This window comes from Balaenoptera borealis (assembly GCF_965194805.1).
Source record: "Balaenoptera borealis genome assembly, chromosome: 2".
Classification (NCBI taxonomy): Eukaryota; Metazoa; Chordata; class Mammalia; order Artiodactyla; family Balaenopteridae; genus Balaenoptera; species Balaenoptera borealis.
In genome coordinates, this window is record NC_138867.1 from 165,817,769 (window position 1) to 166,385,665 (window position 567,897).

General features: G+C 44.1%; 5 protein-coding genes and 1 long non-coding RNA gene across 27 annotated transcripts; 2 read left to right on the forward strand and 4 right to left on the reverse strand.

Moving 5' to 3' along the window:
• Window positions 1-10,842: 10,842 nt before the first annotated feature.
• Window positions 10,843-17,628, forward strand: HNRNPAB (heterogeneous nuclear ribonucleoprotein A/B). Of its 6 annotated transcripts, none has more exons than XM_082379487.1 (8): window positions 10,843-11,003; window positions 11,586-11,822; window positions 12,563-12,731; window positions 13,457-13,615; window positions 13,790-13,921; window positions 15,812-15,932; window positions 16,595-16,735; window positions 17,329-17,628. In XM_082379487.1, the coding sequence occupies exons 2-8, from the start codon at window positions 11,608-11,610 to the stop codon at window positions 17,541-17,543; spliced, it is 1,152 nt and encodes a 383-aa protein (XP_082235613.1). In that variant the 5' UTR covers window positions 10,843-11,003; window positions 11,586-11,607; the 3' UTR covers window positions 17,544-17,628. The 6 variants fall into 6 exon arrangements, with proteins under 6 accessions (XP_082235613.1, XP_082235612.1, XP_082235611.1 ...); XM_082379486.1 differs by lacking the exon at window positions 10,843-11,003 and adding an exon at window positions 11,233-11,427; XM_082379485.1 differs by lacking the exon at window positions 10,843-11,003 and adding an exon at window positions 11,236-11,502.
• Window positions 17,629-17,740: 112 nt separating this feature from the next.
• On the reverse strand, window positions 17,741-42,595 carry PHYKPL (5-phosphohydroxy-L-lysine phospho-lyase). 4 transcript variants are annotated; one of them, XM_082379420.1, is made up of 13 exons: window positions 42,460-42,595; window positions 41,492-41,610; window positions 40,235-40,394; window positions 36,894-36,968; window positions 36,044-36,131; window positions 35,850-35,966; window positions 34,231-34,313; window positions 33,749-33,974; window positions 22,014-22,168; window positions 21,515-21,604; window positions 19,528-19,658; window positions 18,431-18,508; window positions 17,741-17,971 (listed from the first exon to the last, which is right to left on the reverse strand). In XM_082379420.1, exons 1-12 carry the CDS (start codon window positions 42,516-42,518, stop codon window positions 18,459-18,461), a joined length of 1,353 nt encoding a protein of 450 aa, XP_082235546.1. In that variant the 5' UTR covers window positions 42,519-42,595; the 3' UTR covers window positions 17,741-17,971; window positions 18,431-18,458. The 4 variants fall into 4 exon arrangements, with proteins under 4 accessions (XP_082235546.1, XP_082235545.1, XP_082235547.1 ...); XM_082379419.1 differs by having other exon boundaries at window positions 17,741-18,508; XM_082379421.1 differs by lacking the exons at window positions 34,231-34,313; window positions 35,850-35,966 and having other exon boundaries at window positions 17,741-18,508; window positions 36,018-36,131.
• A 4,722-nt stretch (window positions 42,596-47,317) lies between these two features.
• On the reverse strand, window positions 47,318-417,844 carry COL23A1 (collagen type XXIII alpha 1 chain). Its single transcript, XM_082379589.1, has 28 exons — window positions 411,369-417,844; window positions 389,553-389,619; window positions 117,307-117,351; window positions 93,601-93,608; window positions 91,987-92,013; window positions 73,032-73,058; window positions 71,553-71,579; window positions 70,156-70,182; window positions 66,696-66,812; window positions 65,792-65,827; window positions 65,350-65,376; window positions 63,570-63,623; window positions 62,975-63,037; window positions 62,530-62,574; window positions 61,020-61,097; window positions 58,914-58,967; window positions 58,241-58,285; window positions 57,280-57,369; window positions 55,911-55,973; window positions 55,554-55,610; window positions 55,263-55,289; window positions 54,280-54,342; window positions 54,142-54,195; window positions 53,924-53,950; window positions 51,209-51,262; window positions 50,830-50,916; window positions 48,822-48,860; window positions 47,318-48,384 (listed from the first exon to the last, which is right to left on the reverse strand). The coding sequence occupies exons 1-28, from the start codon at window positions 411,657-411,659 to the stop codon at window positions 48,382-48,384; spliced, it is 1,602 nt and encodes a 533-aa protein (XP_082235715.1). The 5' UTR covers window positions 411,660-417,844; the 3' UTR covers window positions 47,318-48,381.
• LOC309623055 lies at window positions 102,935-197,999 on the forward strand. The gene is made up of 2 exons (XR_014241261.1): window positions 102,935-106,793; window positions 196,919-197,999. It is a non-coding gene; the product is annotated as an uncharacterized lncRNA (long non-coding RNA).
• A 7,942-nt stretch (window positions 417,845-425,786) lies between the features above and the next one.
• Window positions 425,787-447,591, reverse strand: CLK4 (CDC like kinase 4). Of its 8 annotated transcripts, XM_082379376.1 has the most exons (15): window positions 447,425-447,591; window positions 444,467-444,627; window positions 443,632-443,698; window positions 439,665-439,887; window positions 438,495-438,585; window positions 438,030-438,096; window positions 437,488-437,517; window positions 434,930-435,046; window positions 434,671-434,837; window positions 434,370-434,464; window positions 433,990-434,119; window positions 431,139-431,221; window positions 428,251-428,330; window positions 427,091-427,181; window positions 425,787-427,007 (listed from the first exon to the last, which is right to left on the reverse strand). In XM_082379376.1, exons 2-15 carry the CDS (start codon window positions 444,567-444,569, stop codon window positions 426,867-426,869), a joined length of 1,485 nt encoding a protein of 494 aa, XP_082235502.1. In that variant the 5' UTR covers window positions 444,570-444,627; window positions 447,425-447,591; the 3' UTR covers window positions 425,787-426,866. The 8 variants fall into 8 exon arrangements, with proteins under 8 accessions (XP_082235502.1, XP_082235503.1, XP_082235505.1 ...); XM_082379377.1 differs by lacking the exon at window positions 437,488-437,517 and having other exon boundaries at window positions 447,425-447,588; XM_082379379.1 differs by lacking the exons at window positions 443,632-443,698; window positions 447,425-447,591 and adding an exon at window positions 440,996-441,054 and having other exon boundaries at window positions 444,467-444,603.
• A 61,649-nt stretch (window positions 447,592-509,240) lies between these two features.
• Window positions 509,241-531,224, reverse strand: ZNF354A (zinc finger protein 354A). Of its 7 annotated transcripts, XM_082381224.1 has the most exons (5): window positions 531,061-531,224; window positions 529,926-530,013; window positions 525,621-525,747; window positions 524,598-524,693; window positions 509,241-511,264 (listed from the first exon to the last, which is right to left on the reverse strand). In XM_082381224.1, the coding sequence occupies exons 2-5, from the start codon at window positions 529,956-529,958 to the stop codon at window positions 509,700-509,702; spliced, it is 1,821 nt and encodes a 606-aa protein (XP_082237350.1). In that variant the 5' UTR covers window positions 529,959-530,013; window positions 531,061-531,224; the 3' UTR covers window positions 509,241-509,699. The 7 variants fall into 7 exon arrangements, with proteins under 7 accessions (XP_082237350.1, XP_082237352.1, XP_082237351.1 ...); XM_082381226.1 differs by lacking the exon at window positions 524,598-524,693; XM_082381225.1 differs by lacking the exon at window positions 531,061-531,224 and having other exon boundaries at window positions 529,926-531,054.
• Between the last annotated feature and the right edge of the window lie 36,673 nt (window positions 531,225-567,897).

Here is a 567,897-nt window from a genome sequence, read left to right on the forward strand (position 1 = left end):
TTCTCTTGTATTGGTTGTGTCAAGCCTGATGCCTGAGATGGCCAAGTGGAGGGAGATGTGGAAGACGTTGTGGGACCTGTGTGTCTGGAGCTCATGGGAATGGGCCGGACAGAGAGATAGATTTGTGAGTCATTGCATATAGGCGGTATTTTGTGTCAAGAGACTGGATGAGATCACCCAGGAACTGAGTAGATAGAGACGAAGAGGGGAGGAGGACTGAGCCTTGGGGTGCTTCAACGATTTGAGATTCAGCCTCTGACAGGGAACCAGCAAAAGAAGTGGAAAATTATTTGGCAATAAAGAGAAATGAGGTACTGATACACACTATAATATGGATGAACATTGAAAAGATTATGCTAAGTGAAAGAGGCCAGACACAAAAAGCCACATTTTATATGATTCCATTTATATAAAATGTCCAGGCAAATCTATAGAGACAAAAGCAGGTTAGTGGTTGTGGGAGCTGGAGGGAGGGTTGGGATAGGAATGGCCAGGTTAGGAGTTTCATTTTACATGATGAAAGTGTTCCAAACTGAGATTATGGTGACCAACTCTGTGAATATGCTAAAACCATTGAATTGTACACTGTAAGTGGGTAGGTTTTATGATATGCCAGTTATAGCTCCACAGAAAATATGGGGGAAAAAAAGAAACTGAGAAGTGGCTAGAGTGTAGAAGGAAAATCTGGTGACTGGCATGAGGAAGCTGATCCCACCATGGGTCAGGGCTCAAAGCACCACCAGTGGGAGGCTAGTTCTCACCTTTTTGGCAAAATGCAGGAACATTAATTGGGGACAAGAATACTTGTTGGCAACATGTTCAATTCCAGGACATCGTTCTTCATTGCTGGAAGTAGTTCTGACCTAACAGCCAAAGGGAGGGTCAATTTTAGAAGAAACACTTCCCCAGGAGGAAAAGATTTACTGGCAGGATGTGACAAGGGAAAATAGGTGGGCCCTGGGCTAGAGACTAGACTAGCCTAACACAAGCCGGTGACCAGACCGACCTTGGCTGGTGAGAGAGCATGAATGGAGTTGGTTCTGGAAAAGCAGAGCCGTTAGGACTGGGCCAGATGGGTAGGGGTGTCCCTGGGAGGAGGCACCGCTGAAACAGGGAGACGTCAGGATTAAGACGTCGGATGTCAGAATTGATGAGATTTGAGAATTGATGGAGCTCGAGGGGTAAGGAAGGACATGGTCCTGGAAAGCTGGCCCAAGCCTCACTAGGCCAATCTGACGTATTTGTTGAGCCCTTGCATGTGCAAAGGACTACTGGGGCTGGGCCCATAACAGGTCCTCACCTGAAGGGACCAGAGCTGTGCGCATGCCCAGATCACCTCTCGGGCGTGCCGGAAGTGCTACTGTCAGGCCCGCGGAGGGGCAGAGCTGTGAGCCAAAGGGCACTGCTGACCATTCGGGGGTGTCATCTTGGAGGAGACAGAATTTGGTGAGGAAGAAGGGAGGCTATTCCAGGCAGAAGGAGGTTTGTGCTGCCAAAGTGATTCAGAAGTCACCGATATGGGGCTCCTGCCAGTGGAGGTAGAGATTGCTGAGGATGCTGGGAGAAGACGACTGGTGCAGGCGTCACCTGGACGAGGTACTGAGTGAGGTGAGGGGGACTCGGTGGACAGATGTTGCAGCCGGAGATGTGAAGACTGGAAACCGGAATGAGACTGGAGGACTGGAAACGAGTGAATGAGTGACCAGCTCTATGGTTGGCGCTGGGTTTTCACCCTCTTTACACCCACTTGAGTGCTGACCCGACTTTCAAATGAAGAAAAATGAGGCTCAAAAAGGGGAAGTGACTTGTTCTAAACCCCAGAATTGGGACACAGGGGAGCTGGGATTTGAGCTGGCCTTTTGATTCCAAAGCCAAATCTGGAGCTCCTGTATTGGAGTCTAGGGGGCAGGTGAATGGTCTAGAATAGAGGTGGGCAAACTTTCCCTGTACAGGATCAGATAGTAAATATTTCTCGCTACGTGGGCCAAGAGGCAAAATTTAGAGGGTATTAGGAGATAAGTAAAAATACAAGAAGAGATGAAACATATTTCCATACATCTTTATTGACAGAATTTAAAACGTTACTTATGGACACTAACTTCTGGGTTTCATAGAATTTGTCATGAAATACTATTCTTTTGATTTTTTTCAATCATTAAAAATATTAAAAAATCACTCTTGGGAATTCTCTGGTGGTCCAGGGGTTAGGACTCGGAGCTTCCACTGCAGGGGACTAAGATTCCTCAAGACTCGCGGTGTGGTGCCCCCCACTCCCCCCAAAAAGTCACTCTTTGTTCAGGAGATATACAAAATCAGACAGTAGGTCAGCCGTATCTGGGCTGTGGGCCATGGTTTGCCAACCCCTGGTCTAGATCTGTGCTGCGCAGTATAGTGGCCACTGGCTCCATGTGGCTACTGAACACTCGAAAAGTATGTAGTCTGGACTGAGATGCACTGTAAGTGTAAAATACACACTGGATTTAAGGCAATCTAAAAAAACAAGCAAAATATCTCAATGATTTTTAATGTTGGTTACATGTTGAAATTATAATATTTTGGATAGATTGGTCTAAATTAAATATTATTAACATTAATTTCACCTGTTTCTTTTTGCCATTTTACTAATTATCTAATAGTCTTTTAACGTGGCTATTAGAAAATGTTAAATTATCCATGTGTTTGCATTTGTGGCTTGCATCATATTTCTGTTGTACAGTTCTGCTCAAGGAGTGAGACTGGGGACATGGGGTGAGATGGCCCCTCCACTTGTGTTGAGGGAGGTGAGAGGAAGTGCAGCCTGGCATTCGGGAGTGGAGTGTGGGGCCACGTTGGGGACATTGGATTTCATTAAGGAGAGGTGGAAGGGCAGGGTGAGGTGGATATGAAGACCAAGGAGGCTTCTGCAGGATTAGGTTGGAGGTGGTGAGGGGGCTTCAGGGAATAGTGGGGTTGAGCTGTTTGGGGGGGCAGCTGTGAGAAGCTGGGGGGCAAGGCAGCTGGTGAGAAGCAAGAGGTTCCCGAGCAGTCAGCCAGGTGAGTGTGGGATGAGGACCCTGCCCTGAGGAGCTTCCAGCTCTCAACCCCCCTGGATCAGGAGACAGTATGAACTTATATTCCATACTGAGCCTACTTGGAAAAGTGGTTTGGCTAGTTCACTGGCAGAATGTGGAGACAGAATGTTAAGATGCAGCATTCAACCCCCAAAATCTTTGCTTTTCACAGCAGGAGAGGGCTCGTGGCTAGAGATCATTCCTCTCTCCTCAGCTATGTGGGCCCCCTCTGCCCAGCCTTGGGAGTCCTGCCTACTCTGGCCTTGTGCTGGGAACAAACGTGACTGTCAGAGCCTTGGCTCCTTGCACTTGGTGTTCATGCCCAGGAGCTGGCTTTGCCTTGCCCTCTGGAAGGAGAAAGGGGTGGGAGGTGCTAAGGAGATGGTACCTGCCTGTGGATTCCTGTTTCTTGGCTCGTAGGAGAAAGGCGGAGTTTCTGTGTTCATATCTGTGGTCTCTCATACTCAGCACTTGAGGTGGCAGGATGAAACCCTCAGCATGCCTGTTGTCTCTTGTTTCCCAAGTGCCCGGGGCTTGGGGGAGCGCTAGAGGTGCTGAGAGGACACGGCACATGGAGGCCTGGCTTCTAGGCCTGGTGCCACTGGACATGTTACTCCTTGCCATAGACTGAATGTTTGTGCTCCCCCTGCAAATTCGTATGTTGAAATCCTACCCCCGCCACAAGGTGATGGTATTAAGAGGTGGGGCCTTTGGGAGGTGATTAGGTCATGAGGGTAGAACCCTCTTGAATAGGATTAGTGCCCTCATAAAAGAGGCCCCACAGAGCTCCCTTACCCCTTTTGCCAGGTGAGAAGAAGTAAGAGGGAGAAGACAGCCATCTGTGAACCAGGAAGTGGGTTTCTCCAGACACCCAGTCTGCTGATGCCTTCATCTCGTACTTCCCAGCCTCCAGAGCCGTGAGAAATAAATTTCTGTTATTTATAAGCCATGTAGTCTATAGTAATTTGTTATAGCAGCTCGAACAGACTAAGGCACTCTCCCTTCTCTGACCTTTGGTTTTCTTCCCTGGTAATGCGGGGTTTGGACTTCATCTTTGAAATGGATCACCTCTTGATCCTTTTCTAGCCTTTAGGGACTAAAGTACTAGAAGAAATGGACAAAATAAACTGTGCTGCTAGAGGCAGGCATAGGCAGGAAGCGAGGAGGCCGTCACCTGTGAGGGGCTGGTTTTCTCCTTGCGAGAGGCAGACAGTGCTTCCCTCTGCCTTCCTTGTCAGGCCTGGCATTCAAGGCCCTCCACCTGGTGGTTCTGGTCCAACTTTCCAGCCTTACTGCCCATCCCGCCCCTATGCCTGGAGTCAGGGTTGTAACCACACACGTTCCTTAATGTCTCTCATCACCCCCTCCTTTCATGGACCATTGCCATTGCAGTACTCACTGACTTCCTGTTTCCTGTGGATGAACGGAACCCTTTGTCGTGGCATGTAAAGCCCCTGCCCAGCGACACAATCTCAGCTCCTCTCTGTCATGTGGGGCTACTTGCAGTTCTCCAAACAGTCTGTGCTTTCTCAAACGCTGAGCCTTTGCTCAGTCGGTCTCCTCTGCCCGCACCCACTTCTCCCCCATCCCTGCCTGGAGAACCCCCATTCAGTCTCCATGGCACAGCCCAAGCGTCTGCTCCTCTGGGAAGCCTTGTCCTTCCTGCCCACTTCCCCAGCTTACTTCGTGTCTCTCCCATGTGTCCCTGTCCTCCTGTGCTTCCCTGATACAGCGTTCATCTCACCACGTGGAAAAGTAGACTCCACTCCTGGGGCAGGGGCAGGGGCAGGGGTGGCCTCTGATAGTGGTGGCACTTGGTGACGGTCCCTGAAAGGCAGGTTGACCAAAGGAAAGCTATCCTCTAGAGTCTCCCTTCGCTGTCATTAACATGCAGTTGTTGAAGCCTATTGTGAAAACTGGGCACCCAGTCTGTCCTTGCCTTCCCTGTGCAAGCAGCTCAGCTCGCTTCTCAGCGTCCACTGCAGTAAGGCAAGGCCACCAGAGTTCCAGCCAATGGAAAGTGAGTGAGAGTGACATGTGCCACTTCCAGGCCTGGGCCATCAAGACTCACACCAGCTCCTCCCTCTATGTTTCCTTCTGCCAGCTGCGTGCGATGACAAGGCCTGAGGGGCTGGTGGAGCCATAAGATGGAAGGGGCCTGGGTCCCTAAATGACCCCATGGAGGAGAGCCGCTTCTCTAGCCTGAACACCACCCAGGACTGTTATCTGTAAGAAACAATCTTCCGTGGCTTTTAGATATATTTGGTACACAGTGTAGCCTTCCCTGACTGATATTCCTGTAGTGCAAACCTGAGTGCAGGTGACAGTAATAAAGGCACGTTCAGGCCTAGGTGATGGATTGGATAGGGGAGGAGTGAGGAGAGGGGTGTCAAGGCTGACCCAGTCAGGTTCCTGGCCTGCACAGGTAGGGTGGTAGAGGCATTCTCTGTGGCCAAGAACACCGGCAGAGGCTCTGGGCTCAGGGGAATGTAATGTGTTCTCTTTTAGACATGCTGAGATTGAGGTGCCTTGGGGACAGTTCAGGAGAGATGTTGAGGGATAGTGACTCGTGTGGGTTTAGAGTTCAAAAAACAGGTCTGTCCTGAGGGTCGTGTTGATGGCAGGCAAAGCCCAAGCTGTTAGTAAATGAGTGAATATATGAACTGTCGTGTAATCAGAAACTGAGGCTCAAAGGGAGACTCTCCCAGGCCCACCCTGACTTAGTGGCAGTGATAAACCACACACACAGCCCCTCCAGGGCTGCTCTGATGAGGAGGTGCTGCTGCCTTTCAGCAGGGAGATGGGCCTTTCCTAGTTTCGTAGGCTCGTCCCCGACCTGGTCAGCAGCAGTGCATCCTGAATCTGTCCCTATCCCAATGCCCCGTGCCCGGAATGCCGTATAAAAGTGAGAATCCAGCCACAGGGACCTGGGAATCTGAAGTTTTAAAAACTACGCAGGAGATTGTAATGTGAAGCCAGGCTGGGCCCCTCTGTATGCCGTGTCCACTGAATGCAGCCCTGCGAGCTCCGAGGGGATTGGGAGGTTTAGGTCTGTATGTGAACCACATATTCCATTAAGGTCTGATTCCAGAAGGGTGTCCTAGGCAATTCTGATTGGCCTCTGCTGGGCAGAGGCTGCCTCTGAGACTCAAACTAGGCATGGGTGGCTGTCGCAAGAATGTGACCTTAGTGGGTGTGGGCGGGGCGTTGGCTAGTAGAGCTTCTCCAGATCTTCCACTTCTGTTTTGAGGATTCAATTTGAGACACGATGGGGAGCTCATCAGGTGAAGGAGTCTTCCCTGAGATCTTCTATTGTTACTGTTGTTAGCAGTCCTAGCAGCTGGCATTTATATCTACTACCCGCCCGGCACTGTGCTAAACTCTTGGCAGACAGTCTCTGATCCCTGCAGGAGTGCTGAGAGGCAGGTGTTGTCATCCCTGTTTTCAAGATGAAGAAGCTGAGTTTCATGGAGGCCTAGTTAGGGACTGGCATCCCTAATGCTTTCAGTTGATGATGATGAGTTTAGAGGGCCCAGGAACAAGACATTAGGACCTCGTGGGGGCTGGAGTGAGCTGGACAGCACCTGCCCCACCTGCTGCAGGGGACTGCTGGGGGGCAGTGTGCCTCAGCTCCCACTGAGTGTGGACATGTGGGACTGTGGCCCAGTGTGACTTCATCTAAAAAATTTTCAAAGGTACCTGGAAATGTAATGTTTTGTAGAAATATCATGCTTTGTAAATGTTGGCAAATAATTTTTTACGATGTTCAAGGCACTGTATAGGCAAGCAAGCACATCTGAAAGTCAGATTCAGCCCACTAGGAACCAGTTTGTCACCTTGGTTAAGAGATCTTTTATTCAGTCTGCAGGTATTGGAGTGCCCACTGGAGGTGTCAGGGCAAAGGAGACAGACCTGGTGCAGGATCTCATTGAGCTCTTGGTCAGTGTCAATATTGTGTGATCTGTGCTCTGAGAGGGTCCCTTCCTTGGGGCCTGACAGAACACTTTCTGGAGGAAGCTGAAGTCTGATGGGTGTTGGATTAGTCAGCTAGGGCTGCCATAACAAAGCACCACCAGCTGCAGGGTGTAACAACAATAAAAATGTATTGTCTCTGTTTACTTGATAACAGGGGTAAGGATAAAAACTGTGAGACAGTAAGTGAATAAATAAACTCAGCAGTACTAGTTTGTTTTTTAGAAGTTACATTTGGTCATACCCAAAAAATTGCAGTATAAGAATTTGAGGTTATATATCAAACCCAGGTAACAGGAACTTGTACTAGCAAGACACCTAAATAAAGAATTGTCTGACAAAGCAGAGATTAAAAAAAAAGAAATTTATTATTTTACAGTTCTGGAGGCTAGAAGACCAAAATCAAGGTGTTGGCAGAGCCACACTCCCTCTGAAGGCTCTAGCGGGGAATCTGCTCCATGCCTCTCTCCTAGCTTCTGGTGTTGCTGGTAATCCTTGGTATTCCTTTGTGCTATGGACTGAATGTTTGTGTCCCTCCAAATTCATATATGTTGAAACCCTCATCTGCAGTGTGATGGTAGTTGGAAGTGGGGCCTTTGGGAGGCAGTTAGGTTTAGATGAGGTCATGATGAGGTTTAGATGAGGTCATCATTTAGATGAGGCAGTTAGGTTTAGATGAGTGGGGCCCTCATGATGTAATTAGTGCCCTTTTAAGAAGAGACATGAGAGAGCTTGCTTCTCTCTCTGCTCTCTGCCATGTGAAGATACAATAAGAAGATAGCCATCTGCAAACTAGGCAGTGGGTCCTCATCAGACATCTTGATCTTGGACTTCCCAGCCTCTAGAACTGTGAGAAATAAGTTTGTTTTTTAAGGCACCTGGACCATAGTATTTTGTTATAGCAGCCTGAACTGACCAAGGCACTTGGTTTGTAGACTTGTCACTCCAGTCTCTGCCTCTGTTGTCACATGCTGTTTTCCTTGTGTCTGTCTTTGTGCCTTCTCTTTTTATAAGGCACCAGTCATATTGGATTAAGGGTCCACCTACTTCAGTCTGATCTCATCTTAACTTGATTACATCTGCAAAGATCCTCGTCCCAAATAAGGTCACATGCACGGGTACCACGGGTTGGGAATTGAACAGATCTTTTAGGGGATACAATTCAACCCAAAACAGATATGTAGAGTAGGCAGGTAAGATTTGGGGAAGAATATTCCAGGTAGAGGGAACAGCAGGTGGAAAGACAGAAGGGTGCAGGTGAGTTCCAGGAAATAAAAGAAATCAGCACAGCAAGAGTGGAGAGCTGGGCCTGAGATGTGACTGGGGTGGCTTGAGCCATGTGGAACAGTCAGGCTTGGCTAGGCTGCAATTAGAGATAAACCCCCAAATCTCAGTGGCTTGACCCAGTACAGGTTCATTTCTTGCTCACATCAAGTCTGATGCGGGCTGAACAGCTCTTCTTTATAATGTAGCTCTGCCATGCAGAACACATGGTCTCCAGGGGAAGAGAGGTCTGGGGGAAGCGCCCAGTCTCAACCGCTCAGGCCTGGAAGTGACTCTTCCATTCAAGATGAAGAGAGGTTGAAGGGAGGGGGGCATGGATTTCTGTGAGCCCCATCTGTCCCTCTCACCTGTATTCAGGGTTAAGACTTCATCCTCAGAGTATTGGGAAGCCAGCCACGGTTTTCACGCAGAGTGTGACAAAATCCGACTTGTGTTTTAGAAAGTTTCCTCTAGCTGGAGCCCGTGGAGCTGTGGTGTGGGAAGTGGCCCCCTATGGGAGTCAGCTACAACAGTCACAACAAATTTGCAGTTAACTCCTGCAATTTCCACCTTGCAGGCTCAGCCAAAATAAGAAAAAAAAGAAAAAGTTATGTAATTTAAAAAACTTTCAAAATGCATTTTGTGTCTATCCTCTGTATTCTAGATTGGTGATTGTACACATTCTTACACATATATTGTCTGACAGCCTGAATCCCCAAAGCCATGGGACTTTACTTTAAGGGCCTCTTAAGGGACTTTGGGGGCTAACTGGGCTCCTTGCTGATTTGAGAACCTCATTGTCATAGAAGATGCCCTCAACTCATGTCTGCAACTAGGACCAAATAACAAGAGTCCCTTGTGTCAAAGGAAATTCCTGCTGCTTCCAAACAGCGTGGTGCCCTGCCTCTGTCAGAAGCACCCTTGCATGCAGTATAAAAGCATTCTGTGCTGACTGACCCCCATTTGTCTGTAGTTCTTTACAGTTCATAAAGTATGTTCTAGGCCAGTGCTTTATTTGAGGCTCAAAATCATTTAATCTCATATGAGATCTAATTTAGACCACGGAACTCAGAAGCTCAGAGCCCCCTTGTCCTAGTCAGGAGTAGTCAGGAGCCCTGGAGACAATGTGGAGTTGGAAGTGCTGGCTTTGTGGCCACGATTTCAGCTGTGTGATTTCAGTGTTTTTGTGTATAAACTATGGATAACTGCATACGAAGGTATTTTGAAGCTCCAAGAAAGCAATGTTGGTGAAAGTATTTTGCAAACTGTGAAGCACCATCCAAATGTTGTTATCCTCAGACTTGACATGTCATTGAAAGCATTTCCCAAATTGTGCTAAAGGAATCCATGTGGACAAGAGCAGGAGATTAAGTGAATGTATGCCCTCATTAGTTATGTCCTGTGGCTACACCTGACCTTGATTGCCTGAATTTTCTTCATGGCTTGGGCAGCTGTGCTCATCATTGCCTGTGACCAAAACCCTGGTCCTTATTTCTGTGGGTGGGCAAGGGCTGGGGTGGAGGTGGGGTGGAGAGTTTGTCAGGAACTTCCCTGCAAGCCTTACCACCAGATTTCAGTGACATGACCAAGGTTTTATGGAGATACGTGAATTCCAGTTTATGGAATCTAGCCTGAACGTGAAATGGTCAGGTGAGCCTTGGGATGAACCAGAGGCATTTGCTCATCTTGGGGTGGGTGCCCCAGCTCTAGGGGGTTGATACCTTGGGGGAAATGCAGCGTTGTGTGGCTAAATCTTCAGATTTTTAAAAAATTATTTTTTACAAATGTGAAATTGTGACATTTTACATTCTCATGGCAACTCCACTGGCTGGCTGACTTAGGGAGTGAGCCTTGGGCCAGGGCTCTGGGCTTGTTTTCTCCTTTATAAATTGGTTATGGTACCACCTTCCATAGGATTTTTAGGAGACCAGATGAGAAAATAGAATGCCCAGCCTATCACACCGGGCCTGGCAGCAGGATTCCATCGGGAGACGTCAGCTACTTATGTTCTGCTGTTGTTTGGTAATCCCCAGGCTTCAGAGGTTTTAATCCTGGTTCATTTGGGGCTCGTCACGCATATGATTAAAAGGAATCATGGGATTACGCAGGCCTTTCAAGCTTGGTGGTCAAGTAGATAAATATTAAGGGGTTTTGTATATTAGAAAAAGAGAACTACTCTTCCCTTCCCCCAAAACTTCATGATTTCAAGGAAGTGGTACATTTCTCTTAAAAATAGATTTTAGCAAAAATAAATGAATTAAATGAAAGAGTTTAAGTAATCAAAAGTAAAAATTTGATGCCAGTCGTCAACGTGGTGCCAGGCGACCTAAGATTGGGGAACACCGTGGTCCCACCGTTTCTCCCGCCACATCCCGGCGGAGCACCACTGGCAACAGTCACTCGACGAACTCCGCCCCCTCCTCGCTTCTCGCCTCCGGGGGAGGCGGCAGAAGGGGCGGGAGCGCGTGGCTTTGACGGCACCAAGGTCAAGGGGGAGGGCGGGATGCGTCCCAATTTCTCCGAGCCAAGCCGAGGGCCTTGGCGGGCACTACGCGCCCAATCTCGGAAGGCCGGGTTCTGCACTTCCAGTTGGGGCGACTTCGGTTTCCGAGGCTTCCTCGAGTCCAGTTTCCTCTTTTGGGAAACGGAGGGGCCAAGCCTGCCAATGCTGGATTAGGGCGCACCGGGGCGAGGGACTACGGCCTCAGAGGGCGAAGGGTCAGTATTGCGCCTCTCCGTCCCTGGGCTCGGGCCACCGGCCGCCAGGGACACTACCGTCGGACCACCGGACCCTGCGACCCTCCGCAAAGCCCCGGCTCGCGCGAATTCTAAGACAAGGACAAAGCCCGCCTGGATCTACCGTGCGCGCGCCGCCGCGGCCAATGGGAAGCCGGCGCGGGGTTGAGTGACGGGCCGGCGAAGCCAATGAGCATGCGCTTTGTTGCGAGGTGGCCTCGGCTCCGGCATTATAAAGAGCGCCACGAGTCGGCATTGTCAGGCGGCAGTACCGCGCGGGCCCGGGAGCGCTTCTGTGTTGGTGGCTTTCGTGCGGCGGCGGCAGCGGCAGCGCAGGCCGAGGGAGGAGGGCGCGAGGTCGCGGCGGCTCCGTCGATAGACGGGGGAGAGGCCCGGCAGCGCAAGCGTGAGCGCGGCCGAGCCCGCGGTGCCTTCCCGGCGGGTGGGGACGAGCGGGCCCCGCGGCGTCATCGGCGGCGAGGTGAGCGGCCGGGCCCGCGGGTGGCGGGCGGGAGCCCGGGCGGGAGCGGCGCCGGCCTGATGCGTCGCGGCCGCTCGTTGCAGGAGCCGCGCGCCACGGCCTAGCATGTCGGAAGCGGGTGAGGAGCAGCCCATGGAGACGACGGGCGCCACCGAGAACGGACACGAGGCCGCCCCCGAAGGCGAGTCGCCGGCCGGGACTGGTGCTGGCACCGGGGTCGCGTCTGGCACCGGAGGCGGGAGCGTGGCGCCCCAGGCCGGCAACCAGAACGGCGCCGAGGGTGACCAGATAAACGCCAGCAAGAACGAGGAGGACGCGGGGTAGGTGCGGCCGCGGGCCGACGGGGGGCGCCGCCTTTGTTCCGGGGCCGCCTTTTGTTGGCGCCACGCGGCGGGGGGAGGGGCGGGCGGCCGGGGCCTGCTCGCGGCCCGCAGACCGGCAACTCCGCGCCGCCGGCTTTCCGTGCGCGCCGGAGTTTGCAGGAGTTTGTTGGGTCGACTTTGGCGCCGCCCTGGGGCCGCTGGCTGGCGGCCCGGAAGGGGAGTGCGCTCGGACCCGGGGCCCGGCGGGTCGCGGACTGCCTGGGCTGCGTGGGCGGAGTTGGCGCGCGCCAGGGCCTTCCTCCTCCGCCTCCTTTCCAGGGCGGAGTCACGGTCTGAACTCCGACTCGGTCCCGGAAGCCTTGAGTTCCTTGAGAGCGAGTGCTCGGAGGTGGCAGGGACCGTAGCGTTTTGATACACGGTTGTTAGACAAATTAGATTCCTACCAGTTGAGAGTGCTCAGGGCCTAACTGTCCGGCTAGGTTGTGCTTCCTTTCCCCCATCTCCTTGGGGGTACGGATCACCTGAGGCTTTGTTAGGGTCAAGACTGGGTTTGGAAGGTTAGCGGAGATTTGTTAACATCTTCCAGAGGTAGAACCCTTATGGGCCCTAAGGGTAAATCTTTGTTCCGAATGGTGGCTTTATTTACAATCTTTTCAGTGAAAGCTTTGCTAGGGCCAGTCCTTCCGAAATGACAGCTTTCTAAGGCTTGTTTCCCTGTTCTCACCCCACCTTTTCAGAAAAATGTTCGTTGGTGGCCTGAGCTGGGATACCAGCAAAAAGGACCTAAAGGATTATTTTACCAAATTTGGAGAGGTCGTTGACTGTACAATTAAAATGGATCCCAACACTGGCCGGTCAAGAGGGTTTGGGTTTATCCTCTTCAAAGATGCAGCCAGCGTGGAGAAGGTAAGCTGGGTACTTTATAATCAGAAGTCTGTGTATTCTATGAGGATACTATTCTTTAGACCATGATTGGCTTATGTGTTTTGCACGTGGTTGGGTGCTTTGGGAAAAGCAGAGAGGTTGGGAACTTATGCTCTCCTATTTGAAGGGATTAAAAGTAGAGATTAAATGGAGGAGTGAGTGGGCTGGAGTGGTCCAGGAAGATTATAGTTGACCGTATATTATCTTGTGCGTATTCTGGACCCTGCTGAAGCAGACATTTCATTGAGAGGACTAGAAGAGAGTCCATGGTTGCTGGGAGATAAGCATTATTTTACTCTCATTTTGTAGAAAACAAACCTAAGGCTCAGAAGGTTAAGTAGAAGAGATCACATAGCTAGTAAGGGGTGGAGTGTGAGGATTCCAGCCCTCACAGCCTAGCTCTAGCCTGTGCTTTTAATTATTGCTTTACTTCTGGAGGAGATAGACCTTAAATTGGGGCTGCCTGGGCAGGAAGAGGGGTGCACGGCATGGGCAAGGACTGGTGGGGGGTTGAGGATAGATTTATAGGTGTTTAGGTAAACCAAGTGAAGTTTGGAGATAGGGTTGGGAAGTCAGATTGGGGGTAGAGTTTGAAGGGGGTGAAGCACATTTTGTGTGCCTGTGTTGGAGTCTTGTGGCTCAAAGAGAAGGTCCTTGTTCAGGGTCATGCTGCTGAGTTAGAACCCAGCTCCCTTCTGTTGGAACAGGTTCTAGACCAGAAGGAGCACAGGCTGGATGGCCGTGTCATTGACCCCAAAAAAGCCATGGCCATGAAGAAAGACCCAGTAAAGAAAATTTTTGTGGGGGGTCTGAATCCTGAAGCCACTGAGGAGAAGATCAGGGAGTACTTCGGCGAGTTTGGGGAGGTGAGTGTGTGGCTCCCGGAGTGGTCTGCCAGCTGCACCGAGGTTGCCTTCTTCCTGGTCCTTGGCACCTTGGCTGGCTGGATCTCTTTTTCACTCTGGTGTTCGTGGACTTTTTCTCTTGTGAGTTCCTTATAGGCTCTGCGATAGGGTCCTGAGCTTTGCTTATGTTTGCAGATTGAAGCCATTGAGCTTCCAATGGATCCAAAGTCGAACAAAAGACGAGGCTTTGTTTTCATCACCTTTAAAGAAGAGGAACCTGTGAAGAAAGTTCTGGAGAAAAAGTTCCACACCATCAGTGGAAGTAAGGTAAGGTGTCCCCAGCTGTGTGTGCTTGGCATTCTGCTGCTGGAGAGCTGGCCTTTGCAGGCGTGGATTAGGTATTGGGTTACCTCCAAGAGTTCTCCAGGGTAGACCTTACTGTTTTCTGCACTGTCTGCTGTCCTGATAGGGGAGGGGCAGGTTGTCCTGTCCTTCACGGAGCTCCTAGGCTGGTAGGACAGGATATGAGGGAGGCAGGAGAATGCTGGAGGCTTATACGGGGTAGGGAGTGTGCTGAGTAGTCTCTTCAGTTCCTGACTTAAAGGTAGAGGTCATGGTATTCGGGATCTAGAGTGCAAAGTGTGTAAGTCCTACAGTTAAGGTCTCAGAAGATTCTAAAATTGCCATTTACTGATTTCTGTGGCGAAGTCTTACCTGCTTTGGACATTGCTGCAGAGCTTTTCTCTTATCTTTATCTCCTGCCACAACCAAATCTGTTTTAGCTCCATCCCCTTTGGTTAATGGTTAAATTAAGCACCACCCCAAAGATCCTTTCCAAAGAGCTCCCAGGGTCCTGGCCAGCTTAAATCTAGAGCCAGTTTTGACTTCAAATAAGCAAGAGTCCTGTGCATTGAGGGGCAACTCTTCCCTCTGAACTCTGGACAGGAGAGAGGGTAGGTAGTTCATGCTTCAAGTGTTCTCCAGTGGCCGAGGCAGTTGGGAGCTGAGGGTGTGGCCCACTGGCAAGGTGTGGCAGGCTCTGCCTGAGCAGGAGTGGCAGCCAGATAAGGTGGGACACAGGGTGGGGCTCCTGGAAGCCTCAATCCTGGCTGGGAATTTGGAAAGATCGGATGTGGGATTGGGCCCCTAAATTTTATGTAAAATGAGATGGGACCATAGGGGCTGTTGGGTGAGACCTCATCCATTAATGGTTACCCGAGTGGACAGTGACATGGAAAGAGGCCTTCTTCTCTGCCATGATGTAAAATGGGCATGAAGAGCCTATTAGGGCACCATTAGTCAAACTGCTAGTGGTTGGTCTTGAAATAAGTGTATTTTAGCTGGTTGTATTCAGCATTTTTAACTTTGTAGGATAGAAAACATGAAATTGCCTCACTTGGTAATTTGTCAATTTTTTGAGTATGCTTGTATGGGGACATCTTGTGTAAAATGGTTTTTTAATTGGTCTTAATGGAGAGGGTTATGTGTCAGTGGATTTTCTTTTAAAAATATACTTAAAGCAGGAGCACTTGAAGGTCCATGACCCTACTCCCACCCACAGTAGGCCGAGTTTTGAGCAAAAAGGAAATTGACTCTTTGGGCCCTAAGAGGACACAGATATCTGGCCCATCCCAACAGCACACCAGTGGTTGGAGGAGAAAGGGGGAGCAGTATGGCCTTAGGGAAGGCTGCCCTGAGCCTCAGTGGCTTTCTTTATAAGATGGAGGTCAGGGTTGCCACCTCAATAGTGTATTTGAGTGGAATGCTTTATTTATTCTGGGGGGAAAAAAGAACCTTTTTTCTCTAAGATCCCTTACCTGGGAAGCCTTCTCTGACTCCCTTGCCCAAGGTGGCACCAGACTGACACCTGGTGTGGTGTCTTGCTACACTGGACTGGCATTGATCCAGCTGTCCCTCTTCTCCCACTTGTTAGAGCACCCAAGGGTGACCCATCAGTAGACCTACGGGTGTAGGTCTACTGATACGTTCATGGTTTCAAGCACTCTGGGGAAAGCCTTGAGCCAAAAAGCCCATTGTGTGAGTTTTGGGCTGTCTAGGTTTTAGTTGTGGTTCTGAGAGCTAGTCCAAATGTGGTTTCCCACCCCAGCATGTGCTCTTGAGCAGATAGAGAAGATCTGCCTCCTGAACGTTTGTCAGCGAAGGCCTTTGTGCACACTCCCTGCCCAGGGCATGACCCACTGTTCTCTTGGCTTTCAGTGTGAAATCAAGGTGGCTCAGCCCAAAGAGGTTTATCAACAGCAGCAGTATGGCTCTGGGGGCCGTGGGAATCGCAACCGAGGGAACCGTGGCAGCGGTGGTGGTGGCGGAAGTGGAGGAGGTGAGTGGAACCCAGATGAAGATGGGTCCTGTTTCCCTGCCTGCATGGAGCTTCTCTGCCTGTTTTGGGGGCTCTCTTGGCCCCTGGTGCTTGGTGCAGCAGGGTGGGCAGGATCAGGAATGGTGTTCCTGGGTTGAGGCTCTGCTGCTGCTGCTTGGCGTGGAAGAGCCCATCTTTCTCATGTGGTCTGGGGCCCCAGGGCAGAGGGGGCATCTGCATCAAGACGGGTGTGCTTGGCTCTGTGGCTGTCCTGAGTCTTGGTACACCCGTGGGTGGGCGGGCTGAAGGGTAGGGCAAGGCTGTGCCAGGCGCTTAACCTCCTTCCATCCCAGGCCCCTCTGACTCCAAAGCCTGAACTCCATCCTTTTTAAGGCCAAGCTGCCAGGGAGGGTGGGGGTGATCAGAGGGTGATTTGAATGAGAGTGAGCTGCCTCGGTTGCCCCAGTGAAGTTAGTTTTCCATCCTGGCCTGGCCTTCTTATCCCCAGCTTGGGTCTCAGGTACAGGGCTGGGCCCAGGGCCCTCCCTCTACACCAGGACAGCAGCCCCTTGGCTTTTGTGAGTTGCCATAGTAACCTTGCCACCCAAAGGGCAGGATCTCCATCCTAGCTCCTGCGTGTGCTAAATGGTCCATGGGCCCCTGTGCCCTGCTCCCCCCCACAGGTCAGAGTCAGAGTTGGAATCAGGGCTACGGCAGCTACTGGAACCAGGGCTACGGCTACCAGCAGGGCTACGGGCCCGGCTATGGCGGCTACGACTACTCACCTTATGGTTATTACGGCTACGGCCCCGGCTACGACTACAGTAAGTAGGAGAGAGGGAGGCCCCCATCCACTCACCCACCCTGGGAGGCAGGACAGACAGTGCAGGGGCCACTGGCAGCAGGGGCTTTGGAGTCGGACAGGCTGGGCTTTGTGGCCTGGCTTGCTCACTGGAGCTACCCGATTTTGAGCTTTTGGGGCTCAGGAAGGTGGGGAAGATGTCCTATCAGAGTTGTTGGCTCTGGTGAGGATGCATATCAAGCGCCTGGCACAGGGGTAAATGCTCAGTAAGTTGTAGCTGCTCTCATTGTTGTTCTTGTCCCTAGGTCAGGGTAGTACAAATTACGGGAAGAGCCAGCGACGTGGTGGCCATCAGAATAACTACAAGCCATACTGAGGCTTTGGCAGGAGTGTCCGACTGACCGCACACGCTTTGTTTGGAGATCGAGTGAACACAATTATGTACCAAATTTAACTTGGCAAACTTTCTATGGGCTGTCCCATGTGCGTCTTATTTAAAATTTCCCCCCTGGAAATCACTCTCCTGTTTAATATATCCAGAGCTCTAGTTGTTTTAGGCAGCGTGTGGTGTCTCAAGAGGCCAGAGCGGCATTATGGGCTCATTTTTATTACCAGGTTACCCAGAGCCAGATTGGAGGGTCTGCTTCCTGCGGCCGCTCTGCAGCCTGGACCTGTGGACCCTGGTTGTAAAGAGTAAATTGTATCTTAGGAAAACAGTGTCACCTTTTTTCACCTTTAATTTTATATTATTTGTGTCATACATTTCCTATAATGGAAGTGTTAATTTTACTGTACTTTTTGGTACCTTTCGGGAATCTAATGTATTGTAAGGTATTTTACACGTGTCCTGATTTTGCCACGACCTGGATATTGAAGCTATCCAAGCTTTTGAAATAAAAATTTAAAAACCCCCAAGCCTGGGTGAGTGTGGGATACACTGTGAAGGGGGGCAGGTGCCCAGAGCTCCAGTATCCTCCAAGACCACCTAACTGCATCCTGTCAGGCATAAGCACACACTCTCCACATCTTTGGTTAGTTTCTTTTAATGACTTGGCCCTGCCTAGGACTTGTGCCCCTTTAAAGAAAGTGGAGTGGCTCAGATATTGGGCAGCTATTCAAGGGGGTGAAGTACAATGAGGGTTACCACCCTCAGTGGGGACACTGCCCCAGGGCAGTTCGAATCTGGAGCACCTTGGAACACCTGTCTTGACTTGCCATTGGAAATGGGATTCTCTCTCCCAGCAAAGACAGTGTGAACCTAAAGACAAGAGCAGACACACAAAGGGCCAGCTGGATCTGGGCAAGATGGTGCCCCTCCTGGTTTTAACAGCCCCCTGTGGCAGGGCCTATTTGTTGGCCTGACTGGAGCACCCCAAGTCTAGTGGCTGAGGCCTAGGATAGCTAGTTGTAAGACACAGCACTTGGCTGGGGGCTGCAGGTGGATAAAGCCTGGCAGAAGCTCTCCCATAGAGGAACCGGCTGGAGAAGGGAGGAAATAGCTATACTCTTTTCTCAGCCATCAAATGCAAACTTAAGTACTTTGGAGATTTTTCAGGGGTGGGGGATGGGGAAAGCCCAAGGTAGCCAGAGCCTCCCAGTATTAAAACTAACCTGTGGGAAGGGGACATCACTTGGAACAAGAATGTTGAAGGAGCTACTAATGGACGATAAGGAACCCAGTTCTGGTTCTCTAGGAACAAGAAGTAAGGCCACTTACCTAGAGGACACCCCTCAGCAGAGCTGCCTCAGGGCTGGAGCCTCAGTGTCTCACAACTTCTCACTTTCTCTTCCATGTCTGAAAAAGATGGTCAGCATTTCTCCTCTGCTAAAGACTTCTGCCTTCAGTGTCCAGGCTTCTTGGATGGCAGTGTGGAGATTGGGCCCACTGGCCTGTCCAAGCCCACATCCCACCCTTTACCCATGTGTACAGGCCACCACAGGGTTAGCAACAACTTCCCAAGAGGACAAAACCAGCCCTCAGATTTCCTGAGGCTTCCAGGCTCAACTGAAGTCCCCTCTATACAGTAACTCCAAGCCAGTTCTGTGCCCAGTCAGCTTTTCCTCCGCAGGCTTCCTGAAAAGACATTCCCTTCCCCCGGCAGGTTCCGTACCACCTCCAGTTGTGTCTAGTAGGGACTGGCCTCAGCTCTAGAGACCTGGGGACAGCAGTGAAATGGCCTGGGGGTGGGGTGGGGGTGGTTGTAGCTGGGCTGCTCTGATACCTACCAGGAAGATAGCATTTTGCCTATTTTGGGGTCCCCCACTGAGCTCTGTACATGCAACATGGCCTCAGTGCATAGATGTGTCCAATTTGGTAATTATAGATTTCCTTGTAAGTGGATTTAGGGGAGAGCTTGACTTTCCTAAATGATTAGGAATGTGCAGAGGGATTTCATGTTGTGTTGAATCAGTCCAGGGTGCAAATCTCATTTCAGCCACTTAGCAGCTGAAAAAAGAAAAGCTCCTGCTACCTACATCTCAGGGAGGCTTTAAGGACACAGTGGAATCTCCCACTAGTTCTGATAGTTGGGCTTAAAAGCCCAGCCCTGCTTCCCTTGTCCTGCATGCCACACTGGTGCCTTCCCAGGCAGGATGGGTGGTGGCTCAGTTCCCACCTATCCAGGGCTCAGATTTTTGGGGGGAACAGGCAGAAATAGGGGAGGCCTCCACTTCTTCAGCTCCCTACTCCCTGCACTGTTCAGAGGACACCTGGCTCAGCTGTTGCACCCCTGTCCCTGGGCATGCTGGGAGGTCCTAGCTCCAGGCTGGGTTCTAGAGACAGTTATCAGCTGCCCCTTGGGTCTCCAGGCTCACCTGTCAGGATGGCATCCAGCTTTGCTACCACGTGTTGTGCGTTGTCCAAGCTGAAACACATCGGGGGCTTGAACTTCAGGACATTCCTCCCGGGGCCATCGGTGCTCAACAAAATGTAGTTTTCTTTCAGCCTGCAAGGATAGGACAAGGACACAGCAGGGCCTGCTGCCCACCAGCCAAGGGCACTTCACATGGGCCTTTCAGACCTTCCTCAGCCTGGCTTTGGCCTCGTGGGCGGGACTCCAGCCACACTGCCCTCAGAACCTTCCATAGGCCAGTTCCCACTAGGATACAGCCCTGGCCACCCCCTGCCAAACTCCTGCCCAACATTATGGCCCAGCATCAGAGGCCCCTGTCTGGGGTGCCCTGCATCTGGCCCTGAGCCTGTTGCCCCGCCCGCCCGCCCCTCCCCCGCAGGGGTCTTGCTTCATCCATCCCTGGAGCCCCAGTTGAAGCCAAGCTGAGATTGGCCACGGGGCTACAATGTGGACAGCAAGAGTGCCTGCATTTTTCATTTTAACATATGGTTTATGTGACGTCATATGGTTTACTTTTTATATGGAAAGTGTCCAACATTCACAGAGTAGTACAGTGACCCCATGGAGCCCTCACCTAGCTTCTAACTTCCCCGCCAACCCTTTCTCTACTCTGCCCACAGGTTATGTTGTAACCCCAGACAGGACTATCCAGTTTTAATTTCCAGTTCTTTTTGGAAGTTATTTAACATTATCATTGGTATCTAATAATTGTTTTTAATATTCCACATTTACACTTTTAACCTAGGAAGGTATTTTGGCCTCTGAGAGAAGGGGTCTGATGTGACTGTATTTACACTCTCTGACCCCCCCCCCCCAATTCTTTTTTATTTATTCCTCTTATGTAAGTCTTGTCAGGAGCAGGGTGTCCTCAGCCTGCCCCTGGCTCCTTTCTCGCATCCTAGTCTTCCTGGCACTGACAACATCTGTGCTAGAAAGATCAGGTTCTGGACTTTAAATACAGCTCTGCCTTTAGCAAGGTGACTGCCACTGAAACACTGTTCCACCTGGTTCCTGTTTCTTCACTGAACTGGAGAAACCACAGGGGTGGTTGTAAGGTGGAGGAGGTCAGGCTTGGCTGAGGATCTGACTCCCTCCTTCCCACAGATCATCCTGAATTTCTGAGTCTTGAGGCTCCCTGGGGGAAGGGGTGGGTGAGCTGGTGGATGTGCCCAACCAGCAGAGAGAAGGCAGGGGCTGGGCAGCCACGTAGGAGGGGTCAGCTTCAAAAACCGTGTGGAGAACGATTTTTACATCAATACTGTTTATGTGAATTCGAAACAGAATGATGCACATTTCACAACTTGAATAAGGACACTCATCAAACACTAGATGGGTTTTCCAAGGTGGGGGAAGGGGGTAGGAGTGAGGAATGGAAATAAAAAGGAAGTAACTAAAGAAGGGAAAGGGTCCTGGGGCTTGGGTCATGCCTGGGGTTCAAGTGAACATGCGAACCAGAACTGGGAGCGAGGGCTTCTGAGTCCTGAGCTGCTGAGTCATCCAGACACTCCCCACCCGGACAAGGAACAGGCGTCCTATTTGAAAACCCTCTAGGAATGGGGAGTCTGGTTCTGCCACAATCCCAGGTGTGGCTCTGGAGAAGCTGCTTCCCTCGGGCAGCCTGGGGCTGTGAAATGCAGCGTTGGGGCTGCCGGGGTCTGAGAGCTCCTGCAGCTTTGGCTTTCTTGGCAGAAGTGTCTGCTCAGACTGGGAATGGCCCGCACCCATCTGAAGCCTTTGCTGCCAGGCACTGGGTACAGAGCTGATAGGGCCGCTTTCTCTGTCCGCAGAGCCCAGTCAAAGGGGTGCACAGATTGGCAGCCCTCTAACCCAGAGGCTAAAAGCCGCCTCCTTCAGTCAACCCTGTGTGGGCCCAGCGTGCCCGGGAGAGGCAAGAGGGGAGCTCTTTCCCAGTCAGGGCCGTAGAAACAAGTTGTTCCAAGAGAAAATACCTGGACACCACATAGTCAGCCTCTTCAGTTGCTGGCATCCTTGTGGCCTCATCTTTGATCAGATCCACACCAATGAAGAGCCCAACGCCCCTGGAGCAGAAGGTGACATCTCAGGAGGCCAGGCCTGAGGGACCATGGCCCTTGCTCTCACCCTCTGCCTGGGCCTCGGCCAAGCCCCTGTCAGAAAGCCCACCAGGGCTTGCACCTCTGCCTCCTGGGGAGGCTGAGAGCTGTAGGAACCCTTGGAGGGTGGTAAAACAGTTCCAGGAAGTAACTGTGATGGTGAGGGGCCCTCATTGTGGATAGAGGAAAGTTTGATCCTGGCTTCACCCCCCTCTTCCCTCCAGAGATGCCATCTTGGGCAACAGCACCTGTAGGTGCTTCAGTTCCTCCTCTGTGGAGTGGAGATAAAAGTTCCCACCATCTCAGGTGGTGATGAGGTGAGTGAAGGAACCACACCAGGCCCCTGGCAGGTGGTGACTGCTACCCTGAGCCTCACCTGATGTCCCCAAGGATGGGATGTTTGGCTTTCTGCTGTCCAAGGAGCTCCATTAGGAAGCTGCCCACAGAGGCAGCATGAGCCTGCAGCTGCTCCTTCTCCAAGACATCCAGGACGGCCAGCCCTACAGCACAGGACACTGGGCTGCCCCCAAACTAAGCCAGGGGACAAAGAGCATGTCAGGTGCTCAGCAGAGTGGGCCATGCCCCAGGGACTGTGAAGGGCGGCAGAACTGCCACACACATTGCAAAGGCAGTGATGAGCACGGGCCTGAACCCCTCAGGGCTCAGCATGCTGGGCAGTAAATGGGGTTCTCCTGAGGCCCCCATGGCTTGTCCCACCTTTCCAGGTGCTAATGTGACTGTAATCCAGGCCAAGTACCCCCAGGGGTGCAATAGGATCCCCAAGAACATGCAAACATCAGAGGAGAGGATGTACTGGGCATTCCCACCCACACTGCTGTTTTTTGTCAAAAGGCTTCAGGGCCCCACCTCATGGACTGGACTCAGACCCACTGCATTGCACTGCCCATCACCTCTTTCACGGAGGGTCAAGAGCAGCATGCCAGAGCCACACCCAGGAAAAGCCACTCTGTGTGGTTCCAGCTCACAGCTGCTGGCTAAGCCCAAGGCAGATTTTAGGGCGCAGAGCACAAGCTGCCTGTGAGCCAAATGCGGCCTGAGGATTCATTTTGTTTGGCTTGTGTAGCATAATTAAAAGTTTTGGATTAGGTGCTAATGTCTTAAGAAGAGACTTAACACAAAAATATGTCTGACTTAAAACAAACCTAACCTATCTGGCTACATTGGCACTAGCTGTCCCCTTCAGGCACCCTGAGTGCTTTGACTCACTTCCTCCACCTGGCCCTGCAGGTGTCTGAGGACCTGCATTGCAGAGTCAGAAGGAAGGGGGTCTCCTGCAGACCATCTTTTTTTTTTTTTTAACTATCTTAAAAAAAACCACAAAACTTTATTGAGGTATAGTTTACATACAATAAACTGCATATATTTAAAGTGTATATAGTTCAGTGTGACTTGACAAATGTATATACCTGTGGAACCTCCACTACCATGAAAATACAAAACATTTCCATCATTCCCCAAAGTTCCTTGTGCTCCCATCCACTACTGGCCCAGGCAACCACTGACTTGCTTTCTGTCACTATAGTTTTGCCTTTTCTGGAATGTCATATGAATGGAATCACAAAATATGTAACCTTTTGTGCCTGGCTTCTGCTCAACATGTTTTTAAAATTCATCCATAATGTTGTGTGTATTGGTAATTTGTTCATTTTATGGCTGCATAGTATTCCATTGTATGGACACTACAATTTGTTTATCCAAATTCCTGTTGATAGACCCTTGGGGCTTATTTTGATTTTTGGCTATTTACAAATAAAACTGTTATAAACATTTATAACAAGTCTTTTTGTTAACATACGTTCTCATTTCTCTTGGGTAAATACCTAGGAGTGGAACTGCTGGATGGCTTGATAAATGTGTATTTAACTATATAAAAAACGTGAAACTGTTTTCCAAAGTCGTACCATATTACATTCCCACCATTAGTCTATGAAATCCCAGTAGCTCCACATCCTCAAAAACATTTGGAATTGTTGCATTTTTTAATTGCAGCCATTCTAATGGGTATGCAGTGGTATCCTGTAGACCATCTTGAAAATTTGCTTGCAGAACCTCATACTTGTGATCATAAAAAGCTTCCTAGGTGATTTGCTGTGAGGGAGCTTTCTGATATGCCCAAAGCAAATTATGTGTGAGATGGACACAGGGGATGGATTGAGGCTACTTATTGTATATCATCAACTGTGAACTCGTTAAAAGGTTGTGTGTTCTACCCACAGCATCTTTGGTTTAGAATTGTGGCCTGGCCAAGATGCTGAACTAGCATAATAACATAATTATCTGTTCTGAACTAGTTCATAACAGAACTAGTTCAGAAAAGGCAATATACCAACAACAACAAAAAGCATCAACAACAAACCATGAGGAGGGAAAATGATTTCCAATGTTGCCACATTATATTATTTAAAAATGTCTAGTTCTAAACAGAAAATTATGAATCATGAAAAGAAAGAAGAAAGCATGGCCCATATATGGGGTGGTGGTGGTGGGGGGTGTGGATACAATCAATAGAAATTGTTCTGGAGGAAGCGCAGATGATGGCCTTATTAGACAAAGACTTTTTCTTTTTTTTTTAGACAAAGACTTTAAATCAGATATTATAAATATGCTTAAACACTAAAGGAAACCATATCTAAAGAATTAAAAGCTATGCATGAAAATGGTGTCTTGCCAAATTTGGAATATCAATAAAGAAATAGAAATTATAAAAAAGAACTAAATAGAAAGTCTGGAGTTGAAAAGCCCAGTAGCTGAAATGAAAAATTCACTAAGAGGCTCAACAGCAGATTTAATCAGGCAGATGAAAGAATCAGCAAACTTGAAGATATGTTGATTGAGACTGTCCAGTCTGAAAATCAGAAAGAAAAAAGAATAAAAAAAATGAACAGAGCCTCAGAGACCTGTGGAACAGAAGCATACCAACATATGCAAATAAGAAAATAAGAATTCCAGAAGGAGAGGAGAGGAAGGGGCAGAAAGAATCTCTGAAGAAACAATGGTCAAAAATTTACTAAATTTGATTAAACACCAAGATTAGATTGTTAGTAAACAATCTAAACATCCAAGGAACTCAATGAACTCCAAGTAGAATAAACAAGTTTCATACCTAGGCACAACATAACCAAGGTACTGAAAGACAAGAACAAAGAGGGTGGGTAAATGGGTGAAGGTCGTCAAAGGTAAAAAAATTCCAGTTATAAAATAAATAAGTCACAGGGATGTAAGGTACAGCATGGTGACTATAGTTAATAATACTGGGGACTCCCCTGGTGGTCCAGTGGTTAAACTCTGTGCTTCCACTGCAGGGGGCTTGGGTTTGATCCCTGGTCAGGGAACTAAGAGCCCACGTGCTGCACAGCACTGCCAGAACAAACAAACAAGCAATACTGTATTGTATATTTGAAAGTTACTAAGAGAGTAGACCTTAAAAGTTCTCATCACAAGAAAAAAAACTGTAACTTTACAGTGATGGATGTCAAGTAAACTTATTGTGGTTATCATTTTGCAATACACACAAATATTGACTCATTATATTATACACCTGCAACTAATATGATATTGTCTGTCAATTACACCTAAAAAAAAAAAAAGGACAAAGAGAGAATATTGAAATTAGCAAGAGAGAAGCAACTCATCATGTACAAGAGATTCTCAACAAGATTAATAGCTGATTCCTCATCAGAAACCCTAAAGGCCAGAAGGCAGTGGGATGACCTATTCAAAGTGATGAAAGAAAAATACTGTCAGTCCAGAATTCTATATAAAGGAAAAGTATCCTTCAAAGATAAAGGAGACAGGAATTCCCTGGTGGTCCAGTGGTTAGGACTCTGTGCTCTCACTGCCAAGGGCCCGGGTTCAATCCCTAGTTGGGGAACTAAAATCCAACATCCCACAAGATGCGTGGTGCAGAATAAAAAAGAAAGGAAAGAAAAGAAAGAAAGAAGGAGAAAGAAAGAAAGAGAGAAAAAGAGGAGAAACTAAGGTAGTTCTAGATAATGAAAAAACTGAAAAAAATTTGTCAGCAGCAGATCTACTTTACATGAAATACTAACAGTATTTCTTCAGGCTGAAATGAAAGGACATCAGACAGTAAATCAAATCCATATGAAGAAATAAAGAGCACTGGTAAAGACACAAGTAGGTTGAAAGCAAGAGAGTGAAGGTATGCCATGCAAACAGTAACCAAGAGAGCTGGGGTGGCTCTAGTAATATCAGACATAAAAGACTTGCAAGATTAAAATTGTTATTAGCAACACAGGAAAACAATGATAAAAGAGTCAATCTATCAAAATGATATAACCACTACAAATACATATGTACTTAACAACAGAGCCCCCAAATACGTGAAGCAGAAAATGAACTGAAAGGAGAACTACAGAATTCAATAAGAATAGTTGGAGAGTTCAGTCTCTCATTTTCAATAATAATCAACTAGACAGAAGATCAACCAAAAAGTAGAAGGCTTGAACAACACTATACACCAAGATCTATACAGAACACTCCACTTCAAAAAACCAGTATAAATACTCTTCTCGAGTGCACATGGAACATTCTCCAGGATAGACTATATATTAGGCTATAAAACAAGTGTTAATATATTTTAAGTCTGAAATCACAGAAAGTATCTTTCTCACCACAGTGGAATGAAGCTAGAAATAAATAACAGAACACTGAAAAACTAAAAATATATGTGAAAATTAAATAACATGCTTAAACAAACAATGGGTCAAAGAAGTCACAGGGAGATTAAAAAATATTTAGAGATAAATTAAAAAGAAAGCACAACAAACCCAAACTCATGGGATGTGGTAAAAGTAATGCTTACAGAAAACTTCATGTCTGTAAATACTTCTGTTAAAAAAAAATCTCAAATGAATATTTCCACCTTAAGAAAGTATAAAAAAGAAGAGCAAACTAAATCCAAAGCAAAAATAAAGGAAATCATAAAGACTACAGTGGAAATAAATAGAAATATAGAAAAACAATAGAAAAAAATCAACAAAACCAAAAGTTGATTCTTTGAGACAATCAACAAAATTGACAAACATTAGCTAGACTGACCAAGATAAAAAGAAGAGTCAAATTACTAAGATCAGGAATGAAAGAGGACACATCACTGCCAATCTTATACAAGTAAAAAGAAGCATAAGGGAATAATGTGAACAACTGTCTGTCAACAAGCTAGATAACTTAGATGAAATGAACAAATTTCTAGAAAGATAAAAAATATTGACACTGATTCGAGAAGAAATAGAAAATCTGAATAGACCTGTGGCAAGTAAAAAGAATGAATTAGTAATAAAAAAATCCTCACAAAGCAAAGCCTAGAACCAGATGGCTTGCTTCACTGGTGAATTCTACCAAAACGTTGAAAGAATTACTACCAATCTTTCAGAAAGTCTTCCAGAAAATAGAAGAGGCATGAACACTTCCTGGATCATTCTTTGAGGCCAGTATTACCCTGATACCAAAACCAGATAACGATATCCCAAGGAAACTATACATCAATATCTCTTAAGAACATAGATGTAAAAATCCTCAAAAATTACAATAGCAAACTTAATCTAGCAACATATAAAAAGGATTATACACCATGATCACATGGGATTTATCTCAGCAATGTAAAGTTGGTTTGACATGTGAAAATCAAATAATGTAATAAACCATATTAATAGGATTAAGGACAAAAAAATCACATGATCATTACAATAAACGAAGAAAAAGCATTTGACAAAACCCAACGGCCTTCATTATAAAAGCTCTCAACAAATTAGGAAAAAAGGGGAACTTCTTCAACCTGATAAAAGGCTTCTAAGCAAAACTCACAGCTGATATTATACTTAACAGTGAAAGACTGAATGTTTTCCCCTAAGATTAGGAACAAGACAAGATGTCTACTCTTGCCATTTTGTACTGGAGGTTCTAGGGCAATTAGGCAAGAAAAAGAAATAAAAGGCATTCAGAATGGAAAGGAACAAGTAAACCATTTCTATTCACAGATGATATAATTTGGTGCACAGAAAATTCTACAGAATCTATGAAAAACTATTAGAGCTAATAAATGCATTCAGTAAGGTTGCATGATACAAGATCGATATCCAAAAATCAATTGTATTTCTATATACCAGCAATGAAGCATCTTAAAGTGAAATGAAAAAAACAATTCCATTTATAAAGGCATGAAAAAGAATACAATACTTAGGAGTAAATTTAACAAAAGTAGTTCAAGACTTTTACAGGGACTTCCCTGGAGGTCCAGTGGTTAAGACTCTGTGCTTCCACTGCAGGGGGTGTGGGTTCAATCCCTGATCAGGGAACTAAGATCCTGCATGTGGTGCGGCCAAAAAAAAAAAAAGACTTTTACAATGAAAATTATGAACATGATTGAAAACAATTAAAGACCTCCATAAATGGACAGATATCTCATGTTTATGGATTATAAGACTTAATACTGTTAAGATGGCAATACCCTCCAAATTGATCTACAGATTCAATGCAATCTCTTATCAAACTCCAAGCTGCTTTTTTGGTAGAAATTGACAAGCTGATTATGAAAATTCATATTGAAATGCAAGGGACCCAGAATAGCCAAAACAATCTTCAAAAAGAAGAACAAAGACTGGAGGATTAACAGTTCCTGATTTCAAAACATACTACAAAGTATAGTAGTCTAGACTGTGTGCAACTGGCAGGAGGATAGATTTTTGATCAGTGGAACAGAACTGGAAGTTTACAAATAAACCATTAAATCCATACATTTGGGACTTCCCTGGTGGTCCAGTGGTTAAGAATCCACCTTCCAATGCAGGGGACGCAGGTTCAATCACTGATCGGGGAACTAAGATCCCACATGCCACGGGGCAACTAAGCCCATGTGCTAGATCTAGAACACGCGCACCACAACTAGAGAGTCTCCACACCGCAACTACTGAGCCTGTGTGCTGCAACGAAAGATCCTGCATGCCACAACAAAGATCCCGTGTGCTGCAACTAAGACCCAATGCAGCCAAATAAATAAATAAATAAATAAATAAATAAAAATCCATGCATTTACGGTTGATTGATTTTTTTAAAAATTCATTTATTTAATTTTTGGCTGCATTGGGTCTTTGCTGCTGCACACGGATTTTCTCTAGTTGCTGAGAGCGGGGGCTACTCTTTGTTGCGGTGCGTGGGCCTCTCATTGTAGTGGCTTCTCTTGTTGCAGAGCACAGGCTCTAGGTAGCTGTGGCACACGGGCTTCAGTAGTTGTGGCTCGTGGGCTCTAGAGTGCAGGCTCAGTAGTTGTGGCGCATGGGCTTAGTTGCTCTGCGGCATGTGGGATCTTCCCGGACCAGGGCTCGAACCCACGTCCCCTGCATTGGCAGGCGGATTCTTAACCACTGCACCACCAGGGAAGCCCTGGTTGATTGATTCTTGACAAGGGTGCCAAGACCATTCAATGGGATAAGATATAATAAAGAATAGTCTTTTCAGCAAAAGGTGTTGGGACAACTGGATATCTATATGCAAAGTTAAGTAACCCCACCTCGTACCATATTTAAAAACTAGCTCAAAACGGATCCAATACCTAAATATAAGAACTAAAACTATAAAATTCTAGGAAGAAAACAGAGGTGTAAATCTTCATGACCTTTGATTAGGCAATGGTTTGTTAGCTATGACTCCAAAGTACAAGCAACCAAAGAAAAAATACACTGGACTTCATCAAAATTAAAAACTTATGTGCTTCAAAGGATACTACCGAGAAAGTGAAAAGACACCTCAAATAATGGGAGAAAATACTTACAAATTATATATTTGGTAAGAATCTAGTATTTAGGATACATAAAGAACGCTTACAACTCAGCAAAAAAGGACAGGTAACCCAATTAAAAAATGTGCAAAGGATATATTCTTTGGAATATATATGTCATATATATTGGGATACATATATATATATATATACATACATATGTGTGTGTGTATATATATATATATATGTATATATATATAAATGGTGAATAAGCACATGAGAAGATTCTCAACACCTCTAGCCATCAGGCAAATGCAAATCATAATGAGATACCACTTCACACTCACTATGATGGCTATAATAAAAGAGAAAAAATAAATGCTGGAGAGGATATGGAGAAATTGGAACCCTCATACGTTGCATGTAAAGTGGTATAGCTGCTTGGAAAAAGTTTGTCGTTCCTCAAAAAGTTAAACTTAAGAGTTGCCATATGACCCAGCAATTCCACTCATAGGTAAGGTATACGCTCAAAAGAACTGAAAACATTCCATACAAAAACATCTACACTGAATGGTCAACTGCAGCATTATTCATAATAACCAAGGAGAGGAAACAACCAAAACATTAACTGAAGAATGGATAAATGAAACATGGTATACTCATACAATGGAACATTAATCATTCATAAAAAGGAATGAAGGACTGATTCATGCTATAGCATGGATGAACCTTGAAAACATTATGCTACGTGATAGAAGCCAGACACAAAAGGTCACATATTGTGTGACTGCATTTATGTGAAATGTCAAGAACAGGCAAATCCATGGAGACAGAAAGAAGGTTAGTGATTGCCAGTACTTGTAGAGAAAAGGCAATGGGGAGTGATTGCTAATGGGTATGGAGTTGCTTTTTGGGGTGATGAAAATGTACTACAACAATGAAAATTAAGACAGTGATAAAGGCTGAACAACTTTGTGAGTATACTACAAAAGACTGAATTGTACTTGAATTAAAAACCATTGAATTTGTATTTGAAAGAGTAAATTTTATAGTATGTGAATTGTATCTCAACTAAAAAAGAATCAGTGATTTCAGCGTTTTTAACAGCAACACTGCATGCAAGGTGACAATGGAATACACTTTTTTAAATGAATCCATCAGCACTGATGTTATTTATTTAGGCCATGCCGCGTGGCATGCAGAATCTTAGTTCCCCGACCAGGGATTGAACCTGTGCCCCCTGGAGTGGAAGCATGGAGTCTTAACCACTGGACAGCCAGGGAAGTCCCTGGAATATACTTTTACAGTAACTAGGACCTAGATTTTATTTTTAGCTAAAATAGTTAAATATGAGGGCCTGACACAAATACCCTTAGGCACAGAAGACCTCAGAAGGTTTGCAACATAAAGGCTTGCACTGAAAGGAATTTGGGATGAAATACTTGTAATACAGATACTTAAATAAAATAGGAAGGATTAAAAGACACAGAAAAGTATGGTAAACTGAAATTATAAATTAAGATGCTAGCAATAGGCCTAAATATATCAATAGTTACGTTAAATTTAAAGTCATTACTTTGAAGTCAAATATTAACAGATTTGGGCAAAAACCCAAATTCTAGATATATGCTGGTTAAAAGAAATACACCTAAAGCATGAGCACACAAGGCTGAAAATAGAAGGGTGGAAAATAATACATTGGGTAATTGATAGTCAAAAGAAAGCTGACTTAGCTTTATAATATCAGATAAAATAAACTTTAAGACCAAAAACATCATTAGGAATGGAAAAGATTACTCCATATGATAAAAGACTCAATTCTTGAGAAACTGCACAGCCACATGCAAAAGAATGAAACTGGACCACTATTTTATACCATACACCAAAGATTCACTCAAAATGGACTGAAGATTTGAATGTAAGACATGAAATCATAAAACTCCTAAAGAAAACAGAGGCGGTAAGCTCCTTGACATTGGTCTTGGCAATGATTTTTTGGATTTGACACTGAAAGCAAAGGTAACAAAAGCAAAAATAAACAAGTGGGACTACATCAAACTAAAAAGCTCTGCACAGCAAATCATCAACAAAATGAAAAGCAATCAACTGACTGGGAGAAAATATTTGCAAATCATGTATCTGATAAGGAGCTAATATCCAAAATATATAAAGAATTCATGTAACTCGGTAGCAAAAAACAAAGCAATACAATTAAAAATTGGGTAGAGGGGCTTCCCTGGTGGCGCAGTGGTTAAGAATCCACCTGCCAATGCAGGGGACACGGGTTCAAGCTCTGGTCCAGGAAGATCCCACATGCTGCAGAGCAACTAAGCCCGTGCGCCACAACTACTGAACCCACGTGCCACAGCTACTGAAGCCTGTGCGCCTAGAGCCTGTGCTCTGCAACAAGAGAAGCCACCACAATGAGAAGCCTGTGCACGTCAACAAAGAGTAGCCCCCACTCGCCACAACTAGAGAAAGCCCGCACACAGCAACGAAGACCCAACACAGCCAAAAATAAATAAATTAAATAAATAAATTTTTAAAAAAATTGGGTAGAAGATCTGAATAGACATTTTTCCAAAGAAGACATACAGATGGCTAACAGGTACACGAAAAGGTGCTCAACACCACTAATCGTCAGGGCAATGCAAATCAAAACCACAATGAGATGTCACCTCACACCTGTTAGAATGGCTATTATCAAAAAGACCAGAAATAACAAGTGTTGGCAAGGTTGTGGAGAAAAAGGAATCCTTGTGCATTGTTGGTGGGAATGTACATTGGTGCAGCCACTATGGAAAACAGTATGGAGGTTACTCAAAAAACTAAAAATAGAACTACCATGTGATCCAGCAATTCCACTTTGGATATTTATCTGAAGGAACTGAAAATACTATCTTAAACAGCTATCTGCAACCCTACAGTCATGGCAGAATTATTTACAATAGTCAAGATATGTATCTGTTGATTGATGAATGGAATATATATATATACATAAAATTCAGCCCTAAAAAAGAAGGAAATCTTGCCATTTGCAACAAGATGCTTTCATAACTTAAGGGCATTATGCTAAGTGAAATAAATCTGACAGAGAAGACAAATACCATATCATTCCACTTATATGTGGAATCGAAGAAAACCAAAAACCAAACACCCAAAAAACTCTGAACTTTTAGATACAGAGAACAGATTGGTGATTGCCAGAGGTGGGGGTGGGCAAAATGGGTGAAGGGGGTCAAAAGGTACAAACTTTCAGGTGTAAAATAATTAAGTCCCAGGGACGTAACGTACAGCATAGTGACTGTAGTTAATAATACTGTATTGTAAGTTGAAAGCTGCTAAGAGAATAGATCTTAAAGGTTCTCATCATAAGAAAAAAAAAATTGTAACCATGTATGGTGATGGATGTTAACTAGACTTATTGTGGTGATCACACTATATATATACATATATACACATATATACATACACACATATATACATACACACAAAGTATTGTATCATTACGTAGTACACCTGCAATCAATATAATGTTATATGTCAATTATACCTCAATCAAGAAAAAGATTCAATTCCCAATGAACATACAGAAATAAAAAAATATATATACTGGGAATTCCCTGGCAGTCCAGCGGTTAGGACTCCATGCTTCCACTGCCGAGGGCAGAGGTTCAATCCCTGGTCGGGGAAGTGAGATCCCGCAAGCCAAGCAGCGTGGCCAAAAAAAACCAAAAGTATATATATACACTACTTAATATTATTAAGTAGTATATATATTACTTAATAGCCTCACAATATATGAAGCAAAAATTAACAGTATTACAAGAAAAAAACTGATTTTTCATCATAGTGTGAGATTTAAACACACAGTTCTAAATTATTAATAGGTTAAGTAGGAAAAAAAAAATCCAGTAAGAATACAGAAGATTCAAACAACACAATTAACAAGTGTGACCTAAGAGACATTCAGAGAGTCTGGCAAACAACATTTAGAGAACCCACAATTTCCCAAGGACATGCAGAACAATCGCGTACCAGATCACCTCAACACATTTTACAGAATAAGTATCAAAAGAGTAAGTGGCAGTAAGTCAGAAGTTAACAAAAAGATTTGAAAAAACTAGAATCGAATGATAATGCAGTGGTTCTCAAACTTTTGGTCTTAGAATTCCCTTACACTCTCAAAAACTTGTGAGGAAGCCAAAGAGCTTTTGTTTATATGGGTTATATCTATTTATATTTACTGTAATATTTATGATAAAACAACTATATTTACAAAAAAATTAGTGAGTAGTAGTGGCCTTGTTTGTACAGAAGCCACCATGGTGCTTCCTGGCCCTGGAGCCTTCACTCACCGTGTTGAAGTACTCGACGCCGGTGGCTTCAAATGCCCTCGCCACAGCTTGTGTTGTGGCCACACAGGCTACAGGGTGGCCATTGCCAATGGACTTGCCCATGGTGACAATGTCGGGGACAAAGTCTTCCCCCTGCAGCTGGAAGGCCCAGAAGTGCTTGCCTACTCGGCCAAAGCCCACTTGAATCTCGTCTGCAACAAAGACCCCTCCGGCCCTGCGGATGTGCCTGTGGCAGAGGACACACGGCTGATGGGGGATTCTGGCGAGAGGGAGCAGACCAGGAGCTGGGAGGTCTTGGGACTCTGAATCCTGGCTTTGCCATCAGTAAGGTGGGGACCTTATGCAGATAGCTGGCCTTCTTGGAGCCACTATTTCTTCAGGGGCTTTGTCTGACAATTCTGGCAAACAGGCCAGGCTGAGGTTGGAATTTGGAACAAAGGCTGGCAAACCCCACCCTGGGGCAGCCTCTCCCACCTACTCACCCTGCCACTTCTGGGAAGTAGCCCGCAGGGGGAATGATCTGCCCTCCCACACTGGGCAGAGACTCAGCAAAGAACGCTGCAATCTGTGGAGGAGAAGGGAACGGCACTGCGGAGGGGCTGAGCTGCGGGCTGAGCCTGTCCGCTGATGCTGGCTCAGGGCTGGCTCCAAACATGATGAGTTACCGTCCGCACTTTAGGCTCCACATCACACCTGAGGGTCTGTGACATAGTTTTTTCAGGCCTTGAACCAATTCTTACCACTTGGATGCCTCCAGACCCCCTGTACTTAGCATGCTCCAGATGAAATCCACTGACTTCTCCCCCATAAGCCTGTTCCTTCCCTTCTCCCATATGGTGAGTCCCATCCCTCCCAACTAGGACAGAAATCTGGCCCCATCCTTGATCCAGCCTCCTTCTTCATCTGTCAGTCAGCACAGCCTCTGACTCTATCCCTGTAACATCTTTGCACCCACTCCTTCCCCTCCCCGCTGGATACTCCTGCCTCCTGGCAGATCTGCCAGTTTCTGCCTTGGCCTCCTGCCTTCTAACTGGACACCTCTTCCAATCCATCCTCCACTGGCCACCAGGGTGATGCCTCAATGTAGACACTGAGCTCATCACTGTCCTGTTTAAAACCCTTCACTGACCCTTTTGCTTACAGCAATGACTTCCAAACTGTGTTCTGCCTTGGAGCTGCTTCAGAGGCTACTGCTGGGATGAAGGAAGGACTGACGGGGTGGGAAACGGGTCACCCACCCATGCTGCCACCACAGCAATCTCTCTTTTGGTTTTATATAAGTAGGTGCAGAGCATCTGAAATACATGGGCCAGGCTTCCTGGATCTGGCTCTGCCAACCTTTCTGGCCTGTCTTTGCTGTATATCCTGTGTTCCGTTGTCACTCCTTCAGCAAAGCCTTCTAGAGAGCCCTCACACCAATCACCAGCTGCCTCCCCTCTGCTGTTGCCGTGGCTGCTGCTCTTCCAGGGTATGACACATCTCTCCTGTCTCTGCCCCAGAATCCATCTCTATTACGCTGCCCTGGGTGGGTCTCCCCATTGCTCACTCGGGCCAACAGGGCCTCCTCATGTCACCTGCCCTCAGACTGGCCCCATTCAAGTGCATCCCCTGGTCCTATTACCTTCTCTCTTAAAACTCTATAAAGGTCCCCCATGGCCTCTAGCCCCTCAGCTAAAGGGGCACTTGCAGTCCGCGGGCCTATGGTCCTGCCTGCTTCCCTAGGTTCATCTCCTGCCGGCTCAGCCTGGCCCCATACTCACATGGTTCCTGCACAGGCCACCACTCTGTTGAGGATGCCTTTCCTTGTCTACCCCCGACCCCGCCTTGAGTGGCTAACTCCTACTCACCTTATATTACTAAAATCAGGCAGCACCCCCTCCACGGGCCCACCATCACACACACACCAGTCCAGCTTGGGCCCCCGGAGTCCAGTAACGCCCAGGACATATCTCTACCTAAACTCTCTGCTGAGCACTTAATCCCCCTACTAGACCCCCAAAGGGCAGGCACTGGTTCCAATTTCTCTCAGGGTTCCCAAGATCCAGTCTAGGGCTGGCAACATTTGCTGTTTGCTGGACCAGACCTGCGTGGATGTGGTTACCTTCCTGCCCTTCTCCTGTGCACTGCCGACCACACGTTTCACCTCGCTGGCATAGGCCACAGCTGGATTGGGGTGGTCCTCCCGGTAGGGGCCCCGGTAGGTGTCTGGGAGAGGTGCCTGTGGGGAGCGACAGCGCCATGTCACCCAGGCTGAGGCGCAAGCACCGACCTGTTGCCCACTTGAGCAGTGCATACCACGTGGACCCACTCCTTCTGGCCATCCAGGTCCCGGAACTTGTAGGGGCTGATGTCGATCAGGGAGCTCAGGTGACCATGATAAGCACTGGGGAGGAGAGGGGAGAGTGGGCTCAGGCCCAGGTGTCATGTACTCCCTGGCCTGGCCCTGACAACTGTCTATCCACCTAAGGAAACACTCAGGGAAGACCAACCTTTCAGACACAGCCTGAGTCCTAGGGCCAGGGACGAGCACAGGCCTTGGAGTCAGCAAGCCTTCCTCCAAGGCCACTTACTAGCTATGTAACGGTGGCTAATCGTTAAAATCTCTGGGCTCAGTTCCCTCCTCTGTAAAGTTGGGGGGGTGGTGTTTCTCCTTCATGGTTGTAATGAACCTTAAATGTGATAATGCTCTAACCCTGGGCCTGGGTCTTGTGCACAGCAGATACTCAGTACAATGGGAGCTACTGTTGGAACATTTTTTATTTTTTTATCTTTTGGCCGTGCCACACGGCATGTGGGATCTTAGTTCCCCGACCAGGGATTGAACCCGCGTCCCCTGCATTGGCAGTGCAGAGTCCTAACCACTGGCCCACCAGGGAAGTCCCTGGAACAGTGTTAATACCTAATATGTGGGACCAGCTCTCACCACCTTATAAAGCATTCTCTGCTCCCCAGAAGCTGCCACCACGGAAGAGACGCCAGGGGGAAAGAGACGCCTGGTGTGTGTGTGAGGGGTGTCTCTGTGGCCAGGTCCTCATGATCCTCTCCAGGCCCAGGCTCCTCATCTTTCCTGCCCAAGGCACCCAAAATCAGAGCCTCACTGATCCCCAATAAGCAGCAGGCCCACGCTTCTGGAAATGGCACTTACTGATCTAATACCACCACGTCCCAGTGTCCTGTGTATTGGCGCGCCAGCCTCAGGGCCAGGTCGTTGGCTTCTGACCTATGACAGAAAAAGTGGATACTGCTTGGACAGCTGTCCAAGGGCTTTCCCTCCAGGATAACTGCTTTCTACAGAGAAACCTGGAGGGAAGGAGGAGCCCTTCCAGCAGCAAGAAGATTCTTAGGACACCATTCATTAGTCATTCACTTATTCATTCAGTAAATATTTATCAAATGCCTTCAATGTGCTAGGAGCTGGGGGCGAAAATAGTAAGTAAAACAGGCAGGCTCTGGCCCTCCTGGAACTTACATTCTGCTATGTGTCATGAAAGCCAAAAAACAAAGACAGAATGATCATTTGGTAAGTGCTACAATGGACACAGGGTGCCGAGAGAACCAGGTGGGGCCCTATCTTAGATAAGGGGTGTTATGGGCTGAATCGTGTTTCCCCAAATTTATGTGTTGAAGCCCTAACTCCCAGTATCTCAGAATGCGATTGTATTTAGAGACAGGGCCTTTAAAGAGGTGATTAAGTTAAAATGAGGCCACCTGGGTGGCCCTAATCCAATACAACTGGTCTCTTTGTAAGAAGACATTTGGACACACAGGGAGACACCCGGGGGTGTGCATGCTCGGAAGAAAGGCCATGTGAAGACAGTGAGAAAGTGGCCACCTGCAACCAAGGAGAGAGGCCTCAACGAAACCAAATCTGCCAGCACCTTGATCTTGGATTCTGACTTCCAGAACTGTGGGACAATAAATTTCTGTTTAAGCCACCTTGTCTATAGTATTTTGTTATGGCGGCCAGAACAGACTAAGGCCACACCTGTAGAGTCCTGAGGGTGAAGTTTCTAGGCAGAGTGAGCAGCACACACAAAGACCTTGCGAAGGAAAATTGCTCAGGGAACCACAAGAAGACAAGGGAGGCCAGGGGCAGCATGAGAGAGGAAGTGGGGAGACAGGCAGGGCTGCAGGAGCCTGGATTTTCTTCTCAGTGCCATGTGAAGCTACTGAAAAGTTTTAATCAGAGAAGGGGCATGATTCAGCTCCCATATGAGAAGGAAGCCTCTCTGTGTATATAATGGAGTAGAAGGGAATTAAAGTGCAAGTGAGGAGACCTAGAAGGAGGACACGAAGGTGAGAGCAGGTGGTGACCACGCAGACAGAGAGGTGGATGGGGTTAGGAGACAACCTGGAGACAGACAAGGCAAGCCTGATGCAGGACTGGGAGGAGGGTGCGTTTCTACCTTGAGCAGAGGCGCAGACGGTGCTGCCATTTGCCAGGACAGATAGGGTGAGGGAGGGCCGGTCTTCTTGGGAAAGTCTGGGGTAGGTGCCTGAGAATGTCAGGGAGAGCCAGTGCCATGGTCCCACACCAGGTGTTAGTGAAGACAACTCTTTCTTTTCTTTTTTTAAAAAATAAATTTATTTATTGTATTTGTTTATTTTTAGCTGCATTGGGTCTTCGTTGCTGCGCACGGGCTTTCTCTAGTTGCAGCAAGCGGGGGCTACTCTTTGTTGTGGTGCGCGGGCTTCTCATTGCGGTGGCTTCTCTTGTTGCGGAGCATGGGCTCTAGGCGTGCGGGCTTCAGCAGTTGCAGCACGCGGGCTCAGTATTTGTGGCTCGTGGGCTCTAGAGCACAGGCTCAGTAGTTGTGGCTCATGGGGTTAGTTGCTCCGCGGCATGTGGGATCTTCCCGGACCAGGGATAGAAGCCGTGTCCCCTGCATTGGCAGGCGGATTCTTAACCGCTGCGCCACCAGGGAAGCCCGACGATCAACTCCTGATGTCTTTTGGACAGGTGATGTTAGACCTGTTCCAAAGTCAAGTGGGCAGTTAGAACCTTGAGGCTGGAACACATGGGAAACATCTGGGTTTAAGATACAAATTTGGGGGACTTCCCTGGTGGTCCAGTCGTTAAGACTCCACACTCCCAATGCAGGGGGCCCAGGTTTGATCCCTGGTCAGGGAACTAGATCTCACGTCGCAACTAAAGATCCCGCACGCCGCAACGAAGATCCCGCGTGCTGCAACTAATACCTGGCACAGCCAAATAAATAAATAAATAATTAAAAAAAAAAAAAGATACAAAGTTGGGAGTCACCAGCATATGGATGATATGTAATACACGGGAATGGATGAGGTCAGCAAGGCAGAGGGCTCAGAGAGGAGCAGCCCTGAGGAATAGAGTAGGAAGAATCGGCATAGGAGATAGGGGGAGTGGCCAGGAGCTGGCAGAAAACCAGAAGCATGAAATGTTCTGGAAGCAAGATCAGAAAGCATTTCCAGAGAGAGTGGTAACTTAGTCAATATTACTGAGAGACAGGAAGACAAAGGCAGCAAAGAGACCAGGTCCCCGCACTGTTTCAATGCCTCATAATTCTCTGTACTTTTCTCTCCCAGGCACACTGGGCTGGTTCTGTGTACACGCCATCATCTGCCATTTCTGCCTCCACTGCTACTCCCAGTGTAGCATAACCTATCACCGGCCACTAGACTGGTGCCTAATGGTGTTCATTCTTGCTTTCCTCCAGTCCTGATGACATCACTTACCTGATTAAAACCCTCTCATGGCTTCCCAATGCTCTTAGGATACACAGATTCCTCACTTGACCAATAAAGCCCTGGGTGACGGGCCCTGCCTCCCTCCTCAGTGTCCCCAGGCTCCCACCCTTTGCCCTCCATCACTGGCTGCCTTTCAGCTCATGTGTGCTGGGGTGCAAATATTCTTCCTGCCACAGGACCTCTGCACAGGCTGTTCCGTGTGGTGACCTTGACAAGAACACTTCCAATGGAGCGGGCAGCACCCTACCTTCCTCCTCATCTAGCTATCCCCTAGTCAGCTCTTAGCCTAACATCACTCCTTCAGGGGCGCCTTCCCCGATCCTCTCAGAGCAGGCCAGGTCACCCCACTGCTTCTATGCCTCATTATTCTCTGTAGTTTTTCTCCAGACAATGACTCCTCTTTGTAATTTTGTATTTCTTTGAAGCATCTTTGATGTTTCTGTTCCTTACAGAGCAGGGATTTTGGCTGTAGCTCCCAGCACTGTGCCTGTGTATGCATAAAGCAGAAATAAAGGAACATATTACCTTGGTAAGCCCCAACAATGATCTTAGAAGAGAGGTAATGGCACCCCTTACAAAGAGAACAGGAAAGTGGATCTGACAGAGAAGCAGCGGGGCCTGCAGCTAGGAAGCGTGGGTGCCTGGCCCACTGAGGGCTGCCTCTCCCCACACCCCGTCGGCTACACGATGCTATGACCATGTGAGCAAATCTCTCCATCGTTGTCTCATCCTTTTGCTGGGGGCTGGCCACAGTGCACTTACCCAGAATTCAGGAAATAAAACACACAGAGCTTCTCCGGTAGGGTCTCGGACAGCCTCTGTGCGTAATCCACGATGTTGTCGTGCAGGTACCGGCTGTTGGTGTTGAGCACCTGGTTCTGTTCGTGTGCTGCTTGGACCACGAGAGGGTGGCAGTGCCCAACTGCAAGAGGGCCACCTCCATCACACAGCCGGCCCCACTCAGCCAATCCCTCCGGGCCTCTCCCAGCCCCAATCTGTGAACCCAACTAGAGGAGATGCAGTTATAGAGGGAGAGGTACAGAGGAAAGATGGGAGTCTGAAGACAGAGGGGGCGAGACAGAGGTGCCAGTCTGGAAAGGGAGACCTAGAAAGGAGTCCCTGAGCTTCTGGCAGAAGGCAAAGTTCTCTCTGGCAGAAACCTGATCTCGAAAACCCATGTTCTTTAGGAAGCTTCTTGAGGCCTTCTGCTCGACAAAGACAGGGGTGTGGGATTTGGGGGATGGACAGGGGGTAGGGGTGTCGTCAGTGGCTTGACTTCACCAGTCAGGGGGGCTGGAAGTAATGATGGCCAATGGCCAAGGATTATGATAAGAGAATGAAGATGACTGGGTGCTCACCAAGTGCCAGGCACACTCAAAGCAAGTTAAATGAATTAACTCACTTAATCCCCCAAAACAACTGGAGGTGCATACCAAGTATTATCATGTTCATTTTGCAGATGAGCAAACTGAGGCACAGAGACTTAAACTTGCCACAAAGTTAGCAAGTGGAGGACAGGGATATGAACCCAGGCAGTCTGGAACTAGAGCCCCTGCTTTCAACTCTACTAACCTCCAATTTCCCTGCTGAGTCACTGGACTCCCTTTCCTTCCACCAGCTTTGGTGGCCTCATCTGGATAACTGAATTCCTACTTCAGTTTCCTTGTCCAGGACCTGAGATGATCACCTGGGCTGAAGCCTTGCCATGACTGCCAGAGCTCGGCCAGGGTCCTGTTGGGTTGCTGGCCATGGCTGGGCCGACTGCTGTTCTCTGAGCTCACCATCAGTCCCAAATGGAAGTGGACCCTTAGACTTAGGTCTCTGACTCCTGCTGATTTAGCAGAGCTACTGCTTGGAAACTTCTACAGCTACCCCAGAAAGACTGGGTCTCCTCTGCACATGGATGCTGGCTAAGCAGAACCTGAGTTCTCTGTACCTCTCTGAACCTCAGGATCACCCTTGGACCAGGTTCACAGTGTTGGCATCCTTTCCTGCCCCATCTTGAGGTATGATACTGACCGTGAGCCACATTGTTGATGCAGTCGATGTATTCTGCCCCCTGTTCATCGTACATGTACTGCCCTTGGCCCCGGACAATCTTAATAGGATCTTCAGGAAAAAAGAGTCTGCAGGAATTGCTGTGGGGACAGACAACGAATGGACAGCCATGTCTGAAGACCGGAAGGGAGAAATCCACCCATCACAGGCCTCCCCCTACCCTTTCCCAGTTTCTGGAAAGGACAAAAGCTTGAAAGGCAAGTTGTTGTGTCCCTGCCTCCACTCCCCCCACTCCACAGGTGGCTGGAAAGGAGAAAAAGGATGGGGTAAGAAGTTGCTAAAACAAATCGTTTCTTAAGTCATTTGAAGGCTATGTGGCTTCATTCATTTCCACATGTGCCCACTGAGTCGCTTGGGTCCCGGGAAAAGGTGACTGCTCCAGACCCACACGGGCTCCCGAAGGCAGCGTCTCTTTGCTGGGATGAGTGAGGAGGGCACCACCATTTGGTGGCTGGCTCTCGGCCCTAAACGGGTCCTTGCCTGCCAAGCCTGCTGCCCTGCTGGGGGCCAGCCCCAAGCTCTAGTCCAAGGCTGCCTCATGCCCCACGTCCCACCGAGAGCCCCTCAGACACAGGTCAAGGGCAGACTTTCTCTAAGGTTGCCTGTGAGCCGACACCCCACCCCACCCTTCGTCTGGACTTTCAGTCCCTTCCTGGGTCACTCCCGAGCCGGGCCCAGGTCCGGAGGGCGGGCCACCACTGGGCGAGGCCTTCCCAGGAGCCCGGCTGCGGCTGCGGGGGTGGATAAGACGCTGCGGGGGAGGCGCGGGATGCGACCTCCGAGACAGGCTGAGCGCGGCTGGGTCTCAGGGGCCAGAGGCGCCGGAACCGGGGTAGGCCGCGCGAGGCCGCGGGGGCTGGGGCCTGTAGGCTCGCGCCGGACGTGCGTGCCTTGTGCGCGCCCCCCGCCCCGCGTCGCCGTCTCGGTACCTGAGTAGCCGCCTCCTCAGGGCCAGAGTCGCGGCCTTCCCGCGAGGATCAGTGGCCATGGCGCCCGCCAGCACTCACTCTGAGACACTGCTCGGAGGGCGGGGGGTGGGGGTGGGGTGGTCCCGGCTCCGCCCAAGCCCCGCCCCCGCCGCGGGCCCCGCCCATGGCAGAGCGCGACTCGGAGCTACTGTTTGCCCCGCGGCCCCGCCCCCAAGGTGGGCCGTTTCGAGTTTGTTCCTTAATTAAGTGGGCTAACGAGTCTGGCGGGCTCTCCACCTCTGCGAAGTTCCTTAGACAACGCCGCGCGGGAGCCGGGTTTGTGCTCGCCTCGCCTAGTGCTGCCCCGGCCCTGGTCTCGGGACGCACCACGGGCCTCGCCCTCCCGGCCGCTGCTGTTTCCCTCCCGGGGAAGTGCCCCCCGGTGACCCCGCCGCTGCTCCCGCACTCGAGGGGGGGGTCTCTGAGCCTCGGCAGGCCTCGCCGGGGGCCTCGAGCTCAGTCCCTAAGTCGCCTTCCCCGTGCATAAAATGGGATGAGCCGTAAGCGTTCAGTGGGAACGTGTGACAGGCACCCAGCCTGGTGGGGCCTCAAGTAGGCAAAGCCCAGGGGCAGGATCTTGGACTTCCCAGCCCCGTGAAGGAGCAGCAGGAAGGGCAGAAGGAGGGCACAAGGCCACTGCTGGAGCTGAGGAGGCCCTGGGCATGACCTCCAGGACTCCTGCTGGAATCCAGGCAGGGTGAACACAAGCTATAGCAACACTAAGAGAATCTTACAGTGTTTAGGTGGGAGGAGAGTTAGGAGGCTTCCTGAGCCTCATACACGGCAAGGAAACGGACGCTCAGAAAGGGAAAGGGCTTGTTCTTAGACACACAGCAAGTGTGCAGCAGAGGCTGGACTCCCAACTCCAGGGAGTGAGAGGAAAATGCTCCTAAGGGACTGGGAACCCGGGATAGCAGAGAGATATCCCCTCCTGGGACTTTCTGCCTCGGTGAACCCTAGAACAATGGTGTAAGGCTGAAGCCTGAGCTGGGTGGCCTGGGCAGGCTGGGGAAAGGGAGGCTCCTGCTGTCACTCCTGTCATTTCTTCATGACTCTCAGCCCTCTGCTTCACCCCCTCATTGCTGATTTCTTCATCTCTTCCGCCATACAACTGTAAAATGCTTAAGGAATTTTTTTTTTTTGGTTGTGCTGCGAAGCTTTTGGGATCTTAGTTCCCCGACCAGGGATCGAACCTGGGCCCTGGCAATGAAAGCACTGAGTCCTAACCACTGGACCGCCAGGGAATTCCCGCTTAAGGCATTTATTAAAGAATATTTGGAGTTTCTTTACTGTGGTAACATACATATAACATAAAATTTACCATTTTAACATTTTTAAGGGTACAAGTTCAGTGGCATTAAGTACACTCACGTGCACCCATCACCACCATCCACCTCCAGAACTTTTTCTTTATTGCACACTGGAGTTTCTTTCTTTTAATTGTAAAGCTGAATTGAACCTTGATTCATGAAAAAAATTCCTCCCAAATTAACCGAGAGAGGTTGCTCGTGGCCTGCACATTTTTTCTGAGGGTCAAGCCCCCCTCCCTGCATGTGAAATGTGAGTGGGAGGTCACTGGTTTTCTCAGTGGATCTGCTCCTCCTCTTTGGTAGAGAGACCAATGGGTGTCTGTACATCCTGCAGTTCCAGCTTTTAATGTAATGTGCATGCTTTTGTGTGTGTGTGTGTGTGTGTGTGTGTGTGGCAGAGGGAGTCTGAGAGCTCTCTGTGGGGCCCATCTTTGGCCCTGTCTTGAGCCCAAACACAAGCCTGTCTTGTGGCCCAGGGCAGCTCAGAAAAGTCAGGTTGGCTCAAGGACTTTTCCTGCTTTGGGGTAGAGGGTAAGAAGGCCGCAGTCAGGCCCAGCTCATATCTCACCCACTCCCGGGATGTCCAGAGTCAGGAGGTTGGAGGTCAGACCAGACTGGGCCATTTACTGGGCCAAGAGTATCTACAGTAGGGGCAGGACAACACCAGGAAGCTTCCCCTTCTTCCTGCTCAGAGAAACCCAGTCTTTCCTTCCTCTGGCTCCATGCTAAGCACTCCTCTGTCCATTTTCTCATGCCCGACCTTTGAGGTACCATCGGAGGCCAAGAGGGCAGGGGAAGAGAGGAAGTGGCTGAGCCAAGATTTGAAGCCAGGACACGTCGTTGCTCAATGCAGGCAGCATTGGCATTCTCAGTGAGATGGTTCATCATTGGGCAGGACCGCCCCATGCATTTAAGATGTTTGATGTCCCTGATCCTGCTCACTAATGCCAGGAGTGTCCCCCAATCATTGTGGCAATCAAAAGCATTCCATGCGTTTCTAGTAGCATCCTAGGGATTGGGAGGAAGGAGACCTGGGTAAGCCCACTCCTCTCTGGCCTCAGCTTCATCTGCAAAAGGGGAACAGTCATCCTTGTGATTAGTTTAGATGCCATGGCACACAGTGGGGCTCCATAAATGTGCTTCCTTTGCTTTTTTTTTTTTTTTTTTAAATTATGGTCAATTGATTTTTAAAAATTTTTTTATTTATTTGTTTATTTATTTATGGCTGTGTTGGGTCTTCGTTTCTGTGCGAGGGCTTTCTCTAGTTGCGGCAAGTGGGCGCCACTCTTCATCGCGGTGCGTGGGGCTTCCTTTGCTTTTGAAAGGGGTAGTTTGAGGCATAGCTGCCCTTCTTGGCAGGGGGACGTGAGGCCCTCAGTCCTTAAGGCTCAGCTGTGAGGCAGGGTGCTCCCCTGTGTCTCAGCTGGGACCTTAGCAAGTCACTCTTCTAAGGTCTCTTGCCCCGACCCCAAGCTCTTGGAGGAAGGACTCTGCAGACTAAATTTTGGTTTGCAGATCTGAGAATACACAGCATGAGGCCACAAGAGGGCAGCAATGGGCCACGAACGGCCCTGTCCTGCCCAAAGGAGCAGGAAAGGGACCCCCTTGGGTATGTGGGGAAGGGGGAACATGTGGCTTCTACCCTCATGAGGTTCTGCCCGCCAGTCACCCAGCATCATGGTGCTACTCACAGACTCCATGCTTTGCCAAGCAATTTGGGAAAGATAAATTGGAGGACACCCAAGAGCCTGGGTTCTGTCCCAAGCCTGCTACCATGCATTCCTGGGCAGGGGACTAACCCCTTGGAGCCTCACTTTCCCCATATGTAAGATGGAAATAGTGACACCAACCACATAGGCCCTTTACAGGGCTGGTGAGGGGATCCAGTGACTTACCTGGGTGGAGGAAGGAGCGAATTACAAATTTCAGAGTGCAGTAGATTTGTGTGGTGATGCTGGAACTCCAAAGGACACCTGGATGTCCAGTGGTCTCCATCAGTCATCACAGCCCCTCTGTGTTTCTCTTCCTTTTCGTACTACTGACTTCTCTGGTGACCCACGTGACTGGCTGAGCAGCGTGGCCTGCCATTTATTGCCAGCAACTGAGGGAAACAGAGGTGGAGACTTGACCTATTCTTTCTCCTTAGCTAGTGTGTGGCTGGGCCTGTTTTGTTAGTGAGGAGGCCACGTAGTGGTGTTGGGGGGGACTACCCATACTGTGGCCTCCTTAGGCCTCAATTCTTGGCGGCAGAAGGCTGAGACACCATCACTGCAGGACCCTTCTTGTCTACACCCCTGTGGCCCTTGCTTGGGCTTGGAGTCGGGAGGAGAGAGGGAACTTACAACCATGGTCATTTCCGAGTGCTTGACCTGTCCTAGGTTCTTCGTGTATTCTCACTAAACCACAGTCAGCATGGTAAGCACTGCTGTCCCATTGTACAGATGACGTGGCAGGTTGAATTTTCTAAGACGTCTGTCCATCTCCTATTCCATTTTCTCCTTAAAATATGATGTCGACAGTTTTCCCTTGAATTAGGGTGAACCTCTGATTCTGGCAGGAAGTAACACCATATGACGTCTGAGGCTTGGCTATAAAAGGTGACACAGCTTCCACCTGGTCCACCTGGGACATTCACCCTGTGAATCCAGTAACTTCCCTGTGAGGAAGCCCAGACCACACAGAGAGCTGTTCTGGCCATCTGAGGTCCCAGAGGACAGCCAACATCAACCGCCAGGTGTGGGAAAGCTTGAGTGACAACCGCCCAGCTGAGCCCATTACCCCCAGAACTGTAAGACAGAAACAGAAAGGATCATTCTTTTGTTTGCTTGGCCATGCCGCGTGGCTTACGGGATCTTAATTCCCCGACCAGGGATTGAACCTGGGCCCTGGCAGTGAAAGTGCCGAGTCCTAATGACTGGACCGCCAGGGAATCCCCAAGGATCATTGTATTTTTGTTTGTTTTTTTGTTTAAAAATTTTTTTAATTTATTTTTTTATACAGCAGGTTCTTATTAGTTATCCATTTTATACATATTAGTGTATATATGTCAATCCCAATCTCCCAATTCATCACCCCCCACCGCCCCCCGCCACTTTCCCCCCTTGGTGTCCATACGTTTGTTCTCTACAGCTGTGTCTCTATTTCTGCCCTGCACACTGGTTCATCTGTACCATTTTTCTAGGTTCCAAGGATCATTTTTTTAAGGCAACAAATTTTAGGGTGATTTGTTATGCAGCAGTCACGGGTCATGAGATCAGAGGGAACACAGGGGCTCATTGACATGGGTGACTGGACAGAAGGCTCAGCTGGTATGTAGCAGGGCTAGGCCTTGAGTCTGTGTCTTCCTAACTCCAAACCCCATCTTTGCTGTGAGCCTGAACTACTTCCTCTGGTTTCTGGGGTGGCTCTGGCCCAGGGAGAGTTCCCTTATCCCTCCCCACCCAGCAATAGCCAGGCCGAAACCTCACCTAGGGATGGTGCTAGGGGCAGTCTTCAAGGACAGGCATACCCAAGACACACATTTGTTGTTTATTTCACGCAACAATTTCCATCTACACAGAGAGGGGAGGCAAGTGGTTGGGTTGGAGCTGGTGGCCGGGAACCCTTGTCAGAGGTGGGGAAGCCTCTTCTCAGAGCATCATTGGCTCAGGGCATAGGTGCCCTACTTAGGCAGGCCTGGAAGCAGCCCTGAGGCTCTCTTCATTTGCATAGCTCACCCGGAGGACTCATTTTTGGCAGGCTGACCAGAGTTCCCCTGGGTGGGAGCCTTGGGGTCGGTGAGACCCAAAGTCTGAGCTTGAGGTCCATCTCCTCAGGCTGGCAAAGTCCCATCAGGTCCCTGCTGTGGGTGGTGGAGAGACAGGAACAACAGACATTCTAGCCTGGGACCTCCACATTTGGGGATCATAGGGCTCCCTGCTGCTGGGTCCATGTGGTAGTTATCACAGCGCTTGGCTTCCACTCCTGGCCAGAGGACACTTGTTCTCACGGAAGGCAGGCTGGTTCCTGAGGCCTACGGAACTTGGCGGGAGCTCAACCCCTTAGGGTGCTTCCCACAGCTCCCCGTGTCCAGCTACAAGTGGTGGGTGGGAGTCCTGTCAGCTGGCTGTGGCTGAGTGCAGAGGCCAGAGAGGCCAGGAGCAGCTGCATTTGCCATTCATGCCCTGAGCCTTTTTGGATGGCCTGGACCCTGGGCTCCAGAGCTTCAGAGGGCAGGCTCTTGCAGGGCAGTGGGACAGCCAGAGTCTCTGCTAATCAGGTGACTGAAGGCCCAAGCTGGCATCTTTGCAGCCTCTCCTGAGCCAGGCACTTTCACCTTCATCTCCTTCCCGGGAAAGCCAAGTCCTGAGGGTGCCCCTCAAGTACACATTGCCCCCAATGGGCCTGTCCACTTTCCTGGCAGCTTCACATGCTGATCATTCTGGGGCTGGGCTGGGCACACTCTCAGATGTCAAAAGGCCACAGGTATGGTGGTGCATCCCGTGAAAAAAGATCAATATATTACTGTTTTGTTTTTACAAAAATTAAAAATGTCCACATGGATCTGTACAGGTTGTGAGATGCGTGCTTGGGATCACTGGAAAAGGAGGGAAAGACTGAAGGTGAGGAGGGGACCGGGAAGCCCCAGAGGCCCTGTCCCTGGTCTGGGCATCCCCGTCCTGCTCATTTCCTCAGGAACAGCTGCGCCCCCAATCTTCTCATCCCAATCTCCTGGATTCCACCCCCTCTCAGCGGGGCGGTATGGACAAAGTCCCAGAGGGTGCTGATGGCTTTGCACTGGGAGGGCCAGGCGTTGAGTGAGCCCTGTATGACCAAGAGGGTGGTCTGTGCACAACCACCTAGGATCACAGCCCCGGGCCTGGGGCCACGTGATGGGAGGGTCAAATCTAGGGTCATCTCGGGGAGACCTGGCTGCTCAGTCACTGTGTGGGGAGCAGCAGGCACCCAGCCCTGAGGCCCCCTGGGCCCCCCACTCCTCCCAGCCTGCCCTGGAGACTCTTCCCTGCAAGGTACCTTATGCCAGCAGCCAGGCACGGGCAGCCCATCAGGGCCCTGGAAAGGAAGAAGGTTTCAGTGACAAGGATGGGGGGCTGGTCAGCTCTCTGTGCCCTACACACTCCTGCCCCTGGTGTAGGGAGCTGCAGCCCAGGGAGCTGCCACCTGAGGCCACCGGACCCCACTGAGGCAGGGCCCGAATGCCTGCCCTGTCCACCTGGGTAGTCAGGCCATGGGACATGACAGCCCCTCTCTGTGCTTATTCCAAGTGTGCCCCCACGGGCTTAGCTGGGACATGTGTGCCGTGGGCAGAACCAGGACACCATGGAGTACAGGGCATCATGCCAGACATCCACAGGCCAGGAGTAGGGCCTGGCCCTGGTTCTTGTGAGGGGCTGCATGGCTTTCTGTCGGGCAGCTGTGACAGTGGCTCTGACAGCTCACACTGGGGGCCTGAGAGCTCTCAGGCACGTGTCCAAGAGTAGTTGAAGGACAGTCTAGGAAACGGGATTCCCTTTTGGCCTGTCCTGGTCCCTGTGTCTGGATCTGAGTGGCAGACAAGGGAGGTTGAGGTCAGGGTGGACACTGGGCCGGGGTGGGGTGGTGTGTGTGTGGGGTTGGGGTGGGGATCGTCTGGAGGCACCAGACACAAGCAGGGGGGCGGGTTTCCTCAGGTGGTCCAGAGGTGGGGAGCTGGAGACGGACAAACGCTGACCCGTCAGTCAGCCTAGCGTCCCTGGTGGACGCCGTAGTGGACAACACTTCACTCCGTTCCAAAGCACACAGGCAGATCTCAGACACGTGGGAGCACACCCCCGGCACTGCCACGCATTCACCAGGGGCGGAGGCTGGGACTCAAAGGGAAGTGGGGAGGAGGGGGGAGAATGGAAAGGCGGGCAGAATGGAGGAAGGCAGGGCGGAGCAGCGGGCACAGGCAGCTCAGAATGTCCAGCACAGCACGGCACACGGCACACAGCACACGGCACACGGCACACGGCACACGGCACACGGCACACGGCACACAGCAGGCCAGGCCGCGTACCGCAGGGCAGGGTCTGCTGCCCCTCGCCAGGCCCCTGGAGCCTGGCGCCCCTCGCCTGCCTCCGCATTTAAGATTCTCCTGTTTCAAAGACAAAGGCTTGATGACTTGAAGGGAAGTCTTGGCCCAGGGCCCAGGGCTGGCCCTGGCCCTTTCAGTGTGTGCTTGCCTCCTGCTCTGCTCTTTCTGTTTTTTCCCATTGCCTCCTCAAAGCCATCTGGACCTAGGGATTAGCACCCCCATTGCATGGATGAGGAGACTGAGGAACAGAGGGCCAAATGACCCACTTGAGGTCAGAGGACTGGGCTTCAGGGGTCCCTGCTCCTGAACCCCCTTTGGAAGGGGTACACAACGTGGCTCCACGTCCCCCGCGGGGAAGGCCAGATGTGAGTATCCGGTGAGTTTTAGTATGAAAACTCAGCTGTTTTGTTTTTCCTGTCTTTTCTGAGCTCCATTGGAAGAGTTTGACAGGTAAACCCTCCCTGCCTTCTAGAAAAAGAGAACCAAACTTTGGTTATTTCAGGTACTGAGTCTGGTGGGCCGTGAGAGGCTGTTGTAAAGAAGCAGGAAAGGAGAAAGGCTGTGAAGGGAAGGGGCTTTGGGGCATGTGGAGGGGATGCAGGGGATGAGTGTGGGGCTACTCAGACCAGCAAAGTCCTCCTCTGGGATGGGATAGACCCCCAGAGAGGTGAGGGTGGTCCCATCCCCCTTTAGGTCCAAGGAAGCTCTGTCCCTGACCAGGCCTCCCTCTCTATAGACAGGGTGGGTCCTCAGCCTCGCCCGTGGAGGGGTCAGGACCAGAGCAAGAGGAGCCTCCATGACAGCAGAGACAGCAGGGGTGGCCCCGCAGTGTGGGCCCCCCAGGGCGGGACCCATGGGGCCCCTGGGACTTGCAGCTGAGCTCTGAGTACAGGGAAGACATGGCCCCACCCTGGCAGGAGTCAGCAAAGACCTTGGTTGGGGCTCCCACGTCTTGCCAACACGTACCACTGGACACGGCTGGTCCAGGCCTGGGGGTCCCGGCTCGCCCTTCTGGCCTTTCATTCCTTTCCGACCGGGGACACCGCGCTCCCCCTGTGCAAGAAGGGAGATGGGGTGTGGCGGTGGCTGCCAGGCCCAGGGCGCCCCCAATGCCTCTCAGAGAGATGAGCCTGGGGCCCGCAGCCACCCTTGCCCTCCTGCCCGCACCCCAGCCTCTCGGCCCTTCCTCCTCCCGCCCACTCCGCCTTCTCTCTGCTTGCTTCCTGTCTCCCGCGTCCTTTCTTTTCTGCCTGCTCCCTCCTTCTCTTCACTTGCCTCCCCCCTTCTTTCCTCCTGCCCCCACCTTCTCTCCAGCTGCCCCTCACTTTCTCTCCACCTCACTCACCTTCTCTCCACGCTCGCTCCGGTCACCTTTCTCTCCTCGAGGTCCAGGGAAACCCTGACAAAAGGATTAAAGGTTAAACCTGACGATGAAATTTGAGGTCTGTTCGGCTTATCTGTTTATCTCTGCTCCTCTCCGACCCACCTCTGCCCCTTCCCTCCACGCATATTCGTGGTACAAGCTGGACCAGCCCCAGCTCCTAGGTGACACAGATGCTGGGTACCAGGATGACTTAGAGAAAAGCATGCATTCAGGACACCAGCACTGCTTCCTCCAAAGTAGAACACTGTTGCTGTTTCTGGATGGAAGCCCTCAGGCGGAACTGCTAGCAAGGGGCTTTCTCTTATGTCAAGTCAGATGCAGCATGCATTGGCCCAGGCTTGGCTGGGGACAGAGACACAGGAAACCCATGGAAGTTTATATCACCATCTTCAGCAGACCAAGTAATGGTGCCCTCTGTTCTCTGCTTTTGGCTCAAACTCTTATACGCCCACCCACACATCCATCCATTTGTCCATCTGTTCATCTACCCAACCAACATTTCTAAGCATCCACTAGGAACTGGGCTTTGGGCTGAATGCTGAGGGCAGAAAACCAGATTTGATATGTTCCCTCTTATATCTATTATGTTGTTTTTAGAAATATGATACATTGATATCCTCAAAATCTTGCTGGCTAGGGAGGGGCTGCCTCTTCCAGGGGTAGCCAACTCTTACATACAGCAAAGCGCTAGGCTGGGAGCATGCCTTTCAGATGCAAACCAACCAGTCCCCCAACTACCCACTCTATCTAACTCACACACCAAGTCAATATTTCCCCTGGCCCAAATCATGCCAGGACCAGGTAGCAGGCAACAAGAGACCACCCCTATAGCCCAAAGCCTGCCAGGATTATTTAAACTAGCCAGTCCTAAACTGTTTGCCTTGCCCTGCCTTGCTTTTCCCATAGAAACACCAATAAAAGCCCTGGCCTAGGCTTTTTCCTCACTCCTTACTGCCTGCCAACCAAAACTGCTGCGTCTCCATGTGGCCACATGTGGGACATGCCATTTCCTTGGGAAATGTAAGTTATAAGTTCTTCTGTCAAAGGCATTTGGCCTCTCTGTGTCATCACTAAGTCACCTCCATAAATTAAAACCCTGCAGGTACAAAGGTACACAGTCTAACATGGCAGGCAGTGGGGTGCGGAAGATGATGATCAATGGTCAGTGACAGCGGTCTGAACCAGGTACCATGGGGTCCCAGGGAGAGGGGCTCTTCTGTCCAGGTGTGAGGTCAGGTAAGGTTTCCGAGCAGACTCCCTATTTCAGCGGGGCCTGGTGGAGTGGGTGCCAGGAGTTTGCCAGGTAGAGCAGGTAGGTGTGGCTTTGAGATGCCACTCTGAGCTCCAGGCCTCCCAGAGAGCAGCTGTGGCCACAGTGAGCAGCTGGTGGCATGGAGTCCCTTTTGCTCCACCCCCACTACCTCCCTGGGTCCACAGCTTGAGCTGGATTCATCAGTGTCTTCTTCTCCTGACCCTCCTCATCGATGTAACGTGACCCTCCCAGTCAGAAACTCAGTCTAGAGTTCTTCCTCTTCCTTGTCTGCAGGTGCTTTCCATGGTGACATTTTCTCCTTAAAGTCTAGGGTGGAGGCCAGAGCCCTTGCAGCCCTGCCTGCATCTGGTCACCATTTCCCTTGCAATAGCTACCTGATTTTCCTGGGACCCACCCTCCCTTCTCACAATTCACCAACTCCACCACCAGCTCCAGGATGGAGCATGTGAGCAGGCTGGGCAGTTAGGGCACTGCATTCTTATGGCAAGTGACATTTCAGCATGAACCCAGCTGGGGCCAAGGAGAGTTGATAAGACTTTTTCTCAAAGAGTAGAGAGTGAGGCAAATGCCTTTCTCCAGGATTTGGACCTAGGGGGATGCAGGTCTGGAGCTCTTGGCTCCATCTCATCACCATGTGGGACCTGGAATGATGACTACACAGAGGAAGCAGAGACAAGACAGAGTGAGAGGTTGGGTCGTGTTGACACACTTGAGCCCTGGATCTATGTGTCGTACGTCTGGATTTTTCAGTTATGAGTCAGTTTAAACCAGTTTAAATTGTGCTTTCTGTCTCTTGATCCAATCAACACTGGGCGAATACTTCTCCTTCTCTCCTTCCCACGGTACTGCCCTAGCCGAGCCTCGTCATCTTCCACCAGGATATGGCAGCAGGCTCCTCACTGCTCTTCCCACCTCCCTACTCCAGTGGATCATCCATCCATTCTCTATCCTCCATCCATCCTCCACGATCCTCCGTCCATCATCTATTCACCTATCATTCATACATCCATGATCCATGATCCATCATTCATTTACATCCATCATCCATCATTTATTTACATCCATCATCCATCATTTATTTATATCCATCACTCATTTACCCACCATCCATCCTTCATCCACCCATCCACCCTCCATACTCTATCATCCACCATCCACCCAACCACCCCTCCATCCATCCATCCATCCATCCATCCATCCATCCTTCCATCAATAAAGCACCTACTCTGGGCTGTGTGTTGGACTTAGCAACGGGGACATGGGCGGAATGAGTCGGTTGTAGTCCCAGCCATGGGGAAGGGGGATACATCCAAGCCAACCAGATCAAGTTACTGTATGGGCAGCATGAGGGCAAAACTTCCACACGGGAGGGACCCGGTCACAGTGAACGGTGAGATACTTACATCTAGTCCTGGCTCCCCGGGTCTGCCCTGAGAAGAGACAAAGAGGAGATGTGAGGGGGCTGAGAAGGAGGTGCTGGGAACACAGCTGCTGGGAAGTTCAGCCCTGTGAATTGTCCACAGAACCTGAACTCTGGCCCCAGGGACCAGTGAAGTGCAGGGGTTGAGCCCCCAGGACTGAGTGACACCATAGTTGCGGGGCATTAAAGGAAGGTTGTTACCTTCTCTCCTTTGGTTCCTGGCAGCCCAATAAGGCCTGGCGGGCCAGCTGGCCCCTGGGTGGAAAAGGAATGGGTCAAGAGGCATGACAGTTACAGAAATTAGCACCTCTAAGGACAAACAAGGCTCATGACACTCACAGGCAGGCCACTGGGTCCTCTCTCACCCGACATGCCCTTCTCTCCCTTTGCTCCATCCAAGCCCTGGAAGCAAAGGGGAGACATCAGTTAAGGGGGCCAGACAGATGGCAGGACAGGAAAGCTTGGGGCCTGAGCAGGAACCAAGGTGTACAGGGCAGAGGGACAGACTCCAAGCTCTGACAGGCCTGGCCCTGGCTCCCTTCTTGTGCAAATAATCAGAATGTGGGTGTGCACACTTTACCTTTTCTCACATGTGGGCTTTTTCAGTAGTCATGGAAGGTGGTTATGGTCACACCCATTTCACAGATGAGGAAACAGAGGGACAGAGAGGGGCAGGGACAGGCCCAGTTGTACAGCCAGGAAGTGGCAGGGCTGAGTGGCAACTGCGTTTCTGAGTCCCAGTCTTGGACCCCATCCCTGACAGCAGCTGCTTCTTCTAAACATGATCCGGGGAGGGCTCGGGACAAAACAGAACCAGAAGCAGCACATCTGGTCAGGCCACATGCTCGGCCCTACTCATCTCTGGGATTCCATGACTCTGAGGTCCCATTCGGCCTCTGAGCTCGGGAAGCAGAGATGTGCTCTCTCCCAGAGTAAACTAGGGAGATGCAGGGAGGCCAGCTGGCCTCTCTGGGGCAGGGCACACGGTCAGGCCACACTCACGGTTTTAATTTAAGAGCAGAGGACACGACTTTATGTAATATACACCAAACCCAAGACCTCATATCCAGGTGTGAGCAGTTGAGAGACAGATGTGCACTAGGGGAGGGGGCAAGGAATGGAGAGGCCAAGTGTTGGGTGGGGGGCATCAGCGGGGTTATTCTACAGGGGATTGGGAATGGCCAGGCCCTGGGAAGATGCAGGGCTGGTCCAGGGCCGAGCATGGGGCCCTCGCTTTGCCTACTAGCAAGACTTTTTGGAACTGTCCAGGCTGTGAGCCTGCAGCAAGTGGGAGGGGCTCCTACCCGTGCTTTAGGACTCACCTTGGGACCCTGGATTCCCTGAAGGCCCTGGAGGAGGAGGAGAAAGCAGGTCAGAAAGGCCATCAGGCTGGGTCTAGACCTCCAGGTCAGGCCCTGTTGCAGTGGCCACATAGGCTTGCAGGCCACTCACTGGCCCCTGTGGCCCTGACCTCTGTGGCCTCCCAAGCCCAGACCTGGGCTCTGCCCTCCTTGTCTGATGTGCCCCCTCCCCCCTGGGGTATCCTCTCCTCCCCTGGGCCTGAGCCCACCACCCTCTTCGTATCCCAGCTGCTTCAAGCCAAACATTCTTACCATGGGGCCTGGGGGACCAGGGGGCCCTGGGGGCCCTGGTTCCACTATGATCTGGGCCTAGGAAGGGTCAGAGGTGGATTAATCACCCATCGCCCCGTCATCCCTCACTCACCCACACTTGAGTTCATCGGACATTGGAGGAGCACTCCCTGGGTGTGGGCGCCGAGCTCCCTGCTGCCCCCAGGAGGGCACTGCCTGGTGGGAGGCCCAGTGCTGGCCTTTGGGTTCAAAGACAGGCCTCAGGCTCCCCCTCCCCCTCCCTCCCTGCCCTGGGCTTGGTCAGGCCAGGTGGCCCTTGTGTCCCAAGGCTCAGGGCCCCAGCCAGCCCTCAGCAGAGATCCTCAGCAGCCCCCTTACCAGGCTCTCCTGTAGGTTGTCAGATGCCGGCTCTCCCTTCTCCCCCTTGGGGCCGTCGGCACCCTGCAGGATAGGATGGCCTTGAGCCCTTTCTGTCCGTCACCAAAATCACCATCCATGGGGCTCAGCACCTCCCCTTCCTTCCCCCATAAGGCTTCCGGGCAGCAGCAATAAGTTGGCCTTTGCAGCTTAAAATAGTTTTCCTTAAATCAGTGGGTTTGTTTCCTGTGGGGCGGGGGCAGCCAGGGGCTCTGGAAGCAAAGACCCGGAGTTCAAATCCTGGCACCAGCTCTCTAGCTGAGTAAGCCTCATGGATGGACAATGGATATGAAGTGGTGGCAGCTCTTTGCATCCAGCCACGCATGACAAGAGCAGTGATAAAAATGACGGTGACAGTGGGTATTTATCACGTTAGCCAATCATTCTCAGCCCTGTCCGTGTGTTCCCTCGTAGGAGTGGGAGATTATCACCCCCACTTAATTTAATTAAATTAATTAATTTATTTTTAACATCTTTATTGGAGTATAATTGCCTTACAATGATGTGTTAGTTTCTGCTTTATAACAAAGTGAATCAGCTATACATATACATATATCCCTATATCTCCTCCCTCTTGCGTCTCCCTCCCACCCTCCCTATCCCACTCCTCTAGGTGGTCACAAAGCACTGAGCTGATCTCCCTGTTCTATGCAGCTGCTTCCCACTAGCTATCTATTTTACATTTGGTAGTGTATATATGTCCATGCCACTCTCTCACTTCGTCCCACCTTACCCTTCCCCTCCCCATGTCCTCAAGTCCATTCTCTACATCTGCATCTTTATTTCTGTCCTGCCCCTACGTTCTTCATAACCTTTTTTTTTTTTTTTAGATTCCATATATATGTGTTAGTATACAGTGTTAGTTTTTCTCTGACTTACTTCACTCTGTATGACAGACTCTAGGTCCATCCACCTCACTACAAATAACTTAATTTCGTTTCTTTTTATTCACCCCCATTTTAGAGCTGAGGAAACTGAGGCCCAGGGAGGTTAGGTCACTTGTGCAGGGTTCCAGAGTCAGTAAGAGATGGAGCAGGATGCAAACTTGGGCTGTCAGAGCTCCCAGTCTAACCACTGGACACTAGGCGGGGCCTCCTTATTTCACCTGAAGGAGGCCTTGGGGGGTAAGTGGTAGGTCCTTCTACAGACGAGGAAGTGGGGGCTCAGAGTCAGGGCAGCCCAGAGCTTCCTTTCAAAGGCCCGGTGGGCCAGGGCTGGGCTGAGACTAGGACCGTAGGGCCCCAGCCCCTGGCAGCCACCGTGGGGGGCACGCATTCACCTTGGGACCCCTACATGGGGCAAGTAGGGTGAGGCCCACCCAGCCACGTACCGGGAGGCCTGACAGGCCCATCTCTCCTGCTTCCCCTTTGGGTCCTATCAGCCCGGCTTCTCCTGGGTCTCCTTTCTGTCCTTTGGGACCCTGAAAACCACAGAACAAGGTACAGTAGGCACTTTCCCTCCCCCCCCATGCTGGCAGGTCCCCAGAGCTTAGTCCAGGCCAAGCCAGACCCCCGCCTCCTCCTTGTGGGTCCTCCCCTCCAAACCAGGTGATGAATGAGCAGAGGGGCCTGGTCGGAGACAGTAAAGGGGCAGCCCCTGGCCTGCCACACTGCAAGCAGGGGTGCAGGGTGGGGCAGGGGGCAGAGGGGGTGGAGCAAGTGGGACTGGGACTGGGCAGCTACCAAGGGGCGCATATGGGGTTTGGGGACAACCTTGTGCTCACATCTCAGGAGCCAATGGTGGGAGCCCCACATACAACCAACCATCCCTCAGTCACCCTTCCAGCCACTGCGTTCCCTCACTCAACCAATTTTGTAACATCCACTGTGTGCCACACATGAGGGACCCAGTGCTAAAGCACACCCACGAATGTTAAGTGGTTCTCATGGACACTGTTGTGTCTATGTAGGATCACACACGCACACGTATACTTGGAATAATATTAATAACGACAGTGATACTTTTAGCTAACACTTGAAGACTCTTTGCTATTACATGCGGACACTGCTCTCAAGTGTGTTCCATACACAGTTATTTAACCCTCATGGCAGCCCTGTTATACCATCTTCACCTGTGGGTGAGGACCTAAGGCTGCCAGAAAGTGAGTAGCTTGCCTGAGGTCTACGGGCAGAACCAGGATTTGCACACAGGCTCCAGAGCCCACTCTGTTCTGTTGCCTCTCTCCAACTCTGCACACACACACACACACACACACACACACACACACACACACACACACACAGTCCGACGCCAGGCACCAGCATCACCAAGGAAATGAAAGGCCCAGAGACCTTCTCTCCGTCGATTCCTGGAGCACCAGGCAATCCGAGTTCACCCTGGAAGGGAATAGACAGCAAGGGGGGTTATGGTGTTCCACAGCCCCTGGCAGGAATTTGCAGCCAGGCGGCTTCCCCTGACCAGCACACCAGCCCTGGGTTGGGTCCCTGCAGTTGGAGCTTCAAGAAGATGCCCACTGGGTGTCCAGCACAGTGCCAGGCACTGACCACCCTCTCCTCCATTTCCTCAGCCCCTATGGGCAGGTGCAGCCCGTGGCTATAGTAAGTTGGTAGGTTACAGACTTGGAAGCTGAGGCTCCAGGCCACACAGCCCAGGGATGATGGCAGAGACCAGACCCTGCCTGATTTCAAAGTCTTGGGCTCCTTCTCCTGAGCCAAGTGGGCAGGTGTAAATGATGCACACAGGCCATAGGAACGGCTATGTGATCTGCAGGACTTTGTGATGTCATGAGGGGTCCATTTATGGCTTACATGTGTGAATGATCCCAGGGAGAACCCAGGGCCAGGAAGAAGGCACCCATCTTGGTTAGGAAGGAGCAGGGCCACTTTCTCTGAGCCCCAGAAGCCAGGCCAGGGTGCTGGGAGAGAAGCAGAGGCAGAGGGGAGAGGGGAGGTGGGCCCTGGAGACAGGGGCCTGGGGGGACCACATAGCTACATCTGCACTGACCTTGGTTCCGGGGATCCCTGCTGGCCCGGGGGGCCCCTGTGGCCCAGGAGGACCCTGTGTGTGAAAGTCAAGGGGTCAGTGTTTAGGTAGGGCCTCCCCATCACTCCCCACCCACCCCTACATCTGGAGGCAGCAGTGACCCTTATAGCCCCCTTCCCACCTAGTCAGGTCAGGCCTTGTGTCTTGGGGGAGGCCAGGCAGACGGCACCAGGTACCGGGTAGGACGTCACAGTGTCTACTTGCCACAAAGGTCCCAGAACCCCTCTGCCCTCAGTATAGGTTTTGTCACAACACACTCCTGCTCAAGATCCTGCGATGGCTCCCCATTGCCTCTAGAAGCAAGTGTAAAACCCTTGCTGGCATTCAAGGCCAGCCAAAGATCACATTCCCACCAGTGGCCTAGCGCGGTGCTCTCTGCCTCTCCTGTGAACTCTGGTGCCGTCCGCTGGTCCTGGGCGTCCCTCGGTTTCACTGGGAGGAGATGGTGTCTTCACTCCCAAATTCCTGTCCCCACCCAGGACTCCCACAGGCCCGCTGCCCACCATCACCCCCCACACTCATGCCCCTTCACAAAGGCTGCAGCTGCCCAGCCCCCAGCCCAGCAAGTTCCAGGTCTCTTCCCTCCACCTCCTCTTACCAACCTGCCCCCACTTTTTAACAACTGAGGTATAGTTAATGTACAATATTATATAAGTTACAGGTGTACAAAATAGTGATTCAAATTTTTAAAGGTTACACTCTAGTTATAGTTATCATAAAATATTGGTTATGTTCCCTGTGTTGTACAATATATCCTTGTAGCTTATTTTAAACATAATAGTTTGTATGTCTTAATCCCTTACCCCTATATTACCCCTCCCCACTGGTAACCACTAGTTTGTTCTGTATATGTGTGAGTCTTATTTTTTGTTATATTCACTAGTTTGTTGTATTTTTTAGATTCCACATATAAGTGATATCATGTAGTATTTGTCTTTCTCTGTCTGACTTATTTCACTTAGCATAATACCCTCCAAGTCCATCCATGTTGCTGCAAATGGCAAAATTTCATTTTTTTTAATACCTGAGTAGAATTCCATGGTATGTGTGTATATACATATATACACACATCTTCTTTATCCATTCACCTGTTGATGGACACTAAGGTTGCTTCCAATATCTTGCAACCTGCCCCTTCTTGTTGGCTCCTCCATTGAGATGCCCCCGGTCTTACAACCTTCCTCCATTCCACCCACCCTTCTCCAGGTTCAGGCCCAGCACATGCCTCCCCGGCGGCCTCCCTGCCTCTAGCTATCCCCACCTTCCACGCCGTTCCCTTCACCCCTCTATGTCTGCCCACTGCCCATCGAATCCAGTCATTGTCCCTGTCTGGCATCCAAAATCCACTTCCCGCCTCTCTGAGCTCATAGGGCTTCTCCATGCGGCTCTTGGACAACCATGCACATGCACACCCTTGGGCCACGTCACACCACACCACGCCATGCAGGCCTGGGGTGGGCACCGTTACCATCAGCTTGTGCTTCCCTGAGGCCTGTAGGAGATAACTGAAATTGAAGCTCAGGTGGGATTAGGTGTTGACACCCAGTCTTGTCTCTGAGGACCACCTCTCCCCATCCCAGCTCCCCTCCCTGGTACCTGTGAGCAGCTGACACCCAACCCCTCACTCCATTGGTGATGGGTCCCAAGTTTGCCCAGCACTGGGGCAGGGCTCAGAGGCCACACATCTCCTGAGCCTCCCGGTGCAGGCCTTGCCACACTCTTCTCCCCCAGAGGTCATTAAAAGACCCAGCCCCCTCCAGCCTGTGTTCCCTAGGAAGGCCCCAGGAGGCCCTGCCTCCTGCTTCTGAAGGGCGAGCTTCCCTTTTTGCCTTGGCCTCTGAGGAGCTCAGGGCCACATGGGCCCCTTTTACAGCAGCTCTCTCAGCATCGTGTGGGTCTCCACACAGTGCTGACTTCCATATCAGGCACCTGGTGAATGTGGAGGCTTTGTGTTAAGCTGCCACTGGTCCCTTGTGTAAAGAGGTGCAGGACTTATACACAAAGTAAATGGATATTCCCTCAGGAAACGAACAGCAAGGGTGTATCAGGGTCTACCAGGAACACTACCATAAGGGCATCCAAGATCCTGCCATCGTAGTCAATTACCACCGTGTCTCCTTGCTCACCCTTGAGGCCTGGGGGACCCTGAGGCAGAAAGAAGAGGAAGAATTTCAGGGAAAAGCATGGTGGTCATTTCTGTCTCACCCAGAGAACCTAGTAACCAGGGCTGCACACAGGCTCGTGAGCTGTGGGTCAGCTCTCAGCTGTACCCTGGGCGGCCCCAGAATGGTGTCTTCTTGCATTCTCTCAGGCGCTGGCACCCTGACTGAGCACTCCAGGGGCCAGGCAGGGGGTGACACAAGGGAAGGGGGATGCCTGGGGCCAACTGAGGAACATACCTCCGCCTAGCCTGGGGGTGGCTGTGATTTGCCTTCACGTGGGAACCGAAGCCCACTGAGGCCCATCCCTGCGTTCTTGAGAGAAAATGGAGAGTCTGATTTTGATGTGAAGTGCTTCAGATTTTTAAATGTTGGCAAACAAACAAAAACACCCACACCCTCCAAAACACTGCGCAGGCCAACTAAAGACGTGCCGGCTGGATGCTGCCCTTGTACCTCAGTTTCTTAACCTCAGGTGGAGACTGCACACACCAGGCACTGACACTCCCATTCGCTCCTGGTTCTGAGCACACACCCCCCTACACACATGCCCACATGTATGTGTCTGCACATGCATGTGTCCACACAGGCACGCGTCCTCACAGGCATGTGCACTGCTGCTGGAACCTCACCTTTCCTTCTGAACCTCATCTCCCCACTGCACTCTTCTCTGCTAGGAGAGCAGCGGGGGCTGTGAGCACTTTGGTCAGGCCTGAGGCCATCTGCGCAGGATGGAGAGACCCAGGCCAGGGCATCATTTGCCAGCTGCCTCCACGGTCATGGCCTTCACGGAACTGTAAGGTGTACACTGAATTCCCACACTCAATGCTTAATCCAATTCCCTGGCCACCTGCACGACCAGGCTGCGGGCTTAGACCTGTGTTTTGGAGGAGGAAGGCAGCCCCTGGGAGCATAAGGGGGATGTGATTGCTCGAAATCACAGGGCCAATAACAGCGGCTGGGATGTAGTTCTAAAAGTGTGTTGATAGGGGCTCATCACAAAAGATCTGGGACCAGCTGCGGCGGCTGTGCTCCAGAGACAGGGGTGAACGGTGATGTGGGGCTGGGGGAAAGGCAAGGCCCCACAGGGGGAGGGTAACGCCATAAGTCACAAATCGAGGTTTATGTTTGAATATGCCAAGAAAAGAGTCTGGGAGGGCAGACACTTTCCTGGGGAGGAGGAGAAGAGGGGAGAGGATGGGACTCTTATTTTCACATCCATAGTTGAACATTTTACCAAAAGCATGTATTATCAAACTAAAAGCAAAAAAAAAAAAAAAAAAATCACTAATGAATTATTATTATTAAAAAAAGACTCCCAGTTCCTGCCAGCTCTTCTGGGGTCTCTGGGGGACAGGGGCTTCGGAAGGAATCAGGCCCCTGGATCCCACTGGTGTGGCTGGGGGAAGACTGCTTACCCGCGGCCCTGTGGCTCCATCGGCGCCTGGCTGGCCGGGTTCCCCCTGTGAAGACGCGTGGCTGCAGCCAGGTGTGCAGGGCTGAAGGCAAAAGTTCCCCTGCCCCCTCCAGTGCCCTCTTCCCCAAAGGACACAGGGCCGAGTGGACGTGACTGGCATCCCAGGAACGGGGCTCCCTGAGGGAGGGCCTGAGAGACCTTCCTCTGACCCTCGTTGTGTAGAGATGGGCCACTGAGGCCCAGAAGCCCAAGGCTACACAGTGAGGCCTCATCACTCACCCAGACCCACTGCCACCCGCCCCCAGGTGGGCTTCTGATTGCCAATCAGACAAGACCCCTGGGCCTGGGACCTCCCGGACTCCCAACTTAAAAGGGCAAACTGGAGGTGAAACCATCTCCCCCCGTGACGGGCCTTTGGGAAGCAGAGCAGTGGACTGTGATGTCACCTGGGGCCCCGGGGCTCTGTCCACGCCGTTCTCTCCCTGAGGCCCCGCGCTCCCTGGCTTGCCCTGCGACAGAGGCGCGTGCTGTGAGAGAGCACTGGGGCCGCCTGGGGCCGTGGGCTTCCGGAGTACTTCCTGAGAACGTGCCTGAGCCCACCCGGGGGTTGGGGGCCGTGGGCTCAGTGCAGCCCAGAGGACTCAGGACCAAGGCCCCTTCTGGTTTGGCCTTGGCGCACGGTTGGAGCAGCTCAGGGGCTCAGCCAGTTTGGAGGCAGGCTGGCCAGGATTTGGTGGTTGTCTTAAGGGTTTGGGGAAGCAAGGAAGACACCCAGTTCCTGGCTTGGGGACTGGGCAGAGTGGGGCCACCTAGGATGGGAACCAGAAGACTTGAGGGTGTGAGGGGAGGCAAATGGCTTGGGTGATTTGCCAGGCCCGTTGGTGACTGGGACCCTGGCCTTACTGCTTGCCTCCCTCTGGCCTGTCCTGGTCATCAACCCATGTGCCATGATGTGAAAGGGCTGCGTAGGGCTTCACCACGCAGGTGGGAACTGGGGAGGTGGGAGGCAGGGGGACCGCTGAGGGAGGGACATGTACCTACCTTGGGCCCTGAGGGTCCTGGGAGCCCTGGCTGGCCTGGTGTCCCATCATCCCCCTGAGGAGAGAACAGTGGAGGCTGCAGCCCTCAACCTGTGCACACTGGCTGGGTCCTCTGGCAGTCAGTTGGCCATCCCCCCTCTGCACACCCCAGCACACCAGGCCACTCCTGGCAGCAGCGCTTGGTCATACTGGGTCGGGGCAGCGCCCCTCTCCCCTCCTCGTCCCTCTAGGGCAGGGGTGGGGTCAGACCCACCTCTGTCCCTTGTCCCCACTAGCCCAGAGCACACCTTAGCAGGTGTGTGCAGAAGGAATGGATGGGTGCGTGAAGGAGAGGGAATTCATTCCCTCCGTCAGCAAACATCTCTGAGCACCCTCTGCAGGCCAGGCAGATGGGGTCCCTGCTCAATGAGTCAGAGGAGACCGAGGGCAAGGAAATATCCAGATAAATTCATAGCCCCATGCCAGGAAGTAGACAAGAGAATATAAGAGAATGGTGGGATAGAGAGGGACTCAGGGAGAGCGTGTGTTTCAGTAGGTGGCTGGGGACGGTCCCCCGGAGGAGGGGGCAGCTTTGCTGAGCCCAGTAGGAGGAAGAGGAGGAGGAGGCCCGACCACGGGAAGCAATGGGGGAAGATGAATCTGGGTCAGTGGTTCCCAAACTTGAGCGCATGTCAGCACCACTCAGGGGGCTGCCTGACCAGAGCACGCCCACCCCCAGTGTCTCTGACTCGGGGCCTCTGGGATGGGCCCCGAACACACATGTCTAATGCGCCCCCAGTGACGCTGATACTGCTGATCCAGGGATCACACCTTGAGAACCAATTTGACGTGGGAACAAATCTGATACGTTTGAGTAATTGTATGTGTTTGATGTATTTCTCTAACAGTGAGTGAATGAGTGAATGAATGAATGAATGAGATCCTGGCTTCAGAGACAGAGGTCAGAGCCGCCACCCACAGTCAGGACTTAGGTTGGGTTCTGCCGTGCCCAGCCCCTGCCCTTCTCTCCAGCCACTTCCCACATCCCTGCCAAGAGGCCGTCCACAGCCACCCCCACCTTCTTTCCAGGAACACTGGGCTCACCTTGCGGGGGAGACAAGAGTGGGGATGCAAGAGAGAGGTCAGAGCCACCTGGACACCAGGCACCTGCTCCTCTGGTAGAAGTGGCCCTGATGATCCCCATCCAGTGCAGCCCAGAGACCCCGAGCCCCTCAGAGAGATGCATGTGGGTGCTGGGGCTGACGGTCTTGGACTCCACTCCGACCCTGACCTGGTCCCTCCCAAACTGAGTGACCCTGGGCAAGTCACTGCTCCTGAAAGAGGGTCTCTGACTCCTCCAGCCTCAGAGAGTGGTTGTGAGATTAGAGGGAATGCATTGAAGGCCCTTGACTCCCAGCAGGCACTCACTAAAGGGGCTCCTCTCCCACCTTTCCCTCCTGCTCAGTCCAGGGGCTCTGGTTCCTTCAGGGAGGACCATAGCCTGCCTTCCCACCCTGGCAGGTGCTGCTCAAGGAGGGAAGAAAAGAGAGCTGACAAGCTAATGGATTTTATTATTCGATCCTCACAACCTGCTGTGAAGGAAAGGCAGGAAAAGTTTATCATGACCCCATTTGACAGATGAGTAAACTGAGGCACAGAGAGATGAAGTCACTTGCCTAAGGTTACAGAACTTGGTCTTCTAACCCTGCCACTTTGGCTTCAATGGGGGCGGGGGAGGGGAAGGTGGTGGGGTGAGGGAGCCCCATACCCCCAGGCCTGAGACAGGAGTGAGAGGAACTTACCTTGGGCCCTGGGGGTCCACTCGGGCCCTGGAATGAGAGAAGAAGGGGTGTTAAACATGATCCCAGACAGGGCTCCCGGGCTGTCTTCCTTAGCATCCTTCTTTTATAAAGGGTGACACCAAGTCCCAGAGGGCAGGCAGGGCTGTCTCTGGAACCCGGCTGTGCCACCCGTTCGTATCTTGGACAGAAATCCGCTTTAGATCTTAAGCAGTGACAAGTGGACTGCAGGCTCCCTCCCAGGGGTCTGGGTCTGTGAGAATTTTGCTGGGGCTGGAGTCCTGGCCCATCTGCTCCCCACTGGTGGTGGGGGGCAAGAGCGCAGGTGTGCACACACGTACAGCCGCACACCCAACCCCGGTGTGGGTGTGTGTGGGAGAGGGGCTTCTGGGTTTGGAACCACGGTCCTGCCAGCCCAGGTCTCTGAAATGCCCTGGATACTGACCGTCTCGCCATCTTGTCCAGCTTCTCCTTTGGCACCCTGAGGAGGCATAAGAGGAGAGCAATGAGGGGAGGCAGGGGCTCACAGCTGACTGAGCCCACATCTCCCTCCAGACCCTGGGCTGGGGCTGCAAGTACATTTTGTCCTCACCAAACCTCTGAGAAGTGGGCATCACTGTCCCCACCCCACAGACAAGAAAGCTGAGGCTCAGGGAATTATATGCCCAACATGACAAGGAATCGGTGAGCCAACTGAGCAGTTGCCCTGACAGGGGACCCTGGCGGCAGTTTGGTGGAGGTGCCGGCTCTGCACTGGAGGGAAAGTGCAGGTTGGAGCCCCTGGGTGAAGGAAAGGGGCAGTACAATGAGGTTTGGCCTCCGGTATTGGGGTTAGGACTATGTGAGGACAACCGAGGCTTAGTTAGTACTGGGGAGAAAGAGAGAGAGAAGTAAAGAAAAAATAGAGAGAGAAAAAGAAAGAGAGAGAGAGACTGAGAGGGAGAGAGAGGGAGAAGAGGTTGGCAGATATCTGCAGAGACAGCAGCCTCACATGGGTCTCAGCGTGTGCATTGGGAGTGAGACTATAACCAAGGTTAGAGTCTCTGAATCTATCTGGGGTTCGAGTGTGGGGATAAGAGTTGGGTCAGAGTCTGTAGGGGTGAGAGTTAGGGTCTGGATAACAATCTGAATTGGGGGTGTGGATCTGGATTTGGGAGTGAATTCGGGGTCAAGGTCTAAATTGGGGTTAAGGACCTGGTTAGTGTCAGATTTAAGGTGTGACTGGAGTAAGAGTCTGGGTCGGCGTTTGGGATAGGGCTAGGGTTGGCATTGATTCGGGGATCAGGGTTTGGAATTTTGGTAAGTACAGAACCACGTCCTGGGTGGTCCAGCTCCATGCTCTCTCTTACCACTGGGCCTGGTGCTCCCCTGGGGCCATCTTTCCCAGTGTCGCCAGGAGGGCCCCGGGCCCCAGGGGGTCCTGGGGGCCCTGGAGGCCCAGCAGCTCCATCTTGCCCTTGATCTCCCTGAAAGAGATGGGGCCCAGCATGACTCTGAGGCGTAGGGGAAGGGGTTCTGGCCTCCAGAGAGAGGCCTCCTCAGATGGGCGGCCAGATGCCTTCGCCCTCCCAGCCCTCGGCAGGCTCAGAGGAAAGGGGTTTGTTATTGGGCTTCTTGCCACTTCTTGGTGGCCACACAAAGGGACAGGTCCCTACACCTCTGCATAAGAGGCCAGTAGGATCTTGTACACCCCATGGCATGCTCCATGTCTCCAGCTCTCAGTGCCTGCAGCCCAGCTACGGTGTTTAGGTGAGAGATGAGACACACTAGGTGTGGGACAAAGCACAAGTGCCCAGCCAGCCCCCTTCCTTCTGGAATGGGGACTGCAAGCCTCCTGAAAGACCTTCCTGGTTGGTCAGCTCCTGCTTTATTAAGTGATAGAGGCACACTCTTGGGCATTTGTCCCAGATAAATAGAAACATGTTCACACAAAAGCCCATACATGAATGTTCACAACAGCTTTATTTGTAATAGCTCCAAACAGGAAACAATCCAAATGTCCTTCAATGGTGAATGATTAAACAACTGGGGTACATCCATGTCATGGAATACTGCTCAGCAATACATAGAAAGGAACAAAGTACTGACACATGCAGCAACTTGGATGCATGTCAAGAGATTTATGCTGAGTGAAAAAAGCCAATCTCAAAAGGTAGCTACTAGATGACTGCATCTACGTGAGATTCTTGGTATGCAAATGTATAGAGATGGAGCACAGATTAGTGGTTGCCAGGGGTTAGGGATGGGGGCAGGGAGGGGGGTAACTGCAGCTATAAAAGGATAGCAGGAGGGATCTTTGGGTGGTGGTTGCACGAATCTCAAGGGTGATAAAATTGCATGGAAGTAAGTAGACGCACAAATAAGTAAAATGGGTGACACTGGAATAAGGTTGGCAGATTATATCAGTGTCAATTTCCTGGTGGTGAGATTGTACTACAGCGATGCGAGATGTCACCATTGAGGGAAACTGGATGATGGGTGCACGGGGTATTATTTATTACAACTGCATATGAATTTTTAATTATCTCAAAAAAAAAAAAAAAAAAAAAAGAGCGACAAAGGACCACACCGTCTCTCTCATGCAGCACCAGATCCCTCACTCTTGGCCGTGTTAGTAATGGGTCAGACCTCAGGCAGCCAGAGCCCTCACCTTGTGGCCCCACCTGCAAGGAGGAGAGGAGGAGAGACCACAGTGCCCCCAGCAATTCCTGCTGCCTCAGTGGTGCCCGCCCAGCACTGGCTCAGGGCACAGTAATGTGGCACATCTGGCTCACAGTGCCAGCAGTTCCCAACCTTCCTGTCACCAAGAAAGGAAGAAGCCTTTTGTGGATTGGGCCCCTGCTGTGTGCCAAGCGCTGAGGAGTGAGGCCTACCTGGAGGTTATCTCACCCAATGCTGCAACCACCTGGCCAGGGCACTGCTATTGTCCCATTTTACAGCTGGAGTAGCCAGGGGTCAGAGAATGTAATCATTTACCCAGGGTTACAGAGCTAGGAAAGGCACTGTCTCCTCTGGCCACTGAGGCAAGAGTCTCTTTTAGACAGTATTTTTCATCTGTGACCCCACGATATGAGAGAACTTGGTTCTCTAGGCCACTGCACTTAAGACATAGCTCACTTATTTTCCTAATTAAAAAATTAACTGAAGCTCTCAATGTCCACCACACAGATCTTCTGGTCAGTCTGACTCAGCCAGGGTCCTGACCAAGAAGACAGAATTCCAGCCAAAAGACAACTGAGTTTGGTAAGGTCACCCAACCAGAGTGGCAATAGTGGTGAGTCATTCCTGTCTCATTTTACACTGTGTTAGGAATCAGTTGAAGATACCCCGCCCCCTGCTGCTCCTTTAATGGCTCAGGGTGGGAACCACTGGCCTGGAAGCTCCTTATCAAGGCAGAAAATGGGTGTAGATACTTGAGCAGGTTCTAGAGGGGGTTTAGGGTCTTCTCCTGGGTTACTTGGAATGAGGCTGGTCAGCCTCCTCCTCCTCCTCCTCCCGCCAGGATCGGATGGCTGAGGTCTCCCCCTGGGAATGTGGGGTGAGTCGAGGGGAGTGCGCACACCAGCAGCCCAGACTCCGCCAGTCTACCTTGAGGATTCGGCGATTGTACACGTGATGGTCTCTACTTATAAATCCCGGACTGAGCCTCGGGAAAACCATCTAGTTGGCAAACAGGTGTGTGATGAGAAAGGCAGGAGGGTGATTTAGAAACGACCAGGCTATTTCTGGAGGCAAAGCCACTTAACCCCGCCTGGAGATAGGAAGCCTGGTCATTGGAAGTGGCGGACCACGTTCTCCAAACATGGGTGCTATCCTTGCTGCCATCCCATGGGCTCCTCTTCAATGGGACCTCGCACTCCCCCAAGAGCTGGAGTCCATTTCTCCACCCTCTTGACTTGGGCGGGCCCTGTGACTGCTGTGACCAATAGAATGCAGTGGATGTGCTACTGTGTCCGTTCTGGAGGTAGCTCTTAACTGGCCTCCCGCCGCTTAGAATGCTGCTCTTGGGAAGGCCCTTTAGAAATGACCCCACCAGCCTGGGGAAAGCCTGAGCTGCACAGAGATCCATGAGTGGGCATCCCCAGCTAAGCTCCCCACCAAATTGCCAAGACCTGCTTTGTGGGGCCCAACCAGCAGAGGTCTCCACTCTGCTTCAGCCTCCGTTGAGGAGAACCCTGGTTCGGAACAAGGCACTTCTGGGTCCCTGGACCCAGGGGGCATGAAGGGCTAGAGGTGGGCTGGACAGAGACTCTGATCTACTGTTCCCACTTGGGGTGCTGGGTGCCCACTTTCCTGATTGCCATGAATCTTCACCTCAGTGGCTTGGGGTAAAGGATGTCATCCCCATTCACAGTTGGAGAAACTGAGTCTCAGAGGGGAAGGTGACTCACTCCAGGTCACTCAGCTGGTAAGTGGCAGAGCTGAACTCTGGGCTCAGGGCTGCTGGCTCCATCCACAGCCTTCCCTCTTCCTGGGTGCCAGCTGCCCTCAGGAAGATCAGTCTCCAGTCTGGGCCCAGTGCCAGCTCCACTGTCTGCCCATCTATGGTGATAAGGGTGACTGGATGTCTGCCAGAGATTCCCTGTCTGTGCAGGGGATGGCAGCCTCGGCCAAATCAAGGTGCTTGGGGCTTCCACCCAGAGGATGTTGAAGTGAAAACAGGCAGCGAGATAGACCACGGGTGGGGAGGGGCTGCTTGCTCACTTTTTTCTGTATAAGCATAGGGATCCAGAAGAAACGCAAGGTATACCTTATTATGATACGAAACAAACCATGTGGGATCAGGGGAGGGTCTTGCTCAGTTCTTACCCGGGGGCCAAAGTCTCCTGGTGCACCCTAGGAACAAAAAACAGGGTGATACATCACCACTACTTTTATTACTACTTCACACGTGTGGAGCATTTACTCTGTGCTCAGTGCTTCATATACACAGTCTCACTTCATTCTAACAAAAAAAACATACAGGCTCTATGTTATCTCCATTTCCAATGAGGAAACTGAGGCACAGAGAGGCTAAGTAACTTGCCCAAGGTCACACAGCTAGTAGATCCAGGGCTTGGAGCCAGGTGGTCTGTTATCTATTGGCAGCCCCCAGACACAGCAGAGTGGAACCCCCGAACCTGGGAATAATGAGGGATGATAATTGATTTACTGTTTTAAGTCACGAAGTTTTGGGGCAGTATGCTATGTAGCAGTAGATGCCAAGACTTCAATTTCTCTCTGTTTTCAAAGCCCCTGCCTTAATCATTTCTATGACTCGGTGGCATCAGCCAGAATTGGCAGGAAGGCAATCACTGCACCTGCCAACTGCACGAGTGTCTCATCATCTACAAAGAACATTCAGACGGTTACCTTGCGCAGTCTTCCCCACGAGAGGTTGGTTTTAATTTACAGATGGAGAAACTGACGCCCAGAGAGCTGGGTAACTTGCCAAAGGCCACACAGTTGGTGGTGGAGCTGTAATGCAAACCTGAGGCTCTGAACACCGGATCCTGTGCCTTGCTCAGCCCTGAGGGTGGACCGGAGCCCTGGCTGCCCTGACCTGTGCGGGCCAGTGGCGCAGCCCAGCCCTGCCCAGCCCTGCCCTGCCCTGCCTTAGAAGTGCCCGTCGGTTCTACCACACCCAGGTCTGTTACGGCCCCTCCCTCCCCTGACTCCACTGTGGGACACACAGGTCTCCCCTCTCTCCTGCTCCCCTCCAAGTCACTTGGAGTTCCCAGCCCTCCAGGAGTCTGACTGTTGTGACATTTAGTGCCAAATGTCAGGGAAGACCTTCTCACAAAGGGCTGCAAATATCTCAGGGTTAGCTCTCTGCCATTTGTTTTCCTGGGGGGGTGTCCTCCCCACAAAGAATGCCATCAGCAGTCAGTGTTCAATTCCACAGGCTCTTCTAGCACCTTCCCCTTTTCAGGATTGATTATTTTGGAAACTCATCATTCTGGGTAGAGTGTGCTTTCAGTTTTGTTACACTCTGGTGCCAGGAGAACTCGGATTCAACCCTCCAGGTACTTTAAATCATCAAATGTGAGCCTTGTAACCATTTTAGGAGGTAGGCACCACTAGCCCCACTTCACAGATGAGGAAAGTAAGGCTCCAGGAGGGGATGTAACTTGCCCAAGGTCACACTCTGGAGCTGGGGTTTGAAGGCAGGTTTCTGGCCTCCTTTATCAGCCGACTGCATCTGGACAGCCTCCAGCATCACTTACCTTTTCTCCTTTGGGGCCTGGAAGTCCCTGGAGAAGGAAGATAGAGAGAGAAGAGGAGTGAGTGAGGAGCACTAGGCTAGCCCCCTTCTATCTTCCCCGAGGCTGTGAGGGCAGAAGGGCCTGTGAGCCTGAGCAGAGCTGTGGGCAGCTGAGTGAAAAAACGTACGAGCCTATCAGCCTTTAGGAGGGCTGCCTGTGCTGGCCCCAAGGAAGCTCTGAGCCTCAGTGCTCGCCACGAGGAAGACAGGAGACTGGGGCGGTCGCTGGCACCCTCTCTGGACAGGGGCACATGTGCTAGTCATTCCCCCCAGAGGACAGAGCCCTCCCTGCTCAGCACCCGTTGTGCCCAGGTACCAGTGAGGAGGTCACTGTCTTCGGGGTCTGGGTGAACGTGTGGCTGTGGAGGTGGCCTCCCCGCAGGCCATCACTCTCTGGCTGCAGGGAAATGTGTCTCTTTCAGTCTCGCCAAGTTACCAGGACTTCTAGGGAAGCGGGCCAGGCCACACACAAGGCACCGACTGTGGAGCTCAGAGACCCCGGGGTGGGGGCCAGGCTGCGGTGGGCCAGCTTGGGGTTCACACTCTTGGTCAGGGACCTCAATCACTGGCCTCCATCCCAAAACATCCATGTTCCCTTCAGGTAGTGATGGATTCGCTCATTCACTCATTCAACAACTCATCCATCTAGGTAGTGGGTTCTTGCTTCCCCTCCTTTAATAATGCACCCATCATCAGTCAGCTCTTCAATCATTTGTTAATTCATTCATTTTTTTTTCTCACTCACTTGTCTGCTCAACCATCACGCATTTATCCATCCACTAACTCATCTGCTCTTCCATGCATCCAACTGTGTGTACAATTATTGATTCATTACCTCATTTGACTCTTCTTCCATCCACCCATCCGTCCATCCATTCATCCATCCATCTGTCCATCTGTTCATCAATCTATTCATCCATCTGTCCTTCCTTCCTTCCATCCATATCCAATTATTCATTTTATTATGCTGCCTCTGTGTGCATCTTATTCATTCTGCTAAGGATGCCAGTGGACCATATGCTTCTGGTCCAGGTGTTGAGAACTCTTCAGCCTGATGTCTACCATCTAAGTCTTGAGACTGTATGAGGGGATGCTTTGTGCCTGGGGTCTGCTGGGAGGGCCTTCTATGTTTTGAGGGCTGAATGGACACCAGGGACAGTGCTGTTCACAGTTCTTTGCGTCCCCAGCATCGCTGTGGGGAGAGTTAATATGCCTATTTGACAAACAGAAGCCTCAGGCTGGGGAGGTGAAGAGGCCTCCTCAAGGCTGCACAGTCAGCAGGTGGTGGAGCTGGATTTAAACTCAAGTCTGACGGTCAAATAGCTTCTCTCCGTGCTAAACCAGGTTCTTAGCGGCCCTTCCCTCTGGCATCCACGGTAACTCCCAACCCCAGGGGCAGCCCCATCCCAGGACCACCTACAACTGCCCTGTTATCACTTACGGGCTTGCCATCCAGACCCAGTGGCCCCTGGAAAACGAGAGAGAGAGAGAAAGTGAGAGAGACAGTGAGAGAGCACAGAGGTTACACACAGGAAAGGCATTTCTTCTGTGTTTTACGACCCAGAGGCACGACTGAGTGACAAGAGACCAAAGCCTGCCCCGAGCCCATGGTCTTGGGTACATTTCACGTGGACTCAGGGTGGGGGCATCTCTGTGCTGTTTGTTGTCCAGAATCCCCTCCTCTGATAACAGAGCCCGTTTCTTCTCCAAAGCCACCCCCATCCACCCCATAGGGTTTGGACATGTGACCATATTCCCTCGGCCAGGGTGAGTAGTTCAGGGATGAGTGTCACGCCTGGGACTCTGAATGGTGGAGTTTTAGAAGAAAGAGGATTCTTTTCTCCTGATGGGGCTAATCCTGGAGCTCCTGGGGGCACCGCATGGCTTGAGAAAGAGCCAACGGAGAGGAAGGCAGAGCTGAGAGACAGAGAGAAAGGCAGGCAAAGGGCCTGAAGCTGAAACTACCTCTGCATACTTCTTTCTGTTTGTCAGTGAATACATTTCTTTCCTTAAGCCAGTTTGAATTTGAGTTTCTGTCACTTGTAACTTGTTAGGGACTGAATGTGCCCCCCAAATTCATATGTTGAAACCTGACCCCCAATGTGATGGAATGTGGAAGTGGGGTTTTTGGGAAGTGATTAGGTCATGAGGGTGGAGCCTTCATGAATGAGATTAGTGCCCTTATAAAAAGGACCCCAGAGAGCTCTCTAGCTCTCTCTCCACCATGTGAGAACACAGTGAGAAGTTGAAAGTCTGCAACCCAGAAGAGGGCCCTCACCAGAACCCGACTGTGCTGGCACCCTGATCTCAGACTTCCCAGCCTCCAGAACTGAAGAGACAGATTTCTGTGGTTTATAAGCCATGCAGTCCATGGTACTTTCTTAGAGTAGCCTGAACTAAGACATAACAGGAAGAGTCTTGAAAGCTCTTTCAGCTCCCTGCACTGCTGTGGTCTTTGCAGGCAAAAGTCAAATAATACAAGGGTGGGTCTAGAGAGCTGGGGCCTCTCAGCGGTCTGGGGGCTTTGTGGTGTCTGCAGACGGCTGGTGACCACTGCCCAACAGCTCCCACTGTCCACCCACCTGACAAAGCCTCACTGGATTCGTCTACACTCTTGTGGAGGTGTAGAGGAATCCAATGGGGGTGCCATGGACTGGGTCCACCTGCCTGCTGGGTCCAGTGGTCAACAGCCAGTTTCCCTGGTTGGGTCTCCAGACTTCCCTGGCAGACAGCCATCTGCAGATTCTCCAGATGCTGTGAGAGTGACTTCTCCTTGGTACCCTCACTCAAGGGCCTCACTCCAGGCAAGAAACCAGGGCAATTCTGAAAATTGGTCTCCTAAGTGCTTCTGGCCACTCGCTTCACATTCAGTTGAGGGTCTGGATGTCAGGGTGATGGCCTGGGGTCAGCTGGGGTCCCAGGAGAGGGGGAGTGGGGCCATTCCAAGGTCTTGGGGGCCCAGGCCCTGGGGGCTCCTGGTAAGGTGCAGTTTAGGTCCCCGCCATCTGTAGCTCATCAGAAGCTGTCCTAGCTGGCCTGTCTCCTTGGGCCAGCTCCTGGCTGTCCTGAACTGGATCCATATGAAAAGCCTTTTCCCTTTAGCAGTCCGCTAAAAGTAGGTCCTGCCCCTCATCTACCCTCCATGCTCAGGCCCTGCTAGGCCTCCTCAGGGCCATGTCCCTCTGGGCATCTCTACGCGGGACCCCTCACCCTGGCGTAGCCCTCTCAGCTGCCATAACACAGAGGGCCCAGTCCCATCCTGGGTCTCTTCTGGGGGCTATTGGTGGCCTCCACACTCTGCCTGAATCACAACAGAAGCCCTGTGTAAGGCAGGTGTTATCATACCCATCTTACAGAGGAGGAAACTGAGGCCCAGTGAGGGGAAGGCCTTGCCCCAGGCCATGCAGCCAGAAGAAGCGGGGGCTGGAGCCGATATGGCAGGCACTTCAGTTCTGTGTCCACACTGCACTCAAGCCACGGCAGTGGTCTTGCCTGGCCTCTGGCCACTCTCCCTTCTGGTCTGCCCTTGCATTCCTCTGTTCAAACCTTCCCTGCTCTGTCCCATTGCCCACTGGATCTCGCCTGCCCACGGGCCCCCAGTCACCTTGTCCAGTGTGGTTGCCACTGCAGACTCTGTGCCCAGGCCTTGCATGTGTCTGTCCATCCTGCTGACCTGAGCCCAAACACAGTGAAAACTTTGCCCCTCTCTATTCTGCATGGATTAAAAGAAGCCATAATGCAGACAGAAATTAAAAAGAGACCAAGATGCAGTTTAGAACTAAGTAAAGCTCCTTCCTTTTCAAGAAGTAACAAGTGTTGGTGAGGATGTGGAGAAAAAGGAAGCCCTGTGTGCTACTGATGGGAATGTAAATTGTGCAGCCACTATGGAAAACAGTATGGAGGTTCATCAAATAATAAAAAATAAAGCCACCTTATGATCCAGCAATTCCACTTCAGGGTATTTATTCAAAGAAAATGAAAACAATAATTCGAAAAGATATCTGTACCCCCACTGTAGCATTATTTACAATAGCCAAGACATAGAAACAACCTAAGTGCCCACCGATGGATGAATGGATAAAGATGATGTGGTACACACACACACACACACACACACACACACACACACACACACACACTGGAATACTATTCAGCCATAAAAAAGAATGAAACCTTGCCTTTTGCAACACGGATGGAACTTCAGGTGCAGTGTGCTAAGTAAAAAAGTCAGGCAGAGAAAGACAGATGCCACATGATCTCACTAACATGTGGAATCTGAAACAAAACAACAGCAAAAAAACCCGCGCTCATAGATACAGAGAACAGATTGGAGGTTGCCAGAAGTAGGGGGGTGGGTGTGGGTGTGGGTGAAATGGATGAAGGGGTCAAAAGGTACAACATTCTAGTTACAAGATAAATAAGTTCTAGGGAAGTAATGTACAGCAGTGAGGACTCTAGTTAACACTACTGTATTGTATACTTGAAAGTTGCTAAGAGAGTAGATCTTAAAAGTCCTCATCACAAGAAACAAAACAAAACAAACAAAAAAGGAGACTAAGGTGCAGCTTAGAACTAAATAAAGCTCTTTTCTTCATATGTCAGGAGGGAGAACACAGCGGGCCTCACTGCTAAGTCACCACCAGCAGCTGCGACATGAGCTGGCCTTGGAACTGGACAGCGTGATGAGCCCAAGGTGTCCCTGATAAAGGCCAGGACACAGAGCAGGGTTTGCTTTGGACTTGACTCCGTATCCTTCACAGGGTTTGCCCTTGCCACGGCCCTGGGAGACAGGTGCCATGCCCCCTCCTGCAGATGAAGAAGCTGAGTCAGTGGGATTGTCCAAGGGCTTGAAATAGGCCCCACTCTCTTTGGAGTGCTCCCTCTCCTGCAGCACAGGGTAGTAGGGGTGACAGATGGCTGTCCAGGGAACCTAGGGAGAAGGTTCATAGGCTTTGCCTTCTTTCCAGGATTCCTGGTACCTCTGTCTCCCTCACTGAGCAGACCTTCCCTGGGCAAGGGCTCCCTGGACCCTCTTTCACTTTGACCTTCTGCCAGGGCCAGTTCCAGTTGACGTGAAGCACGCAGCGCCATGGTGCCCTGCTTTTCTAGAAGTGTCCACTGAAGAAGGGAGCCCGGGGATGTTCCCTTGGCTTCGACCCCAGAGGGGGAAAAAATCAGTGCCACCAGCTGTCTCTGAGAGCGTTCTGATGACCAGACCTCAGCTGCCCCTTCCTGAGAGTGAATCCTGCCTTCCAGGCAGGATGCTCCCCTCTGCCAACTCCAAGACTGTCCTCGATGGCTCATTGATGGTGCAGCCTTGGTCCCCAGCTTTCTCGTTTGTGAGAAGCCCCGTAAGTGGCAGAAAACCAAGTTTCCCACCCAGGGCCCTGCCTGTATCTGGGATCACAGAGTCCTTGGCCCCCAGGTCTTGGAGTTTTAAAAACAAGAATAAAGTTTGCAGTTTCTGAATAATGGCAAGAGGGGGCATTAAGAGCAGCAATCTTGGAAACGCCCATCGCAGGGCTGAAGGAAAGTCATCTCAAATTCCCTGGGAACCCAAGATTGGAGCTGTATGTGGTTAGATATGATGCCAAGAAGATTCCCTTGGCAAACACAGAATGCCCACATGCAAATATTTAGAGACCAGAGGGTGCTGGCCCAGCCTTGTGGGTGGAGCTGACCCACAGCCATGGCCTTGGTCTGAGGAGGTGGCTCTGGGCTTACCTCTGGTGACACCTAGGCAAGAAGGCTGTGCCCAGGCCCTTGAATTCTCTCTCTGGGGAAATAGCTGACCCTTGGAGAGGCTGATAGGTGACCAGTGGTCACTAGGAGTCACTGAGGAGGGGACGCACAAAAGGGTGGGGTGGAGGAGGAAACAGCCTGGCGTTGGAGTCAGACGGACCTGCCTAGCTCTGGGGCATGATTCTGACCCCTCTTATCCTGGGGGAGGCTGGGCCCTGGGCTGTGAACCTTAGAGGATGGACCCTGCCCCTTCATCCTGCCTTTCCCAAACTGGTGTCCAAGGAACAGTGTCTTGCAGGGTGTTAACAGGCTTGCCTGGGGAAGGGAATACTATGGTCAAATAAGGGGTTACACCCTATGAAATAGGTTTCTTTCCTGCAAGATTTGCCTGAGCCATCATTCTGCTTGTGGGTCTCCCGGAGGGCAATGTTCCCAGCCTCACCGGACTCTCTCATCTCAGGGCCTGGCTGAGTCTTAGCAAAGCAACCCTGATGGCAGGCTGTGTGGACCATCTATGAACCAGGTGTTTCCATGTGCTGGAGGGAGGCCCAAGCCTGGCTCTGGGTGCTCTGAGAGGAGGAGAAACATTCTGGGGAAGGGTCAGGGGCTGGTCAGATGGGAGCCAAGGACAAACACGGGGTGGGTCCAGCAGTCAGGCTGGGTCAAGGCAGGGCAAGGTCCAGGCTGAGTGCCCCAGCAGCTGACAAGCTGGTTTTGAGCAGGATGGGGCTGCTGTGGGAAGCCAGGCCACCTGGAAAAGCAGAGCCCCAGACTGGGTGGAGGCATGGCCTTGGTGGCATGGGGTCTTATTGCATCAAGGCAGCCCTCCCCTTCCCCGACCATCAGCTGCTCCAGCTGCTTCTCCCCCTGGGTCTCCCACCAGAGGAGCGGAAGGAACGACACTGGGCAGCCCACGGAGTGAAGGCAGGGCTTGGGCCTTCCCTCGGTTCAGATGCCCTCTCTGAGCCTCAGCTTCCACAGAATGGGTGATCCTGAGAGTCAGATGCCACAGCCCTGTGCCTGGAGGCGCTCGGTTCCTGCCAGCTCCCTCTCCTGCCTGATCAAAGCTGTGGAATTCACCAGAGGTTTTCATCGCCTTCTGCCCTCCACGAAGCCCCACAGCTGTTTACAAGCCTGGGTTCTGCTTTAAATCACTCCTCCCTGGTGCAGATCAGCTGAGCTCCAGGACGCTTCCGGATGTGCGGAAGCAAACAAAACCCTGTGGTGCGCTGAATCGCATGCCAGGAGGACAGAGCCCCCGTGCTGGCCCGTGCCCCTTGCCTCGCTCAGGGGCCCGAGCAGCCCTGAGCCTCAGTTTCCTCAACCGTAAAATGGAGGTCTTGCCCTTCTCTCAAATGACAAGTTCAACATGAGTCCCAGGTTAGTCTCCTTTGTCTCCTCTTTCAGACCAACCCAAGTCATGAGACCCTACAGGGAAGTGGACACAGAGGTGGAGTCTGCACTGGCTCTCGGGTGGGCAGTGCCGGGAGGGACCTTTGTGGGGCCTTCCTAGTGGCTGGCAATGGGACGCCAGGCTGTGCCACTGCTGTCATCTCTTACCTTCATGGGTTTGCTCCCTCCCTCCCTCACCCTATTGGGTATTTCCTAAGCAGGTTCCACGGAGCCATCTTCTGAGAAATATTAACGAGTACGGCAAAGGAGGGGAGGTTTCTTGGGGAAGTAAGTTTGGGCCGTGGAGTGTGCCGACTCCATCCATCACTGGAGCTTCTCAGTGTTCATCAAGGAACAAAGCCTCGGAGGAACCCCGAGGCAAAGAAGTTGTGTCAACCATTTCCTCTGCACAGGGCTGGCTGCTTCTGTTCCTCCCTGTTAGCTGTGGCTCAGCCCTCCCAATTGGCAAGAGTGTCTGTTGAACTGAACTAAATCAGTACGCTGGTTGTGTTTAGGCGGAGACAGGAGTAAATGCTCAGACTGGCCGGAGCTGGGTGACTATCTTGCTTTCTGGTTGTAATGAATGCTGACAGCTCCCCTCGGGGAATGGAGCCCTCCAAATGCACCAGAACAGGGCCCCTGGATGAGGGGGCTTACCAGGATTATCAGTCCAGGGCCCAGTAATTATGGCCCAGATGTTGACAATTCATCAAATTACAAGGCGGTTGGGGCCTGGGGTCCCAGCCTGGGACGTGCACATTCCTGTGCAAAGGCTCTCTCATCAGGGCTGTCCAGTGGGCAAGGGGGTGGGTGGGCAGCCCCCTTGGGCAGGTCAGCACCATGTGGTTCTGATTTCTCAGGCCAGGCTGTTTGCACACACATGGGCCACAGCAAGACTGTCTGGGCTTAGCAGTTTCCCAGACTTGAATTCCACCGTAGGGTAAGGGAAGAAAGGACCCCCACTTCTTACGTCCAGCCTGGCTGCAGCTCGTGCCTGGGTGGTGGCACATGGTTCCTCCTGGGGATCCCCTTCCTGGGATCTGGGGCCCTCTGTAGAGTGGGCTCTGCAGTCACCTACTGCACCTAACTCATAGCAAGCTGTGAGGGCTTTAGCTGGGTGGGGACCTAGGAGCCTGCCGAGGTCAGAGCCCTGCCCTTCACCTGCTCCTTGGCCTGCCCACGCTGCCCCCTCCCACTCCTCGTCTGTACAGGGGAGGGCAGGGCTGGCCTGGAGCCAGGTTTGGTTTGGTCCATGCAGTTAAAAAAAAAAAAAAAAAAGGAAAACTAACCAAATGAGTTGCAACATTTAAAAATTGTGACGTTTCACATAAACATCTGGAGTATGGACTTTTCTTGAAAAGCTGAAGATCTTGCACCCTGGGTCCACATGCATGGCAATACCTGCTGGGTCAAGTGCTCCTTTAGCTGGGCACTGCCCCAGGGCCACAGGCTCCACCCCACCCTTGTGCCTCACACCTGGCCTGCTCTCCTGCTGAGGTGACCTGCCAGCTCTGTGGGGGCATCTGGGTTTGTAACCCTTGGCCTAGAAAATCTCTAGGTCCCTTTAGCTCTATGATTCTGTGAGGCCAGAAAGCCAGCTGGCTTCTATTTTGCAGAGAGGGCATGCTCAGTGAATATCTTGCATGCACTGGAAGCAATTACACGTATGTCCGTTATACATCGTGGCTAGAAGAGATGGTGCTATGCCTTTGAACTGATCCCTACCTGCTTAAATTACACATTTGCCTATTACATGATTACCCTGTTAGGTATCATGAAAAATTGTTCCAGGGTGGGGTGAAGGGTAGTGATGGACCTGACTCCAATTGGGTGTGGGAGGATGGAAGCTGGATCAGTGAATCGAGTTTGTCTGCTGAGAGCTGCCTCTAGCCTGGCATCTCCAGCTCAGGCACATGGGGCTGGTCTGATGGAAGGCACTGGAAATAGCAGACAGGCTGAGGCACCCATTTTGGTGGCAGCCTCTGCTAGGGTGAAGATCTAGCAGGACGGATCAGAAGGGTGACGGTCCCATTGTGGCTGGAACTACATGATGGAGGCAGTCTAAAGGGGAGTGGCCTGCCTGGGACAGCCCAGCTCAGACGGTGGGACTGAGACACAGCGTTACCAAGACACCAGGGGACAGAGTGACTGACAGAGCTCACAGCAGACACAGAGGCGACAGCGGGTGCTCTGCAGGGACCCCTGATGCCCCAGGCCACACTCCTGATCTGCCCTCTTGCCCTGAGCCTTAGTCTGTGGGTCCACTTGCCTGCTTCCTCCCATCCTCACCCACGTTTGAATTTCCAGCCTCTCTGAAACCCTGGGCTTTGGGGTAGGCCCTCTTTGGTTTCCATGGATGACACAGTTGTCACCCACTGTTAATGGATTGGTTGGAATCCTTAAGAATCCAAAGATTTCGTATAAAACTTGTATTTCTAGCATCTCTCTCTTTTTTAAAATAAACTTATTTCTTCCTTCCTTCCTTCCTCCCTCCCTCTCTTCCTCCCTCCCTCCCTCCTTCCTTCCTTCCTTCCAGGCTGCGTTGGGTCTTCATTGCTGCACGCGAGCTTTCTCTAGTTGCGGCGAGCAGGGGCTACTCTTTGTTGCAGTGCGCAGGCTTCTCATTGCAGTGGCTTCTCTTGTGGAGCACGGGCTCTAGGTGCACGGGTTTCAGTAGTTGTGGCACGTGGGCTCAGTAGTTGTGGCTTGCGGGTTCTAGAGCGCAGGCTCAGTAGTTGTGGCGCATGGGCTTAGTAGCTCCGCGGCATGTGGGATCTTCCCAGACCAGGGATAGAACCTGTGTCCCCTGCCTTGGCAGGCGGATTCTTAACCACTGCACCACCGGGGAAGTCCCTCCAGCTTCTCTTGATATCTTAGGAGATGTGGTAATGATCAACCTGCTTGGGCTGAGCTGCAGCACCCCCTTTAGATGGGGCATGTATCCCCCCAGTTCAGCCCAAGCCCAACTGTTCCTTACACTCTCCTGCACCCAGCCAGTTTCCCCGATTTCCTCACCTGGCTGGCCCCTGGAATGTATCAATGAGCTCGTGAGCCTGCAGTTCTAGCTCTGAACCATCTCTCCAAACCACGTCCACATCCAGTCCCCCACTCACCCCTGCCTAGGACTTGGCCTGTCTTCTGGACCAGTCTCCACCAGCCTCCCTGCCTCCTACCCCCACACGCCCATCCTTCCTACACAGCGAAGGAGCGGGGGTCATACTGATTGTTTTGTTTTTACCCAGCAGACCTTGGAGTGAACTGCTTAACTTCCCTGGAGCCTGTTTCCTCCTCTGGAAAGTGGGTGTGGTGTGGATGGAATGGTTTCCTACAGATGACAGTGCCCAGCCTGGAGCTTGGCACCCAAAAGGGTTGGATGAGTGTGACTGTAATGTGCTGGGCCAGTTTTGCGGTAAGAATCCAGGAAACGGGGTGGAACTAAAAGACATACACATTTGCCTTCTCGTCTGGGTGTCACTGACCCTGAGCACAGCCCTGTTGGGCAGGTGCCATTATTACCTCCATTCCACAGATGAAGAAACTGAAGCTTGGGGAGGCCAGGCATGGCCAGCTTGGACTTGGACATAAGCCTAAATCTCCTGCCTAAACCCCGCCCGCTTCCCACCTCACCATCCCTCTCTGGCTTCGTCAGCGCCTAATACAGCCTCACCCCCACCCTCAGGGCAGAGCCGCAGTGCCCCTTGGCCTGACATTCAAGGACCCCTCCTCTGCCCCCATGGTCCTCCTTCCAGACTCACGTGTCACCTCTGAGAAGTCTTCCTCAACTCCCCCTCATCCCACATAGTTCCTCAGTTACTGACCCTCTGCTCTGTCTTCCCAATGCCTCCTCTCCCCACTGTGACTGTCCCCAAGGCTCCAGTGCCCACTAGAGGCCTGGCTCTGAAGGATGTCTGTGAATCTTTGAAGTGCCCCCTTCCCCGGCTGGGCTCGTGCCATCCTGTCCCACTGAGTTTGGGTCTGAATAGCCCAAAAGGGAGGACCCATTAGTGGAAGGACCCGCCCTTGTATGGAAGATGACCCACTGGGGCCAATCTCTCCCTAGACGTCCCTCCTGAAAGGTGGGTACGCAGCCCTGGCTTGTATACCTCCAGTGACGGGGAACTCACTGCTTCCTGGGCAGCCTGATAGGTTTGCAAAGTTTTTGTTTAAGCCTGGACCTTCCCAGGTTGGAGGCTACTGCAAGTTCCCTCCACCTTGTGGCCCCTTAGTGAGGCAACCACTTGCTCAATGAAGCTGGGTACTCCATGGCTGCTGGCCCCTGACCCCCCTCTCCTGTTCCCTCCCAGCCTGGCCTGTCTTGGGTGTACCCTCTCTCTGGACATTCCCCCGAAGCTCCCATTTGTCAGCCCCTACTTGGCCTTCCGACCTCGGCTCACACCTCCCTTCCTTTGGGGGGTGCCCCGACTCCCACCAGGCCAGGCCCAGGTCAAAGATACTCGCAGCAACCTGTTGTTCCTTCCCGGCCCTGAATTTTTATTCTCTCTCCCACTCAATCACAGCCTCCACGGGGGGAGGGACTCCACGGATGTATTTCTCACTAATTGTATCCCAAATGCCAAACAAAGTGCCTCATACATAGTGAGAACAGAGTAAATATTTGTTGAGTGAACCAGCTGTCAAGGGAACTCTTCTATAAATGAATGTCCAGTTTCCTACTGATGCCAGTGCCTGGCCTGGGAGCACCAGAGGGCACTCTTGACCTGTTGGAGGCTGTCATGGGCACCCGCTGACTCCTGCCCCCTGGGCCACATCCTGGGAGCTGGGCACTGGGGACACTACCCTGGGAGGGGCTCCTTCAGCCTCAAGGGCTCCCCCTGCTGGGGTCAGTGATCATCACGGCGGCAAGAACTGTCACTGAACCCAGCCTGTATGTCCAGTGTTAGGGCTCTCATGGGGTCAATTACCTGGCTCCCCCAGTGGCTGAAGAGGGGTTAGGGACATGCCTGAGATCACACGGTCTGCGGAGCCCCAAAGCGCACTTTCTCTCCACTGCATGGGCAGGACAGGGGGCCAATCCCTGATTTCAGGAGGAGCTGGGTGGACCAGCTTCATACCCCAAATAACTGCTTTCTCTCAAATCTATTTACTTGGAAGACCTGAGTTTGTCCCAGTGGCCTAGTGCAGGTCTGTGAACATGTTCTTCCTGGGGGGATGAGGGTGCTTTGCTGCCTGGGGGAAGTGGGAAGAGGGGCCAGCAAAGATGTTGTCACAGTCACACCTGCAAAGGGCAGGACCAACTTCTGCTGGCCCCCCATGGGCTGTCCCTGCTGATAGAAATCCCAGAGCTGGATGTGGGAAGACGGCACCTCCCTTGGAGGTTTGTATCTGGGGCTGGGGGCTCCCGGGCCACTGCCAGGACGATGCAAAAGGCTGCTGAGGGTAAGCAGGGCATCTGGGAACCAGGGGCAGGAGCAGGAGCTCAGCCCTCTGGTCCTTTGGTTGCCCCACATGTGACACTTGAGGGACATGGGATATAGCATGGGCCCAAGGCAAGGAGCCTGGGTGAAGGAGCACCTGTCCTGGGCTTTCGAGGGCCCCTGGGGAGGAGGGAGGAAAGGCCGGCATGGTGGCCCTTTCCCTGGGGCCCGGCTGTGGCTCCCCAAGGTTCCAATCTGGGGGCCATTAGTGGGGCTCGGAAAATCTGCTTTCATCCCGTCCCGGCTCCACCCAGAATCTGGGGAGCTGGGGAGCGGCACTGCGAGGGTCAGATGAAAATGCGATGTAGGATGTTGAAATCTAAAAACAGATGAATTTGGGATATTACAGATGAATCATTTAACTAATTACATTATTACAATCAAAGCTGTTTTTGAACAATGAGAGTGCAAAAAAGCATATGAATGTGTGGTGCCCTGTGGTCCTTTTTTGTTCACTTGATTAATTCCAAACAGTCTGAGTTATTCATTTCAAAATTGGTCCCAGGCAGAGGCCCTGTCTCATATCCCACATTTCTGCTCAGAGCTTATGCTGTCCCCCGGGGCCTAGGCTGTCGATGCCCCCATGACTGATTCTGGAGACGACGTGCAGCTCTGCCTGCCCCCCGTCCCCGCCCCAGATAGGTGGTGCTTGGGGAACTGGGTGCTGCGAAGCGTGAGTTCTGGCTCTGGTCCCTCACCTGTCAGAGCCAGCCTGCAACTCCCGCCAGCCCTCATTTCTCCAGTCTGCCCCTTTTACTCCATCCTTACTGGGACATTCTTAATTCAGTGCCTGATATTATTGTAGCCGCCTTCTACCTGGACCCCCTTCCTCCAGTCTCTGCCCTGTAGACAGGGAGGCCTTTCCAATATACACTTCTGCCCACACCCCTCTGGGTGGGTGGGGGCCCCTCACTCAGCATCATCTTCCCGCCTTTCCCTGCCCTCCCTCAGAATCACTGACCACCGGCACATGGGACCACATCTCGCCCCTTGCCGTTTTCATTGTGCCTGTGCTGGTGCTGCATGGAATGCCTCCTACCTTGTCTTCGTGCCAAACTCCTACTCATCCCTCAAGACATGCCCCAACTGTCCCTCTTCTATGAGGCCTCCCCGTGTCCCAGGCAGAGTTAGCTCCTCCTTCCTCTGTGGGGTCCGAGGCCCTGTCTGGATGGATTACAGCCTTACCCACTGTGCCATAAAGGTCTCTGTGTGGGAAGGTCTAGGGAGTCTTCAGGGGGAAGCCAGGCCCCATGTGCTTGCCACTGTGAGATCTGGAAAAGTGGCATGGCCACTCTAAGCTTCAGTTTTTCAGTCCACAAGATGGGCACAAATCATCATGTCCAGGGATAGGATGTACTTTGAAACTGAAGTGCTGCACAGATCCGATCCCTAATGTTTTCATCCAGGCCAAGCCTCACACTGCAAATGTGGACAGAAGGGCTGACTGCCTATTGGCAGGGGTGGAAAAGGACTTGATCATGGCTGTGGTCTCTCTGCTTCACTCAGCTGCTCCTGGACAGGGAAACGGAATTGGACATTTCACCACGAGGGGGACCGTAATTTCTAATAATCGCTATGATACAGACACATGGATGAGGAATAGGAAAGAAGGTGGAATGAAGAAATTTTCTTCTTCATTTAAGTCAGAACTGGTTTTCTGTTTTTGTTTGTGTTTTTAATGGACAGCAGGAAAGGGTCTTAACAATTTGATAATGGGGGTGGAATAGGGAGAGAGCTCCAGGGCCAGATAAAAACAGGGATGAGGAAGAGAAACAGAACATTCACCCCAAATAATCTGTTTCTCTGGGTGGTGAGAGGAGGAAGACCATTCTGTCAATGCAGAGACAGTCTGAGCCCTGGTCTGCTGCCACAGCCTGCTTACTGATAGGGTGGCTGGTGTGACGGAGAGTCTTCAGGCTGGGTGCTAATCCGGGCTTTGCCATGCGGGTGGGCCTTGTGTCTTGGCCAAGTCCTATCAGTGTCTGAGCCCAGCTTCCTCCTCTGTCCAGCAGGGCCGAGACCATCAATCTCCCAGGGTGGGAACGCGGGCAATCATGCCCCCAGCAAGCACTTGGTCTGTGCACTTGTTCCCAGGCATGTTGGAAAGGCTTCTGGGGGATGAGAGTGGACAGTCCTTTCTTCTAGTTCCCTTGGGAGGAGAGAGACTCCCCGCCCTTGTCAAGGCAGCTGTCTCTGTGGACAGGTAGTTTCTGTAAACACAGAGCCAAGTTCCCTTGGCCTCCTGCCTGGGTCAGCCTCTCAGCGTGGCCTATAAGATTCTATCCCACACAGCCTTGGAGACCTCTCTGACTTCCCCTTCTACCATTTCCTGGCACTTGCTCGCTCACTCCAGCCACATTGGCCTCACATGTACCCTGGACACATGACACTTGTTCCTACCTCATGACCTGTGCACTTGCTTCTTCCTCTGCCAGGAGCATTTCTCACCCCCACCCCCCCCCCCCCCGCCAAAGATTGCTACATCTTTTCATCATTTAAGTCTCACCTCAAATGTCATCTTCCCCAAGAGCCTTCTGATTATTTAATCCAAATTATACCCACCCATCCACCCAGTCAGCCCTCTCATCACATCCCCTGCTTTATTCTCTAGCACATTTTACTGTTTGAAGCTATCTTGTTGGTTTATTACTTGTTTGTTTCTCTCTTCCTCACTTCACGGAGGGGCCTTGTCACTCCTGTTTGGTGCTAGTCCAAAGACCCAGAAAAGCACCTGGCACAGAGACAATGACTGGTGGTGTTTCTGAAGTGGGCATGCTTCCCCATTCCAGGACCTCTGTACCACTGGCCCTCACTGGGTTTCATCATTTCTATGTACCTCACAACCTAACACTCTCCTCATACATTCAAATACACAAATCTTAAGCCCTGGAAGATTTACCAAATACATATTTTTCAAAAATGTTTGAATTGTATTCTGAAGGTGTAAAACAAACGTGAAAGTCACTAAAGCTCAATGCTGAGTCAAAAAAGTCCAAATACCAAAAAAGAGGAAATGTGAGGATTTTGATGTTGTAAATAGGAGATGATGAGACTTTTTCTGTGCCAAAGTCAAGATGTAGGCAATACTGAGCCTTGCATGAGAGACAGGTCTTTTCATCCCAGACAGAAGCCACAGTTTGGAGTGGAAAAAAAGAGTTTGTGAGAAGAAACCTCTAGGAAGGTCACAGTGACCCCTAGTTGTCCCTCCCTCTCTATCCCATGGCAAATTGGCTGTTGGTCCCCCTCCCCCATAGCTCCCCAAAGACTGCAACTGGGTCTGATTCTCTTTGTGCTACCCTAGTACAAAACGCACCTTCTGGATTTGTTGAACAGAGCCAAGCCTGCTATTTATGAGATGGCAAAATCACTTTATCAACATAAATGCTGATTACTACCCCTTAATGTAGGAATGCTGGGCCCAGGGGTCCTCTGCAGGTCCCACCTTGGACTGACAATGTTCTGAGTTCAAAATTCTCCCGTGCGTGGCTGATTCCATGATATCTGCTGTCCCTGGATCAATTGGAATCTGAAAGCTCTCAAATGCTGGTGATCTCTTTAAATTCTATACCTGCAATTCCAAGTTCTACCACCAGATGGCAGTTAGAATTACACAAACTTAATCAACACTAGTTTAATCTCTGAGACCGTACTTCTAATGAAAATACACCCTAAATTAAAACAAGATACATACGTACATCCATAAATTTTTAACTTATATTGGCATAGATTTAAAAGTATAATACCCATGATTGGCCAGGGCTTGGGGCAACATGTAGCATTCATGTGCTGTTGGTGTGAATGTAAATTAACACAGCCTCCGGGAGGGCAATTTGGCAGTACACATCAAAAGCCTTAAACATGTGCAAACCCTTTGGGCCAGCAATTCAACTTCTAGACATTTATTCAAAGGAGATAATCATGGAAATAAGCCTAGATTAATTCCCACGACGTTGACTACAAGGGTGAAAGACGGTCAGTATAAATAATATAACTTGGAGACTGGTTAAATCAATTATATATGTGATAAAATGCTATGCAGCTATTACTTTCTATAAGAATTCTTAATGATGTGGAAAAATCTTATGCTATATTAAGTGAAAAAAATAGGCCACAAAAACGTATGTCCACTGTAATCCCATTTTTAGAATAATAACTATAAAAACAAACTTGTACACAAAAAGTATGGGAAGAACAAATGCCAAAATATTGAGAGGACTTATCTGTGGGTGGTAGGATTATGGACGATTGTTTTTTCCTTTTTTGTGCTTTTCTCTATTTTGGGAAGGTTTTATAAAAACCATGCTTCTTTTGTCATCAGCAGAGAGCTATTCATGAACGCTTGGCAGCAGAAAAGGACAGGCTGGCCTCTGTACAGGGAGGCTGCGGACAAGGTGACTGAGGCCCTTTTCAGTCTACAGCCTGCCCCACAGACACGCTTAGCTCCTATGGCCCTGTCCCCCTACAGCCCCTATCGGGTCCATATATGGACCTGGTTTCAGCTGGTCTCCTTACGGGCTGGGGGGCCACATTGGATTAATCCAGAACATTCAGCCGGCACAGTCTCTACCACAGGCATCCTGCTTGACTCTTTTCTTGCTCTTACTTCCCTTTAGGAAGTGGCATGATTTTAGCACAAAGGAAAAACATAACAAAACAACACAAAAAACTCCCTGAACCTGGTCTTGAAGTTTAGTTCAAGAAAAAGAAAGGAGCACCCAAAACTTTTTTTAAACTGACTGTTCAAAGCCATTTTCCTTTCCAAGTGCTGCCAATGTGTGTTGGTGGATCAGAATGATTTCCTAAGCCTGTCTTTCCTTCCCTCGAGGTTTTGTGGGGTGAGGAAAGATAGAGATATTATCGAGGGGCTGCCACCTGCCGTGCTGCACTTGGGCCCTGCGTGTATTCCCCCCTTTAAGTCTCCAACTCTGTAGGTATGATCTCCCCAGGTTCCAAGAGGCCAAGTACCCAAGACCGCACAGCTGAGCCAGGACGGGACTGGGGTCAGAGAGACTCAAAGTCCGTGAGTACTCAGTACACGAGGTGCCTCTCAGGTGGCCAGGCCCCTCGTGCTGCAGGGGTTGCCCTAACCCTGGGATGACCACATGGAGCCGTCTGTCAGCAGAGCTCGGGCTGGGAGCCAGGACCTCCACAGGCTGAGAGATCTGAATTTCAGCTTAAAACACATGGGCCCCCCAAGCCTACAGAATTCCCTCCCAACCTCCGCCTGCCCACATGGGCCTGCTTCCCTCCTTTGGGGAAAGCCAGGCGGAGTGTCACCTCCACCCTGTATCCCTCCACCGAAGGGACAGCCTGTGCGGCCTGATGGAACAAGGGTGCTTGGAGGCACACAGCTGGGCGAGTTGGCTGGCTCCTGGCACTGGAGGCACAAACACCTTGAACCCAGCAGCAGGCAAGGCCAGCCCACTCAGGGAAGATGCCCAGATCTGTGTGGAAGTGGAGTTGCATGCAAACTGGGGTGGGCGACCTCAGGAAAAGGGGCAACCCAGCCCTGGGGTAATCATGGGTATGACACCAGCTTCTCCTCACCCCTCACCGGGCCCAGCCTTCTCAGGGCTGCCCAGTGATGAGAAGCTTAAGGGGCCAAGGGCATGGGCTGCCAGCACCGTCTGCAAACAGGCAGTGGGGAAGGCTTGCTGGGCCCTAACCTGCTCCCTTCCCAGAAAGCTCCCAACTTCATACCAGGTGGACACACTGCATGCACATCCCTCCCTTGGCCTCCCCACCCCAAATTCACAGAGCCCTGTCTCTGACCCAGGCTCAGTGCCAAAAACCTCACACACTAAACACCAAGCTTAATTCCCTGACAGCCCTGTAATGGACCTAGTCACCTGACCACGGTTTGCTGTGACCTCACTTTACCTAAATCCCAGCTCTCTTCTTCACATGGAAGGAAACAGATTCTTACGGCTGCTGAGGGGCTTGCCCCCAGCTTCACAGCTTGTGAGGGAATTCAATTCCCAGCTGCCTAACTCTGAAGGAGGACTCCTACTCATCACCCACAGAGCCTGCTGGCCACCCCCCAGCCTGCTCCGTCCTGGGAGGAAGGGCAGGGATGGTGGCAGAGGGGAAGAGGCTCTGTGGGAGGTAGACTGGACCCCTGGCAGCTGGTCTGGAGTCCCCTGACCCTCGCCCGAGGAAAATGATTCCCACAATCAGCCAGCAGCCTCTCTGATGCTCACAGCCTGGGTCATGTGTGCTCAGAGGAGACAACAGTGGGCAAGAGGGAAGAAATCCACTCACCCAGACACCACCCACTCCCCTCTGGACACGGGCACCTACAATCAAGAGTAACCCTGGAGTATAAAAGGTAACTAGGTAATCCCAGGAGTGGTTCTGCAGGAAGTTTCCAGTGCTCCTGAGCTAGTGAAACGAGCAGGCCCAGGACACGAGGCTGAAATGTTCCAGCAAAAGCCTGTGGTTCCCCAAGACTCTAGCTGCCATGTCGAGGAATGTGGGCCAATCAGGAAAAGCTGCTGGGAGGTGGCGGTGCCCTGATCCCCTGTGTGCTCCTGTGGGGTGAAGGTGGATCATGGCTGGCTTCGCATTTCGTTCTTACCCCGCACAGAGCAGGACGCTTCCAGTCTGAGGGGTCGGACTGCTTGCTGCTGGGGGAGCTGCCCTGGCTGCCTGTGTGGGTGGAGCACGGACCATGCGAGACATGAGGTGAATGCCCCCCAAAGTTTCCACCAAGAATTGTAGGCTGGGCTTGTGACCCATTTTGTGTAGCCATCACCTCCTCAGTCTTAACTAATCCCAACTCCAGTGCTGTTAGGGAGGCCTTGCATGAGCCCATTTCACAGAACAGGAAACTGAAGCTCGGAGAATGCCAGAGCCTTCCCCAAGGTCACCCAGCTAGGAGGCAGCAGGGTTGGAATCCATGCCCAGGTCTCCCTGATGCTCAGGGCCGGACGGCCCTCCACAGCCTTCTGGGAAGGTGGCTCCTGCAAGACTGGGGACACCCACTCCCTGACCCCGCCCTCCACTGCCAGCCAATCCTGACTCTGGACAGAGCTGGCCACTAGAGAGGCCTCTGAATCCATCAACATTTCCCTCCCTGAATCCTCCTGGCCTGAGGCACAGAACAAATCTCCCAACAGGCTGGTCCTGCCATGCTCTCATTCACCGGGCCTACCCCCTGCTCTTTCTTTATCAGGACTTCTGCGTGCTGCTACCATGGGCCTTGACCTCCGTGCAGGACTGGACAGTGGCACAGCCATATTTCACCTTGCTTCTGACGTGGTGCTCACTCAGCCCAGGCTGGGACATTCATTCCAAGTATAAGCTAACTTTTAGGTTTAATTGTAAAAGATCTGAGAAGTAACGACACCAAAAAGGCCAAACTGGAACCAACCAGTTGGTTGGTTCCAGTTCTCGAGTGGTGACAGGACATGGTGGGCTGGGACAGGGAGTCTTCTGTCCACTGGAAAGAGTCTGGCAGCCAAGCCCACGGGAGGGCACTCACTCCACAGCCAAGGGCTGGACCCTGGGCTCAGGGCTGACACACTGGCCAGGAAGAGCAGTGTTGGGTGGACTCAGCACGCCAATGAGACTCTTTCTTGAAGGCTATTTGATTTGTCTGCAAGGCAGCTAGAGCTGCAGACAGTTCCCTCCAGGCCAGGGCCCTGCAGATCTGCACATCGTGCATCTTCGCAGAGCTAACGCTACTCCCTCCACAGAGAGACCGCGGCCACTGAGGAGCAGAGGAGGAGGAGGAGAGGAGTACAGACAGTTAAATAAAGGCACAGAGGAAGAATACTGGCTTGAGAGTAAAGGGCAAAGAGAGCAAAAAAATATATGGCAAATTACCGGGTAGCCATCTCGTCCTGATTGCCCCTGTGGTAATTAATACGTCATTAATAATTAGACTTTCGGCAGAAAACCATATGGCAACACTTAGAACTCAGTCAGGGCCCCAGATCCCCCCAACGTCTGCAGGGTTTGCAGCAGAGGCTGCTGGCTGGTAACTGATTCCTTCAAGGGTGGGGGGGGGGAGGCAGGGCTCCAATGGGTCTGGGGGATGGAGCACCCATTCCCCACCTCATAGGGCCAGGTTGGAGGGGCCACCGGGGCACACACCACACATGTCCTCCCCGCATCAGCCAAGGCACACAGCAAGGACCTTGTGGGATTGTGGGCTTCTGGAGGGCGGCATCACAGTTACCACGGAAAATGCTCCTTAAATGGGGCCTGATCTGGGGCCTAGTGAGCAGGATATGGGTTTCCTGTCTGTTGCCACTGGGATGGGGTGACCTGAGGAAGACAGCCTTGAAAACCAGAGATATGGGGGCGCCTTTACTGCTACTGGATGCTTCTCTGACCCCATGTGCTCCGAGCAGTGGCTGCCCCGCCAGTGTCCCATACATTGGCATCCATCTCAGGTTGCAGCTTGAGAATTCTGCATTTGTTTAATCCACGTAGTCGTTTAACAGCCAAGTTAAAAAAAAAAACACAAAAAACCAAATTTTCTCCATAGCCCTCTGCATTACGCACTTCGGCAAGTTCACGCAGGTTAGCCTCCATGTGACAGTCAGGAATGACTCAACTGTGAAAAACTGCTCGTAGCCCATAAATCTACACATTCTCACTTTCTGGCTCAATGTGGTGCTGCTACACGCATCAAGAAGTCCAGACTCTGAAGGGTGCTGATCGGGAAATGAATCATGGCGAGTGGAAGTAAAACAAAGCTGCTCATCTGAAAGGAATTCCTTTAGAAGGTTAATTTTGGCTCAAGAGGACTGTCAATGTGCTTCTTGAATTCATTCATCAGGATTTATCAGGCTCTGAAAAACTGCCAAGATGAATCAAAGGCAGACTTGTCATGTGTCTTGGAGAAGGAACGGGATTTCCGGGGCTGCTGTGGATCGGGCAGCCAGCCCCTCCCTCACACCCTTCTCAAACTCAGCACCCTCACTGGCCAGCTGTGCTCTCGAGGTCTCTGTTGCCCAACCCGGAGAGTCAAATATCTTGGCAAAGAAGGAGAACGGACCCCAGGATCTAGTGGTCAAGCCCAACATATTCCTGGCATAACTGCCTGACCCCAGAGCCCTTTCTGCCAAAGCACGTGAGACGAAAATGCTTACACAGATCAACTGCTGCTGAACGTTTAGGAAATATGGGTATGGTGCTTGCATTTCTGTGCATCAAGCTGAGCCAGAGATTTGGTGAGGACCAACCAGGCTCATGTCAGCTCTCTTGGAGGGAAAACAGTCACAGGATGCTTCACTGGGCAAGTCAAGCCCATGGAATCCTGTGCTTGCATTCATCTACGAGTCACAAAAAAATATGGCCCCTGTCTGGGACTGAATTTAATTTTAAGGACACATCGCTCTAATCAAATATTATTTTCATGAAAGTGCTACACAGAGAGAAAACAAAATGTCTTATCTTTCAGGAGCAGAGAGCATAATCCAGGACACTTACGGGAGGACCTGCAAAACACAAGCAGAGAAGCCACAGTCAGCATCAAAGGGAGAGAGAGGGTCCCCTCGCCCAGGCCGGCCCCTCTCTCACACAGCTCCTGGCCACCCCTCCTCGCAAGGCTTTGATGCTGTCATTGGCCCCAAAGCCAAGTGGCATGGCAGAGGCAGTGCCTCTGTCCTTGGAGGGGCTGGGTGGGCATGTGCCTGGTAAAGACAATCCAGCAAGTTTTGGTTCCTGCATGCATTACATGAGGCTGCTGCTGCTTCTTGCTTGGGGCCCACCCATGTTGGGTTTTGGCAGGCAGGGTAGGAATCAGACCTGTTCCTGCCTGAAGAACACATTTTGGAACTCACTAGGGGTTGGTTCATTTCTATGGAAAGGGAGAGACTTGAGAAAGAAAACATTCTGGGCGGAGGTGAGAATACTCCTAGGTGCACTGGATGTGTGAGTGTGAGGCTGAGCTGACATGTAGGGGGGTGGGGGCCCCATAGCCCAGCTCCCACAATGTAGGGGTTAACGGTGCCGAGCCTGGCTGCGCCTGGGGGATTTGAAGGAGGCGAGTCTGGAAGCACAGGGGGCTGCTGCAGGGAAGGCTGGTGCAGCAAGCTGAGACTTGCCCCATGGAGAACAGTCAGGTGTTCCTCACCTTACAGTGTGCAAACCATATTGCACATCTATGACAGCATTTGACCTTCTCAACAATCTTTGAGGTATGATGAACATGCCCATGTGAGAGATGACCACACAGAGGCTCAGAGAGAAAGAAATGACTTGTCCAAGGCCACATAGTTGGTTAGGGGTGGAATTTATCCCCGAAGGAAGTCTCCCGACTCTCAAATCCTACACATTTTCCACTAAAGCCATGTTGCTGCCAGACAAGTGACTCCTCTGCTCTCTCCTGGCAGACCCCAGACCTCAGTCTGGAGAGTGAGGCCGGCACAGGGAGGCGGCCCTCGGCAGTCAGCCAGCCCACACATATTTACGGATGGGCTGCTGGGTGCAGGTTAATGGGACCAGTGGTGAAAGAGGCAAGATCTCTGACTCACAGAATTTTCCTTGGATGGATCAATACTTAAGAAAACAACGACACAAGGAGGAAGCACAGGAAGCTCCCAGCATGTAATGAGGGGCCGGAGCCAGACTGGGCTGATTCGGGTCGGGAGGCTAGGCTGAGTCCAGAGGGTGAGGAATAGTTATCGGGGAGAGGAACAGGGAGGGAAGAGCGTGGCTAGGAGGGAAAAGCTCCAAATATGCCAAGGTCACTGGGCATCTAGGGTCCAGGCGAAACTGACCGGGCTGCAGGAGGGGAGGGCCTGGGGAGAAGGCAAGCCAACCAGACCCCAGCATCTCGTTTCCACGTCATTGTCCAGTGGAGCGTGATTTGAAGGACAGTGGCGGACACTGAAGAGTTCTGCACAGAGGAGTGATTTGAGGGGGAAAGAGTGGGCATGAGGATGGGCTGCAGTTGTCCCCCTGTAGGTGACAGTGGCCTGGACTTGGGGGTTGGCTGTGGAGATGAAGAGAAGTGAGTCGGATGGTACTTATCAGTGAGGACAGACAGGACTTGCTCATGGATTTAATGGTGGAGCATGAGTGGAGAGGTGTATCGGGCATAGAGGAAGGAGAGAGATGAGACAATGATTTTTCACTTGAGCAACTAATGCATGATGGTGCTAATGCCTGAGAACGTAACATGGCAGGGGAGTGGGCTGTGTGTTCCCTAAGCCTAGACTAGGGGCCGGGCAGGTTGTTGGCCACGTGGACATCCGTACAGCTGGCATCTCTCTTTCAGCCTGCTCTCTGTTTTACAAAAAAGAGAAAAGCCACCAGACGGACTTGCCATTGCCTTTCTGATGCCACACGCCCACACCTGCCTGTACCCGCACCTGTGCCTGGCCTCTGCTCCGTGCCCCTCAGGTTAACTCTGATAGAAGAAATGTTCACATATTGAGGTACGGGGAAGTCATTCTGGCTTATACATGAGTTAACTTGGGTTTTCTGCGAACTAAAACATCCTGTTTGTGGCCTATCAAACATACACTGTACACCTGCTTTAATTATTAAAGAAAAGGGCACATTGACCAGAAGTAAAGAATGTCCATGTTAAAAATAAAGATTAAATGCCTCCCTTCCTGGGACGCCAATGCTGGTACTCCTTTGATGATAAGATTCCCTTCCCAGGTGCCAAAGCCATACTGACTCACTGTGTACTTGCTGATCTGTTTTTTTGAAACCCTGAAGGAATGTATCCCTGACTTGTTTGTGGTTCTTTGTTCTGACAAGACATAAAGCTGTGCTGAAAACCATGCTTCTCTGGAGCAGTTTCTCAGAGTTATCTGTGAGGCTGGCTTCTGGGCTATAGTCCTCAGTTTGGCTCAAGTAAAACTCTTTTCTATTCCTTTTATAGATTGTTTATTGATTATTTTCATTGACAACTCAGAGGAGCTGACCCGCCTCTTCCTTTTTGGGACCCTGCGGCCCCCAAGCTCCCCTGGTCAAGCCTGCCTTTCAAGCAGATCCTTCCCCACAGCTCTGAACATGAGAAAACCATCCTTTGTTCCACGCCCTCCTCTGTTCCTGCCCCAGCTCTTCTCTCTCTCACAGCTGCACTGCTGGAAAGAGGGGGTCTCCCCTTAGTCACCTTCCACTGACCTCATGACCCTCCGGTTTGGATTCCATTCCTATCCCTCCACCAATGTGGCACTCACCATGTCTCCAACGACCTCCTCCAATCAATAAGCCCAACAGGATTTCTTCTCCTCCTTGGACTCATCTTCTACCTCCTTCTAGAAGTGCTCTCCTCCTTCGGCTTCCAAGATGACATGTCCTCCCACCTCCCTAGCTATTCAGCTGACTCAGTCTCCTCTCCCAGCCTCACATACCAAGGCTCCTCAGGGATCAAGTCTAAGCTTTCTTCTTTTCAGTTCCCTGCTCATCAGTCTCCTCTCTCCATCTTCTCCAAGGAGCTCTTCCATGCTCATGGCTACACTAGGTGGAAGTGTCCCAAATCTCCAGTCCTGACCATGCCTTGAGGCCCAGGCTCCCTTTTTGAGCTGCCTGCTTGATCTCCCCTTGAATAATCCCATGATTCCTCAAACAAGGATGCACAGTCACACTCACAATCCTCTGCCCACAAATGTGCTCCTCTCCAGCTCCTGGTCTCTGTGGATGGCATCCCCTCCTGACCAGCTAGTGAACGGGAAAACGAGGAGTCCCTCTCCACATGCTCTATTGGCACGTCCACTGTTTGTTGTTCTGGAGCCCATCCCCCCCTTGGGTCTCTCCCCAATACCACAACCTCATCCATGTTACCAGCATCTCCTGACTGTTGCAATAGCTTCTTCACTCATCACCCTCTTCACTCATCCCACAGACATTCACTGAGTGCCTACTGTTCTAAATGCTGTTCTGGGAAAGTGGGATACAGCAGTGAAAGTGACAAGCACCCCTGTCCCCTTCTAGTGAGAGGACAGCTGAGATACAATAAGCATAATAAACAGTACATCACCTGGAAGGCGATAGTGTCGTGGAAAGAGACAGGCAGCAGAGCAGGGTAAGGGGCGCTATTAGTGCTGGGAGGCAGATTGTGGGGGGCCTTGTAGGTGATTTGTAGGACTTTATCTTCTTTCTGAGGTGGGAGCCCTTGCAGGGTTTTGAGCAGAGATAATATGACCTGGTTTATGTTTTAAAAGGGTCATACCATGCGGGGCAGCTTATTGCAGTGATGTAGGGGAGAGGTGATGGTGGCTCGCAGCCAGTGGAAGCGGTGTAGGGGGTGGAAGTGGCTGAGTTCTGGATTGATTCTGCAGGTAGAGCCGAGAGGATTTCTCTAGACTGTGGAGTCTAAGAGACACGAGTCAAGGAAGATTTTGGCTTGAGCGACTGAAAGGATGTTGTTGCTATCAACAGAGGTGGGGAGACTGTAGGTTGGCAGGTTCGGCTGGAAGGATCAGGTGCTCAGCTGTGCACGCATGGCTCTCGGGGGGCACTCCAACAGTTAGAAGGGGGTGGGAAAGAGAAGGAAGTCCTGGAAGCTGAGTGGAGGGCGTGCATCAAGGGGGATGGCATAATCCCCATGCCGATCAGTGCTGACGGTCACGTGAGGTGAGGACTGAGACCTGATGGCTGGACCTAGCAATGCAGAGGCCACAGACAGGAAGGGTGATAGGAGTGGACATCTGATGGGAAGGGGAGGGGAGGAATGTGGACAGTGAGAGCTTTCTAGGAGTTCTGCTGCAAAGGGGAGCAAAGATGGAGTAGTTGCTTTGGTGGCGTGGAGTCCAGAGAAGGGATTTCTTCAGGATGAGAGGCACAGCAGCACGTTTGCACAATGGGAGTCATCAGCAGGAAGCGGAAGACCCGATATGTTGGAGAAAGGGGGATTCCTGGAGTGATGTCCTTGAGGAGGCGAGAAGGACTGGCCCTGGCATAAGAGGTGGCATTGGCTGTGCTCAGGAGCCTGGATAGTCCGTCTGTGGCAATAAGCAGGGAGGCGGCGCATGCAGGTGTGTGGCCGTGCAGGTGGAGTTTGTGGAAGTTTTCTTCCAACTGCTCCAACTGTGCCAGTGAAGTAGGAACTGAGGCCGTCAGTCACGAGTGAGGTGTGAGAGGCCGAGGGTGTGAGGGGCTTCTATGCGGATATCAAGATCCCTAGGAGTTCACCCAGAAGTGGTGTTGGAGAGAGGGCTGGAGACCCAGGAGCTGAAACCCACTAGCAGTGAAAGGGATGTGCCTGGGATCAGAGATGGCTTCAAATATGCTGACCCAATGCTCTCCAGTCTCCATTCGGAGGCTAGATGCAAATCTGATCATGGCACTCCCGTCCCGCCACTCCTCACTTTCCCATTGTTCTTAAGACAGAGGCTCAAATCCAAAGCCCCGTCTACGCTGTGATCTGCCCTTGCCCTTATACCTGAGCCCCTCGAACTGCTGGGATGAGAGCTGTTATTAATAGAGGGTGGTGGGCAGGCCGGTGGTTATCAGGACAAAGTCAAGTTAGATTCATACCTCCTCATGAACCAGGATAAATTCCAAGAGGATCAAAGATTTACATGCTTCAAAAAAATCATAAAAGTCCTAGAGGAAAATGTGGGAAAATTCCTTTCTAACCATGGAGAGGGGCAAACTTTCCCAAGTACAGTTCATAATCTAGAAACTATGACATAAAGTCTGATCCAACCATACAAAAACAAAAATGTCTGCAAGGCAGAAAGCACTGTCAACAAAGTCAAAAGCCAGAGTGGAAACATATTTCTAACTCATGTCACAAAGGCTAGATACCTTGATATAAAATTGCTCCTACAAATCAACTCTAAAAACATCAACAATCAAATAGAAAAATGGTCAAAAGATATGAATAGAGAGTACACAGAAAATACAGCCCTTTAGGATGCAAAACAAAAGGAAATCTTCATTCACAATAAAAGAAATGAAAATTAAAACTATAATCGTATCAGATTAGAAAGAGTGAAAAAAATCTGATGATTTATGTCAAGGGAAATGAGGACAGTCACCTCACACATTGGTTGAAAGGAAAAATTGGTACATTCTCTACAGAGAGTGATTTGGCAACACTAATTAAGATTTAAAATTTTTGTGCCAATTACTACAATGATCCTCCTAGAAATGTATTCCATAGATATATTAACAAATATATAAGATGACAGGTGTATAAGAATACTCATTGCAGAACTAATTGAGATGATAAAGACATTAGAAACAGTACAAGTGGAATTGCTTAAAAGAAAGGACGGGAGGCTTATCTAAATGGGATACTATGCAGCTGTGAAAAAGATTAAAGTAGTTCTGTATTTCTGACATGGAATAATCTCCCAGGCATATTGTTATATTTTTAAAAAGGCATGTCTTTTAATTGGCAGCCATTTGTGCTAAAAAAAATCGGTAGGCTTTTGTTTGTATAAACATGGAACATCTCTGGGTGTGGGGAGAAGAATGTGGTCATCAAGTTACTTCCGAGTAGGGGAACGGGATGGTGGGAGGACAGGAGTGGCAGGGGAGACTGACTTTTCACCATGGACTCTTTGATGCCATTGGATACACGTGTATAGCTACCAAGTCAGACAAGGCAATAAACTTTAACTTGAAAACAGCTGGAGTAAGCTCTGTGTTTTTGTCTGGTCCTTCAGCTTTTGCTGCCTTTCCTCACACTCACTTCCAAGCTCTCTCCAAGAAAGCTCAGACTGCGATTATCATTCTGAGGACCTGGGATCCTGAGAGTGGAGCCCGAGGCCTGGTGTGAGGTGCAGCTCAGGAGATAAAGGAGGAGCTGCAAGAGTAACCATCACTCACTTAGGGCTCATCATGCACTGGGAACTCCACCATCAGCTTTCCCTAACCATCTCATTTAACCCCTGCTGCAACCTCACCAGCTCATTTTACAGATGAGGAAACTGAGGCTCAGAAAGGTTACCATGCCCAGGGTCACGTCCTGCTGAACCCAGGCACGACCCAGGCAGCTTGACTTTAAGCCTAACAAAGTGCAAACTATTTTGGCAGAAAGAGCTCTGACATTCACCGAGTGTCCCTTGAGGTCCCCGGGAGGGTGCGTGGCATGTCTGAGGTCACCTAGCTAGTGGGGAGCAGTTCAGGATGGAAGCAGCGCTGTGGGACCCCAAACCTTCCACCTTCCTCTGGTCCCCAGAGGGGTGGCCAGAGTGGGAATGGCAGCATTCCAGAGATTGATCCCATCACTGGTGGGACAGGACACATCTAGCCCATCTAAGAGATTCTAAAACACACCATGCCACCACCTCTCTTGAGCCCTGCTGGCACCATATCACCAGTCACCATCACTTAGCATTGGCACCATCATTACAGCCTCCTTCTTCTTGGCACCTCAACCCCACCAACCAGAAGGGGCCTTTTAAAGATGCCCACCCCTTCCCAGGGCTTCCCATTTAAATGGAATAACATCCAGACTCTCAGGAGGCACAGCGCTCCCATGTGGCCCTGCTCCTTGCTCCATCAGCCTTGGCTAAGCACTGGGTCCCACTTGTCTCTCTCAGTTCCCCAAGGGGCCAGCTCTCTTCTGCCCCAGGACATTTACACCCCCCTTTGTGACTGCCTTCGTGACCGTGAAACTAAAGACATCTCCTCACCCTTCTCCCGCACTTGTTTCCATCACAGCTGGCTGCTATTTCCTTCCAAGCACATATCAGTCTTTACTCCTGAAATCCACTTATTTGTGTTTTGTTTATTGTCTGTCAGCCCCACCAGCAAGGCAGTTCCCTGAGAGCTGGGGCCCTTTGTGCCTGGCTTCCTGCTGTTTCCCCGAGGCCTAGAACAGGGCCTGGAAGGCACAAGCACTTCTTAAATTCACACTGAATGGACGAGAGGGGAGAAGGGCAGGAGTGCTGAGCCCTTGGTTTCTGGGAAATCGGTTCCATGACTCCCCAGGATACCCAAATCCAAGGATGCTCAAATCCCTTGTATAAAATGGTTATATTTGCATATAACCTATACAATACCCTGTATATTTTAAATTATTTCTAGATTACTTATAATACCTCACACAATGTAAATACTATGTAAATAGTTGCTGGTGCACAGCAAATTCAAGTTTTGCTTTTTGGAACCTTCTGGAAATTAAAACAAAATTCTTATAGTGGTTGTTTGAATCCATGGATGTGGGACCTGCAAGTACGGAGGGCCGACTGTACAGGGTTTGTGCTGTGGCTGCCGGAAGCCTCTGGAAATGGACTTGTTGGCCAGCCAAGAGTGATGCATGGGATGGAGGGCTTGGCTCAGGTTGTCCAGGGGTTCCCTGCTTAGAAAGTAAGGCTGGCTTCAGGGCCTCCAGGAGGCCACGTGGTGGTCTGGCCATGGCCCGCCCCATTCTGCACATAGCTTTCAAGCATGTGTTCCAGGCACTGGCTGGATCTGCTGCCTCTGCTCTCAGGAATGTGCGAGCAATTAAATAAGAGCCAGATGACTTGGAAAATAAATAAAATGGGTCTGAGGGAGTAGGGGGTTCGATGATTCTGGATCTTCTTTAGCTGAACTGATGTGGCCCGACAGGGACAGCATTTCCCAAACTGGGAGCCAATCCTCTCACACCTCAAGGTTCGGAGGGTGCATGAGCTGCTAGTTGACAGGTAAGCAGAAGTGGGTGGAGGGTCTGGGGCCTACAATGCCTACCTAGAGCTCTTAGTCCTTCTGGGGATGATCATTTCCTGAGTGTTTCCCAAAGGCTATATTCCTGGCAAAGCAAACTGGGAAGAATTCCCACAGCCTGGCTAGTGTGCGGCCCACACTCTTGCAGCTGGGGGCTGGCCTTAGTGCCTGAGGCTGCTGGGGTCATTGTCCCTGCTCACAGCCCACACCTGCCCCTCTGGGCTCTGCCTGGACTCCTGACTCCACTCTGCCTGCTCCCTGCTCTTCCCAACAGGCCCTGGCTCAGATCCAGCCCTCTGCCTCTTCCCACTCAGCCAGCTTGGGTTACTGGCTCTTGACCCTTGGAAACCCACTCACCCATGAGGAAATGACCTTCAGCCATGTTTCTCTGGGGTTTCCCCAGTGGAGCAGAGTAGGCCAAGGCTTTTCAACTGAGTTTGCAGGTAGATGAAATGAGGCTTGGAGGTTGGCAAATCCAGAGCCAATACTGAGTCAGCGAGCCAGGCACTTAGGTCAGGCCTCAGGCCCTGGATTTAATCAGGCCGATACTGCCAGGGAGTGTTGAGGCCTTAGAACCTGGCTCTCCAGCTGATGAGCTCTAGACCTTGAGCAAGTGCCTGTTCTCTCTGACGCAAAGTCTGCTTCTGGGAAACGTGGGGAGTAACAATCCCTGCCTCTCTGGACTGCTACGAAGATTGAGTAAGATATTGTGTATACGTAAAGTGCCTGGGACAACGGTGGCACACAGGAGGCACCAAAACCCAATGCTGGCTGCAATTACAGCACAGCATTCTTTCTATTTCTCTGTTTCTAATGCACACACGCATTCTGTGCAGACACACACACACACATGCAGAAAGAAGAGAAACACAGATGGTGGCTTTCCATTGTTTGGCTTCATGTTGCCGAACAAACCCTGACTACACAACAGGTTTGAAGAGTCTCCTTTTGAAACGGCACCTCAGATGGGCCTCCAGCATTTTGGCTGTGATGACTCTCAGGTACAAGGCTGTATCCCTGGAATTCAGGGTCAAGTTGGCCAGCCTTGGCATGGAGGTTTGCTCTTGCAATCACCCGACTCAGACACTGCAGGGTAGACAGTGGTGCTGATTAGAAGCCTAAGTGAAAAGTAAACTCATTGGATTAAAAAAAAACCCAAAAAACTAGTTCTATTGAGATGTAATTCACATACCATGAAATTCACTCTTTTAAAAGTATAAACTTCAATGATTTTTGGTATATCCACAGAATTGTGCAACCATCACCATTATGTAATTTTGTTTATCCTTCATTTTTGAAAGAGAGTTTTACTGGACATAAGATTCTAGGTTCTTTTAGTCCTTTGAATAGGTCAGGTCATCCCACTGCCTTCTGGCCTCCATTATTTCCAGTGGGAAGTCAGCTGTTAATCTTATTGGGGTTCCCTTGTATGGATGAGTGATTTCTCTCTTGCTGCTTTCAAGATTTCCTCTTTGTCTTTGACTTTCAGCATTTTACTGTAATGTGTCTGGGTCTGTATCTCTTCATTTATCTTACTTATAGATCACTGAGCTTCTTGGATATGTAGCTTAATGTTTTCAGCAAATTTGGAAAGCTTTCATCCATTATTTCTTCAAAACTTTTTAATGCTCCCTTCTCTTTTCCTGTCCTTCTAGGACTCCCATTGTACGTATGTTAGTGTGCTTGAAGGTGTCCTACATTTCTCTGTGGCTCGGTTTGTTTTTATTCATTCCATTTTTTCTGTGTTCTTTAGATTGCATACTCTCTATCCATCTATCTTCAAGTTCACTGATGGTTCAACTCTATTGCTGAAACTCTCTAAGGAATTTTTATTTTGGTAAAGTCCAATTTATTTTTTTGTCACTGTGATTTAGGTGTCACATCTGAAAAACCATTACTTAACCCAAGGTCATGAAGATGTGATGTTTTCTTATAAGGACTTACAATTTTACCTCTTACATTTAAGTCTATGATACATTTTGAGCTATTTTTTGTGTATCGTAGGAGGAAGGAGTCCAACTTCATTCTTTTGCACTTAGTAGCCCTACCACTATTGAATTGTCTTGGCATTCTTGTAAAAGAAATTTGATGGTAAAAGTAAGGATTTATTTCTGGAATCTCTATTCTATTCTGTTGATCTATTTGTCTATCTTTATTCCAGTACCATACTATCTTGATTACTGAAGCTTTGTATAAGTTTTAAAATTGGGAAGTGTGAGGCCTTTACCTTGGTTCTACTTTTTCAAGGTGTTTAGGCTATTCTGGATTCTTTGCATTTCCATATAAATTTGAGAACCAATTTGCAATTTCTAAAAAAAAAAGAAATCCAAGTGGGATTTTAATACAGATTGCATTGAAACTATAAATTAATTTGTGGAATATTGCCATATTAACATTGTATTGTCTTCCAATCCATGAATATGGATGTCTTACCATTCATTTAGGTCTTCTTTAATTTCTTTCAACAATATTTTATAGTTTTCACTATACAAATCTTACACTTATTTTGTTAAATTTATCCCTATTTTATTATTTTCCAAGCTTTTATAAGTGAAACTGCTTTCTTAATTTCATTAAAAATTCTTCATTGCTAGTGAATAGAAATATGATTGATTTTTGTATATTGATCTTGTATCATGCAATCTTGCTAAACATCTTCATGAGCTCCAATAAATTTTTTGTGGATTCTTTATGTAAGTAAATAAATAAATAGCATAATCCAAAAGACATTCAACATCATTAATTATTAGGGAAATGCAAATCAAAACCACAATGAGATATCACCTCACATCTATCAGAATGGCTACTATTAAAAAACAGAAAAAAAAAAGACAAGTGTTACTAAGGAAGTAAAGAAATTGGAAACTTTGTGCACTGTTTGTGGGTTTATTTCTGGGCTCTTGATTCTGTTCCATTGTCTATGTGTCTGTTTATTACTATAGCCTTATAGTACAGCTAGAAATTAGGAAGTATGATGCCTTCTGCTTTGTTCTTCTTTCTCAGGATTGCTTTGGCTATTTGGGGTTTTAAAAATCCATTTACATTTAATGTAATTGCTCAGAAGGTAGGATTTATGTGTGCCAATTTGGAATTTAATTTCTATATGTCATATCTTTTTTATTCCTCTATTACTCCATTACTCCTTCTTTTCTGTTAACTAGATCTTTTCTAGTGTAACATTAAAAATTTTTTTATTGGAGTACAGTTGATTTACACTGTTGTTTTAGTTTTAGGTGTACAGCAAAGTGAATCTGTTATACAAATACATATATCCACTCTTTTTTAGATTGTTTTCCTGTATAGGCCATTACAGGGTACTGAGTAGAGTTCCCTGTGCTATACAGTAGGTCTTTATTAGTTATCTATTTTATGTATAGTAGTGTGTATATGTCAATCCCAATCTTCCAATTTATCCCTCCCCCTGTAGTGTACCATTTTAATTCCTTATTTCTCTTATATTTTTTGGAGTTATTTTCTTAGTGGTTGCCCTGGGGTTTATAATTAGCATCTTAATTTAAAATAACCTGGTTTGGATTAATAGCAATTTACTTTCAGTTGTATACAAATACTTAGTTCCAATACAGCTCTGTTGTTATCTCTTCTTAGTACTATTATTTTCATAAATTACTGTTTTATACATTATAAGCCCATCAACACAGTTTTATCAATATTGCTCTATGCAATTGACTTTTAACTCAGAAGAGAGAAGAGTTACAAATAAATATACATTTTGGCCCTGAACCAAGAATGGTGGAGAAGGACGTGTTCTCACTCCCTCTTGCAAGAACACCAGAATAACAACTAGCTGCTGGACAATCATTGACAGGAAGACACTGGAAATCACCAAAAAAGATACCCCACATCCAAAGACAAAGGAGAAGCCAAAATGAGATGGTAGGAGTGGCACAATCACAGTAAAATCAAATCCCATAAATGCTGGGTGGGTGACTCACAGACTGGAGAACACTGATACCACAGAAGTCCACCCACTGGAGTGAAGGTTCTGAGCCCCATGTCAGGCTTCCGAACCTGGGGGTCCAGCAACGGGAGGAGAAATGCCTAGAGAATCAGACTTTGAAGGCTAGCAGGATTTGATTGCAGGACTTTGACAGGACTGGGGGAAACAGAGACTCCACTCTTGGAGGGCACACACAAAGTAGTGTGTGCATCGGTACCCACGGGAAGGAGCAGTGACCCCAGGGGAGACTGAACCAGACCAACCTGCTATTGTTGGAGGGTCTCCTGCAGAGGCAGGGGGTGGCTGTGGCTCACTGTGAGGACAAGGACACTGGCAGCAGAGGTTCTGGGAAGTGCTCCTAGGCGTGAGCCCTCCCAGAGTCTGCCATTAGCCCCACCAAAGAGCCCAGGTAGGCTCCAGTGTTGGGTTGCCTCAGGCCAAACAACCAACAGGGAGGGAACACAGACTCACCCATCAGCAGTCAAGTGGATTAAAGTTTTACTGAGCTCTGTCCACCAGAGCAACAGCCAGCTCTATCCACCACCAGTCCCTCCCATCACAAAACTTGCACAAGCCTCTTAGATAGCCTCATCCACCAGAGGGCAGACAGCAGAAGCAAGAACTACAATCCTGCAGCCTGTGGAACAAAAACCACATTCACAGAAAGATAGACAAGATGAAAGGCAGAGGGCTATGTACCAGATGAAGGAACAAGATAAAACCCCAGAAAAAAAATTAATGAAGTGGAGATAGGGAACCTTCCAGAAAAAGAATTCAGAATAATGAAGTGAAGATGATCTAGGAGCTCAGAAAAAGAATGGAGGCAAAGATCGGAAAGATGCAAGAAATGTTTAACAAAGGCCTAGAAGAATTAAGGAACAAACAAACAGTGATGAACAATACAATAACTGAAATGAAAAATGTACTAAAAGGAACCAATAGCAGAATAACTGAGGCAGAAGAACGGATAAGTGACCTGGAAGACAGAATGGTGTAATTCACTGCTGTGGAACAGAATAAAGGAAAAAGAATGAAAAGAAATGAAGATAGCCTAAGAGACCTCTGGGACAACATTAAACGCAACAACATTCGCATTACAGGGGTCCCAGATGGAGAAGAGAGAGAGAAAGGACCAGAGAAAATATTTGAAGAGATTATAGTTGAAACCTTCCCTAACATGGGAAGGGAAATAGCCACACAAGTCCAGGAAGCACAGAGAGTCCCATACAGGATAAACCCAAGGAGAAACACGCTGAGACACATAGTAATCAAATTGGCAAAAATTTAAGACAAAGAAAAATTATTGAAGGCAGCAAGGGAAAAATGACAAATAACATACAAGGGAACTCCCATAAGGTTAACAGGTGATTTTTCAGCAGAAACTCTACAAGCCACTAGGGAGTGGCATGATATACTTAAAGTGATGAAAGGGAAGAAACTACAAACAAGATTACTCTACCCGGCAAGGATCTCATTCAGATTCGATGGAGAAATCAAAAGCTTTACAGACAAACAAAAGCTAAGAAAATTCAGCACCACCAAACCAGCTCTACAACAAACGCTAAAGGAACTTCTCTAGGTGGGAAACACAAGAGAAGAAAAGGACCTACAAAAACACACCCAAAACAATTAAGGAAATGGTCATAGGAACATACATATCGATAATTACCTTAAACGTGAATGGATTAAATGCTCCAACCAAAAGACTCAGGCTTGCTGAATGGATACAAAAACAAGACCCACCTACAAGAGACCCACTTCAGACCTAGGGACACATACAGACTGAAAGTGAGGGGATGGAAAAAGGTATTCCACGCAAATGGAAATCAAAAGAAAGCTCGAGTAGCAATACTCGTATCAGATAAAATAGACTTTAAAATGAAGAATGTCACAAGAGACAAGAAAGGACACTACATAATGATCAAAGGATCAATCCAAGAAGAAGATATAACAATTATAAACATATATGCACCCAACATAGGAGCACCTCAATACATAAGGCAACTGCTAACAGCTATAAAAGAGGAAATCAACAGTAACACAATAATAGTGGGGGACTTTAACACCTCACTTACACCAATGGACAGATCATCCAGAGTGAAAATAAATAAGGAAACAGAAGCTTTAAATGACACAATAGACCACATAGATTTAATTGATATTTATAGGACATGCCATCCAAAAACAGCAGATTACACTTTCTTCTCAAGTGTGCATGAAACATTCTCCAGGATAGATCACATCTTGGGTCACAAATCAAGCCTCAGTAAATTTAAGAAAATTGAAATCATATCAAACATCTTTTCTGACCACAACGTTATGAGATTAGAAATGAATTACAGGGAAAAAACGTAAAAAACACAAACACATGGAGGCTAAACAATACGTTACTAAATAACCAAGAGATCACTGAAGAAATCAAACAGCAAATCAAAAAATACCTAGAGACAAATGACAATGAAAACACGACGATCCAAAAGCTATGGGATGCAGCAAAAACAGCTCTAAGAGGGAAGTTTATAGCTATACAAGCCTACCTCAAGAAACAAGAAAAATCTCAAATAAACAATCTAACCTTACACCTAAAGGAACTAGAGAAAGAAGAACAAACAAAACCCAAAGTTAGCAGAAGGAAAGAAATCATAAAGATCAGAGCAGAAATAAATGAAATAGAAACAAAGAAAATAGCAAAGATCAATAAAACTAAAATCTGATTCTTTGTGAAGATAAACAAAATTGATAAACCATTAGCCAGACTCATCAAGAAAAAGAGGGAGAGGACTCAAATCAATAAAATTAGAAATGAAAAAGGAGAAGTTACAACAGACACCACAGAAATACAAAGCATCCTAAGAGACTACTACAAGCAACTCTATGCCAATAAAATGGACAACCTGGAAGAAATGGACACATTCTTAGAAAGGTATATCCTTTCAAGACTGAACCAGGAAGAAGCTGAAAATATGAACAGACCAATCACAAATAATGAAATTGAAACTGTGATTAGAAATCTTCCAACAAACAGAAGTCCAGGACCAGATGGCTTCACAGGTGAATTCTATCAAAGATTTAGAGAAGAGCTAACACCCATCCTTCTTAAACTCTTCCAAAAAATTGCAGAGGAAGGAACACTCCCAAACTCATTCTATGAGGCCACTATCACCCTGATACCAAAACCACACAAAGATACTACAAAAAACGAAAATTACAGACCAATATCACTGAGGAATATAGATGCAAAAATCGTCAACAAAATACTAGCAAACAGAATCCAACAACACATTAAAAGGATCATACACCATGATCAAGTGGGATTTATCCCAGGGATGCAAGGATTCTTCAGTATACACAAATCAATCAATGTGATACACCATATTAACAAATTGAAGAAGAAAAACCATATGATCATCTCAATAGATGCAGAAAAAGCTTTTGACAAAATTCAACACCCATTTCTGATAAAAACTCTCCAGAAAGTGGGCATAGAGGGAACCTACCTCAACATAACAGAGGCCATATATGACAAACCCACAGTAAACATCATTCTCAATGGTGAAAAACTGAAAGCACTTCCTCTAAGATCAGGAACAAGACAAGGATGTCCACTCTCACCACTATTATTCAACACAGTTTTGGAAGTCCTAGCCACAGCAATCAGAAAAGAAAAAGAAATAAAAGGAATCCAAATTGGAAAAGAAGAAGTAAAACTGTCACTGTTTGCAGGTAACATGATACTATACATAGAGAATCCTAAAGATGCTACCAGAAAACTACTAGAGCTAATCAATAAATTTGGTAAAGTTGCAGGATACAAAATTAATGCATAGAAATCTCTTGCATTCCTATACACTAATGATGAAAAATCTGAAAGAGAAATTAAGGAAACACTCCCATTTACCATTGCAACAAAAAGAATAAAATACCTAGGAGTAAAGCTACCTAGGGAGACAAAAGACCTGTATGCAGAAAACTATGACACTGATGAAAGAAATTAAAGATGATACCAACAGATGGAGAGATATGCCATGTTCTTGGATTGGAAGAATCAATATTGTGAAAATGACTGTACTACCCAAAGCAATCTACAGATTCAATGCAATCTTTATCAAATTACCAATGGCATTTTATACAGAACTAGAACAAAAAATCTTAAAATTTGTATGGAGACACAAAAGACCCAGAATAGCTAAAGCAGTCTTGAGGGAAAAAAACAGAGCTGGAGGAATCAGCCTCCCTGACTTCAGACTATACTACAAAGCTACAGTAATCAAGACAGTATGGTACTGGCACAAAAACAGAAACGTAGATCAATGCAACAAGATAGAAAGCCCAGAGATAAACCCATGAACCTATGGTCAACTAATCTATGACAAAGGAGGCAAGGATATACAATGGAGAAAAGACAGTCTCTTCAATAAGTGGTGCTGGGAAAACTGGACAGCTACATGTAAAAGAATGAAATTAGAACACTCCCTAACACCATACACAAAAATAAACTCAAAATGGATTAGAGACCTAAATGTAAGACTGGACACTATAAAAGTCTTAGAGGAAAACATAGGAAGAACACTCTTTCACATAAATCAAAGCAAGATCTTTTTTGATCCACCTCCTACAGTAATGGAAATAAAAACAAAAATAAACAAATGGGACCTAATGAAACTTCAAAGCTTTTGCACAGCAAAGGAAACCATAAACAAGATGAAAAGACAACCCTCAGAATGGGAGAAAATATTTGCAAATGAATCAACAGACAAAGGATTAATCTCCAAAATATATAAACGGCTCATGCAGCTCAATATTAAAAAACAAACAACCCAATCGAAAAATGGGCAGAAAACGTAAATAGTCATTTCTCCAAAGAAGACACACATATGGCCAAGAAGCATATGAAAAGCTGCTCAAGCCTCATAGCACAGGGAGATCAGCTCGGTGCTTTGTCACCACCTAGAGGGGTGGGATGGGGAGGGTGGGAGGGAGGGAGATGCAAGTGGGAAGAGATATGGGAACATATTGTATATGTATAACTGATTCACTTTGTTATAAAGCAGAAGCTAACACACCATTGTAAGGCAATTATACTTCAATAAAGATGTTTAAAAAAAAAAAAAGAAAAGCTGCTCAACATCACTAATTATTAGAGAAATGCAAATCAAAACTACAATGAGGTTAGCACCTCACACCAGTTAGAATGGGCATCATCAGAAAGTCTATAAACAACAAATGCTGGAGAGATTGTGGAGAAAAGGGAACCCTCTTGCACTGTTGGTGGGAATGTAAATTGATACAGCCACTATGGAGAATAGTATGGAGGTTCCTTAAAAAACTAAAAATAGAATTACCATATGATCCAGCAATCCCACTACTGGGCATATACCCAGAGAAAACCATAATTCAAATAGAAACATGCACCCCAATGTTCATTGCAGCACTATTTACAACAGCCAGGTCATGGAAGCAACCTAAATGCCCATCGACAGACAAATGGATAAAGAAGTTGTTGTACATATATACAATGGAATATTACTCAGCCATAAAAAGGAACAAAATTGGGTCATTTGTTGAGACGTGGATGGATCTAGAGATTGTCATATAGAGTGAAGTAAGTCAGAAAGAGAAAAACAAATATCGTATATTAACGCATGTATGTGGAACCTAGAAAAATGGTACAGATGAACCAGTTTGCAGGGCAGAAATTGAGACACAGATCTGTCTTAGAGAACAAACGTATGGACACCAACGGGGGGAAGCAGCGGGGGGTTGGGGATGGTGGTGTGATGAATTGGGCGATTGGGATTGACATGTATACACTGATGTGTGTAAAATTGATGACTAATAAGAACCTGCTGTATAAAAAAATAAATTAAATTAAATTAAAAAAAATATACATTTTGGGACTTCCCTGTCTGTCCAGTGGTTAAGACTCCGTGCTTCCACTGCAGGGGGTGTGGGTTCGATCCCTGGTTGGGGACCTAAGCAAGGGTGCAGCCAAAAATTAAAAAAAGACATTTATACTGTCTTTCATATTTACCTGTGTAGTTACCTCACTGAAGCTCTTTATTTCTGTGTGTGGATTTAAATTACTGTGTAGTGTCCTTTAATTTCAGGCTGAAGGAGTCACTTCAGTATTTCTTGTAGAGCAGGATGCTAGCGTTGAATTCTCTTCATTTTTGTTTACTTGGGCATGTCTTAATTTCTTCTTCACTTTTCAAGTATAGTTCTTCTGGCTATAGATTTCTTTATTGACAGTTTTTCTTTTTTTCATCACTTTGAATATGTCATACCAACTGCCTTTTGGCTTTCATGGTTTGTGATGAGAAATCAGCTATTAATCTTACTGAGGATTCTTTTTCTGTGATGAGTCACTGTTCTTTTGCTGCTTTTAAGACTCTTTCTTCCGTGCGTGTCGAGAAGTGGGAGGATCCAGCTCTCGGCCATGGAAGGTGCCAAGGTCGGTGGTGAAGGGACCACCATGGTGTTTTTTAAAAAAAGATTCTTTCTTCATTTTTTTCCTTTTGGTAATGTGGCTATGATGTACTTAGATTTGGATCTCTTTGAGTTTGTTCTACTTGGAGTTTGTTGAGCTTCTTGGATGTGCAGATTAATGTTTTCTTCATATTTGGGAAGATTTTGGCCATTAATTCTTCATATATTCCTTCTGCCTCTTTCTCTCTCTTATCCCCTACTGAGGCCCCCATTATATAAATGTTGGCACACTTGATAGTGTCCCACAGATCTCTGTGATTCTGTTCATTTTTCTTCATTCTTTTTTTCTTTCTCTTCCTTAGACAGGATCATCTCAATTGGCCTGTCTTCAAGTTTGCTGATTCTTTCTTCTGCCAGTCCAAATCTACTGTTGAGCCCCTTTAGTGAATTTTTCATTTCAGTTATTGTACTTTACAGCTCCAGAATTTCTATTTGGTTTCTTTAAAAAATACTTTCAATCGTTTTATTGATAATCTCCAGTTGGTGGCACATAATTCTTATGGTTTCCTTTATTTTTTTTTTAATATTTTGGCTTGTTAGATTTTTTAAAAATTAATTTAATTAATTTATTTATTTGGCTGTGTTGGGTCTTCGTTTCTGTGCGAGGGCTTTCTCTAGTTGTGGCAAGCGGGGGCCACTCTCCATCGCGGTGCTCAGGCCTCTCACTGTCACGGCCTCTCTTGTTGCGGAGCACAGGCTCCAGATGCGCAGGCTCAGTAATGGTGGCTCATGGGCCTAGCTGCTCCGCGGCATGTGGGATCTTCCCAGACCAGGGCTCGAACCCGTGTCCCCTGCATTGGCAGGTGGATTCTCAACCACTGCGTCACCAGGGAAGCCCCCCTTTAATTCTTTAGACATGGTTTCCTTTAGTTCTTTGAACATATGTATAATAGCCAATATAAAAATCTTTGTCTAGTAAGTTCATCTGGGCTTCCTCACTGACAGTTTTTATTGACTGCTTTTTTTCCTCTTTTTTTTTCACTGCCATACTTTCTTGTATCTTTGTGTGTCTTTGTTAAAAATTGGGCATCAAATAATCTAATATGGCTACTCTGGAAACTAGATATCCCTCCCCCTTTCCAGGGTTTGTTGTTGTTGTTGTTTGTTCAGGGGCTTTTTTGAGCTAATTCTCTGAAATATGTACTCTTTGTCATGTGCAGCTACTGAATTCTCTGCTTGCTTTGCTTAATTGTCAGCTTAAGACAGAGGTTTTCTTTAATGCCTTGATCTGGTAAGTCCCCCATTCTGTTCTGAGGGGCTCTTTGTGTGTGTTGAGCATAACTTCAACACTCTATCAGGTTACAACTCTGCTTTTGCTTTACTTCTTGCTTGAGTGGAGACTCAAGGTCATCCAGAGGTGAGAGACTGGGGCTCTCTTAGGTCTTTCCTTGCACAGGCACGTGTCTTCTAGATCCCCAGGTATGTGGGAGCATTTCAAAGCCCTTTTGGACAGCTCATCCCCTAGAGTTTCATTTAAGTTTTTGTGTCAGCTTCTTGTTTGCTCCAACTTGTATTGCCACCTCAGGCAGCTGCAAAGTTAAACAACTGCTGCTGAGTGTTTTGGCAAGCATTCTGGGGATAGGGCTTTTCCCAGTGAGTGAGCTCTGCATCAGGTCAAAAAAGATGAGTTTTGTGTATGCGCTTTTCCAGGGAGCTAACAGACAGTGACAAGTTCAGAGAATGAGCATTTGGGGAGCTTCAAAGTTGTTCTGCCACCTCCAATGGCTGCTAGTTTTCACAGGTACTATGATTGTGAGGCTGTGATGGTTTTTAAGGCTACCATGGGGCTGGGGAGATGGGCAAATTAAAACGCTACAAACCTCTCTGTTCTCAGCAAGTTTCAGACCTTTTTCTTAAGTTAACATTTCTTAGGTTGTTACCAGACGTTAATTTCCAGGATTCTGAAAAGGTCAATTTCTCCTAGTGTTCTTGCTGCTTTTATGGAGGAGCAGATTTTCAGAAGTCCTATCTCTACCATCCCAGTAGTGCTTCTTCCACTGTATTTTTAGAAAGGGTTTCTTGGGGCCAGGGTGGATAAAAAACCCTGACACGAAAACTGCTGACCTAAGGCTGGCGGCTGCAGAGATTTGGTGAGTACCTCCTTTTGTCTCTGTAGGTTTAGCACAAGCATCAGCCAAGCAGGATTTGATTGTTTTCATCCTTGTCTCTTCCTGCCTCCTAAAAAGTCCCTCTTTCTCTCTCCCTCCTCCCTTCCCTCCCTCTTTCCCGTCAACAAGCATTTGTTGACCATATCTTTAGTGCCTGGGGGTCAAGCTCCTGCTCTGAGGAGCCTGTGCTTTGGTGGAGAAGGACATGTTTGCAGAGCAGACCACCAGCACTGCGGGGAGTGCTGCGACTGAGGGAGGGATCTCGGGGGCTGGGGGAGCCAGGGTAGAGTGATGGATGCTCTTGGGGAAAGGGAAGTCTGGAAGGAGGAAAAATACTGTCTACGTTCCCTAGAAAGAGAATACCAAGGGTAGTGCGCGGTTTCCCCAGCTGGGAAATAGGCCAGCGGGGAGATGAAAAATCCACTCCATTACAGTAGAGACACAAAAACAGTGTAGGATCTGTGAGGCATATTCCAGACAAAGGCTCCCACTGGGAGCTGGAGAGAACCCATCCCACAGGCGGGCAGGGTCGGCTCTGTCTGCAGGTCTGCAGCAGCAGCAAGAAGCCATCTCAGCCAGATATTGTCCCACCAGGCAAAAAGAGCCTTTCTCCCTGGGGTGAAGAAAAAGCCTGGTTTGTACAAGGGAAGGGCCCAAAGCCAAGAAGTGCATGTGTGTGAAACTATCTAGAAATAAACACGAGGCCCAGCCAAAGCTAATCAGAGAGGGACATCTGCTCTGTGCTACTCACACCATTCTGTGACAGGCAGAGAATCAGGACATTGCGTGGGAAAGGGCAGTGAAGGGGAGGAGGTGCTGCCCACCCCTTGCCCAGCAGCTGACCTTAGATGAGACACTTCTCCCCTTGGAGCCTCAGTTTCCTTATCTGCAAAATGGGGATAATAACATATTTTTATCTTTTGCAGAGCTCTGTGAGGATCACATGAGATGAAGGACTTGAAAGGACGCAGAGCAGTGTCAGGGGCCCAGTTAAGTCCTTGTCTTTCTTTGACTTTTAGATCGGTTGTAAATTGGAGTCATAATTCTAATGGGTTTTTGAGTAAGTTGAGTAATATTATACTTTGTCCTAAAAAAAGTCACTATGTATTCCTCATCTTCTTCCAAAAAGGACTTCAGGAGCTTACAATAAAAGGCAATAAAACCTTTTACGAGGGCAGAAATAAGAACTGAGTGATGAAGTGTGTATTTGGCCGATGGTGCAGGGAGGTGATTACACACAAAATCCATTGCAATCAAACACAAAACAGTCCTCAGCTTCTGGAAGTCAAAGCAAACAGAGTTCCAGGAAAGGTGTTTCCTTCCAGTGAACTCTGGGGAGTTTATCTGGAGGGCTTCTATGTAGGGACCTAAATAGCGCAAGCATGCAGCAAAACGAGAGGACAAGAGGCCCGTGCCCAGGGTCAGGAAGAAGAGTCTGAGGTTCAGAGAGAACCTGCCCCGTTTCTCCCAGGCTCAATCTGCCTTTACCACCAGGCTCTCCTTATGAATTTGCTTAGGGGCTCAGCACGTGTGCATTCATTCATTCATTCATTCATTCACTGTTCTGTGTATTTCCATTCCCTGGAGCCTCCTCTGCACCAGGCTCTTGGCTGGGTTGGTGACAGCCCCAGCCAGAGGGATTAGATAAGCCTTTTTGGAGGAGATGCTTGAGCTAGACGGAAAGGACAAAGAATAGTGAACTTGGGGTAAGAGTCCAGGTAGAGGAGGAGACATTCTGGGGGTGGGGAGGACATAAGAGTACAGGCTCAGAGTGGGAGGGCCCTGGACATGCACAATGAGGCTGGAGGTAGGGGACACGGGAGGAACAGTGGTGAGACCTGCAGGAGGCTGTGCTGATGAGGACAGTGCTGAGACACACTGAGGAGGAGACTGATGGGGATTTGGTGTGGGAGTGGGGAGGGAGGGATCAAGGATGATGCCCTGGTGTCTGCATAGGGAAGCAGGTGGCTGGAGGTCCCCTCCCTGCAATGGGGAGCTGGAGGAGAGCAGCTGGGGAAGTGCTGGGTTCAGTGGGGCCAGGTCCAACCTCTGGGTCCAGAGGAGATGACTTGGCTGGAGGCAGGAAGGGGGGGTGTTGTCATCAGCATTATGGGGGCGCCAGAGCCACAGGGGTGGGAGAGAGAGAAGAGGGCCAAGGGCAGATCCATTTAAGAGGCAAGTGGGGCCCTACAGGAAAGGCATATGAGAAGGGGTCAGAGATGTGGGAGGAAACGCAGGCAAGAGTCAGAGGGGCACTCAGGGGAATGGCCAATGTGAGGCCCAGGAAGAGAGACAGCAACGCATCTGTGTCTGCTGGTATGGCCATCAGGTGGTCAGTGGTAACTCTGGCCAAAAGGATGTGAGTGGCTTGACAGTGAGAAGAGACTGGAGGGGCTGGGAGGAGTGGAAGGCAAGGCGGAGGAGATGGGAGTGGGGTAGGGGTGTGTAGCCTCTGAGGGAAGCTTCACTGTGAGTTGGGGGAAGGGTACACGCAGAGAGAGTGCATTTTGGGTGAAATGAAGGTGGCAGGAGGGAGGCTGGCGGCGAGTACAGGTGAGTCTGCAGGTTGCATGGAAGGTATGGAAAGGATCTTCTCCTGGTGCCTCTGCCAAGGGAAGGACAGGCCATGTCAGGGGAGGGATGGGGACACACAGGAGAACCATCTTGTGTTGAGGGACCCACAGTAGCGAGTCCGGCAAAGACAAGAGGCCGTTTCAGAGTGGGAGACCAGGGATTAAAGTTTCTGAGGCTGTTAATGAGATTTGGGGGGTGGCCAAGGGCATAGAGGGGACCGTCACTGGAATTGTAACACTGGAATGGTGTCAAGAAGCCAAGAAAGGCAGCACTGGGCACTGCAGCTCTGGGGACAGTGGCTGGAATTGGAGGGGAGACAAAGACCTGGCCCAGGACCAAAAGTCCTGAGTTATGGGGTGGTGCGGGGATTGGCACCTCCAGCCAGGTCCCAGGTCAAGGGCAGGCTTCCAGGCCTAGGTTTAGTAACTAAGAAAACCTGGGACTCACCGGGATCGCCTCTTCTTCCAGGCTTGCCACGCCGTCCAGGGGGGCCTAGACAGGAAAAGAAGGACGGACTCGTTAAGAAGGGAAGCCAGTGAGCTTGGGCACAGCCTGCCTGCTGCCAGCACCACTGCGTCACCACCCCCCAACCCACAACCGTAACAGCAGCCTGGGGGCAGCGTGCTCACCACCTTGCTGGCTGGGGGAGGGGAGAGGAGTGGGGAGAAAGCTCCATCTCCTGCCCCTCCCTCCCCCCTGCTCCTCTGGATCCTCCCCTGTTGGCTGCATTCTCATCCCTCACTCATTCATTTAGTTATTCAATTATCTGTTCATTATTTCATTCCCAAGTCCTTTCCCATTCAAAAAGGTTTACTACCTAGAAACTCTTGAGGCAGAAGAGTTTGCCACTGAGAAACTTCAGACTTTCAAGAAAAATAAGGCTGAGGGTAGGAGTTATCTTACAAAAGCCCGGACAAATGCTTTTTTTTTTTTTTTTTAAGAGTGAAGAGAAGGAGAGAATCCCAGCAGGAAACACGTGGCTCCTCCAGCTGCGCGGTTTTAAGAGCCATCTTCTTCTTTTTTTTTTTTTTTTAAATTTTATTTATTTATTTATGGCTGTGTTGGGTCTTCGTTTCTGTGCGAGAGCTTTCTCTAGTTGTGGCAAGCGGGGGCCACTCTTCATCGCGGTGCGCGGGCCTCTCACTATCGCGGCCTCTCTTGTTGCCGAGCACAGGCTCCAGACGCGCAGGCTCAGCAATTGTGGCTCACGGGCCTAGCCGCTCCACGGCATGTGGGATCCTCCCAGACCAGGGCTCGAACCCGTGTCCCCTGCATTAGCAGGCAGATTCTCAACCACTGCGCCACCAGGGAAGCCCCAAATGCTTTTTAATATTCACTAAAATAAAACAACAGAGACGCACCAATAAGGACACTATCATGGCATCTCAAATGTTTAAAGTCGGTGGTAACAGGCTCTATCCTATCCATCTACTTCTTTCCTTTGCTCACTAGACCCTTTGGCACCTCCCTCCCCTTCCCCACAGCTCCAGGGAGCCGCTTATAAATTTCTTGTGATTTATTGCACATTATGTGCACTCCAATGCACATTCTTTCTGGTATCCAGTCTCATCCATACGTTTTTGCACTTTCTGAATCTGATGCAGATCATCCTGCCTCTGCCTTCTGCCCCTCGGCCCATGTCAGCCCCTGAGACCTGAGTGACTGTGATGTTGAAGAGGAAGAGGGCTCTGGGTCATGGAACCCAGAACCTGGCGGCAGCAGGGCCCAGAGCACAGCTCACCCGGCCTGGGAGTGGAGGTCTGCGGCCTCAGCCAGCGCGCCCTCATCCCAGCACCGCTCCTGGAGCCCTGCTGCAAACCTCCCTGACGCTCCCTTGCCTTCCCCTCTCTGCCTCCGTTTTCACTCCCCATTAGTCTAACTACCCCTGATTCTTCCTCCTGTTTTCCTTCTCTGTGCAGAAGTTTTAAAGTTTGATGTAGTCCAATTTGTCTATTTTTGCTTTTGTTACCTTTTTGACCTTTGAGTTAATTTTAACCTTTTAACCTTTTGAGCTAATTTTTGTATATGGTATAAGGTAAGGGCCCAACTTCATTCTTTTGCATGTGGGTATCCAGTTTTCTCAACAGCATTTGTTGAAGAGACTATCTTTTCCCCGTTGTGTAGCCTTGGAGCCTCTGTCTAAAATCATTTGACCATATAAGCGATGTACCCCTGAGTTCTGGGAGTAGAAATTCATGCCAGTTACATAGCCCTTGACTTTTCCCGAGAGACAGAGACCTTGAGTTTTATGCTGGAATGGCTCAGGGCTGTGTTGATTAGCGAGGCTAAGATCCTGGCACCCCCATAACAGACAATAGCTCCTCACACCAGTGTAACAGCTTATGAAGAGCCTCCAGGTCAGTGATCTCAGCCAAGGCCTGCAACACCTGCAGTGCATGGACAACTGCCTTCAACACCTCCATGTGCGTGTCTCACCAACATCTCAGACCCCTCACGGCTAAACATGCGTCCTGCTCTCCTCCCAGCTCCTTCATGGGGCTGACAGCACCTGGAAACCTCGTGAGGCTGGCCGGTGTTTGGCCCGTTCTATCCAGGCACATCTGTTTTCAGGTTGAGCGAGGGTGTGGGAAGAGGGACCCCAATGGCACACCCAGCATCATGCTCCTTTGGTTGTAGGAGAGAAGAGGCCCAGCTTTCACTCACAAGGTCCAGCAAACTGGTCCCTGGATTCTGTGCTCTCACCAGGCTATAAAAGGCCTGTGCTTGGCTCAGCAAGGTTGCTCACTCGCCCTGGGCCTCAGGCTGACGTATGGGACGTGGCAGGAAAGGGGCCCAAGAGTGGGAGAGTAAGCCAGGCTCTTCCTGGATCTGAAAGCTAAAGCAGCGCCATGGTTTTCTAATGGTCGTTACTGGGTACGACTGTAAAATTCTCCATCTGGGAAACTCAAGCCAGATGAAGACATTTACTGTCACTGAGGTGGCTGAACTAATGGATTTTTCTGGGTGGATCTCCTGGGTGGCATGGTTAGGCAGAAGGCCCAATGAGGAAGATGCTAGCAAATGGGCGGAGTGGGTGGGGGGGGGCCTGGGGGCTGCTGAGTGCACAGGGCCTGTGGGGCTGTAGTCCTGGCAGGCTGGACAGGACTCCCAACTGAAAGGGCCTAAGTAAAGAAGGAGACTGAGGCTTGTGAACTCTCTGCAGGCCAATTCAAACCAGATCCTGGAGGCCTCTGTGTGAACAGCTCACAAACTGACAACTGGTCAACCCACTCTTCGAAGCTTCATACTCATTCAACTGTCTCCAAGATAATTGTATCGAGAGGCAACATGTCCAAACCCAAAATCATCTCCCAATTCTTCGTGTGCTCCCGACAGCGCTCTCTTCTCTCCTAGGCGTAGGTATGATCAGTGCCCACAGAGCCAAGCCAGAAACCACCTGGGAGCTGTTGGAGGCATCCTCCTGCCTCACACGTAACTGAGACCCCTTCCTCCTTGGCATCAGGCAAAGGCTGCCCCCACGCTCAGCCTCTTCCACCCACCCTTCCTGCTGTGACTCGTTTGTCCTCCTCCTAACAGAAGGTCGTCCACTGCAGTGTGCAGTCCGCATCTCTTTAAAAGACTGTCAAATCTAACAAGATCCATGGCTTCGAAGAGATGCAAGACTACCTAATTTGATGGGGAAAGCTGTTGAGATGAGGAATACTTTCTCTCCTTTCTCCCTACGGCAGGAGATGGAGGTGGTGAGGCCTGCCAGGCTTGATCAAATAGAGGTCCTGGGAGCGGGGGGTGCCAGAGCTGAGTCCCATGCTGACCACTAGGCTCCCTGTCTGCTACTTTTGCAAACAGAGAGGCCTTGCACACACGAGGCCTGGATTGTGGAACCTGTAGTGGGGAAGGCAGGAAGGACGGCCCTTCCTGAGTTTCTAGATTGTCAGGTGCTGAGGGCCGGCCATGGGCAGCAGCCCTGGTTCAGCATCTACTAGGTGCCAGGCCAGCTACTCATCCAGCAAATATGAACTTGGAACCCTTTGTGCTCCAGGTCTCCTGTGGCTCATCCAAGGAGCTCATCTATTCCCTGCTCAGCCCTCTGAAGAAGATGCTGGTATGCCCTGTATAGAGGGGAACTCTGACGCTAAGTGAGGTGAAAAGATTTGCCTAAGGCCTCGCAGCTGGCGCCTTGGGGAGCCCTTCGTCATCAGTCTGTGATTCTTAAGGTGCAAGGGCAGTTGTGCCAGATATGTCGAACCCCCAGGCAGGCAGCCTTGGCAATGGAAGGGGTGGCCACCCTGGGGCGAACAGCAGGGCAGATGGGTTGTGGTTCTCTGGCATCTGGGCCAGGCCTGCAGCAGATTGATCTGGGCTCCCAGGGATAGCCGGGCCAGCTGGCTGCAGCTCAGATGTTCTCCGAACAAGCAAAACCAGGCTCCTGGCCCAGCAGTTTGCCTCAGAGCTTTCTGTTTCTTGGTTTTCTTCTGTTCCTTCCTTTCTACAGTGGCAGAATGTTTCCCACTGCTGGCACAGACTCAGACACTCAGGCTGCCCTGGAAGGCACCTGGGAGTCTGTCTTGATCGACTTGCTGATGTATAGATGGAGAAACTAAGGTCTTGCCCAAGGATGCTGCTGGAAAAACAGTCCTGGCTGGAGAGTCTCCAGGTGATGAAGACCAGCTCAGGCTGTTCTCACCTCTGTGTGACCCACACGGCTCTGGGTCAGGGGCTGGCAGCCATGGGGACGCTGGTATTTCACAGTGGGTGCTGCCATGGTGGCACCTGCAAAGTTTCCTTCCAGAGGTTTTGAGCAACAGACACCAACAGGTGATGCTGGTGCAGAAGGGGAAAAGACATGACTAAAAGGAAGCTGTTTAACCTGGAGCAAGTTAGTCAACCTCTCTGAACTTTGGGTTCCCAATCCGTGAGGATAAAATTTTAGGGGTGATGGCAACTACACCTGCCTTGCAGAACTGTTAAACAGATGAGCTGGCAGCAGACACACCAGCTTGGGGGCACAAAAGAGGGGCCTATTTGGGACCCCAAGAAATAACTGGCTGCAGGGGCCTCTGGGCCATTAGAATCTGGGGACTTGATGTACATTGGTTGCGTGCTTCCCAAGGTGGGTGAAGCCTGAGACAGGGCAGCTATATTTCAGTATAGCTCAAGTATGGTATAGTGGGCAGGGTTTGAGTCCAGAGGCTGGCTAAGCCCTCAATTACACCCTGACCTTGAGCCCACAGGGGCAGGGACAGTCTGGAGCTTTTCCAGGTCCCTAATCATGGTCTGTCTGTGGACCTAGGGATCAGGATACACGGGCTGAGCGGTCTGGGAATGAGATTTCTCAAAGAAATCCTGAGGTTTCAGGCATAGCGTGGGCTGGCGAGGGCTCCAGCTCGCTGCTAAATGACTCTGCTTGTGACGACCATCTGCACATCAGGTAACTCCAGGGAGGGTGATGCTTTTCTCAAGCACTGTTCAAGGCCAGACAAACTGGAACCATTTCTAACTGATAAAAATCTCATCTCTGGTTGGGCTGGAGCACTCACGTCACTGACCAACTCCAAAGGGGGCCTGAACGCCGACAGGCTCCAGGGAGGCCTGAGCAATGAGGACCTGGTTCTCGCAGTGGCGGTCTCCCTCAATCCTTCCCGGCACCTCCCTCCCCTGAGGATACCTCCTTCAGCAACGCTTGCTTTATTGCTGCCCTCTCACAACCCTGGGGCCAACTGGGGCACAGCCTGCCCAGGCCCCTCCCTCTTCCCCTGGCTCCAACAGTCACTCCCAACACCCCCCGCCACCCAAACCCCAGCCCCTGCTCCTCCCTCCTGCCAGCCCCTAAGGGCAGGCGCTTTTGTGCAATTTATCTAATTGAATCTATACTCAGTTCTGAAAAATGCTTTAAATCCTCTCCGCTCTTTTTTCTCTAAAGATTGGGGAAACTGAGGCTCAGAGACGTCAAAGAAGGCTCCCAGATGCAACAGCAAAAGGTGGAAGCAACCCAAATGTCCATCAATGGTGAATGGATCAACAAAATGTGTTACAATATATATGTGCAATGGAATATTATTCAGTCTTAAAAAGGAAGGAAATTCTGACACATGCTACCACATGGATGAACTTTGATGACATTATGCTGAGTGAAATAAGCCAGTCACAGAAGGAAAAATACTGTATGATTCCACTTATATGAGGTACCTGGAGTAGTCAAATTCGTAGAGACAGAAAGAAGAATGGTGGTTGCCGGGTGCTGGGGGTGAGGAGAATGGGGAATTAGTGTTTAATGGGGACAGAATTTTAGTTTTGCAAGATGAAAAATGTTCTGTAGATGGATGCCGGTGATGGTTACATAATGATGTGAAGGTACTATATACCACTGAATTATATACTTAAAAATGGTTAAAATGGTAAATTTTGTTATGTGTATTTTACCACAATTTAAAAGAAAAGAAAAGAAATGCTCCCAGTGTTCTCAGCTACCAAGGTCGGCCTGGTGGAGGCCATGGTGATGCCGTTGGCCGTGTGGCTATAACGACACCACTGAATATCCACTGAAAGCCTGGAACAGTGGTGTCCCCCAAGGTACACCGCAAGGAGATGGCAGAACAGGGATTTGCACTTAGGTCTGTGTGACTCCAGGGCTCGTCCTCTAAACTCCTCAGCTACTGTGAGTAAGGCCATCCCCGAATGTGTCCACAGCCTCTGAGTCCTTCAGACCTGGCCCTTCTGGAGGGTCCTTATCTGACCCTCTTCCCAGGACTCCGGGAAGGGAGTTTGGGGTCAGGTGGTTCCGAATCCCCCAGACCTTCAGCCTGGTGCTCCCTAAGGAGGCTGCGGCCCCAGCGCCATCGTAGGGGTGTGCCTTGAGCAGAGAAGGCAGAGGAGGTCCCTGAATTTGAGCTTCCATGACCAGATCGTTAAAACATCTCCCCAGATCATTTTGTTTTACAAGTTTCAAACGGACCTCGGAGTCGGAAACTCCCATCTGGGAGTATCACCATGCTTATTTCCAGCCTGGCCTAACAAAGCCTTCTGTCCCTCGGAGGGGGGAGGCAGTGCAGCCTGTGGATGCCTCTGGGAGGGCCTGGGGGACATGGCACCCCTGGAGGCGACACTGACAGCGGAAGAGGCTGGCCAGCTGGCAGGCTGCCTGGGCTCCAGGGGGGGTCACGTTGTCGTCCAGGAATTAAAATCACAGCCTCTTGCACAGCAAATACAGCTCATTCGGAAGGCGTTTAGGTCCCGCAGGCTCGTCCTCCACCACCTGCCATGCTGACGGGAGCCCAGTGGCACGGAGCCCTGCCGCCAGTTGCAAGGCCTGAAGCAGTCTGGAGAAGCAATGCTACAGGCTGCTGGGGTCGTAAGGCAAGTGTCTGTTGGGAGCTAGGATGGTTGTCCAGGCCCGTGCAGACTCCTACCGCCCAATGGCCAGACCTGGAGAGCCTGCTTGAACACTGTCCCGTTCAGTGACCACATGAACAGAGCCCATCTCGGGGGCCAGGGCCGGTGGATTGTCCCACCCTCACATCCACAAAGGGCCTCAGATATGGACGCTGATGGTCCCTCCAAAGGAGCGGATGGTTCTGGATAGCCACAGGAGCCCCACAACAGTGTTCAAGAAAAACAAGAGGTAGGTAGTACCATTTATTGAATGTTTATACTTGGCACTGATCTCGATTCCAAGGTACTAACTCATATATTCTTCACATCAAACCTTGGAGGAAGACTACTATTATGATCTCCATCTCATAGATGGAGAAACTGAGGCACAAAGAGATTAATTGACACTCTGAGGTCATACAGCTGGTGTGGGTGGGACCCTGCAGTGAGACCCTGAGCCCTGGCATCCCAGCCCTGCCATCGGCCTCCTGCACAAGAAGATGCTTGTGAAGATGGGCGGGTAGAATAGTCCACAATTTTTATAACCATTTCTTGGCATTTGTTATTATTATTTTTTAAAATATACTGCAAACCACACAAAATGGAAGGGGCCCAGAGGTGGCTCTTAGAACTCTGTGAATTAAATATTGAAATAAAAGGCCACATGCTGCCAGCACTGGAGCAGACTCTGGCCAGCTTTTGGCATGCCCTCCTTACACCACCTGAAATGCCTGTTGTTTGTGGGCTGGTTCGTCTCCTGAGTCAGGAACAGCTTTAAAAAGGCTTTTTAAATGGGATCACAGAGTCCAGACCCATTACTCATACTGGTGGCACACCAGACCCAAGAGCCACCTCCTAAGGGTCCCAAGGGTCCCGGTGGGAGGGGCTCAGAAGTGGGGGGTGCAGCGGGCCCGGGGAGAGGTGGGGCGGCTGACACGTGCTGAGCCTGTTCAGGCCATGTGCTGGGTGTTTTTATTGTCTCTTTAATCCTGTTGGTAACTCTGAGATGTGGATATAATTGGTCCACTCACAGAAAAGAAACTGAGGCCCAAGGTGAGGTGAACTCTTCAAGCCAGAGCTAGTCAGGAGTCAGGAGTTGGGCCTGGGTCTGCCAGAGCTCTTGCTGGCACCAGCACTACCCTCCTAAGTGTCTCCTTTTTGGGGAAACGGACCGTGGTGTAGGCATCAGAGCTAAACAAAAAATGGAATGTCTCATCCAGAGGACCTGGAGAGAAGCAGAACACAGGTGGAGGGGACTAGGGTTGGTACGTGGTTTCTGGATCAGAGCGATAGGGCTCATGGTAGGGCTTTCAGTAAAGGGCTTCTGTGTCTTACAGTGGAGATTTCAAGAGACTACTTGAAGGGGCCCTTTTGAGTGACAGGTGGGTAAGTCATGTGGACCCATGCTGGGGCAGCCCAGTAACAGGCCCCTTTTTGGACTTGGCAGAGCTGCCTCCCACAGCCCTCGGCTCAGGCTGCTGAAGGGAGGGCTGAGCAAACCTGCATGAAGAGTGAAAAGCCCCTCAGAGGGATGGAGAGAGATCATGGCCCTTCTCTTCCATGGGGCTCAAGGCCTTGAGTACATCTCTGAGGGCTGAAGAGGCCGTGCCTGACTGGCCAGCTGGCCTGGATTGGAAGGGGCGAGTGGGAAGGTCCAGAAAGGGCAGAAGGACTTTCTTGGGCTCTCAAAGGGTGAAGGCAGAGTCATGTTAACCTGACTGTGGAAGGAGCTGGTGCCCTGGCTAAGACAGGTGTTGCACACAAAGAAACTGTGGCTCATGACTGCTGGTTCCTGTGCAGGTGGCGACTGTATCCAGGGCACAGGCTGTGAGGAGTTGGTGTTGGGTGGTCAGTGGTGGGTGGGAGAGCTTGGGGCAGATCTGCGGGGCTTAGTCAGACCCAGATCTGTGTTAGTGCGAATTGACTTCTCACCAGAGCCTATCATCTCCTGGGATCCTGTTTCCTGTTGGAAAACAGGCTCCAGAGAAGTGCACAGAAACCAGCACACCCCAAAGACACCAAATTCCTCAGCTCTCCATTCACCCCAAAGCCTTAATCACTGACACATGGGCCAATGTATCCCCTTGAACTTAATGAAGGCCAGGATTTATTGCTTTCGGAGAATGAAAAGCTTTTATGGTTTGGCCAAAAAGTTCCTTCGGTTTTTAAGTAACAATAAAAGACACAGTTTTCATTTTCACCAAGGACTTTATTGAACAACGTATTCACCGTTTTGTTCCACTACCTTCTGCCATTTTTCAGGCAACTTCATAATTCCATCTTCCCAAAACTTTTTTATCTTTTTGAGCAAAGAACTATTCCAGGTGCCTTTTACACTCTTCCAGTGAATTGAAAATTTTTCCATTAGGAGAATGTTTTTTTTTTTTTTGGCTGCATTGGGTCTTCGTTGTTGTGCATGGGCTTTTCTCTAGTTGTGGCGAGCAGGGGCTACTCTTCGTTGCGGTCCGCAGGCCTCTCATTGCGGTGGCTTCTCTTGTTGCGGAGCACGGGTTCTAGGCACGCAGGCTTCAGTAGTTGTGGCTCGCGGGCTTAGTTGCTCCGCAGCATGTGGGATCTTCCTGGACCAGGGATTGAACCCGCGTCCCCTGCATTGGCAGGTGGATTCTCAACCACTGCACCACCAGGGAAGTCCAAGAGAATTTTGTAAAGACCAAAATGAATGGAAATCCGAAGGTGCAATGTCTGGTGAATACGGCGATGAATCAGAACTTCCCAGCCAAGCTGTAACAGTTTTTGCCTGGTCATCAAAGAAACATGTGGTCTTACCTAGAGGGATGGGATAGGGAGGGTGGGAAGGAGGCACAAGAGGAAGGAGATATGGGGATATATGTATATGTATAGCTGATTCACTTTGTTATAAAGCAGAAACTAACGCACCATTGTAAAGCAATTATACTCCAATAAAGATGTTAAAAAAAAAAAAAGAAACATGCGGTCTTGCGTTATCCTGATGGAAGATTATGCGTTTTCTATTGACACTTTTCATGGAGTGTTGCTTTCAGTTGGTCTAGTTGGGAGCAGTACCTGTTGGAATTAATTGTTTGGAAGGAGCTCATAATAGAGGACTCCCTTCCAATCCCACCGTATACACACCACCACCTTCTTTGGATGGAGACCTTTATTTGGTGTGGTTGGTGGTGGTTCATTTCACTTGCCCCACGATCTCTTCCGTTCCACATTATTGTACAGTATCCACTTTTCATCGCCCGTCACAATTTGTTTTAAAAATGGAATGTTTTCATTACGTTTAAGTAGAGAATCGCATGTGGAAATATGCTCAAGAAGGCTTTTTTTCGCTTATGTGGAACCCAAACATCAAAGCGATTGACATAACCAAGCTGGTGCAAATGATTTTCAGCACTTGATTTGGTTATTTTGAGTATGTTGGCTCTCTCCCACGTGGTGTAACGTTGATTGTTCTCAATTAATGTCTCAATTTGATCTCCATCAACTTCAGCTTCAACTGGTCTACCCGACGGTGGAACATCGTCCAGCGAGAAATCTCCAGCATGAAACTTTGCAAACTACTTTTGACATGTTCCATCAGTCACAGCACCTTCTCCATAAACCGCACAAATCTTTTTTTTGCATTCCAGTTATGTTTTTACCTTTCTTGAAATAATAAAGCATAATATGCCGAAAATGTTGCTTTTTTTCTGCCATCTTCAATATTAAAATGGCTACACAAAAATTCACCAATTTTGGTAAGTTTTTTAAAAAATGCACTGATATGACAGCTGTCACAATACAATCTAACAAAATTGTTTTGAATGAAGTTAGAGACAACTAAGCGCTACTAGCTAGAGCCATCTTACGGAAAAAACAGAGCGAACTTTTTGGCCAGCCCAAATATTTTATTTTTTAAAGCTTAAAAGCCCTTCATGTGAGCTTTGATTTCCATGAGAATTCCTCTTAACCTACATGTTAAAAGTCCATCAGAAGGTCCTAGAAAAGAGCAAGTGAGGCCTTCAGAACATGGCCAGCATGCTGGTGGACATGGACTTAGGAAGTGACCCTCAGGGAAAAGCTGGCCACTCAGCTTGTCCCACCCCCTCCAAGGCAACTTGACCATAAGGGCGCTGGACCCAGGCCTCCCACTCCTGCGGACAGAGCTCTCCTGAGAGAAGGGTATGCCAGCCCCCAGCAGGGCCTAGGGTGCTTTCACTTCCGCATCCAGGAAATAAGGGAAGCAAGTGGGCACTAGGGTGACCAACTATCCCAGTGTGCTCAGGACTGAGGGGTTTCCTGGGCCTTTTGGTGCTAAAACTGGGACAGTCCCAGGTAAACCAGATGGTTGGTCACTTCAGTGGGCAGCCTGTGAGGAAGGAGGCTCTCCACACTGCCCCATCTCCCACTGCTCCCCCTCACTCCCCACCTACACCCCCTGCCACACAGCCTTCCTTCTGCTTCTCAAGCCAGCCAGGCCGGTCCTAGCTCAGGGCCTTTGCACCTGCTGTTCCCTCTGTCCTGGGGCTCTCCTCGCATGGCTGGGGCTATTCTGCATGGCGGACTCTTTGTTGAGCTTCCTGGACACCTTCACTGATCACCCTCTCTGGCATGTTTTCTTGTTTTATTTTCTTCCAGTCACTTATCTCTACCAAAATTACCTGGTTTATTTATTTTATTTGCTTTTCAGTGTTTATGGTTTCTCTCTCCTCACTAGAATGTCAGCTCCCTGAAGATAGGGCTCCTGTGTGCTGGTTCATGGTTATCGCCTGATAGGCGATAGTGACACATGGGTTGGTGCTAAACAAATGGTCAGAGCATGAATGAACTCTGTTCTGGTGGTGGGAGGGCACCAAGGTGTCACTGATGAGACACCTGCTGCCATCACCTGCTGGCACCTCACATAATTCTCGCAGCAGACCCATGAGGCAGGGACACCAGCGTCCCTGTTACAGAGTGGGAGAGGGGCTGCCCAAGGTCAAGTGGCCCCACAGCTCAGGCCCCTCTGCTGCCCGCTGACAGGACTTTGAGTTCTGAGGAAGCTGCTCCAGCTTCACTGACCACACACCCCACAGCAGCCAAGAGGCTGAGTGGAAAAGTTCTGCGGAGGCCCCTGCTGGGCTGCTCCCAGCATCCTGGCCCGTGAGGCCCCACACAGTTCCCTGCACTATTGACTCACACTCCCAAGGGGCCTGAGTGGGTCACCATTTGTTTTTCTTGACCTCCAGGGCCAGGGCAAGGACCACGGCTCCCGCTGGAGAATGTCAGCAGTCAAGAGCTGGGTCTGAGTTTCCTGGCCCTTGTCCACGAAGGCAGGCTGCTAGGGGGCGACTCTGCCGTCTTCCTGCTCCTCCTTCCCTAGTAAAGCAGTGGCTCACTGTCCTTCAGCCACTGGCTCCTTATGGGGGCCTGGGGGTCCCATGGCCCTCCCTGCACACTCAAACGCTGGGGTGTGGGCAGGCCCATGTGCTCCAACATCTGCAGTTCTTTATCCTGGCCCTGGAAGGGTCGGCACACTGTGTCCAGCTGTGTTATGAGCAGCATAATTTTTTTAAACAGCTTTACTGGGATATAATTCACATACCATATGAACCACCCAATAGTTTTTGGTATATTACATTATATTTTTAAAAATGTTAATATTTTTAGAAAATTGTGGTAAAATATACATAAAACTCAGCATCTTAACCATTTTGAAGAGTACAGTTCAGGGCACTTCCCTGGTGGCGCAGTGATTAAGAATGATCCGCCTGCCAATGCAGGGACACAGTTTCAATCCCTGGTCTGGGAAGATCCCACTTGCTGTGGAGCAACTAAGCCCGTGCACCACAACTACTGAGCCCGCGTGCCACAACTACTGAAGCCCATGCGCCTAGAGCCCGTGCTCCGCAACAAGAGAAGCCACCACAATGAGAAGGCCTTGCACCGCAATGAAGAGTAGCCCCCACTCGCTACAACTAGAGAAAGCCCGCGCACAAAAACGAAGACCCTACGGAGCCAAAAAAAAAAAAATTCTTAAAAAAAAAAGAGTACAATTCAGTGGTATTAAGTACTTTCACACTGTTGTACAACCATCCCTACCACCCCTACCTCCATAGCTCTTTTCATCTTGTAAAACTGAAACTCCATACCCATGAAACAATAACCCTCTATTCCCCCTCCCCCAGTCCCTGGAAACCACTAGTCTCCTTTCTGTCTCTATGAATTTGCCTACACTAGGTACCTCATATGAGTGGAATCATACAGTATTTGACCTTTTGTGTCTGGTTTATTTCACTTAGAATAATGTCTTCAAGTTTCACCCATGTTGCAGCTTGGTTACAGACTGAATGTTTGTGTCCTCCCAGAATTCATATATCAAAATCCTAACTCCCAATGTGGCAATGGTATTAGGAGATGGGGCCTTTGGAAGGTGATTAGGTCATGAGGGTGGAGCCATCATGAATGGGATTAGTGCCCTTATAAAAGAGACCCTAGAGAGCTTCCTCATCCCTTCTGCCATGTGAAGATACAAGAAGATGGTCATTTGTGAACAGAAGTGGGCTCTCACCAGATACCACATTTGTCAGTGCCTTGATCTTGGACTTCCCAGCTTCCAGCACTGTGAGAAATAAATATTTGCTGTTTAAGGCACTCAGTCCATGGTATTTTTGTCATAGCAGCCTGAACAGACTAAAGCAAGCATGGAGCAGGACTTCATTCCTTTTTATGGCTGCATATTCTTCCATTGTTCACCCATTTTGTTTACCCATTCATCTGGTGATGGACACTTGGGCTGTTTCCACCTACCCTGATGCTTCAGTGAACACTGATGCACAAGTACCTCTTTGAGTCCCTCCTTGCAATTCTTTTGGGTATATATCTAGGAGTACAATTGCTGGGTCACATGGTAACTCTGTTTAGCTGGGCAGCATTTTTCATTTCTAGCAGAAAAGAGGCTTGTCCTGTGCTTGGTGTTCCTGTTCATTCCTGGTCCCCTTGGGAGAAGATAGCCCTCCTCTTCCTCTCTGTCTTTCTGGGATCATAGGCCATGCCCTACCAGGCTGTCTTCCCGAGCAGCTTTGGAAGGGTATAAAACTCAAAAGACTGATTTCATCCCCTGTACCTTTGTAAACAAGACAGACAGGGTTCCTACCATCACAAAGCCTGTTTTCTAAAGAAGAAGGATCGTATTTGTGTCCTAGAAATTCTGCTTTCACTAGTATGGCCTGGAGCAAGCCAATTCCTGCCTCAGAGCGTCCGTCTCCTTACCTTTGGACTGGAGATAGTGACCCCAGTTCCTAAGGTCCTTTGAGATAACACATGACATTTAACCTCTCAGATCCTCAGTTTCCTAGGCCCCAAATGGGGATTTGAATACCCAATCCTCAGTCTGTCACTCAGGTAGTCATTCCCGAAACATCCACCGGAGGCCCTGCAGGCACTGGGAATCCCGTGATGGACCCGGCATGGGTCCTGTTTCTGGGTTCTGTGGCACAGAGATACTGGCCTGCTGAGGCGCTAACCATGACACAGTGTGACAGGGTGGGGACTGGCTCTGTCGCCAGTGGGACGACCCCATGACACGCTGTCCCTGCAAGCTCAGGTGTGCTCGTGCCCTCATTGTGCCACTCTCCATCTGTAAGGACCTTCCCTGTGCCTGGAAACTGACCTCTCCAGGACCTGTTCGACTGTCCCCTCCTCCCCACAGCTGTCTAGAGTGGAAGGAGCCTGGACAGGTCTGCTCCCTGGCTGGCTGGAGGACGTTGGGGTGGAGGACATTGGGGGTGGAGGACGTTGGACTTATGTGGCACTACCTGAGTGGGAGGCACTGGTGGGCAGGGGCCTGTGGGCTGGGGCAGCTGAAAGTGGGGTGTGGGCAGGCCAGCTGTGCACAGCCATCAGGATTCCTAGGCTCACCTGGTCCCCAGGGCCCCTGACTGTGGGGACACTGGGGACTCCCTGGGACCATCTCCCATCTATTCAGATGCCACAGTCTGGCCAGAGAGGCCTGGTGTCCTCAGACACAAGTGGCCCCTTTCTTTCCCTCCCTAGGTTTTGTGCTGCTCTGGCTGGGGCTGGCCTTATCTGGAGGGTGGCCCCTGGGTAGGGCATGCAGGCGCCCTGCCTGGGAAGCTGGGAGTCCCCTGCTGAGAGCGGCAGCTCCCATACACAGGCCCCAGCTCCTGCCTACAGCTCCAGGTCAGGCTTCTGCCATGGGGAGATGTCACCACCACTTTGGCTGTTCCCAGAACTCTGGAGCAGGGTATTGGAAAGCCGTGGGAAGCAAGGAAAGTGGCTCCTGCTTGTGGACCTGCAACATGCCAGGCATTGTGCTCCGGGCTGTACAAGTGTTCACTCGTCTGTTCTGCTCAGCACCCCTGCCAGGGAGGTGGCATCTACCCTACCCTACAAATGGAGTACAAGAGAAGGGACTTGTCCCAAGTCATACACCGGGCGTGTGGCAGAGCTGGGATTCAAACCCTGCTGTGTCCAATTCCAAAGCACTTGCCTTTTTTCTTTCTTTCTTTCTTTCTTTCTTTCTTTTTTTTTAAAGGAAAAGAACTGGGGACTGCCTGGGGCTTCTCCCCTCTATCCAGATGCCATCGTCTGGCCAGAGACCCAGACACAAGCAGCTCCTTTCCCATCCTAGGTCCAGTACTGCTCTGTAGGTGCAGGAGGGCCGGGTCACCCTCCAAAGTGCTCAGGGGTCCTCGGCCCCACCCCTAGTTTCAAATTCAGTGGCGCTGGAGTGACCGAGAATTTGCATTTTTAGTAAGTTCCCAGGGGATGCTCTTGCTGCTGGTCCAGGAAGCACACTCAAAACCCAATTGATTTCTCTCTCCCTCTCTTTGAATATTATTTTCTTTCTTACAAAAGATTTCAAGCCTTGTACTTTTCACATTACCTTCTGTGTGCTCAGGGGTTGGGGGCTTGGAGCCAAGCTGTGAGTTTACAAAACCCAAGGAACACCAGTTGTGGGTTCATAAACCACCAGCAATGATTTCCACTGCAACCACCACGGCCACTACTACTAGGACTACTGCAGTGCACACTCACTTAGAATTTACTGTGTACCAGGTGCTGTTCTGAGCTCTGTCATGTCAGTCCTCCTGTAATTTTCACAGCCACCCTTCATCTCATTCTATTGAGGAGAAAACTGGACCCAGAGAGGGCAAGTCACTGGCTTGAGGTCACACAGTATCAGTGGCAAGGTCAGGACTTGACCAGGTGGTCTGGTGCCAGAGATCATACTCTGAGCCACAGGCTATTCTGCCTCAGGATTAGATGAGGTGGGACAGAAGCTCCTCACCAATCCTAGTAGAAATTGGCTGAATGGCCTAAACCAAAGTCCTTGTCCCCTGCCCCACCAATTCTCCACCTGAATTCCCAGTCTCCGTGAACAGCATCACCATCCACCCAGTAACCCCCAGGAAGGTGGGTGGATCCATCCCATTCACACTTCCTGAGCACCCCCTCCAAATACAGAAGACGACAAGCCTTCTGGCTGACCATGTCTTGGCCCTGTCCTTGCATTTTACGTGGATTACTGTGCACCACACAACAACTCCATGCGGTGGGTGCTATTATGCCCATTTTACAGTACCAAGAGGTTAAGGAACACGCCCCAAATGACAGAGTCAGAAGAGAAAGAACCAGAGTCTACCCCTCTCTGTCCCCACCAGGTCTGGTACCAGCATATCTCCCTGGGTCAATGGTCACAGCCTCCTCCCTGGCTCCCTTGTTTGATTTCATTCTCTGCCCCACAGTCAGTGCAGTCCTTCTAAACCACAGATCTGATCATGCCACTTCCTTTAAAGCCTTTCACAGGCTCTCCACTGACCTTGGGCCACAGTCTGAGCTCTTTGGTCAAGGCCCTTCCAGGTTGAGCCAGACATCCCTCTTTGGCCTGCTCTGCCCTCCCTTACTTGTCCTCCATACATCACTCCTGGCCCGGAACACACCACGGCCCCAGAGTTGTGTTGCTCATGTCTCCAATGTCATTTCTCCCATTACTTGCCAGAATAACTCCTACTCATCCTTCAAGACCCAACTAAGACATGGACCCTCCCCTGGAAAGCCTTCCTGGCTGCCCACCCTTGGGCCAGGGATATTTACTTGCTTCAGCACTTAGTGCACTGGGATGGAGCTGTCTGCCCAGCTCTCTCTCTCTCTCTGCTAGACTGTGAGCCCACAAAGTGGAGACCATATTCAATTTGCCTTGGTCCTCCTGGCCCTGGCTCAGGCCAAATCCAGTTAAACTGGACTAAGGTGGATGGTCACCAGCGGCCATGCAAAGAGGCTCTGGACTCTAAGGTGTCCATCAGCAGTTTGTCTCCGGGTCTGATCTTTGCTGGGCATTGGGAAAGGAAAAGATGTGATCTTGTCTCCTTTATTATTTAGCACATGTGCCTCACCCCCTCTGCCCACTGGGGTAGGAAAATACCCATTGATGAAACAAGGGCAAGCTGCCACAGTCTTTCTAGCTGGGGCTGTTGGAAACCACTTGGGGCAGATTTAGCCCTAGTAAACTGCTCTTAACCACTCTCTGAGGAGATCCATGAGCCCCCAGATAATGAGCCGCATGTGTGTGGGAGACAGGTCTATTTTTTCCCAAGGATTTATGAGAAGGGGGAGTATTCTCATTGACCTCCATTTCAGGAAAGGCCTCTTTCTGGAACTCTTGCCGAGTATTCCATCAACAGTACAGCACATATGCTTGCAGTAAGCCTGCTTGACATCATCATACCCGGCATATGTTTCTTGTCTCATACGCATTTTAGCACTTGCTTTGGGGACTGTATGTATTTCTGAGGGTCCCTAAACACAGCTCCAAATGAAGCACTTGTAATTCATCCTTCATGAACGCCACCACTGCTCTTTCTAAACATATTTGGAAGTGGATTCAAAGTTTATTTAGAGAAAAAATTTTTTTTTAGTAGACAGAGAGTGTTTGTGAATTCTTCGCCGGACCCCTCCCCCTTGGGACCTTGGGAACAACTCCTTCAGCTCACAGACACTGACATCCTCAGAGGAGACCGTGAACGTGTGAACATGGGCCGTCTGTCTGCCCAGGCGTTTCTCCAGTTCCTCCTCGGTTTATTCACCTGTTATGCTGTTTCTCCCTCCATCCCAATTTCTCTTTCTTTCCTTCTACTCATGCTCATCCATATATCCCGCTGTAGAAAAACTACTCACTACATAGTTCTGAGTGAATGAAAGACTTTATTCATCCAGACAATCAAATATCCACCTAAATATTTGTTCATCTATTCACCCATCTGTTAAGTTATCCATCTCTGTTTCATTCATCCTTTTGATCACCCATCCTTCCATCCATCTATCTGTCTATCCGTCCATCCAACATTAACCCACTCTGTGCCAGGCACTGGGGATACTCAAATAAATACATCTGGTTCTTGTTCTTGAGCAGCTCACAAGGAGCTGGGGGATAATATGCAAACAGCCACTTATAGCCCAGCATGGGAAATGATCTTAGAGAGACGTGCAGGAGCTGTGGGGGCCTGGGGAAGGAGCATGGATGTCTGGGAGCAGGGCTGGTACAGGAGCAGAGATAAAGCCATCCACAAATGGAAAACCTGCCCGCCCTGCCTATTGCCCATAACTAATGAGGTGGCAGCTTGGGGTGAGTGGAGTCAATAGCCCCTCTAAGGCCTGAAATTCCACCTCTGCCTTGCAGACATTTTCTGTCAGAAACAGACTTCTTGATGGGGCCCACTCAGACGTATCAGTCTCCAGTGATCTTGCATCCCCATTCTGCAGAGGACAACCCGGGGCTCAGGAGAGGGGACAGGCAGAGAAGAAGCAGCAGAACCTTCATATCCGAGTCTGAGGACTGGCGGACAGTCCCTGTAGGTTGCTGCAGCCGTTGGCCATTGGGTAGCCCTCAGGACAGCACCAGCCACCGGCCTATCTGCTCCCACTTTGAAAGCTTCCATGGTGCTTGGGACCTGGGCCTGATCGTTTGGGATCAGGGCTCTCCCTGTACACCATGTGTCCCAGAGCTAAACAGAAACCCCCTGGCAGGTAAGTTGTGATCCCTCTCTGGGAAGCAGAGAGCTCAAAGGACCCCTCAAACCCTGATATTTTAGCACCTCCCTTCTCCTTGTCCCACGTCAAGGGCTGAGAACAAGGACCTTGCTTGCAGAGCAGGGATCATGCCTATCAAATTCTAGGCTCTGGCCAGGCCTTAGGCTCTGGAACCTGCAGAGTGGCCATGGTTCAACAACCATCATTGGAGCTGGACTGACCGACACTGCCTCACCTGGGTGAGGATGGCAGGGCCCTCCACAGGGTAGGGCAGTCCCTCTGCCCTCTCTGGCTGAGGGTTTCCCCTTGATCACAGGTTCATCTTCCATGCCTCCCTCTTCCACACACACCCATTCAATTATAAGTCCTGACCATGGTCCCTGTAATCCCTGTCAAATGGGCCCTCTCAGCCTCACTGCCTTCAACCGTCTGCAGCAGCCTCCTCATATGGCCTCCCTTCCCCCAGGCTGGCTTCTCCCATCTGACCTCTTCCCTGATCCCCTCATCCAAGGCACCTTTCTAAATCTGGCCATGCCACTCTTCCTTAAGAGAACAAAATCAAAGCCCATGGCAACTTCCTTAGCACAGAAGCAGGATGGTAAAAAGAGATCTGGGTTCAAAGTTTGCTCTCTCACATACCATCCAGTGAGCTTGGGTAACTCTGGGCCTCAGTTTCTCCATCTGTAAAATGGACATATTGATACCTTTCTCACAAAGCAGTTTTTGTTAGCATTATGGCTGTAATATAAAGTAAAGCTTTTTCCCAAAACAATGCCTCAGAAAGGACGGAGTCATTTTATATTCAAGTCTTTACAGAAGTCTTTCATTTTATATGGTGTGGGTTCAATTAATTTATTTAAAAAAATAACAACAAAGTACCATTTGATGAAAACACACAACCTAAACCAATCCTAATCAACATTAGTTCTAGATGCTTATAGAGGTAACCCAAGGGATCTTTAAAAAAAAAAAAAAAAAAAAGAATCCAGGTATTTAAGGATGGGAGATGGAATGTATACATTTATCTCTACTACTTCCAGAAACCTGAGCTCCAAGGGCAAACAGGTCAGGAGAGGAAATACTAGCAACAATATTTAGGAACCTGGGAAGTAGACAAATGAGGGATTACTGCCTGTGCAGAAATGGGAGGGCCAATATATATATATTTTAAACATCTTTATTGGAGTATAATTGCTTTACATTGTTGTGTTAGTTTCTGCTGTATAACAAAGTGAATCAGCTATATGTATACATATATCCTCATATCCCCTCCCTCTTGCGTCTCCCTCCCACCCCTCTAGCTGGTCATAAAGCACCGAGCTGATCTCCCTGTGCTATGCGGCTGCTTCCCACCAGCTATCTATTTTACATTTGGTAGTGTATATATGTCAATGCCACTCTCTCACTTCGTCAGCCGATATTTTAAGCCAGGACTGGGGACACCTCAAGAGCAACCCAATCTACAACACAGAACAAATACCCAAAGCCCAGGAACTGGCAGCACCAGGTACCTGATGAGCTGGAACCTAGACCAGGGGTCTCAAGCCATGGCCCACGGGCCAAATTTTGCCCACCCTCCATTTTTGTAAATAAAACTTTATTAAGACACCGCCATGTTCATTTGTTTATGAACCGTCTATGACTGCTTTTATGCCACAAAGGCAGAGTTGAGTAGTTGCGACGGAGATGGTATTGGCAACTACAGAGCCCATGTGTTCTGGAGCCCGCGTGCCACAACTAGAGAGAAGCTTGCGGGCCGCAATGAAAGATCCCGTGTGCCACAACTAAGACCAGATGCAGCCAAAAATAAATAAATAAATATTAAAAAACCCATGATAGCAAAGATTAAAATTCCATTAGAAAGAGTTGTGAGAGAAAGGTTGGGGGAAGTCTCCAAGAAAGGAGAACAAGACGAATAGATGCAGATGACTGGAAAGAAGAGATAAGAAAATCAGTCCAGGAAATCATGATTACACAAGGGACTGTCCCCCCTCTCCTTGCCCCTTAATAAAAAACAAGCAAACAAAACAAAACCGAAAACACCCACCCACCCAACCAACCAAACAAACAAAAAAACTTCAGAAAGAGGGAACAAAGAAATTTGCAGGAGAAATTGTTAAAAAAATAATTCAAGAAATTTGGTTTTCTGAGAGTCCAGCTCAGTGAAAGAAAACAGACCTTGGTAAGGCACTTCATCTTGAAATTTCAGAACTCTGGGGTTAAACAGATGATTCCAAAAACATCTAGAGAGAAAATGGCAGGTTTCACACAAAGGACTGAAAAAAGGGAAGGCTTTGGACTTCTAATCGATAATGCCTAAAACTGAAATATCAAGTTGCAGGATATTCATGTTATTTAGAGGAAGGTGATAATTACCAACAGACCCCCTCTGTTTGTCAGGTGCTATGCCAGGAACTGGGGATAAAATGGGAGTAAGATAGCATAGCCTCCACCATCATTACAGACTAGTGGGGGAGACAGGCACTGGTCCAATAATGTACCAAATTACAAACTGGTAAGTGCTATGAAGGAAAAGTATGGGGACCTCTTACAGTATGTGATAGGTGAACACAACCTGATCTGGAGGGTCTGGGCTTCCTTGAGAAACCTATGCTTAAGGTGAGGTCAGAGAGATGCCTGGAGCTGACTGGGCAGAGAGGAAGGGCATTGCAGGCAGGAGGAACAGCAGGTACAAAGGCTCTGCAGTGAGAGGAAGTAGCAGGGCTTCAACTTTGCACCCCCATCGGAATCACCTGAAATGATCTTGTAACAGATGGCTGGGTCTCACCCCCAGAGTCTCTGATTTAGTAAGTTTGGGAATTTGAAATTCCAAAAATTCCCAGATGATGTTGATGCTGTTAATCCAAAACCACAGTTTGAGAAGCACTGCACTAAATGTCTGCAGGGCCCAATCGTAAGGAATTTGTATTTTATCATTCAGGCTAGCGGTTCTCAAATGCGAGAATCATCTGGGCGCTGGCTGAGCTTACAAATTTCCAGGTGCCCCCCCTCCCCCTTAGGCTGGGCAGGGCTTGACAATGGGTATTGACTTGGATGCCCATGGTCCCAGAGGCCACTTGAGGGCTGGGAGCAGGGGCGGGGGGTGGTGGGACGGGCAGGCACCTCTTGCAGCAAAGCAGTGGGGAGAGGATGGGGCCTCACTAAGCCCAGCAAGGGACTCAGGTGGAAAGGGCAGGATGGTTTCGTGAGACAGACAGGGCAGGCCTGAACATATAGCTTGAGGACAACAAAAGCCGAAGAGTATGTAGGAACCCAGCCAGCCTGGAGGCTCTGGCCTTGGGGGTCTCAGATCAGATTTCAGGCTCCCCAGCCAAGGAGCACTGTTAGCTTTTTTGGTCAGTCACAAAGCCCTCCTCTAGGTGGCCAATTTCAGGTTTCAAGTGTCAGCTGGATTTCTGCTCCTAGTCCCCTCAACCCCCCCTGAAAGTTCACTGCCAAATTGATTTCCGGATTTTGTGAAACAAATTTATTCCCAGGTGAAAACTACTCTATCTGATTTCTTCTGTGGATGACTCAGCCAAGATGGAAATCTGCTGTGTCTGACTTCAGAATCCACCAGAGTCAGCTTCCATTTCTAAGACAACTGGACGAAGCCTCAATTCCAGCTGTGTCTTATCAGATGGAGTGGGCCAGCCTTGGCCTCTCCAAGCCCCAAGCCCCGGGATCCTCCTGCCAGCAAGGAGGGAGTCAACTGCAGAGCCTGCAAAGCACTCAAGCCTCCCCAACTTCCCACTGGGAGAGGCCTGCTATTTCTTGGCCAGAACAAGAGCCAACAAAGGTCCAAAAAGGCCCCACACCCTTGAGGCCTTTATCGACCCTGAGTCATGCCTGCCACTTGGACCCTCCCTGAGCAGTCTCAGTGCACCCACATTTGGACACAGGGTGAGGCTCGAATGAAAGGCTGCCCACATAGCTGCCCATGTGACATGGTGCCATCAGGAGAAAGTTCCAGGAATTGGGGGCCTGTGCGATTCCTCCTGGCTGGCTGGTCCCAGGAGGGCATGTGTTTCATGTGAGATGTGGTTCCCGCAGGCATCTCAGGGACTCTGGGACCCGCATACTGCTGTCCTCCCTCGGCAGGGCCTGCGGGAGAAGGGCCTAGGGACTCCTGCCATTTTCAAAGGCCCGCCCCCACTTTATGAAGCACCGACCTCCCTCCACCCCCAACATAGTGTACTTCTGTGAGCTTTGAACTCCTTCTGTTTCTTCAATCCTCAGAGCAACCCTGTGCAGCATTACTTATGCCTTCTGTGTCACTTAGGGTAGGTCCTTCTCCTGCTCAAGTGCTCCAAGTCTTCCTCTGCACCCAGGTCAAGACCCGCCACCTTGCCCTGGCCTAACCACACTGTTGAATCTGTCCCATGGCTACATCTTTGACCTCATTTCAAATCCCCCCACCCCAGTAAACCACACAGGCTTTCTTCCTGCTAGAATGTAAGCTCCTCAACAGGCCAGAGCTTGTCTATCTTATTTCCTAGTGCTTGGCATAGAGTAGAGCTCAGAAATATTTGTTGTGCAAATGAAATGAGAAAACGAAGGCCCACAGAGAAGTGACTTGCCCCACATCACAAGCTGACAGAGGCCTGTCAGGCCTGGGCATTGGCCCGGTACTGGTTTGGCCAGCTTGGGGTGGCTCTGTGTGGCCAAGAACTCTGATGAGTGTTTCCTGGTCAGAAGAAGCTTGTGGAAGGCAGAAATGCTGCTTCTGGGCTTATCTCGCAGAGACAGCGGTTGCAGAGCCTGCAAACCAGGTAGCAGAGTGCAGTGGTCATGCGCAGAGACTCTGAAGCCAGACAGACCTGGGCGGACCCCTAGCTCTGCCACTCCCTGGCCGAGTGGCCCTGGGAAGGTCACCTAATCTCCCTGAGGCTCAGTTTCCCAGTCTGTAAACCCGGGATCACACGGCATCTACCTTCTCGACTTGTGAGGCTTATGTAAGACCTGGAGTATCAAGCACTGAGTACAGTCCTGGCCCTTAATAACACTGCAGTGAAAGTGAAAACGCTGCTCTGCCTGCCAGGGGCTGAGACGCGGAGCTCACAATCCAGGCCATGTGCCGCCAGGGCTCTATAAGTGGTCCGCAGAGAATCAGCAGCCCCCAGAGCAGGCGATGGTGGCACATTGGGAAGGGTCCTTAGGGGAGGGCTCCGTGGACAGAGACAGCCACCAGCAGGAGGGTGGGGCAGGCACAAATGCCACAGGAGTGTGGACACATACACTTGGTGTCTCAGTTTCGGGCACAGCTGGGACATCTGCATGGTTTTTCATCTTTTAATCCCATCTGTTATCGGCTGCTGGGAAATAGCCAAGCCCAGTCTCCAAGCTGGCAGAAGCTTCCTCTGAATTCCACAAAGAGAACAAAGAGTTCTGAAAGAGTGACACAGCTGTCCAGACTGGCAGGGGCAGGGCCAGGCTGGAGGAAGGCACATGAAAGCCAAGCAAACGCACTTGGCCAGGAGGGTGGGCACAACTGCCAGGAGGCTGACCAGCTGGCCTGCCAGGGACCACCCTGGGCTCTGGGACTTCAGGAGACTGGGAGGGGTCTTCTCTTTGAGGACTACCTTTTGCGTTTGGGAACTCAGGAGGCACCTGGTGGTGTGAAGTTCCTGGTCCAAGACCACCCCAGAATGCAAGGGGGGTGGCTTGGCTAGGTCCCTGCTGGGTGACCTCCCAGACACCAAAGCTACCCCCTTTCCCAGAGCTTGGAGTGGTCAATGGTCATTGGTGGCTGCTCTAAGCCTTCTGATCACCTCCTCACATTTGGATGCTTTCCCACTGCATAAACCCAACTTTCCAACACTGGTTACAAACTTCCCTCCTTTCTTGGGGTTAGGGGTAGGTGAGATTTACATTCCACGGCTCAGACCCATCTGACTCAGAGCTGAGTTAGGTGAGGGCAGAAGCGGGGCTCAGGGCTTCCAATCTGCGGGTAGAGGTAGTGTGATTCTAAGCCAGCAGCCTTGAGGAAGCTTCCTGATCTGGTGGGAGTGCTCCTGGCAGGCTGGTTCAGAGGTGTGGTGCAGGGACCCATTCCCAGAAGCTCCTCCTCCTAGGGCTTCGTATCCCTTTATAAATCCTTTTCCTTTCTTCTTAAATTAGCTAGAGTGGATTCATGTCTGCAACCATGAATCCTAACAAACTCTTCCGACGACTCCCTGTCAGAGTTTCAAACTCTCCTGCCTACAGGCATAAGCAGGTTACAGAGATAAACAGACTCATTTAGCAAAAATCACAAGGCTGCCATTTTGGTCTATATTTGATTTTTTGACAGAGATGTGGTTCAAAGAAGGCTTTCTTTACTAGGAGAAAAGAGAGTGCAAGCTGCAGAGTAAATGGTGACTGACAGTCAATTTCAGGGCCAGAGAGACAATAAGGAGTGGTGGGGACTGTGGCACACTGGAGATGGTATACTCTAAGGGGTCAGCTAATACGCAGTCACAATGGACTGTTTCCAGATCCTTCCATTTTCTAAAAGAAAGAGGAAATCAGGATTTTTATGTAAGATGTCCCATATCTTTAATTATTTTGCAAACACAAGGAGGGTCAAAACCAAAAAAACCCCAGAAGCAACACATTTAAATCTGGGTTTGGCCTGTGGTTGCCCCTTTGTGACCATAGGATCAAGTTCTAGCTTTTTATTATGGCATTTAAAGTTCTTTACATAAAGCCAGACTCATTTCCTCCCACCGGTTCCCTTCCTCCCTGCCCCCGCCTCTGCATGCACAGACCCCTTACCCTGTGCCCCATCCTTTCCTTATTCCCCTACCTGGCAAAACATCTATGCATCCTCTAAGATTATCCGAGTAATCAATCCTTTGTGAAATGCATCCCCATCTCTTGAATCCCAGATATCCAGTCTTGGGGCTCCCACAGTCCCCTATATGTCCTTTCATCCTGATGCTTCTCATCCTGTGAGAATCACCAGGGCCTCTGTGTCCCCAGCCCAGTGCCAGGAGCGTGTCCGTCTTTAGAGAAAGCCCAGGTGGTGGGCTGGCCCTCTGAGGAGGTGGGCTGCTCCCCGTGTCTCAAAGCGTGTCCATCCTAGTGGAATGGGGTGTGTGGGGTTCAGTTTAGAGAACCCAGCATGGGGAAGGCAGACCTGTCCTGCTTCTTCCTGCCTCAATGACATGGGGATCCCCACACCTGGGTGGGGACCTTGAGGGTAGCCACAGGGCAGCTGGCCTCACTGTCTGATGAGTGAGCCCCTGGCCAGCCCTCCTTCCAGAGCTTGGAAAAATCTGTGCACCTTCAAGGAGAGAGTTTCCCTTTCTCCTCTGGGGAGAAGCTGGGCCAGCACATGGCCTTGTGCCTGTCCTCCACCGCCTGCCCTCAGGTTGCAGCCTCGGCAGCTGTGTCCCTTCTCTGCCTCCCTCTCTAACTGCAGATTCGCTCTCTTCCTGTTCTCCTGAGTGGGGTGGTGATGCACTTCAGTTCACCCAGCTCGAACCAGGCTCACCTCACATTCATTAAGCTCCGACTCTGTGCCTGGCAGAGTGCTGGGTGTGCTCGTATCTCAGGGAAGCCTCACAATGATGCCTGACGTTGGTTTCGTGCCCGTTTTACAGACAAGAAACCCAGGCTCAGAGCAGTGAAGTGACCTACCCAAGGAGTGCACCTGACCATGGTCCTGATGCCCATTCTGCCCTCTTTCCAAAAGAAATGATTCCCAGCTGTGGGGCAGGAAGGGAGCCACCAGGAGGACTGGCCCACCTCCCCGCGTCTCCTGCTCCCACACTGAATGGAAACGAGCTCATGGGAACATGTCCAGGTCAGCATTTCATGGGGTGTGGCTCCATGATTGCCACCTGCACATGTGAGAGCCCACAGCTGGGGAGCACTACCTACGTGGCATCCTGGAGTGCTTTTCCTAAGTTGAGCTTTCTCTTGAACGTGGGAAATCTGAAGGGAGGGACGCTACCCTAGAAAAGCACTACTGGCCCTTGACCTTAACCTTCCTCTGCATTCAGACAACAATGAACCTCACAGATGACAGGAACCAGGCGTCTAGTGTAGTGCCAGTATTTTCAAATGTTGTTTCCTCAAACTCTTAGGAGGTGCGGATATTATTACTAATTTTACAGAAAAGGTGATGGAGCCCAAAGAGGAGGCCTTCTTGAGGCCTTACACATGTCGTAAGAGATGGTGATGGGACTCCCAACCAGGGCAGTGGACCTCCAAGCTCATGCCTTCCCCACAGATCCCCAGATCCCCTGGATCAGCCTGGGCACGGTCCCAGTTTTCTTCAAGGCAAGAATTGCTCCCTCAGTAGATGGAGATGGCACCCCCTAAGGCAAGGGGGCTTGGCTGGTGGGAAGGACCTATGCCAGACCCAGAGCTGGTCATGGCTAAGGACAGATGGAGCAAGATGGGAAGGTGAGGTTTCCGATTCCTGAGGGCCAGCCACTGTGCACCAACCAAGAGGGGCTTTCAGAAGCAAAAAGTTTTCTAATTAAATGAAAGGTGGGATTTCACAGGAATGTCACATTTTAAACCTTCTACTCACTCAGACTTTTGAATAAAAATTATGTGCTCATAATTATTTTGGAGTAGATAACATAATTTCCAAATCAAAACTGTGCTTTTTGACTTAAAGTGTTAGAAGAATTTTCTGCTACCTCTTGGTGACTAGGAATTTCGTGGGGCATAACGAAGTTTTCGTAAGGACCAAGGAAGACAAAAATTAAGGCGGAAAAAAAAAAAAAAGGCAGCATCTGCTGAGATCACATGACTCCTGCTTACTGAATGAACTGGATATACTTGGGCACACACTGGTTATTCCCTCCTGAACCTCTGAGCCAGGGCAAGTGGTCTGGTCTACATTTAATATATGGAGGTCCTCATGCTAGAATTTGCCAATGCTTCCAGACATATATGAGATGGCAGCTTCAGCATATCTCTAGAGAAGAGAGCTCAAAAAGGAGTTTCTGCCCAGCTGTTGTCAGTACAGACTGACAAATCAGGGGGGAGGGTGTGCAAGAAGCCTGGAGGAGTCAGAATTACTGTTTGGACACTGTGATAATTTGCAAAGTTATTGCAAAATGCTAGTTTGCTCATCTTATGTGAGCTATAATTAATCTACCATGTCTTTGCAAAGAATTCCAAATGATCCAGAGTGTGCAACTAACTCTGATCTATCACCAGCTTTTTAGGTGGCCATGTCTGTCTGGTTCTGAGCTTTGTGTTGCCTTATACGAGCTGGTAGGTTAATCAGGAAAAAAGCCCTCTGTGACACGGGCAGGATAAGCTGAGAGGGGCACAGAGTTTTGGTGCTCTGGGGAGGGGAAGGTGAAGTCAGGACTTGGTACAGGCTGTGTCTTAGTCTGTTTGAGCTGTTATAACAAAGATACCATAGACTAGGTGGCTCCTAAACAACAGAAATTTATTTCTCATGGTCTGGAGGCTGGAAAGTCCAAGATCATGAGCCAGCAGATTGAGTATTGGTGACAGCCTGCTTCCTGGTTCATAGAGAGCCATATTCTGCTATGTCTTCACACGGCAGAGAGAAAGGGTGAGGGAGCTCTCTGGGGTCTCTTACAAGGGCACTAATCCCAGTTTTGAGGGCTCCACCCTCACCACCTAATTGCCTCCCAAAGGCCCCACGTTCTAATACCATTACATTGGGGGTTAGGATTTCAACATATGAATTTTGAGGCGACATAATACCTTCAGCCTATAGCAGGCTAGCACACACACTAGGTGTTAAGTAACATCTAAAAGAATCCAGCTGTTCCTAAAAAAGTTAAACATAGGGTTAGCGTAAAACCCAGCAATTTCCCTCCTAGGCATATAGCCCGAATAATTGAAAACTAGCATTCAAACAACTGCTTCTACACGAATGTTCATAGCAGTATTATTCACAATAGCCAAAAGGTGGAAACAACCCAAATGTCCGTCAATGGATGAATGGATAAAGTGTGGCATATCCATACAATGGGATATTCGGCTATAGGAATGAAGTACTGATACACAGTACAACGTGGATGAACCTTGAAGAGAGCTTGCTAAAATAAAGCCAGACATAAAAGGTGACATATTGTATGATTTCACTTACATGAAAAACCCAGAATAGGCAAATCTAGAGACAGAAAGTAGATTAGTGGTTGCCAGGGAGTGGGGATGGGGGGGTAGGGAGTGACTGTTAACAGGTATGGGGTTCTCTTTTGGAGTGCTGAAAATGTTTTTGTACTAGATAGGAGTGATGGTTACACAACACTGAATTGTTGTGTAAATCCCACTGAATTGCTCACTTAAACTGGCTAATTCTGTGTTATGTGAATTTCACCTCAATAATTAAAAAGAGAGAATCCAGCTAATAGTTCATCTTGCTTCTGGCAGTGCAGCCTCTATTTCATCTCTGGCCTAATGATGCTTTTAAAACTAAACAAAAATTAAACTGGGAGGGGGGAACTGGCTAGGATAAGAGGGTAGAAGGAAGAAAAGAGCAAAGCCAAAACAAGTGCAGCTTCGGTGCAGCTGGTTTTCCAATCCCTCTGTTTTCCTGAGGGATGGTTTTCACTTGTAAAGAATAAAAATACTTCTCTGGAAAGCCAATGGCTCAGATCAGCAGATACAGGAATCATGCAGATCTCTCCCCTCTGTCGCTGCCCACAGTGGAACTCGATTTTCCAGGGGGGGAGGCCCAGAGGACATCAGGAAATCAGCAGCCTGCAGGGTGCAGCCTCTGGGGGCTGTGCTTCTCAGAGGGGTCTGAGTGTGGAGACATGGGTGTGTGGGGAGAAGGGTTCCTTGGCTGCCTGTCTTTCTGCCAGCTCGCAGGAGGTATGCTTCGTACATAACGGGTTTCTCCCACTTTTTCGCACTGGAGGCAGGCTCTAATGGCAAAGTCCAGACATCATCTCTCCCCAGTTTTAAAATTAGTTCCATAAAATGGAGTGAATTCAAACACATGAGACCCTTCCACAAGCTGGGCTGGCTGCCAGGCTCTCCAGAGCTCCAGAGTGGGAGGGAGTGGGGGTGCATCCTTCCAGATCCACGAGCCCCTGCTCTGGGGTATGTGGGTTCTGCAGGGTGGGGGTGGCACTGCGGGGTAGGGAGCACTGAGGGGGCTGCGGGCACTGCAGGGTTGCGGAGGTGCACTGCGGTGTGGGGGGCACTGCAGGGGCTCTCCATGGCACCCGAGGATTGGAGGCGTCTTCCCTGACCAGAGACTGGGGCTGCTTCCCCAACTCTCTTCCTCTGGGCACAAAAGCATCATTCACTGTCGACCATTAGTTTTCGGTGATGAAAAGAGGTTCATGGGGTCATGGAGGAGTCGAAATAATAATAATGAGAATTAGGGTACCTGATAATTTTTAAGCAGTTACCATGCATGCGGCGGGCACCGTGCTAAGTGCTTTGTGTGGATCATTGCATGCAGGCTTCCAGAGAACTCCATGAAGTAGGAACCATTATCCCCCTGTTATCACTGAGGAAATTGAGGATTGGGGAGGTTAAGTGAGGTACTCGGGGTCCTGTATCTTGGGCTCAAACTCCCGAGGTGTGTGGCCCAGGTGTGTGTCTGGCTGATTCCAGGTGGAGGTGAGGGGGAGGGGGTGGGGTTCCACCCAGGCAGTGTCTCTCCAGGGGCCATGCTCTTAACTACGACTTTCTACACCCAGAACCCTTGGTGCTCCCAAAGCTTTGCACACCACCCTGGAGGAACGCAGACAGTACAGAGAGCACAGGCGAGAAAGCCATACAGACCCGCCTTAGGGGGACAATGACACCTCAGCTGGTCACTCTGAGCCGAATTTCTATGACACTGGGAGGTGCAGGGAGATAAGAAAGGCCAGTCAAGCATCCAGACGTGCCCCAGGCACAGACACGTGCCCCCCCTCTTCAGCCTGTGCCACTCACACCAAGGGCAGGCTTCCCCAAACAGTGTGGTGCAGTGGTTTAGGTCCAAAGGCAGCAAGTCAGGCAAAAGCAGCCATGGCTGAAATCCTCTTGGGAAAGCCTAAGGAAGATGTCCTGCTTGAAGCAGCATCCAACCCCTTAAGGAGACAGAACAGCAGGCTTTTCTTCCCTGAACTGGTTGCTCCTGGGTGTGCACTGACACCAGATGAAACAGTCACTTCTGTCTGGTGGAAACCATGTATTTAAACCCTAGATGATCCCTTGGGACCATACAGAACAAACCCAACCACCCCTCACAATGGCTCCGAATTGACAGGCAAAGCCACAACCCTTGTTCTGCATCTCTATGAGATGTGTGTTCCTCAACTCTCTGCCACCCTGGAAGCCTTCTTCTAGCCCTGTCCCATCTAATAGCGTCCTTCCATCTACACCGTGGTTCCCAGAATCGAGTCCTCAGGGCGAGCTTCAGAAGGGAGCAGGATAACCTCCCTTGTTGAAGATATTATGCTCCTGTTATTACAGCCTCAGATCCTGCCCTAACATGCAGGCAGTCAAAGCCATGATGAGTTTCTCACCCAAGCCTTTATGCTGCCCCTCTCCGGGCCTCAGCTCATCCATATGTAAAGTGTGCACAGGTCTGCCCTGTTTCTGTCCAGCTGATCTGGCATGGGGGTATGAGTGGGAAGGTGCAGGCTGTGGGATTGAGCCCCTTGGCATCCCTGGCTGTGCAGTGGAGATGCATTCTCACTAACTTACAGCCAACTAGACATGGTTGGGAGGGTAGACAAGAGATATATGACTTAAATACCAAAGATTCACTAATGTGCTGCAGTAAACATGAGCTGGGGCCGTGAGTCTGCCTGCTCCTTAGTGGGCCTCGATTCCCACGGACCTGGTGTGGTATGAGAGCCTCCAGCTGGGCTCCTGAGTTTGGAGGCTAAGGACTTTCTAGTACTCAAGGGCTCCTGAATGCAAGCTCAGGCTGTTTTGGTTTTTTTTTTAAATTTTTTATTTTTTTCCCCCAGCCCTAGAGCGAACACTTGGCTCTGTGGAGTTTCAGAGAGATGGTGCATTCCGGCATCTTATGGGTACCCTGAGGGATTTTCAGGAGAATTTGGACCATGCAAGATTTTTGCCTTATGTAATTACTTTAGAACAAAAATCCCACCTAAAACTGAGTGAACCGATGAGGATGATTATAATTTTTGTGACTTTCTGTTTGAATTAAAAAAAAAAAAATCCCCCCCCCCCCAAAAAAAATCCCACCTAAAATGTGACTTTGTAACAATGACTTATTTTGTATTTGCCCCCTGGCAAGGCAGGGGTCTGGGTATTTTGGTTACTCATATCTGTAGGGCACAGTTTAGTCACTGGGATGTCTCAGGAGAAGGGCTGGCTGGCTGGGTGCATGGATGCGTGCTGGATGGATGGGTGGGGGATGATGGAATTGGAGCTTGAGGCAAGGATGGGCCTGGCTGAGAACGAGGACACCTCTCTGACCAGCATCACCAAAAATGCACCCACATAAGAATAACAGTTTTCCAAAAGGCGTGCGTCAGAACAGCTTTATTGGTGTCTCCAGAGCGAGAGTCATACAAAAGGTAATGAAAGCTGGTCGTCTGGACAGTTAACTTTCACTCCCGCTTTTGCCTCGGGGGCAGGAAGAGCCCCACTCAATACATCCACTCCAGCAACAAGCCGGCTTTTGGCTGCAGTCGGGGTTGCTTCTCCTCCCCCTTCCCAACCTCTAGGTCAGGGCTTCTCAAACCCATCTGCGGATCTTGTTAAAATACAGGGTCTGGGGTAGAGGTCTGAGGCAAGGCCCCAAATTCTCCCAAGAGGAGCTGACTGACGCATGGCTAAGGGCACAGGGGGACTATCTACCAAGGTTCCAGGAGTGGCAAACAGTACGGTGCAACTGTGAGTCTCACCCAGGTGAATTGAGTGAGTCTGGTCTCCGGGATAGAGGTGGACATGCCCAGCTTTTCCTAAAAGATGCTCCCACCTTCCATCTGAAAAGTCACACCATCATTGTTCTTTTTGTGAAAAAGGACCGTGAGATAAAGCACCCATAGCTGATGTGTACTGGTCAGGGGAGCCGAGATGAAAGTCTGGATTCAAGTCAGACTAGACGGCTCGCCAACCACGCCCACTAGCTCTGCTTCTCCGTTCTGATGACAAGGGAGCTAAGTCCCTTGTGCTGAGACACTTGGGCTGACCTCCCCCAGGCCACACAGATGGTGAGCAGGGCCTGGCCCCATCTCCCTACTCCCTGTCCCATGCTCTCTCTGCTGGTCTTTACAGAGAGAATGGAAACCTTGACTGGGGAACAGAAGACAGTTCCTGCTTCTCCCTGAAAACAGCCCTTACCCACCCTGAGCCGAGACCCTCTGGAAGGCCCTGCAGTTGCCCGAGGACCACTGGCCCCTCTCCCAGAGTCCAGCCCGAATCGGCACCTCAGAGCATTTATAAGCCTCTGCCCCACTGTGCCACAGAGCCCACATTTTGTTTTCAAAATCTACATGAAAACATAGACAGCTGACAAAGACAGGGAGGCACATGTTTTTCCATGTAAGGCTGTGCTTTGGGCTTTGCTCCAGGTTCTGGGCGGGGGAGGCTGGGGGAGACCAGGAGTGTGGACGCTGGGTCCCATGTGTGGCCTGCCTGTGTGACCACAGGCTGGTCCCTCTCCACCTGAGCCTGAGTGATCTGGGCCTCTGTTACCCCCTGACCCCACTGGCCACCACTTGCCTCCCCTCTCCCTCACCTCCAGCACATTAGTCTCTGTGCTGTTCCTCTAATACAAGGCACCCTCTCCTACCTCAGGACTTTTGCACTCGCTGTTCCTGCTGCCTGAAACACTCTTCCTCCAGATGGCCACCTGGTGAGTTCTGTCACTTCCTTCACTTCTTTTCTCAAATGTCACCTTCTCGTTGAAAACTGTCACGTCCCCCCCCCCCAGCCCCCCCCCCCAGCACTCTGGGCTGTCTTCACTTTATTTATTTATTTATTTTTTATAATGCACTAACCTTCCAGCATACTGAAACCTTCTTTACTGCCTATCTTTCCCAACCAGAATACAGCAGGGATTGCTGTCCGTTTTGTTACTATCTCTCCAGGGCCCAGACCTGTGCTGAGCACACAGTAGGCACCCAATCAGTATTTGTTAACAATACCTGCCTGCGATGCCCACATGGTCACCTCTGGGAGCTGACGTTTGTGAACCAGATATAAGAGCCAGAAGGTGTGAGCACATAAGGTGCCCCGCACGACACAGTGTAGTGTCAAGTACGTCCAGCACGAGTGAGTAGCTGATCTGGCACAGAAAAGGTCTCGGGAGGAGGTGGTAGTTCCCGCGTTAAAAACGTTCAACGTGCAGTCTCATTGCATTGTGCCTGCACTTGGTGGCGTGAAGCTGCCAAGCCCAGCAGGTAGCCTCGGATGCTCCAGCCAGTGGGACATGGGAAATGCAGCATCATCACTCAACTGGAGCAACGAGCTGTGCTTCTGCCTAGGGCACCCGCAGACATGGAGGGAGCCCTCGCACCCCTGCTCGGGCTGCCCCTGCCTGGCTGGATGGACCTGGGCAGGCATGACCAGGAACACGGCGGAGACCCGCAGCATCGTGGGAGGCCACCTGCACACCAGTGGGGACCAGGATGGTGAGACCAGGAGAAACAAGCTCAGGGGGACAAATCCAGGAGAGGTGGTATGGCCCAAGGAGAAGGATGCTTGCTGCTAGAGATTCCACAAAGTGGAATTTCTAGAGGCTGTAACCTGGCCAGAGGGTACTCCTCATACCAGACCTGCCACAGAGCTCCAGGTGACAGACACTGTTCTCAGTGCAAATGTCCCTTTGTCTCAGGTCATGGGGGAACCAGAGTGATACCCAGCAGCCCTCAGCAGAAGCAGCTCAGCAAAGGAGTCAGAGAACTTCCACTCTGACAGTCCCCTGCCAATCAAAGAGCTCTACTGATGGAGTCAGGAGGACAGAGGTGCATACCCACCGCTGCCCATGTCCAGTTGTGTGACCTTGGACAGGCCCTTCACTTCCCAGTGCTATACTCTCTTCGTCTGTGAAGCAGGACCTAGTATGAGACGCTGATGTGAGTAGTAACAAGAAAACCCCCACATAGAACCAGCACAGGACGAGGATGGAGCAGGCTCTTGGGAACACTTATTTATTTAAAAAAAAGAAGATGGCTGTGATATGCCTATAATTCTCAACCCTGTCTTTTTGCAAGTCCCCCTTTCTATTTATATGTACTCTTATTAAATAAGAAATCAGGCTTTATTAATATATAATATGTAGAACGCCAATAGTACCTGTAGGAGGAAATGATTAAAACACAGGGGAAATAATAGAGACAGATTTCCAGAATTAAACAAGATGAACGCTCTCAGATTGCAAAGGCCCACAGAACACCAGATAGAGTTAAGAAAGAACTCATACCTCAACCTGTTATAGTGAAACTGAAGACTATCAGAGACAGAGAGAGGCCTAAAAGTCTCCAAAGAGAGCAGAGCATGTGATGATAAAGGAACAAAACACAGATCAACACCACGCTTTCCAACAGCAGCATTGCCAAGATGATAAGGGAGCAATGGTTTTGGGAATCAATGTGAGTATTGAAGCACTAAGTACTGAACTTTGAACCTTGAATTTTATATCCAATCAAACTGGCATCCAAGTGTGAGGAGATGACCAGGACATTCTCAAACACAGAAGGCCCTAGATGGTCTGCCACACAAAGACCCATGTGGGAAACCATCCTGGAGGAAGATCTCAGACAAGAGAATAGACAAACCCAAGAGATGCCCCAAGAGTCGTGATCAAGGGGTGGTCAGATTCCCAAGAAAAGACTGTTGGCCGGCCACCCCTCCCCCACACCACCACCTAATTAGCTAAGACCAAGAAAGAAAATAGAGGAAGCATGTCCATAATAACATGATGGGAACTGGGTGGAGGGGACATCAGGGACGTGAGGGCACAGTACAGTTCTTGTCTTGACAGAAGCACATATGGATTACAATTTTATTTACAAGAAGAAAGGATTAACAAAGAAGCATAGAAAAAGCAGAGACAAGCTGAAACCATAAACTTCTCAGTAAAAAAGGCAGACAGTTGATTGGCTAAAACACAAAATCCAGCTAAGGCTTTTTACAAGACAGACGACTAAGCCATAAATCAAAGTAATGAAGAGGAGAAGGGGATATGGATGGGGTAGATTTGAAATTCGTTGGAGCTGGATGTGGGTCCATGGGAGTTCATTATGCTATTCCTGTCTATTTTGCAAATGTTTGAATTCTTCCATTACAAAATGCTTTTTTTTTTTTTAAAGCACGTTTTTGACCAAGATTTCTCTCTTCTCCAAAAGTTCAAGGGAGCTGTAAATTGCTTATTTTTGCACCGTGCCATCACTTGAGCTTTCAGAAATGGTTAAACAGAAATGAGCTCAGGGCTTCCCTGGTGGCGCAGTGGTTAAGAATCCACCTGCCAATGCAGGGGACATGGGTTTGAGCCCTGGTCTGGGAAGATCCCACATGCCGCGGAGCAACTAAGCCCGTGCACCACAACTACTTAGCCTGTGCTCTAGAGCCCATGAGCCACAACTACTGAGCTCACGTGCCACAACTACTGAAGCCCGCGTGCCTGGAGCCCGTGCTCCACAACAAAGAGAAGCCACCGCAGTGAGAAGCCTGCGCACCGCAATGAAGAGTAGCTCCTGCTTGCCACAACTAGAGAAAGCCCGCGCGCAGCAACGAAGACCCAACGCAGTCAAAAAATAAAATAAATTAAAAAAAAAAAGAAAAGAAATGAGCTTAGAGGAACTGGTTTTATTGGGTTATGGTATAGTATACCCATTGCCTTTGGAAAAGCCCCAAATTTCTATTTAGAAAGATCATTGTAAATTGTCAGGGATGTTTTGTGTGTTTAAATTGTGTGTATAAATCGATCTTTTAAAATTAAACACAAATATATACATACTTTTAAATACCATACATTTATGCATATTTCTATGTGTGTACCCTCACGCACTCCCCAAAATCTGAATCTTGAGGTTATCAACGAGAATGTTAATAATGGTTGCCTCTAGATGGTAAAATCACACAAGCGTCCTTTTTATTATTCTCCTTCCCCCTGAAAGGATCATGTGTCCCAAGCCGTGTTTATGTACTAACAGTTAACTTATTTTCCCATCATTATTAATCAGAGTTATTTGCAGCTGCCAGTCAGAGCCTCTGAGGGTTGCAGATAGGCAGACTCCCACATCGCTGAGAGAACTCTGGCTAAAAGCCAAGAAACCTAGCGCTGGGTTGGCCTGAGAGGCTGATTCCTTGCGAGGCATGATTTTCATTAGTTTTTGAAATAGCAAAAAATCATTGGTGGATCCCATTATGACCTCCGGGGACCTGAGAAGGGGATCTGGTTCACGTCTCCTCTTGCTCCTCACCTATCCTCACTGTCCACTGAGGGCACTCTGGAGCAGAACTGCCCCAGAGAACTTTCTGTGATGATGGACATGTTTGCCAAGCTGTACCATGTGGAAGCTGAAAGCCACATGTTGGCTACTGAGCACTTGAAACGTGACCAGCTCAGCTGGAGAGCTGAATTTTTAACTTCATTGAACTTTAATTTAAATTTAAGTAGCCATGGATGACACTTGAAAACATTATGCTAAGTGAAGGAAGCCAGGCATAAAAGGCCACACACTGTATGATTCCATCTATATGAAATGTCCAGAATAGGACTCTGGATTCACAAAGACAAAAAGTAGATTAGTGGTTGCTGGGAGTCGGGAGAAGGGGGGATTGGAAGTGACTGCAAGGGTTTCTTTTTGTGGTGATGATCAGGAATCAGGTAGTGGAGATGGTTGCGAGCACTCTGAATACGCTAAAAACCACTCAGCTGTACACCTTAAAAAGGTGAATTTTATGTTGTGTGAATTACATCTCAATTTTAAAAATATGAAAAAATTCAATAGCCACATGGGCTAGTAGCTACCGTATTGAACAGCACAGTTCTAGAAGCTGTTAAAAGAGGGGTCCAGGCCTTTGATCATCCTCTCCTGCCCCAAATTCATGCCTCCTAGCCCTAGTGGGGCCATTTGGGGGTCTTCCCTGCCCTCCATGGGTTCCCCACTGCCTCTGTTCCCCCCACACCCCCTTGCTTCCACTCCAGCTCCAGTTGCATTTGACCCCTGATCATGCCCCTGGGCTCCTCACCTGCTGCCCTTGGCTTGGAAAGGCTCCTCCCACCAGTTCTGCCTCACCTTCAAGTCTCCTGCAAAGACATCTGCTCCTGCCGCACTTGGTACAGATGACCTCAGGTACCATCACCTGCCACGCTCTTCTCATTATTTTGCTCAAAACACCCCCTCCCAGTGCTATTTTCCCCTTTGTGCTTACTGAGGAGAGGAGACTGAAGCCAGGAAGTCACCCTAAACTGGCCTTGGCTAGGTCAAGGCCCTCTCTGACTCCCTCACCCCATGCCCCCTCCTCATTGGAGCCCTGGTCACATTGCTTCCTGATCCAGATCCTCCGCTGGTCAGGAGGGGCCTGCTGGGTGTGTGGCCTCAGCGCTCTGCACAGGCTGGGACAGAAGGGCATCGGCTGAGATTTGCTATCGGACAATGGACAGCAGTGGTGACATTGTCATGGCTGGTTAACGGTACACAAGGCGCCTTCACCTCCATTCATTACTTGGCTTCTGGGCTGAGCTCTCTGCCCTGGGAGGGGAGGGCTCTCCTTCCAGGACCAGGCCTCACGGATGCTTGATGGCTCCTGCATTCCTAAGCTTAATTTGGGGAAGGGCTTCCTAGAGGTCCCAGGTCCTGCTTGCCACATGCTCCAAATCCAGCATTTCCTATCTCAGACCCCTAGGCGTGCAGTGCACAGAGCTCAGCGGGGGGACCATGGGGCCGCTGACTATTGGCAGGAGGGAGGCCCAACTCCACGCTGCAGCTCTCCTCACTGCAGAGGGTCAGCCCCTCTGTTGGCACCAGCAGGACAGGCTGACTCCCAAATCCTACCTGAATGCAAGCGGGAGTGGGGGTGAGTGCGTGCAAAAAGGTGCTTCACTAAACACACAGAAGGCGGCATTGTTTCCCTGCGTCTCGTCAGGCAAAGTCTGGAAGGGATTCTTGGTAGGAGCTCTGATGAGGGCTTACCAAATTCTCAGCACAGCAAGGATCCGGGTGATTGATGTGGAGAAAAACATTTTCACCAGCCCCCTCATCTGGTTTGTATTAAGAGGTTTCCATGCCTGGGTTTTTTTTTTTCCCAAGGTAAAAACCCACGATGAGTTGGGAGCAGAGAAAGAGCAGAGGAGACAGGCAGCTGGGTGGTGGCGGGGCGGGGGGAGCTGCGGGGAGCCAGACTGAAAGATGTGACTGAGGTGGAGGGAAGTCCCTCACTCTTCAGGGCTAGTGGGAAACAGAGGCCCAGCGGGCGTGATGATGGAGACCCTGGGACTGGCTTCCTTTCTTACTTTATTAAGGTCCCAATGGAATTGGCAGCAAAAAAAGTGGTCCCTAGCAGCACTTACCCCATGGCAGTGCCACCCCCGTTCCTCACCCCACACCTGGCCTGCCATTTCCTCTCGCTTTCCTACCTTATCTTTCTCCCCAGCACCATGGGCATCAGATGTAACTAGAGGCTGTTTTTTGATTTCTGTCTCCCTGCTGTAGCAGGCAAGCCCCACAGGGATGCGGGATCGTTGACTGCATGAATGAATGAATGACCAAGTCCTACTGTTGCCTTTCCAGCCCCCACCTGGGCACCAGGGTCCTCCTTCTCGGGTGGGGTGTCTCACTAGTGGGTGTGGCTTGAAGGAGGCAGCCCCCTGCAGTGGCCCTGATGGGGGTGAGCCTCCGGCTTCCTCCTGGGGTTTTCTCCCTCTTAGGGCTGGAGACGGTGGGTGAAGTTGGGAAAAGCCCCCACAACCCAGTGAAGCCAGGGCACGCCCACACAGGGACCTGGCTCTAATGGTGTCTCTCGGCCTTCTAGGTCCTCATGCTCTCTGACTCTCCTCTCCAGGTACCCTAGGATCAGGTTACTAAGCAGAGTTGGCTGAACCCCCAGAGACTAGGTCTGGGACCCACTATTCCCCTGCCTAGAATGACCTTGAGAACTTTCCCACTTAGCTAGACTCAGTGCTTACGTCACCTCCTCCAGAAAGCCTTCCTGGTCCTGCCCCTCTGTTCCTCCTTGTGCCTGGACCCACCTTGCTCTGAAGCATGGCCTATTTCTTCATCGCAGTCCTTGGTGCTTGGATATCATTGGTTCACCCAGTGACAGCTCCCTGGGATCCCAGCACCCATCACAGCATCTGGCACATAGCAAGTGCTCACAGAGGGTCTGCTGGGCTGATGCATGAAAAAGGAGAGTGGCCAGCACAGTGCCCCAGCACCCGGCATGGGGTCAGGGCAGAGCATGGGGCAGAAAACATGACTGGATGAACAGAGGGAGAACTGGGTGGGCTTCCGGCCACCCCTCCCTCCCCTGGCCTGTTAGGCCTGTGCATGGCCTGCCCTCTCTGCCTCCCTGGCCTCGACTGAGGATGGCTTACTTCTTGTCCAAGGGCACCTGCCCATGGCTCAGGCCTTTCCCTCCAGTGCTCAAGCGGCTCTCCCTGACCATGGGCTCAGCTGAGTCCAACCCCCATTTTTAAAAAAGCTGAGTGGCACAGCAGCTGCTTGCATGATCACACTGCAGGGCCAGAAGCCTCCTGTCCAGATAGGGACAAAGCCAGCTGTGGCCGTCTCCAGGGGTGCCAAGAGGACCAAAGCTGCTTCGAAGCTCCATGACCTGTCCAGACAGTTTGGTGCAGGAGTGACCTCTGGCCACACAGAGCCTCGGTAACCAGCTGCCTGCACAGTGTGGGATCGCTCAGTGATAAACCAAGAGAGAGACACACAGTCAGCTGCAAAGGTGGGGCAAGGAGGATTCTGACTCTAGGTAAAGAAGGAGGGGAGAAGAAACAAAGCATGATAAGGACTGAGGAAGGACAGCTCTCAGCTCTGGTGCCAGCAGTTAACCAGCAGTTTGAGACGAAGAGGGAAGAACTACATTCTCTGCCATCACAGAAGTGAGCCTTCAAGTGAGCAATAGCGTGTGTGCACACCATGAGTGGTCTGAGAGCAAGCACCGCCCGAACATCCACTTTGTGCCAGCCCCTGTGGGACGCTGGGGACACATCTCAGCGGGTTTCTGCCCAGGGAACTTAGCTCAGTGGAAAGACATCCCAGATGGTACAAGTGGTGCCCAGAAGGATGTGCATGGGGCTGTCAGGGTGGGTAACCTGGGACCTGACCTGGTCTCGGGGGTCAGGAAGACCATGTAGGGTTTGGATGAGGCGAGGGTATTCTGGGTGAGGGATACATGTGGGGGCCCGAAGCAGGAGAGGGTATGGTCTGAGGGTGGATCTGAGAGAAAGCGGCATGTCCGCAGTGTAGGGGAGGCACAAGGCTGGCAGCACAGTCAGGAGCCCAGTCTGGGGTCACAACGGGGACCATGGATTTTATCCCACTGGGGGAAATGCTGATTTCATGATGCTCGGCCTGTGGGCTGCATTTTGTGTCCTAGGCTGTTAGGGACAAAATTGTGTCCCCCCCATCCCCCCAATTCATATGTTGAAGCCCTACCCCAGTGGGCCTTCAGGGAGGTACTTAAGGTTAAAGGAGGTCATAAGGGTGGGGCCCTAATCTGATAGAATTGGTGTCCATATAAAAAGAGACAGAGATATCAGAGATCTCTCTCTCTTTCTCTCCATTACGTGAGGACCCAGCAAGAAGGTGGCCGTCTACAAGCCAGGAGGAGAGCTCTCACCAGGACCCGACTCTGATGACACCTTGGTCTTGGATTTCCAGCCTTTAGAACGTGAGAAAGTAAATTTCTGTGTTAAAGCCCTCAGTGTGTGGTATTTTGGGATGGCAGCCAGAGCAGACTGATAACGCAGGCCCTAAGTTAGATACTTTCACCCATGCTTTTCCTCTCACTTTCCAGGCAGCCCATCATCTTCACTGTCCTTGCTCTGAGCAAAGAAGCCAACAGACTTTGAGGGGTCGACAACTTGATCAAGTTTGCAGAGCTGGTAGCGCAGTTGTAAAAACACCTTTGTGCTTTGGGTCTTTTCTCTCTTAAACGAAGAGAGAGACGATGGCTACCTTTAAAATTAGCAAGATGGAAATGCTATTAAACAAATTTAACAAATAAAAATAGACATCAGCTAATGATGCGAGAAGTTCTGCTAAAGAGAGTGAAGATGAAGGGGGAGGGGATGAGACAAAACCTCAATGGTCTCAAGTATTTAGAATGATTACTCTTAAAATGTGTAAAAAGAGCAATAATTCAGTATAAAGAAGGGTTTTAATAAAAGGTAAAATATGGAAGCGCAGTTCTTTCAAACTTCTGTCTCCTTCCAATACAACATGAAGACAAACCTCTTCACTTTCGCCTCCAGAAAGAAAGGAAGGCAGCATCCAGCTAAGAGATAAGGGGCATGGAGTTTCTTGTGGCCCAATAGACAATTTATGCTAAAATCTTTTAAAGACATGTTATATATTTGAGATTGTCTTTTTGAGGGCAGCCACAGGCCGCCCAGCAGGTGTCAGGATAAGACAAACACACTCACTAGGCCAGCCTGCTGAGGAAGGTCTCTATCCCAAACATTCCAGCATGTCTGCTTGTCCATCGTCCACACACTGAATATTTTGAGAAGAAAATAAACAAAGATGTTTCTCATTAAAAAAAAAAAAGAGCTAGCAAGGCCCTCGCATATACAACTGGAAGGAGGAATACAGGACAACCTCTTTGGAAAGTAATTTGGGAATCTGTTTCAAAATCTAAAATGCACATACTCTTTGATCCAGCAACTCCACTTTTAGGAATGCCTCCTCAGATATGCTTCCACATGTGCACCAAAGCATGATGTATGAGGGGATTCACAGCAGCATCACGTTTAATAGGAAAAGACTGGAAACAAGCCATGTGCCCAATAGCAGAAGAATGGTGAAGTAAATTATGCCATACTCATACAATGAAACTCTATGCAGCCTCTAAAAAGAATGAAGCAAATGAAGCCAAAAAAATACTAAAAGGAGCCATAAATTTCTTTTATAATCTCTGATTTGAGGAGACCCTTCTATATATGACACAAACTTTAGAAGCCACTCAATAGAAGGCTGATAAATGTGACTTACATTAAAATTTTTTTTTGCATGCGGGACTTCCTTGATGGCTCAGTGGTTAAGAATCCGCCTGCCAATGCAGGGGACACGGGTTCGAGCCCTGTTCTGGGAAGATCCCATATGCTGCGGAGCAACTAAGCCCATGCGCCACAACTACTGAGCCTGCTCTCTAGAGCCCGCGAGCCACAACTACTGAGCCTGTGTGCCACAACTACTGAAGCCCGTGCACCTAGAGCCCGTGCTCCACAACAAGAGAAGCCACCGCAATGAGAAGCCCACTCACTGCAATGAAGAGTAGCCTCCGCTCGCTGCAACTAGAGAAAGCCCGTGCGCAGCAACAAAGACCCAACACAGCTAAAAATAAATTAATTAAAAAAAATGTTTTTTTGCATGACCCAAAAGAAAAATAAAAGAAAAACCAAAAGCAGTCAAAGAAATAGTATAAAACTGTGAAAAAATATTTCCAACTCATATGACAATTTCCTTAAAGCATATCAATAAGAAAAAGAAGAACAACCCAACAGAAGAATGGACCCAGGATAGGATCAGGCCATTCGCTGAGAAGGAAATAGAAGTGTCTCTGAAATATACGAAAAAAACGCTCAATCTTAGTCAAAGAGAATAGCAAAGTAAAACTCTTCTGGGATATTGTTTCTCATCTCTTAGAAGGACGTGCAGTGGAATGGTACCATGCTGCTTGGGCAGGGCCTGGAGAAGCATTGAGAAAGGAGGGGGGTGGGTGTGGCAGGGGATCAGCACTCTCTCCACAAACGCTTTAACCCAGCAATCCCACTTCTAGGAATTCATTGCTCAAATGCAGTCACCAGCATGCATGGCATTGAATGCAGGCACTCAAAGGAATGAGGCAGCTCCGTCTGAGAGACAAAAACATCTCAGATATTCTATCAAGTGGAAACAAGGGAAAAAACAGTGTGTGTTTTGTTATTACCACTGAGTTAAAAAAGAGCTGGAAAACACTGTATTTATACATGTTGTTTGTTTGCATGGGCCAAAAACACCCTTCAAAGGATGCAGGAGAAATGACTAGGGAGGGGTTGCTACAGGACAGAGGTGCAAGGACTTTCCTCCCTGAATACCTTTTTATACCGTTGGAGTCTTGAATTATAATATTTTGCCTACTAAAATTACTAGAGTAAAATCAAAAGAATGAGGCAATATATAGGTAGGTGATTTATGTGTTCTGATATGGGAAGATTTCCAACTTATCTTGAAGTATGAACAGCAAGGTGCCCGAACATGCTACTACATGAATAAACTTTGAAAACATGCTGGGTGAAAGAAGCAGGCACAAAACCCCACGTATTGTGTGATTCTGTTTATATGAAGTGTCCAGAACAAGCAAACCTATAGAGACAGAAAGTGGATTAGTGGTTCCCTAAAGCTGGGGGTGGGTAGTGATTACTAATGGGTCCAGGCCTTCTTTTGGGGATGATAAAATGTTCTAAAATTGATTGTGGTGATGGTTGCATAATTCTGTGAATAGCCTAAAAAACCACCACTTGTACACTTTAAATGAGTGATTTGTATGGTATGTTGGATGGTATGTGAATTATGTCTTAATAAAGCCATTATTTAAAAAAAAGGCCAGGTGCAGAACAGTGTGTAAAGCACACACAGCTTGTCTAAAAGAGGGGAATTTGTTTGTGTAGTTTGGTTTGGTCACAGGAAATATACAGGCAGGTGATCCCATAGCAGAGAAGGAGAAGGCAGTCACTTTCCACAGGCTATGAGAGCCCCACTGAGCCCAGAGATTGGCTGCAGTGATGGGAGCCGCAGAGGGAAAGTGTGCCCGTTTAAGATTCAAAATGACGATGACCTTTTCCAGCAGGATTAAAAAACGGGGCTCTGCTTGCTGTCCCAGGCATGGCACAGTGTGTAGTCTACAGCTGCAGGCCTTCCCCCGGGCCCCTGCCATAAGAGTGATAAGGACGGGGTACAGACAACAGAAGCTCAGGGAGGTTAGATGACTTGCCCAAGTCACACCAAAAAATCAGCGCTGAACCAGCACGCGACACAAGTCTACAGACTCAGAGCCCAAGCGTCCATTCCACTGAAGCCGCCCTCCAGTTTGCAGACATTAACAGGGTGCAGAGAAGCAATTCAACAACAGGTTTGCGCCCCGCTGCTTCAGGAGCAGGCCCTGACATGGAGGGCACCAGAAAGAGGATCGGGCTACCTGCCTCCCATCAGAGCGTGCGTGAGCCACTGTCCCCGCTGTCCTCCTCTTCCTCCCTCCCCACCTTCACCTTCATCTCCCCTTCCCTCCACCTCCTGCAACACAAGCAGCAGCAGCAGCTCGCAGTCCTCAGCATTCACTACATGCCTGACACTCGGTACCCACTGCCTTGCTCACCTCCAAGCCTTCATGACAGGCCTTGGGAACATCTCACACAGAGCCCAACATTGGCAGTCAGGGCCTCCACTTCAAGGTATTAGGGAGAAGCTGTGTGAGTCAGGACTTCTGCGAGAGTGGCAAGGAAGTCAGTGATCTCAGGCAGGGAGTACCTTCATGGCTGTCTAGGTCAGCCTCCCACCAAGCAGGAAGTGTGTCCATCCATCTATCCATCCACCCAACATTTATTTATTATCTATCATGTTGTTAAGCAGCAGACTTTGTGTCAGAGATACAGCTCAGAATTGGTCCCACTCATGAGGCCAGTTTAATGGGGTCCAATTCAGCATCCTTTCTATAATGGCTATTCAGCCTATTTTTGCTTACTTCTCATGCTGGGGGAACTCACCACCTGGCAAGGAATCACATTCCATCTAATGGAACATTTGGACTATTCACCCCCTTCATTTTCTAGTTGAGGAAACTGAGGCCTAGGAAGAGGAATGACCTGGCTGAGCTCATACCGCATTCCAGCGCAGAGCTGGACACTTGACTCAAGGCTGCTTCATCCAGCTTAAAGCTCCCCGAGAGAGAGTGGCGTGTTGCCGGCAGGGACTGTTTGAGATGCTAAAGAAGTTTACATTGCTGACCCAAACTTCTATTTAGCATTTCACACAGTGCACTGATGGCTGACTGTTTTAAGTCCAAAGTCAGACAAAATCAATTTCTCCTTTTGTTAAAAAAAAATTTTTTTTTAAAGATTGTTTCTTTTCGTCTTATGGAGAAGGAACCGTAATGGACCAGGAGCTCACCTCCTTCACCTTGTGATCTTGGCCTCCAGCACCGGGCCTGGCCCGTGGACTTGCTACAGAGCAGGAGAAAGAGTTTGGGCTTCCAGCCTCAGGTTCTGGTCCTGGCGAAGGCCCCAGCCATCTGTCCACCTAGCCTCTATTTCCAAACCAGGATACTTGTGCTCGATTCTCCAACTAATCTGAGATACTGTGTATGTAAAAAACAATCTAGCATTGAACCTGACACTAGTAAATGCTCTATAAAACTGAGGTTGGGTTTTTTTTGTTTTTTTAAATGCTCTGAATCAAATTATTGTCTAAATGAAGGTAAAGATTTAATTCCCTTTACAGGGTGCTGCCCATTCCCTTCTGCTCTTCCTAATTGCATTAAGCTCGAGTTCCCTCCCTGGTGACCCTGGGCTGCAGCAGGAAGTGACTCTGAGGCCTGCCTGCCTAGAAATCTGCTCTCTGAAGTCCCGGGTGATGTGTCCCCTCAGATGTGACCTTTCCTTCTCACAGGCTTCCTTGTCTGGCCCGGCCTGGCCCTTGGGAGAATGCCTTTTCTGTGCTTTTATAAAAGACTGACCACTTCTGAGCTTGGAGTGGGGAGAAGCAGGCCCGTGCCCCCAGGAGCTGATCAGTGTGGCTGCAGGACTGGGGTTGCAGCCTCATCTCTGACAGCATTTACAATGAAGTGAAGGTAGGCAGGGTCAGGCCAGGGAGAGATGGGGGTCTTGCTGGGAACAACACACACTGAGGTGCCCATCTGAGGTTTTAACTGTCTGCTGGGGAAACTCTTTAGTGAGTTCTTTAAAGGAAAACATATTTTGGAATTTTCTCTGAATGATAGCACAAGGGCAGGCAGTCTTCAGAGGCCAGCCCTTGACTCCAGGCTAGAGTTATGTTAATGATGAATAGTCCCCTCAATTTCAAAACGTTAGCCCCAAAAGTAAAAGAAATTGCCCATCAGCTGAAATTCTTAGTTTCTATTTTGCTAAATGTCATGTCAAATTTAAAATATGTGCATGTGTGTGTATGTTGAAACATGACACACCCATGTCAAATTTAGTATATGTGTAAAAACCCACACACATATAAAATATCTACATATATGACATATTTTTAAAATGTCTGTTTCTTTATGGAAGTTAAAGTAAAAAAATATTTTAAATAAAGGGAGAAAATGATTTATGATTCCATTATCTTTACATGACTATGGTTAAAATTCAGTGTGTTTTGTTCCAGGACAGATGTCACATGTATCTAATAAAGACTTCTCATTTGGTCTGGAAGAGTGAAGGGTGATCTATAGGGAGAGACAGCACAGACGGTGCAGCTGTGTGCAGGGTGGAAAAGCGTGGGTTTTCTAGGAGGTCGGACCTGGCTTTGATGGCAGCACTGCACTAATTATTAGTGTGACCTTGGGTAAGTCATTTAACCTCTGTAAGCCTCAGTTTCCACCAATGACCCAGCTGATTTCTGGGGAGAAGATGGAGCAGGGCTGGAATGCTTCCCAGAAATGAACCTTCTTCCTCAAGGGGTGGAGGGAGGAGAGAGCAGAGGGGCTGGATGGGGGAAGAGGGGAGCTGTGGAGAGCGGTCTCGGGGAGCAAGGGTGGGGTTAAGGGTGAAGTTATGGAAGCAGAAAAGCTTTTCCTGAGGCTGGGGCCTCATGTGAGACATGCAGCCATGCCCTCAAACTCACAGGGCTACGGCGACAGCTCCAATTTCACAGTTCTCTTCCGTGGTCCCTATAAACTGCCCAAATGTCCTGGGATGCCAGCCCTCTGACATGCAAACCAGGTCTCCCAGAGAGCCCATCCTGCCCAGAAATGACCTCAGATTCTTTGTTAGACCAAGGGTAGGTATTTCTGCTTAGGAAAATGTAGTCACTGTGAAGGTGGAACAAGAATAGGAACTGCTAAATCATTTTCAAGGAAATGTACGTTTCTTTATCAGATTACAAAATCTTTCCCCAGTGGGAACAGGTCAATTTGAAGTGGCTGCAGTTATGAAGCGATGACGTACACACCCAGGTTCTCCCGCCTTTGTAAACCATGCAACTCCTGGGGATCCTGGCTGGGCCTCATGTGGGAGGGCTGGGGTCCCGCATGGGAGCTGAGCCTCTGCTCAGGCAGAGGCCACGCACTGCCAGGCAAAGAGCATGAGAACGGGCCGGCCTGCCACATCTGAATCCCTCACACAGTGTGCTAGCTGTGTGACTCCAGGCAAGCACCTCTCTGAGCTTCAGTTTTCCCACCCTAAAAATAGGCATAATGATAATATGTACCTAGCTGGGCTACAGAGAGGATCAAATGAGAAACATATTAGAAACTGGCACACGATGCCCGGTCCGTGGAAGTGTTCAGGAAGTGGTGTCCTTGTCATACTCAGGGCAGGTGTTTCCATTGACTGCTTCTGTTTCTGCAGTGAAATCCTTTGGAGAACCAATAACCTCAAAGAGCTACAGATGTTCTAGGCCCCTGAGCTGGAAATTGGCCACCAGAGCAATGGTCTGTGGTCTTTACTAGGTCAACAGGCTAGTCAAGGACAATGGAAGGAGTTTTTGACACTCAGCTTCAGAGTCAGTAAACAGGACTGGACTGAACTTCTCCAGGACAAAATTTGTTCCCATTTTGCCATATCCAACCAAGCAAAGGTTGCCAGGAGCTGCTGTGAGAGTCTCTTTCTGGATATTTAATCATTCTTGTGCCACCTGCACCATCTTTCTAATCTTATTTTTTTCTTTAAACTAGCTTTTCTTACTTAAGTAAATATGTTTGGAAATGAAATTCTATCTCTACCACAAAAGGAAAACCAGTCTTCCATGCCATAAAATGGTTACTGCTAAAAAAAAAAAAAAAAAAATACAATGAAAGCTACACAGTACAACAAAGTTCTAGCCAAAACCCTTGCCTGAAAGTGCTTAGCCTAAAGTCTGTTCTCTTTGCAAAAAGGGAGATTAACAAGTATTAAAGGGATGTTAAAGATCCAGTAGGACCAAACTGAGATGATCTCTTAGGCCAACTGGAAGGATTGAAAGAGATTTGAAGAAGGGCTTTCTGATATGGAGTCAATGTCTTTGATACTGAATTAATGCTCTTGTGTCCCTGCTCAGAGAAGCTGCCCTGAAACTGTCCTGGTGTAAATGTGGGCACACACGGCCCGAGGGATGTATAAACAAATGCTCTTGGATTCTCATTCATCCTACATCCCCTCGCCACTCCTCCACCGGCTCTATCTCCCTCGTATTAGGCTCTTCTCCCCACCTCTACCCCTAAGCCCAAACCTTGGTCCCTCATCCTTGCCTCCCGCACACACCTGCCTGCAGAACACATTTCCTCCTGCAGCCTCCACTGGAACCTCAGCGCTGAGCACTCCTGTTTCTCCTACCTCTCCAACCTGCCCCTCTCTCCATTCCTGGGGTCACCCACTCTGTGCTGGATCCTTGTCCTCTTCAGGTACCACAGTCACCCCAAAGACAGATGCTTTCACGTATGTGTGTTCACGCCTGTGCATGAGCTCTTACTGTTCCCTTCTACAGATGAGAAAAGTGAGGTCCAGTGAGACTAGCTGACTGGTGTGGGTCCCACAGTTGGTTGGCAGCCAGGTGGTGCCACATCCTGACTCCTGTCCTCCCTCTGGGGTCTTCCCACCATGTCACTCTGGACCTCTCTCTGCAAACCACAAGCTGAAATAATACAGGGAGCCACAGGCATCGTGTAGAAAATACTGAGTGGGCGATAAAGGAGTTTTGATATTTACACAAAGGTTTCCCTCTTCCTCCCAGAGGATATGAGGCCATTATTACTGGCATCGAGGAAGCTTCCTAGGTCCAGCTTCTTCTGGTTGACACACTGTAGGTTTGCAGGGACATGCAGTGGGAAGTATCCTTGGGTGCCCCTTCTGCAATTGACAGCCAGCTGGCTCAGGACAAGCCTTCAGAGCCAATCCTCCTGTCCCTGACTGGGGTCAGTAGGTGGAGACACCTGTCCCATTTCTACCCAGAGCCCGAGGGAATGAGGGAACATGAGTTTGGAGCCAGATGGATAAGGGCTTGATTCTCAGCTTCACTGTCGACCCAGGGCCAGGAAGAGAAGGATAGGAAGCCTCTGTGATGGGGTCCCAGCCTGGAGGCAAGCCCGAGCGGGGAGGGTGTGTCCCACTGAACCCTGTGCCCACAGAATCCAGGCTAAGCCATGGCTAACCTCACACTGGGGGTGTCTGGTTTGCCCAGCAGCCATTCTCTCTTCTTCCACCTTTAGCACCTCAATTTTCCTTGGAGAAATCCCTACTCTCATCCCTCCCTACTCTCAGTTCAATGGATTTGGTACGTCTTGACCCCCCACATGCACCCTGGCTTCTGGTATGTAACTCTGGCCTGGCCTATCAGCACACTCTTGTTTTTCTGGCCACGGTGATTGGCTCAGAGATGGACATGCCATCAAGGAGACTCAGTCACGGGACTTCTGCTGGAACTGTTAGGAGAGAGAGCTTCTCTTTGGTTGAGCTACAAGAAAGGAGTGAGCTTTGAGGGCCCCACTTTCTGAAGATAAAGGCGGCATGGAGCAAAGCAGACCCAAGCACTGGGAAAATCATCAGTCCATTACCTACAGTTACAGTTTATCAAGGTTTTAGTAAATTTTAATTCTGTCTTCTGCTATAGTTACTATCATTGTCTTGTCATCTGCAAATGTGATCATTGGATACATTTTACGTCTCCAAGTTGTTAAAAACCATGAACAGGGTAGGCCTAAGTATGAACCTATAGTCCAAAAGAAGAAAATTACCTCCTGGCTGACAGTGGCCCATTCATTCATTCATTCACTGTTTACTGAGTCCTCCTATGGGCCAGTCATGCTGTGATTAGACTGCTGTGACTATTAACCAACTAGTTACACTCCCAGCTTGACTGTAGTCCAAATGACTCCTCCGACAAAAAGACTGGGCATTTTGTCAACCCATCTGAGGTACAAACGTGCTGAGATTAAACACTCCCTTGACCCGCGGTCATGCAGAAGACCAGCTTGGTGAATGGTTTGTACCTGGTGGGCCATGATGCTCACTGTCAGCTGGTCACAGGGCTCATGGACCCTTTGCTTCCTCATCTGCTTGAGACAGCAGCTCCAGGTCCCTGGTCTGTCTCAGCCACCTGGAGTTTCTAGAAACCATCCTTCTGAAAATGGGACAGTTCTGACGTTACACCCCATCCTCTATTCATCCTTAAAGACAAGGTCATATTTCTACGATCACACTAGCAAGTTCTTCCTGTGCTCCAGGCACAATTCACCTGGATCTAGAGACTCAAATTCATGCAGTGGGATCCATCAAATGCTTTTGCACCTGCTTTGTGACAGAGCCTCTTACAACCGTCCCTGCACGACGCCCTCACTGCCTTCCATCAGCTGCTCTCTACCTGGAGCAGAAACAGGAACACAGGACCCGAGCCATCATCTGTTCTCACTGCTGCCTGTTAATTCCGTGTCTCGGCTCCCTGGCCACATGTCTGGCTCTCCTTTCTTCTCCTTGTGCCAAACAGACTTTTAAAAGCTGAGTGTGCTCTTCTGCACATTTTTGCCATCACTGGGCCTGTTCTTTTCTGGGCCACTTCCCTGGCCCTGCTCCTGTTCCTCCTGTCTACACACACACCCTTTCTAAGTCTGAGAAGTGAGTTCTGCACACCCCCCACCCCTTGGGAGACGCTCTTCTTTTTCCTTCAAACATCTTGACATCTGCTTTCCCAGTTTCCAGGATATGAATCTTTCGGTTTGTGGGACGGCAGCTCCAGGTCCCCAGGATGGTGCGCTAAGGGTGGAGGGGGCCCACGAGGGGGCCCCGCTGTGTGGAGAAGTCACAGTCTTGCCCCTGAAATGCAGGGGCTCCTTCAGGAAAGTGCTGAGGGTGATGCTGGTTCCTCACAGGCTATGTCTCTTTGATCCTGCCCCTCCCATCTCCAACGCCGAGAGACACTGGATTATGGCTCTAGAAGTGGGGAGGAGGCCCTTGGAAATCACCTGGTCCAGCAGTTGCACCTTAATTAGCAGAATCACCTGGAGGGCTTTTCCTGTCTCTATCCCAGAGACTGAGCCATGGGGTTTGGGGTGGGTCTCAGGCACCTGGATCGATAAAAAGCACCCCCAGCTGCTATGATTCTGCTGGAGAGCGTCATTGGGAGCCCCCTCACCTGCGGGGTGGTAGGCACCTGGCGCAGGGCACCAACCGCTAGGGTTCCAGGGTAAGCTCCCAGAGCCTGCCCAGGACCCAGGTTCCCATGAGTCCAGCCTAGTATTCCCATTACCTTGCGCTGACTGCAGGCTTGGAAACCGGGGCTGGGGGCTGCTTACTTCCACAACCCTCATAAATACAGCCTGGGTTTATTAAGCAACAGGCACCATACAGTCAGGCCAATAAACGTATGTACAAACAGATAAATCCATGAAGCAATAAACAGTAGGGGCCACAATGTTCTTTTTACAATTTCTCTTCGGGGGTGGGCTTTGCAATGTTACTTTGTTGTTGTTGCTTTAATAAGCAAAATTGTTTTCTTGGGACTCCATCCAAGAACATTAGCTAAATAACTGTGATCCAGCCCCAGCTGCTCACAGGAAACCCTGTTCAGGCCGACAGTGTGGGAGAGGGAGGCTGGGCTTTGATGTGCAGTGTGGGGGCGTCCTGGGGGCACCAAGGCCTTTGTGAGAGGCTCAGGCTCCACCACCTCTGGCTTAGCTTCCCAGTGGCCTCCTTCTTCCCCTCACATGGGTTGGATCTGACTAAGTGCCTCCCCCTTCACCCAAACCCTCCTGTGTCCTCTTGATGCCTGAGGACCATGTACAAGCCTCTTGGCGGGTATTAAGGTCTGGCCTGCGCCTGCCTAACTGCTTCCCAGATTGTACTGCATGGTCCGAGTTCGGCACACTGATCACTCAGCATCCACTGGGGTGTTGGGTGCCCTTTTTCCTCCTCGAAAGGCTACAGACCCTTGTGTTTCCTGTTCTCCTCCTGGATAGCCAGGCCCCTCATTCTCCAAGCCCAGCTCTCATGTCACCTTCCTCCCACCCTGCCTGGTGATGGTTTCCCTGCCACATTGGGGCTCGCTGAGGGCGGAGCCTGGGTCCTCTCAGGCTGAGTCAAGGACCGAGGCAGGAAGGGTAGTGGTCAGGGCAGCAAGGGCTTTGGAGGCAGACACACTGGGTTTAAACCCTACTCACACTCTTACCAGCTGGGTCACTCTTTAAAGACTGTGAGATGACCCTCGCAGTGACAGGCATCATCTGGCGCCATGTTTCCTCCACGCCTGGTCCCTCCTTCCATCAGAGCGGGTATCCTATCTGCTAAAGACCCATCTTTCCGACCATCGTCCCTGTGAGTCCCCACAACAGGGCTGGGTCCGAGTCATCTCTTCCCTCCCAGCTGGACCCAGTGGGCCACTCAGGAGCTCTGCTGGCTGCAGGGAGGGGCTACTCTCAGCCCAGCCCAGCTGCCTGGAGAGGAGGTAAGTCTGTGCCTGTGCCCAGAGCTCCCTCTGCACTTCATAATGGGCATCGTCTCCTCCGTCCTCTAAGGCACCATTCACCTTTACTCTGAGCCCCTGCTCATTCAGCCCCACCCAGCTTCCGTACCTCTGCTGCCCCTCCTCATCATCTCCTGAGCTGGCCCCCATTTGGTCCCATCTTCTGTCACATACACTTCCATCCACAGCCTCCTCTGTACCCGTACCCTATCTGACCCCTCCAGCCATTTTCCACCCTGCCCCCGGGAGAGTGCTTTCAGAGCACCCCTCCTCAAAAACCCATCACCACGACTAGAACAAGTCCCGACATCTCTCTATCTGACCCCCAACTACTTCAGCTTCACCTAGAACTGAACAGTGCCCCGCCCCCGCCCCACGGTGCAGCCACTCTGAGCTACTCCCGCCTTCCTGGAAGCACTTCCCTCCTCCTTGCCTGTCCCCGTGCTTGTCAACATCATATCTATTGTTTAGGCCCAGAGCAGATGTCACCCCTCCCATAAAGACTCTTCTGGCTCTCTCCGTCACCCGGGGAGCAGGTCTTGCCCTCCTCCATGGCCCAGGAGACCCATTTTGTGTCAATTCTTGGTGTGCCAGGCTTTCTGTCCATAGAGCTGGGCCATGCTTTCTGCGCCACAAGGCGTCTCATCCAGGTCTGGAATGGGGTGGGCACTTTGCGAGTGTCTGTTGAAACTGAATTTTACACGGTGTGCGTTTAAGACCCTTCTCTGAATGGGTTTTGGTCTGACGATTGAGCAGGCCATTTGCTATCAGACAAAATTCAGTTTGTGGTCAGGTCAAATTTTTTCCTATGGCCAAATTGTTATGCAAGGGTACCGCTGGAATATAAATCAGCACTATCTTGATCTGCCTGGAAACAACCAATGGCATTGGCTCCAAGTTGTTTGATGATGTCCAGATGTGGGCTGCTGAAGTGCATTTTCTGTAACTGAGCTGACAGGAGCTCCAAGTCTGACAGGGGTGCTTGGCCTTGAGCAGGTCACCCCTCTGTGTGCCCCTGTTTCTCCTCTGTAGCAGGGAGGGAGCACGGCAGGCTTATCGGCAAGTTCACAGAAAACATGAAACGACCTCCATTTTCCTGAAACAATCTATGCTTTGAAATCAAGTATTCTGTACGTTCATAGGGAGCTCCGAGCCCACTGCAGACTGGGTGTGCCCCTTTGTGGGCTTCAGCAACTGGTGTCACCACCATGTTGAACGGAGGGGACCCAGAGGTGGACATTAGATCCTGCTGTATAATACAAGCCAGGAGCCCCCAGACGTTAGGGAGGCTGGGGGGCCAAATCTGAGGCCAAGCAGGCTGCAGAGGACTCGTCCTCTTCCGGTTCAGAACAAATGCAGGCTGCCATCCCACACCCATGTCTTTTCTTTCTTTCCCACTATCCAAATGCACCCTCTTCCTGCTTTGGGGGACTTCTTGCTCCCCAATTCAGAAACCATACTGGGGCACCAGCAGGTAGATGCACATCTGTGTGCTAGTCCAGGCTTACCAGGGGTACACCCACAACTCTCAGGGAGAGTGGAGATGGATGAGACCCAGGAGCTCCAAGCCCTGAGGAGTTCAGGGCCAGGCCAGGTGGCAGGCTGTGCATGCAGGAGAACCACTCTAAGGGAAATGCCACAGTGTGCTAAGGAAATTCATGGGGTCAGCGGGCTTCGTTTTTGCACAGAGGGGTTCAGGGAAGGCTTTAGCAAGAAGGCAGTATTGGAGCAGGGCCTTGAGGGTGAGAAGGTCTTAGATTTGCTGAGAGGGCAGGCAAGGAACAGCCGTGGGGACAGTATGAGACAAGGTATGGACGCAGGTAGGCCTGGATCAACTCGTTTTTGTCTAAAACTTGCGGTGTGAGAAAGGTGGATTGGGAAATCAAATCTACCTGGCCAGGACAGCAGGCTAAGGAGGGGGAACCTCACGGGCTGAGCAGAGAGGATCTAGTGTTTTGTGCTGGGAGCAGCAGGGCCGAGCTGGGCCGTCAGAAGCCATACTCCTCTAAAGTAGCTCAACCAGCAAGCTTCGCAGAGGTGAAGTTCCTCTTCAGGGAGACCTGGTGAATTTGGCATCGCTCCAAGCCAAGTATGGCTGTTTATTTGGACACCAGGTACTTTTTATTGCTCCTGGGCTATAAGGTCATGAACATGCTTTTCCCCTGACGTGGCGTTGCCTGCTAACAGATTCCCGCTGGCAGACACATGCACACTTGGCACACAAGGGGCTGCTCCTCACTGCAGCGAACACTGACCGGTACAACCTGAGAGATGGAGTGGTAACACAGACGGGCTGGTGTGGGGAGAAGAAAGAGAAAGGAAGAACTGCTCACATGTTGTGACCCTTCAAGGTTTACCCTTTTGAGACATGGGCCCCCAATTCACAGAGTGAAGTGGATATGGAAAGCCAGCCATTGAAACCTTTTACAACATATACAGCATGAAAACGAACCAGCAGCCCAGGAAAAGCACAGCTACTCCTAGCACTGAGACCAGAACCCAATTGATGCCAAGCGTCCCCACAGTAGGATCCTACATCAACGTCCCTGTGATGAACACAACATCTCTTGGGCACAGCCCTCACCAGCCAGGCGGTGCTGAGCTAAAGGAATCATGAAGGCCACATGGGAACATCTGCTAAAAAGACACCCCCCCGCAGGAGTGTGTGAAGCCAAGCTATAGACCTTGAGCATGATTTTTTTCTCCTTATGTTTAAACTGTCAAAGGAAATGCTCTGTGCAGACTTGATGAGGAGTCAGAACCTGAAACTCACATCCAAGTATCTGTACTTCCTTATCCTAAGTGGCTTCAAGCAGCGTCACCAGGCAGCAGCCCCCAAACCAAGACAGGTGCCGGCATCTCCTGCTTACAGGCCGAGAGGGGCAAAATGACGTGCCCAACCAAGTTTACATAACTGGTCCATTTACTCTAAGACCTTTACATTAAGGGATGCTGAGCAGGGAGGACAGCTGAAAGAGGGATGAGCTGTGGGCCTTGTTTTTCTAACTGCAGGTGATGGGTCAGATGGGTGTCCAGGGATTCAGCTCCAGCTCCAAGTCCCCGATGCCCCTTGGCTGAGCTAGGTGATGTCAGGCTGGCCAGGGTGACACTGGGAGGCCAGGACCCGAGCAGCCCAAGCCTCCTTCTGAGGTACCCTGGCTTCCTGGGCTGACTGACCCCACCACCCACCTTGCCCTGACACACAGCTCTCCCACCCACCTGCCTCTCAAGGGAGAGCCCCGATTCCATGGTCCCCTTTGGGTGGTTGGTCTCCTACCAAGGTGGAAACGTCTTCCTCTCCTTGGATCTCTGAGCCTACCATCTCCCGGCCCCCAGCTGAGCCTCTACTGTCCTCTCCACACAAAGCCAGCTCCCACTCCACCCCACCACACCAGGGGGTTCCATTAAGTCCAACTTTGAATCTGAGGCTGAAAATGTTTCTAAGTGTTAATTTTATAGCTATTACTAACCAGAGTTAACTCCTTCTGATTTAGCTTAAACTCTGGAACTATAGTTCTGAAGATCTAATAAGTTAGTTAAGAAGGATTTTAGGAAAAAAAAAAAGACTAACTTTAAACTAGGAAATCCAGTAAAATTTTTAGATTACACGTTGCACAATGATAGCCCACAGACATATTTTGTCTGGTCTGCAGAGAGTTTTAAAAACATGTGAATTAATTGCCCAGAGTTAAAAGACAATTTTGCATACAGCTCAGGATTTCTGGTTCCTCTTTAAGAAATACGTTGGGCAGCAGAGGCTAAACCTCTGAGGATGGGGACTGACTCAGGAGGGCGAAGGTGGGTGCTGAGGGGTGGGGCAGCCCCACCAGGCTCGGGAAGCACTGAGGGAGAGTGTTGTTCATGAGAGAAGCGGCGCTGAACATTCCAAGTTCCCAGCACAGACCTGGCTTGGCTGTGAGCCTTGGTGTAATTTACAGACTTGGCAGGAGAGCCATTTCCTCCAGTTTTCTGTTTCTAATTAAAGCTTTTAGGCAAAGGGCTTAGTTGCTGATTTTGGTGCCAGAGTTAGCCCTGGCCTTATTAAATAGAAATATACAGCCAAGAGGAAATGAAGGAGGAAGGACAAATGATGCCAAAGGGGAAAAAATGGGAATAAGAAACCAGAGCAGCATCTATAGGAATAAAATATCAGGGGGTGTGTTTGGGGCGGGGGGCTGATGGAAAGAATGGGATGGGAAGGAGGAGCTACAATGACTGCAAGGGGCAAGGAGTATCACAGCTTCAGATTTCTTAGAACTGAAGAGTACTGTAGCAGCAAGAAGTCAACCTCCTTGGAAAGAAACGAAGGCTTAAAAGACACCCAAAACTTCTGACCCAGTTCGAGCACCAGGGCTACCACTCACCAGCTGGCTTTGTACTCTCAGGGCCCGGGTGGGTTGGGCACCTCTCTTAGTCTTGGTCTTCTCAGCTATCAAATGAGCACAGCAACAACTAGACAGGGGTTGCTATGGGGATGAGATGAATGCATGATGTGAAAGCCCGCCATCACCTGAGCGGTGGGATTCGGGCCACTTCTCAGGGGCGGAACCCTCGCTCTGCACCTGGGGGTGGCAGAACTGAGTCTGCTGTTCCCATCACAGCTGCCTCCAGCTGGAGGGAGCCCTCCAGGCACCAGGCTCCACAGTTTGGTCATATGAGATCAATCTGCACAAAACCCATTTGAAGGCACAATCCCACAAATACTTCTCACCTGTTCTGCTGGGGGCCCCCTCCCATGGCAGGGTGAGTACCAAAGTCACCACCTGGGGTAAAAGCAGAGCAGCCGGAGGTACCTTTAAACACAGCTGAGCAGGATGCTCACCGGGGGAGAGGCGTGGCCAGCTCAGGGGCTCATCTGCGGCTTAGGCAGGAGCAAATCCTCTCCTCCTCGCCCTCACTCACTCTAAGGACTCCAGGGAGCACTTTGGGGGCAGGAGGGCGCGTGGAACGCCAGCGCTAGATAACGTCTGTCTTGATTTTCTGTTGGTCGCACATGGACGAGTTCCCTTAGGCTGGGTTCGCACATATGAGTCCTCCATATGCTAGGGGGTCTTCAGATAACTTGTTCACTTATTTTATAATCAGGTGGACTCTGGAGGGTATAATTCTCAGCACACACTGGCTTCTACTGGAACTGAAATATCTGATCTAAAAATATTCTGCTGAAGTGGATAACAGAGTAGTAGGACTGTAATGAGGAGGGGGCAAGGGTCTGGTCACCTGATCCCCTGAACCAGACCTCTGCTCCTCCCAGCCTCCGCACACCCCTCTGCTCCTGCAGTGTCCTTCCAGTCACCTCTCTCCACTTGACACACTCCTGCTTGCCCTTCCAGGCCCACTTTCACTATCATCCCCCCTCTTCCTTGATACCTCATCGTCCCCACAGGCTTTCCCGCGCCCCTACGCCCAAGCACCTATGGAGTTATCCTGTGGACAGAAGTTCACCGCGTGCCTCCCACTCCTCTGTAAGGTTTTTGAGCACAGTCAGGAACCATACTGCCTGGGTTTGCATCCCAGCTCTGCCCCCTGTGACCTCTCTGTGCCTCAGTTTCCTCATCTGGAAGGTGAGGCTGGGAGCAGCACCTCCTCGCAGGGCTGGATGAGTGAATGCACTGAAGGTGTTGACAGCATCCAGCTTTAGCAAGCAGTGAAAACCTGTTAGCTAAACCCACAGTGGGTACCACCTCCTGCCCCTAGGATGGCTAGAATCAAGAAGTCGGATTAATAACAAGCGTCGGTGGTTTGGGGAGAAATGGGCAATGTCATACCCTGCTGGTGGGAATGCACGTTACATGTCCCACTTGCTTTCCTCTATCTGCTCTTTTCCATAACACACGTCATCTTCTAAAATACTATTCGATGTACTCGTTCTAGTCCTTATTTATTGTCTGTCTCCTGCTAAATGGGAGCTCCACCGGGTCAGGGTAAATCCTGTCAGATCCAAGTGGTAAAAACTGTGCCAAAGAGAGGGTTAGAGCTGGAGGTAATTAATGCCAGTCCGAGAGGGAAAAGGCAGCTGTGGAGTTGGGAGAAGTCCCCGTGTGACGATGAGAGTCAGCAAATCTGTCAGGCTTGGGGGTGGGGGCCGGGAGACAGCCTGCAGGATGTGTAGGGACAGGCTGCCCTCCCAGTCCCCACACCACACTCCCCTCACTGCCAGCTCCCAAAGGCCGGGAGAACAGAGACAGTGAGACCAAGGACCTGGAGGTGAGGGGACACTGCCTCAGCTGCGTTTGCCCAACAGGGCTGGACGCGCGAGGACTCCATGCAGAGGCCTGCAGCCCTTGTCTTACTCCGAGTCCCAGAAGCTCTAAGCAGAGACGCTGTCTTCGATTGCTGCAGGTTCATCTGGAGACAAGTCGGACTTTATGTGAAGCTATTTAGAGACTCAAGTTATCCCACTTTGGGGGCGTATTTATGCATTTCATTGCAGAAATGTTAGCGTGTCTGATTACAGGGGCTGCCTCGTATATGTCCGACCTTACCTTTCATTATAGAACAGTTTTGAATTCTGACACGTCAGGTCCCAATGGGTGAGATAACAGACTGTGAACGCCTACTAGGGAAGGTTTGATTAAATTACTGTACATCTGTCTGGAAGTCAAAAACAAAACACAGAAAGATCTCTAAGACATGGAGGTAAGTTAAAAAAAATAATTCAACCATGCAACAAAAATTTGCCAAGTACCTAATGAGTTAGGCACTTTTCTAGGCACTGATATTTGAAAAGTGAAAAAATGTAAAAATACTAAATAAGACTCTCTACATGCACTGTGCACACGTGTGTATATAAACGTGTAGAAAAAGGCTTGCATGCACCCACACGAATCTGGTAATAGTGGGACCTGAGGGGACAGAGATCACGCAGGGATGAAGGTGGACTTTGACATTTTATTTGATACACTTTGGTATTGTGTGTGTGTATATATAAATAAAATCTATTTGTATATATATATATATTGTATATTATTTGGTATTGTATATATTCGATATATATATAAAAGTGCTACAGACCGAATTTGTGTCCCTCCCAGATTTATATGCTGAACCTAATCCTAGTGTGATGGTATTTTAGAACATGTGGTCTTCGGGAAGTGATTAGGTCATTAGTGTGGAGCCCTCAGGAACAGGATTAGTGTCCTTATAAGAGACCTCAGAGAGCTCCCTCACCCCTTCTGACTGCCCTGTGAGGACACAGCGAGAAGACGGTCATCTATGCACCAGGAAGCAGGTCTTCGCCAGACACCAAATCTGCTGGCTCCTTGATCTTGGACTTCCAGTCTCTAGAACTGTGAGAAATAAATGTTTGTTGTTCACAAGCCACCCAGTCTATAGTATTCTTTACAGCAGCTCAAACAGACTAAGACAAGAAGCAAGAGATCACGTATTACTCCTGTAATTAACAGAGGAAAAAAACCTAGTACTATAAAAACAAAAGTAAAACAAGGGGAAAAGAAACCATGCATTGAGTCCAACCCATTTGTTTTACAAATGGAGAAGCTGAAGCTCAGGGAGGCCCCATGGGCACAGGTCCAAATTGGAACCAAGATCCATAGAGTCCCCACGGTTAGCTCCTGAATCCATGCTGCCCCCAACACAATCCCCCAAATAATACAAGGGATGTAAAGGTGCTTTGTGAACTGGGATGAGCTCTACGAGCGTGCCACCTTTTGAGGGGATAGACAATTCTTTTTTTTTTTTTTTTTCCCCAAAGTCCTTTTTACCACCAAGGAACCACTCTATTTGTTATCTGTAGTAGCCACAGGAAAGAGGCTTTGAGAGCAGGGGAAGGTCTATAGGTCAAATGCTGCCCAGAGTCGGAGCAAGATAAATTCTATAACTGGATGGTGGGACCATGACCCTGGGTCATAGGTGACCTTGGGGAGGGAGCCCAGTGTGGGCTAGTGTAGCTGTGTAAAAATTAACATTCTTGGACTTTCAGCGCATACACTATTTTTTGCGGGTTTCTTTTCTCTGTTTGCTTTTGTATTTCTCTCCTATTTTCTTTCTTTTTTCTGAAAGGGGAAAATATGTTGCCACCCACCACATCTAATTTTAAGCTCCAAGCTTTGACTTTGCAATTGCAGTTGGTTTCATTCATTATTCATTATTTTTAATGTAATGTATTAATTTTTTACATCGAAACATTTTTTCCCAACATTTTGAAAACCAGAAGGAGGGAATGAAAGGCAACATTTGAGCTGGGCCCCAAAGGAATGGCTGGCGGAGGAGGTCAGCCCTGGCGGAGGGGACAGCCTGGACAGCATGGAGGCCCAGGTCTGTGCCAAGTTTGGGGACCAACCCCGGCAGGAGGGAGGACATAGGATGCAGAGGTGTGGACTCCACCTGTCCCTGAACGACTTTCACATGGACGTCACATAAGTGTTCAAGACAGGGGAGACCCCCTCCTAGGGCAGTGGACGTGGAGACTGAGATCAGGGAGAGGATGGGACGGCCATCAGGGGAGAGGCAAGGCAGAGACTGCATCCTGGGGTCTGGCTAGGCCCACTGCAATCTGTGACCAATGCCGTGAAATAGGGTGATTTCACGTTAAAGTCCTGATTTCCCGCTTGAAAAATCAGAAGCTCTGGCCTCCCTGGGCCTGCAGTTAGTGTGGCCACATTCCCTTAAGTGGACCCAGGCTCTGACTCCTTCTGGTCCCTCACTCACCAGCAACACCCATCTGAGCTGCTGATGTCTGCCTTTAAGAAATACTTAGGAAGTGGCTTTTATAGGCTCCTTTCAACTGCAGAGGGAAGACAGTAAGGTCGGCAGCCAGCTCTTGCCAGGACTTAGGGAAGTATGGAGGCTGCGTGAGGTGGGGGCTGCCAGCTCACCCCATCCCCACCTCTACTGGGTAGGCAGGGAGGGCACACAGCAGGGTCCCCTGGCTACCCCCAGACAGACATGGTGAAAGCCCTGTTGCTGGGGGGTTAGCACCTAAAGGGGCGTGGGAGGGGGTGGCTGGGTTAATAATTACCTGGAAAGTTCCTTATACTGCCCAGAAAGTGCAGTGGCCATGGATATTACATCTCTCCAGCACTAACCAAACGAAGGGTGCCCTGGCCTGGGTTTCTTTGATCAAATTGGCACATTCTCCCCTATGGAGAAACCAGGGACTTCCCGGGAGCAGCACAGTCTTGACCCTGAGTTGCCACATGACATGGTCTGACCAACATAGAGATGCCTATTTTGGGGCTTCACACTACACTGGAGTCTTTCTGGAGGAGAATGTGTCCTGGCGCAGTCCCTGTGGGGCTGGGGTTTCTAAACTAAGAGGCTGAAGCCCAGAGAGACTGGGTTGTCTGCCCAAAGTCACACAGCTGGCAGGGACAGAGCCACGGCATCAGCTGTTTGGGGCCAGAGAGCACCTCGGCTCTTGATCAGAGGCACCTACGTTGCCTGGAGGGAAAGTCAGGTTATTAGGGTGGGAATGAAAAGCTCAGGAAAAAAAAAAAGGTCAACTTCCACGTTTTTTGTTTGTTTCCAAATTGGTTCTTTTGGGAATCCAATGCAGGCCTTGAGTTTGTGTCATAACAGTGGAATGAAGGTAAAGTTGCGAATCTGTCTACTCCATCTTCCTTGTGTGATAGGGACTAACGGGGGCAGGGGGTGGGGGAGGATGTGGCCCTGACGAGGTGGAGGCCTCGGGGGGGGCATGGATCTCCACTGGTGGCCACAGTCAAGGCCTGTGGAGGCCCAGCCGAGCTCAAAAAGTCGGGGTGAGGGGCTTTGCCAGTGTGCCCTGGGCTTTACTGAGTCTCATGGAAACTATCCCCACCCAAGGTACCAGTATGTTCTTAAGCCACAGGGGTGTGGAATGGAAACCAGAGCCCAGACCCAAGGACTCAGGTGGAGAAGCCCAGCCTGCCTTCTACCACTGGGACCACACTCCTCCCATCCACCTCCTCCTAAGAGCTCCCCCGCCCCCCTGCACCCACTCCCCGGCTCCCGGGGGCCGGGGAAGTTGTAAAGCTGAATGTCAGTTGTGATTTAGGGCAGCCTTACTCCTCGGCTGGCTGGGAAGTAAGTGGATCCAGCTGGCAACCAGGGCCTGCCAGGGGGAGTGGGGAGGGAAGCGGGAGACCAGGAGATGGAGGTGCACCTGAGTGCAGACCTGGGAAGTGATGAGACCAGGCGGCTGGCCTCAGCCTCTGGCCTGGCCCCTAAAAAATGGGCAGCAGCAGGGAGGGTCTCTGTGATCAGGACTGTTGGCCTCCAGTGCAGGGTTCTCAGACTCAAGATGTGTCAGCAGGATCACCTGGCAGACTTGTTCACACACACAATGCTGCCCCCCTCAACCCGACCCCCCACCTCCTAGCTAGGTCTGGATGGAGCCTGATAATTTCCAATTCTAATTTTTGGAGACCTCCCAGGTGCTGCTGCTGCTGCCACTGGTCTGGGGACCACACTTTGAGAATCACTGCTCTAGGCCTAATGCTCCGCTCGGGCTGGAACCAGCTCGTCCCACAGGGACTGGTCGTGCCTCACCCCTATCCCACCTGATCAGAATTTTCCAACCAAGAGCCCAGCCCTAACCCCACCTGTGTCTGTGTCAGGAAACCCAGGACAAAGTCACTCAGAGGGCTTGAGCCTGGCTTGTTCCCCAGTTTCAGCTGCTCCCTTGCCCTGTCTCTGCAGGCCTAGGACTCTGCATGGGCTGGTGGCTACCTTGTCCTCCAGGGACTCTGTCAGCCCCAGAAGACTGTCCTGTTCTTTCTTGGTAGGTGGGCTGGGGATTTCAGAAGTCCCTGCTCAGCTGTGACCTTGGGCCCTAGGACTTTCTGTGGAAACCTGGGTCCTCAGCCTGGAGGCAGGTGAGGGTGGGGGGGGGACACATGAACCCACCCCTGACTTCTCGAGGAAGGATCCTGTAGCATCTTCCACACTCCCCGGTTGCTCTTCTGGGTTAGAGCAGAGGTGAGTTTGGACCACTTTCAGGCTGAGGTGTGCTGTACGTGTGACTTGGGGGCAACCCTAAAGCTGTTGGCATATTGGAGCCATGAATAAAAGGCCTTGACGGTAGGAGGCATCAGGACCAACCTCATTTCAGTATCGATGCTCCACCCATCAGCCATGTGATCTTGGACAACTTAATTTAATTTCTTTGTACTTCAGTTTTCTCATCTCACCATGGAGATCATTACAGGACCTACCTGATAGGGTTCCCTGAGGTTAAATGAGGTCATCTGTGTAAATACATTTACTGCTTTATAAAATGTTATTATTTAGAAAATAAATGAAGAACAAAAACTTGTAGATGAGCGGTCACTGTGGCATTACTCACAATAGCCAAGAGGTAGAAATAACCCAAATGTCTCTCAACTGATGAATGGATAGTGGTCTATCCATCCAGCAGAATATTATTCAGCCATAAAAAGGAATGAGGTGCTGATACAGGCTACACCATGGATGAACCTCCAAAATATTATGCTAAGTGAAAGAAGACAGACACAAAGGGTCACATATTATATGGATCCATTTATATTAACTGTCCAGAATAGGTAAATCCACAGAGACAGAGGCAGATTAGTGGCTGCCAGGGGCTGGGGGGAGGGGGTGATGGGAAGTGAGAGCTGGATTTCCCTTTAGGGAGATGAAAAGTTCTGGAACTACATAGGGTGATGGTTGTACAACTCTGTGAATGTCCTAAATGCCACTCAATTATACACTTTAAGATGTCCCTGGGGAAGATCTCACCTCTCTGCAGATGCTCCTTATTTCTAAAAGGGAGTGATTTGTAAAATGAGTCTGATCGGTGAGAAGACCCAGAGGCAGGGTCGGGGGGAAGGTGTTTTTTTAGAAATAACAGTTGTTTTTAGCGATGAGAGGGGTGTCAACCTGGACACATCAAACACACTGAGCTCGTGATTGCAAACCTACAGCGTTAACCAACTCAGGTAGCTTCAAATCCAGCCCCCTCACCGCCTCCGCCTGGACTGGCTGTTTTCTCATAAAACAGTTTTCACGAGGTGTTGGCTCCTCTGTCTTGACGTGAGACGAAGTCTCAGGAAATCCTGGAGATGTTCGTCTGGGTCATAAACAAGGCCACAGCTTTTGAAAGACCGATTTCTCCTCCCTTGCTCCCCTGAGCCCTCGGTCTTATGGAGACCACATGGACGGCTCTGGACCCCAGACCAAGGGCCACAGAAACGACCCCTCATCCAGGCACCCTGCCGGGCCCGGTGCGCCTCCTCCCTCCTGAGCTGACTCCACACCTTCCCTCGAGGCCAGGGTTTGCAGAGGGGGAACCAAGGCTCTGGTGGAGTGCCAGCCAGCTGGTGGGAGGCAGAGCCGTGTGCAGATTTCAGAGCTGGGAGCTTCCGGGGGCTGTGGCCACCAAGACACAGAATAGGTGCCCATGGTGGGGAGTGTGGCCGGGCCACCTTGTGCCCATGTGAAAGCGGCCCAGACCCATGCACCACTGTGGGAATGTCCTAGCACAGTCTGGGGCTTGGAGTCCCCAAGGATGGAATTCTCTGTGCCTTGTCCCACAGCAGCAGAAAACCCCTAACAGAAAACCTGGTAAAATCTGTTAGGAGGAAGAGACTGGCTACAGAGACTTGCGTCCTGAGGTGTGTCCAACCTTCCCCGCCAGCCCCAACTGAAGCCAGGCTGACTGAGGCGTCCACCCCATCCCCTGCTGGGGGTTCCAGCCCTAGAGCCTGAGCAGGTTCTGACAGGGGTGGGACCTCTGGGACAGTCTGCTGGTGGCTGGACATGTGCCCACAGCCTGGCAACAACTGGCTGAGGTGGGGGGCTGTCCCTGGAGACCTTCACAGCAGCAGCTCCTGTTTCACCCATGGCCTTATGGAGTGTGGGTCTCACTCTCCCGGGGGCCCCCCTACCCAGGAATTGAGCCACAGCCCCTCCTGCTCCTGCAGCCCCGTTTCCCAGAGTCTTCTCCTGTTCAGGCAGGGGTGGGAGGTGGTAGGGGACCCCATTGCCCTGCTGATGCTTCCCTCCCCTGGGGCATGGGCACCCCAGATCTTGGTGACCTGTGGGGGCAGGAAGTTCAGGGAGGGAAGCAGACCCCCACTTTATCAAACATCATCCCTCCACCCATGCCCACACATCTTCGTGTCAATAGGCTGGAAGCAAATGTCCAAAAATGGAAATATTTGTACTATTTCTGCCACAGTTACTCCTCCCAGAAGTGTGAGCCTAACCTGCCCCAGACTCCTGGGGCTCCAGAAGCCTTGCCTGCCTCCGCCCTGAGGGTGGTCACAGAACCTGGATGGCCACACTCTTCCTGCCCTTCTGAGAGCAGTGCGGGCCCACCCACAGGGTTCCTACTGGGAAGGCTCACCGCACCCCCCTCAAAGGTATGGATGACAAAACCAGGAACGCGGGATCAGAGTGCCTGCATCGGTTGCCGGGATTTTTAAGAGACATACTCAATCCATTTCAGCCTGGATTGCATATAATATCTTACCAATTTTCCCTTCATTCATAATAAACCTGACATTTCTTGGGAAATGAAACTCCGTGTGCCCTGACCAACCTAGTATCAAAGCAAGGCCCGCAGAATTTACAAGTTAGTAGCTACGTTAATGGCACCTGGAAAAATGAAAGCGCGTGTGGCTGGCTACATGATACTGCATTTGTATCTAAGGAAATTTTATTTGTATCTAAGGAAATTTTATTTGTATCTAAGGAAATTTTATTTGTATCTAAGGAAATTTTATTTGTATCTAAGGAAATTTTATTTGTATCTAAGGAAATTTTATTTGTATCTAAGGCAATATATTATTCCAGGAAATTTTAGGAATAAGACCCACCCACAATCCCACCAACCTGGCATAAATATTTCCATTTTTGGACATCTGTTTGCAGCCTGTTGACATGAAGACCTGTGGGCATGGGCGGAGGGATGATGTTTGATAAAGCGGGGGTCTGCTTCCCGCCCTGATATTCCTGCCCCTACAGGTCACTGAGGCCTGGGGCGCCCGTGCCACAGGGGAAGGAAGCATCAGCGGCACAGAGGGGCCCCCCCCCACCTCTCATTCCTGTGCCATCAGAAGACTCTGGGAGGAAACCATGGGCTCCGGGAGCAGCAGGGGCTGTGGCTCACTTCCTGGGTGGGGAGAGCCCAGGAGACAGTGAGACCCACATTCCATATGGCTGTGAGTGAGATGGCCTTGTTCTTGTTTGTTTTTTTTTTTAATTTCTACTTCTGTATGCACGACGGTGTGCTCACCACCAAAAATTTATTTTTAATTTTTTTTGAGACAGCCTTCTTTTGCCATAACATTTAGTGGCCCCATACTCCACCCTGTAATTCACTTGGCCATTCCCCCTTATCAGACATTTAAGTGGCTTCCATGATTATACTATCCAAATGGGTGCAAGAAATGTCCACATGTGACCTCGGTTTTGCCCTTAGACTTCAGCTCTGGTGCCCATCTCTGCTCAGGGCCTCCTGCTGCCGAGGCCTCCACATCATCCTGGTTCCTTCGCTTACTGTGGAGGCTTCCCTTCTCCCCCTCTGGAGCTGACGTTACCCTAGTCCCTCTTTTCTCTTTCGTTTTATCCAGCTTGGTGTTGACAGTCATAACCACCCTGTCCAAGAACCTTCAATGGCTCCCCACAGACAGCCTCCTGGACAAAAGCCACACTCCTTGGTCTGGTGATCAAGCCCCCAACTCCCTGGGCCCAGACTCCCCAACTCTCATCATCTCCTTCCACACACCCTTCAAATTTCAAGCTCTGGTCAAACCAAACCACTCACAGCTCTATAGACACTGTGCTCATCCAAGCCTCCATGCATTTGCACACACAGATTCCTCTACCTCGAATACCCCGACAAGACCTGCCCATCCACCTTCCTACTTCTCTCCTCAAATCTCAGCTCCAGCATCAGCCCTGCTCTGCCTCGTGCCCACGACCTCCCTGGGTGGGATCAGGAATCGTCCTCAGTGTCTCAGTGCCCTATGCACACAGTCTTTTCATGCAGCTCCTCATAGGGACTGTATTTTGGGATTTACTCCTCAGCCTCCCCTCCTGGACCAAGAACTCCCAGAAGCCCATCCCTGTTCTTTTATCCCCAACACAAATACAAAGATCAGACCAAATACCACACTCAGTAAACACATGGTGAATGGCTGAAGGGAGGAGTGAGTCTGAGTTCTCCCCACTGACTATGTGGGACCGTCCCATCTCCGTGGCATTCCAGCCGAGTGTCCCGCGCCTCTCTCTCCCTGCTTTCACACCCAGAGAAGGAAGCAGGTCTGTGGAGGCCATCAGAGGCCTTGAAGAAACAGAAAAATAGAAAACAATGAGACGTAAGCAATCTGCCTTTGAGGCCTTCTCCCAGGATTTCAGAGCTAGAGCAGCATTGACAAAAATTGCCATGATTAAGAACAGAAAACATTAAATGGAAGCAGAATAATGCAGAAAGCCTCCCTGTGGCCTCACCTCACCCACACCTTTATTCTGCGCACCCCCACCAAACCCACTCTCTGTGTGGTACAACACTTCTGTGAGGCTGCTTGTGAGGATACAGCTGGATATTCAGTTCCCTGTCTTGGAGTGTCACACGCTCCCTGGCTTGAAACATACCTTACAGACAATTATTCAGAGATTCCTGAAATGTGAGCCTCCTGCCAACAAGTAGGTCCAATTAAAATGCAAGAAGTGTTTTTAGTGCTGTTCTGATAATCCCACGGGAGGTTCAGTTCTCCACCCCACTTAAGAATTTAGAGGCTGGGGTGGCAATGGGACGTATTGCTTTTAATCCTATGTTTTCCCTTTTCTCGAAAGGTGAAGAAAGGCAAGATGTGTCCTGTTGGAAGCAGGTGTCCCCTGGAGCCTTCAGGGGAACAGCTCAGGATACATGACCTGCACTTACGGAACATAAACACACACACTGGCAGTAAGAAGCCTTCAACTGCTCTTTCCAAGTCCTCAGAAGATCCCAGGGGACTGTGGCCACTGACAGCCGCATGAGGAGGGAGGCTCTGGGATTTAGCATCAGCAGAGTCTGGAGACGGCTTCTGCCTTCTTGCTTGCCTTTCCCACCCTCTGTGGTTGACTCTGTCTGGGTCCTTCTCAGACACTGAGGTAGCTACTGAGATGGACCCTCTGACTTAGCCAGTGACCAGCACCCAGTGGTGTCCCTGCCTCCAGCATGGACCAGCCATCCATCCCCATCACTGGCATCTGAGCTTGTCACTCCCTTGCACTGAAATCTGCACTGGCTCCCTACTGCCTGAGCTGTACTTCCTTTGAGGCACAAAGGCTACCAGATGGTTTAAGGGAAGCCCTGAGTAATCACCCAGAAAGGGTGTTTACTGCAAGACTTCTCAGGGCCTTTAGTATGCTAACATTCCTTGCAACTCTCCAAGGTGGGGATTTGGAGGCAGGGGAGGGGGGGCATTGTATGTGAGATTTCCCAAACTTGTGTGACAGTGGAACTCTTTGTCCCAGCAGCATACCATGAGTCAGGTGTTCCAGAGACACTGATTTGGGAATCACTAACTAAAGGCTAAAATTCACATTCTTTACCAAGGCAATTGAAGCCTGCATAACCTGGCCTCATCTTATTTTCCCCACAATCCCACTGCCTCAGTACCTGCTTTACGGTTCTGCTGCCTGGAAGCTCCACTAGGCTCCCTCCCTCCTCCCTCCTACTCCTCCTCCCAACATAGCTCCCTGGTCACCTCCTCCAGGAAGCCCTTCCCCACTCCCCTTCTGCACCAGGATTTTGCTGCACTCTCTCCAGTGTGACAGTTACACAGAGTCAGAGCTTGCTGCGACATTTGCTTTTAGGCACATCGACTCTTTGGTTTGCATTTAAAGAACAAGCTGTATGAAAACTTTAGCCCTCACTCAGGTGGTCAGAGGTCCACATGGGCTCCCAGGAGCTGATGCCCACTGTGGGGACTGCAGATTCTCATCCCTCCCCATGGAGGAGACCTGCTGGCAGTGCTTAAATTACTTGTCTCTATTTTTTGCTACCCCATCTGGACTTTTTTTGGGCCTCGTTATATCTAAGTTTGCATAAGTGTGTATATAACAATATTCTGGGGTGTGGGGAGTGGGCAAAATGGGTAAAAGGGCTCAAAAGGTACAAACTTCTAGTTATAAGATAAATAAATCCTAGGGATGTAATGTACATGTAATATGCATGGTGACTATAGTTAACAATACTGTATTGGATATTTGAAAGTTGCTAACAGAATAGATCTTAAAAGTCCTCATCAATACACACAAAAAATTTTTTGTAACTATGTGTGGTCCTGAATATTAACTAAACTTATTGTAGTAATCATTTCACAATATATAACATATCAAATCATTATGCTGTACATCTAAAACTAATACAATGTTATATGTCATTTATATCTCAATTGGAAAATTCATTAAGAAAACTAAATAAAATAAAGTAAAATAAAAGAGCTGACCAAGTGAAAAAGCAAACAAACAAAAACCATATTCTTCCTGTGTGCAAGTGCCTTTCCCCTCTTATCTGAGGGGTCCTCCCAAGGTGTCTTATTCATCATTTAGGGGCAGGTGAGTAACATGGAGCTGCACAACATGTGGCTTCCACGTGAGGCCATGGGGAGCCCAAGGTGGGTGTGAATAAACAAGGCTGACCACACCCTCGAGGATGGGGACGGGCACACACAGGTAGCGTGGGAAGGGACAGCCACATCTGGCCCCCCTGACGCTTTCTGAAGCAGAGCTGGCAGCCTGGGCCAGGACACTGGTAAGCTCTCTATTGGGGTTAATCACAAAGGCTCCCAGACATTCTGACCCCAAGCCCTTGCTCTAACTAGGGTGACTGTATAGTTTATCATCCAAACCAAGATATTTTAAGAGAGAAAGAGGCTGATTAATAATTATTTGGGGGACTTCCCTGGTGGCGCAGTGGTTAAGAACCCGCCTGCCAATGCAGGGGATATGGGTTTGAGCCCTGGTCCGGGAAGATCCCACATGCCGCAGAGCAACTAAGCCCATGCGCCACAACTACTGAGCCTGTGCTCTAGAGCCCGTGAGCCACAACTACTGAGCCCGTGAGCCACAACTACTGAGGCCGCGTGCCACAACTACTGAAGCCCGTGTGCCTAGATCCCATGCTCCGCAACAAGAGAAGCCACCGCAACGAGAAGCCCGTGCACCACAATGAAGAGTAGCCCCCACTCGCCACAACTAGAGAAAGCCTGCACACAGCAACGAAGATCCAACGCAGCCAAAAATAAAATAATAAATAAATTTTTAAAAAATTAAAAAAAGTAATTATTTGGGAAGAATAGGCATACATTGGGACTGTCCCAATATAGTGGGACACATGGTCATTTTAGCTATGACCAGCTTGAGGAGGGTGGCGAGGAGCAGTGAGGCACCTGCTCTGCAGCAGGCCACCTGTTTGTGCTCTCCAGGCATAGGGCAGCATCTCCCGGCCACAGGTGTGTCCTTCCTAGGCACAAAGGTGTAGCCATGTCAGGGAAGAGATGACAGCATCCATTCTAACCAACTCCCCTCCCAAGGGTCTTCCAGCCCAGACCCCACTCTGCCCTGCACCCCAAAGTGCACAAAGCCCCACAAAGGGCTTTGTGGGGCAGAGACAGCTCAACAGAGGGTCCTATAAGGACTCCCAGTGCTGTGTGCACCCCAGGCTACCCGTGGGCCATGTCATTGTGGCTGTTGTCCTATACTCAGTAAGGCTCTTAAAACCTGTTTGTTCCGACAAGAGTGCCAAGACAGTTGAATGGGGAAAAATCGTTTTTTCAACAAATGAGTCCAGGACAACTAGATATCCAAGTGCAAAAGAGACACCCATCTCACACCATAGGCAAAAGAGTAACTCAAAATGGATCAAAGACCTAAATGTAAGAGCTAAAACTATAAAAATCTTATTAGGAAACATAGGTGTAACTTTTTGTGACCTTGGATTAGGCAATGTCTCTTAGATACGACCCTAAAGCATAAGAAACCCCCCCCCCCAAAAAAAGGATAAATTGGATTTCATCAAAACTGAAGAAAACTTCTGTGCCTTAAGTACCATCAATGGGAACATATGTATATGTATAACTGATTCACTTTGTTATAAAGCAGAAACTAACACACCATTGTAAAGCAATTATACTCCAATAAAGACGTTAAAAAAAAAAAAAAGATACCATCAAGAGAGTGAAAAGGCAACCCACCAACTTATATCCAGAATATATAAAGAACTCTTACAACTCAATAAATACAAATAGCTTACAACACAAATAGCTCAATTAAAAAATCGGCAAAGGACTTGAATAGTCATTTCTCAAAGAAGATAAACAAATGGCTGATAAGCACAATACAAGATGTTCAACATCATCAGCCATCAGGGAAATGCAAATCAAAGGACACAATGAGGTACCACTTCAAAACCACTAGGATGGCTAGAATCAAAGAGACAGATTACAAAAGTTGGCGAGATGTGGAGAAATTGGAGCCCTCAGATACTGCTTGTGGGAATGTAAAATGGTGCAGCAGCTTCTCAGAACAGTCTGGCAGTTCCTCAGATGGTTAAACATAGACTGCTACATGATCCAGCAATTCCACTCCTAGGTATTTACCCAAGAGAAATGAAACATATGTCCACACAAAAACTTGTACACAAAAAGCAACATTGCTCATATTAGCCAAAAAGTAGGAATAACCCAAATGTCCATCAACTGATGAATGGATAAATAAAAGGTGGTCTATCCATGCAATGGAGTATTATTTGGAAGTAAAAAGGAATGAAGTACTGATACATGCTACAACATGGATGAACCTTGAAAATACACTAAGTGAAAGAAGCCAGTCACAAAGACCACAAATTATATGATTCCATTCACATGAAAGTCTAGAGCAGGGAGATCTATAGAGATCAGTGGTTGCCTAGGGCTAAGGGGTTTCTGGGAAAATGGGTGTGGGCTCTCTTTTCAGATTGACGAGCTGTTCTAAAATTTATTGTGGTGATGGATGCACAACTCTGTGAATTTACTAAAAACAACTGAAGTGTACACTTTCAATGGGTGAATTGTACAGTAAGTAAATTAAATCTCTATAAGGCTGTCACACAGGGGCTTCCCTGGTGGCGCAGTGGTTGAGAATCTGCCTGCCAATGCAGGGGACACGGGTTCGGGCCCTGGTCTGGGAAGATCCCACATGCCGTGGAGCAACTGGGCCCGTGAGCCACAACTACTGAGCCTGCGCGTCTGGAGCCTGTGCTCCGCAACAAGAGAGGCCGCGACAGTGAGAGGCCTGCGCACCGCGATGAAGAGCGGCCCCTGTCCGCCGCAACTGGAGAAAGCCCTCGCACAGAAACGAAGACCCAACACAGCCAAAAATAAATAAATAAAATAAAGAATTATAAAAAAAAGAAAAAAAAAGTAAAGGCTGTCACACAACAAAACCTGTCTGAAAGGCTGGGCCAGCATGGAGGTGGCATCATGCTCTGCCCCTCAGGAGTCTCAACGCACATTCATCTCCTACCTTTCCAACAACACACCTATTGCATTTCCATCCTTCTTCTAAAACATTAAAGAAACTGTATCTATGGGACACATCTTACAACAAACAAACAAACCCCAAACAGGATTGCTCATGGGCACAGGCCACCAATGATTGTCAGAACGTGAGCAATTTTTAACACAGGCAGAAGCACAAAGGAACGGAAACTGCAAGTTCTCTGCCTTCTTACTGTGCTACATGAGTGTAGGATGACGGAGCATGGGTTAGACAGCATAGTTGATGCTTGTATAGTCAACAGCAGTCCCAGCTGGTCTTCCCGAAATAAGTAGGGAGAAGCCAAATCATCCCACTCAGGACTTCAGTCCCTGATCCCGGTGCATTTAACAAGCAGATCACCTGCCCCTCCCACCCATCCCAGGAACCAGATCACTCAGCCCATAAGAGGACAACTGCCAAGATGTGGCCCTGGTCAGAGCTAAGGAACCACTCTCCCAATGAGAGGCGGGTGATCCATGGGGAGATCACCCTGTCTGCATTGGGATTTAGGACTGAGGCCCTCAGCCTGATCATTTGGCTTTTCATTTATTTCAGGAAGGCTATCCTGGACTTGGATAATTTTTTAGAATGTTTCCTGCTGCAAATGAGCAAGGTTCGGAAAAAAAGTTGTATCTGGAGAGCTTCAGTCTCAAAGAACTAAAGTAATATCGATTTGGCAAACAGAAGGCTGGCCCAGCTCAAGGCAGTGTGGCCTTGGCACACTCCAGATCAGAAATCAAGATAGCTCCTAACAGGGAAGAAACAAGGCTGACAAGCAGCTGCATGGAGGAGCTGTCAATAAGCATGGCAGCCCAGGGTGAGCTGGCGCAAAGGGAACTGGACCACAGGGGGCAAATGCTGTGCACACTCAGGACAGCAGCATGCTGGGGCCCTCTCACCTGCTGCCACCTCAGCCCAACAGCAGCTCTCAGGACAGGTCACCCACCCATGGCTTTTTACACCTGCACCTATGTTATTGAGCTGCCTCCCACACACAGCTGCATGGACGGTTCAGTAGAAGATGCCGCCTCAGAAAAAGAGGCCCCCGGGGGAGCAAGACTCAACCATGTGTCCATGCAAGAAAGGAAATGCAAATGTGGGTGAAGTGAGTGCCAGCAGTGGCTGGGCACAAGAAAAACACTTCCAGGGAGTCCGGGCACAACGTTGCAAGTATGACAGCCCCCCGGAGGGCCATACAGAAGGTTTTCCAGTGCCTTGCCCTCCATCCTCTCACAGGATGGGATGCTCGAAATCACCTGCTGAGGCATCTGCGTTTTGCAGAGGAAACAAAGGCTCAGAGAGGACAGAAGCCCGAGGACCCACAGTGGGTACATGATGGAAAACAGCTCAAACTCATGGTCTTCTAACTCAAACTGGATTGCTAAATGACTCATTGAATATGCATAAAACATTTGGCTCAAAAGAAGCCCTGGCACCAATCAGATGACATAGGGTGAGTACAATGTGTGGGGAGGTGAACTGATAACAACTATCAATCAAGACTCTCTTCCTTCTTTTCAACCACTGTCCCAGGGTGCTGAGGAGTGGGGAGGACCCACCGCCCTGCCCACCATGGTCGGTGAGGAAGGAGGGACAGGAGATAACCCCTTTGTTCCAAGGCAGCAGGCGCATGGTGTGGCCACAGATCATTTACACTTGGAGTGAAAGACCTTGGAGGGCAGGAGTGGGGGCTCCAAGGGAGGAACAGAGAGGGGACAGGACCTGCCTGAAGGACAAGGATATCCCCAGGGCTGGGACAGGCAGGGAGGTATCTTAAGGTTCTGACACCCGCAGAGCCCATGACCATTACCTGCTCATGTCCATCTGACCTGCAAGGCTTGGAGATTCCTGGGGTCAGGCCCTGTGCAGGGTTCACCCCATGCCCTGTGCTTAGCCCAGAGCTGGCACAGAATGGGCTCCTGGCACATGCTGCTGAGTCAATTACTCATAGCAAATCTGCACTCTGCTGCATGTTGCTCCCCCTGGGAAGGCCAAGGTAGGCCTCTACCCACCCTCTCCCAGCTCACTTTCCAAAGATCTCCAGCTAATAAAGCTGTATTTACAGGACTGTTTATTATTATGCTCCAAGAAATTAATTCATTTCCAAAGCCTTGGTGTTCTGTCCTAAATGTGGTGTCCCAGTTGTTCAAAGGACCATGTGGCCTGAAGTTTCACATCTTTGGAAAAACAGGAACTGAGCCTGAACTAGCAATTCTCGCTCACAGGTCAGCTCCCGCTTCCTGTGCCCATCTTGACAAGGAGAGGGGAGTGTCGGCAGCCTTACCCTCTCAGGCTACAACCTGGAGAGATGAAGTGACTCCCTGAATTACAAGCCGCCCAGCAGCAGGGCTGGAATTTCAAGCCCCTGGCTGTCAGGCAAGGGCTGAGGGAGTCAGCAGGGCTGAAGCCCGCTAGGCTGTGCTGGGCTCTCAGCTCCACCCACCCAGGCTGTGGTGCCCCCGCGAGGCTCTCTCCCCACAGGCACTCTGAGCTCCCACCCAGCGTGGTTTGGCATGGACTTCAAAGGAGCAGGACAGCTGAGCATCTGGGGCTTCCCTGGGGTCCACTGAGTGAATGCCAAAGATGCAGGCTGTGGGGCCACCTGTCGCATGGGTGGAGGCTTTCTGGGACCAGCCCACCCTGCCCTGCGGCAGCTGTGCCCATAGGCTCCATGAAGGGGTGAGCTTCTGCAGCACATGGCCAGGCTGGCAGGACCATCAAGGGGCCCAGGACCGAGTTCAAGACCCAGTCTGGCAATTCACAGAACATGACTCTGGGCAGGTCAATGACTATCTCTGAACCTCAGTTTCCATGTGAAGATGGAGGCAGAAACCAGAGGGATTTCATTACAAGCCAAGGAATGTCAAGGATTGCTAGCAACTACTAGAAGCTAGGAAGAGGCCAAGAAGGATTCTTCCCAGGAGCCTTCGGCGGTAGCATGGCCCTGCTGACAGCTTGATTTCAGACTTCCAATCTCAAGAACGGAGAAAACACATTTTTGTTATTTTAAGCCACTAAGTTTGTGGTACTTTGTTGTGGAAGTCCTGAGAAACTAATACCTACAGCAACAGAGACTTTGCAGATGCAATTAAATTAAATATCTTGACATGGGGATTATATGCTGGATTACCCAGGTGGACCCAATGTAATCACAAGGGTCCTTATGAGAGGGAAGTAGGAGGTCAGAGAGGAGAACGCGATGTGAGGACAGAACAGAGACTGGAGTGATGCAGCCACAGGCCAAGGAATGCAGGCAGCTTCTAGAATGAATTCTCCTCTAGAGCCTCCAGACCAGCCCTGCCGACACCTTGATTTTAACCCCTCAAGACCTATTTTGGACCTCTGACCCTCTAGAGCTGTAAGAGAATAAATTTGTGTTGTTTTAAGCCACCAAGTTTATGGCAATTTATTTCAGCAGCCCCAGGAAACGAGCATAATTAAATTAAGTCACTTGACAGTGCTGGTGTACACTGGAGGCAACCAACTCCACCCTGATGGGTCTATACCAGGCTAGGTTGCTTCAACTCCTGGGGTGGTTTGTTAAGAAGTGCAGACTCCTAAACTGTATAATAAAGCTACAGTCATCAAAACAGCATGGTACTGGCACAAAAACAGACACATAGACCAACGGAACAGAATAGAGAGCCCAGGAATAAACCCACTCACTTATGGTTAATTAATCATGACAAAAGAGGCAAGAATATACAATCTTCAATACGTGGTGCTGGGTAAACTGGACAGCTATATGTAAAAGAGTGAAATTAGAACATTTTCTCATAACATATACAAAAATAAACTCAAAATGGATTAAAGACATAAATGTAAGAATAGAAACTATAAAACTCCTAGAAGAGAACATAGGCAGAACATTCTTTGACATAAACTGCAGCAATATTTTTTTTGGATCTGTCTCCAAAGGCAAAGGAAACAAAAGCAAAATAAACAAATGGGATCTAATTAAACTTAAAAGCTTTTGCAAGGCGAAGGAAACCATCGACCAAGTGAAAAGACAACCTGCTGAATGGGAGAAAATATTTGCAAATGATATGACCGATTAAGGGGTTAATATCCAAAATATATAAATAGCTCATACAACTCAATATAAAAAAACTGATTAAAAAATGGGTAGAAGACCTGAACAAACATTTTCCAAAGAAGACATACAGATCGCCAACAGGTACATGAAAAGATGCTCAACATTGCTAATCATCAAAGAAATGCAAATAAAAACCACAATGAGATATCACCTCACAGCTGTTGGAATGGCTATCATCCAAAAGACTGCAAATAATAAATGTTGGAGAGGATGTAGAGAAAAGGGAACCCTTGTGAACTGTTGGTGGGAATGTAAATTGGCACAGCCACTGTGGAAAAGTGTGGAAGTTCCTTAAAAACTAAAAGTAGAACTACTGTATGATCCAGCAATTCCACTTCTGGGTATATGTCAGAAAAAAATAAAAACACTAACTAATTCAAAAAGACACACGCACCCCAACGTTCATAGCAGCATTATTTACAATAGTCAAGATATGGAAGCGATGTAAGTATACAACAGATGAATGGATAAAGAAGATGTGGTATATGAAATACTACTCAGCTATAAAAAAGAATGAAATTTTGCCATCTGCCATTTGCAACAACATGGATGAACCTGCTATTTATTATGCTAGTGAAATAAGTCAGACAGAGAAAGACAAATACTGTATGTTATCACTTATATGTAGAATCTAAAAAATAAAACAATTAGTGAATATAACAAAAAAGAAATGGATTCACAGATATAGAAAGTAAACTAGTAGTTACCAGTAGGGAGAGGGAAGGGGGGAGGTGCAAGATAGGGGTGGATGATTAAAAGGTACAAACTACTATGTACAAAATAAATAAGCTACAGTACAAGGCATATAGCCAATATTTTATAACAGCTATAAATGGAGTGTAATCTTTAAAAATTGTGAATCACTATGTTGTACACCTGAAATTTATTTAATATTGTAAATCAACTATACCTCAATTAAAAAAAGAGAAAAAGACAAGCAAGAAGAACTACAATCCTGCAGCCTGTGGAACAAAAACCACATTCACAGAAAGATAGACAAGATGAAAAGGCAGAGGGTTATGTACCAGATGAAAGAACAAGATAAAACCCCAGAAAAACAACTAAGTGAAGTGGAGATAGGCAACCTTCCAGAAATAGAATTCAGAATAATGATAGTGAAGATGATCCAGGACCTCAGAAAAAGAATGGAGGCCAAGATTGAGAAGATGCAAGAAATGTTTAACAAAGACTTAGAAGAATTAAAGAACAAACAAACAGAGATGAACAATACAATAACTGAAATGAAAAATACACTAGAAGGAATCAATAGCAGAATCACTGAGGCAGAAGAATGGATAAGTGACCTGGAAGACAGAATGGTGGAATTCACTGCTGTGGAACAGAATAAAGAAAAAAGAATGAAAAGAAATGAAGATAGATAGCCTAAGAGACCTCTGGGACAACATTAAACCCAACAACATTCGCATTATACAGGTCCCAGAAGGAGAAGAGAGAGAGGACCAGAGAAAATATTTGAAGAGATTATAGTTGAAACCTTCCCTAACATGGGAAAGGAAATAGCCACCCAAGTCCAGGAAGTGCATAGAGTCCCATACAGGATAAATCCAAGGAGAAACACGCTGAGACACGTAGTAATCAAATTGGCAAAAATTAAAGACAAAGAAAAATTATTGAAAGCAGCAAGGGAAAAATGACAAATAACATACAAGGGAACTCCCATAAGGTTAACAGGTGATTTTTCAGCAGAAACTCTACAAGCCACAAGGGAGTGGCATGACATATTTAAAGTGATGAAAAGGAAGAACCTACAACCAAGATTACTCTACCTGGAAAGGATCTCATTCAGATTCGATGGAGAAATCAAAAGCTTTACAGACAAGCAAAAGCTAAGAGAATTCAGAACCACCAAACCAGCTCTACAACAAATGCTAAAGGAACTTCTCTAGGTGGGAAACACAAGAGAAGAAAAGGACCTACAAAAACACACCCAAAACAATTAAGGAAATGGTCATAGGAACATACATATCGATAATTACCTTAAAAGTGAATGAACTAAAGGCTCCAACCAAAAGACACAGGCTTGCTGAATGGATACAAAAACAAGACCCATATATATGCTGTCTACAAGAGACCCACTTCAGACCTAGGGACACATACAGACTGAAAGTGAAGGGATGGAAACAGGTATTCCATGCAAATGGAAATCAAAAGAAAGCTCAAGTAGCAATACTCATATCAGATAAAATAGACTTTAAAATGAAGAATGGGGCTTCCCTGGTGGCGCAGCGGTTGAGAGTCTGCCTGCTGATGCAGGGGACACGGGTTGGAGCCCTGGTCTGGGAGGATCCCACATGCCGCGGAGCAACTAGGCCCGTGGGCCACAACTACTGAGCCTGCGCGTCTGGAGCTTGTGCTCCGCAACGGGAGAGGCCACGGCGGTGAGAGGCCCGCGCACCGCGATGAAGAGTGGCCCCCGCTTGCCGCAGCTAGAGAAGGCCCTTGCACAGAGGCGAAGACCCAACACAGCCAAAAATAAAAAAACAAAAACAAAAACAAAAAAACAGAGATTTAAAAAAAAAAAAATGAAGAATGTTACAATAGACAAGAAAGGACACTACACAATGATCAAAGGATCAATCCAAGAAGAAGATATAACAATTATAAGTATATATGCACCCAACATAGGAGCACCTCAATACATAAGGCAACTGCTAACAGCTATAAAAGAGGAAATCGACACTAACACAATAATAGTGGGGGACTTTAACACCTCACTTACACCAATGGACAGATCATCCAAACAGAAAATTAATAAGGACACACAAGCTTAAATGACACAATAGACCAGATAGATTTAATTGATATTTATAGGACATTCCATCCAAAACCAGCAGATTACACTTTCTTCTCAAGTGCGCATGGAACATTCTCCAGAAAAGATCACATCCTGGGTCACAAATCAAGCCTCAGTAAATATAAGAAAACTGAAATCATATCAAGCATCTTTTCTGACCACAATGCTATGAGATTAGAAATGAATTACAGGGAAAAAAAACCGTAAAAAACACAAACACATGGAGGCTAAACAATACGTTACTAAATAACCAAGAGACCACTGAAGAAATCAAAGAGGAAATCAAAAAATACCTAGAGACAAATGACAATGAAAACATGACAATCCAAAACCTATGGGATGCAGCAAAAGCAGTTCTAGAGGAAAGTTTATAGCAATACAATCCTACCTCAAGAAACAACAAATATCTCAAATAAACCATCTAACTTTACACCTAAAAGAACTAGAGAAAAAAGAACAAACAAAGCCCAAAGTTAGTAGAAGGAAAGAAATCATAAAGATCAAACCAGAAATAAATGAAATAGAAACAAAGAAAACAATAGCAAAGATCAATAAAACTAAAAGCTGGTTTTTTGAGAAGATGAACAAAATTGATAAACCATTAGCCAGATTCATCAAGAAAAAGAGGAAGAGGACTCAAATCATTAAAATTAGAAATGAAAAAGGAGAAGTTACAACAGACACCACAGAAAAACAAAGCACCCTAAGAGACTACTACAAGCAACTCTATGCCAATAAAATGGACAACCTGGAAGAAACGAACAAATTTTTAGAAAGGTATAACCTTCCAAGACTGAACCAGGAAGAAATTGAAAATATGAACAGACCAATCACAAGTAATGAAATTGAAACTGTGATTAAAAATCTTCCAACAAATAAAAGTCCAGGACCAGATGGCTTCACAGGTGAATCCTATCAAACATTTAGAGAAGAGCTAACATCCAACCTTCTCAAACTCTTCCAAAAAATTGTAGAGGAAGGAACACTCCCAAACTCATTCTATGAGGCCACCATCACCCTGATACCAAAATCAGGCAAAGATACTACAAAAAAAGAAAATTACAGACCAATATCACCGAGGAATATAGATGCAAAAATCGTCAACAAAATACTAGCAAACAGAATCCAACAACACATTAAAAGGATCATACACCATAATCAAGTGGGATTTATCCCAGGAATGCAAGGATTCTTCACTACACGCACATCAATCAATGTGATACACCATATTAACAAATTGAAGAAGAAAAACCATATGATCATCTCAATCGATGCAGAAAAAGCTTTTGCCAAAATTCAACACCCGTTTATGATAAAAACTCTCCAGAAAGTGGGCATAGAGGGAACCTACCTCAACATAATAAAGGCCATATACAACAAACCCACAGCAAACATCATTCTCAATGGTGAAAAACTGAAACCATTTCCTCTAAGATCAGGAACAAGACAAGGATGTCCACTCTCACCACTATTATTCAACATAGTTTTGTCCTAGCCACGGCAATCAGAGAAGAAAAAGAAATAAAAGGAATCCAAATTAGAAAAGAGGAAGTAAAACTGTCACTGTTTGCAGATGACATGATACTATACAAAGAGAATCCTAAAGATGCCACCAGAAAACTACTAGAGCTAATCAGTGAATTTGGTAAAGTTGCTGGATACAAAATTAATGCACAGAAATCTCTTGCATTCCTATACATTAATGATGAAAAATCTGAAAGAGAAATTAAGGAAACACTCCCATTTACCACTGCAACAGAAAGAATAAAATACCTAGGAATAAACTTACCTAGGGAGACAAAAGACCTGTATGCAGAAAACTATAAGACACTGATGAAAGAAATTAAAGATGACACCAACAGATGGAGAGATATACCATGTTCTTGGATTGGAAGAATCAATATTGTGAAAATGACTATACTACCCAAAGCAATCTATAGATTCAATGCAATCCCTATCAAATTACCAATGGCATTTTTTACGGAACTAGAACAAAAAATCTTAAAATTTGTTTGGAGACACAAAAGACCCTGAATAGCCAAATCAGTCTTGAGAGAAAAAAATGGAGCTGGAGGAATCAGACCCCCTGACTTCAGACTATACTACAAAGCTACAGTAATCAAGACAGTATGGTACTGGCACAAAAACAGAAATATAGATCAAAGGAACAGGATAGAAAGCCCAGAGATAAACCCACACACCTATGGTCAACTAATCTATGACAAAGGAGGCAAGGATATACAATGGAGAAAAGACAGTCTCTTCAATAAGTGGTGCTGGGAAAACTGGGCAGCTACATGTAAAAGAATGAAATTAGAACACTCCCTAACACCATACACAAAAATAAACTCAAAATGGATTAGAGACCTAAATGTAAGACCAGACACTATAAAACTCTTAGAGGAAAACATAGGAAGAACACTCTTTGACATAAATCACAGCAAGATCTTTTTAGATCCACCTCCTACAGTAATGGAAATAAAAACAAAAATAAACAAATGGGACCTAATGAAACTTAAAAGTTTTTGCACAGCAAAGGAAACTACAAACAATATGAAAAGACAACTCTCAGAATGGGAGAAAATATTTGAAAACAAATCAACGGACAAAGGATTAATCTCCAAAATAGATAAACAGCTCATGCAGCTCAATATTAAAAAAAAAACCCAATCCAAAAATGGGCAGAAGACGTAAATAGACATTTCTCCAAAGAAGACATACAGATGGCCAAGAAGCACATGAAATGCTGCTCAACATCACTAATTATTGGAGAAATGCAAATCAAAACTACTGTGAGGTATCACCTCACACCAGTTAGAATGGGCATCATCAGAAAATCTACAAACAACAAATGCTGCAGAGGGTGTGGAGAAAAGGGAACCCTCTTGCATTGTTTGTGGGAATGTCAACTGATACAGCCACTATGGAGAACAGTATGGAGGTGCCTTAAAAAACTAAGAAGAGAATTACCATATGTCCCCGCAATCCCACTACTGGGCACATACCCGGAGAAAACCATAATTCAAAAAGAAACATGCACCCCAATGTTCATTGCAATAATATTTACAATAGCCAGGTCATGGAAGCAACCTAAATGCCCATTGACAGAAGAATGGATAAAGAAGATGTGGTACATATATACAATGGAATATTACTCAGCCATAGAAAGGAACGATATTGGGTCATTTGTAGAGACGTGGATGGATCTAGAGACTGTCATACAGAGTGAAGTAAGTCAGAAAGAGAAAAACAAATATCGTATATTAACGCATATATGTGGAACCCAGAAAAATGGTACAGATGAACTGGTTTGCAGGGCAGAAATTGAGACACAGATGCAGAGAACAAACGCATGGACACCAAGGGGGGAAAGTGGCGGGGGGAGGTGGTGTGATGAATTGGGAGATTGGGATTGACATATATATACTCATATGTATAAAATGGATAAATAAATAAATAAATGAAAAACAAAAAAAGAAATGCAGACTCCTGATCCTCACCCCAGTCCGGCTGGAGGACAATTTCCTGGAGTGGTGTCCAGCAACCTGTGTTTTACCAGCTCCTGGTGACTCTGATGTTCACATAGGTGTGGGCACCCTGGGCTGGAGACCACAACACCCCATGGGGGCAGAGGGGACCCACTGACCCTCATTGCTCTGGCCGCTGGGAGCTTGGGAAAAAGTTTTAGGCTCAAGTGCTAAAGCTTTCCCTGGACTAAAATGTGAATATTTTTACTTCTCCCTGTTTTCATTTTAATTGAATAAATATTCTGCATTTGGCCTTGGGGATAAACGAGGAGTCCGGTGAAGGAGGAAGATATCCCTCAAGGGCAGCGGTGGCATGGTGGCAGCCAGGCCTGTGAGGCCTCAGGAAGGAGGAATCAGCCTTGCCAGGGTGGACAGGGAGGACTTCATGGGGGAAGAGACCCTTGGTGAGGGGATCTGGAAGGAGGAGAAATCAAGGGGGAGGGCGTTCCAGGAGAGGGGTAGTTGTGAACTAAGCTACTGAGATGTGAACCAGCATAGGCCAAGTGGGGAAACAGTCAGAAATAGGACTGGCCAGGTTGGGCAGCTCGTGGAGGTGCTGTGGACTGTGCAAAGAGCTCAGACTCTGTCTTGGGGCCTTACTGAAGGGGTCCTGAAGGACTGCGATTGGACAGGGGTGTAAGGAGCTAAGGCTGCAATGGATCAGATTTATGTTTCAGGAGAAAGAAACATTCTCAGGCACTGTGCAGGGGGTCCTCACATGACAATCCAATATGTGAGGCTTCACGGAGAGAAACGAAAGTATCACAACACAGAAAGAGTGAGAACTATGCAGATCCTTTATAAACCCAGCCCCTGTCAGGCTCACCTGCCTGGTAGCACCAGCACCTCGGCCCACTTATCCTGTCCCAGTCTTTGTTAGGCTGTGTCTGCATGACACCTGTTTGTTGTAAATGCACCTGCTGTTTGAAGTAGTTATTTGTGACTATAAATAATATGTTGCAAATCCACTGCAAGAGGAATTACAGACCTTGTCAAAAGATGCAGACTTTGTGAAGAGGAGAGGCGTTTATCTTCCTTGAGTATTTACAAGAGCCATTTAGTAAGAGATGCTATAAAGCAACAGAAATTGAAATTAGTAAAGGCAAATATTTCATAGAAAAATCATACAATGTTTAAGAAGAAAAGAGAAGTACTATTTGTTTATCATTTACTGTGTACTGATTTCTCATAAATAAAATCTCATTTATTTCTGTATGTTAGTTATCATCACCTCATTTTATAGAAGAGACTTGGAGAAATCCAAGCTATTATGCTAATAAATGTTGGACCTGAGATAAGAATCCAAAAAAAAAAAAAAAAGATGCAGACTTTCATGAAGTGATGAGAGTGATGTTGGAGGACTGCTGGGATTATATGTCCGCAGATGGGGCTGGCTCTGGCCAAGTCAGCCCGGTAATGACTGAAGCAGAGAAACAAACCAAGGATAAGGACAAGATGGCCACTTCAAAAGAGGGGGATTCGGGTAAAAAGGAGATCAAGAAAGACTTATGGGAAAACTGATTATGGCAGCCCTTGAAGACTGGTGCACGAATGATTCTCTTTATTAACATGCTGTGACATTCAAATGTGAAAAAAACTTACGGTGCTTTCACATAACTTTATTGGTAAAATCCAACCAAAAAAGAAAAAGAAAAAAGAAAAATTCTTTTTTCATTAAAAAATTCTCTCAGAGTTGAAATTATAACTTCAACATAGTTAAATATGAGATAATATGTTAAAAATGAGTTTACTTTTGGTTTCTGTTTTCAAGATTTAGTTCCAATGAAACCTTTTTTTCACTCTACTATGGAAATTAAAAGGCCTTTTTCTGGGCCCCAGTGTCCTTACATAATAGGACCTCCTGAGTGTGCCTTTTTCTGCAGATCTGTCTCTCTTTAGACCATGCTCTCTGAGCAGGTAGTAACTTTTTCATCTTTATTCCTGGGCCCCAGGCAGCCTGGCATACAGTGGACACTCCTGCAGGGTTTGTTAAGCAGATGAATGAAAAAGAAATGGAGAAACAACTGCATTTTTGTGTCACTCTCTCTGGGATGTTTGCTCAGTCATGATCTAAAGAAGTGGGCTTGGACGGTCCCCACGGGGTGGCATGGGGGCTCCGGGGCTTGCGGACTTAATTAAGCACCGTTGCTGGGTTGAGAGAGAGAACTTGAGGAGGGAGGGAGGCCTTTGCGCAAGTGAGGGGTACAGACAGGCAAGGGCAGGCAGAAGGGGCCTGTTCCCCTGTCGTGCATGTGGATGCCGGCATCCAAATAGGCCCTAACAAATTGCTTCTCATGAGGAAAATCATGAAAGGAAAAGGACCACAGGGAGTGTGGTCAGCTTCCCTAGTGCCTGGCTGAGGAGCTGTGGCTGTGAGTGGTCAGCACAGAGGAGAGAGGCTGGGAATCAAAGGAAGCGCCAGGACCCCGGGAGAGAGAAGGAGGAAAAGACAGAGATGGAGAATCCTAAAGATGTTAATTAGATACTGGATCCAGCCATGCCTGAAGGTAGACCAGCCTGGGCCTTTAAGCTCCATGAGCCAGCACCTTCTCTATTCTGTTGAAGCCAGCCTCTCTCACTTGTAATTGAACTGTCTCTTTTATATGATCTCTGTGAACCTGGGAGGGAGAAGCTGACAGCAGGCTGAACACAGTGGCCTGGAGGACAAGACCCCATACCTTGCCTTGGGGAAGGCCCAGGAGGCTTATGGAAAGCGCTCAAAACATGGGCTGTTTTCCTAGTTTTAAACAACAAATGCAAACAAAAACCAGAGCATCAAAAGGAGGCGGATGTGAAGGGCGGCTACATAAACATACTTATCTAAAAAATGATAGTAAAACATCCAGAGCCACGAGATTTCAGAGCTGGTCTCCAAGGGAAAACTTACTGGCATGATTTTTATCAAAATTATACTAAGACACATTGTTCTCATCTCCTCCTGGTCAGCTGTCTCAGGATCCACCCCATGTCCATTCCTGGGGTTCCGGGGACACAGGTTCTTAATGCTGTGCCAGTGCACAGGTGGAGTTAATAAATATGCGTTTGCTAAATGAAACGGCATGAAGAGTCAGAGCCCAGCTGGAAGGCCTCTATCTTTTTTAAAATTTAATTTTAAATTTACATGGAGTAAAATTCATTCTTTTGGTGTACAGTTCTCTTGACTAATGAATAGTCATGTGACCACAATGACAATCAAAGGCACAGAATAGCTCCATCATCCCCCAAATTTCCTTATCCTACCCTACCTCTCATCCTTAATCCCTGGCAATCACCGATGTGTTCTCAGTCCCTATAGTTTTTTTAAAAACTGTGGTAAAATATTCATAACATAAAATTTACCATTTTAACTGTTTTTAAGTGTATAATTCAACAGCATTAAGTATATCCACAATGCTGTTTAACCATCACTACAGTCCAGAACTTTTTCATCATCCCAAACAGAAATTCTGTCCCCATTAAACAATAACTCTTCACCCCAGCCCCACTCCAGCCCATGGCACCCACCCTTCCACTGTCTGTCTCTATGAATTTGACTCCTCTAGGGACCTCATATAAGCAGAATCATATAGTATTTGTCTTTTCGTGTTTGGCTTGTTACACATAATGTCCTCAAGGTTCATTCATGTTGTGGCACGTGTCAGAATTTCCTTCCTTTTAAAGGCTGAATAATATTCTATTGTAAGTATAGACCATATTTTGTTAATCAATTCATGTATTGGTGGACATCTGGATTGTTTCCACCTTTTCAATATTATGAATCATGCAGCTATAAACATGGGTGTACAAGCATCTGTCTGAGTCCTTGCTTTCAATTACTGTCCCTACTCTTATGTCTTTTATAGAACGTCACATATATGGAAGCATGCAGGATGCAGTCCGATTTGTTTTTTTTTTTATTATTTTATTATTTTTAATTTAATTTTATTTTAACATCTTTATTGGAGTATAATTGCTTTACAATGGTGTGTTAGTTTCTGCTTTATAACAAAGTGAATCAGTTATACATATACATATGTCCCCATATCTCTTCCCTCTTGCATCTCCCTCCCTCCCACCCTCCCTATCCCACCCCTCTAGGTGGTCACAAAGCACTGAGCTGATCTCCCTGTGCTATGTGGCTGCTTCCCACTAGCTATCTATTTTACGTTTAGTAGTGTATATATGTCCATGCCACTCTCTCCATTTGTCCCAGCTTACCCTTCCCCCTCCCCGTATCCTCAAGTCCATTCTCTAGTAGGTCTGCATCTTTATTCCCGTCTGATTTGAGTCCAGCTTCTTCATCTTAGCATAGTGTATTTGAGATTCACCCATATTGTTGCATGTAACAATAGTTTGTTCCTTTTTTATTGTTGGATGAGATTCCATTGTATGGATATACCACAGTTTGTTTTTCCATTTTTCATTTGAAGGGCAATTGGATCATTTCTAATTTTTGGTGATTATGAATAACTCTGCTACAAATGTTTGTATACAGGTTTTTGTGTAAACATAAGCTTTCATTCTTCTTGGGTAAATACTTAAGTGTGGGATTGTGGAGTCATATGAGAAGTGGATATTTATCTTTGTAAGACACTGGTTTCCAAAACTGTTTTCCAAAGTAGCTGTACCATTTTGCATCCCCCACTGGCAGTGTATGAGAGTTCTAGGTGCTCCACATCCTTGCCAACACTTGGTATTGTCAGTCACCTCTGCCTTTTTTAAACCCATAAAGTATCCGTTAATTGCCAGATCTAAGTACTAGTAGTAAGAAGTAAGTGAATGAATGAAAACTGCAACTTACTGAGATATTCTATAAGTCAGACACACATCAAACTATTACTGTGTGCCAGACATGGTCCTCAGAGTTTTTTAAGTATTATCTCACTTGATCCTGATGTTACCCCCGATTTACTGAAGAGGAGACTTAGACCCCTAGAGGAGAAATAATCTGCTCAAGGTCCCTTGGCTAGGAATGCTGAGCCACACTTGAATCCAGGCTCTGACCCACCACGTCATGTACCTGCCTCACATATAGATGGGTGCTAAAAAATGCTACTTCTCCCTCCTCCCCTTGGAGAGTTTAAATGCATTGTCCCTATTGTTGCAACACCCCCTTGAGAGCAGGATTATTCTTCCCATTTATAGGTGATGTTCACTTGCCAGTGAGAGGCACAGGCCCTGGAGCCTGGGTCACCTGCCTCCCAAGGCCCAGTGCCTTTCCATGGTATGCCATGTTCACAGCGTGCAAACCACTGCTTTCAGACACAAGGCCTGAACATCAGGTCTGCCCACCAGCAGCAAAAGCCGAGACAGTGAAGCCTTAGAGCCCCGAGTGGTCCCTGTGATTTGTGGCCGGGGTGCCTCTCAAATGTACAGTCATTGTGTGAAGACGCTTCCTTGCACCAACTTTACCCAACATCTGCAACACTTTCCAAGAAAATGTGAGCCCAAGGGAAAGAAAAGGACAAACACTTCTGTGAAAAAATGCACAGATCCGAAGGCGCCTTCTAGCCTTCTGAAGCAACCCAGAAAGCGACAGATGTGGGAGGCTGCCACTGAGGCCTTGAAATCACAGTCTCATCCTACTTCTAAGTCTCAAAGAACAAGAGATTTTTCTAAAGGCAAGTTTAAAGGTCTTTTCTTGCCTTTGGTGGGATTCCTAGAGACAGAAAGGCAAAGAAGACAGAGGCTCAGATTGGGGTGTCGTGAATCCTGTGTCCCATGGCCCTCCACTCACCCTGCCTCCATTCACGTGGCAAGCAGTCAGAACCGGAAGCTGTGGCAGTCATTCACTGAGAGCCTACTGTGTGCCAGGCAGGGTCTGCCTCCAATTCTGGGGTTCTCTCCCAGATGCCCCCGGGGATACTGTGCCCATCACAAGGAGTGTACTGTTGGGTGTTGGCCCCCTAGTAATGCGCTAGGTCATAATGATCATCATTCATTCATTCACTTACTTCATTTAACAACGAAGGGTCACGGTCCAGTAAGGGACATGGAGGTGAGCGCAGTGTAGGCAGGGAGTAGAGGCGGGCACCTGGTTCGTGGTGGCACCAGGAGCGAGGAATCAGCTTTTCGGGGCATTGCACGCTTCACGGAAGAAGAGACTCTTGAGCTGTGTCTGTGAGAAGGAGGAGTTTGCCAGGAGGAAAAGGGCATTCCAGGTAGAGAGAACAACATATACAAAGGCACTGAGGTATGGAACAGCAAGAAATGTGTGGGGAAATACAGGTCATTACTTACGGTGGGAGTATGGGATAAGGGAGGGGGCAAGAGATGAGCCCAGACCAGCCCCTCCATTGGCTCCTGTGACCCCTGATCCCTACTGCACACAGTAGGCACTTAGTAAATTTATGCTACAAGGGGCACAAAGACCACTGAGAACAAGACCCCTTGCTTCCTCCAGCCCCCAGAGCAGATGCTCACATGATATTGAAGGTGGGGAGGCTTTTGCGGTTCACAGGCAGACCTGGGCCCACACCCTCCGCATTCCCCTGGGGGCACCAGCTGTAACTCTCTCTCTCTCTCCTCCCTCTACTACTCAGGAAAACATACAAGGACACGGTGGGTGTGAGAATGAGGTCACTATGCTGCTAACTTTGATTTTGCTTTAATTTAGAAAAGAAAAAGGAAATCATTCACAAACCCTGGTCCTTTCGCTATTATTGATGCCACATTACCAACAGTGCCCCACTCTAGGTGCCTCTGTCTCGGTGGTCCCTCCCTGAGCGCGACACCCTGAGCATCCCTTACAGCCTGTCTTTACCTCCCTCACAGGCACCACAGGCCACAGGCACTGTCCACAAGCAGCCCTAGGGCCAGAAGCAGAGTGTCCGGTTCTGTGTTTGCTCTGGGAAATCATGATGGATGAATCATGGCCGTCCTCCGAGGCCACCTGCACCCTGATGTTTCTGCTGCTTGGTTTTGTGAGTCAATAAATCCCCCCTTTTACTCAAGCTAGTTTAAGTTGTTACATGTTCCAACTTAATACTTCTGATTAATACAGCTCTGTTCTTATTTAGATTATTCTCTAAACACACTGTGATTCAATTTTTGTATTTTCTTTCTGACCCAACAGTTATGTAAGAGAGTGTTTTAAAATCTCCAGACGGCAAAGTTTGTATATGTTTAAACTCTTTTGTTTTTATATGTTTAAACACTTATGTTATTCTTATCACAATGAATAACACTGTGATAAGAATACAAATAGATGAGTCCTTTCCCCTGCGTTATTGAAAAAAAAAAGTATCACAAACCACAGTCCAACATGCTACCACACCTAATGCTGAAACACTGAAAGCACCCTCATTAAAGTCAGGAACCAGATGAGGATGTACCACTACCACTTTTATTGAACAGTTTTCTGGAAGGCCACAAGAAAGGAAGGAATGCTAATGCTGAAGTGGAGCATGAAAAATATAATTATTTATACACGGTATGATTTGATACCTCAGATGCATGAGAACAAATGAAAAACCACTAGAAATAATGAGAGGATATACTGAAGTGGGTGGATGTATGTTTAATATATAAAAATGAATGGCAGAGAAAGACAAATATCATATCACTTATATGTGGAATCTAAAAAGAAAAGATACAAATGAACTTATCTACAAAACAGAAATAGACTCACAGACGTAGAAAACAAGCTTATGTTTACCAAAGGGGAAGGCGGGGGTAGGGATAAATTAGGAGGTTGGGATTAACATATACACACTACTGTCTATAAAATAGATAACCAATGAGGACCTACTGTATAGCACAGAGAACTATACTCAATATCTTGTTATAACCTATATGGGAAAAGAATCTGAAAAAGAATATATCTATAAAACTGAATCACTGTGTTGTACAACAGAAACTAACATGACATTGTAAATCAACTATACTTCCATAAAAATAAATAAAATGAAATATATTGAAAAAAATGAATGGCATTCCCATATACAAATCATAACCAGTTAGAAGGCACAATGGAAAAGTGTTCCATTTATAATAGATACAAGAAAAGGATAAAACACTGAAGAATAAACTCAACAAGAAATCAAAGGATCTATAGGAAGAAAACCTAAAATAACTCTACTGAGGGATATTGAGAATGCAAGCATGCTGGAAAGTATCCTAGTTCTTGGAGAGCTAAACAGATATTCAACATTGAAAAGATTCTTATGCTTCTTAAATTAACCTATAAAATTGATGAGATACCTGCAACCATATCTACACTCTTATTTTGGAACTTAAAATAATATTAGGGTTCACCTGGAGAAAACACATAAAATAGCTTTGATAATTCTGAAAAAGAAGAGTAATGAGTGAAGAGTAACCCAACGAGAAATTTAAAGCATGTTATAAATCTATAATAGTTAAAAGTTTGGCAGAAAGATGGAATACTCCTCCCACTAAGGACAGCTGAAAACACTGGGTGCATATATGTGTGTATTTATATATATATATATATATAAATATATCTATATATATCTATAAATATCTATATATATCTATAAATATATATATATATATATATATATATATATATCTCATTTTATTGCACTTTGCTTTATTGTGCTTCACAGATGTTGAGTTTTTTACAAGTTGAAGGTTTGTGACAACCCTGTGTTGAGCAAGTCTCTTGACACCATTTTTCCAAAAGCATTTGCTCACTTCATGTCTCTGTGTCACATTTTGCTAATTCTCACAATACTTCAAACTTTTTCATTATTTTTATATTTGTTATGGTGATCTGTGATTGATGCTCTTTGATGTTATTATTGCAAAAAAATTAAAACTCACTGAAGGCTCAGATGATGTCATATTTTAGAAATAAAGTATTTTATTTTTTAATTAAGTACATACATTGTGGGGTTTTTTGGCCATAATGCTATTGCACACTTAATAGACTATGGTATAGTGTAAACATAACTTTCATATGTTATGAAAGTTACATATGAAAAAAGTTCCTGTGACTTGCTTTATTGCAATATTCACTTTATTGCATTGGTCTGGAAGTGAACCCACACTACCTCTGAGGTCTGCCTATACACATGAGGAAGACTCTGGAAGGTGGAGAGAAGAAGAAGGATAGCTAGGGACCTTGGGGCCTGAGAAATGACAGACAGGCGAGCCCACCTGTGTGTGGGTTTTTTGTTTTACTTTTTTTTGTTTTAGTTTCATACACACTAAACTGGGTGCCTGGGTGCTGGAGAAACTCAGAAACCCCAATGGATGCAAACAAAAAAGTCCTCAAGAAAACCCTGCCAGAAAAAGGAAGTAGAACAACTGCTCTACACCAGGCATATAGCACAGAACAAACTGAGGCCCCACTCCTACCTGCCTCTGCAAAGGCAGAGTGGGGAGCAGACTTCCCCCTTTGTCAGATCCCCACTAGGGTGGTATCAGAGGAGGCTGAGTGGGGAGCTGGGACTTTCATCCTCCTGCCATGTGATAATGAGGCCAGACCCCAAGCGGTCAGTAGAAGCCACATGGGGCGCAGTAAAGAGGTACTCCTGCCCCTCCCAGCCAGGGTGGTATAGAAGATGCTGAGTGGGAAGCCAGAACTCCCACCCCCTCCCAGGGGTAACTCAGAGCCCCTCCCCACCTTGGGTGTCATGGAGGCTGAGTAGAAAATGTGGACTTCCACTCCCACCTGGAAGTAACAAGGTGGTACCCCCTGCCCTCTACCTGACAGCATGGGGCATAAGGAGGCCAGCTAAAACACAAGATTTAAATAAGATCCCAAGTCTCATAACGCAATACCCAAAATGTCCAGGATCCAACTGACAATCACTCATCATATCAAGAACCAGGAAAACCTCAACTTGCGTGAGAAAAGGCAATCAACAAATGTGAATAGTATGCTAGGGATGTTAGAATTATCTGACAAAGATTTTTAAACAGACGTTGTAAAAATGCTTTGATGAGTAATTATGAACACACTTGAAACAAATGAAAAAATAGGAAGTCTCAGCATGGAAACAGAAGATATAAAGAAGAATCAAATGGAAAGTTCACAACTGAGAAATACAGTAAAGGAAATAAATAACTAAGTGGATGGGTTCAACAGGAGAATGGAAAGAAAAGAGGCAAGAATCAGTGAATTGGAAGGGAGAACCAAGAGAAACTACTCAGTCTAAATAACAGAGAGAAAAGAGACCAGAAAAGAAAAATGACTAGAGCTTCAGGGACCTGTGGGATGGTAACAAAAGATCTAACATTTATGTCATCAGAGTCCCAGAAGGAGAGGAGAAATAGCATGAGGCTGAAAAAATATTCAAAGAAATAATGGCTGAAAAATTTCCAAATGTGGCAAAAGACCAAAATGTACCCATTCAACATGTTGGGTAAATCTCAAACAGGATAAATCCAAAGAAACTCACACCAAGAAATGTTATAGTCAAACTGTTGAAAACTAAAAACAAAAACAAAAATCTTGAAAGCTGCCAACGAGGAATGACACCTTACCTATAGGAGAAAAATAATTCAAATGACAGCAGATTGCTCAGCAGAAACCATGGAGGCCAGAAGGAAGTGGCACACACTTTTTCAAGTGTTGAAAGAAAACCCAGAATTCTATACCCAGTGAAATTATCCTTTAGGAATGAAGGGGAAACCAAGATATTTTCAGCTGAAGGAAAATTAAGAGGATTCGTTGCTGACAGACCTACCCTGAAAGAATGCCTAAAGCAAGTTCTCTAAATGGAAAGGAAATGACGAAAGAAGGAATCTTGGAACATGAGGGAGGAAGAAAACACGGTCAGCAGAAGTCTGGGTAAATACAAGAGGTCTTCCTTCTATTGGGTTTTCTAAATTGTGTTTCATGATTGAAGGAAAAACTAGCATCATGTGATGTGGTTCTCAATGTATGTAGAGGAAATAGTTAATGCAATTGTATTATAAATGGAGGAGGGTAAGGAATATAAAAGGAGGCAAGGGCTTCCCTGGTGGTGCAGTGGTTGAGAGTCTGCCTGCCAATGCAGGGGACACGGGTTCGAGCCCTGGTCTGGGAAGATCCCACATGCCGCGGAGCGAATGGGCCCGTGAGCCACAATTACTGAGCCTGCGCATCTGGAGCCTGTGCTCCACAACAAGAGAGGCCGCAATAGTGAGAGGCCCGCGCACCACAATGAAGAGTGGCCCCCACTTGCCACAACTAGAGGAAGCCCTCGCACAGAAACGAAGATCCAACACAGCCATAACTAACTAACTAAATAAATAAATAAAATTAAAAAAAAAAAAGAAAAAAGGAGGTAAGATTTCTACACTTCACTCACACTGGTACAGTTGCTCTGGAAAATAGTTTGGCAGTTTCTTAAAAAAAAAAAAAATCAAATTGAGAGTCAGATAAACCCATACATCCATGGCCTAATTCTTAATTCTTCACAAGGGGTCATGGGGAAAGAATAGACTCTTCAACAAATACTGGGGGAGAACTGGATATCCACATGCAAAAGAATGAAACTGGACCCCTACTCACAACGTATACAGAAATTAACTCAAAACAGATCCATGGCCTAAATATAAGAGCTAAGACTATAAAACTCTTAGAAGAAAACATAGGGATAAACCTTCATGATACTGGATTTGGCAGTGTACTCTTAGATCTGACACCAAAAGCACAAACAACAAAAGAATAAATGGATAAATTGGACTTCATCAAAATTAAAAACATTTGTGCATTAAAAAACATTATCAGGAAAGTAAAATGACAACCTACAGAAGAGGAGAAAATATTTTCAAATCATATATCTGACAAGGGTCTAGTGTCTAGACTACATATCCAATATAAAAAGAACTCCTGCAACTCAACAAGAAAATGACGAACAACCCAATACTAAATGAGAAAAGGACTTGAGTAGACATTTCTTGAAACAAGATATACGATGGCCAACAAGCACATGAAAAGACACTCAACATCATTAGTCATGAGGGACATGCAAATCAAAATCACAATGAGATACCACTTCATGACCACTAGGATGACTATAATAATAAACCAGAAAATAATAAGTGTTGACAAGGATGTAGACAAATTGGAACCTTTATACACTTGGTGGGAACGCAAAATGGTTCAGTCACTGTGGAAAACAGTTTGGCGGTTTCTCAAAAACCTAAACATAGAATTACCATATGACCCAGCAATTTTGCTCCTAGGTGTGTACCTAAAAAGAATTGAAAATAGGTACTCAAACTAATACCTATATATGCATGTACATAGCAGCACAAATAGCCAAAAGGTGGAAACAACCCAGGTGTCCATCAGTGGATGAATGGATAAACAAATTGTGGTGTATACATACAATGGAATATTATTCAATCATAAAAAAGAGTGAAGTATTGATACATGCTACAATGTGGATGAACCTCAAAAAAAATTATGGTAAGTGGGGCTTCCCTGGTGGTGCAGTGGTTGAGAGTCTGCCTGCCAATGCAGGGGACACGGGTTCGAGCCCTGGGCTGGGAGGATCCCACATGCCGTGGAGCAACCTAGGCCCGTGAGCCACAACTACTGAGCTTGCGTGTCTGGAGCCTGGGCTCCGCAACAAGAGAGGCCGCGATAGTGAGAGGCCCGCGCACCGCGATGAAGAGTGGCCCCCGCTCGCTGCAACTAGAGAAAGCCCTCGCACAGAAACAAAGACCCAACACAGCCAAAAATAAATATAAACAAATTAAAAAAAATTATGGTAAGTGAAAGAAGCCAGACACAAAAGGTTACATATTGTATGGGTCTATTTACATGAAATATACAAAATAAGTAAATCCATAGAAATAGAAAATGGGCTAGATTGATGGTTGCCAGAAGCTGAGAGTAGGGGGGAGTGGGGGAGTGCTGCTTTATGGGTATGGGGTTTCTTTCTGGGGTGATGAAAATGTTCTGATATTGGATAAGGTGGTGGATGTACAACATTTTGAGTGTATTAAATGCTACTAAATTGTGTATTTAAAAATGGTTAGTTTTATGTTAATGCAAATTTCACTTTAATAATAGAAAAAAAGTTCAATCTCACATATAATAAAGTTATTAAAATCCAATGAAAATACTATTTTTGCCTATAACATTGGTAGAAAATTAAAAATTTAATAACACCCTGTGCTTATGAAGATATGTAGAAGCAGGAACTTGCACATAATGTTGTTTTAGGGTAATTTGGCGATAGCTATCAAAAATTTAAAGTGATGTATTCCCTTTGACCTGGCAAGTCCACTGGTCGAATTTTTCCTTATAAAAACATTAACAAATGTACACATATTAAATTATAACATTGTTTATAGAGGTAAAAATGGAAACAACTTAACAATACATGATTTAGGGATTGGCTAGATAAGTTATGGTACATTCATTCAATGGAATACAATATAGCCATCAAAAGGAGAAAGCTCTGTATGTGACAACTGGATCTCTAAGACATATTATTCTGTGAAAATAATAAGGTATAAATGGTGTGATCTCATTTGTGTAAATGTGTTTAAATGTAGCTAGACATTTTTTTCCTGGAAGAATATACAATAATCTGTCACCTGTGGTTACTTTTGGGAAAAAGGACTAGAGACAGAAGAAGGGAGAAGAAATCTGTATTTCATTTTATATTTTTCTGTACTGTTTTCTTTTTACCATTACATACAAATAAATCTATACTTCTCTAATTCTCAAAGTCAAGAACAAAATAATTTCTAATGTTCACTCCATACAATAATGATTTTAGGATTCTGCATACGTTTATTTTCCATGCCCCTTCCTTAATTTCTCAGTCTTTATTAATTTAATATGTATTACGGAAACCATATTATTATTATACAGTTCTTATTTATTTGTTTATTTTTAATAGACTTTATTTTTAGAGTGACTTTAAGTTCGCAGCCACACTGAGCAGAAGTCTGAGTACAGAGATTTTCTATATACGCTCTGCACCCCCTCACGCACAGCCCTCTTCATTATCAACATCCCCCCGCAGAGCGGGACATTTATTACAATGAGGAGCCTACACTGACACCATAATCACCCCGTCCATCGTTAACTTTAGGGTTCACTCTTGGTGTTTTACATTCTATGGGTTTGGACAAATGTATAATGACAGGTACCTATCATTGTCTTATCACACAGTATTTTCACCATCTTAAAAATCCTCTGTGTTCTGCCAATTCATCCCTCCCCCACCCCCACACCCCCTGGTGTTGTAGTTCTTTTTTGATTTTTAGTAAAGTATAATATACATAAAAGTGTACATATCACAAGTAGTATTATACAGTTTTTAGCATTCTACCCTTCTTTTGAAAAACTGTTTTGGGATTTTGTATTCAGTTTTGTGATTATAATTTTAAATTATTTTCAATGTCTCACATAGCTTTTAATTTACTTGATTTTAAATCAATCAGACAGCTTTTCCTGTCCAGATCCTGATTTTGATCCCTTTCTTCTTTCATTGGCATGTATGCTGGTGTAGCTTTCTTAGAAATAATAATACAGTACCTGAGACATTGCATATCTGGAAATGTTCCTTTTCAGTCTTCACCCAAGAACGACAACACAGCTATACATGGAATTCTTGAGTGTAAACTTTTCTACTCAAATTCTGTAGCCACAGTCCCACTGTCTTCTGATCCTTAGAACTGTGGAGAGGTTTGAGGCAATTCTGCTTTTTGATACTTTGCAGATATTGGTCATGTGATCCTGTTTATGGTAGCTTTTTCTTCCTCCTTTGAATGTGTGTGTGTGTGTATAACCCTTTTAATTAAAATACTTTGCCACATGAAACCTACATGAAGTTTTTCAATTTACCTTGAATTCAGTGAGTCCTTTGACACACAGATTCAGAACTTTAAGTACAGAAAACTTCTTATTTATTCAATTATTGCTTATGTTCCTACTGCTCATGGTTCTTTCTCATTTATTCGTCATCAAACAATGTCAGAGGCTCTACTTAAGTGTCAGGCACTGAGAAAGCAGGAGTAAGTCAGACAGACATAGCCTCTGATCTCACTGGGCTTTACTTTGGTGGGAAAGGCAGATATGTGATCAAATAATTATAACAGAGTGATGTCAGGACAGGAGGGAAGTCCCAGAGGTGATGGATCACAGGCAGGGGGTTTCTCTCAGCCTGGGGTAAGGGGGAAGGTCTCATGAGCCTACCTGGGGATGGAGAAGGTGTTCATGTGTAGAGACAACCCTCCTGTGCCAGGCCAGCATCAGGCGACTTTGGTTACTCCCACAGCAATAGCAATGCTATTAAGTGAGCATCTACCATGTGATTTATCTACTGGAGTGTGAGCTCTCTGAGGGCAGGAACTGTACTCTGCATCATCGCCACCCGATGCATCGCCAGCATGGGGCCTGGGGGAGTGCTCACACTCTGGCATTAACTAACTATTCTTAAAAAAAAAAAAGAACTAAACAATTTCCCTCCCCACTTCCTGCTTCCTCGAACGGCAGGTAAATGTCTATGTGGAAACGGGGAATCAGGAAAGCAGAACTCCCTGCTTGGGGTCTACTTCTCAGAGACCCCAACACAGCTAAGACAGCCATGATCCACAACCCATGACCCTGCCTGAAGACAAAGCAAGATCACTGAACCCACCCAGGTGGTATGGTGTGTGAGGGGAGGGCCAGGCTTCTGGAATCCAAAACTCAGCTGTTGCTGATCTGCTTCTCTGCTCCCAAGAAAAGGTGAGGGCTGGTTGTTGAAGAACCTGCCCAGTTTCGCTGCTCTCCCGCGGCAAGCAGAGCTACTTGGATTCAGCCTCTGACCCTCTCAGGAAGGAGTTAAAATCCAGTCAGTGATGCTGACATGTGCTTGGTACAGTTACACGCTCTTTTGCCTGACTGGGGTGCTCATTTAGTTGGTTACGTGGTACGTGGTGATGACCCTGCCTTGCAGGGTGAGTGACATGGTTTGTGCCGGCAGTGGGAGGGCCGCAGACCCTGAGTCCACCGTGCTGAGCTAGCTCAGGGTTCCAAATGAGTCGCATGTCTAAAAGCAACCACGCGTCCCCACACGCTCAGGGCTCAGGCTGCAGGCTTTGTCAGCTTCGTTCCCCCCAGGGCGAACCCCTCCTGGAGCACCACCTGCCTCCTTCTTCCACAGTGCACCTGCTCTGCTTAGATCTCACCTCCACAAACATCTGAGCTGAACTCTCCATAGCCAGGAGGATGCACAGACATTCCTCACAGACACACCGCAAACGGATTCACTGCTTGCATGAGATGTGTTTACTGCTGCTGGGAGGGTCTTGGGGATGAAAACTCGAGGACAGTTCTGTTCCAGACTCCTCTCTGTCTCCACAAAGAGCGAGGGTTCCTTGAGGGCAGTCAGTGAGGTGGCCAGTCAGCAGACGCTGCGATGCCACATTTGTGCGAGAACTCCTGTGGGACAATTAGACTGTGAGCTCCTGGAGATCAGGGCCTCAAGAGGGGGCCCCGCCGCTGCAAGAGAGGAGGGTGCTGGGCGGGGCCAGAGTGAACTTCCCGGAGGGGGAGATGTCACAGCCGACAGGTGGGTGGAGAGGGGGCAAGTGATCAGGGCACACCAGGGTCCCTCAGCGGTGGACTGGGGACAGAGGTTCAGAGGCAATTTGCCAGGTCATGAAATTCTCAATTCTAGGATATGGGGCAAGAAGGCAGATCCACTCCTCCGTGATGGACAGCTCTTCTGGACGTGCGCACACACACACGTGCACAAGACATGCATGCACACAAACACCCAAACACAGTCATACACATGCACCTGTACACCACAAGAGAACGCAGACAGACACATGTATACGCATGCACACAACACACTCAAAGACACTCACACACACACACGCACATCTAACTTTGGGGGTTTGATCCTATCGACTGTTGCCTTCAGATTAATGCTGGGAAACTCTGCCTCCTTGCTGTGTGTACCTTTTAGTTACTGCCAATATTTTTACAGGTAAAGAATCTGACCTCTTTCCAATAGCAGACCTGTGCTTCCAATCACTGCCCAAGGAGGGAAATCAGGCATGCAACATTCTGGAGTCTCCATCTGGGAGAAAACCACAGCACTGCCCCCTCATTCCATCCCACATTCCCCCAGTGAGATATCATTATACAGCAGAAAACCATGGGGTCTGTATCAGAGGGAAATCCAACCCTTGATGATAAAGAGACATTTGAAAGAATGCCCAGGGACACCAGCATCTGATTAGACGGTTTTTATAGGTAGTTATGCCCCTGCCCCTTTGCTGCCCCTCTTCATCCAGGCCAAGGAGACTGGATTCATTAGCAGAACAGATGTGGCCTGTCTCTACGATGAGGATAAAGATCACAAACTACCTGCAGAAACAAGGACATTCTGAACCTGGGCTGCAGCAACAACATCTGACTTGGGCCCAAAGAAAATTGCAATTTTCCCTTCAAGTTCAATTAACAAACATTTATTCAGGGCCTGTTATTTATTCAGCTTCATGTTTCAGTCCTGGGCTTCTCTGTCAAGGCTGCTTCCTAATCCTAGAAATCAGCCCTGAGGAAGCAGCCTTAGGCTGCCAGCAGGTAGGACTGCAGGAAGTCAGTCCTGTGTGGAGGACCCAGTGTCTGGAGGACCTGGCACCCATGTGCTCATTGGGTTAAAATCTTACCTCTACCATTTCGTAATCTGTGTGACCTTGGATGTTACTTAAACTCTCTGTGTCTTGATTTCATAATTTGTACACTGTTAACAATGACAGCACCTACCTCAGGGTTGTGACGATTGGATGAGATAGAACACATAAAGTACGAGACTTTTATGCCCTCAGTAAGGGTTCGCTATTATTATTACTAACATCGTGATAATTATCATCAAGTTAGCTCAGCTCGCTTGTCTGAGCTCCAGGCCTCAGCTTTCTTTCCCTGTTAATACTTAGACTTAAACTTCCTCCATGGACTGGAGCCCTTACCTAAATTTCTGCGCTCCTGGTCAGACTCTGACCCTGTTGCCCCCTTTAATGAGAAACTGGAATCAGCCGCTGTGCCCATCTCAGCCATGCACCTCAGCCTTGTCTGCGTGCCTGACTCCGGCTTGAGTGCTGCTTGCCCCTGGCTGCCTGGTCTGGCCTGCTGCCCTAGGCAGAGCCTCCTACTTCAACCCTCACTTAAACCCAATGCAGCTTGGGTACCAGTCAGCTGGCTAACTCTTCAGCCAGTCCTGCAGCCCCACATGACCCAGTCTAATGCTGAATCTAACCTCATGTCCCACCCAAGCCCTTTGGTGGTAGCAGGATGGAGATGAAAAAATCAGAAAGAGAATCTGAAAACAAGCCTCAGGCACATTTATCAGTCTTTGCTTGTCTGGGCCTGGAGGAAGCCAAGCCCTAAATCCTTGGTCAGAGATAGTAAACCACATGGCTTCAGTTTTAGCAGGACTGCAGAGACCTAGGTATTATGCAAAGACTAGATCATGAAATTGCAGATTTAAACCCTCCCTTCTTCTCTCTAGGATGTAAGCCCAGGAGAACAAGGACCCTGCCTGCCTTATTCACTACTTAGTGCTCAGAATGATGTCTGACCTGTAGTAGATGCTCAAGAAAATGTAAAATGACAGAAAAGAATACAGTTGCCCTTATACTGCCTGCTCTTTGCCCCCTTCTATCCAGCCCTCAGCACTAGTTTTTAAGGTGAGTGGCAATGCCCACTGTGTCCAACTTGGCCATGGCCACACCATGGGTCACTGCCCCAGGACAAGGGGAGACCAGCAAAGCTGAATGAGGCAAGCTTCCAATCCTTCAATGCCAGGGCATTGAAGGTATTTTGATACAGTGTCATTGATACTGGCACTAAATAGGTACTGAAAATCTGTTCTGTGCCAGGCACTGTGCTAGGAACCGTTAACCTGAATTACCTCCTTCAATCTGTACAACCCTAAGAGGTAGGTATTATTATTACTATCATGCCATTTTGTAGACTAAGAAGAAAAGCACCAGGAGATAAGCAACAGCCCAAGCACAGGGCTGTAAGTGGCAGAGCCAGACTTGAACCCAGGCAGCGGGATCCAGACTGGGCACCATCTCTGATGCTCTGCTGTCTCTCCCAGTGCACCGGCCCAATCCCCAGCGTTGGAGGGTCTCAGCCTTTTCTCCCTGCCTTGCTTGCAGTCTCAGGGAAGGGCTCAACAAAGAGCCCTGCTGTCAGTGAGGCTGAGTGTATACCCCAGTCCATCCCTTACAGTCCTGCTACCAGAGGGAAATCACGTCACATTCCTCAGTTTCCTTCTCGGTGAAACAGGGATAATAAAGCACTTCTGTGCAGTTGTGGTGCAGATTAAACAAGCAGCACAGGGCCTCATACAAAATAGGTCCTAATTCCTTCTTCCCTTAGTAGTTGTGAGATGCTACTTCCCTTTTGGCTACAGCACAAGGGGAATGTGGACTTTGGGCCTCAAAAGGGCAAAGAATGTCCCAAACAACGGGAAACACTGGGCTCTTTGGGGGTCATCGTGCCCCCTGGGGGGAGGGCTGAACTCAGAGGGGCCTTCGTTGTTTTCATTTTATTTGTAGGACATGAAACAGAATTCCATTCTCAAGGAAAACCCCCATGGAAGCAGAAATAAAAACAGAACACCCCTCCCCCAGAGGGGGGTCACAGAAACCCAACCCCAGGGAGCCACAGAATCCCAACCCAGGAGAGGATAAGTGTGTTGTTTACTGGGAAACTTAAAACACTATCTGCTCCTTTGTTATCATTTTCTCTTAATAAATAGTTTAGGCTGGGAAAAGTGTTCTGCAAGTGTTAAAAATTTCCACAGTGTTAACGGAAACCATTTTCGAAGTAATTATCAATAACAACAGTCACGATCTTACAGATCCAGCTTGACTAATGAATACATTCCACAAGGAAAATGTTTTTCTGTAGAAGAACAAACACGTTAGAGAGTCAGCTGAACAGACACCGGACTCTCCTGGAAGGGCCTGGATTTCCAAGCCTTTACCAGCTGTGTGGTCTTGCTTAGGTCACTCAGGCTCTCTGAGCTTTGTTTTCCTCCTCTGTAAAATGGAGATAGTTACATCTGCTCTGGGAGCTGAAATTTGATGATGGGTTAAAGTCTCAGCACAAGGTGACCCTCCTCTGGCGTCACACAATTTTGCAGAGGCTCCACCAGCTGCCTTTTGTTAGCAGGATGTGAGACTCACTGCATTAGTGGGACAGACTGGGGGCAAGTCTGAGGCCGAGTGCTGTGGGGAGACAGCACACAAATGGGGCAGGGGCTGCCAGGGGCTCGTCCTGCACTGACAGTTCCTTGTGGATAACCGTGGACTCACCCCTTCTCTCCAGGTCTCAGTGTCTCCTGTACAACGACGACCTGGGCTCGCTCTCAGGGCCTTCCATGCTCCCCAGTCCTAAGGCTGTATAAAAAGCTAGCAAATCCCATGCCCATGTCTCCATCACGATTTAGAAGCACACAGCATTTAAATAACATGTGAGCCCCTTGTGCTCCAAGGGGGGACAGCCCCCAGCTCTGTGAAGGACTATGCTGTCTGAAGGGAGTTGCCGAACACTTACTAGGCACCTTCCAGGTACAAAGATGGAATCCTGACACTTCCCAGCTGCATTTGCTCCAAAGCCATATCAACTTTTGCTGAAAACAAGACAAAAAAACCAGGCTTGAGAGGAACAGAGTTCCCAAGCAACTAGAAGCAAAAACCAAGTGGGAGAAGACATTCAGCTCTGGGAACTGAGGGACAGAAGTGCCAGCAGGTAGTGGCCACGTGGATGACTCAGAGGCAGGCTATGCCCGAGTGTGGCCCACTCGGGAGGTGCACCAAGTCACAGCTCCTGGGAAGTGGTTGAGCAGGGCCTGTTAACCCCCCAGCCCCCGCCAACTCGTCCCTGACAAGCTTGTCCATCCTATCATCACCCCAGTGGTTACCAAGGATACTGGGAACACGGACATTCTGCATTTCTGTGTCGTGCTTGCCACTTGTCCTTCAGCACTTACCTGAATATGTCATCATGACATGAAATAGCACTTGTAGTATTTATAATTGAATGGTGATTATATATAAAAATGCAACCACAAACACACTTGCAAAGCCCTAGCACAGTGGTCCTGTAGGGACATTTACCATCCTTGTTGTACCAGAAGGAGACTGAGGCAGTGAAGGCTGCCACAGGGCGGGCACCTGGCATTGTGTCTCACAATCGTGCTCATCGTTAAGGTCAGGATGTTCATTCCCTCCAAGTAGAGATGTCCGTGGACTGCAGAGACTGAGGTGTGGGGAGGTGTGTAGCTGGGGCTCCCACCCTCCTGATCTAGCAGATAATCCAGGAGTGCTGAGGACCAAGATGTGGGAAAAGCCCATTTTACATGAGGACACTGAGGCTTGGCAGAGTTAAGTGACTTCCTTAACGTCACACAATTAAATATCAGAACCCACAGCCTTCTCCTGTCTAGAACAGTGATGACATCGTAGTTGGAGGAATTTCCTGCTCACTCCCTGGCCCGAGGTGGTGGTATGGAACTAAATCATGCAGCCTCACTGGCAGGCAAACAAATGTTCACTCTAGCATCATGCATTCATTCACTCACTCACAGTGACTTCCCCTGTGTTAGGTGCGAAACAATCCTCTCCAGGACAAAGGCTATGAAATTGCTTGTTAAAGCAGCTTCACTGTACTGGGCATGAAATGTCGGGTGAATCTAAAATCTGGCCCGCTTGCCCAGGGTCCTAGGGTGAGCGCTCGTTCCACTGGATGCAGACAGAATAGCGAGGCTTCAGGGAAAACCCTTTGATCCAGGTCCCAGTCATGTCCTCTGCTTTGCTGCTGCCCTAGAAGAGGCAGTAAAATGCACACATCAATTGGAGAGAGAACATTTAATGTTCTTCTCTGGAGGCAATGCTAGGGCCAGGACAAGACATCCCAACAGCTCTCGGAACTGAACTATCTTGGCGGTTGTAGTCACTTGGTGTTCCACAGGTCAGGACTACGGGTCCTCCACTTTCTTCCTTAAAATAACAATTCCTCAGTTAAACCTGAATGGTCACAGTTATGGCTCTGGTTCTGATACTGCCAGCTAGGCCACCCTGGCAGGTTATGTATCCTCTGAGTTTCAGACACAGCATCCATAAAATGCAGATTATAATCTCTTCCCCCGCCCACTCTCCCAGACCATCTTGAGGATTCAATGAGATCACGGGTGTAAAAATGGTGCACAGTGCAGCTTCAGCAAATGAAGCTAAGGTACCCCTCTCATTCCAGGAAACCAAAGAAGAGTCCTTGCCCTCACCTCCTTCTCACAATGTAGTGTCAGGGTAGCAAGAAGCAGAACTGGAATCCAGCTGGGAAGATTTGAGTCCATCTTCACTTACTACTTATTGGCCTTGGGGCCCCTTCTTCTTTCTGACCCTCAATTTCCTCCTTTGTAGAGATTCTAATGAATTCCTGGCAGGACCACTGAGAAAACCAGAAGAGAAAAATGCGAAGCTATCTGTAAGGTTTAAAGCACTGTGCAAAGGGGTACTGTTTCCCAGTCTCACTGCTTGCCTCAGTTTCCTCTCTGCAAAATGGGGATATTCATGTTGACACCTCAGGCTGTTTTGAGATGGGTGAAAATTAAATGAGATGACAGCTGTGGAAACAGCTAGCACATGTCTGGCATGCAATGGGAGCTCAATTAATGTAGAGTTTCGGTCTGTAGGCAGCCTGGGAGGAGCAGAGATGAAATACACTGAATTATGGGGCGGGGGTGGGGTCCATCTGCAATTTTAAAGAACACAGGAGCCTACCATCAGTGCCTGCCTCCAATTACCGGTTTGTCATCCAGTCTCAGCTTTTACTAGGAAAGATGCTTTGATATCGGCCAATTGGGAAAGCATGACAGATTTGTGTCCTGAAAGCACAGTGGCACACTGGCCACAGGTGACAGAGGGCAAGAAGCCAGCCCCTCACGTACTTCCCGCTCCCCTGAATACACTCCCAGAGAGGCCCCAGAGCTCAGGAGCAGGAACTTCCTCCTCTGTTCTCTCCAGAGCATGGGGTTGCAACCAGGGGGTCTCCCATTACTGGCTCTTTCCTCAATGCCACTGTAGAACTCATGGTTTAGCATGGTCAGGAATGGCAGCAGAAGCTTTAGGAATCCGTTGTTTTAAGATAAATAGTGGTCATTATAAACAATGATCTATAAGACCATTATCCTTCCTTTGGAAAATGGAAAGGAGAAAAATCCACTTTCAAGTCCATCGACCCAGCAGAACTCTTGGTGCTTTCCTTTCTAGTCTGTGACCTCATGCACGTGAACTCCCAGAGTTTGCATTGGAGCTCGCGCCTTTCTGTGGCCTGCGTTCTCTACTTCATCATCTGGTGACTCACATTTTCCCACATTGCGTCCTCATCTTCATAAATACCATTTCTAACGGAATGGTAATTTCATGAGGAATGCCTGGGGCCACGGTGTTCTCACGTGCCTACCCCATGAACACCCTGAGTGCTGAACACAGGCCCTGCTTGCCTGCATCTGCTATCACACTCAGTGCTGAAATCAGGGCGTAGATCTTGGTCTTGCTTGGACGCATCCCTTAGGGACTGTCAAAATAGGTCGAAGCCACATACTACCCCCTGCAGCATGTGACCCTGCCAGCTTCCCTACTGGGCAGGATCTAGAACTGCGATTTAGAAATGGGCTGTCAGACAAGCCACAGACTGGGAGAAAATATTTTCAAGACACATTGGATAGGTGGAGTCGGAGAAGATGGCGGAAGAGTAAGACGCGGAGATCACCTTCCTCCCCACAGATACATCAGAAATACATCTACACGTGGAACTGCTCCTATAGAACACCCACTGAATGCTGGCAGAAGACCTCAGACCTCCCAAAAGGCAAGAAACTCCCCACGTACTTGGGTAGGGCAAAAGAAAAAAGAAAAAACAGAGACAAAAGAATAGGGACGGGACCTGCACCAGTGGGAGGGAGCTGTGAAGGAGGAAAGGTTTCCACACACTAGGAAGCCCCTTCGCGGGCGAAGACTGCGGGTGGCAGAGGGGGGAAGCTTCGGAGCCGTGGAGGAGAGCGCAGAAACAGAGGTGCGGAGGGCAAAGCGGAGAGATTCCCGCACAGAGGATCGGTGCTGACCAGCACTCACCAGCTGGAGAGGCTTGTCTGCTCACCCGCCGGGGTGGGCGGAGCCTGGGAGCTGAGGCTCGGGCTTTGGGTCAGATCGCAGGGAGAGAACTGGGGTTGGAGGCGTGAACACAGCCTGAAGGGGCTAGTGCGCCACGGCTACCTGGGAGGGAGTCCGGGGAAAAGTCTGGACTTGCCGAAGAGGCAAGAGACTTTTTCTTGCCTCTTTGTTTCCTGGTGCGCGAGGAGAGGGGATTAAGAGCGCCGATTAAAGGAGCTCCAGAGACGGGCGCAAGCCGCGGTTATCAGCGCGGACCCCAGAGACGGGCAGGAGATGCTAAGGCTGCTGCTGCCGCCACCAAGAAGCCTGTGTGCGAGCACAGGTCACTCTCCACACCTCCCCTCCTGGGAACCTGTGCAGCCCGCCACTGCCAGGGTCCCGTGATCCAGGGACAACTTCTCCTAGAGAACGCACAGCGCGGCTCAGGCTGCTGCAACGTCACACTGGCCTCTGCCGCCGCAGGCTCGCCCCGCATCCGTTCCCCTCCCTCCCCCACGCCTGAGGGAGCCAGAGCCCCCGAATCAGCTGCTCCTTTAACCCTGTCCTGTCTGGGGGGGAACAGACGCCCTCAGGCGACCTACACGCAGAGGCGGGGCCAAATCCAAAGCTGAACCCCGGGAGCTGTGCAAACAAAAAAGAGAAAGGGAAATCTCTCCCAGCAACCTCAGGAGCAGCAGATTAAATCTCTACAATCAACTTGATGTACCTGCATCTGTGGAACACCTGAATAGACAACGAATCATCCCAAATTGAGGAGGTGGACTTTGGGAGCAAGATATATTATTTTTTCCCCTTTTCCTCTTTTTGTGAGTGTGTATGTGTATGCTTCTGTGTGTGATTTTGTCTGTATAGCTTTGCTTTCACCATTTCACCACTAGGGTTCTGTCTGTCCGTTTTTGTTTTTTTTTTACTTCTTAAAAAGTTTTTTTCTTAATAATTATTTTTTATTTTAATAAATTTATTTTATTTTATCTTACTTTATTTTATCCTCTTTCTTTCTTTCTTTCTTTTTTTTCTCCCTTTTATTCTGAACCGTGTGGATGAAAGGCTCTTGGTGCTCCAGCCAGGAGTCAGTGCTGTGCCTCTGAGGTGGGAGAGCCAACTTCAGGACACTGGTCCACAAGAGACCTCCCAGCTCCATGTAATATCAAACAGTGAAAATCTCCCAGAGATTTCCATCTCAACACCAAGACCCAGCTTCACTCAACGACCAGTAAGCTACAGTGCTGGACACCCTATGCCAAACAACTAGCAAGACAGGAACACAACCCCACCCATTAGCAGAGAGGCTGCCTAAAATCATAATAAGGCCACAGACACCCCAAAACACACCACCAGACGTGGACCTGCCCACCAGAAAGACAAGATCCAGCCTCATCCACCAGAACACAGGCACTAGTCCCCTCCACCAGGAAGCCTACACAACCCACTGAACCAACCTTAGCCACTGGGGACAGACACCAAAAACAATGGGAACTACGAACTTGCAGCCTGCAGAAAGGAGACCCCAAACACAGTAAGATAAGCAAAATGAGAAGACAGAAAAACACACAGCAGGTGAAGGAGCAAGGTAAAAACCCACCAGACCTCACAAATGAAGATGAAATAGGCAGTCTTCCTGAAAAAGAATTCAGAATAATGAAAGTAAAGATGATCCAAAATCTTGGAAATAGAATAGAGAAAATGCAAGAAACATTTAACAAGGACCTAGAAGAACTAAAGAGGAAACAAGCAACGATGAACAACACAATAAACGAAATTAAAAATACTCTAGAAGGGATCAATAGCAGAATAACTGAGGCAGAAGAATGGATACGTGACCTGGAAGATAAAATAGTGGAAATAACTACTGCAGAGCAGAATAAAGAAAAAAGAATGAAAAGAACTGAGGACAGTCTCAGGGACCTCTGGGACAACATTAAATGCACCAACATTCGAATTATAGGGGTCTCAGAAGAAGAAGAGAAAAAGAAAGGGACTGAAAAAATATTTGAAGAGATTATAGTTGAAAACTTCCCTAATATGGGAAAGGAAATAGTTAATCAAGTCCAGGAAGCACAGAGAGTCCCATACAGGATAAATCCAAGGAGAAACACGCCAAGACACATATTAATCAAACTATCAAAAATTAAATACAAAGAAAACATACTAAAAGCAGCAAGGGAAAAACAACAAATAACACACAAGGGAATCCCCATAAGGTTAACAGCTGATCTTTCAGCAGAAACTCTGCAAGCCAGAAGGGAGTGGCAGGACATATTTAAAGTGATGAAGGAGAAAAACCTACAACCAAGATTACTCTACCCAGCAAGGATGTCATTCAGATTTGATGGAGAAATTAAAACCTTTACAGACAAGCAAAAGCTGAGAGAGTTCAGCACCACCAAACCAGCTTTACAACAAATGCTAAAGGAACTTCTCTAGGCAAGAAAGAGAAGAGAAGGAAAAGACCTACAATAACAAACCCAAAACAATTAAGAAAATGGTCATAGGAACATACATATCGATAATTACCTTAAATGTAAATGGATTAAATGCTCCTACCAAAAGACACAGACTGGCTGAGTGGATTCAAAAACAAGACCCATATATATGCTGTCTACAAGAGACCCACTTCAGACCTAGGGACATATACAGACTGAAAGTGAGGGGATGGAAAAAGATATTCCATGCAAATGGAAATCAAAAGAAAGCTGGAGTAGCAATTCTCATATCAGATAAAATAGACTTTAAAATAAAGACTATTACAAGAGACAAAGAAGGACACTACATAATGATCAAGGGATGAAACCAAGAAGAAGATATAACAATTGTAAATATTTATGCACCCAACATAGGAGCACCTCAATACATAAGGCAAATACTAACAGCCATAAAAGGGGAAATCGACAGTAACACAATCATAGTAGGGGACTTTAACACCCCACTTTAACCAATGGACAGATCATCCAAAATGAAAATAAATAAGGAAACACAAGCTTTAAATGATACACTAAACAAGATGGACTTAGTTGATATTTATAGGACATTCCATCCAAAAACAACAGAATACACATTTTTCTCAAGTGCTCATGGAACATTCTCCAGGATAGATCATATCTTGGGTCTCAAATCAAGCCTTGGTAAATTTAAGAAAATTGAAATCATATCAAGTATCTTTTCCGACCACAACGGTATGAGACTAGATATCAATTACAGGAAAAGATCTGTAAAAAATACAAACACATGGAGGCTAAACAATACACTACTTAATAACCAAGTGATCACTGAAGAAATCAAAGGGGAAATCAAAAAATACCTAGAAACAAATGACAATGGAGACACGACGACCCAAAACCTATGGGATGCAGCAAAAGCAGTGCTAAGAGGGAAGTTTATAGCAATACAACCCTACCTCAAGAAACAGGAAACACCTCGAATAAACAACCTAATCTTGCACCTAAAGCAATTAGAGAAAGAAGAACTAAAAAACCCTAAAGTTAGCAGAGGAAAGAAATCATAAAGATCAGATCAGAAATAAATGAAAAAGAAATGAAGGAAACGATAGCAAAGATCAATAAAAGTAAAAGCTGGTTTTTTGAGAAGATAAACAAAATTGATAAACCATTAGCCAGACTCATCAAGAAAAAAAGGGAGAAGACTCAAATCAATAGAATTAGAAATGAAAAAGGAGAAGTAACCACTGACACTGCAGAAATACAAAAGATCATGAGAGATTACTACAGGCAACTCTATGCCAATAAAATGGACAACCTGGAAGAAATGGACAAATTCTTAGAAATGCACAACCTGCCGAGACTGAACCAGGAAGAAACAGAAAATATCAACAGACCAATCACAAGCACTGAAATTGAAACTGTGATTAAAAATCTTCCAACAAACAAAAGCCCAGGACCAGATGGCTTCACAGGTGAATTCTATCAAACATTTAGAGAAGAGCTAACACCTATCCTTGTCAAACTCTTCCAAAATATAGCAGAGGGAGGAACACTCCCAAACTCATTCTACGAGGCCACCATCACGCTGATACCAAAACCAGACAAAGATGTCACCAAGAAAGAAAACTACAGGCCAATATCACTGATGAACATAGATGCAAAAATCCTCAACAAAATACTAGCAAACAGAATCCAAAGGCACATTAAAAGGATCATACACCATGATCAAGTGGGGTTTATTCCAGGAATGCAAGGATTCTTCAATATACGCAAATCAATCAACGTGATACATCATATTAACAAATTGAAGGAGAAAAACCATATGATCATCTCAATAGATGCAGAGAAAGCTTTCGACAAAATTCAACACCCATTTATGATAAAAACCCTGCAGAAAGTAGGCATAGAGGGAACTTACCTCAACATAATAAGGCCTTATATGACAAACCCACAGCCAACACTGTCCTCAATGGTGAAAAACTGAAACCATTTCCACTAAGATCAGGAACAAGACAAGGTTGCCCACTCTCACCATTATTATTCAATATAGTTTTGGAAGTTTTAGCCATAGCAATAAGAGAAGAAAAAGAAATAAAAGGAATCCAAATCCGAAAGAAGAAGTAAAGCTGTCACTGTTTGCAGATGACATGATACTCTACATAGATAATCCTAAAGATGCTACCAGAAAACTACTAGAGCTAATCAATGAATTTGGTAAAGTAGCAGGATACAAAATTAATGCACAGATGTCTCTGGCATTCCTATACACTAATGATGAAAAATCTGAAAGTGAAATTAAGAAAACACTCCCATTTACCACTGCGACAAAAAGAATAAAATATCTAGGAATAAACCTACCTAAGGAGAGAAAAGACCTGTATGCAGAAAATTATAAGACACTGATGAAAGAAATTAAAGATGATACAAACAGATGGAGAGATATACCATGTTCTTGGATTGGAAGAATCAACATTGTGAAAATGACTCTACTACTCAAAGCAATCTACAGATTCAATGCAATCCCTATCAAACTACCAGTGGCATTTTTCACAGAACAAGAATAAAAAATTTCCCAATTTGTATGGAAACACAAAAGACCCCAAATAGCCAAAGCAATCTTGAGAATGAAAAATGGAGCTAGAGGAATCAGGCTCCCTGGCTTCAGACTATACTACAAAGCTAGTGTAATCAAGACAGTATGGTACTGGCACAAAAACAGAAATATAGATCAATGGAACAGGACAGAAAGCCCAGAGATAAACCCACGCACATATGGTCACCTTATTTTTGATAAAGGAGGCAAGAATATACAGTGGAGAAAAGCCTCTTCAACAAGTGGTGCTGGGCAGACACTATCAAACTCTTAGAGGAAAACATAGGCAGAACACTCTATGACATAAATCACAGCAAGATCCTTTTTGACCCACCTCCTAGAGAAATGGAAATAAAAACAAAAATAAACAAATGGGACCTAATGAAACTTAAAAGCTTTTGCACAGCAATGGAAACATAAACAAGACCAGAAGACAACCCTTAGAATGGGAGAAAATATTTGCAAATGAAGCAACTGACAAAGGATTAATCTCCAACATTTACAAGCAGCTCATGCAGCTCAATAACAAAAAAACAAACAACCCAATCCAGAAATGGGCAGAAGACCTAAATAGACATTTCTCCAAAGAAAATATACAGATTGCCAACAAACACATGAAAGAATGCTCAACATCATTAATCATTAGAGAAATGCAAAACTACAATGAGATATTATCTCACACCGGTCAGAATGGCCATCATCAAAAAATCTAGAAACAATAAATGCTGGAGAGGGTGTGGAGAAAAGGGAACCCTCTTGCACTGTTGGTGGGAATGTAAATTGATACAACCACTATGGAGAACAGTAGGGAGGTTCCTTAAGAAACTATAAATAGAACTACCATACGACCCAGCAATCCCACTACTGGGCATGTACCCTGAGAAAACCATAATTCAAAAAGAGTCATGTACCACAATGTTCATTACAGCTCTATTTACAATAGCCAGGACATGGAAGCAACCTAAGTGTCCATCATCAGATGAATGGATAAAGAAGATGTGGCACATATATACAATGGAATATTACTCAGCCATAAAAAGAAATGAAATGGAGGTATTTGTAATGAGGTGGATGGAGTTAGAGTCTGTCATACGGAGTGAAGTAAGTCAGAAAGAGAAAAACAAATACCGTATGCTAACACATATATATGGAATCTAAGAAAAAAAAAAAGGTCATGAAGAACCTAGGGGTAAGACGGGAATAAAGACATAGACCTACTAGAGAATGGACTTGAGGATATGGGGAGGGGGAAGAGTAAGCTGTGACAAAGTGAGAGAGTGGCATGGACATATATACACTACCAAACGTAAAATAGATAGCTAGTGGGAAGCAGCCGCATAGCACAGGGAGATCAGCTCGGTGCTTTGTAACCACCTAGAGGGGTGGGATAGGGAGGGTGGGAGGGAGGGAGACGCAAGAGGGAAGAGATATGGGAACATATGTATATGTATAACTGATTCACTTTGTTATAAAGCAGAAACTAACACACCATTGTAAAGCAATTATACTCCAATAAAGATGTTAAAAAAAAAAAGACACATCGGATAAAGCACTGTTACCTGAAATATACAAAGACTTCTTAAAACTCAACAGTAAGAAAACAAACAATCCAATTAAAAGGTGGCTTAATGACCTTAATAGATACTTTGAGGAAGATACACAAATGGCAAATAAGCGCATGAAAAGATGCTCCACATGATACGTCAGCAGGGAAATGCAAATTAAAACAACATTGAGATACCACTGCACACCTATTAGAATGGCTGAAATCCAGATCACTGACAACACCAAATGCTGGTGAGGATGTGGAGTAACAGGGACTCTCATTCATTGCTGGTAGGAATACAAAATGGTACAGCCACTCTGGAAGACTGATCGGCAGTTTCTTAGAGAAAAGTATTTTTACATACTTTTACCATACAATCCAGTAACCATGCTCCTTGGTATTTACACAAACGGGTTGTTATGTTCACACAAAAACCTGGACACAGATCTTTATAGTGGCTTTATTCATAATTGCCAAAACCTGGAAGCAGCCAAGACGTCCTTCAGTTGGTGGCTAGATAAATAAACAGTATTATATCCAGACAATGGAGTATTATTCAGTGCTCAAAAGAAATGAGCTATCAAGTCGTGAAAAGACATGGAGGAAACTTAAATGAATACCAATAAGTGAAAGAAACCAACATGAAAAGGCTATGACATTCTGAAAAAGGAAAAACTATGGAGATGGTAAAAAGATCAATGCTTGCCAGGAGCCTGGTGGGGACGGAAGGATGAATAGGCAGAACACGGATTATCTTTATAACGCAGTGAAATTACTCTGTATGATACTATCACGGTGGATACATGTCATACATACATTTGTCCAAACTCATAGAATGTACAATATCAAGAGTGACCCCTACGGTAAATTATAGACTCCGGGTGATAACTATGTGTCAATATATGTCATCCATTGTAACAAATGTACCACTCTGGTGGGGGATGTTGATAATGGAGGACGCTGTTCCCGTGTTGGGGTGGAGGGTCTACGGGAAATCTCTGTACCTTCCACTCAATTTTGTTATGAAACTGCTCTAAAAAAACAAAATCTATTAAAAAACAGAACAACAGCTCAAGGAGGATTCATTTTCCTTCCTGGGTCATAAACTGATTTGGTGGTGCCCGCACTGGTCACGGGGGTTTCCCACAGTAAAAGCCATCTCCGGGGTGGACAGCTGAGAGCAGTACCACAGCTGCCAGCCAGCCCAGTGCCTTAGGGCTAGAGGCCCCTGGACAAGCTCTGCTTCCGCCCACAGCTCTGCAGCCAAGCCCTCTGGTGTCCACATGAGCTGTCTCACCCCAGTGCCAGGTCACTTCTGCATGGGGTGGGAAGTGAACCACAGCCCTGAGATGCTCAGAGGGAGGCCACCAACCTGTGCCAGCTGGTGATGACTGGGCCCCCATGTCACGGAGGGGCAGCACCAAGAACCCTGACTCCATCGCCTACCTCCCAGCTCTGTGACATCAGTCAGGAGACCCATTCCTCTGGTCTCCTGTCCTACTTTGGAACCAGGGAGGAAATTTTGCTCATCCCCAAATCTGGGGACCTGCACTAACATCCTCCCATGATGGATGGGTTCATCTTTGATGCCTCTGCAGGAGTTGGTGATGGATGGGTCAAAGTGATCCCAATATGACTCCCATGAGGGAAGGGAGGCCAGACTCCACAGACAACACTGTGCTCACATTTACACAGTCACCCTTGCTGTACGCTGGGGGCTGAACATCCCAAAGCTCCACTGTACAGCAGCCACACAGGTGAGTCTGTCCCAAGATCTTCCTGCAGCCTCCTCATGCTCTGTTTCCTCTGGAGTTTGCCCTGGAACTGGGACCAAAGACAGGAAGTGGTACCCCCAGAGTGGAACCGAGTTCCATTGTGCCAGGTGGATGAGGTATCACCTGGCAGAGGGACCAGCACGGAGGGAGGTTCCCACCTGCATTTTCACTAAATCATTTGCATCCTCCAGCTGCCCCATGGAGTCACACCACTGAGCCCATTTTTCAGGTAAAGAGACTAAAGGCTGGGGTAGTTTACTGATTTGCATCATGTCAGACAACTGATTAATAAGAGAACTGAACTCAGACATTGTGAGTCCAATCCAGGGCCCTTTCCTCTTGACTCCAGCATGGGAGAGAGGGAGGCACTGCCCCTGTCAGAACCAGCCATCAGGGCATCCAAGGCTGAAGGCCCTGCAGCATCAGGGCCCAGGAGGAATGACATTGGTGAGGAGGGGAAGGGTCACTGCAAACCTTTTGGGAAGGCACAACAAGCTCCTCAGATGAGCAAGGCTGACCTAGCACAGTGACTGAGTCTTCCACTGCTGGCTCCTTGAGGCATTGCTGCGGGTGGGGGAGGCCTCTGGCTTCCAAGCCAACTTCTGTCCTGGCAAGAAGGTGCCCGGGCAGCTGCCAAGGCTGGCCACCTCTGCCAGAAGCTGAGGGAAACCGGGCCAGCTCTTTTGCTTTTTAAATTGAAGGGAGAAGAATGTTAAGGAGCCATCCTCAACCAAAAAACATTCAAGATACTTTTCTTGTTAAAAACCTCAACCAGCCGGACACTGTGGGACCAGGACGAGATGAGTCTCACAAGCCTGCAGGTTTCTCATTATTTTTCCAAAACATAAAGCAATTAAACCTAATTACATGGGGTCATAATGTAAAAGCTGAACACAATCTTCAGTAGTTTCTGGACAGAAACCGTGAATACAAAGTCCCTCTCTGGAGGGACAAGAGGCTTCGGGTTTACACGCTGAGGCCTCAGCACATTGGCCTGGAAGGCTGGCTGGGTGCACACAAGCCAAGCTCGGTGTGGGGTCTGTACCCTCCAGGGAACCGGGGCAGCCTCGGGGGCCCCTGCCTCATTCTGTTCCTCGCAACTCCTTGTGAAGTGGACTGAATGAACGTTCTGGACATACTACCCAGCCTGGCCTGGGCTCTGTACCCAGGAGCCGCTGTAGGGCGCTACAGCCTGGCCTACTGGATGGCTTCTCAAGGCTGGCAGCCCGGGCCTTTTCAGCCCTTGAACCAGGACAGCAGCCATTTCTCCTGACCTCCTTACGTCAGCACCAAGATGGTGAGTTAGGGCTGGGCTGGGGACAGGATGTGTCCTGTTCCTCCAGGACACTGTCCCTCTCGGTGCCTATGGCAATTTACTTCAGCGCCTCATCTTGTTCCTGAACCAGGGCCAGCACCCAGATTTCAACCTCTCAGCTGCCAAGACGCGGGCTGTGGAAGCAGAGGCCGTGCTCCGGTGAGGGTGAGGGGCTGCTGATGCACCTACATCGCTGCCCAGCCGACTCCTTTCCCACACCCAGGGGTCCCGAGGGCCGGCATGCACATACAGCAGCCCCTTGGTGAGCTTCCTGAGACCCCGCTGCACCCCAGTCCCACACAGGCCTGCATCCTTCCCACTGGTATTCGTCAGAGGTGCACAACCTTGCTCCCTGGCCCTGGTGCTGGAGTGAGAGGGGCAGGCAAATATGTAGGAACGTTGGCCTGTACTGGACACCTGGCGATTTCAGTGGCTGTAACCCTCACCCAGCCTTGGGAGGTGGGTGTCATCCCCATTCTACAGATGGCGGGGTGGGGGTCTGAGACCCCCAGGAGGTACAGTGATGCGCCCCAGAAAACAAAGGGCAGCCGGGGCGACCAGGCCTGCCCGCCTCAAGCCCATACTCCTGCCACCACACCACAGCTCCCCTCTTCAACACCCCAAGAGTACAGTGCCTTTCCTCTCCTTTCCTCTGCTCTCTTGATCGGAGCCTCATGGTAGTCCAGGCCCATGGGACATCCATGCTGGCGGTGACCCAGAGTTCCTATCTAAGCCCACATCTTCTTGGCGAGGCCATATGGTCTCTTGTCTGGACACTGCAAAGACCCCCAGCTGTCTCCCCCAGCCTGTTTCCAAACTGATGACAGAGGGACCTTCTGAGCTTGTGGCCCTGACCGTGTCCCTCCCTCCCTACTCTATCCTCCATGGCTCCTACTGGGTGCTGTCTGAGTGTCTCAGCCTCCCATGAGAGGCTCTCACTGGGCAGGGTGGTTCTACTTCCTTCTTCTGGCCTGGGGCCTGGCTCTAACCCCACCACCCTCTTTGCCCCTCCAAGGTACAGCTAGAGCTCAGGTTCAGTCTGTCCCCACTGACTGTGCCTTTCCCTCTTCCGGTGTTGCCCTTCCACACTCCTTGTCCAGGTGGGCTCTGGAGTCAGCTTATACCTCGTGCCCTCCCATAGGTGTTGTTCAGTCAGGGAGGTCAGCCAGAGGTCAGGCCTCCCCGCAGAAAGGTCAGACCTCCACCCAGAAAGACATGTGTGCAATGGTTTGCCACCATGCTGAATTTTAAGAGCATTAAACACTTATGGGTGGAACTGTCACTTTGAGTCCTTAAGACTGAACGTAGGGTGCTTAATCCAGAATGTACTGCATTATCTCGACTGTATATTCATTTCCTATCTCCTGAGAGCTGGTGTCTTAATTCTCCTCCTGCTGGGAATAAGTGATCACACCCCATGAGGAATTTCTTCTATGCAAGCAATTAACAAAGACACATAGGTGACATCACCAGGGGCCCAAGTTCCAGGGCCTCCGCCCACTGGAATTCTGCCACTTGTGGCCAAGAATTCCAGAAGTGGGTTCTGATTTCCCAAGTATGTGAATGGCACTGGTTGTTCCCTGGAAAGGACAAAACGGGCCCTGGGAAGACAAGGGAAGGAAGACTAGTTCTGTTTTCTTAAAAGGTGAACTTGGGAGTTCCCTGGTGGTCCAGTGGTTAGGACTCCACGCTTCCAATGCCGGGCTTGGGTTCAATCTCTGATCCAGGAACTTAGATCCCGCAAGCCACGTGGTATGGTCAAAAAAAAAAAAAAAAAGAAGTAAACTTTATCTATTCCTGGAGGCTGTCAACCCCCTGGCTTGTCCACCTGTGGGAAAGGTCCACGTGTGTGCACATATAATAAACACACATGCATGTGAATGTGCAGGGAATACTGGGGCTCATTCCTGACCTCCAGGCAGGATATTGAGAAAGGAAACTAACAGAATTGCATGGTTCCTTTAAATGGCAACTTGAGAACTAGCGTATTCTGATGAAATGAGAACAAGATCATCTGTTTGGCTGAATCAACACAACTTATGTTCCATGAGTGTCTGCTCTGCGCCAGGCCCCAAGATCCAGGATGTGGCTCACGCACACGTGAGCCTTGGGGCTGCCAGGTCTGGTGGGCGCAGAAGTGAGTGAGCATGTCCCTACCTGGAGAGTCAGGCAGCAGCAACTCTGCTGTGATGCCCCGGGTGCATCACTGCAGACAGGGACATGAGCAGTCTGCTGCAGGAGCACAGACCAGGGGGTGTCAGAGAAGGTGGTGGTGGGGATGGGCCTGGAAGGATGAGCAGAGCTCTCCGGGCAGAGGAGGGAGGCAGGAACCCCAGGCAGCAGGAGCAGCACCAGCAAAGACACAGAAGGTGAACGGTCAGTTTATGGAATGACAAGTAGTGATCCAAGGATGGTGAACCACAGCGGTGGAATCGTGAGAAGATCAGTGGGCTGTAACTGCTGGGGAGCTGCACTTGGGCCTGCAAAGCTCAGGAACCACCCTCCTGTTACATACACGGGGTCTCCTGGTTGGAGGTGATTTTGGAAAGCTTGTTCTGGGGGTAGAAATCTATTCATGCAGAGAAAGTTCTGGAATACAGCTGCCATGATGAAGTTCTGAAAGACACTGTGGTTGGCTGAATAGTGGCCCCCAGAGATATCTGTGTCCTAATCCCCAGAACCTGTGAATGCTACCTAATATGGAAAAGGAACTTTGCAGGTATGATTATGTTAAGGATGTTAAGATGGGGAGATTATCCTGGATTATCCCTGTGGGCCCTAAATGCCATCACAAGTGTCCTTATAAGAGGGGGGCAAAGAGAGATTAGACACGGAAGAGGAGAAGGCGATGTGACCACAGAGTAGAGACTGAAGTAATGCAGCCACAAGCCAGGGAATGCTGGTGGCTACCAGAACCTAGGAGAGACAAGGAACAGATTCTCCCCTTCAGAAGGAACCAGCCCTTCTGACCCTTGACTTTAGCCTCGTAAGACTCATTTTGGACTTCTGGCCTCCAGAACTTTAAGAGAATAAATGTATGTTGTTTAAAGCCACCAAGTTTGTGATAATTCATTATAGCAGCCATGGGAAACTAATACAGACCCCTCTTGAATTGCCACAAGTTGCCAGCCATGAAAACATCTCACTTCGAGAAAGATTATATCGAAGTTGTCTGTGGTAACTTCAGCTAAGTAAAACATGGGATTGGGAGAAAAATCTTTTACCTAAACTTTCTATAGGTAGAGAATAGAAATCAATCAGAAATCCATGAAAAATGAGAAGTAATTTACAAATTCTGATTAGAAACATAAGTTAAAAGTCCTTCCGAAAAAGAAAGGGGTTTTTACAATGTGCTTTTAAGGTCTTGGAATAAAGAACTGGCATTTCCTTGAGTGTTTGAGGACTCTGGTTGCCATTAATCACTGTTGAGACTTTCAAAGCAACTTCTAGAACACTTTCCTTTTATTTTGAAGGCTTTAGAACAAAGTCTTGACACTTATTCATGTAGACAGGATGTAACTAAGAAAACAGAAACCACTACAAGTATTTACAACAGAGGGAATACAATGCAGGGAGCTAGTTACACAGGTGTTGGAGGAGTTGAGAAGCCAAAGAGATGACATTTAAAATAACCCAAAGTTTAGCAACAGCAGGAAGCTACCCCTAGGTGAAAGTGACAAACGAGAGGGGGGCTGTGTTACCGGAGCCCAGGGACTGAGGTCACCAACAAAACTAGACCTGTGTCAGGCAGTGTAGCCCATGGCAGGGAGGGAGGCGGAGAAATACCCTGGTTTCTCTCATCTTCCCACCCTCTAATCCTCCTCCTGCGCTCTCATTGGCCAAACCCAGCAGGAAGTCAGGAGAACCCAGAGCCAGGGGAACACAGTCTGTGGGGCTCAGTCGTCCTGTGATCAGAGCAGAGAAAGAACAGGCTAATTGTAAACAGGCACGGTCATTTACTCACACTCTCAAATATCCAGAGCCGGGTCTATGGATTTGTACCCAGTGATATTGGTGTCACCCTCCCACTAAAGAGATTCATGCCAGGAAGGAGGGACAGAATGCTGGGCAGAAGTGGAAGGAAGAAGACTGCAGGCAAGTCCCGTGGGCGGGGGGCAGCAAGGGCCCCCACCCCACTGGCACAACCGAGGCCTGAGCAACTCTCTTGGCTGTGTGCTCCTGGCTTCTCTCTGGCTCTGCCAACTCTGTCCTAGGCACAGACTCCCATTTCCGCTATTCTGCCACTCTGTTTAGGGCCCTTACCCTCCTCGCACTAGTTGCTAGTGCCCCCCCAGAGCTCCCCTCACCCACCAGCCAACTCAAATCTTAAGGACCATCACCCTCCAACCCCCACGGGGGCCCTGAACTGCTGAGACCATCAAAACTCAAGCTTACTGGTTTTCTTACTGAGAGGTTTTTGCCCTCCCGACACCAAAAACGTGGTGTCTTTTCCAATTCTGCTTCTCCAACTTTCCAACAACAACTGGCTGTACAACAATTCAATTCAATTCAGTTCAATTCAGACACTAACGGCAGGAGTTAGCACACAGACCCCACAGGTTTAAAGGCTCAGTTCCACAAGACTGTGCCCACTTCAGACACCAGTCACAAGTATTGGACCATCTGTACTTCCAACCGACTGGCTATAAACTGGGGGTCCCCATGACCCACCCCCAAGGTTCGATGATTTGCTAGAATGGCTCACAGAACTTAGGAAGCCACTTTATTTATGTTCACTGGTTTACTGTAAAGGGTACAGATGAACAGCTGGATGAAGAGGCTATACATAGGGCGAGGTCTGGAAGGGTCCTGAGTGCAGGAGCTTCTGTCTCATGGAGTTGGGGTGCACCACCCTCCTGGCACATGGATATGTTCCCCAACCCAGAGGCTCTCTGAACCTGGAACCTCATGATTTAGGGTTTAGGAGGTTTCATTACAGAGGCAGGATTGATCAAGTCATGGGCCAGAATTGATTGCACTCAACCTCCGGCCCCTCTCCCTTCCCCAGAGGTGAAGGGAGGGGTAAGCTGAAAGTTCCAACCCTGTAATCCTGGCTGGGTCTTTCTAGCAACCAGCCTCCATCCCAAAGCTACGTAGGGGCCTCCCAGCCACCAGTCATCTCATTAGCATACAAAAGACTCTTACCACTCTGGATATTCCAAGGGTTTTAGGAGCTGTGTACCAGGAATCAGGGACAAAGACCAAATATTTATTTTTTATATACCATACTCTCCCTCTTTTAACCCTTTGTTATGGGCTGTACTATGTTGCCCAAAATTCATACAGTGAAGTCCCCACCCCCTAGTACTTCAGAATTTGACTGTATTTGGAGATAGGGCCGGTCAAGAGGTAATCAATTAAAATGAAGTTATTAAGGTGTTCCCTCATCCAATGACTTCTGTCCTTACAAGAAGTGGAGACCAGGACACAGACAAGCACAGAGGGAACACCATGTGCTATCACAGGGAGAAGCTGGCCATCTGCAGGCAGAGAGAGAGGCCTCAGAAGAAACCGAACCTGCTGACACCTTGATCTTGGATGCCTAGCCTCTAGAACTGTGAGGAAATAAATTCATGTTGTTTAAGCCACCCAGTCTGTGGTACTTTGTAATGGCAGCCCGAGTATATAAATAACACCCTCCCAACACCCCCAGCAGGCAGGTAATATTACTATCTCTGCTTTAAAGATGGGGAAATCAAGGTTTACAGAGGCTAAGTAGTGTGCCCAAGGCCAAGCACTCACGCCCAAGGCTATGCTGCAGGAAAGCAGTGGGGCATGACCTTGCCCACTCTGCAGCTTTGCCAGCACCTCGTCATCACACTCTCAGTGGCCCCAAGTGGCCCCTCTCTAGGCAGATGCTGTGGCCACATGTGGTCCCGCCAGGACAGCACCCCACAGCACAGTGGAGTCAGGAGAAATGCCTGCATCTCGACTAGGATGCTGGGTTCCGCCACGTGGCGGCTGCGTGACTGGCGGTAACTGAACGTCACGCCTCATCTATAAAATGGTGAGGCTGGGTGAGGGCAGCAGAGGCTGCTGAACCCAGAGACCAGCCTGGGCTGAGCCTCAGCCCAGAGTAAGTGTCCCTTCTGGGTGCAACGCCCTGGGACCCCAGCCTGGTGACCTCACCTTGTCCCTCACGTGGGCAGTTCTGGGACTCTGGTGATGGCGCTGTTGAAGAGGAGAACTGTGCTCCTGGAGAGGCCAGGCATCTCACCCACACGTCCATTTCACAGCCCAGGAAACTGAGGCCTGGGCTGATGGCGGGGAGAGGATATAACTTTCTCAGGACCACGGAGTCGGAACTTAACAGAGGTGGGATCAAACCCAGTCTGATTTCAAAGCTTCTGGCCCTCCCTGAAAGGCAACGATTCCCTTCTGAACTGCAGAGCGCTCTGCCTGGCCTGTCACGTCTGTCCCCGTGCCCACAGTGTGGCTCATACAGGGCACCCCACACTGACCCTGCAGCCGGCACCATGGACCCCCAGTTTCCCAGGAGCTCCGGCCGTTGAGGGAGGGGGTCGGCACAGATCCAGAGCAGCTCGCTCGGCTCTGAACGGCACCGGATACAGGCGCTGCTTGCCCAGCAGGGTAAGCGATAATCTTTTCGTCTATTCCTGGCTCCTGGAGATTTGCCTCTCTCTGGGGAAATTACTCTGAGGTCACAGAGAAATTTCTTTGACAGCTAATAAACTTTCTGTTTCTGGAACCAGATCCCACAGCCCTCGACCCCTGGGGGAGGTGTGTATTGTATTTTTTCTCCTCCCTTTTAATCACCAGATGAAGTGGAAAGGGGTAAGGGCAAGAGCTCGGAGCTGAATTACCTCCTCAGCCAAAGTTCACTCTGAATTCGTCATTTGCATACACGGAGCCCAGGGAACAGGCTGTCTCCACTGGGGCCTGCAGTGACCTTCAGCTCTATGTGAGGTGGTTCAGGAGTTCCAAGTTCAAACCTCAACTCAGCAAAGCTGAGCCTGGTGCCGAGTCCTGAGCTGGGCACACAGAAGGGCAGTTGAGGTCCCTGAATTCAGACCACAGGCTTATGGGGGCTGACACGTGGGATTCCAGTCCCGGCTCTGCCTTGTGACCCGGGGGTGGGAATTTCAGCTCTCTAAGACTCAGTTTCCTCATCTCTAAGATTGGACAATAATAGGACCCATCTCCTAAGCCCTGGCGCTCCAGAATTTCTCATTAGGAAAAGCATAGGGGAGGGAGGCGATCTGGTTTCAGGGTGGTGAGGTGAGAGCTGCTTTTGAAGTCTCAGTTGCAAAGGAGGGCACTGTTTTTCCTAAGATGGTATGTTTGGGGGTGGCCCTGGAAAAGGCTCCCCTTACTCCCCGCAACTCCCTGGCCCTGCTGCAGAGGAATGAACCAGATCTTGTAAGAGAATTGCCTAGCACAATGCTTGCCACCTAGTTAGCACGGAATATACGGACTGCCATTCTTTTATTGTTGTTGTTGTTGTTTTTATTTTATTTTATTTTTTTTATTGTTGTTTTTGTTAATAACAGGATGTGACACTTGCCCCGGATGAGTTCACAGAACAGCAGGAGAGGCAACCATACTACTGGCCATTATGACAGCATCACAGTGTGCCAGGCATTATGGGAGGGCAGAGAGAGCCTGTTTTATTCTTCCTGGGCATCCAGGGTCGACTTCACAGAGCCGGTGACGTTTTTTTTTTTAACATATTTATTGGAGTATAATTGCTTTACATTGTTGTGTTAGTTTCTGCTGTATAACAAAGTGAATCAGCTATATGTATGCATATATCCCCATATCCCCTCCTTTTTGCGTCTCCCTCCCACCTTACCTATCCCACCCCTCTAGCTGCTCACAGAGCACCAAGCTGATCTCCCTGTGCTATGCGGCTGCTTCCCACTAGCTCTCTGTTTTACATTTGGTAGTGTATATATGTCCATGCCACTCTCTCACTTTGTCCCAGCTTACCCTCTCCCCCCTACCCCGTGTCCTCAAGTCCATTCCCTACATCTGCGTCTTTATTCCTGTCCTGCCCCTAGGTTCTTCAGAATCTTTTTTTTTTTAATTTTTATACTCCATATATATGTGTTAGCATACGGTATATGTTTTTCTCTTTCTGACTTACTTCACTCTGTATGACAGACTCTAGGTCAATCCACCTCACTACAAATAACTCAATTTCGTTTCTTTTTATGGCTGAGTAATATTCCATTATATATATGTGCCACATCTTCTTTATCTATTCATCTGTCGATGAACACTTACGTTGCTTCCATGTCCTGGCTATTGTAAATAGAGCTGCAGTAAACACTGTGGTACATGACTCTTGGAATTATGGTTTTCTTAGGGTATACGCCCAGTAGTGGGATTGCTGGGTCATATGGTAGTTCTATTTTTAGTTTTTTAAGGAACCTCCATACTGTTCTCCATACTGGCTGTATCAATTTACATTCCCACCAACAGTGCAAGAGGGTTCCCTTCTCTGCACACCCTCTCCAGCATTTATTGTTTGTAGATTTTTGGATGATGGCCATTCTGATTGGTGTGAGGTGATACCTCATTGTAGCTTTGATTTGCATTTCTCTAATGATTAGTGATGTTGAGCATCCATTCATGTGTTTGTTGGCAATTTGTATATCTTCTTTGGAGAAATGTCCCTTTAGGTCTTCTGTCCATTTTTGGATTGGGTTTTTTGGTTTTTTGAGCTGCATGAGCTGCTTGTATATTTTGGTGATTAATCCTTTGTCAGTTGCTTCGTTTGCAGATATTTTCTCCCATTCTGAGGGTTGTCTTTTCATCTTGTTTATGGTTTCCTTTGCTATGCAAAAGCTTTTAAGTTTCATTAGGTCCCATTTGTTTATTTTTGTTTTTATTTCCATTCCTCTAGGAGGTGGGTCAAAAAGGATCTTGCTGTGATTTATGTCATAGAGTGTTCTGCCTATGTTTTCCTCTAAGAGTTTTATAGTGTCTGGCCTTAAATTTAGGTATTTAATCCATTTTGAGTTTATTTTTCTGTATGGTATTAGGGAGTGTTCTAATTTCATTCTTTTACATGTAGCTGTCCAGTTTTCCCAGCACCACTTATTGAAGAGGCTGTCCTTTCTCCATTGTATATTCTTGCCTCCTTTATCAAAGATAAGGTGACCGTATGTGCGTGGGTTTATCTCTGGGCTTTCTATCTTGTTCCATTGATCTATATTTCTGTTTTTGTGCCAGTACCATACTCTCTTGATTACTGTAGCTTTGTAGTATAGTCTGAAGTCAGAGAGCCTGATTCCTCCAGCTCCGTTTTTCTTTCTCAAGATTGCTTTGGCTATTCAGGGTCTTTGTGTTTCCATACAAATTGGGAAATTTTTTGTTCTAGCTCTGTGAAAAATGCCATTGGTAGTTTGATAGCAATTGCATTGAATCTGTAGATTGCTTTGGGTAGTATAGTCATTTTCACAATGTTGATTCTTCCAATCCAAGAACACAGTATATCTCTCCATCTGTTTGTATCATCTTTAATTTCTTTCATCAGTGTCTTATAGTTTTCTGCATACAGGTCTTTTGTCTCCTTAGGTAGGTTTATTCCTAGGTATTTTATTCTTTTTGTTGCAATAGTAAATGGGAGTGTTTCCTTAATTTCTCTTTCAGATTTTTCATCGTTAGTGTATAGGAATGCAAGAGATTTCTGTGCATTAATTTTGTATCCTGTTACTTTACCAAATTCATTGATTAGCTCTAGTTGTTTTCTGGTAGCATCTTTAGGATTCTCTACATATAGTATCATATCATCTGCAAACAGTGACAGTTTTACTTCTTCTTTTCCAACTTGGATTCCTTTTATTTCTTTTTCTTCTCTGATTGCTGTGGCTAAAACTTCCAAAACTATGTTGAATAATAGTGGTGAGAGTGGGCAACCTTGTCTTGTTCCTGATCTTAGTGGAAATGGTTTCACCATTGAGAACGATGCTGGTTGTGGGTTTGTCATATATGGCCTTTATTATGTTGAGATAAGTCCCTCTGTGCCTACTTTCTGGAGAGTTTTTATCATAAAATGGTGTTGAATTTTGTCAAAAGCTTTTTCTGCATCTATTGAGATTATCATATGGTTTTTATCCTTCAATTTGTTAATATGGTGTATCACATCAATTGATTTGCATATATTGAAGAATCCTTGCATTCCTGGGATAAACCCCACTTGATCATGGTGTATGACTCTTTTAATGTGCTGCTGGATTCTGTTTGCTAGTATTTTGTTGAGGTTTTTGCATCTATGTTCATCAGTGATATTGGCCTGTGGTTTTCTTTTTTTGTAACATCTTTGTCTGGTTTTGTAATCAGGGTGATGGTGACCTCGTTGAATGAGTTTGGGAGTGTTCCTTCCTCTGCTATATTTTGGAAGACTTTGAGAAGGACCGTTGTTAGCTCTTCTCTAAATGTTTGATAGAATTTGCCTGTGAAACCATCTGATCCTGGGCTTTTGTTTATTGGAAGATTTTTAGTCACAGTTTCAATTTCAGTGCTTGTGACTGGTCTGTTCATATTTTCTATTTCTTCCTGGTTCAGTCTCGGAAGGTTGTGCTTTTCTAAGAATTTGCTCATTTCTTCGTGGTTGTCCATTTTATTGGCATAGAGTTGCTTGTAGTAATCTCTCATGATCCTTTGTATTTCTTCAATGTCAGTTGTTACTTCTCCGTTTTCATTTCTAATTCTGTTGATTTGAGTCTTCTCCCTTTTTTCCTATGAGTCTGGCTAATGGTTTATCAATCTTGTTTATCTTCTCAGAGAACCAGCTTTTATTTTTATTGATGTTTGTTATCGTTTTCTTCATTTCTTTTTCATTTATTTCTGATCTGATCTTTATGATTTCTTTCCTTCTGCTAACTTTGGGGTTTTTTTGTTCTTTCTCTGATTGCTTTAGGTATCAGGTTAGGTTGTTTATTTGAGATTTTTCTTGTTTCTTGAGGTAGGATTTTATTGCTATAAACTTCCCTCTTAGAACTGCTTTTGCTAGAGCCGGTGACATTTTAACTGGGCCTCAAAGGACGCACCTGGGCTCAGGGCAGGGCAGGGTGTTCAGATAGAGGTTGGCGTGAGTGGAAGGGAGGGGGCATGAGGAGCGTACAGCAAAGAAGCCACGTGAGGCAGCCAATGGCCCTGAATGCCATCCTAGGAGGGGGATTCTGAGTCCCAAACTCAGATGCCTGGTGTTTAGCTGTGTTGACAGTGTGGAGAGACAGAGATGGAGACAGGGAGACCAGTTAGGCGTCTGCCAGTGACATCTAGGGCCCAGGTTGAGGCAGGGAGGTTGAGAGGACAGAGGGCCTGGTGGATCAGTGTGGCTGCGAGGGCAGGAAGAGCAGGGGTAGAGGGGCAGACTGGGTGGTGACACTGTGTTTCAGAGAGAGAATGCACACAACACAATATCTGCTGAAAACCACCTGGAAACGCCACGTTTGCTTTTCCCAAAATGTACCATAATCAAGGATTCACCAGGGATGCCTCAGAACAAAGGCACCAGAATGGTGGACAAGCTGCTGATTTTCTTATGGTATCATTGTATGGCCTCTGGTGACATAGCTAAGCCGTCCTTACTGAGCAAAGAGGGTGGGAACCCAGAGATGAGCCCTGCTCATCTGAGCACCTGTACAGGGCACAGAACTAACAGCTAACATTGACCAGCTACTTGCCTGTGTAGCAACTGTGCCAAACTCCTGGTGGGCTCAACTCATTCAATGCTTGAGAAGTAATACCCTCATTTTGCAAAGGAAGAGGCTGAGAGTCAGAGAGCATACACCCATCCGTCAAAGTTGCACAGTGGAAGGTGGTAGAACCAGGGTCGGTCTGGCCTGCGCACTTGACAAAGCACTCTCAGAGCCTCATCTTCTGGAGACTCCTTCTTTCCCAGCTGTCTCCCTCCTGAGGATCACCATGCTCTCAAGTGTCAGAAAGGGTACTTGAACCTGGGACGTCTGTCTCCAGGTACAATGTTTCTTGAGACAGTACAATGGCCTCCACCTCAGTGGACAACATTCTTGCTCTTTCATCTCATTGCTGGTGGGTGGTGGGCTGGTGGTGGTGCCTGATCATAATCCCTTCTGGCTTTTTATGCTCTACCTTGGATGAAACAGGTCTGGGCAGAGGGGACAGGTGAGGAAGGGAGCACGATGACCCGAAGTGGGAGGGCACCAGCAGCTGGCCCATGTCTATGGCATCCTGGACCTAGCATGAGCCTCACCCTCAAGAGTTCCTAGTGGAGGAGTGAATGTGTGGTGTGGTGGGAGTGGGGGCAGTCCCTGGTGGGGGAATCCAGCCTCTGAACCTATAGCCCTGGTGCTGCTCTGAGTTCCAAGGAACCAGGCCCTGAGGATACCACTGTCCCACCTGGGTCCCCCTAGCCGAGGCCCTGTGCTCTCCATCCCTCACCTGCCCCCTCTGGGGCCAGCCTCAGTATCATTTCCATCACTCAAGATGCAGAAGTCAAGAAGCTGACCTAGACCTGGGGGCACTGGGAGACTGGACCTGGGGGGAGGGAGGATGGTGGGGTAGGCCTCAGCCAAGTTCCTGGGCTGCTCATGCCTGGGGGGCCTGGTCTACATGCCCACTATGGGCTTAGTGGTCCCTCATGGCCATAGTGAATAAACCTGAAGTTGACCCAAGGCTGCTGGTCAGGTTTCAAAAAATCTCAGCCAGTATGTCATAATCCCAGAGCCGAAAACAAGCAGAGGCAAGGCCCTTCTGTGGCACCTGCCTCCACCCTGAGACTCTGCTCTGGTTCACACCAAGGGATTAAGTTCAAAGAATGAAAACAGTACCTAGAGAAATTAATATGCCAGGGCACTTAGTAAAACAGTCCAACTTAAAAAAATAAAACCGTCTCTGGCCTCCTCCTTAAGTTACTGCTGTAAGAGTTAAAAGATACTTGAGTTTCATGGGCAGGAATACACAAGTGTCAAACACCTGGAGGAACTAAAAGGTATAAGCCATCATTCTTGTTTATTTAATTTATTGTCTGAAAATATTTAGGCAAGAAAAGTATGCATAAATGAGCTTTCCAGTATGATCTGGGATCCCGGCTAAATAAACTGTTTTACCTATAGTTACTCAGTTCATCATATATGTCTGATGTGTATTTATGTATACATGCACTGTGTATACCACAGAGTAGGCAACATACAGCTAATATGCTGGTTCCTTACCCACAAGTATCTTTAAATTCCTTCTGTATCTGTATTTATAAATATGTTATGTAAACCAGCTGGATTTATAGAACATGTGCACTGGAATCTGGTTTTATTTTTTAACAACATGTACTATAAAATGCTTTGGAAAAATGATCTGTGCATTTGAAAGGGAAAAAAAAAGATATCTTGGTCTACTTCTGAAATGGCAAGAGAATCAAGAACACGCATAGGAAATGCTGGCATTGGAAGCATCTGCTCAGAATTGACTCTTGGGTCCAAACAAACTGCCTAGAGCAGCGGTTCTCAAACTTGGCCTCACAATATGATCACCTGGAGAGATTTTAAAAGTTCTGGCGGTCACCCTTTGCCAATTGCACCAAAAGCTCTGGGTAAGACCCAGGCATCTGCAGTTTGTCAATCTCCCCAGAGGTTTCCAGTGTGTGTACCAGAGTCTGTGAACTTGCCTTGGAGGGTGGTTCTTGCCCAGGTGCACACTGCACTCACCTGGGAGCTTTAAACCTTTCCATGTCCAGGTTGTGCCCATGATCAATTACACCAGGACCAGCCAGCAGATCTTAGAGTTTTCCAGGTGACTCAAATGGAAGCCAGGGCTGGAAACCACTTCCCTCAGAGGATTTGGGAACAGTCCTAAGGGATGTGACAGCTGAGCCCAACTTACTTAATGGAACTTGAGATGGGCCAGGGGCTTCAGTACCATCGTCTTAGTCCGGATGCAAGTCTTGCTTTCAGGTCACCTCCATCTCTCTCTCTTATTAATTGTGTGACCTGGAGCCAGTTCAAGAAGTGCTCTGTGGCTCCTGTCCCCTTGACTCCTGGCCTCGTCAGACGCATCTCTCCTCTCCAACCATCCACAGCCTCAGCTTGAGTGCAAGTCCTTGATTTCTCCCTCTTGCCTCTGCCTTGCCCCCCTCCCTCTCTCTCCCAGTTAACCCCCACCCTGCAGCTGGAGCAGTCTCTTCAAATGCAAACCTCATCCCATCTCTCCTCTGCTCACATCCTCCAGCAGACGTGGAGACCCTGGAACCCTTGTAGGCTGCTGGTGGGAATGTGAAATGGTGCAGCCACTGCAGAAGTCAGTGTGGCAACAGTTCCACTCCTAGGATCGCCCTGGAGAAATGAAAATAGACATCCACACAAAGACCTGGATGCAAAGGCTCACAGTGCCCCAAACTGGAAGCAATCCAAATGTCCATCAACTGGCCAATGGATAAAATGTGGTATATCCAATCAATGGAATACTAATACATGCAACAACATGGATGAATCTCAGAAGCATGATGCCGTGCGAAAGAAGCCAGACACAAAACACCATGTAGTGTATGATTTCATTTGTATGACATTTCCAGAAAAGGCAGATCTACAGAGACAGAAAGCAGATCAGTGGGTGCCTGGGGTTGGGGATAGGATTGGGGATTGACTGGAAATGGGAACAAGGGAAATTTCTGGACTGATGGAAAGGTCTTAAAACCAGATCATGGTGGTGGTTGCACAACTGTATAAATTTACTAAAAATCATGGACCTGTACACTTAGAATGGGTGAATTTTATGGTGTATAAATGGTACTTCAAATTAGACTGTTTAAAAAAAACTTTTGGTGGCTTACACAGGATAGTGAAGGAGCTCCTTGCCTGGCATGCAGAGCCCTCCACCATACATTCATCTACCTTTCCAGGACAATTCCCCAGATGCCCAGGCCCCACGGAACGCTCACCTTTCCCCAATCACAGACATGGCACCTGTGTCTGGAACTCCTCATTTCCACGGCCAGCTTCTCACCCTGGCAGACTCCTCATCCTTCAGGACTCAGAGCAAATTAACACTCATCTGAGAAGTCCACACCACCCTTACCTATTAACAAAATATTATTTGCTTACACATCAGTCTCTCCCATTATAGCAGTGCTTTTAAAACTTAGGCTATTGGGTTGTGAAATCAACTTCATGTGGTACAACCAGCATTTTTTTAAAAAATGAAACAAAATAGAAAATAGAATGCACTGTGTGTAGTAAGCACATTGTCCTATTAAACTATTGTTTCACCTTTTCTGTACGGGTATTTGTATATGTACTAAGTTGCTTTTTCCATACTCTGAAAAACACTTAATTAGACAGGGAGTTCCATGAGGGCAGGGGTTGTGTGTGTTTCTCTGTATTCCTGTGGTCAGCACAGGTCTTGGAACCCAGAAGTCACCCAAGTTTGCTCAATGAAAGAGTGGTTTTATGTGAATGTAAAACTTCCCCCCAAAACTTGATTATACATCCACTGTGTCTTATATTTCTTCCAGTCCCACAACCCGTACATAGTTTTAAAAAGATTGTATGCTGGCTCACAGTCCACGTTCTCCTACAGTTAGACTGGCAGCAAACCCCAGCAAGAAGTTCAAAGAATTGCTGTAAGTCTGAGTTACAAACCTGACTATAATTGTCAAGTACATTTTTGACAGTTAAGATACACAACATAAAAATAAAAATGTAACAGCAATAATTCAAATCTAAAACTCCAGACAACACTTGCTACATAATTTGCAGAGTCTGGTGCAGAATGAAAACTTGGGTCTCCTTGTTCAAAAACTATTAAGAATTTAATGACGGCAGAGCATTAAACCAAAGGGAGGCCCTCTAAGTGCAGGGCCACAGGGTCTCACCGATGAAGACTGGCCCTGAACCCAGATCACAAAGACCTAGACCTGGGGTAAGGGGGAGTTTAAAAGTGCTTCCTCCTGGTCTTAATTGGGGGGGGGGCACAGAAGATCGCATTTAACTCCTGATGTTTAGAGAAACTGGGGTTCAAAAATGCTTTTGAAACAAGCCAAAAAGTAGCCCAGGAACCTCTAACTGAGGACACAGGGCTGGCAGATTCAGCATTCAGCTTTACCACAAACTCTGCTTCCTTGTCTTCAGGGTTTTTGGTTTTTAAAAAAATATTTATTTATTTATTTAGGTTGCACTGGGTCTTAGTTGCGGCAGGCGGGCTCCTTAGTTGTGGCACATGGGCTCCTTAGTTGTGGCATGCAAACTCTTAGTTGTGGCATGCATGTGGGATCTAGTTCTCTGACCAGGGATTGAACCTGGGCCCCCTGCATTGGGAGAGCAGAGTCTTAACCACTGTGCCACCAGGGAAGTCCCTGTCTTCAGGTTTAACACTCAGCACCGTTTGCCCAGATTGCGGGAGTCAACCCACCCCAATGTGTGGCAATGACAAAGGAAACTCATTGAATGTCTGACAGGGGCCCCAAATCACCCATATCAGAAGGATTTGGGCTTCACAGAAGAAACCGTACTTTGTAGCCTGAGCATGACTGGGCAGAGGGACCATCAATAAGCCCATGCCTCAGTTTCTCTGCCCCGAATCCCCATCTGTTTGGCCAGGGCTTTGACTGTCAACCTGAACCCCCACTGGCCTGGCCTTCTGGGACATCCAACTGATGCCAAGTCCTGTAGCCTCATCCCTCCACCCAGCTTGGCCCTTGCTTTCTCCTCTTCTCCTTGGCCAGAATCTCCAAAATTATGGGAAAAGAGTCTGAACTTGGTCTGTCTTTGTCTTATGAGAGCCCAGGGTGGGGGCTGCGTGTGGTCAAGAAAGAGGAAGAAGCTTATCTCAAGCGCAAAAGTACTATGTGCTGGTAATTCCACAAAGAAAATTGCCTTCGACTTGTATGTACAAACAGGTAGGCAAATTTAGACGGGAACATTTTTTAAAGATCACACTCCCCTCCCCACAACTCAAAATGTCATCACATTTAAATTATTTGGAGCTTCATTTGAGATACTTTCTACCCCCAGGCATGTCAAAAGCAATTTCCCAGAGTGAAGCCTTCATGAATCCAGAACTAACAGGCCTGTATGTCTCCCTCACTGAGTGCTGGGGTCAGGGTCCACAGCTGGGGCAGCAATAGCTCGCTTCTTCCTGACTCAGGGAATCACAGGGCACCTAAGGAATCTTACAGATCGTCTGGTCCTGTAGTGATTAAACCTTGTTTAAAGCAGCAGAAGCCACTCTAAATAGAAGGCATCTTGCAGAGGCCCAGTCTATAAAAGAATCATAGTAGAACAACTCTGGCTGTTGCTTGGCACAAGGAACCTAGGCCTCACTTCCTGCATCCCTTTTGCCACCCCTCCCTGTCCCCTCTCACCCCCAGAACTCGACAGAGCCCAGTTTGAGAACCCCTGGTCTTTTCTGCTCCCCCAGCCCCATTCCTATTTTACAAGCAAAGGAGACCTCCCACCGTCTCACCAAATCTTCCCTTGTCTCCAGGCCAGTGATGTTTCCAGCACCCCAGGCTGCTTCTCTGTTTCCTTTTAGTTGCTGGGAATTTCTGGGCCTTGAAAGATTCAAAGCAGCTTGTGCATTTGTGTGGTCCCAGCGGAGTCTCGTCTGAGCCACTGCATTCACTCAGGGCTGCAGTCCTCAGTTGGAGGAAGCTCGTCCGCATGTCCACACCCTAACCCACCTACGGCATTTCCCTGAAACCCATTAGAGGCACAGAAGTGGTGCCCATGTGAAAACACTTACCATGTGCCATTTTGGTTTGAGGCAGCAAACGAACCCCACATTTAAAGGGAGCTGAAATTTGAGAGGCTTGAGCATGCTACCAAACCAGGGCTGAACCCCCTGCTTTGGAAGGTGTTTCAACACCAGACACGGAGGAGCCAATGCCCTGTGGCCACTTGCCTTCTCTTTGCTCAGATTCTGGCCAGAGTTTTAAAAATTTAAATACGATAAAAAAAAGTTTTCTGAATGTACAGTTCCATGAGTTTTAAGACATGCATAGATTCTTATAATTGCCACCACTAACAGGATAAAGGACAATCCTCCCTGTCGAAACCCCAAAATTCCCTCATGCAATCCCTTTGCAGTCAGACCATCCCTTGCCCCTAACTCCTGGTGACAACTGATCTGTTCCCTATCACTATAGTTTTGCCTTTTCCAGAATGTGACATATTAATAAATGAAATCATACAGTACATAGCCTTTTGAAACTGGTTTCCTTCACTTAGTATGTAGTATATTTAAGATTCATCCAAGTTATTGTATGCATTAATAGCTTATTCCTTTTTCATTGCTGAGTAATAGCCCATTATATGGATGTACAACAGTTTGTTTGTTTTTTATCCATTCACCCATTGAGGGACATTTGGGTTTCTTCCAGGTTTTGGTGATTATAAGTAACGTTATTATGCATATTCATGTACAAGGTTTTTGTGTGAGCGTACGTTTTCATTTCTTTGGGATAAATGTCCAGGAGTAGGATCACTAAGTCATTTGCCAAGAATATGTTTACCTTCCTAAGTAACTGCCAAACTGCTTCCAGAATGGCTCAACCATTTTGCATTCTGACCAGCAAACCAGATGTGTTTATTTGTCTTCCATATAACTTCTTTGATGAAGTGACTTTTGCCTATTTATTTATTTATTTATTGGCCACGAGGTATGGCTTTTGGGATTCTAGTTCCCCGACCAGGGATTGAACCCAGGCCCTCGACAGTGAGAGCGCAGAGTCCTAACCACTGGACCGCCAGGGAATTCCTGCCTTTTGCCTATTTTTAATTGGGCTCTTTGTTCTCTTATTGTTGAATTCTGAGAGTTCTTTGTATAGTCTGGATATAAGTCCTTTGTTCGGTATGTGATTTGCAGGTATTTTCTCCCAGGGTGCAGGCCATCTTCTCATTCCATTTAGGAAGTCCCTTGCAGAACAGAAGTTTTACATTTTGGCTTATGTCCAACTTATCAGTTTTTTAAAAATGGATCGTGCTTTTGTTTGTCATCTCTAAGAGCTCTTTGCCTAATCCAAGATCATGAAGATTTTCTCCTATGGTTTTTTCTAAGAGTTTTAAAGTTTTATGCTTTGCATTTATACCTCTGATCTATTTTGATTTAATATTTGGATATGGTTTGAGGTTTAGGATGAGGTGCACTTTTTTTTGCATGTGGATGTCCAACTGTTCCAGCACCATTGTTGAAACCACTGTCCTTTCTTCAATGAATTGCCTTTGCCCTTTTGTCAAAAATTAGTTGACTCTATTTGCCTGGGTCTATCTCTGGGCTCTCTATGCTGTTCCACTGACCAATGTGACTATCCTTTTGCCAATATTACCTTGTCTTGATTAGTTTCCTCCAACTTTGTTCTTCTTTTTCAAAATTATTTTCACTATTCTAGTTCCTTTGCCTTTCCATATAAATTTTAGAATAAACTTGTTGATATCTATAAAGAATCTTGCTTAGATTTTGATTGGGGTTACATTAGATCTATAGATCAATTTGGGGAGAATTGAAATCTTAACTATATTGAATCTTCCAGTTCATGAATCAGCTGTGTCTCCCCATTTATTTAGTCTTTCTTTGACTTATTTAATCAATATTTTATAGTTCTCAGCACATATTTTGTTATATTTATGCCTAAATATTGCATTTAGGAGGCAGTACTGTAAATGAGGCTGCTTGTTAAGTTTCAGTTTCCAATTGTTTGTTGTTGGTTTGTTTTTTTTTAATATTGACCTTATATCCCATAATACAGCTCATTTATTAGTTCCAAGAGCTTTTTTCTTTTTTTCTGATAGTTCCTTTGGATTTTCTATGTAGGCAATCATGTCATCTATGAGTATGAATAGTTTTATTTCTTCCTTTCCAACTTGAATGCCTTTAATTTCTCTTTCTTACTTTATTGCACTTGCTAGGACTTTCAGTACAGTATTGAATAGGGATGCTCTCTCTGATTATTGGAGAAAGCATTCAACCTTTCACCATGCGTATGGTGTTAGCTGCAGAGTTTGGTAGATGCTCTTTATCAGTCATTCTAACCCCTGACCCCTAACCCTGGAGACCACTGATCCATCATCACAGTCTTGCCTTTTCCAGAATGTCATGCAAATGGAATAATACCTTTTTTGAGATTTACCTCTGGTTTCAGGTTAAAGGTATTCCTTTCTATTTCTGAGAGTACCTTTCTACTTCCCTTCTAGTTTGCTAAGAGTTTTTATTGTGAATTAATGTTGAATTTTATCAAATGCTGTTTCTGCATCTATTGATATAATTGTGTGTTTTTTCTTATTTAGTTGTTAACGTGCTGGATTTCACTGATTGATTTTAGCATGCTGAATCAGTCTTACATGGCCAGAAAGTTTTAAGCATGACATGTATTACTTTCTACCATGTAATAAAGTTGTTTAAATGTGTCCTAGCTCCCCATGAGGGTATAAGGCTTCATTTTAATCAATCAACTCAGGTGTTCTGAATGCCCACTAAGTTTCAGGTAACTCTCAAGGTAAGCTCAGATACCTCATCTTATTTAATTGTCACAGCAGCAGTAGGAAGTAGATATCATTATCCTCATTTTACTGTCAAGAAAACTGGAGGCTGGAGAAATTAAGAGGCTTATATTACTGCCACCTAGGTCTCCTAACTCCACATCCAGTATTCCTCCTGCTGTAGTAGCAGCCTCTAATTTATTTTTTAACCCACACCAAGTTCAGCATGGTGATGGCACACAGCAAAAGGCCAGTAAACACTGAATCAGTCAACCAAATGATCATGCCTCCTTGCATGTGCACCAATTGTAAAAAGCCCCTCTTGCCAGGTTTCAGTGTAGCATGGGCTTTCTTATACCTTATCCAGGAAACATACTACTAAAACTAACGTGCAATGACCTAGCCCCAGGACCTTTAGCAAATTTTTACCTATTGGATCTCAATGAAAAGAGCAACTCCACTTAGAGGCTGCATCACTTATCTCTACTCTTTGACTCATAGGTGATACTGAGGAAGAAGGATATAAAGCTAGAGATGACTGGGTGAGCTGCAGGGTAAACAAACCCAGCAGACACAAAACTCCTGAGGCCAGACAGCGGTGAGTCCGGGAGGTGCTGTGGATACTTAAGGACAAATCGTTACAAACTAGCCACATTTTGGTTCTCAACAGTGAGGTGAATGTCATGGGCATAGTGTAAGCAGAATGTCCTCTATTTATCACATCTGGACTGATGATGAAAGTCTCTCATAATATCCTTGTATACTAGATACATTGGTGCCTCCTGAAAAGGCTGCCAACCATGTTCAAACATCTACCCATGTCTCCTTCCCACCTCCTTCACTAGCTGAACTCAATTTGGTCAGGGAGGACATGGAGATGCCTCAATCTCATGAAAGGTAGGTCTCCACCCTGGGTCCCAGGCCTGTATGGCTCTTGCTCTGAACTTGGAGGCACTAGCGCTAGCCAAGCATGGCTGCTTCTCAGAGACAAACCACAAGTAACACTTTATCTCTTTTAATCCTCTCATGATGTAGGTACTATGCTATCGCCATGCTACAGATGGGCAATTGAGCAGGAAGAGGTTAAATAATTTGCCTAACGTCTAGTAAACTGTAGTAAATTGTAACGTCTAGTAAACGTCTAGTAAAATATTTGCCTCTCATGTCAAAAATAAGAGACATGGAAAGAAAAATGTATTAATTACACAGATTCAAAGTAAAAATTTCAGGAGAGAACAGAGGAAAACAACTATGAAAGAAATTGAGTCTTAAGCTCAAAAGGTCTCACCGAGTACCATGTAAAATTAATAAGAAGAGACCTACTTTGATATTTTCAGAAATGTATCATCATTTTCTTTATAGCTGAACATAATATATTTTTTATAGGTGGTCATATATTAAGTCACAATATAGTTCCAATATCAGAAAGGATATAGGCTGACCATTAGGTTATACAACTAGAAGTAAATAGTAAAGGTTTAAAAGTAAAAATAGTTTAGAATTAAAAAAAAAAATCCTGTTGAAAATGCTTAGATCCAAAAGAAAATAAAAGCTTCAACTGCACAGAAATAAAACACATATATTTTTGGAAAGCCTATTTAAGAATAAATAGAGTAAAATCACTATACTTAACAGCAAAGATTAGAGGTATGGAAGACAGGAAAATGTTGTAGGAGAATACTACATACTACTCAAAAAACATTAAAAAAAATTTTTTTATTGAAGTATAGTTGAATTATAATGTAGTGTTAATTATTGCTGTACAGCAAAGTGACTCACTTATAGATATATATATTCTTTTTCATATTCTTTTCTATTATGGTTTATCATAGGATATTGAATATAGTTCCCTGTGCTATACAGTAGGGCTTTGTTGTTTATCCATCCTATATATAATAGTTTGTATCTGCTAATCCCAAAAACCAATCCAACCCTTTCCCACCGCCTCCCCCTTGGCAACCACCAGTCTATTCTCTATGTCCTTGATCCTGGTTCTGTTTCGTAGATAGGTTCATTTGTGTCATATTTTAGATTCCACATATAAGTGATATCATATGATATTTGTCTTTCTCTTTCAGACTTACTTCATTTAGTATGATAATCTCTAGTTGCCTCCGTGTTGCTGTAAATGGCATTATTTTATTCTTTTTTATGGCTGAGTAATATTCTTTTGTATATATGTACCACATCTTCTTCATCCGTTCATCTGTCGATGGGCATTTAGGTTGTTTCCATGTCTTGGCTATTGTGAGTAGTGCTGCTATGAACATAGGGGTGCATGTATCTTTTTGAATTATAGTTTTGTCTGGATATATGCCCAGGAATGGGATTGCTGCCTCATATGGTAATTCTACTTTCAGTTTTCTGAGGATCCTCCATACTGTTTTCCACAGTGGCTGCACCAATCTACATTCCCACCAACATTCCCTTTTCTCCACACCCTCTCCAGCCTTTAAAAAACTTTTTTGAAAAGAAAAATAAGTATTACCAAAATTGACTAGCCTGGGGTTCGACTGAGGTTTTAAGCACGTTGCGTGAGCCATTTAAGGAACAGACAAATTTTAATTACTCTAACATTTTTCATATCTTAAGAAATATGGGAAGCTTCCCAGTTCTATTTACTAAGCTACTGTCATCCTTCATACTTTGGGTAAATATTGATCAAGTGTCTACCATGTGAAAGACACATGGCCAGGCACTGAGTTTTTAGTGGTGAACTAAATACAGACATGGCACCTACCATCATGGTACCAAAAGTCCATGGGGGAAAAAGGAATAAACCAAAAATCATATCAATAATTAGCTATATCACTTCACCCCTCCCCAAGACCCCAGCACAGTCAGCTGGGTTCCTCATCAATAATTAGTTACAATAGAGATCACTGCTATAAGGAAACTTCAAAGAACTATGAAAGAGAATAACCAGAGGAAACCTAACTACTATATATAGGTTGGTGATTTAGGTAAGAGATGAGTCACACTTAACTGGGTGATGTGGAACAAGAAGAGATATAGAAGGTAGTGGGAAGAGCATGTGTGAAGGTCCTGGGGAAGTAAAGAGCTTGATGGGTCTGAGGAGACCTCAAACTGAAACAGGAGTGAGGGGGCAGGGCACAACCTTTAAAAGAATGATAGAGCCATTGTGGATACAACAAAAACTGGCTAAAACCGATTACGCCCAAGATGGTGGAAGATTTGACTTCCGGCAGACCTTGAGCCTCATTATATGCTCATTTAAATACATTAGCAAGCCAAATGACACACTCACAGGCACCATGACAGTTCTGAGGCTAACCATAAAAGGCCAAAAAGTGGGTGGTGGCCCAAATCCTGCAAATCCTTGCCCCTTCTCCAAAATAGTTGGAATAATCCTGTCACTTATTAGCCTATGAGCCCCTAAAAACTAACCACCCCATATTTCAGGGCAGCTCTGCCTTTTTTTTTTTTTTTTAATTTTATTTATTTATTTATTTATTTATTTATTTATTTATTTATTTATTTATTTATTTATGGCTGTGTTGGGTCTTCATTTCTGTGCGAGGGTTTTCTCTAGTTGCGGCAAGTGGGGGCCACTCTTCATCGTGGTGCGCAGGCCCCTCACTATCGCAGCCTCTCTTGTTGCAGAGCACAGGCTCCAGAAGCGCAGGCTCAGCAATTGTGGCTCACGGGCCTAGTCACTCCGCGGCATGTGGGATCTTCGCAGACCAGGGCTCGAACCCGTGTCCCCTGCATTGGCAGGCAGATTCTCAACCACTGCGCCACCAGGGAAGCCCTGCAGCTCTTGCCTTTTGAGACGGACTGCATTCTGTCTATGGAGCTTGTGAACTGGATACATACATGCAAAAGAATGAAGCTGGACACTTACCTCACACCATACACAAAAATTAACTCAAAATGGATCAAAGATCTAAATTTAAGAGCAAAATTTAGCTATGTTTTCTTAGCAGAAAATATAGGGGAAATTTTTTATGACCTTGGATTTGGCAATGGTTTCTTTTTTTCTTTTCTTTTCTTTTTTTTTAAGGAATGTGCAGTGTTTATTGTAAGGCACCAGACAAGGAGGCCAGGGTAGCTAATGCTCAAAAAACCCAAACTCTCCGATCATTTTCAGTGAACAGTTTTTATAGGCAAAATCTGGGGGGAGGTCTGCAGGGTGTGTGACCTTCCTCTGATTGGTTGGTGGGGAGATAACAGGAATCTCAATTATCAGCCTTGTGGTTCCAAACAGTCTAGGGTCCAAGTGCTTGTGCTCAGCCTGAAGTTACCATCCCCCACCTGAGTGGGGGTCTTAGTTTCTGTAGAAGAACTCAGAGATTTGTATCAGATTGTTATGTATATCCCTTGAGGAGGAACCAGGCTCCTGCCCATCACTGAACTATTGTTTCTTGACTGCCTTTCCATGTTTCTGTATTCCCTCACTCCTCTAATTAGTAACTGTTTGAATCTGGCAATGGTTTCTTAAATATGACATGAAAAGAATAAGCAACCAAAGAAAAAATAAATTGGACTTCATCAAAATTAAGAATTTTTGTGCATGAAAGGATACTGTCAAGAGAGTGAAAAACACAACCCACAGAACGAGAGAAAACATGTGTAAATCATATGTCTTATAAGAATGTAGTATTCAGAATGTATAAAAAACTTTTACAACTCAACAACAAAAAGAAAAATAACCCAATTAAAAGATGGGCAAAGAATCTGATTAGCCATTTCTCCAAAGAAGATATACAAATAGTCAACAAACACATGAAAAGATGCTCAACATTATTAGTCAACAGTGAAATGCAAATCCAAACAATGAGATATCGCTTCATAACCACTAGAGTGGCCATGATTAAAAAAAAAAAAAAAAGGAAAATAATAAGTGTTGGAAAGGATGTAGAGTCAACTGGAACGCTCATACACCGGTGGTAGGAATGTAAAATGATTCCACTGCTTTGTAAAAATAGTCTGGCAGTTCCTCAATAAGCTAAATATAATATTACCATATGACTCAGCAACTCCATTCCTCCATTGAAAACAGGTCCATTGTTGGAAAACAGATACTCAAGCAAATACTTGTACACAAATGTTCATAGCAGCTTTATCACATGAATGGATAAACAAAATGTGAAAATGTGACATATTCATACAACGGAATATTATTCAGCCATAAAAGAATGAAGTACAGATCTATGCTATGACATGGATGAACCTTGCAAACATTATGCAAAGTAAAATAAGCCAGCCACGAAAAGGCCATGTACTGTATGATTCCATTTATATGAACTATCCAGAGTGGGCCAGATCCATAGGGAGAGAGAGCAGATGAGTGGTTACAGAGGCTGGAGGTAGGGGGGATGGGAAGTGACTGCTTCGTAGGCATGGGATCTCCATTTGGGGTATTTAAAAAGTTCTGAAACTGGATAATGGTGATGGTTGCAAATACTGTGAATATACTTAATGCCACTGAATCATACACTTTAAAACAGTTACAATGGTAGTTTTATGTGTATTTTACCTCAGTAATAATATTTAAAAAATCTAATTAATCAACGTACACTTTCACTGATTATAAAACTTAACAAATAGACATTTTATGTAAAAAAAAAAATCACTGTGACTGTTATGAGGACAATGGGTGGAGCAGAAGCCAAAGTGGAGGCGGGGAGCCCAGGGAAGTGCATCGGAGAAAGAGGCAACGGATAGCTTGGTGAAATGCGGGAGATCTGGTGATTCTGGATTCCTGGCAAGGTAACTTGGGGAGGGAGGAGGACGTTTAGAGACATCAGGTCATGAGATCAGTTCTGATACCCAAACTTTAGAGCTATATGGACCAGTGTCACTTACCAGCGGCACCTAATGTCCTAAATAAAACATCAGAAATCCAATTTAAACACAGACTAAAAGAATAATACATGGTGTCCAAGTAGTATTCATTCTAGTATTGTAAGGATGGTGCAATATTATAAAAGGTGTTAATATTATAACTCATAACATTAATAGTCAAAATCATTCACTTAACAATCCTTTCTTTTCTTGCTGATCTGAACTATTTTACTCTAATGATGTGTTATACTAAATTATTTTATATACTTGAGTTTCAGAAATATCTATTGTTTCATTGATTTGTTTGTTCCTATACTGATTACATACTGTTTTCATTTTCATTACTATACCTTTATAATATATTTTAATAACTGATAACCTAAGTCCCTCCTTTTGAAGCTTTTGCCTTTTAAAATTTTCTTGGTTGGGGCTTCCCTGGTGGCGCAGTGGTTGAGAATCTGCCTGCTAATCCTGGGGACACGGGTTCGAGCCCTGGTCTGGGAAGATTCCACATGCCGCGGAGCAGCTGGGCCCGTGAGCCACAACTACTGAGCCTGCGCGTCTGGAGCCTGTGCTCCGCAACAAGAGAGGCCGCGATAGTGAAGAGGCCCGTGCACCGCGATGAAGAGTGGCCCCCGCTTGCCACAATTAGAGGAAGCCCTCGCACAGAAACGAAGACCCAACACAGCCAAAAATAAATAAATAAATAAAAGATTACTATTTAAAAAAATTTTTTTTTTCTTGGTTGTTCTTAAAATGTTTATTCTCCTAGATAAAATTTAGATTCATTTTGTCAAATTCCCAAAATATCTCATTAAGATTGATAGAAATTATACAAAATGTACATATTAATTTGAAAAGAGTTGACATCTAAAGTAACCAGCCAGTGATCTCTATGACATTACCATTTTGAATTCCTCACTACCTATTTGGAGAGGAAAAGATTATAAACCACATTTACCATCTGGCTCAATGAAGTATAGAGAGTTTAAAGATTTAGGTGTAGAAAATTGAACCTTAGAAGTACTTAGAAGAAAATATTTGTGATGTTGGGAAGCAAAAGACCTTTCCAGGATATGACAATAAACATAGGTGTCATGAAGGACAAGATTTAGAATTAAAAAACAAACAAAAAACCCAAACCAGAATAAATAAAATTGGAAGGTGGCTAAAAAATTGAAAAATATTTTGCAATATAGGAAAACGTTGAAATATCCAATGGAAAATTTAAGAAAGTAACAATAAACAATTAACAAAGGAAGAAGTACAACTGTCCAATAAGCATATGAAAAAGTCCTTTACCTCTTTAATTACATGAATTACAAGTCAAACAATACAGTTTTTTAACTAAAAATTTCCCAATATATATCTTTGTTAACATTGTTACAAATACCCAGTGCAGAAGACACAAGTCAGGGGTGTTCTTACATACAGGCGTCTTAAAGATTTAGTTATAAACATGGTCATATGATACTATTTAAGATAGCAGAAAATTGAAAATAATCTACATTTCCAAAAATGGGGAACTGTGTGAAAACAATATTTAATGTTCTAAAAAGATGTTCACATAGCATAAAACTGTTATGTGAAAAATATTTCTAGTCAATTAAAAAAAGGAAATAAAAAGAAAAGAAAGAATGAAAGGAAAAGAAATTATATATACATTTGTTTAAAACTTCAGATGGGATACAGACCATAATATTACCAGTGTTTATGGTTCACTGAGGGCAAAATTATAGCTGATTTTAGTTTTCTTTTGGCTTCTCTAATTTTAAACATGTATTACTTTTTCCAATAAGAATAAAACAAAATTTTTTCCATGGACCATTTCACCTTTTAAAAATTCAGAAAGATCATGATACTCACTGTTATCATACATAGGTACTGAAAAATTTTCAAACATTGTTTATGGCATTACAAATTGGTATAAAACTTCTGAACATCAATTTTGCAATATTAAAGGCTATAAAACTTCATTTCCTTTGAACTTGTGAATCTACTCCAAAGAAATAATTCAAAACACTGAAAAGGTTATGCACATGCAAATGAAAATGTTCACTGCAATGCTATTTGTAAGTGTGAAAAATTAGAAGCCAACCATAGTATCTCATAATAGGAGAGTCGTAAGATAAAAGATGATACATCTACAGAACAACTGGCTAGAAATTTTTGGAAAAGGCTTTGGAACCCATTGAGAGAAAATTGAGATAAAAGGCTGTTTATAAACTATAAGTAAAATTATGAGAATAATTATGCTTATGATTAAAAATACTAGAAGTAGGGACTTCTCTGGTAGTCCAGTGGTTAAGACTCCACGTTTCCCATTTGCAGCAACATGTATGGACCTAGAGATTATCCTACCAAGTGAAATAAGTCAGAAAGAGAAGGACAAATATCATATGATATCACTTAAATGTGGAATCTAAAAAAATGATACAAATGAACTTATTTACAAAACAGAAATAGACTCACAGACATAGAAAACAAATTTATGGTTACCAAAGGGCAAAGGGGGGGAAGGGATAAATTCGGAGTTTGGGATTAACAGGTACACACTACCATATATAAAATAGATATTCAAGAATGACCTACTGTATGGCACAGAGAACTATATTCAATATCTTGTAATAAGCTATAATGGAAAAGAATCTGAAAAAGAATATATATATATAAAACTGAATCACTTTGCTGTATACCTGAAACTAACACAACATTGTAAATCAACTATACTTCAATTAAAAAAAAAAAAAAAAGAAATGCAAAAAGACTCCGAGCTTCCAATGCAGGGGGCGCGGGTTCAATCCCTGGCCGGGGAACTAAGATCCCACATGCCGCAGTGTGGCATAAATAAACAAACAAACAAACATTAAAAAAATACTAGAAGGAAATGTAAAAATTGATGATAGCTGTTACAATGTAGAATTATACATGATTATTTCTTCCTTTTTTTCTGTTTTCCAAATGTAGTTATATTATTATTATTTTTTTAAATTATTTATTTATTTATTTTTGGCTACTTTGGGTCTTTGTTTCTGTGCGAGGGCTTTTCTCTAGTTGCGGCAAGCGGGGGCCACTCTTCATCGCGGTGCGCGGGCCTCTCACTATCGCGGCCTCTCTTGTTGTGGAGCACAGACTCCAGACGCGCAGGCTCAGCAGTTGTGGCTCACGGGCCTAGTTGCTCCACGGCATGTGGGATCTTCCCAGACCAGGGCTCGAACCCCTGTCCCCTGCATTGGCAGGCAGATTCTCAACCACTGCGCCACCAGGGAAGCTCTATATTACTTTTATTCTTTTAAAAAATTGTATATGGAAGAGAAGAAGAAGAAGAGGTAAGTTAGGTGGCAAGACAGAGAATGTGATGGAGGCAGGAGAATGTGAAGGGTCTGAAGTAAGGCAGGGAGGATGCTGATTGGCCTGGTGGGGACCCTTGGAATGTGGGGTTAAAGGGACTGACACAGTCCCTTTCTAGCTGGGGCAAGGAGCCGATGGTGACACCTTAAACCTCAAATGAGGACCCAGTTTGCATGGCATGTCAGTAAGAACCTATATGAGGAAATGTCAGGCTCTCAAGAGGCTGATCCTCTCTCCCCTGCATCCAGCACTGTTTTCCCACATGTCTGCCATTGGGAGATGGTCATGGGAAGAGGAGAACCTGGGCCAGCCTGAATGCTGTGATTCCTTGATAGCAACCAACTGTTACCTTCTGGCCAAGGCTCTGATATGAGGTTTCTGGCTCAGAGTCACTACAGACCCAACAGTGATGACTATGTCTTTCAAGCTTAGGGAATAAGCTGTTTTATACACTTGGGTGCAAAAATCACTTTTTTCCCCTTTGAAATGAAAGCATTAAAAATAATGCTCATTAAAGTCAACTCAGACAGGATAATTACAGGCACAACTATCCCAGCCTAAATACAGCTTTCAAACTGGAAAGATGCTGTACCTCCCCCACTCCACCCCATCTTTTTACTTACTACTTTTCCTAATTAGAGAAGTGGCCTGAGAGACAGGGAAGGTTTTGTTGTCTGGTCTTAATAAGAAGATTTATACATAAGGCATCCTCTTCCACAACTTCTGAGATAAAAGCATTGGCACATGATCACATCCAGTGCTGTTAAGCAAGTGATGTGAACTGAGCTTCATTGTTTGTATACAAACGCTCCTTTCACTAGAATCAGTCTAGTAGTCATCAATCAACATGTACGGGCACTTACTGTATGTCTGGCACTGTCCAGGCACTGAGATGGTAGCAAAAACGATCTAGGTTTGACCTCTACCAACAGTGTCTACCACACCTTAGCAAATATCAAGACAGCTGAATCTAGGTTATGCCTCATCACCATAAGATCCACTTATCATGAAAGGGCAGCCTCCCAAAGCAAGTCCCAGAGAATGAGCAAGGCTGATCTGGATATGGTAATTGCATACCCTCATGACCCTACAGTTAAATAAGACATAATACCAGATCCTGAGCCCCTCCTGCACCTGTAACCCCCCCCCACACCAAGGTAGGTCACAAACGGGCTCACATACAGGGACATCTGGTGGTATGTGGGAAGTGTCATTTTCATATACCAATTATGGCTCCAATTGCTAGTTGCCCCCAATGTTCATTTTAGAAGGGCATAAACCCTACATTTCCCAGTTTCCCTTGCAGTTAGGAGTGGCTATGTGACTAGTTTATGGCCAATGGCACATGAGTAGAAGTGATGTGAGCAGCTTCCTGGGCGTGATCTTAAACAGAAGGTGTGTGTACCCTGCCTTCTCTTTCTTACTTCCTGCAGACTGAGGGATCAGGCAATGGTGAGCACTGCAGCAGCCTTCTGGGACCATGGGATGACACTATGTGTTGAGAATAGTAGAGCCATAGAACACTGGGAACCTGTGTGTCCAATACCTCGGAGCAACTATACCAGTGCTTGTACTGTTTCACAAGGGGAAAACACATTTCTATAGGCTTAACTATAGTATTTAGGAGTCTGTGTTATAGTAGCCTGATCTGTATCTTAACACACCAAGGGTGGCTTAAAGTAACAGATATATTAATAATAATAGCCACCATTTGTTGTATATAAGCCATGTGCCATGCAATGTGCTAGGTGCTCTCAATATTCATGATCTCATTTGATCCCTCACAACAACCCTGTTAGGTAGTTATCATCAGTCCTATTTTATAGATCAGGAAACTGAGGCCCAAGGAGGTGGACAACATTGCAATGAACTGGCGACAGAGCCAGGGCTTGAACTCAAGTCTTTGAACTTTCGATTTCAGGCTCCTCCCATTACCCTGTGCTGGGTACTTGCTCTAAGTTAGGTATTTTTTCTCTCGACCAGATTATTTTTAAGGACATACTACTTCTGAAGTCAAACTTTCTGAGCACAAATAACATAAGGAATTATAGATCTTTATTTTATTAAAACTAAATCCTGTCAACACTAAAATTTCAACTTTTATTACATTGACTTTGTTTTCAAAGCAAGGTTTTCTATTAAGAAGAAAAAAAGGAAAACATTAAATCTATTGAACAACTATTTATGTTTTAAGAATTGGTATTTTCAAGATACAATCTCCCAAAGGAGAAACATCAGTTCACTTAATTCCCAATTTTCTTGTTAAATCAGTACAATTGTTATCTATTTTCCTTCACTATCTGAGCTTTCTAGAAATCCCAAGAGAATCAGAAACAATGAAAGAATTCAGTAATATGGTGACACAGAAAGTTAATATAAAATAAATAGCTTTCATATATTAAAATGATAACCAAGTTATAAGATATAATGAAAGAAAAGATCTTAATTCTTTTCTATCCTATTCTAAAATACAAGATACTTAGAAATAGATTTAATAGGAAATTTACAATATGTACATGAAAAATCTTAAATCTTCTAAGAGATGCAAAAGAAGACTTGAACCACTAGAGAAGCACCACATTCTTGGACAGAAAAACTCAACATCATAAAGACATCAATTCTTCCTGTGTTGATCTGTAAATTTAACACAATTCACACACACACAAGAATACCAGCAGGATGTTTCTTTGAACTAGGCAAACTTATTCTAAAGTTCCTATGGAAAGCTAAACATGCAAGACTGACGAGGACAAACTTTAAAAGAAGAGTAATAAGGCAGGATTAGCCCCACCGTATATTAAAATGTATAATAAAGTCTTGATAATTAAGTGTGGCATTGACACACGAATAGAAAGATCAATAGAATATAACAAAAAGTCCAAAGAATAGAATTGATAAAATGGACTACGATAGTCCCTCCCTCATATCGGTGGGGGATACACTTCAAGGCCCACAGTGGATGCCTGAAACCTAGGATAATACCAAACCATATATCCATATTTTTTTCCTATACATACATACATACATGATAAAGTTTAATTTATGAATTAGGTATAATAAGAAATTAACAATAACTCATAATAAAATAGAACAATTACATACAATTACTGTAATGAAAGTTATGTGAATGTGGTCTCTTTTTCTCTCAAAATATCTTAATGTACAAATTTAATGCCTTTTCCATCTTAAACTAAGCATTTATCACACACTGTGGCCATAACTTTTGCAGTTTGAGGTGCAACAGCAAAACTAGCACAATTTCTTTTTCCTTCTTCACAATTTCACAGATAGAAGATTCGTTCTTACTGTAGATCTCAGCAACCTCAGCGTACAATCATACAATTTTTTGCTTTCCTTATTAAGTTGAGAACTTTTCACCTTTTCACTTAAAGGAAGTACTTTACGACTATTCTTTCGTGTATCTAAATTATCGGCACCACTACTCTTGCACTTTGTGGCCATTATTAAGTAAAATAAGGGTTACTTAAACACAATCACTGTGATACTGAGATCTGATCTGATAAGTGGCTACTGAGTGACTAACGGGCGGGATACACTGGACAGAGGGATGATTCATGTCCTCGGCGGGATGGAGCGGGACAGCGTAAGATTTCATCATGCTATTCACAGTGGCACACAACGAAAACTTATGAATTGTTTATCTCTGGAATTTTCCATTTAATATTTTTGTACTGCAGTTGTCCTCAGGTAACTGAAAAGATGTAAAGAAAACCTGGGGATAAAGGAGGACAACTGTATATAAAAATAAGAATGTCACTGTATATAAAAATAAGAATGCCTGCAGACCGAAACACTACCATAAGCAAAATCAAAAGACCAATGACACACAGGGAAGAAATATATTCAACTCATTTAACAAAGATCTTATTTCCCGCATCCATAAAGAGCTCCTACAAATTGTTAGAAAAAAAGCCCAATAACCTAATAGAAACAAAAGCTACAATGACACAATTTACAAAAAGGAAATGATACCCAACCTCTCCCATAAGAGTGCTGGAAATTAAAACTTCTCTGAGATACTATTGTTTTACCCATGAGAATGGCCCAGAACCACAGCACGCTGATAACACACTGAAGCGAGGGTAAAACCAGGCAGGAGTGTAAAATGGTGCAACCTTGATAATAGGCAATTTGTTAACATCCAGCAAAATTAGCAATGTGTGTGTCCTTGACCCATGATTTCCACTAGAATTGGTCAGATGGATGTATTATCTGTATGGGAAATGATGGATACATGAATTTATTCCATTGTATTTTTTGCAAAGGCAAGAAAGTAGACACACCTAAATGTCTATGAGCAGGAGACTGGCTAAAGAAACTAGGGCACATTCATACAAAGGAATACCATACAGCTAGAAAAATGAATGAGGAAACTCTTTATATACTAATAGAGAAATATCTCCAATATGTATTCTTTTTTTAAAAAAATTAATTAATTAATTAATTTATTTTTGGCTGAGTTGGGTCTTCATTTCTGTGCGAGGGCTTTCTCTAGTTGTGGCGAGCGGGGGCCACTCTTCATCGCAGTGCGCGGGCTTCTCACTATCGTGGCCTCTCTTGTTGCGGAGCACAGGCTCCAGGTGCGCAGGCTCAGTAGTTGTGGCTCACAGGCCCAGCTCCTCCGCAGCATGTGGGATCCTCCCAGACCAGGGCTCGAACCCCTGCCCCGTGCACCAGCAGGCAGATTCTCAACCACTGCGCCACCAGGGAAGCCCCTCCAATATGTATTCTTAAGTGAAGGAAACAGGTGCAGAGCTGCATGTGCTACGTGTTCGCATGTTGTACAAAAGTGGGAAAAAGAGATACACACACAAATATATGCTTTTATATGTTTAAAATATCTTTGGAGGGATATAAAATAAACTAAAGCACCAGTGTTCTGTGGGGAAGATAACTGCACATTTGGGCAACACTATACACAGTACACCCTACATACCTCAGCATTTTTTGACCATGTGAGTGGATTACCTACTAAATTTTTTCAGCCATTAAAAAACAAACATGTTGTAGTACTTTTCTTCTTATCTCACTGAACCACTCACTTTCTGGGTACTTCCTATGTACCTGGTGCTGTTATAAGTGCTGTGGGGAGACTGTAATGTGGATTTGGAATTTTGCTCAATTGTAGCTGCTAATTGCAATATTAATCCTTAAGCACCCAAGCTCCAGCTGGACATGAAATATGCCCCTTAATTAAAAATTTTCAACTTTGATAGAATCCCAGAACACAGAGCTAGTAGGATTCTTTTTTTTTTTTTTTAATATTTATTATTTATTTATTTATCTTTGGCTGCATTGGGTCTTCGTTGCTGCGCACGGGCTTTCTCTAGCTGTGGCGAGCCGGGGCTACTCTTTGTTGCGGTGCGAGGGCTTCTCATTGCGGTAGCTTCTCTTGTTGTGGAGCATGGGCTCTAGGCATGCGGGCTTCAGTAGTTGTGGCACACAGGCTCAGTAGTTGTGGCTCGCGGGCTCTAGAGCACAGGCTCAGTAGTTGAGGCGTACGGGCTTTGTTGCTCCGCGGCATGTGGGATGTTCCCGGACCAGGGCTCGAACCCGTGTTCCCCGCATTGGCAGGCAGATTCTTAACCACTATGCCACCAGGGAAGCCCTGAGCTAGTAGGATTCTTAAGACTGGCCCACAGTATACTTATTGGGGGCCAGTTCATTTGTTCAATCGACTAATTTGCCATGATGAAGACAAAAGCAAAGATGGATTTTATTCCCATTTCACAGATAATGAAACTGAGACACAGTGAAGGGAAATGATTTACCCACAGCCACCTACTTTTTCTCTAGTAGTGACAGACTAGGGATTTAAACCGAGGGAGTCTGTCTTGCTTCTCACCATGATTCCATACTGACTCTCCAAGCCCCCTCTATGTCATGCCTGTGCTGAATTAGAGATATTAAAATAAAAGAAAGAAATCATCCCCAATATTCCAGGAGCTTCTATTTAGGAACAGGGGTATAGGTATTATTTGTGGCCAGGTAACTATAGAATAAAGTCATTTCACAGGGTTCAAATATCACACTCTCAGAATAAAGAGATATTTATCTTTGTCTTTGCAAGCCTTCTTTCTCTCTTCACAAAATGGAACACAGTAATTATTACATTCAAACTCAACATTTGGGTAGTTAAGTAACAGCCCTGAAAAGTGATCACAGATGAAGTTGAAAGGACTTTTTTTTTTTAACACGCAGCCCTGCCTCCCCGCTTCTCCCCCCACCTCCATCCCACCTCAAATACTGGGTTAACAAACCCAGGCAATGTTTGAGAATTACTGACATGAAATAAAAATGCTCATGATAGTACTTCATTCAAACCAATTTCTAAATTTAAAAGCCTATAAAAAGCAGCTCAAATCAAAAAGTGAACAAATGGCCACCTTCTTTATGGTTATCTAATGTACTAAATGCGCTAATAACCTAGCCCACAGGCCTGCATGCTGTCCGCCGAAAAACATGTGTCCAAGAGCAGGATCCCCATACCCACAAGCAATGACAAGTGGGCAGGGGTACTCAGCTGGGTATAGCCAGGAAGAAGAAGGCTGAAGTCTTTGGGCAAGACATTTCATGTCTGTGGGTCTCAGTTTCCTCCTCTGTGAAATGGAGATAATAATACCCTTTTTACAGAATGGTGAGGCTCAGGTGAGCAGACTTGTTAAGAATTAAGGAGCTGGCTCCCAGCAGGGGCTCAGCATCAGGAATTCCCTTTCTTCTTCCCAACTCACGTGATAACTGTAGACAACACATCCTCCCTCCTATGAAGGCGGGAATCACTCCAGCCTCTGCCTCTGTCATCACAGGGCGTTCTCCCTGCGTCTGTCTTCACATCGTTGTCTCTCTTCTTAGAAGGACATCAGTCGTAGTGGACTAAGGGTCCACCCTACTCCAATATGATCTAATCTTATCTAATTACATCGGCAATGAACCTGTTTCTAAATAAGGTCACATTCTGAAGTAGTGAGGGTTAGGACTTCAAGAAATCTTTTGGGGGAACACAATTCAGCACTGAGCAATTCTTTACTGAGTCCATCAATGTAAGGGTGACAAAGAAGACCAAGGGCTTTCCCTAGACATTTTCTGCTCAGGGTCTCTTTGGGGAAAAGAGAGTCTGGCACAGAGTGATGGTGAGAGGGGCCAGGCAATGGTCACCGTGTGTGTGAGGTTCAGCCCCAGCTTTGGCAGATACAATAGGTTGTGAATCTCAGGGCCACCATGTGCACCCTGTGTGACCAGGGTAAGTCATTCCCCGATGTGAGCCTCAGTTCCTCCTATGTGAAAAGAATAATAACACTTCAACATCTGGATAAACACTAGCACATACACATGCCCAGAGCATGGAGATCATTTTTTCTCAAGTCACAAAAGCACAGAACCTTAGAGCCATTAATCCTATCTTGGTGAAAAGCACCATGATCTACCCCAGTTGACCAAATGGGAGACTAAGGGGTCATCCTAGATTCCCTTCTGCTCCAGTCTTCATACCCAAGCACAATGTCATCCCTCTTCTTACTATCTCTTTAAGGTACTTCCTCTGTGCCATTCCAGCCAGAGACTCTAGCATCTTTCTCCTGGAAAGCTGTAGCATCTTCAACCCATGCCCCACATGGTGTCAGATTGGAGGAGCCATGGCAAACACAGACCCCAACACATCACTCCCTTGTCTGAAACTTGCCTCGGTTCAGCACACCCATCAGGAGAAAGTCCAAACTCCATTTAAAGCCATTCCAATCAATATGTTATTGGTATAATTTGACAAAACAATTCTCATGTATATTTAGAAGAATAAACAGACAAGAACTGGCTAAGGCATTTTTGAAAAAGAAATATAACAAGAAAGTGACTTGAGTTGTTAAGGAATATTACATAACCACATGAATTAAAACAAACTGGAACTGGTATAGATTTTGGAAAAAAAGATGCTCATGTACCAAATAATTTCTTGTACAATTCAAGAGAAAAACAGATTGCTAAGCAAATGGTTTTGGGATAACTAGTTATTGGGAAGATCCTCAAGTCAGATAGTCTCCACACTGTGTACCATAATAAATTACAGATTAAAAAAATAGTTAAGTATAAAAATAAATGAAGACTTCCATATCGCCCATAAGCTTTTATAATTCTATAGCAAACATGTATTCCTTTTGTAATAAGGGGAAAGAAGCAATAAAGGTGGAAAAATACATGAAACAGTGTATAAACTTGAAGGAAAGAGGGAAGAATTTAACTGATATCAGGTGGGACTCTAAGCATAAAACCAATGAAACAGTCAACAAATTTGATTACTTGAAAATTTTCTACTTTTATACATCAACCCTCCCCATAAAATTGAAAGTCAAATGCCAACTGAGAAAAACATTTGCAACAAACATAACAAAGGATTGTTGTCCTTAACATATTAAAAATATCTTGCAAATCAGTAGGAAAAAACCACTAAAACTGGACTTCTCACCCCAAACAATTCAAAATAGAACTACAACTATGCAATAAACATATGACTGATAATAATTTTAAAAAACATTAACCACGAGGCACCCTGTTTTGAATCTGTCTGGTAACATAATAATAACATTAGTTATTATTAATAGTAATGAAAAATGTTGATCAGGGTGCAGGGATGCAGGTCCTTCCAAGCACACCTGGTTCTGAAAAAGGCACTGGGTACTATGTGTGGGGGGCTTAGACACGTCTACCACCTCTGACTGTCTCATTTCACTCCTAGAAGTCTGGCCTAAAGAACTGATTAGAAATAAAAGACAAAGGCAAGGATGTTTATCACAGAATTCTTTATAATAGCAAAAATTTGAAGGTAAGCTTAATGCCCACAAGTAGAGAAACTTCTACATCATATATGGACTGTCATGCCCCCATCAAAAAGGCTTTCCTGAAGGACCAAAAGAAATGCTAAAAAAATTGTGTTTGGTAGTCCTATTGTTGAAGTCAGTGTGACACTGTTATTCTGAGACTGTTGTATGTGTATATACTGCATGTGTACTTGCATGTGTATCATAGGATAATCAAGTGAATTTGGCGTGTGTTGTTGAGAGGCAGGATTTTCAGCATAAGAAAAAGATCATATTAAATTAATAAACAAACAAAACCAAAATAAATGAACAAACAGAAACAAACATGTAGATACAGAGAACAGAGTAGTGGTTACCACAGGGGAAGGTAAGTGGGAGGGCAAAATGGGTAAAGAGATGAATTGTATGGTGACACGGTGACTAAATTGTTGTTGGCGAGCACACTGTAGTGTATACTGAAGTAGAAATATAATGCACACATAAAACTTATATAATGTTATAAATCAATGTTACCTCAATAAAAAATAAATTTAAATAAATACAAACTTGTAGCTTTGAATTTAAATTGGAATTAGCAGCATGTGTTCAGGATACATTTTATCTTAGAAACAGATAAACATTTTCTAGTTCTGTCCGCTGACAAGGCCTAAAAAGAAACGACTAACCAACAGGTACCCACAATGCCCAGATTATGGTCTCTATATATTTCCTAATTAAAGTAATATATAAGATGAGTCTGGACATAGTCATAGTGAGAGCAAAGAACTGTCAGAAACTACAAGGGTCATATCAAAAGGACTCATGACTCAACTTGAAGAGGTTCCCACTGACTAAAGATGGGCCCCTTCAAGCATCAATAAAAATAACTGCAATGGATTAAAATACACCAAATATGTCTGAATGCATGTGGTCATAATGGTACTGAAAATAAAATTCAGTGGTCACCTTTGGAGTATGCTAAGGAACCAAGTCACTATTTTGAAAACTGGTAAATAATTGGAAAAAAAAAAAATCCTGCTGTTCTTAAGTGAACTCTACCACAGAGTAATAGAACAGTGTCTTCATAGAAGTATTCTGGATAATAAACAAAGAAGAATAGCAGAACTAGAATATCACCATTTTACAAATCCCTAATAAAATAATGGATCTGGGCAATAATCACCAATGGCTGTTCACATCATAAAAGAAACACATTCACCCTGTGCTTCCTGGTGGGAGCACACACCACCACTTAGGAAGTATTCTTACCCAAATCCAAACCCGAACCCTATCAAGCCTCTAGATCTACCCGTTAATTTACAGGAAATACAGAGGCAAAAGAACATATTAAATGACACTGCAGGAATGCAATCATCAAAATCCAGACTGTGGGAAACTCTGCAGGGCAAATGACCAGTTTCTTCAATAAATAAATTACACGGAATAAATGGATGAGGAGACACATCCTATAGCCTAAAAGAGACTTAGACTCATCAACCAATCAGAATAGATGAACCTTATTTGGATCCTGATTCAGACTGCTAAAAAATTATGAAATAATTGTGGAAACTTGAACACCAACTGGATATTTAATTGGTATTAAGCATTTTTTAACTTTTAAATTTTTTAGGTGTAATGAATAGTATTTTGGTTATGTGTTTTAAAAATGCCTTTGAATTTTAAATATTTATACTAAGATACCCAAAAAATGATGTGATGTCTGCAATTTGCTTCCAAATACTCCAAGTGGTTCATAGGTCTAGATGAAATAAGACTGGTTATGATTTGATAATTGCCGAAACCAACTGATTGGTACCTGGGGGTTCATACTATTCTCTCTACATCTGTAAAATGCTTGAAATTTTCTCAAAACAATTTAATGACACAGAGAAATGCTCATGATATGGCAATGATGGAAAAAGCTACAAAACTAATACAGAGAATTATCACACATAAAGAATTCGGAGGCAAAAAGAAAAAAATTCAGCATAATGTTAATAACAAGTGTTCTCTCTTTATAGTGGTGTAATGGGTGGTTTTTACTGCCTTCTTTATATTTTCAGTTTTCTGCAGTTAGTAGGCCTTACTTTATAATTACAGAAATATATTTTAAAAAGCATTTAACTTGGAATTTATCTGGGAAAGCCAAGTTATTATGCTCATAGGGTGTTTATTTCTGCTTTGGCCTAATCATTTCCAACAGCCACTGGAACTGCCATGAACCCAGAGACTTTCCCTGTGCAGAGAGAGAATCCCCAGGCTTAATAAAATAAACATTGTACAGTAGACCTAATACAGAAGCACCTTTCTCAGGCCGAGAAGGCTTTACAGAGCCCACAAGTTTTTACCTCAAGGGAAAAATAACCAAGCAGAAAAAAATCCTTTGCAAAAATGGGCGCAGTAGTGCCCCTCCCTGTAGGGGAGAGCTGGCCCTGGCCTAGGGCCCAACAGCAGTCCGCAGCCCACAGGGACAGAGCAGTACCAGGCAGTAGGCCCATGACCATTAGCCATGATGGTCATGTGGTCTATGCCAACACACGCAAAACCTGTAAGGAAAGTTCTGTCAAGTGAAAAAAACAATCCCAATAACCTGCTAATTCCAACTAGGAGACGTAATTTGGGCTGTCAGAAGAGGCTCTGTGAGAGGGTGACACAGTAAAGGATGTTCATTGTGTGTGGCAAATCTCCCCACTTTAAGATTCAAAGTGTTGAGAAAGTCCAGTTTCCAAAATGCTCTGTCATCTAGTCTAACAAAGATTTACCCCCTACCGAGCTGCCTTGTGTTCCAATGGAAATGGACATACCCATAAAACCCATTTTCTTTCTTTTTCTTGCCTTATACCTGCTCCCATGGGAAAAACAAATGTATATATTTTTTGTCCTTCACATTTTAAAAAAGGTCTTAATCAACTTTACCAACCATATGTTTTTAGGACATATGGGGGAAAAAAAAGTAAGTCCCAGACCTTGCTGATATGTTTGCAGTCCACTGGGGGAGGAAAGACGGATACCCAATATCTCCTGGGCCCCCTCCCCCTATTTTGTGATATTTGAGTTTTGGGGGCCTGTGGGTGGGGCAAATCATTTCATACCAGCACTTTTTTTTTTTTTTTTTTAACTTAAGGAAATAAACAGGAGAAATTCCCATGGGAAAGTCTGGATGGTGGCACCACCTTTAAGAGAGCCCTTCTCTAACGAAGGCTGGGGAGCAGAAACAAGCCACTTCGCGGTTTTGGCAGCAGGGCCAGGTGCCTTCTGTGTGACTGTGCAGAGATGGGAACTGGCTGCAGCCCAGGAACTGAATTCCTGGTGCTGCCTTTCCCCTAGGGAGCAGGTCACTTTCCCTGACAATACAGCCAAAAGGACACTCCAGAGAGCTGCAGCATGTTTCCAGGCTGGTCACTGTTGAGAATTGGGCAGGCCATCTCCTGGTTACCTCTCCTGACTATAATGGCTTTACACCACAAGGGGCAGCAGTGGCAAAGCTGGCCCACCTCCCAGTGCAGAGAAGAGGGTCTGGGTGGAGGGGGCCAAGGGACCTGCCACTCCCCTGGACCTCCTGCTTTCCCCAACTGGGCTTGAGCAGGTGCTGGGCCTGGGTAACCACAAGGCAATTCTGCCCAGGCAAGGGCTACTCGGTGGCAAGGTGAATGAATATTGCTCTCTGGAAATACAGAAGCAATTTTTGGTAGCTTGGACATTGTGGGAATGTTTTCGGATATTTTAAAGAATGTCTCTACTTTGGAGAGACCGGGGTAGCCAACCTGCAACAGTTTATACAGAGGTGCCCCATCCAGAAGTTCCTTCAAGCTCTGTGACCTTGGGCAATTTGCCTCACCTCTCTGGGCCTCGGTTTCCTCTTCTGTAACTCGAGGAAGACAACAGTATTTTCCTCATAGGGAGTTTGTGAGAGGAAGAAATGAGGGAATGAGTGTGAATCAGTCTCGGCAACCACACCATGTGATCTCAATAAGTACTAGGGACACCTGTTGTACTTTTTTTCCTATTCAATATAACAGGAGTGCAACACAGAGAGAAAACATTAGAAAACGCACAGAGAGAATTCTACACCAGTTCAAGACAGGACTTCAGGTAAAACGTCAGGGGGAGACATGGACAAGCTGTATTTGAAAAAGCTGCTCCAAAAGTTTCTGCCCAAGCAATTACAGTCCTGCAAATTTGGTTTTGAATGGGCGTTTGCTCAGCACTGCATTCTTGGCCCCTGGCATAGCTCCTGGCAAATAGTAGGAGCTTATTCAACATTTTGGAAGAAATTATGATAAAAGCAGCCATATATTCAACACTTGCTCTGTGCCATGCATGGTAAACATTTCCACATAATTTAACTCTTGTTTTATTACTACCATTTCACAGATGGCATTGTGTCTCCAAGAGGTTAAGTCAGAGGTTTTTTCCCCAGCAATCAGGCCCAATTCCCAGCACAGCTTTTAAACAAAAGCAGCTGAGGCATTTACCCAGGTCAGTAATGAAAATTCAACATTCTTCTGTCATTGATATAACTTACAGGGAGCTTTTCATATTGATTCCTTTTATCTTTGCATTTGAGGCTAAGATAAACCTGTGTGCATTTAACTTATTTCAGTCATTTAAAGAAATAAAGAACAAAAGAGAAGAATCTGTATTAAATCAGGCAAAATAAGAGGAAACATTTTTAACAAAATATTATGTTAAGAGCTTCAGGTTTCTATTAATCAGCCCCATCGAGCTCTGAAATCCCTAAATTACTATTGTTGGGCTATTCAATATTCCCCATTCATAACAGCTGATGAAAATACAAAACCAGGCCAAACACAAAGTTGGAAATATTTTTAACTTAATTTTGATTCTGCATTACTGGAACAACAACAACAACAACAAAATCGAAACCTTCCAGGATTTAACAAATTTAACTACAAATTACATGTCAGATCCTTTCAACAGTTAAATGCTTGTATAAAAAGAATGGTTCCCAAATCAAATTTTCCAGATTTTTCATTAACAAATGTCCCCATGGGACAACTACGGAAAAAGGAGAGAAAAAGGAAGGAGCATTTGCTATTTATTTGGAATAATTAGCAAAGCAGAACCAGCTGAAGGCTGGTACCGTGTACCGTGCCCAAATGCTGGGGAGGATGAAATGTTCAAAGGGCCTAGTAAGTGGATGGTTAGGTGCAATTTCACGCCTCACTGCACAACTAAATAAAGGGAAATATTTTTTTAAGTGTAATTGAACTTTAGCAGCCCTAATGGGCTCTTTTGCTTTGGGATTCCAGTGATTTTGAGAGCTACACACCTTTTAGCCACTACCAGGGTTTTTTACAGCAGGCTAGGTAAAATGTGAGTGAAAGACAGATTTCTTTATGTACCACCAGAGAATAACAAACATTCTGAATTTTAAGTGTTCTCAAAAAATCTGCTTTTCATTAAACGCGTGGAGATGAGTTTATTTTCTCAGAGAGCCCAAGATGTCCGTGGATTTGGCTTTCTTTTCTCAAGCTGTTGCTGGAGGCTGGGTAAAACTGTTACTGTGTTTGGAAAAAGGCAACAGAAACAAGAAGGGAAAAAAGTCAGGAAAAGCGGGAGGAGAATAACGCTAATAACCACACACTGAGAGCTTGCTGCTGCCTGCTCTGTTCTGAGTGCTTTGCAAACATTCCCTGAGAGGGGGCCCTCTGAGGTGGGCATTGTTAGTTTCTCTGTTTTACAGATGAGGAAACAGGTAAGAGAAGGTAATGAACTCCCATAAGGCTCCACGGCTAAGAGGGGAGCGGTGAGCGCCTGAGAGCACTTGCCCAGGGATGCTTCCCAAATGTGCACGGCCACCCCCAGCCCTTTCTGTTGTGTAAACACAGAGGGTCTGGATCAGAACAGACATTTCGTTTATAAACAAGGAAGAGCTCAAACATCTGGTCCTTCCCTTGCAGCCTCGGACACTGTGCAGGTACGGGCCCTTTGGCCTGCCTGGGCCATGTGGCGTAAATACCAGGAGGCCTCCCCTCTCCAGGAAACCAGCCTGGTTAGGGAGAGGTCAGGGAGAGAAGCATGTCTCTAGTTGCATGGGGTTTCCAATGACTGGCATGGGCAAGGGTGCAGGCTGAGGGGCTGAAATTGATGCCCCAGTCTGTGGGCATCACTTAGCAAATCATGCTCAAGTATTCCTCTGCCTTCTTTTTTGGTAACATACACGTAACATAAAATTGACCATCTTAACCATTTTAAGTGCACAGCTCAGTGGCATTAGGTACATTTACACTGTTTTGCAACCATCACCACCATCCATCTCCAGAACTTTTTCATCATCCCAAAGTGAAACTCCTTACCCATTAAGCAATAACTCCCCTTTGCTCTTCCCCAGCCACTGGGAACCACCATTCTACTTTCTGTCTCTATGAATTTGACAACTCCAGGTACCTCATATAAGTGGAATCATATGATATTAGTCTTTTTATGTCTGGCTTATTTCACTTAACATACTGTCCTGAAGGTTCATCTGTGTTGTAGCATGTGTCAGAATTTCCTTGTTTTTAAGGCTGAATAATATTCCACTGTATGTACAGACCGTATTTTGTTTATCCATTCATCCACTGATGGACACTTGGGTTGCTTCCACGATGATGTACCCCTTTTAGAAACAGTAAGTATCTTCTCCTCAGTGTAACATGTGATTATAGCACATTACTGTAAGGCACTGTCCCTCCTGGGTTACATGTGAAGGCTTTGGCTGTCACTCAGCCTTAACTGTGAAAATGCAGGAGTGCCAGCTGTGCTGCTAGAGCTTCCCACTTATTAAAGAACATGGAAAGTGTGATTTTTAAGGGACATCTCCTATATTTTTAAACTTATACTGAAAATGCTTTAAAAACAACATGTCCGGGGCTTCCCTGGTGGCGCAGTGGTTGAGAATCTGCCTGCCAATGCAGGGGACACGGGTTCGCGCCCTGGTCTGGGAAGATCCCACATGCCGCGGAGCGGCTGGGCCCGTGAGCCACAGCTACTGAGCCTGCGCGTCTGGAGCCTGTGCTCCGCCACAGGGGAGGCCGCGGTAATGAGAGGCCCGCGCACCGCGATGAAGAGTGGCCCCCGCTTGCCACAACTAGAGAAAGCCCTTGCACAGAAATGAAGACCCAACACAGCCAAAAATAAATAAATTAATAAATAAAAATTGTATAACTTTAAAAAAAACAAAAACAAAAACAAAAACAACATGTCCTGTAGATCCCCCATGTGACCAAGGCTTTATAGCAACTCCGTGCAGCAAGTTTTGTAGACAAGGAAGCATAGCTCAGAGAGGTTGAGTTGACCAAGGTCACACAGCAGCGCCTGTACTTGAAGAGAAGTCTTCAGCTCTAAGCTCAATCTCCTTCCAAAACACCATGTGTTGCATTTTCCCTGTGAAAATGCTTCATAAATGACAACATGGGCCACATATTTAATGCATTATTGTTAACATGAGTGAAGAAGTGACTTTGAATAGAGCCCTAAAAGTTAATTAGATTTGGAAAGCATATCCAAAGCCCAGATACAGGTCTTATGGAGTGCTCCTGACCTCCCGGTGGCAAAAGAAAACATGACTTTCTTACAATAGCCAGGACATGGAAGCAACCTAAATGTCCATCAACAGCAGAATGGATAAAGAAGATGTGGTACATATATACAATGGAATATTACTCAGCCATAAAAAGAACAAAATAATGCCATTTGCAGCAACATGGATGGACCTAGAGATTGTCATACTGAGTGAAATAAGTCAGACACAGAAAGACAAATATCATATGATATTGCTTATATGTGGAATCTAAAAAAAGGGTACCAATGAACTTATTTACAAAACAGAAGTAGAGTCACAGATGTAGAAAACAAACTTATGGTTACCAGGAGCTAAGGAAGGGGGGAGGGATAAATTGGGAGATTGGGACTGACATATACACACTACTATATATAAAATAGATAACTAACAAGAATCTATTGTATAGCACAGGGAACTCTACTCAATACTCTGTAATGGTCTGTATGGAAAAGAATCTAAAAAAAGTGGATATATGTATATGTATAACTGATTCACTTTGCTGTACATCTGAAACTAACACAACATTGTAAATCAACTATACCCCAATAAAAACTAAAAAAAAAAGAAAACATCACTTCTACCTTCACGACCTCACACAATGTGTACCTGGAACCCCTCGAGAAATAAGCATTGCCTTCTGTTAAGCAGGACCCTGACAGGCGGTGAGCTTCTGAGGAGGCTGGGCTTCAGAGATCCTGCTGAGAGCTCTGGGACTTAAAAGATTCAGGTCCTGGGAACACCAGGCTCTCGTTAACCCTCGGGGCCCAAGGGCCAGAAATTCTCTAGCTTGACCCCACTTCCTAAAACTCCAGATGATGGGGCTCCTCTCATGCAAGAAGGGGTTAAACAATGCATCTGTTTTCTCTCTCAGAAGGTCAGGAACCCAGGCATGGGTTTAAAAGCATTCTTCACACAGCCGCAGATAACCCCCCTGACACCGGGCTCCCAGCAGGCCTGCTGTGCAGCAGGGCTGAGCCTGGCCCACAGGGACAGCTCCCACATGGTCCACCTGGGGCAGGAGAAGAGGCCTGGTCTGGCCTGGGTGTGCTTTCTGGACCCTACAGCATATTCTAGCAGGTTCTGAGCCCCTTAATGCTGGGAACACAGCAGTGAACAGAACTGCAGGGAGACTTGCCCTCGTGGAGTCCACATTCTAGCAGGAAATGGGGGGAGGAGGGCAAGGTGATAACACCGAATACATATCTAGTGAGTACTATGAGGGATTTGGAGTGCTGAAGGTAGGGAGATTTGTGGTATTAAATATATTTTTAAAACCACTTTTTTGAGATATAAATGACATACAAAAAGCTGTGCATATTTAACACATAAACTTGATTTTGGAGGTGAGTATACATCTATGAAACCATCACCACAATCTATGCCATAAACAGATGTATCATTTCCAAAAGTCTCCTCTTGCTCTCTTTATTATTATTATTTGTGTGTGTGTGTGATAAGAACACTAAACATAAGATCTGCACTCTTAGCACAATTAATGTATACCATACAGTACTGTGAGCACAGGCACTGTGTGGCATGGTAGATCTCCAGAACATATCTTTCTTTTTTTAATTTACTTATTTATTTATTTTATTTATTTTTGGCTGCGTTGGGTCTTCGTTGCTGCACACGGGCTTTCTCTAGTTGCGGTGAGCGGGGGCTACTCTTCGTTGCGGTGTGCGGGCCTCTCATTGCGGTGGCTTCTCTTGTTGCGGAGCACGGGCTCTAGGCATGCAGGCTTCAGTAGTTGTGGTGCATGGGCTCAGTAGTTGTGGCTCATGGGCTCTAGGGCACAGGCTCAGCAGTTGTGGTGCACGGGCTTAGTTGCTCTGCGGCATGTGGGATCTTCCCGGACCAGGGTTCAAACCCGTATCCCCTGCATTGGCAGGCGGATTTTTAGCCACTGTGCCACCAGGGAAGCCCGAACTTACTTATCTTGCATAACTGTAACTCTGCACCCTTTGGCCATCACCTCCCCATTTCCCCCTCCCTCTAGCCCCTGGCAGCCACCATGCCACTCTCTGCTTCGACAAGTTTGACTATTTTAGATTCCTAATATAAATGGGATCATGTAGGATTTGTCCCTCTGTGTGATACTAAATATTAACCAGTGACTAACACGGGGACCCTGGTGACCTTGGAAACAGTCCAGCTTCCTGATCAACTCCAGACCTTCATGTGCAGTGCATACATCAGAAAACAAGACACCAGAAAACCTAGGAGAAAGTCTCTTACATGTCCACACCAACCCACTCCTCAGGCCTCCCTGCTGCTCCATTGTGGATCCCATCTCAGTGAAGGATAACACTCACATGTCTTCCAAGCGATGAACCTCAGAGGCACTCGAACTCGACACATGAAGTCACCACTGTCATCAACCGTCCCCAGGGGCTACCTGGCCACCCTTCTGAACTCCTCTCCATCTCTTCCCTTGCCTTACCTGTTTCCACATCTTTAAAATAGAACATGAACAGGACTCGTGGGCTGCTATGAGGACACACCTGCGTGCTGGCCGTTAGCGGGAGGAACCGTTGCAGTAGCTTGTTTTTTAAAGCTGAGTTTTGTCTTTTCTTTTTCTATAGCTGCCACAAAAGAAAGAGCTGACCTTTCTTCGTGTGATCACTCTGAGGGTCCCAGTGCTTTCAAACACAGGTGCAGAAAACTGAGACTGGCCTGGGTACCCCCGGCTTTGTGCTTACCAGGGGCTGGAGTGCAAGTGACGAGGCCACACCCTTGTCCCCAGCCCAGGTGTCAGGGTCCCCTGCTTCTGGGTCTCGCCAGTCCATGGGGCAAACAGTTTGCTGTTTCCTGGGTCCTTGTAGCTGGGGGTGGTGACCCTGCACCTGCTGCCCCGTGGCCACACTGGAAAACGTCAGAGCCACCGTCATAGTCCATTTGGAACTGAGTGTGTGTCTGTATGGGATCCATAATATTTCCTGCTACCCAAGAGGGGCTGTCAGAGCAACTCTAACCTCGCCAGCCCAGGCCAGGTAGCGTGCAGCCTTGTCTGAAGGTTAGCTGATGACACAGCAGGCCGCGTGGGGCAGCAGAACAGTTGTGGGAATCAGGAGAAGGCAGTGCGTGTCCCTTTTCTAGCTGCACAATAGTGGGACAAGCTAGAGCCTCAGATTTCCCAGCTATAAAATGGGGATAACAGTCCCTCCTCCATCAGGGGCTTATTCTGAAGAATAAATTTAAAAACACATGCTATATATATATATATATATATATATATATATATATATATATATATATATATATACAGAAAATGCCGTGGGAATAATACTACTGGCATTATTATAAGATTAAGTTGAAGAAGCGCATAATAAGGTGAGTTGAGACGTGGACTAAATTAATCCTGATTTAGAGGCTGAGTTGCAGTCCTTTAGTTGAGTTTCAGTTACCTCACTTTCACAGGGAACTCATTGTTCCCTTCCTGAACTGACATCTTTAGAGTCACAAACAGGAGTTTCTGCTGCCTGGACCAAGGGAGTCTTTGGGAAAGAGAGAGGTCTGGGAACGCTGACCTCGCCTTGCAGAAACGCCGGGGGCTTACAGGTCCCTGCTCCTGAAAGGAGACCCTTCCACCCCTGTCAGCCAGCAGCCTTGAAGTGACAAACACTCCCCGATGTCTGCTCTGGGCCGGCTCTGAGCTGGAGGCTGGGGGCTCAGCAATGGCCCCACCTTGTTCCCTGTCTTAGGAAGTGTATTCTTTAGACCTACAAAGACGCAAGTTCCATACAGTGTGACACGTGCCATGGACATCAGCTGCTATTTGTGCTGTCTTGTTTGTGGGGTAGGACGTCAGGGAAAACTTAAGAAAGCACTTGGAGGAGGTGTAGAAACTCCTAGGGTGCACCCCGCTGCAGGCCCCCCTCACGATTCCTGCCAGAGCCACATGCTTCTTCTCGTATTACTGATTTAATATTTCTCTTTAAACTGATTCAGGTTTTTTTCACTAAAAGCTACTTTAAAAGTAAATGTTATATACTACAGTAAATAGAAAACCAGTTCCATTTGCCAAAAACAGAAAGAAACCCTAAAAATAAATGCAAGGAAAGGAAGTTATTAAATTATAACCAGACACCGCAGCTTGCTGGAGTCTCAGAGTCAGCGAGAGTTAAAGAGGTGTTAAGGACACGCCAGCACCAACGTGAGACTTTCTCCTCGACATCCTCCAGAAAGAACCAGAGCAGGGCAACATTCTCCAAAGTGAGATGATGTTATCTAATGCCCCAGGTGTGCATCCCACAACATCCTCTCCTGGGAGTGTGCACCCCTCACTTTGGAAGTAGTTGCTGAGCTGGAAAAGGTGGGGGACTGATGGAGCAGCTGTGTGTTTGGGGAAGAAATGGACAGAGCTCAGAGGGTGAGGGGAAACTGGTGCAGGTGACCGTGAGCGCAAGGATACCAAGGACAAGTGTAACTCACCTTTACGGACGGTTTCCTGGGGGTCAGGCACTGCCCTCAGGGCTTGAGAGCATCATTTCACTTTAATCCTTTCCGGGCCTCGGCCTCAACGGGGAGAGACAAGGCGGTAGAGGAATGGTACTATCTGACTGTGAGAGACCTTGTAGTTCTTGGCCTCGAGCTTCAAAGATCGTTTCCAACACTGCCACCCCCTCTCCGTGAAAGCCTCCAAAACTGTGCCTGCACTTCATTCACCCCATGCATCACACCCCCGACCCCAGTTGCCCCCCATGAGTTGGGCAGCTGGGGTGGCCAGCAGTGCCGGGTGAGGGGGAGATGTGACTGTGGGACTGGGCGTGGAGCTGAGATCTCACCAGCACCAATGTTCACCCTCCCTCAGATCTCAAGGTGCCTCTGCAGACGGACCTGCCCCTCCCTGTCCCATCGGCCAGGGAGGCAGCTCAGAGGTAAGGGCCGTGCAGGGGTCATGGAGCCTGTGGCACCCCTCCGAGGTGTGCTTGGGGACAGGACCTGATGTTTAATTTATAAATTCCCAACTTAAAAAACATTTTTATTGTGGTAAAATATACAGAACATAAATTTTACCATTCTAACCACTTTTAAGTGCACAGTTTGGTGGTGTTAAGTATATTTACATTGCTGTGCAACCATCAACATCATCCAGAATTTTTCGTCTTGTAAAACAAACTCTGTCCCCATTAAACAATAACTCTCATTCCTCCCTCCACCCCCGCCCCTGGCAACCTCCATTCTACTTTTTGTCTCTATGAATTTGACTACTCCAGGTACCTCGTATAAATGCATTCATACAATGTTTGTCCTTTTGTGACTGGCTTATTTCACTTAGTGTAACGTCTTCAAGGCTCACCCATGTTGTGGCATATGCTGAAATTTCCTTCCTTTTTTACGGCTGAATAATATTCCATTGTATGGATAGACCACCTTTTACTTACCCATTCATCCCTCAGTGGACCCTTGGGTTGTTTCCACCTTTTGGCTGTTGTGAATAATGCCGTTATGAACAATGGGTGTACAAACATATGTTCGAGTCCCTGCTTTCAAGTCCTTTGAGTATATGCCCAGAAGTGGATAAATTCTCAGCTTAAACATGATCAGAAAGGCCCTCGTTATCTCTAGGACACTGCCCAGAAGTTGGCTCCCTCCGTTCCTCTCCTGTCCATCCCTCCCTGGTCCCAGCCTAGTCTACCTGGGCAGTATTCACATCCTTCCTCTGCGATCTTGTTTTATAAGCCCCACCACATTCTACACATTCAACGCATTCTATACACACGTGCTGAAGACTAAAAGCCAAATTCTGAAGGTGCACCAGTTCCAGGAATAGGAGATGGGGCACTCCATAACGCAGGACCCTGGAGAAGGGCCCCAGCCACGCACCCCTGGGGGAGCCAAGTGCAAGGCAGGTAGCCAGGACAGACGACTGTGTCTGCCAGCATCTCTGATAGACCTGGAGAGTCCTGTCATCTGCTGCCCTCTTCAGAGAGCCCCTGCTTGTCGACAGAGCGGTCAAGCTGCCCGTCTCCTGGCCACATTGGTGGAAACTGGTGATAAGCATGCTGGGTCGTGGGAGGAGAGGGCACGTTCCTCCTTGACAGTCCTAGGATGGATAGGACTTTCTAGTCCTAGAAGCAGGGACGGGCCACAAGCATCTCGTCCTGCCAGCCCACTGTGCAGAGGCCCAAAGTGGGCTTTCCTCACACTAACATGGTTTTATTTTATTTTTATTAGGCATCTCCTCTCACTGGCCTTTCTTATAGGAATCACCATAATATGGGCCATTCACTTAAAAATATTCCCCCTTCCCCAGTTTGTCTAACAGGGCAAGTGGTCACTCCAGGCAGCTGAATCACTTTAAAATTTACTCTTCACTTCATCCCCTCCACTTCCAGAGACTGGAGGTTCAGCGTGCAGACATCTGCCTGACACACACACAGCAGCTGTCAGGCCACACTCATAAATGAACAGAAAGTCCTGGTTGATCAACCTGTGGCTCAGCCCTTCCTCAGGCCCCTCCTCGGGACTATAGTTTGCTCTGAGCTGACAGTCCAGGCTTTGTGCCCTCCTCCTCTGGGTCAACTGCTACGGAGTTCTTGGCTCCCAGCTGGCCTCACTCTCTCTGCCCCTGAATCCTTCTTTAGCCAGGAGCCAGTGTCCACGGGCCAGCTGAGAGGGCTTGGTCCTGTGATTATGGGTCCCTGCAAACCCAGCCCACCGATTAGTACTGTCTTCCTCGCTCAAGAGCCTGCCTAGAAGAATCAACCAAAACCAAAGAGCTGGGCAGCACCCCCAGGCCATGAAGGCTCCAGCTTCTCACCCAGATCCAGAATCCAGAATCCACGGCAAGCCCCGAGTGCGGAGCTGCAGGAGATGCCGGGAAGAAGATGGGGAAGGTCTAAATCTAAGCTCACTAATAGACCAGAGGGTGGAAAGGAACACGAAAAAGCAAGACAGGGAAGGGGATGGACACCGTAATGTGGATCAAAGATGAGGCCTGGCTCATGCTACAGAACCACCCCACTCGGCAGGAAATCGAGACATGTCCCCAGTGTTCCTGGGCACCTGCTCCCTGGAATCATCTAGATTCTCACAGAATTCTCACTGAAAGTAGTTCTTCCCTCAGAACACTGGACCTAGACACCCCCTGTCCCAAGGCTCTGCTTGGGACCTCACAGAGCAGCTGCCCAATCCAAAAACCCTGCCAGGAGAAGCTGGTCTGGGGTCTGCAGTGGATACCTGGGAAGCCTCAGGAGCCCCTCCTCATACCCCCCCCCAAAGCCCGTGCTCCCGTCCACTCCTGGCTGCCGCATGCTGCAGCCATCCCCGTGTCTTCCTTCCACATCGACATACTGTGAAGACCTAACCCGACCAACTGAGCAGGCTCTGCACGCTACCAGCTTCATGAGTGCCTGAGGTGGTTCTGAAAAACCATCTGCGCCAGCAACCAGCACGTCACGATCATCTGTGTGCCACGAAAAATACCCAATTCTTTATGTGTCAGTCAGGTCCCTGGCAGGAAACAGAGCACTCTTCAGGGGTAGTTGGAGGAGACTTTAAAAAAAAAACTCACAAAGCTGTGGGCAAGGGATGGGGCAGTTCCCAGGGGCTGTAGTTACCTATATCTCCCTGTCTTTTATGTTTTTTACATTTTTATGACGCTTTGACATCTGATGCTTTGCTGGCCAGGGAGAGACTACCCCTCTCAGGGTATGCTAATTCCCAGAGATAGCAAACAACTTGCCTTCAAGCATAATTTTCATATGCAAACCAACCAATCCAAAGCCCATACCCCCTACCACCTCGTTTTTATTTTTGAATTTTATTTTATTTTTTTTATACAGCGGGTTCTTATTAGTTATCCATTTTATACATATTAGTGTATATATGTCAATCCCAATCTCCCAATTCATCCCACCACCACCACCACCACCACCACCCACTTTCCCCCCTTGGTGTCCATCCGTTTGTTCTCTACATCTGTGTCTCTATTTCTGCCTTGCAAATTGGTTTATCTGTACCATTTTTCTACATTCGACATATATGTGTTAATATACAATATTTGTTTTCCTCTTTCTGACTTACTTCACTCTGTATGACAGACTCTAGGTCCATCCACATCTCTACAAATGACCCAATTTCGTTCCTTTTTATGGCTGAGTAATAATTCCATTGTATATATTTTCCACATCTTTATCCATTCATCTCTCGTTGGACATTTACATTGTTTCCATGTCCTGGCTATTGTAAATAGTGCTGCAGTGAACTTTGGGGGTACATGTATCATTTTGAATTATGGTTTTCTCAGGGTATATGCCCAGTAGTGGGATTGCTGGGTCGTATGGTAGTTCTATTTTTAGTTTTTTAAGGAACCTCCATACTGTTCTCCATAGTGGCTGTATCAACTTACATTCCCACCAACAGTGCAAGAGTGTTCCCTTTTCTCCACACCCTCTCCAGCATTTATTGTTTCTAGATTTTTTGATGATGGCCATTCTGACTGGTGTGAGATGATATCTCATTGTAGTTTTGATTTGCATTTCTCTAATGATTAACGATGTTGAGCATTCTTTCATGTGTCTGTTGGCAATCTGTATATCTTCTTTGGAGAAATGTCTATTTAGGTCTTCTGCCCATTTTGGGATTGGGTTGTTCGTTTTTTTGTTATTGAGCTGCATGAGCTGCTTGTAAATCTTGTAAATTAATCCTTTGTCAGTTGCTTCATTTGCAAATATTTTCTCCCATTCTAAGGGTTGTCTTTTGGTCTTGTTTATGGTTTCCTTTGCTGTGCAAAAGCTTTTAAGTTTCATTAGGTCCCATTTGTTTATTTTTGATTTTATTTCCATTCCTCTAGGAGGTGGGTCAAAAAGGATCTTACTGTGATTTATGTCATACAGTGTTCTGCCTATGTTTTCCTCTAAGAGTTTGATAGTGTCTGGCCTTACATTTAGGTCTTTAATCCATTTTGAGTTTATTTTTGTGTATGATGTTAGGGAGTTCTAATTTCATACTTTTACATGTACCTGTCCAGTTTTCCCAGCACCACTTATTGAAGAGGCTGTCTTTTCTCCACTGTATATGCTTGCCTCCTTTATCAAAGTAAGGTGACCATATGTGCGTGGGTTTATCTCTGGGCTTTCTATCCTGTTCCATTGATCTATATTTCTGTTTTTGTGCCAGTACCAAACTGTCTTGATTACTGTAGCTTTGTAATATAGTCTGAAGTCAGGGAGCCTGATTCCTCCAGCTCCATGTTTTGTTCTCAAGATTGCTTTGGCTATTCGGGGTCTTTGTGTTTCCATACAAATTGTGAAATTTTTTGTTCTAGTTCTGTGAAAAATGCCAGTGGTAGTTTGATAGGGATTGCATTGAATCTGTAGATTGCTTTGGGTAGTAGAGTCATTATCACAATGTTGATTCTTCCAATCCAAGAACATGGTATATCTCTCCATCTATTTGTATCATCTTTAATTTCTTTCATCAGTGTCTTATAATTTTCTGCATACAGGTCTTTTGTCTCCTTAGGTAGGTTTATTCCTAGATATTTTATTCTTTTTGTTGCAATGGTAAATGGGAGTGTTTCCTTAATTTCACTTTCAGATTTTTCATCATTAGTGTATAGGAATGCAAGAGATTTCTGTGCATTAATTTTGTATCCTGCTACTTTACCAAATTCATTGATTAGCTCTAGTAGTTTTCTGGTAGCATCTTTAGGATTCTCTATGTATAGTATCATGTCATCTGCAAACAGTGACAGCTTTACTTCTTCTTTCCGATTTGGATTCCTTTTATTTCTTTTTCTTCTCTGATTGCTGTGGCTAACACTTCCAAAACTATGTTGAATAATATTGGCGAGAGTGGACATCCTTGTCTTGTTCCTGATCTTAGAGGAAATGGTTTCAGTTTTTCACCATTGAGAATGATGTTTGCTGTGGGTTTGTCATATATGGCCTTTATTATGTTGAGGTAGGTTTCCTCTATGCCCACTTTCTGGAGAGTTTTTATCATAAATGGGTGTTCAATTTTGTCAAAAGCTTTTTCTGCACGATTTAGATGATCATATGGTTTTTATTCTTCAGTTTGTTAGAATGGCATATCACATTGATTGATTTGCATATATTGAAGAATCCTTGGATCCCTTGAGTAAATCCCACTTGATCATGGTGTATGATCCTTTTAATGTGTTGTTGAATTCTGTTTGCTAGTATTTTGTTGAGGATTTTTGCATCTATTTTCATGAGTGATATTGGTCTGTAATTTTCTTTTTTTGTAGTATCTTTGTCTGGTTTCGGTATCAGGGTGATGGTGGCTTCATAGAATGAGTTTGAGAGTGTTCCTTCCTCTGCGATTTTTTGGAAGAGTTTGAGAAGGATGGGTGTTAGCTCTTCTCTAAATGTTTGATAGTATTCACATGTGAACACATCTGGTCCTGGACTTTTGTTTGTTGGAAAATTTTTAATCACAGTTTCAATTTCATTACTTGTGATTGGTCTGTTCATATTTTCTATTTCTTCCTGGTTCAGTGTTGGAAGGTTATACCTTTCTAAGAATTGGTCCATTTCTTCCCGGTTGTCCATTTTATTGGCATAGAGTTGCTTGTAGTAGTCTCTTAGGATGCTTTGTATTTATGTGGTGTCTGTTGTAACTTCTCCTTTTTCATTTCTAATTATATTGATTTGAGTCCTCTCCCTCTTTTTCTTGATGAGTCTGGCTAATGGTTTATCAATTTTGTTTATCTTCTCAAAGAACCAGCTTTTAGTTTTATTGATCTTTGCTATTGTTTTCTTTGTTTCTATTTCATTTATTTCTGCTCTGATCTTTATGATTTCTTTCCTTCTACTAAATTTAAGTTTCGTTTTTTCTTCTTTCTCTAGTTCCTTTAGGTGTAAGGTTAGATTGTTTATTTGAGATGTTTGTTGTTTCTTAAGGTAGGATTGTATTGCTATAAACTTCCCTCTTAGAACTGCTTTTGCTGCATCCCATAGGTGTTTGGATCATCGTGTTTTCATTGTCATTTGTCTCTAGGTATTTTTTGATTTCCTCTTTGATTTCTTCAGTGATCTCTTGGTTATTTAGTAATGTATTGTTTACCATCCATGTGTTTGTGTGTTTTTTTTGTTGTTTTCCTTGTAATTGATTTCTAATCTCATAGCTTGTGGTCAGAAAAGATGCTTGATATGATTTCAATTTTCTTAAATTTACCGAGGCTTGATTTGTGACCCAAGATGTGATCTATCCTGGAGAATGTTTCGTGCACACTTGAGAAGAAAGTGTAATCTGCTGTTTTTGGATGGAATGTCCTATAAATATCAATAAAATCTATCTGGTCTATTGTGTCATTTAAAGCTTCTGTTTCCTTATTAATCTTCTGTCTGGATGATCTGTCCATTGGTGTAAGTGAGGCATTAAATTCCCCCACTATTATTGTGTTACTGTCAATTTCCTCTTTTATAGCTGTTAGCATTTGCCTTATGTATTGAGGTGCTCCTATGTTGGGTGCACATGTATTCATAATTGTTATATCTTCTTCTTGGATTGATGCCTTGATCATGTAGTGACCTTCCTTGTCTGTTGTAACATTCTTTATTTTAAAGTCTATTTTATCTGATATGAGTATTGCTACTCCAGCTTTCTTTTTTTTTTTAAATTAATTTATTATTTATTTTTGGCTGTGTTGGGTCTTCGTTTCTGTGCAAGGGCTTTCTCTAGTTGCGGCAAGCGGGGGCCACTCTTCATCGCGATGCGCGGGCCTCTCACTATTGCGGCCTCTCTTGTTGTGGAGCACAGGCTCCAGATGCGCAGGCTCAGGAGTTGTGGCTCACGGGCCTAGTTGCTCTGTGGCATGTGGGATCTTCCCAGACCAGGGCTCGAACCCGTGTCCCCTGCGTTGGCAGGCAGATTCTCAACCACTGCATCACCAGGGAAGCCCTCCAGCTTTCTTTTGATTTTCATTTGCATGGAATATCTTTTTCCATCCCCTCACTTTCAGTCTGTATGTGAACCTAGGCCTGAAGTGGGTCTCTGGTAGACAGCATATATATGGGTTTGTTTTTGTATCCATTCAGCGAGCCTGTGTCTTTTGGTTGGAGCATTTAATCCATTCACGTCTAAGGTAATTATCGATATGTATGTTCCTATTACCGTTTTCTTAATTGTTTGGGGTTTGATTTTGTAGGTCCTTTTCTTCTCTTGTGTTTCCCACTTAGAGAAGTTCCTTTAGCATTTGTTGTAGAGCTGGTTTGGTGGTGCTGAATTCTCTTAGCTTTTGCTTGTCTGTAAAGCTTTTGATTTCTCTGTCGAATCTGAATGAGATCCTTACCGGGTAGAGGAATCTTGGTTGTAGGTTCTTCCCTTTCATCACTTTAAATATACAGTTCCACTGCCTTCTGGCTTGTAGAGTTTCTGCTGAGAAATCAGCTGTTAACCTTATGGGAGTTCCCTTGTATGTTATTTGTCATTTTTCCCTCGTTGCTTTTAATAAGTTTTCTTTGTCTTTGATTTTTGTCAATTTGATTACTATGTGTCTTGGCATGTTTCTCCTTGGGTTTATCCTGCCTGGGACTCTCTGTGTTTCCTGGACTTGGGTGGCTATTTCTTTTTCCAAGTTAGGGAAGTTTTCGACTATAATCTCTTCAAATATTTTCTTGGGTCCTTTCTCTCTTTCTTCTCCTCCTGCGACCCCTATAATGAGAATGTTGGTGCGTTTAATGTTGTCCCAGAGGTCTCTTAGGCTGTGGTCATTTCTTTTCATTCTTTTTTTCTTTATTCTGTTTCATGGCAGTGAATTCCATCATTCTGTCTTCCAGGTCATTTATCCATTCTTCTGCCTCAGTGATTCTGCTATTGATTCCTTCTAGTGTATTTTTCATTTCAGTTATTGTATTGTTCATCTCTGTTTGTTTGTTCTTTAATTCTAGGTGTTTGTTCTTTAATTCTTCTAGGGCTTTGTTAAACATTTCTTGTATCTTCTTGATCTTTGCCTCCATTCTTTTTCTGAGGTCCTGGATCATCTTCACTATCATTATTCTGAAATCTTTTTCTGGAAGGTGGCCTCTCTCCACTTCATTTAATTGTTTTTCTGGGGTTTTATCTTGTTTCTTCATCTGGTACATAGTCCTCTGCCTTTTCATTTTGTCTATCATCCTGTGAATGTGGTTTTTGTTCCACAGGCTGCAGGATTGTAGTTCTTCTTGCTTCTGCTGTCTGCCATCTGGTGGATGAGGCTATCTAAGAGGCTTGTGCAAGCTTCCTGATTGGAGGGACTGGTGGTGGGTTGAGCCTACCACCTATTTTATAGACTCACACACCAAGCCAATATTCCCCCTGCCCTAAATAACCCCAGGGCCAGGTACCAGAAAGCTAGGATCATCCCTTTAGTCTAAAGCCTGCTGAAAGTATTCAAACCAGGGAATCTTAAATTTACTTGGCTTGCCTACCCTGCCTCACCACTTCCTTCCCACGATAACCACAGTACAGGCTCTGGCCATGTACCCCCTGGCTCCTTCTGCCTCCTGACCAGCCCTGGTGCTTCTCCATGTGGCCCTCCATGGCGGGTGGTGCCCCCTCCTCTTGGGAACTGTGAGTATTAAACTTTTCTTTCAAGTCCGCTGTCTCTGTGTCTGTCATTGTACCATCCCTAATTAAAATAAAATCCTGGGTACATTTTAAAACAACCCCAAAGACTAAAAAGGCTGGGAGAGGGAGGAGCTATCTGAACCTGAAGAGGAAGCCATGTGGAGATGTTGTGTGATAGAAGCTCAAGGGATATCCCTGTTCTTGAGGGACACACTGGTCCACAGTGACCCTTGGAAGGCCAACTGAGACCCAACTGGAAGCCACAGGCCACACTGGTCAGCCACCTGGGGCCCAGAGCATGGTGGACAAGGGTGTGGGAATGGCTGAAGAAGCAAACGACAGATGCATGGCAATCCTGGGCACTACTCAAAGAAAGTCTGATTCAGTAGATCTTGGGTGGGGCTTGGGAATTTTTCCTAAATTCTTCACATATATTTCTGATACACAGCCAGATATGGCATTACATTACAAAATGTAAGCTATTGTCAATATTAATAATATTAACAACAGCAGCAGCAGTAATAGCTACCATTCACAGAGCAGGTGCTTGTAATGTATAACTCCTATTTTCCACAACAACACTTAAAAGTAAGTATTATTATTCTCACCTTATATAGATGGAAAAAACTAGGCTCAGGGTGGTTAAGTAACTCGCCCAAGGGCACATAGCTTGTCAGTGGGAGAGTTGGGATTTTGAGTCTGACCCCAAAGCTGGTACTGTTTCTCCTGTTTTTTTCTGACATTCACCTCTGAACAGTCAAGGTCACAGCTGATTAACAATAACCCTGCACCTCCCAAAACCTCACTAAGTGGCCCTCTCATGACTCTTACCCTGTTATTCAGCATCCCTTATGGGCTTTTGTTTTATAATTGTTTAAAAATTAAGTGCCTTGAGAGCTTTGAAAGAAAGATGCTAAACAACCACACAAGGTTATTCATTTTGCATTTAAACAACTTGACTTCCCTTAATAAGATCTAACCATTTTTATTTCACTAGAACTTAAAGAAATGATGTTCAGCTTTGATGTGTAGGTGCCGCCCCCATCTCACCCTGGCCAAAGGAAAGTGGACCTCAGCAAAAGGACTAGGGTCAGTTCCAGTCAAGAACATGGACTTGTTTTGACAAATTCTTCAGAACAATAGTTCTTAACCTTGGCTTCAGCCAATCCTCAAACCCTGAAATTACATGTGAGATTTTACATGAATGGGCACTTCTGTCTAAGTCCTTAGCTTTCATCAGATTTTCAAAGGAGTCCCCTCAAAAGTCACAATTTTGTTTCAATTTCTTTCCTAATTAACTTTAAGGGTTACCCTTCTTAGTTCCCTTTTTCTTGTTTTCAATGAAACTATGACCTGCTCCAAAAGCAGGCAGTAAGTGAAATTTAGTTCACAAAAATTTTATGGTAATATTACAGTAGGCTACATAAAAAATACATTTCAAATGGTTCTATTCCTTTATCTTATTCATAACTAAATGACTATTTTCTTGGATTTCATGTCTGAGGTTTTTATTGAAAATATTTTTTTTCTTAAAGATTCAATATCTTCTCTTCCCCTGTGAGAAGTAAAAAAATATTCATATTGAAATAGATCAGTGGAACTTGCCATATTTCTTTCTTAACCTTTCTAACTGTAGAGGAATGTGGCATAGGAAGGATTTATATCATGGACACTTTTTTTTTTACTAAAAAATATTCATCAATTCACTCAGCACATTTTTATTAAGTCCTGATTTAGGTACAGGGGGTTCCACTGGGAAAAAAAGAAAGTCAACTGCTCTCAAGAAACTCACATGCCAGTGGGGAACATAGACCATATACTAGATAGATAGATGTATAGATAGATAGATAGATGAAGAGCACTGTATTGGTATCCTGTGGCTGCTGTAATGGATACTCACAAACTTGATGGCTAAAATAACAGAAATTTATTGTTTCACAGTTCTGGAGGCCAGAAGTCTGAAATCAAGGTGTCGGCAGGGCCACACTCCCTCTGAAAGACCTAGAGGAGGATTCTTCCTTGCCTCTCTCCTAGCTTCTGGTAACTGCCAGCAATCCTTGGCATTCCTTGGCTTGTAAAAGCATCACTTCAATTTCTGCCTCAATTGTCACATGGTGTTTTCCCCATGTGTTTGTGTGTTTAAATTTCCCCCTTTTGTATGGATACCAGTCATTAGGTTAGGGCCCATCCTAATCCAGTATGATCTCATAACTTGCTTACATCCACAAAGATCTTATTTCCAAATAAGGACAAATTCTCAGCTAGGACATCAACATATCTTTTGGGGGACACAATTTAACCCACAACAAGTGTCATGAAAAAAATTAAGTGACTATATGGGAGACAGAAAGTGATGGCACTGGCATGTTGGGGAAGGTCTCTTGAAGGAGGTGCCATTGGAGCAGAGACTTAAATGAAGTGAAGGAATGAGCCATGAAGACACCTGGGACCCTAAGGCAGAGGCACCCAATTAACCTGCATTCCTGACTCTCAGAAATTATGAGATAATAAATGTTTGTGGTTTAAGCCATTAGGTTTTGTGGTAATTTGCTTGCAGCAACAGATAACTAATACGGTCACCCTGCAGCGGCCTTGCCTGTTGTATCAGTTTTCTATTGCTGAAAGCAAATTACCACACACCTGACAACTTAAAACTCAACTCATAGTTTCTGCAGGTCAGAAATCTGGACACTCTGTTCAGGGTCTGCGAGCTCTGGGAGGGTTGGTAGGGCTATGTTCCTTTTTGGAGCTCAGGGCCCCCTTTCAAGTTCATGAAAGAAATGTTGCTGTTGGCAGAATTCAGTTCCTTGCAGTTGTAGGACTGAGGCCCTCATTTCTCATTTGCTGTTGGCCAGGGTCCACTTTTAGCTGCTAGAGGCCACTCACAGTCCCTGGCCACATGGCCCCCTCCAAAGGCCTCTCATGCTTCAAGTCCTCTTTCTGTCTCTGACTTCTAGATCCAGATTGAAGGGGTCTGTGTGATTAGGTCAGACCCACCCAGATAATCTCCCTTTTGATTATTTCAAACTCAACTGATTAGTAACCTTAATCATATCTGCAATAGCCCTTTCCCATCTTAATGTGGCATAATCCCAGAAGTAATATCCCATCATATTCACAGGTTCTGTCCACACTCAAGGGAAAAGAATACAGAGTTGTACACCAGGGGCAGGAAACTTGGGGCTATCTTAGGATCCTGTTTGCCACACCCATCTTCCACTCAATGCTGTAACTACCAGTGAATTGCATGAGTGCTCTGTATGTGCCTGGTGTGCACCTGTCAACAACATGAGCAGAGCTGCTTGAGCACCTGCCTCTTTGCCGCTGACTTAACAAGAATAAAGGCAGAGGGGCAGAGCCCATGTGCTTGTGCCAGCCACCATTCTAGGGACTTCATATGTACAACTTCATCTAATCTTCCTTTCAGTGCAGGCATTATTAATTTCTCTGTTAAACAGATTAGGAAACTAGAGTTCGAATGACTTAAATTATTTCTCTAAGCTCCTAAATACCAAGGTAGGGCCAGGATTTGAACCCAAGGTGTCAAAAAGTCAGGATTCCAGTTCTAGCTTTATTACTTTCTACCTGTGTCACCCAGCTCCTCTGAGTCCCAGTTTGCCCATCCATATACTGGGGTTAACAGAATATCTGTGCCTCCTTCCTATCAGGACTAGTGTTTGGATTCTCTAAGCAATAAGGGCTGAACTGCATCTTCTAAACAGCGAAGGCCATAAAAGGCTGAGAGACTGTGGCTGTTGACATTACTTTTAAGCACTTTTACTTCCATTTACTGGAAGAAATTGTTTTCTAGGCAACCCAAAGGTTGAGAAAACAGCCAAACCATTAAGTCATCTTGATTACAAAGCTCTGAGCAGGAGAAACAGAGACTGGGGTTTGGGGGAAGGCATCAATTCTTCGGCAGAGGCAGAGTGGCTGGGCAGGCTCAAAGCAGACACAAGTGAGCAGAATCTTCCAGTGTTACCAGTACTCATGCAGGGCACTGAATCACCCATGTACCCAGCAATCCATCTTGCCTGCAAACAAATGGTTTGTTTAAATGAAAAGCAGATAGTATAAGCAGAGCTGTCCCCAAAGGAGTGTCTCTTATGCTCCTCATTAGGCGCCACTAGGTCTTTTAGACAATCTGGCCCCAAAGGGAGGGGTGGTTAATCACTGTGCATGTTGCCTAATTGGCAAGCAAAGACCCTGAAGGACACATCTGAAGGCTCCTCTAAGAAATGCAAAACAGCTTGAACCCTCTTCAAGTGAAAACATGTATGTTTACAACTGTCAACATGTCCCCCCTTCCTTCCCTCTCTTCCCAAGAGAACATAAAATACGGTGGAAAAAAATGTTCTGAAGTACAGCAGACAAGTAATTTGTTTTACACAGTAGGACGTTTTGGATGTTGATTCTAATGGGTGAAGCTTGCCACTCTGATGCAGTCCTCTGAGATAGGAATGATCATCCCGATTTCAGGTGAGGAAACTGAGGCCCAGAGAAAACTAAACATGAGAAGGTAGGTGACAATTACCAGAGGAGCAATGTCTCAGGGGCCTCATTTTGGCTGGGAGGTCTCAGGGTGAGGACATAGCTGGGCACACCGGGCATGGGGCTGAGGAGAAGAGACTCCAGCCATGGGGGGAGTAGGTGGGAGAGCAACCAGGGCTGGGGGTCTGGCAGGGTTCAACCCAGTACGGCCAGATGGTGCCTGTGGGCACCCTGGCAAGCCCCACTGAACCCCACTGGGGCATTAGAGATGAAAACTCTTCCTGAGCCCTGTTCAGGCAGTTTACATGTGAGATGGGAAGATACCAGGGTTTGGCCAGAAGAACCAATGGATGCCAAGATGCCTGGGGGGTCAGGAGAATTCAGTGAGGTTTTGGGACACAATGGAAACAAACCAGGATTATTCTGGGCTAACTGGAACAAATGTTCCCCTGGGCTACATGTCTGACTACTGCAGGAGGAACGGGACTCCAGACTCAGAACAATAGCTGTTGTTTCTTATATAATCTACATGCTATTTATTTATTACCCGTGTTTTCCTAGCTCTGGTCCCTTTTACTTGGAAGCTGCTCTTTCCTTCCAGCACCCTCCATACCAGCATCAAGGCCCACAGCATGGGGTATATCTGGGTGGGATCCCCTAGAATGGGTCCCATCTGGGTGGTGGCAAATATTTCCTGTGCCAACCCCCTCCCTTCCTGTGTCCATGGAGAGACTGTCTGGAAGAATCAAATTAATGTTTTAAATTAATATTTTGGAAAGATACCCAAGGCCAGTTGTTTTATCTTTGAAGCTAGATATACTTGGGTTGAAAGAGAAGTAGCTACAAAAGATGATGTGGCCCTTTGAAGGTATCAGTGTCTTCCATTTGTCCCCTTGATTTGGAGAAGACATTGTCCAAAGGCCTCCCCCAGAGAACAAGAGCAAAAGAGATCCCAGAGTGCTGAAATGCAAGCTGGCACAGAGACTCTGCCAGAATTTCTGGACTTGGGCACCATTCTGGGCATCAAAATGCCACTGGTGTTCCAGGAGGGACCATTCTTCAAAACACTGGGTTTCCTCGTAACCCTGGTTTTCCCGGGCCATGGTAGGGCCAGGGCACCAGCCTCAGTGGCCTGTGATCTTCATCAGGATAACAATGATCACCCCAGTAAGGATGGTGATGACACTGTCAATGACAACAGTCAGCCTTCACTGAACACTTTAAAAGCACTGTCAGGTCCTTTATGTGCATTATTTAATATGAAGCAGGTATTCTTATCATCCCTATTTTATAGCTGAAGAAATGGAGGTTCATAGAGGTAAAGCCACCTGCCCAAGGTCACACAGGTATTGGGGATGGGTGCCAGGACCCGAACACAGGTTGTTTTACCCGAAACCCCCATTCTTAAACACACACAAGCACATCTCGAGCTGCTGGCTCCCCTCCCTTCTTGGCTATCCTACAGGCAGCCTCACTTGTCCTGCCACTGGGGACACCAGTTTGCCCCATGGCCACCTCCCCCAACACACACAGGTGTTTTCAACTCTTTATTACACTCCAGAAAGAATTCTGGCTCCTTCAGGCCAGAGGATGTGGAACTAGTTCCCAGGAAGTGTCTGGAGGGAGTCAATATCATTTGGGAAAAGTAGAGAAATCTGAATTTGGACTGAAATTATATGATATTCAGGATTCATATTAATCTTAGGTGTGATAATGGTATTGTGGTTATGAGGGGAAAAAGCCCTAATCCTTGAGAAATGCACTATGAAGTACTTGCAAGTGAAATATAAGGTGTCTGAGATTTGCTTAAAATACTCCAGAAAAAAAAAAGGTAGGAGGAGATAGATGAAACCAGATCAAATTGATGATAACTGTTGAAGCTGGGGGGATGGGTTGATGGGGGGATTGTAGGATTATTCTCCAAACCAAAATTAAACTATACCTCCCTCAGACGGGGCAAGTTCCAGAACTAATTCTGCCGTCCTGGGTCCACTGGCCACCCCAGACCCCTCACTGCCGTTTCCCCAGGAGGCTGAGGGAGTGCTCAACCAGCTGGACCCTGGCCCATACCCCAGTTCCCAGACCTCCTGAACTGGATGTACTCCACCCCCATCCTAAAACCCCTGCCACACCACTGCAACCCATTTAAAAGCACCAGGCCTGTGAGCACTCTTCTACTAAAAACAACTAAAAATGACCACATAGGTATTTTCAGTCTCCTGCTTTGAATGATATATCTTTGCGTTGCAATGCAGTCAGCAGCAGGGTCCCAGTTATTTTGCATTTGACAGTCCAAATGCAAAAGGAAACTTCACAGTGGAAATTCCCACAGTAAGTCAAAGTTTCTATTTATCACAGATAATATCCTGGTATCTAGTCAACAAAGATGTGAATGTGTGACTCCATCTTTGTATAAGATGTCAGGGATATTCATAAACATTCTTAATATCAAAAATGAATGCGGGGCTTCCCTGGTGGCGCAGTGGTTGAGAATCTGCCTGCCAATGCAGGGGACACGGGTTCGAGCCCTGGTCTGGGAAGATCCCACATGCTGCGGAGCAACTGGGCCCGTGAACCACAACTACTGAGCCTGCGCATCTGGAGCCTGTGCTCCGCAACAAGAGAGGCCGCGACAGTGAGAGGCCCGCGCACCACGATGAAGAGTGGCCCCCACTTGCCGCAACTAGAGAAAGCCCTCACACAGAAACGAAGACCCAACACAGCCATAAACAAATAAAAACAAACAAACAAACAAAAAAAACGAATGTGACCGTATACAAAAATTAACTCAATATGGATCAAAGACCTAAACTTAAGAGCTAAAACTATAAAACTCTTAGAAGAAAACAAGTGACATTTTTCATGGCATTGGGTTTGGCAATGATTTCTTGGATATGACACCAAAAGCATAGGCAACAAAGGAAAAAATAAACCAGATTTCATCAAAACGAAAAACCTTTTTGTGCATCAAAGGACACAATCAATAGAGTGAAAAGACAACCTTCATAATATGAAAAAATATTTGCAAATAATGTATTTGATAAATGATTAATATCCAGGATGTATAAAGAACTCCTACAACTCAACAACAACAAGAAACACAATTAAAAATGCACAAGACTTGAATAGACATTTCTCCCAAGAAGACATACAAATGCTCTGTAAGCACATGAAAACATGCTCAATATCATTAGTCATTAGTGAAATGCAAATCAAAACCACAATGAGATACCACATCACATGTGTTAGTACGTCTGTGATTAAAAAAAAAAGGAAAATAACAAGTATTGGTGAGTATATGGGGAAATCGGAACTCTCGTGCATTACTGGTGGGAATGTAAAAGGTAATGCAGCCACTGTGGAAAATAGTTTGGCAGTTCCACAAAAAGTTAAATGTAGAATTACCATGTGACCCAGAAATTCCACTCTTAGGTATATACCCAAAAGAAATGAAAACAGGGACTCAAAACAGATGCATTTACACCAATGTTCACAGTAGCATTATTCATAATAGCCAAAAGGTGGAAACAATCTAAGTGTTCATTAACAGATGAATAGACAAACAAAATGTTGTTTATACATGTTGTTTTAGTCCATTCAGGATGCTATATCAAAATTGCTTAGTTCATTCTGAGTGGCTTCTAATTAGCAGAAATTTACTGCTCACAGTTCTAGATCAAGGTGCCTGCATGGTCAGGTTCTGGTGAGAGCCCTTCTTTGTGTTGCAGACTGCTGACTTCTTATATCCTCACATGGTAGAAGGGGTGAGAGAGAGCTCTCTCAAACCTCTTTTATGAGGGCACTAATCCCATTCATTAGGGCTCTGCTCTCATGACCTAATCACGTCCCAAAGACTGCACCTCCTAACACCATCACTTTGGGGATTAGGATTTCAACATATGAATTTTGGGAGGACACAACCATTCAATTTATAGTACATAGAATGGGATATTATTCAGCCATAAAAAGGAATGAAATTCTGATACATCTACAATATGGATGAACCTGAAGACATTATGCTAATGTGCTTACAAAATAAGCCAGACACAAAAGAACAAATATTGTATGATTCCACTTATATGAAGTAACTAGAGTTGTCAAATTCAGAGACACAGAAAGGAGAATGGTGGTGGTCAGGGCCTGGAAGAGAATGAGGAAGCTATTATTTAGTGGGTTCAGAGTTTCAGTAGGGGAAGATGAAAAAGTTCTAGACATGGGTAGTGGTGACAGTTGCACAATGTAAATGTACTTAATGCCACCAAACTGTACACTTAAAAATGGTTAAAAAGGTAAATTTTATGTTACATATATTCTACCACAATAAAAAAAAGCGAATAGAGCCAATAAACAGGTCACTGATAACCATTTTGGTACAATAGTAAGGCTTGTAAATTATCAATTTTGAGCTCTTGAGACACTTAGAGTTAAGCATTTGCATCTAATTTATCATAATTCGCCTTCAAAATGTATTATTAGGGAGACAATTTTATAGGAATTTATTAGAGAAGGCATTAGATGCCCCATGAAACAGAAATTATTTAAAAAAAAGACTCTCCAAAGGGTGGGACCTTGGTGCTGGATAGCATCCCCAGTGAGATGCTATCGAAATTCAGCCCCAAGGAACAAGGGGCTGCACAGGAATAAACTACCTCAAGACACAGAACTTGTAGAATCTCTCTGTTCATATCCCCCCATCTCCTGGCTTTCCAGCACCTTGACTGACTACAACTTAAAAGTGGGAAGGTACATGTGAAAAAATAAGAAGTATGAGGTCCGGTTTTTAAAAATCATTTAGCTTTTCATATTTTTAAATATTTACATGTTTGCAAAGTCAAATCTAAAAACCACAAGGCATATTCAGAAAAGTGTAGCTTTTATCCCTATGCATACAGATCCCTCCCTTGCTTGTTTTGTTTTGTTTTCCTCTGATTTTATTTTGGTTTGGGTCTCTCCTTCCAATATTAGGTTCAGTTTGATTTGTTTGTGGGTTCCAATTCTAACTTGACCATCTTTACCCCACAAAGTGGTAAGCAGCACTGAGCAACAGGGCTTGCCTTTAAAAGGAAACTTATATACTGTAGTTAGTACGTGCACAAAAGGAAAAGGAGTACAGACTCAGCAATGCCCACTTGCTTCCCTATATTACAGAACACATTGTACTGGGCACCAACTCTGTGCTAGGCAAGAGATTTTCAAAGGGAGTTTGTTTTCATTCTTTTTGTTTGAGGGATAATTCTAATGACAAATATATTAAAATGAAACAAAGCAAAAACACCAAACAAAAGGAAGAGCACTTTATCAAAAGAACTAGGATGGGGTCTCACACAAGGCCAGCTCCGGGGTCTCCTCTGTGAAGTCCTTCCTCACTTGGGCAGAGCTTCTTGTCCCCCATCCCATGGACCTTGTGCAGGAGACTACTACCAACAACCATGTGACATTATGGCTGCTTATATTTCTAGCTCCCTGAAGTCTAAGCATCATGGAGCCAGAAACGATGCTTTGTTTCTTTTCAGTGGATAATAGAATGTATTTGTAAAGAGTCCAGCATAAAGGGGGTGCCCTTAAGATGTCAGACTCTGGCCCCATGGATCAAAGTGAGCACAGTGAACATCCAATAAACGTGGGTGAATAAATGAAATGGATGAAGAAGACTTTGGCAGGTGATACGGAATTACGATATGGCTCTGGCAATCCGACCTTCAAAAAATGTTCTGAATTTAGGAATTTTATTCCTAAAATTCCAACAATATGATATTGGTCAATTTATGCATTTACCTTCTCACCCCATTCCAATAATATGAATTGGTGTAGTTTTATTTGTAAAGAAATATCAGGACCAGTAAGCTAAGAGAAGATATAAAAATTGATATTAAAAAGGAAATCTGCCAGCAACCTGAGCTGGTCAATAGAACTTCAACCCCCAAGTGTTTATTGCATTGGGCAGTGGTGATGATGGTTGTGAGGTGATGGTGGTGGGGGAGGAACTTCGCATAACAAAAGAATCCCAACAGCAAGAAATATAAATTGTATATTCCTAAACCTTTGAAAGATGGTAAGAACTTCTGCCCTCACGCTGCCTTAGGTAGCTAAAACTGTTTGAAATGACCTGATCACTTTATGTACACCTAAAGAACAACAGTTAGTTAACAGTTAGCTATATTGCATAGGTGCAATATAAATGTAAATCTAGGTCAAATTTGACTATTAAAAACTTCAACTGCATAATTTCAAAGCCACTCTTGATGTAAATAATCTTGAACATTCTGAAGATCTGGGAATGTTCAACAAGATTCAGAAAGCTGCAAAATTATACTCAGGTGACATATACAGGTTGCCAAGACCCCTCACCCAGAAGAGCAGAAGGGTTAGGGTTTCAGATGGGTCCCTTGGTTGGTAACACAAACAAGATCCAGCACAGAAAATACCTGAGGGTGAACCACGATGAGAAGTCCAAGAAGCCCACCGTGCAATTGCCAAGATTTGAAAGCAAAATTTTGACAAACGTGATCATTAGTAGGGGAAGGTAGAAGGAATGGTTAAGAGGCTAAGGAGGAGAAGGAAACTTCAGGGCTAAAAAAAAAAAGGAATAATTGGCAAATTCAAAGAGGCTATTTTCAGGGAGAGACAGATGGTTTTGTTAAAGTGGAGATAACTCCACGTCACAGGGATGAAGCCCACAGAAAGAAAGGATGAAAGGAAACAAGAAGCTAGACAGCCAACGGAAAGCCAACAAACACACCAATGCAGAGAGGTCTTTGTGTGGAAAAGAACCAAGGTGAATAGGACCAGTTGTACACCAAGGTACACTTGAGAATGTAAAGAAGATGCACAGAAATCTACCTTGCCTTGGACTTTAAGAAGGGTGCCATCAGGACAGTGTTTCACACCCTGAGCAGAGAACTGTGGGATCAGAGGGGATGTGGTAAAATAAAAAAATCCCATTTCTGGACCTCCTGGCTCTAATCTCTACTATCAGCCACATCCGTGGTACAGAATTTAAATTAGATGCTCCACACCAGATATTTCAATTTGAATCCAATTTACACCTGTGAGCCTGGGGCTTACAAATTCTACAACCGACCTACACATAATGTGTCGCTCCCTCAGTGCCTTTGCAGGCGCAAGTGACCCTGCAGGTGATGCTCTTGGAATCCAGAGGCTCCAGGGCAGGGCCGTGTCTGATTCCCAATTTATACACCATCTACAGTGCAAAGTAGGGTTTGTCCATTCAATCAATCTCTGAAGGTAGCCATGATGCCTGGCTTAGTCTTGTTTTCTGGAAGCATTTAGAGGAACTTGGGGTGCAGTGTCTGTCTTCTCCAGGGTGGCCAGGCAGTCATGGGCGCTGGAAGGTTCCCAATGTGATGCTTGCACTGGGAATGACTCCTGAGAGTCTTGGCACTCGACTGCCTGGGAGTCTCACATCCCTCCTGGGGGGACTGGTAGGATTGATAAATGACGGCAAAGGAAAAGAAGCTTCAATTCAGCTAGTCAGCATTTCCTCTAGCTCTTTCATGGTAACTACATACCCCAATTCCAACCAAACTTGGAACTGAGCGCCAAGACCCACCGAAAACCCTGCCTCACTGGTCCAGGAACATGTGAGCCACATTTAAAATCACCTCTGCTCTAGGTCATACATTGTTTTTCTAATTGAGATAAAATTGACATATAACATTGTCTAAGTTTAAGGAGTACAATGTGTTGATTTGATACATTTATAGATCAATATGATTACCACCATAGCGATAGCTAACACTCCATCACGTCACATAATTGTCATTTCTTTTTTTGTGGTGAGAACATTTAGGATCTAGTCTCTTAGAAACTTTGAAGTTTATAATTCAGTACTGTTGTCTAAAATCACTATGCTATGCATAGATCTCCAGGACTTGTTCATTTACTAGTTCCCAGTTTGTACTCTTACACAACATCTCCCCAATTCCCTCACCCCCAGCCCCTTGTAACCACCATTCCACTCCCCATTTTTATGCGTTCAGATTTTTCAGATTCCACGTACAAGTGATCTCACACAGTATTTGTCTTTTCTCTATCTGACTTATCTCATGTAGCATAATGCCCTCATGGTGCATCCAATGTTGTCAAACATGGCAGGATTTCCTTCTTTCTAATGGCTCAGTAATATTCCATTGTATACTGGGTCATACTCTCTGAGAGATAATTTAATGTTCCTCCCCCATCAGCTCTGTGCAGAAGGGCTCATTGTGGGTAGGGGTTAAGAACAGACACTCCTTGCTGTGAAACCCTGGGTAGATTATAGAACCTCCCTGAAATTGTAAAATAAGGACATTAAAGCATTACTTCGTTGGGCTCTTGTGAGAATTACATGAAATAATGCAGGGTGCCTTGTGCACATTGAACACTGTGTCAGCAACTGTTCTCACTCCCCATCGAGAGAGGACAAACATGAGAATAAGCTGTCATCTGGCAGGGCTTGGGGGATCTACTTCACTCAGCCTCTCAACTTATATGAAATCAGAATTGGATTAAGGGAGGATGGCTGTGCCCTGAGAAAAGTCTGCCATGGATTTGCTGGGGAAGAGCCCACTTGTTAGTCACCTTCGCAACATGGAAACACTGCATTCCTATTCCTGGAACTGATGCGCCTTCAGAATTTGGATTTTAGCCTTCAGCATGTGTGTATAGAATGTGTTGAATGCGTAGAACGTGGTGGGGCTTATAAAACACGATCGCAGAGGAAGGATGTGAATACTGCCCGGGTAGACTAGGCTGGGACCAGGGAGGGATGGACAGGAGAGGAACGGAGGGAGCCAACTTCTGGGCAGTGTCCTAGAGATAATGAGGGCCTTTCTGATCATGTTTAAGCTGAGAATTTATCCACTTCTGGGCATATACTCAAAGGACTTGAAAGCAGGGACTCGAACATATGTTTGTACACCCATTGTTCATAACGGCATTATTCACAACAGCCAAAAGGTGGAAACAACCCAAGCGTCCATTGAGGGATGAATGGGTAAGTAAAAGGTGGTCTATCCATACAATGGAATATTATTCAGCCGTAAAAAAGGAAGGAAATTCTGACACATGCCACTGCATGGATGAAACCTTAAAAACATTATGCTAAGCCAAATAAGCCAGTCACAAAAAAAGATAAATATTGTATGACTCCAATATCTAGAATAGGCAAATTCATAGAGACAGAAAGTAGAACAGAAGTTACCAGGAGCTGGGGCAAGGGGAAAATGGAGTTATTGTTTAACAGGGACAGAGTCTCAGTTGGGGAAGATGAAAAAGTTATGGAGATGGACAGTGAGGAGGACCGTGCCAAATTGCGAATGTACTTAATGCCACGGAACTACACTTAAAAATGGTTAGAACAGTAAATTTTATCTTATGTATATTTTACCACAATAAAAAAATGTATACCAAAAACTCACAGAACTGTGGACAGTAAAACTTATGCAATAGTAATCAGAAAATTTAATTATTGTTTACTTAGAATGACATCAACAAAAACACGACAAGTTGAGAGACAGGTGAAGGAAGAAAGTGAAAAGCTTTATATTTAGCTATCTTTAATAACACCTTTCTCCTGATTTAGAATAAGGGTCTATATCTTTATTTTGTACTGGGCCTCATAAATGAGTAGCTGACCTTGCTGAAAAGTTAGAATTTTCAGGCCACATGGAATTTTTACTGTAATTGCATTAAATTTCACTTTTATTCTAAGATCAATAATAAACATTAGAGTTTTGAGAGAAAAAAACTCACAGAATTGAACAACTAAAAGGGCGAATTTTACTGTATGTAAATTATACCTCAATGTGCTTCACTTTTATTAAAAATATCACCACTTTCAATCCTTTTTGGACAAGTTAATAATTTATAATAATTTGTTCCTTCCCTCTCCTTCACCACCCCACTGAGCTTTAAACAGAGAAAGGGAGATAAAGAGACAGAGAGAGGGAGGGAGAGATTTCTAAAAGACAAAGTGACATTTCCCAGAACTCAGGGACCTATCCCTCATCCTCATGGCCCCCTTCTCCCTTCTTCACCAGCCTCTCCCAATCACACAGTTCAAGCGGGTCCAGGCCCCAGGAGGAAGACTTTTCTCCTCCTCATCCCAATTACAAACTGCCTGAGAAGGACGGCCCCACCTGCATGAGCTCCCCACCAGCGACAATCAGCTTTGGCCTGTGGCAGGGTCACCCAGCACAGACATGGCTTCCCATGGAGGAGGGGGATTTGTGCACCAGGTAGCCACCCGCTGCCTGCAGACAAAGGCTAAACCCTCACAACCACATTCAAGGATCTGCAAGATCTGGCCCTAACACTTCTGTCTAAACCAAAGATGGAAACTGAAGTGTAGGCAGGTAGCATCCAGTGGGCCGGGAGCAAGACCGCAAAGGATGGGAGTGACTGGGGCAAAGTGGGGAGCCCAAAAGGCATTCTGATTAAAAACAAATATTTTGATTATTCGGCCATAAAAAGGGATTTAAGTGCTGACACATGCTACAACATGATGAACCTTGACAACATTATACAAGGTGAAAGAAGCCAGACACAAAGGGCCACGGACTGTATGATTCTGCTTACACCGAGCAGGTTAATTTATACCCAGAACAGGCAAATTTATAGAGAAAAAAGCAGGCGCTTGGAGAAGGAAATGGGGAACAGCTGCTTAATGGGTACAGGGTTTCCTTTTGGGATGAAGAAAATGTACTATGACTAAACAGAGGTGATATTTGCACAATGTTGTAAGTGTACTTAATGCCACTGAATCATATACTTTAAAATGGTTAAAATGGTAAGTTTTATATGTATTTTACCACAGTATAAAAAAATAATTTCGTGACACTGTGCAAGCCAAAAAGGGCCACGCTTGGCTGCCCGTGTTCCCCCCTATTTCCACTCACTGGCGGCCAGGTCGTTGCACACATGCTCCATCCCAGACACACAGCTCAGTCCCCGCTCCCGACGGGCAGAGCTTCAAGGCCTCCCCACCTCAGCAAACGCGTGCCTTGACTATGTCTTCCTGCCTTCTCCCCATCAGACAAGCTCTTTTATTCCAGCCCAAGAGTCACCCCCAACCCCGGTCCTTGGCCAATGTCAGCCACCCCTCCCCATCAGAGGCCCCAACTCACTACAGGAGATCCTGAAGGGTGTTTGGCTTGGGGGTAAAGAGCACGGCCCCCAGAGCCTGGCTATGTGCAATAGAACACCAGCTCCAACATTTACTATCTTTTGACCTTGGTGAAGTTACTGAACTTCTCTGTGCCTCAGTTTCCTCACCTGTAAAATGGCAATAATAGTAATGCTTATCTCACAGGGTTACCGTAAGGATAGATGACTTAATTCATGTAAAATGTTTCAAACAGTGCCTGGCATTTAGTAAGCACCACATGTTATCTATCAGATAAACTGTTAACTGGTGCTATATGTGTAGGTCTCCCACCCTTCAAGTATAAATTCCTGCGGGCAGGGACTCTGATCTGGGATCCCCGTTTTCCCGCATTTCACAGGGACAGGCGCTGAATGAATGAATGCTCTGCTCCTCACTGGGAGGGAAAGGAGATGATCTCCAGGGGCCCTTAGCTCATGTTCTGTGGATCTTGGAGCCCAAGAGATTTAGAAATACCTTCCACACCAGAAACCCTCCCTTATCAATCTATAGATGCAGACCAAATGGAACCACTCCTCCCAGCTCCACAGGCAGGGGGTTTACCAGGTCTCCAGCTTTTCTTTGATAAAAACACACACTTTGTAGTAAATTCGGGGATATTCCAATATTGCAAACTTAGTTCTTACCAAAGGAGCCATGGGCAAGCAGGAATTCCTGCCCCAGGGGAGTGCTCTGTCCACAGGGTCACCCAGCCTCTCCCATGGCCAGCAGCACTGACCCTCTTGCGCACAACCTTCACGTCAGTGCTAAAGTGACTCTGCGGGAGTAGCTTCTAGAGACCTTGGCCCCACAGCCCTGCCAACCCCTCTGGCAGTCCCCACATGTCAAGGCTTCCAGAGAGGCAGGTTCAAGGAAAGAACTTTCTCTGTTGGCCCATCTGGACCTGGGTGGGCCAGAGGTGACCAGTGGATCTGACATCTGGAGCCACGGGGGCTTCAGGCAAAGGATCCCTGGTCCTCCCAAAGCAGAGCTGCCAACCCCAGGGAGCCATCTTCCCTGGACTGGTGGACTGAGCACCACCAGCATTTGGCAGGGTCTCCTTCAGGGGGAACCAAACTCTACCAGTTAAGGCCAAAGCCTGCAATCATGCCAAGCCACAAGTCACTGCCAATCTAAAACCCATTTCTTTCACAAATCCCAGAACAGACTTTTTTTAGGTATAAGTCGCCAATGTGAACATAATTGCCACTACTTGAGAAAGTACAACTTAAGCCCTCCCTTTCCTTCAGGTGGAAACAGGAGGGTTTGTTTTGGCAGTCTGGTCTGTTTCAATCCAACTATTAGAGAAACCACAGCGAGGCAGGGGTGAAATGTATATAGGAGTGGGGATTAGGTCTGGTTTTGTAATACCCCAACGGGTCTCAACCATATCAAGAGGGGACTGTGAAAATCTTAAATCATTCTTCAGCTAAAATTAGCTTCATTTGCACACAAGGACACATTCGGTTTTGATTCAGTAGACATTTATGAAGGGCTGACCAAGCCAGACATCATTGAGCCCTTCATACGAGAGGTGAGGGGACAGGCAGCGGGGTGGCTCAACAAAGCAGGTCACATGCCATGGAAATGATGTGTTGGGAGGGTAGTTGGTGTTATGGACTGAACTGTGTTCCCTCAGAGTTCATATCTTGAAGCCCTAGTCCCCAATGTGACTGTATTTGGAGATGGGACCTTTAAGGAGGTAGATGAGGTTAAATGAGGTCATAAGGTTGGGGCCCTGATCCAATAGCACTGGTGTCCTTATAAGAAGAGGAGGAGATGCCAGAGGACACTCTCTCTCCCTCTCTCTCTCTCTCTCTCTGGTGTGCACAGAGGAAAGGTCATGTGAGGACACAGCAAGAAGGTGAAGAAGGTGGTTGTCTACAACAAAAGGAGAGGGCTCTCACCAGACACCAAACCTGCTGGCACCTTGATCTTGGACTTCCAGTCTCCAGAGTTTTGAGAAAATACATTTCAGTTGTTTAACCACCCAGCCTGTGGTGTTCTGTTATGGCAGCCCCAGCAGATTAATTCAGTGGGTTACCACTCCAAAGGGGGCAAGCAGTCAGACTTTGGTGGCCATGCTGAGGCCACCTCTGCCTCAAAGGCACTGGGCAAGGGCCACAGGCATCAAACACAGTGACCTGCTTCCCACTGGCACTCCAAATAAGAGAGTTTTGCTCCCTGGTACATTCCTAACACCTCCCAATAGTCCCACTTTCCACCTTATCCACCAATATTCAGTATCCTCCTGTTAGCCACTGTGGTTCCTATCTAACCCCTGCCCCCACCATCAAGATGGATTCACAAGGATAACAATGAAGAAAGAATTTTTTTTTCTATCACCTGCATACACAGGTCCCAGTAAATCTGGAAACACATGTGGGTGGCATCAGAAGGCAGGTGGCGATACTGAGCCTTTGACATCAATAATGGTGTGCCCATAGTCAAGGCTGGTTCTTGAAAAACTGGGGTCACCAGAGACGCTCCCAGTGTCCTGGCCTGCCCTCCTCCTGACCCTGCCAATTTGATCGGAGATTTTCCCAGGACTCAGCACATGGGAAGTGATCAGCCATCAACCTCTCCCTAGGCATAAGGCTGTGTACCTTGTACCACAGGCTCTCTTGGCCCATCCATCACCAGCAGGGTCCCCACTGTTGCTGAGATGTCAAAGGTACACCCTGGTACAACCTGGGATAGGACCGGCAAGTAATTCAGAGAAGTTGGATTTTGGATTAAGTGGGCTAAATACTCTACTCATGGGGAGAACCAAAAATGGCCTGAATCAAGGGTGAAGAGAATGGTCTGATACAGCCACAGACTTGGGGGGCCAATCATGAACCTCAGAGGGGGAAGAAGCCTGAGGCATTACTGACTTGAATGACTGAATGAGTGAATAAAATGTTTTAATTGAGCAACCTAAATCCTCTGGAAGGAGTCTAGATGCCACTCTGAGATGGGGAAGAAAGACGGAGAGGTTGACAATGAGTGGGATATAGGGTACTGCTGCCCAGAGGAATGGCTGGGAAGGAATTTGCAACCACCAGATTATGGGAGAGCCTGAAACCATGAGGGTGGATGAAGTTGGCCAAGTAGAGTGGGAAGGGAAGGGAAGGAAGGGAGAGAGGGCACACAGGCCAAGACGGCAGCAAGTTGCAATAAGAAAGTAGTGGGTCTGAGCTAGAGATGCCCAGAGGATAAGTTCAGTACACTACCAAACGTAAAATAGATAGCTAGTGGGAAGCAACCACATAGCACAGGGAGATCAGCTCGGTGCTTTGTGACCACCTAGAGGGTTGGGATGGGGAGGGTGGGAGGGAGGGAGATGCAAGAGGGAAGAGATATGGGAACATATGTATATGTATAACTGATTCACTTTGTTATAAAGCAGAAACTAACACACCATTGTAAAGCAATTATACTCCAATAAAGATGTTAAAAAAAAAAAAAAAAAAGATCGGGAATGGTCCCCAGAATGTGACAGCTGGCGGGTGTGGGGGTGGTGTTCCAACGGTCACTTCTGTGTCCAATGTAGTCTCTACAGCAATAATACTTTTAAAAAGTAGTAATGATAATGGTTAACATTTGTGAGTGTTTTATATAAGTTCTAAGCACTTTTCCCGTATTTAATCTTTTAGTCCTCATAACAACTCTGGGGCACAGATATCATTACTCTTCCTGTTTTACATATGAGGAAACTGAGACACAGAGAGGTTAAGTAACTTTGCTAAAGGTCACACAGTAAGTATATGGTGAGTGGTGAAGGGATATGAACCAGGCAGTTTAGCTCCAAAGCCCATGTTCTTAAGTACTTCATTTCACATCTTTGCTCAGAGGGAGTTGTCAATAACTGTGACTCAGATGATGGGACAGGGCAGGAGTCAGAACTCAGAATGAGCTTGTCAAGGGTATCTCAGGTCTGCCATCTATAATATGGGGATGAAAATACCTACCCTTTTCACCTGCTGTGAACAGAATGTATGTTAGTCCACTCAACTCTTCTGGGAAAATGTCTTAGAATACCCAAGGTCTAGTTCTTACTCTTAAGCAGGGTGAAGCCCCAGAACAACACTCGACCCTTGGTCCACAATGAAGGTAAGTGGAGAATCCCAGTTCAGAACAATCTGGGCACTGCTGCCCCGAAGAGAGGGGAGCAAAGGGAGGAATGCCTTTCTGTTCTATGCGAAGTTACGTTCACTTACTCATGCCTTGGGCATGAAGCTTCAGAAGTTGTAGCCAGATCAATTTACATAAATATTTCAGATTACGTCTTCTCTTTAGATATTTTAAGAACACAAGGGAAGGAAATGTAAATGTAAAATGTTTATAAACTTTAACTTAATTTACTTATAACTTGCCTCTTTCCATAAAAGAGATACAGAGGTAGATAAGCTATACATACATACAAACCAGAAATCATGACTTTGAGAAAGAAGAGGAAGCCAGTCCTAATGAAACAGGAGGGAAGGGGGCAGAGCACAACCTTTAAAAGGATGACATAGCCCAAGGACATGACATAAACTGATTAGAACCAAATAGGTCCAAGATGGCAAACGGACTATTTGACTTCCACTAGAACTTAAGCCTCAGGATATGCTCACTGTAACACATCAGCAAGCTAAATGACACACCCCCAGGCACCATGACAGTTCCAAGGCCAACCATAAAGGTCAAAAAGTAGGTGGTGGCCCAATTTCTGGAAATCCCCACCCCTTCCCCAAAATAGCTGGAATACTCCTCCCACTCATTAGCCTATGAAATTACCCACCCCTATAAAAACTGACCATCCCATACCCTGGTGCTGCTCTCGCCTTCTGAGAAGGCCCACACTCTGTGTGTGGAGTGTGTTTCTCTCTAAATAAATCCACTTCTTACCTATCACTTTGTCTCTCACTGAATTTTTTCTGCGATGAGACATCAAGAACCTGAACTTCATTAAGTCCTGAGACCAGGTGTGTGATCTCAATTAAAAGACCGTGGGTTCAAGTCCCAATCTGGATTTTGGCCCAGTTCAAGTCCCAGCACGTGGGTTCAAGTCCCAGCACGTGGGTTCAAGTCCCAATCTGAGTTGCACGGTTTCAGAATCTCAGAGACAGAGTTTTGGGTGAAGTAGGAAAGGATAGCTTTATTACTTTGCCAGGCAAAGGCAGACACAGTGAAACCAAGCAGGGCCCCATGAGGCTCCCTGGCACGGAGGCCTCTTTTTTTGTCCCCCATTTTCTTGTAGGCAAGACTCCAGCCTCTATGACCTTCCCTGGTTCCAAAGAGCAGATCTGAACGGTTGTTAATCAAGGGAGGAGCAGCCAAGAAACCACCTGAGGCAAGATTACAGGGACCAGAGAAGCTCATCAAGATGAGAAGACCCGGGCTTCCCTGGTGGTGCAGTGGTTGAGAATCTGCCTGCCAATGCAGGGGACACGGGTTCGAGCCCTGGTCTGGGAAGATCCCACATGCCACGGAGCAACTAGGCCCGTGAGCCACAACTACTGAGCCTGCGCGTCTGGAGCCTGTGCTCCGCAACAAGAGAGGCCGTGACAGTGAAAGGCCCGCGCACCGCAATGAAGAGTGGCCCCCACTTGCCACAACTAGAGAAAGCCCTCGCACAGAAACGAAGACCCAACACAGCTAAAAATAAATAAATTAAAAAAAAAAAAAAAAAAAAGATGAGGAGACCCAACTGAGACCCTGCACACACCCTAATCTTGTCAGCAACTCCACCCTTGGGAAGCATTGTTATAAAACTCCTTATCAAATCTTCCTGGGTTGCGGACACATAGTTTTTGGAGGCAGGAGCCTGCTGCATCCCCCTTTGCCTGGCAAAGTAATAAAACTATCCTTTTCTACTTCACCCAAAACTCTGTCTCTGAGTTTCAGCACCACTGTACAGAGAAGCTGAGCTTTTGGCATCAAGACTATGAGGAATTAACAGAAGTTGCAGGGGGGAATGTAGCTTCTATACACGAAAAATATAATGGCTGAAATAAAAAACTCAATAGATATGTTAAACAGCAGATTAGATAAAGCTGAATAGAGAATTAATAAAATGGACTATATACACAAATATATCACCAAGAATACAATCGCGTAAGACAGGGTATGAGTACAAATGTGAAATTAAGAGATATGGAGAACAGAATGAATCCTCAAAAGAAAGAACAGAAAAAATGGAGGAGAGGAAATATTTTTAAAAGATAATGTCTATGAATTTCCTAGGGTCAATAGGAAAAAAAAATTAATCCACAACTCTAGGGTGCAAAACATATTCCAAGTAAGATAAATAAAAAGAAATCCACACCTAAGTAAATTGAAACCACACAACACCAAAGGCAAAGAGAAGATTTCAAAAGTATCCACATTAAAAAGGCAGTTCACTTTTAAAGGAATGACTATTAGAATGACAGTAGACTTTTCAACACAAACATTGGAAGCCAGCCATATCTTCAAAGTGTTAAAAAAAGAAACAAAAAAACTGATGGTCTAAAATTGTGTGTTTAGTAAAAATATCAAGCCATACACTTAAAGTTTGTTCATCTTACTACTTATTAAGTTTACTTCAATTAAAAAAAAATGAGAAGAATAATAGTACAGTGTGTATATTATAGACTGGTAGGAAACAATGGAAAAAGAGAATATAAACAACAAAATAAATAATTAAACAAAAGGTGTGAACTAGAAAAGTCTAGAAAAAGGGAGACAATTAGAAATCTTTTAAAGAGATCAAAGAAACAAGTCCAAATATATCAGTAATTACTACATATATAAGTAGAACCAAACTCATTAGTTAAAAGAAACAGATGGACAATTGATCATTAAAAAATCCAACTGTGTTCTGTTTATAGAAGACATGCCTAAAGCATAAGGACATGGAAATATTAAAAGCAAAAAACTGGGAAAAGATATACTTGACAAATACTAACAAAACAGTAACAACAAAACACACTATGAAACAAATATCAACACTCTCAGAAAGATAAGAAAAATGTATCCACGAAACAGGGACAAGATGCTATTTTAAAAATTGGAGAATAAAGAGAGCTCTTTTTATGGAAATGGGAAAAAAGAGTAACTTTACAGTGGGTAAAGCAGACACATTACCTCGACCAGGTCATCAAGATTAACAACCAGAAGTAATGTCAATAGCATGTACCCTTGATATAATGTGATGAGAATGGTACTTTACCTTGGTGGTCTCCCTTCTAAAAATCCATAACCCAAGTCCAGTCACTAGAAAAACATCAAATGAATCCAAGTTGAGGGACATTCTATAAAATACATGACCATTACTCCTCAAAACTTTCAAAGTCATCAAAAATGAGGAAAGTCTAAGAAGCTGTCACAGGCAAGAGGAGCCTAAGGTGACATGACAGCTAAATGTAATACAGTATCCTGCATGGGATCCTGGAACAGAAAACGGACATTAGGTAAAAACCAAGGAAATCTGAATAAAGTTTAGAATTTAATTAATAACAATGTATCAATATTGGTTCATTAAATGAACAAATGTACCATCCTAATGTAAGACATTAAAATAGGGGAAACTAGGTGTTGGGTATATGGGAACTCTCTATACTATCTTTGCAATTCTTCTGTAAACCAAAATCTATCCTAAAATTAAAATATTTATTACAAAAAGAGCTTTTTGAAATTAAAAGCACAATAGTAGGATCAAAAACTCATTACAAGTATTGAAAGATAGAGTAAAGATAACATCCTAGGAAACAGAGCAAAAATAAAAAGCTATTGAAAGTAAAATAGTAAAGATAAGCAACTTAGAAGGCAGTCCAACATCCAAATGATAAAAGTTTCAAGAAGAAAAAAAAAGAGAAAAATGGACAAGAGGAATTCATCCTCTAAAATGAAATGAAATAAAATAAAATAAAATTTCCCAGAACCGAAGAACACAAATTTCCAATCCACTGAGTACTCAGCATAATAGGTCCTTTTAGAACACTGGGGACAGAGAGAAGACCACAAAAGTTTAAACTTCTCAACAACACTGAAAGCAAGAAGATATGGAGTGATTCATTCAAAAAGTAGTGGGGGTGGTGGTGGTGGTGGGATGAATTGGGAGATTGGGATTGACATGTATACACTAATATGTATAAAATGGATAACTAATAAGAACCTGCTGTATAAAAAAATAAATAAAATTCTAAAATTTTAAAAAATAAATAAATAAAATAAAATTAAATAAATAAGCAAAAAAACAAACAAAAAACCCCCCCAAATGCTGAAGGCATATGCTTTCTAATCTAGAATTCTAGACCCAGCCAAATTACCCATGAAATGTCAAAGTAAAATAATGATCTTTTCAGACATAAGAGATGTCAAAATGTTTTATTTTTTAAAAAAAATGAAGGTTATTCTCCACCAAAATGAGAGGGTAAACTAAGAAAGATATAGGCATGAGATCCAGAAAATAGGAAATGTAATACAGGAAAAAAATAAGGAACTCTCCAAATTATAGACAAAACACTCTGGGATAATGACAGTTACCAAGTATAAAGGGCAACCAGTCCAGATTGGAACAGAGTTACTGGCCAGGTGAATGAGATGTGTCCATCATTATGCTTTTCACCACTGTACCGCTATTTAACCTGATGAAACTCCTGGAGGATATGTCCCACCAGAGCAATGAAATAAATGAAGAAAGAGAAAGACACGAGACCCAAAGAATAAGACAAAAAGGGAATGCCATCGGATAACAATGTGGGAAGAATTAGCAATAGATACACACACAGCCAAATGAACGAAATACAAATCCCAAGCAAATATTAATTTCAAGCAAAACAAAAAGAAACCAGAACACATTCTGAACTATAAATAATACTGGCACAGACTTAAAAACACTAAATATAGATTTAAGTGAAAATTACATAAAAGCACATAGAAAGATGCTCAATATCATTAGTCATTAGGGAAATGTAAGCTAAAATCACAATGGGATATCACTACACTACGGTTAGAATGGCTAAAATGTGAAAGGCTGACCACACCAAGTGTTGGTGAGGATGAGGAGGAATGGAACTTTCATACACTACTGGTAGAAATGTATGATTACATTTATATAAAAATCTCATAAATTCATTCTAATTTAGAGTAAAAGAAAGCCAAACAGTGGTTGCTTGGGGCTAGAGGGAAGATGGGGAGCTGCAGGGAGGAAGGATTATAAAGGGGCAGGAAGAAACTTTTGGGGTGATGGATATGTTCATTTTCTTTACTGTGGAGATGGTTTCACAGTGTTCACATATATATGTCAAAACTTATTCAAATGTACACTTTAAATATGTTTTCTTTATTGTACATCAATTTACATTCCAATGAGGCTGTTTAAAAACATGAAATTTGGCCCCTACCCTATAACATACACCAAAATCAATTCCAGGTGGATTAAGAATTTAAATGAGAAATAAGAATATTGAAAAGTTTAGATGGATCTATGAAACATTATCTTTTTAAACTTGGGATAAGTAGCTATTTCTTAAACAAGAAACAAAAAGTACTAACCCTAAAAACAAAAAAGGAAGAAACGACTGATAAGTGAAATTACATTGAAATCAAGAACATCTGACGTAACAGATGTCAAAAGCACCATAAAGAAATTTTTTAAAAAGCCCACAAACTAAGAAATAATATTTTCAATATTATTATACAAGGAGTGTTGAACTCCTTGACTAAGGATTAGTATTCAGAATACATAAAGAACTCTTACAAGTCAATAAGGATTCCACTTCTAGGAAGATGGAGTGGACATGCTTTTTACTATTTCTTCCACTAAGAACAATGAAAAGCCCTGGGCATTATATATAAAACAATTCTATAGAGAACATAAGAAGCCTCTTACAGTGGAGAGAAGAAGGAAGACTAGCAAGGTACCTCGGGACCCAGGGAACAACACAGTGGTGAGTTCCTGGGTTTTCTTTTTGCCTCATAGATCCCAGACTTGGAGCTGGAGAAGCCAGCAACCTAGAAACACCAAGGGGCACAGGCCAAAAGAGCCTCCAGCAGAAGCCTGCTCTCTGTAGCCAAAGGACCAGGAAAGGGGCAGCCTGGCATGACAGAGGACTTTCAGACAACCCCTCTCTACTCCAGCCAAACACTACAGGAAAAACAGTGACTCCACTCTCACCATTGCTCTCGAGAGCTGAGTGGGGAGCCTAGATTCCACCCTCACAAGGCCATGTATAAGGAGGCACCAATACCCCTGCTGGGGTGGTAGCAGAGAAGGCCAAGTAGAGAGCCAGGACATTCACCCAAGCCGACCAGTAATGAGCCCCCACCTGGGGTACTGCTGGAGCCCACACTGGGTACCGGAACTCCCAATGAGCTCAGCAGTCACACGGAGCCCCAGCTCGGGTGTCAAGAGAGGCAGACGAGGGAGGGCCTGACTTCCACCTCCACTCCCCTTCCCCTGCCGGGGCAGTATCAGAGAAAGTGAGCTAAAACAGAAGTGTAAAGGAATCAAGAATTAAAAAACAAACAACCTGATGGGAAAATGGGCAAAATACATGAATAGAAAAGAGAATAATAGTACTACCTCATTAGACTGTTTTTATGATTAAACGATGTGTGTGCTTAAAATAGTTTCTCACACAATGAAAGCTGTAAACAAGAGGTGGTATTGTTATCATTACTATTGCTGTTTCACAGGAAATGGCACACATATGCTTGAAAAACATGAAAAGATGCTCAACATGATTAGTAATCAGAAAAATGCTAATTAAAACCATCATGAGACAATAATTCGCACACTTTGCATACACTAGGTGACCAAAAATTAAAAGTCTACAGGAACACTTACTCATTGCTAGTAGAGGATCAGTGACCACATCCACTTTGGAAAACAATTTGGAATTATCTTGAAAAGTTGAACATTCCCATAGTTGATGATCCAGCAACACCACTTCTAGATAAATTCTAAAATTCTCACACACACGCCAACAGATGTTCAGGAATGTTCCCAGCAACACTGTCCACAGTAACAAAAGACTGGAAAACCCCAACTGTCCATCAACATGCAAATATAATGGTAGTATATACACACAATGGAACAACAGCCAGCACCAACGACAAGTGAATTACGGCTACACGCAACAACACAGGAAGCCTTACAAACAATGTTAAATCACAGAAGAGCACATTCAGAAACAGGAAGACCATAACCACTCAAACTAGAAACAACCAGTGTTCTATTTTTTTAAAAAGGTGGGGAAAGGAGGGAGAGATTAATTCATACAATGTCAATGTTATGAAAGATACAGAAAGTCTGTGGAAATGTTCCTGTTTAAACAATGCTAAGGAGACACAGCTATTGTACATCTAGCACTGAAGGGAAAAAATGTTATAAAGTGCATTATTAGGTCAATTTACTGAAGTTAAAAAACTGCAATGTGTTTAAGTAATAGAATATTCCTATTGTTAGAAAATAAATACATATTGAAGTATTTAGGGGTGACATAATGTGACAGCCTCAAATGGCTCCCCAGAAAAACTCTGTGTGTATGTGTGTGTGTGTGTGTGTGTGTGTGTGTGTGTGTGTGTGTGTGTGTGTGTAGGGAGGGGGGAGAAGCAGGGAGAGAGAGAACAAGATCAAATGATAAAGAAAACAGGGTAAAATGATAACAATAGGTGAATCAGGGTAGAGGCTAATGGATGTTCTTTGTACTCTTTTTACTTTCTCAGATTTTCTGTAAGTTTGAAATTATCTCCAAAATAAACAGTTCAGAAGAAGAGGCGAAAGGGCAATGATAAAATTCAGGATAACAATTACCTGAGGTGGGCCGGGCAGAGGAATGGGCTCAGTTAGGAGGGATGGATGCAGACTTCCATTTGTGCTCTGAATCTTTATTTGGTAAACAGGTCCTCAGGTGTTCATTATATTATTATACTTTATAACTCAGGCATTGTCATTTGTATGTGATCAAGCATTACAGTTGAAAAGATAAAAAAGAAAAACATCTCATCTCAGGATAGACATTTCAGGCTGATACTGACCGGAGCACTGAATATATACTTGATACCTAGAATCTTTTCATTGTAAGGATAAAATCTTCATATTTTTCTGTTTTGCATATTCTACAACTTCCCATCTTATTCTCCCTTTCAGATATTTTTATGTTGGGGCAGGAGGAGTAAAGTGTAAGAGAAACTGGGAAGTGGGACAGACAGGTCAGTTTACTGCTCTTGAGTTTTAAAATGATAATTTTAAAAAATCTACCTTCCTTTGGTGAAAGGGCCAACTGTTGGGTCTGGGACACAGTGGGCAGTGGTGTAGGTCAGGAGGCCTGGCCTGGATGCTAATATACTGTCCACCGTGGGGCAGGCCCCAGGAGCAGCAGGAACACAGGAGCTGGGGTTGATGGGGACGGCAGTGGGTGGGGTCCATGCAGGGAGAAGGGTTGCCTCCCAGATGGAGAGCAAAGCACAGGGTTAGGGGGACTGGGCACAGGCAATAGGCTGGAATCTCAGTGGGTGGTGGTGACAGCTGCTGCTGGAGAAGTGGACAGGGGGTGGGTGTGGGGAAAGGAGGAGGTGCAGTCCCCGTCCTGGAGGTACTGGAGCAAAGGTCAGAAACTCAAATGTCTCATGGGGCCAGGCCAGTCCCCTGCTGAGTGAAGCAAATGCATCCGAGGAGTTGGGGGGAGAAGCTCCTTGTCTATATTACATATGTGCCTCAACATGCACTGAGTTGGCTGTAGGATCTGTGGCCAACAAAGGGGACTCTGCTCCAGCCACCTGTGGCCAAGCAGGAATGGCCCGGAGTTGACAGATTTTTCTGATTTTTGGAATCAGAGTGGCCAGAGTTGTTCTGATTTTTCAAGAGAAACTGGAAATTTGAATTTTATGTGAGATCTACGGATTTATAAGTGTTGTCTCAAAGCTTTTTAAAACAAGAGGCAGGCCTGATAAATATGTGATGGCCACCATTTAGTGCCTCTTTACAAAGTTTATTCATTTTCTGGGACTGTCATAACAAAGTACCACTGACTGGGTGGCTTAAACAACAGAAATGTCTTCTCTCAGAGTCCTGGAGGCTGGAAGTCCAAGATCACGGTGTTAGCAGGGGTGGTTTCTTCCAAGTGCTGTGAGGTGAATCTGTCCTGTGCTTCCCGCCCAGCTTCCGGTGGTTTGCTTCAGTCTTTGGTGCTTCTTGGCTTGTAGATGTGTCACCCTGATCTCTGCCTTCATCTTCACATGGTGTTCTCCCCGTGTGTGTGTGTGTCTCTGTGTCCAAATTTCCCCCCCTTTTTAAGGATGTAGGCATATTGGATTAGGGTCCACCCTAATGACCTCATATTGATCATCTACAAAGACCCTATTTTTAAATAAAGTCCCATTCATGGGTCTCGGGATTAAGATTTCAACATCTTTTGGGAGGACACAGTTCAACCCATAACACTAGAGGAAATCAGCAGATGATCAAAGCAGTGACTGAGGCCCAGGAGGGTCATGATAGGACCAGAGGGTGGTTCAGAGTGGGGCCTGGACTCAGGGATGGGGTGTCCAATCATTGGAATGAGATACATAGAAGGACCTGTGCTAGACTGAGTCTGTCCACAAGGGCTTGGACACCTCCTGAGGCAGCAGCCCCACAGAGAGAAGCATGTAAGAGGCCAGGAAGCCTGGCAGACTGTGACCCTATGCTAAGTCTCAAAGATGCTCAGGATCCACAGGAAAGCCAAAGGTAATCCAAATCCATGCCTCCAGGGCCTCTGGACCCTGAATGAGGCTTCTGATGGGACATACCCACCCAGCACTGCACCCAGAGCCTGCGAAGCACATGTGTGGCCAGATCTGCTGAAGGATTTGAGAAGTTGGATGGAACAAGTAAATAAACAAAGAAAGATAAAAAAAAAAACAGCAAAGGCCTGTTTCTTGACCAGGACTGAATTACCCTGCCACTCCCCAGGGCTGAAGCCTGTCCTGGCAGTCAGGGCTCAGCCTGGGGGTGTTTCCAGTCCTTGGCGACGGTGGTTCCCAGCCTGCCCAAATGACTGACAGTTCTTTGAGGCCACAGGTTCCTGGGTGCCCCACACCACTGCGGCCTGCACACATGAGCAGCAGCTGGTGCCTGCACTCAGGGGACTTGATCAGGAAAACCAAGGGACCCCAGGACACATCCTCCAAACAGACTTTGGAGCTACAGAAGCCATGGAAATATTCATCCCCATCCATCCAGGGAATATCGGCCCAGCCAATCGTGTGTGACCATAAATGCCTAGGCCAGCGGGGGAAATGGAGGCTCAGTGGGAGGTTGGAAGGAGGGTCTGACTCAAGCAGGAGACCTGGTGTGGGGCTGCAGTTGTTCCTGAAGACATTAACACAATTACTTATGGAATACAGCAAGTACTTCATATTGCTGTTTCCAATTCTTATTAATGATGACAAGACTTTACTTTATTTCCAAGATTTTATATTTGCACCCCTTCTCTTACAACAAAAACCTTGGTTCCCCAAGATATTAATATAATTACTTAAGGTTAATATATATATGTTAGCTTCACAAAACAATACCATTTTTATTACCAACAGCAAGACTATGGAATGCGGTTCAGGTTTTGTGTGTGTGTGGTTCTTTCTGTCTCTGTCCCACTTGGAATGCACAAATTACCGTGTTTCGAAGTCACTTGAAACAATTCTCTGTGAGGTTATGCCATCAATTTTGCATACAGGACCATTTGTCTCAGTTTGTTTTTGATGTTAAGAGATGGCTTTCGCTCTTTTTTGGTTTCATTTTGGTTTTTAGTTATGTAAAATGTTTACATGGTTCCAAAGCCAACTTATGAAACAAGGCACATTGCTTGGTTTGTAAACCTGTCATTTGTTCTTCTGTTGTTTCTATTTCAAAATATAAGCAAATATATACATATATATATATATATATATATATATATATATATATATATACACACACACACATACACATACACACCTATATACCTATCGGTGTATATATATGTATATATATGTGTGTGTGTGTGTATATTCCTATTTCCCTCCCTTTTGCTTATATAAAAGGCAGCATACTATATAAACGGTTCTGTACCTGATCTTTTCCTGGTCAGTTAGCAATATATCCTGACAGTAACTTCACATTGATACAGACCCTCCTCGTTCCCTCTCACAGCTCCACACTACATCACTGTGCAAATGTGCCATAGTTTGTCCAGTCAGGTCCCTTTGGATGAAGTCTTGGGAGATTCCCCATCTTTGGCTTTGCAAATAGTGCTGCAAACTATAGGCTTGTTCATATGTAACTTCATTCTTTTGAAAAGACTCCATTTTGAATCCTCACTCTCTCATCAATGAACCCTTTGGATAGTCACTTAATATTCCAAACCTCAGGCTCCTCATCTGTAAAATGGGGATAATAATAGTATCTAGCTCACAGTTCAAAATGAGTTAACATGATTTAAAATACCCAGCACAGGGCCTGGCACATAGTGAACAGTCAATAAATGTTTGCTATTGTTGCTGTTGTTGTTCCATTTTTTTAAAAAAATAAATTTATTTATTTTATTTATTTATTTTTGGCTGCATTGGGTCTCCATTGCTGTGCGCGGGCTTTCTCTAGTTGCGGCGAGCGGGGGCTACTCTTCGTTGCAGTGCATGGGCTTCTCATTGTGGTGGCTTCTCTTGTTGTGGAGCACGGGCTCTAGGGGTGCGGGCTTCAGTAGTTGTAGCATGCGGTGGGCTCAGTAGTTGTGGCACACGGGCTCAGTAGTTGTGGCTCTCAGGTTCTAGAGCACAGGCTCAGTAGTTGTGGCACACGGGCTTAGTTGCTCTGCGGCATGTGGGATCTTCCTGGACCAGGGCTCGAACCTGTGTCCCCTGCATTGGCAGGCGGATTCTTAACCACAGAACCACCAGGGAAGTCCCTCCATTTTGTTTTAATTATTCATAGCCTAGGACTTTAAAAGTTCACTGTCTGGAAGGAGAGAGAGAGATGTAAATTTTTAGTTACCTAATGGGGTATTGAGTGCTGTCAGAGGTATAAGAACAAGTCCTGTTGGAGCACAGTGGAGAGGCTCAACAACTATGCCTGGGGATCAGAAAGGCTGTCCATGACAGTTGATTTGTCCATCCCACCAACCCTTTTCCTTATGGAAACCACACCCCAGGTTTCCTTTCTCAACACATGGAGCTGCAGCAACCCCCGCCCCCCAGGTTAGCATATGACCCAGGCCTGACCTCCCAGGGTCTCAATGATTGGCTCAGGAATAGGCACAGGACCCAGTGCAACCAATGAGGGTCAGCCCTGGAGCTCACCAGGGACTATTAGAAAAGAGGCTCTCTCATTTTCCACCAGAATGTTAATCTCATTGAATGTAAGCCTGGAACTGCCAGGGGCCAACACACGGCAAGGGAGAATGTGAAGAAATCAGAGCTAAGAGGTGGAGAAGGACAGATTCTCAACATTGTCTCTTGGACACTGGGGATTTCAGTTAAGTGGGCTGAAAGAAAGCCCTTTTCTGACTAAGCCAGTTTGAATTAGGTTCTCATTTACATTAAGAATGCCAGATAGAGGAGGCCTGATGCCTGAGGCTTAGTTACTAGGGGGATACGGAAAGGAAAGACCTTCCGGCAGAGAGAAAATCATGTGGAAAGTCCTGAGGAAATGTAGCAGTCAGCCTTTTTTGTAGCTTTAACTAAAGCAAGATCTGTGGGCTGATGCCCATCATCTGAACAAACCCAACTTCTCAGCTGGAAGGCTAAGCTCCAGATCCTGAGGAAGGGCAGGGAATTCTCACCTGGACAATCGTCAGCCAGGTGATATCAGAATCAGATAAGAGCATGCAAATGAGTTGTTGGTGGTGTTGGAGCCTCCCCAGATGCAGGTTGGGGACATTGTCCACGTCCATCATAGTCTGCAAGATGTTCTCACAGGCATTCTCTCCACTGCCGAGTGTAGCCTTAACCAGCATCTGCATTTTACCCTGGGCCCTCCACTTCCCTCCATGGTCCTGCCTGTTACATTGTGGCTTTGGTTTCTGAAGCCTCCTATGCTCTAGAAGTCCCTCTTCTCATGTTCCCATGTTTTTGCTTGATGCCACTTTTCCATACTGAATCAGCTAATGAAGCTTCACAGAGTGCCTTAACTGAAACACACCATATAACAGCTTGTGCTGAGCAGGGCAATAGGGCCAGGCTGTGCACCTCTGGCTTGGTGCTGGGGGCAGGGGGTGGTGAGACTGAGAAACGGGAATTTGCTACTTGGAGGCTTTTTAAAAAAAAACTTTTTATTTTGAAATAATTACAGATTCACAGGAAGTTACAGATAGTACAGAGAAGTCTGTAGTGCTCTTCACCCAGTTTCCCCCACAGTTACTTCGTGCTTAATTACAGTGCAATATCAAAACCAAGAAGTTGACATTGATGCACTGTGTGTGTACACTTCTATGTCATTTTATCACAGATGTAGATTAGTGTTATCATCACCACAATCAAAATACAGAAATGTTCCGTCATTATAAAGATCTTCCTTACATTACCCCTTAACAATAGTAAATGTGGATTTGTCTATTTCTCCTTTTCAGCTTTTTTAGTTTTTGCTTCACATATTTTTTAGCTCTAGCCTTTGGAGAATACATTCAGGATTTTTATCTTTTTTTGGTGGATAAACCCTTTTATCATTATATAATGTCTCTCTCTGTCCCTGATAATTTTCTTTGCAACTTTATCTAATATTAATATAGTTAGTGCTTTTATTTATTTATTTGGCTGCACCGGGTCTTAGTTGCGGCACACGGGATCTTTAGTTGTGGCATGCGGGATCTTTAGTTGCGGCATGCGAATTCTTAGTTGTGGCATGGGGGATCTAGTTCCCTGACCAGGGATGGAACCTGGGCTCCCTGCATTGGGAGTGCAGAGTCTTAGCCACAGGGTAGTCCCTAGTGCTCTTTTTTGATCAATGTTTACATGATACATCTTTCTCCATCCATTTGCTCATCTAACTATATTCATATATTTTAAGGGAGTTTTTGCAGGCAGCTTATAGTTGTGTTTTTTTTGTTTGTTTTGATGTGGACCATTTTTAAAGTCTTTATTGAATTTATTACATATTGCTTCTCTTTTTATGTTTTGGTTTTTTGGCTGCAAGTCATGTGGGATCTTAGCTCCCCAACCAGGGATCGAACCCGCACCCCCTGCATTGGACGGCAAAGTCTTAACCACTGGACTGCCAGGGAAGTCCTCGCAGCTTATAGTTGGAACATAGTTTTTTTTTTAATCCACTCTGACAATCTCTGTCATTTAGTTGGTGTATTTAGACCATTTACATTTATATTTAATGTAATTACTTATGTTAGGGCTTAAGTGTGTACTTTTAATTTTAATTCTGTTTGTCCTATTTTTTATTTCTCTGTTTTACTTTTCCTGCCTTCCTGCGGGTTACTTGAACATCTTTTTGGAATTCCATTTTGATATATCTCTAGTGCTTTTGAGTATATCACTTTGTATAGCTTTTTTAGTGGTTGTTCTGGGTATTACATCATACATACATAATTTACCACAGTTTACTGATGTTGTCATTTTACCACTTTGATGACATATAGAAACCTTGCCTCCTGCTAAGTCCCTTTACCCTCCTCCACTTATAATTGTCTTAACTATTTCCTCTACATACATTTAAAACCACATCAGACAGTGTTATATTTTTGCTTCAACTGTCACACTTAGAAAATTCAAGAGGAGAAGAAAAATGCTTTTACTCATTCTGTTGGTCTTCTTCCCTGATGTTCCAAGATTCCTTCTTTTAATATTTTTTTTCTCTAAGAGAATTTCCTTTAGCTATACTTTTAGGGTAGGTCTGCTGGCAACAAATTCTCTTAGTTTTCATTTCATCTGAGAACATCTTGATTTCTCCTTCATTTCTGATGAATATTTTTAGTATAGGATTCTGGGTTAATAGTTCTTTTATTTCAGCACTTGAAAATGATTATGCCACTTCCTTCTGGCCTCCATGGTTTTTGATGAGAAATATACAGTTATTCAAATTGTATTCTTCCTTTAGGTATGCTGTTGCTTCTCCCTGATTGCTTTCAAGATTGTTTCTTTGTCATGAGATTTCAGAAATTTGACTTGTGTCTTGGTGTGGATTTCTATAGGTTTATCCTGTTTGGGATTTGCTTAGTTTCTTGAAACTGTAGGTTTATGTCTTTTGCCAAATTTGGAAAGTTTTCAGTCATTATTTCTTTGAGTACTTTTCAACTTGCCCTCTTTCTCCTCTCCTTCTAGGACTCCAAAAACATGAAGGTTAGATCTTTTGTGGTAATCTCACAGGTTCCCTAAGGCTCTGTTCATTTTTGTTTGTTTTGTTTTTCTCTATTTTCTCTGATGTTTAGATTGTGTAATTTCTATTATTCTATCTTTCTGTTCACTGACTCTTTCTTCTTTTATCCCCATCCTGCTGTTGATACCATCTACTAAGTTTTTAATTTTGGTTTCTGTATTCTTCAGTTCTAAAATCTCCATTTTGTTTTTCTTTATCTCTTCTATTTCTTTGTTGAGACTGTATTTTTTTTCATTTGTTTCAAGCATGTTCATAATTGCTCATTGAAGCATTCTTATGATGGCTGCTTTAATAGTCATTGGAGATAATTCTAACATCTCTGCCATCTTGGTACTGGTATGCATTGATTGTCTTTTTCTATTCAGGTTATAATTTTCCTGGTTCTTGTTATGATGAGTGGTTGCCAATTGAAACCCATACATTTTGAGTATTATATCATGAGATTCGAGATATTTAAATCTTCTGTTTTAGCTGGCTCCCCTTACAGCACTCTGGCAGGAGAAGAGATACCTTTTCATTACTGCCAGGTGGGAGTAGACTCCAGGTTCCCCACTTGGCCTCTGTTGACACCCAAAGTGGGGAGGGTCTCCTTGGTACTTCTGGGTGGGAGTGGGAGTTCCATCTTCCCACTCAGCCTCTACTAATCCCATCCTGGCTGGGTGGGGCTTCTCCTCAGGCAGCCTCTACTGACACTATTTGGCTGGAATTGAGCAGTTATTATCTAAACTTTTCTCTCTTGCAAGGCTTTCCCTTTCCTGTTCCTCTGGCTAGAGGGAGTAGGCTTTTATTGGGAACTCACCAATGTCATTTCTTGGATCCTGAGGTCCCTTCTCTCCACCATAACTGTCTTCTTATGTTGGTTTCATATATAATATCCATGGATTTTAGTTGTTCTTAGCAGGAGGAATAGGAAAAAAATAATTCTCCTTCATCTTTCCACAAGTGAAAGTTACTTGGATCATTTAAAAGTGTGTTTCATAGAAACAGTCTCACAGGCATAGAGAACAGATTTGTGGTTGCCAAGGGGGAGGGGGGTGGGGGAGGGATGGACTGGGAGTTTGGGACTGGCAGATGCAAACTATTATATACAGAATGGATAAAGGACAAGGTCCTACTTTATAGCACAGGGAACTATATTCAATATCTTATAATAAACTATAATGAAAAATGAATATATATATTCAACTGAATCACTTTGCTTGCATCAGGGACTAACACAACATTGTAAATCAACTATACTTCAATAAAAAATAAATTTAAAACATAAAGTATGTTTCAAATGCCAAAGTGGAGCAAAAGTAAAACAGTCACAGTGCCAGAGGCAAACACTTTAACACCTCTGATGGCACTGAAGGTGGTGGTGAAAGGTCATGGGTGTGGGGCTGGAATGACCTGAAACAACACTAATTTGACCTTGGGCAAACTGCTTTGGCTGTCAGAGGCTCAGTTCTCCTTCTGGAAAATAAAAACCAAACTATTTATTATGTAGGGGTGTCATGAGGAGAAAGTGAGATAAACTATGTCAAGTACATGGCATTGAGAATATATGTCATTAATAACTTCTTTACTTTTCTCCATCAGTTCCAACGTTACATCCTAATATTTCCTAAACAAATCCTGAGGTGTAGCTCAAATTGTTCATAATCCTGCTGCAGTTGGGACTCAGTTTCCCCATCTTTAAAAGGAAAGGATTGGTCTAGATCACTGCTACTCAATGGATGGGCTGTAGCAGTCCCTGGGAGCTTGTTAGTAATGCAGAATCCCAGGCACCACACCCAGCCTACTGAATCAGAACCTGCATTTTAAGAAGACCTCCAGCTTAGTCTGGCATAGGGAAGTTTGAGAAGTGGTGCTCTGGGTGACTTTTAAGGCCACTGTCAGCTCTGACCTTACCTATCTTAGGCTTTCCCACCTCTGAACCACTGTTAAAATGCTCTGACCTATCTACTCTGGCCACACAGTGCTAACCATCATTTAAGGTGCAGCACAATCCCACCCTGCCCCACCCCATCCCAAGCATAAAGCTTTCTCTGACCACTTCAACCTGAACTGATCCTCTAGATGCCTTAAATGACCATTCTCTAGACCATTAGCAAGATGATTTATCTGTTTAGTGACAGCTTGCCTGTTTTCTTCTTGAACCACTATTTAAACCATATATCATGTATTCTTATTGAACTTTCTATAGCTTTTCAGAAACTGAGGATGTAGACAGCTCCCGGAAAGCTCTTAGAGAGCAGAGACCATGACTTCCACATGCTTTACTGTTCACCGTCTGGTTCCCCACACATAGGAGATACTCAAATACATAATCATTTTCACTGAGAATGTGTTCTAAGCACAGCTTTCAAGTCCCTACAATTAGTAATGAGAAAATGCTATAGTTATCAATCTTTAAAATGAGCATAAATAAACCTACATTTTCTGTTCCCTGAGATATTAAAAAGGAAACTTTAAAAAAAAAATGACAATATCCAGTGCTGGAGAGATTGTGCTGAAACTGGTACTCACACACTACAGTGTAAATTGACACAACCCTTTTAGAAAACAAATTGGCAATATATATTATGGACCAAAAAGATGTTTCCAGAAAATCCACTCCTTTATCTTAATTAAGCAAAAGCAAGAGTTTATTTGTATGAAGAGTCATGAGAGCAAAAACTTGGACATAATCTAAATGCCAAACATTAGAGAACTGGTGTATCTCCATTTGATGGACTACCATGGAACCATTTAAAATAATTAGGAAGGCTGTATTCAAACAAGAAAATGTTTATTCAATATTAGGTAAGAAAACCAGAATAGAAAATAACATATGCTATTGATTATAACTAATATATGCAAACAGGAACTCAAAAGGAAAGAACAAAAAATTAGAAATTATATTTTAAGGTGGTGGGATTGGGTTTAATTTCCTGTACTCATTTTTTTCCAAAATTTTTCATTTTGCCAACTTTTCATTAAAGTAAAAAACAACAACAACAACAACTTTTTTTTAGTGACACCAAAAGTAGATTAGGAGAGCACCGTGGGAGGATTCACTTAGGAACAGATCAAAGCCCATTTTCCTTGTAGGTTCACCCATAATGCCATTATGTGGGATCTGACAGTGATGTGACATCTGAATTAATAACCAAGGCCTCAGCATCAAGAAGTTCTCAGTAGTTACAGAGCAAAGGAGATCTCAAGGCTGGAAATTACCATCTCAAAAGAGAAGATGTTAGTTCACAACCTATAGCTTCGAGTTGTCATTCATTCTTCCCCCAGTCCCCACTAAAACATAGACTCTATTTGCAGACTGCCAGTGAGATGTGTGCTCATTAAAGAATGAAAAGCTATTTTTTTAACATCTTTATTGGAGTATAATTGCTTTACAATGGTGTGTTAGTTTCTGCTTAAGAATGAAAAGCTTTAAAAAAGTTTTTAGCCCACGTACCAACCCTTTCCTTGGCACTTCACTCACAGGGAGCCCCAGTTCACTTCCCTCCTGTGCTGATAGGAGTGGTAAGTAAGTCCTGGGGCCCAGTCACCCGCTCTGGTGACCCATGGGTCCCGTGATCTATAGTGACCCCAATCTACATGCTCCCTGACAAGTTCCTGAACCTTTTCCTAAGCCTATAAAATGGGGATATTGATGCTTTCCTCACAGGGAAAAATTAAATGGGGGGAGAATTTTGACTATTCCTGGGATAGGGCAATGATTAATATATGTTATCATCTCAGATATCAATTATATCCTATCAGTTTTTAAAATGAAAAATGAAAACAAATTTAAATTGATACCACTCATTGCTAGATGAGGATGGACACTCTTGTACATCCTAGTGGGAGTCTATATTGATATGACCCTTTGAGAGGGCAGTTTGGAAATACTATGTCTAACAGAAGCTTTAAAAATCTGCATATCATTTGACCCAGCAATTCCACTTTTGGGAATCTTTCGAAAGGAAATTAGATAGAGGGGCAAATGTGAATGTACAGGGATGTTCAGGGCAGTATTATTTATAAGCAGAAAACTGGAAATAGCCTGAGTGTTCAACGGTAGAAGTCTGGTACAAAAATTTTCGTACATGCTTGCAATGGAATCTAACTCAGCACTAATGAAGTTGTAGAAGTATACTTAATCACTTAAAGAAGTGGTTGCGGAATACTGAGCTATTTTAAGCAATAATATTTACTGTGTGATTCTATTTTGTGGGGAAAGACTATCTACATATCTAGATAAAGATGTGCATGTACCATGTATAGGATATCCAGTCTGAGAAAGAGAATATTATTTATGGACTTTTCTTAAATTTCTTAGTATTTCCTGGGTGTCTTGGGTGTGAATGGTGAATTAACATGTCTCCTATCCCTTGGGGGAGAGACCTATGCACAGAGAGTGGCAGGGGAAAGGGATCAGTAGAAAGGCCCATGGGACATGCCACTATGTGCCAGGGACTCAGCAGCCCTGCCCAGGCTCTAAAATGAACTGTGGGAGTGGGGAGGGCAATCCCTCACACTGTGTCTTGGCTCAGAGAGGATGAAGAGCCTTGTGGCTGGAGAGGAGCAGAGGGGTTGCTCTCAGCTCTGCTGCAGCTGCAAACCCCCAAGGAGATGCCTCCCTCTCCCCTTCACCCAGCTCCAGCAGGCTGTGGGGCTCCTGTTGGGACAGCTGAGCACTCACTGAGTACCAGTGTCCAGATTGATGGGACTAACATTGACCCGTGCCTGCTCTGTTCTTGTTGCAATTACATGAATTTTTTCATCCACTCCTCCCACCTTGATGCACGTTTCCAGAGTCATACAGCCGGTAGGAGGCAGATCTGAGTTAGTACTTGGAGATCAGCGCTCACTGCCCTGCACCACATCCAGTGCAAAGGAGATGGAGAAAGAGTAGACTGTGTGTTCCAGGAGCTCAAGCTGGAGAGGAGGGGCACACCCAAGAGGGAGAGATGGAAAGAAAGAAGACAGATGCCACTGAGTAGTAAACTCCCTCATTTCAGAGGGCGAGATGGGCATAAGGTGAACCCTGGAGGATGGCAGCATGTGACAGGACCCAGGGGAGAGTGATAATAGTGGTGGTGACAATAACAATAGCAACATGTGTTGGTTTACTGAGATGCCAGGCACTGCACTAAACACTGTACCATATTAACTCACTTAAACCTCACTACAACCTACGAGGTGTGTACTCTCAGGAACCCAATTTACCAATAAAGAAACTGAAGCACAGAGCTTAAGAAACTTGACCAAGACCACACAGCTGGAAAGTGATAGAGCCAGGATTCCCAAGACCACACAGCTGGAAAGTGACAGAGCCAGGATTCCAACCCAAACAGCCTCCCCCAGCCTCTCCCTGGCTTAAAACAACACAAACTAATTATCCTAAGAGTTCCGTAGGTCATAAGTCCAGTATGATCTCATCAGACTAAAATCAAGGTGTCAGCAGGCTATGTTCCCTTCTGGAGGCTCTAGGGGAGAATCTCCCTCCTGCTCATTCAGGTTGTTGGCAGAATTCAGTTCCTGCGGTTGTAGGACTGAGGTCCCCATTTCTTTCTGGCTGTGAAATAAGGGTGGATCCCAGCTTCTAGAGGTCGCTGCATTCCTTGGCTCATGGTCTCCTTCCTCCATCTTCAAAGTCAGCCCTGGCAGGTGGAGTCCTTCTCACAGTGTATGTCTCTGACTTACCTTTTTCAATCGTCTTCCACTTTTTTGCAAAAATTATTCTTGTAAATTGCAATAACATATACATAACATGAAATTTACCATTTTAACTATTTTTAAGTGTACAGTTCAGTAGCATTCACATTGGTGTGAAACCATCACCACTATCCATCTCCAGAATTTTTTTCATATTGCAAAACTGAAACTCTATACTCAAATTATAACTCCCTATTTTCTCCTCCCCCAGTTCCTGGCAACCAGCATTCTACTTTCTCTCTCAATGAATCTGATTACTCTAGAAACCTCATATAAAAGGAATCATACAGTATTTGTCCTTCTGTGACCGGCTTATTTCACTTAACATAGTGTCCTCAAGGTTCATCATATTGTAGCTTGTGTCAGAATTTCCTTTCTTTTTAAGGCTGAATAACATTCCATTGTATACCATGTTTTGTTTATCCATTCATCCACCCATGGACACTTGGGTTGCTTCCATCTTTAGGCTATTGTGAAAAATGCTGCTATGAACACGAGTGTACAAATATCTCTTCACATCCCTGCTTTTAATCCTGTGGGGTATGTGGAACTGCCAGAAGTGGAATTGCTGGATCATACGGTAATTGTGTTTTTGATTTTTTGAAGAACCTCCATACTGTTTTCCAGAGCAGCTGCACCACTTTACATTCTGAATGCAGACCTCTTAATCCACAGCCTATGCCCTTAATTCTATGCTGTCTGAGGAAGGGTGCTCTGGTACAAGGACCCAGGGATAAAGATGCAGAGGCAGGGTGAGCAGGTGTGTTTGGAGGGCAGCAAGGAGCCCATCCTGGCTGGCATGGAGGCCCCAGAGGTGTGCCAGGCTGAGACATTTAGACTTGATGCTGAAGAAACTGGGAGCCACTGAAGGTTCTGAGAAAAGGAAGGCACTCCGAAGACAGGGTTTCATTGGGAAGACTGTTCACATGGCTGAGACTGAGGGGGTGAATGCTGGCATGAAACAAACCCTGTAGCCTATGGTTCTCTTTGAGGAGCCCAGAGATTCCTTTTTTATACATTCATTAGTTCATCCAACAATCCATTGATTCCAAATCCATCACCACACTCAGTGCCACATCCTGGGGCCACAAAGGCTGAGGCCACGGACATGAATCAACCTGGGACTCATAGCCCAGTGGGGAGGCTGACACAGCAGCCTACTACCCCCAGCAACATACAAAGGGGACGCTTTGGGAACTCAGGGATGTGGGCCAACACAGAAAATTCACATTTGTTACTGACACGCATGGGAGGAAAAACACATTACAGAGACTGGTCACATTTTCCCAGCCTCAGAATCCCAGTTCCTCATAGGGTACAGGCTACTCTCACCCACAAATGCATAACACTGGCTATAAATTCAGTTACAGGACAACTACATGTAAAACAATGAAATTAGAACACTCCCTAACACCATACACAAAAATAAACTCAAAATGGATTAAAGACCTAAATGTAAGGCCAGATACTATCAAACTCTTAGAGGAAAACATAGGCAGAACACTCTATGACACAAATCACAGCAAGATCCTTTTTGACCCACCTCCTAGAGAAATGGAAATAAAAACAAAAATAAACAAATGGAACCTAATGAAACTTAAAAGCTTTTGTACAGCAAAGGAAACCATAAACAAAACGAAAAGACAACCCTCAGAATGGGAGAAAATATTTGTGAACGAAGCAACTGATAAAGGATTAATCTCCAAAATATACAAACAGCTCATGCAGCTCAATATAAAAAAAAAAAAGACAACAACAACCCAATCAAAAATGTGCAGAAGATCTAAATAGACATTTCTCCAAAGAAGACATACAGTTGAACAAAAAGCATGTGAAACGATGTTCAACATCTCCAATTATTAGAGAAATGCAAATCAAAACTACAATGACATATCACCTCACACCAGTCAGAATGGACATCATCAAAAAATCTACAAACAATAAATGCTGGAGAGGGTGTGGAGAAAAGGGAACCCTCCTACACTGTTGATGGGAATGTCAATTGGTACAGCCACTATGAAGAACGGTATGGAGGTTCCTTGAAAAACTAAAAATAGAACTACCATATGATCCAGCTATCCCACTCCTGGGCATATATCCAGAGATAACCATAATTCAAAAAGATACATGCACCCCAATGTTCATTGCAGCACTATTTACAATAGCAAAGACATGGAAACAACCTAAGCATCCATCGACAGAGGAATGGATAAAGAAGATGTGGTACATATATACAATGGACTATTACTCAGTCATAAAAAAAAGAATGAAATAATGCCATTTGCCACAACATGGATGGACCTAGAGACTGTCATACTGAGTGAAGTAAGTCAGACAGTGTAAGACAAATATCATATGATATCGCTTATATGTGTAATCTAAAAAAAATGATACAAATGAACTTCTTTACAAAACAGAAACAGACTCACAAACTTAGTAAACAAACGTGGTTACCAAAGGGGAAAGGTGGGGGAGAGGGATAAATTAGGAGGTTGGGATAAACATATACACACTGCTATATATAAAATAGATAAATAATAAGGACCTACTGTATAGCACAGGGAACTCTGCTCAATATTCTGTAATAACCTTAATCTGAAAAGAATTTGAAAAAGAATAAATCTGTATATGTATAACTGAATCACTTTGCTGTACATGTGATATTAATACAACATTGTAAATCAACTGTAGTCCAATATAAAATAAAAATTTTTTTAATAAAAAATAAGATATGTTAATAAATTTAATTTTTTTCTTATTAAGAAAACCTCAGTGAGATATCACCTCACACCTGACAGAATGGCTATCATCAAAAACAACACAAATAACCAATGTTTGCAAGGATGTGGAGAAAAGGGAACTCTCGAGCACTGTGTGAATGTAAATTGGTGTTGCCAATGCAGAAATAGTGTGGACGTTTCTCAGAAAACTAAAAATAGAACTACCATATGATCCAGCAATTCCACTACTGTGTATATATCTGAAAAAAATGAAAAGACTTACTGTAGAAGATACATGCACCCCAATGTTCATAGCAGCATTATTTACATTGCCAAGATATGGAAGCAACCTAAGTGTCCATCAACAGATAAATGGATAAAAAACAGGTGGTGTAGATATACACAATGGAATACTACTGAGCCATAAAAAATGAAAATTTGCCATTTGCAACAACATGGATGGAACTTGAGGGCATTATGCTAAGTTAAAAAGTCAGTCAGTGAGAGGAGCTTCAAGATGGCGGAAGAGTAAGACGCGGAGATCACCTTCCTCCCCACAGATACATCAGAAATACATCTACGTGTGGAACTGCTCCTATAGAACACCTACTGAACGTTGGCAGAAGACCTCAGACCTCCCAAAAGGCAAGAAACTCCCCACGTACTTGGGTAGGGCAAAAGAATAAAGAAAAAACAGAGACAAAGCATAGGGACAGGACCTGCACCAGTGGGAGGGAGCTGTGAAGGAGGAAAGGTTTCCACACACTAGGAAGCCCCTTCGCGGGTGGAGACTGCGGGTGGTGGAGTGGGGAAGCTTCGGAGCCACGGAGGAGAGCGCAACAACAGGGGTGCGGAGGGCAAAGTGGAGAGATTCCCGCACAGAGGCTCGGCGCCGAGCAGCACTCACCAGCTGGAGAGGCTTGTCTGCTCACCCGCCGGGGCGGGCGGGGCCTGGGAGCTGAGGCTCGGGCTTCGGTCGGATTGCAGGGAGAGGACTGGGGTTGGCGGTGTGAACACAGCCTGAAGGGGCCTAGTGCACCACAGCTAGCCGGGAGGGAGTCCGGGAAAAGGTCTGGAGCTGCCGAAGAGACAAGAGACTTTTTCTTCCCTCTTTGTTTCCCGGTGCGTGAGGAGAGAGGATTAAGAGCGCCGCTTAAAGGAGCTCCAGAGACGGGCGTGAGCCGTGGCTATCAGCGCAGACCCCAGAGACGGGCATGAGACACTAAGGCTGCTGCTGCAGCCACCAAGAAGCCTGTGAGCAAACACAGGTCACTATCCACACCGCCCCTCCCAGGAGCCTGTGCAGCCCGCCACTGCCAGGGTCCCGTGATCCAGGGACAACTTCTCTGGGAGAACGCACGGCGCGCCTCAGGTTGGTGCAACGTCACACTGGCCTCGGCCGCCGCAGGCTCGCCCCGCATCCGTATCCCTCCCTCCCCCCAGCCTGAGTGAGCCAGAGCCCCCAGATCAGCTGCTCCTTTAACCCCGTCCTGTCTGGGGGGGAACAGATGCCCTCAGGCGGCCTACACGCAGAGGCGGGGACGAATCCAAAGCTGAATGCCGGGAGCTGTGCAAACAAAGAAGAGAAAGGGAAATTTCTCCCAGCAGCCTCAGGAGCAGCGGATTAAAGCTCCACAATCAACTTGATGTACCCTGCATCTGTGGAATACCTGAATAGACAACGAATCATCCCAAATTGAGGAGGTGGACTTTGGGAGCAAGATATATTATTTTTTCCCCTTTTTCTCTTTTTGTGAGTGTGTATGTGTATGCTTCTGTGTTTGATTTTGTCTGTATAGCTTTACTTTCACCATTTGTCCTAGGGTTCTGTCCGTCCGGTTTTTTTTTTTACTTAAAAATTTTTTTTTCTTAATAATTATTTTTTATTTTAATTACTTTGTTATTTTATTTTACTATATTTTATTTTATCCTCTTTCTTTCTTTCTATTTTTTTCTCCCTTTTATTCTGAGCCGTGTGGATGAAAGGCTCTTGGTGCTCCAGCCAGGAGTCAGTGCTGTGCCTCTGAGGTGGGAGAGCCAACTTTAGGACACTGGTCCACAAGAGATCTCCCAGCTCCACGTAATATCAAACAGCGAAAATCTCCCAGAGATCTCCATCTCAACACCAAGACCCAGCTTCACTCAACGACCAGCAAGCTACAGTGCTGGACACCCTATGCCAAGCAACTAGCAAGACAGGAACACAACCCCACCCATTAGCAGAGAGGCTGCCTAAAATCATAATAAGGCCACAGACACCCCAAAACACACCACCAGACGTGGGCCTGCCCACCTGAAAGACAAGATCCAGCCTCATCCATCAGAACACAGGCACCAGTCCCCTCCACCAGGAAGCCTACACAACCCACTGAACCAACCTTAGCCACTGGGGACAGACACCAAAAACAACGGGAACTACGAACATGCAGCCTGCGAAAAGGAGACCCCAAACACAGTAAGTTAAGCAAAATGAGAAGACAGAAAAACACAGCAGATGAAGGAGCAAGGTAAAAACCCACCAGACCTAATAAATGAAGAGGAAATAGGCAGTCTACCTGAAAAAGAATTCAGAATAATGATAGTAAAGATGATCCAAAATCTTGGAAATAGAATAGAGAAAATGCAAGAAATGTTTAACAAGGACCTAGAAGAACTAAAGAGCAAACAAACAATGATGAACAACACAATAAATAAAATTAAAAATTCTCTAGAAGGGATCAATAGCAGAATAACTGAGGCAGAAGAATGGATAAGTGACCTAGAAGATAAAATAGTGGAAATAACTACTGCAGAGCAGAATAAAGAAAAAAGAATGAAAAGAACTGAGGACAGTCTCAGAGACCTCTGGGACAACATTAAACGCACCAACATTCGAATTATAGGGGTCCCAGAAGAAGAAGAGAAAAAGAAAGGGACTGAGAAAATATTTGAAGAGATTATAGTTGAAAACTTCCATAATATGGGAAAGGAAATAGTTAATCAAGTCCAGGAAGCACAGAGAGTCCCATACAGGATAATCCAAGGAGAAACACGCCAAGACACATATTAATCAAACTATCAAAAATTAAATACAAAGAAAACATATTAAAAGCAGCAAGGGAAAAACAACAAATAACACACAAGGGAATCCCCATAAGGTTAACAGCTGATCTTTCAGCAGAAACTCTGCAAGCCAGAAGGGAGTGGCAGGACATATATAAAGTGATGAAGGAGAAAGACCTACAACCAAGATTACTCTACCCAGCAAGGATGTCATTCAGATTTGATGGAGAAATTAAAACCTTTACAGACAAGCAAAAGCTGAGAGAGTTCAGCACCACCAAACCAGCTTTACAACAAATGCTAAAGGAACTTCTCAGGCAGGAAACACAAGAGAAGGAAAAGACCTACAATAACAAACCCAAATCAATTAAGAAAATGGGAATAGGAACATACATATTGATAATTACCTTAAATGTAAATGGATTAAATGCTCCCACCAAAAGACACAGACTCGCTGAATGGATACAAAAACAAGACCCGTATATATGCTGTCTACAAGAGACCCACTTCAGACCTAGGGACACATACAGAATGAAAGTGAGGGGATGGAAAAAGATATTCCATGCAAATGGAAATCAAAAGAAAGCTGGAGTAGCAATTCTCATATCAGACAAAATAGACTTTAAAATAAAGACTATTACAAGAGACAAAGGACACTACATAATGATCAACAGATTGATCCAAGAAGAAGATATAACAATTGTAAATATGTATGCACCCAACGTAGGAGCACCTCAATACATAAGACAAATACTAACAGCCATAAAAGGCGAAATCGACAGTAACATAATCATAGTAGGGGACTTTAACACCCCACTTTCACCAATGGACAGATCATCCAAAATGAAAATAAATAAGGAAACAGAAGCTTTAAATGATACATTAAACAAGATAGACTTAATTGATATTTACAGGACATTCCATCGAAAAACAACAGAATACACATTCTTCTCAAGTGCTCATGGAACATTCTCCAGGATAGATCATATCTTGGGTCACAAATCAAGCCTTGGTAAATTTTAGAAAATTGAAATTGTATCAAGTATCTTTTTTGACCACAATGCTCTGAGACTAGATATCAATTACAGGAAAAGATCTGTAAAAAATACAAACACATGGAGGCTAAACAATACACTACTTAATAACCAAGTGATCACTGAAGAAATCAAAGGGGAAATCAAAAAATACCTAGAAACAAATGACAATGGAGACACGACGACCCAAAACCTATGGGATGCAGCAAAAGCAGTTCTAAGAGGGAAGTTTATAGCAATACAATCCTACCTTAAGAAACAACAAACATCTCAAATAAACAACCTATCCTTGCACCTAAAGCAATTAGAGAAAGAAGAACAAAAAAACCCCAAAGTTAGCAGAAGGAAAGAAATCATAAAGATCAGATCAGAAATAAATGAAAAAGAAATGAAGGAAACGATAGCAAAGATCAATAAAACTAAAAGCTGGTTCTTTGAGAAGATAAACAAAATTGATAAACCATTAGCCAGACTCATCAAGAAAAAAAGGAAGAAGACTCAAACCAATAGAATTAGAAATGAAAAAGGAGAAGTAACAACTAACACTGCAGAAATACAAAGGATCATGAGAGATTACTACAAGCAACTCTATGCCAATAAAATGGACAACCTGGAAGAAATGGACAGATTCTTAGAAATGCACAACCTGCCGAGACTCAACCAGGAAGAAATAGAAAATATGAACAGACCAGTCACAAGCACTGAAAGTGAAACTGTGATTAAAAATCTTCCAACAAACAAAAGCCCAGGACCAGATGGCTTCACAGGCGAATTCTATCAAACATTTAGAGAAGAGCTAACACCTATCCTTCTCAAACTCTTCCAAAATATAGCAGAGGGAGGAACACTCCCCAACTCATTCTACAAGGCCAACATCACCCTGATACCAAAACCAGACAAAGATGTCACAAAGAAAGAAAACTACAGGCCAATATCACTGATGAACATAGATGCAAAAATCCTCAACAAAATACTAGCAAACAGAATCCAACAGCACATTAAAAGGATCATACACCATGATTAAGTGGGGTTTATTCCAGGAATGCAAGGATTCTTCAATATACGCTAATCAATCAACGTGATACATCATATTCACAAATTGAAGGAGAAAAACCATATGATCATCTCAATAGATGCAGAGAAAGCTTTCAACAAAATTCAACACCCATTTATGATAAAAGCCCTGCAGAAAGTAGGCATAGAGGGAACTTTCTTCAACATAATAAAGGCCATATATGACAAACCCACAGCTAACATTGTCCTCAATGGTGAAAAACTGAAACCATTTCCACTAAGATCAGGAACAAGACAAGGTTGCCCACTCTCACCACTATTATTCAACATAGTTTTGGAAGTGTTAGCCACAGCAATCAGAGAAGACAAAGAAATAAAAGGAATCCAAATCAGAAAAGAAGAAGTAAAGCTGTCACTGTTTGCAGATGACATGATACTATACATAGAGAATCCTAAAGATGCTACCAGAAAACTACTAGAGCTAATCAATGAATTTGGTAAAGTAGCAGGATACAAAATTAATGCACAGAAATCTCTGGCATTCCTATACACTAATGATGAAAAATCTGAAAGTGAAATTAAGAAAACACTCCCATTTACCACTGCAACAAAAAGAATAAAATATCTAGGAATAAACCTACCTAAGGAGACAAAAGACCTGTATGCAGAAAATTATAAGACACTGATGAAAGAAATTAAAGATGATACAAATAGATGGAGAGATATACCATGTTCTTGGATTAGAAGAATCAATATTGTGAAAATGACTCTACTACCCAAAGCAATCTACAGATTCAATGCAATCCCTATCAAACTACCACTGGTATTTTTCACAGAACTAGAACAAAAAATTTCACAATTTGTATGGAAACACAAAAGACCCCGAATAGCCAAAGCAATCTTGAGAACGAAAAATGGAGCTAGAGAAATCAGGCTCCCTGGCTTCAGACTATATTACAAAGCTACAGTAATCAAGACAGTATGGTACTGGCACAAAAACAGAAATATAGATCAATGGAACAGGACAGAAAGCCCAGAGATAAACCCACGCACATATGGTCACCTTATTTTTGATAAAGGAGGCAAGAATATACATTGGAGAAAAGACAGCCTCTTCAACAAGTGGTGCTGGGAAAACTGGACAGCTATATGTAAAAGTATGAAATTAGAACACTCCTTAACACCATGCACAAAAATAAACTCAAAATGGATTAAAGACCTAAATGTAAGGCCAGACACTATCAAACTCTTAGAGGAAAACATAGGCAGAACACTCTATGACACAAATCACAGCAAGATCCTTTTTGACCCACCTCCTAGAGAAATGGAAATAAAAACAAAAATAAACAAATGGGACCTAATGAAACTTAAAAGCTTTTCCACAGCAAAGGAAACCATAAACAACACCAAAAGACAACCCTCAGAATGGGAGAAAATATTTGCAAATGAAGCAACTGACAAAGGATTAATCTCCAAAATTTACAAGCAGCTCATGCAGCTCAATATCAAAAAAACAAACAACCCAATCCAAAAATGGGCAGAAGACCTAAATAGACATTTCTCCAAAGAAGATATACAGATTGCCAACAGACACATGAAAGAACACTCAACATCATTAATCATTAGAGAAATGCAAATCAAAACTACAATGAGATATCATCTCACACCAGTCAGAATGGCCATCATCTAAAAATCTAGAAACAATAAATGCTGGAGAGGGTGTGGAGAAAAGGGAACCCTCTTGCACTGTTGGTGGGAATGTAAGTTGATACAGCCACTATGGAGAACAGTATGGAGGTTCCTTAAAAAACTAAAAATAGAAATACCATACGACCCAGCAATCCCACTACTGGGCATATACCCTGAGAAAACCATAATTCAAAAAGAGTCATGTACCAAAATATTCATTGCAGCTCTGTTTACAATAGCCAGGAAATGGAAGCAACCTAAGTGTCCATCAACAGATGAATGGATAAAGAAGATGTGGCACATATATACAATGGAATATTACTCAGCCATATAAATAAATGACATTGAGTTATTTGTAGTGAGGTGGATGGACCTAGAGTCTGTCATACAGAGTGAAGTAAGTCAGAAAGAGAAAAACAAATACTGTATGCTAACACATATATATGGAATCTAAGAAAAGAAAAAAAAAAAAAGGTCATGAAGAACCTAGGGGCAAGACGGGAATAAAGATGCAGACCTACTCGAGAATGGCCTTGAGGATATGGGGAGGGGGAAGGGTAAGTTGGGACAAAGTGAGAGAGTGGCATGGACATATATACACTACCAAATGTAAAATAGATAGCTAGTGGGAAGCAGCCGCATAGCACAGGGAGATCAGCTCGGTGCTTTGTGACCACCTAGAGGGGTGGAATAGGGAGGGTGGGAGGGAGGGAGACGCAAGAGGGAAGAGGTATGGGAACATATGTATATGTATAACTGATTCACTTTGTTATAAAGCAGAAACTAACACACCATTGTAAAGCAATTATACTCCAATAAAGATGTTAAAAAAAAGTCAGTCAGTGAAAGAAAAATACTGTATTATGTCACATACATGTGGAATCTTTTTGAAAATCCAAAAGTATACAAATAGAGAGTAGAATAGTGGTTCCCAGGAGCTGGGGGATTTGGGGAGATGTTGGTCAAAAGGTACAACCTTCCAGTTATAAAATGAATACGTTTTGAGAATCTAAGAGAGCGTGGTGACAATAGTTAACAATTCTCTAGTATATCCTTGAAAGTTGCCAAGAGAGTAATTCTTAAATGTTCTACCACAAAAAAACACGTAATTTTTGAGGTGATGTTAACTAATCTTATTGTGGTAATTATTTTGGAATATATAAATATATCAGATCATTACATGGTACACCTTAAATGTATACCATGTTACACGTCAATTATATCTCAATGGAACTGGAAAAATACAATAAAATAAAATGTACAATATGTAGAAATGAAGGAACCATATAAAAATTGAGTACATACTGTTTATTCATAATTCAAGAAAGTGCAAAATAATCTTTCTTTGTTTTGTATATAATTGTGAAGACCTTAATCTCCCTGAGCCTCAGTTTTCTTATTTCTGAATGTAATGTAGGATACTAAACAGAACTTCACATGTATGTCTGGAGGAATAAAAAAAATGTGTGCAAAAAACAAACAAACAAACAAAAAAATTCAATTACAGCTCAGTATTTTCAGAGTGTAGCTTAATAATTAGGGTCAAAGCTGAGTAAAGGGACCAATTCCTGTTTGTGTTTTCTGCCGAGGTTCTCATTTTTAGAGCTATTTCCCCCCAGAGTCCAATGAAAATAAAGTCATTCTCTTTGAAGCAAAACTTTTCCACGCAGAAGAAAGTTGCTGCCTGTTCTAACGGACACCCAAGAGCCATGTGCTGCACAAGTTTCTTGGAGCAGCTGAGCTGCAGATGTGGAGGAGGGCTGGTTAGGCTTAGCTCCCAGCCAGCCCTCCTGGGCATGTCTGCTACGGGGGACTTTCCTCAGGAAGCCACATTGCTCTTGGCCTCTTCTGCTCCTCTACATGCCCCGCAGCAGCCCCCAGCCTCCAGCCTCCAGGCCCACACAGGCTCCTTCTGCAGTTTGCCCACCTGGGTGGGGATGGGACCAGGCCTGGGTGAGCATCTGCTGTGACCCTGCTAGGCAGGGTCGGCCCAGGAGCAGCACTGGTCCAGAATCGGTGCATTGCTTTCCAGGGGATGGGGGCCCTAAGCAGCCAGAGTGGGGGGCAGTGGTGAGGAAAGGCATGCCAGGTCCAAAAATCATCCACAGCCCTTGAATGCCTAGAATCCATTCTCCTCTTGTCCAGTCTCCTCAACCTCTGACCCTTGCAGATTCTGAGGAGCTCAGCATGCCTCCCCCTTCATGGAGAAAACAGAAGCCCCAGGGGCAACTTGCTCAGCCTCCCGACTCCCGCCTGTCCTTCCTCGTGGCCTTGCTGCCCACCTCCTCCTACCTCTTCAGGGCCCTCGACACTGTACTCGCTTCAGCCCTCTGGTCTCCCCTGCTCTCCTGGCTGCTCCGCTGTTGCCCACACTAATGTTCCTTCCCTCCTGAGACCCTCCCAGCACCCCGTGCCCCCTCCCAGGTGCTGCCCACTCAGTCTCACCTCTTCCTCTCTTCCACACCTCCACCCATTGCTCAACCCACTGCCCCCAAATAACACCCACCAAGTTCTAAAATGACCTCCTTGTTGCCGAACCCAGTGGACACATTTTGGTGCTTGGTGTCGCCTGACCCTGGTGACCTGCTCACCTGGCTCCTCCATCCTACTTACAGACCTGGCTTTCCTCCCCACCCTGCTTCTGTCTGCTGCCTCTGCAGCCCTCTCTTCCCGTGCCTTTTACTTAAATGGGGTTTCCCTTCATCTTGGTGGGTTCCTCAGGCTGCTGACAAGCGCTCTCCTCTTCTCTCTCTCTGTAGAGCCCTCTTGAGAGATCTCACCTCCTCCCTGATTTTTTACCGTCAATCCCGAGTTTCAGAAACAGATCCTGGGAGCCCCCACCATGATGTTCCACCTGGACAATCCTCTCTTCCACCCAACCTGTTCCTCCCTCCTGCTCCTCACGGCTACCCAGACCAGCAACCCAAGGGCCCTCCCACGCCCCTCCCTCCCTCCCCTTTCACAGCTAATGAAGCCCAAGCCCCAAGCAATTCTACTCCTAAACACCAGGAGAAGAATCAGCTACCACCTACTCCTCTTACCCCAGACTCCTGAGGAGACTCCCAGCTCACCCACCAGCTGCTGCCCGAGATCTGGCCCCTCAAATCCGTCCTCACCCAACTAGAATACCAAAGTGCTCAATGCATCCCCAGCTGAAAACTCCCCATGGGTCTCCCTGGCTTTTAGGATAAGTTCAAACCCCCAACCGTGGCACAAGGACTAAATGATCCAAATGCCGATTAACCCTCCTTCCAGTCTCATTCTTTTCAAGCATCACTGCCCTGCCTGCCTTCCTACCCCCACCTCCCCCAACCCCCATATGTACAAACTCCACTTTCTAACCATTTTGACTGAGTTCTTATATTCTTGAATGCTGCAGGTTAGAGAAGACTTTTGTGGTTCCCTTTCCCAATTCCTACTTACCCTTCTTAATTTAGGTGTCACTTCCCTTCAAAAGTGCCCTGAGCCTCAGGCCTGGATTGAGAGTCTGTTAAGTCAACACCCAACCTATCAACAAGGGCCATTTCTCTCTCTCTATCTCCCAGCGGCTCAGGCTCTCAGTGACAGCAGCCCCTTCTTTTGAACAGCATGTTACAGTCTACAGATCTTTTTTAGCTCCTTTATCGTCTTCACCTGCCCATATCAACCCTTATTTTGCAGATGAGGTAACTGCAAGTTCAGGGGCAGAATGTGTTGGAACAAAGCCCAGGTCTTGGGCTGGGGTAGACTGTGAAATCAGGCAGTGGCTACTGCAAACACTTCTCTAGTGAGGGGCACAGACCCAAAGGCCTCTCGGGGCCAGGCATGCAGCGTGGTCCAGGTACAAGACAACAGGCAGTGGCCAGGGCTGTGGTGAACTAGAGGTCAATGCTCTGCACAGGGATACACAGCTCTGGCCGGCACTGCCATGTGGCAAACTGGGTCCTGGTGCTGCCTGGTCTTCCAGTTTTTCCAAGAGTAGTCAGGAATCAGGATTTTAAAATAAAGTTTCCTGACTTTTAACACATTATACTGGTTGGATCCATCCTCTATTGAAGTATGTTTACCTCATTGGTTCCTGGTGTTGTCCACTACTATATCCAAGAACCTAGAACAGGAGCTAGCATCCATATTGTTGCAGGCCTGCAACAAATATAATCTAGATGGATGGATGGATAAGTGGACAGATGGATGGATGAGTTAACAGATGAATGGATAGATGAGTGGATGGGTGGATGGATGGATGGATGGATGGGTAGATGGATAAATGCATGGATTCATGGATGGTTTCATGGTTGGATGGATAGGTAGTCAGAAGGGAGGGAGAGAGGGAAAGGGAGAGAATGAATGTGTGACCAACAAGACTGGATAGTCCCCGACTTTGCTACCAGAGCAGAGAGCTCAGTGAGGTAGCTGGTCATTGGTTCCCCAATTGTAGTGCAAATAGATCTATCAGTTATTCAAAGGCCTCTTCCAAACTCTCCCAACACCTCCCTAAGAGCAGGTACTCACGTGACTCCTATATACTTTCCCTCATCACTGAAGAGTTGGTAAGAGATACACTAAGGCCAAAGGACAAAATCTGGGTCATTCTGGACCAGGGCTTGAGGTTCTGTTGATGCATTTGGGAAGAAGGCTTCTTTGCCACATCTCTAAGTGTGACAAAGTGCCATGAACAGTTTGTCTCCATGATTAATGAGAGAGAACAGACAGGATGGGAACATGTGGATTTGGGAGTAAGGGGAACCAGCATTCAAAGCTCAGCTCAGCCACACACTAGCTATGTGACCTTGAGCAAGTCCCTTATCCTCTCTGGGCTTCAGTGTTTTCATCTTCAAAATGGGATGATAACATCTACTTCATATCATGTTTGTGAGGATTAAATGAGATGACACTATGTGCATGGCCCTGCACAGAGCCTGGTTTATAGAAAACAATCAATAAATGCTACTTCCATTTTATTCTATACAAGAGTCCAAGTGGTATTATGAATGAAGACTTTATAGTAATAAAATTTTAATATTAGAATTACTCCCCATAACTGTTCAAGACGAAAACTTAAGAATGAGGAGGCTCAAATGTCCATCAATTGATGAATGCATATACAAAATGTGGTATACACATACAATGGAATATTATTCAGTCATAAAAAGGAATGAAGTACTGATTCATTCTCAAACATGGCTGAACCTTGGAAACACTGTGCTAAGTGAAAGAAGCCAGACACAAAAGGCCATTTATATGAAATACAGAGACTAGGCAAATTCACAGAGACAGAAAGTAGATTAGAGGTTATACCAGGGGCTGGGGTGGGGAGAAATGGAGAGTTATCGCTAAATGGTTACAAAGATTCTGTTTGGGGTGCTGTTTTGGGAATAGAGAGTGGTGATGGTTGCACACCATTATAAATATAATTAATGCTGCTGAACTGTAGACTTAAAAATGGTTAAAGTGAAAAATGCATTTTACTACAATAAAAGAATTTTTTTAAAAAAGAATAGGAAGTCTTGGCAAAGTAACAATTCTCCTAGTTTGCTTAAAAAAAGGAAAGAGCTACATGACTTTGTGTTGTATAAATATTAAAAACTCTCAGAGTTAACTAGATGAAGGTGTCTTTTGCCCTTTGAGACCTGAAATGTGTTTTCAGTTTATGAAATGAAATTTGGAAATATGACCTGGATGTTTTCTTTCTGTAATTTGGGGTCAGGAGAGTGGAGAAAGAGAAAAACTAACCAGGCAAGTTACTGCCTTTGGAAGACAATCAAATATGGAATAGGTTTTTTTCCCCGTCTCAAATTAAGATGTATATATCTAGCCCACATGAATTCCAGTCAGAACATATTTTAACAGGGACAACAGTTTGGTCTCAGTAGTCTACCCCGGGACTGGGAGAGGCCTCGCCACCTTCCCCAGGTGTCTGGGAGATGGTATGAAGGCTGCACAAACCCTAACCTCAGTCATCCAGCAAGGAACACTGGGGCCATCTTTAGCCCATGAGCTGTATCCAGGAGTCTTTTGAGGAAGAATGTACCCAAGGGGAGGTGATGAGCTAATAATATTTGAGGACAAGGGGGCAGTATTGGAGGGCAGGATGGGGGCTCTGATGACATAGCCAACACCACAAGGCATAACCCAGGCAGGCACCAAGCACCCAGACGTGGGCACTGTCCCGGGACCAGAGTCAGCTTACAGGGACTGCTGATTACTTCTGCCAAACAGCATCCTTCCTCTTATCTTGCAGTCTCCACAACCTCCTACCCCGGCCTGAGAATAAGAAGGTCCATCTTGAACCCTTGGACACTAGTACATTTCACAGTACAATTCTGGCACAGTTTCAGTAATGAGCCGTGAACCCCTGCCCTATATTATACATCTCTAGGAAAGCCTCCTATCTAGGTCCAGACATGAATTTGAGAAAACTGCATGATGTGGATTCTCAGCAATCCATGTGACCCAGAGTTGAAGATGCATCACTGGAACTGGCCCAGGAAGAGCAGCTCCAAAGCTCTGTTCCTGTTTAACCACGGATGGAAATTCTCATCTTCTGTGTCCATGGAAGCACTAGGGTGGGTGCTTTTATATCATTTCCTTTCATTTACTGCCTTGCTTTATCAGTGCATGTAATTATTTCCACTATTGAACCAACAGCACGTGTGAAATATGAACCAGCATACCCAGAAAAAAGTAAACGAGACCTTGAATGATGAACAATGGGAAGGAAACTTTTCTCAACGTGGTGAACACTGCGCTGTTACTGAGAACGAGACAAGTTCCGGTACATGGGCTGTGAACACAGCTTTCACTCACTGTGTTATCGATTTCCTGAGAAACTCTCCTGCCCTCCTGTCTATAACCGTTCATTTGCATGACCTCTGACCTCAAAAATGCAAATACCCATGGGAGTGAGCATCAATATGGAAACCAATTGTGTGTCATATGGCTGGGATCTCTGGGGAACAACTGCTTTCAGTAGGGCAGTGTGTCAGTCAGGACTTTTATCTTTAAAGGTCAGAAGAGGGTCAAATTAACTTTAAAAACAAAGAACGCATTGCCTCTCTTAACTGAAAAATCCACAAAGGTTCAGGTCCGGCTGGATCCAGGTGTTCTTCAGGACTCTCCTTCCCCACCTCTCAGCTCTAGTTTCTCTGTGTTGGCTTTATTTATGGCAGGGATGTGGGGGTGCTATCCATACTGTGGCCCCCAGTGGCTCCAGGCCCACATTCCACCATCTGTGCAACCCCAGTGGAAAAAGACCCTCTCTATGCCAAAGTTTGCAGGAAAAGTCTGAAATCTGCCACTTCTGGGGACGACTGGGTCATGTGCTAATTACTAGATGGTGGGGTCAGCCTACCCCAAGCCATAGCCTGGGACTAGAAAAGGGGGTTTGCCCAAGGAGAACCAGGGTGCTCTCACCAAAAGAAGCAGGGACAGATGCAATGCTGCCCAGCACAGGCAGGCATCCTCATGATGCTTGGCCTTGACCTGACCAGCTCCTGGACCTTACCAGCCTTCTCCTCCCCATAAGATGGGGCCACCTGACCACACCTGCTGATCCTTCTAGACCATCCTAGCCTAGGGCAGGCAGCCATGGGCTGGCTCTGGCCCTGCTGTCTGTGCTGAGGCTTCCTCCACACCATGAAATAGGGTTTTCTTTTCTCAGAGAGTTCCCTGTCTAGAGTCCTACAAGCTGTGAGGCTCAACAACTAACTGACCACTTCATTCATTTACTCACTCATGCGCTCACTTAGCTGCTGTTTATGAGTCCAGCTCTCTGCTAGGCACCATCTTCATACACGCTGCCCACTCGATCTGTGTAACTGTAAGGTGAATGTTCTCCACATTGTAAAGATGAAGAAAGTAAGGCAACAAGTGGTTAAGTAACTTGACTGAGCTCACAGGGCAAGGAAAGACAGGCTACAACAGTGGTGCAAACCCTAGGACCCTAAAGCTTTGCCTAATAAAACTGGTGCAAAATGGGAAAAGATGGTGTGTCCAAGGCTCACAGGAAAAGCTTCATCAACATAGAAAAATAAAGATCAGGCTAAATGTGTCTGTGAGCATGGCACAGTCTAGGGGCAGAAGCATTCAAGAAAAGTCCAAAGCATTTTACCATACCAGCTGCCTTAAGGACGTAGATGTCTTAGGTCCTGCCCTCAAAGACCTCACAATGCACGTGGGGCAAAAATCCAAAAATCCACATAAAAAGCTGAACACGGTAACTGCCTGAGGTAATAAACAAACACTGCATAGGCAGGCTGGACAAAGGTGGGTGTCTGAGGGGTTCTGGGAAGAAGAAAGCACAAAGGGTTGGTATAATCAGACATGGCTGCCTGTAGGAGGTGAGCTTGGGAGAACCTAGAGGAGAGAGGCTGGAGGGCAGATTCAGGGCTGGGGTATGAGAAGGAAAGGTACCCAGGTGGGTGTGCGCATTGGAGTCAGCATCTATGGGTTTTGCCTTCCCAGTGTCCCTCCCATTCTTTTACTAGCATCCCAAGTTCCTCTGGAGAGCCACCCCTTTGCCATGCTCAGCCCACGTGGGTGTGGATGGGGTTGATCCTATCCCCTGACTAGAGGGTGGGCACATGACCCAGACCTGACCAAGCAAAGCTCCACATTTTCTCAGCTACAGTGACAGGTTTGGGGGACACACGGCTGTGGCTAGACCAGTAGAAGTCCTTTGCAGGGTCGGGGCAGTACAGCTGATGTGATGTGGACCTAGACCTGGCAGGGGCTGTAACCATCCTCACAGGAGAAGAGGCCACCTGAGAATGAAGCCAACAAAGGAACACAGAGCCGAGAGACAGGCAAACCCACCAGGAGGATGTCGACTGCTCCTGAAACCAGAATTTCCCAGAGCCCAAAAAAGTTCCTTTGATGCTTAAGCCAGTTTGAGCTATGCTCCCATCAATTGCAATAAAAGGAGTCCTGATGCAAGTGTGGAGCTTTGGGGGGCAGTGAGGGGCCAGCCGGTGAGTCTGCAATGGGGTGCTTCCATTGCTGAGTTTGGGGGCCAGTGATACAGGGGGGTCAGGCTGACCACAAAGGGCTTGAACCCCAAAATGTGGGTTCAGACTCAGAGCTGCTGTCCGGTGCTCCCGCAGCCATGTGCCTCTGCTGCCCAGATGCCCATGGATAAATGGCTGCTGCTAGGGTTAAAGAAAGATTCAGTCCTGCAGCTCCTTGGACTCCTGTTTATTATATTAAACAATGTGTAAAACTGCTCCTATCCTCACTCATCCTCAAATTGCTGTCATCAAGAAAGTTGGCCTTGTCTGTCCCAGTTCCCCAGGACGCAGAGACTGCCCGGGCCACTTAGGGCCAGGCAGGGAGGGTCAAAGCCAAATCGGAAAAGGTGGGGGTGCTGGTCACCAGAGGTGCAGCCAGAGGGGGGTGGACAGCAGGGTCGAGGGGGCGGGGTGGGGAGAACAATGATGGGGGCGAGATGAGCAACAGTGGCCAGGAGGATGCCCCAGCACTGGTCTGAGCCGAGTGTCACTCACCCTGAGACCTATCCTTCTGCGCCAATCCCTCCCAGCCTCCTGACTCCCCATACGAGGAGCAGCCGTGGCCCTCTCCACGTGCCCACCTGTCTGTCCTGAGATAAGCGGCCGACCCCTCCTCTCCTGTTCCTGGGTGTCTGCCAGCTCCAACAGGCCCCCGGGGCACACCTCCACCTTCTACAAGCACAGCTCCTACTCACTTCTCTTTCCAGGAGGCGCTGGACCCGGTGGTTGGTTATGGCACAAGCTTGAACTGGGCACATCACTGGGTACAAACTGTCCTCGTTCTTTGGTGACCGACTGGGCTGAGGTGGGGGGGGGTGGGGATACGCGGTCTCTGAAGAGCTGAGATAACTGTGTGTCCTCAGTAGGCTGCAACCCACTTTGGGGCAGCCTCCGAGATCTCCCCTGGGGCCGGCTGCCTGCAGGCTGCAAGCTGCCCCTCAGAGCCCCTGCTCGGCCCCCTGAGCAGCCTGGACACTGAGGCCTCAAGGGGGCGCCTGCCACACCTCTCTGCTGCAAGCCTGGGACAGCTGAAGGAGGCTTGGCCCCAGCCAAACGCAGCCTCTCACTCCTCAGGTAAACAGTCTGAAATGGCAAGCGCCGAAATGAAACGTTTGCAGGATTTCTTGGACATTAAATAGCTCCCCACATTCTCTCTCTCTCTCCCTCTCACACGCACACAGATGATTTAAGTGTAAATAAATCAGAAACACCTGGACACTTTTCTTAAGCTACAAGTGAATTTTTAATTCAGGAGGAAAAGCCTACAACACATTTGGAGTCTCGGCAAACACAAAGCTTTCAGCTAAGACATCTGGCCATCTCAGAGTGCAATGCCTGATCTGTCCAGCATCCTCATCCAGCTCCCATTTACCCAGAGCTTTAATTCCCGCCTCTGGGCCTTCTTCTATCTCCTGTTCTACCCCTCAGCTTGCCTGCCACTTAGAAACCTTTGTCTCTTACTCGTGATAAGTCCTGACTTAAATATTAGCCCTTTTAAAAATTCTTCCTCAACTAAGCCACACTCATGATTATTCATTCACCCTCCTCACCAATTTAATGCACTCCCCGTGGAGGTTATCTGTTGATTCTGACTATTAAGTCTCCGCTCTCCCACTTTCTGGTAACAATAGCCTCATTTTTCTCCCTTCCCTATCCTATCCCAGTTCATGGATTGGGTGGGACTGACCCAACCCTCCACTAGCTACAAGGATGGGCACGAATCTCTGGCCTGGTCTTCACCTCCTGGCCACAGTGACTGGTTCCAAGATGAGCAAGCTACCTGCATTAGTTACATGAGAGTCAATCCCATGGAAAAGACGTACTCTAGGTCCACTGGGACTTCTGAGCCTGGAGTTGTTGGCAGCTGCTTTGCCAACACTTAGAAAAGGTGTAGTAGTTTTATCTATGGCCACATAACAACATGACCCAAAACCTAGCATCCTAAAACAGCCATTTATTATTTCTCATGATTCTCTGGATTAACTGGGCTGAGCTGAGCAGTTTTGTTACTACAGTGATGGCTGAGGTCACTCATGTGGCTGCATTTAGTTGAGAGCTTGTCTGAGATGGCTAGAATGTCTATGATGGCCTCATCCTCAAGGTCTCTCTTCATGTGGCCTTTTATCCTTCAATAGTCTAGCCTTGAGCTTCTTCACAGCTGGGTGGCTGGGTTCAAAGAAGACCAGCCCCAGTGTGCAAGCAGCTTATCAAGCCTCTACTTGTAACACACCTGCTAATGTCCAATTGGCCAAAGCAAACTGCACATCCAAGCTCAGACTCAGTGTTGGAAGGGGCTACACACAGAGTGAATATTAGGGAGCTTGGTCCACTAAGGGCCACCCAGTGGACCAAGTAACTAACACACAGGTGTAGGGGAAAGGTTTTTTATGTCATCACTGTAGTCCTGGGACCCACGTATGCCTGAAGTCAGAGATCTACCCCTGGTCTCTTCAGTTATACAAACCCCAATATACAAAAAAAATTTTTTTGTTTAGCCAAGTCATTCTGAGTCAGGTTTCTGTCACTGACGAACACTGTAATCAATGCCACCTCCGTGCCAAGCCCAGGGTGGACACTGGTGACACAGACTGAAATCGGACACAGCTGACTTAGCTAGGTGGGGGTGTCCCCAGTTGTCTTTCTCCCCAACAAAACTACAAATTCCCAAGGGACGGGGCCAGCTCTCAGGCCTGATTTATAACTCATGCCTAGCACAGCACTGGGTACTTAAGGAATGGTCAGTGAAAGTGTGTTGATGAACTGTCATCATACTATACACTTTCAAATGCTGCTGGACAAGTATCCTCAAGTCTCATGTTGCCATGGAGTAACTCTCAAAATGAACCAGGTGTCATTTACTTTTAAGACTGAGGGAGGTCCCAGTCCTGGTCCCAGTGGGGTTGGGCCGGGGCTTTCCAAAGCAGCCCAAGACTAGCAAAACCTTTTCCTTGACAGTTTATCTGCCATCCTTGCACTGAGAGGTGGCCTCTCTTGTCTTCTAGAATAGTGAGAGTAAAGCACAAAAAAGACGGAACACTGAATTTGAAACCTACAGGTGCATGATGGTTTTAAACAGGTCCACAAATTCTTTGATACTCCTCCTTCAAAAGGCAGATCTGACTTCTGCCTACTTCTCTTGATTAGGGGTTGTCCTTAGTGACTTACCTCTAATGAAGAGAATGTGGCTGAAGTGATTGTGCATGACTTCCTAGGCCAGTGAGAAAAAGCCACTCAGCCTCTCCTGGCTCTCTCTTGGGACATTCACCCTTAGAACCCAGTGACCACATTGTGATGAAGCCAAGTAGCCACTTGGAAGTCCAGGAGCAGACGTCCTGGCCAAGCTCCAGCTGAGGTCCCAGACAACACCTAGTACCCCTGACAGACATGAAGTGAGCCTTCAGACAATCCCAGCCTCCCAGCCAGCAATGAGTGGAGCAGAGACCAGCTGTTCTCGCTGAGCCCTACCGAAATTGCAGATTCGTGAGCAAAATAGACATTTTAAGCTATAAGGTTTTGAGGTAGTTTATAAAAAAGCCACAGATAGATAACAAGATGGAAGAGACTTTAGAGATAATATAGTTCAACTTGCCCATCTGACAGGTGGGAAAAAGTCCAGAAGATGGAAGTGACCCTGAGTCAGACATGGGCCCAGATCTCTGGATATCAAGTAGAGTGCTCTTTGCACTATCTGCCTGGGGCTGACCCAGCGCTCATTCCGACTCCCTTCTCCCTGACCTCTCTGTGAAGATGAAGGCCTGCCACTAAGGATGTAGGGATGGAAAGATAAAAAGACCCTGGGTTCCGGAAACATCCCTGAGCAGCTGCACCAGCCCTGGACTGCCTACCTCCGGAATTATCATGTGCAAGGAAAATAAATCCTCATGCATTGAAGTGAGGGTTTCTGTTATCTGCAGCCAAATGCATGCCTAACTGATAACACTGGCTTTCTAACTGCACTGGATTCAAAGTTCCTACTGTGTTGTTTCCAACTTATTTTGCTACTGTTGCCAAAAACCCTGTAACTGAGCTGTAACTCCAGGGGCCAAGTTGAGAGAGCTCCCTACTGCCCCACTTGCTGCCAGAATTGCTCATCTATTCACAGCAAGCTGGTCCTCGCTCACCCTCAGCCTTCTAAGCTGACCCAGGCCTGCGCTGGCATCCTGCACACTCCCTCTGGCCAGTGAAGGATAAAAAAAAGGTGCCTAGTGCTTCTCTCAGCCCTGCAGTCACTGAGCTACAACACCAGACTGACCATGGGCTGCCAAAGCCCTCAGAGATGTGACTAGACAGATTACACAGCCCCGACTAACAACCAGAGTGGGGAGATCCCCAATAAAAGAGTGTGGCCACACCCCACACACCTGTGACCATGCATGCAGGCTGGCTGCTGACATGATGGGTAGGCTCACTCAGAGACCCCCCTTGCGGGTCCTGCTCCAGTCAAGGCCTGAGGTCACCCCATGCAGAATCGAAAATCTGAGGGCTCCGACCTGGGCCTTTACAGCAGGCACATTTTTGGCTGAATCTGTTTACCTGGCCGTGATTCAGTATTATCCCTTTAAAAATAATCAGTCATTAAGAGGAACTTCCAATGCCCCTGGGAGACAGCTCACTTTGTGGCTGCCTTAATCTAAGAAACATCGGAATGGAAAGGGCCCTTTTAAGGAGAAGCCGGAGCACCCCTCCACCTAGTGCCACATGCATTCAGCTAAAAGGGACTCCAAGGTGCCCTGAGAGGAAAGCTCTGGAAACACAAACTCAAGCTGATCTCAGACAAGTCTAAGCTCCCAGAGTTGCAGCTTACACAGGTGTCTGCACCTGTCACTTAACTTGAGTCATATGGTGACCCCATAAGAGTGGGCTGGCTATTACTGTTCCCTTTTACAGATGGGGAAACTGAGTCTCAAGGCATTGCAGGGACTTGCCAAGGCCATGTGCAAGTGAGTAGGTGTTATGGACTGAATGTTTGTGTCTTCCCCAAATTCATATGTTGAAGCTCTAACCCTCAATGTGATGGTATATGGAGGTGGAGCCTCTGGGAGGTGATTAGGTTTAGATGAGGTCAAAGGGTGGGGCCCTCATGATGGGATTTGTGTCCTTATAATAAAAAGAGACTGAACTCTCTCTCTACCATGTGAGCACAAAGCAAGGCAGCTGTCTGCAAGCCAGGATGAGGGTCTTCACCAAAACCTGACCATACTGGTACTCTGAGACTTTCAGACTCCAGAACTGTGAGAAATAGATTTCTGTTTTGTAAGGCACCCAGTCTATGGTACTTTGTCATTGCAGCCTGAGCAGACCAAGACAATGAGGTACCCAGCTAGAAGCCCCACTGGCACTCTCTCACTCAACCCCTGTATCACTGGAGCAAATCACTTACCCCCTCTGAGACTAACTTTCCCAGTCTGTAAAATGCGGAAATGCCCATCTTACAGGGTAGTTGTAAGGATAAATGAGATTGTGACTACCATGGTGATTGGAGAACTAAGGCTCAGAGCCCATATAAATGAAACATTTTTTGTTGTGGTATTAAAACATATGTAATGTAAAACTTACCAATTTTAAGTGTACAGTTCAGTGGTATTACATACATTCACACTGTTGTGCAACCATCACCACCATCCATCTCCAGAACACTTTCATCATCCCAAACTGAAATTCTTTATCCATTAAACAAGTTCCCATTTTCCCCTCCCCACAACCCCTGGCACCCACCATTCTACTTTCTGCCTCTTATAAGTTTGCCTACAGCAGGGACCTCATATAGGTGGAATCATAGTATTTGTCCTGTTGTGGTTGGCTTATTTCATTAGTGTAATGCCCTCCAGGTTCATCCATGCTGCAGCATATGTCAGAATTTCCTTCCTTTTTAATGCTGAATAGTATTCCAACACATGTAAATACTATATTTTGTTTATCCGTTCATCTGTATTACAAATTATCATCCTCATTCTTGCAGAGGAACTGAGGTGAGGAACTCCCCCTTCCTCCTCACAAACTAGTCCCAGACAGCTTGATCTTGTTCTTCTGAGTGTGGCTTCAGGCTGCCATTCCCACAGAAACACACACGGACAAGCAGGTGTACCACCAACCTGTAGTGGAGGGTCAGTTGTGTTTTTTGTTCTAATTTCCAGTTCATCAGGGACCAATACTTTTGTGAAATACAATAAAATGATGTAGAAAATAAAAACTTAAAAAACAAAGCCATTGGGGCTTCCCTGGTGGTGCAGTGGTTGAGAGTCCGCCTGCCGGTGTGGGGGACACGGGTTCAGGCCCTGGTCTGGGAGGATCCCACATGCCGCGGAGCAGCTGGGCCCGTGTGCCACAACTACTGAGCCTGCGCGTCTGGAGCCTGTGCTCCGCGGCAAGAGAGGCCGCGATAGTGAGAGGCCCGCGCACTGCGATGAAGAGTGGCCCCCACTTGCCGCAACTAGAGAAAGCCCTCGCACAGAAACAAAGACCCAACACAGCAATAAATAAATAGATAAATAAATAATTTTAAAAAAAAACAAAAAAACAAAGCCATAAAATTATTGGCCATTTTTTTTTATTTTTAGATTCAACAGACATAAAACTACTGGTTAAAAGGCTAGAAAGGTTTCAAAACATTCTCAGTTTCTATCTAAATCTTGTTACAGATCTGTAACAAACATTTCAAGGGCCGGCACCCATCTGCAAACCACATTTTGAGCAGCACTGCCTGGAGCACTGATTAACAGCAAAAATGAAAACATCTAAATAACCATCAATAATGTAGTTGTTAAATACACTTTGGCATCTCCATATTATGGTTTAGCAATAAAATATAATGAAGCATATGAGTCAGCATTTCCACTCCTAAGTACATAACCAAGAGAAATGAAAACATATGTTCCCGCAAAAACTTGTACACAAATGTTCATAGCAGCTTTATTCACAATAGCCAAACAGTGGAAATCCAAATGTCCATCAATGGATGAATGGATAAACAAAACGTGGTATATCCATACAATGGAATATTACTCAGCCATAAAAATGAATGAAGTACTGACACATGCCACTGGATGAATGTGGAAAACATTATGCTAAGAGAAAGAAGCCAGACATAAAAGCCCACATATTTATGATTCCGTTTATATGAAATGCCCAGAATAGGCAAATAGAGAGAGATAAAAATAGATGAGTGGTTGCCAGGGGTTGGGAGTGATAGAGGGATTGGAATATGATGGCTAAGGGGTACAGGGTTTCTGAGCGGAGTGATACTCTAAAAATGATTCTAAAAATGACTGTGGTGATGTCTGCCCAATTCTGTGCATATACTCAAAATCATTGAATTGTACACTTTAAATATATGAATCATATGGTATATAAATTATATCTTCATAAAGTTGTTATTAAAAATGAAGCAGAGTCTGAATTTAAAACATACAGCAGGTAGGACATGCTCTCACTCCCTCTTGCAAGAGCACCGGAATCAAAACTAACTGCTGAACAATCATCGACAGGAAGACACTGGAACTCACCAAAAAAGATACCCCACATCCAAAGACAAATGAGACACCACAATGAGACGGTAGGAGGGGCGCGATAACAATGAAATCAAATCCCATAACTGCTGGGTGGGTGACTCAGAAACTAGAGAACACTTATACCACAGAAGTCCACCCACTGGAGTGAAGGTTCTGAGCCCCACATCAGGTTTCCCAACCTGGAGGTCCGGCAACGGGAGGAGGAATTCCGAGAGAATCAGACTTGAAGGCTAGCGGGATTTTATTGCAGGACTTCGACAGGACTGGGGGAAACAGAGACTCCACTCTTGGAGGGCACACACAAAGTAGTGTGTGCATCAGGACCCAGGGGAAGGAGCAGTGACCCCAGAGGAGACAGAACCAGACCTAGCTGCTAGTGTTGGTGGGTCTCCTGCAGAGGCGGGGGGTGGCTGTGTCTCACCGTGAGGACAAGGACACTGGCAGCAGAGGTTCTGGGAAGTGCTCCTTGGCATGAGCCCTCCCAGAGTCCTTCATTAGACACACCAAGGAGCCCAGGTAGGCTCCAGTGTTGGGTTGCCTCAGGCCAAACAACCAACAGGGAGGGAACACAGCCCCACCCATCAGCAGTCAAGCAGATTAAAGTTTTTCTGAGCTCTGTCCACCAGAGCAACAGCCAGCTCTACCCACCACCAGTCCCTCCCATCAGGAAACTTCCACAAGCCTCTTAGATAGCCTCATCCACCAGAGGGCAGACAGCAGAAGCAAGAAGAACTACAATCCTGCAGCTTGTGGAACAAAAACCACATTCACAGAAAGATAGACAAGATGAAAAGGCAGAGGACTATGTACCAGATGAAGGAATGAGATAAAACCCCAGAAAAACAACTAAATGAAGTGGAGATAGGAAACCTTCCAGAAAAAGAATTCAGAATAATGATAGTGAAGATGATCCAGGAGCTCAGAAAAAGAATGGAGGCAAAGATCGAGAAGATGCAAGAAATGTTTAACAAAGCCCTAGAAGAATTAAAGAACAAACACCTAGAATTAAAGAACAAACAAACAGAGATGAAGAATACAATAACTGAAATGAAAAATGTACTAGAAGGAATCAATAGCAGAATAACTGAGGCAGAATAACAGATAAGTGATCTGGAACACAGAATGGTGGAATTCACTGCTGTGGAACAGAATAAAGAAAAAAGAATGAAAAGAAATGAAGACAGCCTAAGAGACCTCTGGGACAACATTAAATGCAACAACATTTGCAATATAGGGGTCCCAGAAGGAGAAGAGAGAGAGAAAGGACCCGAGAAAATATTTGAAGAGATTATAGTCAAAAACTTCCCTAACATGAGAAAGGAAATAGCCACCCAAGTCCAGGAAGTTCAGAGAGTCCCATGCAGGATAAACCCAAGGAGAAACATGCTGAGACACACAGTAATCAAATTGGCAAAAATTAAATACAAAGAAAAATTATTGAAAGCAGCAAGGGAAAAACGACAAATAACATACAAGGGAACTCCCATAAGGTTAACAGCTGACTTCTCAGCAGAAACTCTACAAGCCAGAAGGGAGTGGCATGATATACTTAAAGTGCTGAAAGGGAAGAACCTACAACCAAGATTACTCAATCCGGCAAGGATCTCATTCAGATTCGACGGAGGAATCAAAAGCTTTACAGACAAGCAAAAGCTAGGAGAATTCAGCACCACCAAACCAGCTCTACAACAAATGCTAAAGGAACTTCTCTAAGTGGGAAACACAAGAGAGGAAAAGGACCTACAAAAACAAACCCAAAACAATTAAGAAAATCGTAATAGGAACATACATATCAATAATTACCTTAAACGTGAATGGATTAAATGCTCCAACCAAAGGACACAGGCTCGCTGAATGGATACAAAAACAAGACCCATATATATGCTGCCTACGAGAGACCCACTTCAGACCTAGGGACACATACAGACTGAAAGCGAGGGGATGGAAAAAGATATTCCATGCAAATGGAAATCAAAAGAAAGCTGGAGGAGCAATACTCATATCAGATAAAATAGACTTTAAAACAAAGAATGTTACAAGAGACAAGGAAGGACACTACATAATGATCAAGGGATCAATCCAAGAAGAAGATATAACAATTATAAATATATATGCACCCAACATAAGGGCACCTCAATACATAAGGCAACTGCTAACAGCTATAAAAGAGGAAATCAACACTAACACAATAATAGTGGGGGACTTTAAAATCTCACTTACACCAATGGACAGACCATCCAGACAGAAAATTAAAAAGGAAACACAAGCTTTAAATGACACAACAGACCAGGTAGATTTAATTGATATTTATAAGACATTCCATCCAAAAACAGCAGATTACACTTTCTTCTCAAGCGCGCATGGAACATTCTCCAAGATAGATCACATCATGGGTCACAAATCAAGCCTCAGTAAATTTAAGAAAACTGAAATCATATCAGGCACCTTTTCTGACCGTAACGCTATGAGATTAGAAATCAATTATGGTAATAAAACGTAAAAAACACAAACACGTGAAGGCTAAACAATACATTACTAAATAGCCAAGAGATCACTGAAGAAATCAAAGAGCAAATCCAAAAATACCTAGAGACAAATGACAATGAAAACACGACGATCCAAAAGCTATGGGATGCAGCAAAAACAGTTCTAAGAGGGAAGTTTATAGCAATACAATCCTACCTTAAGAAACAACATCTCAAATAAACAATCTAACCTTACACCTAAAGGAACTAGAGAAAGAAGAACAAACAAAACCCAAAGTTAGTAGAAGGAAAGAAATCATAAAGATCAGAGTGGAAATAAATGAAATAGAAACAAAGAAAACAATAGCAAAGATCAATAAAACTAAAAGCTGGTTCTTTGAGAAGATAAACAAAATTGATAAACCATTAGCCAGACTCATCAAGAAAAAGAGGGAGAGGACTCAAATCAATAAAATTAGGAATGAAAAAGGAGAAGTTACAACAGACACCGCAGAAATACAAAGCATCTTAAGAGACTAGTACAAGCAACTCAATGCAAATAAAATGGACATCCTGGAAGAAATGGACAAATTCTTAGAAAGGTATAACCTTCCAAGATTGAACCGGGAAGAAATAGAAAATATGAACAAACCAATCACAAGTAATGAAATTGAAACTATGATTAAAAATCTTCCAACAAACAAAAGTCCAGGACCAGATGGCTTCACAGGTGAATTCTATCAAACATTTAGAGAAGAGCTAACACCCATCCTTCTCAAACTCTTCCAAAAAACTGCAGAGGAAGGAACACTCCCAAACTCATTCTATGAGGCCACCATCACCCTGATACTAAAACCAGACAAAGATACTACAAAAAAAGAAAATTACAGACCAATATCACTCATGAATATAGATGCAAAAATCCTCAACAAAACACTAGCAAACAGAATCCAACAGCACATTAAAAGGATCATACACCATAATCAACTGGGACTTATCCAAGGGATGCAAGGATTCTTCACTATACGCAAGTCAATCAATGTGATACACAATATTAACAAATTGAAGAAGAAAAACCACATGATCATCTCTATAGATGCAGAAAAAGCTTTTGACAAAATTCAACACCGATTTATGATAAAAACTCTCCAGAAAGTGGGCATAGAGGGAACCTACTTCAACATAATAAAGGTCATATACGACAAACCCACAGCAAACATCATTCTCAATGGTGAAAAACTGAAACCATTTCCTCTAAGATCAGGAACAAGACAAGGATGTCCACTCTCACCATTATTCAACATAGTTTTGGAAGTCCTAGCCACGGCAATCAGAGAAGAAAAAGAAATAAAAGGAATCCAAATTGGAAAAGAAGAAGTAAAACTGTCACTGTTTGCAGATGACATGATACTATAGAGAATCCTAAAGATGCCACCAGAAAACTACTAGAGCTAATCAATGAATTTGGTTAAGTTGCAGGATACAAAGTTAATGCACAGAAATCTTTTGCATTCCTATACAATAATGATGAAAAATCTGAAAGAGAAATTAAGGAAACACTCCCATTTACCACTGCAACAAAAAGAATAAAATGCCTAGGAATAAACCTACCTAGGGAGACAAAAGACCTGTCTGCAGAAAACTATAAGACACTGATGAAAGAAATTAAAGATGATACCAACAGATGGAGAGATATACCATGTTCTTGGATTGGAAGAATCAATATTGTGAAAATGACTCTACTACCCAAAGCAATCTACAGATTCGATGCAATCCTTACCAAATTACCAATGGCATTTTTTACAGAACTAGAACAAAAATTCTTAACATTTGTATGGAGACACAAAAGACCCCAAATAGCCAAAGCAGTCTTGAGGGCAAAAAACAGAGCTGGAGGAATCAGACTCCCTGACTTCACACTACACTACAAAGCTACAGTAATCAAGACAATATGGTACTGGCACAAAGACAGAAATATAGATCAATGGAACAGGATAGAAAGTCCACAGATAAAGCCACAGACCTATGGTCAACTAATCTATGACAAAGGAGGCAAGGATATACAATGGAGAAAAGACAGTCTCTTCAATAAGTGGTGCTGGGAAAACTGGCCAGCTACATGTAAAAGAATGAAATTAGAACACTACTTACCACCATACACAAAAATAAACTCAAAATGGATTAGAGACCTAAATGTAAGACTGGACACTGTAAAACTCATAGAGGGAAACATAGGAAGAACATTCTTTGACATAAATCACAGCAAGATCGTTTTTGATCCACCTCCTAGAGTAATGGAAATAAAAACAAAAATAAAGAAATGGGACCTAATGAAACTTAAAAACTTTTGCAAAGCAAAGGAAACTACAAACAAGACGAAAAGACAACTCTCAGAATGGGAGAAAATATCTGCAAATGAATCAACGGACAAAGGATTAATCTCCAAAATATATAAACAGCTCATGCAGCTCAATATTAAAAAAACAAACAACCCAATCCAAAAATGGGCAGAAGACCTAAATAGACATTACTGCAAAGAAGACATACAGACGGCCAAGAAGCACATGAGAAGCTGCTCAACATCACTAATTATTAGAGAAATGCAAATCAAAACGACAATGAGGTATCACCTCACACCAGTTAGAATGGGCATCATCAGAAAATCCACAAACAACAAATGCTGCAGAGGGTGTGGAGAAAAGGGAACCCTCTTGCAATGTTGGTGGGAATGTAAATTGATACAGCAACTATGGAGAACACTATGGAGGATCCTTAAAAAACTAAGAAGAGAATTACCATATGACCCAGCAATCCCACTACTGGGCATATACCCAGAGAAAACCGTAATTCAAAAAGACACATGCACCCCAGTGTTCATTTCAGCAGTATTTACAACAGCCAGGACATGGAAGCAACCTAAATGCCCATCAATAGACGAATGGATAAAGAAGATGTGGTACATATATACAATGCAATATTACTCAGCCATAAAAAGGAACGAAATTGGGTTATTTGTAGAAACGTGGATGGATCTAGAGACTGTCATACAAGTGAAGTAAGTCAGAAAGAGAAAAACAAATATCGTATATTAACGCATGTATGTGGAACCTAGAAAAATGGTACAGATGAACTGGTTTGCAGGGCAGAAATTGAGACACAGGTGTAGAGAACAAACGTATGGACACCAAGGGGGGAAAGTTGGGGGGCGGTGGGATGAATTGGGAGATTGGGATTGACATATATACACTAATGTATAAAATGGATAACTAATAAGAACCTGCTGTATAAAAAAATAAATAAAATAAACTTCAAAAAAAAATGAAGCAGAGTCCTATAGCTATTAAAACAATTTAATTAAGTTGTTTAAAACCTAAAGAAAATCCTAGGTCTGGATGTTTCCACTAGTGATTTCTTCAAAACATTCAAGAGAGAAGCAACACTAAATCTTACACTAATTCTTCTAGGTAACAGAAACCAGGGTAACATTTTCTAACTCATTTTACAAGACCAGCATAACCTTAATAACCAAAACCTGACAACAGAAGAAAGCAAAATTACAGAGCATCTCTCTACGAAGACAGATACAAAATCCCTAAACAAAATGTTGAATCCAGCAACATACTAAAATAATAGAGCCCCTCCAAGTGGGGTTTATTCTGGGGTAGTTAACATTTTAAAATCAATCATCATAATTCAGTGTTTTGACAGAAAAAAAGGGAGAAATATCATATGATCATCTCCTAAATGTACAAACATCACTTGACAAGTCTTAACACCCAATCATAACTTTTCTTAAAAAAAAACCTCTCAGCAAACTAAGAAGAGAACTTATTTAATTTGATTGATATCTACAAAAACCTAAAGCAATGGTCATACTTAATGTTTCTTCTGACTTCACTTATGAAACCAGGATGCCTGCAATAGAATTGGTAATAATTCTCTTCAGCACACTGAAGGTTCTAGCCAAAGCAATGAGTAAAGTAAAAGAAATAAAAGGAATAAGAATAGGAAACAAATAAAATTCTACTTATAGATGACATGATTGAAAATACACAAAAAATCTAAAAGACTATTAAACTATTAGAATTAAAAAGTGAAGTAGGGGGACTTACCTGGTGGTCCAGTCGGTAAGACTCCGAGTTCCCAATGCAGGGGGCCCGGGTTCAATCCCTTGTCGGGGAACTAGATTGTACATGCATGCCACAACTAAGAAGCCTGCATGCTGCAACTAAGAGTCCGCATGCCGCAACTAAGAAGCCCACATGCCACAACTAAACATGCCGCAACAAAACATGCTGCAACGAAGATCCCACATGCTGCAACTAAGACCTGGTGCAGCCAAAATAAATAAATAAATAAACAAACAAATAAATATTTTAAAAAAGTGAAGTGGCAAAAACACTGAAAACAAGGGGAACATGAAAAATCATCAGCAACAAACAGAAAGCAAAGTTTAAAAATATTATCATTTAAAATAGCATCCAAAAAAACATTAAATTCCTAGGAATAAATGTAACATGTATAAGACCTCTACGCTCAAAACTATAAAATACTGTCAAATAAAATTACCCCGATAGAGCGATACAACATGTTTGTAAATTGAAGGCCTTGGTATTGTCAAGATGTCATTTCTTCCTAAATTATTATCAATATTCAGTGAATCTCATTCAAAGTCTCAGCAGGGTTGGGGTTTGTTGTTGTTTTGTTGTTGTTGTTATTTTAATAGAAATTTGCAAACAGGTTGTAAAAGTTGTATGAAAATGCAAAGGCCCAAGAATAGCAAAGGCAATTCTGCACAAAACACCATCTGATATCAACACTGAAGCTTTGGTAATTAAAATAATGTGGTAATCACACATGGATAGACAAATAGGATAATGGAGCAGAAAAGGCAGTCCAGACACAGACATGCACAGCCACCAGGATGGCTAAAACAAAACAGACAGAAAATGCCAAGTGTTGGTGAGGACATGGAGCACCTGGAATTCTGGAATTCTCATACTCGCTTGGTGGAACTATCACCTTCTTTGGAAAACGACATGGTACTAGTTACCAAAATTTAACATCTGTATACCTTATGCCCAGCAATGCCACTGTAAAGTATAAACACAACAGAAATGCATACATATGTTCCCCAAAACACATACACGATTGCTCGTGACAGCACTGCCCATAATAGCCCCAGACTGGAAACAACCCAAATGCCCAACAATAATAAGATGAATAAATAAACGAACAATCCATCACTACATGCAGCAACATAGATAAATCCCATAACGCTCAACTAAAGACACAAAAGAATCTACAGTGTGTGATTCCATCCACATAAAGTTCAAAAACAGGCAAAGCAAGTCTATTATGTGAGAAACAGGGACAGTGGTTACCCTCAGGTAGCTGGGGGTCTCTAGATGGCAGTTCATGTGCTGTTTCTAGACCTGGACACAGGTGTGTTTTGGTTGTGGAAATTCATCAAGCTCTAAACTTAGGATATGTGCTCATGCCTGTAGTAAGTTCTATTTTGACAAAAAGTTAAAACAAATAATGAGGCAGACATCAGAGGTACATATATGTTGATGTTATAGTGACAAAAGCTCTTAATGGTTGCAGGGACACAATATTAAATGTGAGCAGATTCACTGCCTTTCTAGCACCTCCTGCAGAAGCCCCTGCACTTGCCCACTTGTGACCATGGCTTCAGATGGGCTGACCAGGAGACAGGACAGAAAGGCCAGGAGCAGAAGGAGCAGGAAACATACCGAGAGACTTTTATGCTGGAAAGAGTGAAAATGATTGGTGTGGAGGGAAATGTGGAAAAAGTCCAGAAAGGCAGGGGAGCAAAAAAAGACCAGAGTTCAGGGGATAGAGGAGGAAGAGAGGAAGGAGTGGGCTGAGAGCCACAGCAACCACCTTGAGTCACATCCTGGTGTTTATTTGAACAGGTTTCCAGATAAGAATGGTCCATGGGCCCCTGGAGCCCATTCAGGTTGGACTGACAGGGAACGGTACCCTCATACTGTGAAGTTAAAAAGAACTACAGGAGGAGGAGTCAATATGGCAGTTTGGCAAGACACGGAGATAGCATCTCCCCACAACTAGGGTGCCTGCAGGCCACTGGTGGGGGACTCTGACGGCCAAGGAGACGGGAGGAACCCCAGAGTGAACCAGTAGGACGTAGGGGGACCGAGGGGGGAGGAGAAGTGGAGGCCAGACAAGATTGGAACCCCTGAGGCCAGGGAGATCAGGAGAGGCAGGTGGGAGGGACTCTCCAGGAAGAGTGGGAGAGGAGCAGAGGGTCACTGCCTGGCCCACTTGGGCCGGGGAGCCTGCTGAACTCCCAAGCCGCTTTCCCTCCCTCCAAAGCCCCATCCAGGCTCCATGGGTCCTGGGGGCATAGGAGGGAGGCCAGGGAGATCAGAAGAGGCAAGTGGGAGAGGCCTTCCCAGACCCCAGACCGGAGGAGCAAGAGAGGAGAGGAGGGCAGTTTGCCCCACCCACTCGAGCCCAGGAAACCTTCTGGGCTGCCCTCTGAGACCAGGGTGGGGGGCATGCCTGAGCCCCTTCTGTTCCTTGAGCCTAAGCCTCACCCCTCACAGCCCCCAGGGCCTTTTCTAGCCCTGTGGGTCCTGAGCACTGGCCCCACCCACTGCCCAAACCTCGCCCTTGTTTAGGTGCTGCTCTCCACAGCCAAGGCCTCCCCCTCCAGTTTTTTTTTTTTCTTTTCCCTCCTCTTTTTTACTATTGTGGTACTGATGTACCTTCTGGTTGTTGATTCATCTATATTCTTACTTTTACATTCTTTCTAACATATCTGTTAGTTTCCTAGTTTAATTTTATTTTTTACTTTGTTATTGTTCTCTCTTTTTTTTTTTTTTTTTGCCACCCCACATGGGAGCTCTGAGTCTGAACCACTGGACTAACAGAGAACCTCAGACCCCAGGGAATATTCATCAGAGTGAGGTTTCAGAGTTCCTCATCTCAGCACCAAGACCCAGCTCTACCCAATAGCCTACAAACTCCAGTGTTGGAAGCCTCAGGCCAAACAACCAGTAAAACAGGAACACAATCCCACTCATTAAAAAAAAAATTGAGATGGCAAAAAAATATGTCACAGATGAAGGAGCAAGGTAAAAACCTACAAGACCAAATAAGTGAAGAGGAAATAGGCAATCTACCTGAAAAAGAATTCAGAGTAATGATAGTAAAGATGATCCAGAATCTCGGAAATAGAGTGGAAGCACAGGTTGAGAATATACAAGAAATGTTTAACAAAGATCTAGAAGAACTAAAGAAAAAACAAACAGAGATGAACAACACAATAACTGAAATGAAAAAGACACTAGAAGGAATCAATAACAGAATAACGGAGGCAGAAGAATGAATAAGTGAGCTGGAAGACAAAATGGTGGAAATAACTGCCAAGGAGCAGAATAAAGAAAAAAGAATGAAAAGAATTGAAGACAATCTCAGAGACCTCTGGGACAACACTAAATGCACCAACATTTGAATTATAGGGGTCCCAGAAGAAGAAGAGAAAAAGAAAGGGTCTGAGAAAATATTTGAAGAGATTATAGTGGAAAACTTCCCTAACATGGGAAAGGAAATAGTCACCCAAGTCCAGGAAGCACAGAGAGTCCCATACAGGATAAACCCTAGAAAAACACACCAAGACACATGTTAATCAAACTAACAAAAATTAAATTCAAAGAAAAAATATTAAAAGCAGCAAGGGAAAAACAAAAAATAACATACAAAGGAATCCCTATAAGGTTATCAGCTGATTTTTCAGTGGAAACTCTGTAGGCCAGAAGGCAGTGTCAGGATATGTGATGGATAAGTGTCAGGGTAAGTGATGAAAGAGAAAAACCTATAACCAAGATTACTCTACCCAGCAAGGATCTCATTCACATTCGATGGAGAAGTCAAAAGCTTTTCAGACAAACAAAAGCTAAGAGAATTCAGCACCACCAAACCACCTTTACAACAAATGTTAAAGAAACTTCTCTAAGCAGGAGACACAAGACAAGAAAAAGATCCACAAAAGCAAACCCAAAACAATTAAGAAAGTGGTAATAGGAACATACATGTTGATAATAACCTTGAATGTAAATGGATTAAGTGCCCCAACCAAAAGACACAGACTGGCTGAATGGATACAAAAACAAGACCCATATATACGTTGTCTACAAGAGACCCAGTGCAGACCTAGGGACACCTACAGACTGAGAGTGAAGGGATGGAAAAAGATATTCCATGCAAATGGAAATCAAAAGACAGCTGGAGTAGTGATACTCGTATCAGATAAAATAGACTTTAAAATAAAGAATGTTACAACAGACAAGGAAGGACGCTATATAATGATCAAAGGATCAATCCAAGAAGAAATAACAATTATAAATGTTTAAGCACCCAACATAGGAGCACCTCAATACATAAGGCAAATGCTAACAACCATGAAAGGAGAAATCAACAGTAACACAATAGTAATAGTAGTAATAGTAATAGTAGGGGACTTTAACGCCCCACTTACACCAAAGGACAGATCATCCAAACAGAAAATAAATAAGGAAACACAAGATTTAAATGACACAATAGACCAGATAGATCTAATTGATCTTTATAGAACATTCCACCCCAAAGTGGCAGAATACACTTTCTTCTCAAGTGCACATGGAACATTCTCCAGGATAGATCACATCTTGGGTCACAAATCAAGCCTCAGAAAATTTAAGAAAATTGAAATCGTATCAAGCATCTTTTCTGGCCACAGCGTTATGAGATTGGAAATCAATTACAGGAAAAAAAAAACGTAAAAAACACAAATACGTGGAGGCTAAACAGTGCGCTACTAAATAACCAAGAGATCACTGAGGAAATCAAAGAAGAAATAAAAAAACACCTAGAAACAAATGACAACAAAAACACGATAACCCAAAACCTATGGGATGCAGCAAAAGCAGTTCTAAGAGGGAAGTTTATAGCAAATCAATCTCATCTCAAGAAAAAACTCAAATAAACAACCTAACCCTACACTTAAAACAACCAGAGGAAGAAGAACAAAGAAACAAAGTCAGTAGAAGGAAAGAAATCAAAGATCAGAGCAGAAATAAATGAAACAGAAATGAAGAAAACAGGAGCAAAGATCAATAAAACTAAAAGCTGGTTCGTTGAGAAGATAAACAAAATTGATAAACCATTAGCCAGACTCATCAAGAAAAAAAGGGAGAGGATGCAAATCAATAAAATTAGAAATGAAAAAGGAGAAATCACAACTGACACTGCAGAAATACAAAGGATTATAAGAGACTACTATAAACAACTATATACCAATAAAATGGACAACCACGAAGAAATGGACAAATTCTTGGAAAGGTACAATTTTCCAAGACTGAACTGGAAGAATTAGAAAATATAAACATACCTATCACAAGTAATGAAATTGAAACCTTAGTTAAAAATCTTCCAACAAACAGAAGTCCAGGACCAGATGGCTTCACAGGCGAATTCTATCAAACATTTAGAGAAGAGCTAACACCGATCCTTCTCAAGCTCCTCCAAAAAATTGCAGAGGGAGAAACACTCCCAAATTCATGCTACAAAGCCACCATCACCCTGACACCAAAACCAGAAAAAAATATCACAAAAAAAGAAAACTACAGACCAATATCACTGATGAACATAGATGCAAAAATCCTGAACAAAATGCTAGCAAACAGAATCCAACAGCACATTAAAAGGATCATGATCAAGTGGGCTTTATCCAAGGGATGCAAGGATTCTTCAATATACACAAATCAATGTGATACACCATATTAACAAATTGAAGAAGAAAAATCATATGATCATCTCAATAGATGCAGAAAAAGTTTTTGACAAAATTCAACACACATTTATGATAAAAACTCTCCAGAAAGTGGACATACAGGGAACCTACCTCAACATAATAAAGGGCATATATGACAAACCCACAGCAAACATCATTCTCAATGGTGAAAAACTGACAGCATTTCCTCTAAGATCAGGAAAAAGAAAAGGTTGCCCACTCTCACTGCTATTATTCAACATAGTTTTGGAAGTTTTAGCCACAGCAATCAGAGAAGAAAAAGAAATAAAAGGAATCCAAATCAGAAAAGATGTAAAACTGTCACTGTTTGCAGATGACATGATACTATACATAGCGAATCCTAAAGATGCCACCAGAAAACTACTAGAACTAATCAATGAATTTGGTAAGGTTGCAGGATACAAAATTAATGCACAGAAATCTCTGGCATTCCTATACACCAACAATGAAAAATCTGAAAGTGAAATTAAGAAAACACTCCCATTTACCATTGCAACAAAAAGAATAAAATGCCTAGGAATCAACCTGCCTAAGGAGGTAAAAGACTTGTACTCAGAAAACTATAAAACACTGATGAAAGAAATCAAAGATGACATAAACAGATGGAGAAATATACCATGTTCTTGGATTGGAAGAATCAACATTGTGAAAATGACTATACTACCCAAAGCAATCTACAGATTCAATGCAATCCCTATCAAACTACCAATGGCATTCTTCACAGAATTAGAACAAAAAACTTACAATTCGTATGGAAACACAAAAGACCCTGAATAGCCAAAGCAATCTTGAGAAAGAAAAATGGAGTTGGAGGAATCATGCTCCCAGACTTCAAACTATACCACAAAGCTACAGTAATCAAGATGGTATGGTACTGGCACAAAAACAGAAATATAGATCAATGGTACAAGATAGAATGCTCAGAGATCAACCCACACACATATGGGCACCTAATTTACAACAAAGGAGGCAAGAATATACAATGGAGAAAAGACAGCCTCTTCAATAAATGGTGCTGGGAAAACTGGACAGCTATATGTAAAAGAATGAAATTAGAACACTACCTAACACCATACACAAAAATAAACTCCTAATGGATTAAAGACTTAAAGGTAAGACCAGACACTATAAAACTTTTAGAGGAAAACATAGGAAAAACACTCTTTATGTCAAATAAACCACAGCAAGATCTTTTTTGACCCACCTCCTAGAGTAACAGAAATAAAACCAAAAATAAACAAAAGGGACTTAATTAAACTTAAAAGCTTTGCACAGCAAAGGAAACCATAAACAAGACAAAAAGACATCCCTCAGAATGGGAGAAAATATTTGCAAATGAAACAACAGATAAAGGATTAATCTCCAAAATATACAAACAGCTCATGGAGCTCAATTTAAAAAAAAACAAACAATCCAGTTAAAAAATTGTTGGAAGACCTAAATAGACATTTCACCAAGGAAGACATACAGATGGCCAAGAGGCACATGAAAAGATGCTCAACATCACTAATTATTAGAGAAATGCAAATCAAAACTACAATGAGGTATCACCTCATGCCGGTCAGAATGGCCATTATCAAAAAAGCTAGAAACAATAAACGCTGGAAAGGGTGTGGTGAAAAGGGAACCCTCTTACACTGTTGTTGGGAATGTAAATTGATACAACCACTATGGAGAACAGTATAGAGGTTCCTTAAAAAACTAAAAATAGAACTACCATATGACCCAGCAATCCCACTACTGGGCATATACCCTGAGAAAACCATAATTCAAAAAGAGACATGCACCACAATGTTCATTGCAGCACTATTTACAATAGCCAGGACATGAAAGCAACCTAAATGTCCATCGACAGATGAATGAATACAGAAGATGTGGCACATATATACAATGGAATATTACTCAGCCATAAAAAGAAATGAAATTGAATTATTTGTACTGAGGTGGATGGACCTAGAGTCTGCCATACAGAGTGAAGTAAGTCAGAAAGAGAAAAACAAATACCATATGCTAATGCATATATATGTAATCTAAAAAAAAAAGGTACTGATCAACCTAGCTCCAGGGCAGGAATAAAGAGGTAGACATAGAGAATGGACTTGATGACATGGGGTGGGAGGGCGAAGCCAGGGCTAAGTGAGAGTAGCATGGACATATATACACTACCGAATGTAAAATAGTTGGCTGGTGGGAAGCAGCAGCATAGCACAGGGAGATCGGCTCGGTGCTTTGCGATGACCTATAGGGGTGGGATAGGGAGGATGGGAGGGAGGCTCAAGAGGGAGGGGATATGGGGACATGTGTATGCATATGGCTGATTCGGTCTGTTGTGGAACAGAAACTAACACAGTATTGTGAAGCAATTATACTCCAATAAAGATGTATTAAAAACAGAACAAAACAAAACAAAAAACTACAGAATACCTCACATTATTTTATTTCTATAAGAATTTAAATGTATGTATTTGTTGAAGCACAGAAAAAGGTCTGCAGAATGCAAACTAAACTGGTCAAATATTTACATCTAGGGCTCGGGATTGGACAGGGTAGTGAGGTGGGGGGTACAAGAGAGACTTTTTTTTGAGGAGAGGTATGGTAGGATAATTTTAAGAAGCATAATTTGCTTGTATAATAATAATTTTTAAAAACTAAAAGGAGGACTGCTTGCTAAGAAGCCTGGAAGGGGGGGGCCCTGTGGGAAGGTGGGGACCTTCAGGAAGAAGAAAATGGTGTGTTCTAGGTAGGAAACGAGCTTTTCTCAATAATCCTAAGAGAGGCCCTGGAGACCAACTGAGTCGGCCCTCAGAGGATTCTGGCTAGAGGATCTGGAACCTTCCCACAGCCAGCCCTGAGGGGTCAGAGTCCCTGCCCCCATGGGGACAGGACAGGTACACCGGGGTTCACGCATTGCTCCCCCACTTCTCCCCCCTCCCTCACCCACCCCAATCTACCCTGCATTCCCTACCCTCTCCCCCCTGAGTTCATCACCCTCCCCGCCCCGTGCCCCCACCCCTTCCTCCTCTTTTCTACACCCCCTTCCAGGAGTGAAGGGCCAGTGTCCAGGGTAACAGAACTCGACGCTCACAGACCCTCCACAACCCAGCCCCCGATGGAGCTCCTGGATCCCGAGGGGGAGGGGCAAGAGGAGAGGGAGCACCCTTCAGGGAGCAAACAGGCATGGGGCGGCCTGAAGGCACTACCCTGACCTCCTAGAAAGTAAGCCCAAGTCCTGTCTTGGGGGGTGGGGTGGCCACTCCTGGGCAGCTGCTCCTGGCCTTCCTCAGAGGCAGCCCCTCCCGCCACACACACAGAAAGCGCTAAGACCACGCCCCCTCCCTGCAGGGTACTGTGAGGCCCACGGTCACAGCTAATAAATATGCTGCTCCTGGGCACAGCTGACCCCTCAGCAAGCACTTGGGCCAACACGGTCTGCCTCTATCCCCATCTGTGTGACAGTCAGTGCCAAGGACGGGGGTGACACCCAGGGGTAAAGTCACTGTCCAGTCCTTCTGTGGGTGGCACAGCCCATTCTCTGCTCTGCCTCCAGGTCACCCACTGCCGCCACCCATCCAGGGCCACATATGGTCTCATCTCTGCATTTTATTTTATTTTTTTAAATGTATTTATTTAATTTATTTTTGCCTGCGCTGGGACTTCATTGCTGAGTGCGGGACCCCTCCAGTTGCGGCGGGCGGGGACCACTCCTCGCCACGGTGCGAGGTGGCAGCGGCGGTGGTGGCGGCGGTCCCCACCCCCGGCAGAGCATGGGCTCCAGGCGCAGGGGCCTCAGCAGTTGCAGCACGCGGGCCCAGCAGCTGTGGCTAATGGGCTCCAGAGCGCAGGCTCAGTAGCCCTGACGCAGGGGCCCAGCCTCCGCGGATCGCGGGATCCTCCCCTACCAGGGCCCAAACCTGCATCCCCTGCACCGGCTGGCGGACTCCCAACCACTGCGCCACCAGGGAAGCCCCACTGGACCCATTGTGACATCAACTTGGGTCAAAACTCCATTTTCCCCTGACTCCATGAGCTCACATTCTGAGCACAGTCATACTTAGCGTCCCCAGGGATTAGGGTTAGCACAGAGCCAGTGTCCAATAATACTCTAAATGGCTGCCCTTTCCCCACTGCACAGCTACTCTTGTAAATGTTTGCATGTTCTCTTGGGAATCATCTCTGCATTTTAAAAGTACATTCTTCACAATGCACCACGAAGGCATGTGCGCTTCTAATGGGGGAGCCGGCCCATCCTCCCCACCATCCTTTGCTTTCTGGACTTTTCCTTAGAGCCCCCATTCCCCTCGGAGCCTTAGCCTCCAGTGCTTTGAATTTCTTCCTGTGCTAGCTTGTGAGTGGGCCACACAGGCTACTTCTAAAGAAATGACCAGACAACAGGCCACTTCAAGCCTAATTGTGTCATGAAAATCATGACCTCATAGGGAAGTCAGCTTGGCCGCATTCATCCTATTTCTAAAGGCAGGACTAAACAAAAATGTAAAATAACAGTGGATCAGGGCAGAAGAAGTCTTTGGTGGATCAGGAAGGAAACCCCAGGGCCACGCAAGAGAAAAGGGCTTCACCATGCTGCCTGCTCACAATCTACAAGGCAGCAGAGGGAATCCCAAGTTCAAGGGCTCCCGGAGGAGCCAGGAGTTGCTCTTTCTCCATCTTTGAGCAGAAGGTTCGCTGGGGGATCCTGGCACTAAATGAACCAAGAGACTAAGCAGAAATGACATTCTTTTCTGCAGAGGAGGCAACAAAAGGAAAGGGCTGGGCTTGCTTACTAAGTACCCTCCCCCCCGCCCCCATAATAATGATCTGTGTCTGACTGTCACCTCCTGAGGACCACAGACCACTTTCCTTAGGGATAAATGAACAGACATTACGAGATGCCTAGGGTGTGCCAAGCACTTCCACATACACTTGTCTCAGGATAGCCTCAAAACAAACCACCGAGGTACATAATGTTCTCCCATTTTACACACAAGGAGATGGAGAGTTTAAAGAATCAGGTCACTTGGGCGGCCACAGTTGGCATTCACTGCCAAGTCCACCTGTATCAAACCCAGACTCCCCTCCCCTACACTGTGCAGGATCCTGGCACCTGTGGGGGAGGTGCTCTTCCCTCTCAGCCCTGCCCTGGAAGCCACTGGCAGAGGAATGGGCACAGGGGTCAGACCTGCCCAGTAGGGCTCTCTCTTCTGAGACCCTGAACCTCAGGCAGAATGACACACCAAAAAACAGTTGGTGCAGACACATCCAAGAGACCTCTTACTCCCCAGGCGACTGCCCCTCCGTTCCTGCTGCCTAGATTCCTGGACCTGTCCCGCATCCTGTCCTTTCCCAGCCTCCTTCCTCAGCATGCATTTCGTTTCTGTGAACTCCCTATTCATCTCCTTTGCCCATTCTTCCACTAAAATATTTGACTTTTCCTTATTCTTTTGCAAAAGCACTTTATAGCTCATGAATATTAACCATGTGCTTGTTATATACGCTAAATTTTTTTTCAGTTTGCCATTTATCTTTAAACTTTAAGGTGGAATTTTCTTTCTAGACAGAAAATTTAAGCTTTTAAGCTTAAAACATTTATTCTATAGCAGAGTTTTTCAACATTGGCACCATTGACAGTTGGGTGGGATAATTCTTTATGTTGGGGGCTCTCCAGTACATTGTAGAATGTTTAGTAGCATCCCTGGCCTCTACCCACTAGATGCCAGTAGAACCCCACCCCTCAAGATGAGACAAATCAAAAATGTCTCCAAACATTGCCAAAGTCCCCACAAGGCAAAATCATCCCTGGCTGAGAACTGCTGCTTTATGGTTTCTGACTTCAGTACCGAGCTTATAAAGTCTATTTCTACCTAGAATTTTAAAAAGTGACCTGTTGTATTTTTGTCTTGCCTTGCATGGTTTTATTTTTCACATTTAAATCTTCAATCCATGTGGAATATACTTTGGCATAAGAAGAGAGCTAAGAAACAAAATATTATGACTGCATTGAACTTACCCCTGGGAAGAGGCGGTCCCACCATGTGAGTAGCTCTTGATATGCGAGACATTTAATAATCCCAATGTACAAAGTTATATGACACCTCACGGAGTGAAGAGTTGCACCTGTCATCCAACGGCTGGCATAGAGTTGGCCAAGATGGGATCTTCGCACAGCTTTGGGGAGTCTCTACTGGGTCTAAACCAGATGTGCTCAATAAATTATGGGTGAGTGGGAATGTGTTTGCTAGTTGCTATTTTACCCTTTGCATAATCAACAACACCTTCTGAAACCAACAACACACCACTCTATTCTGGAGCCATCTGGAAAATTCTCAGTGATCTTCTGTTTTGGTAGAAAAAACAACAGAGTGAAAGGCTAACTTTGTATTTCATTGCCCTTGGTTTGAACTTTTGTGTGCTTTCTAATAAATTTTTTAAAATATTAATTATCATTTTAAAAAATCCCATTAGATTTCTACAGAATTTAATGAATTTAATGAATATAGTGGGCTCCCTCTAGTGGTCACAAGAAAATCTCCAATTCCCAAAGGTCAATACATAACGTCTTGTAAAAGTCTATAATTTATATTCAGACTTCAATGCAAATTTTTGTGAACTTCCCCTTGCCAAAAAGTTACATGTAAGATTGGGAAAAAAGTTTATATATCAGTGCTAATAACTTCCTAATATGCAAATGGACATATGATAGCTATAAAACACAAAAACTTATCTGAAAGCAACAAATTTTGTTCTTCATGTTTTTTTCCTTATAGTTCACTGAGTATGGCATGTGTATAAGTGGTTTACTTTGTGTATCTAAGCATGTTAATATGTCTTCTTAATAAATATTCTGTATTGAAACAAAAACAAAAACAAAAACAAACATCTTGAGCGCCCTCAAGACGTTTATTTACAGGACACAGTACATTTTACAATTAATAGGTTCAGAGTGGCTAGACGATGCCTTAAGAGAAGACTTCTAATTATTTTCTTCCATTCATCAGTGGGTCTACAAATTGGTTCATAAGGCCACTGTCCAAAACTATGCTTATCATCTTCCCTTCTAAATCCCTCTTTGGGGATTTCCTGTTTCTGTTCAGGATATCACCCTCCCCCGGGCTTCCAGCTTCGGGCACCTCTGTCCCCTCCTGTGCCCATCCATCCTGTTTGTGAGTTTTGTCCACCACATGGCCCAGTGCCTCTCACAGCTGTTCCCTGCCATCAATTCTCATGGCCCTCATTCAAGTTCTCATGACCTCTCCTCCAGGGCAGTCATTCAGCAAATATTTATCATCCCTTCTCCACATGCCCAGCACTGTTCTAGGCTCAGGGAACGCATCGGGGAACAAGAAAAGATTGTCCACATCCGGAGCGCCCTCTCAGTGGGCTTCTCTGCTGAAGCAAACCTGTGATCCAGTCCATCCTCCACGCTGTTTCTAGAGTCCTCCTCTTAAAGCTGAACTCTACTCACATACCTTCAACGGTGTCCCATGGAATGAAGCTCACATCCCTCCATAATCAAGACCCACCCTCACCTCTCATTATCACCTTCTAACCAAACAGAGCTCCCTGACACTCCCAGAGCTCCCCTCTGCCTCTGCTCAGCATGTCAGGTCTTGTGGAATGTGTCCCCCATCCCAGCTGGTTAAGATGCCAACCAGTCTTCAAAACCCTGCCCAACTGTCATCTTCCCCCACCCAGGTCTCCTTGATCTGAGGTGATCTCTCCCTCCTTTCAATTTCTGTGGGACTTTTTTCTTAGGATTCTTCCCATTCTCAATATAGTATGGTTCCTGTATGTGTGCCATCATCCTCTAACAACTGGGTCCGCAATTCCTCTAACAATCTTAGTCAATATCACCCACAGGACAAGCGCAAAATAGGGTAGAAATGAATGTATGAACGAATGAATGAATTCTCCAGAGAATTCTGGCCAAAAAAAAAAAAAAAAATCAGACACACAAATTATCTTCTTCAACTTTGTACAGTCTGACATAATGGGATAAACTGCCATTAAGCTACTTAGTTTTACCATAAACGCAAGTCAACTAGGATTTAACACATTAAAAAAAGTATCATTAAAAAAAATTCTACAAATAAGAAATAACTCAAAGTAGGATAACCATTTTTTGCTTCAACGTAGTAAGAAAGCGCCCCCAACCCCCACCCCGCCACCCTAAGCAAATTCCTAAACCAACAAATACAGTAAACAGGCTGAATAGAGTAACTGACCATTTCTGTTCCACTCTGCAACATTTGCCATAAACTGTCAATGAAATGTATCAGGTTCTGTATCATTTCCACATTGTATTTCATATTCTCCTAGGCAGAGTTTCACTCCTCTGCTCAAACTTCCAAACATTTTCACAGAGCAGCGAATTTCTAACTCTGATAAATCTGTTTATTAATTTCTGGAAAGTCACCCTACACTGCAAGCACAGTCCCTATCATTTGGAAACCACACGCCATGTCTCTGGGATATTATGCAAGAACACAAAAAGGCACAAAAAGGAAATGAAAAGTTCCTAATACTCTCCAGCGCAGGTTGAGCCCAGTTAGAAACCAGTGCAAACTGGGCAAAGGGGCAGAGCCCCCGGTTTTGCATGATGAGGCCTTCCGGATGCCATTAGTGGCTGACGAGAGTTCACAGGCCACACGTTTTCTTTTCCTTTCCGGTTTCCTCACTTCTGGGCTCTGTCACCAGCATTTTCTCACCCACATCCCAGAAGAACGTGCCAAGGAAGTCTGCCAGGCCTTTGTTCTTTCCCTCCAGGATATTCCCAGCCAACCACCAACTCTGAATCGCCTCCTCCCTACCTCTCTGGCAGCCCTGGCAACAATCAGGAAGGTAACAGGCTGCACACAGTGAGTCTGGACTGGCCTGGGGGCAAGGGATCTGGGTTCCTGGTAACCACTAACTCACTTTCAGGAAGCAGTGCCAGGCTCTGTTACAAACTCTCTACAAGCTCATTCAATCCTCGCACGATTCTATGAGGTAGGTACACCGGGAGGATAAGTTCGAGGTCATGGAGTTGGTAAGGGACAAAGAATTTGTTCTTTGTTTTTTAATTTATTTATTTTTGGCTGCATTGGGTCTTCATTGCTGCATGTGGGCTTTCTCTAGTTGCAGCGAGCGGGGGCTACTCTTCCTTGCGGTGCACGGGCTTCTCATTGCAGTGGCTTCTCTTGTTGCGGAGCATGGGCTCTAGGCGCACAGGCTTCAGTAGTTGTGGCTCGCGGGCTCTAGAGCGCAGGCTCAGTAGTTGTGGTGCATGGGCTTAGTTGCTCCGCGGCATGTGGGATCTTCCTGGGCCAGGGATCGAACCTGTGTCCCCTGCATTGGCAGGCGGATTCCCAACCACTGTGCCACCAAGGAAGTCTGGGACAAAGAATTTGAATCAGGCAGTCTGGGTCCAAAATTCAAGTGCTTAATCACTGAGCTGCACTGTCTGTCAGACCAGCTCAACAGAGGGAAAAGACTTATGTGCTTGAAGTGGAGGCAAGCCTCTGGTCAAACTCAGGGTCTGTCCATAGTCCCTGCTTAGGATCACCTGGACATGTCTGGCCAGCTGCCCCCAGAGCCGGACTGAAGTGGTCATCTATTATTTATGTCTGCCCAGCTGCATCCCTTTTCTCTTTTTCTTGGAATAGCACCCTACTTTTTCTTGAGGTAACCACCCTTCCCCACTCTCAGCCTACATGATTCTGGTAGTGTCAACCCTCCCCCACAACAGCCTCCCCCCAAGTCCAAGACCAGTCACATGACCCAGACCTGGCCAATCAATGTGTCCCATCCTCCAGGCACAGCAATTAGTACAGGGAGAGGCATCTGCCCCAAGCCAGGCAAATCAGGGTCAATGCTGGGATTTCTTCTTTAATCGCGGTAAAATACAGACAAAATTTAAATACCATTTTAACCATTTAAAAGTGCACAATTTCATGGCATTTAGTACCTTCACAATGTTGTATAACCATCGCCACTATCCATTTTCCAGAACTTTTCCATCTTTCCAAACAGAAACTCTGTACCCAGCAACAATAACTCTCTGTATTAGTCTGCTTGGCCTGCCAAAACTAAGTACCATAGTTTGGGTGGCTTAAACAACAGAAATCTATTTTCTCACAATTCTGGAGGTTATAAGTCAGAGATCAAGATGTCAGCAGGGTTGGTTTCTTCTGAGGCCTCTCTCCCTGGCTTGTAGATGGTCGTCTTCTCCCTGACTTCATGTCATCTTCCCTCTGTGTGTGTCTGTGTCCTAATCTCCTCTTCTTATAAGGACACCAGTCATAGTGGATGAGGGCCCACCCTAATGGCCTCACTTTACCTTATTTACCTCTTTAAAGACCCTATCTCAAATACAGTCACATTCTGAGGTACTGGGTGGGGGTTAAGACTTCAACATATGAATTGGGGGGGGGGATACAATTCAGCCCATAACACTCCCCATTCCCCAGTGCTGACACCTTTGAGAAAGGGGAGTGCTCTATCTGCTGGGGTTGCTGAGAAGGTCTGATATACTGCTGGGGCTGTTGGTGGCCACTTTCCCACCCCAAGGAGACAGTGTCTGAAAATGACTCAGGGAAGAGCTGAGAGGCGGAGAGAGACCCCTGAGCCCAGACATACCTGAATCTGGCTCTACCTCTGACCTCTCTATTCCAGTTGTGTAAGCTAGTAAGTTTCCTTTTTGTTTGTTTATTTTATTAGTGTAATTAAAAGAGTTAGTTAACATAAGGAGCTTTTACACCAGAATGGCCCATATCTCCAGGATGTGCAGGATGTGTCCACTCGGCAGCTGTTTAAGCAGCAGAGTCAAATCCAAACCTCTCAGGCTCCAGGGTGCTGGCCCCGACCCGTCCCTTGGGATGCTCACGTGTTCACAGCACAGTGGGGACTGGGTCATGCCCGAGTCTCCCACAGAGCAGACTTCGGGGCCACCCCCTGCAACATTCCAGAATTGCTGCTCTGGTGGTGGCTCCCCAAACAGACTGAGGGCTCCTATCCTTTCAGCCCAGTGACCCAAAGCCCTGCAGCAGTGCCTGGCTCATGATGGGCTTCAGTAAAGAGCATGAGGAAGGCAGGGAACGGGGCAAGACAACAGTCCTCCTTCCCTCCAACAGTTCCCTGAAGGACAGTCTGTAAGAACACAGGATGGGAAACAATTCAAACGTCCTTGAGGTGGGGACTGGCCAGGTACCTCACAGGACAGCCCAACAGGATTTTGTCTTTTAACCCAAAACAAGGTAAGACCTGCTCTCTGATACATGGAATGATTCAGACCATCTCAGAGGGAAACTGCAAACTGAGAAAGCAACACAGGGACAACAACATATGACACCATTTGTGTAAAACCAGGAGGGGAGCTTCTCACTGAAATGTATCTAAATGACCTCAAAAACCTCAAAAAACTGTCCAACACCATAGCCACCAGACACACGTGGCAATTTAAATTAAGATTAAATAAAAATTTTTTTTTTTGAAGTAGAGTTGATTTACTAAATTGTGCCAATCTCTGCTGTAGAGCAAAGTGACTCAGTTATACACATGCATACATTCTTTTTTAATATTCTTTTCCATTATGGTTTATCACATGATACTGAATATAGTTCCCTGTGCTACACATTAGGACCTTGCTGTTTATCCATTCTAAATTAAACAAAAATTTAAAATTCAGTTTGTCAGTCGCACTAGCCATGTTTCAGGGGCTTGGTAGCCCCACATGGCTAGTAGTGGCTGCTGGATTAGCGGAGAGATAGAATATTTCCATCATCACAGAAAGTTCTATTGGAAAGGACTGCTCAGAAGGACATCAGCAAATGGGTAAAGGGCCCCTGGAAAGAGGAGCAGGAGAACCGGGGGAGAGGAGGGGAGGGGAATTATTTTTCACATGTAATCTTTTGTAGTACTTGAATCTTTCATCATATTATTTCCTATTCAAAAATAAACATTTTAAAACTTTAAACACATTTTAAAACATTTAAGTACATAAGTAACATAAGAAGAGAAGACGTTGGAATCCCCAGGGACATGGGTAAGCCACATGAATCTACAGCCCGGAGTTCTCCGCTGAAGGAAGAGAAGTCTCTTCTGAGGCAGGTGTGTGAGGAAGAGCAGCATGACGGGGGCTCCCAGGTGGCAGCCCCACACACCTGATTCAGACCTGGTGGTGTAGGAAGTTCCTATGTCCCCCACGTTTTGATTATCTCAGCAACCTTATAATTAGGGTGATTAATGGTCCCATTTATTTTAGTTTCCTAAGGCTGCCACAACAAATGATCACACACTAGGTGACTTCACATGACAGAAACCTATTGTCTCACAATTCTGGAGGCCAGAAGTCCAAAGCCAAGGTGTTGGCAGGGCTGGTTCCTTCTGAAAGCTCTTAAGGCGAATCCCTTCCACGCCCCTCTCCAGCTTCTGTGGCTGCCGGCAATCCGGGGTGTTCTTAGGTTTGTGGATGCATCACTCTGGCCTCTGCCTCTGTCTTCCCATGGCCTTCTCCTCTGGGTGTCTCTGTGTCTCAAATCTCTTACCTCTGACTCTTACAAGGACACTCATCATTGGATTTAGGGCCTACCCTAAACCCTGGATGATCTCATCTCAAGATCCTTAAATTAATTATGTCTGCAAAGACCCTATTTCCACATAAGGCCACATTTACAAATACCAGGGGTTAGGACTGGGACATATCTTTCGGGGGGGGGGGACACAATTCAACTCACTATACCGTTTTATAGACAAGGAGTTCAACGTTCAAGGGCCTCTCACTTGCTTGAGGTCACAGGGCTAGTTCAGAGCACAGCTCTGCCAGTCCTCCCACCACTGACTCCAGCAAGAGAAGAATCTTGACCTTCCAGCCCGAAGCCTGCCCCTCCCTTCAGCCTCAGAGCTCCCCGATCACCCACTTCACAATGGGTAACACACACAGAAGAGCCGCCCCCTTCTCTGGCCTCGCTTATCTGTCTTGCTGCATCCTAGGATCTGACAAAAGGTTACACTGTCCTCTGGGCCGTGGGAAGGAACTGGGCTAGGGGGATCTGCGGGTATCTCAGATGAGATGGGGTATCTCAAATGAGGGTGGTCTGCGTGTCCAGACTCCAAAAGTCTGCAGGGCAGATCAGAGCCAGGGAGAAAGGGAATGAGTTAAGGCTTCTGGTGTTGGAGAAAAAGCCCTCTGTGCTTTTTATGGCAGAGGAGAATGTGCCAGCCTATGGGGTTTTGCACTGATAAAGGGCTCTAGTCTAAAGTGCTCAAGTGAGTTCTCCAGCTCAAGGTGACAGGAGAGAAAGAGCAGATGTGGATAGGGGTTGCACTGGGGCCTGGCAGAGGCTGCGGTGCTACACCCTCTGGGCCACGCTGACCATACCTGCCACGACAGCCTGATCACAGCCACAAGCCCCTCAGACAACGACAGCACAGCACTGACCGCTGGGCACCCCCAGAGAGGAGGGCAGGTGACCTGCCCTCCTCTCAGTGGAACTGAGGGTTCTGACCAGGCTTTTGGCCTCCATGGTCATCCCCAAGGCCTTCTTGACACCTCTCCTAGTGGGTCAAGAGATCTCGAGGGAAGACAGACACAAGACTATCTCCAGGTCCTGGGCTTTGTATTTCCTCCATGACATCAAAAAGCCTACAGAGCCCACTCCAGTATTGGTATCATTTATTAACACAAACAGTAAGTGGCTGACCAAGATTTGGACCTGGTCTGGGTTTATTCAGGAGAGCTCCATGTCCCCTGACTGCCACCTCCTCCCTCTCCATCTGTCATCTGTATTGGTGGTTTTCAAACTTTCAGTCAGCAACCCATAGCAAGGAACCCGTTTCACACTGCCATTTACAAATATAAATAGCTGACACAAAATCTTCACTCCAATATTTTTTATTCCAGTCTCTGCTAGTTCAAAATTTCAGAATGCTGGCTGCAACCCACATAACTGATTTCATGTTTCATAAATGTGTTGTGACTCCCAGGTTTGTTTGTTTGTTTGGCCACGCCGCTCGGCTTGTGGGATCTTAGTTCCCCAACCAGGGATTGAACCCGGGGCCTTGGCAGTGAGAGTGTAGAGTCCTAACCACTGGACTGCCAGGGAATTCCCAGTGACTCCCAGTTTTAAAAAGCCTCATCTACATAACTCACATGAATTTACAACCATTCAATTACTCAGAAAGAAAGAGCAGGGGAGGAGCAAGAAGAATTGTTTTATACATTTTGCAGATCAGCCAAAAATTCATTGGTGGAACTGAATTTTTTCCCCCATTGAATTGCAATTTCTGACTTCCTGATCTGCTCATGATGTCATTACTTATCATGTCCTTTTCCCTCCTATTATAACCTCAGAGTTCCTATGAAAGGCTAGCTCAAGCTCGACTGTAAAATCCTCTCTCGCTGAGTCCCCAGAGACTGAATTTTCACTGATCACAGCCACGAGCCCCTCGGACAACTACAGCATAGCACTGACTGCTGGGCACCCCCAGAGAGGACGGCAGGTCACCTGCCCTCCTCTCAGTGGAACTGAGGGTTCTGACCAGGCTTTTGGCCTCCATGGTCATTCCAGAGGCCTTCTTGACACCTCTCCGAGTGGGTCAAGAGACCTCGAGGGAAGACAGACACAAGACTATCTCCAGGTCCTGGGCTTTGTATTTCCTCCATGACATCAAAAAGCCTACAGAGCCCAAAGATGGGTCCATCTTTGCACAAATCTCAGGGCATCTCCCAATGTGGAGATGTTAACCATCAGTAAGCTTGGTTTCTGGACCAGGTGAAGTGGTTTTGGAAATGCCAGACAACTTGGCTAATGGAAGGCATGACAGCAAGGAACAGGGCCCCTGGGTTCAGCTCCCATGTTCTCTCACCTCGTCCGGCATGGTGGGTCATCTGGGAATTGTTACAATTTTCCACTCATTCACTGGTATTACATACTGTTCTATGAGAGGATAATTCTAACCCTGAAAACACTGGGGCTGAGACTACACCCCTAAATTCTCAGTCATAATACGTGCAAAGCTCCAATGAGGACAACTGGAAGACCGATATGAATCAGGATTTGAGCCACATGGATTAGGAACCAACAAATCCTCAATTCTAGTCACAGCCATCCTGGTCTACACCATCAAAACCCAAGACACATGATTATTTAAACAAATCAGACCATGTTTCCTGCTCCTTTCCTCTACCTCCACCAAAGAAATGAAATCCAAAAAAATCTATATTTGCCAGATTATTCCTCTACCCACCACCCCTCATGTTCGAAACAGAGCTAGGGTCACAATGTTAACACTGTTTGGATGGTTCGTGTCTGTTTCTCCATCTTTAAGAGGGGATGGCTGCCACTTTCCTAGCATCTAAGCCTTTATTGTTAAGTCATCTCGAAGAGTTGCTTAGCTCCTCCACCAATACCACCATCCCCATCAAACCAAGTCAGTTAATTTTGCCGGAATCTTTAATGACACACCTACCAGGGAAGATGATGTAGGAAGAAAGGCCCCAGGACAGTCCACAAGGTACCACAGACAGCCTGAAACCCACGGTGATTCTCTTGACCATGGCCTTGGCAGTTTCGGGTAGACAGGAGAGAGAAGACCAGGCCTATGGAAGTCAGGAGCCAGCAACGATCGAACATCCACTTACCTGGGGGACAGACGCAGTCCGTCGGTGCTTCTCGAACTGTCCGGAGCTTGACTGGTCCCTCCATCTTCTGAACCAGGAAGAAAAGGGGGGAAAAAATAAGGATGAGTTTTGGAGCGGAGAGGGGTAGAAGTGGAAAAACAGCAAAAACCAACATATTTGAAAGATCTACAGTAGTGGTGTTGGTGCTTTCAAGAACAGTTTTTAAAAGGTCATTAAATTCTACAGGCAGTTTTAGAATGGGAGGAGAAACAGAAATAAACATTAAGCAATTACTTGGGAGTCCCTGAATAGAAGATGAAAGGCTTCTGCTTTGTTAACAACATTTTCAAATACAAATCCAGGAATGACAAACGGACCCGGTAGTCCCTGGCATGAAGATAGGAGGGCAGAGCAGAGGGAGGCCAGGTAGGGCCAATCAAAACTTGCTCTTGAACATCTTTCCCTGCTCCGGAGACCACCCCTATCCAACCCCAAGGAGCCCCAGAGGCCCCTTGGCTGCAGCCCCTCCCAGCCCACTGGCTTCAGACCCAATGGCCCAGGGCTAAACCACCCTGATGACATTTTCCTTTCTTCTTACCAGTGGGGATCCTTGGCCTAGAAAATTTAGTTCAGTACAATTTAACAAGAATCTCTACACATGCCCAGCCCTGTGCTAGATTTGGGTGAAGGGAAAAGAACTACCACAGAAATGTAGTCAAAAGTCACAGCTCTGCTATTATGACAACTCACAGTACAGCCCTGGCATAATCACCTCCTGATGTGACACTCGGGTAACCTCTGAGGCCTGAATTATTGTCCCTGCCTCACAGACAGGGGATAAAAACTTGGAAAAAATAAGAAATTAATCCCCAATCCCAAATCTAGGTTTAGGGGAGTGAAGCAATTGGCCCACAATCCCCAAACTAGCCAAGACTTGAGTCCTGACAAGAATATACAAAGCATTAACCTTTCTCTAGGAAAAAACAAAACAAAAACGAAAAACAAAAAAACTTCCTAAAAGCAAAACAAAGCAAATCCCAAATGTGTTAACTTGAGTTAAAAATGCATACTACCACTAAAAGGGTTACTTAAGGTTTAAACCTAAAAATGTAATTTTTCTCAATAAAAAACATAGTAAAAATGCAAATACAAATACCTGGAAAATAGCACGGCAAACAAACAAAAATGTAATTTTTAAATCACTGTTTTAGAGGAGGTGAGAAGGGCACTCCCAGTCTTGAGCCCTTGATCACCAAGCCTGGAATTTTCACATAAGAAGGGGCTGAACAGGGAATTCCCTGGAGATCCAGTGGTTATAACGGACTCCACGCTGAGGGCCTGGGTTCAGTCGCTGAGCAGGGAACTAGGATTCCCATAAGCCGTGCGGCACGGCCATGAATAAATAAATAAGGAAGTAAGTAAGTAAGTAAGAAAATAAATAAATAAATAAGAATGGGCTGAACAGCCCAGGACCAGGAGCCTGAAATAAAAAACGTAACCAGGGGAGGCTCTGGCCCCTGCAAAGTACTTCCAAGTTCCACCTCCACTCCAATCTGCCAGCCTTGCCCTCACTTTCCAGATGGGCCACAGAGGCTGATACTGACAAGAGATGGAGTTAAGGCCAAGGTTTTAGAGAACTGGAGGATGTACGATTTTGAACCCTGTGGTGGAGGTATTTGTGAAAGCAGTACCACAACAGAACTTTTCTATCCTCCCCACACCTCTTAAACCCCCGCAAGGCCTCGGCTTGTCCCAGAAATCAGAACCTGCCTAGGCCTCTTGGCCCGGGCTCTCAGCTCCTGTCCAGACCCACACCTGCCACTCACTGCTGCTTAAGCCTGGGGCACTCTTCCCTAGAACTGCCCACCGGGCCCAGAGCCACCCTGCGAGCAGTTTGGGCTGGCCCAGAGCCTCCAGAGATCCCCCCGAAGCTGCCACAGGCTCCTACCAGGTGGGTGATAGCACAGCAGCAGCAGATACCACCCCCACCCCCACCCGACCCCAGGCCATGTGCACTGGAGTCTGGAGCCTCCCAGCCATGCCCGTCCTTACTGAACTGGAACGCTGCAGTAGGTGCCCGCGATGCAGGTGTGAGCAGGACCTCAGAACTCACTTTTCCCCCATTGTACTTGCAGGTACTATTACAGATTTCAAAATTCACTTGGAAAAAGAATCCAGCCTTCTAGTTTAAGCCAGTCAATTTGTATGAGAAGCTCTCATCTGTTTTTATCATTTCTAGAAAGACTAGAAGCTACGCTAATTTCCTTTTTTTAAAAAAATAACAAAAGCATTTAATGGTTAAAAAACAATTCGCTTTCAACAAGTGCTATCACATCTGGGCAGGTCCCCTAAGGGGAAGGGGGCTTTATCAAATACTGATAGGAAACACAATTACTTTTAAGCTACTCTTATCTTCAAACAAAAACTAAACAGAAAACTATTCAAGAAAGGGAAAAACGTATTGTTAATGCTAGTAGATGGGATCATAAATAACTGATTGAGTTTTTGTTTCGTTATTTATTCTAACTCCTTTTATGCATTTGTTTTTCTGGATTATATAGTGAATCTGCAAAGTTTTATCTTAGTCCTCTGTCTTCCCCACCCCCCACCCCCCCCAACTCTGGAGTTGAAACGTCCCTACTAGGAACACAAAGTGAAATGTCTGTATTAGAAACCTAGTCCCGAGATCTTTATTTCCATGCCTTTATTATTTTTTTTAATTCTAAGAAAATATTCTTTTGTGTCCTGGTTTGTAAAAATGATTCAAAAGCCTCAACTTTTTACATTCAATTATCTGGCAGCACCCCTAGCATCTGCAAACAATATGGTCCTGGTTTTACATATGCAAACAAGTCCTGACTCCTAAAGTAAATAAAGAATGAGTTTCTGAGAAATGACCGGAGACTTTCGGAGCGTTCCCTCCAGAAGTACTGAGAAGGAGAACTTGGAGTTGGGGGTGGCAAGAGCTGAGAGAAAACTAATCAGAGAAAATCATGGTTTCCAAAAAAGCATTACATGGTCAGATGATAAATTTATCAATGATCTGTTGAAGCATTAGTCTCAAATTCTTCACCAAATATTTGATCACATCCCTGAACAGCTGTATTTTGATGAAATATAGATTAATATACAAAAAAGGATGTAATGCTTTATTTCTGCAAAATGCTACAGATAAAGCCACAAAGACGTTCCTATCCTTTGACAGAAAATTCCTACTCTAGGGAGTATATCCCAAGGAAATAAGTCATCAGGAGCAAAAAAATGATACTCATGAAGTTGTGCCGCAAAACAGTGGGAGTACTTTAGTGAAGGATGGTGAATCCCCTTCATGAAACTGTCATATCTTCATCAAAAATCATTATGAAGACTATGTAGCAACAAGGAAAAATGTTTATGATACAATCAATAATGTTTACATATGTGTAAAAATGCAGGCGTGGGATGGCAGCAACTACCAAAACATAAACCCACTTGGGTGTAGGGATTACAGTGATTTACTTCTTTAAAGTTCTTTCTGTGTTGTAATATCATCTCAGTGAAAAAAAAAAAAATCCTGGGGAGGAGAAAAGCCAAAATGAAGCCCTAAAATATCCCTGCCTAGGGCAATTTTTGAATGACAGACAGATGATTCTGTCTCCTCAGGAAGCCCTAACTAACTCCAGGATCAACCCTGATAATACACACAGGCACCACAAACACCAGAGGAAGACTTTTGGAGGATCAATCCTGCCCTGCTACAGTCACATCCTCTCTGCCTTCTTTAGGGAAGGGCCCATGTGTACATTCTTATGGCCACCAACAACTCAAGACGGCAGCATTTCCTGGCCTCTTTAATATTCTTTTTTCATATCCCACCATGGTGACGATGATCATGGTGATGATGAGGATAGCAAATATAGAGTATTTCAAGTATTTCAATCAAGTTTATTGATTACTTACTATGTGCCAGGCACTGTGCCAACAAATGTTATCTTATTGAGTCCTCCCAAGAACCCCCATGAGGCCAGGACTATTTTTTTTATACTCATTTACAGATGAGAAAATTGAGACTCAGGGCAATGTAAGTGTCAGGACTGGACTTGAATCCTGGTATCAACTAACTTCAACTACAAAGTAAGAGAACCTCTGCTTACCAGCAATTTTCATGTCTAATAAAAAGAGTTGCTATAAAAAACATCCAGGCCATACAAAACTATAGGGACTGAAATTAGGTCAGTGGTTGCCAAAGGTTGAGGGAGTAGAAGGAATGAAACACAAGGAGACTCATGGAGGAGCTGTGAGGTGATGGAACTGTTCTGCATGGTACTGGGGTGATGGATATACTCCAAGCATTTGTCAAAAACTATTGGACCATACGTCACAAAGAGGAAACTTTAATGGATACAAATTTTAAAAAATAACCAGGATGCTGGAAAATCCCAGGGTGGAATGCAGGCTGAAACAAATTAATATAACTATATTAAAATTATGTGACATAACCTCACTGAAGGTGGTGGGGAAAAACATGTAACTGACTTAAGTCACTTTGCAAAACAGTGTTTCAGTTGAGAACTGTAAGGCTGAAGACCAAAGGAACTGTGCATAAATGCTATACTCTGGTAGGTATAGTTGTTTCACACAGGGGTACAGGGTAGCAATTTTGAAATTACTATACATATATATTGGGGTTGAACAAGTGAGTAAATAAACTATGGGTAATGAGAGCCTGGTTTCTCACTGTCCAAGAAAGAATTTATAAATAAGCAAAGGGGAAAGCTGGATTAGTCAGAGACATTACTATGAGCTCATGTTTATGTTATGTACACAGACAGATGCATACAGAAATAATTACAGTTATGTGAATATAGAGTGAATAATAACCCTAGCTGCCTGCAGACAAGACCTACAGCCAATGACACCCTAGTAGCAACAAGCACATTCAGCACCTAGATCTTGGTTTCTAAATACCATTTTCCAATAAAAAGAACCATGACTCCTTGGAGAAATGACTGATTCTAGAGCCAGGGCAGGAAAAATACAAGATAAGCCTAGAGTATCTTGCAGTGCCAGAAAGTAAGGAAGTGCTTTAAAAAAGGGGGGGGCGGTACATCAAAGAAACAAAACCAAAGCAAAAGAATTCAGAATGGCCAAAGCTGGAGCAACTTAAGCAACAAAATAAATGATGTAGTATTGAATTATAATCCGAAGAATAAATTAAATATCCATACTGATATAAATGATCAGATAAATAAATACATACATAAATAAATAAATAGGGAAAAGAGACAAATCTTCCTTACAGAAGAATTCCAAGTAATATATGTAGATACTTCCCTCTCCAGGAGGTGGAGCTAAATTCCCCTCTCCTTGAGTATGGCCTGGACTTAGTGCACTACTTCCAAAATGTAGAGTAGGGAAAGGAAAACAGTAACTTTATAATGGAGAAATCTAGCAGATACCACTTTAATCAAGTGATCAAGGTTAATGTCACCAGTGATAGGTCATGTTGACACCATAGACCACCGACAAGATGTCACGATAGTGTCAATCCACCTGAGCGGTATTCTTCCCAAACACTAGTAACCCAGCCTAATCATGAGAAACATCAGACTAGCCCAAATTGAGCAACATTCTACACAGTACCTGACCAATATGTCTTAAAATTGTCAGTCATAAAACACAAGGAAAGACTGAGGAGGAGACATGACCACTAAATACAATGTGGTCTCCTGGGTGGGATCCTGGAATGGGAAAAGGACATTAGAAGAAAAACTGGTGAGAAGATCTAAATAAAGTCTGTAGTTCACATTAAGAAATGGATAGCAGAATTACAAAGTCACTTACCACTGATTAAGATATAACTTTGTTATTTTCTATAACAGATTATTCTTTTTTAAAAAATTAAGGTCAAACTCACATAGCATAAAATTAACCATTTCAAAGTGATCAATTCAGTGGCCTTTAGGGGATTCATAATGTTGGGCAACCACCCCTTTTATGTAGTTCCCTCTGTCTAGTTCCAACACATTACCATTACTCCAAAAGGAAATCCTGTACCCATCAAGCAATAGCTTCCCTTTCCTCCCTTTTCCCAGCCACCAATCTGCTTTCTGTCTCTATGGATTAACCTATTTTGGATATTTCATATAAATAGAATCACACAGTATGTGACCTTTTGTGTCTGGTTTCTTTCACTTAGCAAAATGTTTTTGAGATTCATTCACTTTGTATCATGTGTCAGTATTTCATTCTTTTTTATGGCTTAATAGTACTACATTGTATGTACATACCACAATTTGTTTATCCATATATTCCTTGATGAACATGTGGGCTGTTTCCACCTCCTGGCTATTGTGAATAGTGCTGCTATGAACATAAGTGGACGTGCATGCATTGTTTGAATACCTGTTTTCAATTCTTTTGGGTATATACCTAGGAGTGGAAATGTTGGGTCATATGATAATTCCATATTTAACATTTTGAAGACCCACCAAAATTTTCCACAGTGGCTGAACCATTTGACATCCCCACCAGCAGTGTATGAGGGTTCCAATTTCTCTCCATCCTCACCAACAGATCCTAATGGACGTGAAGCTGTATCTCATTATGGGTTTGACTTGCATTTCCCTAATGACTAATGATGTTGAGCACTTTTTCATGTACTTGCTGACCAGCTGTATATCTTGTTTGAAGAAATGTCTGTTCAAGCCCCTTGTCTATTTTTAAATTGGGTTGTTTGTCTATTTGTTGATGAGCTGTAAGAGTTCTTTACATATTTGGATACTACATCCTCATCAGATATATGATTTGCAAATATTTTCTCATATAATAGATCCATTCTTGATCAGAATTCTAATCACCTCCAACTGAGACACAATATGAGAGTGTGAAAATCATCTTGAAAACTGGAGGTGACGGGAGTGGTCCATGGCTTCATGCTTGTCTTCACATTAGTCTTTTTTTTTTTTTTCACATTAATCTTTATTGAAATCTTGCTAGATGAATAGTGGGTTATTGTTACTCATGAATTTGACCTGGTTCTTTTTAGTTCATAGTAATTATATTCATTTTCCATTGTTGCATAACAGATTTCCACCAAATCAGCAGTTTAAAACAACACAAATTTACTATCTTACAGTTTTTGTGATCAGAAGTCTAGACACGATGAACTTGGTTCTCTGCTCAGGGTCTCATGATGCTAAAGTCAATGTGTCCTCTGAGGGTTTCTAGAGCTCTGGGTCCTCTTTCAAGTCCATGTGGTTCCTGTGGTCTGAGGCCCCCATTCTCTTTCTAACTGCTGGCCAGAGGCCATTCACAGTTCCTTGCCATGTGGTCCCCTCCACACACCCTCTCATGCTTCAAGGAAGGGTCTAGTCTTTTTTAAGGACTCACGTAATTAAGTCAGGCCCACCAAGGATAAGCTTTTTAATGTAACTCAATCATAGGTTGAGTAATTCAATCATATCATCATAATCACAGGTTCTGCCTACACTCATGGGGAGGGAGTTATACAAAGTGTGTACAGCAAGGGGTGGTAATCTTGGGAGCGATCTTAGAATTCCACCTGCTGGAGTATTGTATCACAGTTAATTTTCTACTTTTGACAAATGTACTATGGTTATGTACATATGTACATAATATGTTTCTATACAACTAAAATTATTCCAAAAAATTTAAAAGTCTACATCATGGATTTCAACTTCCAGGCAAGATGAGGTAGCAATGACTAGATTTACATAGGTACATAGGTACAATATGGTTCTATAAATCTAAAATTATTACCCCAAATTTAAAAGGTCACATTATGGTTTTCTACTTCCAGGCAAGAGGGAGTAGTAGTGACTAGATTTACTCTCCTGCCCAAAACAATATCAAAAACCCAAACAAAAATAGAAATCCCACAAATAAGATATATGAAGCAATGGTTTTGAAGATATAGGGATCAAGCAAGGAAAGAGACTGATCCTCAGAGACACAGAAAACGACTACTCTGGCTTCCTGCCTGGGGAGAGTTTCCAGGATGTGGCACAGGGAGAGGAAATACGGGTGGAACCTGGCAGCTGTGAGTGCAGGGATGCCAAGGTAATTAGAGTTTGCAGAGCAGAGGACCTGGTAGCTGAGAGCTGCACACAGAGAACCACGGAGACCTTCAAGGGTCCTCGCAGGGTATTCCACAGAGGGTTGATCAGCACGTGTGTGAAGAAACAACCTGAAGCCAGGGAAAGGATTAGAGGGAACAGTGCCCAGCTCTCACACAGGGCTGGGAAGAGCATCTGTTCAGACACTGAGTAGGGTACCAAGAAGGGTCCTGCCTCAGTGGTAGGCAATAATCAACCCTACACTAAATACAGCTCTGATTCCACCTAATGGATCTTAAAAACAAGATCCAAAAGGATCAAACTATTACAAGTAACATCTATGACATAACAAAGCTCATGAATATTGATAGAAATATAAAAATATCCAGCACCCAAAGAGGTAAAATTCATAAATGCCTGGCATATAATCAGAAATTACCAGCAGGAAAATAGGCCCCATAATGAGCAGAAAAATCAGTTAATTGAAAATGACCCATAACTGCCATAGGTGTTAGCATTAGCACACGAGGACCTTAAAACAAGAAATATAACTGCATAGTGTATGTTCAAAAGCCTAAGTAGAGAGATCAAAGATATTAAATGACCTGAACTGAAATTCCAGAGATGAAAGCTATCATGTCTGAGATGGAAAACAGGGTAGAAAGGATTAATGCAAGATTAAACATTGCAGAGGAAAAGATTAGTAAACAGCAATAGAAACTATCCAAAATGAACACAGAGGGAAATTATTATTTTAAAAAGAAAGCATGTCAATGAACTTTGGGATTCAAGTGGCCTAATACGTGTGTAATTGCAGTCCCAAGGGAGAGGAGAAAAAGAGCAGAACAGAAAAAAATATTTGAAGAAGAAATGGCCAAGAACTTTTTCAAATTTTGATGAAAACTATAAACTCACAGATTCAAGACTCTTAATGAAACTTAAGCAAAATAAACATGAAGAAAACTACACCAAGGCATATCATAATTGAATTGCTTAAAACCAGGGATAAAGAGAAAATCTTAAAAGCGGCCAAAGAAAAAAGACATTATATGAACAAATGAAACTCGCATATACTGCTGATGGGAATGTAAAATGATACAATGTTTTTGAACAATGGTTTGGCAGTTTCTTAAAAAGTTAATCACACATCTATCAGATATAACCATTCCACTCCAAAGTATTATACCCAAGAGAAATGAAAGTATATTCCATACAAAGACTTGTACATGAATGTTCATGGATGTTTATTTGTAACAGCCTCAAACTGGAAATAACCCAAATATCCATTAACAGGTGAATGGATAAACAAATTGTGGTATAGCCATATAATACTACTCAGTAATGAAAAAGAATGAACTAACAATGTATGCAAAAGAATCAAAGAAACTCTCAATAATTATACTGAGTGAAGGAAACCAGGCTCCCCTCCCCCCACAAAGAATACATACTGTGTGATTCCATTCCTACAAAAATCTTAAAAAAAAGGAAAGCTAATTAATTGTGTAGAAATCAGCAATACTTGCATGGCAGGTGGGAAAGAATGGAAGGGAGAGAATTCAAGGGGGAAAGAGGAAAGTTTTGAGGGTCATGGACATGTTCATCTGTGGGGATTTCACAGGTGTACACATATGTCAAAATGTAGCAAATTACACATTTCAAATATGTGGAGTTCAGTGCACTTCAAGTATAACCTAACAAAAGCCAAAGGACAAGGGCACTCAGGTCCTGGTTCCCACAGGCTTGGCCGGGTGGTGGGTCAGGCATCCTGGGCTCGGGAAGCATCAGTTCACCACCCTGAGCCTCAGCTTCCACCTCAGGGTCAGGTAAACATCATGGCAGAGCCAGGTGAAGACAACCAGTGAGAGCAGCTAGCCCAAACCAGGCATTTGGCAGGAGCTCAGAAACTTTTCTCTTAGCAATGTGGGTTTAATCAGTGACTCCCATTGGCATGCTGAGTGACTCTCTCCTAAACCACAACGGCAAACATTTCCTTAAAGGTCCCCGTTCAGTCCCAAAATACAGAAGTGTGTTTTGAAAGGTTTGGTCTGCAAACAAAATGCAAGTCTTCAGTAATCGTTAATTCATGTTCCCATTCATTATTTTTCAAGGACACACACATGACTTCCCATCAGAACCGCTTTCTAAGGTTCATCACACTGGCCTGACAGAAAGAAATCCCATCAACAGCCATGGGAGGGGAATGAACAGTTTCCATCATGGCTTTTTTTTTTTTTTTAGCCATACAGAGCGGCTTGTGGGATCTTAGTTCCCCAACCAGGGATGGAACCTGGGCCCTCAGCAGTGAGAGTGTAGAGTCCTAACCACTGGACTACCAGGGAAGTCCCTCCATCATGGCTTCTGACATGTTGAGGAGAGCCCTCAGGCTGCTCCCATGTGTGGCCTCCCAGCCTCCTCCATACCACAGCCCAGCTGCCATGTCAGGCCTGCTTGAATCCCCACACTGGGCTCCAACTGTTCCTGCCGACCCCTGCCCTCTTGATACTGCCCACAGTGAACGCCTGGAGTTTCCCTGATGTGTCAAGTCTGATTAGATGGTGGTATGGGCTGAATCGTGTCCCCCCACCAAAATTCATGTGTTGTAGTCCTAACCCCTGATCCTTCAGAATGTGGCTGTATTTGGGATAGGGTTTTTAAAGAGGTAATTAAGTTAAAGTGAGGTCATTAGGGCCCTAATCCAATATGACTGGTGTCCTCTTAAAAAGAGGAGATTCAGACGCAGATACACACAGAAGGAAGACCATGTGAGGACACCGGGAGAAGATGGCCATCTGCAAGCCAAGGAGAGAGGCCTCAGGAGGAACCAACCTGCTGACACCTAGATTTTGGACTTCTAGCCTTTAGAATTACGAGAAAAGAAACATCTGTTGTTTAAGCCACCCTGACTGTGGTACTTTGTTAGGGCAGCACCAGCACACTGACACAGATGGGGTCCCTCAGACACCCCGACCCCAAGCCCATGTCTCCTTCAGATTCCCCACCATCCCCAAGTGAACTGAAGTGAGAGAAGGCTGAATGGACCTGGGGCCTTGACGCCAGGCAGACTGAGAAGTTTTCACCTTACCGGCCCACAGGCGATGAGGGGCACTGAGGGTTGATGGGGTGAGGAGAGGGAGACACCGCTGAGAATATTTAGGAAGATGAGTGAGAAGAATGCGCAGTGGCCAGACCCGCCTACGGCACGGACTCAGAGAGGCAGCGCTAACTGAACAAAAGCCCAGGAAGAGATCATCAGCAGAACCAGGACCGGCTGGGCTGAGTTATACTATGGTGCTTCTTCCAGCTCAACTCATTCAAGGCCACGCCTAAGGTGTGAGCTTCATCATAGGAGCCGGAAGGAGGAGGAGGAACTGTCCCCAGGAAGGACCTGGCATTGATGTTAGCAGTCCCGGCAGCCCCGAAGCTAGGATTAGCCAAGTGGGGAGTGGTTAAGGAGGGAACTCCCGGCCCCTCACTGTCCGGGGCAGTCCTGGGAAGGGGCCTTACTCCATCCTCACAGAAAAGCAGTGAAGCAGACACCATCACCCTTTTTCCAGAGGAGGAAGTTGAGGCTTGGAAAAGCCAACTAATTTGTCCCAGGACACGGTGGCCAGTTTAAAGGCAGCTCCAGGCTCAAACCCAGGTCTCCCAGCTCTGGAGCAAGAGCATGAACTGTGCCAGGCCCAGTCAGGGGGTCTCCCAGGTGGGACAACTTCTGTGGGGAGGCAAGAGGTCAGGCTGGTCTCACCCTTCCCGCTTCCTTCCCAGCTCCTGTGTGCACATAAGTGTGCATATGTGCATGCACACGCTCATACACACCCCCACACATGCACACACTTATATTCATGTACACACTTAGACACATACGTGCACTCACATGTATATACACACTCACACACAGGCAGCATGCTCACATGTGTGCACACTTGCTCTCACACGCATACACACCCACACGCATGCACACTCTTGCACTCTCCCAGCCCTAGCACTGGCTCACCCTCACACCCACATACTCTAATCCCATCGCCATGTGAACTTGTCCTTCGTTCGTCTGAACCACAAGATGGGTCTGAAAACAAGATGCTGTAGATGATAACAGACCATACATCACACAAAAAGGCACAGTTCAATAAATGGATAGACCCTGGTTTTTGTGTGATGATCCTCCTTGGAGGACCAAGTTAAGTAGATCTTATTTAAATTGTCTTCTGAAAACACCAGAATTCTTTCTAACTACTTTATGATTTGTTTCACAACATAAAGTTGGAAGCAAATTCTGTTTTAAAAGTTCATATTACCCATTGGAAGGCACTTCCCCCCCCGTCAAGGTTTTGTGGCTACATCAGAAAAATAAAGGTTTTCTCATTTACCAATATGAATCAAAGCAGATGTGTGTGAGGCCTCCAATTCATTAGTTTAATCATGAGCACTTGGGAGTATTTGTGCCATATTGCACAACCACAAAAACAGATTAACATTAGTTAAAGCAAATTTATTGGCTGTTTGAAAAAATCCATATAATTTTCGTGAATAATTAGATTTCTATTTTGGTCAAAACTGAAATTTTTTATTTAAGTGGAAAATCTCATTCTGCTCAAATGAGAGACTGAAAAAACGTGGCTATGAAGCTAATGCAGTCTTTGCCTTTCTTCAACAACCAAGTCACATTTCTCCATCATTGACTCAGAGACTGGACATGTGTTAATACCTTTTTCGCTTCTGTATGGCCTTAACAGGATGGCAGAACCCCAGTGGTAAAAAGATCTTAAGATCATCCTTGTAACCACAGGACCTCCTGTCCAATTAGCAAACAGAGACATTCCTTCTGGATTCAGTCAAAGAAGAATTCCAACAAGAAGAACGATTTTCTGGATGTGTACGATGCACTAAGCTCTTTGGACATATCAACTTGTTTAATCCCCACAGAAACCTTATGAGGCAAGTACTATAATCCCCATTTAACGGATGAGCAAACTGAGGTTTGGAAAAACAGCCATTTACCTGAAGCTACACAGCTGAGAAATGACAGAGCTGGGATGTGAACCCAGTTCTGCTTAAAGCTGAAGTCTTCCCCACCACCCTCCACATCGGACACCTGTGGAGGATGTCCACACTGGCAGAAAAAGCTGCCACTGCTCCAAGCTAAAGTATTGTTTCCATGGGGGGCTGCTGTGAGGCTGCAGAAAGGGCTCAGAGCTAGGAGTCAGGTCACCCAGGCTCGGGTGCACGCTGCCACCTGGGGCTGGTCACTGTCACTTCTGGGAGGGTGAAGCCTATCTCTCAGGGGTTGGGATGGGGCTGTTAAGAAACACCACAAGGAAGAATACGTGACCCTTCTGTCCAGGGCGGGCACTTGGGAGGCCCTCAACTGTTTCCCCTGTAGTCTCCAGGAGTACAGTGACATGCCTTTCTTTAAAACTATATCTGCAGGGAATTCCCTGGTGGTCCGGTGGTTAGGTTAGGACTCCGCACTTTCACTGCTGAGCACCCGGATTCAATTCCTGGTCGGGGAACTAAGATCCCACATGCCATGCGGTGCAAAAAATAATAATAATAAATAAAATAAAATCTGGTAGGGGAGACATAATATTTTTTTAAAAAAACTGTATCTGCAAACTTATTTTTTCTCCCAGTGGTTGGTGCTTAGTACTGAAATATATTTCCAGACATGATGAAGGGATGTTTTCTAAGTGTCTGTGTCAACAGTTAAAGATTAATCCTGATCCTACACATGGAGAAAATCGATTGGGGAAGAGCTGGAAGTCGTGTGTGGGCTACAGAGAAGTTTACCGAACAGAGTTACATTTGCTCACAGAATTAGAAATCGCAGCGCAGACCAAGTGCAGTGCCCGGCACTGCAAAACACTACTCAAGGAGGGTTCTGCACCAAACCAACAAATGAGCCTAATTCTGAGATGAGGTCTTCAGAGTTCTTCCAAATCTTATTTTAAGACTTCTTTATCATTCGCTTTTTGCTTTTGCTTTCAACAACAACAGATCCAATTGAAATAAAAGTTCAACCAAAAGACAGATTGAATCCACTTTTCCCATCATAAAACTTGAAGCATGATTTCACAGTGGTGCAACAGTTTTGGAATTCCACAGGAGAATGAACATGTATGTCATGGACAAACTTGGATGTTCCAAAATCAAGACAAAAAACAAAGCCCTAAAAATGATCCTCTTTAGGCAGGTACTCTACGTCATAAAAAATAACAGAAGTAAGAAACTTTCCCCATAAAACCATCAGCTGTACTGTGCCAACGAAGATGTGGAGAGGCCTAGATGCTGTGTTGATAAAGGGATGCAGATTCCACTGATGGAATCCTATGTGGTCATGAAACATGACCATAAAGACTGTGCAGCACCTGGAAAAATGTTTTTGATAAAAGGTTGGAATATACAGAAGCAAGGTGTAAATGGTGTGCGCACTTAGGTACACATAAATCTGTCCATCCATATAAGAATTGGAAGGAATCGTGCAAGAGGTTAAATGTCCTTGTTTTAGGGTGGTGGGATTATCAATAACATTAATCATGTTAAATCGACATACATCTTGGTTATTTAAATTTTAAAAAGGGAGGAAGGGGAAGGGTTGCCAAGCAGGTGTGCTATTTCCCAACATTGGGTCTAACATCCTAAAGGAGGTGGTCACAGCCCAGGAGCAGTGGGAGCTGAGCAAAGAGAAAAGGGTTTGAAAGAACTCTATCTCCCACCAACACCTAACAATGCCGAGTGGGGGGCAGGGGTCAGAATTATTAAGGGAAAAGGGGGAAATGTGTAGAAATCTGTGGTGAAGGAGAGGGCTCCCTGAAGGTGTAGGATTACACCAAAGGCCTTTGGGATCCTGACACTGAAGAACAGCAGGATCTAGTGCTCAGAGCTCACCCTGGGCTGTACAAGCTACTCTGTCCAGCCCTCCCTTCTCTTCCTGAATCACCATGGCCCCTCCCCACAGGCTGAGCAGTGCTCTCAGCCCTGCCTCCTGCGTAGAGAACTGAGGCTCTGGACCAGCCTAGGCCACACAGCCAGCAGGTAGTGGGGGCTGCTATAGACTGAATCATTGAGCCCCCCGCCCCCCTGTAATGGGATTAGGAGACGGGGGTTTTGAGAGGTGATTAGGACATGAGAGTAGAGCCCTCATAAATGGGATTAGTGTTCTTATAAAAGAGACCCCAGAGAGCTCCCTCAACCCTTCTGTCTGCCATGAGAGGACACAGGGAGAAGACCGTCTATGAACCAGGAAGCGGGTCTACACCAGACACCAAATCTGCTGGCGCCTTGATCTTGGACTTCCTAGCCTCCACAGCTGTGAGAAGTAAATATCCGTTGTTTAAGCCACCCGGTCTGTGGTATATTGTAACAGCAGCTTGAACAGACTAAAGACAGTGGCCTTCTGATTCCTTGTCCAGAGCGCTTCCTCTTGAAACTCGGGCCCCTCAAGGCCACCATGACACATGGCACCAGGCAAAGCTGGGCAACCTCCTGGCCTCACTGCTCCAGGTCACTGGGACTCAGGGCACCCCAACAGACTCCTCAACCAGTCCGGAGAGGAGCCTCCTTCCTCATGAGTACACTCCTATGGGGAGAACACTCCCCGGGAAGCAGATGAAAATGGGCTGAAGGGGGACTTCCCTGGCGGTCCAGTGGTTAAGACTTCGCCTTCCAATGCAGGGGGTGTGGGTTCTATCCCTGGTCGGGGAGCTAAGATCCCACATGCCCCACAGCCAAAAACCCAAAACATAAAGCAGAAGCAATATTGTAACAAATTCAATAAAGATTTAAAAAAAAAGAAAAGAAAGTGGGCCGAGGAAGGTGGGCCCCAGGAGCAGGCGGCCCTGACTGCCCTCGGCTGGACATGAAACTCATACAAAGGGTGGAGAGAACACACCCGTCCTTATCACTCCTCCTTCCAAGGCCTCCTGCTGACCTGAGGGAGCCCAGGCCTGGCCTGTGTGCCTGGAACAGGTCATGGCCTCCCTCTTAGTGACATTTCTCCCTTGTAAAACAAGGACAATAACCTCTGTCTTCCACAATTCAAGATGCTGTTGTGGGAAAGTTTTAAGATTTTAAGTTATCCTATAACTTGTTAAGCTCACATTTTGTGAGTGCATTATATTCAAAGAGAAATCCAGATTTTGATCCTACCACAGGTAAACCCAAATGTATCAATATACATAAACACCTGCAGAACAAACACCTACCAACCTACTGCCTAGCCCATTAGATCAAAAATCCTTTAGCTGGATTTCAAGCCGTTGAGGAAGACTTTCTCCAGAATGTGGCTCCAGCCTGTTGCCCAAGCCTCTCTCTTGTTATTCCTTGGATGGTCATCTACTTGGTTTTACCAGCCCCCTGTCTTCTTCCCCTTCTAATAACAACACTCCAAATTGTCCTTTGGGGAACCATCCTCTACTCCTGGTCCTTTCAGCTCCAGTGGGGTACACGCAGACGTGCACAGGTGCACACAACCCCCAGCCCCTCCCCCGCAGAGATCAGAGATGCTGCCTGGCTCAGCTCAGTGACTGGTGCAGGTCATCCATATTGACCATTGGAGTGAATCAGGGGGACTATCGGGAAAGAGAAACTCTAATGCTGAGGATAGGGACCTGGAGCTGCTGACAGTTGCCCTGCCACTTCATGGGGAAGAGTGAGGGCATCCTTGACAAAAATGGAGCCAACTCAAAGAAACACAAAATCAAGGCACCTCTAGCTGTGCCTGAGCAGGCATTTCCCTGGACATTTCAGTTAAATTCCCTTTTTAATTAAGCCAGTCTGAGTTGGGGTCCTTTCACGTTGCTATTTGAAAGTATAAGGATCCAAAGGCAACTAGAAAGGTGGACTCGAATGAGATGATGCTCAATGAAGGTAAAAGAGACACCCTGCTCTGGGGACCATGATTCTTCCATGATCCTCTGGAAGGGGATTTGGAGGCCACAGTGAGATATGGCTGTTGAAAAAGCCAAGGGGGCCTGTGGCCAGGATTGGGGTGAGGAGGGGGAGCACAGCTGCCTAGGCACACCTGATGGGTACAGGGCACCACGCATGTTTTCAGGTGCACTGATCTCCTTGGTCCTCGGAGTGGCTGGGCCAGTTCCCTCCAGTCCGAGCAGCCTCTTCCACTTACTGCAGGGTGATGTGCAGGTGTCATCATTTTTTGTGTATGCCATGATGTGGAAAGAGTTGGAAAGCAGGACCCTAGAGTGCCATCCCCAGTGAGGAGGCCACTCCAGTCAGTCACTTTGGGATCAGAACAGCATGCACTTAAGGGTTAAAGACCACAAACTACAAAGCATGGGACTGAGCCAGAGAGAACACCAAATGCATCAACCTTGCCTTTGACTACTATGGTTAGATGCAGGGCTGGAGAGCAGGACCCTGAGGGAAACAGAAATTTCACAACTGGGGAGTGTTCCCAAAGTGTGGAGCAGTGAAGGGGGTATGGTTATGAAAACGGTGGCAGTTCCACGGTTTTAAACAATAAACAATGGATGACTTCCCCCTCCCTCCACCCCCACCCTGTCCTCCTCTAGGACGACATTCTAGGGTACCCATCTGACACTGTTGGTTGTTCCCCAATAGCCATTCCTAGGCTCCCTTCCTCACAAAGCTACAATTTTGTTCCACTGGCAACATGCCCAGACTCAGAGGATTCGTCAAGCTTGGCCAAAGCCTCCTGTGGCAACCCCATCACCCTTGACAGGATGATGATGATCACTGGCCCTGGTTCTGGCTGGTGGCTATAAGGAAAGTTCCCTGACTCAAATGAAAAAAAAGCCTCTTGAGAAGATAGCTTTTTCCTGCCCTATTCCCTTCTACCTTGGCTATTCTTGTGTGAAGACATGTGCTTGGAGCTGCAGCAGCCATATTGTGACCATGAGGAAACACCAAGAGAATGGCAGACAATGACCTGGCACCCCAGTCATGGCCAAGTCATTGAACTAACCCAGGATCTGCAGGCTGACTTCCAGGATTCTCAGGTTATGCAAGAGAATTCAATGACTGTACTGTTTAAGGAATCACACTGGGGGATTTTGGTACTCGCCATCAAAAGACTTACTGACCAACACTTTCCTCTGCATTATCTTATTTGCTCATCAGTACACAGGTAGTTGTGACCATCGTATTAGGGAAGAGGAAGCTGGAGCTCAGGAAGTTAAAGAGGTTAGATGCCAGGACTAGTAAATAGTGGGCCTGAAACCCCATTTATCATCTACCCCTCTCTGCCTGCTGGTATAAATTCATTCAGCTTACAGATCCCTGAACTTCAGAAGCGATGTTGCAAATCTTCAAAGCTAATGTGCAAAAGTCCAATTCAACAATTCCAAAATATATCTGTGAAAGGAATGCCCCAATAGTTGGCTCATTCTAAACATGCTGCTATTATTATAAAGCTCTCCTAAACTTCTGCAAAAAAAACAAGAAAAAAAAAAAAAAAAGAGTGGAGAGATAAAGTGAGCATGCCAGGAAGTAACAGGAAACTTTTTTGGTTTGGGAGCCAGGAAATGTTAAGGAAACAAATGTAGCTATGATTTATACTCCATCTCCAGTTGTGCCATGGGATTCAAAAATTGGCATTTTTATTAAAGCATACACCTTAGAGCAGTCCTGATAAGTGACAAGCTGCCACAGAGGCCAAATAAAGCTACATTTGATTCTGGGTTTTATGGTAACTTAACCAATATATATGGTTGATGGTAGGGAAGCAAAGGGCTTGAATTTTAACCTGAGTCTCTGGGTTTTTCTTGTTTTCAAACTGATTGGTCTGGAGAATGGAAGACCAACAGCCAACAATAAATCCATTGTAAGCTGAAAATAGATTCCTCTGAATACAACTAAATATTTCTTTAATCTTTGCATTAAAATTTTTACTGTAGTATAGCAGCTATTCTATTTACTCTAAAATTTAAGCTTTTGTAAAACTGTAACTATAGGTATAACTAATGGGGGGGGGGTTGATTACCGAGGCAAGCTCTTTAAAGCACTTTAAAAGCATAATATCAGATGCTTGTTTTGCATTTATATTTTTGGGTCATACTGAAGATACTATTGTTAATGACTCTTGCTCAAAAATCTTGCTTTTATTTTCTGAAAACCATTTCTTTATTTTGTACCATGGGAAGGGTCTTTAATAATCATGAGTTATCATGAATATTTCTTTTTTGTAGCTTCTATATCTACATTATCAGGCACATCAGCCAGTCCCAAAGAAGTTATTTCACAGTTCTGTTCCCAAGGGAACAAAGACAGTGGGTCCCATATTAACAGTGGCTTCTGTTGGCTTATTTTTTATTTATTTTTTCTGACATTAAAGTTGTGTATGGTTGGCAAGGATTTCTATTCTCTGAAAACAAGATTGTTGGTAAAAGGACAAGCTGCAGGCATCCTCACATACACAACTACTTCAGCACAGGCTGAAAGGATGCTTCACTGAGAACAAATTAGAACTGAAAAACATGTTCAAGTACAAAGGTTCTTTCTTTAAGAGATTTTCAGTTCATTATTTATTTGTCCTTCATATCGAATAGTTTTTCTAAATTATCTTCACATCTATTTAAACCCAATTACCAACTCCCACTATGCACCTCCCATGAGTCCCCTCATCTCAGCCAGGGACTCTCAGGGTCACTGGCCAGGCCATGTACATTTCCCATCCAGTGACATTTGTGAGAAGAATGGCTAGGAGCAGGAACAGACTGGTGCCCTGGGAAAGAGATGCCTTTTCACAGCGATACTCAAAGAGCCAGAAGCTGAACCCCAACTGCATTCATAGTGTGGCATCTCAGATGCTCCAAGTAGAAACTCCTCAACACCAAACTTGGTTAGCTAGTCGCACGAAGTGCTAAGATGTGTCCTATGCTAATGGTATAGCCTGCAGAATGGTATAGCGAATTTCAAGTGGAAATCCCAGGATTTGAAATTTTCCCTTCCCCTTACTAATGAAGAGGAAAGAAGTGGGGGGTGGGGTGGCAGGGGGGTGGTATGGAGTGAGAGAAACAGAGAGGGAGAGAGAGGGGGAATACTCTGCCCAATAACTCCTTGGAAGCAGGATGAAGCCTCCTGTGATCTGCATAGTTCAGGACTTGAAAATCTCAGCCGTGGCTGCTTTCCCAGGACTCTCCTCCCTATTAGAATGGACACAATTTGCAAGTTCCTTCTAAAAGGTTTTACTGGGATTTCTGATTTACTCAATCAAAGCTTGCAGTTTATTTTTTATTAAGTAAAAAGGGCCCCCTATTCGAAAGAACAGCCACAGTTATAGCACTAACAGGTAGAAATTTTACTGGCCCTCCATAAATCAATTCAACACCCTTGTCTCTAAGGATTTGCCAAAAGGCAATGGGCTGCAATTATGAAACCATCACCAGGAGTTGCCAGCAGGGCTCCAGAGAGATTTCTAAAATCTGCAGGCACTTTCAAGAGGAACATAGGAAATCATTTCATGAAGCAGCAATTTTGCCCAAAACCAAGTTAGAAGAGATGTAATACTGGCTTAAATAAGTGACTAAGAAATAGGTATGGTGAACACAAAAGGCATGGTACAGTCTTCCCCCATTCACCTTAAAGAATCCAAATTAACTCAAAAATGGATACACAGCTACTTTAATAAAGATCACAGCTGGGCACAGTTCAGGGGAAATGGTAGTAACAGCCTTGCCCATCCTCTCCTCTACCTTGAAACACTGTGGTGCTATTCATACTACAGTTGAGGATGCCCCTTTGGGGAGTATGCTTGCCATCTTGAGGTAGCTGCCTTTCCTAGGAAGAAGAGGATGGCTCAGGCAAGGGAGGCCAGCACAACCAGAGGCGCTCTGGCCAGTCTACCACCACTGTTCTATGGGGAGGTGCCCTGCTGCACAAAAGCTGGAGGTTTTGATCAGCATGATGGGTGAGAGATTTGAAGTTCCAAATGTGGCTCCTGATTTGAAGACACATAGCAGCAACCTTAACAGAAGTGTCAGAGAGTCTCATATGATGCTTCCAGCAAGGAAACTCAGCATCTGCTGTGTCCACAATGCCCAGGTGGCATCGCCTAGGTGGCGTCGACCGAATCCAGAATCTGTATTTTTTGGCCCGGACTGTTTTTTATTCCCCTCACCCTGCCAAGCTGATGTTGGCACCCCCTCAGGTCTGGGTTGCCCTGGGTGAGCGCTGAGCCCAAGCAGCCCCAGGCACAGCACAGCATCTCCAAGATGGAGCTGTTCTGAAACACTTTCCTGAGGGGCCGGAGTGTGGACAGGGCAGGCTGGATTGACCATGTCCCTCCAAGGGCCCCGGCCAGGGTCTGACTGAGGTTTCCCGCCACCAGGAAACCTCCGGTCTGCTGGGGGTCCCACACCTCTGCAGGTATATCAGCGTTGGGAACAGTAGCTGCAACCAGTGACAGAAGTCACCACACACTTCCCGCAAGAGCTTCTTCATTATCCCGGCACAGGTAGGAAGGCAGGCGCTTAACGCAGGCGGGAATTCACCGGTCCGAGCGCACACACCAGTGGAGACTCGCCCCCAGATCTGTTATTTCAAAGTCCGCAGTCTTTCCTCTTCCTCCCCCTGCTCGTCCCCGAAACAGCCCTTCTAGGTTGTTTTTCACGCAGGCCGACCCTGAGGCTGGAGCGGGAACAGCAGGACCCCTCGGCCTCCAGCACCCCAGCCTCCCTCCCCACCCAACCCCACCCCCGACCCCGCGCAGGCTGCTCGGGCGCTCACGGCTGGCGGGCGACCGCTCCTCACCGCGACGGCTCCCGGCGCACGGACACTCCCAGCCCCGCGCTCGGCGACTTACCTCGCGCAGCAGGCGCTCCAGTTGCGGCTCGGCCCAGGCGACCAGGGTGTCCGGCGACCCCGCGCGCCACAGCAGCTCCCGCTCTTCCTCGAGCGCCGCCACCCGGCCCTGCAGCGCGGCCGCCTGGACGCCCAGCAGCAGGCAGGCGACCGCCGAGCCGGCGGAGAGCAGCAGGCACAGCGCGCTCACCGCCCAGGCCCCAGCTGCCGTCGCGGGGCGCCCCGCGCCGCCGCCGCCGCCCGCCCGGCAGCCCTTCCGCGCGTCGCCGCCGGCGCCCTGGCCTGGACTCATGGTGTGCTCGTCGCGGGTGGACTCTCAGAGGGGACGGTGCACAGAGCCGGGGTCACTGGCTGAGCGTGCTGGAGCGTGCTGCAGAGCCCGAGGCACGAGGTCGGCCCGGCGCGGGGCTTAGCCTCCGGGCAGCAGCGGACCGCGGCGCACGCCCCCTTCCCTGCCGCCAGCTCCTCCACAGCGGCCACTTTGGGCAGTTTCCTCTATGCAAATAGACCCTGCCAGAAAAGGAGCCGGGACCCACCCAGGGGAGGAGCGGCCAGGCCGGCCCCGCGCGGCGAGGGGGCGGGGGCGGGGGCGGAAAGGGAGCTGGCTCCTCGGAGCCCCCCAGCGCGTACCTGGCTGACCCCGCGCGCAGCACTCATCTCCGCCCTCACCTGCCCTGGACGCCGGGCTGCAGCCACTCCCGCGCATGCACCTCTGCGACTCCTCAGCCCGAGTTCCAACTGCGATCCCGAGAGGTCTGTGGTGCACCCAGAGACTCAGAGCGCCTTCTGCAGCCTACCCTTGGCTGCGGCATCATTCATTTGTTGGGAAAATTCCCCTCGACTTGTGAATTAACCTGACACTGAAGTGTCAGAAGTTTTGAAGTACGAAACTTCAAACCCTGTGGAAAACTTAGTGAATCCTTTCTAGATGGTGCCCTAGCGCCGCTTGGTGGTGGAAAGCGACCTCTTGTGCATTCATACAGACGCAGTCAGGGTCGGGATTGAGCCTAGTGGAAGGATGCCTCTTAGAATATTTAATACTCTCACCATTTATTATGTGCCAGACATGCGGTGCTGGAAACAACTTGTAAGACCTTGTTCCTGACCTAGAGAAGTCTTTCATTTGAGAAAATTGAGACTTTAACAAATGCAAAAGATAGGGGAAAAGAACTCCAACTTTTGATGAGCTGATGGCTTAATTCTGTAGTGGAAACACAACCTGGCCAAAAATAATCATCTAGTATGTACCACATTTAACCTATACTGCGATTCGGTTGCAAATGTACACCACAGGGTTAAAGTAGGAAAGCCTGAATGAGAATCAAATGGCCGGAACAGTCTTTTTCAAGAAAGGGGGGCAAGGCTGGAAGTCAAGCACATTCTCTGCTGGCTCAGATTCCTACCAGGATTTTGCATCCTAAAATGGGTCCCACATAACTCTCCCGCTAACTCCAGTAATAATCAAATAAAAACAACAGACTTGCTTGGATCTTTGTAATTTGGGCAAATCCACAGCCGTTTTTGAAAAAAAGACCGGTTATATCTTCCCACTCTCTGGGTATCTTTGGATTTATTAGCGTCTTTGGACAGATTACTTATCTCTTAACAAACACTGAGGACCTTCAGCTTACATATTCCTCCTCAATCCCTTAATTTAGAGGGGAAAATTACCTCCGAGATTGGAATAAAACAGAAATGGTTGGCATCTCACCTCTGCAACTTTGTAGCTGTGACCTTAGGTAACTTGGGGTCACAGTTAAGTGGTTATACAGAGATAGGTCTTGCTAAGATCTAGCATATGCCCAATAAATAGTCTGAAAAGTACTTGCTCAGCAAACTGGATTGTCTTCTTTGAAAAGAGGCCAACACCATATTACAAGTTGGCACATCGTTCTTGCTACACATAGGCAAATTGCCCGTCACCTGCACGTATTGTTCACCATATTCCAGAAGCTTCTGTGTATCAAACAAGCCAAGCTCATTGGTCTCTTTGGCCTTTGCCCTTGCCTACCGCCTCACTATCTGGAATATCCTGCTCTCAGATCTTTGAGCAAGCTCCTCCTTCAGGTCAAGGTCCTCAGGTCCTTAAAACTCACTATCTCCAAAAGACCTACCCAGACTGTCCAATCTAAGGAGGCTTCATTTGCAGTCCTCAGAAGGATTACTCAGGGAGATCATTTATCACTGTTTGAAGTTACCTTTTTATTAACAAGACAAAGTTACCCATTTGTCTCGTTCACCACTGTTTTCTCAAAGAGCAGTACAGGATCTGGCAAATATTTGTCAAGTGAATTAAGGAAAGGCGAAAATATGTTTACTGTCTACAGCTTAATTTAAAAGGCAAGGAAGAAAATACTCTATTTTGTAAGTTGGGGTCCTGGAAGGAAGAGATGGCATCCTCAGACTGAAGACAGTCTGATTGTAGAGACTGTCTACATGGTGGGGCAGATTAAGGGAAGCCAACAGGGGATGTTGAAGAAGCACTCTGGAGTATAAACAGTGGAAGGCCATTACCATCTCTAGCTACAGGGGGGAGAAGAAGAAACTGTGTGGGAACCCTGTGAATGCTCGGAGCTAAACAAAGGTCAGCTCAACAGGAGCTGTGGCCTTTGGTTAAGGGATACCACCTCTGCAAAACCATGGCTTGGAAGGTAAGGAGCTGGGGGATAATCTCTCTCTCGTCTTACTCTCTGATCTGCTGGGCCTCCCACTGACCAAACATACAGGACAAGGGAGCCCAGATGATGCAATGCAAAGAGGTCAGCCTCCTAAGGGCAGAGAGCTGAGTCAGAGTGGTGGAGAGCAGATCTGGGGGGTGGGCAGGAATCCACTGCATTCCCTAACGTGCATATAGATTACCAAGGTCAATCTAGCTACTGCTGCCTCTGAAATGGCTAACCTGTCAGCGATAGGCACTAGTCCTCAGGGAGACCAACTGGCTACTTGGTGGCAAACCAACTACTTTGAACTCCCTTCATCCCAGAAGGGCCAGCAATTTGTCCCTCACAGGGATGGATAGCTATACTAGGTATGGGCTTGTCTTCCCTGTTTGCAGAGCCTCAGCCAGCACCACTATCCATACAGATTCCCCATTCCACAGGTATGGAGTCCTATATAACAGAGCATCCAACCAGGGAACCCACTTTACAGCAGAGTAAGAGGAGGAGTGAGCCCATGACCATGGAATCCACTGGTTGTATTACATCCTGCACCAGCCAGAAGCAGCCAGCCTCACAGAACACTGGAACTGCCTTTTGAAGGCACAGGTGAAGCACCAACTCAGAGTATTCAGAGACAATATGCTAAAAGACTGCAGTGCCATCTTTCAGGATGTGGAATATGCATTAAATGAGGGACCTCTACATGACACTTTTTTTCCAATAATGCATGGGTCCAGGAACCAAGGGGTAGAAGCAAGAGTAGCTCCACTCACCATCACGCCCCGTGACTCACTGGGGGATTTTGTGCTTGCTGTCCTCACAAAGCTGGGTCCTGCAGGATTGGAGGTCCTACTTCTCAAGAGTGTTACACTTGCCAGGGCACACAGCAAGGGTCCATTCAACTATAAGCTATGGCTGCCCCCCAGGGCACTTTGAACTCTGTGTCCATGGACCTGAAGTCTAAGAGTCACCATTTTGGCAGGAGTAACTGACCCTCAAAAGTAGGGAGAGGAGGCTGCATTTATACAGTGGGGACAGGGAGGAATATGCCAGGCACCTGCTGGCACTCCTTTGCCCATCCTAACTGTAAATAGCAAGTGCAGCAACCCAGCCTGATGATTGTCAAGGGCTCAGACTCTTCAGGATAAAAGGGCATTATAAAATATTTTATTAAAAAGGGATTACTTGGGTCAGATAGGGTTGATAACCACTGCATAAGATTATAAGTAATGTTGATAATGAAGAGGTTCAGATATATTCAAAATGCTCTGTTTAAGAAGGCAGGGGGTACTTAAACATTTTTTTAAAATTTCCAACAAAAATGGTTCAAATTAAGCTTTAAGGCATAAAAGGATAAGTTTCAATTACATGAGGAAATTGTTACTTAGAAAAGGCAGTATGATATTGTGGAAAAAGCATCAGGCATTGATGTATAATGCCTAGATTCCAGTTCTGGCTCCACTAATAGCTCACAGCTACTTACTATTTCAGACCCCCAGTTTTCTAGTTTGCAAAATGGATATACCAACAGGGACTAGGCTCAGTCTATCTGAAACTAGAAAACTAGACAAACTATATGAAATGGCAGTTTTCAAGATACTGGACATCAGGCAATGAAGGACAGTGACCCTTGGGAGATGGGGGGAAAATGAAGTGAGCCCAAGGATTGTCCCAGCTTACTCTCTGGAGAGATGTTTTCAGGCCACAGTGCAGGGAGGGGGACCCAGGCAGAGCCACCCTAAGGTGAAGGAGCTGCAAGTCCAAAGAAGCTGAGGCAGTTAGAATTTGCAGGGTAGAGGACTGGAGAGCAGAGCTGCACACAGAGAGAGAACTCTCCACCTGAGATCATCACATTTGTGAGGAAACTACTGGGGCCAGGACAGAACCACTCAAAAGGATGAGACTCTAATTAGAGAGGAAGCAATCCCCACAGCTCACACAGGCCAGGGATAGCTCTTCTTCCCACCAGCCAGCATGCAAAACCTTATAATTTAGAGGGCATTGGGTAGAGTACTCAAAAGATTTTGCATCAGTAGTGGGGATAAACTAGCTCTAGACTAAATGCTGCTCTGGTCCTGCCTAACAAAGCTTAAACCCCAAACCTGAAAAGATCAAAATGATTCAAGTAATTTAATCATGTTCCATAATAAAGCTCAAGTGAATATAAAAATACCCAATAACCAACAAGGTAAAACAAAAAGCCAAAATTACCAGGCACACAAAACAGCAAGAAAATATGACCCATGATAGGAGAAAAAGCAATCAATCAAAACCACCTCAGAAATGAAAGAGATGATAGCATTAGCAGATAAGGATATTAAAGGTTATACCTGTATTCTATATGTTCAAGGAACTAAGAGGAGAGACTGAACATGTTAAGTAGAGACAAAGATTTTTGTTAAAAGATCTAATCTAGAGACTAAAATGACAATGTTTGAGATGAAAATTAAACTGTATGGGATTAAAGGCAGGTTAGACACAGCAGAAGATTAATGAAGTTGAAAATATAGCAGTAGATGGGACTTCCCTGGTGGCGCAGTGGTTAAGAATCCTCCTGCCAATGCAGGGGACACGGGTTCAAGCCCTGGTCTGGGAAGATCCCACATGCCACGGAGCAACTAAGCCCGTGCGTCACAACTACTGAGCCTGCGCTCTAGAGCCCATGAGCCACAACTACTGAGCCCATGTGTCACAACTACTGAGCCTGTGCTCTAGAGCCCAGAAGCCACAACTACTGAGCCTGTGTGCCACAACTACTGAAGCCCGTGCGCCTAGAGCCCATGCTCTGCAACAAGAGAAGCCACCGCAGTGAGAAGCCCGTGCACCGCAACGAAGAGTAGCCCCCGCTCACTGCAAATAGAGAAAGCCCACGCGCAGTAATGGAGAGCCAACACAGCCAAATAAATAAATAATAAATTTTTTTAAAAAAAGGAAAATATAGCAGTAGAAACTATCTAAAATGAAACAGAAGGAAAAAGCTTGAAAAACAAACAAACAAAAAGAACATCTATTATCTCTTTAAAAGATAATAGATGGCTTAAGGCAAAAATAACAATGTATTGCAGGGTTTTAACATATGGCTAAGTAAAATGTATGGCAAAATGGTATAAAGCCCAGGAGGGGGAAATGGTAGTTTACTGTTACAAGATTCTTTTACTCTATGTGACATAGTATAATGTCAATTACAAGCATACTGTGATAAGGATGTATACTACAAACTCTAAAGCAAATGCTAAACACACACACACACACACACACACGGTTTAGCTAATAAACCAGCTAATAAAGTAGAATTATGAAAAATACTCAGTTCAAAATAAAGCAGAAAAAGGAAAATGGGAAGAAATGGGAAAAATAAAAAATAGGAAGATGGTAATCTAAACCCAAAAATATCAAAAATCCCATTAAATATAAATGGTCTAAACACAACTAACAGGCAAAGACTGTGGCACATATATACAATGGAATATTACTCAGCCATAAAAAGAAACGAAATTGAGTTATTTGTAGTGAGGTGGATGGACCTAGAATCTGTCATACAGAGTGAAGTAAGTCAGAAGGAGAAAACAAATATCACATGCTAACACATATATATGGAATCTAAAAAAAAAAAAAAAAAGGTCATGAAGAACCTAGGGGCAAGATGGTAATAAAGATGCAGACCTACTAGAGAATGGACTTGAGGATATGGGGAGGGGGAAGGGTAAGCTGGGACAAAGTGAGAGAGTGGCATGGACATATATACACTACCAAACGTAAAATAGATAGCTAGTGGGAAGCAGCCGCATAGCACAGGGAGATCAGTTCAGTGCTTTGTGACCACCTAGAGGGGTGGGAGAGAGAGGGTGGGAGGGAGGGAGATGCAAGAGGGAAGAGATATGGGAACATATGTATATGTATAACTGATTCACTTTGTTATAAAGCAGAAACTAACACACCATTGTAAAGCAATTATACTCCAATAAAGATGTTTAAAAAAAAAAAGATTGTCAGATTAGATAAAAATGCAAGACCCAGATATATACTTCCTACATAAAACACTTCATAGATAAATAAATAAATAAATAAATGGATGGAAAAAAGATGTACCATGGTAACATAAAAATGGAAATAGTATCTATTTGTGCTCATTTCATATGGTTCCTATAGGACTAAAACCAAAAGTATAGGAAAATCATTTATAGACTATAGAATACTGTATAAATCAAGAATATACGGTAGGGCTTCCCTGGTGGCGCAGTGGTTGAGAATCTGCCTGCCAATGCAGGGGACACGGGTTCAAGCCCTGGTCTGGGAAGATCCCACATGCCGTGGAGCAACTGGGCCCGTGAGCCACAACTACTGAGCCTGTGCATCTGGAGCCTGTGCTCCTCAACAAGAGAGGCCGTGACAGTGAGAGGCCTGCGCGCCGCGATGAAGAGTGGCCCCCGCTCGCCGCAACTAGAGAAGGCCCTCGCACAGAAATGAAGACCCAACACAGCCAAAAAAATAAATAAATGAATTAATTAAAAAAAAATGTTTCTGTGGTGTCTGTCCTGTGGAAAGCACAGACAAATACAACTCACATAGTGCCTAGCCAAAAAGATATAGATTAAAAAAAAAAAGAAGAAAAAAAAAAGGATATAGGGTATAAATCAAGAAATGGTGAAAATAACAGCTACTTTATATAAATTACCTCATTTAATCCTCACAACCACTCTTGGGAAGTTAGGTATTAGTATTTCAACTCATAGATGAGACTACAGAGAATACCTAATTTGTCTACCTATACAGGGAATCCCAGGGTGTAAATTCAATTTGACTCTGCAGGCAAGCATTGTCACACAAGTCATATTGTTCTCATGTGTGCAATTATTGTGAGGACACACAAAATAACTCAAATGTTCCTAAAAATAATTTGAAAAAATATTAAAAAATAATAGCAAGATCTTTTAAAATTAAACTCCTCTATTAATGACATACTCTAATCATTTAGGCCTTATCAATCATTCTCAAAACTGTACCTACCCATGTTGCCTTTAGTTAAGAGTAAATCCAGCAGCATTTAAAAGCACTGGGTTTTTTAAAAAAGGTATCCAAATTGGAAGGGAAGAGGGAAAATTGTCATTATATGCAGATCACAATGATACTCTATATAGAAAACCATAAAGACTCCACACAAAAGCTATTAGAACTGATAAATGAATTCAGCAAGGTAGCAGGATATAAGATTAACATACAGAAATCTGTTGCACTTCTTTACACTAATAATGACATATCAGAAAGAGTAAGTAAAAAACCAATTCATTTTATAATCACATCAAAAACAAAAAACAACAAAAAACCTAGGAATAAACCTGACCAAGGAGGTGAAAAACTTATTCGCTGAGAACTGTGAAACATTGATAAAAGAAACTGAAGATGATTCAAAGAAATGCAAAGATATCCCATGTTCTCGAAGTGGAAGAATTAATATTGTTAAAATGTCCATACTATCCAAATCAATCTACAGATTTAATGCGACCCCTATCAAATTATCCATGACATTTTTCACAGAATTAGAATAAATAATCCTAAAATTTATACAGAATCACAAAAGACCCAGATTTGCCAAAGCAATCCTGAGGAAAAAGAACAAAGCTGGAGGCATAACCCTCCCAGAATTCAGACAATACTACAAAAGCTACAGTAATCAAAACAGTGTGGTATGGGCACAAAAAAAGACATGGATCAATGGAACAGAATACAGAGCCCAGAAATAAACCTACCCACTTATGGTCAATTAATCTTCGACAAAGGAGGCAAGAATATACAATGGAGAAAAGGCAGTCTCTTCAGCAAGTGGTGTTGGGAAAGCTGGACAGTCAGCTGTATGTAAATCAATGAAGTTAGAACACTCCCTCACACTATACAAAAAAATAAACTCAAAATAGCTTAAAGACTTAAATATAAGACATGACACCATAAAACTCCTAGAAGAGAACATAGGCAAAACATTCTCCGACATAAATCATAGCAATGTTTTCTTCGGACAGCCTCCCAAGGCAAAAGAAATAAAAGCAAAAATAAACAAATGGGACCTAATCAAACTTAAAAGCTTTTGCACAGCAAAGGAAACCATAAACAAAACAAAAATACAACCTATGGACTAGGAGAAAATATTTGCAAATGATGTGACCAATAAGGGCTTAATTTTCAAAATATACAAACAGCTCATACAACTCAATAACAAAAAACCCAACTACCCAATCAAAAAATGGACCTAAATAGACATTTCTCCAAAGAAGACATCCAGATGGCCAACAGGCACACAAAAAGATGCTCAACATTGCTAATTATTAGAGAAACGCAAATCAAAACTACTGAGGTATCACCTCCACCAGTCAGAATTGCCATCATCAAAAAGTTTACAAAAAATAAATGCTGGAGAGGTTGTGGAGAAAAGGGAACCCTCCTACACTGTTGGTGGGAACATAATTTGGTGCAGCCACTATGGAAAACAGTATGGAGGTTTCTCAAAAAACTAAAAATGGAACTACCATATGATCCAGCAATCCCACTCCTGGGCATATACCCAGAAAAGATGAAAATGAATTCTAATTTGAAAGGACACATGCACCCCAATGTTCATAGCAGCACTATTTACAATAGCCAAGACATGGAAGCAGCCTAAGTGTCCTTCAACAGATGAGTGGATACACAGACACACACAGACACACACACACAGACACACACACACAGACACACACACACACACACAGACACACACACACACACACACACACACACAGGAATATTACTCAGCCATGAAAAAGGAATGAAAAAATGGCATTTGCAGCAACATGGATGGACCTAGAGGTTATCATACTAAGTGAATAAGTCAAAGAAAATATATGATATAACTTATATGTAGAATCTAAAAAGATGATACAAATGAACTTATGTACAAAACAGAAATAGACTCACAGACATAGAAAACAAACTTATGGTTACCAAAGGGGAAGGGGGGTAGGGATAAATTAGGAGTTTGGGATTAACAGATACACACTACTATATATAAAATAAATGACAAGGACCTACTGTATAGCACTGTGAAGTATATTCAATATCTTGTAATAACCTATAATGGAAAAGAATCTGAAAAGGAATATATATATATACACACATATATATGTATATATATTACTGAATCACTTTGCTGTATACTTGAAACTAACACTTCAATAAAAATAAAATTCAAAGCTCATGATAAAAAAAAGCAGCACTGTTTTTTTTTAAGTTAAAAAACCCTTAATTTTCATTTATATTTGTAATGGGAAACATTTTAAGTCACTGGGAGGAGGGGGTGCATGGGAACTCCTCCAAATCTACAATTAATCTTTAATCTCTTTACATGTAACTGCTGTTGATAGTATCTAAAGAACTAGACCTATGAGGTGTCTGCTCCTTTGGGATATTTAGGATGGTTTCAAGTCTTTACAATTAAATCTATGCTAAAGTCTTTTAATTATATATAACTTCTCCCTAACTTCTCCCCAGAATTGCAACATTTAAAAATAAACTAAAACCAGGAAAGGAGTGAATGTAAGAAAATGTATCTGAATAGTTGACCATTCTTGATTGGTTAAAAAAAAAAAAAAAATTCTTTGAAAATTCTATTCCCCCTTCCAGTTTCAGTGAAATGTCACAATAAAAACTGCTATGATAGGGAGCCAAAAGTAGAATTCTTGATAGTTTTGTAATTCCTGGTGCTCTAAAGAGGAACAACCAACATTATTGGGAAAATTAAAAAAACATGAAGTCACCTGGGTTAAAGCATTTATAGAAAACAAAGTAACTGCTATTTACTAGGGGTTAAAGCATTTATAGAAAACAAAGTACATAACTGCTATTTACTAGTGGGACTACTAAAAGCCAGGTAATCTGCTAGATTAAAAAATTTTTTTTAAAAATTTTTGGCTGTGTTGGGTCTTTGTTGCTGCGTGCGGGCTTTCTCTAGTTGTGGTGAGCGGCGGCTACTCTTCATTGTGGTGTGCGGGCTTCTCACTGTTGTGGCTTCTCTTGTTGCAGAGCACGGGCTCTAGGTGCATGGGCTTCAGTAGTTGCAGTGCGTGGGCTCAGTAGTTGTGGTGCATGGGCTTAGTTGCTCTGCGGCATGTGGGATTTTCCCGGACCAGGGATTGAACCTGTGTCCCCTGCATTGGCTATTGGATAACAGACATTATCCTTAAGTAATTCCAAGTAAGGAAGTACAGTTACTTTAAAGTAACTAACTCCTCCAAACACAGAGAAGACCTGGGACTAAAGTTGAAACCATGCTGGTAAGAAGTCTGAGCTCTTTTAATTCACTGAACTGCTATCCCAAAGAATTAACAGACAGGTAAGAAATGAACAAAAAGGGCCAGGATGCTTCTTTATATTTCAATTTCAATCTACAGGCTTGACTAGATCCAAGTTCAATTTTTTTTGTTTTAAAGGCAGTGATACCCCACAGGTGCTGTGTATTTCCTATTGCATCACCTCAGAAGCACATCAACACATCCATCTGGTTGTCAACCTGAGGTTCAGCCTGATCCCTTCATTATAAAGTTCTCCATCAGTTTTCCCCTCATGGTTTTAGCATCCACTGATGATTGGTGCCCAAATGTATTATTTCATAAAGAGTAGCAACACAGTGTATTTCTAACGTCCCTTCTGTATTTATCAGAAGGAATACTACAAAAAAACTTCCTTTCATTAACTATCAGTTTACAGGATAAGTGGGGACTAGAGGAAAGGACACCACTCCAATGATATATTGAATATGGGAAATTCTCTAAAGACAAATGACCAAGTTTCAATTAGCAAAGAAATAAAAAGGGGAGAAAAAAAGGCACATAGTGATTAAGAAATCTGAGACAAATTAGCTGTGTGGACCCTGACTGGGTACTGATTCAAACTAACTTAAAAGAACTCTTTAGACAATCATGAAACTTTATAGACTCTACCAGATAAGGAATTATTTTGTTAGGTGTGATACTGGCATTAAAAACTCACGTTAAAAGATATACAGTACAGAAATATGGATGAAATGGTATCTGACATTTGTACTTAAATGCAACAGGAAAATAAGTTGGGGAACTGATGAAACAAAATTTGCAAAATGTTTTTAATTTTTTAAGCTGGGCTATATATATTTAGAGGTTCATTATTCAACTTTTGCATTATATTTTTAAAAATCACTAACATAAAACTGGCCGCAAAGGCTGGACTGGCCAAGGAGTTGTAAAACCAACCTGACTTAAAACTTTACCTTCCCTCTATAAAAAAATGGAAAAAATAAAACCAATTAACCAAACAAAACTTTAGATTAAGGATTTTGCTGGATATAGCAACCTCTCAAAAATCGTGATCAAATGATCAACTCAAAATTTTAAGAATTAAAATTGTTTCTACCTATTTATTTGCAAACGTGCAATCTACTAAGCCAACAATTACTGATGCTATTAATACTGTTATTGACTCATGAATTCTTCTGTTCTATTTGAAAAGGTCGCCTTTTTTTGTTGTTGGCTGCTTGGCATGTGGGATCTTAGTTCCCTGACCAGGGATTGAACCAGTGCCCCCTGCAGTGGAAGCAGAGTCCTAACCACTGGACCACCAGGGAATTCCCTGAAAATGCAGCTTGTTAAAGTACTAGATGTTCAAATTTACAAATTTTTTTAAACTTATTTTTGGCTGTGTTGGGTCTTCATTGCTGCATGCGGGCTTTCTCTAGTTGCGGTGAGTGGGGGTTACTCTTCGTTGCGGTGCGCAGGCTTCTCATTGTGGTGGCTTCTCTTGTGGAGCACGGGCTCTAGGCATGCGGTCTTCAGCACTTGCAGCACATGGGCTCAGTAGTTGTGGCTCTCGGGCTCTAGAGCTCAGGCTCAGCAGTTGTGGCACACCAACTTAGTTGCTTCATGCCATGTGGGATCTTCCCGGACCAGGACTCGAACCCGCATCATCTGCATTGGCAGGCGGATTCTTAACCACCGCACCACCAAGGAAGTCCCTGGATGTTTAAATTTAAAATACCTTACTTGCACCAAATTTTGTGGGAATCAGAAATTTCAAACTGGAAATGAGTTAAAAAGCCAGGCCACTAACTGACGAAGTGTTTCTTCATTCCAGGATGTCAAGATAAGTTTAAATACAGGTTATCTGCCTATCTACTTAAAACAGAGTATATTTTCAAATTATCATACCATTTTAACCATTTTGATGGTTGAAGCTATGTATCAACTACTAAAGAAAAACGTGAGAAAAATGGAATCCAAGTAATTAAACTATTAGCCATTACATTCATTTCACCCCATTTCACAGAATCGTGAACAAGAATCAAACTGAAGTTTTTAACTCAGTAAGGTGTATTATCACAAGAAGGCACAATGCTAGAATCTAGGATACCTGAGTTTAAGTCACAATTCAGCCACAATTATTGGGAGTCGTGGCTGAGTCATTTCTAATTTCTCTAGCATCTAGCCCTTCAAGATTATTCAGAGGAATAGTTTTCAGTTGTACAAACTACAAAACTTCACTGGGTATTTTGCTACTGTCAACTGGATAAGAGAAGTCAATTTTATTCGTCTACTCCAAAAATTTTGATGAATGCATGGATGAGAACACCTGAGAAAATAAGCAGTAGCAGAAAGCACTGGAAATAACCTATTTAGCTGCACTTTTAAAACCAAGTTTGACGGCAATGGAATTTCTAGAAATAGTAAACTATGAGACATCAACTCACGAGGGAAAATACCCAGTTACAAACGATCCATACTTATACACCGGCCATTCTAAACCTTTCCTGTTAGTGCTGAAGCTCCCAACACTGTCAAATAAAAACCTGGCGCTTTCAGAAATTGAGTTCAGAAGTACAAGGAAAAAGGCAATTAAGAGTAGGAACCTGAGAGTTCACAGAAGATGGGAAGGAAGGTTAGCGGTAGACACTCATATGATACCAGGGGTACCATCCTCACCACTAAACTTTTCTTCTATCCTACCTAATTCACTGAAGTTTCACTTTAATTCCTAAACTTCCATGAATTAGGCCTAGGAACTAGCAAATACCCTTAGTGAAGAATGTAAATACTTTTCAGCAGGGAAAGGGGTTAGCAATCATTAACTTCTTAGTAAGAAATAGTGTGGATATTTTCTTTCCTCCTATATCCTGAGATCAGCTACTCCAAAGGAATGAGTTTCTGATGGGGGAGAAAGTAAACATTAATTTGGGAACTTGGAGCACTTGTAGGGAAAGGTCAGGAGGCTTAGGTAGTACAGTGGCACTAGCAGTATGGAAATGGAGAGGAAAATAAAGGATGGCTGACTTCTTAATCTCTATAACGAGATTGCTGTGTTAAGGAAAAACCTTTTCTTTACATCAAATGCTCCTTTAAAAAAAACCTTATAACATATAACATAGTTCAACTATATGTGGACTGCATCAGAGGCCTAAGCATAATTTATGCAGTGATTCTACGGCAAAATTTATTTCAGCTTTCTTAAATTCCTAGTCAACTTCAGGAACATAGCTTTACTATATGTGCAAATGCTACCAGCAGATCATGTAGAGAAACCCACCTTGGTATCACTATTTGTCATACCAAAAAATTACAAGCATTTTATGTTCAAAATACAGATAAAACTCAAATCTTTGGTAATGCACTTCAGAAATGGGAATACTTTTAACAAAAAACCTTTATCTGGATAATCAATCATGAATTCTACAACAAAAAGTATTTTTACCCGGCAGACTGATCAATAGTTTTTGTTTTTTTTACTAAATTAACATTTACCATGTAGTTTTTAATGTGAAAACAGGTAAACAGAAAAAAATACCTACAGACAAACAAAAAGTTCATTATGTTAACCAATCAGGGTCTGGAAATTTCTGCAGTTTTCTTCCCAAGTGTTCTCCAATCAAATCATCTTTTTTTTTCCAATAAAGAGTAACATAAATACAAATTGTTTAATAATAACCTTAAAGTCTCATAGGCTGAGGTTTAAGTATTTATACTTCATATGGTAAGGAAACAGATATTGGACAATTTCTAGACTCCTGAAGATTTGGCATTAAAAACAAAAACCTCAGTCATCAGAATTCCTATTTCTACGTTTGTGACTAACTACATAAATAGCCATTGGAAAACAGACTTCCCAAGCTAACTTTCCAGTTAGACTTTAATCTTAAACGAAGTGTGATGCGGTTTTATTAACCTATCACGATGCACAAGTTGGATGTCTTTCCATGACTGCTACTTACCACCACTGACATCACCCAATGAAACAGAACACAATACTTACAATTTAATGAAATTCCAACAGCAAACAGTTCCTATGGGTTTTGGTTTCTAATACCTGCCTACCTAGAGTTAATAATACTTATTACCTGTTCAACAATTACAGAAAAAACTTTTCAAGTTAAGAAAAGTTTGAGGTATATAAAGAATATTCATTTAAGAATGAAGTAGTCAAGATTTCCTTTTACTCAAAAAAAAACCAAAAAACAAAAGACAAAAATCACTTCCAAGAGTCAACCTCCATGTACAAAAGGCAAGATCAATCACATTTATCGCTGGACACAAAGGATATTCCAAAGGTCTTTAAAAATGGTAATTAATCTCAAAAAAGGAAAATTAATTTTAGCTTTTATATTTCATTCATTATCAAGACCATATTTGCTTAACAAGATAATTATGCAATTGATACAAAACATACAGCATTTACACTTAACTGTACAAAATAATTTAAGGTTTACAAAAATATTAGAATGTTTAGAGTTGACTGACACAGTCTTAGATAATCTCTTCTAGAGAAGTATAGTAAGACCACTGATTTCCATTTCATTTCTTTTTTAATAAGTCAAAGAAAGGATGCTGCAATGCTTCATCCAAGGTAATTCTTTTCATTGGATCATATTCTAACATTCTTCGAACCAGGTCAAACAGTTTCTCATGTTCTTCATCATGACAAAGCATAAATTCCTGAGGGGAAAAATGACTTTGTTTAAGAAAGACATTAAAAAATAGTTAAAACAGGTTTTTTTTTTTGTTTTTTTTTGTTTTACCTTTAATGGTTTGCAGCGTCTCCTAACATATCTACCAGCAGAACTATGTTCATCCCAATCTAGCTGATTATGATGAAAATACTTGTGTTTCCTATAGGAAAGAGAAGTCTGGATTAGTTTAAATTAAAAACAAAACAAAAAAACCCCCCCAAAACCCCACATGCTTACCCTGCCCCCACCAGGGGACTGGGGGAAAAGATGGAACCATAGACATCTCTCTATATATACATAAACATACAATTTCTAAAAATCTCAGCAATAATTATATCAGATACCTTGTATGGTATTTTTCCTAATCTTGTACCCTCTGAAGTTTTAGTATCCCACCTAAGTTGTTCCCAAATACCAGACATGACACAATGCCAGTTTCAAAAACAGAGGTTCCTAGATCCATTCCTGTAAATTCTGATTTCACTAGATCTGGAATGGGGCTGGAAATCTTTAACAATTCCCTGGGTGACTTCTGCGGTGAAGCTATGTTTTGAAACCACTTATAGTATTCTTGTCCAAAGACATACATGTGGTTTGCAACAGTCTGGAATTCAAACTTAGATATGACTCCAAAATCAAGCTCTTTTTACTACTCTATGTATTATTTTTACATCAACCTAGGAAAGAAAACATTTATGCAAAGGTTAACTTGAGTATAAAAACACCACTTTATTTACTGGATCACAAAGTAAATACTGCATTACTTTTCAAAAACTTGACTTCATGAAAAAAAATTCAAAATCTACAGTCTTTGGAAAAAGCAATAACAACAAAGATGGGTTTTCTATAGTTTGAATATAGGCCACTGCATGTACCCAATAAGGGCTTTAATCTTAAAAAGCATACCTGGTGGCGCAGTGGTTGAGAATCTGCCTGCTAATGCAGGGGACACGGGTTCAAGCCCTGATCTGGGAAGATCCCACATGCCGCGGAGCAACTAGGCCCGTGAGCCACAACTACTGAGCCTGCGCATCTCGAGCCTGTGCTCCGCAACAAGAGAGGTCCCAATAGTGGGAGGCCCGCGCACCGCGATGAAGAGTGGCCCCCGCTTGCCGCAACTAGAGAAAGCCCTCGCACAGAAACGAAGACCCAACACAGCCAAAAATAAATAAATAAATAAATAAATTTAAAAAATAAAAATAAAAAACGCAAATAAATAAAAAGCATACCTTGTTTTCTGAATCATGTGTGTTGGTATGGGTCCTAATATACGTTCCATCATTGCCAGGTGCTCTTTACTATCATGAGTCTAAAAAAGTAGGAAAAAGAAACTTAGCACTTTCCATTTCCCTACATGCACATAAAAGGAAAACACAAGAAAATAGTGTTTCCGGGACTTCCCTGGTGGTCCAGTGGTAGAGAATCCACCTTCCAGTGCGGGGGACGTGGGTTCGCTCCCTGGTCGGGGAACTAAGATCCCACATGCTGTGGGGCAACTAAGCTTGCCCACCACAACGAGAGAGCCCGCGTGCCACGAACTACAGAGCCCACACACTCTGGAACCTGCACACCACAACTGGAGAGAGAAAACCCGTGTGCCGCAACTAGAGAGAAGCCCACGTGCTGGAATGAAGACCCAATGCAACCAGAAAAAAAAAAAAAAGAAAAAATTAAGTAAATAAATAAATGTTAAAAAAAGAAAATAGTGTTTCCATAAAAGGACTAGATTAGACAGCTATACAGTTTATATTACACTCTACTTCAAAGATGGAATAAAACTGAATGAGCTTTACTGATTGTCTGATTTCTGAAATGGATCGGTAAGGTCTGTATAGCTGATTGACAAACAACTTTTTAAGTATATTTTACTGAAGTACAGTTGATTTACAACGTTCGAATAATTCGTTTAATGTAAAACAGTACAGTTTTTCCTTATTTGTATTACTTGTACTGCTTAACTGAGGGATGACTGGGGAAGATTACCAAAAACCTGGCTACTCATTTTATCAGTTGTTTAACTAACCTCCATTACCCAATGGATAGCAACTTTGTAACACTAATCCTAGACAATAAAAATACAGTCCCAATAATTCTTACAACAACCTTGAGCTAGGAATGTGGGAACATAACTTCCAAAGAGGTTAAGATACTAGCTCAAGCTCATATAGCTCATCAATGAGGAAACCTGAGCTGTGAACCCAAGTCAAAACTCATATTCTTAAATTACACAGTAACAGAGCTTTGGCTAAAGTAGAATAAATTGTTAAACTAAATGGTACACTCCTAAGCAGAGGCTGGCAAACTTTTTCTGTAAAGGACCAGATAGTAAATATTTTAGGCTTGGATGGTCTACCACATATTCTTTTTCGTTTTTTAAAGCAGGCATCAGACAGGATATAGTTTGCCAACCCTTGTTCTGAAGAGCAGAGTCTATGTGCAATGCTTTTTAAATCCATTAACTACTGTGCCTAGCACACTTTCAAAATGTTCTTAATTCATGACAGGAATAAATAATACAAGCTCCATTATCTTCAAAAAGTTCCTTAGTTGAAGACTATTTTGGAGGGTAGAATTAAAATATAAACCACATCTCAAACCAAAGTTAATAATTGATGCTTAAGATCTCAGAATGATTTACAATCATAAAACCATCTGAAGGATTTTATATGTGTCAAAATGAAGAAAGCATGCACTGTGCTCAACCTTTTCCTTGACCCTATAGCTTACTACCACGAAACCAGACACCACCCCCTAGAAATGACTGACAGCTATGTTCTAGATATCATACTTGTCTACAAACTCAGAGTACTTTTAACAGATCTCTACAGAGTAGACAGAAGTTTGGTGAGGTGCCCCACAGCAGTGAACACATATATTCTGCAACAGCCACCTAAGTGACTTATAATTCATCACAGCTTCCTCCCTCCTCATCCTGCATTGCCATAACCTCAAATCAACCTTAGTATTAGCCAGGAACTCCCTAACCACCCTCACCTCATCCAACAACACACCTTGATCAAATCACAACCCTCTTAAAGTTCTTCAATGGTTATACCACTTGAAGCTTTCAAGACTTTTAGTTTTCTGACATAAGCAAAATTATGAGGAAAAAAAGTAGAGACCTAAATAACATTTTCCCCTTTTTGTTTTGCCAAGTAAGCCAATAACTGTTATCATTTCATAGAAAGAACATTTTAATACCAAAAAAAACAGGAGAGATAATTTCTAAATGAAAGCCAGAATGGCAACCCTACAAAATCATTTTCATTTTAGACCAGTCTACATTTGGAAACCACTGACTCCTAGGATAAAACAAATACCTTTCTATGGCAAACAAGTCCACTATGAATCAGTACTTGCCTACTGACACCATTTTCCTATTTATCCAAGACACTCCGACAGCACTATTCATCCTTCCTCAACTAGAGGTGCTTCCTTTATGCCTCTTGCATTTATGAATACCATTTCTTCCTGATATGGCCATCACACACTCTAGTTTTCTGACAAACTCTTACTCTTCCTTATAGCATGGATTAAACTCCCTACTCCTCATTGATGCCTTCTCTAAGGGAACTTAACCGTTCACCTTTTCTGGGTTCCCTTCTACATTGTTCCATTATAGCATGTATCACATTGTACTGTACATTTTCCCATGTCTATCCTGTGTATGACTTCCTTGAGGACAGAGATGCTGTCTTTTCATTTTTATACACATAGTGCTTAGAAATGTGCCTAGGGTGTCATAGATGCTTAATACAACTTACTGTTTCTGAATTCTTTTAATAAAAGTGCAACATAACCAGAGCTGAATTAAAGCTGACCGTAGTAACACTAATGTAAATTTATGAAGGAGCACCACAATAAAAAAATGGATCATATGAAGTCAATATGAACCATGTGTTTAAAAGCTCCACATGCAGAATGAATTATGACCATTCACTGAGAGTATTTCATTCAACTATGGTTTTAGAGAAGGATGACTATTTTACACATGTAAGTTTTAATCTTAAGAATAATGACACTATGGCAACTTTCCAATATGGAAACCAAAACTTTAACATGCCTTTAACATTAAAGCTCATAATGAATCAGTAAATAACATTTACTAAATACATACCTGAAAGACTGTGAAACCAAGGTAATATTCAATAAGAATGCAACCTATGCTCCAAACATCACAAGGCTGAGACCAACCTAAAGCTATTTAAAAACAAAACCAAACATTTTATTATGCACCAATTTTTAACTGCCAATACACAATATCTTTTCCTATGTGGGTGCTCTCTTTATATAGCCCATTTAGGAGAATATGATAGTAAATTCAGGGTTTACATTTTTAGTTTTATATCAAACATTATTCAGTATGCTTTCAGAGTCCTCCATATCCTTGTATCAAATTACAGTATTTTAACCTGGGGGAGGAGGCATTTTATGTAAAATAAGAGGGCTTAGCAAATATTCCATAGTCTCTGAATTGCTTGTGCAATGAGGAGCACTGTTATACCCAGTTAACGGTTGTTCTATGAAATTTTACATTTTATTAGTGCAAATATAGATCAATAATTATCCTCAGAATGTAATTACTAACCCCTTATCAATTACCATCAGCTTGATATCTGAGTTTATTTCTTCCATTAAAAGAAATAGTAGTGTCACATAAATTATGTAAGAATTATAATGGATATTATAAGCAGTGTCACCCATAAGCAGAATTATATAGCTATTTAAAGTTCACATAGAGAGGTATCTATTTATGTACTTTCAGGCTGTCTATACATGATCATATATACTTTCTCCTTCAGAATCTCAATAGTAACATTATTCAGAAAAGAAAAAAACACCTAGCCTTAAGTCTATATCTAATTAGAAAGGAAAAGAGTAAACCATACAGATGTTTTAACCTTTTAAAGATTAAGTTTTTAATAAAACAATAATGTACAAATAAAACCTACTTTAAAAGACATTTCAATTACTTTCAGTAGCATTACTGAATTTAAAGACAAAGGAAGAAACAATATATTCAAGGAACTTGACTATGATTTAGCCATTTTTGTTAACCCTCATAGTACTTATCACTTGAACAAAAGGATAATGGAGCATGGTTTCTACTTACAGTAACACATACAAAATCTGCAAATGATAGAGCTTGGATCTAAGATGAAAGTTTTCTTTTCCAGCCACTCCTGTCTCCCAGTCCAGCTTCTCCCAGGTGACTGTAAATCACCTCATTCTCTTATGGGTCAGCTCTCATACTCTTTGGAATTTCACATCATTCACTTTTACCAACTTCTCTTTACTACCAACACCCAAGACATGACACCAACTGCCCTCCTCAATGGTAGCACCTGACAACATCTTCCTCTTCAACCTAATTCTGTCTTAATCCTCAGGAGTAACACTTCACAAACACACAAAGAACCCTTCTAATCTTCCCATCTGTTCATTTCTTTTCCTAAAGACCAATAACCCCAATTTCAGATTTATATCAACTATCCCCAGCCTGGCCACACATGGGACTGTAGTATTACTAAGAATCACTGTATCTTACGCAATCTAGGAGGAGGCCATTAACTAACTGTAAGATACACCACTGTTTTACGAACCAATAACAAAGAAAAAAATGCCAATTGTTTTGTGTTGTGTTCCCTCACATGTTAAAATGTGGAGAAAAATCTTCTTAAAATGGATAAAACACAGCAAGTTCTCTCTTTTTAAGCTCTGAAAATACCTCTCTGTCCACAATCTCTTCCCACACTCTTTTCTTTTACCTTCATTGCAGCCTTCAGTCCTCAACCATGAATACACTTTCTAAACTACTGCAACATAGCAGCTTCTTTCAGACCATACTAAGCAGAAATCCTAGTAACATCAATCTCAAAGATGAGCTCCAAACCTGTGCTATCCTATGTGGTAGCCACTAGCCACATGTGGCTATTTAAATCTAAAATTTAAATTAATTTAAAATTCAGTTCCTCAGTCACACTGGCTATACTGAAAGTACACAGTAGTCTACGTGTGGCTACTAATGGCTACCATATTGGATAGTGCAGATACAGAACATTTCTATCATCACGGAAAGTTCTACTAGCCAGCACTACATAATATTCTTAATTTCCTGTCCCTTTTACTAATTCTCTACTCTAGGTAAACATCATTAGTTTGCTTTCACACTCATATTCTGAACTACCAAGTCCTCTTAGACAAAAGGTAAAAAGTGGAAAAGACTGATTCCACAAAGATGTTTTACTATCCAACCTCGGTTGAAACTTACTTTTGGCGAATATGCTTATACCATTTAACTATCTCCCAATATCACCTGATCTGAATTTTTCCCACTGTCTCCAAGCCCCCAAAGCCATCTCTGACTTCCTTGCTCTATCAACATGACTTGGTCTCAAACTTTTAAATTTTGAGGCATAAGATGCGCTCTCCCTCACTGAGTTCCCTTTTATTAATATTTTAAAACCCTGCACCTTAACTAATTTTCCTTTCCATGCTTTCTCATGTCAAAGATGATTAAAGAAGCTCTCCTCTTAGACTAGCCCCCCTTTCTTCTCCTCTTAACCTCCATCCACCCTACATGTAGACGTCTGCCAACCAAATCTTTAGCATTTTCACCAGCACTATGCTTTTGTGATGAGACGAAAAGAGGTGCCCACATAGCTTCAAAATCACACTGCTGTCAGGTACTTAGCCAATACAGCTTGTTCTCTTATGATCTTGTAAGACTGACTTGTTCAAAAATAACCACCACCTGGAATATCTTTACAGATGATATCACATTTTTCCCACTCAGGAAAAATATTTATAGCAATGTCCAGACAGCTTTTATGAAAACAGAAAACATTTTCTGTACACTGCTAAGAAAATCACAGCTATCCCCCGACTACCTGCCCCCCAATAAAAGCTGTAGAGAACAAAAAACCTCTTTTTCAATTAGAATATCAGGAAGTCTGTTATCTACTGACCCAAAATGACCTCTGGAGCTCTGTAATGCCGTGTAGATACCAAAGTACTATGATGTTCATCATCGTATGTTGCACTTCCAAAGTCAACAACTTTGATATCTGTGTTTTTCAGTGTGCGTTCATCACGTTTCTAGAGATACAGTTAAGTAAACACAAAGATCAATAAAGATATGAAATATTTTATAGCACTGTCCAAAAGGCTTGCACATGAATTATCTTTTTGATTTTCAAAATAACCCCATAAGGAAGGCAAAGGATTACCCTTTTTGGGTTAAACATCAGGATATAATAAGCCTCAAAGGTAAAATTCCTCATCCAAGGATCACCAAGCTAAATTAATTTTAAACACAACTACCAAAATTAAAACAAGTGTAACTTACCATTTTCGAATTATACTTGACTACATAGTCAGACTTCACAAATAAAATATTTTCAGGCTTCAGATCTGTATGGGTTAATTTATTATGATGCAAAACTACAAAAGAAAAAAAAGACTTTATTAGTTTCACTTACAAATTTAATCTGTACCGGGGCAAAGGAGAATTAGTAGTAGATGTAGGGATCAAAAGTGGTTTCATCTTTACTTGCAACATGCATATTTAGTGACAATGTTTTGATATGTTGCTTGTATAATAAAACCTTTAATTTATTGGTATTTAAAAATTTAACAAGTATACTTACAATTTATTGACTGACAGATCTGATATGCCATTTGCCTGATATGGTCAATTTGAAATGGCAGAAAGCTATTTTCTTTAATGAAATCATAGGTACTAAGTCCCAGGAGTTCAAACACAATACAAACATGACCATGATGATCAAACCATTCTAGCATCTGGACACATCGGCTAAAACAGATCAAAATAAAAATAATTCAGTTCATAGAATTCTGATTATTTCATGTAACATAATGGATCACAGTTCCAAGTTTATTACTTACAAGATGCTATTGGGATCAGTACTATTTAAATGCTCTAATACTTGGATTTCTGAACGAGCTGCTTCACGATATCGTCCCACATTTTTTATGATTTTCACTGCTACATGTATGCCATCCCTTAAAAACAAAATGAAAATGGTAAATGTACAGAAGGGCGTTGAAGACATGTATCCTCTAAAGCAGCTGTCCCCAACCTTTTTGGCACCAGGGACCGGTTTCATGGAAGACAATTTTTCCATGGTTGGGGGGACGGTGTGATGGTTCAGGCGGTAATGCAAACTATGGGGAGCAGCATATGAAGTTTCACTCGCTCGCCCACTGCTCACCTCCTGCTGTGAGGCCCAGTTCCTAACAGGCCGCAGACCGCTACCAGTCCACGGCCCAGGGGCTGGGGACCCCTGCTCTAAAGCATAATCTTATTAAGTACCAATCATTCTATGCTATTTTCCTAAAATAATCTTTCACGGTATATTATAGCAGATCTATAAACATTTTTTCAAAACATTTTGACAAAATATACTTTATATGGAGTGATGATTTCTCTTAATACTTATGAACATTAATGTTTGTTTCCAAAAGTTTAAATTTACCTAGATTTTATAAGTAGTTTTTTTAAAAAAAGGATAAAAATATAAACCTTGAATAGAACATACTACTGCTGAAAGCATTCGCTCATTCACCAGGCTAGACCGACTGTGCCAGATGTTGCATTGGAAATCAGTGATAAGAAGGGCTTGTCTCATGTACCTCATAGTCTAATGGAAAAGACAGACACTTGAACAACTTATCATAAGGTTAGAAGTGCCTGGTATAAGGAGTAGAGAGAAGAAAGAGCCTAACCATCAGGGTTAGGGGAGCTTAGACTTCTTCAGAGAAGAAAGACAACTATCAGTTTGTTAGATAATTCCAGCAAAGGAGACACCATCAATAAGTCATGAAGCCAAAAAAACGTTTAGTACATTCATGGATGCGAATAGGTATAAATAGCAACAATGTAGGGCAGCGTGTTTTAGACCGGGGCATCTGTAATACTTCCTAAAAAGTACAGAGGGAATTCCCTGGTGGTCCAGTGGTTTAAGACACGAGCTTTCACTGCCGTGGGCCCAGGTTCAATCCCTTGTCGGGGAACTGAGATCCCGCAAGCTACGTGGCGCGGCCAAAAAAAAAAAAAGCCATGATTTTGAGGAAAGGGATTTCCAATCTTCAGCTTCCTTCTGTCCTCTTTTCTAAACCTGATATTCTTGAATACAAGCCAGCAGTCAACCCTGCATTTTTCACTATGGCCTTCCCACATTACAAAAGAGAACCCCATGCACACGAAATTAATATGGCAAGGTTTGTGCCCTAGGCTGTTTTTAAAAAAAAAAAAAAAATCTTTGAGGCAAACAAATTTTTCTAGTGGCTGGACAGCAAACCTATTCCAAACTCATTTCTTTTGACAAGGCCCCAGTGAAGTTGTGGGCTGATATATAATCATCAAAATAAATTTTTAATGATTTATCTCCCTATGATGTATAGCATATATCTCAAGACTTAAAAAGAATTACTATAAAACTGCTGTGACAAAACTTCTTCTAGTCTCATCTATTTAATCATACGGCCAAGTTTTCTAACTGCTAATAAGCTATAAAAATGAACAGTGCTAATAGCTATAAAAATGAAAAATGGATAATGGTGTTAGCTAGTGCTACTATAGTAATCACATTGCAGTATATAAATGTTTCAAACCAATGTTATACACCTTAAACTTACAAGCTTTCATATTACTTGTCAATTAAAAAAAAAAAAAGAAAAATGGAAACTTAATGCTAAAACAGTAAGATTTATCTATGGACACATGAACTCGTTTTTTAAAGGCCCCAACCATCTCAACAAAAGATATATTTTCAATTAAATTGTATGTTTTAGGTCTAATAAGTATCAAAATTTGTAACAGATTTGTACTTGATCAACTGAATACTATTCATTGGAATATCTCAAATACTCAAGTCTTGGAACCTCAGGAAATTTTTAAAAGACCTTAATGGGACAACTAGTGAAATGTGAATCAGGTCTGTAGATTAGCTGGCAAAACTTGAAAATACATATAACATGTAAATATAGAGAATGATTAAATACTGTAAAATGTTAACATTTGTGGAATCTGGGTGAAGAATACATGCGAATTCTTTGGAATATTTTAGCAACTTTCCTAAGTCAAAGTATTTCAAAATATCTTAAAATTTTACTTTATGTTCACATTTTTGTCATAGAGAGGAAAGGGTGATAATAAAAGACATTTAGGATAATATTCTTTATGAAAAGTGAAGTAAAAGTAAGTTCAAGGATAAAGCATTTCTAAGTATTCAAGAAAAGTTTGCTCATGGATGACAGGAGGTATCAAGCTGTTGTATTTAGATTCCCCCAAACATATTTAGAAAGAGAGATATGTTTTTTTTTAAAAATCAGCATTTACAATAAGCTGGAAATTACATCCTCAACTATTTTATGATGAAAAATTTAGATGTCAATTTAGAAATGTGCAGTTTCCACTAAACTGTTTTAAGACGTTCACTTACAAAAAAACTTGCAACCACAGAAGAGAGATCCTAGAGGAAAACATGAAAATGAAGCAGAGAGGGTCAAATAACAAAAAGTTTAGTATAACTCATTAAAGAATCTGAACTTTATTCTGTAGGCTGCAAGTAATGTAATTTCTTTATAGTTTAAGAAGCTAACCCTAACGTGCAAATATTATCCTTTGGAAATAAAAGTTTTTGAACCAAGAAGATTAGACATGCTAATTTATTGTCTCTGCAATTCAAAAGTAGGGTAAAGCACTCCAAATCTCTTATAGAAAGCTAAGGACCTAAGTTCTGGGAAACTCTTCACTTGAACACTCACATTAATTTCAATGAACTCCATCTGATAAAAATTTTCAGCATTCTTGATCAAAATCCATACTTACGGTAAATAAATCATACACAGTTCAAGAACTTTTGAATACTTATACCTCCCAGGAAAACACATAGCTACCACTTAAATTCCATTTCATCTAAATTATGGATCCTTCCCCACCAAAAATATCAGAATGTTCAAAAAAGAAAAACAACAAACTTACATGCCATGATCAACGCACTCTACAACTTTGCCAAAGGCCCCTTCTCCCAAAGTGTCCACGATTTCATCTAAAGTGAGGGGGGAGAAAGAAGTGTAAGTACATGAGTACAAATTATCAGTTATTCAAATAATGAATGCTTAAGTGTGGAATATTTTCAAATGATCTCTATTAAAGCATAATTAAGGTTCCAGCACTCAAATTATTTTATTTTCAGCTGCTACAAAAACAATTTAGATAGAGCTATCTTTCTTGCTCTAATCTCAAATTCCACTGATTATTTTGGAACTTTAGAGTAAAAATATTTAAACTCTATAGAAAAGAAGAAATACAAAAGAACAACAAACAAACCCACGAAAAACAAAACAAAAAAGCAATGAAGAGTTCTTTAGCCCCCCGCTGACAAACTATTCTTAAAAAGATTATTCTGTCTGCAAAGTTTAAAAAGTGTTGAAAAATATTCTATACATCTTGCTCTTAGAACGTCTCCACTTTGACAGATCAGGTGACCCTCCTCATCATCCTCTATACTCCTGGATCTTTTCCTTCGGTGGCTCTTCTGGAACGGCAAGTGGGCAGCACCAAGATCGTCCAGCCAATCAATATATCAGAGTGAATTCAGGGCAGAATACGCAATTCATTCAGCGGGGAGATATTCAGGCATTCAGATAAGCACCAGGCCACGAACAGTTGGCAGGAGCAATTTCAAATTCAGTCCCCAGAAATTCACAGGGCACAGTTTATGTTACAGAAGAAAAACATGGCAAGGAACAGATTTTCAGATAAGATACTTAAAGTGGCAATAGAAAAAAACAACACAATTGTCTCTTTAAAATACTGATTTAATTGAAGTCTGAAATTTAAAGAATGCAATGTCATGATCTATTAATCTCTTGTTATAAAATAGCCTATGCTGTGAGTTGAGATGTCTAGTTTGTAAAGAAAATGTTTTAAAATGTCAAGATTAGTTCAAATTGATACTTAGCAATATTTTTAAACATACTTGATTAAAATAAAAGGGGAAAATAAAGGCTAGTTAATGTCAATGTTCGATCTAATCAGTAATAGTTCTACTGAAGAAAACTTGGGGAGGAAAATAATAATTCATAGTTTACTGACCAAACAAGTGAAGATTCATGAGTGTAAAAAAAGAAAAAGGGCAGGCTTTCTGGACAATAATTTCCCCTTCAGCACCCACTTTCAGAACTCCAGTGGAACTAACTGCAGACTGTGCTATACACAGGGTAAGTATCCGCCAGTGCAACTTTCTACATTTGTCTGCAAGTACTGGGAAAGGGGTTTCTTTTAAAGTAAAAAACGTTTAAGATGAAAGAAAAGATGGGTGCTTCATCTTTTCGTATGACTATGTTATAAAACATAAAAATATTTTTAATATTAAAATCAAGAAACTCATGATCTGGTCTGCAGAAAATGAGTAAATGTGGGCAAATGAGGGCTAACTAATAAATACAGATTAGTTGTAAGAATTTGGAAGTTTCCTTTAAGGATTCAAGTAATATAAACACAATTATATTCATATAGTATTATATATATAAACTTTTTCAAACTTATTGGCTCAGTAAGAGCTTTTACACACAAATAAGTATCCACCCAAAATAAAAACAAAATCAATCATACCGAACGTGACTGATTACTTGAACAGTGTCTATTACGCTTCCTTTTAGGACTGCTTTTCCTGCTTCGGACTGAAGAGTTACTGCAGTGGATTCGATAACCGCTTTCAACGTCTCTGTGATAACGTCTAGGAACATATCTTTCGCAGTAGTCATTTCTGTATTCATCAATGTATCTCCGGTCCCGATAATCTCTCTCATTCAAGGACCTGGCTTCTAAATAATGACTGCAAACACATCAAAGGATTTAAAATTACTCTCATTCTAGAATAACGTGGTTAAAATAAAAACATTCTCTCAAGAATTCCTGGTTTAAACACCTAACTCAATAAAAGAAAAAAATACAAATTGATGAATTAGAATTTATATTTAACTCACAAAACTTAAGAAATAATTTTACTTTAACCAACAAGCAAATGGGTACATATATCTCTATTAATATATACTGCTATCAAGGAACAAAGCTTGGGTCAAATCATTCAACATATTCAGTGTTTACTTGATTAAGTGTCCCTTTACCTTCTGGTGAAAGTTAAGACCAAAACTTCACAAAACTGCTCTTCTGAAATTCATCAGTCTTATGATATATGCACCTGTAACTAACCTCTCTTCCTTTTTTCAGAGCCACACACAATATGAGGCAGGCAAAACAGGATTCCTTTCCTTCTTCATGTAAGTTAGGTATCTCTGGCACACAGAGCTCTTTCATGAAAGGTGTATTAGAGCTAAAAGGAATCTTAAATATATTTCAGGCCTTTCATTTTACAGATGACTAAACTGAGATCCCTAGAAGGAAAACGATTTGCCATGGTTGTAGAGCACATTCTAAATCCTATTGTATGTGCCAGTATTATTATACACACCACCTATTCCATCTCCTCTCCTCTTTTTATTTCGAGCTTCCTGTATCTCTTTGAGAAATAGACAACACAGCTTTTGAAGGCTGCTTCATGTGCCAAAAATATCTAAAATATATCCCCCTCAAATGAGAAAAGGTTCTTGTAATTGCTTGCTTAGGATTTCCCAACCCCCTACTTCCCTTTGCATTTTGAATTTCCTGTCATTCCTGCTTGTGAAATAAACAAGAATTCAGGGAAAACAGCATCATCTGGTGCCACAGTGCTTAACTTCTGAATCTACAGATCCCTTTGAAAATCTCATTGAGAGATATGGACCCTCTCCCCTAAGAAACGCACAAATGCGTAAACAAAACTTGGCAAGGAATTTCAGAGGTCATGGACCTCAGGAAGTCAATGGATTCCAGTTAAGCAGCCTTGATCTGATGGAAAGAAAAAGACAGATTCAACTGACCCAGTTTCCCGTCCCCCTCTCTACCTGGGATGAGTGTCCTCTTCAACAGAGTGCGAAGCTTCAAGAGGGATGCACATGGAGCACTGAGGGAGAGAGGGGACACCTGCCCAGTCAGACACATCAGCTAAAATAATCCTGACAAGCAATGGAGTGACAGATGTTGACTAGACTGCCCTCAATGACCTCTTCCTTTTTCCCAGGAGGCTGGTTTACGCAGAAATAAAGGAGAAGCATCTCTAAAACTGCTACTCAACAGGGCTGGGATCAAATCCAGGCTGGGGAGATGCAGAAACCCCCTTTCCCCAGTGTCAGCCTTAAGTTCTAGCCATTGGAGAAACAACTCAGGATATTAGGGTCTAAATCTGGGTCTAAGTCAGGGATCTGATCAGTTGCTTGGAACCGTTAAGGGAGAGACCTACAATACGTCAAACTAGAAATTACCATACTCTAAAGGGCATCTGCTTAATTTTGTAAGGCATCCTTCCCATAAAAGTCTAAAATTTATCAGAAAACTCTAACACTAATAATCCTTAGCTGGACTAGTGCATGAAATTAGAGCTGCTGATAATCCATAAATAATCTATAGAATAACAAACATGGGGTGAAGTAATACCATGAGGATAAACTAAAAAGATGAGGACCTCTTCAACCTACAACAACCAAGACTTAGAGATTATATAAACAAAGTCTACAGAATTATAAAGGCTATATGGACAGAGTGAACAGGATGAACAGATTGATTTAATTTCTAAAAATATTCACTGAATGTCCAGTGAATATTTCACTGTAGTTCTTCAAAACAGCCAAGACTAATGAGGCTATGGGCATTCGTTTTTATTTCCACACAGGTCCTGTGGAAGATAAAAAATACATATGAGGCAAAATCCCTGCCAACAAATAATTGTTCAATTTGAGATTACTCACACAAAAATAAAACAAAACTCAACAATGCAGGAAATGCCGAAAGCCTGGATATGAGTGCTTAGGGTCAGAGAGGAGAAAAAACTCAAAATGCTTAAAATGGTCAGGGAAGATTTCATGAAAAAGAAGGGAAGAGTTGTATCTTAAAGGGAAATCAGGATTTGGACAAAGTGGGAAGTAGAAGAAATGCCAAGAGAGAAAAATGGCATACTACCATCTTACATTTATAGAGTACTTTTAGCCAGAATGGCTTAGAGATGAGTTTGTCTACATGTTACTTAGGAAATAGTAAGTAGACAATTTCAGCAAGAGCAATTTTCACATAGGGGAACATATGCAAATAAATAATCTGGGAACAGATCATCCAAAAATCTTGCATGCCAGGCTAAAGGGCTTAAAACAGTGTTTCTCAAAGGGTGGTCTCTTTATTAACAATATCGAAATATTGAATTTTTAAAAATGAAGATCCCTGGACCCCAGGTCAGACTCACTGAATAATCTGATAATATGCATTTTAAACATACCTCCAAAGTGATTCTATTCACACTAAAGTTTGGGAATCACTGGTTTAAGGCTTGATACTCTATGTTACAACAAGACATTTAAGGATATAAAATGTGTTCAGTGTTCACAGTCACATCAGTCTTCCTGTGTAGAATTAATTGATTAAGCCTGTAGGAAGGGAGCAATTCACAGGCTACTTACAAATCAGAAAGAAAAGACAATCTGAAATATATATGAAAAAAGGTAAGATAATTGATACACAATAAAAACGCTTATAAATCATAAATACACTTTAAAAGAAAAAATAGCCTAAGAATACAAAAATAATGTTCAAAATCAACTATACTTCAATTTAAAAAAATGTTCAAGTGTTCAATAAGCACATGACAGAGGACAAATTCAGTAGAAATTTAAAAATTCAAATGAAAACAAAACACTATTCTTGGCATTTCAAAATAGGCAAGACTGGTGACAGAATGAAGGAGCATGTCGTAGGGAGTGTAACTTGGTACAAACTTTCTAGAAAAATATGTGAATACGCAGCAAGAGCCTTATAAGAGTTCACACCCTTTAACTTGAAACTGTCCCTTCTTAGAACCTATTTTCAGGAAATATTCAGAGGCAAAGATTTGTATACAAAGATATTTTTCAGAAGAAATAATCAGAAATAATTTTACATCCAAATAATGGGGGACTAGCATCCTACCAAGAGTACCTTCTTTATACGTTTCTGTATTTTTCATTTTTTTCCAATAATTTTACAAAAAACACTCTTGTAAAGTTTTGAATCTTGAAAAAGACTATTAGACTACTCCAGATTACGGAGAGGAATTACCACCAGACATCTCTGGTGCCAATATCAAAGAAGAAACTATTGGCCTAGTGGTTATTGGACTGACTCAGTATCATGTTTATGTGGTTAATTATGAACATGAATAACTGTTCATCATTCATATCACTTCCTTTCTACACATACAATGCATAATAAATCCATGAATGGTTAGTACTATGATGTTAAGCCTTACAGAGTATTTTGTACTTATCTTAATATAGGGTACAGATATTCTTCTATAATACATCAATTAGCTCAGGTCATTGAAATCCTGGCATAGATTCTCCCTCTTCCCTCCATATGATAGTGTGTGAAGAATGATTAGTCTGCACTGATTACCAACAAGCTCACTGTTCTAGAGAACAAGTCTGTTTTAGCATGGAGAAGGAAAAAAATTACATACTGTTTTTTAAAGTAACCCCAGTTGGCTAATTTAGAAAGCAATCTGGCAAACAGTCCCAGTGGAACATCTGCACAAAACAAGGAGGAAACATAGAACCAACAAAAACAAATGAGAAAGGGAAATTAATGGAGGACAGAATGAAAGAAACTCTATTCACCTAGGCTTTGTTTAATCATTTAGGAACTTGAAAAACTCCTTCAATTCTATATAAATGTATTACCTCCAAATTTTACACTGGTAAGAATACAATAAAACAGGACACATGCCATTGGAAATTTTTATTGAGGCCCTTCTTACAACAGCCAAGCTTCTAAAAATCTCAAACATATCTACTGGCCTTATCTACAAATATAACCTGTAGAATACAGCATAAGCAACTAATCCCCAACACACTTTAACATTCTCACACACCACATGCTATTTTTCTCATCTGGATGAACTCTTCCCCGCCCTTCATTATCTCTCATTTGTGGAACCCTAAGTAAGTGCCCCAAGGTACAGCTCTCCCTACTACAATACAAGTTAAAGGCACTCACTGGTCCTTCAATCACTTACTTAACTTTTGTGTGTCTCATTTCCCCCAACTATATTACTGGCAGCTGGGACTCAATCAACTGTCTCCTACAGCTCCCAAATGGACACAGATATATGAGGGTAGGAACTCTGTTCTAGTCACAGCAGTGTCTAGCATATGATAGGCACTCAGTAAATATTTTCTGAATGAGTATTTGTTGACTGATTTATAAAACAATCTGACAGATGAAAGGTATATAAGCTAATGACAAGTCATTAAAACTATTAGTGTTAAAATGGTACTAGTTCAAGCGTAATTTACCAATCAGATTCTTTAAACTGGTGATGCGGTTTACAATGTCTGTTCTCTTGTGTACTACTGTGGGATCTCCTCTTCCGCTTGTGACTTCCACTGTAGCTTTCATGTCCCCAGCTTTCTCTGCTATCCCAGTCAGGGCAATGAGTTCTTTTGGAATGCCGCATCTGTTAATGGAAATGAAAAGTGAGTTGTGGAATTTATAGACGGTTATATTTAGTAAATAAAATATTTCACATTAATATTAATTAAATAGAAAAACCCCAGCACATGGGGTCATACAGGTTCTAAAATCTTCGTAGGTAATGGTTCCCAAGGCATGGAGGCACTATCCCACTGGTATGTCAGATGATTCTAAGTGGCATACACACCTAGTACTAAACGATAACACTGTGAGACCTTAATACATTTTCTTTCAATTCTTCTGGATAAATTCTCAGCTTGGTGCGTATCTTCAACTAACACTTGCTAACTGCCATTTTAAAAAAAGAGTCAGGATTGAGGCTTAGAGCCTTCAGTAGACAACAATATCTAGCTAGAAATTAAAAACTTTTTTGGTTTTATTTTTATCATTACCTTCTTTCTATGGTAAATTATTACTAATCTCTTAAGTTATTGATATAATCAAATTATTAAGTTATTGATGTTAACTTTAAATGTGAACTAATTTAAAACAAATATCACAAGTGTCATGCAGCTTTGTCAAAATACTGTGATACAAATAACTGAAGTCAGAGAAACACTTAGGGATACTGAATATAGGAGATGACTGTTTATTTTCAGATCATCCTACAGCCATTCTTAAAATTAAACATATTTGTTGTAGATCTGGGGTGACTAAAGAAATGAACCTATAAGGATGAATGTGGTCACACTGAAATCAGATAATTGTGACAATTCCCTGACTCCATCTACATCCTCACAGGTTCCATTCAGGATCAGGATCTGTGTTCTAACAATGTCATCCCTATCTGCCTCTTCCCATCTTAATTCTTTCACAAAGCAGTTAAGTTTTTAACAGTGATGTCCAAACTGTTGAAGAGGGTGAGGTTCACAACTCAGCAAGGAGCTGAAAACAGGTAAAATGGAGCAAAACCAACTTAGTTAACCTCCTTCAGTTAGCCCAAATGACTCAGTAACAAGCAAACAAATTCAAGTAAAAAATTTAAAAGATTTCAAATGAATTAAAAAAGACTTAAAAATGAGGCATCTCCTGGGAGGTATTCCCTAAGAAAATGTAGGTATCATGCCATCAGAGCCCGAAGCCACCAAATATTCAGATCTTTTAACTCACTTCTCTTGTTGATTCTTAGGTCCAACAAAAATCCTAAAACTCTAGTCAGGGTTCTCACTGGAAATTGATAAGTGAGCATTCTGATTTACATAGTCATTTGAATATGGGAAACTGAAATAAATGACACTACAAATTAACCTGAGCCAAAAGACCATCAGGAAAGCCATCAAAAAAAAATTATATTTCTAGTGGAATTCTTCTGACCCTTCAATTACCCAAATTGTATTTTAACCACATAGGAACTCTTTAAAATTGTTTAGTTAAGCATTCTTAAATCATAGCAAGCAAAATTACAACATCTGTTGACTGAGGTTTATTACTATGACTATTATAATGCAGTTTTTGCAAAACATGTGTGTCTGCTTCAGTTTTGTTTTTTTCCTTCTACTGTCAGTAGGCCATAACTAGCTCACCAAGGTAGAATTCTTAAATAACCACAGTTATCAATATGCAAATATTAAAATAAGTATCTTGGGAGAGCCAAAGGTTTTTATTTCTCTAGCCAAGTTCATTACTTTAAATTTAATTCAGCTGTTAGGAAGCCATCCCCACCCCGCCCCACTACTGTTCAGAAATATTTTCTCAGGAGGCCAAGAGAAGAATCCCAGATCCAGGTTACAGATTAGGTTCCTTCACATACAAAAAAAAAAGAAAAACTATCTAGAATTATCAAACTATTTCTAATTAACAAAGAATCCTACATGTTAGAATCACCGGACATCCTTCAATAAAAACATCAGATACAATAAACATCAGATGTTTACATCCATCTTAGAAACCTGATGCTCTACTGCCCTTTAACACCCTATACTACCCGACAATTTTACGTTATCTATATTAAAATATCTATATAGGTTAAAGTTATGATTAGATGGCTCCAAGAGGACTGCATGTAATGGCTAACAAGAAGCCTGTGGGTGTATGTATGGAAAACAATCATACAAAGATAGCTATAAAATAAGACCAGGTGGTTGACGTGGTCAGTTTGGAGCGCTGTTTCCTAAGAATAGTATAAGCATTTCACGGTTACTTAAGTAATCAAGGACAGTGTGATGCAAAAGTATCAGAAATGCAGATCTGATGCAACAATACTATGCTCCACTTTAGGAAAAAACCAGTTCGCACAAAGGATGAGCCTCTCCGTATTTACCTCTCACAAGCACGAGCTAAATTCCACCACCTGGACTCGCAAACTAGCAGTTCCTCGGACGCCCAGTCCCCACCCCCCGCCTCTCCGCCAGGCCACCTGGCCAGGGCCTTTGGCGCACTCTGAGGCAGAAGTCTGACCACGGAAAATCCCAGAATGCTACAAAAGGCCGAGGCCAGGGACCCAGCGTAAGGCTTGATCTAGGACAACACTTGCCCCAGGAGGCTCTCGCAGGGTCTCACTCTGATCGGCGGGACAAGTCACGGGCCTAAGGAGCCGTGATATGAGTGGCCTGGCCTCTCTGAGAAGAGTCAGCGGCAGAGCCGAGGCCTTTCCGCCCTAGGATTTTAAATCTACCATGACACCTGGGCAACTTTAGGTTTCAAATGCCACGAGCAGAGCTGTGCCCCGAAGAAACCCCGGTCGCCGAGGCCCCGAATCCCGTCGTTCTTCCGACACCTGGCTTCGAGACCTAAAAGACTGGGAAACCGCCCAGCCCAGAACATCCTATCCGAAACCTTACCTCCGCAAAAGCAAAAGGCCCTTTGGCCGATAACTGTCACCAAACCTCCGTCTTCTCTCCCAGTCGCTGCGACAAATACCCTACAAAATGGCGACAACAGCATCCTCAACTACAACCCCACCGTCGGCCTCTAGCGCCACCTACACAGGACGAACGCGCCTGCGTGACAGAGCTCCCGCGCTCCCGCCTCTCCCCCTAAGGGGCGGGGCCCTGTGTGACGTCAGGGGCGGGCCCGGCCCTCCACCACGCGGCTGCGTGGGCGGAGCAGTCGCCGCTCCGAGACGTGTGGTGGGTGAGGCGAGTGCCTAGATTGTTTTCGTTGCGTGAGAACCTGGGTGAAGCCGGGAGGAAACGCCCTAAGCCGGTGGCACGTGTCCGCTGCTACTCGAGGAGTTATTCTGAATGCAGCACCTCTCAGCAGAGCCAACCGTGGCTCCGTTTCCTGCTCTCCCTCCCCAGTGGGCCGCACCATGGCTGAACTGCAGGCGGAGCCACCGCGCAAGAGACGAGCCCCAAACCGGCTCGGTGCTAGGCCCAGGCTGGTGCTGGGGTTAGCTCAGTGAACGCGATTGTGTAGTCCAGCCCGCTTGGAACGTCCTGTCTAAAAATGGATTCCGATAAATAAAGAGGATGTCTTAGGAAATAAGCTCAGAGGTGCTTGTCTTTTTAAGGCCTGTGTTCCTAATCAAAACAAACAAGAAATAAGTTTCAGTTGAGACTCCTTCCAAAATTTTTCCTGTTGTGGTCCCTGCCTCCTGGGCAGATTCGGTAGCTGGAAGTTTCCCTAACAAACTTTTCCCCATTATTTATTCCTGTGAGTCAGTTTTATTTAACCAAGGCAGAGTAATGTCTGAGAGCTAGTGAGCCCCGTTGAGGGACTTGCTTACCTCAAATAAGGTATTTCGCAGTTATAAGGATCCCCAGAGTTTCCCGTTGTGAGCATGTAGAGTGAGAAGAGAGAAGAGGGCCAAAATCTGAGCCCTGGGGAGCACTTAAGGGACAGAGGAAAAGAGCCTGAGAAGGAATGATCAGAAGGAGAGGAGAACCAAGAGTTTGGTGGTAGAGTAAGGGAGAGAAGGGCTTAAATGAGAGAAAGGCTGACAGTGACAAATGCTGGGAAGGAGTCAGGTAGGGTTGGTCCTGAAAAGTGTCAAGAGGATTTTGTGTTCCGACAAACATTCGACGGATAAAAGAGAAAGTCAGAAATCAAATTTGGGAGGGCACAGTTGGACTGTTGTGGGCATAAATCCAATAGCATGTGGGTTTGTACCTTGTACCTTGTTAGGTGAAAGGAGGGCACTGTCATTTCATGATCTAATATTGTAGAAAACTTGTGCCACCTACTTTGGATAAATTGAATTGTTACGGAGATTGTACCCCATATTAAGAAGTGAAGAAGTGAAGTTGAAAAGATAATTGGAAAATTGGAAGTGAAAATTCTTTATGCTGTAGAATGAAACAGGCGTTATTCTCCTCACCTGGAATAGCCACCATTTATGCATCTACAATTTTAAATCTTACCCATCCTTTGAGGTCTGTCTCTAAGATGCTATCTCTGACTACATCAGTTCCCACCCATCTCCCTGCTCTTGACTACTCTGGTTAGAGATGAGGTCCTTAATCAGTTGGCCAAGGCACACTGGTGTGCCTGGAACCACCAAAATATGATGACCAATTTTGCCCATAGTGTGAAATGTATTGGTTCTACAATTGATTACGCCTACTATTTCAGGGACATCTATCTATCAGTTGGAATGTTTAGCTGAGTAGACTGGGCCATCTTGCGAGGTAAAGTGGGACTCAGCTTGAGGCATATAGAGGCATAAATTAAGCTGGCAGCAAAGAAAAGTTCCCCTTTTTTGCTGGCGCATGAAAGATCTTTGTCTTGTGAGGCTAAAAGAGAAGGTGGTCAGGACAGTGCACAATTTTGCTCAAACAGCAATATAAAGTTAAAAGACAGCCAAGTGGAAAGGTCCCCTACAGAGGGATTTATAGACATCACAAAACGATGTTACCCAGTAGTGGAGTCTGCTTTGTAGTTGCTGCTATCTTATTTTAGTGTCATTTTGAATATTTAAATTTGTCTGCCACTTAAATATTAAGGTCTAATATTTGAAAGTGTGTCATGATCAGTAGGAGGTCGAGAATGTCTTATGACTAGCATTTCTCTATTACATGTATGGTGCTCCTATTTACTCTCTGTGGCTTATGTGCTTTGACTGGAGACAAGGACCTGATTTATATTATCTTTGGTATCTCAGTGGCTACAACCCAGTACATATTTGTAGGTTGTTTATGGAAGCTGCTTTTGGCTGTTTTGCTCAGTTGGGTTAAGTTGGATTAAATCAAAGTTTGAAATTTACTCCCAGAATCCCTGGGCCAGTTGGCTTAATAATCTTACCTGGCACCTTAACCCTTTCTATTAAGTCAGTTACCTGGAAAATGAACACCTTGTGTCGGAGGACTTAATAAAAAGTCTGTGTAAATTTCTCAATCTATTGCTAACACCAGAAAAACTGTCTAATCTGGTAGCTTCATCTTAACACAAGAACAAGTATGTCTAAGAAAACCTTAAGTTAAACCATATGTAAAGAAAATCTTAGCTTTGAAGAGCAACCAGAGGAATATTCTTATCATATATTCTAGCACAGATATTCTACAAGTTTAACTTCAGACATAGGAAACAGTCATCTCTGAAAGCAGAGTTCCAGAGTAAAAGCCTAAATTGTTGTGTAAATTACGTTTAACAAAAGATTGTCAGCTATATGGAGAAACCTTTACAAAGGTATAAACCTTTATGGGTTTATAACTTCTAAGTTGCTATTACTGATAATTACCAATCTGTATCTAATTAGATTTTTTTGTGTTTTTAGCTATCAATTAAATACTCATTATGTCCTAACCACTTTGTATACATGATCTCATTTAATAATCTAAACGACCCTGTAAAGTGATCATTGGTTACTTGCTTGCAGTCACAGTTATCAAGTACCAGAACCAAGATTCAATCTCAGGACTTACTTGCTCCAAAGCTCTTGTGTTTAACCCATTCTACTGGCTGCTTCAACTCATACAGCAAAGTGCAAAGCAACTTACTTTACTTAGTCATTAGGGAAACCAGGCTGAGTTCATCTTTCAGCAAGATCAAAGGAGTTTGTCTTAAAAAAAGCACTTTTCAAGGTGATATATCGTCAAGGGCTCCTCATGATGAAACAATGACTCAGTTTACCTCCAGCACATCAAGGTCATCAAAGGTCCCAGGGTGCCTTATTCACTGTTCAACAGCAAGTCACAAAGGGTCTCCCTCCGGTGCATCCCATGCTGCCTAAGATGGATAACATCCCAGGTTTCTCCAATATTTCCTGCGACTGGTTGTGAGGAGATTCACACAGCACACCATGAAGCAGGATCCAGTCATCAAACAACGCCAGAAACATTCCCTGATACACAGTGCACTTTGCAGTGTATCAAAGGTGGGGAGTGGGGGGGGTGCCAGGAGTGATTTAATTCAGAGGTTCTGTTGGGAATAGGATAGGCTGATCTTTCCAATCTCCTTGTCAATTTTCACTACCTCTGATGAAAGGGCTTTGGAACTAGGTTAATAAATTAGTTTCTCAACACCTGCTACCAATAGTCTCAACTATCAACCATCCAGTGAAACCACTGAAGGGAAAATATATTTACCTAAGTAAATACCTAAGTTCTAAATTTCCTATGAATATTGTAGAATCCTACATAAGCATATGAAAACATGTAATATATATTTGTCTCCAAATCTTCTGGGGTTACCTTTTATTTTAATGTATAAATATCAAGTTCCTATTTCATGTAATTGTAGGAAGTACAGTATCCTTCAGAGTGTTCTGATGATTTCTATAGTGGTATTAACTTCTCTGGTGGCTTCCTGTCACCTCTCACTCTAAATTCCCATTCCTGGCTCTATCCCTCAGTTCCCTTATACCATCTCATCTGCAGTTGCTGTCCTTGCTTCATAACATTTTGTACCAAGTATTGACACAGACTTCTCCTTGATTCTCCAAAGACTATGTAGCTTTTATGAGGAATAGGCTTAAAATTTTGAGAATACCAGAGGGTGGGTACAGCACAGAAACAAAAAGAACTTAAATTTTGTATCAGAATTCACAATTCTGAAGGTCCCAATCATTTCTTATCACAGATAATTTCTTACTGGCTTTCATCTCCTTAGGACTCAACTAGGGGAATGGATATAAGTAAAATGGATATATACTACACATTAGTTAAAAGCAATGAACTAAATTTACATATAGCAATATAAATAGACCTAAAAACTTAATGCTGAATGAAGAAGAAAATGTGATTTATAAGACAATATCATTTAGGCAGATATTTAAAAACTGCAACTACACCACACGTTTTCGAGGATACATATATATTTAAATAAAGGTTTGAGTAGATTGGAAGGACAATACATTAAATACACTAGAGATGTGCTTCTCAGAGTTCTGAACTTTAGCATAGGAGACCATTTAGGCTATGCACTCAGTTTACTTTGTAGCTTTGTTGCCCTTAAAATTAGATCCTGGGTCTAATTTTCAACACAGTCTTCCCTGTGGCTACAGGAGACTCAGTAGTGTGCCTTAAGTTGACAGCTGGCTGACCTGATCTTCTCAGTTTCCTTTTTCAGAGCTTTTAAAACAACTGCCCAAAGGCAAACAACTCAATAACTCTTACAACTGCTGTTGTCCCCATACTATTCAAGTGCCTCCAGCTATTGCATAAGCCGATGTTTCACCTCCATCTGAACCTCATCCCAGTTCACCACCAGTGAGAGTTTTTTCCTGGACCCAAAGGGCTATGTTCTTTATTCTGTTTCACCACCTTCTCTCTCTTAGAAGCAACGATAAGGGACATCCTTGCTTTATTCCTGTTTGTAAAGGGAATGCTTCCAAAGTTTTAGTTAGGTTTCATGTTGTAACTTTTCTTCTCAATGTATTGTGGAAATAGGTCCATACCAATAAATACTTATATATAACCAATCCTCATTATTGGTGGATTCAGCTACTCATTAAAATTTATTTGTAACCCCCCAAATCAATACTCATAGTGCCTTCATGCTCATTCATGGGCATGAGCAGAGCAGCAAAAAATTTCTCAATGTGTACATTCCCAGCTGAAGTCAAGCAAGGCAATGCTCTGCCTTCTTTTCCAGTTCGCATACTGTAAAGAAGTGCCTTTTTCACAGTCCATTTAATAGTACATTTTTGTGCTTTTTCTTGGTGACTTCACTGTTTAAAATGGCCCCTAAGTGTAGTGCTGAAGTGCTACGTAGTGTTTCTAAAAGCAAGAAAGTTATCATGCACCTTATGGAGAAAATATGAATGTTAGATAAGCTTCATTCAGACATGAGTGATAGTGCTTTTGGTCATGAGGTGAATGTTAATGAATCAACAAGGTATATTAGATAAGGTATTTTTAAACAAAAACCCACATTTCAAAAATTATGGGCTGATTGGCTGATGAAAGTATTGTGAACCAGAGGCTCACAGAAACCCAAACTTATTTCTCCTAGGAGTGATGAGTAACTGTTCACCAATTCATTGTTTTCAGCAACTTTATAAAACCTAATTCTTGCAAATAATGAGAATCAACTACATATATTAAAATAAAAGAAACATTGCATGGGACATACTTCTACTACAAAATAATTTATTATTTATCTGAAACAAACTCTACATATCTAAATTACATCTCTTTAATTATGTTTCCCTGATGATTTGGATCTCAGCAGTTCCTTGTTTTGTAGAATTTGCTTATACATTTATTGCAGTTATAATCTGTGTTCCATTTAAATTGTTACATAACATTTCATTTTTTTAAAGATTTTTTTAATGTGGACCAGGTTTAAAGTCTTTATTGAATTTGTTACAATATTGCTTCTGTTTCTGGTTTTTTTGGCTGCAAGGCATGTGGGATCATAGCTCCCCGACCAAGGATTGAACCTGCACCCCCTGAATTCCAAGGGGAAGTCTTAACCACTGGTCTGCCAGGGAAGTCCCTTATTTCATTCTTTTGTCCACTAATATTCTTTAGTGAAAAAAGACTCTCATCATTAGCATTATGACCCACTATACTGAACATGTGTTGGCATAAAATTGATAACTGAGAATTGACCTTCCAATCTGATTTGTTGAAGCGCATAATACCATCTTTCCATTCTTCAGTATTACTTAGCATCTCTTCATCAAACTCTAGGTAAAAAAAATCAAGTTTTTCAAGTAATAAAATCCATTTCAAAAGATAGTCATGGCAAGTTTCACAAAAATTATCTACGTCAAATGAGAAATTCTTTTTCATTTTTATGAGGTCCCTTTTAAAAAGTGTCTTGACACTTAAAGGGATAAACTTTTCATCAATTCCTAACACATTCGACAAATTTCTTTATATAGTAAGAGTACTTCAGTGACAGTGTTTACTCTTCAATTTGCATAATCCTATTGATAAACAGATGTTAAAAATTATAAACAAGAAATAAATAAGCTTCACTCACTGGATTGTTGAAAAAGTCAACAAACATTTTGAGACTTTTTCTTCAGAATTAAATAATGATTTCAGTGCTTCAAATAAACTAAGGATTCTCCCAACTGCATTTGTTAAAGAAAGCCAATGGGTTTTTCAATTCAAGAGAATGAATAATACTGAATGTCAACAAAGTCACAAAAATCTTTTAATCACTCAGTTCAAACAGAGTAAATGTTGACTTAAGAGAAGGATTTAATGACAATTGCTTTAATGTCAATAGAAAGACATAGATGCTGTTTGAGCAGAATTATGCAGAATATGGGCAAGACAACCAGCAGATTCCAGAGAATTGTTTATGCTGCTTTACCTCTGAATAAATATTGTTTGCATCTTTATGTAAAATCCCACTAAAATTTGGATTTGTATTATCTCCACCAGAAGTTTTTTTTGTTAACTCCTAACTCAATAAGATAATCTCTGCAAAAATTTGCTGTTTCTGAAGTTTCACCTAGAGTGGATCACACTCAGCCTTATAAGCAACTTTTTTCATGAGAAAAAAACTGTTCATCTGAAAATGTGCTTGCAATTTTAAAATTAGAAAATTCTCTGAAAGCAGTATTTTTTTAACATCTTTATTGGAGTATAATTGCTTTACAATGGTGTGTTAGTTTCTGCTGTATAACAAAATGAATCAGCTATACATATACATATATCCCCATATCCCCTCCCTCTTGCGTCTCCCTCCCATCCTCCCTATCCCACCCCCTAGGCGGTCACAAAGCACCGAGCTGATCTCCCTGTGCTATGCGGCTGCTTCCCACTAGCTATCTATTTTACATTTGGTAATGTATATATGTCCATGCCACTCTCTCACTTCGTCCCATGAAAGCAGTATTTTTAAACAGTTCATTTTAGCTGAAAGTCTGATGATGATATACAGTGTGGAAAGCCATCCATTACAATTTTTTCTGTGATTATTTTATCTTCATCTGAATTTCTCTTAATCAGACAGTGTGTTATTTTATCATTTTCTTTGATATCAGTTGAGGAAATCATAAATCTCTTGCACTTAGTGCTTAGAATATGATGGTTTATATGTGACTTTCCACTATTTTTTATATTAAATGAACAATTGCATACAGCACTAAGAGCTTCAAAGGAATTTTTCCTTGTTTAATAAATGTCAATTGTTCAGAAAATTCATCATAAAATTTATACTTGTATTTTGGCATTTTGGAGTTCAAATATATATGAATAAAATACAGATAATAGCAATCACCACAAAAATTGGAAAGACTGAATTTGATTATCTCAAAACTGCATTAGTGCATCTGTCACTCACAGTCTGAAATAATAACCAATTGTAAACTGGAGTTGAACCAGCAAAAGAGTTGTGAACTAACAACAAATTGAGCTTGAAATTTGATGCAAAAAAAGTGAACTTCTGGTTTGCTTGCAAGGGAGAGCTGTACTTGTGAGGGATATCATCCCCAAATAAAGCCAGAGTTGATCTTTTATAAGGTTTTGGGAACCTGGCATTTAGGCATTGGTGGATTTCAGAAGCAGAGGTATTTAGGAATTGATGGACTTTCAGCTGTGCTAGTGTGGTTACTGGAGTGAAGCTGGAATCGTTTTCTGGTGATAACTGTCTGGCTTTGCTGTTAGGGTAATTCTGGCCTCCTAGAATGAGTCGGGAAGCATTCCTTCCTACTCTATTTCATGCAAGAGTTTGTGAAGTATCGATAAACTATACCAGTGGAGTCATCTGGGCCTTGGCTTTTCTTTATGAAAAGATTTTTAATTATTAATTTCATTTCCTTACTTGTTGTAGGTCTATTTTGATTATCTAGTTCTTCCTGAGTCAGTTTTGATAATTTGTGTTTTTTTTGTTTTGTTTTGTTTTGTTTTTTTAAAGTATTTATTTATGGCTGTGTTGGGTCTTCGTTTCTGTGCGAGGGCTTTCTCTAGTTGTGGCAAGCAGGGGCCACTCTTCATTGCGGTGTGCGGGCCTCTCACTATTGTGGCCTCTTTTGTTGCAGAGCACAGGCTCCTGACGCGCAGGCTCAGTAGTCGTGGCTCACGGGCCCAGCTGCTCCGCGGCATGTGGGATCTTCCCAGACCAGGGCTCGAACCCGTGTCCCCTGCATTGGCAGGCAGATTCTCAACCACTGCGCCACCAGGGAAGCCCAATAATTTGTGTTTTTCTAGCAAGTTGCCCATATCATAGAAGTTGTTTAATTTGTTGGCATACAATTGTTCACTATATTTCCTTATAATTCTTTTAGTTTTTCTAGGGCTAATGATGATGTCCCTCTTTCATTAATGATTTTGGTGATCCCCCCTTCTCTCTGTTGGTCTAGTTAAAGGTTTTTCAATTCTGTTGCTCTTTTTAGAGAACCAACTTTCATTTTATTTTCTCTATTGTTTTTCGATTTTCCATTTCATTGATTCACACTCTAGTCTATGATGTCCTATTTTCTACTTGATTTGGGCTTAGTTTTTTCTTTTTTATCTAGATTTTTAAGATAAAAGCTTAGATTATTGATTTGAGATCTTTCTTCTTTGCTACTATATGTGTTTGAAGCTATAAATTTCCCTCTAAGCACTGCTGCATCCCATAAATTTTGATATATTGATTTCATTTTATTCAGTTCTAAACACTTTCTAATTTAACTTATGATTTCTTCTTTGATCCATGGATTATCTAGAAATGTATTTTTAATTTACAAATGCTTATGGATTTTCTAAATTTTCTTTTATTGTTGATTTCTAACTTATTTCTCTTAGAGTCAGAGAATATACTTTGTATTATTTCAGTCCTTTTAAATTTATTGAGTTATATGGCCTAGCATAAATAAGACATATGATTACTTAGATGATAGATAGATTATGGTCTATCATAGATAATGTTCTATGTGTACTTGAAGAAAATGTATATTCTGTAGTTGGGTAGAATTTTCTATAAATACCAGTTAAGTCAAGTAGATTGACAGTGTTGTTCAACTCTTCTGTATCTTTGCTGATTTTCTGCCTGATTGTTTTACCAATTATTGAGAGTGGAATGTTGTCTCCCTTCAACTCATTCAGTTTTTGTTTCATATATTTTAGGGTTCTGTCATTAGATGTATTCTGTTTATAATTGTTTTATCTTGTTAATGAGTTATCTCTTGTAATATTATAAAGTGTTCCTCTTTTTCTGCAGTAAACTTTTTCCACTTAATGTCTATTTTCTCTGTTAGTAGCATAGCCATTATAGCTCTCTTTCAGTTACTGTTTACACTGTATATCTTTTTTCCATCCTTTTAATTTCAACTGTTTGCATCTTTGAATTTAGTGTGTCTCTTATCTACAGCATACTAAGATTCTATTTTACTTTGAAATCCAGTCTGACAATCTCTGCCTTTTTATTGGAGTGTTTATTAATCCATTTACATTTTGATATGGTTGGATTTACATCTGCCATTTTGTTATTTGTTTTTTGTTTTGTTTTTATTGGAGTACAGTTGCTTTACAATGTTGTGTTAGTTTCTGCTGTAAAGCAAAGTGAATCAGCTATACGTATACATATATCCCCTCCTTTTTGGATTTCCTTCCCATTTAGGTCACCATAGAGCATTAAGTAGAGTTCCCTGTGCTATACAGTAGGTTCTCATTAGTTATCTATTTTATACATGGTAGTGTACATATGTCATTCCCAATCTCCCAATTCATCCCACCCCTCCTTTCCCCCTTTGGTGTCCATACAATTTTTCTCTAGGTCTGTGTCTCTATTTCTGCTTTGCAAATAGGTTCATCTGTACCACGTTTCTAGATTCCACATATATACATTAATATACGACATTTGTTTTTCTCTTTCTGACTTACTTCACTCTGTATGACAGTCTCTAGGTCCATCCATGTCTCAGCAAATGGCACAATATCGTTCCTTCTTATGGCTGAGTAATATTCCATTGTATATATGTACCACATCTTTGTCCATTCCTCTGTTGATGGACATTTAGGTTGCTTCCATGTCTTGGCTATTGTAAATAGTGATGCAATGAACATTGGGGTGCATGCATCTTTTGGAATTGTGCTCTTCTCTGGGTATATGCCCAGGAGTGGTATTGCTGGGTCATATGGTAGCTCTGTTTTCAGTTTTTAAAGGAACTTCCATACTGTTCTCCATAGTGGCTGTATCAGTTTACATTCCCACCAACAGTGTAAGAGGGTTCCCTTTTCTCCACACCCTCTCCAGCATTTATCCTTTGCAGATTTTTTGATGATGGCCATTCTGACCGGTGTGGGGTGATACCTAATTGTAGTTTTGATTTGCATTTCTCTAATAATTAGTGATGTTGAACCTCTTTTCATGTGCCTCTTGGCCATCTGTATGTCTTTGGAGAAATGTCTATTTAGGTTTTCTGCCCGTTTTTTGATTGGGTTGTTTGTTTTTTTGATATTGAGCTGCCTGAGCTCCTTGTATGTTTTGGAGATTAATCCCTTGTCATTTTCTTCATTCGCAAATATTTTCTCCCACTCTGAGTGTTGTCTTTTCATCTTGTTTATGGTTCCCTTTGCTGTGCAAAAACTTTTAAGTTTAATTAGGTCTCATTTGTTTATTTTTGTTTTTATTTTCTTTATTCTAGGTGATGGGTCAAAAAAGATCTTGCTGAGATTTATGTCAAAGAGTGTTCTGCCTATGTTTTCCTATAAGAGTTTGATAGTGTCCAGCCTTACATTTAGGTCTTTAATCCATTTTTGAGTTTATTTTTGTGTATGGTATTAGGGAGTGTTCTAATTTCATTGTTTTACATGTAGCTGTTTAGTTTTCTCAGCACCACTTATTGAAGAGACTGTCTTTTCTCCATTGTATATTTGCCTCCTTTGTCATAGATTAGGTGATGATAGGTGCATGGGTTTATCTTGGGGATTTCTATTCTGTTCAATTGATCTATATTTCTGTTTTTGTGCCAGTGCCATACTGTCTTGATTACTATAGCTTTGTAGTATAGTCTGAAGTCAGGGAGCCTGATTCTCCAGCTCCGTTTTTTTCCCTCAAGATTGCTTTGGCCATTCGAGGTCTTTTATGTTTCCATACAAACTGTAAAATTTTTTGCTCTAGTTCTGTGAAAACTGCCATTGGTAATTTGATAGGTATTGCACTGAATCTGTAGATTGCTTTGGGTAGTATAGTCATTTTGACAATATTGGTTCTTCCAATCCAAGAACACGGTACATCTAGCCATCTGTTGGTGATGTCTTCAGTTTTTTTCATCAGTGCCATATAGTTTTCTGAGTACAGGTCTTTTGCCTCCCAAGGTAGGTTTATTCCTAGGTATTTTGTTCTTTTTGTTGCAATGGTGAATGACATTGTTTCCTTAATTTCTCTTTCTGATCTTTCATTGTTAGTGTATAGGGAAGCAAGAGATTTCTGTGCATTAATTTTGTATCCTGCAACTTTACCAAATTCATTGATTAGCTCTAGTAGTTTTCTGCTGCCTTCTTTAGGATTTTCTATGTATAGTATCATGTCATCTGCAAACAGTGACAGTTTTACTTCTTCCTTTCCAATTTGTATTCCTTTCATTTCTTTTTCTTCTCTGATTGCCGTGGCTAGGACTTCCAAAACTACGTTGAATAACAGTGGCGAGAGTGGACATCCTTGTCTTGTTCCTGATCTTAGAGGAAATGCTTTCAGTTTTTCACCATTGAGAATGATGTTTGCTGTGGGTTTTTCTTATACGACCTTTATTATGTTGAGGTAGGTTCCCTCTGTGCCCACTTTCTGGAGAGTTTTTATCATAAATGGGTGTTGAATTTTGTCAAAAGCTTTTTCTGCATCTATTGAGATGATCATATGGTTTTTCTTCTTCAGTTTGTTAATATGGTGTATCACGTTGGTTGATTTTGCATATATTGAAGATTCCTTGCATCCTTGGGATAAATCCCACTTGATCATGGTGTATGATCCTTTTAATGTGTTGCTGGATTCTGTTTGCTAGTATTTTGTTGAGGATTTTTGTGCCTATGTTCATCAGTGATATTGGTCTGTAATTTTCTTTTTTTGTGATATCTTTGTCTGGTTTTGGTATCAGGGTGATGGTGGCCTTGTAGAATGAGCTTGGGAGTGTTCCTCCCTCTGAAAATTTTTGGAAGAGTTTAAAAAGGAAGGGTGTTAGCTCTTCTCGAAATGTTTGATAGAATTCACCTGTGAAGCCATCTGGTCCTGGACTTTTGTTTGTTGGAAGATTTTTAATCACAGTTTCAATTTCATTACTTGTGTTTGGTCTGTTCACATTTTCTGTTTTTTCCTGATTCAGTCTGGGAAGGTTGTACCTTACTAAGGATTTGTCCATTTCTTCCAGGTTGTCCATTTTATTGGTGTATAGTTGCTTGTAGTAGTCTCTTATGATCCTTTGTATTTCTGTGGTGTCAGTTGTAACTTCTCCTTTTTCATTTCTATTTTATTGAATTGGGTCTTCTCCCTTTTTTTCTTGATGAGTCCGGATAAAGTTTAATCAATTTTGTTTATCTTCCCAAAGAACCAGCTTTTAGTTTCATTGATCTTTGCTATTGTTTTCTTTGTTTCTATTTCATTTATTTCTGCTCTGATTTTTATGATTTCTTTCCTTCTACTAGCTTTGGGTTTTGTTTGTTCTTCTTTCTCTAGTTGCTTTAGGTGTATGGTTAGGTTGTTTATTTGAGAACTTTCTTTTTCTTGAGGTAGGATTTTATTGCTCTAAACTTCCCTCTTAGAACTGCTTTTGCTGTATACTGTAGGTTTTGGGTTGTTGTGTTTTCGTTGTCATTTGTTTCTAGGTATTTTTTGATTTCCTCTTTGATTTCTTCAGTGATCTCTTGGTTATTTAGTAGCCTATTGTTTAGCCTCCATGTGTTTGTGTTTTTTACAGTATTTTTTTCCTGTAATTGATTTCTAATCTCATAGCGTTGTGGTCAGAAAAGATGCTCCATACTATTTCAGTTTTCTTAAATTTCCTGAGGCTTGATGTGTGACTCAAGATGTGATCTATCCTGGAGAATGTTCTGTCTGCACTTGACAAGAAAGTGTTTTCTGCTGCTTTTGGATGGAATGTTCTAGAAATATTAAGTCTATCTGGAATAATGTGTCATTTAAATCTTGTGTTTCCTTATTAATTTTCCATCTGGATGATCTGTCCTTTGGCGTAAGTGTAGTATTAAAGTCCTCCACTATTTTTGTGTTTCTGTTGATTTCCCCTTTTATGGCTGTTAGCATTTGCCTTATGTACTGAGATGCTCCTATGCTGGGTGCATAAATATTTACAATTGTTATAACTTCTTCTTGGATTGATCCCTTGATCATTATGTAGTGTCTTTCCTTGTCTTTTTTTAACAGTCTTTATTTTAAAGTCTATTTTGTCTGATATGAGTATTGTTACTCCAGTTTTCTTTTGATTTCTGTTTGCATGGAATATCATTTTCCATCCTCTCATTTTCAATCTGTATGTGTCCCTAGGTCTGAAGTGGGTTTCTTGTAGACAGCATATATATGGGTCTTGATTTTCTATCCATTCAGCCAGTCTGTGTCTTTTGGTTGGAGCATTTAATCCATTACATTTAAGGTAATTATAGATATGTATGTTCCTATTACAATTTTAATTGTTTTGGGTTTGTTTTTGTAAGTCTTTTTCTTCTCTTGTGTTTCCTGCCTAGAGAAGTTCCTTTAGCATTTGTTGTAAAGCTGGTTTGGTGGTGCTGAATTCTTTTAGCGTTTGCTTGTCTGTAAAGCGTTTGATTTCTCTGTCAGATCTGAATGAGATCTTTGCCGGGTAGAGTCCTTGCCAGGTAGAGTAATCTTGGTTGTAGGTTTTTGTCCTTTCATCACTTTAAATCTATCCTGCCACTCCCTCTGGCCTGCAGAGTTTTGCTGAAAAATTAGCTGATAACCTATGGAGATTCCCTTGTATGTTATTTGTTGCTTTTCCCTTGCTGCTTTTAATATTTTTTCTTTGAATTTAATTTTTGTTAGTTTGATTAATATGTGTCTTTGCATGTTTCTCCTTGGGTTTATCCTGTATGGGACTCTCTGTGCTTCCTGGACTTTTGTGGTTGTTTCCTTTCCCATGTTAGGGAAGTTTTCGACTATAATCTCTTCAAATATTTTCTCAGACCCTTTCTTTTTCTCTTCTTCTTCTGGGATCCCTATAATTCAAATGTTGGTGCATTTAATGTTGTCCCAGAAATCTCTGACACTTTCCTCATTTCTTTTCATTCTTTTTTCTTTATTCTGCTCCTTGGCAGTTATTTCCGCCATTCTACCTTCCAGCTCACTTATCCATTCTTCTGCCTCTGTTATTCTGCTATTGATTCCTTCTAGTGTATTTTTCATTTCAGTTATTGTGTTGTTCATCACCGTTTGTCTGTTCTTTAGTTCTCCTACATCCTTTTAAAACATTTCTTGTATTTTCTTGATCCATGCCTCCATTCTATTTCTGAGATCTTGGATCATCTTTACTATCATTATTCTGAATTCCTTTCCACGTAGATTGCCTATTTCCTCATCATTTATTTGGTCTTGTAGGTTTTTACCTTGCTCCTTCATCTGTAACATATTTCTCTGTTGTCTCATTTTTGTTGATGGTTGGGGCCATGTTCCTGTCTTGCTGGTTTTTTGGCCAGAGGCAACCAGCACTGGAGTTTGCAGGCAGTTGGGTGGATATTATTGCTGAGATGAGGACCTCCAGGAGAGCTCACACTGAATAATATTCCCTGGGACCTGAAGTTCTCTGGTAGTCCAGTGGCTCGGATTTGGTGCTCCCATGACAGGGGCTCAGGCCCCACCCCCAGCCTGGAAACCAAGACCCTGCAAACCATGCGGCATGACAAAAAACAAAAAGAAAAACAAAAACCAAACCCCCCTCCAAAAAAAAACCCTGACAAACAAAGCCTAAGGCAAATAGTAAAAGCAAAACTGAACAAACAAAAACAAAAACATAGAAACACACATACAAAAAAAGAAAAGAGAACTAACAGGCAAATAAAACCCAAGACAAATAATAAAAAGAAATCCAAGCAAACAAAAAACAAACCAACAAGCAAGCAAGCAAACAAACAAAAAAACCCAAGGAAGAAAAAACAAGAAGACATCCAGACAAACAAGAAAGCCCCAAAACTAAAACAGATAATAAAAATAAAACTAACCTAAACAGAAAACAAAAAACAAAACAAAAATAAAAAAACAAACTAAAAGAAAAGCTAAGTGAACAAAAGACAAACACACAAAAATGACAAAAACAAAAAATAAAAATAAAAAAGAAGATAAACACAAAACCAACCAAAATAAAAAACAAAATGAAACAAAACAAAAATATCAAAAGAACAAACCAACAACAATAACAACAAAAAAGACAACAAATGAAGAGCAGAACAATTACAAGGAATAAAAAATAAAATAAAATTAGAAAATAAAAAATATATTAAAAAATAAAATGAAATAACAAACAGAACAACAGCAAAAAATGAAAAGAATATAAAAATAAAAATTTAAAAATTAGAAATAAATATATTTAAAAAATAAAAGTAAAAAATAAAATTAAAAGATAAAAAAATTTAAAAAGTAAAAATTTCCCTTGTGCCTCTGCTATTATTGTCCTTGCCCCCACAGAGAGCTACAGTCAACCCCTGACTCCCCAGGAGGCCCTCCAAGACCTCTAGGTAGGTCTCTGGACCTGCTTTGTCGGCCCCACCTTTGCATCTGTTCCTCTCACCAGCTTCTGCTCCTGAAGCTGGCCTGGAGCATGTGTGCTGGTGTAAGCTAGCTGGGGCGCAGGCTTCCATGGGCATCGCCACAGGGGATGGCACAGCCCACTGGGACCAGCATGGCCAAAGGAGGCTTTGTCAGGGGCAGCACTCAGGCCACCAGGACCTGTGCTGCCTGGAGAAGGCTTTGACTGGGGTGGGGGTGCGGTGTTCCTGGTAATTGTTTTGTATATATCTCATATCTTTTTTTGTGCCTCTGTCCTCTTTTACTGCCTTCTTTTGTGTTAAACAGATGTTTTCAAGTGAGGAATAAAATATGCATTTTAACTTAAAAAAACAATTTCAGATTAATATTAACTTAATTCCAATATTACACAGAAACTGTTCAAATATGTTTCTCTTCCTACCCCCTCCTTTGTGCTATTGTAATGTAAAGTATATTTTTAACATTATGAGCCTAACAATAAGTTTTATAATTGTTTCAGTATATGTAATGCTGAAGTGAGCACTATAATTATTGTTTTATGCAATCGTTTTTAAAATTATTTGAGGAGAAAAGGGTATGCATCATATCAATAGAATAAAGGACAAAAACCACTTAAGCATTTCAGTAGACACAGGCATTTGACAAAATTCAATGTGATAAAAGCACTCAAGAAACTATGAATACGGCTTCCATTGTGGTGCAGTGGTTAAGAATCTGCCTGCCAATGCAGGAGACATGGGTTCCAGCCCTGGTCTGGGAAGATCCGACATGCTGTGGAGCAACTAAGCCCATGCACCATAACTACTGAGCCTGTGCTCTAGAGCCCGTGAGCCACAACTACTGAAGCTCATGTGCCTAGAGCCCATGCTCCACAACAAGAGAAGCCACCGCAATGAGAAGCCTGCGCACCACAACGAGGAGTAGCCCCCACTCGCCGCAACTAGAGAAAGCCCACGAGCAGCAATGAAGAACAAATGCAGCCAAAAATAAATAAATAAATAAATAAATAAATAAATAAATAAATAAATAAATAAATAGAAAGAAACTATGAATACAGGGAAGCATCCTCAGCCTGATAAAGAGCAGCTATGAAAATTCATGGTTAACATGATACTGAATGGTAAATGACTGGATGATTTCTACCTAATGTCAGTAACAAGACAAGGATGTCTGTGCACATCATTTTCCTTCAACATTGTAGTGAATGTTCTAGTCAGGGCAATTTAGACAGGGAAAAGATATAAAAGGCATCTGTATTGAATAAGAAGAAGTAAAACTATATCCATTCACAGATGACATGAAATTATGTATAGAAAATCTCAAAGAATCCAATAAAGCATTATTAAAACTAATAAATGAGTCCAGCAAGGTCATAGCATACAAGATCAATAAATAAAAATCAATTGTATTTCTATGCACTTTAAATGAATAATCTAACAATGAAAATAAGAAAACAATTCAATTTATGATAACATCGAAAGGAATAAAATTCTTAGGTGCAAATTTCACAAAAACAGTGGAAGACTTGTATACTGAAAATAACAAAACATCATTGAAAGAAATTAAAGAGGGTCTAAATAAATGGAAAAATATCCCATGTTCATCAGAAGATGAACAGTATTGTTAAGATGACAGTACTTCCCAAATTAATCTAAGGATACAATGGAATCCGCATCAAAATCCCAGCTGGCTTCTTTGTAGAAACTGACAGGCTGATCCTATAATTCATATAGAATTGCAAGGGACCTTGAATAGCCAAAACAAGCCTGAAAAAAAAGTTGGAGGATCCATATTTCTCCATTTAAAAACTTACTACAAAGCAATGGTAATGAAGATGGGGGAGGGGTAAAGGCATACAGGTAGATATCTAAAACAGCAGAATAGAATTGAGCATTCAGAAACTCATAGGTCCATACTCAACTAATTTTTGACAAGGGCATCAAGGCCATTCAATAGAGAAAGAGTAATTTTTTCAATAAGTGATGTTGGAACAACTAGATTACCACATGTAAAAGAATAAAATTAGACCTTTACCTCATAACTTATACAAAAATTAACACAAAATGTATCAAAGACCTAAATGCTAAGAGCTAAATCTATAACACTCTTAAAAGAAAACATGGGGGTATATCTTCATGATCTCAGATTTGGCAATATATTCTTAGACATGACATCAAAAGAACAAGCAATAAAAGAAAATAAATTGGGTTTCATCAAAACTAAAAGCATTTGTGCTTTAAAGGACACTATCAAGAAAGTAAAAAGGCAATCTCAGAATGGAAGAAAATATTGGTAGATCATATATCTGATAAGGGGATTGTATATAGAATATATAAAGAACTCTTACAACTCAATAATAAAAAGACAAATAACCCAATTAAAAAATGGGTAAAGGATCTGAATAGACATTTTTTCCAAGGAAGATATACAAATGACTGATAAGCACATCAAAAGATACTCCACATACTTTCAAGATTCTCTCTTTGTCTTTTGGCAGTCTGACTGTGATGTGTCAAAGTGTTGTAACATTGATTGTATCCTATTTGAATTTCATTGACTTATTGGGTGTGTAGATTAATGTTTTTCATCAGATTGAGAAATTTCAACCATTATTTCTTCAAATATTTTTTCTGCCCCTTTTTCTCTTGCTTCTCCTCTGGGACTCTCATTACATGTTGGTTGATATGCTGAATGGTATCCTACAATTCTCTGAGACTCCATTCATTTTTTTTTTTTCATTCCTTAACTTTCTCTTCTTTAGACTGAATAATCTACATTGATCTACACCAAATTCAGCTGATCCTTTCTTCTGCAGCCTCAATTGTGCTGTTGAGCCCCTCTAGTAAAATTTTCATTTCAGTTATTTTACTTCTCAACTCCAGAATTTCTATTTGGTTGTGTGTGTGTGTGTGTGAATTTTTGTCATGTTTTCATTTAACTCTTTAAATATGGTTTCACTTAGTTCTTTAAACATACTTTTAATAGCTATTTGATGTCTCTATGAATTGCACCCAATATCTGGGCTTCCTTAGGGACAGTTTCTATTGACTGCCTTTTTATCCTGTGTATAGACACACTTTCCAGTTTATTTGCATGTCTTATTTTTGTTGTTGTTGAAAACTGGACATTTTAGATAATATATTGTTCTGATACCACCTTCTGGGGTTGTTGTCATTTCTGGCTTCCTAGGGTTTACCCTGGGTCAGCATAGCTTAGTAGTCAGTCAGGTTGAATGCTGCTGAAACTGCACTCCTTCTTGAATGTGTCTCGAACCCAGCCAAAACTCAGATTGGGACTTAAACCCATGATCCCTGATTTAGGAGAGGACTCAAACCCACTGTCTTTTAATTGAAACTGCTCACCTGGTGTCAGGACTTACTGAAGCTCAGGTTCTTTTTTCTCAATGCAGAAAGAATTCAGTGTGAGGCAAAGTGATAGGCAAAGAGTGAGCTTATTAGCATAGGATGCTTGTGAGAGATACAAATGGGCAGGCAAGGGAGCACAGCAGTCCCAAGAACAAAGCAGGCTATGTTTTTATAATCAAAGAAAAAGTTGGGAGGAGAGAAGACCACCTTCTTCCTCATTTTTGGTAGACATCAAGGCTTACATCATTATTTCCTCCTTTGGCCCTATATGGTCTAAATGGGACAGTCATGGCACTATTTAAACATATGTATATTAGCAGAGGGGTGGTAACATATACTAAAATATGGTACTTCATATCAGGTTTCAGTATAATGTCCCCTTTCACCTAGTTTTTTTCCCCTTTCACCTATATTCCTGCCTTGGCCACATGCAGAAATGCTACTCTTCAAGGACCATTAACTCCCTGAATTCATGTAACAAGATTCAGAACCCATATCTATTGTCTTGCATTTTAACTATCAGGACTTGTGGCTTGAGTGTGCCTGGTGCTTGAATGTGCCTGGTCTTCCTTCAAGTAGTGTAGATTGTTGCTAGGTTACTGGATTCTTTTCTTGCATGGTCATTAGCTTACAACAGTCTTGCAAATTCCCTTAAAATTCTCTCTCTGTCTTCAATCCTCCAGTGGGATATTCAAATTAACCATTTAATTATCTTACTCTATCACTTTGAGTTGGTTAGGCTTCCATTCAGTGCAAAGGTGATCTATGTATGGGTTAGGGAATGCATTCAAAATTCAGGGAGTTAACAAGTCTGCCTAGGCTTTCACTTCTTGCTTGCACAGGGTCTAAATGTCAGTCAGATATGAACAGTAGACTGGGGTCCTCTCTGGTGTCTCCTGTGTGTGAATGTAGCCCTACCCATGTGCACAGCCTTCCAAATCAGCAGGAAAAAGTCAGAGTTTTCAAATCCTTATTTGAACTGTCTTATTCCCTTCATTTTAGACTTTTGGCTGGTCTCTTGCTTGCCCCAATTGTTATTACAGCCTTAGGCAGCTTCCGTGTTGGCCTTTGACTATTTGCTACCAAGCACTATTGTTTTTAACAGAGCTGTGGACATGGGGCTTTTCCTTGGAAATCCAAATCATATCAATCCCTTCTGGCACCTGCAAGGCCTATAATACTTCACCATGTTGCTGAGTCGGGGAAAGTGAGGATGGAACAAGTTCCAAGTTAAAATGTTACAGACCCTATTGTTCTTACCAAGCCTCAGTAGTTTTTCTTGAATAAATGTTTCTCAACTTGTCCTGTACCTTTAGTTAATTTCCAGAGTTCTGAAATGGTTGTTTCTGGTAATTCATCAGTTTTTTAGTTGCTTCTTTTGGAGAAAGGATTTGTCAAGGTCTTCTATCTGCTCTTCTGGAAACTCTTCATGAGTATAATTAAAAATTTTCTAATATTTACATTTAAAATATAAAAAGAACAGGTGAAATTAATATTAAATTGTTTTATTTAATCCAATATATCAAATTATCATTTAAACATGTAACATATAGTTTTTCCAGCTTTATTGAGATATAATTGACATATAACATCATGTAAGTTTAAGTTGTACAATGTGATGATTGCTACAAGTATATATTGTGAAATGATTGCCACAATAAGGTTAGTTAACACATTCATCACCTCATATAGTTACCATTATTTCTTGTGAGGTGAGAACATCTAAGATCTACTCTCTTAGCAACTTTCAGGTATACAATATGGTATTGTTAACTACAGTCACCATGCTGTACATTAGGCCCATAGAACTTATGTACCTTATAACTAGAAGCTTGTACCCTTTGGCCAACATCTCCCCATTTCCCCTACTTCCCAGCCCCTGGCAACCACCAACCTACCATTTATTTTTCTGTGAATTTGGCTTTTTTACAGTCCATATAAGTGAGGTCACATAGTGTTTGTCTTTCTCTGTCTGACTTATTTTACTTAGTTAATGCCCTCAAGATTCATCCATGTTGCAAATGGCAGGATTTTCTCCTTTATTATGGCTGAATAATGTTCCACTGTATATATATCAAATTTTCCTTATTCATTTAAAATTTGAAGGACACTTAGGTTGTTTCTATGTCTTGGCTATTTTGAATAATGCTGCAATGAACATGTAGGTACAGATATCTCTTTGAGACAGTGAATTCATTTTCTCCAGATATATACACAGAAGTTGGATTGCTGGATTATATGGTAATTCTGTTTTTAATTTTTTGAGGAACATCCATAGTGTTTTCCATAGTGGCTGCACCAACTTACATTCCCACCAACAGGGCACAAGGATTCCCTTTTCTCTACATCCTTGCCAACACTTATCTCTCTCGCTCTCTCTTTTTTTGATAACAATCATTCTAACAAGTGTAAGGTGATATCTCATTGTAGTTTTGATTTGCACTTCCATGATTAGTGACGTCGAGTACCTTTTCATGTACCTGTTGACCATGTATATCTTCTTTGGAAAAAAATGTCTATTCAGGCCCTTTTCCAAATTTTAAAGTGGATTATTTGTTTTTGTTTTTTTGCTATTGCATTGTATGAGTTCTTATGCATTTTGGACATTAACCCCTCATCAGATATATGGCTTCAAACATTTTCTACCATTCAGTAGGTTGCCTTTTTATTTTGTTAATTTTTGTGTGTGTGGTGCAGAAGCTTTTTAGCTTGATATAGTCTTATTGGTTTATTTTTGCTTCTGTTGCTTGGTGCCTTGGTGTCAAATCTAAAAACTCATTGCCAAGCCATGTCAGGAAGATTTTTCCTATAATTTCGTCTAGAAGTCCTATGATTTCAGATCTTACACTTAAGTCTTTAATTCATTCTGTGTTAACTTTTGCGAGTAGTGTAAGAGGGGGGTTCGATTTTATTCTATTGCATGTGAATATCCAGTTTTCACAACACCATTTATTGACAAGACTATCCCTTCCCCATGAGTGTTCTTGGCTCTCTTGTCAAATATTAGTTGATTATATACATGTGGGTTTATTTCTGGGCTCTTGATTCTGTTCACATGAGTCTCTGTGCCTGTTTTTATGCCGGTACCATACTGTCGTAATTACTATAGCTTTATTAGTATAGTTTGAAATCAGGAAGTGTGATGTCTCCAGCTTTGTTCTTCTTTCTCAGGATTGCTTTCGCTATCTGGGGTCTTTTGTGGTTCCTTATGAATTTTAGGATTGTTTTTATCTATTTCTGTGAAAAATGCTATTGAAATTTTGATAGAAATTGCATCAAATCTATATGGCTTTAGGTAGTATGGACATTTTAACAATATTAATTCTTCTGATCCATGAACATGGGATATCCTTACATTTATTTGTGTTCTCTTCAATTTCTTTCATCTGTGTCTTATAGTTTTCAGTGTAGAGATCTTTCACCTCCTTGGTTAAATTTATTTCTAAGTATTTTACTCATTTATTTATTTATTTTGGCTGTGCCTCGTGGCTTGTGGGATCTTAGCTCCCCAACCAGGGATTGAACTCTCACCCTCGGCAGTGAAAGCACAGAATCCTAACCACTGGACTGCCAGGGAATTCCCAATATTTTATTGTTTTTGATGCTATTGTAAATGGGAGTGTTTTCTTTTATTATTTTTAGCTAGTTTATTGCTAGTGTATAGAAATGCAACTGATTTTTGTATGTTGACTTGGTTATATAAATATTATTAATAAAGTATATTACATTTTAAAAAATACTATCTTTGCAATCTGATATATATTTTACACTTACAGCTCATCTTAATTTGGATTAGTCACAATTTAAGTGTCTAATAGCCATATTGCCTAGTGGCTATTATACTGAGCATGCAGCTCTAACATTTGTTAGAGTAGAGAAAAGCAGTTGATTTTTAATATCAATCTTATGTCTGGTCACTTTGTTAAACTCTCTTGTTATGTCTAACTTTCTGTCTTTGGATTCTTTTAGATTTTCTATATATAAGATCATATCATCTGCAAATAATAATGGACTTGTTTCACCTGTTCCAACTGTTACACCACTTATTTTTCTTCTGTTACTGTGATGTCTAAGACAGTTATAAATATAAGCAGTAATAGTGGGCAACATTGTCCTGTCTGATTTTACAAGAAATATTTCTAACCTTTTGCCATTAAGATATATATCTATAACAGGTTTTTGGTAGCAACTTTTCACTAGATTAAGGTGGTTGCCTTCTATTTCTAATTTGCTTAATTTACATACACAGACACACATTCTTGGTGGGCATTTAATTTGCTCTTTATGCTTCTTTTGACATGGTCATATGCTTTTTATAGTAATATAAAAATTATATTTAGATATTCTCTAACTTAAGCTACCTTTGCATTTCTGATAAAACTTTCATATCTATACATTTTGGTCACTGTTGTTGTTTGCAAACTTTTTTTAAAAAGGATTTTTGGGGCTTCCCTGGTGGCGCAGTGGTTGAGAATCTGCCTGCCAATGCAGGGGACACGGGTTCGAGCCCTGGTCTGGGAAGATCCCACATGCCGCAGAGCAACTAGGCCCGTGAGCCACGATTACTGAGCCTGCGCGTCTGGAGCCTGTGCTCCGCAACAAGAGAGGCCGCAATAGTGAGAGGCCTGCGCACCGCGATGAAGAGTGGTCCCCACTTGCCACAACTAGAGAAAGCCCTCGCACAGAAACGAAGACCCAACACAGCCATAAATAAAATAAAAAATAAATAAATAAATAAAAATTAAAAAAAAAGGATTTTTGTATCTGTGTCCATGAAATAAATTGGGTCTCTCTCTACTCTCCTTTAATTCATTATCCACACAGAAGTTCTAGTAATCTTTGAAAAATATTAAACTGATTACTTTACTCTATATAAGGCTATCAATAATTTTAAATTTCAATTAAAAACAAATCCAAATTCATTACTATGACCTATAAGGCTTTACAAAATGTGGCTGCATCTTATGCTATTCTCCATTGCCTTAAGCTTTTTTCAATACTACTCAATATTTTTCTGGAGATCCTAGCACATCAAAGCAAGAAAAAGAAATAAATGAATTTCAAAGGAAGAAAAAATCTATCATAATTGTGGATGTTAGTGTATATATGTAGAAAATGCAATATAACCTGTAAATTATGAACAAGTCTGATGGATGTAAAATCATGTAAAAAAATCAAATGTTTCTATATACAATTAACAAATTGTTGGAAAGTTAAATTTAAAGGATGCCATTTTCATTAACATAAAAAATCAGGTAGCTGAGGGACTTCCCTGGTGGTCCAGTGGGTAAGATCCCGTGCTCCCAATGCAGGGGGCCCAGGTTTGATCCCTGGTTGGGGAACTAGATCCCACATGCCTGCTGCAACTGAGTCTGCATGTTGCAACTACAAGTCGCATGCTGCCACAACTAATAAGTCTGAATGCCGCAACTAAAGATCCTGCGTGCCGCAACTAAGACCCGGCGCAGCCTAAATAAATAAGTAAATATTTTAAAAAAATCAGGTAGCTGAGAGTAAACTTAACACAATATGTATAAAATCTCTATGGCAAAAATGATAAAAACTTTACTAAGATACATTTTGAAAGACCTAAATAAAGATATACCAAATTCACTGGGTGAAGGACTCAATATTTTTTTAAAAAACTGCCAGTTCTTTACAAATTGACCCATTAGGTTCAAAGCAGTCACAAGCAAAATCAGAATGAGACTTTTTGTGTACACTGACAAGCTGATTCTAAAAGATATATGAAACTACAAAGGGCCAAAATAGCCAAGTGACTTGAAGAAGAATAAGGTAGGGGACATGTTCTAATATTATAGTAAGTCTATAGTCATTAACACAGTATGATATTGGCACAAAGGTAGATAAACCAATGGAACAGAATAGAGAGCCCAGAAACAGAAATCTATACATTGGGTTCCCCGGGAAACAGACCCTGAGACTCTGAGATTTGTGGCAAGAAGTTTATTAAGGAATGTTTTGGGGCATAACACCTCTAAAAATGTAATAGAAGCAGGGTTGGGCGGAGGTGATCTTCAGCTAATCTTCTTAGGAAATCTAGTTCTGAAGTCACCTTTCACAGTTGTCCCAGTTGAGTCCAGATCTTTATGTTCACACGTTGACTAGCCATTAGAAGTAGGCTGACACCAGGGAAAGCATGTAACTTCAGATAAGAAGCTTCTTTGGGCTGAGGGCATTTTCTGGAGAATGAATGAGTTATAAGCCAGCAAAGCCCAGACTTTCTGGCAGCTGGAGGAATGAGTGTCTTGGTCCTGAAGTGGGATCTGGGTAGCACTCTATCCTCTTCTACTACTCAGATCCACCTCCTTCATATAAATCCACTCCATCCAGAACCACTCTTCCAGGATTCTGGTTGTTCTCTTCTCCTGAGGAATAGAGGTAGGCTAGTGGGATGAAGTATATATAGCACCTTCCACTACAGCTGGTTCCCAGGTCACAGCTGGTACCCATGTTCTCCTTCTTCCACAACTGGCTGAAGTGTTTCAGTGCAGCTGACTTTTCTGACTCATGTTCACATTGTTCACATACCAGGTAGGAAAATAGAGATGTCACAAAGGGAAAAAGAAAGATTCTCTTCGTCTTTGGCTAGCTCCTTTACTGGTCTTGGTGACTCACCTGGTGAAGTAAGTCAGACCCTCAACCCTGTGTGGTCTGAGCCCCTAGTCACTGTGTCCTTCTCAGGTCATTGCTGCTATACTTGTCCATTTACTGTCAAGACTGGAAAATAGAGTCCCAGGAGCACCAAGTGGATCATCTCAGTGTCTAACATGTTCTTCTTGTCTCCATCGTGTAACCGCAATCCTGCCTCCTCCTAATGGTCGGGGTCGGTATTCTGACTCACTCCTTTCCCTCTTGGCACAAGCAGCACAAAGGGAATGGGCAGCAATTGTAGCTTAAAGTTTTATGGGACTCTTTCTGTGTCCATGTGGAAGCACTCTCCGTCTGAGAACGAAGACCTCTGGACCCACGGAGCATAGAGTTGTGGGGAAATAGAGCACAAATTCCCCTCATAGCATGTTTTTCCCAACCACAGATACCTCTAATACCAATAGGTCAGCCAGCTTGTATAGCCCAAGTGGCAGGGCTGTGTACACCAAAGCCTAGACCTACTACATAGCCATTTCCTGCTCTGAGCTGTATTTCTGAATAACTTCTTCTATAGCAGTGCTGTCATTGGAGGATATTCACCACTGAGCTTCTTGGTGATGCTGGTGACCCTCTCAATAGCACTTTCCTTATCACTTTGGTAAATGTAGCATCCTCCAGGCTCCCCTACAACACATAGTCAGCTGATGAGTTCTCTGGTCTTATAGAATATGTCCCCTCTAGCATGCCCACTTCTGGGTCTTTTGATTCCTTCTTCTACCATTTTCCACAGCATTTCCAGCATTTGTACTTTACATAGTGTGAATGGCACTTTTTCTAAGCTTCTAAGAGCAATTCTAGAAGCATACTAGCTTTGTTTCTCAGGGTCCTTGCCAGGATATTAAAATCCTGTGTCACAGGTGAGTGCTCCCATATTGATAAACTCTCCCTCCTCCAAGCTTCTGTTTCACCCACCCGCTCACCCTGGCCTCTTTATCTAGTACCTTGAGGATCCAGGTCCATATATACTCTTTCAGCTCTTGCCAGTATTTGTTGGCAAGGTCCTGGAGCTTGTTTTTCCCATAGTCCCTTTCTTCACTTAACAGGCCTAGGACTTCCCTGGCCAGGTTAGTTGTTGGTCACCTGAGGGGAGGTGTGGGAGGACCCTGAGTAAGGCGCATGCTGACTTGTGAAGCAGAAGTCTCAGTATCTTCAAGCATGGGGGGCAACACTGGCCTTTTACAGGGAAGAGTAGGCTACTTCTGCATGCCCAGAAGGTTCAGAGCATTCTAAGAATTCAAGGTACTTGAGTGCATCAACTCAGATAGCCTTATTCCAAGTGTCAGGTCCTACCCCTTCCCACATAGGGCCCTTACCATGGCATAGAAGACTTACTGGGGTTGAGAAGTCAACCTTTGAATTTCTACTACTCTTATAATTAAGTCCTGTGAATGTTGGCTATGCACTCTTTCTGGATTTAGTGATCGCTTATGTATTTGCCTTATGAGTTTTCTTTACCCTGGGTATGGGCAAACTATGGCCAGGGAGGCCAAATCCAGCCTGTTGACTGTTTTTTGTAAATAAAGTATTATTGGAACAGTGCCATGCTTGTTCACTTACATATTTTCTATAGTGGCTTTTGCACTATAACTACAGAGTTGAAAAGCTGTGACAGGCTGAATGATCCACAAAGACGAAAATATTTACTATCTAGCCCTATACTGAAAAAGTTTGTCAACCCTGCTTATACATTTCTTTTTTTTTTTTCTTCCCAGATCTTACATTTGCTTTTATACTTATTTCATTGATTCTGTGATACATTTTTTTTTCCAATTTGGGAATATGATTTTTTAAAAACATAGCAATAATCCCTGTAACTAAATAATTATACATTGGTCGGATTATTTCCTTGGGATAACTTCCTAGAAGTGGAATTCCAGTAGAAGTGTGTACACATTTTTAAGACTTTCTGATACATACCCCAAAAACTTTATATCACAAGATGATATTTTTTAATGTTTTCCAATTCAATAGGCAAAAAATATACCTCGCTTTTAAATGAACATATCTGTTACAACTTAAAAACCCCAAATATTTCAAAAACCTTGCTTATACTTTTCAATATGTTCTTTTCTGTGCATGCATTATATCTCACAATTTAAAAAGAAAAAAAACCTTTCCGTTATCTACATAATCTGAGAACATATATATTACATGCAATTATTATGCTTTCATGTAAATAATTCTCTGTTGGTATAAAACCAACCTAAATATTTACAAATGGCCTTCATGGTGGAGGCATCACACAATAGCCTATAATTTGGTCTTGGGAATTATTTGAGTCATACTAGAAAAACCTGGAGCTCACCAATCTTGTCTCACTCTCTTACCCCCTTTCACATTGCTGCAGGCTAATTCATCAGTCCAAGGAGCACCACAAAATAGCTGTCTGAGGGTCATCAAAAGTGATCTGAAAAGTTCTTTTCTGTATCTGAGACATGACCTTGGGAATAGGGCAACACTGGGGAGAGTTACCAGAGGTGACTTGCTCAAGGGAAAGGTGATACGTGTTTACCATTCGGGGGCATAATACCTTTTTAACAGTTACCATGGGAGTGGAGGCATGTAAAAGAGCAGATGGGTCACTGGAGATCTTTACCTAGACATGAGAAGATTGAATAGGTTTGTGCATGAACATATTCACTAACACAAAATTTTGGTTATGTGTCTAATACAGGGGTGGATTCTTTGGGGAATGATAAAGAGGTGGTAGCTGCAGCCACCTCCTCCGTGTGTGTGTGTGTGTGTGTGTGTTTAATGAAGGGGGAGGGATATGTCATGGTAATGCATGAAGATATTTTGCAAGGGTGACGGGAAAATTGGCCTTTTTTTGCATCCTTTTTGCTGTGGTAGATCTATATTATTCTTTTTTTCTCCCTGCTCCTCTTCCCCCTTCCCTGCTTTGTTAAAAGTATTGCCTTTTTAAGCAGCTGAGAAGGAGGGTGGGGGTAGTGTCATATTTTGAGCTGAATCACAGGGAACTCAGGCTCTTAGGCACATATGGAAGGGGTGGCATTCTGAGAGATTTAGGGATAGGATATTTCAGAGGGAGAGTTAAGGAATTCAGTGAATGGAAGCTCCTGAGAAAAGTTTTTGAGCTGGCTGGTGACAACTTTAGGTCTTCTTGGTCTCCTCAGTCAGGTTGAAGCTACCTTTTTGAGCCAACAGCTCACTTTTCCTTATTTTTGTTCTCTTTCTTATAGAAAGAGAGTATTGTAGAGAGTATTTTGTGGAGAAAGATAGATGAAAGAACTGGAAAATATAACGGCTAGAGTGAGGTGTAGGCTTCCCAACTAGAATATTAGGAGTCATATCTGCATCTAGTGAAGGGATGGGCCCCATTCTTGATTAACATCCTTAATGTGAAGTTGCATTATGTCACTTTCATATTCTTTTTCTTAAATAAGAAATGTGGCTGCTTTTGGCCAAGAATTCTGTTACTGCTGATTCTTTTGTTCATGTCTTCATGTGCCACGTAGGTTGGGACTAGTTGTCTTCAGTGACCATATTTTTCCATAACTTCTGTTTTCTTAAGCCAATCCCAAGCTGGGGAAAGTTTACCAGAGAGACTTTTCAGAAAAATTAAATCAACATAAGCATAATGATTTTTTTTAATTAAAGATACATATTCTCATTTTATTCCAATGTAAAATGAATCTAGGAATAGTAATATAATATTAATTTTCAGGAGCTATAGTGGAATGTTCTGATGGTAGGGGTTCATTTTCCCTTTTACCTGATATTCATTTTTTAAATTATTGAGGTATAATTGACATATAACATTATATTAGTTTCAGGTGCACAATGTAATGATTTGATATTTGTATATATTGCAAAATGATCACAAGAAGTCTAGTTAACATCCATCACCATGTTTTTACACATTTGTGTGTGTGTCATAAAACTTTTAAGATCTATTTTCTTAGCAACTTTCAAATATGCAATACAGTATTATTAACTATAGTCACCATGCTATATGTTACATCTCCATGACCTATCTATTTTATAATTGGAAGTTTGTAACTTTTGACTCCTTCACCTATTTTGGCCTTCCCCCCACACTGTGTTTCCCCCTCCCCACCTCTCACCCCACCTTCACCTCTGGCAACCTCTAATCTGTTCTCTGTATCGATGAACTCTGTTTGTTTGTTTTTTTTAAAAAACATTCTACATGTGAGAGCATATGGTACGTGTCTTTCTCTCATAAAAATAGCTTACTGATACAGGGAATGCTAATTGTCCCTAAATCTACTCTTTCCTACTTCCTCAGTCATAGTTCTCCTCCCCAATATTTAGCAGCTGATAGTCAGACTAAAGACTCTATTTTCCCAACTGTTGCAGATTGGTAAGGCCTTGTAAACAAATCTCAGGCAATGATAAGTAAGTAGAAATGTTCCTAAATGTTGAAGGTATACATTTCTATTCTCCTTCCTCCTCCTGCTGGCTGTGATGCAGATGTCATCACATCCGCTAGAGCAGGAATCCACAAAGTATGACCTGCGGGCTGGCTGGCTGTTCTAGAAACAAGGTTTTATTGGAAATCAGCCTTGCTTATTTATTTACGTACTGTGTATAACTGCTTTTGTATTACAAAGATGGAGTGATAAGTTATGACAGACCATATGGCCAGCAAAGCCTAAAATATCGAATATCTGGTTCTTTAAGCAAAAGTTTACTGACTCCTGGGCTAGAGCATGAATTGCCTTCTTGGACCACAAAGACACTAAGAAAACAATACGTTACAACTTAATGTTCTTTTATCTGGGGATTTATTTTAATATTTAATGTTATCTATGTACCTATTTTTAACTGATAGCTTGATGAAGGGATCATATCACTAATTATAGTTTATAATATTTTCTGTGCATCTTAGCCACGAACGTTTTATTAATATTTGATTGAACTTTTACTTGGGTTTCTTATTAAAGCTAATTTAAAAGTAAATTTGGCATTAAGACCTGGAAAGTATATACATTCCAAAGTTCCATCTGGGTGATGGTTGGAGGCACAGTCATGGACAGGGTCAGTGGATGGACAATGGAGGGACATGGGCAGGGGTGAGGATGGAGTCCTGGGGGGCAGCAGAGTTTATGGGGTGGGTGTAAGAGACAGTGAAGGAGACTGAGAAAAAGAGGCCAGAGATTCAGGAAAAGAACCTGGGGTGAGCAGCAAATCTCAGGCACCATATAAGGGGAGAGAACTGAGTTGTGTAAAAAATTGTGTTAAAAGCTGAAGAAAGGACACACTGGATAAAGAATGAGGAAAAAATGAATTACCAAGTTAGGAAGTCTTTCATTTTCAAGGAAATGCAAATTAAAACCATAATAAGATATGATATCACAGCCCCTAGGATGGCTAAAATCATACAGTTAGAGAATAACAAGTCTAGTGAGACATGTAGAAACTGGAACCCTTGTCCACTGCTGAGGGAATTAAAATGGTAGTCTGATAGCATCTAAATGTTAAGTATGGAGTTACCACATGACCATATGACCTAGTAATTCTACTTCTAGGTATATATCCAAGAGAAATGAACACATGTTCACACAAGAACTTGTTCATGAATGTTCTCACCAGTGTTATTCATAATACCCAGAAGGGGGAAATAATCCAGATGTCCATCAACTGATGAATGATGAACAAAATGTGGCATATCCATACAATGGAATATTATTTGGCAATAAAAAGCACTGTAGTACTGATACACACTGCGACATGGGTGAACCTTGAAAACATTATGCTAAGGAAAGTAGCCAGTCACAAAAGGCCATATATTATAAGATTCCATTCATATGAAAGAAAATAGACTGACAGAAAGTATATTAATGATTGCTCAGGGCTGGTAGGGGGTGGTGGGAAGATGTGGGGTGATTGCTAAAGGGTATGGGGTTTCTTTTTGAGGTGATGAAAATGTTCTAAAATTGAGTGGTGATGATTGCACATATCTGTGAATATGCTAAAAATGACTGAATTGTGAGCTTTAAGTTGGTGAATTGTATGGTATATGAACTATATCTCAATAAATATGCTTTAAAAATTAGGATGTCACCAATAGCTTTTGAGGAAGCATTTTAAATAGAGTATAAATTGGTGAGGATAGAAGACTGTGGCACGTTAATGGGAGGTGTGGAGCCATGTAGGGGAAGCAGTTTCGTGAGAAGGTTATTTTAGGTTTGGGACGATGTGAAGCCACTTGGAGAGCAGCAGGAGAATCCTGTAAGTGTAGAGGAAGAGTAGTGACCAAGGGAGAGAAGTGATGATTGATGTAGTTAGGGCCAAAGGAAGTTCTTAGGAGATATAGAGATGGCAAGGTGAACTTTCTGAAACCTGTTTTTTTTTCCAAAATGTGAGAGAAGAATCCTGGGAGCTCATTGAAAAGAGGAACGGCATCAGATTTATTTTTGCCATCTCAGTATCTAGTTAAATTAATATTAAAGGCACATTTATTCATTCTCTAAACATTTAACAAGGGCATACTCTGTGCCAGGTACAGAGCTCATGGCTGGGGATCCAGCAGGGAGGCCTAACAGACAAATCTCTCATAGAAGTCACATTCAAGTTTTTGGGGTAAAACAGTGCATGGGTTGTGGAGGAGACAGTGTTCACTGAATATTCATGTGCTCCTCTCTTTTTCCCAGCATTCCTTGCAGTGAGGTTGGAACCATGTGACTAAATCTGGCCAATGGACTGTGGGCATGCATCGCTTTCTGGTTTGGGCTGTATAGAGCCAGTGTGCAGCCTCCATATCTCCTCCTCTGCTATGGTGACCTTGGAAACCACATGCTCATGAAATAATACTTATCCATATTAACTGCAATATGCTCTCATATCTCCTATTTGTTTTGATTCGCCTTCTCTCCATTTCTCTTTCCGTCACCTGCCATCTCTTCTTCCATCCCCCTGTCTTGATTTTTCTTTCAAGGGCTGGTTCCAACAGCCTAAACTGATTTCATGAGTGATTATTAGGCTCTTTGAAAAAAGTGTTGTAGATCAGCATTTTCAACATTTAATCTGTACATGAATCATAAGGGATCTTTTTAATGCAGATTCTGTTTCAGTAGGTCTGAGTTAGGGTCTGAGAGTTTCTAAAAAGCTCCCAGGTGATGATGGTGCTTGTTCAAGGACCACACTTTAAATAGGAAGGTTCTAGAGGGTATTCCTGAACTCTGGTAATGAAATTTCTGACAAAAATTTATTTCTCTGGAATAATGCACACATGCACATGCAATAGATTTCTATGTATGCATACAAATGTATGCATATGTATGTATATGTGTCCTCACAGTTGCTTGACAACATATCCCCTCCCAGGCACCCTCAATGGTACCTTTCTTCTTAAAGACAGGATATGTTCAAACTTTTGTTTATTAACTGGTGTTTTAGTAGTGTGCCATTTCCTTATATCTGTTGAGTGGGTGAACACACATAGTCATTCTTGAGAACAGTTATGAATGCCTGTGTGTGGAGGAGAGATGCTAGGGGGAGATCAAAACCCTATGAGAGATGAAGGAAGCTCTTGTGCCTGGTGGAATTCCCACTCCCTTGCTTGGCTTCATCCAATCTCTGTTACTCATGAGAGCTCTTTTAGGGACATCAGAGCATGTAATTCCTGCTGTCTGTAAATGTCTCCTTTGGTTTTCATCTCCTAAATGAAGTTCATCTTCTCTGTGTCTGTTGACATGTGCCATAAGTCTCATCACCTTCCAGTCTCCTAAATCCTCTGCCCTTATTTGCAGGACCCTACACTTATGTATGTATTATTATCGTTGGCACGGTTGTTTTCATGACAATACATCAACATGTTTGCTAACAGTGATGAATCTGGGGGAACAACTGATACAAAAATATGAGCTTTACACAGAGAAGAATTAGCTGAAAGTACATAAATCATCAACATTAATACTATTAAAGTAAGAGCTGACTGTAAGGGCCTCTGTACTGCCATAGCAGCATTTAGTGTTTTGATGGTAACCTTTACATATACACTAATTTTATGTCATTATAGGAGTAATGTTTATGAGAAAAACAAAACAATCTTTCTTCAGAGATGCACCATTAAGAAATACAATAAATCCTTGAACATCTTCTAATTTAGAGTCAAAACTGCCTTACATTTCCAATCTACTCTTTTTCTTTTCTTTTTTAAAAATTTAATTGAAAAAATTGAAGTATAGTTGCTTTATAATGTTGTGTTAGTTTCTGGTGTACAGCAAAGTGATTCAGTTATATATGTGTGTGTGTGTGTGTGTGTGTGTATATATATATATATATATATATATATATATATATATATATATTCTTTTCCATTATGGTTTATTACAAGATATTGAATATAGTTCCCTGTGCAATACAGTAGGACTTTATTGTTTACCTATTTTATGTACAGTAGTTTGTATCTGCTAAACTCAGACTCCTAATTTATCTCCCACCTCCCCTTTCCCCTTTGGTAACCACAAGTTTGCTTTCTATGTCTGTGATTCTGTTTCTGTTTTGTAAATAAGTTCATTTTGTTTCATATTTTGGATTCTACATATAAGTGATATCATATGATATTTGTCTTTCTCTCTCTGACTTACTTCACTTAGTATGATAATCTCTAGGTCTGTCCATGTTGTTGCAAATGGCAATATTTCATTCTTTTTAATGGCTGAGTAATAGTCCACATTATATATATATATATATACCACATCTTCTTTATCCATTCATCTGTTGGTGGACATTTAGGTTGCTTCTGTGTCTTGGCTATTGTAAATAGTGCTGCTATGAACATTGGGGTGCATGTATCTTTTTGAATTACAGTTTTCTCCAGATATATGCCCAGGAGTGGGATTGCTGGATCATATGGTAACTCTATTTTTAGTTTTTAAAGGAACATCCATACTGTTTTCCATAGTGGCTGTACCAATTTACATTCCCACCAACAGTGTAGGAGGGTTCCCTTTTCTCTACACCTTCTCTAGTATTTATTTATTTAAAGAATTAATTTTTTAAAGTTTATTTTATTTTTTTATTTATTTACTTTTTGGCTGCGTTGAGTCTTTGTTGCTGCATGCGGGCTTTCTCTAGCTGTGGCGAGTGGGGGCTACTCTTCGTTTTGGTGCACAGGCTTCTCATTGCAGTGGCTTCTCTTGTTGCAGAGCATGCGTTCTAGGTGCGCGGGCTTCAGTAGTTGTGGCACATGGGCTCAGTAGTTGTGGCTCGTGGGCTCTAGAGCGCAGGCTCAGAAGTTGTGGCATGTGGGCTTAGTTGCTCCGTGGCATGTGGGATCTTCCCAGACCAAGGCTTGAACCCGTGTCCCCTGCATTGGCAGGCAGATTCTTAACCACTGCACCACCAGGGAAGTCCTCTCCAGTATTTATTATTTGTAGACTTTTTAATAATGGTCATTCTGACTGGTGTGAGGTTATATCTCACCGAAGTTTTGATTTGCATTTCTCTAATAATTAGCAATGTTGAGCATCTTTTTGTGTGCCTGTTGACCACCTGGATGTCTTCTTTGGAGAAATGTCTATTTAGGTCTATTTAGGCCCATTTTTTGATTGGGTTGTTTGTTTTTTTGTTATTGAGTTGTATGAGCTGTTTGTATATTTTGAAAATTAAGCCCTTGTTGGTCACATCATTGGCAAATATTTTCTCCCAGTCCATAGGTTGTATTTTTGTTTTGTTTATGGTTTCCTTTGCTGTGCAAAAGCTTTTAAGTTTGATCAGGTCCCATTTGTTTATTTTTGCTTTTATTTTTATTGTCTTGGGAGACTGATCTAAGAAAACATTGCTATGATTTATGTCAGAGAATGTTTTGCCTATGTTGTCTTCTATATTTTTCTGTTTTTCCTAATCTCTTATGTGTCTGCTGGCAAAAATGTGAGGAGAACAGCACATGAGCATTTTACATGCACCCTTGGTTCTGAGCAAAGTTGGCTTCCCCATGCACTAATCTCTGTGCCTTAGCCCACAGAGACCAGCATTAGGCATGGCTTTGAATTCTGATAATGACATATTTCAGCTGATTTGTCAACCAGAACTATTTGTCAGTGGCCAGCCTCTTTAAGTGGCATAAGGAATCCAGTAAAATAGAACCTTAAATCAGAATTCTAATGATTCATAAAACATAAAACAAACCTTAAATCTAAAGGGTACTTGAGTACCATCTTTTGGCCATGAGGCCACATACTACAAACTAAGGCAAAAACTGAAAACCTGGAGTGGCCTGATGTATGAGAATAGGAAAGTTGTCCACAGTCCCAAATAAATGGCAGACCACACAATTCTGCCTCCGGAATGGTGAATAATGGTGTGTGGAGGCTCTTCTCCAAAGATGGCCTTCCAATGAGGCATGCTTCCCTTGACAGACTTTCTGGCAGGTGGGTGTGCCAACAGATGGGTGTTCAGACACACAGATGTTCAGATGTTACTGGCAAACTTGGATCTACACACCCTACATGGAGCAAAGCCAATCTACTGACACTGGTTGTAGTGAAGGAAAGTTAAGTGCTTATTGCAGGGCACCAAGCGAAGACAACGGACAGTTCTTGCTCAAAAGACCAGAACTCCCTGATGGCATTCAGGGAAGTGTTTTTAAAGGCAACACTAGGGGTGTGGGTTTCAGGGTGTCTGATCAGCTCATGGACACTCTTCTGACTGGTTGGTGGTGAGGTAACAGGGTGAGGTTTCAAGAATCTGAATCATCAACCTCTGGTCCCAATGAGTTCAGAGTCTATGTACTTGTGGTCAGCAGTTTCCATCTGGTGGGAATCTGGTTTCTGTAAAAACAACTTAGGAATGTGCATCAGACATTGTTATCTATGTTCTTCAGAGAGAAATGGAAGGTCCGGTCACTCTGCTATATGGCTGCTATTGTTTCTACATGTTCTCATTTTCCTAATCATTAACTCTTGAGCCAGCTTTTGAGATTCAGGGGAGCCTGAAGCAAAGCCTTTTACTTAAGAGAGGCAGAGCACGGGGTGGTGGGCTTGTATACCGGAGAGGGTCATAAAGAGTCCTGCTTGGTATAACAGACAGATGTTCAGACTGATTTCAACAGATTGACAGATGTTCCGAAAGACAAGTGTTTGGACACATGGACATTCAGACACATGATTATCAGACACATGGACAGGGGTTCAGACAGACGTTTGAACAGACTGACATTCAGAAAAATGAACAGATGTTCAGACAGATGGTTGGTTGGACAGATGGATAGATGTTCAGACAGAGAGCCATTTTTGCAGATAAGCATGCAGACAGATGGATGTTCACACAGACAAACTCATGTCCAGACAGTGGGTGTTCAGACAGATGGACATAAGTTAAGAAAGACAGACATTCCAACAGATGGACATTGGAACAGATTGATACACATTCAGACAGATGGGCATTCTGACAGATGGGTCTTCTGACACACAGATGTTCTGAGATGGACTTTCTGAAAAATGGATATTCTGATAGATTCACATTCAGACAGATTAATATTCAGAAAGACATTCTTATAGATGGACATTCAAACACACGGACAGACATTTGGACAGAGAAACTTTCTGGCAGACAGACTTTCTGGCAGATGGGCATGCGGACAGATGGGTGTTCAGACAGACCAGTGTTCAGATGGATGGATGTCCCCACTAACTGACAGTTAGGCAGATGAACAGATATTCACAGAGAGGGAAGTTCAGACAAACAATTCTTCTGACAGACATTTCAGCAGACAAGTGTGCTGACAGATGTTTGGTGGCAACCCTGCATGAAGTGAGTCTATCTGTGCCATTTTTTCCAATACCATTTGCTCACTCAGTGTCTCTGTATCACATTTTCATAATTCTTCAAATATTTCAAACTTTTTCATTATCATTTTATTTGTTATGGTGATCTGTGATCAGTGATCTTTGATATTACTATTGTAATTGTTTTGGGGTGCCAAGAATGGCACCCATACAAGATGGTGAACTTAATTAATAAATGTGTGTGTTCTGACTGCTTCACTGACAGGCTGCTTTCCCTCTCCTTGGGCCTTTCTCTACCTTGAGACACAACAATATTTAAATTAGGTCAATCTAGAGGCCTACAATGACCTCTAAATATTCGAGTGAAAGGAAGAATCACATGTGTCTCACTTTAAATCAAAAGCTAGAAATGATTAAACTTAGGGAGGAGGGCATATCAAAAGCCCAGATAGGCCAAAATCTAGGCCTCTTATGCCAAATAATTAGCCAAGTAGTGAATGCAAAGGAAAAGTTCTTGAAGGAAAGTAAAAGTGCTACTTCTTTGAACACATGAATGATAAGAAAGTGAAACAACCTTATTGCTGATATGAAAAAAGTGTTAGTGGTCTGGATAGAAGATCAAACCAGCCACAACACTGCCTTAAGCCAAAGCCTAGTCCAGAGCAAGGTCCTAACTCTCTTCAATTCTATGAGGGCTTTGAGTAGTGAGGAAGTTACAGAAGAAAAGTTTGAAGTTAGCAGAGGTTGGTTCATGAGTTTAAGGAAAGAAGCTGTCTCTACAACATCAAAATGCAGGGGCTGATGTAGAAGATACAGCAAGTAATCTAGGACATCTAGCTAAGATAATTAATGAAGGTGGTTATATCAAACAACAGATTTTTAATATAGCCTCATATTGGAAGACGATGTCATCTAGGACTTTTATAGCTAGAAAGGAGAAGTCAATGCCTGGCTTTAAATCTTCAAAGGACAGGCTGACTCTCTTGTTAGGGGTTAATGCAGCTGGTGATTTGAAGTTGAAGCCAACGCTCATTTACCATTCTGAAAATCTTAGGGACCTTAGGAATTATGCTAAATCTACTCTGCCTGTGTTCTATAAATGAAACAACAAAGCCTGGATGACAGCGCATCTGTTTTCAAATGGTTTACTGAATATTCTAAGCCCACTGTTCAGATCTTCCACTAAGAAAAAAAGATTCCTTTCAAAATATTACTGCTCACTGACAATGCACCTGATTACCCAAGAGCTCTGATGGAGATGTACAACACGATTAATGTTTTCATGCCTGCATCCATTCTGGGTCAAGGAGTAATTTTGACTTTCAAGTCTTCTTATTTAAGAAATATATTTTGGTAATTCCCTGGTGGTCAGTGGTTAGGACTCCATGCTCTCATTGCCAAGGGCCTGGGTTCAATCCCTTGTTGGGGGACTAAAATCCCACAAGCCACGCAGTGCAGCAAAAAAAAAAAAAAAAAAAAAAGGAAAGAAAGAAACACATTTTATAAGGCTATAGATGCCATCGGTAGTGATTCCTCTGATGGATCTTGGCAAAGTAAATTTAAGAACATTCGTGATTCATGGGAAGAGGTCAAAATATAAATATTAACAGGAATTTGGAAGAAGCTGATTCCAACCCTCGTGGATGACTTTTTGAGAGGTTCAAGACTTCAGTGGAAGAACTAACTGTGGATGTGGTGGAAATAGCAAGAAAACTAGCACTAGAAGTGGAGCCTGAAGATGTGATTGAATCGCTGCAATCTCATGATAAAACTTTAATGGAGGAGGAGTTGTTTCATATGGATGAGCAAGAAAAGTGGTTTCTTGAGATAGAATCTACTCCTAGTAAATATGCTATGAAGATCGTTGAAATGAAAACAAAGGATTAAGAATATTTCATAAACTTAGCCGATAAAGCAGTGGCAGGGTTTAGAGGATTGACTACAATTTTGAAAGAAGTTCTACTCTTGGTAAAATGCTACGAAAGAGCATTGAATGTTACAGAGAAATCGTTCGTGAAAGGAAGTCAATTGATGTCACAAACTTCATTGTTGTCTTATTTTAAGAAATTGCCACAGCCACCCCAGTCACCTTCAGCAACAACCATGCTGATCAGTCAGCAGCCATCAACAGTGAGGCAAGACCCTCCACCAGCACAAAGATTACAACTAACTTGCTGAAGGCTCAGATGATGCTTAGCAATTTTTAGCAATAAAGTACATTTAAATTAAGGTATATACATTATTTTTTAGACATAATTTTATTACACATTTAATATACTTCAGTACAATGTGAATGTAATTTTATATGCACAGGAAAACCAAAAACTTCATGTGACTCTCCTGCGTTGTCTGCTTTATTGTGGTGGCCTGGAACTGAACCTACAATATCTCCACAGTATGCTTGTATTCAGACGCAAAGGCCTATGTTGAGGCAGATGAATGTTCCAAAGGATGGACAGACATACTAATAGATGGCTGTTCTGACACATGGATGATCAGACAGAAGGACAAACCTCAGATGACTGGATGTTTGGACAGATGGACAGAAGATGTTCTGCCAGACAGATGTTCTGCCAGAAAAGCAAAATTACAACTATTTACAGAGAATCTATTGATGAGAATGACCTAAAGACTAGCCAAAAAGATATTCCATAACAAAATATATAAAGAAGGAACCACGATGAGATGGGCAGGAGGGGTGGAGACAAGGTATGGTCAAGATCCACAACCAACAAACTGGAGGATAATCATAATTGCAGAGGGTCTCTCAAAGGAGTGAGGGGTCCAAGCCCCACATTGGGCTCTTTAGCCTAGGGGCCCTACACCAGGATGATGAGCCCCAGAATGCCTGACGTGGAAGGCCAGTGGGGCTTGTGTATGGAAGAGTTGGAGGGCTGTAGGAAACAGAGACTCTGTTATACAGCGCATGGAAAATCTCACATGCTTCAAGACCCAGTGTGGGGGCAGTAATTTGAAAGGAGATTGGGTTAAATCCACTTGTTGATCTTTGAGAGCCTCCTGGACAGGCAAGAGGCAACTGGGACTCCCTCGGGGGACACAGACACAGGCAAGAGCTATTTATGGAAGCTCGTTCTACCATGAGGACACTGGTGCAGGCAAGCCCCATTTGGAGTCCTCCCTCAGGCCTATTAGTGCTGGGAGCTTACCTGTCCACCAACTGGTTGGCACCAGACCCAGGACTCCCCAGGCTCAGAATTCAGCCATGAGGGACACAGCCCTGCTCAACAGTGGACCAGCACCAGTCCTGGGCCTTGTCCCCCAAGGCTCACAGCCAGCTGCTGGGACCCAGCCCCATCCACCAGTGGGTCACCACAGCTCCAAGTCCCCCAGGCCATGCAGCCAGCCACACTGTGAACTGACGCCACCCATCAGCAAGCCAGCAGCCTCCACACAAAGCAGGGCCTAACAGCCGAGTAAGCCCAGGGGCTAGCCCTGCCTACCAGCATGCCCACAGTAGTCAGCCCCATTACAATAGAAGGGCCCATGCAGCCCACATAGGGAGCACCCCTAGAGCTCTGATGTCCAGAGGGGAGGGTGCTGCTGGACCCCATAGGACATCTCCTACATAAGGCCACTTCTTCAAGATTGGGAAACATAACTGAACTGCTTAATACATAGAAATAAACACAGAGAATTAGGCAAAATGAGGAGACAGAGGAATGTGTTCTAAACAAAGGAACAAGATTAAACTCCAGAAGAAGAACTAAGAGAGGTGGAGATAAGCTGTCTACCCAATAAAGAGTACAAGCAAATAATCATAAAGATGCTCAACGAACTTGGGAGAAGAATGGAAGAACACAGTGAGAATTTAACAAAGAGTTAGAAAATATAAAGAAGAACCAAATGGAGCTGAATAATACAATAATCAATAAAAAATACACTAGAAGGAATCAACAATAGATTAGATGATACAGAAGAATGGAGCAGTGAACTGGAAGTCAGAATAGTGGAAATCACCCAAGCTGAACAGAAAAAAAGAATTAAAAGAAATGAGGGTAGTTTAAGAGACCTCTGAAACAATGTCACATGTACTAACATTCACATCATAGGGGTCTTAGAAGGAGAAGAGAGAGAGGAAGGGACTGATAACATATTTGAAGACAAAATAGCTGAAAACTTCCTTAACCTTGGAAAGACAACAGACATCCAGGTCCAGGAAGCACAGAGTTGCAAACAAGATGAACCTAAAGAGAGCCACACCAAGACACACTGTAATTAAAATGGCAAAAATTAAAGATGAAGAGAGAATCAAGAAAAGCAACTAGTTATCTACAAGGGAGCTCCTGTAAGACCACAAGCTGACTTTTCAGCAGAAACTTTGTAGGGCAGAAAGGAGTGGCATGATATATTTAAGGTGATGAAAGGAAAAAACCTGTAACCAAGAATACTCTACTTGGCAAGGCTATCATTTAGATTTGAAGGAAAGATAAAGAGTATTACAGATAAGCAAAAGCTAAAAGAATTCAGCACCACTAAACTGATTGATAAGAATTGTTAAAGGGATTTCTCTAAGTGGAAAAGTAAAGACCACAACTAGAAATATGAAAATTATAAAAGGAAAAACCTCATTGGTAAAGGCAATATACAGTAAAGGTGTAGATCAACCACTTATAAAGCTAGTAGAAAGGTTAAAAGACAAAAGTAGTAATATCATCTATACCCATAATAAGTAGTTAAGGGATACACAAAACAAAATGATGTAAAATATGATGCAGAAAACAGTACATATGGACGAGGGGAGTAAAAATTCAGCATTGTTTAATGTGTTTGAATTTAAGAGATTTTAAGCTTAAAATAATCATATATATATATATATATATATATATATATATATATATATATATATATATATATAGGTTGTTACATATAAACCTCATGGTAGCCACAAACCAAAAATCTATAATAGATACACACACACAAAAGAGAAAGGAATCCAAACATAACACCAAAGATAGTCATCAAATCACAAGGGAAGTGAGGAAAAGAAGAAATAAATGAAAAAGAACTACAAAACAACCCCCAAACAATTAAAATGGCAATAAGTGTATACCTATCAATAATTACTTTAAATGTAAATGAACTTTTTGCTCCAATCCAAAGACATAGAGTGGCTTGAATGGATAAAAAACAAGACCCATAAATATGCTTCCTATAAGACATTCACTTCAGATCTAAAGTCACACATAGACTAAAAGTGAGAGGATGGAAAAGAGTATTCCTTGCAAATGGAAATGAAAAGAAAGCTTCTGTAGCAATACTTATATAATAAAAATAGACTTTAGAACAAAGACTGTATTCAGAGACAAAGAAATTATAAAGATCAGAGCAGAAATAAATGAAATAGAGACTAAAAAACCAGAACAAAACAAAAGATCAATGAAATGAGAGCTGGTTCTTCAAAAAGATAAGCAAAATTGATAAACCTTTAGCCAGGCTCATCAAGAAAAAAAGAGAGAAGACTCAAATTAATAAAATCAGAAATAGAAAAGAAGTTAAAACTGAAACCACAGAAATACGAAGGATCATAATTAACTGCTATGAAAAACTATATGCCAATAAAACAGAAAACCTAGAAGAAATGGATAAATTACCAAAATGTACAATCTGAAACAGAAAGAAATAGAAAATTTGAACAGACAAATTACCAGTAATGAAATTGAATAAATAAAGAAAAATTTTAAAAACTCCCAACAGGGGCTTCCCTGGTGGTGCAGTGGTTAAGAATCCACCTGCCATTGCAGGGAACACAGGTTTGAGCCCTGGTCTGGGATGATCCCACATGCTGCAGGGCAACTAAACCCATGTGCCACAACTACTGAGCCTATGCTCTAGAGCCCGGGAACCACAACTGCTGAGCCCACGTACCACAACTACTGAAGCCCATGTGCCTAGAGCCCATGCTCTGCAGCAAGAGAAGCCACTGCAATGAGAAGCCCACACACTGCAATGAAGAGTAGCTCCTGCTCGTCACAACTAGAGAAAGCCCGTGCGAACCAATGAAGACCCAACACAACCAAAAATAAATAAATAAATTTATTTAAAAAAAAAAAAACTCCCAACAAACAAAATTCTAGGACCAGACGGCATCACAGGTGAAGTCTATGAAATATTTAGAGAAGAGTTAACACCAATCCTTCTCAAACTACTCCAGAAAACTGCAGAGAAAGGAATTCTTCCAAACCTATTCTATTAGGCCAGCATCACTCTGATACCAAAACAGAAAAAGGTATCACACACAAAAAAAGAAAATTAGAGGCCAGTATCACTGATAAATATAGATGCAAAAATACTCAAAAAATATTAGCAAACTGAATCCAACAATACATCAGATGGATCATACACCATAATCAAGTGGGATTTATCCCAGGGATACAAGGATTTTTCAACATCCACAAATCAATGTGATGTACCACATTAACAAATTGAAGAATAAAGAACTCATGATCATCTCAACAGATGCAGGTATAGCTTTTGACAAAATTCAAAATCTGTGTATTATACAAACTCCCCACAAAGTGGGTATAGAGGGAATATAATTCAACATAATAAGGGCCATCCTTAAAAATTATGTATTATATAACATAATACTCAATGGTGAAAAATTGAAAGCATTTCCTCTAAGATCAGGAAAAAGACAAGGACGTCCACTCTCACCACTTTTATTCAACATAGTTTTGGAAGTCCTAGCCACAGCAATCAGAGAAGAAAAAGAAATAAAAGGAATACAAACTGGAAAGGAAGAAGTAAAACTGTCCCTGTTTGCAGATGACATGATACTAAACATAGAAAATCCTAAAGAAGGCAGCAGAAAACTACTAGAGCTCATCAATGAATTCGGTAAAGTTGCAGGATACAAAATTAACATACAGAAATCTCTTGCATTCCTATGCACTAACAATGAAAGATCAGAAAGAGAAATTAAAGAAACAATCCTATTTACCATTGCATCAAAAAGAATAAAATACCTAGGAATAAACCTACCTCAGGAGACAAAAGACCTGCACTCAGAAAACTATAAGATGAAAGGAATCAAAGATGACACAAACAGATGGAGAAATATACCATGTTTTTGGATTGGAAGAATCAACATTGTGAAAATGACTATACTACCCAATGCAATCTACAGATTCAATGCAATACCTATCAAATTACCAATGGCATTTTTTACAGAATTAGAACAAAAAATTTTACAATTTTTAATGGAAACACAAAAGACCCTGAATAGCCAAAGCAATCTTGAGAAAGAAAAACGGAGCTGGAGGAATCAGGCTCCCTGACTTCAGACTATACTACAAAGCTACAGTAATCAAGACAGTATGGTACTGGCACAAAAACAGAAATATAGATCAGTGGAACAGGACAGAAAGCCCAGAGATAAACCCACACACACATGGTCACCTTATCTTTGATAAAGGAGTCAAGAATATACAATGGAGAAAAGACTGCCTCTTCAATAAGTGGTGCTGGGAAAACTGGACAGCTACATGTAAAAGAATGGAATTAGAACATTTTCTCACACCATACACAAAAATAAACTCAAAATGGATTAGAGACCTAAATGTAAGGCTATAAAACTCTTAGAGGAAAACATTGGCAGAACATTCTCTGACATAAATTGCAGCAATATCTTTCTTGATCCACCTCCTAGAGTAATGAAAATAAAAACAAAAATAAACAAATGGGACCTAATTAAACTTAAAAGCTTTAGCACAGCAAAGGAAACCATAAACAAAATGAAAAGATAACCCACAGAATGGGAGAAAATATTTGCTAATGAAGTGACTGACAAGGGATTAATCTCCAAAATATACAAACAGCTCATGCAGCTCCATGTCAAAAAAACAAACAACCCAATCAAAAAATGGGCAGAAGATCTAAATAGACATTTCTCCAAAGAATACATACAGATGGCCAAAAACCACATGAAAAGATGCTCAACGGCACTAATTATAAGAGAAATGCAAGTCAAAACTACAATGAGGAACTAATGAGAACCTGCAGTAAAGCACAGGGAACTCTACACTTCTACTGTGTACAGTAGAAACTAACACAACATTGTAAAACAACTATACCCCAATAAAAAAAAAAAGCTACAATGAGGTGTCATCTCACACCAGTCAGAATGGCCATCATCAAAAAAGTCTACAAACAACAAATGCTGGAGAGTGGAGAAAAGGGAACCCTCCTACACTGTTGGTGGGAATGTAAAGTGGTACAACCATTATGGAGAACAGTATGGAGGTTCCTTAAAAAACTAAATATGGAACTACCATATGATCCAGCAATCCCACTCCTGGGTATATCTGGAGAAAACCATAATTTGAAATGTTACATGCACCCCAATATTCATTGTAGCACTATTTACAATAGCCAAGACATGGAAGCAATCTAAATGTCCATCGACAGGGGAGTGCATAAGAAGATAGGGTATATATATATATATATATATATATATATATATACACACACAATGGAATATTACTCAGCCATAAAAAAGAATGAAATAATGTCTTTTGCAGCAACATGGATGGACTTAGAGATTGTCATACTGAGTGAAGTAAGCCAGAGAGAGAAAGACAAATATCATATGATAGTGCTTATATGTGGAATCTAAAAAGTGGTACAACGGAACTTATTTACAAAACAGAAATAGAGTCACAGGTGTAGAAAACAAACTTACGGTTACTGGGGGGAAATGGGGGAGGGCACAAATTGGGAAATTGGGATTGACATATACATACTACTATATATAAAATAGATAACTAATAAGGACCTACTATATAGCACAGAGAACTCTACTCAATACTCTGTTATGACCTATATGGGAAAAGAATCTAAAAAACAGCAGATATATGTATAACTGATTCACTTTGCTGTACAGCAGAAACTAACACAACATTTTACATCAACTATACTCCAATAAAAATTTTTTAAAAAAGAAACAAATTGACAAAAAAAAAGTTTCTTGTTGGAGAACATTCCAAGGACAGGTGATATTATATGCATAGGTCCTGAAGTGGTATGAAGATGATCTCTTCAATGTATAGAAAGAAACCTAGAGGCAAAGGGCAATGAGGATTAAAAAAAATTATAGTTATGTCTTATTTTTTCCCTGAATTCTGTTAAAAAAATGGACAAATAAATTCTTTCCCCAAGTTCAATGGTTGTTTTGGGGGTTCACCATATATAAAGGTTCATGATGACAACCTTCTTCCTCTGAGCTATTATATGTGAATTTTTAAAAAATAATTAAAATTGACAGCATTTGTCTCAGTTCAAAAGTAAAATACTTCAGTTCCAACAATAACAAGAATAAATTAATCACTAGAAGCATATCCAGAGAAGACACTGATGACCAAATTAGACAAGAGCCTTATATATCAGTTATAAATACACTATTTCCTTTGTACAAGATAGAGGAAATTATGAGCATAAGTCAGGTGCTCCTGAGACACATCCTAAAATCTAGGGCATCTTAACTTGCCTGACTGGTTTCTGGGGGAATGTGGGGTAAGAGGTGCCCTTGACTTCTGGGTCATCATGCCAACAGGGCATCATGGTATTCCACTGAGACTCCTGGAGACTTCCATGCCCTCAAACAGTGTGAAGTTGTTGCTAGCATCCGGTGGCAGATGGGGAACAGGGAGAGGGGGGTTGAGGGTTAGGGTCATTCCATCCCAGGAAGCTCCCTGCCCATAGATGAAAACCCCAGTGGTAGCCCCCAGAGCCCTTGGTGAGCCTGGGTCGGCTTCTTCTGTCTGCTCTTTGGAGGAGAGCCACTGAAGGTCTTGGCATCCTTGGGGGATCTGGAGCTCTTGGGCATCTTCCTCAGGGCACAATGGCTCCCTTCAGCACCAAGAGTTAGTCCCATGGGGAAGGGCCACTGAGCCCAGGTTGGACTGCTACAACCACATCCTGGTATGCCAGTGACTACACCTTCCTAAGTGGTCTATCAACGTGTCCTTGGCACACACCCAAGGGACCTGGCAGAGCCCCACCAATCACCTGGGATTTCCCAAACAAGACCAAAGGTCTCGACCTCCTCGAAGGATTTTTCACCTTCAGGACTAGTGAATGGAGCCCTATAGTTGGCCACACATTCAAGTGAAGTTCTCACAAAGCTCATAATCTCCCCCTGGAAAGCAATATTGGACAAGTGATGCAATTCTCATATATTTTTTGCCTTATATTCTTTATTGTTAGAAAAGTGAAAATAAAGTGACATGTTTGTGTGTGTGTGTGTGTGTGTGTGTGTATGACACTAAAAGTTGTTTAAGAGGAAGACTTGTGAAAGTGGGGTCGACACAGAGAAGTGCTTTCTTTTTGATAAATATCTCCTAGGACATGTGCAGAAAGCAATGAAAGAGACACAGATAATAACATGTATCTATGTTATGATGGTCAAAGAAACTGTGAAGGAAGAAGCACCTGCTGCAACTTTGCCAGGAGGGACAGGAGGCCAAGTAATGCTCAATCAAAGGATGATGATGCCTGTAAAAATTAATAAACAGGGGAATTCCCTGGTGGTCCAGTGGTAAAGAATCCGCCTTGCAATGCAGGGGACGCGGGTTTGATCCCTGGTTGAGGAACTGGGATCCCAGACGCTGCGTGGCAACTAAGCCCGCATGCCACAACTACTGAGCTCGTGCACCTCAACTAGAGCCAGCGTGCCACAAACTATGGAGCCCACATTCCCTGGAGCCCGTGCGCCACAACTAGAGAGAGAAAACCCACACGGCACAACTAGAGAGAAACCCGCGCACCACAACGAAGAGCCTGCACGCCGCAACGAAATATCCCGCGTGCCCCAAGCAAAGATCCCACGTGCCGCAACTAAGACCCGATATAGCCAAAAATAAATAAATCTTTAAAAAAAATTAATAAACAGAAACCTCAACTAAAAGGAGGCCAGAAGGGGGAGCTCTCACACTCTACAACCATAGTGGAACCCCAAAGGAAGAAGACTTCCTCCTCTTGTCTGGCAAGAGCTCAGCCAACGAACGATTGTCACAATTCAATGAGAAGCCACTATACTCTGAATTCTCAATTCCTCCAAGGAACTCTTTGTTTACTAAAACCCTCCCAACTTCCTTTTCCCCTCTCTCCTTATGTGAAAGACTTGCATGTGGCTTGCCATGGTTGCAGACGCCAAATTGCAGTTCTTTGATGATCATGAGTAAACCCATTTTTGCTGGAGAAATAACTTGCAGTCTATTTAAGGTCAACATTTTTGGCCCACACAGGGACCCAGAGAAGACCCCCAACAACTGGAAGGTGGGCAAGCAAACAGGTGTGATACCAACACTAACCTCATTGATGCTTGCTGGGACCCTGGGGTTTGAGGGTAAGTCTTTCTCCTGGATCTGAGCTTCTGCCCTCTTTGCTTTGAGGATCTCCAGGTTTTATTCAGGATCTATATTAAGGCTTTGTCCTTTCTGATTAAAGCCTTGTTTATTTGGCACATTGACCCGACTCTTTTGAAATCAGGCTGCTCCAACTGGAATTCCCTTGCCTTCAGCCTGATTCCCATTGGAACAGGGGCTCTTCTGTTGGATCTGTGCTGTTAAGCATTTGGCCTGAGTCTTTCAGAACTAGGCCATGCCCTTGGAACTGGCTGGTGTTAGGCCTGCAGGCTGTTTGAGCTGTTAGGGCTTTTTGTAAATTATCCTTCTATTCTAGAGAAAGACCTCTGGGAAATAAGATCCCAGTTATCTAAACATTTTGAAGGAGTATTCCCCCCCACCCCTCAACCACAGGGACCCTGGCTGATTTTATGTTTAAAATCTGTGGTCCTTCCTCATATGCATTTCTATGTGGACCTGAGGCAGGAGATAGATGGGCCCCAGGCCAGACATTTACAACTAGCCTCCTGTACATATTTCTTGAGACAGGGTATAGATGGGCTCCAGATTAGACATTTGTAGCCAGCCTCCTGTTTATACTTCAAGACAGAAATAACAACAGGAATAGGCTAAGCACTGCCTGGGTAAAAGATCAAGAGGTCACATATTTCTCGTCCTTGGGGTCAGGGAGATCTTGACTGCACATGCACAGATAGGATCCTCGGGGGTCAAAAAGGGAGGGGACACCAGACTATATATACTAAGTTTTACTAACTTCCCAAAGGTCCTTGTGCTAAAATCCATCTTGGCTAAAGTATGCGTGTGCACGTAGGGGCGGGCCCTGAGTCAAAGGACAAAGCAGGATGATTGGCCAGAGAAAAACAAAGACCTGGAAGACTGCCCCCTTACAAATGATTTAAACTTCCCAGAGGCGTGACTTTTCTCTGAACTCACCTGTGCCTCTGTTGGCATGTACTCTGCTTTTCTAACATACACCTACTTTCCTCTCTACCTTCTGTCTCCTTGTCAAAATTTTTTTCAAGGCAGACAAGAAATGGGGCTCAGAATTTATCCGCTGGCCCTCATAGTCTAGTGGTTAAGATTTGGCACTCTCACAGCCGCAATCAGGGTTCAATCATGGTCTTGCTTCCAGCTGCTGCTCACTGCATTCCGAAATTAGACCAACCTAACCAAAGGCAATTATGGGAAACCTTTGAAATCCCCAAACTTACCTTTCTTAAAACCCAATTGGACAACCTTAGTTATAAAATTTCTAAAACTGAACAAAACACTTATTTTAATTGGTATTTTGAGGTTTCCAATGTTATCAGGAGCCTAAAATTGCCTCTCTGCAAAATAAGATTTTAAGATTAATTGAGGCAAACAAATGATTAAAGAAAGATAAAATAGCTTCTGAAGCCTCACGTTCTTCTTCCGTAGCCTCTTTGTCTCAGGCTCTGCTTTTAGCACCATCTTGTTCCCCTCCTCTGGGACCTTGTGCTCAGGCCCTGCCTTCAGGGCCATCTTTTTCCTTCCCCTTTATACTGCCTATTCCTCCTCTGTACCCTCAGTTCCTCCACACTAATTCTCTCGCTGAACTTCCCTTTCCCCCTGAAAATCTCCTCACCCCATTTTCCTCTGAATCTATCAGAACCTGTCCCTTTAGAATTTAGCTTTCTGAGGATCCAGAGGTTAAACCCGTAATTTTAAATATTCCTTGGGCTAAAACTGAACTGTGAACCATAGTTAAAGAGTTTCCCAAAGTAACCAAAGATCCTCAGAGATTTGCTGAGGAATTTAATATAACAATCTTACCAATCTTGTTTCTCTGACTTACATCAGCTAGGTCATATGCTTGTTGGTGAAGGCCAGGCCCAGCATTGGATGAAAATTGCTGACTGGTAAAGTCCTGAAAGGTCTCTAGAATTACAACCAGGATAGCAACCTGCTAACTTATATGGTCAGGCCAAGGCAATTGCTAGGTGACTTCATCGGGCAATTCCTAGGGCTTTTCCAAAGCCTATTGATTGGAATAAAATTCAGACTTACACACAAAAATCTGATGACTCTGTTCATAGCTATTACAATCAACTTCAGATTATTTTAAAGAAAATTCTGGTCTTCCTTCAGATGTTGATCCCACCCAGGTAGATTTAACTCTGTTTATTAATGGTCTGAACCAGGTTCTTTCATTTCTAGTAAAAAAGAACAGGATGGAATGGGAAATGATGTCCACTCCAGATTTAGTTAATCTTACAAACCAGCTCTCTCACACTGTAGATGAGTCACCTAAAAGGAAAACTGCCAATATTCTTAATCTTAAACCTCAGCAAATAAAGTTCCCTAAATGAAACAAAAACCATCCTAGTTTCTGCTATTAGAGCAAAGAGCCAGGGCATTGGAAAAGAGATTGTTACAGATTCAAGCCCTTCAGTCACCATCAGCCCTCTAACCAGGCTTTCCAGCTTCCTCCCAATTCCCAGTTGTGGGGCTCCAAGGGGCTCTTCCCAATCCTCCCTCTTAATCAGCTTGGAGAAACAGTCCTTCAGATTTGGGACGGATCTCTTCTCATCCTAATTGACACTGCAGCCACACTCTCGGTGCTCAACTCCACTACTATAAAGCAGCCCCTGCCTCGGAGTACTAATACAGTTCAAATAGTGGGGATCTCTAATGAACCTCAAGAGGTTCCTGCCTGTGAACTGATTCCCTTTTGTTTAGGCCCTTTGAGAAACACACACTCTTTTCTCCTTAGTTCCTCTGCTGCTATCTATTTATATTAGGCTGAGACTTCTTACAGAAGCATCATGCTAAAATTCCTTTCCCCTGAAAGGGGAAAATAATTTTGGAATTTGACAGTAGTTATCAAAGCAGCCAACCAGATGAATTAAATGACTCTTTGACATCTTTTATCAGCTCTATCTCTGAGCTGATTCTGGAAACACTGATCACTTGTCCCTATTGAACCAACAACCACCCCCCCTTATAGGCAAAATCTCCAGCTGATATTGGCAAAATTCATCAATTCAAATAGATCCCTCAAAACCTCTCCCAGAATTAAGTAAAGAAGCCTTTCATGGCATAAAGCCCATAATAGGACATTACAAGTCTCAAAGACTCATTATTTCTTGTAATAGTTCCTGCAATACCCTTATTTTACTAATGAAGAAACCCAAGGGCTGAGGGTGGAGGTTTGTTCAGGACCTCAGAGCAATAAACAACATTGTCATCCCTCCACACCCTGTTGTTCCTAATCCTCATACTTTACTAACATCCATTCTCACTGGATGTAAATTTTTTACTGTAATTTGATTTATGCAGTACATTCTTTAGTATTCCAGTTGATGAAGATGGACTATTGTCTATCGTTTTTGCCTTCACTTGGAAGAAAAACAATTCACCGCGACAGTAATGCCTCAGGGTTTTACTGAGTTCTTCTCAAAAATTCTCAAGGCTGATCTGGATAATGTAAAGTTCCCAGAAGTTCTATTTTGTTGCAACATGTGGATGATTTGCTTCTTTGCTCTCCTCAGGAAGAGGAGACAGGAAGACAGCACCCACTTCCTAAAGCTTTTAGCCTTAAAAGCTTCCTAAAGCTTTTAGCCTTAAAGGGACACAAGGTTGCCAAGGAAAAATTGCCATTTGCCCAAACCCAGGTTTGATATTTAGGGCATCTGATATCAGAACAAGAGTTGATATCTGATATCAGAACAAGAGCTATACCTAGTTCCAGATAGGCTTCATGGTGTCCTGAGTTTCCCAAAAGCCAATCTAAGCATTGACTGCAAGGTTTTCTCAGGCTAGTCAGTTATTGCTGAAAGTGTATTCCAAATTTCTCTCTCTATTTTTAAATTTTTATTTATTTATTTATTTTATACAGCAGGTTCTTATTAGTCAAATTTCTCTCTTATAGCCAAACCTCTGTATGTTTTACTCAACAACAACAGCTCTGACCCAGTTTTATGGGAAGAGCCAAACAGCATAAACTTTCAGGCCTTAAATGAGAGCTTGATAAACCCACCTGCCCTTGGGAATCCCAGTTATCATATCCTCTTTTTCTTTTTTGTATATGAAAAGGAAGGGAATGCCCTTGGGATACTCACCCCAAAACACAGGGACTACCATTGACCCATAGGGTATTATAGCCAGCAGGTGGACCCTGTGGCACACCTTAGAGCCATTACAGTCACTGCCCTTTTGGTTGAGGCCACCAAGAAAATCATTGTGGGATTCCCTTTAATCATCCTTGTACCTCATGCAGTAGAAGCTCTCCTGAATTCTCATCACACTCAACATTTCTCAGTTAGCCGCCTCACCTCCTATGAAGTCCTTTTGTTAACTGCTCCTCATATAACTCTTTTATGTTGTAATAACCTTAGCACTACTACTCTTTTCCCCTCCATCACCCATGAAGTCCCTCACAACTGCTTAACGCTGAAGGATCTCCTCTTTCTCTTTTTTAAGAAATTTATTTATTTTATTTATTTATTTTTGGCTGCATTGGGTCTTCGTTGCTGTGAAAGGGCTTTCTCTAGTTGCGGCGAGCGGGGGCTACTCTTTGATGCGGTGCGTGGGCTTATCATTGTGGTGGCTTCTCTTGTGAAGCACGGGCTCTAGGAGCGCGGGCTTCAGTAGTTGTGGCACATGGGCTCAGAAGTTGTGGCTCGCTGGCTCTAAAGCACAGGCTCAGTAGTTGTGGCACACAGGCTTAGCTGCTCTGTGGCATGTGGGATCTTCCTGGACCAGGGCTTGAACCCATGTTGCCTGCATTGACAGGTGGACTCTTAACCACTGCACCACCAGGGAAGCCCTGAAGAACCTCCTCTTGAGTCCACTTGATGATTTGCAGGAAATTCCTTTGGGTAACACTGGTTTCTCATGGTTCACTGATGGTTCTTATTTAAAAGGTGACAGTGGCAAATATCGTGCTGGGTATTCTACTGCAACTTCCTTTGAGGTTGTTGAGGCAGCATCTTTACTTATGGGTAATTCAGCCTAATAGGCTTACACAGGCTTGAGCTCTTACACAGGCCTGTACTTTAGCCAAGGGCAAAACTGCCAATACTTATACTGATAGTAGATATGCTTTTGGTGTAGCTCATGCTTTTGGCATGTTGTAGAAGCAACATGGTTTCCTTACTTCCAGCTGAAATAAAACTTAAAATGGCCCCTATGTTTAGGTGTTATTGGATGCAACACTTTTACCTGCCACTTTAGCCATTAAGATTTCAGAACATTCTAAACTTGACTCTCTAGAAGCTAAGGGAAATTTATCTTACTGACATTTCCACAAGGAATGCTGCTATTAAAGGGACCAAAACCAGCCAAACCTCTGTCATGGTCCAAAGGGATATTTCCCCAAATGATAACTGAGAAAAACTGGCCCAGAGAATTTCAACAATTGGCCTCAGAAAAGGAAAAACAAGATTGGAAATTCAACAAGTTTTTTGATAACAAGAGAATGCTCTGGTTTGGACCAAATAACAACCCAGTCTTACTGAAGACTCTAAAATTCCCACCCTGACTGGACCTGCACATCATCTGGTGATCTGAAAGTAAAGATTTCCCAGAATTGAAGCAGATGATGTCTGAGTTCTACTTCCCTCACTATTTGGGGGACTTGCATGTGACTTGCCATGGTTGCAGACCCTGAACTGTAATTCTCTGCTGAATAAACCTATTTTTTCTGGAGAAATATCTGGCAGTCTATTTGTTTTCAGTCAACACAATTCGGTGACATTTAGTACAACTACTTTTGCACAACCCTCACCACTATGTAGCCCCAGAACATATTCATCATCCCCCAAAGAAAACCCTGTACCAATTAAGCAGTCACTCCCCATTCATCTGTTCCCCAGCACTGGAAACCACTAATCTACTGTCTCTTGGATTTACCTATTCTGGATATTTCACATAAATGGAATCATACGTGGTCTTTGTGTCTGGCTTCCTTCACTTAGCATAATGTTTACAAGATTCATCCATGTTGTGGCATGTATCAGCATTTTATTTCTTTTTCTTGCTGAATAATATTTCATTGTATGAATATACTATATTTTGTCTATCCATTCATTGAGTGATGGATACTTGGGTTATTTCCATCTTTTGGCTATTGTGAATAGTGCTTCTATGAACAGTTGTGAACAGGTTTTTGTGTGAACAAATGTTTTCAATTCTCTTGGGTATATACCTAGGAGTTGAATTTCTTGGTCTACGGTAATTCTGTATTTAACACCACCAAACTGTTTTCCATAGCAGCTGCACCATTTAACATTCCCACCATTAATGCCCAAGGGTTCAATTTCTCCACATCCTTACCAACATTTGTTATTAAAAAAAATAGCCATCCTAATGGGTGTGATATGATATCTCGTTGTGGTTTTGACTTGCATTTCTTGCATTATGACTAATGATGTCAGACATCTTTTCATTTGGTTATTAGCTATTTGTATAGCTTCCTTAGGAAAATGTCTATTCAATTACTTTGCCCCTTTATAATTGGATTGTCTTTTTTACTTGGATTGTGTCACATTATGAGTTTTAAAAAAAAATATTTCAGACATGAGGCTTTTAGAAAATATTTGCAAATATCTTGTTCCTTTCTGTGAGTTGTCTTTTAATTCTCTTGATAGTGTCTTTTGATACACAAAAGTTTTAATTTTGATGATGTTCAATTTATTGAATTTTTCTTTGTTTGCTTGTGTTTTGTGTCATATCTATGAAAATGTTGCCTAATTCAAGGTCATGAAGAGTTTCACCTATGTTTCCTTCTAAGAATTTTATAGTTTTAAAAATAGTTTTAGCACTTACATTTAGGTTTTGATTCATTTGGAGTTAATTTTTGTATGTGTTGTGAGGTATGGGTCAGACTCATTCTTTTGCATGTGGATATCCAGTAGTCTCAGCACAAGTCATTGAAGAGACTATATTTTCCCCCATTGAATGGTCTTTTTAGTGTTGTCAAAAATCAATTGACCATAGATATGTAGGCTCTCCATTTGATTCCACTGAGCTATATGTTTTTCTATATGCCAATACCACATTGTTTTGATTATTGTAGCTTTGTAGTAAGTTTTGAACCTGGGAAGTGTTCTTCTTCCAAATGTGTTCTTCCTCTAAATTATTTCCACTATGTGGGATCCCTTGCAATTGCATATGAATTTTAGGATCTGCTTTTCCACTTCTGCAAAAATGCTATTGGAATTTTGATAGTGATTTGTATTGAATTTGTAAATCATTTTGGTAGTATTGTCATTTTAACAATACTATGTCTTCCAATCCATGAATGTCAAATATCTTTCCATTTATTTAGGTCTAGGTCTAGGTCTTCTTTAATATATTTCAACAGTGTTTTGTAGTTTTCAGTGTACAAGTCTTGGACCTACTTGGTTAAATTTCTCCTTAAGTATGTTATCCTTTTTGATGCTATTATACATGAAATTCCTTTAATTTCCTTTTAAAATTTCTATTACTAGCATATAGAAATAAAACTGATTTTTACATGTTGATCTTATATCCTGAAACACTGCTAAATTCATTTATGAGTTCTAATTGAATTTTGGTAGTTGTTCAGCTTTTCTATATATAAAGTCATGTCATTTGCAAATTGAGAAAATTCTTCCTTTCTAATTGGAATGCCTTTTATTTCTGTTCCTTGCCTAACTGCTCTGACTACAACTTCCAGTACAGTGTTGAATAGAAGTGGCAAAATCGGCACCCTTTTCTTGCTCCTAATCTTAGGCGGAAAGCTGTCTGTGTTTCACTATTCAATATGATGTTAGCTGTGGATTTTTCATTACTGTACTTTATCATGTTAAGGAAATTCCCTTCTATTCCTGGCTTGTTCAGTAATTTTACATGATTGGATTTTGCATTTTGTGAAATGCTTTTCCTGCATCAAGATGGTTGTGTGTGTGTGTGTGTGTGTGTGTGTGTGTGTGTGTGTTTTGCCCTCATTCTACTAATGCAGTGTATTATATTGATTGCTTTTCTTATGCTGTACACATCTTCAATTTCTGGGATAAATCCCACATGGTCATGGTGCTTTATCCCGCTAGATTTATGTTAACTTGGCTAGGAGTTGGGCAACCATAGGTGCCAGAGGCTTCAAATTCCTCTAGTATCCTTGTTTTTGTCTCCACTATTGACAAAACACTAAACACTCCCTAAACACTCCTCCTCAAGGAGAGTCTGTATCTCTCTTTCTGCTGTAATCCAGTGTTGTTGGTGTGTTGGCAAGCTGTGGGGTGGGGGTGGGAGTAGGGATGGGGGAGGAGGATTCTATAATCTTCCAATTAAATCCCAGTCTTAGTAGGCCTATGTCTAGGGCAAATGTTTATCCGGTGGTATAGCTTTTTCCCAAGCTCCTTGCCCTATACTCCCTCCTCTAGTTGCACCATTCCCAATCTTTTTCCTTGAATCCCCCCCAACCCCATCTCTTTGACTGTTTTCTCCTCCTTAGTGAGACAGGAAGGTTAGAGGGGGCTAAAGTGGGAGGAATGTCCTTACCTTGGCTAGCATAAGACTCTGAGAAACTCTTTTCCCCAGGAGAGTAGGCATTTTTGGTGGAGAAGACTCTGGGTGTATTTCACAATGGTTACCCTTCCTCCACTAGAGCCCTGAGGGAATATTTCTCAGGTCGCCACCACGCAAATCCAACCGGGTTTCTGGATCTAATGACAATGGAAATGTGGGGGGCTCTTAAGACTGTGGCCCCCCAGGAGTTTCTCACTCTCAAGACAGTCCACACAACCTTCAGCAATTTATCAAAATGAGCATTTAAATATTTCTACCAGTTTATGGCTTCAGTAATTTCTGTTCCAGGTAAGCAGATCTCGGCTGTATCTCTCTGGATATGCCTGTCTCTCCAGATTTCAGTGTTGCAATTTTCCCACCAACCTCAGTTCTCAGGAAGATATAAGAAAAGTCGCTGATTTTCAGCCTGCCCAAATTTTTCTTGTTGTAAGGATACAAGCGATCACTTGCAAGCTGTTTACATGTCATAGCTGAAACAGGAAGTCCAAACAAGTTTTTGAATGCTAGAAAGTTGAAGATTATGAAATGCAAACAAAATCACAAAAATTCTTTAAATGCTCAAATGTTTAAATGCTGAAGTAATGCAACAGTTTCACAATAAGTACTCCAGTGTCAACAGAAAGAATATCAGGTGTTGTCTGTGCAGAATTATGCAGAAATGCAGAATATGGGCAGGATAGCCAACACCCTGCATAGAATCCATTACACTTTGATTCAACTTTGAATAAATTGTTTGCACTTTTGCACATCCACCATAATTTGCATTTGTATTATCTCTATGAAAAGCAGTACACTTCTCTTTAACTCAATAAGTGAGCAGCAGCCTTCTAAGCAAGACTTTTTCACGAGAAAAACATACAAGCAAAGGGAATTTTTTTTCAGTATTGTGATTACTTGCATCTTGGGCTGTGTTGTAAAAAGACAAGGCATTTTAGATCTTTAATAATCTCTGTAGTAGTAAATAGAGCTATTACATTTTTAAAATTATTGCAGCATTTTATCCTGGCACTTAAAATTTGTTTGCAATTTTAGAATCAGAAAATACTCCTGGTATGTTTGATCAGTCATTTGTGCTGAAAAGATTGATAATGATGATACACAATGTGGACAGTCATTACAACTTCTGCTCTGATTATTTTATTTTCATCCGAATTTGTTTTAATTAGAAAATGTATTTTATCTGTTTATAGCTGAGATAATCATATATCTCTTAGGTTTAGCTGTTAATAGATACTGGTTTATAAATGACTTTCTATCACTTTTTTATATTGAATGAACAGTTTCATGCTGTGGAAAAGGTTTCAAAAGGATTTTTTCCCTCATTTAATAGATAACCAATGTTCTGAAAATTAATCATGAATTTACATTTGCATTTGGGATTCAAATACTAGATGATAGCAAACACCACAGGAATTGAAAATATTGAATTTGATAGTCTCATGGCATCATTAATATGTTTGTCACTCACGAGGCTAAAGTTATAACAGTAAATTGGGGTTGAACTGTAGAAGTTGTTACAAACTAACAATAAATTGAACTTTGATATGTGATGCGGAAAAGGTGAACTTCATGTATGGCTGCAAGGGAGAGCTGTATTTGCAAGGAAGAACCTCCCCAAAGAAAGCCACAGCTGATCTCATACAAGGTTTTGGGAAGCTTGGTTCAAGGATTGGTGGATTTTCAGAAGCAGAAGTGTTTATGGATTGACAGACTTTCAATTATGTTAGTGTGATCACTGAAATAAGGCTGTTATTGACTGGCATACTTTCACAAGTATGGTCACTGGAGTGAGGTATCTGCTGACTGACCTGTCCACAGGCATGGGATGGTAACAAATCGGCTGACTTTCAGAAGCTGAAGTCTCTTTAACTTGCTGTCAGAAGCATGGCCACTGTTGATTTTCAGAGCATGTGTACTGATCCGAAGTAATCTCTAATTAATGGTGATTACTTGCTTACAACTTGAGACTTTGACAAAAAGAAGTCTTTTCCTTTCTTTAATATGGAAAAGAAGACTTTCAATTCTCATTTACCTTCTCCTACCCCCACCCTGCCCCCCAACTTTGGTCTTTCCTCAGCCAAAAATATGAGAGAGACTATAAGGGATTGTTTTGGTCTTTGTGGAGATATAATTTTCAGCTAGCATTGCCGCCTAAGTAATTTAAGTGCCAATTATTGAAGCAGAAAAATAGCTTCAACTGCTCGATTTTCATTATTGGGAAAAAGCACAACTGATTACAATAAGGGTGACCTGACAAAATCAATACAGGATGCAGTTCAAAATCATTCAGGGGCTTCCCTGGTGGCGCAGTGGTTGGGAATCTGCCTGCCAATGCGGGGGACACGGGTTCAAGCCCTGGTCCGGGAAGATCCCACATGCCGTGGAGCAACTGGGCCCATGAGCCACAACTACTGAGCCTGCGCGTCTGGAGCCTCTGCTCCGCAACGAGAGGCCGCGATAGTGAGAGGCCCACGCACCGCGATGAAGAGTGGCCCCCGCTGGCCGCAACGAGAGAAAGCCCTCGCACAGAAACGAAGACCCAACACAGACAAAAATAAATGTAAAAATAAATAAATAAAGATTACTATAAAAAAAAATCATTCAATACGAGACATATCCAGTATACACAGGATACCTGGCAACCCTACCTTCGAGTCAGCTTAACTTTCTCATTCACCAACCTCATCTGTTTGCTTGTGAACACCATGTCTTATTTCTTCTAATACACTATCTTGTCTCCTGTTCTCCATATATGCTGTCCCTGCTTGAGTTTGGACTCTCATTCACCTATCACTTGTATTACCATAGCCCAGATTTCTAGGCATCAGTCTATACAGCTTTAATACATACTACACACACCCTCTACACATCGTTGACAGAACAATGTTCCTTGCTTAACATTTTTAACTGACTCCATCAATTTCAGGATAAAATCCAAACTTATCATGGCAAATAGGCCCTTTGTTATCTGGCCTCTGTCTTCTACTCAGACTTTAACATCTGCCATTCTCCTGCTCATTAGTTCTATACTTGAGTTTCCATAAAGGTGTCATGGTATTACCCACCTCTACCTCTCCTATTTGGAATGCTTATCTCATCCTCTGGAGAGTTCTTAGTATTCTTTCAAAACCTGGCTCAGGCATCATTGCCTCTGGAAAGCTTTCTCTGATGTCACCAGGTTTCCTTACATTCAATCTCTCCTTCATCATGTCCAAATCTCTACAACATTCTTGCACTGTAACATATTGTCACAACCTATCTATTTGCCTGTTAAAACAACCACACTTACATACAGTGACATAATAATTTGCTTTACTCATCTGATAGTCTCTTAACTCCATCCCCTTTCCTCCATTCATGGCTTATTGAAGGCCTGTGACTTTTTTCTTAAAATTCCCAGTGCGCAGTATAGTACCTGCCCCAAAGCTGGGACTCAAACAACCAACCAAACTACTGAGTTGTTTATAAATTACTCCTTTTGTTTTCTTAAAATTGTTTGACACTAGAGAACACCAAGTAGGAAAAACATATTCTTTATTTCATGAAATGATTGATGTACCTTTCAATATTTTGGCACATATGCTAGATTCATTAAACTACTTTTGACAGCCCCTTCTGTTGTGAATTTAGAATATATGTTATTAAATATATATGTATAATATATATTAAATATATATTTAATAGCTTTAAACTTGAAAATCGCTTATTTTTCCATTTAATATACTTAAGATGACAGCTCACAGTATATAGCATGTATAATTTTATAATAAATGACTTCAGAGCAAAAAAAATAATTCTGAGAACAGAATTAAAAATTGGGTAGAAAATTTCCACACAGCAATTACTAGAACAAAGGAAGAGAACAGGCTTTTATTTCTATTTTTAAATGAAATCCATACACAAAGTTTGACATCAAGTCAGGAAAAGGACAAACCCCAGAAAGTGAGAGGTAGTTTACAATTCAGTTTTATCTTTTATTTGGTCCTTTTCTCTAAAAATGTATAATTTCTTTGACCACATCTTTTATATACTATTACAATGTCAGTTACTTAAAAAAAAGTATTAACAGTTTACAGTTTAACAGGAAATCCAGTGCACACTTCCCCTCATCACCCAGATGTTTATAACAATTACATATGATATGCAGCATACGATGCTGTAGAGAAAACAATTATTTTACAAATGCCCAAAGTCAATGTCTCCAGTCAGGAATTCTTCATTTTAGGTTATTATAAAGTGTCTGATAGGATTGAACAATTTCCACTTTCCTCATTATCTATTACATAGGTTTATCCTTGGAATTTATTATTTGATGACTAAATCATAGAACAGCTTTTCATATCCATTACATTTATTACATCACTTTCATGTATTCTGATGAGCTTTGGTTTCAGAATTTCACACATGCAAACCTACTTTCTAGGGGTTCTCTTCAATATGAATTTTATAATGATTAGTAAGAGATGACCTGTGATTGAAAAGTTTCCCACATGTATTACATTCATAGGGTTTCTCTCCAGTATGAATTCTCTGATGGGCAATACGTGATGAGCTTTGTCTAAAAGTTTTCCCACATGTATTACATTTGAAGGGTTTCTCTCCTGTATGAATCCTTCGATGTTGAATAAGAGCTGAACTTTGGCCAAAAGATATCCCACATTCTTCACATCGATATGGTTTCTCTCCTGTGTGAATTCTCTGATGATTACTAAGGGAAGAGTTACACCTGAATGTTTTCCCACACTCATTACATTTATAGGGTCTTTCTCCAGTATGCATTCTCTGATGTTGAATGAGAGCTGAACTTTGTCTGAAGGCTTTCCCACACACTTTACATTTACATGGTTTCTCTCCAGTATGAATTCTTTCATGAATAATAAGTGTTGAGTGGGAACTTAAGGCTTTACCACATTCATTACAATTATAAAACTTCTCACCAGTATGAATTATTCGGTGTCTGTTAAGTCGTGAAATAGAAGTGAAACCTTTTCCACATTCATTACATCTATAAGGTTTTTCTCCAGTGTGAATTCTTTCATGTTGAATAAGAGATGCACTCTGACTGAAGGCTCTCCCACATTCACTACATTTAAAAGGTTTCTCTCCTGTGTGAATTCTCTGATGATAACGAAGGGATGAACTAGACTTAAAGGTATTGCCACATTCATTACATAAATAGGACTTCTTTCTGGAATTCATTCTCTGACATCCAGGAAGGGATGTGTTGCAACTAGATGCCTTCCTACCTGGATTATATTTATAGGGGTTTTCTCCAGCATGGATTTTTTGATGTATAAAAAGGCCTGACCTTCTGCTGAAGGATTTACCACATTCTTTACATCTATAGGATTTCTCCACCGTGTGTGTTCTTAGGTGTTTATAAAGGGATGTACTGAGAGTGAAGGCTTTCCCACATTCTTTACATATATAGGGTTTCTCTCCAGTATGAGTTATTTGATGTTGAATAAGAGCTGAACTTTGGTTAAAGGCTTTCGAACAGTCTTTACATTTAAATAACTTCTCTCCACTATGGTTTTTCTCATGTTTACGAAGGGATGAAGTGTTAATGAAGGTTTTCTCACACATACTACATTTATAACGTTTCCCGGCTATGTTGATTTTTTGTTGATTAAGTAAATTGGAATTCTGTTTGAAGCTGTTTCCTTGTATTTCACATTTTGGTGGGGATTTTTCTCTGGGAACCACCTGTTGCCTAACAAGGACTGACTTTGGGCTGAAGTTTTGGCCAAATTCAGTATTTTTATGTTTTCTTTCTATAGTGAGGATTTTTTTGTGAGTGACTGAAACTATCTGAACACTTTCTTTCTTCTTCTGCTTTTTCTCTAATCTGTCTTCATATTTGCAGGGTTTTTCTGATTTGAAGTCCCAGGGTCCATTCCTTTTGGATCTTTTCATTATCAGCTCCTGAAATGAAGAACCTTGCGTTTGAGTTGACTTTGTGGTTTTATAACTGTTCTTCCATCCTGGAAGGGAAAGAAAAAACTGGAGGTGTTTCATGTGATACAGCATTTGGCTACTGAGACTAAATGTATAGACTGAATATTGATGGTATTTAAATAAGGTCTTGGTATCCAGCCAAAAATAGTAAGAAGAAAAACTTAGGAGATTTAAGTGGTACAGAGAAACAATCAACAGGAGTTGAGAACAACAGGGTGGAGAAAAGATTAAACAAACCCATTTAAAGAGGGTGAGTGTAAGAGTGATGAGAAGAATTGGCTAATGGAAAATGGAGAAGAGGGATTCAAAGGGGAGCCATGAATTGGAAAAGGCAGCCTGGGATCAGAGTCCAAAGCCCATGATAGAATCCTAAATTATCTTCCTGACATTTTTCTTCTTTGTGTTATCATTCCTAATCTGGAAAGTCTTCATCCCTTTTCCCTCATGCCAAATTCCTTTGTATCCTTCAGAATCAGTTCAAAAGTTAACTCTGAGTCCTTTCTTAACTGTGAGTTTCCATAGTGCATTCCTCTTATTATAGGCACTCACCACAGTGTTTAAAAAATATATATATATACTATATATGTAATTATACTTATCTATATCTAAATATTTTTCACTTTCTTTTTCTACCCTAATGTTCTCTGCAAGCAGATTAGCATGCCCTATTAACCTACAGATCTTCCTAATGGCATCTGAATTATACACAAAATGTTTGTTTTGTTAATCTTCCTTAATAACTTATATATACCTAATTTGAACAATGTCAAATAATCTCAATTATTTATATATTAATTTCACACACACACACACACACACACACATACACACACACACACACAGGATTCAAGCACTTGTATGAGAAGTTGCCTTCCAGGACAGTACATTATACAAGCAATGGGAGGGTTTCAGAGCCAGTTCAAACAGGAAGTAATTACTGAATTAATCTACAGAGGTGTCAACAGGTAGGCATGAAGCCAAAAGCTGCAACATAAGAAAGCAGCCTTGCTCGTGCATCAAGCAGGAGATGCTATGCAAGCAGCATAGAAAAGAGTCAAGCATCAGTAAGACAAGAATAAACATAAAAAGGTAAAAAGGGCTAACATGATAAGGTGGTAAAAAACAGAATTAAATTCAATAAATTTTAAAATTGGGTAAGGACACAATTCATTGAATATTAAATTCTGTCAGGGGAATAGGTATACATATAGTTTGGCATTTTCTCCTGGGCTAGAGTAACCATTTAAAGGGCTCCTTTGCAACTCACTGTATTTTGAGATTCCTATCTGACATTCACTTTCTCACCTGTATACAGATTCTCTCTGCTTGGTGAACATAATATATTCTGCTTTTCTCTTTTCTTCTACCAGTGTTAACTTCTCAGTTTCCTTCATAGGTAACTTTTTCTATTTCCACTTTAAAAATTGCTTTCCCTAGGGTTTGGGATTTTTTCCCCCACTCTACACACACTCTCTGACTAATTTTATATGCACCCATCTTTACTATTTTTTTTTAAGGCACTGATATTTGCCAAGCAGAGCAAGTGAGAATAACACTCATTTTAAAATACATATATAGATAAGTATCAATAAATCACTCATTAAATTAGGGACCACATCTTCTGGAAGAGCCCATAATGTGCATTTGTGTAATAGCTCTTTTTCACTTAGCCAATCACAAAACCTATCTGCTCTCTAATTTTTACTCTTTGTTGTAACAGAAAGAGGAGTTTTTAATTTTTTGTTCAACACCTTTTAATTTCCTTGTCCATCTAAGCCTTGCTTAAGTGATCCAAATTTCAGTAACATTATTTGGGCACAAGTGTGGGAGGCAGTGGTAAAAATGGAGTACTTTCCCTGTGAACATCAGTCATTGGTTCTAGGTTACTACACGAGCTGGGAAGAAGATAGCAAGATTCCAAAATTTTGGATTGTAGTTTATAAGGCAAAGTTAGAGACCCTGCCTTAGGTCTGTATGTAAAGACTGCAGTTTTACAACCAACAACTTTACTAGAGCCCTGAGCACTGGGCTCGGGTACCTAAATGGTACTCTTTCTCATGCTTTACTGTTCCACCATAGTCTCCTAACTAGTCTTCCCACCTCAAATCTTGCTGTCAATTCAGTCTCCACGCTGTAGCCACAGTAATCTTTCTAAAATCCACATCTTACCATGTTGCAAACTTCTGTAAGATCCTCCAACTTATCTTCAATGATTTGTATATAAGTAAGGTCCAGAGTACTTAACATGGTCAACAAGGTGTTTCATGATCTGACCTTCATTCACCTCGGTACTCATTTCCCTCCTCTGGTTTCTTGCCAGGTATGCTGAACTGCATGCAGTTTCTGGAGCACTACATGTTTTTTTCTTATTTTGTTATCTCTGCATATGCTGGAGACATCCTTTCCATTCACAAATATTTATTAAGTGCCTACTATGGACCAGGTAATGTTCTAGGGAATGCAAAGAATGTGATGAGTAAGACAGAGTTCCAGTCTTCGAGGAGCTTATACCTTGGTTTTTTGTATGTGTATGTGTGTGTGTGTGTGTGTGTGTGTGTGTGTGTGTGTATGAGGGAGGGACGGACTGACAAATAATAAGTAAACAAATAACAACCATATGGATGTGTGAAGCAAGAGCTTCCTGGGCAAAGGAAACAGCAAACACGAAAGTGTGGTGACTTCTGAGGAACAGCAAAGAGGCTGTGTGGCTAGAGTGCAGCGAACAAAAGAGAAAATGGTAAATAACATTGGAGGAATAGGTAGAGGCAAGTCATATAAGGCCTCACAGGTCATGTAAGGACTCTGGAATTTTATTCTAAGTATGATGGGAAGTCACAAGGCAATTACATGCTCACTCAAGTTGGCTACTGTGTAGAGAACAGACTGTTGGGGCACAAGTGGAAGCAGGTAGCAGGGAAGATTAGGAGGCTCCTGTAGTCAAGTAGGTGAGAAACGGGGTAGAGGTAATATGGTGACTACATCCTTATCACATACTAACAGAACTGGAATTGCTGGTGGACTGTATGTGGGGTGCTGAGAGGGAATAAAAGAGTTAGGGAGCACTCCTAGGTTTCCAGCCTGAAAACAATGAATGCTGGCACAAGCTACTGAGAAGGAGAAGACTAGGAAAAGGGCAAGTCTCAGGGGTTATTCTGTTTCAGATATGTTGGTTATGGCTGAGATGCCTTAAGAGACACTGAAGAAGATACTGAAACATTCAGTTTTATGTATTATTTTGGAGATATTTTTAGATTATTTTGGAAAAGGTTAGAGCTACAGTCAGGTGTTTAGGAGTCATCAGTAGGTAAGTTTTATTTAAAGCTGAAGAACTGGGCTTCCCTGGTGATGCAGTGGTTAAGAATCCGCCTGCCAATGCAGGGGACATGGGTTTGAGTCCTGGTCCAGGAAGATCCCACATGCCGCAGTGCAACTAAGCCCGTGCGCCACAACTACTGAGCCTGCGCTCTGGAGCCCGTGATCCACAACTGCTGAGCCTGCGCACGTGGAGCCCGTGCTCCACGACAAGGGAAGCCACCACAATGAGAAGCTCGCACACCGCAACGAAGAACAATCCCCGCTTGCCGCAACTAAGAGAAAGCCCGCGCGCAGCAACGAAGACCCAATGCAGCCAAAAAAAAAAAAAAAAAGCTGAAGAACTGAAAAAATCACTTAGGCACTGTAATACTAGAGGGCAAGAAAAGAAAAGCAGAAGAGTATGGTGGTCCAGAAGCCAAAGGAAGAAAGTACTCCAGGGAAGAGGCAATGATCAACTTTGTTAAACAATTTAAGAATTAAAAACTTAACCCTGATTGTGCCAAGATGGAGACTGCCTGGGATTTAATAACTGCTTTTCATGGAATAGTAAGGAAGAAAGCCCCACTGGAGTGCACAGAAGAAACAATGGGAGGTGAGAACATGGAGACATCAAGTATAGAAATGCTTTTGAAAAGTTCTGTTTAAAGGAAAATAGAGAAATAGGACATGGAGAGTTTTTATTTTTTAATGGAAGTAATTACAGCTACAAGGGTCCATACCAATACTGGGAAACTCACCTCAACTCTACTTCAAGTGCCAATGCCTTAGTCCAGAATGGGACTAATAAAACAGTCATGTTTCCCAATGAAGGGGACATGAGTCCTGGATTATGGACATCCTAACTGTTCTTTATGGTCTGCTTAAAGTTTTCTGTAGGTCTAAGATATGTCTCCTGAAGTGCAGTTCAACTTTTGCTCTCTCCCAGAATCAAGCCTGGGCCTGAGCTAACTCATGAACAAGGTTATGACTTCGGTCAGAAGTTTAGAGACCAGGTGATCTTGCCAATGACCACCACCCTGACTAGTTCCTGTCATTAGGTCTAGATTCTCCTCCCTTGGTGCTTATGAAACTCTGTGAGTCTCTCTTCAACCTTCTCTCCCTAGATGATTTCATCCACTCCCACACCTCCTATCTGAATGACTATCCTGACCCTCAAAACAATTTACAGAGGTATTTCCAGCTGCCTGCTAGACTCTTCATTTGAGTCTTTTTCTTCAAATTCAGCTTGTCCAAATCCGAATCCAGTGCATTCCTTTCAAACTCTTTTTTGTGTTTCTGAGTTCTGAATTATATCATAACTTCTTCAGCTCCTTTGCCATGAATTCTTAGTTTCATCTCAGAATCTTCTCTCCCCTGCATTCCAAGTCTAGTCAGTCATCAAATTCCCTTGAATCTCTTCACTAAGATGTCTCTAACAACCATCATTAATACATCCAAGTTCAGGATCTCCTTACTCAATAGTGACTATTGCTATTGACCTTCAATTTGATCCTTTGACCCGTTTCTCACCTTTCTAGTATTACTTCCCACCGAATTTAACCTTCTTACTACATAGAACTCCTCTTATTATTTCAAAAAGCGTTGATTGCTCCTTATTGAATTCATTCATCAAATACTTTAAAAGCACCTACAATAAGTCAGGCTCTATCCCAGGCATGTGATCCACAAGACATTCCAGATCTGGTAATGAAAAGAAACAGTTAACTTCTTTAAGGAGTTCCCAGTTTGGCATTAGAGACAAAAAAGGAGAAGTGTGATAATTTATACAACAAAAACACAAGACAGAAATGGATGAAAATGTGAGCTTACAAAAAATTCCAAAGCTGGGAAGGCATACAAGTGGTGGCCAGAATTTGGGGGAAGAAATGTCTAAAATGAGATTTTAAAGGATTAGCCATAGATTAGATGGAGGGATAGTGTGAGGGCTAAAGGCAGCATCAAAATCTTTGAACCCAAGGCAACTTTCCAGACCTATATCTTTCCCACCTTATCCTACAGGTGGTCAGATTCAAAATTATTCCTATAAAAATGTCACATGCATTTGCAGTCTCATAAGGTTTTCTAGAGTCAGAGAATTGAGGGAGCTATATGCTGAGAATTACACACAACACCATGATGGGGGCAGAACTACACATCTGTAAATGTATTCCAGAATGCCTGTGTTGGTGAAAAAGAGAAATGCTGTTTTAGAAATTCTGTTGTTGGTAATTCTGATTTTTAAAGCTTTTTATTATGGAAAATGTTCAGCATGTACAAAAGTAGTGAATTGTACAATGAATTGCCAAGCCAGCATCAACAATCACTAATGCTGTTTCATCTATTACCTTATTATGGGTTGAATTGCATCACCCAAAAAAGATATGTTGAAGTCCTAATTTCCAATAACTCAGAATATGACCTTATTTGGTAATAGTAACTTCGCAGATTCAATCAAGTTGAGATGAGGTGATTAGGGTAGGTCCTAATATGACTGGTGTCTTTATAAAAGGGAAATTTGGACACAGGCAAGCACAGAAAGACCATGTCAAGATACCCCAGGGGAACACCAAGTGACAAGAGAAGCAGAGACTGGAGTGATGCAGCTGCAAGCCAAGGAACAAGGACCACTGGCCACCTCCAGAAGGTAGGGAGAGGCAAGGAAGGATCCTACCTGGAGTTTCAGAGGGAGCATGGTCCCGCAAAACTGTGAGACAATAAATTTCTGTTGTTTAAAGCCACACAGTTTGTGGCACTTTGTCGGAGCAGGCTGAGAAAATTAATACAACTCCCTTACGTCTCTTTCATTAGCATATGCTAAAGTATGCTAATTCCATATTATATCATTTCATCAATAATATTTCAGAACACATTTCTCAAAGATAAGAACTCTACTTGTAAACATAACCACACATTATACCCACCAAAATCAACATTATTGTTTGAAGTTATTTTTGCCTGTAAGGAATTAATTACATGTTCTTCACCCAATTCCAATGTGGTGGTGGTGGTGGGGGCGCGGTTTCCACATCAATAATAAGCAATTCTTGGATACCAACTGGGTGTCCTACAATTCAACTCTGACATTATCTACCTGGAGATAGCATCATATCCCACAGGTCAAGGGTTCAGTCCTACAAGACTGCCCTCTGCCTCCCTCAGACACCAGTCACAAGCCCAGGTTATCATCTGTACTTCTGACCAACTGGCTATAAATCAGAGGTTCCCAAGACCCCCTTCTTAGGTTTGGTTAATTTGCTACAGTGGCTCATGGAACTCAGAGAAACATTTTGCTTACTAGATCACCAGTTAATTATACGAGGATATAACTTGGGAACAGCCAGATGGAAGAGATGCACAGGGCAATGTATGGGGAAAGGGCATGGAACGTCTAAGCCCTCTCTAAGGACACCACTCTCCCCAGATCTCCACATATTCACCAACCCAGAAGCTTTCTGAATCTGTCCTTTTGGGTTTTTATGGAGGCTTCATTACACAGGCATGATTGATTAAATCATTGGCCACTGGCAACTAATTCAACCTCCAGTCCCCCTCCCCTCCTTGGAGGTCAAGGGGTGGTCCTAAGTTTCAACCCTCTAATCACATGATTGGTCCTGGCAACCAGGCCCCATCCTAAGGTAGGGTCCAAAAGAAACCTCATTAACATAACAAAGACACCTTTGTGGCTCTCATCATCTAGGAATTCCCAGGGTTTTAGGACTCTGTACCAAATATATATTTCTTGTTATAAATCATAATATTTATATAAATCACTAAGGATCTTTATTCAAGCTGCTGTGATTTAAAAGCATTTGAGATAATTTTTCTCTATGTGACTAAGCCAACAATCTGAAACACAATTAGGGTCATTTGTTTCATTTTGCTTTCAATATTTATGGAACACTTTTTCATTTTTATTTAATCTTGTTTTATAATTTATAAAACATTTTTATGGTTCCAAAGTCAACATTATAAAAACAAGGTACCTTAAAAAAATTCTACATTCTATCCTTGTTCTCTCAATCCTTTTCCTTTTTCTTCCTTCACCTTATAGGTAACCATTTTTATAGATCTGTTTTATCCTTTTTTTTTTTTTTTTGGCTTCTCTATTTTTTTTTTTTAATATAAGCAACTATACACTTTTTCTTTTTTGGTATCTCCTCCTTTCTTTGATAAAAGTCCTACTCTCACTGTTCTGTTCTGCACTTTCCCCTACTTAGTAATATCACCCCACAGTGGAATTTACAGAGTTCTTCCTCATTCCTTTTTACAGTGAGAATTCCACTGTGAGAATGTCCCTCACCTTATTCAACCAGATTCCTTTGATGGACAGTTGGATTAACTCTAACTGTAATACACCAGGACATCATATGGGTACATGATAAAGGTACAGCTTTAAACCAATATCCATATTGCTAATTAGAAATCATAGCATTTATAAAATTCTAGCCCAAACTGGACCCACTGGGCTAAAGTTATCCAAAGCCACATACAACCAAAATCACCTCTTCTGCCAGCCAAGAGAGCCAGCCTCCTTAGAATGAGGAAGCTCTTTATGTACTGACATGGAAAGAGTTTCAATATATATCAAGTGAAAGGGGCAGAATAATGTGTGCTGTATAATATAATTTGAGTGGACAAAGGAAAAAAAAGAAATATTTGTTTATATTTGCATAGAAGAGCTCTCCAGCTACTGCCTCCTTGTCACATCTCACCTTATCGTATCCCACACGTATTCATCTCCTCCTGCTCACTCACCCCTCATGGGCTCCATTCTGGCTTCTGTCCTTACCACTACTCTCTCTAAGGCAACCATGGCCTTCATGTGACAAAGGCAAGATGCTCTCTTCAGTCCCCACCTAACTTACCTCTCAGCAGCATCTGATAGTGATGCCTCATTTTCCTTCAGATGCTCACTACCCAAGCTACAGTGACCCTGAACTTGCCTCCAAATTCTTCTCATGTTCCACCAGCTTCAATCTCCTTTGCGGCTTTTCAATCTCCTTTGTGAGCTCATTTTCCTCTACCTGATCTTTAATCCTTGGAGTTCCATAGCGTTGAGTCCTAGGCTCCTGATTCTTTTCACTCTGTACCCTTTCCACAGGCCAGCTTCATCTATAAACATACTCTAGGCAAGACTTCTCTACTCTCCATACCTAATTATACAACACTGCGCTCAAAACAGCAACTTACATGTCTCAAAGACAGCTCAACTGAATTTATGATTATTTCCTCCCCCCAACCTGTATAACCTTTTTGTCTCTGTAATTGGCACCAGTTCTGAATCAAAACTTTAAAAGGCATCCTTCACACCTCTCCTTCCGCTAATCAATTACCAAGACTTGTTTATTCTGCCATCTAAATATGTCTCAAGTTCATCTACTTTTCCCTAGCTCTACTGATACCATCCTTTATGAGACTTGACTTCAATGACACTAGACTCCTGAGTTTCCTTCTATAGTACACCTTACCCTTGTCTTCCCTACGGGTTCATTTCTCTCTGCCTAGCCATGAAATGCCAGAGTTCCTCAAGATTGAGTCCTAGGCTCTTTCTTGCTCTTGCTGTACTCTGAATCCACTCCACAGGCTAACTCAAACTCAACCACTGTTTCAATTATCTTTAGTGACAGGGTCTCCCAAATTTATATTTAATGCCCAGGGTATATTATGAGGGGTGGAACTCCAAATCAAACAGGCTATTTGACATCTCCACGTGAATAACTGGGTCAACCAAAGACAACTTAATTTAATTCATCCAAAACCATATTTATACCATCCCCCAATCTGATCTCCTAGCACCACTATCTCAGTGAATGATATCACTGTCCATCCCAGAACAAGCCACAAACCAAGCACGCATCCTTGACAACTCCATCTCCTCTATCTTCCATATCTAAACCATCTCCAAGTCCTGTTGCTTTTATCTGCCAAATATCTCTGAACCTGAAACTGGTTCCCTTTTTTCTGTCTCCATCACCACTACCTAACCAAGTCATTCATACATTCACTAACTGGAAGCTGACTCTGACCAGGCACTATTTTAGGTACTGGGGACATGGGAACAAATGAAACAGACAACCCAGCATGAGGGAATTTACAATCCAGAGGAAGAGCTGATAATAAATAAATATGTACTATTTTGCAGTAATAAGTACTCTGAGAGAAAATGAAGCATGATGAGGGGATAAAGAATGTGGAGGACAAAGGACAAAGGATGAGCTGTGTCTAATTGACAAAGTGCCATCTGAGCAGAAACCTGTATAGTGTGAGGAAGTGAGTCAAGTGGGCTCCTGGCCGTCAGGAAGAAGAATGGTCCAGGAGAGGAAAAAGCAAGTGCAGAGGCCCTGAGGTGGGAGCCTGCTTGGCCTTCCTGATGAACTACAAGGAGGCCAGGGTGATTAGAGTTCTCCAATGAAAGGCAGAGAGGAAGGAGGTGAAAGCGAAGAGGTAGCTGGGGCCAGACCACAAAGGCCTCTGAGGGCCACGTTGGGGGCTTTGGATTGTGTTCTATGTGATAGAAGCCACTAGAGGTTTTGAGCATAGGAGTGAGATGACCTGATCTATCTTTTAAATAGACCATTCTGGCAGCTACAAGGACAGTAGATGTTGGTGGCAGGAGAGGAGCGCAGGGGTTGAGAACAAGACTGAATCAAACATAGTAAACAGGGCTACAGAGCATTTGGGCTCAACTTTCATCTTGTAAGAAATTCACTCTTCAAAATCACTGCATGTTATTTCATTAGGCTGCCGCTATAACCCCAACAGCACCTTTCTGCAAATTAGAAAAAGACCCCTACTCTCTGTGCAGATGCAGCCCCAGCAAATCTCAGTGAATGGAAGGCAGCCCACAAGCAACCCCTCAGCTGACCACCCTTCCAGGTTCAGTCTGCCCTGAATTCTTGCATAAATATAACAAAGGAAGAGAAAAAGACAAAGAAAGAAAAACACATTTTCATTGGAGGTAACTGTTTACCTAGATAATCCCTGGATTTTTAAATTTTTGAATAAAAGAATATTTTCATGTTAGGTGTAAACCAAACTCATGAGACATTCAAGTTGATTTAATCACATTATTCTTATTTTATATATATATATATCTTATATACATAATATTCCAGAATAGTGATTAGACTTTGGACTCATTTCTTAAGTAAGAGACTCAGATGAGACGTGTACCCTTTGAGCCATTTCCTCCCATCTCTCAACATGAAACATACAGATCCAGGGATGACAGTTTGTTTTCCATTTTTGTCTTGTTTTTCCTACTTGTGAGTAGTTTTGACGTGAAAATAATATTTTTAAAGCACATTTGGAGGCAATTAGAGGTCCTAGGAGTCCTACCCTGGAAGCATAAGCTCTTCCGTCACTGGCTGTTCAAAGGGTCGGTTTTTGGTTCTGGTCTAGAGTTAATGATCAAGGTGCTTCCAAGAACATCCAGGTCCTTCACCTGAGCTCACAGGGAAGTGAGCTCCCCTTGGAAGGGAAACTGTTCTGAGGGCACTTTAGTCCAGGCAGATGGGAGACTCGCTAGGGGTGCAGGAGAGACACAAACACAGGCCAGCACTCCCAGGACGCTCCATCTGACTGTCACCTTTGACCAAAGAGAGCAGGTTCATCCCATCAAGGAAACGTGCACACCAGTTGGCTCTGATGTCCTTACTTCCTCCAGACACCCACTCAGAGTTTTCCTTCAGGGACAGCTTCCCAAACCTGAGGACTTGACATCACCACTAGGTGTCTTCAGGGTCTCTCTGGACAGCTTTCGACTCCAGTCATACTTTCTATTCAGTTTAATCCAACTAACACTGCACTCAGGAAGGGGGACTCCTCATGGATCAGAGGCTCCCGAGGCGAATGGAAAGGGAACAATTCTTCCGTCTCTTCCTTTGATCTTCCACGCCAGACTCAGTCCACACCTGACGCCCCTCCTAAACTCTCCACTGGTTCCCTGCTGCCTGCGTTCTCTGTTTACTTTGTGGTGGTATCTAGCAGTTCCCACAAAATTAGAATATTTCTCCCAAGTGACAAAAGATATAAGGAGAGATAAGTGTGGTTCCCACCTCAAAAGATCTCACTTTATACAGGGAAGAATGAGCTCTACTAAAGGTGTGGGGGCTTTAGGGATTGAGACAGCCTGTCCCACAGCCCTTCTGCTGGGCCTGCATTGTGAGGGGTCATCACTGACTCGTCTGGACCCGACAGCAACCTCAGACAAGTCCTACCAAGTCTATGCCAGGTGGCTCCACATTGGTTGCAGGCTGATCCTTGCAGAATATAAACCTGGGACCGTGGCCAGGGTACTTCAACTCCTCAGAGGCTGTGCCTGGCTCTCAGGTCCCTGCCCCCCCTCTCCCTGCTCCCGTCTCCACACACCGGCTTCCTTTGTCTGGACTCTCGGACATGCTCTTCCTGCGCCTGAACGCTTCTCACAACGTGGGATCCGGCCCTTCCTCGGGAAGCCTTGCCCACAGCATCCCTCCTGTTCCACGTTCTCACAGAACCTGCAGCTTTTCCCCAGAGGTCCTCACCAGAGTCTGTCATTCCACAGCCCTGTGTGCGCTTAGCCTTCCCCTCCACTGAGCTCCGCCAGGGCAGGACCTGTGTCCTTCTGTCCAAGGTTGCACTGCTGTTTATCACGGGATAGGAAAGCAGTGGGCGAGGGTTAGAACCTGGCTCCCCCAGAGCCCTGGCCTCCCCAATTCAACAGCTCTCAGTCCTCAACTTCCATGACAGCCGAATCTGCCATTTTTCTCCTCTGGTGACTTCTTCTCAGGCTCAGCCACAGATTCTTCCTTCTTAACCCACCTCATAAACACTGAGGTTTCCTGGGACTCTGTCCTCTCCTCCGTTCCCTCATCTTCTCAGCTCAAGGCTTCAAATGCCACCTTTGCACTGATGGCTCCCTGACCTCCCTGTTGAGTTCTGACCCTGTTTACCTTCTACAGCTGTCCACTGGCGACCTCTACCCATATTTCACTCACATCTCAAATGAAACCCATCCCACACTGAACCTGTCCTATACCCTTAATGAAGGGACCTCTCCTCTTTCCTGAACTCACTGCACATGCCTTCCTCCAGGTAACGTCTTGCCTACATTATGCAATAATGTCCAGAAGGTTCCCACCTCTAGTTTTTCCTCACTTCAAATCTAAGACCAACAGTGTTTCCAAAGCGACCATTCTTACTTAATTGAAATTGCGTAATAAGGACTTCATGAATATATTCTCTGTGAAAATTTTAATAACATTGCATGTAACTAAAGTCCCCTTTCATCAATACTCATTCTCGATCCCAATCCAAATGTAACTAGTTACCAGCTTAGGTGTCCCCCGACCTTTCTCTCGGCACTTACACGCATATTATGCATATAGACAAACACCCACGTAATTTTCTTTACACATAAATGGCGACATGTCATAATCATGCACCGTAACTTGCTTTAGTCCTTCACATAGCTTGGAGCTCCGCCCACACCAGTGCTGCTGCTTTCTGACTGTGGTGCTGTGTGCCAGTGTAGGGACCCACCTCAGCTTCTTTAGCCTTTACTGAAGGACGTTTAAAGTATCTCAGACTCAGACTATTTTTTCTAAAATATCAACAACCACACAACTCTTCTGCTTGAAACTCTTGAATTATTTCCAGTCATCCATGGACAGTTCCCATCCCTAAGAACTGTACCAAAGCACTTCATAGTGTGGCTCCCATCTGGCTTTCTAATCTCATTTCCTTCCTCATCTCTTTCTTTTCCCATATACCCTGAGCTTCAGTCTGAATGAATTATCTGCAGTTCCTTAAATGCACTAAGTTTGCTGAATGAATGCATTACAATGTAGCCCTCCTCTGAAACAACAGGAACAAAGAAACAACAAGAAAAAAGATCCTGAGAGATTCACCTGTGCAGTAATTATCAGAGAAGAAGAGGAAGCTTGTGACTCGGGGCCTTAGCGTCCCTTCTCCACAACTTCTTGAGGACTGAGAACCTGCAGAAATTTCCCTGACCAACATCTCCGAGTTGCACATGCACTCATTTACCAGACTGCTGCCTGCAGAGATTCCCCACCCACTCACCTAGAGAGGAGCCTCCAGGGCTTTCTTTCTCTACCTTCCAGGGGTCTTCTCCTTGCTGCAACAGGGAGATCACCTTTGGTTTGGAAAATGGGAGTCCTGCTCATAGACCAAAAAGAAGAAAAAAAAAGAAAAAAAAGACTTGATTTTGCCTTGACACAAAGAGGTATCTGAGATCTGAGTGGAAAACTCAAAGGATGATACAGAGAACTTCTGTGGGATGCTCAAGTTGTGCCCCCACAATGTGAGGGGTGTGTTAGGGTAAAGGCAAGGGGCAATGTAACATTTAGTTGTATGTTAGTGAAGTATGATAAACATGCAGCCTTGATTAACAGGGTGGTAATAGTTTTCTATACAAGAGGGAATATGTATACACTGTTAAATGTATGTTAAATGTACAGACTAAATTAATATTTGTAACAGGCATCTGTGGAAAGGATTATGTACCAAGTGGCTTGTTTAAAATGAGAAAACACTATCTGACTCCCTTTGAAAGATGGCAGCAGTCAGCAAACTATGGGTCATAGGCCAAACTAGGCCACTGTCTGTTTATGCATGGCCCTTGAGCAAAGAATGGTTGAAAAAAAGAGAAAAGGAATATGTTACAGAGACTATATGTGGCCCACAAAGCTGAAAATATTTACTCCCTGGTCCTTTACAGAAAAAGTTTGCTGACCCCTGTAAAAGAGAATTGAAAAAAGCCAGTGTTGGGTCAAAGAAGAAGGTTGAGGGATGCTATCTGTTAGGAGATGAGCAAACACATCATAGTTCAATCATAGTGGGAAAATGTTGCCTGCAGTGAGGGAATTTCTAATGTGCAGCCCTGTAGATTGTCCCATCCATGGGGCAATTCCATACCTACGAGGGAGAAAAAGGTTTTCAGGTTTATTTAGGGAGATCCAGTTTGTATAGTGCTAAGGCAAAACTCAGCTAAAGTTTTTAATGACCCAGGGCTTTTATCCAGGAAATCAGATGCTGAGGTATCCCAATTTCTGAATTCTGTATCTACAGGGGAAATTTCCTTACCCAATGAGACAAGGTTACTATAGTTCTCCAGCATCACATCTTGGTACAAGTTTCTCTGAGAAGGAGCCAGCTTTCTCCACTCATCCCGCGTAAAGAGCACAGCCACATCTTCGAACGTCACTGACACCTGTAGAGACAAGCATCCCAGCTCACCCAGGACCACCCATCACACAGGGTGAAGAAGGTGGCAGTGGGGAGTAGAGGGGCTACCATGAAATGCTTCTATATTATTCTAGGTTCTGAAGGTTCCAGGTCATTTGTTTAATGAACAATTGACCAATGACAAATATATATTGAGTAGCATGAAGTATGAACCAGGCCCCGAGTTAACTGCTACAAGAGATGTGTGGAGGTATTAAGGCCATTAGTGGAAGTGTTAATTAGAATAATCTTCCTGTTGGCAATTTGATAACATACATTACAAGCTTTAAAATGTGCATACTTTTTAACTCTCCAATTACTATATTTGTTTGATAATGAACAGTGAACAAAAATGCACATGCAAGGACATTTATCATGGTGTTAGTAACAGCAAAGAAATGGAAACAACCTAAATAATCACCAAGGGAGACTAGTTTAAATAACTTAAGGCACTCTGTGCTCCCTAAAGCTTGAGGACAGTAATAATGGAAATTAAAATAGCTATAATTTATTGAATGCTTTTTTCAGGCTAAGTACTATTCTTAGAGCTTTATATTAACCTTTAGTGTATATCTGTATTTTATCTTCACAACAACCCTATGAAGAAGGTACGATTATTGTGTCCATTTTACACAAGAGAAAACAAAGAGAAATTTATCCAAGTCACACAGCTGGTATGAAGGAAAAACTCACTCCTCCTGCATGTCTCCTCTACTCTTTTTTTTTTTTTTTTAATTAATTAATTAATTTATTTTTGGCTGTGTTGGGTCTTCGTTTCTGTGTGAGGGCTTTCTCTAGTTGTGGCAAGTGGGGTCCACTCTTCGTCGCGGTGCGCGGGCCTCTCATTATCGTGGCCTCTCTTGTTGTGGAGCACAGGCTCCAGACGCGCAGGCTCAGTAATTGTGGCTCACGGGCCTAGTTGCTCCGCGGCATGTGGGATCTTCCCAGACCAGGGCTCGAACCCGTATCCCCTGCACTGGCAGGCAGACTCTCAACCACTGCGCCAGGGAAGCCCCTCCTCTACTCTTAATACAACACTACTTCACTTCTGACACCAGATGTGGGGGGTTTTCCACACACCAAGCAATTGTGGGACACGAGCTGGGTGTCCTACAATTAAACTCAATTCTGACACCTGAAGATAGTGTTAGATTCCCACAAGACTGGCCCCGTTTCAATGTCAATCACAAGTCCAGGTTGTTACCTGTACTGCTGACTGACTGGCTATAAATTGGAGGTTTTTACAACCCTCTCCTCAGGTTTGATTAATTTGCCAGAGTGGCTCACAGAACTCAGGAAAACATTTACTTACTAGATTACTGGTTTATTATAAAAGAAGATATAGGAACTGGCAGATGAAAGAGAGGCACAGGGAAGGGGTGCACAGCTTCCATGCTCTCTCGGGATTCACCGTTCTCCCCGACTCTCTACATGTTCACCAACCTGGAAGAACTCTGAACCCTTTTGGGTTTTTATGGAGGTTCATTACACAGGCATGATTGATTAAATCACTGACCATTGGCGACTGACTGAACTTTCATCTCCTAGGGTGGCGGCAGATGGATAAGAGGGGGTATCGGGGGGCAGGACTGAAAATTCCAACACTTTAATCAAGGTTGGTTCCCCTGGCAATTAGCCCGCATCCTTAGGTGGGGTACAAAAGTCACCTCATCAACATAAACTCTGGTGTGGATACAAAACACACCCATTTTGCCTTCATTGCTCTGAAGTAATTTCAGGGATAAAAATCATATATTACTAACCACTTAGGAAATCACAAGGGTTTTGGAAGTTATGTGCCAGGAACAGGGACAAAGACCAAATATATATTTCATATTATAAATCACAATATCACAGCTGGTCAGTGGTAGAGGTAGAATTCCAATCCAAGGAACTGCCTCTCAACGCCTATCTCATAGGGTTAAGAAATAAATGATAATCCATACAATGGAGATAAAGAGTAGTGATGGTAGCACAACGCTGTGAACGTACTTAATGCCAATATACTCAAAAATGGTTAAAGTGGTAAATTTAATCTTATGTATATTTTATCAAAATAAAAAGTTAAAATGATAAAATAAAAAAATACATATATACATATGTACACCTGTACATAAATAAATAATAAATAAGTAAAGGTGCATAGAAAATTATTCTGAGGGCTGCATACCAAAGGTATGACCATGATTATCTCAAGATGTTGGGGTAAGAGTGATTTTACTTTCTTTTTTATTCTCTGAAATTTTTAACATTAACATGCAGTGCATGTATAATAAGATAATTTATTGGCACACGGCGGGGAATACAAGAAATGATCTTTACCCTCAAAAGAATTTACAATCCAACTGGCAGACAAGAAAAACACATGAAACAATTTGAACAAGAAAAGTGTCGCTGGACAGGACCATATACCATTTCCTAGTCAATCCTCATTTTAGAGATGAGAAACACAAGGTCCAGGGCAGTTAAGACACCAGGTCACATACTTTATCAATGGTAGAGACAAGACAATAATTGAAGTTTTCTTTTAACCCAGCACTTGGTGGGTATATTCTCTCTCTGGTCTTAAACGTCCTGTCACTGAGTTTTACACACAAGTCCACATAGTACTGATGTATCGGCAGCAGGTGAGGTTAGGGAGAAATGTCACATAGGACTCACAAGCAGGGATGGAGAAGATTCTGGGTAAGAGAGAAGCCTGGCTCTGTTGGAATGGAATGGGAAAGGCTTAGAAAAAAGTAGCCCAAATATGCAGAGGCAGGTCCTAGCCACAGTCTCAGAAGATCAACCACTACCACATTTCATGGGTCCAAAAGATACACAACATCACATTGCAGAGAACTCTGGTAATTTGGGGGCCAGGCCTGCCCTGTGTTCTGAAAGATGTACCAGAGGAAAGGCTGGATGATAACTAACATGAACTTAGAGGCCAGACATACCTGGGTTTGATTTCAGGTTACCTGACTTCATTGAGCCTCAGTTTCAAGTGTAAAATGGGGGTAATAACTTCTGCTTCGCTATGAGAGTGAGAACAAAGGTAAAGCCCTCAGGATATTCCCCAGCAACGTTAACTATTATTGTTAGATGAGGATGAGTAAAGGAAGGACACTGTACAGTCATTTCTATCTACCAACAGTAGATAGATAGACATCATGAACTAGAATAATATCGTTTAGCTACCACAACCACCATATATTGAACATCTACTATGTGCCCGGCCCTGATCCGAACGCTTTCCATGCACTAACTCCCAGGATCCTCTCATTTACCCTATGAGGTAGGCCCGGTTGTTGTATTCATTTTACAGGTGAAGAAACTGAGGCACAGAGAGGTGGAGTTATTTGCTCAAGACCCATTAACAGCAACAGAGGAGATGGGCACAAACTCGGCCATCTGGCTCAAAAGCCCCACTGAGTAATTACCGTATACACTGCCTCTCCACTACCAATACCCCATGAAACTCTCACTGCTGCTTCCTGAGGAGTCTTCTCTCTGCTCTTGGAGTCAAGAGACCTCTCCATCTATGTCCCCATCAACATGGCTATCCTTTGTTCACACAGTGGCTCACCTGGATGGGGTCCCACCCTCATTCTCACAACATAAAGATGAAAATGGCAGGTCAAGATCAGTTTTCAAGAGAGTGACAGAAGCAAGGCACATGATCCAGAAAGTTAAGAGGGAGAAAAAACTAAAAACTATGGACTGAGAAAAGCCTGGCGAAGGTATCATGAGGATTTCTCAGGGGTGGAAAGAAAAAGAAAAGCATTCCGGCCAAGGGTAGGGAGGGGGACATGAGTGAGCAAAGGAGGCAGGCCAGAAAGGAACTCTGCCAAGTGCGCATGTTTGTTTGTTCTGACCCCAAGTGGTATAAGACATGTGGCATCTTACCTATCAATTCAGTAATCATACAGTGAATTGAGATTAATGAATAAAAGACTGTCAATTAGAAAAAAAAAAGAGAAACACAGGACATGGATTGGGGGGTTGGAGGCAAGCATTCCCTATGCAATCCACCATCCACCAGGGTGGACCAACTCTTCAAAGGGAGAAGGACATGGGCTCCAAATCCTGGCGAAGACTGTATTGGGGAGAAAACTTCAGTTTAAGGGTAAAAAACCCAAAAAACCAATTTGTCTCTAAGACCTGAGATGGCAATGAACTCACCTGAGACCTTGCTTCCCTCTGTTCAGTAGCCATGTCCTCTTTCTGGGCAGTTTCCCCTTAGGATGGGAGAAGTCTCCAGAAGCCAGATCTGAGAGAAGAAAAAGGGAGCCAGGAGGAAGCCCCTTCTGCTTTCCACCCCTCAGAATCAGCAGCTCTGAAACCTTTATACCACTTGAGAATGATGCCAAGTGCCCTCAGAGAAGGAAGTCAGAAGGAACGAGGGGTAGACAGGACCAGAGAGAAGGGCTGGGTCATCCTGGTCCAGGCCCAGCTCTTTCCCTGGCTCAGAGGAAGAGGTCCTAGGACTCCATCAGCAGTAGCAGCAACTCCCTGGGCCTCACCGCGTGCCAGGCACTACCTACCAATACATCATCGAGTCCCACAGCACAGTTGGCACTGTCAGCACCCCATTTTATAGATCAGGAAACTGAGGGAGGAGTGGGAGCAACTTGCCCCAGTCCACACAACCAGGGAGGGTGGCACCAGGATTCCAAGCACCGCGGGCTCCAGAGCACCTGCTCTAACCTCCCTGCGTGCATGTGCCAACTTTTCTCCACCTCAAGCCTTCCCACCCAATTCCTCCGCCTCCTGTCAAGGAAACAATTTCCAGATTTCTAGAGAAAGCTGCTTCGGAAAGGGCTCTCCTATGGCGGGGAGGGGGCTGCTGTCTTGAGGAAAGGGCACAGAAAACCAAAGACCTGGGTTCCAGTCCTGGCTCTGCTACTGGGGGAAGCCGGCGACTCACTTCTCGCGCAAAACAAGCCTGTCACTCGGGAGTGCAGGGGTGATGGTAAAGGGAGGAAATAATTTTCTCACGTTCACTGCCGGCCCGAAACAAATTCAAATGCCGGCAGGCGCTGGGCAGGTAGCGCGCTGGGAACTGGTCGGGAAGAAGCAGGTGGGTGGCTGGGTCCAGCCAATGGGGACGAAGTGCCCGAGCTGTCTCGTTCAGGGGCACGTCTGTGGCACGGCTGGGGGCGGCGGGCGGACAGAGCCAGGGGTGCCCGGCTCTCGGCCCGCCGGCGCCCACAAAGGCCCGGCTCGCGTCTCTTGGGCCTGTGCCCCATGCCCCGGCGACGCATCCTCCCGAAGCCTGGTCCTCCCTCCCGCATCCTGCCTACCCCCCGCCGCTCACCTCGCCCAGGCCTCTGGGGTTCCGCGGGCCGCAGGCTGGAGGCTCCGGAACTGCCACGGCCGGACAGCAGCTTCCGCTGGGGACTCCCCGCGGTGCCGCCTGGACGGCCCTCTGGCTGGTAATCAGCTCACGCCAGCGGCAAACGCCCGACACCCCACGTAGGTCCGGGAGGGGCGGGGCAGGGACAGTCGCGAGCCCCTCTGGGAAATGTAGTCCACGCGAGAACAAAAGATTCTGGGAAATGTAGTTCTTCGAGCTTGTGTGCGAGGAGAGCCCTGGCTGAGCCTATCACTTGTCCAGACCCCATTCTGGGTTCGTGGTCGCGCTCCCTGGGCTGCTGGCTCCTGGGTTCGCGGTTCTTCCAGGAGGAAACAGAGGTTCCTACAGGGCAGTGACTTGTAGCTCTGCATCTGCGTAAATGATAGCAAGGCAAGTAGACAACCGCCAAGAACAAACCTATTTGCCCTTAAGTCATTCAACAAGAGTGTATGGAGGAGTTCCCTGGTGCCGCAGTGGTTGAGAATCCGCCTGCCAATTCAGGGCACACGGGTTCGAGTCCTGGTCCCTGAAGATCCCACATGCCTTGGAGCAACTAAGCCTGTGTGCCAGAACCGCTGAGCCTGCGCTTTAGAGCCGGCGAGCCACAGCTACTGAGCCCACGTGCCACAACTACTGAAGCCTGCGCGCCTAGAGCCCATGCTCGGCAAGAAAGAGAAGCCACCGCAATGAGAAGCCCACGCACCTCAACGGAGAGTAGCCCCCCCTCACACCGCAACTAGAGAAAGCCTGTGCGTAGCAACGAAGACCCAACGCAGCCAAAAATAAAGAAAGAAATTTATATTAGAAAAAAAATATATGGAGCACCTGCTATGTGCCAAGCCCCATTGTAAAGGATTTGAAATACCTCAGTGGGCAAAAGAGAGATCATTGCTCTGGAGAACTGTTTTGGGAGGTGGGGGTGGGGGAAGGAGGTAGAGAGCAGACCATAAGCCATGAATATAATTATATAACATTTTAGGAGATAAGTGTTATGGGGAAAAGTGAAAGGAGAGCAGTGTGGTGGGGATTTGGGGCTCATTTGGGAGAGTGAGTAGGGTGGCTCCTCGCAGGCCTCACTGAGAGAGTGAGAATGGAGGGAAGACTCAGAGGCAGTGCAGGAGAGGAGGGCCATTTCAGGCACTGAGAAGCCAACACATTTTTTTTTTATTGGTAAAGAAACACATGTCCCATTTAGAAGGTTTGATAAATAAAATAAAGAAAGATGCACTTGATGCCACCCCACAAAAATAAATGGTTAACATTTTGGTGAACATCTCTTAGCAGCCCTTTGAACTCCATATTAATCTCTCTGATAGTCACACCAATCTGTTTTTAACAAAATGGAATATTGCAGATAGCAATTGTAACCTATGTTGTTTACAATTACGTGTGGGTTTTTTCCCCCACTTAAGAATATGCCTTGAATGTTTGAACTTGCCAATAAATATTACCCATCAGTAGTGTTTTCAGTGACTTCAGTACATTCCATTGCATTTAAATAAATTTTTTTGTTAAACTTATTTATTTAAATGTATTTACATAATATTTTACCCCTACTGTTAGTTATATTTTTTCTAGTTTTTGCTCCATTAATATCCTTGTAGCTATATCTTTGAAAATTATTTTCTTAGTTTAAATTCCCTGAAGTTGAATTGCTGGATCAAGGACTGGTAGAATTCTAAGTACATTGCCTAGTTGCCTTCCAGGAAGATTTTAAAATTTATATTTCCATAAGCAGTTTCTGACACCCATGCCCACTCTGGGTGCTTTTCTTTTTAACGATTAAAAAAATGCTCTTTTTTATTTAATAGAGCAAAATTTTTATATTTAATTTGAAATTAAATATAATATCGTATTTATTGAACCATTCAGATATATTAATTTCCTGTATGGGTACTTTGGCCATTTCCTATTGAAATGTTAAAAATTTTGGTATCATTTTGAAATACTGTATATGCACAATTTTTTAAAGAGAAAAGTGCTTTGTTGTTTATCCTGTCTATGAAAATAATGCATTCATTGTTAAAAAGATTTACACACAGTATGTGGAATGAAGAAACATGTAATAAAGAAATAAATCCAACAGAAACATTGATTACATGTTTATATGCTATTCATATATGCTGTTGTATGTGCATACACACATTTGTGTGTATGAAACAAAAATAGAATCATATTTCTCATACTTTTAAAAATGTGAAATATACATACAGAAAGCCAATTAGAACATATAATCCAGTGTAGCACATGATTATAAAGAGATCACCCCTGTAAACATCTACCCAACTTGAGAGGTAGCCCCCTACTAACACTCAGTACCTTCTTCCTAATCACTAATCAGCTACTATCATGACTTTTGAGATAGACCTTTTGTTGCTTTTCTTTATGGTTTTACTACCTGCTCATACATCCTTACGTAATAGTTTTACTTGTTTTTAACTTTATAAAATAGAGTCATATAATCGTATTTTTTGTGTGCTTTGTTCTCCAAACATTTTGTCAGATTTATCCCCATTGTTGCAGGTAGCTTTACCTATTATACTGTCAATGGACATTTGTGTTGTTTCCAAGTTTTATCTTTTAGGAACCGTGATAAAACAAATTTAGTAATATGTTATTGGTAGAATCTAGGTGATGGTATATGGGTGTTCACTGTAAAATTCTTTCAACTTTACTTTGTATTTGAAAATTTTCATGATAAAATGTTGAGGAAAACTCCGTACCTGGGGTTTGACCCAAAACGGAGTAGCCCCATTCCTCCCATGTCATCCCTTTTACAATTAAAAATCCATGGACATAACACAGCAAACAAGCACAGGAAGACTCTGAAATGTGGAAGGAAGAAGGCAAACAGAACTTTAGAGCCAGGGAAGGACATGTGGTAAATTCCCTTGTTTTCCTTATCACCTCCCATATCTCTCAGCTAGGGTGTTGCAGAAGCTTCCAAGCCAGAACCAACAACAGACCCAGACAAGAAAAAAAAAAAAAAAACAACTCTAAGAAAAGCCTATTTCCCTTAGTTGAAACTGGGAAAAAGGTGGCCTAACACAGAGAACTTTTTTGGTAATACCCACCTTACTGTAACCAAACACCAGTGGGAAACTGCCCCCTAACCATCTGAACTGTAGAAGCCAAAGGGAGCAGCATGTTTTTCTCAAGTGGAAAGTAAAGCAACTGTCAACCATGAATTCTATATCTGGTGAAAATACAATTCAGGAGTAAAAGGGAAATAAAGACATTCTCAGACAAAGGATAACCAAGAATATTCATTGCTAGCAGAACTACCCTTAAAGAATAACTAAAGGGAGTATTCTAAACAAAGTAAATGATAACAGAAGAAGGCTTGGAACTGCAGAGAGAAAAAAAAAGAACATCAGAATGGGTAAAAATAGGGATAACTAAAATAGACTCTCCTACCTATGAGTTTCTTAAAACATAAGTGATGGTTGAAGCAAAAATGATAGCACGATTGGTGCCCAATGTATACAGAGGAAAGACTTAAGACAATTATATTTTAAAAAGTGGGGAGACAGAGGGACCTCAGTGGAATTAAGGTTTCTGTACTTTGCCGTCTAAGTTATGTATGTATACCTAGAGCAACCGCTAAAAAATTATACAAAATGATATACTGAGGAAGACTACATAAATCAAGGTGGAAGTCTAAAAAATATTGAAGTAACACACAAGAAGGCCAGAGAAGAGAAGCAGAACAAGAAACATGAAACAGAAAACAAACTTAAACAAAACCCTTTCTCTCTCATTAATCAAATGGCTCACGATAGACTATCTCAAGCTTTGTTTGTTTGTTTTTCATTTTCAAGTAAGAGTAATACTAGCTTTAAAAAACATGCTGCCATAATAAACCAGTCACAGAAAGACAAATACTCTATTATTCTACTTATATGAGGTACTTTGAATAGTCAGAATCATGGAAACAGAAAGCAGAATGGTGGTTGCCTGGGGCTGGGGGGAGGTGCTGTGGGGAGTTATTGTTTAATTGGTACAGAGTTTTAGATTTACAAGATGAAGAGTTCTGGAGATGGATGGTGGTGATGGTTGCACAACACTGTGGATATATTTAATACCACTGAACTGTACACTTGAAAATGGTTAAGATGGTAAATTTTAGGTGTATTTTACCACAATAAAATTTCTTGGAAAAAAATGCTGCTGTAAATATTCTGTACATGCTGATGTACCTCTTTATGAGTTTTTCTAGAGTTTGCAGATACCTGTGGATAATTAAGACTTTCCCAGGAGTGCATAGTTACTGATAGTTGTAAGGGAATGAATGTCTAGGCCACAATTTCCATTTGTGTTCTCCTGAGCAAGGAAGGTTCTCTTCTCTTTTCATTCCCTTCAAATAACCCTCTTCCCACTCACCAGAGGACTCTTAAAATGGTGCAGTGCCCAATGGTGTCAAACTCTCTGGAATACCACAGTCTAGGACTACTGAAATGAATCTTTTCTAGGAAGACTTCTTTTCTGATCAATGAAAGACCCCACACATGGGGCTTCCCTGTCTTTAGTCACATTTCTGTTAGAAATGGGGTATATAGGCCCTTAGCAGGCTCTGAGACCAGATACTTCAACAATTTGAGAGTCGTGGTAGTTTAACTGTCCCTTCTCATCTAGTCAACAAACTGTCAAATAATGTACTGCTTTTGAGAAAGAGTGTATGGTGAGAACAATGCAATTAGGGCTCTGGTAAAGAAAATATTGAATGATTAAAATGGCACACACACACACACACACACACACTTTTTTTTTTTAAAGCAAGCACCGTTCTGCAAGAGATGATGTGAAAAATATTTCAAAATAGATGGCAACCAGAGAAACTTAATGGGCTTACTCACTGATGTCAACTTTGTCTTCAGCTCTGCTCCATATTCATCCACAGGAGGGTGCATTAAATGTCCAACCTGTATTTTTTCTGACACCACCAAGCTGTTAACTCAATTGTGACACAGTTTACCTGGAGATGATATCAGATGCCACAAGTTAAGGTTTCAGTCCCACAAGACTGTCCACCACCCCAAATCCCACCCCCACTTCAGACACCAATCTCAAGTTCAGGTTGTTACCTGTGACTCTGACCTACTGGCTATAAATCAGAGGTTTATGCACCCCCCTCCTCAAGTTTGATTAACTTTCTAGAGCAGCTCACAGAATTCAGGAAAACATTTTGCTTACAAAATCACCAGTTTACTATAAAAGGATATAATACAGAAACAGCCCAATGGAAGAGATGCACAGGACAAGGTATGGGGAAAGGATGCAGAGTTTTCTTGCTGTCTCTGAGCACCTCTCTCCCAACACCTCCACAAATTCACCAACCTGGACGCTCTGAACCCCAGTCATTTTGAGATTTTATAGAGGCTTCATTACATAGGCATGATTGATTAAATCATTGGTCATTGATGATTGAACTCAATCTCCAGCTCTCCAACCCCTCTTCCCTCCCCTGATATTGGGGAGCAGGGATGGGGCTACTTCAACCCTCTAATAACATGGTTTGTTCCCTGGCAACCTGCCCCCATCCTTATGTGTTTTCCAAAAGTTATTTCATTAACATAAGGTCTGGTGTGGTTGAAAAGAGCTTGTTATGAATATCAAAAGACACCTTTATCACTCTTACCACTTAGGAAATTCCAAGGGTTTTGAGAGCTCTGTGCCAGAAACTGGTTGAAGATCATATATATATTTCTTATTATAAATCACAATATCACAAACTGGCCAAAACAGCAACTTGAAACAGTCATGTTAATGATGCTTCTTGTCTTTCTATTTATTCTCTTTTTTAAATGCAGATTTTTAAGTGTGCATTTTCGTCAATTTTGATAAATTTGTTTGACCCCAAATAAAACATGGAACATTCTCATTATCCCAGAAAGTTCCCTCAAACTACTTCCCACTCAAAACCACCCACCCAGAAGCAACCACTGTTCTGATATCTTTTGCTTTAAATTAGTTTTGCCAGTTCTAAAACTTCATATAAATGGAATCTTATAGTATGTACTTTTTTGTGTCTCACTTCTCTCCCTCAACATGTTATTTATGAGATTAATTTATTATGGTCTGTGTATCGATACCTCTTTTCATTACTGTGTAGTATTTCTTTCTTTTTTTAAAAATACCCAATATCAATAGAATTTACATTCTTTTAAAAATATTTATTTATTTTATTTTATTTTTTGCTGTGTCAGGTCTTAGTTGTGGCACGTGGGTTCTTTATTGCGGTATGTGGGCTTCTCTCTAGTTGCTGTGCGCAGGCTCTCTTAGTTGTGGCGTGCAGGCTCAGTAGTTGCACTGCACAGGCTTAGTTGCCCTGCTGAATGTGGAATCTTAGTTCTCCAACCAGGGATCAAACCCACGTCTCCTGCATTGGAAGGTGGATTCTTAACCACTAGACCACCAGGGAAGTCCCACTGTGTAGTATTTCATTGCACAAATGTACAACAGTGTTTATGCATTCACCTGTTGATGGACCTTAGGATTGTTTCTAAGTTATTATGAATAAAGCTGCCATGAACATTGGTGCACAAATCTTTTGGTGGGCATCGATTTATTTCTCTTGGATAAATACCTAAGACTAGAACAACTGGTTGTGGGGTAGATGTATTACTCTGCTTGGGCTGCCATAACAAAATACACAGACTGGGTGGTTTATACAACAGAAATTTATTTCTCACTGTTCTTGAGGCTAAAATGTCCTGGGAAGTTCTGATCTGAGAAGTCTAAGATTAAGGCACCGGCAAGGTAGGGTTTATTCTGAGGCCTCTTCTCTTGGCTTGCAGGCAGCTGCCATCTTGCTGTGTGCTCACATGATCTCTTTGTGAGTGCAGGAAAGAGAGAGAGAGAGAGCAAGCTCCCTAGTGTCTCTTCTTATAAGGGCCCTAATCCCATCATGAGGCCCCCATCCTCATGACCTCATCTAGCCCTGATTACTTCCCAAAGGCCTCATTTTCAAATACCATCCACTGGGGGGTTAGGACTTCAACATATGCATTTTGGCAGGAACACAAACATTCAGTCCATAACAGTAGGTGATGTTTAACTTTATAACAAACTATTAAATAGCTTTCCAAAGTGGTTATATCATTTTACACTCCCAGGAGCAATGTAGGAGAGTTCCCACATGTTCACTAACACTTGGTACTGTCATCTCTTTCATTTTAGCCTTTTACTGAGTGTATAATGGCATCTCATTGTACTTTCAATTCGTATTTCCCTGAAGAATAATGATTTTGAGCCCCTTTTCAGGTGCTCATGGGCCATTTGTATACGTTCTTTTGTGAAGTATCAGCTCAAGTCTCTTTCAAGTCACTATCACAGTTTTCAAGGTCTCTGTGAAATATGATTTACTTGGTACCAAAGGATACAAGCAGATCTGAAGGGAGTCAGGAATTGCAGTGATGTGGGATGTCCTCCATCAGAGCTATTTTTCTTATTCTCCCAACCATAAATTAAATTTTACTAAACCTCTAGATGCTGTAAAGTGTCCCTTAGCGTTTTGGTCACAGTAACTTAATTTAGCTGCTCTTAAACATTCCTTGGTGAATTTAGTTGTGTCAAACAATGGTTCTGTAGGTAGGGAATGCCTCTGAAAGGCCTGGCTGAATTTTATCAAACTCAGATTGATAAAATTCATATCAAAACTGATATCAAACTCAATTCAGTTATTTCATGCTGTTAAGAACTTTTATCCTGGGCTTCCCTGGTGGCACAGTGGTTAAGAATCCGCCTGCCAGTGCAAGGGACACAGATTCCAGCCCTGGTCCGGGAAGATCCCACAGGCCACGGAGCAACGAAGCCCGTGCGCCACAACTACTGAGCCTGCACTCTAGAGCCCACAAGCCACAACTACTGAAGCCCACGTGCCTAGAGCCCGTGCTCCACAACAAGAGAAACCACCGCAATGAGAAGCAAGCACACTGCCACGAAGAGTAGCCCCCACTCGCCGCAACTAGAGAAAGCCCGCACACAGCAACGAAGACCTAGCACAGCCAAAAATAAATAAAATAAAATAAATAAATTTTTTAAAAAAGAATTTTTATCCTGAGCACAGACTCTACATTCTCGCTATATGCTATGTTCATCATTGCTCAGCTGTGTACCAGAGCTATGGCACAGCTTTGTGTCTTCAGATGACCCCAGTTAGAAGCACACTGCTTGCTCTACCACCAGTAGACTTCAGGGGTCACAGTGCACGTCATCCCCATGGTTCCAATCCTTACATCATCTTTAAAATTTTTCCTAAAAGAGGTTTAATTAATGAATTGTCTAGTACATAACAACCTGTATGTGTAATCAGTACTGCATATCATTGTACCTATACCAATTAATAACATTGAAACCCAAATCTAATCTTGTCCTATAGGACTAAAATCATTGGCTAGGTTTAAGGAGCACATATTTTGAAACATTTACAATTGATCCAGTTCTAACAAGTAATCCACACTTATTCTATTCTCATTCACATTATTGATGACATTACATTAATACTTTCTTTCATTTCTTGGCTCAGCAATACATCAACCCAAGAAATGTGACTTAGTGGTGCAAATATCAGCAAACAATTCTAGTCTTAAATCACCTCTAATAATCTTATGGGTGGCAGAACAATATTTTAAAGAAGAAATATTCACAAGAATCTTAAGAGTCCCCTTCATTAACAAAAATCAAGTAGCAATAACTTGTTTAGCAAACATCAAGTAGCAGCAAATTGTGGCATATTAATCTCTTGCTACCATAGAATATATTTTGTAAAGATTTCAAGATACCCCTTACAGATTTCCTCCTGTGTCTAAAGCACTATGCTCATAAGGCATGTGATTCTGTGTCTTCTCAAGGCCTCCACACACCAGGTAACAATGGCCCACTCAGAAGGACAAATCTGAGAATAGTCTTTAAGTTGAAGTGAGCATTTTCTGTCCCAAGAGGGAAAGGTAAAAAATTATGATTAATAAACGTACCCATGCATCTTAACATACAGAAAAATTTAGATCTTATACCTTCTATCCAAGAATATATAGCTAAGGTTAGATAGGTGTAACTTTTGGGCCATTATCCTCCACATCCTCCAAGTGTCCAGAAGTATCTTCTGGCCCAGCAGCCATAATTTCAGCTGGCTTCACACCATTTTATTGTTTCATTTATGTTTTGAATAGATACAAGGAATGCAGTGTGCCAGCTGGTCTTTGTCAGATATTTCCCTTCAGTGGGAGTGGTCTTTTCAGAGGTGCATACAACTATTCAGCAGCTGTCTCCTCGGATGTTTCAGATGATAGCTCAGGTACAAGGAAGCAAGACTCATGATGGCTTTGAAGCCCTAAGCCCTATCAGACCTAATGTATCTTGTAACAGCCTATGAGAATAACTTAGTTTCCAAGGTTCCTGCAAGGGACTTGCCCAGTGTAAATACACTTTACCAATCAGGACTCATTTTTATCTTAAGCAATATTGCCTCATTATGCAGCTGATGAATCTTTTGAGCATGTTACCAAGGCAATCAGAACCATAAATAAGATTGTTCAGAAACACAGTTGACATACTTTCTTGGGTGGTTACCGGGGAACAGAGCTAAAATGCTATTCCAAGGTCAAATTCTTTCACAGAGAAAGAGAAAGGATTTCCTTATCTTATTACCTATCACCCATCCCCTTGTTCTTTGGTTAATTGTTTGGTTTTTTTTTCATTAAACTGTATTTTGAGATCATTACTGATGATTCACATGCAGTTGTCAGAAATAACACACAGGGGTCCTGTGTATACTTTACCATTTCCCCAGTGGCAACATCTTGCAAAACTATAGTACAATAATGTGCTTGTTAGCTTTTTTAATACAGAAAAGAAGACAAGTTAGTATATACCTGGTCACCAGGACTTATACTGTAAAATGCGCCATTAACAACCAATTTATTTATTAAATAATTAGGTGATTTTTTTTGACCAAAATAACTTTTTAGTATCCATAATATTTTTATAGGAAATTTTCTACCAAATAATAGTATGACAATATTTAACGCACCAAACATAGTGTTATTTGACAGAGTTAACAGTATCTCTTTCATCCTCTCAGCAAGTGTCCCTTTTAGGTATCTCAAACTTAGTATGTTTTAAATTGGATGTTTTATCTTCTCTCCCAAACCAGTTTTACCAACATTTTTAGTAGACTTTATTTGTTTAGATCAGTGTTAGGTTCACAGCAAAACTGAGCGGAAGGTACAGAGAACTCCCATATACCTCCTACCTTACCCACATACACAGCTTCCCCCACTATTTTTTTTTTTTATACTGCAGGTTCTTATTAGTCATCCATTTTATACACATCAGTGTATACATGTTAATCCCAATCTCCCAATTCGTCACACCACCCCTGCCCCCTGCCACTTTCCCCCCTTGGTGTCCATACGTCTGTTCTCTACATCTGTGTCTCAATTTCAGCCCTGCAAACTGGTTCATCTGTACCATTTTTCTAGGTTCCACATATACGTGTTAATATGCGATATTTGTTTTTCTCTTTCTGACTTACTTCACTCTGTATGACAGTCCCTAGATTCATCCACGTCTCAACAAATGACCCAATTACGTTCCTTTTTATGGCTGAGTAATATTCCATTGTGTATATGTACCACATCTTCTTTATCCATTCATCTGTCGATGGGCATTTAGGTTGCTTCCATGACCTGGCTATTGTAAATAGTGCTGCAGTGAACATTGGGGTGCATGTGACTTTTTGATTATGGTTTTCTCAGGGTATGTGCCCAGTAGTGGGATTGCTGGGTCATATGGTAATTCTATGTTTAGTTTTTTAAGGAATCTCCATACTGTTCTCCATAGTGGCTTTATCAATTTACATTCCCACCAAGAGTGCAAGAGGGTCCTCTTTTCTCCACACCCTCTCCAGCATTTGTTGTTTGTGGATTTTCTGATGATGCCCATTCTAACTGCTGTGAGGTGATACCTCATTGTAGTTTTGATTTGCATTTCTCTAATAATTAGTGATGTTGAGCAGCTTCTCATGTGCTTCTCGGCCATCTGTATGTCCTCTTTGGAGAAATGTCTATTTAGGTCATCTGCCCATTTTTTGAGTGGGTTGTTTGTTTTTTTAATATTGAGCTGCATGAGCTGTTTATATATTTTGAAGATTAATCCTTTGTCCATTGATCCATGTGCAAGTATTTTTTCCTATTCTGAGGGTTGTCTTTTCATCTTGTTTGTAGTTTCCTTTGCTTTGCAAAAGCTTTTAAGTTTCATTAGGTCCCATTTGTTTATTTTTGCTTTTATTTCCATTACTCTAGGAGGTGGATCAAAAAAGATCTTGTGATGATTTATGTCAAAGAGTGTTCTTCCTATGTTTTCCTCTAAGAGTTTTACAGTGTCTGTAAAACAGACATTTACATTTGGTCTCTTACACTTAGGTCTTACATTTAGGTCTCTAATCTATTTTGAGTTTATTTTTGTGTATGGTGTTAGGGAGTGTTCTAATTTCATTCTTTTACATGTAGCTGCCCAGTTTTCCCAGCACCACTTATTGAAGAGACTGTCTTTTCTCCATGGTATATCCTTGCCTCCTTTGTCATAGATTAGTTGACCATAGATGTGTGGGTTTATCTCTGGGCTTTCTATCCTGTTCCATTGATCTATATTTCTGTTTTTGTGCCAGTACCATATGGTCTTGATTACTGTAGCTTTGTAGTATAGTCTGAGGTCAGGGAATCTGATTCCTCCATCTCCATTTTTTTGCCGTCAAGACTGTTTTGGCTATTCAGGGTCTTTTGTGTCTCCATACAAATTTTAAGATTTTTTGCTCTAGTTCTGTAAAAAATGCCATTGGTAATTTGATAAGGATTGCATTGAATCTGTAGATTGCTTTGGGTAGTATAGTCATTTTCACAATATTGATTCTTCCAATCCAAGAACATGGTATATCTCTCCATCTATTGGTATCATCTTTAATTTCTTTCAACAGTGTCTTGTAGTTTTCTGCATACAGGTCTTTTGTCTCCATAGGTAAGTTTATTCCTAGGTATTTTATTCTTTTTGTTGCAATGGTAAATGGGAGTGTTTCCATAATTTCTCTTTCAGATTTTTCATCATTATTGTATAGGAATGCAAGAGATTTCTGTGCATTAATTTTGTATCCTGCAATTTTACCAAATTCATTGATTAGCTCTAGTAGTTTTCTGGTGGCACTTTTAGGATTCTCTATAGTATCATGTCATCTGCAAACAGTGACAGTTTTACTTCTTCTTTTCCAATTTCTATTCCTTTTATTTCTTTTTCTTCTCCGATTGCCGTGGCTAGGACTTCCAAAATTATGTTGAACAATAATGGCAAGAGTGGACATCCTTGTGTTGTCCCTGATCTTAGAGGAAATGCTTTCAGTTTTTCACCATTGAGAATGATGTTTGCTGTGGGTTTGTCTTATATGACCTTTATTATGTTGAGGTAGGTTCCCTCTGTGCCCACTTTCTGGAGAGTTTTTTTCATAAATGGGTGTTGAATTTTGTCAAAAGCTTTTTCTGCATCTATTGAGATGATCATATGGTTTTTCTTCTTCCGTTTCTTAATATGGTGTATCACATTGATTGATTTCTGTATATTGAAGAATCCTTGCATCCCTTGGATAAATCCCACTTGATCATGGTGTATGATCCTTTTATTGTGTTGCTGGATTCTGTTTGCTAGTATTTTGTTGAGGATTTTTGCATCATATTCATCAGTGATATTGGTCTGTAACTTTCTTTTTTTGTAGTATCTTTGTCTGCTTTTGGTATCAGGGTGATGGTGGCCTCAGAGAATGAGTTTGGGAGTGTTCCTTCCTCTGCAATTTTTGGGAAGAGTTTGAGAAGGATGGGTGTTATCTCTTCTCTAAATGTTTGATAGAATTCACCTGTGAAACCATCTGGTCCTGGACTTTTGTTTGTTGGAAGATTTTTAATCACAGTTTCAATTTCGTTACTTGTGATTGGTCTGTTCATATTTTCTATTTCTTCCTAGTTCAGTCTTGGAAGGTTATACCTTTCTAAGAATTTGTCCATTTCTTCCAGGTTGTCCATTTTATTGGCATAGAGTTGCTTGTAGTAGTCTCTTAGGATGCTTTGTATTTCTGTGGTGTCTGCTGTAACTTTTCCTTTTTCATTTCTAATTCTATTGATTTGAGTCCTCTCCCTCTTTTTCTTGATGAATCTGGCTAATGGTTTATCAATTTTGTTTATCTTCTCAAAGAACCAGCTTTTAGTTTTATTGATCTTTGCTATTGTTTTCCTTGTTTCTATTTCATTTATTTCTGCTCTGATCTTTATGATTTCTTTCCTTCTGCAAACTTTGGGTTTTGTTTGTTCTTCCTTCTCTAGTTCCTTTAGGTGTAGCGTTAGATTGTTTATTTGAGATTTTTCTTGTTTTCTGAGGTAGGCTTGTATAGCTATAAACTTCCCTCTTAGAACTGCTTTTGCTGCATCCCATAGGTTTTGGATCATTGTGTTTTCATTATCATTTGTCTCTAGGTTTTTGTTGACTTCCTCTTTGATTTCTTCAGTGATCTCTTGGTTATTTAGTAACGTATTGTTTGGCCTCCATGTGTTTGTGTTTTTTACGTTTTTTTCCCTGTAATTGATTTCTAATCTCATAGCGGTGTGGTCAGAAAAGATGCTTAATATGATTTCAATTTTCTAAAATTTACTGAGGCTTGATTTGTGACCCAAGATGTGATCTATCCTGGAGAATGTTCCGTGCGCACTTGAGAAGAACATGTAATCTGCTGTTTTTGGATGGAATGTCCTATAAATATCAATTAAATCTACCTGGTCTATTGTGTAATTTAAAACTTGTGTTTCCTTATTAATTTTCTGTTTGGATGATCTGTCCATTGGTGTAAGTGAGGTGTTAAAGTCCCCCACTATTATTTTGTTACTGTTGATTTCCTCTTTTGTAGCTGTTAGCAGTTGCCTTATGTATTGAGGTGCTCCTATGTTGGGTGCATATATATTTATAATTGTTATATCTTCTTCTTGGATTGATCCCTTGGTCATTATATAGTATCCTTCCTTGTCTCTTGTAACATTCTTTATTTTAAAGTTTTATTTTGATTTCTATTTGCATGGAATATCTTTTTCCATCCCCTCACTTTCAGTCTGAATGTGTACCTAAGTCTGAAATGGGTCTCTTGTAGACAGCATATATATGAGTCTTGTTTTTGTATCCATTCAGCAAGCCTGTGTCTTTTGGTTGGAGCATTTAATCCATTCACGTTTAAAGTAATTATCAATATGTATGTTCCTATTACCATTTTCTTAATTGTTTTGGGTATGTTTTTGTAGGTCCGTTTCTTCTCTTGTGATTCCCACTTAGAGAAGTTCCTTTAGCATTTGTTGTAGAGCTGGTTTGGTGGTGCTGAATTCTCTTAACTTTTGCTTGTCTGTAAAGCTTTTGATTTCTCCATCAAATCTGAATGAGATACTCGCCAGGTAGAGTAATCTTGGTTGTAGTTTCTTCCTTTTCAGCAGTTTAAGTATATCATGCCACTCCCTTCTGGTTTGTAGAGTTTCTGCTGAGAAATCAGCTGTTAACCTTATGGGAGTTCCCTTGAATGTTATTCGTCATTTTTCCCTTGCTGCTTTCAATAATTTTTCTTTGTTTTTACATTTTGCCAATTTGATTACTATGTGTCTTGACGTGTTTCTCCTTGGTTTTATCTTATATGGGACTCTCTGCACTTCCTGGACTTGGATGGCTATTTCCTTTCCCATGTTAGGGAAATTTTCGACTGTAATCTCTTCAAATATTTTCTCTGGTCCTTTCTCTCTCTCTTCTCCTTCTGGGACCCCTATAATGCGAATGTTGTTGCGCTTAATGTTGTCCCAGAGGTCTCTTAGGCTGTCTTCATTTCTTTTCATTCTTTTTTCTTTATTCTGTTCTGCAGCAATGAATTCCACCATTCTCTCTTCCAGGTCACTTATCCGTTCTTCTGCCTCAGTTATTCTGCTATTGATTCCTTCTAGTGTATTTTTCATTTCAGTTATTGTGTTGTTCATCTCTGTTTGTTTGTTCTTTAATTCTTCTAGGTCTTTGTTAAACATTTCTTGCATCTTCTTGGTCTTTGTCTCCATTCTTATTCCAAGGTCCTGGATCATCTTCACTATCATTCTGAATACTTTCTCTGGAAGGTTTCCTATCTCCACTTCATTTAGTTGTTTTTCTGTGGTGTTATCTTGTTCCTTCATCTGGTACATAGCCCTCTGCATTTTCATCTTGTCTATCTTTCTGTGAATGTGGTTTTTGTTCCACAGGCTGCAGGATTGTAGTTCTTCTTTCTTCTGCTCTCTGCCCTCTGGTGGATGAGGCTATCTAAGAGGCTTGTGCAAGTTTCCTGATGGGTGGGACTGGTCTCCCCCACTATTAACATCTGGAATCAGAGTGGTACATTTGTTACAGTTGATGAAGCTACATTGACACATCAATATCATCCAAAGTCCAGTTTACAATAGCATCCATTCTTGGTGTTGTCCCATGTTAAACAAACAAACAAACAAACAAACAAACAAACAAACAAACTCAGTTAAAGCAACCCTATCCTTTTAGCTGCTCAGGGCAAAAAATTCACATTCTCCTTAATTTCTCTCTTCTTTCTCATATCCTTCATTGATCCACTAATAAATTTAAGACTTTTCTAAATCTCACGGCACATCCCTACATCAGTCACAAAACAAAATTATTGCTTTCTGATTTGAATTGTTATAATACCCAGTCCATATTTTTATAGCTTCTCAAATAGCCTGTTTAATTATCACTTTAGGAAGGCTTTATTTTTTCTTAATCTGTATCCCCACCAATTTTCCTTGATCAGTTTTTAGTACAGGTTTAAGTTAGCAAAGAGCTCATGCAAACTTGAGCCAACTTTGTTAGAGTTCTTAGTGGGCTGCTCAGGTTTCCCCTATATACAGACTCAGGCACCTTGCAAAGGTTTCTGCCTGTGATGTCAGGGTCACATTGAGCTGCTGTCAATATTTCATTGCTGCCCTGTGTCAGGCCATTTTTCAGTCCCATCCAGCACTGTGTGCAGCCAGCAGACCATCTGTTTTTTCCCTCTCACATGCCTGCAGTGGAGTGCTCTTAGGTGATTTACTGAGTGGATTGGAGTTCAGAGGGAACAAGCAGTTTCATATATAGTGTCACTTATGGTGTCCACAGGGCCACTTTCCCTACTTCTTCCTTTGTACTTATGCCTGATCCCCTGGGCTAGCATATTTCAGGTGTAGTCCCAAAGATCAAAAAAAAAAAAAAAAAAAGGTGTAGCTCCCAGGTGCAGCTCTCAGGTGCTTTCAACTGGGGACAAGTGTGACTTGTTCCCACATGGGGTCCTATCCCTTTCATTAGAGTAAAAAATGTGGGGACATCAGGACTCAGTGCCTACCCCAGACTCTTGCAGCCTTAACTGTGTTATCATCTTTGTCAGTCTCTTTGTGCTGGGATGGGACAGGTCTGCTTCAATAATAGTCTTTCTCTTGGCATAAATTTGACCTCATTTCATATCTCACTAATTTTTTTCATTGGATTTAGCTCTGGCTTTTGTCCCAGAAATTGCTTAAGACAATGAATAATAACCAAGTCATCATTTTGCTTCTTTCGATGTGTAACTGAAATTATTGCCATTTCATGGTGTGTTTAAAAAAATTTTTTTTAACATTTTTATTGGAGTATAATTGCTTTACAATGGTGTGTTAGTTTCTGCTTTATAACAAAGTGAATCAGCTATACATATATCCCCATATCTCCTCCTTCTTGCATCTCCCTCCCACCCTCCCTATCCCAGCCCTCCAGGTGGTCACAAAGCACAGAGCTGATCTCCCTGTGCTATGTGGCTGCTTCCCACTAGCTATCTATTTTACATTTGGTAGTGTATATATGTCCATGCCACTCTCTCACTTCGTCCCAGCTTACCCTTCCCCCTCCCAGTGTCCTCAAGTCCATTCTCTATGTCTGCATCTTTATTCCTGGCCTGCCCCTAGGTTCTTCATAACTCTTTTTTTTTTTTTAAGATTCCATATATATGTGTTAATATATGGTATTTGTTTTTCTCTTTCTGACGTACTTCACTCTGTATGACAGACTCTAAGTCCATCCAGCGCACTAACTCAATTTCATTTCTTTTTATGGTTGAGTAATATTCCATTGTATATATGGGCCACATCTTCATTATCTATTCATTTGTTGATGGACACTTAGGTTGCTTCCATGTCCTGGCTATTGTAAATAGAGCTACAATGAATATTGTGGTACATGACTCTTTTCAAATTATGGTTTTCTCAGGGTATATGCCCAGTAGTGGGATTGTTGGGTCATATAGTAGTTCTATCTTTAGTTTTTTAAGGAACCTCCATACTGTTGTCCATAGTGGCTGTATCAATTTACATTCCCACCAGCAGTGCAAGACGGTCCCATTTTCTCCACACCCTCTCCAGCATTTATTGTTTTTAGATTTTTTCATGATGACCATTCTGACTGGTGTGAGGTGATACCTCACTGTAGTTTTGATTTCCATTTCTCTAATGATTAGTGATGTTGAGCATCCTTTCATGTGTTTGATGGCCATCTGTATATCTTCTTTGGAGAAATGTCTATTTAGGTCTTCTGCCCATTTTTGGATTGGGTTGTTTGGTTTTTTGATATTGAGCTGCATGAACTGCTTGTAAATTTTGGAGATTAATCCTTTGTCAGTTGCTTCATTTGCAAATATTTTCTCCCATTCTGAAGGTTGTCTTTTCATCTTGTTTATGGTTTCCTTTGCTGTGCAAAAGCTTTTAAGTTTCATTAGGTCCCATTCATTTATTTTTGCTTTTATTTCCATTTTTCTAGGAGGTGGGTCAAAAAAGATCTTGCTGTGATTTATGTCATAGAGTGTTCTGCCTATGTTTTCCTCTAAGAGTTTGATAGTGTCTGGCATTTCATTTAGGTATTTAATCCATTTTGAGTTTATTTTTCTGTATGGTATTAGGGAGTGTTCTAATTTCATCCTTTTACATGTAGCTGCCCAGTTTTCCCAGCACCACTTATTGAGAGGCTGTCTTTTCTCCATTCTATATTCTTGCCTCCTTTATCAAAAATAAGGTGACCATATGCACGTGGGTTTATCTCTAGGCTTTCTATCCTGTTCCATTGACCTATATTTCTGTTTTTGTGTCAGTACCATACTGTCTTGATTACTGTAGCTTTGTTGTGTAGTCTGATGTCTGCAAGCCTGATTCCTCCAGCTCCGTTTTTCTTTCTCAAGATTGCTTTGGCTATCCGGGGTCTTTTGTGTTTCCTTACACATTGTGAACTTTTTTGTTCTAGTTCTGTGAAAATTGCCATTGGTCATTTGCTAGGGTTTGCATTGAATCTGTAGATTGCTTTGGGTAGTATAGTCATTTTCACAATGTTGATTCTTCCAATCCAAGAACATGGTATATCTCTCCATCTGTTTGTATCATCTTTAATTTCTTTCATCAGTGTCTTATAGTTTTCTGCATACAGGTCTTTTGTCTCCTTAGGTAGGTTTATTCCTAGGTATTTTAGTCTTTTTGCTGCAATGGCAAATGGGAGTGTTTCCTTGATTTCCCTTTCAGATTTTTCATTGTCAGTGTATAGGAATGCAAAAGATTTCTGTGCATGAATTTTGTATCCTACTACTTTACCAAATTCATTGATTAGCTCTAGTAGTTTTCTGGTAGCATCTCTAAGATTTTCTATGTATAGTATCATGTCATCTGCAAACAGTGACAGCTTTACTTCTTCTTTTCCGATTTGGATTCCTTTTATTTCTTTTTCTTCTCTGATTGCTGTGGCTAAAACTTTGAAAACTATGTTGAATAATAGTGGTAAGAGTGGACAACCTTGTCGTGTTCCTGATTTTAGAGGAAATGGTTTCAGTTTTCCACCATTGAGAATGATGTTGGCTGTGGGTTTGTCATATATGGCCTTTATTATGTTGAGGTAAGTTACCTCCATGCCTACTTTCTGGAGGGTTTTTATCTCAAATGGGTGTTGAATTTTGTCAAAAGCTTTTTCTGCATCTATTGAGATGATCATATGGTTTTTCTCCTTCAATTTGTTAATATGGTTTATCACATTGATTAATTTGCACATTTTGAAAAATCCTTGCATTCCTGGGATAAACTCCACTTGATCACAGTGTATAACCCTTTTAATGTGCTGTTGGATTCTGTTTGCTAGTATTTTGTTGAGGATTTTTGCATCTATGTTCATCAGTGATATTGGCCTATAGTTTTCTTTCTTCGTGACATCTTTGTCTGGTTTTGGTATCAGGGTGTTGGTGGCCTCATAGAATGAGTTTGGGAGTGTTGCTCCCCCTGCAATATTTTGGAAGAGTTTGAGAAGTATAGGTGTTAGCTCTTCTCTAAATGATAGAATTCGCCAGTGAAGCCATCTGGTCCTGGGCTTTTGTTTGTTGGAAGATTTTTAATCACAATCTCAATTTCAGTGCTTCTGATTGGTCTATTTATATTTTCTATTTATTCTTGGTTCAGTCTGCGAAGGTTGTGCTTTTCTAAGAATTTGTCTATTTCTTCCAGGTTGTCCATTTTATTGGCATATAGTTGCTTGTAGTAGTCTCTCATGATCCTTTGTATTTCTGCAGTGCCAGTTGTTACTTCTCCTTTTTCATTTCTAATTCGGTTGATTTGAGTCTTCTCCCTTTTTTTTCCTGATGAGTCTGGCTAATGGTTTATCATTTTTGTTTATCTTCTCAAAGAACCAGCTTTTAGTTTTATTGATCTTTGCTATTGTTTGCTTCATTTCTTTTTCATTTATTTCTGATCTGAGCTTTATGATTTCTTTCATTCTGCTAACTTTGGGGTTTTTTTGTTCTTCTTTCTCTAATTGTTTTAGGTGTAAGGTTAGGTTGTTTATATGAGGTGTTTCTTTTTTCTTGAGGTAGGAATGTATTGCTATAAACTTCCCTCTTAGAACTGCTTTTGCCACATCCCATATGTTTTGGGTCGTCGTGTTTTCATTGTCATTTGTTTCTAGGTATGTTTTGATTTCCTCTTTGATTTATTCAGTGATCTCTTGGTTATTTAGTAGCACATTGTTTAGCTTCCATGTGTTTGTAATTTTTACAGTTTTTTTTAAAAAGGATATATAAATAATATCAATAGAGAAAATAAAATGAAATAACCAGAAAATACTTAATCCAAGATACGGCAGAAAAAGAGGAAAAGAAGTAAAGGACAAATCAAATAAAATACAGCAAGTGATAGATTTTAATCTAATTATATCAGCACTAGATATGAAAGATCTAAACAAACTAGATAAAAGATAGAGATTTTTAGATTAGTTTAAAAAAAGTGAGACCCAAGTGTATGCTGTCTACAACAAACCCACTTTAAATAAAAACACAGGTTAGTTAAAAGTATGAAGAAAGAGGTACCATGCAAGCACTAATCAAAAGAAAGCTGGAGTAGCAATAGTAATTTCAGACAAAGTAGATGTCTGAAGGAGGAATGCTATCAGGTGTAAAGAGGAACATTACATAAAGATAAAGTGATCAGATCTCCAAGAGGACAAAACAATCCTACATATGTATGCACAAATAATAGAATTTGAAAATATATGAGGCAATATCTTATAGATCTGTTAGGAGAAATATAGAAATTTGGAAAGGGGTTGAACTAGGAACCAATAACAAAGATATCAGCAAAATCCTCTAAATATTTGGAAACTACACATGACGTTACCAAATAACCCATGAGTCAATGAAGAAGCTTCAAGGGAAATTTAAAACTATTTTGAACTAAAGGAAAGTGAAAACACAGCATATCAAAATTTGTGAGATTCAGCTTAAGCAGTGCTTAGAGAGAAATTTCTAGCATTGAATACTTTTAGTAAAAAAGAAAGATCTAAAAGCAATAAGCTAAGCTTCCATCTGAAAAAGCTAGGAAAAGAAGTGCAAGCAGAAAAGAGGCACAATACAGACAAGAGCAGAAATCGGTGAAAGTGAAAATAATTGAAATTTCTTAAACGTTCTCACCAAAAAAAGAAAGAATGAAAGAAAGAGAGAGGAGAAGTGAAGTTATGGATGTGTTAATTAACTGTATGGGAGGTAACTAACATAAAATGAGCACATATGGGTGGGCCCTAACACAATATGACTAGTGTCCTTACAATAAAAGGAGATTAGGACACAGATTTGTGCACGTGCAGAGGAAAGACCATGTAAAGATAAAATGGGCAGTTGGCCTTCTACAAACCAGGAGAGAAGACTCAGAATGAAATTAACCCTGCTGACACATTGACCTCAAACTTCTAGCTTCCAGGCCTGTTAGAAAATACATTTCTGTTGTTTAAACCAACAGTCTGTAGTATTTGTTATGGCAGCCCTAGCAAACTAATAGGTTGATAGGTAGAATACTTGAGCTTTAACATATTTAAACATTGTAGAGATTTAACACTGTAAGTTATAATTAGAAGTGTGGTTCTAGTTCAAAAAAATTGATGTTATTCCATGAAATAACATTTAATAAAACAGAGAATTTACTATATGATGAAGATGGCAAATATAGTCAGTAGAAGAAATAGCCAATTAATTAACAAAGGTCCTAATGAAGATTGGGTAAACATTTAGAAAAAAATGAAATAAATTTTTACCTCACTCCTATATGAAGAATTTCAAGATAGATCAAAGACTTATGAGTAAAAATAAAACCAGAGAAGTACTAGAATAAAATATAATTGCATCATTTTATCATCAAGAATACAGAAGATCTTTTTAAGCATGATGTAAGTCTGAATACATGAGAAAACTAGTTTTACTGACATAAAATTTAAAATCTCTAGGAAAACAATTTATATCATTTGAGCACTTTTTATGTGATTTTGTTGCCAGAGCGTCTCCAGGTCTCTGCTTAAAACCATCAACCCTCACATTTAGCAGGAGTGTCCTTGCTCACAACCCTTCAACCCCCACCTTTAGCAGGAGTGTCCTTGCTCACAACTTGCCAACACTCACTTTTAGCAGGAGTAAACATAAATCTTTAAGTTAAAGGGTCCAGAGATAAGAAAGGAAACTACAAACAAGAAAACCCAGATGGAACCAGCTGGGACCAAGATGGCAATGAATCTGACCTCCAAAAGACCCTAAGTCTCATTATATGTTGATTTTACTATATAAGCATATTAAATGACACAACTACCAGCGGCCATGACTGGACACTAAGGACCAAAAAATGATAAAAAGGGGGTGGCACCCGACTCCTTCAAAAAAGCCCTGCCTCTTCCCCAGTAGACTAATGCACATGCCTCCCTATCATTAGCCGCACTCCTCTTCCCTTTGTCTTTACTATTTAAAACTAAATATCTTTCACCAGGTGGGTGAGAAGTTGATCTGTGAACTTAGTTCCCACTTCTCCATTCTTTGGCCACTGAATAAAGCTTGTGCTATGCTGATCTCAGCTTTGGTTTCATTATTCGGCTGCTTGAACCTGAACGGAAAAAGAACCCTCCCCTGTCAAGGCAGAGAGCCTCGGCTGGGCTAGGGCCTGAGTAGAGTCCCTACGTCTTAATTCAGTAACATTTTTAGTGATTTATAAGAAGTAGCTCATTGAGTCCTCATAGTTCCGTGCTATTATTTTTTAACAGCTTTTTAAAAGAATGATTGACATACAATAGAAAGCATGTGATTGACATTACAATTTGATAACTTTTGACATAGCTATACACACATGAATTGATCACAATCAAGATAATGAATGTATCATCCCCCAGGTATTCCTTGTACCCCATTGTAATCTCTCCCTTTCATCCATATTTCCCACACCACCATCCTCAGGCAACTAATGATCTGATTTCAGTCTCTATAGGTTGGTTTACATTTTCTAGAATTTTATATAAATAGAACTATACATTAGGAACCACTTAATCAGCCTTTTTATACTTGACACGATTCTTTTGAGATTAATTCATGTTATAGCATGAATCGGTAGTATTCTTATTGTCTGAGTAGTACTCAACTGTATACATATACCACAGTTTGTTTATCCATTACCCTCTTGATGGATATTTGGGTCCTTTCCAGCTCCTGGCTATTACAAATAAAGCTACTATTGATGTTTATATATAAGTCTTTATGTGGATATATGTCTGGATCAATATCAAGGAGTGGAATGGCTGGATCATGATGTATGGCTGGGTATGTTTAACTTTATAGGAAACTGCCAAATAATTTTCCAGAGTGGTTGTACCATTTTGTATCTCCACAAGCAACATGTGAGAGCTCCATTTGCTCTACATCCTAGCCAGCACTTGGTATTGTTGGTTTTTTTGTTTCTTGTTTTTAGACATTTTAGTAGTAGCTCATCCTGGATTTAATTTATATTTCCCTGTTAACTAATAATGTGCATGTTTTAATGTGCTTATTTGCCATCCAAGTATCTTCTTCAGGAAAGTGTATTTTCAAATCTTTTGCCTGGTTTTATTGAGCTGTTTGTTTTCTTACTACTGAGATTTGAGATTTTCTCATACATTCCGTATACAAGTCCTTTGTCAGGTGGGTGATTTGCAAACAAACTTCTCCTTGTTTTTGACTTTTATTTTGGATTATGATTTTGGTGTCACGTCTAACCCAGTGGTTGGAAAATATTTTTGTAAAGGGCCACATATACAGTGTTGTGTCTGTTACATGTTGCATTTTTTCATTTTTTGTTTTGTTTTTATTTGCTTTTACAACCCTTTAATAATGTAAGAACAATTCTTTGCTCACAGACCGTACAAAAACAGGCCATAGTTATATTTGGTCAGTAGCCCATACCTCCTTAAACCTGGTCTAAATTAAGGCAACAAAGATTTACTCCTATGTTTCTTCTAAAAGTTTTGTAATTTTAGGTTTTACATTTAGGTCTATGGTCCATTTTAAGTTAATTTTCATATGTGGTGTGAAGTATAGATGGAAATTCTTTAAAAAAATTTTCTTTGCTTTATGGATATTCAATTGTTCCTGTACCATTTGTGGCAAAGGTTATCCTTTCTACACTGAATTGCCTTTACAGCTTTGTTAAAAATTGCTCTTATATGCATGAGCTTTTTTTCTGGACTCTGTTCTGTTTCATTTATGCATCTGTCTCTCTTCATGGCCATACTGTACTGTGTTTTTGCATTAGTGTAAGCCTTGATGTCAAATAGTGTTAATCCTGCAAATTTGTTCTTTTGGCTATTCTACGTTTCTATATCCATTTTAAAATTAGCTTGTCAAATCCCACAAAAAACTGTTGGGATTTTGATTATGATTGCATTGAACCTATAAATAAATTGGGCAGAATTGACATCTTAACAATAATGAGTTCTTCCTAATCATGAAAACAGTATATCTCTTTATTTACTTAAATCTTAAATTTCTCTTGGCATTAGTCTGCAGTTTACAGGTCTTATGCACCTTTTGCCAGATATATCCCTATGCATTTCATACTTTTTATGCTATTGTAAATTGTCCCATTTTTTATTTCACTTTCCAATTATTTGTTGCTAGTCTATACAATTGATTTTTTAAATATTAATCTTGTGTCCCACATGACATTGCTAAGTTCTAGTACTGTTTTTGTTTTTTATAGATTCCATAGTCTTTTTCATGTAGGTGATTGTCATTTATGAAAAGAAGACAATCTTAGTTCTTCTCTTCCAATCTGGATGAATTTTATTTCTTGTCCTTTCCTTAATGAACTGGCTAGAATATCTAGTACAATGTTGAATAGAAAAGATGTAAGTGGATGTATTTGCCTTATTCCTGATCTTAGGGGAAAAGCATTCGGTCTGTCCCATTAAGTATGATGTTAGCTATGGACTTTTCATAGATGACCTGTATCAGATTGAGGAAATTTCCTTATATTCCTAATGTGCTGAAACATTTTATTTTTATATCAGGAATGTATTTGGATTTTGTCATATGCTTTTCCAGCACCTATTAAAATGAACATGTGGAAGTTTTTTGAGTCTTTTAATATGATGATTTGCACTAATTGATTTTCAAACGTTAAACCAACTTGCCATTTCTGGTATAAATTTTGATGTACTATCAGTTTTATATATTGTTGAACTTATTTTGCTAAAATATTGCTAAGAATGTTTATATCTATGTCCAGGAGGGACATTGGGCTCTTCTTTTCCTCTAGTATCTTTATCTGCTTTTGGTATCAGAGTAATGTTGACCTCATAGAATGAGTTGTGAAGTACTCCATCTTCTCTAATTTTCTGGAAGAGTTTATTGATGTTATTTCTTCCTTAAATGTTTGGTAGAATTCACCAGTGAATCCATGTGGGATTGAAGTTTTCTTAATGAGAAGGATTTTAACTATGAAGGTAACTTATTTGGACTTTAAGTTTTTTCTTGAGTAAATTTTGGTTGTTTGTGTCTTTTAAGAGGTTTATCATGTGATGTAAGTTAAATTTATTGGTATAAAGTTGTACATAATACTATGTGATTATCCTTTTAATGTCTTTAGAATCTGCAGTAACATCACCTCTTGTTCTGGATATTGTTAATTTGTGTCTTTTCCTCTTTATTCTGATTAATCAGCTTAGATTTTCTAGTTTCTTAAGGTAGAAGCTGAGGTCAGTCATTGATGTGACCCCTTTCTTCTTTTCTATTAGAAATGTCTAGTGCCATAACTTTCCCTTTAGGAACTGCTATTTTCTCTTTGATTTTTTTCTGTGACCTATGGGTTATTTAAAAGTATGTTATTTTGTTTTCAAATACATGGGGATATTTAAGATATCGTCATGTTATTGATTTCTAGTTCAATTCCATTGTGGTTAAAGATCATAATTTGTATGGCTTGAATCCTTTAAAATTTGAGAATGATTTTATGGCCCAGAATATGGTCTATCTTAGTAAATGTTTCATATACACTTGAAAAGAATGTGTATTCTGCTTTTTGGATGGAGTGTCCTGTGAATGCCAATTAGGTCTAGTTGATTGATATTTGCTGTCTAAATGTTCTATATCCTTATTAATTTTCTGCCTACATATTCTATCAATTATTGAGAGAGGAGTATTGAAATCTCTGACTATATATATGGATTTGTCTAGTTCTATTTGCAGATCTATCAATTTTTGCTTCATTAGATATATAATACTTTAGGATATTTATGTATTCTGGATTAATTGGTACTTTTATCATTATGAAATAAACTTTTTTACCCTGACAATATTCTTTAATCTTAAATCTACTTTGTCTGATATTAATATAGCCACTGTAGTTTGTTTTTTTAATTAGGATAATTTTAGATTTACAGAAATTTGGAAAGGTAGTCCAGAGTTCCTATATATCTTTCAACCAACTTCCCTAATGTTAACATCTTACATAACTACTGTACATTTGTTAAAGCTAAGAAATTCTCATTGATACAATATTATTAATTAAACCAAAGACCAGTTTTCCCGCAAATGTCCTTTTCAATTTGTTTTGTTTTGACAGTTTTAAGTCAAGTATTTTGTGCTTAACTCAAGTATTTAGTCAAGTATTTTGTAGAATGTCCCACAATTTCAGTTTGTCTTATGTTTTCTCATGATCAGATGGTGGTTATAAATTTTTGAGGAAGAGCACCATGGAAGTAAGATCCCCTTTTCATCACAGCATATAAACGGTATAGGATATCAACTTGACTTATCACTCATGATGTTAACATTGATCACTTGGTTAAGGTAGTGTCTGCTAGGTTTCTCCACTGTAAAGTTACTATTTTTTTCTGTGCATACTTTATTCTTTGCAAGTGGAATCCATTTGACTAAATCCATTTGACACTCAAGGGGAGAAGAGTTAAACTTCACCTCCCTGAGGGGGATAGTATCTAAACATATTATTGGGAATTCTTCATAAGGAAGATTGGTTCCTTCTTCCCAATTCATTTTTTATTTAATGATTTATTAATACCAGTATATAATCATGAATATTTATTTTAGGCTTATAATCTAATTCTGTCATTAATCATCTGTGGCTCAAATTGTTCCAGCTTTGGCAATTGTGAACTATTTCAGCTGGTTCTTATATCCTTTTGACATGCTCCACACATTTTTTTTTTTTTTTTTTTTTTTGCATTTCTATACTTTGTGGCACTACAAGATGCTTCAGGCTGATCATCTATTTTTCTTGCCCTACCCCTAGAATCAGCCATTTTTCAAAGGAGAACAGGATTTAGAAACCAATATCTGAGCACTGGATATGCTTATTGATACTGGAATGTCACTGCTTCTAGACCCTATTAGTAGACTGAACAAGGAAATAAATGCATGTATACTAACCAGTGTTATCTATCCATCTATCTAAATTTAAATTAATGTGAGTTCATGCTGACATCTCTGATTTTAATCCAGCACTATAGTGTTTATTCTAGCCTTCTCTCAATGTCTGTTTATTTATAACTTCTTTATTTGACAGTGAGAAACCTTATTTCCATTATCTATAATTACTTATTGTTCAAGCCAAATATATGTGTAAAGTAGTTTCAGAATTGCTAAACTGTCACCCTGTAAGAAACAAATTTACTATTTGCAATTCAGTGTTAATGTACAAATCCTTTGTCTTTAGTGTTACAATATCCAGTTAAAATACTTTTTTCCAAATTTACTTATGACAGCTCTTTTTTCTCATCTCTCTTCAGTGAGGTTATATCATATATATGTAAAACACTTAGATTCACATGTCAGAGTCTGCATTCCATCCTGGAATCCTCTGTCTTTCTGGTTATTTTTTAAAAAACATACTTACATATAGTAAGTGTATTTTTTTTTGCTAGGGCTGCCATAACAAATACTACAGACTAGGTGGCTTAAGTTCTGGAAGTTAGAAGTTCCATTCTCAGGTCTCTCTCCTTGGCTTGTAAATGGCCATCTTCTCCCTTTCTTTTCTTGTGATCTTTCCTCTGTGAATGTACACACCTGTGTCCTAATCTTTTCTTATAAGGACACCAGGCATATTGTATTAGGGCCCACCTATATGTCCTCATTTTACCTTAATTACTTCTAAAGGCCTTATGTCCAAATACACTCACATTCTGAGGTACTGGGGGTTAAAACTTTAACATATGAATTTGGAGGATGGGCACAATTCAGCCCATAGCAGTAAGCTTCACTGTTTGTGTTGTATATTCTACAGGTTTTTGATGAATGCATAGTTATGTCTTTGATTGTTTTTCAGTTGATTTGGTAGGAGGTAAGGGTCCAATTTATTTCTTTGACATATGAATATATAGCCATCATTTGTTGAAAAAGTCTGTTCTTTCCTCATTCAGTGATCTTGGAACCCTTATAAAAAAAAAAAATCAATTGACTATAGGCAGGTTCTAGAGAAGGGCAAAAAGGGCCAGCCTTATTTTGGCTGCTATGCCATGGCAGCCAGTGTGGGTCTGATAGGGGTAAGTAGTCTGATGGGAGATGTACAAGTTGCTGAGGAGGCAGTGGCCCAGGAGGGTGATTGGGTGCAGAAGGCAAAAAATTTAAAAAATAAAAATCAATTGACTACTTGTATAAGGGTTTTTTTCTGGGCACTCTATTCTGTTCCATTGGTCTGTATATCTGTCCTCTTGCTGGTACCACACTGTGTTTATTACTGTAGGTTTGTAGTGACTTTGAAATCAGGATGTATAAGTCCTCCAACTTTGTTCTTTTTCAAGATTGTTTTGGCTCTCCAGGGTCCCTTAGAATTCCATGTGAATTTTAGGGCGAATTCATATGAATTAACTTTTATATTTATGCAAGGAAAAAAACCCTGCTATTGGAATTTTGATAAGTAATGCTTTGTAGATCACTTTGATAGTATTTTCTTCTTAACAATCTTGTTACCAAGTCCAAGCTCTTACTGCTTGTTGCATGACAGGCCAATGAATCAAGAGACAGGTGTTGGGGCAAGGAATAGTGACTTTATTTGGAAAGCCAGCAGACTGAGAAGATGGTGAACTAGTGTCCAAAGAACCATCTCACCTGAGTTAGAATCCAGGCTTTTTTTTATACTAAAAGGGGAGGGGTTGTGGCTGGTTGTTGCAGACTTCTTGGTGCCACACAGAAGGGGATGTGGTCTGCTCATGATGTCCCTGTAAACCTCCAACAAGACAAATGTTATTTTCTGTTCTGCAACTTTTTATCTCTATATGAATAAGAACGTGTTATGGCTTTAAAGGTCAAGCCTGGGAGGCAAAGCCTTGAGAAAGGGCCATTATATATATTTCAGGCTATAGGCAACATTCTTTTACAAAGGTGCAGAGCCAGCGTGACTAAGCACAGGCAACAGCACAAAGGTTAAAGCTGAAGGAATAGATCCAATATGGAGTCAGGTTTGTTCTTCTCTGTTACAATATTAAGTAAGTCTCTCAATTCATGAACACAGGATATCTTTCCATTTATTTAACTCTTCTTTAATCTTTCAGATATGTCTTATAGTTTTCAGTGTACAAGTCTTTCACCTCCTTGGTTAAATTTATTCCTAAGCATTTTATTCTTTTTGATGCTATAGGATATAGTTTTCTTAATTTTCTTTTCAGACTGTTCATTGCTAAAGTATAGAAATAAAACTGATTTTTAGTGTTAATTTTGTATCCTGCAACTTTGCTGAATTCATTTATTATCTCTAGCAGTGTTTTGTGGATTCTTTCGAGATATCTACATATAAGATCATGTTATTTGTCATCAAAGATAATTTTACCTCTTTTTTTACAATTTGGATGCCATTTATTTCTTTTTCTTGCCTAATTGCTCTCGGTAGAACTTCTAATATAGAGTGGTGAAAGTGGTATCCTTGTCTTATTCCTGATCTTAGGAGAAAATATTTTAGTCTTTAACTATTGAGAATGATGTTATCTGTAGGTTTTTCATATATGGCTTTTTCATGTTGAAGAACTTCTCTTTTATTCTAGTTTATTTAGTATTTTTGCCAGGAAAATGTATTGGATTTTGTCAGTTTTTTTCTGAAACAATTGAAATGATCATGTGTTTCTTTTTTCCCCTTCATTATATTAATGTGCTCTTTTACATTGATTGGTTTTTATGTGTTGAACCACCTTAGCATTGAGAGGATAAATCTCAATTGATCATGTTGTATAATCATTTTTATATGTTGTGGTATAAGTTTGCTAGTATTTTATTGAGAATTTTTACATCTATACTCATAAAAACATTTGTCTGTAGTTTTCTTATTGAGTCTTTGTCTTCAGTATCAGGGCCACATAGAATGAATTAGAACACTTTTTTTTTCTTAAGTATTTTGGAAGAGTCTGAGAAGGATTGGTGTTAATTCTTCTTTAAATAATTGGTACAATTCACCAGTGAAGCTATATGATTCTGGACTTTTCTTTTTTGGAGGTTTCTGAATTCTGATTAATCTCCATGCTTGTTATAGATCTATTCAGATTTTCTATTTCTTTTTGAGTCAGTTTTAGTAGTTTGTGTGTTTCTAGGAATTTGTTCACTTCATCTACATCCACTTTGTTGGCATACAATATTTCATACTATTCTATGATAATCTCTTTTATATCTGTAAAATTGGTCATAGTGTCCCCATTTTCACTTCTGATTTTAGTAATTTGTGTCCTTTTAATGATTTATCTTTGTCAATCTAACTAAAGATTTGTTGAAACCATGCCCTGTACCTTACACACTGAAGGACCATAAGGTAGGAAAAAAATAGAAACAAAATGTACATCAAGAACACCAAACTTGTTTTGCAGAGTACCAAGGAAACCGCAGATATGGAAAGAGCTTGCTGATAGCTCTTTCCACCGAACATCATGCAGGCTCATTCAGAGACTAGGATGACTGATAGTGAACTTCAGACATCACAGGCCAAAAATCCACCACATGCAACATATACAACCCCCAGAAATTGTACCTGTGACCCATGAAGAGGCATGAAGGACAGTCAAGCCTATACAGAGAATTCTTGAAACTTACAAATTGCTCTCCCCCAGTCATTTCTGAGCCCCCTTCCCCTCTTGCTCTCTACTTTCACTATAAATATCTTACTCAATAGCTGATCAGGAAGACAGGTCACAGCATTGCCTCCTGTCTCCTTGCTTGACTGCCCCGCAATAAAGTCTCTTCTCTTGAGACCATTGCCTGAGTACTTGGTCTTTCCATAGCATAGTGGGCAACAAGCTCACTTGTTTGTTTACATTGCCAATTTTGTTGATCTTTTCAAAGAACCAACTGTTGCTTTTGTTGATTTCCTTTATCATTTTAAAATTTCTTTATTTTCTTATAATCTTTGTTGTTTTCTCCCTTCTGCTAGCTTTGGATTTAATTTGCTCTACTTTTTCTAGTTCCTTAAGGTATATCATTAGATTATTGATTTGAGATCTTTCTTTTTTAATATAGATTTTACAGCTATCAATTTCCCTCTTATTACTGCCTCTTCACTGCATCTGGTAAGTTCTGGTATGTTCTGTTTTCATTTTTATTCATCTCAAAGATGTTTTCTAATATCCCTTGTGATTTCTTCTTTGACCATTTGGTTGTTTAAGAGTGTGTTGTTTAATTTCCACATATTTGTGACTTTTCCAGTTTTCCTTCTGTAATTGATTTCTATCTTTTCCCCATTTTGATCAGAAAAGATCAAAATGATTTTTCCCCAACTTATTAGAGCTTGTTTTGTGGTCTAACATATGGTCAGTACTGAAGAATGTTCAATATGCACTTGAGAATAATGTCTATTCTTCTGCTATTTGGTGAAGTGTTCTATATATGTCTGTTAAATCTGATGGTTTATAGTTTTATTTGAGACTTCTATTTCCTTATTAATCTTCTTTTTGGTTGTTCTATCCAGTATTTAATAGAAGGTATTGAAATCTCCAACTAAAGGCAATTCAGAGATATTGTGGGTTTGGATTCAGACCACTGCAATAAGGCAAATATCATAAATTTTTTGTTTCCCAGTGCATATAAAAAAGTTATGTTTATACTATACTGTAGTCTATTAAGTGTGTGATAGCATTATGTCTAAAAAACAATGTACATACATTAATTAAAAATACTTTATTGCTAAAAAATTCTAACCATCCTCTGAGTCTTTAGTGAGTCATTATCTTTTTTCAACAGTAACATCAAAGATCACCAGTTACCAAAACAAATATAATCATAATGAAATAGCTTGAAATATTGCAAGAATTGCCAAAATGTGACACAGACATGAAGTGAGCAAATGGTGTTGGAAAAATGACACTGATAGACATTCTCAATGCAGGCTTGCCGCAAACTTTCAATTTGTAAAAAATGCAATATCCATGAAGCACAATAAACAAAACACAATAAATTCAATTATGCCTGTACTATTGTAGAATTATCTATTTCTCCTTTCAGTTCTGTCAGTTTTTGCTTCATATACTTTGCAGTTCTGTTGTTAGATGTGTATACATTATACTTTGCAGTTCTGTTGTTAGATGTGTATACCTTTATAAGTCTTACATTTTCTGGTTAGATTGAACCTTTTATCAATATTTAATGTCCTCTTTGTCCCTTGTATCTTTTTTGACTTAAAGCCTATTTTTCTGACAGTAATATAGCCATTCCAGCTCTCTTATGATTACTATTTGCATGAACTATCTTTTTCCATTCTTTTACTTTCAACCTCTTCATGTCTTTGTATCTAAAGTGAATTTGGAGGAGAGAAGATGGCGGAAGAGTAAGACGCGGAGATCACCTTCCTTCCCACAGATACAGTAGAAATACATCTACACGTGGAACTGCTCCTACAGAACACCCACTGAACGCTGGCAGAAAACGTCAGACCTCCCCAAAGGCAAGAAACTCCCCCCGTACTTGGGTAGGGCAAAAGAAAAAAGAAATAACAGAGACAAAAGAATAGGGACGGCACCTGCACCAGTGGGAGGGAGCTGTGAAGGAGGAAAGATTTCCACACACTAGGAAGCCCATTCGCGGGCAGAGACTGCGGGTGGCAGAGGGGGGAAGCTTCGGAGCCATGGAGGAGAGCGCAGCCCCAGGGGTGTGGAGGGCAAAGCGGAGAGATTCCCGCACAGAGTATCAGTGCCGACCAGCACTCACCAGCCCGAGAGGCTTGTCTGCTCCCCCCGCCGGGGCGAGTGGGGCTGGGAGCGGAGGCTCCGGCTTCGGTCGGATCGCAGGGAGAGGACTGGGGTTGGCGGCGTGAACACAGCCTGAAGGGGTTAGCGCACCACAGCTGGCTGGGAGGGAGCCCGAGAAAAAGTCTGCAGCTGCCGAAGAGGCAAGAGACTTTTTCTTGCCTCTTTGTTTCGCGGCGCGCAAGGAGAGGGGATTCAGAGCGCCGCCTAAACGAACTCCAGAGACTGGCGCGAGCCGCGGCTATCAGCGCGGACCCCAGAGACGGGCGTGAGACGCTGGGGCTGCTGCTGCCGCCTCCAAAAAGCCTGTGTGCGAGCACAGGTCACTCTCCACACCGCCACTGCCGGAGTCCCGTGATCCAGGGACAACTTCCCCGGGAGAACTCACTGCGCACCTCAGGCTGGTGCAACGTCACGCCGGCCTCTGACGCCGCAGGCTCGCCCCGCCTCCTCTGTACCCCCCCCCCCCCACGGCCTGGGTGAGCCAGAGTCCCCGAAGCAACTGCTCCTTTAACCCCGTCCTGTCTGGGCGGGGAACAGACGCCCTCAGGCGACCTACACGCAGAGGCGGGTCCAAATCCAAAGCTGATCCCCAGGAGCTGTGCGAACAGAGACGAGGAGGGGAAATCTCTCCCAGCAGCCTCAGAAGCAGCGGATTAAAACTCCACAAACGACTTGATGTGCCTGCATGTGTTGAATACCTGAATAGACAACGAATCATCCCAAATTCAGGAGGTGGACTTTGGGAGCAGGATATATTAATTTTTCCCCTTTTCCTTTTTTTTTGTGAGTGTATATGTATATGCTTCTGGGGGAGATTTTGTCTGTATAGCTTTGCTTTATAATAGCTTTATTCTACTTCACTATATTATAGCCTCTTTCTTTCTTTCTTTCTTTCTTTCTATTTTTTCTCCCTTTTACTCTGAGCTGTGTGGACGAAAGGCTCTTGGTGCTTCAGCCAGGCATCAGGGCCGTACCTCGGAGGTGGGAGAGCCAACTTCAGGACACTGGTCCACAAGAGACCTCCCAACTCCACGTAATACTAAACGGCAAAAATCTCTCAGAGATCTCCATCTCAACATCAAGACCCAGCATCACTCAATGACCAGCAAGCTACAGTGCTGAACACCCTATGCCAAACAACTAGCAAGACAGGAACACAGCCCCATCCATTAGCAGAGAGGCTGCCTAAAATCATAATAAGGCCACAGACACCCCAAAATACACCACCAGACGTGGACGTGCCCACCAGACAGACAAGATCCAGCATCATCCACCAGAGCTCAGGCACTAGTTCCCTCCACCAGGAAGCCTACACAACCCACTGAACCAACCTTAGCCACTGGGGACAGATACCAAAAACAACGGGAACTACGAACCTGCAACCTGTGATAAGGAGACCCCAAACACAGTAAGATAAGCAAAATGAGATGACAGAAAAACACACAGCAGGTGAAGGAGCAGGGTCAAAACACACTAGACTTAACAAATGAAGAGGAAATAGGTAGTCTACCTGAAAAAGAATTCAGAATAATGATAGTAAGGATGATCCAAAATCTTGGAAATAGAATAGACAAAATGCAAGAAACATTTAACAAGGACGTAGAAGAACTAAAGAGGAACCAAGCAATGATGAAAAACACAATAAATGAAATTAAAAATACTCTAGATGGGATCAATAGCAGAATAACTGAGGCAGAAGAAAGGATAAGTGACCTGGAAGATAAAATGGTGGAAATAACTACTGCAGAGCAGGAGAAAGAAAAAAGAATGAAAAGAACTGAGGACAGTCTCAGAGACCTCTGGGACAACATTAAACGCACCAACATTCGAATTATAGGGGTCCCAGAAGAAGAAGAGAAAAAGAAAGGGACTGAGAAAATATTTGAAGAGATTATAGTTGAAAACTTCCCTAATATGGGAAAGGAAATAGTTAATCAAGTCCTGGAAGCACAGAGACTCCCATACAGGATAAACCCAAGGAGAAACACGCCAAGACACATATTAATCAAACTGTCAAAAATTAAATATAAGGAAAACATATTAAAGGCAGCAAGGGAAAAAAACAAATAACACACAAGGGAATCCCCATAAGGTTAACATCTGATCTTTCAGCAGAAACTCTACAAGCCAGAAGGGAGTGGCAGGATATACTTAAAGTGATGAAGGAGAAAAACCTACAACCAAGATTACTCTACCCAGCAAGGATCTCATTCAGATGTGATGGAGAAATTAAAACCTTTACAGACAAGCAAAAGCTGAGAGAGTTCAACACCACCAAACCAGCTTTACAACAAATGCTAAAGGAACTTCTCTAGGCAAGAAACACAAGAGAAGGAAAACACCTACAATAACAAACCCAAAACATTTAAGAAAATGGGAATAGGAACATACATATCGATAATTACCTTGAATGTAAATGGATTAAATGCTCCCACCAAAAGACACAGGCTGGCTGAATGGATACAAAAACAAGACCCATATATATGCTGTCTACAAGAGACCCACTTCAGACCTAGAGACACATACAGACTGAAAGTGAGGGGATGGAAAAAGATATTCCATGCAAATGGAAATCAAAAGAAAGCTGGAGTAGCAATTCTCATATCAGACAAAATAGACATTAAAATAAAGACTATTACAAGAGACAAAGAAGGACACTATATAATGATCAAGGGATCGATCCAAGAGGAAGGTATAACAATTGTAAATATTTATGCACCCAACATAGGAGCACCTCAATACATAAGGCAAATACTAACAGCCATAAAAGGGGAAATCGACAGCAACACAATCATAGTAGGGGACTTTAACACCCCACTTTCACCAATGGACAGATCATCCAAAATGAAAATAAATAAGGAAACACAAGCTTTAAATGATACATTAAACAAGATGGACTTAATTGATATTTATAGGACATTCCACCCAAAAACAACAGAATACACATTTTTCTCAAGTGCTCATGGAACATTCTCCAGGATAGATCATATCTTGGGTCACAAATTAAGCCTTGGTAAATTTAAGAAAATTGAAATCGTATCAAGTATCTTTTCCGACCACAACGCTATGAGACTAGATATCAATTACAGGAAAAGATCTGTAAAAAATACAAACACATGGAGGCTACACAATACACTACTTAATAACGAAGTGATCACTGAAGAAATCAAAGGGGAAATCAAAAAATAACTAGAAACAAATGACAATGGAGATACGACGACCCAAAACCTATGGGACGCAGCAAAAGCAGTGCTAAGAGGGAAGTTTATAGCAATACAAGCCTACCTCAAGAAACAGGAAACATCTCGAATAAACAACCTAACCTTGCACCTAAAGCAATTAGAGAAAGAAGAACAAAAAACCCCAAAGCTAGCAGAAGGAAAGAAATTATAGAGATCAGGTCAGAAATAAATGAAAAAGAAATGAAGGAAACAATAGCAAAAATCAATAAAACTAAAAGCTGGTTCTTTGAGAAGATAAACAAAATTGATAAACCATTAGCCAGACTCATCAAGAGAAAAAGGGAGAAGACTCAAATCAATAGAATTAGAAATGAAAAAGGAGAAGTAACCACTGACACTGCAGAAATACAAAAGATAATGAGAGATTACTACAAGCAACTCTATGCCAACAAAATGGACAACCTGGAAGAAATGGACAGATTCTTAGAAATGCACAAACTGCCGAGACTGAACCAGGAAGAAATAGAAAATATGAACAGAC

Coding starts and splice junctions, on each gene's coding strand:
- ZNF354A (XM_082381224.1), bottom strand. CDS start 529,958: ATGGCTACTGAACAGAGGGAAGCAAGGTCTCAG. Junction 525,748..529,925: donor AGAGGGAAGCAAGGTCTCAG/GTGAGTTCATTG, acceptor TTGTCTCTACAG/GTGTCAGTGACGTTCGAAGA. Junction 524,694..525,620: donor TAGTAACCTTGTCTCATTGG/GTAAGGAAATTT, acceptor GTCTATGAGCAG/GACTCCCATTTTCCAAACCA.
- PHYKPL (XM_082379420.1), bottom strand. CDS start 42,518: ATGGCCACTGATCCTCGCGGGAAGGCCGCGACTCTGGCCCTGAGGAGG. Junction 35,967..36,043: donor AGAAGGAGTGGGTCCACGTG/GTATGCACTGCT, acceptor CGCTCCCCACAG/GCACCTCTCCCAGACACCTA. Junction 19,659..21,514: donor GCTGACTATGTGGTGTCCAG/GTATTTTCTCTT, acceptor CTATCCTTGCAG/GCTGAAAGAAAACTACATTT.
- CLK4 (XM_082379376.1), bottom strand. CDS start 444,569: ATGAAAGCTACAGTGGAAGTCACAAGCGGAAGAGGAGATCCCACAGTA. Junction 443,699..444,466: donor CAGTTTAAAGAATCTGATTG/GTAAATTACGCT, acceptor TGTTTTGTGCAG/ATGTTCCACTGGGACTGTTT. Junction 437,518..438,029: donor GAGTGCGTTGATCATGGCAT/GTAAGTTTGTTG, acceptor GTTTTCCTCTAG/GATCTCTCTTCTGTGGTTGC.
- COL23A1 (XM_082379589.1), bottom strand. CDS start 411,659: ATGAGTCCAGGCCAGGGCGCCGGCGGCGACGCGCGGAAGGGCTGCCGG. Junction 66,813..70,155: donor CAGGAGACTTTGGCCCCCGG/GTAAGAACTGAG, acceptor CATCTCTTTCAG/GGAGATCAAGGGCAAGATGG. Junction 57,370..58,240: donor CAGGAATCGACGGAGAGAAG/GTCTCTGGGCCT, acceptor TGTGGTTTTCAG/GGTCCCAAAGGACAGAAAGG.
- HNRNPAB (XM_082379487.1), top strand. CDS start 11,608: ATGTCGGAAGCGGGTGAGGAGCAGCCCATGGAGACGACGGGCGCCACC. Junction 11,823..12,562: donor AAGAACGAGGAGGACGCGGG/GTAGGTGCGGCC, acceptor CCACCTTTTCAG/AAAAATGTTCGTTGGTGGCC. Junction 16,736..17,328: donor CGGCCCCGGCTACGACTACA/GTAAGTAGGAGA, acceptor TTTTATTACCAG/GTTACCCAGAGCCAGATTGG.